Genomic DNA, 487822 nt, shown 5'->3' on the forward strand with positions numbered 1-487822 from the left:
AAAATTTATTCTGTACTTTGTATTTATATTTCTGAAAAGAAAAAAGAACTTCGAATTTTAAAATATACTTCAAGTTACTTTTGATAATGACTACTGGGGATGATCTCATGTCATCATGTGTAATACAGTGAAAGTGTATATTTCAGTATTTTCTTAAACGATTACTTGTACATTAATGCGAGTCCCAGTGCGTGCGCAGCCTCTGGCTCCTGTCAGGTGCTACAGTGAACCCAGTGAACTGTTTCGGGTCGGAGCGGAGTCGGCTATGTTCGGCTTTGCGTGACGTCACACGTGGTGCTAGATGGCGGTGAATCTTAGGTCTCCCCATTTCTATCGGTCCACTTCCCGGCCTTGTATATCTCGTAGGCAACGCCAGCACTCTCTTAATTGCCCATGCATCTGCACCATGTAACACTGCAGGTCTCACTGCTGACAATGGATTAGGATATAGTACCATATCTGAAGTACTTATTTGAGTATTGTTTGCATGAAGGAGCTAAACAAAATGAATGGGGAGTTGCTATAGTAGCCCCTGTGAATAAAGGAAAGGGTTATAGACATAAAGCTGAAAATTACAGGCCAGTCAGTTTGACATGCATTGCATGTAAGCTTTGGGAAAGCATTCTTTTCGATTATATTATACATGTTTGCGAAATCAATAACCTGTTCGATACAAGGCAGTTCGGGTTTAGGAAAAGTTTTCCACTGAAGCTCAACTTGCAGGATTCCAGTAAGATATAGCAGATATCTTGAATTCAGGAGGCCAAATGGATTGTATCGTGGTCGACTTATCTAGGGCATTTGATAGGGTGGATCATGGGAGACTACTGGCAAAAATGAGTCGCAATTAGATTAGACGAAAGAGTGGCTATATTTCTAGAAAATATATCTCAGATAATTAGAGTAGCCGGAGCTTTATCTGACCCTGTAATAATTATTAAGAGGGGAATTCCTCAAGGTAGCACTATTGGATCTTTTTGTTATATACATAAATTATATGAGTAAAGAAGAGGAATCAGAGATAAGGCTTTTTGCGGAAGCTGTTATTCTGTATAGAGTAATAAATAAGTTATAAGATCCTGAGCAACTGCAAGATGACCTCGATAATGTTGTGAGATGGACAGTACGCAATAGTATGATGATAAACGGGGTTAAAAGTCAGGTTTTGAATTTCACAAATAGAAAAAGTCCTGTCGGTTTTAATTCCTGCATTGATGGGGTGAAAGTTCCTTATGGGAATCATTGTAAGTACCGGTACCTGTAGGTGTTCATATAAGAAAAGTTCTTCATTGGGGTAATCACATAAATGGGATTGTAAATAAAGGGTACAGATCTCTGCACAGGGTTATGAGGGTGTTTAGGCGTTGTAGTAAGGATATAGGGGAGAGGGCATATAAGTCTCTGGTGAGACCTCAACTAGAGTATGGATCCATCACCAGGATTACTTGATTCAAGAACTTTTAAAAAAAAAAATCCAAAGAAAAGCATCTCGATTTGTTCCCGGTGATTTCCGACAAAAGAGTACCCGTAGCGTTACAAAAATGTTGCAAAGTTTGGGCTGGGAAGACTTGGGAGAAATGAGACGAGCTGCTCGACTGAGCGGTATGTTCCGAGCTGTCAGTGGAGAGATGGAGTGGAATGACATTAGTAGACGAATAAGTTTGAGTGGTGTCTTTAAAAGTAGGAAAGATCACAATATGAAGATAAAGTTGGAATTCAAGAGGACAAATCGGATCAAATATTTGTTTATAGGAAGGGGAGTTAGGTACTGAAATAACTTACGGTACCGTACCAAGGGAGATGTTCAGTAAATTTCCATGTCTTCGAAATCATTGAAAAGGCTAGGAAAACAACTGATAGGGAATCTGCCACCTGGGCGACTGCCCTAAATGCAGATCAGTAGTGACTGATACTTTTACCTATACCTTCATGCAATGGTCGATAACTTCCAGTTCTGCTTCAAATTGTAGCTTCAGGTGCAAGATCTGTGGCATTTCAATCAACAGATTGGAAAGTTATCTTATTGACGATGGTTTCATAGATGTGCTGCCGGAATTTCATAAAGTAACATATTTTAAATTGGTGATAAGCGGTAAATGAGACACATTTAGTTGGTAATGTGAAATGAATAATGTTGGCTACATTGAGGACATTAGAAACAAACAAGTAACAAACTTCGTTTGGGTTACGGAAACGTGGTGTTTGTTGTGAGATGCTGTAATTTAAGGTTTTCATATTCCAGTTCACACAGGTTCGTTGTTGTGGTTATATTTTGCTGCAAATAACTTATGTAATCGTAAAATCAGGATTTTACGACTGCACCGGGAGGAGCGCATTGTTTACATTTTGTAGACAAGTTTCTGTACAGTTCTCACAATTGTGCAACTGATCGGGAATTGATGGAAATGAAATGTATTGAATCATTTGCATATTGCATGGATTATTTTCGAGTGGAGTGGAGCGTAGTGCAGTATCAATAAGTGGGATTTTTAAGCCGCATTACTTGCGTCTTGAGGTGAAGTGTGGTGATAAATGGCTTCAGTTGACTTGTCAGTTGACAGCACGACTCGATTTAGTGCATTTGTTACAGAAATATCAATGTATGACGAGGGGTCTGCAATACGTTTCATATGTCACGAGTTTATTGAGTCATCGTTAACCATACAAACTAACTCTTGCTACACTTGCAAGTTTCATTACTGTTAAAGCCTAGGCCAGTTTTGTTTTCTAAAATCGACTGCATTTTCAAAGTTTTAAATTGGAGACTGTTTTACTTATTCTAAAGTTTATTATCTAAACGATTAATTAGGCATGGAATGCTAGTGTCGTATATGAAGCTGTCGGTAATATTTTTCCATTTTGCCTTCTTTGTAGAGACTGCTCATTGCTTGTAGCCTACTGTTGTCAGGTACTTTGACAGTTATTGAAAGTGTGATAAAACGGACGATTACAATTTAGTTTCTTCATTTTCATTTGATGTAAAGATCTGAACCATTTTCACAGCAATAAAGTAACTTAATTCTTTTAGCTTCAATGATGTGGGATATTACAAATCATTAGGATACCATGAAAATGTTTATCCTTAATAATTATAATTGAATATCAGTAAGCTCCTGATCATTCATATCTATTTTATAGGCCTACCTACCATTGTGATGTGAGTGGCTTAATTTTTATATTTCATATGTATTTGTTTTAAGTTATGGGCTCTGATGAGAGGTGGCTTATAGTGAATTTAGTTGATACAGTAGCATCATATGCATAGCCTATATAAAGGCACTCTAGAAGCACAGTACTAACCATGTAGCATTCTAAGACTTCCCATGAAGCATGAATTCAGATCCATAATCCTAATGGCATTTCTTCCAGGCAGCACAGTGCTGACCATGTACTGTAGCATTCTAAGACTTCCTATGAAGTTTGAATTCAGATCCATAATCCTAATGGCATTTCTTCCAGGCTGTTTTTGTGTACATCTCAAATAAATACAGGTCTATACCTACCATATTTTTTATTTTTGGTTCAATTTCAACTGCTAGGCCTATATTATTAACAATTTTGCTTCAATTCTTATTGGAATCCTTATTTCTGGAGAAGTCTTGAATAAATGAATGGAAAACACAGTTTATACTAAAATCAGGGAATTACAGAGTTAATCTTTATTTAATTTATAGAATAATAATCTGACATGAGATGAACTGCTATGTTTGCAGTATTCTTGTTTATGTTGTCATACTTAAATTTAGAATGGTGAGCAAGAAGAAAAAAATTTCATAGTAGTCTGATTTTGAATTTCTTCCCCTGAAAATTTAGGAATATAGGAAATATTACTTAAGCTAACTTCCCCTGCAGCTCATGCTGAATATAAGGTTCATGGTTGATTGAACAGGAAGTAGGAAGTTGAAAGGTAATGTAATGGAGATGTCTGAGTCACTTGGGACTGAAATTATGGATCATTCATGTAAAATTGTAGTTGAAGTGGTGATGTATTCTTGACTTTTAAATGAATATAATCACAAATAATCAATGCACCTTGAATTTTAAGTATTGTAATGAATGGACCAAGTTATCAATAAGTTGAGGTTAGGTTTGACTCTGTTTTTGTGCTGAACTTATAAGAAGAGATACATTAGATATACTCTACTTCCTCTAATCACAGGTTATTAAGTTTGATGCATATTTAAATTAAAATTATTATTTCAAGAGTGGTTGAATGATACTAGAAATTATAATTCATTGATTAGACCTATTATAGGATTCCTTTTAGGTACTGAAAGTTTTATCAGCAGCTGGTTGGGGAAGGATCTTAGAAAAAACTATTCTGGGTGTAAATTATAAATGGGATGCCACAGATTAGTATGGGAGAAATTAAACTACTGTACTCTCATGTTAATAATTGTCATTAATTTCACTGTGTTTAGACTAAGGAATTGTGAATTAAATAATTTGTAATATACCTTTACTCTTGGCGAGCTACAAGAAAATTTTGTAGATTGGAGCTGTAATGTTTGATTAAATGTTTGTTGTATTTTCAAGCAATAGGAAGTGGAGATAGTCCTGTGTTGTGTTTACTTGCACATGTAGTAGGCTACTGTAATTTGAAATTATTATTATTTTTTTTTTTGCAAGTTGCTTTACGTCGTACCGACACAGATATGTCTTGTGGCGACGATGGGACAGGGAAGGGCTAGGAGTGGAAAGGAAGCGGCCGTGGCCTTAATTAAGGTACAGCCCCAGCATTTGCCTGGTGTGAAAATAGGAAACCACGGAAAACCATTTTCAGGGCTGCCGACAATGGGGTTCGATCCTACTCTCTCCCGAATACTGGATACTGGCCGCACTTAAGCAACTGCAGCTATTGAGCTCGGTAAATTTGAAAAAAAAAAAAAAAAAGGATTGCTTATAATTCATGTATCATAAATAACCCAAATTAATTTTCAAAATTGGTCTCTATTTCTACATAACTTAGACTTATTTGTATCAAAATAGGAATGAATATGCAAAAGCAGTAGACCTAATTAGATAGGCCTATTGTATGTACTGTGGTTTTGTTTGTAAGAATGATGAAAATAGGGTACACCTTTCTTCCTTATTGTAGGCTAATTGCTTTTCTATAAAATAATTCTGTAACTGAATTTCAGACCACGTTTAGAGGGTTCAGAACAATGTTTGTTATTTAACCAAGTGAATTCCTGTCAACTTCTCTGACAGATCTTCATACAGTAGATTTAATACATGTGAAGGTATTCTTTCAGCATATCTACGAGTGATAGAAATTTATTATGATCAGCCTAAATAGTCACAGTATTATGCTGATTAAGACAAAGTGGCAACCTGGTTTCTGTTGAAGCCAGAATGTTTGCCATGTTAAAATATTGAAAAAGGTTTTCACACATACAGTATTTCGACAAATAGTCCTTTTCTGTATGTGATGCACGCCAACTTGGATCCAGTTCAGATAATAAGAGATAAGTGGATTGTATTCATAATGTTCAGACACAAGCTCCAAAATGTGAAGAAATTTATCAAGAAAAAGCTTGAAACTGTTGTGACAGATGTGTGACTTGTGCAGCTTTGTGTTCTTTTAGTCTTATGTAGTTAACATTTTGATTTAATAATAATAAGGGAGATGCGCCCAATGGGCAGTTCTGTTGGTACATTTCATGTCGTGATATTTTTCACACTTTTTTTTTTCCCACACAAACCGCAAATGCACTCGTCCGTTGCCTCGTGGAAAGACTTCAGACTGCAAATTCGGTGGTGGAAACCACACGTTGCTAAATGTATCACTAAGTGCCTCAGCTCGTATTCTGTTTCCATCCGGTCTTTGGTTTGCATAACCATGGTGGTGTAGAATTCTTTGTCTATATATTCCTTTTCGTTTGCAATCCTTGTAGCATTTGAAAGTTAGAAACTTCATTCTGATCCATATTGAACTGGGATTGCAGTAAAATGAAAATGTTAAGGGTCCACCTTTTCAATACAGTGAATATTTATTGATGTGAGTATAAAACACATGATAGTACCTACAAGACAAATGTTAAATTATGACTAGTTAAAATACAAAACACATGGCAGCAAATACAATGACAAATATTAAAAGTTAAATTGTAACAAGTTAAAATGTTGAAAGCAAATCAGAGAAGGTAACCCAGTTGTTAAAGTATGGTACACGAGAAAATAGTCCAGCTTGAGGTGTATAGAACATGAGGTGTATCTTATAAAACACTTGACTGCACCTACTAAGACAAATTTTAAATGTAACGTTAAATTGATGAGAGTATGGTGCGTATGACCATCTAAAACATATGACAGCACCTATAATGTCACTGTTAGATTATAACAAGTTAAAATGATGAACTGCGTCTGACCGTAAAGTATAAAATGTAAGAAGGTCTTCCAGTTGTTGAGTCTTGATACACAAGAGAATAGCCCAGCTTGAGGTGCATAGATCATAAGGTAACATGTGTAATCAATGGGAAGAATAAACCTTGTTCTCTTAAGTTATGGTAATTAACAGGCTTAATTCAGGTGGTTCCGAAGCCAACAGTGTGGTCATCTGAAGATCATAATTTGAATCAATGTTGTGTTTTGCTCAGTTGATTCATTGGCTGATGATGACGCGCAGTGAGCGTCAAAACTAGTACCAATCTTATTTAAACGACATGTGATGTATACTCACATCAATAAATATTCATTGTATTGAAAAAGTGGACCCTTAACATTTTCATTTTACTGTAACCCTTGTTGTGCAGCTATGACTGGCAAGAGCAAGATGAATTGGGAAACGATTATAATTTCGTTCTTTATACGCATGGTTACTCATTATCATTTTGCCTCTGTTTCTGTACATTGCTTTGAGTTTAAATATTTATCAGTAAAAAGACTGTCGTCAGCAACCTGCCGCTTTGAATATGGATTTTCTTTCAAGGTGGTATTGTGAACAACCCAACCAGGTGTCATCTTCCCAGACTGCTGCAGTACACTCCCTGTTGCCATCAGTACATAATGGCGCATTATATGGCCATGGAAGGCTCTTACCTTGGTTGTTTTGTCCCCTATGATACCATGCTTTAAGGGTTACTGTTTCTACAGCTGTAATAGAATAATTGAAAACTCGTCAGTACTCAGCCTATGCAAGGCATCGTTATAATTTGAATACGGTATAAATCAAGGAATTTTATCAAACTTGTTATGCTGATAGTTATAATAATACTAATATCAACTTGCCTTCAGCCTGAACAATTCGGTTTCCAGCGTGATCTGAATCACTGCTTTCCGAGTTATCACTTGACTGGTAGTTATCTCCATATGCATTTTCTCTTTTTAGGTCCTTTATATCTGGATCACACTCTGCACCGGACATATCTGCAGGAATGTCATGCAATAGACTCAGCAACTGATGGTTTACGAGACATGTTTACTGTACTGTGGCAAGCCGATGAATGATAACACCACCAGAGACACAGCAGAAATAATGCTCGTACAATTCGTATTATATCTGAGTTCCATTGTTGTGTTTTTGAGCATTACTGTTGTTGATAGGATAATTATATGTAGACGATCATATCTCAATGAGACATATGTGTTATGATAATTCAACGGTCAAAATGACCGCTCTGGTGGTAGTAGGTATACCCAGTACTGACGTCCCTTCCATTGATGCACAATTATATTTAATATGGATTTTCTTGACCACTAATCAGGAAAAGTTACTGGAGCTCAATATCCTACAATAAAAACTGTAGACAAAATTGAGTTTGAATGTGTAGCGGTCATTTCGACGGCTCCTGTGGGGTGTTAATGAAGATCTAGTACAGCTCCAAGTAGAAATGGTCTGCAGTTAAATCCAAAAACAATTCGTTTTTGGTGGTATATTTTGAGAGTTCCCTCAAGAAAATTCTCCCACCATGGGAATTTCAAAGAGTTTCAATCCCTTTCAGAGACTGATTTGAAGAAAGGCCTTCTTTATGAGATCATGCCAATCCTGTTTAAATGGAACTGATTCAAAATAGATGGAATTACTTCTAATAGATTAGCTCCCTTCTCCAGACTGTCGTTGAGTGAAAGTCCTCCTTTCAATTTACGTGAAGCATCAAACACTGGCCTCACTGCTGTAGTCGATCCTTCCTTAAAAACTCCTTTGTGCGGTAAGAAGTACCCAGCATCCTGAGAGCTTTCTTGGCCACCTTCTTCAATTATCCCTTCTTTTTGGCAGTCAAGGAGCACCTGCTGGTACTTCACAAATTTTCTTCCTTGATTAAGCGGTGTGTTACAGAAACCAGTCTTTTTAATGCAACTTCCTTGTTGTCTGACAATAGCTGCTGATCTTCTTTCTATGGAAGTGTGACTTCATATCACCCTTCCTCATGTATCTTAACATTTTCTTGGAAATGTTTCAATGTTGCCATTTCATTTTCCTTCTTCAACAGCGTTTCAGTCGGATCACAAATTCCTATGCTTTCCAAGTTCCATAGTTCACCCAAAGAAGCAGTTCTCACAAACAGAGAGTTCACTATACACACTGTGTTAGAGTTCTGTTGTCTTCCAGAGCTGTTTCATCACTGTCCAACCAAATGTGGTCCTAACAGCAACCAAACCAGACCTCAACTTGATTGTTTCTCCGTCAATAAACTTCCCCCAGTGTCTGCACCAATGAGTAACTCAATCTCGGATGACTCTGGACCAAAATCAGAGAGCCATATTTTCTTTTCTCTGATTTCATCCATCCAAGGGCCCCTTTATAACCGGGTGATTGCACCACAAATTACCTTTTGTCCCAGTACCATAATTTTTTGAGAAATTGAATGTAGGTTGACAATAACTCCCTCATACAGATTATGATCGTTTGCACTGATTGAAGCACCCCAAAAAGAGCTTGTTCAATTTTTTCAGTCTGTTGGAATATACCCCATTTCCACGGCAGTTTTCTCCAATAGATAGGATCTGTACAACCCTGTATCCAGCAGTGCCCATACAGTTCTTTCTTTCCTATGATGATTTAATCTAACGACAAGAGTTTGTAACAGTGCTTCCGAAACATCACTGGTTTGGGTGTTAAGGGTTACAGTTGGGCCACCTGACAACTTTGAACCCCTTTCTTGGTTCGTCTCATCACCCTTATAACCCCTTTTATTTACATCTAATTTGGGACACATAATAGCCTCATGTTTATCACTGAACACGAGACATTTTAGTTTCGTAATGCAATTAGCAGCCCTATGTCAGACCTTCAGACATGAAAAACAAGCTATATTCTCTGACAACCTTTTATGTTTATCCCTTAAGTTCAATTCTTGAGCCAGATGACACCCTTTGTTGTTATGCAGTTTATTACAGAAGACACTCTCCAAACTGTTTCCTTTTCTAGCGAAAAGTACACTAGCAATAGCTAGCTCCTCCTGCTCCTCTTCTTTAATCTTAGCACTCCTCGATTTATTAGAGAATCCAAAACCAGCTTGAGCAAATGTAATTCTCTCTTCACTCTCATCTTCACCCTTCAGAAAACCAAGTAACGCGGTCAGTTTGTCAACATGTCCATTATCCTGATCTGTTTCAGTCGTTGATGAACTCCTCATACAGACATGTAATACTTCCTCAGGCAAGCAAGATTCTACTAGTAGAAAGATCATCAAGCCGTACTTATCTCGAGTAACGCCTATTGATTCTAAAGCTCTCAGCTGTGCTTCTAACTTGTCATATAAACTAGCAAGTATAGGCTTCTTCCTTGTCTGAGAAACATTTTTTACTAAAAAGCTTATGAGCTCCCTGGCATAGAATTCTGTTAATAAATCTTTTCTTTCATACCTATCCCTAAGGGATTCTACAGCCTTAGAATAATTTTTAGCAGTGGGGGGAAAACTGGTAACTAAATCTCTAGCTCGGCTATCAACCTTCGTGGACTGGATTAGGTATTGAAATGTATCTTCATCCTCAATTTCAGAGTCCTCATGGATGCGCCGAAATTGTCCCCAAAAATTCCAACCAATTCCTGAACTCACCATCGAATTTCACGAGTTCTATCTTTAGTAATTTCAATTGCCCTTTGTTTTTATTCTCAGCTGATATATTTGGTCTATCTGACACTACTCCCAACATTGGCATTATTAGCTTGTAACCACAGAGCATATTTTTTCTTGCATCATCGAATTTGTCTCATGTTCATACTTTTTCCTTCTCTTTCCATCAACAAATCAAACACTTTTTCGTCCAACAGTGCCAGTTCCTTTCCTAACATTTCCAATTTATTTATCAAGGATTGCAACGTGTCTTCATGAATGCCATCTTGTATTTTTTGACATAAATTTTCCAAGAGCAAATTGTACGTTTTCGTAAAAGTTGCTCTTACCGGCCTCCGCGTTTTTGTTAACTTCTGTATTTCAATACAATCCACAAGTTGTATGAATTAATACATATCCTGGCAGGGTTGCCACAATTTGTTAGGGACCTAGGCTATGTCTACTCGGTATAGGTATAACCAGTTGATCACATAATAAACACAACTTCTGTAAAAAGAAACTATATTACAGAAAATACAATTTCACACATTACAGTCAGTTGTACTTTTTTTTTTCGAAGATCACCATGACAACAGCCAAAACACTCAGAGTAAACGTGACACCTGTACAACTTCTAACTGCATTAGTAATTGCATCTAACCATCATCTCCCAAGTCTACCTAGTTGCTTCCCTTACACATCATGACCAAATCCATTGTCCAATCACCTCGCATGGCCCATGGCCCTCTTCATACACAAATTTCCATATTTCGAGTTCATTCCTAACTCAGCGTTTGCCTTTTCATTGTGAATGTCCTTTCGTCACTCTTTCTTCCTGTTTGTACTATCAATCATTCTCACTACTTTCATGCCTTTACCTTCCGCTTATGGATTTATTGTTACCCCACACAGCTTTCACATCCATAGAGAATTCAGTCAACAAACTAGCTTCTTTCAAAATGTTGTTAATCGCTAATGCGAACTTGCTGTATTATTTGTTACACGTTGATTCGAATTCACTTACGTAGGTGCTTTGAAAAGTTCTCGGAATGTACTAGAATTAAGTATCTTACCTTGGTGGAACTGCTTTTATTTTTCAACATAGTCTCCCTGTAGACTAATGCATTTGGTCCAGCGATGTTCCAATGCCTTGATCCCATCTCGAAAATGAGATTCCTCCAGGCCTGCAAAATACCTCTCCAATTCGGCTGTCATTTCTTCCCTTGTAGAAAATCTTCGTCCACCAAGGAAAATTTTCAGCTTGGGGAATAGATGAAAGTCTGATGGTGCCAAATCAGGTGAATAAGGTGGATGTGGCAACAATTCGTACCCCAGTTCATGAAGTTTTGCCATGGCAATAACACTTGTGTGTGGCGGAGCGTTGTCCTGATGAAAGATGACCTTTTACCTTGCCAAACCAGGCCTTGTTTCGCGTATCTTTTCCTGTAGTTGGTCTAGGAGGTTTGGATAGTATTGCCCCGTAATTGTTTGGCCAGTAGGAAGATAATCTATCAGCAGAATGCCTTTTGCATCCCAGAAAACTGAGGCCATGACCTTTCCGGCCGAACACACTGCCTTTGCTTTCTTTGGTGGTGGTGAATCAGCGTGTTTCCACTGCTTTGACTGCTGTTTTGTCTCTGGGGTATAGTAGTGGACCCAAGTTTTATCTATAGTCACAAACTGGTGCGAAAAAATCTTGTTGGTTGCACTGAAAACGGGCGAGACTTTGTTCGGACATTTCCAATGTGGTGCGTTTATTGTCCAATGTCAAGAGCCTTCTTGCGGATAATTTTTTCATACCCGATTCTTCAGTTAAAATATAATATACCCATTCAGAAGACATCCCTACAGCTTCAGCAATCTCCCGCACTTTCAGTCGACGATCCTCCATGACCATTTTATGCACTTTTGCGATAAATTCTGGGGTCGTAACACTTTTTGGCCGTCCACTACGCGGATCATCATCCAAGCTCTCCCGACCAAATTTAAACTCGCTGGTCCACTTAGCAACAGTTGAAAATGAAGGAGCAGAGTCCCCCAGTGTGTTCTGAAAGTAGGCATGAATTTCCTTTGCTTTCATACCTTTCTTTACAATTTAATCACTGCTCGAATCTCAGTTTTTCCCATTGTCACAAATTGCTACGCGGGAACAACAACAAAGAGTCGTCACTACCACACTCCTGCAGCTAGAGCACTGACGCGCCACGTGTTCACTCACAAAGGATGTGTGATTATTGCGCGGGAACCTCATTGCTCTAGCACTGACATCAAACCGTCCTCGTACTATGCTATCATCCTGGGAAAATACACATCCCTAGGTAATTGAAATGGCCTGTCTATTCCAGTTTCATATACCTGCCATTCGATCCTCTTATGCTTCTTCTCAACCTACACCACCTTAACTCTTGGAAATGCTAATTTTTCTATCATACTCGCTTCCTTTTCAAGTTCCACTATACTAGCACAGTTTTCAGCACAGTCTACCATTATAGCCAAACCGGTTACTATAGTTCCACTCAACTGCAATCCATCCATCTATTTTATCATTTTCAGCTAATGTTCCATGTAAACTCTGTATCTGAGAGCTAAAGCAATGTAAGTCACATTTTAGTAATTTTACAGGAGAGAGGAAAAACAATTGTAGAGCATTTTTGTTGATTGCGACTTAAGCAATGAATGTTCATCATTATTCTTGTTGTATTTTATGTAATGTTGATCAGTGAACACGTTCATTCATATAATTTACACTTAAAATGGTTAATTATTATTTTATTGCCATAAAAATAAAATGACAGTGACCTTACATTTATATGGCTCTGAGTTTATTTCGGTACTAAGGAGTTAACAGTGCTAAGTGTTATGAAAACATTAAATAAATACGATCTAGAATAACCACATCCAAGCATTAACTTAATACTTCATAATGTTTAACATGGTGAACTGGTGCCTCCATGGCTCAGGCGGTAGCGCGCCGGCTTCTCACCGCTGAGTTCCATTGTTCAGACTCTAGTCACTCCATGTGAGATTTGTACTGGATTTGTACTGTGAGTAAGTTGGAGACGGGACTGGTTTTTCTCCAGGTACACCAGTTTTCCCTGTCATCTTTCATTCCAGCAACACTCTCCATATCAGTTCATTTTATTTGTCAGTCGTTAACCATTGCCCCAGATGAGAGCAACAGGCTTCGGCAGCCGGCACAGTTCCTATCCTTGCCACTAGATGGGGTGCTTCCTTGCCACTAGATGGGGTGCTTCAGTCATTCCATTCTTGAAATTGGAAACAGGCTGTGGATTTTCATTTTCATTGTGATGAGCAGGACTCCTCAAACATCAACTTTATCTTCATGAGGTAGATTTCTGTAGTAAGAATGATAATTCTCTGGAATCCACTGCAGAAGTGTCATTCAATCTTTATATTTCAACCAGCTAATTTTTTTGTGCTTTGTCTTAGTTGAATATTCAATGGCAAATATACCGGCTTCTGAATATTTCACCACGTCAACAGGCTGAAATACTTCCGTGACGTTTGTTTTGTAAAATAGAATCCCAAACGCATCCTTTCTTTCTGCAATTATACAACTGAAGATATTTTGAAAGGTATCACCTTCAGTGTTCTTTTCTTGCGATATGAATGGTGGGGAGGCATGGCTGTCCATCAGTGAGCTGAAATTTCTGTAGTCTTCCGAATTCATACACTTCACCCTGAAAGGTGCCTTCTTGTTACATTTTAAAATTAAATTCATCCAGTCATTGCAGGTTAAGATTGTACTATGTGGCAGATGCATCTTGGCTCACTTTGTAATGCTTACTTTGTAATCTTTACTTATTTTTTGCTTTCTTTGTGAGTAAGACGCCCACTCCACTTGAATGCTGATCATTTTCTTCTCTTCCAGAGTAAATGAAGACACCACCCTCTTCTGTCCTCACCTCTCCGTAGCCTGTCCATCTTGATTCACTCAACCCATTTCATTGCAAAAGTAGTCTCCATAAAATCTGGCCGGCATAAATTTCGTCTGGTTTCTGTAATGAATTTAATTCAGGTGTGCGAGTTATTAGGCCACAGCACCCAAAGTCCAGTGGAGGGGCTGCCTCCTGTCTGCGCTAAACTGCAGGATTTTTCCATAGGGGTTATTTCCCTTAGCCTTTAAAGATCCCTCTTTACCACAAGTCAGTGGTTTCTTCTTTGTTCATCCCAAGAAGAAGACTACCTCCTCCGCCAGCTTCGCCGTGCCAAAGGACTCCTCCGCCGTTGCTGCCGTTGAGGTCTTCACCAGAGCCCCGTTATCTGTCACTTTTCAGGGTTCCTGTAGGACCTTCGCAGCTACCGTAGCGGTCATGGGGCACATACAGTCCCCACTAAACATCACCCCTACAGGCAATCCCCTACTTCATACCGTTGCCTACCTCCCACGACGTGGACGAGGGGTTGGCCTTGTGGGAGGCACTGTCTATGGTTTTCACAGTAATCTCCTATAGCACCACATTTCTAGAGCATCAATCCTGTGGTGATCTGCCATCTTCATCGTCCAAGTTTCTGCTGCATAGGTTGCAATAGTGAAGATCAGACTTTGAATGAGGGTGAGCTTTATCTTGGAAGTGATGGAGGTGTCCTTTCAGGTGTGAGTAAGTTTTGCTGTTGAATATCTCGCAATCGCAATGTGCTTACGGATCTCAGGTTCACAGTCTCCGGTATTTGTGACAATATATCCCAGATACTCGAAGTGACTGACCACCTCATAATCAGTAATTCTTTTTATGGCAGGTTTGTTGTAATTAACATGATCTACAATCATCACTTTGGTATTTTTATTGTTGATTTCAACACCATATTCTCTGCTTCGCTTGTCTAACCTCCACATGATTGTTTCTAGTTCATGATCATCTGATGCAATTATCACAGTGTCAACCGCATATCTGAGATTGTTAATTTTCCTGCCACTAACTGTGATGCCGTCACTCCAGTCCTCGAGAATCTCCCTCATAATGTACACTGTGTATACATTAAATAGGAGGGGGAGAGAATGCAACCTTGTTGCACTCCAGCAGTAGTAGAAAAGTCTGAGAAGTTGCTGTTAACTCTCACTGTCACAGTGTTTGAAGCATACAATTGTTGAATCAGGTGCACTAAATGTCTCGGCGTCTCCATCTCAATGAGTATAGCCCAGAGCTTTGATCATTTCACCTTGTCGAAGGCTTTCTTGTAGTCCATGAAGCACAGGAACATCTTGATATTGTACTCCCTTGTCTTCTCTATGAGCTGTTGGAAGTTTAGGATCTGCTCACGAGTTCATTTGCCTGGAACAAACCGGGTTTGTTCCTCTGATATTGTGGAAGTAAGAAGGTCTTCGGCCTCTCGTTTAGCACTGTGAGCATGATTTTACTGGCATGGAAGATGAGGGCTATCGTTCGATAGTTTGCACAATCAAGTGGCAAACCTTTCTTGAACAGTGGTACGAAGATGGAGTGGCACCACTGATCTGGCCAATTTCCAGATGTCCATATCTTCTGACATAACTTATGGGGGATGTCAACAACTAGGTCACCCATGTATTTTAGGATTTCAGCAGCCATCTTGGCCTGGTGCTTTCCGGTTCCGGAGCTGTTTTATTGCACATTCTACTTCTCTAAGGATCGTTGGTTCAATGTCTGTTGGGTTCTGGTAACCTGGCATTGGTTGTTTGGTCATCAGTGAACAGCTTGATGCAGTATTCTCTCCATACTTTGGCGATGCCCGCTGCATTTGTGATGATATTCCCTTGGTCATCAGGAAAAAATAGCTCCCAGTTTTCAGTTTGAGTTTCGGTATTACTGGTTAAAACTTTAGGCCCTGGAAATTTGGTTACAATTTTGTAATCTGATCCACGACCAATCCTTGTCGATTTTGGGTGTACACACCATTCTGTCGTGCCATCATTGCCTGTCAAATTCATTTCAGGAACACCAGCGCCACATCCATCATCATCCGACAGTCATTATCTTTTTCATGGTCACTAACCTGAAGCTCATCAGTTTTGCCTTCATCATCACTTTGTGACTATTTTCAAGAAGTACCATCCCCTGTCTCATCAATTTCTGCTACTATTTCCAATAGGCATCATACTACTTTATCTCTATCTTTCACAAATGCAGCTGTTCTAACACGTTCTTCCATCTCCTGTCGTCTTCAGCAGGGTCTATATTGAGGTGGATATGCACACGAAACTAATAGACTTGACAAACAAATCTAGGAACACACGTTTGGGCTCGTACTGGCCGCAATAACCGAGACACAAGTGACGCTGTCGAGCACACCGGGTATAAAAGGCGGCCGACTGACTTGACCACCTTCCTTCCTATTCACAGGTGGCATTCGAGGAGGGGCCAGTCTATCAAGTGGCTAGATGATCCCTTAGTTGAGATACTCTGGAGGAGTGGGGGCATAGCTGCCCTTCAGATAGATTGCTTGTCCAAAACTTTTAAAGCTCATTCATTTAGATCAGTATGCACCCATTGGAGGGTTAACCTTGACTTCTGAATCTTTACCTCTATGTTGATAGTTTTCAACACCCTGTACATGAGTCATTTTGGAGGTGATCCTTTCTGGTGACACTGCACATCCATCAAAGGATTATCATTTCTGCTACCTCTAATCTATTTATTTCATTCTTCCTTAGAGGTATATTTTCAATGGCGTACAGCATTCTCCACCTTTCCAGCTTGTCTGCTACCTCTTCTCTTGATTTTACACTCAACACGATGTCTTCTGTGTATGATATGGTTCAGGATGCACAGGCTCTCTCAATGACATTAAACAGGAAGGGATTTAGGGCTGACCCATCATGCAATCCAACTTTTACCTCAAGGCTCTCTGACTCTCTCAAACCTCTTCTGGCTTTGGTTTCAGCAGTTTTTTACATTTCTTGAGCCAACCCAACGTACTTTCCTAGCAACTTTTTTTTTTTTTCCTAAGATTCTTCTAAACTTTTTTCCTCTTGGTTTTACATCACACTGACTCTGACAGGTCTTATGGAAACTATGGGATAGAGTAGGGAAGGAAGTAACCATAGCCTTAATTAAGGTGCAGACCCAGCATTTGCATGAAGTAAAAAATAGGAAACCACGGAAAACTATCTTCAGGGCTCCCAACGGTGGGGTTGGAACTTACAATCTTCTGAATGCAAGCCAACAGCTTCACAGTCTGAACCATGCAACCAGCTTGCTTTGTCCAGACTTCTTGTCTGGATACCCTATTGTAGGATTTTTCTAAGTCTATAAATGTCAGACATAACTCTTGTTGTTTCTCACAGAATTCTTTCATCAGTTGCCTCGATCCAAAGATAGCATCCATTACCAACTGACCAGGCATAAAGGTGAACTGCAATACAGACCTCATACAGTCTATTTTTAGTATTCCTCTCCTATATCTTCATGGTGTGGAACATAAGCTTTATTCCTCTGTAATTCTTGCAAGTCTTTGCACCTCTTTTGTCCTTGTATATACGAACAATGGTACGGTTCCCCCATGTAAATTTTCAGGGAGACATACCATAGCAAATCATTTCCCTCTACCCAGGTTTATCCATACCTCCACTAGAATGCCATCCAGGCCCACTGATTTTCAATTCATCCTATTTACAGCCTTCTCCACTTCCAGTTTATGAATATTCTGTGTTACTCTCTCATTTGGCAGACCATCTTATCTGTATGTTGTATCATTTTTCTTATTTAGATGTCTTTCCATTTCATCCTTACATCTTTCTGTTATACTTGCTTTTCCGGGTATTTTATATATCTCGTTTGAGAGATGTCTAGTTGCCTTATTTTTATACTGTGTTGTCATGTAGATGTTCTGCCTTCTTTTGTTCCTAGTTTATCATGGAAGTTCTTGATAAGCAGCCATCTTTGCTTGTGCAGCTATTCTTATAGCTTCTCTTGTTGGTATTGAAATTGCTAAGTGTGTGTACTTATATCTCTCATACCGGTATCTCTGCTGCGAGAACTTGGAAGTTATCAGAGCTATTTCTGATTTCTATTGAAAGTCCACGAAACATACAAGTGACTTATGGTTTGAATCAGACCTTTTAAATTACTTTAAGCATTTTTTAGGAGGGAAAGATACTAAAAAAGTGTGTAAAACTTGGGCTGAAGTTTTACTGTCCTTTGAGGTCTTTTTCTAGCATCCGTGAAAATTCTCATGGTATTTGTTTGTTGGTTTGTGACATATAGTCGAAGTGCACGTTACATTGAAAATATTGAATACTAGAAATTTCAATCAAACTAATTGAGAGTGAAAACTTGCCTGAGTAATTCTTGCAACATAATCCAGTGAGGTGATTGAGGAAAAGAAAACAACAAATGAACCAACCATCCCATTCTATCAGCAAGACTACCAGTTGGGTGATATTGGATTAATGGTGGGCGCTAGAGGAACCATTCTTCTCCTTTTTTGTCAAGTTCTGCTAACCTTTTAACCTCAATCAGGCATTAATAAGAGAAGTTTCAGTGACTGCCTTGAAAAATTCTATCCAAATCCTGAAGAACATATATCCCAAACTTTTTTTTTTAAATGCAACATATGTGCTTACCAACTGTTATATGTACCGGGCAAGTTGGCCATGCAGTTAGGGTCGCGTAGCTGTGAGCTTGCATCCGGGAGATAGTAGGTTCGAATCCCACTGTTGGCAGCCCTGAAGATAGTTTTCCGTGGTTTCCCATTTTCACTCCAGGCAAATGCTGGGGCTATACCTTAATTAAGGCCACGCTGCTTCCTTCCAACTCCTAGGTCTTTCCTATCCCATCGTCGCCATAAGACCTATCTGTGTTGGTGCGACATGAAGCAAATAGCAAAAAAATACCGATTATGTAGCCTAATCAACTCACAATTACTTTTAGATTTTTTGTATACTATATCCTCAGGGGCAGTCTCCAGTTGTGGAAAGTCAAAATAAATAAATTTTAAAAAATATCTAAAAGGTTGAAGCATTAAAATTAATGTTCAGACTTTGCAGGAAGCTGTGTACTGTAATTAGCACACAAACAAAGCAACTCAAAAATATTTCTGGGCATAATTGTTCTAATATCTCGTTTTAATGGCAACCAGTTTCTGCTGGAATGTATATTGGTAGATTACGCTCGTTAGACGCAAAGTACTGAACAAGTTGTCTTCGTGGTATCTATATATATAAAAGCAAGTCGGCTGGAGCGATGTATATATAAATATTTAAAAATGAAAAAAGACGTGAATTAATGAGGCACTTCCAGAAATCTTAGGAATTTGAAACTTGGTACAGGAGAAGCTGATGACCCCAGGATCCCTAGAAAAATTGGAAATTCTCAAAATTTCCTGAAGGGGGCACGCTGGGAGGGCTCAAATTTTGGGCTCGGCATAAGAACGCAGTCGTATAATATATCCGAACCGACAACCTATAGGTTTCATGAGCTTAAAAATTTTCGGGAATTTCCTAATTTTTATCCCCTGTCCCCCCAAATTAAGATGGCGGCACAACCTGCCAGACGAGGTAGACAATTGAAATTTGGTGAAATTATAGCTTTTGGTTCCTAACCAATGGGAAAATTCCAAGATGTTCAAATTTTTCTTTTTTTTACCCCCAAAGATATCGAAATATGGAGGCAATTTTAACGACTGTGCAGACATTCCTTTTGAGCTATTTTTTGTTTAAACGGTAAGTCGTATCACAAACCAGATGCCACACTGTCGCTTCAATTCGGAATGATCTACAACTTTGGTCCTGTGACAGTTTGTCCTATCTTTCTCCCTTATACGTTAAATTTGGCCATATTTCTGGATTGTTCGTATATTTGGTGATTTTTACAAGTATATTTCATTGTTTGACACACTTATACGAATGATAGGATCATCACGTTGGGTGCACACATTGGCACGATTAGGGGCCTTATGTGGACCAAATGTCAGGATTCTAGCTTATACATAAGTAGGCAAAAGGTAATGTAAAATGTTAAAAATGTACCCAAATTTCATCCTATTCAAAATTTGAACTCAATTTACCCCCTTAATATGGGAGGTACGAGGAAATTGTTCAGAAACAAACATGTAGAGCGATAAATGGGGCGTCTGATGGCGCAAACCGTTTCTTAATATCATGCACCGTTTAGGAAATATGAATCTTGAAGTGGAAGTCTGCACTTTCCAACGTGCTCATGCTTATCCATCATCTATATATATAAAAGCAAAGTCGGGCTGGAGCGATGTATATATAAATATTTAAAAATGAAAACAGACGTGAATTAATGAGGCACTACGAGAAATCTCAGAAATTTGATACTTGTACGGGAGTAGCTGATGACCCCAAGATATGGCCAGAAAGTGCGTCTTATCGTACAATCCGTTTTTCAATTTGATGTACCGTTTAGCAGCAGTTATTCTGTAAATGATGGTTAACATCCTTGTACTTCCGTATGACGACTATATTCTTTCATTGACGTCGATTTGTAGCAATCTAGAAAAGGTTTGTCTGCCATTGGTATTAAATACATTGCAAATCGATAGTGACTGTCAGAAGGAGGGCTTCTGTTATTGTTTTCAGTCCTCCCCACATCGACTTTGACAGGCAGTAAGAATGGGGTCGTCCTCCATCTCTTGTGCACTATTTTAATGCATAATTCCCTTCTCGATTCGACTAGCAGAACTCTAGGGAGCGTGCAATTTTTTTTCTAAACTATTATACCCAATCCTGTTTGTCAGTAGGCAAAGGTGTCTTCCATTATAAACAAATTGACCCATCTAAAATGTGACTGACGATAGGCATAGTGGCCTGCTATTATAATGGAATCTCACCAACTCGGTGTGACTGGCAGGAAGCTGACTGGCATTAGAAAATGCGTTGCCATTATAAAGATAAGAACGCAACTCACTTTTGACTGGCAGTAAGGAAGGTCCTTGCAAATATAATAAAAGTTCCTCAACTGTAATCTATCTGAAAGTAGGAATTGGGGTCTGCCATTGTAATGGAACCTCCCCAAATCGATTTTGGCCGCGCACTAGGCAATGGGGTCTGCCGTTAAATGAAAATTACCTTCTTTGTTGTGAATTGCAGTAAACAAGTGGACTTGCCGTTATGATTGCAATTCCGCAAATCATACTTTCATTGGAAACAATGTCTGAGGATTTCACAATACTGATTCTCGGATAAAGCCAAGACAAACCCAATTTAAAAATCTTATTCACTTCATGTGCACTAATTTACTTCAGTATCCGTATACAATGTAGAGCACCGTAGCGAAGCACGAGTACATTTGCTAGTAGGTCATTTAACTGTAAGCATGGGAGAGAGTGAGTAAGTTGAGTGAGTTTAATCCCCATCGTTGATGACACTGAAGACTATTATCTGTTCCCCTCTTTAACCTCAGCTGTTTGATGATGATGATGATGATGCTAACAATAATGTTACAGCAGATACCTTTCCGTTTCTAGCTCTTTCCTCGCTCAGCATTGCTGAAAATCTTCCTCTGTCTATGTAATGTTAAATGGCTAGCTTAAAGAAAAATGAAAGATCTTAAAATGCATATTATATAATAAATGCATGCAGATAATTAAGAATGGTATATTTTAATTATTCTGGCATTCTGTTAAAATAATACATTTTTAATAGATTTATGACATCAACAAATCTAAGATAAAATATCTTACCAGGTTTTACCAATGTTAGCAAATTTGTTTTACATATTTGTTGTTTATATTTTATTAAAGAGAGAAATTACGATGAAGTATCTTCTTTAAGAATGTTACGTAGTTGCTTAGGAGTGATAATACTGGAGAAACGTTTCATATACTCCCTTTGCAGTTCCACACTGATGCTTGTATGTCAAATAACATTAGGGTATGAATGGATTAATTAAAATAGATTGAAATTGTTTTAAATGGTACCGGTATTAGTAAATTTGTGTCCTCTTTCTGAGGTGCAGCTCTTTTCAGGCACACCAATAATGGAGCTGCATATACTTTTTAACCATATTCCAGCCCTCCTGCCAATTTTCAGTTTTTGGCAGTACTGGGAATCGAACCCAGGCCTCTGAGGACGGCAGTTATTAGTGCGAACCATTACGCTACAGTGGTCATCAAAATAGTTTTAAGAAAGACAATATTGATATTAAGTGTGCAATCAACTTTGGTATCCTCAAGTCTTTTGTAACAAACCATTTGAGCTATTTTATGACCTCTTCATTTTCATCATTGTCCTTCACAATTAAGATATTTTTATATATGAAGTAAAATTCACTAGATGCAAGGGGCTGATGATCCTTAACTTCTCTGTTAAGATTTTCCACGTGAGGGGTGGGGGATGTGTGTTTTAAAACTTTTATAGGGGCCGATGACCTTCATTGTTAGGCCCCTTAAAACAACAAGCATCAAAACTTGTGTTGTTGTTTGAGTCATCAGTCCATAGACTGGTTTGATGCAGCTCCTCATGCCACCCTATTCTGTGCTAACCTTTTAATTTCTACGTAGCTACTGCATCCTACATCTGCTCTAATCTGCTTGTCATATACCTTGGTCTACCCCTACCGTTCTTACCACCTACACTTCCTTCAAAAACCAACTGAACAAGTCCTGGGTGTCTTTAGATGTATCCTATCATTCTATCTCTTCTTCTCGTCAAATTTAGCCAAATCGATCTCCTCTCGCCAATTCGATTTAGTATCTCTTCATTTGTGATTCGTTCTATCCATCTCACCTTCAGCATTCTTCTGTAACACCACATTTTGAAAGCTTCTATTCTCTTTCTTTCTGAGCTAGTTATCGTCCATGTTTCACTTCCATACAATGCTACGCTCCACATGAAAGTCTTCAAAAACATCTTTCTAATTCCTATATCAATGTTTGAAGTGAGCAAATTTCTTTTCTTAAGAAAGCTCTTCCTTGCTTATGCTAATCTGCTTTTTATGTCCTCCTTACTTCTGCCATCGTTAGTTATTTTACTACCCAAGTAAAAATATTCATTTACTTCCTTTAAGACTTCATTTCCTAATTTAATATTTCCTGCATCACTTGCCTTCATTCGACTGCACTCCATTACTTTTGTTTTGGACTTATTTATTTTCATCTTGTACTCCTTACCCAAGACTTCGTCCATACCATTCAGCAGCTTCTCGAGATCTTCTGCAGTCTCAGATAAAATAACAATATCATCGGCAAATCTCAAGGTTTTGATTTCCTCTCCATATTCCCTTTCCAAATTCCTCTTTGATTTCCTTTACTGCCTGTTCTGTGTTAACATTGAAAAGGAGGGGGGACAAACTGCAGCCTTGCCTCACTCCTTTCTGGGTTGCTGCTTCTTTTTCAAAGCCCTCGATTCTTATCACTGCAGACTGATTTTTATACAGATTGTAGATAATTCTTCGTTCTCGGTATCTGATCCCAATCACCTACAGAATCTTACATAGCTTGGTCCAATCAACATTATCGAATGCCTTTTCTAGATCTACGAATGCCATGTATGTTGGCTTGTCCTTCTTGATTCAATCCTGTAAGATCAGATGTAAAGTCAGGATTGTTTCACGTCTTCCTACATTTCTTCTGAAGCCAAATTGATCTTCTCCCAACTCAGCTTCAACTTGTTTTTCCATTCTTTTGTAAATAATACGAGTTAGAATTTTGCAGGCATGAGATACTAAACTAATGGTGCGATAGTTTTCACACCTGTCAGCACCGGCTTTCTTGGAAATAGACGTAACAACATTCTGCCGAAAATCGGATGGGACTTCTCCTGTCTCATACATCTTACACGCTAAATGGAATAGCCTTGCCATGCTGGTTTCTCCTAAGGCAGTCAGTAATTCAGAAGGAATGCCATTAATTCCAGGTGCCTTGTTCCTATTTAGGTCTCTCTCAGCTCTGTCAAACTCTGACCTCAAAATTGGGTCTCCCATTTCATCAGCATCAACAGCCTCTTCTTGTTCCAGAACCAAGTTATCTTCACCTTGATAAAACTGTTGGATATGTTCCTGCCATCTTTGTGCTTTGTCTTCTTTCCCTAGAAGTGGCTTTCCATCTGAGCTCTTAATATTCATACACCTAGATTTCCTTTCTCCAAAGGTTTCCTTGATTTTCCTGTATACAGCATGTACCTTTCCCAGGACCATACAGCCTTCGACATCCTTGCACTTCTCCTTCAGCCAGTCCTCCTTAGCTACCTTGCACTTTCTATCCACTTAATTCTTTAATCGCCTGTATTCTTTTCTGCCCTCTTCATTTCCAGCATTCTTGTATTTTCGTTGTTCATCAATCAGGTCTAGTATCTCCTGAGTTATCCACTGATTCTTAGTTGATCTTTTCTTTCTTCCTAACATTTCTTCAGCAGCCCTGCTGACTTCATTTTCCATGACTATCCACTCTTCCTCTATTGTGTTTCCTTCAGCCTTTTCATTTGGTCCTTTTGCAACATGTTCCTTGAAACAATCCCTCACGCTCTTTTCTTTCAACTTGTCTAGATCCCATCTTTTTGCATTCTTTCCTTTATTCAGTTTCTTCAGCTTCAGATGGCATTTCATGACCAACAAGTTGTGGTCATAGTCCACGTCTGCTCCTGGGAAAGTTTTGCAATCCAACACCTGGTTTCTGAATCTCTGCCTAATCAGAATGAAGTCTATTTGATACCTTCCAGTGTCTCCAAGTCTCGTCCACGTATGAAGCCGTCGTTTGTGGTGTTTGAACCAAGTATTGGCTAGGACTAAATTATGATCAGTGCAGAGTTCAACCAGCCGACTTCCTCTTTCGTTCCTTTGTCCCAATCCGAATTCTCCTACTGTATTACCTTCTCTTCCTTAACCTACCACTGCATTCCAGTCTCCCATCACAATTAGATTCTCGTCACCTTTTACATATTGTATTAAATCTTCTATCTCTTTATATGTTCTTTCGATTTTCTCATCATCCGCTGAGCTAGTAGGCATATAGACCTGCACTATTGTAGTGGGCATTGGTTTGGTGTCTATCTTGACGACAATAATTCTTTCACTATACTGGTCATAGTAGCTTACCCGCTGCCCTATTTTCTTATTCATTATTAAACCAACTCCTACATTTCCTCTGTTTGATTTTGTGTTGATAATCGGTAGTCGCCTGATCAAAAATCCTGTTCTTCCTGCCAACGTACTTCACTTATACCAACTACATCTAACTTTAGTCTATCCATCTCCCTTTTCAGATTCTCTAATCTATCGCAATGATTCAAACCTCTAACATTCCATGCTCCGACTCGCAGAATGTCAGTATCCATCTTCCTGATGATCTCCCCCTCTCGTGTAGTCCCCACCCGGAGATCCCAATGGGGGACTAGTTTACCTCCAGAATATTTTACCCGGGAGGAAGCCATCATCAGTACATCATTCATACAGAGAGAGCTGCATGTCGTCGGGAGTTAGTTACGGCTGTAGTTTCCTGTTGCTTTCAGCCGTGTAGCAGTATCAGCACAGCTAAGCCATGTTGAGAATTATTACAAGGCCATATCAGTCAATCATCTAGACTGCCGCCCTTGCAACTTCTGAAAGGCTGCTACCCCACTTTTATATAATAATAATAATAATTCATGTGGTGACTGTTATGACTTCTGTTTTTCATCACCATTCTCTTACAAAATCCAGAAAGGCAGATTCTTTCTCTGAGATGAACGTGGGTAAGATCTTTAATGTCGAGAAGTCTAGTGTGAGTTGGCACTCTAAACTGTTGTGCGTTGTATATTTGGCTTGTTGATGAGATAGGAACAGCAAAGTTGACTGAAAATTCACTGTGCTCATGGCTGCACTGCAAGATGACATGAAGGTCTTCATGAGGCTTGTCAGGAAATGGCTTTACCATACAGACGATATAGATGTTGAATCCCATAGGGAATTTATAATACCAATATAAATGGTCCGTTATTGGACATTATCAATTTTCCAGCTAACTCATTCCTGGTTGCCAGCGTTTCGCTCCCGTGTGCTAGGTTGGGCTCATCAGTTGGTACCTAGCACACCTACCAAGACACTGGCTAGTGCATACAGTGGAGGCCACTGTGTAGGCTACTTAGAGCCACCGGCATTGCCAATGCACTATGAGAAACTTGATGCCTGATTGGCCATCAGACGATCGGTTGGCCATGATGTTAGGGTTGCGTAACTGGGAGTTTGCGTTCGGGAGATGGTGGATTTAAATTCCACCATTGGCAGCCCTGAAGATGGTTTTCTGTGGTTTTCCATTTGCACACCAGGTAAATAGGTACTGGGGCTGTACCTTAAGGCCTTGGCTGCTACCTTCCCAATCATAGCCCTTTCTCCATCTTTGCATCTCCAAAAACTTTCGATGTGTTAGTGCGACATTAATCCACTAGCATGGGTTCAAACCCTGCTGTCAGCAGCCCTGAAGACAGTTTTACATGGTTTCCCATTTTTACACCAAGCAAATGCAGGGCTGTACCTTAAATAAGGCCACTGTCACTTCCTTCCCATTTCTAGCCCTTTCCTATGCCATCATCACCGTGAGACCCTATCTGTGATGTGTCGTAAAGCCAATTGTAAAAAAATCCACTAGAAAAAAGTTTACTTGCTAAACAAAATAAAAATTTACAATTAAAATATAAAACAAGGAAAAAAGTATGAATGTAACAAAAGATTGCAGTTGTAATCGTGCAAGCGAAGAGGAAGGTTGTTGAGTGAGTGAGTGCTGACATGGGGATTTCAGTAGAATTGTACCGGGTGACAATAGCTCGTTGGCACAGTAGAGGCAGGCCCACGAGACGCAACATGGGTTGCAGAGCCGGACAGCAGGTGAGTTTGATTTCAATTTTGATGGCTGCATCAGTGATGGCAGTGTTGTTGGTCATTGGAGGGGTCGAGATGAACCCCTGACCTGATCATGATAATGTGGTTGGATGGGAAGAGATGGAGAAGATAATTGGTAAGGCTCAAGCTCAAGCTGAACAAATGAGAGAGTTACTACGAGAGCAATCAAGTGAACTACATGAAATAGTGAAAGAGAAGATAGGCAAGGTGACAGAAATGGTGGTCCAAAATAATAAAGAAATATCAAGTTTGAGGGATAAGGTGAGAAGAATGGAGGAAGAGATAAAAGAATTGAGATGGCAGGAGAAAAAGCGACAACAGGAAACCCAAAAGAAAAATAATTTTATATATGGGCTACCCGAGGACACTAAAGAAGATCTGGTATCCAAAGTGTTGAACCTAATTAACGAGAGGTTGAAGATTAGCTGCAGGGAGGCCGATATAGACGAAATACAGAGAATGGGGAAAGCAAAAGGCAAGAGACCAGTGAGAGTAAGGTTCGTATCAACCCTACTAGTGAAGAAGATTTTGTATAATACAAGCCGATTGAAAGGTGAAAAATTATGGATAAAACAGGAGCTGGAGAAAGAAGCCTTCAGGAACCAGAAAATGCTACAGTGGAGGATTAATGGCCTACATAAAGCGCAAAAAATTAGTGGTGGGTGACGGGATGTGGACCAGAGCGTGGGGGGTAGAGCAGTTAAAGAATATGTACAGCGAGTACATTGGCCGAGGAGGAAGGTGAACGCACGAGGCAGCTGAGATCAGCAGAAGGCGGAGCAGCGAGTGACGACCAGGTAGTGAAGCGACAAGGACAGAGAGAGGAAGAAGCAGACACAGATACAACTAATAGTGAGGGCAGTCCTGGTGACCTTCAGTGACAGCTGAGTGCTGACTCCATGAGAGAAGTAACACCGAAATGCAGACATGTGAGTCTCAAGGACTTCTGGCACAGAAAAGGTCATTTAAACAAGGGTGGCCTCGATAGGGAATGTGTTAATACTCTAGATGAGAACTCTGATGAACTGGGTGTTATTAGGATTGCAAGGTCTAAGAAGAACAGCCAGAGTGAGGAGCAGGGGGGAAAGAAACAACTAGAGATAATAGTAGGGTGCATCAGTATTGAAGGCCTTAGAAGTAAGTTACAGAATGAATCTTTTAAAGAGTTGTTACGTAGCTTGCACATCCTCACATGTGTGGAAACGTGGATTCCACCGAAAAGTAATGTAGAAATAGAAGAGTTCACGGTCTATTATAAGGCAAAAGAAAGACGATCTGGCAGGGGAAGATATCCAGGTGGAATAATGGTTATGGTTAGGGAGGATTTGCAAGCTAGAATAGTCCAAATTGAATCAGAAATGGAGGAGATGACGTGGGTCAAAATAAAGATGTACGATGAGAATGAGCCAGATTTATGTATTCGTTTTGTCTACAACTCTCCTGAAGCCTCGCCATTTGCAAAAAGGGATTTCTTTGAAGAGTTGGCACTAGAAATTAATAGAATTCAAAACATTTTTGAGGATGCAGGCATTCTAATAATGGGGGACTTAAATGCGAGGGTTGCAGATCAGAAGCCGGTGTACGACAAGGAGGCAGAAGAAGTGAGTGAGCCAGGATAAGGGCTGTAATAAAAATGGAGAAAAGTTGCTAGAGCTGTGTGGTATGGTAGAACTATATATTTTGAATGGATGGTGGCATGGCGACGAATTAGGAAACCTGACATACATAACGGAAACAGGGGGTAGCAACATAGACTTGGCGCTATGCTTTAGGAATGCATTGCCTGTGATTAAATGCATACAGGTTAAGGAATGGGGTGAGTCACATCATCTACCAATTATTGTCAGAGTAAAAGATAGAGAGGGTAGGGCATAACAGAAGAGTTTTACATATTGTTAGACCAATACGCCAATCCTAATTACAATATAAATGAAATTACAGAAAAAACCAATACCATTTTCAATAAAGCCATCCCCGCCTTAAAAAACTATTATCTCAAAATAATCAACAAACAGAACATAACACGCTCCATAGTACCGACGAACGACACGCCCAGCTCCGCCCCTACCCTCACAACAGTTACTCTCCCTACCCCTCCATCCATTCCCCTCGCAGCAGCAGACACAAACGTGAAGAGAACACGATACAGTACACGCCAAGCTCTCAAACCCAATGCAACCCAACCACGACAGCAACAGTAAGTATACATTCATATCAACACACACATACGCACAGGCAATCCTTCAGCTTATAACTCTAATCACACCCTTTATTCGTCTTCCACAGATAATATATATGTCAGCATATAGCTATAGACCAGGAAAGTGCCACCACTCTGCATCAAGAAATATTTACGTACAATCAAGACCACAACTTCCTCCAACACTTACAGATAATATTCCACTCACAGCTGCACATACTTACCTCCGTCTGTATAACTGGATTTTGTTAACAACAGAGGCATTTCACCACACAAGTGGAGACATTTAAATATAGAAGAAGTCTTCCTAGAGAACTACAGCATTGCCTACAAATGCAAGCACTGATTTATTTATAACATTGGACTCAAAACAAGAATAAAAATACCTGCAAGATGCATACATCAATTTCTATGAAATGTTTTACATTCATTATTTTAAAGGATTTTAACATGTACTGTCTATTTTAATGTGTAATTTTAATATGTACTGAACATTTTAATGTGTTTAATGCAGTTGTAATGTAAATTGAAGCTTAAGTTAGGTTCTGTAAACAAATTCTAGTCTTAAGGAGATAGTTCTATACATAGGTACCTGAATTATAGTACAGAACCATTTTACATTCAACATGCCCAATTTGGCCACTTAGACATGATGCTTCCCCATAGCATCTCCCTTTAGGAAAAGGCACACAAACTAATGCTTGACACATATGTTATGGTATGCATGTACAGCTGATGATGACTATTTAAAGTCGAAACCAGTCTTGTAAGCTAACTCCTACGGTAATATACCGAGCTCGATAGCTGCAGTTGCTTAAGTGCGGCCAGTATACAGTATTCGGGAGATAGTAGGTTCGAATCCCACTGTCGGCAGCCCTGAAGATGGTTTTCCGTGGTTTCCCATTTTCACACCAGGCAAATGCTGGGGCTGTACCTTAATCAAGGCCACGGCCGCTTCCCTCCCACTCCTAGCCCTTCCCTGTCCCATTGTCTCCATAAAACCTATCTGTGTCGGTGCGATGTAAAGCAACTAGCTTCCGGTAATAAAATTGTATTGATAAGGTGGAACCTTTTCTTGTCTATACATAAATTAACAAGCAATACGATAAAATTCAAGGAAACATTAGTTACTAAATACAGGTGGAGAGAGGAGCTAAAGAAGGAGTTTATGAACTATTATGAGGGAGAAATAGGCCAGATAGTGAAAGCTGGAATAGACTCAATGATCGAGATTAACCAAATGAGTACAGCAGTTAAAATAATAGAAAAGACTATGAAGATGGCAGGGAAGAAGATGAGGATAAAGGAGGGGCAGAACATAATAGGGAAATGTTGGTACAATGACGAATGCAGGCATAAAAGGTATGAAGTACTGAAAGCATTGAAGGCATATATGAAGCATGGGGGAGAAAACCATAGGATGGAATTTTGTAACTTGAGAAGAGAATATAAGGAATTACTGTATACAACTAAGTCTGAATGGCAGGAGAAGAGAGTTGTTAAATTTAATAGCAATGCAAAACAGAATGATAGTAGGAAAGTATGGAGTACAATTAGGAGGATTTGTGGAATGCGGAAGCTTCTGCGCCAGACTGAAATAAGTCAGGCTATCTGGGTGGAGCACTATAAGAAACTATTAGAGGTTGAAGATAGGTGGAGACCTAGAACAAATGGAATATCGGTACTGTGCCTTCATTAGACAGGGAAATATCGGTAGAAGAAATGAGAGAGGTCTTAGGGAAAGCCAAGAAAGGCAAATCAGGAGCGATTTCGGGCATCACTAACAAATTTTGGAAGCAGGTGGTGCAGAATAAGGATATTCTAGAAAGTATGGTGAAATTATTTAACAGAATATTTGAAGGAGGGGAGTTTCCAAAATCTTTACAAGAGGGAGTGATCTGCCCAATCTATAAGAAGAAGGGAGATAAATCTAACCCAATAATTACAGGGGCATAACATTGCTGGATACATTAAGTAAAATATACACAGGTGTGTTAGTAAAAAGGTTAATGAAGTGGGCAGAGGGGGGATCGATTCTGGAGAGGCTTCACTGAGGCTTTAGAGAAAGGATGAGGACAACAGATAATATTTTTGTAGTGAAAACAATAATGGATAAGTATATAAAAAAGAAAGGCAGAAAATTCTACATTACTGCTATTGACTTGGAGAAAGCATTTGATTCTGTGAGCAGAGGGGCGGTCATAGCCAAGATGAGAAGGATCAGGGTGTCTCAGAAGGTGATAAGAGCAGTTGAAAATGTATATTTAGAAGTGAAGTGCTTGATTAAAACTAAGGAGGGATCAGAGTTTGGGGAAATATTCTCTAAAGTAGGGCTGAAACAGGGTTGTAAGTTGTCACCAGTACTGTTCCTACTGTTTATAAATGATATCTTTCAATCAAAAGGTTTTGAGGCAGGGGTTTACCCAAGTCTTGAGAACCAGGATATTCCGGGTCTCATTTTTGCTGACGACATCCTTCTGCTCACTTTGACACCCAATAGTATGCAGGGTAGTATAAATGTAGTGGTAAATTACTGTAAAGAGTGGAATTTAAAAATTAATGCACAGAAAATCAAGGTAATGGTGTGCAAAAAAGGATATAAATTGTCAAAGAATGAAAAATGGTGGTTGGGCGAGACAAGGTTAGAAGTTGTCAAGAAAATGGAATACTTGGGTTTGATATTAAGTGGAAATGGGAAATGGACAGAGCAAATAAAAAGATTGAAACTAAAAGGTATGAGTGCACTGTCAGCCATTAACATACTGGAGAAGAAGATGCCCAACACAGACTACAGAGTGTGTAAAAATGTTTTTAATGCGGTAGTTAAATCTATAGTGTTGTACGGAGTGGAAATGTGGGGATTTGAAGGGAGGGTTGATTCACTTGATACAATTACGAGTAGATTTGGTAAAATAAGTATTGGCTGAGAAGGGGGCGAAGTATTACAGACAGCATATCAACACCAAATGAAACATCAGAACCAAGGATACTGGGTGGATGGGGTACGGAACCTTTTGGAAACGATAGGAATGGGATTTTACTGGAAAAGTGACTGTATAGAGAAGATGAGAATATGTCAAAAATAGTTCTAAGAATTAACGATATTGAAAAGCAATGTATTGATACGCAATGTAGAAGTAAGAGGTCATTAGAAGAATTTTGTAATGTAAGTGGGAGAATGAGGATAAATGTAGAGATTATAACAAAAAAGGGAATGAGAGGTATAATATGGTGGTTAATGGGGATACATAAAAATAAAGCATACAGACAAAACAGAGATGAAAATAAATGTTTACTATGTTCTGAAGAAATGGGATGGGCACACCTGATAAAAGATTGTTCAATGACAAAGCAAATACGAGAGACATTTGTAGATGAGGAGGATGTAAAGAAAATTGAGAACAAAAATCAGTTGTATACAATTGTAAAGTTATTGAACAGAGAATGGATGCACCCGGGGAGAATCGCAAAATTATTTAACATTATTAGGGGAATGTGGAGTAGTAAACTGAGGGAAGGAAAGGATGTGATACATGTCAGCCAGGAACTGAATTGTACCTAAGGTAACCTAGACAATATAACTCCGTTGAAGTCTAAGAGCCATTGTGCATAGGCTTAAGATATAGTATGGAACCTTCTTGTTGCAGTAGTTCTATTAGTCTGCCGTATTGCCGAATACTCATTTTCATTTTTTCCCTTTTCTTAATAGCCTGTAAAGGCAATATTGAAATCCTTTGAGGTTTTATTTATAATCTGAAAAGATGTCAATATCCATAGATGTTTCGGTTTTCTTTCAAAATGCCTTCTATCAACGTAACTCCAACATTCAGTTTACATTATTCTTTCTTTGTTCAATCTCTAATCATCTGTTTTATATTAATATTCATCGAATGTACCAGTTATTAACACAATTCTCAATAGCTATCTCAAGTTACTCCTTCTAATTTTGTATACTGCATGTATCACAAATTATGAAACAGTTACAATAAACAATACCCTCTCCCTAATCTATGGTTTTCAAGATTATGGGAAACGGGTATCTTTGACTTTGAACAAAAGATTGCCTCATAAACAACAAGCTATAGCAGTTTGTGTTCCGTAGATTTAAACTCACCTAGTTTTGTAAAAAAAATGTGAGAATTTATTTTACTACAAGTATTTGAATATTTGTAGCTTCTCCTATATCTCTTCTCTATTGACTAATACTGTATATTGACACTGGATTCGCATGAATGTTCTTTGTTCAATGAACATTTTCACCAATTCCCGATTTATGAATGAATATTTTGTGTGGAATTTCTCAATTAAATTTTCTGTAACCGGTTTTCCCATTTTCACAAACACAGATATAATACTGCACATTTTCACATTCGTCATCATCGTCACCGTTATCGTTGAGCCCTTCCTGGATGCCGGGTAGGGTGACATTCTTCACATCAAAATCTACATAAACAGAAAACTTCCACTGTGTAAAACATCCCTGAAGCTGGTAACTTCATCTTTTTGGCAAATAATCATGTCCCGTTACACTTCTTACTTGTCAAATGAACGGCAGGTTTTTTTCTTTACTGCTTAGGGATGAGCCAGCAACAGTAAAAATTCCATAGTTCATGTCCATGGAGGATGTCCACAATTTCAGTGTACACAGCCAAGAATACGCATCACAAACAATCATGTACTTTGGGGAAAAAGTTGAATGCCTATTCATTTAATTTTCTTCTTCTCTCTCAGAAGAATATTTATTTGAATTTTGGTGAAAACTTTACTAAGTATTTGCAGAACTCACTTAAACACATTCTTTTCATTGGTTTTTTAAAATATTTTAGTTTAAGAGTTTCTCGTTTTAGTCTGTTGATTTCTCATATTGCAAGTTTTGTTTTTTCTCCAGTTTCAAATTTGTTTCCCTTAAGTCTTCATTTTCCCTCCTGAGAACATCGGTTGCATTTTCTGTTGATGATAATCAGACTCTTCTTGGTTTACAGATGTGTTTCCTAAAAGATTATTGACAGTTCTTATTTTTGCTCTCTTTTCATTGTGTACTGTATACTGCATTCACAACTCTGTTTTTTTTTCAGTATCTCTCTACCTAACTTAAATGGAATAACACTCTGTTTCAGTTTTTTTCTTAGCAACTAATTGTAACAGTTCTGTTTTTAGCTTCTTCTCAAAGTCATTCTCAGTAAAATGTTCTGAATATGTGTTACTACTAGGATTGCACTCCCCGTTATTCTGGTGCATTGCACCCATTTTTGTCTAATTAAAATATCCTTCAGGAAGTGTGGCATCTTGTGTGTCGACTTTTGGGATCTTGCTTAGTTTTAATGAGACTATTTGTGCACAAAGGCACAGTGCATCTCGTTCCAGCCATTGTAGATCAATGGTATTCAAATTTTCTGGTTGGCGTACCCCCCAAAAACCAATTGTTTTACCTTCGTATCCCCAAAGTACGAGTATATTGTGATTTTAACAGAAATATTTATTGTTGCTGGATGTCAAATAATATTAACTGTAATCATCATCATCATCATCTGCAGCCTATCACACTTGTGCAGGGTCCCTGCATGCACTGAGGCATGAAAGAGTTGTGAATGGGGATATGAGGTTGCATGCCCATCCTGACACCACATAATTTTCAACTGAAAATCCCACCCCAGCAACACCAGAAATCAAACCACAGTCACCGGACTGACAAGCAAGCAGTTAAACTGCTACGCTATCCTGTTCCCTAGTAATAACAATACCGTATTGTCATTATATCATCACTGGGCAAAGGAAACTTTGTAAATCCTTAGGAGTAAACTTATCAGAAACAGCCCAAAACCGAGCATTGAGCAATGGCCGAAGAAATGTTCATTGCTTAATGACAGCCCAATTATTTGTCCATTGAAGCCTTCTGTTCCCTTCTCAGGCAACATAGCAAACCTTCATGAAGTAGATGGAGAAACATGGTTTTCTCAAGATTGGAATGACGAGGTATAATGTATATAAAAGTATTATTATAAATTCAACAATTACTATTGTACTATATACACTGCTACTGAAGAAAGAATGAGTGGATTTTGAAACAAAAAATGAAAGAATAGCATTACAGCATAAGTAAGCATTTTTACATACCTAGTCCATACCTGCCAACTTTCCCGATTTAGGCGGGAGACTCCCGATTTTCGACACTTTTCCCCGCCTCCCGATTATTATATTATTTCTCCCGATTTTAGCTTATTTTTTAGTGAACTTCAAACATTTGTTTTCAAAACCCGCCATTTCAGCTTTCTTACGCCAGTGGCCGGAAGTCCTTTGCCCATTGGCCGCTTTCAAACGAAATATCGACGTTTATTAATGCGAAAAATATGCGCGAATGTGCGATGTTTATTGAAACATGTATATCGCGACGCGTATATCGATTGTCAATCTCTCGTTCTCGCGTGTTATGTTTGTTTCGTTCACAGTTCACATCAGTCTAGTCGATTCTACAGACTAGTCGCTAGAAATGGAGTCTCTTTTAGTAATTGAGTGACAGAATTTCAATTATAACGACTAGTGACTTTTATAGAGATTTTAGGAGGCATTTGGAGACAATTCTGACTAATTTTAATTTATCTCAATATAAATAAAATAAGAGTTTGTATGTACAATGCTCAGAATTAAGAAATAATGGTATTTCTGTACCGGTCGTGACCACAGTAACAAGGGGGAATGCACGTTTTAATTTTCCTTAGTTTCTATCTGTATGGATGTACGCTCATCACGAGAAAACGGCAGAAGATAAATTAATGAAAGTCGTATATGAAGTCGGGGAATAAGTCGCTACAATCTAGGCCATAAATCTTTTTATTCATGCTGAGTGAAATGGTAGTTTAGGGGAAGGCCTAAAATTTAATTCTCAAATATTTGTTGTTATTAGCCCTACTGATAAATACTACATAACTAAAGTTATATGTTATTAAATTTCCTATCATTTATGTCTAATACATTTTTATTGTACCGGCTATGATAACAGAGATATTCGTGAATTTGTATTTTTAACCGAGCTCGATAGCTGCAGTCGCTTAAGTGCGACCAGTATTCGGGAGATAGTGGGTTCGAACCCCACTGTCAGCAGCCCTGAAGATGGTTTTCCATGGTTTCCCATTTTCACGCCAGGAAAATGCTGGGGTGGAACCTTAATTAAGGCCACAGCCGCTTTCTTCCCATTCCTAGACTTTTCCTGTCTCGTCGCCATAAGACCTATCTGTATCGGTGCGATGTAAAGATTTTCGATTTTTGTTGCCAAGTCCATATTAGCGCCGAGGTACCAGAAAATGGGTGAACAGAATTTAATGAAAATTGGTATGTAAAGTCGGGGAATAAGGAACTACAATCTACGCTGTAAATAATTTTATTCACCCTGTTCGAAATGGTAGTTTACGGGAAGGTGCCAACAATTTAATTTTTAATTGCGGTACCTATCTTATCGGTCATATCGAAAAGTACTACATATCAAAAGTTATAGAGAATACAATTTACCGAGCTCGATAACTGCAGTCGCGTAAGTGCGGCCAGTATCCAGTAATCTGGAGATAGTGGGTTTGAGCTCCACTGTCGGCAGCCCTGAAGATGGTTTTCTGTGGTTTCCCATTTTCACACCAGGCAAATGCTGGGGCTGTAACTTAATAAAGGCCACGGCCGCTTCCTTCCCATTCCTAGGCATTTCCTATCCCATCGTCGCCATAAGATCTATCTGTGTCGGTGCGACATAAAGCAAATAGCAAAAAAAATAATCCAATTTCCGATTATTTATATCTTATTCACTTTTACTGTACTGACTATAATAATATTGGTAATGGTGATTAAATTGTGAAGAATGAGAAAAATATCATGAAGGAACGATTGCTTAAATAACACAAGAGAGAGTCATGAAAGAAAGGACGGCTCACTTTACATTAGATGCTCTAATATCAAAAAGGTGGAAGGAAACTAAATGTGAAGGCCTGCAATAAAGAAAGCTCATAAAATTGATCAACAATAACATTACATTGACCATTGTTTGTTGTGATGTACTTTGTGTATTCTGCTGCCATTTATCTCTGATAGATGGGATTACTGCTGCATAGGTGCATATCGAGTATAACAGCCTGCCTGAATATTGGCGGGAAATAGTTGGGGAGTTAGAGATCTCTCTTCTTTAGCATGCCATTCCTCTAGTTCATAAATTTTCTGATACTACTGGTACGTAACACACTGGATTATCATAGTATTCCAGCTATTCGATCCCCACTCTGAGGCAGTCATTGAAATGAGCAGTGTGCACACATAAATGGAATAATTATACAGGAGTGTTCATGGTTGTTTGCAGCCTGGTCATTCTAGCTGTGGAAGTTTGAACTGTTAGATCGACACTGTAGTGCTTTACATAAAATCAGCTTCATGGTCCGTATCGCACTTCAATAGATTCACAATTAAGTATTTATTTTCCACCTAGTCGATACAATGATTGCTTAAGGCAATTTTTAATGGTCAAAAGTGGTACATGTTTCGTATATTATTAACATCTTCAGCCACATAACACTGTTTAGATGAAAAATGTATAAAATTGACAAAGTAATGCTTTAGAGGAAGTGTCCTTAAAATTAACATAAGATTGACAAGATTAAAACAAACAAATAACTCAAGAGAAAATATATAAATTATTTCTACAATAGAAAGCAGTCGTCAAGGAAACACTTGTACAATATTCCATAGAGAAATTGTCCTAATAAATATTCTTTTCTTAATAATTCATGAAAAAAGATCAATTTATAAATTAAAAATTATACAATTTATAAGTAATTATCGAAATGAAGAAATCCTGATATCACAGTGCGGCTCTTATTATTAATGTAGATGAAGATATAACTAATTCCTAGTTGTCAAATCTTATTAAGCCTGCTTTCCTTTGGAATAGTAACTCCTGTCATTCTTTCACAGTTTTGCGCCGGGTGTAATATTGATGATGCGTTCTTCCTTGCTCTTGCACCTGAGGAGGTGGAGGAGCGGGGGATATAGGTGTGTCAAGAACTTCCTTGCTGTCACCTATAGCTTCAACTGAGGAGGAATAAGTTGTAGGGCTATCTGTAGGAGGAGAAAGTGAGAAAATATGCTGTTTTTCATTTTATCGAATATTTCATACGAGAGCATTGCTTTTAATCGCGACATTCATACTGTAACGGTTATAGCGCCTGCCATGCCAACTTGTTATGGGCCCGGCTCATCACCGTATTCGGCCCACTTCCTTACTTCAACCGTGCCAATCACGAGCAGCACTCACTTTCACCCGCGGTCCCGTAGCAGAGGAGTATGGAAATGACTCCACGATTATCTGGAGTCTTCCATCTCACGAGGTTCCTAGATACATCTAGCATCCGGACTGTTCTGGAAGGTCCAGCGCAGGTATATAAGGAGAGGAGTGACTTGCCTGAGTTAATGAGTGATTGAGAGCAAGATTGAGTTCGCTGGTGTGAGTTAGCGAAGAGCACAGTCAGTGATAGTCTGGGCTGAGATGTCAGCCTGATGGAGTATCTGCCTGTTGGAGCCGAGGACTCGTTCCTGTTTCCCTGACGTTGTGTGTGTGAGTCTCTTGGGGCCGGCTGCTGGAGAAGAACCTTGGGCGTTCTGGAGCAGCGCGAAGGGAACACTGGGTGCCGACGTGTGCAGACTGCGAACGGAGTTTGACGGATTGAGTGAACAGCGGATACTATCCCGACCTGCGAGACTGACATGTAGGCAGTGGACCGTGACAGCGCTAGCGAGTGTGACTGAGTGGCTGAGAGAGTGTAGTGTAAATAATCAATGACATTGTGTGTGTGTGGGGGGGGGGGGGTGCTTAGTTAATAAATCTTAGAAATAGGACGCTAGCAGGTTCTGTACTTACTTATTTACCCCGCCAACACGTTACAATACTGATGTCATTGTAATGACCTATGTTGATTGTTGACTTCAGTTGGAAAAACTATAAGAACAGTCTTTCTGAAAATTCCGTAGCGAAGCACGGGTACATCAGCTAGTTATTTGATACAAATAGCATTGCGCTTCGCATAATCAAATGGGCGCTTGATGCAATATATTAATCTGTGCATTTGTTAAGTAATGGCACGACTGATTCACACATGTGGAGCATGAATTCATACAATTTTCGGAAGGCTTTTCAGAGACCGATCATCTCATTCATACTTCCTGTGAGGGAATAGAGATGTGTAATTTTTAGCTTTGTAGCCTCGTATAGTAACAGTCGGGCTTTGAGGCAATAAGTGTTATAAATATATCATAGTACTGTATAGCACAAGACATGTAGAACAAGCAATTTTGGCCAATTGTATCTCATGATTTTTCCTGATTTTCAAATCAAAATCTCCTGATTTTTGGTTTTGTAAAGTTTGCAGGTATGCTATTCAATGGGATGCGTGGGCTTGATTCTTTGAAGCTAGAACTTCTGTGCATGGATGAATGCTGGTGATGAGGCCTGGTTCAGAATTCAGGCAATTCCTGTGTTTGGTTTTTATAGTTTTAAGGCCATTATGCCTTTTCCAAAATTGAATTGAGCGAGGAGGAGCTGGGTAATCCCTAAGTACAAACTGAGAAACAAGAGGGTTGACTTCAAGAATGCAGAAATTTCTGTATAGAGATTGCTCATCTGAGTCTGCACATCGTAAAATTCACAAGTTTGTGAAGAACTTAAGAGAGGTTCAAACTGGCACGTATTTTAGAATATTAATAGTTCAGAAAAGGGACTCTGTATAGTGGGAGACAAAAATACTATATCAAAACAAGATTTTATTGAAAATGAGCTGGCTCAACTCCTTTCTGAACTGCTCACTGAAAACAGAAGCTATGATAAATTTGAGTACCGCTAGTGGTACACGTTCCACATGTTGAGAAACACTGTTGTAGATTACTGCAAAATAAATAGACTCTGCATGATATTTCACACTTCCTTTATACGCCATGAGTACTCCACATAAAAGTTAACAAAAACTTACATAATATAACACATATATATATAACAAAACAACTGATAATGATGCTGAAACTTGCAATTACAAACCGAATGCAGTCACAAGACATGACTGTCAGTTTTTGCTTGAGTCATCAGTTGGACTAGAGGCTGTTCGCAGATCTTGCAAATACTGTATATCATCAAAGGCAGGAGCAGGAACTTAAATTTGCTGTTTTGGCATTTGAAAGAATAATATCTAACTTCAGATCTACATGGATTTGGTTGAGAGACAAATTTATCCGATCCTGCAAAGGAGATAGGGAGACTGCAAGGATGCAGAAATGTATCTCCATGCAAACTTTGATCCACTTCAGTCTTTCAGTATGCTGGGTATTGTGAGCAAAAAGTATATACTGTTGGTAATGCTGCGGCCACCTCCTGGCAAATTACTTTAAAATTGTGCCATAGGAGATAAGTTCAAAATATTAGGCATCATCATCTGTTTCTTCTACGCAAAGCGAATAGGCCAGCAACCTTCCACCAGCGAGTCCTTGTTCAAAGTGGCATTCTTGACATCGTCACACCTGGTGTTAGCTGCTGGCAGGTCTTCTCAAATGTTGAACGCCATGTTTTGCGTGGTATGCCCAGCTTCCACCTACCTCCTGGTGGCTCCCATCACATACCGTTCTTTGAGTATTGGCTCAGAAGAAATGAAATGAAATGAATGGTGTATGGCATTTAGTGCTGGGAGTGTCCGAGGACATGTTCTGCTCACCAGGTGCAGGTCTTTCGATTTGATGCCCATAGGAGACCTGCGCATCATGCTGATGAAATGATGATGAAGACGACACATACACCCAGCCCCCCCGTGCCAGAGAAATTAACCAAGGGTGGTTAAAATTCCCGACCCTGCAGGAAATCGAACCCGGAACCCCTGTGACCAAAGGCGATCACGCTAACCACTTAGCCATGAAGCCGGACGAGAAGCGAAGAATATCGCAGGCTAGACGCATTCAAAATTGTGCCACAATATCTTGCAATTTCCTGCAGCCACTCTGATGTAAAATTTCCTCATTGGTGACTCGGTCACGCCAAGTGATACCTAAAGTTGTGCCTAGACAATGTTGATGCTGCCTCTGCCATAATTTTCCATGTTTTACTGGCGTATATCGCTGTTGGCATGATTAATGTTTTATAAAGTAGAGTTTTGTTTCTTTGTTGGCCTTTGAAATGGACCAGATGGCTCTCAAGCACTGAAAAACTGCTACATATCTACATCTACACTGCCATCCCATGATAAGACATTACTGAGGTAAGTGAATTGTTTCACTTGTTCAACTGGCTGCTGCCCAGCGATTATTGGTGTGATAGTCCACATAGTGTCGAAGCTGTTAAGTCATATTTTGTAAAGAGGTAATGGTTTCCACCAGCGATGCAACATCTTCGGCAAAATCAAGGTCAATGTGCTGCATGTGGTCATTCCATGAGATCTTGGTCCATTCAGCACCTTCTGTATGACAAAATCAATGGTGAGGAGATATAGAAAGGGTGATAAAATACATCCCTGTCTGTCATCGGTATCGATGATGAATTTAACTGTCCCACCTTCGGCCCTCACATGATAACTGCTGGTATGATACAGGTTTTTGAAGACATTGATAAATCTATCTGGGATACCATAGCTTCTTACAATGTTCCACGAGAAGTCCCAATGTATGCTGTCAAATGTTTTCTTGAAATTGATTTGAGTGAAACTGGTTTTTGGAACTCAATACACTCCTCAATAATGTTATACAGCATGAAGATTTGTTCAGGACATGAGCAGCCATGATGAAACCAAGGGTGGTTAAAATTCCCGACCCTGCAGGAAATCGAACCTGGAACCCCTGTGACCAAAGGCCATCACGCTAACCACTTAGCCATGAAGCCGGATGATAAGCGAAGAATATCGCAGGCTAGACGCATTCAAAATTGTGCCACAATATTTTGAAATTTCCTGCAGCCACTCTGATGCAAAATTTCCTCATTATTTCAGTCACTGAGATTGCATTTAATGGGGATATTTACAATAATACCTTTCCGCCAATCTTCAGGTATGTATTGTGTGTGCCAGCACTCATTTAACAATTTAGTTGGCTGTATTACAAAATCTTCTCCACCAGCCTTCAAGAATTCTGCTGGGATCAGATCTATGCTGGCAGCCTTAGTGCTCTTCAGAGCATTGATCACATGCCTGGCTTAGTTTTCAATCATTGCCAACTCAGTGTTCAATGGAGCAGTTGTATCGGCAGTGTTAATGTCTTGGGTCACACCTGAGGCTGCTTGGTTCAGAGCCTCCTTGAAATGCTGCACACCGGGCAAGTTGGCCGTGCGATTAGGGGCGCGCAGCTGTGAACTTGTATCTGGGAGATAGTTGGTTTAAACCCCACTCTCGGCAGCCCTGAAGAATGTTTTCCATGGTTTCCCATTTTCACACCAGGCAAATGCTGGGGCTGTACCTTAATTAAGGCCATGACCGCTTCCTTCACATTCCTAGGCCTTTCCTATCCCATCGTCTCCATAAGACCTATCTGTGTCGGTGCGATGTAAAGCAAATAGCAAAAAAAAAAAGAAAAGAAATGCTGCACTCATCTTGCCTCCTGTTCTTTGGCAAGAAGGATTTTGCTATCCTTGTTCTTAATGGGAACATGTGAGCTCCTTCTTTGGTTAGTTAATTCATGAACAATACAATACAGCATCTTGGTGTCATTTCGATATGCTGCCTCTTGTGTGTCAGCCCTTGTGCTCTCTTGTTGGCCCGGCAAATAATCTTAACTTGCTGGTCCAATTCTAAGTGCCATCTTTAATCCATTGCAGCCGGGCTGAGTGGCTCAGGCGGTTGAGGCACTGACCTTCTGGCCCCAACTTGGCAGGTTCGATCCTGGCTCAGTCCGGTGGTATTTGAAGGTGCTGAAATATGACAGCCTTGTGTCGGTAGATTTACTTGCACGTAAAACTCCTGCGGGACTAAATGCCGGCACCTCGGTGTCTCCGAAAACTGTAAAAGTAGTTAGTGGGACGTAAAGCAAATAACATAATAATAATTATTATTATTAATCCATTGCTCCCTATTTGTGCCTTGCCTTCAACTGACTGCTTCCTTTGCGCTGTCAGCAGTGGCCTGTTTGAAGTGCTTCCAGTGACTTTCATTGTACACAGGATCCTGCTGAAGTGGCTGAAAACAGTTCCTTAGTTTGAGTTGGAACTGTGCAAAAACGTCAGGGTCCTTCATTTTTCCAACAGTGAAGGGGCATAGTGAATGGCGTTGTATCTTCTTTAGCCTAAGGTGAAACATAGTCATGACTATGTCTGAATGCATGTCCGCTCCTCGGTAGCAACATACGTCTAGCAGTGCGTAACATCAACGCTTACTCGCACATACATAACCCAATTTCTTTACTCACTGAACTGTTGGGCGAGCACTATGTTGCCTTGTGATTGTGCTTATGCTCAAAATAGGTGTTTCCAACACTCAAATTGTTCATGCCACTGAATAAGATCAGGCGTTCGCCATTATCATTCATTTGCGCTGCTGAAATATACGTTCAGTGGCATGTTCAAAGCCATGTGTGTCCATCATTCTGGGTGTTTAGGTCACTGATAAGTAATTTAATATCATGCATGGGGATTTCGTTGAAGATCTCCTGAAGCTGATCATAGATTAAATCTTCATCAGTTTCTTCAGCCTCCTCCGTCGGTGCATAGAGCTGAAAAATGGTGATTTTTGCATGGCATGATCAGAGGCTGATAGTGATGATACAGTCATTAACAGGCTTCCATCCAATCAATGCATTTGCCGCTTCCTTTTACAGGATCAATCCAACATTGTGTAACAAGCTTTAACAGCTTCATTTTTTATAAAAACCCATATTGACTACAAAATCAAGTAGCAAACGTTTAAGAATAATTCAAATATTGTATTTAAGCAGTCCACTTCTTCAATACATTTTAAATCTAGAACATGTTTCTTCCCCTAAGGAACACCATCAGCTAGAATACATCAGATATAAAAATTACATTAATAGATTAGTAAGACAAATTAAAATGCATTCTGATATGCAAGGATATTTAAAATAAAATATTTGCAATAAATCCAATATCACAAATATATTAGGTATACAAGTTACAAAAAAGGACAGTTCATTGGTTTTCTTTTTCATTTCTCCCAGATCAGACAGGGTCTAAAAAGGAGGACATGTCTGGACAGACGAGGACATCTGGTATCACAGATAGCAAATTACTCATAGACATGATACTGTATAGGCTTTTGGGTTTACGCCATGTCAAAATAAGGTGAAATTCTTAACGTTTTGCAGAGAAACTGTGCTCTGCGTCCTCAGAAGAAATCTCGACTGTCCATGAAGAAGGCTTCTTAAACAATGACACTTTGAATTTGGACGCTATAATAGAAGTGGAAATGGTACGTTCATTCGCCACCAGATGGCCCCCAGAACTTGGCACAACGCTAGCGTTCGAAGCGGAAGCTGTCATGTTACGCAAACACGTTATTTGAACCGCTTAGTCTGTTTGTGATGTTTCGGTCAGCTTCCGCTTTGAACACTAGCATTGTGCCACATCCTGGAGGCCATCTGGTGGTGAATGAACGTACCATTTCCGCTTCTATTATAATGTCCAAATTTAAAGTGTCATTGTTTAAGAAGCCTTTCTCGTGGACAGTCGAGATTTCTTCTGAGGACACAGAGCACAGTTTCTCTGTGAAACGTTAAGAATTTCACCTTATTTTCTTGACACGGCATAAGCCCAAAAGCCTGTACAGTATCATATCTATAAGTACGGGCCATGAAAGCATTAATGGTAACAGCAAATCACTCAGTTGCTAGTTGTGAACATAGAGATTATGCCTTCAGGAGATTGGTGTCATCATTTTGTCACATATTGTTATTTTGTAATGCCATCATTAATTTTTACTTGGCCATGAAATTCTGTAAATTTCTGTGTAGAAGATACATCACAGAATGAACTTCATGCATGGTATGTTAGATTAGCACAGCCATTGTAAATAGCTGTTGCTCACAACTTGTTTGAACAGTAAGCACAAATCAAATAGTCAAAGTCAGAGCCAGTTTGCCTTCCAAAACTATGAAATATGTACCAAAGACCCTGACTTTTTGGACTCGTCTTTACCGCCATTCCTCTGAGAGGAACTGATATTGACTGATAAGAGAACTTACTAAGAGATCTTCTAGCGTTAAACCTGTAGAAGCAAAGGTAACGAGAAAATCTCCTGATCCCAAAAGTGAGCTACCAGATGCTCATGATGAAGTTAATTCTAGTGAAAGTTTTAATGTTTAAAAGTATAGGTTAGATAATTGCCTATTTTCATTCTTACATTTTTTATTTAATCTGAGAAATTATTGGTCTTTATCATTTTTGCTCCAGTGATGTTTGTCAGATGCTGGTCTCTCTGCATATTTGACCTAATAGAAGAACAGACAGTTTTTATCTTTACATTTTCAAGATGTTGAGGTTTATGTACCTGTATTTTGTTCATACTGGATATTTATTCTTGTAAAATTTGGTTTCAGGTTCTTCAGCAGCTATGGAGTCATCTGTTGACAATATAACAAGTAAGGAGAGAAAATCTAGTTTAACAGCATCACCAGCATCCCCCATTGCAGCAAGGACAAGGTCGATGCAGAAACGTTTATCTTCTTCTCAGAATGTACAGACCTCACCTGTAGAGAAGAGTCCTAAAAAGAAGTTGAAGTTTAAACGTAGAACAAAAAGTACTGATGAATTGAGTACTTCAGATATTGAATCCTGTATGAAAACTTTAAATAGTTCAAATGATGCTGAGGATTCGGTTAATCCTCGTAGTTCAAAACAATCCGAAACTAGCGTAATTGCAACACGGATGTCTAAAAGTAGAAACAGTAAGGACTCTAAAATAAAAGTAAATGCTGAAGCCACAAAGGTAACTAGAAAGTCTGCTCAACAAGAAAGTGAGCTGTTGGATATTCGAGAGAAACGTACTAGAAAATCTCTTCGTTCTAAAACTGGGGAAGCAAATGCAGTTGTAACACAGTCTCCTAAAGCTAAAAGTGGTAAAGATCTTGAAGATATTGAAGCCCAAAAGATGACCAGGAAATCATCTCAAAGTGATAATGAACTGTTAGATGAGGAGACAGAACTTACTAAGAGATCTTCTAGTGTTAAACCTGTAGAAGCAAAGGTAACGAGAAAATCTCCTGATCCCAAAAGTGAGCTATCAGATGCTCATGATGAAGTTAATTCTAGTGAAAGTTTATTGAAAAAAGATAGTGGAGGGCAAAAATTAGCCAAAGAACAGTCTCTTATTCAGGAACTATCAGCTGTGACAAATGGACTAAAAGCAAAGAGAAAATCAAAGCAGTTGTCTGATGATCACATGCTTGATATTTTAGAGAAGAAAGCGACAGAAAATCTTTGTGATAAAGAGGAATTGGACCTGAAGATTGATTGTGCTAAATTTGAACTTGTAAATGAGTCGCCCAAGAAAGAAAGTGAAATTAAGGTTGACAAAGCCATGTCGGAGTCATCTTCAAAGAAGACTAAAAAGAAATATGCTGCACAAAACTCTGCAGAGAACTCCCCCATAAAAAGTGTTTCTGCTAATACAAATTCAGAGGAAGAGAGTGAGAAGAATACTACAGATCACATCGTAGAACATTCTAAAGAAAGATCACCTAAGAAACTGTTTTCATCTCTTAAAAATAAATTAATAAATTGCGATAGACGAAAGGTTGATTCTAGTGCTGATATTGTAGTAACATCACCAAAAAAGACAAATAAAAAATTGAATAAAGTAGATTATAATGTTAAAACTGAAAAATCTAAAGTTTGTAGTAGTGATGTAAGTAGTGATAACCAATTTTCTCAAAACGTTCCAGAAGAAAAAAATAAAACTGTGAATCCAAGTGTCAGGTCAGATCTATCTCCTTCAAGTGTTATAACTAAAAAGGTTCAGAAAGATTATTCTAAGCTAATAGAGAATGAATCTATTTCTAGTGAAGAGGATACATCACGGTCTATGGCTATTCAGTCTTTACAAAGTCAAGAAATGCTTGATAATTATTCTAACAAATTAGGTGATGCTAGTGATATTAGTGATTCAGACATTAAAAGTATTACACAGCAGAAGAAAACTTACAAAGATAGTTTTAGTAGCATACAGGAAAAAGTTGACAAATTTGTTCCAAATGATGATAAAGTTGTGATTAAACCAACCAAAGATGAAGATAAGGAATTAAACAGTAAACTTCCCATTAATACTAAGGCACATACCGTTAAAATATCTGCTCCATGTGTAATTTCTAGTAAAAATAAGAGTTTTGTGGTAGAAAGTTTTGGTTCTCCAATAAATAAAACTAGTCCCAAAAGCCAACCAAGTAAACAAGGCACCATTACACACTTCGAATCAGATTCTGATGCTGAGTCAAGAAAAGCAATAATGGAGTCAGCTCAGAGAAGAATTGAGCAAAATTTAAGCACTAGTGAATCAGATTCTAGGTATTTGGTTAAGACAGCCCACAAATCTTCATTTCGTAAACCGACAGTTGAAGCAGGTTCATCAGATTCTGGAAGTGCTCCAGAAAATATTTCATTTGAGTCTGGAAGAAAAACAGCTATGGAATCTCTGAAAAATGCTGTGGAGAGTATTCAGCGGGAGAAACAACGGAGGAAGGCGAAGCGAAAGGAAAGATTGGAGAAACTGAAACAACAGAAAGAAGAGAAGGTGAGTTTTCTTTTTTTTTTTTATTCTAGCTTGTTAGCATATTCTTTCTTATGTAAATTTTGTAAATTTATGGATCATTTCAGTATTTTGGTTGTGCATTCTACCAGAATGGAATTTACAGAAATTTAATCAAATTGTAGCTAAGCTGATGTAGCGAGTTTGGAGTTGCTACTGTCTGTACATTGCAAGTAAAAAGTGGGCTTAATGACCAGATTATCTTTAAATCTCAGTTTTCAAGCCATCTTAGGTGTATACAGTAAAAGTCGAAGGTGAGTGGACTTAAAATGTGTGAATAAATTATTGTAAACAATAGCCATGGAAATGGAGAGAATCACTGGGAACTAAGCCAGAATTGTTTATGAAGAAATAAAAGGCCTTATTAGATACAGGCACATTATAGAAAGCTGTGCACTAAATCTATTTAGATTACTGGTAGTTAAAATATGAAGGGGAGATAGTTGGGTAGAGTAGTCACAAAACGAACTTGCCATTCTACAGCTTGTGCATAAATCACTTTTCGTCCTCTCCCGTTGACTCCTCCTCTGGCTGGCTGGGGTGTCCTAGTCATTCACACAGCATTTTCCAGTGCATGTTGCTTAACAACAGTGCCGAACATAAAACAGATGTGCAGTTGTTTAACACAGTAGGATGTGTATTTGATAAGCAAAGGTAATCATTATTCTGTAGTATAAGTTATATACCTAGCAATGTCCCCATTAAAGTCTAAATTAGGAAGTGCTAAAACATTGCACAGTCAGGCTAGAGAAGTTATTTGTAATGTATACAGTTTCATGAAAAACCAGACTGGGGCCTCTCATTATGTAGAAAATATTCAAGAGAAAGTGCCTAAAGCAAAGCCACTGGTGTACCCGAGAATTCTTTAAGGAATGTGGTAAGACAAGCAAAGAGCGTAGAAGATGGGTAAGTAGAATCATTCTTTACACCTTGAAAAAGGACAAAAATTGGTTAAGAAATGGACCTAGCTGACTTTCACACAACCTAACGCTGTGAGATCAACAGTGGAAAAGACCCACAGGAAATTGGTTGAAGATATAAATTTTAAAGGTGGTATAATTACACTAAGCACCATAGTTTGAAGCCTGGGATTTTGGTGGAAAATAACTGAAACTGTACATAGAATATTGATTGAGATGGATGACATTAGGCTCTTACATATACAATACATAAAGAGCATCAGATGTTTCCAAAATGAGGGTAGGTCTGTTGTTTATTTGGGTGAAACGTATCTGCTTAGCTCACACACAGAAACGAACTCGTGGGGTGATGGCTCTGCACATTGACTGAAATCCCCCTATCTTGAATGGACAAAGATTAATAGTGGTACATACCAGTTGCGAAGAAGGCTTTGTTCTAAATTCTTTGCTGGTTCAAACATAACCAAAAAACTGGAGTTTACCATGATGAGATGAACTATAGGAAGTATGAAAAAGGGCTGAAAGACAAAATAATTCCCAATTTACCACCAAATTTGGTAATTGTAATGCCTCTTATCACAATGTTGAATGTGACCTTACTCCCACATCTAGACTGGCTGACTGGCAGAGGTATTGTATATTGTTCTGAGATGCTAAAACCATAAAACCACAGTCACAAACCCTGCTACAAAACCTATCAGATTGACAAGAATACTCGCTGAACATGAACACACTGTTCTGTGTCTACTGCTGAACCCTATTGAAAAGATTTGGGCTCTTATAAAAAGTTATGTACCTCAAGGAAATATTAGGTTCAAGCGTGATGAAGCAACAGTATTGCTGACGGAGAAAATCGCCTCAACTGAAGCAGAGAAGTGGGCAGCTCGATGTAGACATCTGATTGAAATTGGAAAACAAGTGCATTAAGAGTGATACATATTAGATGTAATATCAGAGTGCATTGTGATAAATCTTGATAGTTATAGTGAAGCTGGCTTCAATAGTGGAAATTGTAGTGAGGGCGAAATGATTGGTATTCACCCACTTTCCGAAGATGCAGATTAGAAACTGGACAGTATGTAAGTTTAGAACTTTGTCTTACATTAACTTTACCTGCTTTCACTTTATTCATTGTTTTCATATATAATCAAATCATACATGTTAATGTTAAAGGCCCAGGCAACTTATTTTGGAGTTTTATGTTCTTAACTCATTGAATGCAACATTAAATTTTAATCAGCGTGCTGAAAACCCTGTTACATTATTTTATCTGGTTCAGGAGATACAAGTGGAAAACGGCCACAGCACTTGAGCGAGTGACGTCCCTGTTGGCAAGCTGTTTCCTGCATGCTACTACTAGATGTAGCAAAATCAGACAGTGCAACTGTTGGTTAGGCATATTTAACTACTGTGAACAATACTTAAGCGAAACCATGGTTTACTGTGTTCTGTATGGTTGCAACCACGCAAGCATTTTGAAAACATCGAAGGTGGAAGGTGCAGATTTTTACAGATTCCCCAGTTGAAAGAAATCTCTGGAGGGATATCGAGCTTGGCTATAAATAAATTATTTGCGTTTAATTTCTCACCAACTCCACACAGTCTCATATGTTCTACATATTTCAGAGAGCAGGACTATAAACGATCGATTAAATATAAAGCCGAACTCCTCGGACAAAATAAAAAACGTGTGTTAAAAAAGGTTCTGTGCCTGCGCTAAATATGAGGGGAATCACACTGCCTGGAGTCCTATGTATGTACCTCCTTATTGCGGATATTATTCTCGGATTGCCTTCACTACACAAGATGGTATAACTTTTATCTTCTCTCTTCCTAAAGTAGTCCGTGAATTGACCCAGTACACAAACTGGTGAAAGGCTACAGACTACCTGTTATCATTCGTTTTCGTAGCCAGACTTTCCCTCACATAGGGGATATTCGTTTTATCCATATGAAGACAACATGCATTATTTAACACACTGTAATTTAAGACAACATTAGAAAAGTCCTCGTGCCAAACAACACATCACACATCCACGCATTTCATTTATTGTTTCACTCTCTTTACTGCAGAAACTTTCAGCAGTAGTGGGTATCGCTTCATAATGTTCTCACTAACACCAGTTGGTGTTTCCCTGTCTCTCTGAAGTAAGAGATGCCGGTGGTTCATTTTCTAATCAAGATGTTGTGTATTTTGGCTCAAATTGATAAGGCTGCACTTTTCTGGACATGATTATTCATTCCAAACAATGTGCTGATACTGAGAAATACTTGTAGACAGGCGGAAGTGGTGTGCGATATCCTGTCGTAAGACAACAGTGACGTCACGCTGTCCCCTACCTAAAATTTAGGATCTTCATATCTCACAATCTAATGGAGATTTTTAAGTTCCAGTTTTGGCATTCCACTCTTCTATACAAAATCTAACTGAAAATCAATTTTCATGAGTTTGCTTGGGCCTTTAGACCCATGTTCTTGGTTACATTTTCATGGATTTCATTACAAAACAAAACATTTTGCTGTTGCTGTGGTGTACAGGAACTTTTGTGAACACCAGTTTGAGGATGAATATCTGAAAAACGGCTGGGTTTGCCTTAATCAATTGAAATGTTACAATTGTGGCACTTTTTCTCATATTGCTCAAGTGGAGATAAACATTTTTAATCAGTTGTGTTTGGGATTGAGAATAAACAGAAAATGGATGTTTTTTGTTTTGTTTTTTTACAATCAGTATTTAAGTTTGCGAGCAAGTTATAAAGGAATAGTTTATTCTATTCTCACCAAATTTTAATAGAATATGCCGACAACTTTTCTGAATGTCTTACTAGGATTTTTCACTAATGCATAAATTTCTAGGGAGCTGTTAATTTTGTGCAATTCTGGTATTTCTGCACCTAGTGGTCTGAGAAAGAAGTGCTTACTATTGTTGGTGACAGATGTTCGATATTATGATTAGACTCTTCTTTAAAACAGGGAGAAAACAACATAGGCCTATTTTATAGCATATTTTATTTGTTGAAACATCAATAGCTTTGGCTTCATCCGGGCAGTTAACCCGAGCACTCCTTCGGTTCTCACAGCATTCGTTGGCAAGCTAGTTTTGTGACTACTCGATCTTGGTGACTTATGAAGTCGATCATGGATGGTGAAAGAAGCAGGACACCTTCATTACAACGAATTGCTAACATAGGACAGTTGAGGTTCTTAGATCATAGACTTGTACATCCTGAAAGAGATAACAGTCTGCAGTGAAAATGTCTTTGTTCATTAAGAAAAGTTTCTCAGAGTGGTCTTTGAGTAACTTTAATTGCATTGTTTGAGTTCTTACACAGATGGATAGGGGTTTTATGCCAGGAAATAAACTTGAATAGCCTATATTTTATGCTTTCCATTAAACTTTCTCATATCTGGCTGAGTGGCTTAGACAGTAGAATACTGGTTTTCTGAGCCCTAGTTGGTGAGTTCTAATCTGGCTCAGTACAATTGTATTTGGTGGTGCTCAGATATGTCAGCCTCATGCAGTAGATTTACTGACTATGGCACAAAATTATGTCCCCTCAGTGTCTTTGAAAACTGTGATAGTAGTAGGTGGCAAGTATAACCAAGAATATTATTAAACCATCTCATTTAATCCATTTGTTTGACTTTTGTGTCCTCCTCAACCATGTATTCACAACATTTTGACTATAATTTATTTCAATCTTTCTCTTTTGTTATAAATACCAGATCAGTGTTGCTAGGTTCACAAATAATATTTTTGAAACTAACCTATGACTATAATTTTTGGATTAACTTTACTCTGGGAACTAAATTTAGGGCTATTTTCTTTATAAATATCTTGTTTTGCACCTCATTTTCCACTAGAGAAGATTGACTTAACAGTCTTGTTCAACTTTTCCCAACAATTTTTCCTCAGTTTATTGATTGCACAAGGTCTCCTACTCCCAAGAAATCTTCCTCTGAATCTTTAAGTACAGAAATCCATGACAAGAGCATGAGGTTTGAATTCACTTAAATATCAGTAAAGGAATTGGCATGTATTTCTGTTTCCCATCCTTTTTCCTTCAATTATAAGTGGATTGAATGTTACTTTCAGTATGATGGGACCAGGATCATTATTTCTTGTGTCACACGAGTAAGAGGTCAACATAAACAATTTCAGATAGATTCATGTTCGAATACTGGTTACATTAAAACATCTGTCTGTTAACCAGTTACTTCCATAAAGATGCTATAGCAAATCATAAGAATTGTTATGTACTGACAGATAGGTAAAAACTTTGAACAATCTCTTCATAATTCTGCTAATAGTATATCTGGAGTTGACCATCTCATATCCAACCTTCCACGTGCTCTGCTTATCATAACATGCAAGTAAATCATTATCGCTAATTGTTTTCCAGTCTTTAAAAAAAAAAAAAAGAGAAAAGGAAGAAAGTAGAACAGTGAACTTGACGGCCAACCAATGCACTTCAGTATATCCAATCTTGTGTATGTGCGTGTTAAACTGTTAGTTACTGTCAGTTGCCACGTTCTGTAGCTGTGCTAGGGCGACCACACCATATCCCACAGGGAGGAGAGGGGCAGTCCACCTGCTTTTGTCAGCAAGTTTGTAACTCTAGTGTATGTAAGTGAGTATGTTATGTGATATATTGTTCTTAATTACTGTAAAACTATTTTGTTACTTCTTGTGTTACAATCAAGGATTTTATTTGTGCTTCGGATTATCTAACCTTTTGTGCGTGTGCGTGTGCGTGCGCGCGCGCCGACCCTGTCCTGGTCCCAGTAGTGTAGGAAATGAGAATGTGTACTGTATTGATATTCAAAGATCGGAGATAATTAGTAAATCTCTTATTCTCTTGTTAACTTACCACTGTAGCTATGGCTTATGAAATTTTAAAAATTTAAAAATTAATGAATCTGTAACTTCTTTTAAAAGAAACGGTGAAAGAATTCTGTAATGGTTACATACTGTATCTTTAAATTTATTAATGAGGCCTGGGTATAGTGTAGAAGTTTTCCAATGACTTGGAAGACATCATATTTTGTAATGGATATACTTTGTCCTTGTGGCAGCCTCCTCATGGGGAAAGTTGTGTTAGTAAATGAGATTTTATCTCTAATTTGTATTATATACATATGCCATTATTATATGCACATATCAGATTGTTGCTATTAAGAGCCATGTTCCATGGTAACTTTTGTAAAAATGAGTGGTATGAAAGGAAATCAATTGAGCTGTCATGTATATTCAAAACTGATATGCAAATAACCATTCTGTACTCTGGTGAAGGTCTTTTTTTGTAATTGCTGTCTGTTTTATTCCAATCAGCCAAATCTTTAAACACTGCTAATTTTGTTATTACGAAGGGGGTTTAAATATAAATGGGATTTTATTTTTTATTTAAATTTATTTATTGAATAACACAAGGCAATTTCAGTTTATTTTTTCACGTAGTTTCCTGCTTTGTAAATGCATTTGTCTCAGCTTATGGGCAGCTTTTTGATGCCCTCATCGTAAAAAGAACAGGGTCATGTCACCAGCCAGTTGTGCACGAAGTCTTCCACATTCTCGTCATCTTCAAATCGTTGCCCTCCTAGAGCTTCTTTAAGCAGTCCAAACAAATAGAAATCGCAGGACAATAAGTCCGGGCTGTAAGGAGGATGATCAAGTGTAGTCCAATGCATTTCCTGTAGCCTTGAGACAGTTACAGCTGCAGTATGGGGCCGTGCATTGTCGTGGAGGAGGATGACCTGTCGAATCAGTTGGTCTCATCTTTTGCGGCGATATGCAACCCTCGCCTTGTTCAACAGCTCGCAGTAGTAAGCAGCATTGATTGTGCATCGCTCATGCAGAAAATCAGTCAGCAAAATGCCCAGCCGATCGAAAAAAACTGTTGCAAGAACCTTGCCAGCTGACAGTCGAATCTTGGCTTTCATTGGTGCTGCCTCCCTTTCCTCCACCACTCCTTACTGGCTTGTTTGGATTTGGGAGTGTAGTGGTGGTCCTATGTTCCATCGCAGGTGACGATCCAACTCAAAAATGCATCACGTTCTTCCACAAACCTTGCTGTAAGCCTCTGACAGACCTCCTAACGTCTCAAATTCAGATTTTTGGTCAAGCGGCAAGGGACACATCTGGAACACACTTTACGGAACTGTAGGTTGCTTGTGATGATTGCTTGATAGCTCCTGTAAATGATTCCAGCTTGTTGTGCAATTTCTGATACTGTTGATTGTCGTCATTAATGTTTTTAACCGCACTAATGTTTTCGTCCGTAATGCTGGTCTGAGGACAGTGATCATGTTGCTGATTTTCCACATGTTCTCGTCCTTGAACTTTTTATGCCAGGCAAACACACGCGTCCTTGACAATGTTTGATAACCGAAGCAAATTTCCTCCACTGTAACTCCTTTACGAGCAAGAAATGTTATAATTATGCGTTGCACATTGGAGCGGTACACCTGTTGCTCCGATATCATGAGCGTTACTGAAAAAATCGTGGGGAATATCTAACAGCACATTCTCCCCACTCCTGACGGTCCCGCCTAAGCATAACAGAAGCGCAGGGTCAGTCCTACCAGCTGTTGATGTTCAAGAACAAAAATTCTGTTTGTATTTGATCGACCCTCATAAAGTAAGACATTCACCAGAACTATACGAAAAAAAAAAAAAAAAAAATAATAATAATAATAATGCATCTCATTATATCAGTCTTTGTTATACAGAAATTTGACTGTATATGGCAATTCAGTTTAATTTCATGTCATGTAATCTAAATCTAATTTCTATCCAAATTGTAACAAATCAAATCCTTGACAGATTATTTTTTGATTTATTGGTTCTAATATCCATTTCTGGTTAATTTCTTTTAATATTCTTACGTTTAGTAGAATGTTAAGAAATTTGGCCTCTTTACATATGATTTAAGAGGGAAAAATCTGGAATTTAAGCGCTGTAGTACTCTGATACTGCAATAAATATCATATTTGGAGTGTTGGTATATTTACAGGGCCAGTTTATTATATAACTCCATATAACTAGACTTGTCTAACAAATCAAGAATGACCGGATGAGTTGGTTTAGGGGCGTGCAGCTGTGAGCTTTCATCCGGGAGGTAGTAGGTTCAAGCCCCACTGTCGGCAACCCTGAAAATGGTTTTCCGTAGTTTCCCATTTTCACACCAGGCAAATGTACCTTCATTAAGGCCAGCGCTGCTTCCTTCCCACTCCTAGGCCTTTCCTATCATATCATCACCATAAGACCTATCTGTGTCAGTGAGACGTAAAGCCAATTCTAAAAATAAATAGAAATCATGAATGAGTTATTTCCCTGTAATATGAATGTTTCATGTTATTGAAATAACATTTACTATCTCATATTTTACACAATGAAAGATAAGGAGTTTGAAAGAATGTTAAGAATATAAATCATATTTTAGTCCTTGCCATTTATGCCTAATATGTTTACCTCTTGCTCTTTCTTTTTTGTTTCCTCCAAAGAAATTATGCACATCTTTCATATCATATTACTCTTATAGTTGATTCGACTGAAAGAAAAATTGGCTAGTCAAGAAGATGCATCATGCAGCAGTTCAGAAGAATCTGGATATGAAGAAGTGACCTCTGAAGCTAAGCGAGGTGAACTTTGAAACTTTTTTTTCCTTTGCCATTGCACGATACTTGTTTCTGAATATTGAATTTTTACGACCACATTGTAATCGAAATAAACTTTTAGCATCTTAGGTCATGTTCCAAACATATAGTATGTGTCTAAGCAACCAACGCGAAATGAGGAGGTTCTAGGTTCGGATCTCACTTATGTCCAGTTGGCCATTTTTGTTTATTACTTAACATCTCTTCAACATGTACTATATGTACGGAACACGGCCTAATTGGTTGAAAGTTTATTTCTAATACTTGTTTCCCTTCTATGCTCTATGTTGCTAAGATTATCCATCTTAAATGTTCTTTCTTGAACAATAATTTTAGTATGATTTTCCAGGTAAGTTAATCAAAACCCAAAGAATTTAGTATATATTATTCTGCCTCTTGACTGATATGATATTAAAGTGTGTTAGAAAGAAATGATGTAAAAGTAGGACTATCAGGCAATACCGCATAGCTGATAAGAGGGGAATGAGGAAATCTTTAAAAGGAAATTACGATCAATGGAAAATGGTAAATAAAAATGTAAACAGTCTGTAGGATGGGTTTAAAGCAGTTGTTGAGGAGTGTAAAAACAGATTTGTACCTTTAAAAGTGGTAAGGAATAGTAAGGACCCATTATATTACAATAGGGAAATACACTGACCTAGCAAATGTCATGGGGTAGTCACCTAATAGCGTGTGGGGCCTCCTCTGGCCCTGCAAACTGCAGTGAGACGCCGTGGAAGTGAGTCGACAAGTCCTTGATAGTCCTCTGGACGCAGCTAACACCAAATCATTTGCAGAGCGGCCACCAACGCTGGTCTGTTCGTGGGTGCAGGATCCATGGCACAGAGTCTACGTTCCAGGACATCCCAGATATGCTTGATAGGGTTCATATCCGGGCTCCTGGGCGGCCATGGCAGTCGTTGGACCTCCGCTGCATGTTCCTGGAACCATTCCCGGGCGACGTGGGAGCGATGTGGCAGCGCGTTACCATGTTGAAACACCGCAGAACCGTCTGGGGGCTGGAAGGCCAAAAATGGGTGGAGTTGGTCTCCGAGCAGCTCAACATACCGCGCACCATTCAAAGTCTCTTCCAGAACAACTAGGGGGCCCATTCCATACCAGGAAAATGCACCCCAGACCATAACAGAGAGACCAGCACCCTGGACCACACCTTCGAGGCAGGCAGGATCCTTCGCTTCATGTGGTCTGCGCCATACACGGTGCCTCCCATCGGTATGGTGCAGTTGAAATCGTGATTCGTCCAACCCTATCACGTTACTCTGTTGTTCGAGTGTCCATCCCTGGTGACTGGCGACAAATGCGCGTTGTTATGCCCGATGACGTTGGGTTAACAGTGGCACCCGTGTGCGGCGCCGGCTCCCATATCCCATAGAACCCATGTTCCTACGGATTGTCCACCGGGAGACATGTCTAGCATGGGCTGTGTTGAATTGAGCCGTGATTTGTTGCACGGTTGCCCGTCTGTCACTATTGACAATCTGTTTCAGATGTTGCCGGTCATGGTCATCGAGGGTGGCTGGACGGCTGGTCGTTCGTCTGTTGTGGACGGTGACACCCGCATTCAACCATTCACGATACACCCTGGACACGGTTGATCGTGTGAAGCCGAATTCCTGCACCACTTCCGAAATCGCATTTCCCATCCGTCGGGCACCGACCACCATACCCCATTCGAACAATGTCAGTTCACGACGACATTCCATGTTACACCTGTCACATGCACATCGACTGCTTGCAAGGTCTCCTATGCAACTGCCGCTGGCACAGGGGGCGTGTGGTGTGAAGACAACACACCTGCGCATCAGTGCTCCGCTATCCCACGACATTTGCTCAGTCATTGTATCACAGCAATAGAACCACTTGGAAATGAACTGGATCTGTTTCACGTGTCGCTGGCTTTGGGATACGTCCTTAACTTGTATCATATCTGCCCTGTGTTTTTCTGTCACTGAATCCTCATTATTTTTAAGAGTATTTCTCTTCTCGTCCTCTTTCTTCATTGTATCCGTACCTACTGTTAGACGCTAATAACCATATATTTTGCACCATTAAGCAACCATCATCTCATTCAATTACCATCAGCAATGTGAGGCATTCCCTCTCTTATCTCAAACTTCTGTTTAACTAATGGATGGTTGTGATTTAGTGTTGTTTTAAGGAGTAAGATAAAAAAGTTTGTTTTGTTCTTTATTTTTTCTGGTATTTTCATTAAAACTTTCTCACCACCATTATGCTTAGGTGTTGATGCTACTTTTTTTTATTAATCAGGGCATTATTCATACATGCTCCTTAAATATTTGACCTACTAGATTTACAACTTCTTAAACACTAAGTAACTTTCTGGCTTTTTTTTTTTTTTTTTTTCATGTCCTTAATAATGGTCATCAGGCAAAAAGAAGAGGGTACCAAAAACTAGAGCTCTGCGTACAGAGAAGGAAAATGTTGAAGGTTCTTCTATGACGGTTTTGAAGAAGACTGCCTTCAGTGATATGGATTCTGATGATAGTTCTACAAAAGTTACTGGACAGGTGAGAATTTTTACAGAATGTGTTTTACTTCGCCTTATGCAGAAATTCTTGTATATTTCATCCCATTTGCTCCATGTTTTAAAAAAAATTGTTCATGAAAGTTCCTCCTCCATACTGGTACTAAAGCTACATTGATTTGATATAACATTTTTGTGTTACAACACAAGGGTTCCAACAAGATTTCAAACTTACAAGAGTTCATCACTATAGCTTGAAAAATTATCAATTTAATTTTTACTGTGTATCTTAAGTTCTGCAAAGTTGGACAAAGCTGCTGTTAATACCGTTATGAGCCCTGTAAGTACTGTTTTCATAATCAGTATTTATAGAAAACCTATGTGTATCCATATATTTTATACCAATTACAGTATTATTTGAGAGGGGAATTGCATGAACGCCAAGCTGGGAGTTCAGCTACACTATAACTGCTTGTAGAGTGCTGTGTTGCCACGCTCGCGGTAAGCCGTGCATTATGAAGTAAATACTTACCAACTCTCTCTTAAAAACAGGAATAATATTTAATTAAATTAAACATCAACTATTTTCCATCACCTTTTTGCATGAGAACTTTGTACCTTCACCAGCAAGTTTAAAATGGTGAGCTACTTCTTGTTTAAAAGCTTTGTCATTGTTTTTTTTCTATGTACATAATATGTACACATCAGATTTGATGATGATGATGATGATGATGATGATGATGATGCTTGTTTAAAGGTACCTAACATTTAGATGTACGGTCCCTACACATAAGATTTAATCATCACCATTTGTATTTACATATGTACAAAATAAGTAAACAATTCATACATGTCTTCATCAGAGATGTCAATTCCTGCTGAATCAGAGTTTGAATCTATGTTAATTATGAGTTCTGTTGGAAATTGGTCGTTATTTCTGTAATGGTACTCGATTTGCTGGGCATGCTCAATACATTATTTTCCCACAATTCAAGAGTTATTGAGAACCAAGCTTCAGTTCATAGTTCTTTCATTATTTTCATGCTTCTCCTTCTTGTGGTGGCATTGGTGATATTTACTTTTGCCAATTTTCCCTTAACATAAACCCAGATGAGCTCAATTGTGTTTAATTCGCAGTGAATAATGGGCAGCGAAACTACCGTATTTTCTCGCATAATTAATGTCCTTGCATAATTTATGCATCCAATATTTTTTGGGTCCGAAGTGGAGAAAAAGAAATGTTCACGTATTTGACGCACCCACTTCTTCGAACATCCATTACACAAAATAAAGATGTCGACTACTCAAGTAGCAGCCTTCCTATTGCAAAACCGAGCATTCCAAATACCGGGCAACCTGATGTTATCAGCTGGTAGGAAATACCACTGCACTAGTTCAGTGAAAGAATCAGCGCAGAAGCGACTAGTGACTCTCTATTCCAGTCTGGTACAAACGTATTTTACAAGTGTTTCAGGTACAGGGCATGCGTTTTCTGTTTATTAGTCCGCAGTGAGCAAGTATTCAGGTAATACTGCATCATATAAACTCGCGGTGATCAGTTATGCCGAAACATGCGGGAATAGGGCAGTGGGCCGCAATTATTCAGTGTCCAAATGCAACGTGCGCTACCACAGTTACAGAGAAGTGCACTTCAAGCGTCAAGTCTCGCAAAGCATTTCGCGGTCCAAAATGCGGCAAATTTCTGAAAGTCGGGGAGGATCGGCTTAAATATATTATTTCGTTACGCAATGTTGGATATGCCGTTTCTCACGAAATGCTGTGTTGTAAAGGACAAGGAATGGGTGCTGCACATGGAATCAGCGTCTCAGATTCAAAGGTTAGCCGAGGCTTGATGATTAACATTGTGAAGAGAAATTGACTTTCTCTTCGACGGAGAACAACATTATGCCACAAAATGCTAATGATTTCAACCAAAAAGTAATTGATTTTCATTGCTTTGTGATTGAGAAGTGTAAAGTGAAGAAATATTTGCTCTCCCAAATAGGAACCACAGGTTAGACGCCAGTCAGTTTCTGCATGCCATAAAGTCGAACAATCGATAAAAACGGGACATTAAGCGTTATCGTACGTGCTACCAGAAGCGTATAAAGAACGATACACTGCAATGCTTGCTGTAACAGGTGATAGCAATAATAATAATAATAATAATAATAATAATAATTGTATCGTCGCCATAAGACCTATCTGTGTCGGTGCGACGTAAAGCCCCTAGAAAAAAAAAATAATAATAATAATAATTGTATGGCCACAGCTACTGTGTGCAGACATTTCAAGTTGACGCCATCTGGCTGTCTGCCTGCCAATTTCGATGTTCCGTTTTATTCTAGGCCCACTAGATAGCAGACCGAGTAAACCGAAACTCTCTTGGGCGTCTGTGGCTGAGATTTAATGAACGTTGTCGGGTAAACACCAAATGTGTCACCAGAGATTTTTTACATGCCGACATCGTACGACATTGAGTGTTGAATGGACTTTTTTCTGCCCTTCAAAAATCCGACTACCTCTGTCAGGTTTGAACCCGCTATCTTAGGATCCGGAGGCCGACTCTCTACCACTGGTCCACAGAGGCACCTAGGTGATGGCAGAAAGCCATCTAAATCGAAAAACAATGTCTAAAGTAATATTTCTGTGAGGGATCCACTTTCGTATCCAAGAAAAAGGGTGGATGGACACGTCACTCGTACAAGATTGAATACAAATGGTTTGGGGAAATAGAGCAGGAGTCCCTCCTTCAATCCCTGGCCCTTCTTGTGCTTGACAGTTTTCTTTTATTTTCTGGTATGTCATGATTATGATTATGAATTGTACTTTTATTAGTATATGTGTGTCCAAGTTACCTGATGTACCCTATTTGACTTTTCAGAAAAAATCTCACCCCAGAATTTTACACCAAATGACTTTTAACTGCAAATGAGATGAACCAATGGCGTGTATATTATATTTAATGTATCTTCTAAATGCAAATTAATTGTAAATAATTTTTAAATATCTGAATTCCTCGATTAATTTGCGTATCCAAAGTTTTCGCCTGTATTTTTTCATCAAAAATGTAACTCCACATGGGAATGGAGTTGTTTTGTTGGAATGTTGAGCTTCCTTTGATGCGTCATAAAGTTCGATCTAGCATGGTCGGTTATTATAGCTCTGATTTTTTAAGCTGGTCATACCTTTCTAGCGGCTGTGAGCTTGCATCCGGGAGATAGTAGGTTCGAATCCCACTATCGGCAGCCCTGAAGATGGTTTTCCGTGGTTTCCCATTTTCACACCAGGCAAATGCTGGGGCTGTACCTTAATTAAGGCCACGGCCGCTTCCTTCCAACTCCTAGGCCTTGCCTCTATCCCATCGTCGCCATAAGACCTATCTGTGTCGGTGCGACGTAAAGCCCCTAGCAAAAAAAAAAAAAAAAAAAAACCCTACCTTTCTACATAGAGCAGTGGTAAAATATTTATCTCCACGAGGCAAGATATACTGTAATCTCCATTTTTCCTCCATCACACACTGGGATTCATTGTAGATGGATCTCTCAGTGTGTGATACGGTGCTTGGTCAATAGCAATGGGTAATTTGGCTGACAAAAGGCCTAAACATTTCCTGAATTACCCCTCAAAATGGGTAGAGCACATTCCCCTTGTGGTAATCGCTACTTCCTTTATTACCAACAAAATATAGTTCAGCACCAGGTAATAAACTACTTTCGCTTCCATTGTGTAAAATGATAATGCATTTTGCTGCTCTGGATGTGTTTTTAAAGCCTCTTTGCCATCCATAAATTTGCTGGATGTGCCTCCTGTATTGGTTGTAGTTATTAAAGTTTGTATTTATGGCATCTTCAATATTTTCCTGCCATCCATAAGTCAAAGTATGATTTCGACCACACCGAGTTTCATCGGTGTAGATGATTTACTATTCTTTGGAACAAAGACCCCTCAGTTTCCTTAGAAGAGGCAGCAACTTCAATAGATTCCAAAAGAACAACCTTCTTTTTGAACCTTTTAAACCTAAATCCTAATTTCTTAACTAAATGGTTCAGAGTATATTCTGAATAGTAGGGAATACCTTGCTCATATAAAAATCATATACACTTCTCCTAATGACTCTAAGAGTGAACTCGTCTAAGCTGATCCTTGGGCGTTCATGTGCAAGGCATTATTTCGTCCTCAAGTTCAGCAATTGGTCCTCTCTGTTTCCTTCACTTGAGGCTACAATCCTCTTGACTGGCTCCAACGACATTCCAAGGCACTCCGATACTTTCTGATAAACTGGGTATCTTTTATCATTTGCATTTTCACCTTCAGTTTAAAAAAAGCAAATCACACTTATGATCATCGCAATCTTTCCTTCTGAAAACCGTTTTCTCGAAGGCATTTTGACCCAAATATCAATGACTATGTCTGTGTCTCACGTGCTTCTGATGATTACCCGCTGAATCAGAGCGGGAATACCAGGTGTAAATGAAGCTAGTGTAGCAATGAGGCACTGCACTCTCAACACAACCATTATACCGCCATTGGTGCCTGCTCAAGTATTAATCGGTGAAAAATGTATCGATACGGTAGATTTTCTACAAATACCTATTACAGAAGCAGTTATTGCAGCGTGGTAATAGCTTTGTCTGACTTAGTAGGACTGAGAAACTCATTACAAATTTAATTAATAACAGCTTCTTAAGCTAGAGTGATAAACTCTTGTAAGTTTAGGACACTTAAGGCTATGACACGTTTTGAAGTTACATGGTTTTAAAGTCAAGGTTTGTGCGTAGAATGCCAAAGAACACTGTCTTTGTTTGTTCTGATTACAACAGCTGCAGAAATACAAGAGACAAAAAAAGCTGTATGTCACTTTTAAATGCAGAAAGAATGGAGCTACGGTGTGGTGCAATTAAGTTCGAGATTGGTGCACCCATTCATTTTTATAGAAGCTTAAACTCGAGTATTCATACTGTTCTGTTTTCTTGTGGTGCAAATTGGAAATACCAACTGAAATAGCGAAAACGCAGACGCGAGGAATCGAGCATGGCAAAATTCCCTCAAACATGGCACTAGACTTAAAAAGGCTCCTTGTTTGGTACAGTTATACATGACGGCATACTATGGAACGGAAAATTTTAACAGTGAGATTTAGACTCTAAGGGCCAGTATTATAATGAGGGTTTAAACTGAAGATTGAGTCAAATTGTAACTTGAGTTTAAACCGATGTTGAGTCTTATAATGGCCGGCCTAAGTTAAACTGAGGTGGAGAAGGAAATATACGATCTTGGTAGCAGTGACTTGCAAGAAAAGATGACTATTGATAATGTTTTGTTTACTTCTTCCACATAAAATGGCAGATAAAAGCAATAAGCATTGTCGTAATTTTACTTGTAAGGAAATAGAATTGCTTGTGCAATTAGTACAGAAATATTTATATAATCCGTGAAACAGTGGCCCTATGAATTCCTCCGAAATCTCCCATTTTAATAAACATACTACGGGGGGCCATAAAACCGCAATGCTATCAGTAGCTGACTTGAGGGGTTCTACAGCATGATTTCTGAAATAGAAGTAAGTTACTTTATTTCTAAAATTTACACTTTTTGATATCCAAACAGTTCAAAAAGTCATTTTTACCTTCTTACCTTTTCGTTGCATGTTTTATTCTAGCACCAATTTGCTGTAATAGGGTTACGACAGTGTTTTGTAAGCCTGAAACTATTTTTAATTCCATATATGAAAGTGGCGTCCCCTTGCTCGGAAAACTCATAGTGATATAGATATTGATTCCCATAGGGAATCTGAAGTATTTGTCCTGAATGAGTAAATTTATAATACCAATATAAATGGTCCATTATTGGACATTATAAATTTTCCAGGTAATTCATTCACTCATAGTGCCCATGGTCATTCAATAATTTGAACCACTTCTTCATCATCGCTTAGTATTTCTTCAAATACCTCAAAAATATCTTCCGAGATCCATTCGTTCTGCCATGTTGTAAGGTTATGTATTCTTAAACTTCAGTTTAAACGGTAGATGAGTGGCAGTAAAATTAATCTCTAGTTAAACTTAAGATTAAGTTTTATAATACACGACTAACAGTTAAACCGAAGTTTAAACTGAACCAACAGTTAAAACCTCTGTTATAATACCGGCCTTAAAGCTATTAGAGCAGTTTAATCGTGTGTATTATAATCGTGTAGTATTAATTTGAATATTCTGTACATTGTAATTAGCATGTTATACCGGTATTACACAAAACCAACAAAAGTAAGTGATGAATTCTATGGAAGAGGAAAGTAGCTGCGACAGTACGCTGGTGGCATCACGTATATCAATTTTATTGAAACTATACTCCCTGAAGATATTAGAGAAGGTGTATTCAGTACAGATTCTTTTATTCCATTTTGAAAAGTAAAGGATCAGTTGGTTGTTGTTGTTAAAAGCTAAAGCTTTCGGTGTTAAAACTCCCAAGTTGGACCTGAATGGAAAGATTGCGATAGGTAGTAGCAGTAAATCATAGTTATATGAAAGTGAAACATACAAAAGAATGTATCAGGTTCATTTCGGATGAGATTGTACGTGTTAGTTCATAACCTGGTCTAAATTGTGATGGTGTGCTGCTAAATGTGATGGTGAACCCCTACTGCCATAGGCTATATCCTGTGACAGTGAAGAGAAAAATTAAGCCATGTGTGACCTGGACCCTGGCAACCAAGTCAGTGACCTATTTTGTAATCATGTAACATAATGCTTTTCTTGTCTTCTTTTTTAGCTTTATTAGATATAGCCTCGATGCATCATTTTTCAAGGGTGAGAGGGGAAAATGATGACGGATGCGGGTAACAAAAAATAATGGCGTGTGGCCCCCGGAGCTGGGTGCAGGTCTTTCGAGTTGTTGCGTGATAGGCAATCTACGCGCCTATGAAAATGCGGCCCTACCTAAGCTTAATTCTAATGTTTAATTCAGCACACATACAGCCCCCTGAACCGTCGGAGTTAAAAAAGGAACGTTAAAATCCTCGACCGATCGCGACCCCTTGAACTAAAGGCCCATGTACACTAACCATTTAGCTCATACTATACATACCAGTATCAAAATATTGTAACCATGATATACGTGATGAAAATAAAAAGTGTGATTTTTATGCTGTTTCGTTTCACTTTTCTTTGCACATTTCATTATAATTAAAAACCTTTCAGTTCAGTTTTCTTATTGCAAATTAAGAATATACGTGGATATTACGGCAGTAACCTTGCGTGGAACTTTCCATTATTCTCGCTGACCCTTCATGAATGATAGGTTAGATATGCAATACGGCGCGGCTCCCGCAACTCGGCTCAGACTATGTCACAGAGGTTAGAAATTCAATGTAGCGCATCTCGGACAATGTCACAGCGGCCTATGCGAGGCCGCCAATTTAGGAACTAGTTACAATACTAGGCTATGAGAAGGTCTGGCTTGGTTAGGTCCGGCTTGTAACAAGACGATTGGGAAAAGGGGAACAAAGCGGTCAACAGGAGAATCCCACACACTCCACAACGTATACGACATGATTAATCATTTCAAGATATTAGAATCGTTCCGTATTGATGGTTTTCACTTTACAAAGGTGAAAAAATTAGTGTATCCTAATTCAATACGTCATATATTCCATCATTGGACAGAGTAATCAAATTCAAACGTTTTGGCTCGTTTGAGCCATCTTCAGTGAAAAGGGGGAGGGTGAAATAATTTATATAATACAAGCTAAAATATGTATTTTAAAAAAAAAAAAAAAAAACAACAAAAGAGAGCCTAGATGGAAACAATATTAGCACAATATACAATATTTACATCATACATACATACATACATACATACATACATATCCCACGTCGTTCCATCTTAAGCGATGGGTCGGCAAACGAGGCTTCTCCACCAGTTGCGGTCCCTGAACTTCTCTCCTTCAATGCTTTCCAAAGTATGTCCTCTCTGTTGTGAATGTCAATCTTCACCACGTCCTTGTACCCGAGTCTTGGTTGCCTTCTTGGTCTTTTGTCTTCAAGTTTTAGATCGTACACTTTTTTTTGTAATCTGTTATCATCCATGCGTCGCATATGTCCATACCATCTCAGTCGCTGCACTGTTATTTTGTCCTGCAGTCTTACAACTTGAGCCTGCTTACGGATTTCCTCATTACAGACTCTGTCCCTCCGTGTTTTGCCAATCATGCTACGGACAGATTTCATTTCTGCTGCCTGGATTCTACTAACATCTTTGTTTCTCATGGTCCGTGTTTCGCAACCATAGGTCAGGATTGGTACGTAATAAGTTACATCATCATGTGGAGCAAAAAACAACTCACTGTGATGATTAATCACCCTGTGACTAATTAAAACATGTCTGGCGCAAGCTGTGACTTTTAAACTGCATGATTTTCTCATTTTCAACGAAGTTGGTAGCCCTAGCCAGCCTATAGCAACACACAAAATAGTGGCAAATTTGAGTTTTACAGTGCCTAAGTTTTAATTCTTGTGAATAAGAATACTTCTAGGGGTTGGTTAGCGGGTCGAGAAGAAACGTTGGTGCCAGGAGGCTCGTAGTGAGGTTGCATGTGAATAACCTGCGCACAGCAATCCAGCCTATAAGATCCTTGCTCAAGACTAGCAACTCTGAATCATTCGTACATTATCGCGTGACAGGTTGCCTTTATTATTTGCTAAGAGTATTGAGCCGTCTCTCTGAATTTAAAAAAAAACTTCTGTGTATATTTTTCTTACGTACGATCAATCAATGTGGGAAAATTTTGGCTGAGGACATATGATTTTTTGACAATCGATGCAATAAAACGATAGTTCAAGAAACGATAGATACAGGGAAATTTAACATTGGTTTATATGAAACATTTTTATGACCAAATTAATTGAACGATAAATAAGGGAAAACGACAGTTCTGGGAATGATGCATCGAAGTTGTACTGTATATAAAGCCTAATTTGCCCTGAAAGGTATTCGAAGCGATGAAGAGAGCAAACACGAATTGTATTAATGCTAGTCACGGTAAGAATTATTTCGGTGTGTATTTGTCTGAGATTGGCTTTCTAAATTTGCTATTTCGAATGGCGTATGTGCGATTATTCTGTGGTGGTATTTCGATCTTGGTAGTTTGAATAATAGATCCTGCCGTGAGTTATTTGTGAACGTGTGGTGATGTTTGTGTGTGGTGTGAATTACTTTACCTATTATTTATGTAGGCCTAATTTGGGATGTAGTAGTAACATGGGAGGAGCTGGTTGGTACATTGATAGTACGTGTTAGTCCTAGTAGATATTATGGATCGGAGCCTAGAACATTTAAGTTTATTACAATTCAGGTTATAATCATGTGCCATTACTGTGTCATGTGTTAGATTTATGATTGGTGTTTGGCACATACATATTTGTTGGTCATCGTTTGAATGATGTATTGGACGCAGTAATGTGCTAATGAGTACCGGTATTAAGACATACCAAAGGTGTAGATTATATTTAAACTTGAACTACTTATATTTAATAAATGAAGTACGATATGCGAGATGTTCTTTAGTTTATGGCATATTTGAGTTTAAGCCTGAGTATCCGATGTTCCTTAGTCGAGTCCCAGTGTTACGTTATATGTATTTTAACACATACATATGCACCTAACAGGATGAGTTACCCCATATGCCGCGTTCATGTCCCACATAAATAGAGGTCTTGAACACCTACATTCCACAGTTCTGGATACGTTGAATAACATTTTGAAGAAACAGAGGTCATGAATTTTCATTTTTCAAGCCGCCACAGGGTCATTTACCTGTAGAATCACATGTTTTTGCCGAATATGGCATATTATTTGATTATTACCGCTCTGTTTGGGCCACGTTATTTAATACTGGGATGAGATTTAAATGACACCGTCACTAATTAATTAAACGGCGCATATAACTATGAGGACATCTACCATTTATTTCATTATAGTTTAATTGTGGTAGTTAATTCTAGGCTAAGTTGTAGTATGCCTCAGAGATGTTTTGTTTTATTTGCCCTATGTGGTATTATTTTCTTGTTTTATGTTATTTTAATTACCATTTCATTTAATTGCTTCATTAAGGAGATATATCCACAAATGTATATGCGTATACCATTATACAGGGTCATTCTTTATGAAAGACCCTGTATGTTTGATCTTTCATGTGTTTAGACATCCTCAGGGCAAATTTTTGTTTATAGTAGGTTAAATTAGACTTCAATTTCATTTATTTTACCGTTATTAGGTAATCATCTTGTTACGGAAACAAATCTGAATAATGTAAAGTTTAGAAATTAGTATTGGTAAAGGGGGTATATAACAGGATAATTTCAAAATCCTATATAGCCTATGTTGATATGATAAAATGACTATACCTATTTCCGAATTTCATCAAATATTATCCGACGTATGGACGTTGATACATTTTAGAAGCTAAAAGAAAGCAAATTAAAGATTGATGTAAACTAGTGTTCATATAACAGGACAATGATACTTTTTTTTAAATGCAATTGATTTTCCACTACATTACGTTGTAAAAGGTGCATATTAATAATCATTACCCCTTATTTTACGGTAATAACTTGAATGATAATTTCAATTACGGGCTTGGACACTGTCAGAGTAATTAATTCTTATCCTTATCATTTTTCTCTTTTAGCCTTCAACCTAATAATATGCTTTGGTTTTGTCGGGGTGATAGCATAGGGGTTTACTGAATTAAAAAAATTACTGACTGAATATCTGTTGTTTTTTATGTAGATTAAATATATCCGACCATCCTTGATCATGTATAATATTATTTCATCCATTAGTATACAATATGTTCTGAATATCAGGAATATGTAAAATTGGGAATGACAGTCATATTTAGATACAACTATCTGGTATACTAAAATGGCACCAGAATAAGTTCACAGTAGGCCATTGGATGTAAAATCATCCATTCTACTAGATTAAATCCTTGATGTTGAACATTGATCGCCCAATATGACTCCAACTGTAACCATGTTTTCATGTTATCTTGGATATTTTTCAACTTGATATCATATGCGACCCCATTTAATCAGCATCATTGCATCTTTGACTAGCTGTGGCGTACATACATTTCAGACTGTTTTCATTGGTAAAAGGACCTGTGAAATTCCCTGAGAGCCGAGACCCATGCCTCCGACTGTACAGGTGCAATACTTTTGAATCTGACGGTAAATACCCTCATAACCGTATGAAGAGATCTGTAATGTTTATTTACAGCCTCGTTTGTGATTATGCCCATGTCTGATATATTCCGACATCATAATCTCCTTTATGCTCATATATTGGAACTCTTCTGATCTGTGTGTGTGGGAGAACTTAACATAGTGAAGGTGTAATAAGATGGTGTTAAAACCGGGCTGAGTGGCTCAGGCAGTTGAGACACTCCTTCTGTCCCTAACTTGCCAGGTTTGATCCTGGTTCAGTCCAGTGGTATTTGAAGGTGCTCAAACTTGTCGGCATCATGTCGGTGGATTTACTGGCAGATAATAAAAGAACTCCTGTGGAACTGAATTTGATTTCTTGACATCTTTGAAAACTGTAAAAATAGTTAGTGGGACATAAAGCAAATAACTTTATTATTAGAGAGTGTTAAGTGTATATCAAATGTGCACTCAGTGGTATTTCATTCTGTGCATGTACAGTGGAACTTTAATTGGAAGAAGGCATCATGATTTGTAAGTAACTTGTAAGTTTTTGGAATTTCAATGGGTAAATCAGGTAAACAAGTGAAGGCTAAAGCCTGCATCGCTCAGCCTGCAAGCAGGAGCGTGACCCCACCCTCTGTAGGCAAGAAATAAACAACAGCCCATGCTCACCTGACACTCCACATGAGCAAGTGAAGGAACATCATTTGCCCTCTAAATTCACGGAGCTACACTGCCAACATCTTGGCCTGCATTGATCAGTGCTCCCCATCAGACACATTGTGAACCAGCGTAAGCAAGGAGGTTAGAGATACCACTATGTTGCTAAAGTTGGATAACCTTTAACCTTGTTAAGAACAGTTCACTCCTTGACGAAATTGTAGACAGAGTAACCAATAAGGTCATACAGAAACTTAAAAAATATATAGATTTTAATACTGATATAATAAGATAATTAAAATATGAACTCGCCAAACGAGATGAGGCAATTACTGATCTTCAACGGCAGTTAGACTATAGGACAGATGAATTGGAAATTTATCGTCAGAACAGTTTATGTACATTGCGCCGTTCCCGCATCCAGGTAAGGACGCACAAGAATCAGGCTAGCTTAAACTACAATAATATTTGTCGCTATTTTGTTATTTACGGGCTATGGGTTCCGGTTGAAAAGAAAGAACACCGAATTATGCTTGAGGAAACCTCTAACTCATGTAGAAGGACGTCTCCTACTCGCTTACTAGCTAGAATTCCCTATGGTTTACCAGATTGCCATGAATATAGGTGCTTATGACTAAGTCACTACTCTACAAAGTTATTAAAAGAAACGTTGATGTTTTAACATACTACATTTTATTACAAGCTCAGTTCATTCCATAGAAAGGATATCATGATTTCATCTTTGGGAATAATAATAAAGACTAGGGGGCTATACCCTTATTCAAAAGTTCATTTTTGATAAAATTAAATTAAAGTTATCAAAAGAAATAAAGTGTCCAGTTAAGATGCTTGAAAAATTACCTAATTACAATCTTAAAAGATCTCAATCACAAACAGCTTGTCTGGAATGTATCCTTTTGGAAAAGAAAGAAACTAAAATGAATGACGGTATCGGACAAAGAAATATTGGGTAATGATAACCTTAAGTAATTAACATGTCCGATATTTGAAGTACTAAATTATAAAAGTGTTGAACAAGTAAAACATCAGATAATTAAAATATTTGCTGATTGAAATATTGATTAAGTAGAATATTACATAATTAAAACATTCGATGATTAAAATATTTACTAGGTAAGATATTAGATGCATCTAATGAAGGAAAATAATATTTACAGTACAACATAATATATACAGTGTCGTAGATTGAGGGTGGTTTTAAAATATACAGGACGCTGGTTTGTATCTGGCATTAAACACTTTTACGCAATTGGAATCACATCTTTTCTACATGAAATCTCACAACATTGAAATTAACTGTGCTGTTTTTCTGATCTTATTTACGTTGATCTTCAGAAATGAAATAATTTTCTTTCCTTCTAATTCTTTGTGTCTAAATACACAATCAGATTAACCTGGAAAATATTCTCGTAGAATTTATAACATTTGATAGGTGTTGTATTGCACATAATGTTCATATTTCTTGACACATTCTGTTGCATAAACATTGATAAGTCCCTTTTAAATTAATGTATACTCTCAAAAAAAAAAAAAAAAAATTATCAAACATCACATTTAGAATATCAGGTAAATTACTCTCTTAACTTGAACTTATCCATAAATTCAGGTGCGTATCCATGCTACTATATTATATTACCAAGTGTATATTATCATAATTCCATCAAAATATACGTTTCTTACATGGTCTACCTTGTGCGAAGACTCTACCTCAAAAATAGTAATTCATATTCCTGTAGTCAATCATCAGTGATACTAGATAACGCCTTAGAAATAACTTCAAAGTTCACCTAACACATGAGAAGAATCTTATAATTAGAAGTATATATGAGGGTGTCAGCTAGTTCAAATTCATCCTCCTTGTTAGAAATTATTTGGTGATTTTACGCATAAATGTCAACATACGGATGTCATTTCGATCGCATTCTAACCTACTCTGTGCTTACTCATGGGTAAATAATCAAATGAAAACAGAATAAGTCCACTAATCACTTCATAATGCTCAACCTGGAATATTATGTCCACAACAACATGACCATGATTATATTCGCGAAGAATAACAACTACTACCAACGTTAATTACCAATCTCACATCATCACTTTCATTAAATAATCATTATTTCACATTTTAAATAAATATCCCGCTTCAAATTACCATATATATCTCATCATATTCTAATTCGACGTATCTCTTACCTTTATCATGGTTCGTGAACTTACTTATTCAGTTATAGCTTTGATTCCTTCATAATTCCAAAAATAATACTACCACATTTATTTATATAGCACTTTATATATACGATCTCTATCTTACAATTCTTCAGTCATATAACTTCTCACACATGCCTAACTTCCATTCTGACGTCGTATAAAACTCACCAATACATTTTAAAAAAATAACCTTCTCTCACACTATATATTGACAGCGTTACGAACGAAGGCTTTCTTATCACTGAACGACTGTTTCCTACATATGGATTTGACGTTTCAGGTCTGAAGATTACCTAACATCCTTTAATCTTAACTTGTAATTCACTGCTCGTATTTCGTCATCGCACTCATATTAGTTAGTTTAACACTTTCATAAAAGGAAAAATGAATAATTTCTTACTTGTACATTGAATTTAAAACAGACTTATCTTTATTCAGCAACTCCTGTAGTCAACTCATGTCCGGGTGACTGGACATGCAGACATATCTCCTTTCGTTTCCCTAGGTATTTGGGAATGCTCGGGAACATCTCATCTGGTTTCTGGTCATCCTGGGGCTGGCAACATCATCCTACGATGCGTTCATCTGGGTAGTCTCGCCTTCCGTCTTCTTAGAACATCTTGATCATGGGTTGAGCAATTGGAACAGAATAATATGTGATTTTAGTCAACATCGTCATCTTAGGGCTATGTTCTGTTACTGCCTGCTTATGTAGAATGAATGTCTTTCTTGGGAGAGTTGATGCTAGAGATAATTAACAGTGTGGGATAGGTGAAATTGATTATTATACTTGTTGAAATTCCAATCCTTTAGTTATCTAAAATTGGAAGTATCGGCTAATACGTCGTCTAAGGAATGTTGTGACGTATCACCGTTGCAACTTCTGTATTTATTTTTGGAGTTCTTTAATTTCGTGGAGCGAAATGATATTTCTTGCTAAAATTGTGGAGTGTAGCCGTCAATGAAGCTTTCCTCTTATCTTTAGTATGAAATACTGATACGCTGATATCTTCCTTTGGCGATCAACTATGTTGCTTCTCTTGTACGCAAGTTAAGTGAATGTAGTTTTTTTTTTTTTTTTTTTATAATTTTTTTAAAATAATAGCTCGTAACAATCTCCTTACTTCGTTCCTTTTTCCACTGCCTTCTATGTTTCGATCCTTTTCCAAGCGCTTGACGAAAATATTACCATCTTGGCTTGTGGTAGTGTCTGACGTTTAAATATTCGTCGTTCTTGACAATTCAGACTCCATTTTTGTTCCGGTCGTATCTTTAGGTAACAGTGAAATGGCACAATATTTGGAGAACCTGAAACTGTAAGGGAAGACACCGACAAATGCATTTAGGAGATTGCCACTCGGATCGATGTTCCACTTGATCCTGCAATGATCGACCGTTCGTACAGAGTTGGTACTAGAATATTGCAACAAAATCAGACCCATCATTGTAAGCTGTAAAGAATTTTCATTTGCCTACCTAAATGCAGGCTTCATATCAAAGAAGCTGTTAAAGGACAGTGGTATACTGTAATTATACGGGAGGACCTAACTAAGACCCATACAACATTCTCAAACGTGCTGCGAGTCATTTAAGACTAAATTCAGTGTGGACTGTGGTTAGTGTAATAACGGTGCACAGTTGGTGACGTGAAACACTTGACTGCCAAAGGTTAGCAGATAGGCCTCAGCTGCTTCTTTTTCCATCATAGTCCCTATTAAATTACAAATACTGTACATTTACTAGCACCAACAACACAACCACACAGGTTATCAAACTGAACCAGATGTTGAACACTTGTCCTTGCAGAGTATTTGAGGTGAAATGGGAGAGAATGTGTGATCAGTAGTGCATGCTAGCTGACGTTAAACAAATAATTTGGCAATGATTAAAATTGTGCTTGTGTTCTGTTGAATGCATTAATGTATCAAGTAAAACATGATAGTTCATTATCTTAAGCACTAATGAATTCAGACATTGTTTCCCTTCTGTTTTGTCATTTTAACTATTATGTGTCATATTATTATGGTTTATATGTTTATGTCCTGCATAAAGTAAAAACCTTTGTAAGACAAATGCTATGGGGCCAGTGAACTGGAAGTTAGGCTCCTTAAACTAACAATAATCATAATCATCATCAGATGCAATCACCATTAAGGACTAAGCAAATCTAATAGCTTATTTCATTGAAAATGTTTATTTACTGTATAAATCTGGCTGTGATTTTATCATCTTGTTTTCTTTGTGTAGCAGGTGCCAGTGTCAGGAGGTTTGAAGAGGCTCCCTTCTGATGTGTTGGATAACTTACCAGACCAAATTCCCATGAAATACCCAAAAATATCCCATGAAGACGGTAATAAGAAGAAACGGAAGAAGGAGAAGAGTGATCTCAGGGATAGTCTAGAGAACGGTAAGTTCATATCAATTTGAATAAAAGATGAGACAGTAAAAATGAGATTCAGAGATAGTTGTGTAATGGAAAGGAAACAATCAGTATATGGATATAGATCAGAATGATAGGAATAAACAGAAAGGAGGAATGCGGACAAACACTACTTCTTCAAACACGTCCATCTTCATAATGGTTTACCTCCTCACTCCCAGTTCTTCCAGATCAATATCTTCTGAACCCCCTCATTTCAACACTCACACATTGATAAAACTGGGCAGTAGGAGCAGGCTCATTGAGCCATATAAATCAAATTAATGTTTTCCAAATATTTTATAAGTAAACAAAGTGAAAGGCACGATAAATGAATGATATTTGAAATATTGAAGAATTTGGTAATAATACAGTACCACTTTTTAGCAGAAGGAAATTCAACTTCTTATAATATTATTATTATTATTATTATTATTATTATTATTATTATTATTATTATTCATAAGAACAACAAACATTCCAGTATATTAATACATTTAAACTGCGGCAAAATTGTCTGCTGTATGTGTAAACTATAGCACCCCCACAGCTGGTTGGATCTCCAACAGATCCTCTACCAGGGTCTTTGAAGAGACATTCTTGGGGAAATTAGGAATGATGTAGTTTCCTGTTGCTTTCCTCACTGAGTCAGAAGATCTGTTACATATCTGTCTACCATGCCACTAAAATGAAATTGCCAGCTGACTTTTCGAGTGACACTTTCATTATGTTAGGAATCTCATGACTGGTCCATATTGAAATGTACATTAAGTCAACAATGATACAAAAGTTTATTGAGATCAACCTATTCAATACACTAAGGGTTCTTAAAAATTAAGATTTACATCTTGTCATCTAATTAACGAGACATGTTTTGCCCATTGTATGGGCATCATCAGCCGTAATCTCTTGCCTAAAAGATAAAGATCAGGTTCCTGATTACTCTAGTCAAAGTGTTACATAAGTAAATATGTGTTATAAAAATGAACAAATGTATACAGACTGGGAAAATACCAGAGGGATGGAACACAGCGACTCTAAAGATACTGTTCAAAGGAAAAGGGAGCAGAACATCACTAGACTCATTTAGAGGAGTAGCACTAGAAAATGCATCCTTTAGAGTTTTCACGAAGATACTAAATAAAAGATTACTAGAAGCCTTCAGTGGGTACATTCCAGAAAATCAATTCGGTTTTATGAAAGGAGCACGGTCCAGGCAGTGAAATACCTAATAAATCAGGTAGAAGCAGCATTAAGACACAAAGGAGGGAAATATCACGCGGTATTTGTTGATTTCAAGAAGGCATTCGACTCAATCGACTTGCGAAAGCTAATCGAGAAAATTAAATTGACAATCGGCGAGAGAGACCCACTAGTGAGAATAGTTGAAGCATGTCTACAGGGAAACATAATCCGAATAAACAACAACGTAGAAATTTCTGAAGACATAATACAGACGACCGGAGTTATGCAAGGGGAGCCCATGAGTCCCACACTTTTCAACATTTATACAGCAGATGTGAACCGCATAGTAGAGGAAGGATCAAAAGCAGAGCTGATCCTATACGCAGATGACAAGCTGATCGGAGCGAAAGAAAAGGAGGAGGTGCAAAGGGTAGTCCACAGGCTAGAGACCTGGGCGGAGGAAAACAGCCTACAGATAAATGAAGAAAAGACAGTACAAATGACCTTCAGAAAAGGTGGGAAATCAACGCCCAAAGACAACATAACATTACACCAAAAGCCACTACAAAAGGTACGAAATTACAAATATTTGGGAATAACACTACAGACAACGGCGGCGTCCTTTGGTATACATATTCAAGAAAGAATGGCAGCAGCAATCAGAGCCTCATACAGCATCCAAAACATTTCAAACCTATCAATCAGCACGGGGATGAGACTTTTCAAGACGACAGTATCGCCAGTGATAATATATGGAATTGAGATCGTGTGGGAAAAGCTGAAGATCGGAGACCTGATGAGAATAGAAAGAATAAAAGCATTGTTCATGAAGAGGATTACCCGAGTTGGAAAGACAGCGCCATCCCGGATAGTATACGAAATGATGCGGGAGACGTATTTCATAGAAGACATACGATCACAATTCTACCTACAATCAACGGAAGCAAGCAGGGCACTAGTAAACATCAGGGAAAGGAAGAAAAGTGAAATTGACCTAGACTTCTACACCTCACCAGCGATGACGGACGATAGATGGACTAGAGAGTGCAACACACAGCGCCACGTGATAACACAGCTCTCCATACATGGGTTTCACCACAAGGTATGCGTAAACCAGAAGTTCCATGAGCCAGACGAAGATTGTAAGTGCACTTTGTGTGGGCAGAAGTGTAGTAGATACCACATCATAACTTGCACGAAAAGAACCAGGACAATTACAGACTATAGCAAAGACTGAAATGTGAAATTTATTTAATGCTCAAACTTGAGTGTACATTTCTCTTTTAAATTAAAAATTAATTAAAATGAGGAAAACTTGTTGTAAGTTCTCAAAATACAAATTTACACAATTAAAACACGTTTAAAAGTATGTACAAAAGAAATTAGTAATGTTGGTGCAATCTTACATTGAAATCCTTAAAACATTTTTAAAATAGCCAAACTATCCTTATTTACGTAAAGGATAAGAAAGTCTATGGCTAAAATTATGGCCTTAAGGTACAAAATCAAAATGAATGGAATCTGATTAAAGGCAACCCAATTTGAAGTCATAGAATAGTTATAATGATCTTTAAGTGTCTTAATCATTCAAAAAGGACATTAAATATTTTTGTAGAACGTTTCTAGTAGGCCTATTATCATAGAGTATACAGCTGTGTGGTTGATGGAGTTATTGTTGTGAGGTGAGTCCACAATCTTATTTTTGTTGAAATAAATCCCTTAAAAAAGCAAAATATCAACATTGCCTTTAGGACAACAAACACTAACCACAACCAGTTTCTCAGTCACACACTCAACTTCAAACAGTAGCATCTTTTCAAGTTCAGGCATATACAGACTCAAATGCACCCGTGTGATGTTTCGTATATCGGGCAAACAGGCCGGAGTTTCTTTACAAGATATCAAGAGCACTATAATGCTAATAAACACAAGAAGTTCTCAACCATGAGTTCTCATGTGAAGGTTGTTGTTATTATTATTATTATTATTATTATTATTATTATTATTATTATTATTATTATTATTATTATTATTATTATTATTATTATTTATTTTCCACCAATTGTAGGTACAATTTATGGATGGCGAATGGAGAAAGGGCATAGCCCCACATACACGAAAGTGCCCCCATCACCACTTAAAAATATACAATTACATTCTGCATAGTGTGCTTATATACAGTTACCGTATTTACAGACATATTTACATACTACTCACAAGACATGGTCAACATTCAAGTAATTCGACACACACACACACACACACACACACACACTCTCTCTCTCTCTCTCTCATCCCCACATATACTTTAACTAGGCCGGCTCACTCATACCCACATACAGTACAGTCTCACTCACTCGGGATCGTATAAACTTTCATCCATCATCTCACTCATACTGAAAATTCATACAGTAGAAAAATTATATTATGTACGGAAGGTTTCATTATATGCACATCCTTTTTACTTCTTTACAAAATTTCTCTGGAGGTAGTTCTTTCATCTGTGGTGGGAGTTCATTCCACAGCCGAGCAGAACGATTAAAGAAGCCACTTTGATATGATACTGTTCTTGCAAATGGAGGGGAAAGGGACACACCTCGACCTCTTTGAGCGGAACGATAGTTCAGCTGTAAGCGGTTGAAAGGGTTTATATGAATGTTACCTGCGAGGGATTTTCTCAGGAAAGCAATATCTATTAGTTTACAGAGGGATGTTATGGAGGGCAGTGACCTGGCTGTATTTAAATGACCGTGTTGAATAATTAGTCGTTCTGCTCGGCGTTGAACTCTCTCTAGTTTCGTCATGTTCTCCACTGTAGTAGGGTGCCAGAAGGAAGCCCGTACAACAGTATTGGCCGTACTAATGACAAATAGGCTGTCTGAACTGCTTTCTTCCTGGCTCCCAGTAGTGATCTGTGAATGAATCCCAGGACTCTGTATGCTTTGCACCGTATTTCTTCTACATGCTTGTTCCATGTTCCATTTTTAATTGCTGCAAATGTGAATGCCGAGCAATTTAATTGAGGTGCAGGGCATCAAGTTTTTACCACATAGTGAAATTTGGTGTTGTAACTGTGATCTTGCTCTCGTTAAGCGTATGTATTTACATTTCTGTACATTTATAGTCATTCTATTTATTTGGCACCACAGAGCCACATTATCCAGATCTCACTGTAGCTTATTTACATAGTTCTCATTGCATATGGCTCTGTAAATGATGGTGTCATCAGCATACTGTGCCATAGAAGACGATACACAACCTGGCAGATCCAGCGTAAATATCGTGTACAGAAGCGGTCCTATCACACTACCTTGAATCACGCCCAAGGTGACTAAGGTTTGTTCTGACCTGGCCCCACTGAACACAACGCTCTGCGTCCGACCTACCAGGAATGATCAAAACCATGCCAACAGTTTGCCTTGAATGCCATACTTGTTAAGTTTTAACAACAGTCGTTGATGAGGTACCTGATCAAAAGCCAGTCGAGAGTTACGCAATCCACTTGGGATATATTAGACTGGTCCAGGGAATGTTGCCACTCATCAGTTACTGTTGTTAAAAGTGTAGTACAGGATTTCCCAGGGAGGAATCCATGTTGGTTGTTATTCAACAGGTTTCTCTCATTCAGAAAATTTACGAATGAATTAGAAAGCATTTATATTTATTTCGATCAGTACTATAACGAAAACCTTAATCTCAGTGACTTAATTGAAGTAAAAAATCCTTTATATTAGATTGTGCCCAGCTTGTTACAATCACTAAATTTAAATCAAAATGAAATTCTTAAAAATCTTAAAATAACATCCACAAAAGTTCCTGCCATTTCATTAAAGGTAACTCTCTCTGTGTTCGCCCCTACTAACCTTCCACAGCCAACAGCGTATAAGCTTAATGCTCCACCCATCCCCTCTCCCGCACCACAACCCCCTCACTGAATTCCACGCAGATACAATACAAGAAATGCAAGTGTCACTTGTTCTGACGCTGCAAAGGCAACTAATTCATACCACAAAAATCGAGAGTGTAAGTAAATGTACACACAATGTTTCCTGCCAAATATAGCTGTATTTTCTTTAAATCTTTAAAAGTCAATTCTTTCTACCCTCCTCTCATTACATATTCTTCACCACACATCCATCAATAGTCGTTCTCAACATTCAAGCTATAGCCAACATCAAGCATGAGCGTTCCCATTTGACTATTAGCACAACGAAGAAACAGTCGTATCAGCTAGTAAAGACACACACGGCACCACTCAGCCATGAACCTTTTATCATTTTTTCAACAAAAATAAGAGGATTGTGGACTCACCTCACAAATACAGGTCTAATAACAGTAATAACTCCATCAATCACACAGCTGTATACTCGATGATAATAGACCTACTAGAAACTTTCTACAAAAATATTTAATGTCTTTTCTAAATGATTAAGCTACTTAAGGATCATTGGAACCATTCTACGACTTCAAATTGGGTTGCCTTTAACCAGATTCCATTCATTTTGATTTTGTACCTCAAGGCCATAATTTTAGCCATAGACTTTCTTATCGTTTACGTAAACAAGGACAGTTGGCTATTTTAAAAATGTTTATAAAGTATTTCAATATAAGGTTGCACCATTACTAATTTTTTTTCGTACATACTTTTAAACATGTTTTAATTGTGTAAATTTAAATTTTGAGAGCTTACAACAATTTTTCCTCATTTTTATAACACATATTTCTTAATGTAACGCTTTGACTAGAGTAATCAGGATCCTGATGTTTATCTTTTAGGCATGAGATTACAGCTGATGATGCCCATACAATGGGTGAAACATGTCTCATTAACTTAGATGACAAGATGTAAATCTTAATTTTTAAGAACGCAATGTGTAGTGAGTAGGTGGATCTCAAACTTTTGTATCATTGTTGAATTAATGACACTTTCATGTTATTCATCACAGGGAGTGGCTACAGAAGAAATGGCATTGTTAGTATCACTCATAGGTCATCTATTTCCATACTCTCAAATCCAAGACTGACACAGACAGATTGGCAAATAAAAGTAACAAACTTGATCTAACGAAAATTGAAATACAGAGTACATTGTAAGTACTATATCTCATCTGAGATTGATCTGGCCAAAATTGTCTATTATATCACTAAAATATTTTGTAAGATTTCATGTTCTTAATTTTTTTTTTCCCTCGTGGTTTAATGTTGCACTAACACATCGGAAGTTTTCAGTGACACAATGATGGGAAAGGGCTAGGATTGAGGAGGAAGCGGCCATGGCTTTAATTAAGGTTCAGCCTCAACATTTGCCTGTTGCGAATGTGCAAAATCACTGAAAACCATTTTCGGGACTGCCAATAGTGTGGGTTGAACCTACCATCCATTTGCCGTGTGCAAGCTTACAGCTATATGACCTGAACTGCGCAACCAACTTTCTTCTTACTTGTTCAGTAGGCCTGCTCTTCAATGAGAAGTGGTTCAGATTTTTTATTTAGTCTTATGGCCTAGTTACTAAGTTATACACCTTCTGAAAAGGTATCATTCAGGCAGCCTGAGTATCATTTTCTGCATTTTGTGGTATGCTGTCATCTTTGTGAGACAACTCTTGGACAGTTTGTGAAGTGTGGTAAGTTAAATTTTGTCAAGTGAATGCTGACTGCACCACCATAGATATAATGTGATGATAATTATTATGATATGAATCTCAAGAATTGTGCCTCCTGCTCAGAAATCGGCTACCTTGGCTCAATAGAGTAAATAAATATATTATTTTGGGTCCACCTTTTCAGTACAAAATGTAAATAGTTTAAATTACATAGGGACTAGTTTCGACCTAGTAATAGGTCATCATCAGCCTGAAGTAAATTAAAGCGTAAATATCGAAGAAAAAATAAACAATGTAAATACAAGTACAGTCTTTTTAAAAGTACATACCATGTGGGATATTGAGCAGCAATATATCAAAAATAATAACTCTTCCAATTGACGAAGCACTGAGCGGAAGTTATGTTGTTTATTTATGAATAAAGTTCAGTGCGCCGTATAGCATTAAAAGTCCAGTGTGCACTAAAAGATGTTATAAAGAAGAATTATCAGTTGAATGCTGGCTTCTTGAGTTTGCTGTTGTATATTCGAAGAAGTTACGTCATTTTTTTAAGGTATTCATAGACGTTCCAGATACATGCCGATTTTAAAAACTTCTTATCATTACAAATAATTTTTTAGACAATATTGTAAAATATACAACAATAATTTTAACATGTGCTTATACTTCCCATGTCAAGTTTCTTAACTACTGTTTCAAAGAAAATTTTTTTTTAATATCACAACATACCTCATCTCAATTTTTCATAAACAATAGTGTAATCATTCTTAATAAAATTGTTTGTTTTAAGATTAGCTAACGTGCTGATGATGCCCAATAAGAAGGGCGAAACATGTCCACAACTTTTCAATCTTTTATGATTATGTAACCACAAAACGTGGTACTGTAGCAGAGATGCTAACTATTACGATTTAGTCGTAATAATTACGAATTACCCATCATAATTACGCCTTTACGAATCACACACCACAAATTACGATTTTTTGTTGATTTTTAAATCTAAGTTTATGAAGTGTTCAAATGGATACACAAGGCGGCTTGAATTCTCAGAATATTATTTTCCGATTTCTCAGTAATAATTTATACCCCTTTCATGTCCCTCGTTTAAGAATATTTAGAGTTTTTACGCGCCGAACGCAGTGTGTGCTTCCAGTTCCAGAAATATAGGCACCTGTGAAGTGGTATATCTTGCGGAGTTGTTGTCTTTGTTCGTCACATAATCAGACTTCCATGCAAGTATGCGAGTTCTTTTGTCTTTGTTTTGGCGGTAAAGTGGTGACAAACTCCGTTTACTTGTGAATACTGTGTGCGTGACTGTTGAAGATGTATTTATTGCGATTTTGGTTGCCAAATTTACATATATTGCTCTTCTAGGATGTATGCTAATCGTGTGTTACGAAATGCGAAAGGTTTGAAATAATGAAGCGATTTCTTGTGCAGGAAACTACGTGTGATTACGTTACCGTGATTAGTGACGCTAGTAGTAAATATAATTGAAAAATTTAGGGAGGTATACTCGGAAGAATGGCCTTCTTTAGTGCATTCCTCAAAATCTCATTCAGACGTGTTTTGTAGTGTGTGTAGCCGCGATGTTTCGGATGCGCATGATGAAGAAGAACAAGACTGAATTTCGTGCTAATATGAACTCCGAACAGTTAAGTGCTCTGTTAGTGCAGAGGATGCACATGATATGAAAAAAAAAAACATGTCACCAGTGTACGTTTACCAAACACAAGCTTTAAATTAAATAATATGTAAGTTAGTAAGATTACGGAAAAAAATCTACGACCGCCCCCCCCCTGCCCTAACGGCTGCATTACGAATTACCTTTCTTGAAAGTTGGCATCTCTGCTGTAGGTATTGAATAGGTGAATAATAAATGTATACTTTGTAAATTGAATGTACCTTGGCTCAAGCCAAATCTGTGGGTTTAAGGTCATGAACTGAACGCTTCACCTCTGATTCTCTGAGGGTGCTGGTGGTTTAAATGAGACTTTGCTGTGCTGTTTCTTGATTCATTCTAACTCTTTATAAGTCTTCTCTTAATGGTAGCCTCATAAGAACTAAAGATTTTATAATATTGTTTTCAAAACTTGTATTCTGGACATTGGTGCTTGTATAATTTTCTTCTTTTGATCTTTTATATTGTAGCTCTATGATCTGAATGACTTCCCAAACCATGCGACCAGTTCTCGATCTGTGTTATCAACATTTAGCTGTTATGTGTACATTTGATGCTGTGTATTTGTGCTGTGTGTACATGTAAAATGTTCTATCCTGAAAAGCACATGAATTACGAATGCAGCCAGTATTCAGTAGATAGTGGGTTCGAAGCCCACTGTCGGCAGTGCTGAAGATGGTTTTCCGCGGTTTCCCATTTTCATACCAGGCAAATGCTAGGGCTGTACCTTAATTAAGGCCATGGCCGCTTCCTTCCCACTCCTAGCTCTTTCCTGTCCCATTGTTGGCATAAGACCTATCTATGTCGGTGCAACGTAAAGCAACTTGTAAGAAAATATTACAAGTGCACATATAACCAAATGCACAAAAACTGAAAATACACTGTACTTTCTAACAGTATCTGATGCTAAAATAAACATAGAGATTGGAATTTTTTGTTGAGTTGGAAATGTTTACTTTTGAAAACTGTGAACACTACCCCAATGCTCTTCTAGTCCCATTACAGTTTTGCATGTACTGTCTCCTAAAGATCGTCTCTTTCTCCTATTTGTGGGTTACTGTAGTCATGTCCTAGTTCGTGAACTGTGGGCAACGGCTGAGTGGCCTAGTAAGTGGTCCTGAGAGTCGGGATACCAGTTGCTATGGAATGGGAGTGGGCGTCTCGGACATATTCTGAGTCATGGCCCTCCTTGTGCTCAGGCGGCTAGGACTATACAATTCACCGGTGGTTCATAATCCGTTAGAGGAGAGATCCTCACTTGGACTATGTGCAAGTAGGGTAGCATCCTGCTTCATGAATTTACCGAGCTCGGAACATTTTAAGCAAGCCTCGGACCTATGGGAGTAATGGAGTCCCACTCCCATTTGACAGGCGAGGGAATCCTTGCAAACAACTTGGCGAATGAAATGGAATTCGATGGGAGCTATCAATATTAATGGGGCTTATGGAAGAAAGAAGGTAGAACTGGCTGAGTCAGCAAAGAGGATGCATCTGGATGTGCTAGGAGTAAGTAATATTCGGGTAAGGGGAGATAGGAGATTATCAAGTGTACTTGACGGGTATTAGAAAGGGAAGGGCAGAGTCTGGGGTAGGGCTCTTTATCAGGAATACCATTGCACGCAACATAGTTTCTGTTAGGCACGTAAATGAGCGAATGATGTGGGTAGATTTGTCAGGACAAGAATTGTGTCCGTGTGTTCACCATGTGAGGGTGCAGTTGAGGATGAAGTTGACAAGTTTTATGAAGCATTGAGTGGCATCGTTGTCAGGGTCAACAGCAAGGATAGAGTGGTGCTAATGGGCGATTTCAATGCGAGAGTTGGGAATAGAACTGAAGGATACGAAAGGGTGATTTGTAAATGTGGGGAAGATATGGAAGCTAATGGGAATGGGAAGCATTTCCTGGACTTCTGTGCTAGTATGGGTTTAGCTGTTACGAATACATTATTCAAGCATAAGGCTATTCACTGCTACACATGGGGGGCTAGGGGCACAAGATCCATAATAGACTCTGTCTTAACAGACTTCGAATTCAGGAAATCTGTTAGGAATGTACGAGTTTTCCGGGGATTTTTCGATGATACAGACCACTATCTGATCTGTAGTGAACTAAGTATCTCTAGGCCTAGGGTAGAGAAAGTGAAATCTGTCTGCAAACGAATAAGGGTAGAAAATCTCCAGGACGAGGGTAGACAGAAATACATGGATATGATTAGTGAGAAGTTTCGAACAGTAGACAGTAAGCAGGTTCAGGATATAGAAAGTGAATGGGTGGCATACAGGGATGCTGTAGTAGAAACAGCAAGGGAATGCCTAGGAACAGCTGTGTGTAAAGATTGGAAAAGGCGAACATCTTGGTGGAATGATGAAGTGTAAACGTAAAAAGAAGGCTTATCAGAAATGGCTCCAAACAAGGGCCGAGGCAGACAGGGATTTGTACGTAGATCAAAGAAACAGAGCAAAACAAATAGTTGTTGAATTCAAAAAGAAGTCGTGGGAAGATTTTGGTAATAACCTGGAGAGGCTAGGTCAAGAAGCAGGGAAACCTTTCTGGACAGTAATAAAGAATCTTAGGAAGGGAGGGAAAAAGGAAATTAAAAGTGTTTTGAGTAATTCAGGTGAACTCATAATAGATCGCAGGGAATCACTGCTGAGGTGGAGGGAATATTTTGAACACCTTCTCATTGTAAAAGGAAATCATCCTGGTGGTGTTGTGAACAGCCAAGCTCATGGGGAGGAGGAAAATGATGTTGGTGAAATTATGCTTGAGGAAGTGGAAAGGATGGTAAATAAACTCCATTGTCATAAGGCAGCAGGAATAGATGAAATTAGACCTGAAATGGTGAAGTATAGTGGGAAGGCAGGGATGAAATGGCTTCATAGAGTAGTGAAATTAGCGTGGAGTGTTGGTAAGGTACCTTCAGATTGGACAAAAGCAGTAATTGCACCTATCTATAAGCAAGGGAACAGGAAGGATTGCAACAACTATCGAGGTATCTCATTGATTAGTATACCAGGCAAAGTATTCACTGGCATCTTGGAAGGGAGGGTGCGATCAGTCGTTGAGAGGAAGTTGGATGAAAACCAGTGTGGTTTCAGACCACAGAGAGGCTGTCAGGATCAGATTTTCAGTATGCGCCAGGTAATTGAAAAATGCTACGAGAGGAATAGGCAGTTGTGTTTGTGTTTCGTAGATCTAGAGAAAGCATATGAAAGGGTACTGAGGGAAAAGATGTCCACTATACTGGGGGACTATGGAATTAAAGGTAGATTATTAAAATCAATCAAAGGCATTTATGTTGACAATTGGGCTTCATTGAGAATTGATGGTAGAATGATTTCTTGGTTCAGGGTACTTACAGGGGTTAGACAAGGCTGTAATCTTTCACCTTTGCTGTTCGTAGTTTACATGGATCATCTGCTGAAAGGTATACAATGGCAGGGAGGGATTCAGTTAGGTGGAAATGTAGTAAGCAGTTTGGCCTATGCTGACGACTTGGTCTTAATGGCAGACTGTGCCGAAAGCCTGCAGTCTAATATCTTGGAACTTGAAAATAGGTGCAATGAGTATGGTATGAATATTAGCCTCTCGAAGACTAAATTGATGTCAGTAGGTAAGAAATTCAACAAAATTGAATGTTGGATTGGTGATACAAAGCTAGAACAGGTCGGTAATTTCAAGTATTTAGGTTGTGTGTTCTCCCAGGATTGTAATATAGTAAGTGAGATTGAATCAAGCTGTATTAAAGCTAATGTAGTGAGCTCGCAGTTGTGATCAGCAGTATTCTGTAAGAAGGAAGTCAGCTCCCAGACGAAACTATCTTTACATCGGTCTGTTTTCAGACCAACTTTGCTTTACGGGAGCGAAAGCTGGGTAGACTCAGGATATCGTATTCATAAGTTAGAAGTAACAGACATGAAAGTAGCAAAAATGATTGCTGGTACAAACAGATGGGAAAAATAGCAGGAGGGTACTCGGAATGAGGAGATAAAGGCTAATTTAGGAATGAACTCAATGGATGAAGCTGTACGCATAAACCGGCTTGGTGGTGGGGTCATGTGAGGCGAATGGAGGAGGATAGGTTACCTAGGAGAATAATGGGCTCTGCTATGGAGGGTAAGAGAAGTAGAGGGATACCAAGATGACGATGGTTAGACTCGGTTTCTAACGATTTAAAGATAAGAGGTGAAGAGGCCACAACACTAGTTGCAAATCGAGGATTGTGGCGACATTTAGTAAATTCTCAGAGGCTTACAGACTGAACACTGAAAGGCATAACAGTCCATAATGATAATTTATTTATTTATTTATTTATTTATTTATTTATTTGTTTGTTTGTTTGTTTGTTTGTTTGTTTGTTTGTTTGTTTGTTTGTTTGTTTGTTTATTTATTTATTTATTTATTTATTTATTTATTTATTTATTTATTTATTTATTTATTTATTTATTTATTTATTTATTTATTTATTTATTTATTTATTTATTTATTTATTTATTTATTTATTTATTTATTTATTTATTTATTTATTTATTTATTTATTTATTTATTTATTTATTCTATGCAATTTTGTTTTGTTACAGATTTTAAAAAGCCAGCAAATTTGGATTACATTCCATTAGAAACTGGAGGACCAACAAAATTTGGTGTAGTGCCCCTAGAAAAGGCTATGAAAGCCCCAAAAGCAGTCAGTCAGCAAGCAGCTGATTTCCGGCAGAACTTATTATATGGCTCGCACATTAAGAGAGAGCCAGGTAAGTAAAACTCTTAACCATAAACATGTTACTAAAGTTCTCCCATTACACAGGCCTGCAAAAAATAACTTATGGGAAATTGTCTTTGGTTTGTTAACTGATTTCTATGGGATATTTTGTGGTGATTTCAAATATGACCAATTTTTCCTATCATATGAAGATTTTTTACAAATAGTATCATATTTTATTGTTTTTTACTCTAAAACTGCCATTAATATAACGGATTGAGTTTAGGATTTTTGATATGGCCTCATGATGCCATAGTATGCTGAACTAAGGTGAAAGTTCAAAATGTAATGTATGATCACTAGGGGGAGGATTTCTATGACAGTCATATTTTTTCCCTTAACATTATATCTTATGGTCTTGTATTTACAACACGTTTCCAAGCATGATAATCAAAATTAAACAGGTTTTATTGGACATGTAAATGCATATTTAGGCTTTCTTAAGTTTTATGGCATATTTTGAACAAAATATCATTATAAAAGCATATGTTGGTAATTTTCATTTGAATTTTGTTTTATAGAAATCAGAATAACTCTAGATATTATTTTTCAGGATAGACTGGAATATACTATTGCAGAATCATTCTAAAGTAGTGCATGGAATGTTTCTAACAGGTAGGAACTATTGTTTGCTAGCTGGGTCAATTCCTGGAAACCGGGCTATTGTTAACACGGAAGCAGAGGTAATTCTGCAGTTATTTGTCATTGTTCTTATCTCTCTCCTTCGCCCTTCCCTCTTCCACCTTGACCTTGGTCATGAGGGAGCTTCAGTCATTCAATTCCTTTCAATATGCCTAAAACGAAAGTCTCAATTTGTGGGAAGTTTCGAAGTTTTGTTCGCGAGTTGGGTGATAACATATTCAATACGGATGGAGTGATATTATTCTGTAAATTGTGTGAGGTAAAATTTACTGCCGAAAAGTGCTTCTCTGTGCAACCACTGTAATACTGTAAAACATAAGAATTGTGTAACTAGATATTCTGCACTCGAAAATAGGCAACGTCTGCTATTCGAAACCCCGACATCAAGTTTACAGTGTTCACAATTTTCACAAGATCTCTGCAAGATGATGGTTTCGTCTAATATTCTTTTGAAGAAACTTAACAGCCGAATCTTCAGACAGTTTCTTGAAAAATATACAAAGCATCCCGTTCCCAACGAATCTGCTCTCAGGAAGGACTATCTGACCTTTCGTTATGAAGAGATGTTGGATATAACAAGGCGTGGCGTGGGAGGCAGTAAGATATGAGTTTCAATTGACGAGACCACAGATGTGGATGGAAGATATGTAGTAAATGTGATCGTTGGCACGCTGAAGGCCTGGAAATACGTTCCTCCTGACATGTGAAGTGCTAGAGAAGACAAACCATTCCACCATTGCAGTTCTCTTCGACAATTCAATGAATCTGTTGTGGCCAAACGGGGCAAAGAGAGAGCACATTTTTCTATTTGTAACTGATGCTGCTCCGTATATGGTGAAGGCAGCCAAGGGACTTAAAATGCTATACCCGAACATGATAGATGTGACAAGTCTTACACAGGCCTTGCATAGGGCAGCTGAAGAAGTTAGAAGTAGTTACCCTGAAGTTGATAAATTAATATCGAACTGTAAGAAAGTGTTTGTCAAAGCTCAACTTCGCGTTCAGAAATTTAAAGGAGAATTACCTTCACTACCCCTACCTCCCAAGCCAGTTATAACGCGAACGGGGACTTGGCTTGATGCCGCAGTGTACTATTGCAACAACTTAGATGTCGTGGAGAAGATCATGAAGTCTTTTGATCCTGTAGAATCGTCCTCCATAAAAACCACTCAAGATTTCTTTTCAAGCACTACATTAAAAGCGGACCTGGCTTACATAAAGTCCAATTTAATTCTCTATCTGGAGCAATCACGCAACTGGTAGTTTCAGGTGCAGAGCTGAGTGATGTTGTGAAGTGCATTGAACAGGAATTAAAGCATGCAAAAGGAACAGTAGCATCTAGGGTGTGTAGAAAATTAGAAAATGTACTGTAAAAAAATAGCAGACTTGTGTACCTGCGTGGAATAAGTGACGTTCTTTGTGGAAACCCTTCATCCGCAGATTTCCAAGAATTTTCTCCAAGTGATTTAACTCTATTCAAGTACGCTCCCGTTACATCATGTGATGTCAAAATAAGTTTTTCTCGCTACAAGACGTTAATCGGCGAAAACAGGAGGGGATCCTCATTCAACAATCTTAAGATGCATGTTTTCAAAGTGCAACAATTCTGATAATGGAGACTAGATCAGGTATGAAAGTTTCATTCAAATAACATATGTTTTATGTATAATTTAAAACTGATTGACTATTAAACAGTGAAAGTAACTGTAGTGTTTATGTCTTCCACAGAGTCCGTCCTTGCCTAGGAGTATGCAGTGTAACCTTAACGAGTTCATGAAATAATCATAATTTTAGTTGATTTTGGGTTAAAGATTTTGAAATATTAAAACTTTTTTGACTCTAAATTATTTTCAGCCTGTAGCAATCATAATAAAAGTGTTTCTATGTAAAGTAGATGCTATTCATTAAGTCATATTTTGAATTTTATAGGTCATATTTTTTGTATTTTTAGGTCATAAATGCATACATATTTCATACATTTTTGGCTCATAGAAATCCGCCCCCTAATGATCGCCATAATAACATTCCACCAAATGTTAAGACACTGACTTGTTCAACTATTCTGCTGAATTATCTTTGTTCCATTTCCTGTGATATTTTTCATACTCTCCTGCTGTAATTCATGTACACTAATATGAAACAGAGAATATTTGTTTTATTTGTATAAACACACATGTCTAAATTACAATTATTGTTAAATATGGTCAAATAATGAGTTTAGTTTGTGAGGAAACTGTACATGATTAAATTTTTCACAATTATCCCTGTAATCAGCAAAAAATTTGCTGTAGAAATCATCTGTTAAGTGTCAGACAATTTTTCTTTGTTATTTGTTTACCATTCCATCTGTATAAAGCTAAAGATAAATACATGTTTAATTTTTATTTTATTTTATTTTTATTTAATTGAGATTAAAATTTGCTTATGTGTACATTTTCATTTTGCAGCAAAAGCCACTACCATCTATCAGCAGAAAATGAAAGCGTCTGGAAACGATATACATGTTAGGTAAAACAGTGTAAAATGGAATTAATTGACTGTTAAGAATAATGTAATGCTGTAATCTTCCTGTGTACAGATTTGAGAATGTTCCTGCTAAGAAACAAAATGGATTCTTCCATTATAATAAAATAGAGGAATATTAGTACTTGTACTAAAATCATATTTCTTTGCATTCATCATTATAGTAAAACTCCCATTGTGTGTTTTTCTGCTTGGTATATAGCAGCGTAAGAAAACTCATTTGGCCCCATGTGGAGTGGTGTCTAGTTTAAGATCTACAAGATTGCTGCAGGTCAGGAATAGTAGTATAGTTCCAGGGAGGTTTTTAAATAGTCTGCAAAATTTTTTGAAGTGATGCAAGGTAGTGCATTTTAAACAAAAACATGAGTCGTCCAACACCTCTTATTCTCATAAATGGTATGGACCATTAGTACTAAGAAAGTGCGAACTAAACTCATTATTATTATTATTATTATTATTATTATTATTATTATTATTATTATTATTATTATTATTATTATTAATAATTTCAGTACAGAACCATTTGGTATGACTGACTTTCTTTCTTTCTTTCTACATATTTTATTGCATTCCTCTAACCTTTCTCTCGTGGAGTTTATTGTACTGAACAGAGAAAATTATTACCTTGGCAACAACAAGAATGTTTTAATTAATGAGAACAAGTTTTTAGATAGGTAAAAATATGCTGCTGATGTATTGTTTATTAAATTGTTAAACTTTTTCACTTTACTAGGTTACAAATACTGTTGTTTCTTACCTTTGAGTTATCTGTTATGAATAATTGTTTCTTACCTTTTCATTACTTCAAATATAGTAGAAGTCTGTTATAGCGAGAATTCATAATGGCAAAAAATTTACTCGCTATAGTGGATTGTCATTAGATCCGATTTTTTGTAAAAGTCTAGTAAAAACCTCACACACATTGAAATCAGTATGTCACAACAATCAGTTTGTTCAACACTTGCGTTTTCACATATTTTCATACTATGGTTTACTCGTTAGTTTTTTTTATTTTTTTATTTATTTCAAGACAGTGTGAAAGCATATGTTCAATTTCATTCTGAAAATATTGGAGTAGTATCACTCGAGTGGTTTCTGTGGCAAATGTTTGTTTTCTTATTCCAATAGCCTCACCTAACTTAACCTCATGTGAATCATGAAAGCCTAATTCAAGCACCAATAGGGTAATGATAACTTTTTTGCTATAAATTTACATAGGAATAGCCTTTCCGGAATTTAACCAGACGTGAGAAAATACAGTGAAACCTCGTTAGTGTGTCCCTTAGTACAGCGATTTCTCGCTTAGCACCTCGTAAATTCGAAGTCCCAATTCACGTTGTATTTATATAAAAATACGTCTCTTATCACATTACAAATTTTCACTATTACCCGTTATTATGATTGCATTTTTCCTAGCCTGAAAATGTTCTTTGTCATCCATTTTGACAGGGCCGTGATTTCCAACACAGATTTGTGCCCTTGTCACAGGAAGCAGATTGGGAAAAGTTGTGTGAAAATAGGAAATGATCTTGAATTCCTTAACTTTACAGGGTAAATTACACCTTCGGGAAGCAAGCCGTTAGCCTCAGGAAAGCTCAATTTTGCTTTCTGGTTTTCATTGCCATTGCTGTATAACGCAGTAAGCCTGTTTGTGCTTGTATTTTGCATTCCATTCAGAAGTTAGAAATGCATTCTGTGTTAAGTGATACAGTGAAGGGTAGCTAATAGTAACAGCCTACCTACACATTAGGAACGTATCGTGTGACGTTGACTAGCGTGGTGCATATTTGTCTTGTGGTAAGGATACTGAGAAAATCGTGTAATCGCTGATTAATGAAGACAAAATTAAAATCCAGTAAGTGGACATGCATCGACATCTTTCAACGGTTGCACGCATGTTGAAACTCGCATCTTCAAGTTTTGAATCGAGTCAAAGTGTTGTCTCATGGAAGTTGACACTCAGTCATTCTTTGCCACATGGCCGAGTTTAATCTCTAAATAATTCATGGCCACAAAAATATGTTTAATAACCCATTGGTCCGAAATATGAGTCTTCAGCTGACATCTGTTTTAATAATGTTATTTGCTTTACGTCCCACTAACTACTTTTTCGGTCTTCGGAGACACCGAGGTGCCGGAATTTAGTCCCGCGGGAGTTCTTTTACGTGCCAGTAAATCTACCGACACGAGGCTGACGTATTTTAGCACCTTCAAATACCACCGGACTGAGCCGGGATCGAACCTGCCACGTTGGGGTCAGAAGGCCAGCGCCTTAACCGTCTGAGCCACTCAGCCCGGCGACATCTGTTTTAGAAAGAGTGTATGATCTGCAATAAGCACTGATACTTTTATGGGCCCCCGTGTAAGTGTTTTTATATTTGTTGTCTGGTGTTTTACACATGTTTTAATACACTGTTGTTATTTAATAACTTCCAGTGACAAAAGTTTGTGCATTTGTTTTCTCGTCTTTTAATACTCTCATCATTACAGAAACGGTAATATCCTATATCTTTCACTATACCTGTACATACACAACGTAAAATGCACGCATATCGAGAAAGAAAGAAAAGCGATCTGCAGTTTACTGTACATATAACTGTTAGAGAGTTTTTATTTGTGTATTCAATAGTGAGTTTTCTCACTTAACACTTTCTCTTTCTTGTCCTCTACAGAAGCATCCCAACGAGGTTTTGCTGAATAATAATAATAATAATAATAATAATAATAATAATAATAATAATAATAATAATTTCATGTGGCTATTTCTAGCCGAGTGCAGCCCTTGTAAGGCAGACCCTCCGATGAGGGTGGGCCGGCATCTGCCATGTGTAGGTAACTGCATGTTAATGTGGTGGAGGATAGTGTTACGTGTGGTATGTGAGTTGCAGGGATGTTGAGGACAGCATAAACACACAGCCCCCGGGCCATTGGAATCAACCGATAATGGTTAAAATCACCGACCCAGCCGGAAATCGAACCTGGGATCCTCTGAACCGAAGGCCAGTACATTGACCATTCAGCCAACAAGTTGGACGTTTTACTGAATGAACTAACCTTTAAAAATAGCTACACACTCAGCACCATATTTTGAGGTGTATCAGTTTCCTACTTAATTTCAATACATAGCATTCAAATCAAGCAATTGTTTATTTCAGCCTTTATTTCTAGCGAGTTAACTGCTGCTCTCGGCCACGTTATCTACGGATTTATTACGGAAACATGTTGTCTTTTATTTTGAATTGTGTTTACAAAACACTAATTGATAAGTACAGTAGAAGTCTGCTATAACAAGTACGGGATATTGAGAGCCTCGTTATAACGACCGTTTTTGTCTGTCCCTTCGAACTTCCTATATTAAACTGTGTAGTATCCTTCGGTTATAGTGAGAGCCCTATCACTGATGCATCTGTTATTACAAGCGATTAAGCGTGCATGAATTTTTTCCATTCACCGATATTGTATGCACCGAGCGATTATGTTGCATGCAATCGATGATCTTCGTTATCGTTTCCTCGCTATGTCCACTAGCGAGCTCTCTTGTCAACCTTCGAATGCGTAAATAATGTGTTCGATAGCAGTTGTTAATTCTTACAAATGAAAGCTGAATTAACGATCGCTTAATTTTAATGCTATATACTGCAAATAAGGCGTTGTCGGAGTCGACTGCTGTTGCAAGTGATAAATATCATTATGGATCTGTATTGAAGAAACTATATGTAGGATGCTAATTAGTTTATAATGTCACCTATTTTTTATGTATTGAATATGGGATATTATATACTAATTAGCATCCTACAGTCGACTGCTGTTCCATAAAGAAAAATGGAAATCAAAGAGGAGAACAGGTTTTCGTAAAAAAAAAATGCATCTCCATGGAATTGGATGTGTACTCCAGGTTCCTCTCGTCACTATGGAACCGGACTCGTATTCCCAAGTACGCTCACCAGCATGGAAACAAACCCATACCTCGTTCCTGAAGGGGTCGAATTTCTCGAGGGTCTGCGGCGATCTTGATGCGGGATAATCACTCGTGACTTAACTTTATACGAGTATCCACAGTTGTACAGTCACCCGACACGTTCGGAATCACTTGACACAAAAAACTTACTTTAATTGATGTAGGTGCACAACACATAGTTTGAAGTATGCCAAAACTTCACTTGACACTTGCAGATAGAAATGATTGAATATTACTTCAAAAGTTGAAAATGCAGATAGCATTGATTTAAGAAATGAAATGATGGAACACAGTTCATGGTTATTTACCACTGTGATTAACTAAATGCCTTTCACTTGTAGTGCACTGTCTGTGATTACTTGCCACAACGAATAATAATATTGTCGCCCTTGACAGAAAAATGGCTATTTTCCGGGCTGAGTGGCTCAGGCGGTTAAGGCGCTAGCCTTCTAACCCCAACTTGGCAGTTTCGATCCTGGCTCAGTCCGGTGGTATTTGAAGGTGCTCAAATACGACAGCCTTGTGTCGGTAGATTTACTGGCACGTAAAAGAACTCCTGCAGGACTAAATTCCGGCACCTCAGCGTCTCCAAAGACTGTAAAAGTAGTTAGTGGGCCGTAAAGCAAATAACATTTTTAAAAAATTTTAAATGGCTATTTAGGAGCTTATCCATAAGACACTGCTGATAGCAATGAAATAAATAATAACTTGTCAGTCACTCTTAGCACAGTGAGTCTCATAAAACAATAAAGTCCCTGAAGAATATTTAGAATTAATTATGTACAAGTATGAGCAGAAATCAGTTTGAATCCAGTTAATATAAACACCATAATGGATTATCAGTTTACGTCGCTTACTTTTAACCCATTGCCATGCAGATATTTTCCTTGAGAAATGTACCTTGGAATGCAATTATTTTTTCTACATTTTATGTTATGGATGCTAGAATGGTTACAAAAGCATACTGCATCAAACTAACAACATTTTTGGTTAGAGTTTAACTTACTACAATTAACTGAAGTCTTTTAAGAAACATCCATCCACGTGGAGGGCAACGTTGCATTTGTTGCACTCGAAGAAAGATTCCTTCCGGATTCCACTCTCAAAACAGACTTTACATCTCCTTTATGGGGCTGATTTACTCACTGTAGGAACATTGTTTTCAGGAAAATGACTCCAGTGCCTTCCCTGTAGTTTCATTGGTGTGCTACGTTGAGATTGACCTCGTATAGTGGCGTAATCAAGAAGGGTGAAATCTTCCAGAATTTTATTTGCATAGACATTGGTTCCTTGCAAATTCCCTCTGTAGCATTATCACACACAGACACCACCTAACTATAGTATTTAGCTCCCCAACAACTGTACAGGCATTGCCTTTCAGAACATTACTGGCCAAACTCCATTTTCAATTGTTCAATGTGGTGAGGTTATGTACGAAGTTATCTTCATCCTCACTCTCACTTTCATAAGCGGAGTCACAGTTCTCAGATGCACTATCACTGCTAAGACTATCAGATAACTCTGAGTTATCTTCATTACCACTATCAAGAAGAAATTGCAGAATTCTTTCCTCTTCCTCCTCGCGATGTTTACACGACATCTTGCTCCGTGGTAGCATTCATTTCATGAACAAGATGACCAACTTTTGAAGCAAAATAAACAATGACAAATGGCCTTCAGATAATATCATTGGCATGTAAACCGGCTAGAACTATCTAGGAACGTAATTCTAAAGTACAACATCACAATCGAAAGAAACTGGTAGTCAGAAAGACGTATTTCCAACTTGAGTACACAGTGATGGTTGTACCAGTCATTGCATGTTAATGTGTGTGGAACTCTTCACGACTGTACCCGTCATTGTAGCGGAATGGGTTAATAGTGCAGTTGGCACAGTTTATCGTACTCAAAATTTATCACCGGACAAGGAGCTCTTAAGTGTTGAATTGCAAAAATAGGCCAACATTTGTGTTATCACGATGAAATATTTTAAACACCTTAAAAATATCACAGTTACTGAAATAATGTTTTGACACTTGCATAGCAATGGAATAAGTTAAAGACTTCACTTGGGTTTGAACCGAAGAAAAATTAAGTTGCTTAGTTTGAGAATTACAGTGAATTCGGTTCTTGGCATGAGAACTTCATGTCATGCTTGATAATTACTACGTTGTCACTAGACTCTACTGCTGATGGACAGAATTACAGAGGGTCTAGCCATGCAGAACCCTTATCGAAGAATGCTTGTCTATTGCTGTGTAACCCCGCGTTTTACATGGTCATGGCCTACACGTCATATGATAAGGTAGGTTTGTAGTTGGTCCATTATTGGACATTATAAATTTTCCAGCTAACTCATTCCTGGTTGCCAGTGTTTCGCCTCATTGTGCTAAGTTGGGCTCATCAGTTGGTAAATAGCACACCTACCAAGATGCATGGCTAGCGCATACCATGGACGCCACTGCGTAGGCTACGTGGAGCCACTGGCAGTGCCAATGCACTCATTTTCAAAGATTGATGCCTGCCAGGCCATCAGATGATAAAGATGTTGATTCCCATACGGAACCTGAAATATTTTCGAAAATCCCTCGATGAATTTTCTTGAGATTTGATAATGGAGACGCTCTTGTAATTGGCTGCAGAATAGCGTATCTCCCAAGATGATAGAACCATTATTAAAGAAGTTTTCTAAATCTTTAAATCGATAGTTCTCAAATGAGTGATTCATTGTTCCAGAAATCCAGTCCTTGTCACGAGGCAAGTTGATGAGTTTGGGCGGGTTAGTCTACCTCGCTCCTGCATCTACATCACTCACAGCTGTTTATACACATGCTTGTTTGTTCTGGCAAATGTTAACACATTGAGCTTGGAGTTCTCAGTGCGGGTGATGATTGACATCGCTCTTAATAAATACGGCATGTACCGTGTGTTCCTGATACCATACGTGGTTATTTTAAAGATAAAAATTTCATTGTTCCGTATTGAAATTATTGATGTTAAAAATTAAATAACTGGAAAGGAGGTTCTCTAAAAGAAAATTTACAATGAAAGAGGATAACACGTTTTCATAATAAGTGCGTAACAACATGGCCGATAGCACTTGTTAACTCATTAGATATAAAACAATATAAACGATTGCTTAATTTTTAATGTTTTATACTGAAATAAAGTAAGAATTGATACACCTCAAGAGATGGTAGGGTACGTCACTGATTCAGAGGTAGTTCATATTTTCTCGCATCTAGTTAAATTTCGGAAGGGCTGTTCCCATGTAAATTTGTAGTGAGGATACATGCGCTTCAAATATGTTTTCATGATACATATGCGGTTAATTTAGGTCATGCTGTTAGAAGAAGAAAACTGGAACGTTTGCCACAGAGGCCTCTGGAGTGATACTATAATTTTTTTTTCAGAATGAAATTAAACATACACTTTCACAAATCGGATTTTGAAAAATAACAAACGAACAAGCCATAGTGTGGGTATCATCCGCGAAAATGCAAGTTTTGAACAAACTTATTACCGTTATGATTTTATTGCGTATGGAGTTTTTCCCGACTTTTACGAAAAATCGGATGTTATGACAAGTAAATTTTTTGCCGTTATGTATTCTTGCTATAACAGACTTATACTGTATTACTAATCGACTCAGACATCACCTTTGAGTTTGATCGTCGACGTAAGAGGTCACTAGTGCACATAGAGAAAAAACTACACCGAAGATGATCATTCGCATTCAATATAATCGCTGGAATGCATAAATATCTATAACGGAAATGTAATGCTCACTTAATCGTTTATAATAACAGATGCATTGGTGATTGGATTCTTGCAATAACCGAAGGATAGTACATAGTTTAATATAGGGATTTTCAAGTTACACAAAGAGCTGTCATTAGAACGGAGTTCTCACTATGTGCTGTACTTGCTATAGCACACTTCTACTGTACTTCGAGAAATGCTGTATAATTAGCCCTGAAACAGATGAGGAAATCCATAATGTGACTCAGGTTTACTGGTCTGATGAGTAATTTGTTCAGGTAAACTTGTAAAAAACATTGCTGAGATAAAAAAAATTAAAAAGGCAGAGAATTCCTGAATTCTTTTTCATCCCTGGTTCTAGATAGTCGTACCCCAGGCAAACACCAGATGGGAATTTTATTGCAAATTGTGTCTTTAATTCCTTGAAAATCTGCAGTTGAAATGTGCATAATATTATATCAAAATTTTCTCTATTCAGATTTTTCCTTGGTGAAATACCAGGAATATTTCCTGTGTTCATAATTGCTTCATACTTTGTGTACAATTAACTAATTTTGATTTTGCAGATCTGAATATACACTTATTGAGAGTGAATTCTTATGTAGGTTTGATCAATCAATTGTACCTCACTACAAGTAATGATACAAACAACTGTGTTCTTGGCAGGAGTAGGCCTATGGTGCAAAATATTTCTGCATATAATGTAGCTTTATATTTTTTAAGTGTGTATGACTCTTGCTCTGATTAAGTTGTTAATTTAATAGTTCAGTATTCAATTCTTTATTTTTGTAAAGCATATGATAAAAAATTGCAGATACTGGTACCTTTTCCTATATTTTCTATGTTGTTCTAGCTGTAGTCCTCCAAAAATCATACTCCTGACAGTATCAATTCATTATGTTAATGACTTTTCCTTTTGTCCTGTTATTCTGTTGATCTGTCTCATTATTTTTAATTGATCTTTTTGCTGACATTGGTATCTGACCCTTGTTACTTTCCTATTATCTTAACTTTACATGAATAATAGCTTCACACAGATTCAGATAGTATTTTTCAGATCATTACTGTATTTTCTTGTGGATAACAGAGTTTCTACTGTAATTTCCTCCTTCTCAGTACATCATGTCCCAAAGCCAAGATCACACTTTACAAAAGAGTATAACGGAATGACTTTCCAGGCTGCTGGGATAGTATAGTAATGTCACCGTATCATCTTCATCCAACCATTATTGCTGTTCCTTAACTGAGTTTTTGTCCATATTCCTTGTTATTACAGTGTTCTGGGTCTATCTCTTATTCTCCTTCCTTCAGTCTTAACCTACTTCTTCCACTTCAGTATCCTTCCCTCCTCCAGCCTCATAACATGTCCACCGGGTGAGTTGGCCGTGCGCGTAGAGGCGCGCGGCTGTTAGCTTGCATCCGGGAGATAGTAGGTTCGAATTCCACTATCGGCAGCCCTGAAGATGGTTTTCCGTGGTTTCCCATTTTCACACCAGGCAAATGCTGGGGCTGTACCTTAATTAAGGCCACGGCCGCTTCCTTCCAACTCCTAGGCCTTTCCTATCCCATCGTCGCCATAAGACCTATCTGTGTCAGTGCGACGTAATGCCCCTAGCATAACATGTCCAGACCATTTCAGTTTTTCTCTCCATTCTGTCAGTAAGCTTTCTTGCTCCAATTTGCTTCCTGTTGGCCACTTTTCATACACTGTTATTTCGTATCTTTCCTTTCATACTACTTTAAAATTCATCTCACTGGCCTGGATTTTTCTTCACTCTTGTAAATTTCTTGTTGTATATACTGATATCCACGTCCAGCCCTCCATCCAGCATCAGTTCACTTCCAATGTAACAAAATGAGTACCTTTGATAAATAATCACCGGACAATGTGTTTGTACACTTAATACTTCAATGCGTGCAATGGTAAACATTATTTAAGATGTTTGTATGAGGAATGTACAACTTAAAAATATTATAATTCAACATCATCATCATTTCCCGTTTCCAGTTTCCCGGGCCGGGTTGTGAATCAAGGACCTCCATTGCTACCTGTCTCTCCACCACTCTTCTCCTTTTTGAAGTACAGCATCCAGTAACAAATTTAAATTCACACATTCTTGCACATTATTAACTATTAACAGTTTTGTCTGTATAAGAGTTGTGTTCTGTTACGGAAGCATGCATAAGTCAGCAAGTTAGTTAATAGTCTTCTTCAGCATTTATCCTGTTCTGAGGCAGAGTCCGCTATTTGGGCTCTGTTGCCATTTGGCACGTTCATTGGCCTGGCGGCTAGAGAGTAGGCCTACAATCCTGAGGTCATTGTGAAGGGTATGATGCTAATGCCCCTCCGCCTCTGTCTTCCTACTGATCCTTTACCATTGGCATTTAGTGCAAAAGCCCTCTTTGCTACAGTTGATTCCTCTGATCAAAGTATGTGATCATGCCAGTTCAGGTGGCTTTCCGTTATCTCCTGTATGATTGGAGCCACTGCGTTTTCATTGTCACGTGATCAGGTAGTGTCAGGCCAGATGTCGTTATTTAAATCGCAGTGAATCATTGCTGCACTTTATTGGTAACTGGCCAACATTTAACACTGTAGAAATCAACTGGCCAGTTGACAGAGCAGTGTATTTTTTATTTAAGCTTGTCTGGAAATTTCCTGTTGCAGAGGACAGGCATTAGTCTATGTGGTGTGTTATTTCTGGTTTAGAGGCCCCATCCTCCACGGTTGTCGAGCCACAGTTTTCGGCAAGTCAGTATTGTCGATGTTAATTATATGTCTTACGTTCCAATCTGTGATAAATTATATTCAGTTTTCTGTAAATTCAGCCAAAGGCCAAATTCTTCAAGGTAGTTTTTCCACATTTGTGCTTGTAGCTGAAGCTTCTCCTTGCTCTCAGTGGCCGCCAGTATGTCATCAGTATATAGTACAGTCCAGGGTACCAAATCAGCTTGTGATGCACCCAGATTGGTTGTTTATAATGTCGACAGTTTCCCTTAACATGCTATGACTTTACTGTCTACCATGTTCCAAATGTCGTCCTTCATAGTCTGAAAGCAGCCAGTTTGTGGTGCTGAGCAGGAGAAGACGTGAATCTTCCTTGCTTTGGTAGTCAACGTTACCTTCATTTGGTGGTTGTCAGATCACTCTCCCGTAGCAAAAGAGTCTTGAAAACTCTCCCTAACCTCTCCAATGCTACTAGTTGTTGTTCTTGGGCTGTGATTTTGTTTGATCTTAAGCCTCCCCTATATCATGCACTTTTGCACCACTCCAGATGGTCTCTTGAGCTGTGCAGAAGTTGATCTTTCAACTCTCTAATGCCTCATCTACTTCACGTGCATTTTCTGTCGTGGTGCCTTCATTGAGGGAAGCAAAATGTGCGTCCTCAACTCTTGTGTTTAACCGGCAGTGCTCAGGTAGTAATCCTTGGCCCACTTCTCGAGTCGACTGGGCCCTGTTGACACACATCGCCTGCAGGGGACGTCTAGCCTTCATCCTATTCATTTTACCTCTCAACGTTGAATCATAACCTGATAGTAATTATAACTTTTAAGTTTCTCCAATCTGTCAGAACACTAAATATAACACTTAGAATACTGTAACATACTTGTAAAAATACAAAATATTAACAAATGACATGTTTTAACCATGCATATTCAGTAATTTTTTAGGTTGGATAATCTCGTCAGTGATTGTGACTGACTGATATTATCAACAAGTATGACAAATTATGAAAATGTTAGTCCATTATATTGATACTTAAGTATATTTAACAAAAATTTCTGTACTTAAAATCTGTTCTGGTTTCATGTCCGTTGTCTCCAAAGTCTGGACTGATTTCAGGTCGCTGGCCTTGATTGTGGCTTTCTAACATACAGTAAATATGTCTGTAGAGAAAGTAGAGGAATGCAGAGATGCAGAGGGGGTCAGCTCTGTTGAGCAGAGAGAAAGAGATTACTTTGTATGACTACAAAACAGTCCCAAGTGATGAGCCGTTGTCTAAATTTGTAGAATTTAGTACAGATAGGTATTTCCAGACGTTCTGTATGTCAGAGTAGCCTCCAGTAGGATTAATTAAAAGCTAAATAAAAATAGTGCGAAATGTTGTTTTACAAAATTTTGTGTTAATTTAGTTGTACAGGGGGGGGGGGAGGGGGGGGATTTTCCAGTTGGTGTTATCGCTGAAGTTGGTTGGTTGATTGTCTTTTTTATTTTTACAATGTGCATTTCTATTGTCTCCTTTATGTTTAATGACTTGCTTTAATTTTCGAAATGTAGCGCACCCCCCTCCCCTCCTCACACATCAGAGTTATCCACCTTCCCCTACCTCCCCTACAGACGGGTTTGTATTAGAAAGCCACAGTGACCTGAAATCAGTCCAGGCTCTGGCAAACGTGAAGCCAGGGCTGATTTTAAGTTAAGAATAAAAACCTTGCTCAAATCTACTAGTGTGAATAACTGACTTCAACAGTTACTCTCTCTCTTTTTTTTTTTTTTTTTTTTTTTTTTTTTTTTTTTTTTTTTTTTTTTTTTTTACACTGACACAAATAGGTCTTATGGCGACGATGGGATAGGAGTGGATAGGAAGCGGCCATGGCCATAAATAATGTACAGCTCCAGCATTTGCCTGGTGTAAAAATGGGAAACCATTGAGAACCATCGTGAGGGCTGCCGACAGTGGGGTTCAAACCCACTATCACTCGAATGCAACCTCACAGCCGCGCGCCCCTACCCACATGGCCAACTCGCTCGGTTTTACATAACTTGTCACATTTGTTGATATCATCACACAATCATTGACAGGTTTATGCAGTGGAAACATCATTGTACATGGCTGGAAGTGATTTGATAGAATCTGAGGATGTTCTTGTAGAATAAAACATATCATTCTGTTACTAATATTCTTTTTTTTTTTTTTACGGGTATATTATAGTGTTTTAAGTGTTATATTTCATGTTTTGACAGACTGGAAAAATTTTAAAGTTATATTAACTGAGTCGACGCTGAAAAAAAATGGCTTCCTTCTTAAGCACAGTGCTTGCAATCGACCGGCTTTTTGTACGAGTCTCTCACTGATCCACAGTATTATGTGATAGGCCTAGCCCGTGGTCACCCAACACTGAACTAGGGATCATAGTATTCTTGGTAAAATACAGGAATGGTTTACCATTGCATTCTTCCTCGCATTGCTTCTTGCCATTGTCACTTACGTGATCATTCATCTTGGTCTCCTATACTGCTGCTGCCTAGTATAAGAGTTGTAACCAACCGTAGCATCGTGAACAGATACTGCATTATGGATTCAGGTGGCTTTTCCTCCACCCAGTGGACCATCACCTCACCTAAAAGAACTAATCCATCCAAAGCCTTTGGTTCCTTTACAGAGCCGAGTTATTAACCGATACTCAGCTTTGAGTTGCTGGCAGTATGGTCTACTCCATTACTGCAGGAGGACAGTCAACATTAGGTGGGACGATATGAAGAATGTCAATTTGAACACTACTCGGTGGACGCATGCTGCCCAATGTACTTCGCGTAAAAGGAACCAATAATGAAGATGGCTCCTGTCCCTGACCTGTACTAGTGATAATGAAACGAAAAATAAAAGGTCATTGTGCACATTAAATTAGAACTTCAATGCTGTTTTTTTTATCCAAAACACCTTGTTATTTTGATATGAGAAATTGGTAGCTTGGTATTTTCTGCAGCAGAGATGTGACAAGTGATTATCATTCTCTCCATATAGAAAACTGGATACTTTTACCTATAAAGTGAATAATCACTTCATCCTAAAGTGGGAGCTCACTTTGCGGGATTTCTCTAGCTGAGGACCTCATTAATTCAAATATTGCACAACAGTAAATACCAGTTATACAGAATTATCTTGACCACTTCATTCCTTCTCTGTAATGTTTAATTAGACACAAAGTGTGATTAATATTTAGGTCGAAACGTCCCCTGCTGTAGATAATCACAGTGTTGGTACCGGTGTACGTTATTGATACCTTCCCATCATTCTTCATCTTCATTATTGGTTCCTTTCACTCTAAGCGCATTGGACAGCATGCGTCCACCGAGTTGTGTTCAAATTGGCATTCTCGATATCGTCCCACCTAATGTTGACTGTCTTCTTCGAACGTTTGACGCCATATTTTACATGATCTGCCTGGCTTCTGACTGCTCCTTGATGGCTCCTGTCCCATAGCATTCTTCCACTATTGGCTGTGTCGTAAGCAAAAAATGTGACTGGCTAGATGCATTTGACATTCTGCCACAATCAATTTCCTGGAGCCAATCTGCAGCTGTCTTTATTGTAATTTTCCACATTTCACTGGTGTAGGTTGTTGTTGACATGACAAGTTTTTGTAAAGCTTTAGGTTTGTCTCCTTATGAAGCATTGAAGCAGACCATATGGGTCTCAATCACTGGAAGTCTCCTTATGGTTTGTATTTTCTGTAGCTGACATCTGCATCTATACTGCCATCCTGTGATAAGACGCTACTGATGTAAGTGAATTGTTTCAGTTGTTTGATTGGCTGCTGCCCAGCGGTGATTGGTGTGATAGTTGTATGATGACCAGTTTACATGGATTTGTCTTGCCTGCACTAAAGTGTAGTCCAGCGTTTCCATCCTTGGTGTCTAAGCTGTTAATCATGTCTTGTAGAAGCGCACCTGGTTTCCACCACCTGTGCATCAGCTGCGGCAAAATCATGCAATCTCCAAGTAGCCCTGTTGGGGAGAAACAGGGTGCTTAATATTTCTTTCTTCATCTCCTCTAAATCTTTTGACATCCATCTCAAGACCTGACTTTCAGTCAAGGAAGGAACTCTGCTCTATTGTTGTGGATTCCAGTGCTGAAATGCTTTGCAAAATTTATCATCTAACTGTTCTTTCACTAACTGACACTGCAGATATTTTTGAGGTAATGTATTGCCTGAATCACAGGGAATTTTAAAAGCTCTTGAATATAATTGACAATATTTTAAAAATATTTTTTTTTTTCTGTCCGTGTGTTTATTCTACTGAACTCGCTCAGCCAGCTCTCTAGATTTACGTACAGCACGTTTCTTATAATATGGACTTCCTCTGCTCCGAATCTTTAAAGAAACCTGCTACTTTAACTGAAATTATAACTCTGTTTTCCTACTACGAAAGAGTAGTTGGTTTGGAGCTTTTGGTACCTCTTGGAATACCTTATATTATGTTGATAAGAGAACACCACTTAAAATGAAATATATAAGAGTTCTAACAAATTTATCCTTTTTTGAGGTGTAATCTCGTGTAACAAAGACATTGAGGGATCATTATTAGACAAGAAGGTGTAAGTCATGACTCCTGAGACATAAGTGAAAACATATTGAAATACTTGAACATTGTGTTGTAGGAGGAAAAGGATCTCTTTTTTACTCTAGTAAAAAGTACCTTAACAGGAGCAATGGGAACTTTTCTTTGTCCTCTCCTTATAAACTGGTAAAAATAATTTACCAAGCAATCTTTAATAACAAAAATAAAATAATATTATTGACTTTATGTCCCACTAACTACTTTTTACGGTTTTTGGAGACACCAAGGTGCCGGAATTTAGTCCCGCAGGAGTTCTTTTACGTGCCATTAAATCTACTGACACGCGACTGATGTATTTGAGCTCCTTCAAATACCACCGGACTGGGCCAGGATCAAACCTGCCAAGTTGGGTTCAGAAGGCCAGCACCTCAACTGTCTGAGCCTCTCAGCCCAGCACCAAGCAATCTTGTGAGAAGTTAGCTTATAAGAGTCATGTCTTTCCTCTTCCAGGCATATATTTCTAGAATAAAATGTACACTGTCAGAAATCTGTGAATTTTGCAGCTATTATTCATGTGAACACTAACCCTTTTGACCTTATGAAATTCCCTCTTAATTTATTGGATGTTAATAACTTTGTTAGGTATACCAATCTTTATACTGCATAACTGCTACGAAGAACTGCAAAGAAGTGAAACAATTTGCATTCCTGTCAACAAATCACAGTTGTGTTAAAAATGCCAAAATGTTTAAATATAGCAGCACTGATAAAGTATATCTGTTCCTCACAAGACAGCTAATTTAAATACTCTGCATAAAAATGTCACTTATGGAAACAAATTGCAGTTACTAAGGTAAGTTACCAGGATGGTGAATTTTATTGGTTACAACTAAAAACATATTGAATCAGGCATGTCTTACTGAACAGATAGCATTTCACTTTACATTTTTGTCTTGTGGTATGTATGTGTATTGGTATAGTAAAGAAGAAAATATTTTGAAGACGAATCTAAATGAAAACAGAGATAATCAGGAGAAACAACATACAATATTTTGAAATATTATGGACTTAACTATCATTATTGCTTGCTGTCTTGTTTCTGGTGTACCACTTTCTTGTCAAGTGTTTCCTTAATCTCTTCTTAATTTCTCTCCACCCTGCAACTACTAATTGGCTTCAGAGGGATAACATATATTTTACTGTCCCACATTCAGTATCCTCATTCTTTGTGAAATCTATCTTTATTATCAAAGATCCGAAGTTAGGAAGATAAGATGAGAAGAAATGTAAAAACACAACAGGATAGTGACCCCATAACAGATCTTCTTACATTCCTGTCTTCATAAGTAAGCACTCTCCTCACATATATTTCAGTTCTTTTTGAATCTGATAACTTGAAGTTTACCCTGAAAATTTAACATCGGTCATCCTCTTTTTCCAGACCCAGATTTAATGTGTGCCTGATGCCCCTCATCCTTCCTCCTGTTGCACTATAAGTGAAGCTTTTATAATACCTTTTATTGTGGGCTGTCAAAAACTCTGGTCAGTACATAACATTATGTTTATCAAAATGGATAAGAACTTTGTTTTACAGGTTCAGATAGATGAAGTGCCATTAGCCCACCCTGTGTGGCCGTGGTCGTTACGGTGTGAAGGTCTATATGGTCTGAGACCATGTTGCCGGCAGGGTAGGAGAGGTGATGGTATACAATTTCTGGTCACTAGATTACATGCCAAAACCTGGATTCAATTTCAAACCTCTCTGCTCTGTTCATATGGATTGAGGGCACATGTTGCGGTTGATGGTGATTTTTGTCTGTCGGATGGAGGCATTACGCCTTCAGCAGACCCTTTGATCCTATTCAACAGGAGTAGGCTATGTGCCAGCACCTCTCCCTTCCTACTATCCTATATCACGTCATTCATTTCATCTCATCAGCTCCTCTGATAAGGTTGACATCAAGAAGGGCATCCAGTCGTAAAATCCTGCTATGAAGATTTGTCTCACTTCAAACCTCATCCTATGGAGAAACAGGACAAGGGTTGCCCATACATGTTGATGAAATGCCATTCTGACAGTCAGTTAAAACTCAATGTTTAAAGGGTTGATTATTATTGATCAACAAAATCAGCATTTGTAAGATTAGATTATGAAGTGAATTGTTACGAATATTTTTATAGTAGTAAATAATTTGCCATTTGTTATAACTATGGATATTTAGTTCATCATGGACTTTCTGGGACAATTTCAGAACCAAGTTAGTACTAACCTAAAAAGATGTGCAATTTTCCAGCACAGACAAATTTTTGAATTAGTATTAAACATTTTAAATTGTTTTCATTGAATGTGTCTTACATAAGTAATTGAAATAATTACAGTTTTCATTATTAAACTCCATACTGATTCTTCACCGTTTTGTTTAATTGGCCACAAATTTTGTATTGTATGGAAATACAAAACAGACATTAACTGCACAAATATAAAGTTTATTTAAGTATAATATCATGATTAGGATAATACTGAAACAGCATACATTTGGAAAAGTGAAGAAATTGGTATAAAGTGAAAATTATAAGTATTGTATTATATATTATAATAATTATTTTTATTATTTATTTATCATATGTAACTAATTTCAGTTAAAAGGTAACTAAATTAACATTCAAATTTTATTCCTCTGTAGAACAGCAATAATAAATTATTTACATGTCTCCAAAACCATAAAAGTAGTCAGTGGGACATAAAATTAATAACACTATTATAATTATAAATGATTATGTTTTAGCAAATTTTTTGCACCTCCAAAATTTGCTTCCATGGGCCCATTTAAATTCTGACATGTTCTCTTTCTATTGAGCAACTAGCTATGATCGTGCAACATGCTACATTCTATAATAATCATACTGTATTCAAACATTTTGGTATTAGTAAATGGCATTATTAACACAACCTGGTGTTGCTGGTTGGAATGTAAAGCATTGTTCTTTGCAGAATATCAAGGATTTATTATTACTGTTAGAAGTTTGTATGTTTTTATGTCATTAAGACTGTATCATGCCTTATATTCTGAACCTTCAGCAGCCTTGACTGGAACAGAATATTATGTTTATCAAAATGGATAGGAACATTGTTTTACAGGAACAGATTGATGAAGTGCCATTCTGACATTCAGTTAGTTAAATGTTTTCTGTATTGTTAGCTCCTGTATACATGGTGCTTTTTATTTATGGGAGCTGTAGTGCTTCCATTGATGTTTGCTGCGAGACTGGTTCTTGACTAGTATGTAAGATGAAGTATTCCTTAAATGTATAGAATTTTGCTTCTGTATATATTTGAATGATGTAATCATTCTGTATATATTCATTTGAGATATATAGACTCATTAAATACCATTAATCATATTCATGTACCCTTTTATTTTTCTTATTGTTTGCACCTTACCTTGAACTAAATCTTGAACTTATATTTTGTTGGTTTAATCCTGTACGATGGTATATTTCAGAATACATGAAGAAACGTATCTATAAAATTTTATTTTAATTCAAGTTTGTGGCAACAATCTCGTACAGTAGCATGTAATGTTTGTAAAAGTGTCAATGGTAAGAGAGGATACGCATCACTTTCCGTTGAAACACCATCAATTTTTGCGTTGAGCTTTCACCTTCATCAGTTGTCAATTGTTCGATTCAGCAAATTGAGTTAGTTTCGAGAGAAGCTTCTTGTAACACATTATTGTTCCAAGTTTTAGTGCCTGTTTATGACTCCCATAGTCAAGATATTTCTGTGATCTGGATGATCACAAATTTTTTTCCACCATAATTGATGCTCTGTCAAACCATTGTTTTCACATGATCATACTAAATATACCTCTCTCTTTCATACAGACCTTTTCCCATTCCAAACAGTGGCTAAATTTTCATTTAAAAAACTGTGTCTGTCTTAGATTCAGAGGAATATCATTTCACCAACTTGTAGGTAATTTCTGTAGCTCGGTCAGATTTCACCTTTTCAGATCCATAAGCCAAGACTGGAACAAAATGTTTTATGCATGGCAACAATTAACATGACTTGTTAAGGAAGAAAATTCGTCTTGAGTAATACTTAGCCCTAAAGCAACACTAATTCCATTACACAACTCAGAATTTCTTTGGGAAGTCACACCTGGTCGAAATTTACTGTGCCTGCAACGTACTGGGTGATGTTCAGCACTACACTTCAACTACACTTGGGTTTCTCTCGTTTTAAAAATTGATACGTGCTGTTACTACAAATCTCTGTGTTAATGGTGTGTCACTTATCTAACACCCGCTTATAGCTATGGTACTGAATTGCCTCCAGCTGAAAATTGATTCCTTGTTTGTAAAACTCGGAATGAAATATTATGTCTTCTTGGACAATATTAGTGTTAGGAACTCTGTGTGATTAGGATAAAAAGGGCAACAGTTTTATGAAGATACAGAAATTCAACATTATTTAATGTTGCTTTTTATGGTTTGTCAGTAACAACAACAATAATAATAATAAAAACCAGCAAACATAATTCCTTAAATTAGATTATATACAGGCTGTTGATACCAGTGTTAGCAGTATTCATACTATGCCACTTCTTTGAAAGGTTTAAGGCATGCAGTATTAGGTTTACTTTGCATTAAGATCTTTCGGGGGAGTATTTTGTATTTCATATATTTTATAAAATATCTGCCCTATCTGTCTCGTTATTAATATCAAAGACAACAAAGTTCTGCCTACCATGAGAGGTCAGTTGGTAAATATGTGGGGAACATCAAGGAAATAGTCACAAGGAAGCTAAAGCTGCTCAATACCTTTCATATGAATTTATTGTTACGTTAATAATCACTAGGGGTGTGATGTTCTGGTATTAACAATAAATGCAAAATGTCTTAAAAACTTTATTTTATGCATTAGTAAATACAAATCCCTTCATTAAAAAATCCTAAATTGTGCAAAAAAACTCCAAATTTTGAGGAACGGTTGAACTGTGAGGAACCCAGAGATAAATGTCCAAAAAATCTTCCAGAACAAAGAAAAAGATTCAGTTCCACCAAACGAAGATGCAATTCAGAAGATAGTTGTGGAACTGAAGAACAACAAAGCTGCAAGGGATGATTCAATCACAACAGGGATACTGCAAAGCAGTGGAGAAATAACTATCCAGGCATTAGTCCATGAATTAGTAAAGATCTGGGGAACTGAAATGATCCCTGATGAGTGGAAACTGGCACAGATTCACCCATTACACACACACACAAAAGGGTGAAAAAACAATGTCAGCAATTATTGTGGCATCTCTATTTTACCGATAGCATATAGGTAGTGTAAGGTACTCTCAAAAGCCCTTCAGAGCAGACTAGTGAAGTGAATTTCGATTTTACTCACTAGAGTGCCGCATGTAACAAGCACAATGCAAACAACACCCAGCGTGACTGTTTTGATGATTTTGCCACTGTATTTGCCGACTATGAAATACTGTATTTTTTAAAGATAAGGTACTCTTAGTTCTTTTGTGTTAAAACACAGAGATTTTTTAAAACTTGTATTAGTACAGAAGTAAATCTTTCTCTATCTGTAATGTAACAGTGTAGGATTTTTGCAATGTTGCTATGTTTCGTTAATGGAAGCTGTTACCTTTACCTACCGGAATGCAAGCGCAAAATATCATTTTGATAACTTATCTGCTTTTTATTTCATATGTTTTTGAATAGCGCTGTTAAATTATTTTCGGGTATAATTAATTATATCTGATACAAAATATATCCCAAATTAATATACTGTATGTATGTAAAGTAGCCTTGAAGGTTTAAGTTGAAGGCAAGGCATTTTGTTAATTTCATTTTTACAGCAACTAAAATTGTGACCAAGTGCTTGTGGAGGGGGAGGAGGGGGGGGGGGTTAGCCAGGCTTATTTATTTCCATGTGAGGCAGGCAAGCATGTGTTACTTTCAGTGCTGTTCTTATTAGTTCGTTTGAAATTTCATTCAATATCTTCAGTGAATAGCCCCTACATACGGATTCTTCAGAATTTTTCTGAAGGTTGTAAATTTGATCAATAATTTTCTTAAATGAGGAATTTTAAGAAAAATACATGTGGAATAAAGTCTCGTAGTTTCCCAATTTCTAAATTCACTTCAATTGATACTTTGTTAAAAGAATGGTGTTGTAAAATAGCACAGTTAAATAATAAATCATTTCATGTAACTTATAGCATTGGTAAATATGCACTGTCTGTACTTGCAACTTTGAAAGATTTGCTTGCAGATTTTCTGGCACCACCAATAGAATAATCACCGGCTGCCACTGGTGTACACTACTGGAAATTTGTTCTCATTTGGAAATGAATAAATGAGTATTTAGTTTATCCACTCTTTACTGTATTTAGTCAGGGTTTATTTGACTCTTTGTACATTTCAGGATGTGGTTACAATTGCATGCATCATTACACAGTGTACAAACACAGTTATTCATTGGTTTGTGGTATTTTGTCTTTGTACTTATTTTGTAGTGGAAGCCATGTGTCGCATATTTAGTTATAACGTGTCTGTTCTTGTAAATCTTTGGTCCAGTTACGTTCAATCATAGCATCACTGCTGTAGAATTCAATGTCTACATTACCGCGTTTCCTTGGAATAGTTTGGAACATGGCAATGGTAGTTTGATTCATAGATCTTCAATGAAATACATTTCCCGGGCCAGATGGTAAACAAGTCTGGAGAGTGCCAATTTACCCACTCTTAGGGCCGTCTTGAGGAATCTTGCTTTGACTTTTTCTATCTTCTCCAGGTCACTAATTGTCATGTTGTCCTAGATTATCTGGATTCTGTATGTGCCAATTGGAGCTGTTGTAGTCTTGAATAATGTCATTGTTGTGTTCAGTGACGGCATAGATAGGTTCTTGATATAATTTAATACAGAGAAAATGAATGTTGAAAGTTAGTGACTAGTAAAACTGTATTATTTAAAATTCTCATATACTGATGTACTGTATATTTTTATGCCAGGCATCTTGTCTCGGACATTAATGAATCATAAATTTTTTCTTCTCTCTTCCAGAGTAGACACAAGTGTACTTCAAAATTTCTTACAGTTGTAACTTCTGCAGTCTGTTATTGAATTATACAGAATGTGTAGCATTTGCATACCAGTGGAAAAATAAGAATATCTGATACATAGGCAGAATTCTTTCTGAAATTAGATCTCTGTTGAAACAACTAGATGTCTGTACAGATATGTTTCTTCCTGTTTGATGTAGCATTAACATAGGTAGGTTTTAGTAACTCTGGTATAGGGAAGGATTAGAACCAGAAACAACTAAGGCCTCAGTTAAGTTACAGTGCCAACATTTGCCTAATGTAGAAATGAGAAACCATGGAATACCACCTTTTAGGCAGCTGATGATAAGCTATGTAGGATGCTTATCAAAAAGCATGTTTCTGTTGGCATTCTGACATGTTTGATTATAAAATACAAAAATTAAATGAAATAGGGCATACGGTTCTTTAAAATAATTTTAGAAGAAGATAATTACAACTTTACTTTTTACTTCAGATGATAGCTTCTTTTACAGCATTTCAAATCATGCTTATCAAGTATAGTTAGTGTGAAATTATTTGTTACATATGAACAGAATTCTGCATTCAGTCTAGATATCTTCATACGACAAACAAGGAATGCTTCAAAGATGGCATTGCATATTAGAAGTTTATTGTTGGTATTTCTAGTATTGTCATTCTTTGGTATGTTCCTCACATGCATAATAATCTCTGAAGATACCATTCATCAGAAATGTCATTTGAAACTAAATATCCCATGTATTTTTGGTGTGGTGCTTAAATACCACGGATAGGTTTTACCTGATTACCTGATTTTATGTCAACTTTAATTCAGAAGTATTTTAGACATTTTAAATCTTCAGTGGGTTGGTGTTGTTTTCCCCCTAATATATGCTTTTGAATTTCCTATCATTATTGCCCTGATAGTTTAGAGATTGACATCAAACTGTAAAGGAATGCAGAATGAGCTCAATGAAACTAACATAAGATATAAATTGTTTATGTCTATGTCACCAAATCCAAGACCAGTTGAATCCACTCTGAGATTCTAAATGCAGGCATGAGTTATTGTTCTCCCTTCCTCAAATGTAGGAATAAAGGGAATGTCCAAATATTCTCTGGCAGCTTGGCTTAGTTGGGAATCAAAAATATACAATATAAAATGTGCTATCATTTAACACAGTGTGGGTAACATTCATACAAAAACCTACAATTCCCCAATTCCTTGGATACAGTTTTTCTTTCATCTGTTCTTGATTCTGAGAAGTGTAACTGGTATACAAATATGTAATGCATTATAAGTGCACATATATAAACTGCAATCTGACTTTCAAGTTGTGAACTGACATTGCACCCAAATACATGCATATCCCACGTCATTCCATCTTAAGCAATGGGTCGGCGAACAAGGCTTCTCCACCAGTTGCAGTCTCTGAACTTCTCTCCTTCGATGCTTTCCAAAGTATGACCTCGCTGTTGAATGTCAATCTTCACCATGTCCTTGTACCTGAGTCTTGGTCGCCCTCTTGGTCTTTTGTCTTCAAGTTTTAGATCATACAGTTTTGGGGGGGAATCTGTTATCTCCCATGCATCACATATGTCCATACCATCTCAGTCACTGCGCTGTTATTGCACTCAAATAATAAGTCAGAATTAAGTAATGTTGTTATATTTTGAACAATTGTGTACAGAAATACATCAATTGGAAAAATACCAGCAAGTAGTTATTGCTAAAAGGATTGCACAGTAACAATTATAGTGATGAACCTATTTGGAAATGTTGAACATTTTATTATCTTTGGTTTATTATGTTATGTTATGTTAAACGTTAACTTTGATCACATCTTGTTAAATGCCAACTGAGTTAATTTTTCGTCCAAATATTGTCAATGGAGAACACATATTTGTCCTCATCTGGCTGTAGAGTTACATTCAAATAAACGTAAGGAAAAAAAAGAAATGAGTTACTGAAGCAAGGACTGCTAGAAATATGCACAAGAGAGTAGGATGTTGGGAATAAATTGCATGTATTTATGTGAAGTGTTCATTTAAAGTAGAAGTATGGTTGTAAATGAATCTGTGTTTCCTCCTACATATACTTCACAGTCTAAGCTTTTATTCCTTACTCTCAGGGATATCTGAATAGAAGACTAGTTCAACCTTTGGTCTCCAGTTACCTGTTTCTCCTACAAAGCTCCATTTTTTGCTGCCAAGAATACACATTGTATCTCAGATTGACTTCATGCCAATCTCTTCTTCTGATGTAACTAATGGAGATTTTAGAGATATATTGTATTTCAGCCATGCACATATCTCTGTAAATTGCTCATCCTTTACTTCCCAAACTTGTTAATATTGCCTCCCTATGAAGAGATAATATTACTGGGAACTTGAACATCATTATCTTGAGTTTTAAGTCTTAAGTATGTGAGAGAGTGGCAGTGAGCTTTTTCTTTTCTAATTGGGGGAAAACAAGCAGTAAAATGGAGTAAACTTTCTGTTAATTCTCCCTATACATATTGTCACATTCAACAGTCATATAAAATTCATGCAGTCGCTTACTGTTGTGGATACACTTCATGAAGAACTCATTGAAGGGTATAAAGAAATAAGATAACCTCCTCCATTAAATGGTATGTATCCCTGAATACTTCACAGCGCTGATAAAATTGTGGCTATAAAAGTTTCTTGTTCTTTCTAATAATATTGTGATATGCCACTAACATTTTTGTGCTATTGCTTATGACTTGTTTCATGTAACCTGTACAATACTGTATGAATTACTGTAATTCATTGAGATTTCTGTAATAAATATATCAATTACTCATAAAATAAATGTGGTAGAGAATTAGTGCTCCAAACACTACACTTAAAATTGAAAGAAATTACCGTAATGATGACATTTAAGATGGGCCTCTATTATGTATAAGCCACTTTCTTTTAATATTTTATTTTTCTGATCGTTGACTACAGACAGTTCTGTAGTGTGTGGGTAGTGTGCCTGCCTCTTACCTGTTGGCCCCAGGTTGAGTTCCCAGTCGATCCAGCGATTTTAATTCTGTACTGAAGACTGTAACAGATTTTATTCAGCCTTGTGCGAACAACTGAAGAGCTGTCTGATGTGAGAGGCAATGGACCCAGTTGTGGAAACCAGGTAATATGGCTGAGGATGTCTGCAGGACATAATGGCTTGGCAGCTGTTGTCTCTACAGGCCAAAGACCTTAATGGCTAATATGCATGACAGGTTTGTTTTGCAGAGCTTTTGAGCATAGAATATATTTGAGATCTACTATTCTTTGTATAAATAATGAGTTAATGATAAATTGTCCTGAATTCCACTGCTTGAAGGAAGATCGTCAAATTAATTTCCAAGTCGTCTTTTAGAAACTTGTTTCCAGTAGGATCAGAAATTGTGGCACATATTGGCTTTCTTTCTCATCATTAACTTGGAACAGTTATGTTATACAGTTGTACCTGGCCCAACAGACACCTTTATTCAGGGGACACCTGCTTATATGGACATTTTTCCATGGAACCAATTTTATTTAACATATAAGACATATTTTATATAAGCCTCATTTAAGTAGACATCATTAATCTCATCCATTTGTCTTAAGCAGACATATTTTTTTATAGTGGACGACGTCATCCTTTCTTTTAAAACCGTTTTCATACACAGGAATTCCTTTTCAATGTTTGTACTATTTTGAATCCAAGGAAAAGGGAGAAAGAAATGTGCATAGGAATGCTGTAGTAGCTGTTAAGTTAATTCTTTTGTACAGGTCTCTTTCCAAACATTTCGTAATGGTCGTCTTACGTTCTAATTTAGTGTACATTCTGAAAATTCTAGTTGCCCAGCAACGTTGCCAGTAACTTTAGTCAAAAATTACCTGGAGATTTTCCAACTCGGCTTTCATTATACTATTCCTAACTCATGTTGTCACTGATAAGGTTTAGGTCAGTTAAACTTGACAAAGAAGAGACAGAAAAACTGTAGCATTTTGAGAATATCGCAGTAAGGAAAAAGTGTACTAAATTTTCACAGACAAAGTTGAATGGTTACTTTCCAAAACTGTTAAGTTTGTAGAGGCTGTAAATTCACTTCTAATATCTCCACACTAATATTTAATTAGAAATTATTTAGAATAATCAAAATAAATATGTACCGGTATGTGGATGTTCTTTGCCATTAAAATGTTTGATTAATTTTTACAACCTTGTTTCAGCAGATACCTGTCATGACAAAGATTTTTCCATGGAACCGACGGTGTCCACAGAAGAGAGTTTCGACTGTATATGGATTGTTTTTTATTCTTCGTACACTGAAGAATACGTTGTTACTTATGATTTGTGTACTCTGTTTAGAATTTACATTTCCAAAAGCTTATAATCCTCATTTCTAAGAGCATTGTCTTGAAATTCATTAATTCCAAATTTTATAAATTTTAGTATGAAAAAGCATTTGTCAGACAATAGATACATATCCTATTGGAGGATATCTGAACGATATGTGGATACCAGATGTTCATGCATTCATTATGAATGCTGTAACGGACTTTAAAGCCATTTCTCCCCATTTATCAACTCATACGTCTATCAGGTGCACTAACAAGGCACTAATTAATGCTCATGCTCTTATAATGAAGATAACATCAGCAATTCTGATAAAGTTGAGACCTTCTGGACTCAACTGGATAATGTTCTGTCTGGAATTAAGACTCCAATAATTCTTCTGAGCCCAGTCAGGTAAGGAGTGAAATTTTAGATACACCCTAGGTGAATATTCAGTTCATGCCCGAATCGACCACAGTGGAAAATGCCTCATACATATCTGCAAGCAGATGAACCTGACCATCTACTTCAAAAAGAATCCTAATGAACTGACTGAACATGTTGCCATCTTCCACTCCAATTTCTGTGTGATATGGAATGTAAAAGTGCTTAGAGGAACTAATATTGATAAAGACCCTTATCTTACTAAGGTTAGAGTATGGTTTGTACTGAAGTCCTATCACAGATCCCAAGAGCATAAGATCCTTAGATTTAGGATCAAAGAATTCAAGGTAAATAAAAATGTCAATCATGATTACCAGGAAGAGTTTGAGTCTCTAGAATCTCACAAGTGAGAAGGATGCTGCTACTGTAACGATCAATTTTGTGGGGAAAAAGAAACACCCATGGTGGACTGAACAATGTGATGAAGCTTTCGAAAAAAAAAGAAAAAAAAGGGTGTCAAGCCTGGAATTGCTGGAATGAGACAGTAAAAATTCCTCATCCCATGTAAACTGACTGCCAAAGCGATCTGTAAAGCAAAACGTATTAATGACAAAGCGCCTTCGCTTCCAGGATGAGAACACCAATCTTATTCTAAATAAACATGACAATTATGAACAATTTGCTCAATATTTTGATCCTTACTCAGCATCAAAGTTTACAATTTCTCATTCATCCTTCATTTCACCTGAATCTCATCCTCCTAATTGAGAAGAAATCACCCAAATCATTGTATCCCTCCCCAACAACAAGGAATCGGGTACGGATTCTATAGTAGCAGAACTTCTGAAAATGACAATTCCCAATTTTGTTACCAAAATGAAAGAACTCTCATGATATATGGGAATCAGAAACTATTTATGAGGAGTGGAAATCCTCCCCATAAAAGAGACACTAAGGCAGATGTAAATTACTACAGAAGCATATCTTGTCATTCAGTTTCCTATAAAATCCTATCAAAAGCACTTCAAAGTTGCATTGAACCGCTAGGCTGAGTGGCTCAGATGGTTGAAGCGCTGGCCTTCTACACCAACTTGGCAGGTTCGATCCTGGCTCAGTTCGGTGGTATTTGAAAGTGCTCAAATACGTCAGCCAACCCTGTTATGAAACCAGATCCATTTCCATTTTGAAACTGCATTCATTGTGTTGTCATTCTGAAGTTGTGTATTCTTGTTTCAAAACTGACTTGTTCTTCTGTTGAGACAATAGCAGTTAGAAAGGGTATTAAAATAGAACATTAAAGATTATTTTATTTTGCTGCACTGAAGTCATATTGCAGATGACCTAGCAGTAATGTGATAGTTGCACGACAGTGTTGTAGCTTGCATATTATGTAACATTCACTAAAATGATCTGGCAGAAACTAACTACATGTCTTCCTGTGAAGATGAAGATACTTAGGCATTAGTAAATTCAAGTAACCATGGTAGAAGGCAGTGTTGGGCACACTGTTATTGACAAGCTAACATAGGTGAATGTGGTGTCTACAACATGTTAAAAATTGCAATACCCATGTATCCTGAAAGATTTCAGTCATTTTACAGAATGACCAAGGAGACAGTAAATATGCAGGTATTTCTCTACAAGACAGACAAAATTAATACTGAAGTCCAGAATGTCTTTCATCTTTAAGTACACCATGATTTACAGAAACAAATAAGTTCTCACAACTACGTACCAACACAGATGTAACATGTAGCATAAAGTAGAGCTAGTTGATAGTGCCATAGGTCACTGCTAGATGTCCTGACTGACTGACTGACTGACTGATTGATAATCAATGCACAGCAAAACCTACTGGAGATAATTGCATGAAAATTTGAGGACATGTTCCCACCGTAGTGTAGATGCGCTCTAAGAAAGGGTTTTCAAAAATTCCTATTTCAAGGGGGAGAAAAGGGGTGAAATGTGATTTTATATTTCTGTTGAATATCTCAGTTTTTGTGAAAAATATTGTACTTATAATAACTCAAATATTTCTCTTCTTATAGCATAAATACTATTTTAAAATTCTGATTTTAAAGGGGTGAAAAGGGATGCATCCGCCTCTGTGGTGTAGTGGTTAGTGCCACCACCAGAGGCCCGGGTTCGATTCCCGGCTCTGCCACGAAATTCGAAAAGTGGTACGAGGGCTGGAACAGGGTCCACTCAGCCTCGGGAGGTCAACTGAGTAGAGGTGGGTTCAGTTCCCACCTCAGCCATCCTGGAAGTGGTTTTCCATGGTTTTCCACTTTTCCTCCAGGCAAATGCCGGGATGGTACCTAACATAAGGCCACGGCCGCTTCCTTCCCTCTTCCTTGTCTATCCAATCCAATCTTCCCATCCCCCGGCAAGGCCCCTGTTCAGCATAGCAGGCGAGGCCGCCTAGGCGAGGTTCTGACCATCCTCCCCAGTTGTATCCCCGACCCAGAGTCTGAAGCTCCAGGACACTGCCGTTGAGGTGGTAGAGGTGGGATCCCTCGCTGAGTCCGATGGAAAAACCAACCCTGAAGGGTGGCAGCTAATCACACTAACCACTACACCACAGAGGCGGACTATTGTTTTGTCAAGGAGAATTATTACTGTTTTGTTAGTAAGTTATGCAGCTGCTTACAGTTTAGAGGAATGATTTCATCTGCACAACAGGTAAAACAGGCTAGGTGAAAGCAACGGCATCGAGATACCAGAAAAATAATCCCGAGTTTCATAGAGCAGCGGCAGCAACATACCAGCAAAATAATCGCGAAAATCATGGGACAATTCAAACGCGATATAAGCAACATCACCCTGGGGTCCGAAAAGAAAGACAATTGCGTCCATGGAAAATTAAGTTTCGTTCCGGGATGTCTTACGATCTTGAAATGAATTACGAAGATAACAGCTTGATAACCATTGGTACAATGATCCATAAATTCCTATTCTGCAATGCTCTCAAGTGGAAAGAACAAACATCAGGCATGTGTTGCGGTTCTGGCAAGGTCCAGCTGCCACCACTCCAATCTCCACCTAAACCATTGTAAAGTTTACTAATGGGTGCCCATACATATCATGGTAAATTTTTGGATCGAATTAGAAAATATAACAGCTGTTTTCAACTGACATCTTTTTGTGCTAAACAAGTCATCCAACACGGTTTTATACCAACTTTCAAAGTACAAGGTCAAATTTATTATTCCATAGGCAGTCTATTGCCAAATGCTCATCATGATCTTGATTTTTTTTCAGATTTACTTTGTTGGTGAAGATGAAGGAGAAGCACTAATGCGATGTTCTAAGGTACAGTACAAGATGTTAAGCCGGCTTTGGTTAAGCAATTGCAAAAAATGAGCCATGATGTTAACTGTTATGTGAAGAACTTGAAAACAGCTCTTGAGAAGGTGCCTTCAGGATATAAATTTGAGGTAGTTATTCATGCGAACAGAAAGCCGGCTGACGCTCACATCTAATGAGGTTGCTTTAGTAGTCGTTGGCGAACAATTTGGAAAACGTGATATAGTATTCAGAGCCACAATGATAAACTTATCAGTGAAATTCGTCCGTCTTATGATGCACTTCAATATCCTATGATGTTTTGTTATGGTGAAGATGGTTATTCAATAAATATTCCTCAACGTGATTCTCATAAGAATACTTTATGAACAAAAAGGTATCAGCGGCGAGCTATTATGCCTTTTGAATAATGGTGCGAGAGGGCGAAGATAATTTACTCTTACGTTTTGGTGCTTTGTTAAATTAATATTTAGTTGATATGTATGGAAGAATAGAAACTGAGAGGCTAAATTTCATTCGCAACAATCAAAAGCAGCTAAGAACAGAAAATTATATTCATTTAAGAGATGCAGTAAACAGGCAAGATAAGTGTCGATCAACTTGGACAAAGAGTAATTCTGCCTTCATCATTTAGTGGAGGACCTCGATACATGCACGAACGCACGCAAGATGCAATTGCATATATACGTCATTAAGGAACTCGTGATCTTTTTATTACATTTACGTGCAATCCAAAATGGATTGAAATTTCGGAAGCAATCTGGAAATGGCAAATGCACTACAATCCTCACGATATAATTTCTAGTGTATTCCGATTGAAGGTGAAGAAACTAATGGACCTTTTTGATAAAATGACAGGCATTGGGAGTTAACTCTTGAAGAAGCGGCATATGCAGTATATACAAAGTACGTGAACTTTTCGTTGTTAAGCTAGCGTTTTGTCAAATTTCTGATCCCACCAATCTTTGGGAAAAGTTCAAAGATTTTTTGTCAGAGTCCCAGAGGACATCTTATGGCAAACAGAAAAGCAGGTTGAAGATTGCACTTTAAATCACAGTGAAGTATACAACCAATGTCTATTATTAATCGAAGACATAGTGTTATCTGGAGGAGGACAGAATTTAAACCAGTATGGCTTGTATTAACCCGTAAAGTCATGAAATGAAAAGAATAGAGAATACTTAAAGGAAACCAATTATGATGTTCAATCTTTGGAATGATTGATAACTACCAGTGACAAATCTTTAACTACAGAACAACTTGCAGTATATCGTGAAATCCTGAGTAGTACAGAACGACTTGCAGTATATCGTAAAATCCTGAGTAGTATACAGTCTAAATGTTGAAAAATATTCTTCTTAGATGCTCCAGGTGGTACGGGAAAAACATTCCTGATAAATTTGCTATTGACAAAAGTCAGAAGTACTAGAAACATTGCTGTAGCTGCTGCATCGTCTGGGATCGCCGCAGTATTACTGGAGGGAGGTCAAACAGCGCACACAGCCTTCAAGCTGCGTCTTAATCTTACTCACTCTGGGACTCCCATCTGTTATATTTCTACACAATCTAACACAGCCCAGGTTGTGCGAGAGTGTAAACTCATTGTTTGAAACGAAAGTACACTGGAACATAAATGCAGGTTTGAGGCTCTCGATAATACTCTCCAAGACTTACGGAGTAACAAATACTCGTACCTATATAATGGGTGGAGTTACTGTGCTATTCGCTGTAGATTTTTGTCAACCTTTACCAGTGATACTAAAAGGGACACGTGCTGGCGAGGCAAAGGCATGTGTAAAAACGTCAGCTTATGGTCTAAAGTACACAAACTTACTTTGAAAAAAAATATGACAGTCCATTTAAGTGGTGATCTTCTGGATGGTGAAATTTCGGAACTACTTCTGAAAATCGGAAATGGAGAATTATCAGAAGTCGCTGGGAAAATTTTGATTCCTGAAGTTTTCGGTTCAGTAGTAAACTCTTTAGAAAGTCTTATTTAAAGATATGTCCCGATGTCGCTAATCTGAAAGACAAATCTATGGACTGGCTATGCGAGCAGGCAGTTCTCACACCAAAAAATAAGATGGCTAATGAAATAAATGAAGCATTGCTTATAGTACGCGAACCTTTTCTTGAGCCCTGAGCTCCATAGTAATGAATGGGAACTAGGGCTCAAGAAATCGTTCGCGTACTTATACATATTTTGATGCAGAAGAAATAGAGTATAAATCAGTCGACACGGTATTACAAACAGACGATGCTGTGAATTATCCGGTAGAATTCCTAAATACTCTTAATCCTCCAGGATTCCTATCTCACAAACTTCGTTTGAAAGTAGGAGCACCTGTAATGTTATTATGTAACCTCAAACCACCTAAGTTTCGTAATGGCACTACATAACGTGTGACGGGTTTTAAAAAGATTAAGGGACACTGGGACTGAAATTTCTAATTCCTGTAAAAATTAAGATATCACCTTAATATTTGGTTGGCTCAAGGTATGTACTATTATAAATATCTGTACTAAATTTGATCAGTGAGCTTTACTAGTTTCATAGATATTAATTATTTTCCAATATCTATATGCAAATTATTCAAATATTCTAAATATTAAGCGTATCAAAACGATCCAGATAGCATTTTTTTTTTTTAGTTTTAATTTAATTTCGTGTGGCTATTTCTAGCCGGGTGCAGCCCTTGTAAGGCAGACCCTCCGATGAGGGTGGGCGGCATCTGCCATATGTAGGTAACTGCGTGTTATTGTGGTGGAGGATAGTGTTATGTGTGGTGTGTGAGTTGCAGGGATGTTGGGGACAACACAAACACCCAGCCCCCGGGCCATTGGAATTAATCAATGAAAGTTAAAATCTCCGACCCGGCCGGGAATCGAACCCGGGGCCCTCTGAACCGAAGGCCAGTACGCTGACTATTCAGCCAACGAGTTGGACTTTTTTTAAGTAATGATCTAGTACCTTATTCTTGTATAAATGAAACCGGGCGAGTTCGCCGAGCGCGTAGAGGCACGTAGCTGTGAGCTTGCATCCGGGAAATAGTAGGTTCGAATCCCACTATCGGCAGCCCTGAAGATGGTTTTCCGTGGTTTCCCATTTTCACACCAGGCAAATGCTAGGGCTGTACCTTAATTAAGGCCACGGCCGCTTCCTTCCAACTCCTAGGCCTTTCCTATCCCATCGTCGCCATAAGACCTATCTGTGTCGGTGCGACGTAAAGCCCCTAGCAAAAAAAAGGTATAAATGAAACTGTGCATCATTTTTGAGATTGTATTATTTACTATGGAGATAGGACTTTTTTCCCTGTTGAAGTTTATCTTTTGTAAAATTATTGAAATTTTAAGCTTTGAAATTTTTTTACAGGCAAACCAGAATTTCAATCACAAAAGTAATGCACACGTTTATGGATAATGTACTAAGGAACATTCATGTGAATTTTCAAGGTAGTACCATCACATCTGTAATGCGTATGACATTTTATACATCTGAAAATCTAAAACTGAAAAAATAGCATTTTTCTAAAGTCATGCATATTTTTTAATATTGTCAGCTGACTTACGCATTAGAACTGTCCTGCAGCATAAGTCACACTCTCCGTCTTTCGTTTTTGAGCCTCTTTCTTCATTTTTGTGACCTGCACCTTCCGTCGAGTTGATTTTTTCTTCTCAGAGGACGATCGCTGTATTTCATACTTTCTGCGAGCGTCAGCCTAAGGACTGATTTTTCTGTCACATGATAGACTGAAGTTCTTTTCATAACCAACTTCAAGTATATTGTTGCACTGCACCCCTTATTGAACTCTGCCACAGCACTGCATACATCAATTTCAAGTCTCTTTCTTGATACAAAGTTTCCTTTGGACACTTTCTCCAGATGCTAGAATGTAGACTTTCGTTCTGATTCTGCGTGGCACCACGGACACATCGGGATAGTACTTCATCAGAGGCGATACACAGGCATAATCTTACACACTAATGGCTCAGAAAGTTCGACAGACATTTTGTCATGACTCTGAGGTACCATACCTTCTGCTATGTTTTTTTTATAGAAGCACCAATCATCTAAGGTGTGCAAGATAATGTTCGGTTAGAATCGAAGAGGTAGGGGCATTTAAATGGCTGTGCAGCAGGCATTTAAATGTCCCGCTGTGCCTTTAAAAATGGCGGAACGTGGAAAATTATATCGCTAATTTATGCGCAATGGTCAGGGATAGAGCATTATGTGAAAATCGAAAAATCGAAATATTTGATAAAATATGCCTAAAACTCAGTCCCAGTGTCCCTTAATAGAAGCTATTGTTATTCCAGGGTGTGTTCGAGGAGAATCGGTGTTCATTCCACGAATACCACTTATACCATTAGATTCTCCGTTTGAGTTTAAAAGACTGCAATTTCCAATTAGAGTATGCTTTGCTATGACAATTAATAAATCCCAAGGCCAAAGTTTAATGTTCGCAGGAATCGACCTACGCAAAGACTGTTTTTCTCACGCACAGTTTTATGTTGACTGTTCCAGAGTAAGTTCTCCAAGTAGCTTAAACCTTTTGGCATCAGAAAGAGGAACTGCCAATGTTGTACGGCATATAAAGAAGTTCTAAACTGAATTATTAGGTATATTTAAAATTCTTCTTTTTTTCTTTGTATGTGATACGTACGATTTTACGTTACTTATTCATTGATTAAGTGTATTAAAGTTTATGTTTTCTAAAGATATTTAAGTTATTTGATGCTTAGATTTTAGATATAGTTAATTATAATGTGTTTCTTTAAATCTGTAAAATTATAATTTAGTTCGATAGCTCACTCATATCATTAATATTTCATTATTATTTCATTCCATTCATAAAGCTGGCAAAGAAATTGTTAAAAAGAAAGTAATGTAAAATATTAATGTATTTACATTTCGAGATCACAGGGAATTTTAAATTTAATTTCATTTAATAGCGAACTCGGAATACACGTGAAATTTTTCAATTCCGGCTGAAGCCGGGATGGGAAAACACATCATTTACGTCTTACATTTCTTACGGAAGTTGATGAACGCATGAGATTGGTTCGGTGGCCTTCAAAAGAAAATGGGAAATAAAAATTATAATGGAACATAACTCAAGTATGACGCGAGCGAAGCCGCGTTTATAATGGTTTTATCAGAAGTTGCATGCTAGATACACGCCACTTGCCAGGTTACATGCTACAACACATGCCTTACACCTCAGTGGGCACTCAGCCTTAAAGCTCAATAAAAACTGAGGTTGTACCTTCCACTTACTGAAAACAAGTACGAGGTTCCCCAATAAGGTGTTGGTGTGGTGTTGTTTGTGAATAACAGTAACATATTGATTCCACAATGCTGTTAGGTTGTATGGAAGTATTTTGTTTGTTTCCAAAGTGGAGTGTAATAGCTAAGTAACCATCGCTGGCTTCTATTAAAGCAACCACAGTTCAAATTCTGGTTCAAGCACATGAAATTTTTGAAATGAAAAGTTATGTCCCATGTTGTTCAGATTCTGTAATATGCTAGTGGTAGGTACTGAGGATGTTATCACTTAACTCTCATGTAAAACTGCAAACTTATTTCTTCTTTTGCTGTCAGAAATATTATATTCAGCTCAGTGAAATTATTCTTTGAAAGTACTGTATGTGAGAAATAAATTCATAAAAATAGCCAGTAATGCTAATATGAATGTATTCCAACTTCACAAAATTAATTAATTGATAGTTTCACTAACTGTATGGGCTATGTAGATACTCCATACAATATTGAATATGGCATTTTAACAGGTCATGATCCTGAGCCGTGGCCACTGTATTGTGTGAGAAATTTGCCTTTATTTGAACCTTCTTTGCCTCAATTTTCTTCTTTTTCTTTTGTTTAAGCATCATTTCAATTGCTCTAGATTTTGAGAGACTCAGGGCATCGAAATTTTCTCCTGCAGGATTTCTTCAATGTCCCAAAAGCCTGTGGCATAGAGTTGTTGGATTTGAACACAAATGCCACTTATGTCAGGTAGTATTGAACCTACAGTCTTGAGAACAGAAGGATGATGACTACCATTACAATTTTTTAAATCATTCTTTAGTTGTATGAAGACTGAAAATCAGTTACCGAGAGAGTTGGCCATGCGGTTAAGGGTGCATAGCTGTGAGGTTGTATTTGGGAGATAGTGGATTTGAACCCCTCTGTTTGCGGTACCTTAATTAAGGCCACATCTACTTCCTTCCCACTCCTAGCCCTTTCCTATCCCATTGTCACCATAAGATCTATCTGTGTCGGTGCAACGTTAAGCAACTTGTAAAAAGAAAAACGAATATCAATATACTCATTATAATAATGTGTTGTTGCAGTAGGTATTAGATACTGTAATACTTCTAGTATCAAATTCTACTTATTTACATTCAAGAACCTCATGTAGTAGATTCGATATTGAGAAGGGTGCTGGCTAATAATATTATTGACCGGTTTCTTAAACGAATGTTAAGTGTTGACACTGCTGTTAAGTAGACGTAACTGATGATTTAACAAAATGCTATCTCGTCAAGAATTGTTAACACTAACAAATTGTTAATATTTATGTTAAATTAACATGGCACCAGCCACATATTAAACCTCTTAACAGCTGTTAAAATTTCAAAATGGCAGCATCTAGAAGACGTATATTTGAAGCTTTACCACTCTATGAAGAGTGAAGGCCATCTATAAACCGAAGATGGCAAAGGACTACCCATATCAAAAATACAACTTTTTAGTTGTCAGTGGAAAGTTTTCTACTAAGATTTTGAATTCCCAAAGCCATAATGAACAAGTTACTAAAATAAATTGAAATTAGGTTAGTGTTTTCCACCAGTGTCTCCAGTGCAACGGTTGCTTATAGCTCTTAGATATTATGCTTCAGACTCTTTCCAAGTAATTGTAGATGACTGTGTTCATGTGTGCTGGGCAAGAGAGTACAATTGTGCGAAAAGTTTCTGCTGCTATAGCAGCACTGGCAAGGCATAGTAATGTTTTGTCCGCAGTGAAAGAATGCCTGAAAATCATTCACAACTTATATCAATTACACTTTTTCCCAGCATTGTAGGAGCCCTAGATTGCACTCGCATCACAACATTCAATATATTCTTATATAAGTCTGTTATTTTTCAAGCACACTTGCATACTTTCATAATAAATCTATAACAATGTCTCTCATTCATTATAATAACACCTTGTTGCCTCTTACTGTTCATGTTTACATCTTTGAAGTCTCTGCTAACCATAGTCCCTCTGTGTATAGGAGCGGTAGAATAACATCCACGGTATCATCTGCCTTAGTCTGGCATTGCTTCCACTTGTAAAATTTAGCACAGAGTTGAAGAAACCACCAGACATATGTGTTTAACTATCTGACACCTATCCAGCATTTGCTCCAATTTACTGAGAATTGTGCTTCCTATAAATTCATTGCATGTTCATTCTCTGCAAACTATCAGCTGTTAAAAAATCTCAAGGGCCATTTGCTACATGTGTTTAACATCCTTTCAACTAATATTCAACTAGAGCGTTTGCTATCATAACCAAAATTTGGGTACAATCATGATGTCAGCCATACTAACCATTACGAACATTTATCAGTAGTTCCTCCTCCTCATTCCTTACTCCTTGTCTGATATCCCTTGGCCAACTCTTACTTTTTTCTGATCTCAACAGTATTCGGTTTTCGAGGCTTAGGGATACTTTCATTCTTGTGCCATTCATGGCCCTTACCTTTAACAAAAAATGTTAGGTAACGATTGTTATTAATTTAACAGTTCAGTTAAAAGTCTCCTCTTTCACAAATACATTTCCAACATTTGCTATGAAACAATATGTTAGAGAAATTAATGAATTTCCATGAGATTTCTGAATGTGAATGGCAATGAGAGCTGTTTGTTTCTTTACATAAAGCACTCAGAGCAGTTGGATTTGTATATTGGTTGAGATTATTATATGTTACGGTTAACTGAGGTGGTGGTGGTGATTATTATTTTAAGAGGAAGTATGACTGGGTAGCCATCCTCCGAAGAGTGGCGACTGCCTGCAACACAATCCTTCTCCAGTTCTTAAAATCTTTACCTGCCTGGACTGCAGTTTGAATACTGTTGCCAGTTGTACAGCCAGTTTGTGTTGACCAGCATGTGGGAATTCAGCCTCTGGGTCTTTTACAATTTACAGTAATTTTCCCTCGGTCAAAGTGTTCACAGTTGTTTCTTCTTACTATGTAGCATCTCACTGATAATGTTGTGCATTCACTTCTGAATTCCCAGTTCCTTGATGGTGGATGCATTTGTACGTTTTTCAGTCTATGGGATACGTAATAGTCTGCAATAGCACCACATTTCAGCTGTATCGACTTTCTTGCAATTGATTACCTTTAGTATCTATTTGGTGATGTCGTGATCTCTCCAAAGTTTTGTTAATCTTATAACAGCCGCCCTTGCTATCTCAATTCTTTGACATATCTCAGGTGATTATCAAAGGGTAGAGAAGGGTCCACCTGTTCAATACCATAAGTTTGTATATTGTCATTATAAAACTGGGACTAGTTTCAACCCCATATATATTGGGTCATCTTCAGCTACGCTACAATTGGAACACATATGCACACATATAACCAATAATAAATTAAACACTTTGGTATGCCACAATTTACAATCTTAATTTAAAACACTTGTGAAGTCCGAACAACACATCCAAACTTGAAACTAAATGACACATCAAAACTGCTGTGGTTGATGCCGAACTATGTTGTCGCTCCTACAGGAGCTACATCTTCCTGAGTTGATCTGGGAGTTGGCATCCCTCTCTGCATATACAAGCAACTTGATCTATAATTTATATTTGTTCAATGTAATGTGGGTAATGACTTTTATGTAGCTTGAAGGGGAACATTCATCATTTGAATAGGTATTAGTTTTCGTCAGATGTAGTGATCTTTTGTTTAATTTGGTTTGAAATGAATGTCTGAAAATAAAATAATTTGAAGTAAATTATTGAGAAAAGGGAAGCTAGAAGATTGAGATAAATATAGGTGTAGCTATATGAGACTCGCACCTATGTTCTTCGTAAGTTGCGTGCATTTGATACGGACAACAACACCAGATTGACTGTTGAGAGAGAGCAGGAGTATAGCTTATGAAGGCAGGGGTTTGAGGAGGGGCGGTTAGGTAGGTTTGAATTGATTGGTGAACATAACGTGTCTTTTTTCCATTTATACTTTGTGTATATAGGAATTATTATATCAAATAGAAATTAAGATTTTTCATTTACTTATTGTACTGTTCTAAATGAATGTAACAGTTCTATAATATGTTGAGTATGGTGCCCTTCTTATCCACTTTTAATATGCTTAAATCTTGATCGATTTAAATCTTGATCGATTGATGTAAAATTATGTTTTAAGTCTGTCATGTGTTGTGCCATGGCAGAGAAACAATTATATCTTGAAGCAATGACATGTTCCATGTATCTTATTTTAAAATTACACCCTGACTAGCCTATATATGTTCTTTCACAGCTATTGTATTGCAGTTTGTGGACACCTGATTGAGAAAACTTATTGGTTTGATTGATAGTTTGTGTATTAATGAAATTGGAAAAAATGTTATTTGTTTTAAAAGCTATTAGTGGACGAGTTAGCTTGCATCCAGGAGATAGTGGTTTCGAATCCCACTATCGGCAGCCCTGAAGATGGTTTTCCGTGGTTTCCTGTCTTCACACCAGGCAAATGCTGGGACTGTACCTTAATTAAGGCCACGGCTGCTTCCTTCCAACTCCTAGCCCTTTCCTATCCCATCATTGCCATAAGACCTATCTGTGTCGGTGCGACGTAAAGCCACTAGCAAAAAAAAAAAAAAAAAGAAGAAGAAGAAGAAAAACGCTATTTGTTGGTTATGTTTCTTGAAAATATTAGTAATTTGGTGTATGTTTATATTATTGAACGTAAAGTAGGAATATGTTCTTCTGTCTATTGATTCTCTGTTTAAAGTAGAAATTAGACGTCTTTTAGTTCTTTTGATGATTTTATTGATAAATTGTGCGTTATACCCGTTTGATTTGGCTATTGTTTGCATAACATTTAGTTCATTTTGAAGGTCTATTTTGGATAAGGGAATGGTGAATGCTCTATGTACCATACTCTAGTATGCTGCTTTTATGTGGGACTAGCAGAAGTACCCGTTCTTCGTACGGGTTATCAGAAACTGGCTTTAGTTACTCATACTATCAGTGTGACTGACTTCGTTAGATATTTATATCACTGTTGTATTTACTTAAGTATGTAGAAATTATTTGTCATGTTTGGAATTATTGTGTATCTTCTCCTTTTCTTCATGGAGACCTCTAAATATTAGTTCCTCATTAGCGTTGACTTCTAAGATCTTTTGCTACCATGTTTTTCCTTCATTCCCACCTAGATATACCTGCTACCTTCAAAAAGCTGCAGGTTTAGTGAAAGTACACTTCCGCTAGATAGTACCACAAATATAAATATTATTGAATGTATTTGTTTGATCCGACATTTCGTAACTATTACAAATGATCAAGGAAATTTGCGATGCATAAAATAAACTACTATAATTATCGAGAATTATAATTCTCAGGGCTTGTCACTCATGTCGCACATCATATAATGAATCTGAGTACAAATGTTGAGAAGTTTTTTCAAGTCATGGGCACACTATCTTGACAATTGTGTACAGTATATAGGTTGTTTTCATGGTTACAATGATCGTAAAAGTGGACCAAAATATTGGCACTAATAACATCAGTGATCCTACTACTCCATGATTTCATAGAAAATAGTTTAAACTATAGGTAACAGACTCAGCAAAATGCTGAAACCTAAGCCAGTACGTAAAAACGGAGGCCCATCGGCAACCGCTAGTCACTGTACTGCGGAGATCTCCAGGGCTATTATTTTTATACTTCACTCCCTTTCTATCCCCGCCCAAAGGAGTGCTATGAGCATTTTACACAACAGTTTATTTTTTCCAGATAGTAAGTCATATGTGAATCAATTTTGGTTGGCAGCTATGCCCAAACGTACATGCATAATATAGCTGCTGTAGAATCCTGGAGCTCACATTGCCATAGTTACAGCAGTTCATTACTTTATCTGATTCCTAGAGCAGGGGTAGTGTGGTGCCAATATCTCCGTAACGGTTGGTTTTATGGCCTTAAAACATGGTTTACGGGCCCTTAGGGCATACCAAGTTTTGTTCTTTGCATCAAGAGCATTAAATTGAGCTTTGTCTCATCCTTATACGACAAATTCGATATTTTGCCTATATTAGCCTATTATTTTTATATCAACCCCCCCCCCCTTGCCCCCCACCTTGAATTGTTTTGAAAATAAAATACAGCCCATGTTACTCACTGGCAATGTAGCTATCTATAGGTGAAGTAATTTTTAAAATCGGTTCAGTAGTTTTGGCGTCTATTCGTTACAAACAAACAAATTTTTCCTCTTTATAATATTAGTATAGATTGAGGATGGAGAGAATCATTTTGGATTGTACTAACCATTTGAGTTGGTTTTCTAAAGATACGATAAGATAGTAGGTTGGAATGTCTAGTAATAATTAAATCTAAATAATTTAGATTCTGTTGGAATTCAGATTCCAGTGTAAAATTGATATGTGGATCTAGGGCGTTTAAACTGGATAAGGTATTGGCCACATTCCAAGGTCTTGGTTTAATATAGCCAAAACGTCATCTACATAGCGAGCCCAGTAGCAGATATTATTGAATATGGGTTTGTTTAAGATCTTTGTGTATTCTAAATTATGTGTGTAAATTTCTGCCAATATCCCTGAGGCTGGCGATCCCATGGCCAAACCATTCTGTTGGTAAATAACATTATTAAAACTGAAGTAATTGTTATTTAGAACCAATTTCATAATGGATATAAATTCTTGAATTTCTTGTATGGATAATTTACTATACTTTCTTAAATTATTGTATATTATATCTATGGCTGCCGGCCCCGTGGTGTGGGGGTAGCATGCCTGCCTGTCGCGTGGAGGCCCCGGGTTCGATTCCCGGCCAGGTCAGGGACTTTTCTCTCGACCTGAGGGCTGGTTCAAGGTCTACTCAGCCTACACGATTAGAATTGAGAAGCTATCTGACAGCGAGATGGTGGGCCCGGTCTCGAAAAACCAGAATAACGGCCGAGAGGATGCATCGTACTGACAACACGGCCCCTCGTAATCTGCAGGCCTTCGGGCTGAGCAGCAGTCGCTGGGCAGGCCAGAGCCCTTTCAAAGGCGTTAAGTGCTAAGTGCTGGGGGAGGGGGATATCTATGGTTTCTTTTATAGGGATATTTGGATACATGTTTTTAATATCAAAAGAGTGGATTGTGTGCTTAGGTTGAACTTCAAAATTCTCAAGATTTTCAACTAATTCTATTGGGTTTTTAATGGATTTGTTGGCTAGAAACTTGTAATTTTTCTTTAAAAACTGTTGTATATACTGTGAGGTTTTATATAAAGGACTCGGTCTATAATTAATGATAGATCTCCTGGGGATGTCAGCTTTGTGGATCTTGGGTTGTGCTCTAGCTTTGGGGAGTCCTGGGTTCATATGGATTAGTTCAGTAGTTTCTTTGTCACTTAAGAGAAAAGTTAGAAATTTTGTGAAAATTTCTTAAACATTGCACACCAATAATCTAACTCCCAATTTTCTGAACTTTACTCTAAAAAACACAGATCTACAGACCTGATGAATAAAATTCAACTTAAAACCAATAAAATATGGATCAATAATGAAATAAAATTTGTACACAAATAGAAAACACCCTTAACAAAAAGCTAGCCTATATCAGACTCACTTACAGGGTAGAAGTAGCTAAAAACCTTTCTAAACCCAATGGGATATTTTTTCAATCAATGATCAACCAAAAGCTAGAAATTATTCTGAAACATAAGCAACAAATTTTAGATAATAAATTACATAGACTGAAAAAACACAACCCACAGTCGAAAACTTAGTGTCAAAGTACAACACTTGAACACCGACACCATACATAATTTCCACCCACCTATCGTTAACTTAACTGACGTAACACTGAATGAAGAAGAATCCAAAATGTTGAGTCAGAATCCAAACCACAACTGGCCAAATGCTTCCCATCTTAACGACATCATTACAACAGTAACAGAATCAGAAATAGGAATTACCAAACTTCCTAGTGATCAACAAGATGGGGTTAGGTTTGAAGTTAGGAAGAAATTAAATAATATTATTAAACTACATAATACAAATTCTCAAACAAAACAGGCCAACACCATTAATTCAGTTTCGAAGCTGAAAAAGAAAATTAAAGAAAACAACTTAATTGTAACAAAGCCGACAAAGGTAACATAACCGTCATCATGAATAAAGAGGAATACATTAATAAAACAAACAAATTTCTTTTCCTAAAAACTTTTACCATTATCAAAAAATATCCTACAACTAAAGTTCAAAAGAACTTAAAACGATTGCTTAAGTGACAAAGAAACCACTGAACTAATCCATATGAACCCAGGACTGCCCAAAGCTAGAGCACTATCCACAAAGCTGACATCCCCACGAGACCTATCATTAATTATACACCAAGCCCTTTATATAAAACCTCACAGTACATACAACAGTTTTTAAAGAAAACTTACAAGTTCCATCCCCAATCCCATAAAAAAGCAGCATACTAGAGTATGGTAAATAGAGCATTCACTATCCCCTTATCCAAAAGAGACTTTCAAAATGAATTAAATGTTATATGAGCAATAGCTAAATCAAACGGGCATAACACACAATTTATCAATAAAATCATCAACACAACTAAAAGACGTCAAATTTCTACCTTAAGCAGAGATTCAATAGACAGAAAAACATATTCCTCCTTCACGTTCATTAATATAAACATATAACAAATAACTAATATTTTCAAGAAACATAACCAACAAATCACTTTTAAAACAAATATTAACAATTTTTCCAATTTCTTTAATATGCATACTACCAATCAAACTAATAAGTTTTCTCAATCAGGTGTCTACAAACTGCAGTGCAATAGCTGTGAAAATACATATATAGGTCAAACAGGACATAATTTTTCAGAAAGAAACATGGAACATGTCATTGCTTCAAGATACAACACATGGCACAACACATGACAGACGTAAAACCTAATTTTACATCAATTGACCAAGATCTAAGCATATTAAAAGTGGATAAGAAGGGCACCATGCTCAACATATTGGAGAACTGTTACATTCGTTTAGAACAGCACTTTAACCCTAATCATAATATTAATGAAATAAATGAAAAATCTAATATTCTATTTGATATAATCATTCCTATATATACATAGTATAAACAGGAAAAAGACACGTTATGCCCACCAATCAATTCAAACCTACCTAACCGCCCCTCCTCACACATCCCTCCTCTAACCCATGCCATCATAAGCTATACTCCTGCTTGCTTGCTGATGTTGATGTCCGTATCAGATGCACACAACTTATGAAGAACATAAAAAAGCAGCATACTAGAGTATGGTAAATAGAGCATTCAAAACCCCTTATCCAAAAGAGACCTTCAAAATGAATTAAATGTTATACGAGTGAGTCCCATATGGCTACATCTATATTTATCTCGATCTTCTAGCTTCCCTTCTTTTCTCAATAATTTACTTCAAATTATTTTATTTTCAGACATTTCAAACCAAATTAAACAATAGACCACTACATCTAATGAAAACTAATACCTATTCAAATTATGAATGTTCCCCTTCAAGCTAGATAAAAGTCATTACCCATATTATATTGAACAAACATAAATTATAAATCAAGTTGCTCGTCTATCCAGATAGGGATGCCAACTTCCAGATCAACTCAGGAACATGGAGCGACAACATAGTTCGGCATCAACCACAGCAGTTTTGATGTGTCATTTAGTTTCAAGTTTGGATGTGTTGTTCAGACTTCATAAGTGTTTTAAATTAAGATTGTAAAATGTGGCATACCAAAGTGTTTAATTTATTATTGGTTATATGTGTGCATATGTCTTCCAATTGTAGCGTAGCTGAAGATGACCCAATATATATGGGGTCGAAACTAGTTCCAGTTTTAGAAGACAATATACAAGCTTATGTTATTGAACAGGTGGACCCTTCTCTACCCTTTGATAGTGAGCAGTTGTCAATATGGACCATAATGAAACTCATAACTTATGATATCTCACGTGTAAAGTCTCCATAATTGGTACTGAACTTACCCCCTGGCATTATAGCCCCCAGAAATCCCTGGCCTCCCACTAATTCACCAGTTCCATCTTATTTTAAGGCCATATTATACTTTCTTTAGGTCATATTTGAATTTGATATTGTTGAAGGTCATAGGTGCATGCTTATTATCCTAGTTTTTAGGTCATAAAAATCCTGGCCCTACTAATGATCCTTTCAATGCAATCTTCTCTTGTGTCTGGAAAGGTATACCGGTATATCACAGCTAGAAGTAGTGTGTATAAATAATTAATAATAATTTATCCTGCCTCTGGTCCCAGCAGTGGATTTAATTTTATTTATTGAAACTATTACATTTCATTTCTGAAGAAGGTGAATATAATAGTATAATTATATTATTAACAGTTAAAGTTGATAGATTCAATTTGGGACTGAACATTGAATAAATGGTTCCAAAATATGGTACTGTACATTAAATTAGGCTATTATAACATTATTTTGACTAGTTTAGTCCTTGTAGTTTTGCAAGGGGTGAAAGATGTTTTATGACAAATGTATTACAGTAAATAGTTTTCATCGCTTATTCTGAAATAATGCAGTGTGTTCGCCTAATTACAGCAGCTAGAAATTATTTTTGGAATTTCGCACCTTGAGCATATATCTTCCATCTTTATGTCCATATCCTCCTGTAGTCTGAATTTCTAAACTTTTTCCACTCTTATTAATATAACTGGTGCAGTTGCAGAGGTTTTCAGCTCTCATTATTTCATTTTGTAGGCACACCAATTCTCTCTTTGACTATTCTTTCCCACTTACTACAGAAAAAAAATGAGGATCAACATTTTCTTCCATGATGCAAAAATATCCCCCAATCAGAAACTGAGGATCCTAATGGAAACCTGGCTAGGAAAGACGAGGACATCAGAGAGATTCTGAGGAATCATTTTGAACCTATTGAACAGGACAGAAGTAGATCAGAGAACAAAAGAACCGGCTGTTGAAACCTGCACAGAGGAACCTCCCATTACATGGGCAGAAACAGAAGCAGCCCTGAAGAAGATGCCACAAGGGAAATCCCCAGGAATCGATGAAGTCAGCATGGACATGATTAAAGCAGTAGGAGTCCAGGGTTTACTGTGGCTACATAGAGTGCTCAGTGCAGTTTGGAAAGATGGCAAGGTACCTACTGATTGGAGCAATGGTGTCATTATCCCCCTGTTTAAGAAAGGAAATAGCTGAAAATGCTCCAACTACTGGGGAATAACACTGTTTTCCCATGGGCTTAAGATTCTTGAGAAAATCTTAGAGAGCAGATTGTGAGTAATCTTAGAGCCACAGTTTGAAGAAGAACAGTATGGCTTCAGGCCTAACAGGTCTACAACATACCTAATCTTCAGTGCCCATATGTTAATGGAAAAATATTGGCAAAAATGCAAAAATCTGTTTATGGTTTTTCTTGACACTGAGAAGGCATATGACAGCATTGCAAGAGAAAAGATATGGGAATGCCTGAGAAAGAGGAATGTGCCAGAGGGACTGGTGGGGAAAGTTCAGATGCTGTATGAGAACTGTACCAACTGTATGCGATTGGGTGATGGACATTCATCTTGGTTCAAGACTGAAAGTGAAGTCCAGCAAGGCAGTGCATTATCCCCATTATTGTTTATCACCATCATGGATGTCATAATGAAGAACATCAAGAAAACCTCTGGTGAACTAAATGCAATGGCCTTCGCTGATGATGTTATGATCTGGGGAGAACCTGAGGAACAAGTACAGTCGAGACTCAATGAATGGAAGGTTAAGTTCCAGGAGTTCAATCTCAAGATAAGTGAACTCAAAACGGTAGTGATGGCAATGAACGGAGAGGGATGACCAGCGAACATCATGCTAGGGAAACCATCCACTAGAAAGTGTGGAAAGCTTTATATCTCAGCAGTGTAATATTCGAGATACAATAATCACACACCAAGGAGGTGGAAAATAGAGTGCAGAAGAGCTCTCACTTTTACCAGCAAGTACGAACACACTCCTGGGATCCCAAAGTACCAACAAAATCAAAGCTGGTTATGTTCAATCAGTACTTCATACAAATCTTAACCTACGCTATTGAAACCTGCACCCTCACCAAGAAAGATTCGTCAAGGATGCAGGCATCCGAGATGATGTTCCTTAGGCCCACAATTCAAAAAACCAAACTGGACAAGTTAAGGAATGACGTGGTTAGGAAGGAAGCTGGGATTGTTACATCATTGTTAGATCGGGTCAGCATATCCAGAGTGGGGTGGTTTGGGCATTTAATGAGGATGGAGCCAACAAGGACAGCATATGTTAACTTGGAGAGACATGCGGCAGGGAACCGGATGGTGGGAAGACCAAGAACCCACTGGATGGATATCGTAAAGATGGACATTGCAGATCGGGGAAGGACACTGGAGGACGTCATTAACAACAGAACGTACCTCAGTAAGACAGAATGGAAGAGGCTCGCCAACAGTACCCGGGAAACTGGAACTGTAAAATGATGATGATTATAGAAATTTATGTGAGACCACTTTCTATGTCAGGAAAATGTATTTCCATCTTAGAACCTCAAAAGCATCATGAATGAAGTGATAGGCATAATTCTGCTACAATCTTGATGTCAGCTTTAGTTTCATAATTGTAGTGATCAGTAACAATGACAAAATGAATAGTCAGTTCCTATTTTTATTTTATTTTAAAAACATAATCATCTATTCAACAAAACACTGAAGTGTACTGTTTAGTATATTGGGTCCTCAGCTCTAAGGAAATGAGGAGCAAGTTACTTTCTGTACCAAACCAGAAGTTGCCACAGCACATTAGTCTTGCCAAGTTCACGGAAATGTATACAGCAATTAAACATGTGATACCTTCACAGCATTCAACACAGGAACTGACAGCATTCATAGGTACCAGCAGAGTTACTTGCTTGGGGGTGCAGTTCTGGGCAGTCTGAAAAGGAGCAGAAAGTGAAGGGTCTGGGAAATATTGTAGACTCAGTCAGAATAAGGTAATTTTATCACCTAAAATGTGCTTTTTACTTCAGTTAATTGCAGGTAATTTCTGCAATATTTATTTATTGATAATCTGAATTGAAAACAGGCCCATGGATTGATTTTATGAAGTAACAAGGGCTATGCATTTATGCACTGAATTTATTGCATTGATAACGATGGGCCGGAAGTTCTGATGTATAGATCCATTAGTATTAACTGATACATTGAATTTGTGTTATATTGAATAAATTGCATTCTATATTATACAACGTATTTTACTTACAGATTTTTCCAGTTCAACCCATATTTTTCATAGAGTCAGGTGAGTGGAAGTGCACCCACTTGCATCTGCTTTGTGGTATCCATAGTTGTATTATTAGTGTCACCCATATCTCTGACATTCCATATTTTCAAAGATAAGTCTGAGACAGATCACAGATATTGACAAACTTTCTAGTACTAACAGAAGACATAGTACACTTTAAATTATACATCTCATCAGAGATGGATCTGGGTAACGTATCTTCCCTATGGCTGGACATTCGCTGATCAGCTGAGAACTTTATAATAGAAATTATGCATCGAAGCTCTATTTATTCTTAATATATCCCAGGTATTTTATTTAGTAGGTAATCTAGAGAACCTAGAACTAGTTTTTAGGTTGAATAAAAGGATGCCATATATTCTGAATACTGTACCATCATTGGAAGACAGAGTAATTTTTTTAAGAATGTGTACTCTGTACATATTGACAAGGTGAAAAAGCTGAAATTATTGAGAATAAAAAAACAAATTAAAATTTTAGAACATTCTATAATGCATGTATGTATAACTGATCATTGAAGACAAGGTAGAGGGGAAATGTGGATGTGTGTGGAGAAAATTATCTTGGACGCAAAACCTCCGACAATGGTTCAACATCCACAATGCAGCAAATTTGATACAGGAAACATAAAATGGGTGAAATTACTCCATGATGGTTACCGACCTTCTGCAAGGACACAGCACCAGAAGAAGAAGGAGAAGAAGAAGAATACATGTTATGACATCCACCACTCAATAATGTTGGGTTAAAACTAAGATGTGGTGTTCCTTTTAACTTAATGACCAATGAGGGTTGCAGAGTGTAGGACTGCATATCTTTGCTGGTGAAAGATTGAGAAAATACCTGTCTTACTCATTTAGACAGCGAAGAGCTCCCTGAGAAGTGGGGAATAGTTTTCAATCCCCATTATTAGCTGGAGTTAAAACCTCATTTTTGTTGGAAAACTAATGCCTTACTTATTAAGCAACCTTGCTCACAAAACAACTTTATTTCTGTAAATTCTACATATTTATTTCAGTATATGAACTGGAGTTTTATAATACAATAGAACTTGATGTATTCAAACCTGAAGGGTCAAGAAAAAGAATTTTAATTAAACAATGCCACACAGTATACTTGTCCAAATCTTGAATTCAAAATGAACTAAACAAAAACTGTATATTAACAAACACCAATGATGCACTTTGACTGCACTTGCAGCTTAACAATGGACAAAAGAGACATTTGTGAAAGTAATAAATTACGCTAGCAGTGCATGCAGTATAAAAGTGTCCCCTTTAGCAAAACACCGGAACAATTCTGCGTCCCAAAGCAGCACTTTTTGGGGCACCGGGAAGAAGGCTGAAGAACTGGGACAATCCCAGTTTTCCGGTATTATGGGCACCTACCCTATCCCAGGACTACTTGCTCAGAACCTGAAAGACAACTTAGAGATCCAACTCCTGAGTCACTCATACCTTTTTGCCCAACACTTAATATTTTCTAATGTTGTTTGGTTCTATTAAGTTTCTGTTCTCTGTACTTTTCTTTAAATATGCCTCGCAGTCTATCAGATTTCGACTTTTATACATTAATTATGTGCCTTTGGTGGCGAGACCTAGTGTTTACAGTGCACTATGTTTTCTGGTATGGGTTAGAGCAATTTTTGTTACTTTCATTGAACTGTCTCAGTCTTGTCCTTGGCCTTGACAATGTGAAAGTGATTGAGGTATGAGCTATGCTAGTAATGCCATTCCTTATGCAGCCAGTCCCTGCTAAGAATGGTGTGAAAATGTTGTTCATAGGGTCTGTTGATGCATGTATATCTGTGGTCTTAGCAGACTGATATGTAATAGCAACTTCTGGCTCAGTGAGGAAAGGAACAGGAAATGATCTCACTTCTCATTTCCCTAGTATGCCTTTTCAGTGATGCCTAGGCCATCTATGACAGCTAATGGTGGAGTTGTTGGGGATCCAACCAGCCTTAGGGCTGAGGACTGAACATACATACACATTAATTATATAATATAAATATTCCATGCTCATAGGCATCACCTCGTAATTTGAAGGCCTTCGGGCCAGCAGTGGTTGCTTGGTAGGCCAAGGGCTGTAGCATCATGGGATTTTTGTTTGTTATTATGACATATTTGACAATCTATTGATTTCATTTGTTCTGCTAAATATCTTATTTTCAGTTCTAACCTAAATTTTCTATGTGGAGTGGTCCGTTAGTCATTTTACTAAAAATCATGAATCCTTGTTAATGTAGGTAAATCATGATTTAGTTGGGTTTATATCATCTATAATAGAAAATTCACTTAAATCAAGAAGGATATTATCTGCAGAGTTTGAAATTTGAAAAAGAAATAATTATGATCATGTATTTTTTAAACCCTCAAAATATGAGTACCTATACCCCCAAAATGACCTGCTCCTCATGAGGATAACTGTGACTAGATGGATAGATTTTTGAGAGATGTACACATTGCAAAGTGAAATGCATTGAGATGTCTTTGAAAAAGTTTTATGGATGGTTAATCTGTGCTTGAATATTAAGTTGGAGGTAAAGCTGAATATACTAGGGCTTACTGTACATGAAACTATCAGCACTTGAAACGTATTTCTTTGTAGGAACTGTTGTATCAGGAAAATATTTAGAATACTGGTAATTTTGGAATATTGCCAGAACTGCAGTACAGTTCTGCTTTTAACAATTAATATTCTGACTATAAGATGTTGCTTAAAATTTCCTTTAAACTTCAGGGTTGAGAGACGGAAACTTTCTGAATGAGATAGTTATGCAAGAGGGTATTATTCAAAGGTGGACAACAGATTGTTTTGCTCATAGATGTGATCTAATTCCAAATGACTTTTTTTGTCTTTAGCAATAATCAAATATGTAATATTTTCAATAAAACCTATGATTAAATCCATCTGGAAGTTTGTAATTAAAATTACATGAGAAAATGAGAATGAAGAATTTTGCTAAAATCAAAACAGACTGTCACTAAGTAATATCAGATGAACACTAAAAGTAGTGATTGACAACTTGAACAAAACTTGCAGTTTTATTTTAATTCCTGATAATCAAAATGTTAGTGCAATACTGAGTAAACTTAATTATAATTCATCCTGTATTACTCATTAACACAACATTTATTTCAAATTGAATGTTTACAAATCCAAACTAATATCCTGCTAACAATGTCTTTTGAGCTGTTTCTCAGTTAGTTACATTCAGTTCAGGATACTGCACTTCCCCTGCTTGGGCAAGGAACTCACAAACATACTGTATACGGTATGTGTAAAGAAGTCAAGAGTGAAATGGTGAATAATAACTTATAAACTCCTCCTTAGAATACATAATGACATAATATTGGAAGTGTGACTACTTTCATTGAAAGTTCAGGTGTCTCCACTAAATGAACTGCCTCTTGTGAAACTTATTAGCAGTTCCTATCAAAGAACTGCCTCTTGAAAATTTGAAATAATTCCACATTGTAAGTAATGTGAGTAATTTATCTAGGTTTTCTTAGATTCACTTGCGGTCTTGGAAGACCTTTTTTCTAACTGTCAGGCATATGTCTCTCTGAAACGCATCTGTAGATGTTGGTACGCAGTGTAGATGGTGCCGTGTTTTGATGCAGGTTTGCTTGTAGTCAGAGGTGCAGGTTGTTTTGTTGCCACTGGCTGCTCAGCCAGAACAGGACTCTTGATTGGCTCTATTGGTGTATCATTGTCAGGATGCACAAAGAAGGCAACGCAGTGTCGACCACGGCAGCGGGTCATGGGTTGTTCAGGAACAACCACTCTGTGACGCTGCAAAACAACAGGAATTAATCCACAAATAGCAATACAATAATGATTACTGGGAATTCGATTTCTAAAACCTAAAATCTCTGAAAATGTGTATGTACTTTATGCCCTAAAAACTTTAAAACATGACATAAAAACTTGGAAATATGATGTAAAAATAAATACTACCCAAAATTTGCCTGCCAGCAGCAAATTGGCCAAACACTCCTAACATTATTTTTGTCCTTTCTATTTTGACAGCTTACTACTCATGAAACCCATGAAATTCAAACTTCATTTAATTACAAAATATTTCTAGGAAAAGGAAATCCAAGCTAACCAAACACAAACAAAATTGCTTGGTATTATCTGCACAAACTATGTTAATAATAGGTACTTGGAGAATGGCTAAAACTATTATAATGTAACCAAAAATATGTTTTAATGTCTTTTTTTTTTTTAGTTCAATATGACTTTATGAAAAAGTATATAGAAAAATATGTATTTTTATGACCAATAAAAACCATGTCATCATATTCACAAAAGCTAGAAATGTGTTTAATGGGAGTAGGAAAACATTATTTTAAATGACTTTTTCCAAATGTAGTCTCAAAAATTATTTGGACTCTGCTGAATGAAATGGTGTATTATTATGATATGCTACCTGTAAACATTTTTCAAAAATATTTTAGAATATTTATGCACAAGTGAGAAATTTTACAACTTTGGACATGATTCTCTTTGAAGCTACCTATTTCTGTAATTGTTTGATTTAGAAGGAAGGCTGTGGTTTTCACTAATCTGTTCCAGAACTATGTGTGAAAAAGTTACAAGCGCTGTTATAACAAACGCTCAGATAATGTTGACTATGGACCAGGCTGTTTTTAGGTGCTGACATGGGTAAATGTGTAAGTGAACATTGTGTCTTATTTTGAACTCATTTTCTGAAAATATACCCATTATCTCATGAAGTATACAAGCTAAGGTGATCATTTTTTTTTTATCAGGGAATTATTTTATGCCTAAATACAGCTACTGAACTAGAAACATGTATTTCCCTTGATTGGTTTCTTACTTAGAGTATTTTTATGACTTTTTTGCTAAATTTTGGAACATTAAAGGAAAATGAATGAATCTACAGCTGTTCACTCAATCCACTTTATTCTAGTTCAGTACCTACCTAGGGAAGGTTGTAATTATCAGCCCTAAAAATTTCAAAACTTAAACCTTCATAGTTCCTGCGATACTGGAATATCTTTTCTGCCAAATTAACATTGTTAAGATAGGGCTTTCCCATTCCCCTTAACATAAGTTTGTAAAGAGAGACCAAGATAAACATACATTATCACAGAAATACAAGCCTTAGTGATTAATAAGTAGGAGCAAACTGTATTTTTTTCAGTAAGTCTGTAAAAATTACTCTAAGTAAAGAAAAAGAACACACAAGTTTCAAATCAAGTCAGAGAGAGGAAGATGAACATGAAAAGCAACACTTAATAGGATAAACACAATGACAGGTCAGCATCAGAGAGGAGAGCAATACAAAAGGTGACAAGGACAAAGATAACGACAAGAAAGGATAAAGACAATCTTCACAGCTTAATAAAATTGCCAACTTAGGATAGATAGGCTCAGGTACCAGTTCCTCTACATTTATTTGTTCTCATCCCCTGACGAGCTTGTTTCTCCTTCCCACTTTCATCTGGAGGACAGACTTCAATGCTCACTGAGAGGCCATTTTAATAGATCTTCAGTCATGATGTGGAATGTGTAGGATAAGAAGAAAGCCAGATAAACACAGGAAAAAGGAAGAGGAAAAAGTAATACTGAAATGAATACAGGAGGTAAAAGACTAGGAATACTGGACAAACACAAAAGGAGAAGAGGAACCCAGTAGGACAATATCAGTAATGGAAAGGAACACTGAAGGCTCAGATCAAGTGTTGACCAGGACAGATCCATACATAGGTAATTGTGAAAAAGTCAGGAAGAAGAAAGAAAAGATTGTATTATTGTACTATTGTACTATGAGGCAGGACAGAGTTGAAAGTGGGAAATGTTTGTTCATTATTAACTGCAGATTTTATCTGATGTGCAGACATTTTTTTTAATTATCTGTTTAATAGAAGTTACTCTTTGAGGTTTCTCAAATGACCGATTCAGATGATGTAATTAGTTTTGTGTTTGACTTCTGCCTAGCAATTTTTTAACTTAACTATCTGTCAAATTAATTTTAAAACAATCACATGTTCACTGACAAAAGAGCCAAAATTATTTTATTAACTATAGGCTGATATGTTAACACCTTATTTACTTTGCAGAATGCAAAACCTTGAATTTTTTTTTTTTTTTTTTTTTTTTTTTTTAAATCTTTCAAGGAGAGGACTGTTGGAAATGGTTGTATTTACCAGTGCAGGGTATTTGCCACCAGTCCAGGAAGCCAGAAGCTCTCCGGTGTTAATCAAGATGGCACCTGGTAGATGACCCACACGTCCCCACCTGTGATTAGGCGTCAACATCTGGAAATAAAAGTCATTAGATCAATCTCCATATTCAAAATCAAAATCTCTTTATTTGCAAATGAGGTGTCTACCTCGGTGGCAAATGGTACACTAAAATACATTATCGTCAAGCACTAAATTTTAAATTAACAAGAGAAGAAGAAAATTTTCCTAGAATACAAATTTTATACAATTTATGCTAACAATTTTTTCTATTAAACACACAGCTCATCCTTAATAAATTTATATTGTTTACAAAATTCTACTTATAATATCTCCTGTACTTGCAAACATAGTCAACTCATGTACAGTATGTGGAATTACTTCAAATAATACTATACAACTGGTATAAGATTAAAATTTACATTGCATTTATTTACTTTTTTTTTTTACCCATTTTGGAACCTAAGTAGCATATTACAATGGTTGATGCTGTTTACTGTAGCAAGATTGCTCATATTCTTGAACTGAATTTTAAATCGCAAGTACCTGTATATTCATTTTTAACAGTAGTAACAACAACTACACACCTTAATCCAGAATCTAATTACAAATACTGCACTGTAATTAACGGTTTTTTATTTCTACAATAGCTGAAAATGTATCTTCAAAATCACTTCAGGAAGTGCTTCCCAATTAGATACAAGATATTTCTTCACCTTTCAGTCGTGATTCAGGGTAACAACATTTACGGTAAATGTTGACAGTAGTACCATCTAGCAAAGATGAGTGACAGCAAATCCCAAATGATATTAATGACAGTCAGTGTGATGTTATTGTTATGACGTCATGCGACTACCTCAGTTGCAGGCAGACTGCAGCGTCAACCAGAAAACTCTGCACCAGTGGCGTATGCTGGGATCAAGACGTGGGCTACCACTAGACTTAGGTTACCCCCTTTTCATTGCTTGGTTTAATGAACGTCAAGCCTTCAGCGTTTTGAGCTACAGCCAATAGCCAATGGAGAAGCCTGCTGTGTTGTCAAGGCTGCTTCACAAGCTACTGCCCTGGCCTCTGCTTCTGCCAATGCTCAACCCCTGATTAGTGGAGATGGTAGCCAAGGTTTAGCAAATTTAAGTCCGACTTTGTGGCTAAATGGATAGAACGCTTGCCTTTGCTTCGATGGCCCAGGTTCAATTTTCAGAATCAACCCCCTCAAACTGTTATTTTCCCTCGCTTGGGGACTGGATGTTTATGACGTCTTCGCCACTAGGTGGCCACCAAGCCTATACACCATTATTATTATTATTATTATTATTATTATTATTATTATTATTATTATTATTATTATTATTAATAATATTAAATAAAAGTGTTGAATTTTACAGCAGTCGTACCCATCGTTCACTGGTTAAATAGCTTCCTCGGGATCACGGGTTCGATTCCAACCAAGAAAAGAGAACACTAAACCTGAAAGATTGTATTTCATTTTAACAGATCTATATATATATAAATTATAAGAGTTTTGTCTGTACATTGCTCAGAATTTGAAAAGAATGGTATTTCTGTATCGGTCATGTCCATAGTAACAAGGAAATGCACTTTTTACTTTTCTGTAATGTCTGTCTGTCTGTCTGTCTGTCTGTCTGTCTGTCTGTCTGTCTGTCTGTACACGCATCACTAGAAAATGGCTGAAGAGAATTTAATGAAAATTGGTATGTAAAGTCGGGGGATGAGCCACTACAATCTAGCCTATAAATCATTTTACTCACGCTGAGTGAAATGGTAGTTTAGGGGAAGGCCTAAAATTTAATTCTCAAATATTTATTTTATTAGTGGTCCTATCGATAAATACTGCATAAAGAAAGTTAAATATAATTAAATTTCCGAGCATTTATGTCATACATTGTTACCGTACCGGCTTCGATACCGGTAACACAGATATTCATGAATTCGTATTTTTGTTGCCAAGTCCTCATCAACGCTGAACCACGAGAAAATGGGTTAACAGTATTCAATGAAAATCGGTATATGGAATCGGGGAATAAGAAACTACAATCCAAGTTATAAACAATTTTATTCACCCTGGATGAAATTGTAGTTTAGGGGAAGGCGCTTAAAATTGAATTTTTAAATATCCATGTTATTGGTCCTACCGAAAAGTACTACATAACAAAAGTTATAGAGAATACAATTTCCGATCATTTATGTTTTATTCAGTTTTACCGTACTGACTATGATAAGAGTGATATTTCAGAGTCGGAGGAAAACTAAATGTGGAGGCCTACAATATTGAAAGTGCATAACAATAATCAACAATAACATAACACTGGTCATTCTTTGTGGTGATGTTCTTTGTCTCTTATCCTGCTGCTCAACTCAAATAGATGGGATTACTGCTGCGTAACGAGTATAACAGCCTGGCTGAATATTGGCGGAAAATAGCTAGGGAGTTAGCAAACTTTCTTCTCTAGCATGCCATTCCTCTGGTTCATATATTTTCTGATACTGCCGGTACGTTACAGACTGGTTCATCATAGCATTCCAGCTATTCGATCCCTACTCTGACGCACTGTTTCTATTCTGTTCAAATAGTTATTTCATTCCTGCCCGGTAAGGGGCAGGCGGGCCACCAGCTAAACATGTAGCTCTGGCCGGTGAGTGAGTACAGAAAAGTAGAATTTTGGAACACATACATAGAAGTATGTCTCGTACATACTGAAAACAAAACACAGTCAAATACAGATTGAAACAGAGAAAATGTAAAACATACACAAGTATATAACAAGGAAATAGTATGAGATTTCTTCCATGTCAGTCTATTTTTCATGATTTCGGTTGGCACACAAAATATAAACACACAACACATCGTACTGAGAGAGAAATGTCTTCAGTTCAGCTTGACGTACGATACGAAAAACACTATGGTGGAAGCAGAAGAAAATGAACGAACACTAGTGGAACAATGAGGACGCGAAAAACACAGAATGATGGAAAATGAACACGGATAGAGATGACACTGGTAGTGTCGTAAAGCACTCAGACACAGATATTGGAGGCCGGTACCACTGCCGCGAGGAGCATCATAATATCCTGTAAAAGAAAAGTGAGAATAAAGAGGCAGTGGGACAGAGGGGGAAGTTACGTGATAGGGGTGGGGAAAAGGTAAGAGATAGCAGGAAGAGCGGTCATTATTAAGGATAGCGGTGGCAAGAGGAGAAAGGTTGAGGGCTTCTTTAATCGCAGAATGATTGATGGCTAGGGCAGATTGTAAGTATTTGAGACGAAGATCATGGACATGAGTAAGGATGTTGGGGAAAGAATAAAGAGGTTGGAAGTCAGCAGAAGGGGTGTCAAAGGGGAGATGGTATGCAATACGCATAGCATGTCTGTCAAGTTTAAGCAGGGTCACGTATTGCTGTCTGTCAGCTGTGAGCCAGGTCAATGAACTGCATGTTACGACAGGTCGGATAAAGGATTTATAAACTGTGATGATTTGGGAAGGACGGAGGCCCCACGTTTTACCAGTAAGAATACGTAGGGCTCGGAAGCGTTGAAGGGCACGTTTGTAGACTTGTGTTAAATGATGTTTCCAATGAAGGTTGTCCTGGAATTGAATACCAAGGTAGATTAGGGTATTAGTTTCTGTTAGTGGAGTATTATACAACGTTAAAAGAACTCGGTGACGGGGTCTAGTGAGGCGGGATTTTTTCCGAAACACAATAAATTGGGTCTTGGTGGGATTAACAGCAATATGCCAGGCGTCGAACCAGGATTCAAGAAGGGAGAGGTAGGTCTGTAAATAACGGGTAAGAGTAACAGTAGGTGTAAGTGCAAGGATAGCCAAATCATCGGCATATTGATAGTCTTAAAGGGGGGTCGGAATGTGGGATATCATAAGTATATAAAATATATGAAAGGGGGAACCTTGGGCTACGTCCGCAGTCATACGAAAGGAATAAGAACGGGTACCACGGATGAGAATCTGTGCTGATCGATGTTGAAGATAGTTGAAAATAAATCGAATGATGGTGATAAGAATGGGAAGATGGCATAACTTAAAAAGCAACCCAGCATGCCAGACTGAATCAAAAGCCTTATTCACATCGAGACAAACTAAAGCGGAAGTTTTACGGGGGCGAAGATAGGCATTGAGAGAAGAGGAGATGTGAAAGAGGTGATCTTGAGTAGAATGATGGGATCGAAAACCGGCTTGAGAGGATGGAATAAGACCTAGAGTGTCGAGGTAGGAGGAAAGTCTCCTACACAGAATCCCTTCTTGCTGAGGACAGGGAGTAAGGAGATTGGGCGATAAGACCGAATGTCAGGTGGGAGTTTATGGGGTTTTAGGAATAAAAGAAGATTGGCGTTACCCCATTGATCGGGGTACGCGCTAGTATAGAGAATGTAGGTGTAAATAATGCTAAGAAGATTAAAAAGAATAGGAGGGGCTTCTTGAATACGACGATATGAGATGGTATCTGAGCCAGGGGAGGTGTTTTTCCGATGTTTCAGGAAAAGCCGGATATCGTTGGGTGTAATGGGAGCATTTAATGGATTAGTATAATCAACTTGAGAAAAATGAAGGAATGAAGGTTGAAGTTCAGGGAGGTTAGGATCAGAGTAAGCAATGATGGGTTTGTGAGGATGATGGAAATTAGGGGCGTGGGAGGGGGAAAACCCAGTTTGATAATAGTCAGCGAAAAGATTAGCCTTGTCTTGGTCAGTTTGTGGATGATTGGGGGGATGTGTAATAGGGTAGCGAGGAAGAGGGTTGGTAGTTTTAGTTAGTTGTCGAAAAGTCGCCCAAAAACGTCGAGGGTCGTGATAATCAGCTAGCTCAGTACACTTGTCCATCTACATTTTACGTTTAATAGCTTTAATATATGAGCGCGCATGGCGTAAAGTTCGGTGGTGTTGTTGAAGCGTAGTAGGGTCCTGGTTCGAGTATATGCAGTAAAGTAGTCATGAGCTAGCTGCAATAAACGGAGAGCTTTGGGGGGTATAGGAGGTTTGGAGGGGTGGTAGGAGTGACGAGGAATATGAAGAGAATCTGCGGTAAGGATAGATCACTCTATTTTAGAAATTAGGGCGAATAGAGTGGGAATATTAGTAGGCGGTACAGCATCACTGAGTAAGTTAGTGAGAGTAGTGCGATAAGCATTCCAATTAGTTATATTGAAACGACGAGTAGGAGGAGGGCGAGGAGGGGGTAAGGTCTGACGGGGAAGAATACCAGGAAAGGTGAGAAGGGCTGGGGCGTGATCGCTACCTATAGAAACGAGCTGCTGGATAGTGATGGATGTGGCAAGGGAGGGAGAAAGAAGGAGGGCATCAGGGGTAGAATTATTGGCTGGGAGGGTGTGGAAAGGAAAGTGGAAGGGCATGCCCCGGACAGACGTACATAAATTAGAGAACTCGGATTTGAGTAGGGGTATAAGAAGTAACATTAAGATCTGCAACTATAATATATTCATAAAATTTAGCGTCTATGTATTTAATAAAATCAGAGGGAATGAAAGGTTTAGACGGTATGTAGATAGTAGCTACCGTAATGGTTTTCTGAGGAGTAATTACTTCTAGTATTAGATATTCAGAGAAATTAGTAGGGAAGTGAAAGTAATGCTGAATAACAGTAAAATCCCGTCTGACGCCGATAGCCACGCCACCACGGCCGGCCTTGAGTCGGATGATCATCACTGTTCTGAATGAGTAGTGTACACACTCAAAATTCAACCCTGAAAAGGGTCGTTTCTAAAGAAAAGCTTCTTCCTCTTCACTTTTATTAAATTCTACATTCGTTTTATTCCAAAATAGCAGTGAGGTGGGGGTTTCTCTTCTGGCTTGGAGGAAAAAATTGTCTCCAAGTCAGATAGATTTTTCCGCCGCCTGCGTAGTGAACTGAGATTTTCCGACCCATCAGATTAATAAGAGGGCATAGTTTTTGCCTGGGAGTCTCCACTATTCGACACCCCAACCCGGCCTAAGATAAAACGAAGTGTGTTCACGGATCACGGCTCTCTGCGGCTGGTGATTCCAGCTCTGGAACTTTGGGCTGTTAGATCGGCAGTGTAGTACTGTTCGTTAAAAGTGAGAAAATGTGTGGTTTTTCATTTGATCCAGTATTTCATATAAGTTAAAAGCATTGCTTTTAATCGCGCCATTCATACTGACGTCATTGTAATGACCTATGTTCATTTCAGTTGGGAGACAGTCTTTCTGAGGATGTAAAAAGGCAGGTGGAGAGTGAGTGTCTGTCATTAAAATGAAAACTCCCCAACCTCATTGTGACTGATGGTAGGCAAGGGTGACCCTTACAATGAAAATTCCCTAACCCAGTCTTCATATGAGAAAAGACGTTTGGCGACTTCCCCGTCGCGTTTCTAGGGTAACGTTAAGTGATACGCAATTTAATACAATCTTGCTCACAGCTTGTACACTACCTAACCTAGAATACTGTATACAATGTAGAATTCCGTAGCGAATCACGGGTACATCAGCTAGTCTACCAATAAAAAGAAAACTACATTGCTCCTATAACAGTCCTGCAGTGTCTTCCTACAAGGATGCAGAAGTAAACGGGAGTGAAATACCAGCACTCTGTTATCTATATAATTAAGTCAAAAGTATGAGTGAGGAAGTAAGGATGAGTAACGCATGGTTGGTAGTTCGCATACCTATCACCCTGGTGCTCGCTCCTATTAGCCGTGTGGGATGAGTCGAGGGGAGAGGGACTAGAGTCGGCTGCAATATTAGTCTCCGATGCCTTGCTCTCAGAAATACGTGCGACGTTTCTTCTCATTGCTTTCAAGTTTCGTAAATGGAACAATGTGTCAGATGCTTACATTATAATGTGCTTTAGACTTCCATCATTCTCAAATGAAGTTTGGGCTTCACTGATAGCCTTGGTAGCCGTCAGTATATGCTACTGCTCTGCACCGAACTCCGAGGGAACCACTCAGGGAAGAATGTAAGCCACAGAAAACAGTAGTCTACTTTTTGTGTTATTTCAAGAGTAATTAAAAACGAATCCTGGACAAAAGGGTTTAAAATAACTAGGCATTTTACAGTCCATATATTTTAAGAAAATCAGTAGTAGTGTGGGCCTGTACGATAAAACATCAATTAACTGTTTTAATATTCCAGTTATTGATGCTCTTGGAATCGCGTGCATATAAATCTAGCTCCTGTATGGGTAGACTGTACCTACATGAAGTTCGGTCGATATTTAATAACCCGTTTCTCCATAATATCGAGAAAAAGAACTGAGAAGAAAAAACACTGGTTCAATATTGAAATGGCCTTAATTTATTCTTCGTAATCTGCAGGCCTTCGGGCTGAGCAGCGGTCGTTTGGTAGGCCATGGCCCTTCGGGACTGTTGCGCCATGGGGTTTGGTTTTAATTTATTCTGTAAAATCTATAGACTCTTTAGAAGGAGGTTTTACAAGACTCCATAGATTTTACAGTACGAAATAAAACATTTTCGTCCAGTACACCCTTTGCTTACTCTTTAAATAACCGAGCAAATTAATGTTCGGTGACGTCTATGAACGCTGGAGTTGCTAGGGATTCAACCAGTCTTCGGGCCGAGAACTCAACATACAAATATTGAAAATAGAATCCAGTGTCTACTCTATAGTTAAAGTCTTCAGAAATGAGCTCTGTAAGAGGAGGTAACTTCTCTTTAATCATTTGTACTTTTCAGTTAATTATCCTAATGAAACATTGTGTTAATCAACGAAATAAAACACATTTCTAGAGTTTTGCGGAAACGAACTCATTCCAACACTTACCCAGTTCGATTATTATTCAGTGCACAGAATATTCCTCATAAAGTATTCACAAAGTTGGGATGGAGATATAAAACTGTTATACGGAATAGCCAAAATTCACCGAGCTTTTAATGGATTGCATAATATATTACTGTTGCTATATCCCTGCCTGACAAACAGGTGTCTAATATAGCAGTCCATCATCGCTACAGGGAGAAGGTTGTCCACAGTTATATAACCTTTTCGTAAGATATAGCTCCTACTGAGATTGTACTGTAGTTTTTCATTTTACATTTAAGGGGCCTATGGAAAGTATGATTAAACAAAGGAAAGGTAAAAAGAAACAAACAAGCAAGCTTGTAATTTTACATGACTGTTTATATCGTGATCATAGCCCCTAGATCTCCAGTTTTTACGTGGAATCTGAACCATTGGGACTTGACTTTTCATTTCAAAAATTCCACATTCATTGGCCGGGATCTGAACCGCAGCCACCTTGGTGAGAAGTTAGTGGCAATGCCACTCTGCTATTATGCACTAGAAAACGTCATCATTATTCAATGGTTACGTGGTATCAACCGTGTAGCTGTAAGCTATTACATTTGGAAAATGGTGGATTCGAATCCTTGAAGCCCTAAATATGTTTTTTTCCGTGACATGCAAATGGTAGGGCAGCTAGGCTGTACTCAAATTTAAGGTAACGGTCACTTTCTTAACAGTACCGTACTAGTCGTTTTCTCTCCCAATGTTGCTTAAAAACCCATATGATTCCCCCAGCCGCACAGTGGGTAATTTCTAGCATCCAGCCGGCCAAAAATAATATTTTCCACCCTTGTCTTTGGTGCGCATTTTCTGTGAGTCGTGTTTATAAGACTCTTGGGTACAGCAATAAAGTATTGAAAAGTCGCGCTGTCTGATTATCTAATCTCAACCGAAGGCCTAAAGTGGCTCTCTTCCTTAGGGCATCATATTCTGGCGAGGCGAGCGCGCAGTTATTACGTGAGGGCTCAGTAAAGACGTCAGAACTAAATATTTATTTCGCTTGCAATGTGATTATATTAGATGAAGGTATGTATTTTATATAATATGGAGCATTGTCTGAAAATTACTATATTGTTGTCCGGGAATATGCGCTTAAAATTCAGGTACACGGTGTCCAAGCGCTATCTAATTATACAAATTTGAGCTGACTTTCAAAATGGATTGCCTTTGATTTCCGCAATGAAAGTATTTTGGATGAGTTATCTATACTTTAATGAATAGAAAACTATGACTTTTTGCTGCAACCAGGCGCGACCATGAGAGTAATTAATTTTTATCAGAAGCCATGTACTCTGTAACCCGGAGGTCGGTTTTCGAGCTGTTGAGGAACAGCCGGGAATATAAGCGGAACGATGATATTGTGAATGTTGTAATTGAACATTTAGACTTCAAGGATTGTTCCGAGGATATATCCAAGTCAATAATGAAATCTGTCAGTATTTTGTGTGCTAAAATTCGATCACGCTGGACAAAATATAACAAAAAAAGGGACAAATTGCTGAAGTACAATAAAAGTTGGTTCGAGCAGAGAATGAGCCTTGCAGAAGGACGTGCATCACAACATGTCAGGATGAGTCTGCCAGTACTAGGCTATAGCTCATTCCATGTTAAGAAAACAGTATTGCTTCCTTCCCTCTTCCTTGTCTATCCCTTCCTATCTTCCCATCCCCCGCAAGGCCCCTGTTCAGCATAGCAGGTGAGGCCGCCTGGGCGACGTACTGGTCATTCTCCCCTGTTGTATCCCCCGACCAAGAGTCTGAAGCTCCAGGACACTGCCCTTGAGGCGGTAGAGGTGGGATCCCTCGCTGAGTCCTAGGGAAAAGCCGAACCTTGAGGGTAAACAGATGATGATGATGAGTAATTTGGCAGTGATACATCCAGGTGGCTTCTGTCTGTCAGGTCATCAGCCCAGAGGCTGGTTGGATCCTCAAACAGCATCACCAAAGGCTATGCAGTTATAAGGAAACCACAAGAACCAATGGCAGTACCAAAATGAGGCATACTAGGCAAGATGAGTAGTGAGGTAGTTTGCCATTGCTTTCCTCACCGGGCCAGACAGTGCTATTGTAGCATAACTAACCCTAGGAGCAACACCTTTCATGACACTCAGACACACTGGTTGTGCTCTGAATGTCATTAATCAACACCACCCATACCACAGCAGCTTCCATATTGTCACAGCCATGGATGAGACTGGAACTTTAGTGGAAGCTACACTTTGCTCTGGCCTGTGCCAAGAGATGGATGCAAAAGTACTGTATCCATCAAGAAATGACAGCAGGCAGCCAGGTGGCTTACTCAGTGATTAATATGTCCAGATATTTGATAAACTTCCTGTTCAATCGTAACCAGAAGAAAATACCAGCATAAAAAGTTACAACACAAAAATACAACTCCGAGGAGATGGAAAACTATAGTCGACAGTTCACTATTGAACTTGTACATAACATTTCATTTTTCAGAATGAAGCTTCCGTGGCTCAGACGGCAGCGCGTCAGCCTCTCACCGCTGGGTTCCGTGGTTCAAATCCCGGTCACTCCATGTGAGATTTGCGCTTGACAAAGCGGAGGCGGGACAGGTTTTTTCCGGGTACTCCGGTTACTCCGGTTTTCCCTGTCATATTTCATTCCAGCAACACATTCCACTCCAATGTCATTTAATTTCATCTATCAGTGATCTTTGCCCCAGAGGAGTGCGACAGGTTTCGGCAGCCGGCACGATTCCTATCCTCGCCGCAAGATGGGAGCTTCATTCATTCCATCCCTGACCCGGTCACTGACTGGAAAACAAGTTGTAGGTTTCCATTCTCAGAGTCTTTGAAACATTCTTAGCCTAGTCTGATATTTTTAATATTCTTTTAACATTTCACCACTTACTCATAATGGCGAACTCATTAGTCATTAGCTCTCTCATCGCGCAATAATAATATGCGGGTTTTCAGGATACGTACTAGTAAAATGATTAGGGTTAAAAGCAGACAGATCGAATTATGTCGAGTCGACGGCTACTTGGTCAAATCGAACACATTGCACGCGGGGCGGCGGTCGACTCGACACTTAAGCTTCTCGCAACAAATGAGGCTGACTCGTTGAGTTGAAACTCCATTCCATTTCCATGGCTATATGGTTAGCGTGCTGGCCTTTGGTCACAGGGGTGCCGGATTCGATTCCCGGCAGGGTCGGGAATTTTAACCATAATTGGTTAATTTCGCTGGCACGGGGGCTGGGTGTATGTGTCGTTTTCATTACGCGCAGGTCGCCTACGGGAGTCAAATCAAAAGACGTGCATCTGGGTAGCCGAACTTCTCCTCGGACTCTCCCTGCACTAAAAGCCATACGCCATGTCATTAGTGTGACCGATCAGACGCGATAAGGAATTTGTTCAGAACGCAGCGGTTCTTAGCGCGGCAGGAGAAAGATACGTCGAACATGGGGTTGAGTATGCATCTTTGTTTCTGAATTCATGCCTTTTATTTCCTAAAGAAAAGACATACATTTTCTGCTATTATTCGAGAAAAGTAGTGGAACCTATAGACTCCGAGAAACTCATTCAGACAAGAAGAAAGACCGCCAGTCTGAGACACGAAGACGAATGATTATGCGGACAGGCTGAAGGGAAGGCAGGTCTGGGAAGAAATTGTAAATCTGCAGGGAAACCCAAACGTCCGTTAACATTTGACAAGACAATACTTCACGGAATATTGAAGGTAGAGAGGTAATAACTGATACACATGATTGATATGACACGGGGTTTGATTAACACAAAAATAAAGTACATAAAATGACCAAGAGAGTCGTCACTGCTACGAGTAGGTAGCTCTGTGTATTCCTAGATGTTCAAGGAACTGGAGTTAAACACACAGTGGGACCCGACATTATAAAATATTTTGAACGAGTGGCGAACACGTTCCATATACTGCCGGAATGAGGGATGAAGAAACTGTTCTTCTGCAGGACGTAAGCAGAGTTTAATCTAGTACTTACTTAATCTGTTTACCCTCCAGGGTCGGTTTCTCCCTCGGACTCAGCGAGGGATCCCACCTCTACCGCCTCAAGGGCAGTGTCCTGGAGCTTCAGACTTTGGGTCGGGGGATACAACTGGGAAGCATGACCAGTACCTCGCCCAGGCGGCCTCACCTGCTATGCTGCACAGGGGCCTCGCGAGGGGATGGGAAGATAGGAAGGGATAGACAAGGAAGAGGGAAGGAAGCGGCCGTGGCCTTAAGATGGGTACCATCCCGGCATTTGCCTGGCGGAGAAGTGGGAAAACACGGAAAACCACTTCCAGGATGGCTGAGGTGGGAATCGAACCCACCTCTACTCAGTTGACCTCCCGAGGCTGAGTGGACCCAGTTCCAGCCCTCATACCACTTTTCAAATTTCGTGGCAGAGCCGGGAATCGAACCCGGACCTCCAGGGATGGCAGCTAATCACGCTAACCACTACACCACAGAGGCGGCCTAGTACTTTATTTTGCGACGTAAAGCAACTTGCAAAAAAAAGTACTTTCTTTTTGCTATTTCATTTTTTTTACATTGCACCGACGCAGACTGATCTTCTGGTGACGATGGGATAGGACAGGTCAGGACTAAGAATGAAGCGACCTTGGCCTCAACTGAGAAGCAGTCCCAGCATATGCTTGATGTGAAAAATGGGAACCACCTAAAACTATCTTCCGGGATGCCGACAGTGGGGTTGGAACGCACCATCTCCCGAATACAAGGTAACTGCTACGTAGCCCAAACCACGTAGCCAAGCTGCTCGGTAAATCCAGTATAAAAGGCTCAGAAATCTTTATCTTCGGTTATAGAATAAGATTGGAAATATGCGATAAACATCTGTGTTAGTGGCTTGTCCAGCGTCTTTTTTTTTTTTGTATATCACCCCATTTCTTTTGTAATAATTGTAAAAATAGCAACTGTTGCTCCACTGGCCCACAGGATGCATTTGCAAGAGGGACAGATACAAGTGATGCCACTTGCGATGGCTTTTCAGGACCTGCTAATTCAGTACTATGCACACTATCTTACCAGCATGATTCGGTAGAAATGTTTGATTTTTACAATTATCTCCTATTATTATTATTATTATTATTATTATTATTATTATTATTATTATTATTGGGCACCCTCTTTCGACGCGTTTCTTCAAATTAGAAACCTACCGAGCTCGATAGCTGCAGTCGCTTAAGTGCGGCTGGTATCCAGGATTCGGGAGATAGTGGGTTCGAACCCGACTGTCGGCAGCCCTGAAGATGGTTTTCCGTGGTTTCCCATTTTCACACCAGGCAAATGCTGAGGCTGTACCTTAATTAAGGCCACGGCCGTGAATTTTAACCATAATTGGTTAATTCCGCTTGCACGGGGGCTGGGTGTATGTTTCGGCTTCATCATAATTTCATCCTCATCACGACGCGCAGGTCGCCTACGGGAGTCAAATCAAAAGACCTACATCTGGCGAGCCAAACTTGTCCTCGGACACTCCCGGCACTAAAAGCCATACGCCATTTTTTTTAAATAATAGGTTTGAGACTATCATAGAACGATTATACATCCCCTCAAAACAATAATCATGATCACTAATAGCACAATAAAACGATGTCAAACGTCTCATTTTCATATTCCCTTATTTGTTCAACTATTGTTTTCCACCGAACGCGGCGGTTTTTAAGTTTACAAGGACTAGGGAATCTTCCATTTTCAGGTCTATATCGGCCCTTCCCTTTCTGTTGTCAATAACTTCATTCTTCAAAGGGTCAGACCTGTTCCTCTATCTCCTGTGAGCTGAATTACGGGGATTTTGTTCACTTTGGTGGCAAAATAATAATAATAATAATAATAATAATAATAATAATAATAATAATAATAATAATAATAATAATAATTGTACCGGGCGGTACACCTCCACGCCGCTAATTTAAAATGTGCGCCAATTGAAACTCCTCTGCTGGAGGAAGTCTGAACTTTATCGACGGTATTAATTTTCAAGTTTCTCGGAAGATGTCACAACGGGGAAAGTTTGGAGTTTTTGAACTGTGCCACTTTTGATGTATTTTTGTTTTACCGGTAGTAAGAAGTGTGAACTTTCTCTTCTAGAGGACACTACTGAAAAACTACAATGGTGCACCCTAGTGCGACGTGAAATAACTATATTTTTTGGAGAAATGTTTATTTCAAAAGTTTGTTTCTTGTTAAATTTCTTTCTGTTATTGTTTAAGTTGGCTGTATACCCCTCTCTTTCCCCTTGTTTTGTATTTAGCCATTCCCGAATTTCTTTATTAATTTCTGACCAATCGGATGTATCTTCCCCCACCTTGAATATGTTGCTGTATCCTACCCAATAAAGAGTTTGTGGGAGGGTGTTCTCATTCCCCTAACGCCTCGAACTTTCCGCGAGAGTATATAAACTGCTGATTTTAGGGTCTCCGGGCCACTTCTGTTCCATCTTTTCGTGTGTAAAGTACATAGCAGGGGGCGGGAAGCGCTTCTTTCTTCGGCGGCAGTCAACAACCAGGTAATGGCCGATTAATTACTTCTTTTCTTGCTTGCTCAGCAGTTTAACTCTCGGGGCGGGTCCGAAGTTTTTCCATTATGTAACCTTCCTTAAAAGTAAAGGAACTTGTATCTATTCTATCTTTTAAACTACATATTGCGATAGAGAGTGCTTAACCCTCTCGAGCTCCCACTCATATTGTTTTGAGGTGAACTTGTTTTCTCAACCTATTCTTCCTTAACATTATGTAAATTTGTCAATTTCTAAAGTCACCTCTTTAGTATGGGATTAGCCCTTGCATCAGTGGCCTAGAGCCAAATTAGGTTTTGAAACAAATACATTAGGAGTGCAAATCGCCTCCTCTCAAATTGTTGATTTAGAGGTCATGTAATTAACCTTCTTGTCATTTAACAGACCTCAGTAGGTTGGGTATTTTACCCCTGTGTATATGTCCTGAGAGGACAGCTTGAAAGTAGAATTAGATGTGGCCTTTGACAGGCCTGAATTTTGAGAGCAAGTTGCTCTTTTCCCGAAAATTTTGTTTTCTGCGCGCCTCAAGGAGGCCTTACTGTGTATTTTGGAGCAAGTGCTCCTAGGTATGAATGGGGTTCTCCCCTCTCTGTTGACACTTGTGTTTGGGGTAAAACTGAGCTGATTGCTCAAGGATTGTGATCGCGGGGCTCGAAGCCCAAATCCTGTAAATACTGTAATTGTACTTTTGTTGCCTTGCTACTCTGTACCTGCCATATTTGTTATTTCTTGATTTTGAAAAGAAAATATAACCTTGTTAAACTTTAAATTCACTTTAATTTCGTAGCCTGAGACCTATTCACCACCCCGCACCTTCTTTCACCTCTAACTACCACGGAAAACTCCGTAACAAGTGGTAGCAGAGCGTGGTTGAATGGGTCTCATTTTAGCCCCTTTTGACGGCTAAACATTGCTTTGATTACAACTTTAACTATTTTCTCAGTTGCTGGAATTTTTTTTGATTTTTTCTTTTTCAAAATTGTTCTGTCATCATGCCCGGCCCTCGCGATGTTCTCCATCTTAACTATTTGCGCAAGGAGGAGTTGATCTATGAGTTAACTATCAGAAATGTGCAATCTGGAGGCACGGTTGCGATAGACTCCAACAAGCTTAGAGAGTCCCTTGACTTGCCCATTTCCATCCCCGCTTTGGGAGAGAAAGAAATTGACGACTCTCTTTCCACGATCGTCGAGAATATTACTGGGCTAGCATCTGTAGTTAGTTTTTTTGATGAAAATGATCATTCTCCTAATCAAATCAAGCGTGTGCAAGCCAGGCTGTTTCATTTTTCAAACAGAGTTAACGATCTGTTGTCTCTAAAGTTGAATGACGTTCAGAAGAAGGAAGCTAGTACGCTACTTGAAAATATTTCTGAGTTATCTAGCAAGGTCACTCAATTTTTAACTGGGGAAATTCCTCCCAAAACTGATCAACCCGTCACGATGAATGTAGGTAGCGAGGAAGAGCCTCCTAAGGGAGAAGTCAATAGGATAACCGTTGCTGCTCAAACTATCTCTGCCCCATTGGACAACGAGTCTGAACGCCGTAACTCATTGAATAATATACGTTCTGAATTAACTTCCTTGCCACTGAAACCTTTACCTACTATGTCACCCGGGTTCAGCAGCTTGCCTCATCTATTGGCAATGTTGCTCAGAGGTATATCGAAGTTTTCCGTTAATACCACCAGTGAAGTAATTTCATTTTTAAGATTTCTAGTTGAATTTCAGGATCATGCCCTTGTGTTTTCTCTTTCCCCATATCAAATTTTGCAAATCATCTATCCTTATGCAATTGGTATTCTCTCCGACAAAATAGTAAGAGTCATAGCTGAACAGTCATCTATTGAAGATTTTCACGCACACTTGCTTGCAAATTTTATTCCTGCTCGCGCGAGGTCATCTCTGATTCAGAAGTACTATTATCGTGTACAGCGCTTGGATGAAAACTTGGCTGATTTCATACAGGACATTAAGTTTTATACTAGGGTGTTTGCTCTTCACTTCCCTGAGGATCAGATTGTACAAGCCATTGTGGAAGGTATCTCACCATCCTATAGGTCATATTTGTGTTTCGCGGCGTGCCCGCAAACTTTCTCTGAACTTGAAGCATTGGCCGTCTCAGCGGAAGGAGTTAGATACGCCGATTCTTTGCGTGTCGCGAAAGAACCCCCTCCTTCTTTTAGTAATCCTCGGCCTCCACCTCGCCGACCAGTCAATCCCCGTAAATGTTATGCTTGCGGGTCGCCTGACCATCTTCGCAATAAGTGTCCACTGATCAAGTCGAGTGGGACAAGGAATGGGGCTGGTTCATCACAAGGCTGTTTTAAATGTGGGGCTTTCTCACATATCGCCAAAAATTGCCCAAATTCAAATAGCACCCCCTCCTGCTCAACTTCTGGTGCAACTTCCAACAAGAATCAAAAGTGACTAGTGGCTTCGGCTGAGTCAACTAATCCATCTTCCCGAGACTCAGCCCCGGGTAAACAGGTTGTAAATTCAGGGAACGATCAGTCTTCAAATTCGTCTTTTGAATGCCCTAAAGAGTGTCTTAGGATTGCGGCGGGTTCCCCCGCGCCTGTTCCTTTTCTTAAGATTGAGTTAAATAATGAACCTGTAACAGCTCTCTTAGATTCAGGCAGTGTTTGTTCGATTATTTCGGCTGAATGGTATTCTAAATTGAAATCTGTTTGTAAACTACCTGACTATGTCTCATCTCCTGTTCAATATGTTTCGGCTAATTCATCTCCATTAGAAATTCTAGGTTCTTTACATGTCAAAATTCGTATTTTTAAATTTACATGGAAAATTAAATTGTTTGTGGCCAAGCACTTGTCTTGCCCCATTATATTGGGAGATGACTTCATTTCCTACACTGGTCTTGTGCTCGATCTCCAGAGCAGGTCGTGCACATTCAAATTTGCGTCTAATTGTAAAATTCCCTTGTTAAATTGTAATTCTGTATCATGTTCATCTATTTCGCCTACCCAGGATGAGATGTTGTTAGACCTTAGACATCTACCTGAGGAGCAGGCTGATAGTATTCGTAAGTTGTGTCAGTCGTTTCCAGAGGTGTTCTCTGATACTCTTGGTGTTACTGACCTTATTGAATACAAAATTGAGGTCACGGATTCGATTCCTGTCCGTTTTCCACCTTATAGGCTATCTCCACCTAAAATGAAGGCTCTGAAAGAAATCATCGATCAGATGTTGAAAGATGGTATTATTAGGCCCTCTAAGTCGGCGTATTCGTCGCCTATTTTTCTAGTACCGAAACCCCAAGGAGGCTTCAGGCCTGTCATTGATTATAGGGCTCTCAATCGGAAGGTGGTGTTGCAATCCGTGCCCCTTCCTGACCTTCATTCTTGTTTTTCATGGTTTCGTAAGGCCAAGTTCTTTACTATCTTGGACTTGAATCAGGCCTATAATCAAATTCCCCTTGCCGAAGAGTCTAAACATCTTACTGCGTTTGCCACGGACTGGAATTTATACGAATACAACCGCGTGCCTTTCGGGCTCCCCACGGGAGCAGCTGTACTCACTAGGCTACTAGATAGGGTCTTCTCCGACATCAAATTTGAGTACTTATATCACTACTTGGATGATGTCGTATTTTCAGAGACTTTTGAAGAACATCTAGATCATCTGCGAGAAGTTCTCGATCGCCTTCGTAAGGTTGGGTTAACTGTCAAGTTGTCCAAGGTTGCCTTTGCTAAGCCCTCTATGTCATTCCTAGGGCATATTGTGTCACCTGATGGTGTAGCAGTCGATCATTCTAGAACACAGGCCATCCGTGATTTTAAACCTCCCAAGGACATTAAAGGTATCGCCAGGTTCATTGGTATGGTGAATTTCTTCAGGACGTTTATTCCTAACTTCGCTAATAGAGCGGCGCCCTTAAACCTTCTTCGTAGGAAAGGCATCAAATTCGAGTGGGGACCTTCTCAACAAGCCGCTTTTGAAGATCTTAAATTAGCTCTCTGTAATGCCCCTGTACTTGCTATGCCTGATTTCTCAAAGAAATTCATTGTCCAAACCGACGCGTCGTCGTCAGCAGTAGCTGCAGTCCTTCTTCAAGAGACTGAACTAGGGAGGCGACCCATCGCCTATGCATCTAGGACCTTGTCGGCTCAAGAAGCCAAGTATTCTATCTATGAGCTCGAAGGTTTGGCAGTCTTATTTGCCTTAGAAAAGTTCCGTCTCTATCTTGAACATGTCAAATTCGACCTGGAGACAGATAATCAAGCCTTAAGCTGGGTCTTAGGTAGGCCGCGTCGTACTGGCCGTATAGCCCGTTGGGCCATCCGTATTTCTGCCTTCCAATTCGATGTCAGGTATATCAGAGGTACCGAAAATGTTGTTGCTGATGGACTCAGCCGTATGTTTTCCAACGACGTCGAGACCCATGAACCGGTCGACAGTTCATCACCTTCCGAGTCCATACTATCTGATGTTAATGCCATCTTAACAGATGCTCCCATGCTCTTTAGGGATATCGAGAAATACCAACGTGAAGATCCGACGCTGGCTCCGATAATGGAAACCCTTTCTTCTGGGGAACATGTTGTCCCTTATGTTCTGAGGAATGGTGTTTTATGTTGCCCATCGAGGCATGATAAGATGATGAAGGTTGTCGTTCCAGCTGTTCTTGTGCCTATGATCTTCAAATACTATCATGAGACCCCATTAGGGGGGCATCTTGGAATCTTTAAAACTCGTGAAAAGATTCGTGAAAGGTTCATCTGGAAAGGTATGGACGGTGAAATCCGTGAACTAGTAAAAGCTTGTAAATCTTGTTTGCTTAGTAAACCAACCATGTCCACCAAGGTAGGCCTTTTGTCTTCGCATCAAGCGTCGCGCCCCATGGAACGCCTGTATATTGATTATGTAGGACCCTTCCCCCAGTCAAAGGGAAATGCCAACAAGTTCATCTTTGTATGAGTAGATGGTTTTATAAGATTTTCCTGGTTATTTCCGACTAAGCTGGCTACCGCTCAGTCCACCATTACTTGCCTAAATTCTATTTTTGCTTCTTTTGGTCCGTGCCAATATATTGTGTCTGATAATGCTAAGGCGTTTACATCAAATCTTTTTCGTAAATTCTGTTTTGACTTGTCCATCTCTCATGTAACTACTTCTGCTTATTACCCTCAACCATCTCTGGCTGAACGGGTTAATCGTAATCTCAGGTCCGCGCTTATTGCCTATCATCATGAAGATCATTTCAGGTGGGACACGTCCCTGCATTGGTTAGCTTTTGCTTTGAATTCGGCGGTTCATGAATCACTTAAATTTACTCCAGCCTCTTTGATGTTCAAGTTTGTTCCCAACACGCCGCTCTCTAACCTCTGGTCTCTGAGTGACATTCTACCCTAGACAATAGATCCGGACAACATTAAAGATCTTTGGAAGAAGGCTAAATCCAATCTTAAAGTGTCTCATGAAAAGGTTAGGGAAAGGTATGATCGTGGACGGAGACCCACCCCTTTGAAGGTAGGTGACCAGGTGATGGTCAAGAATTTTGTTCCCGCGGGCAAGCTTGCCCCCAGATTTCATGGGCCGTGTATCATTCTAGATTTCCTTACGCCGGTCACATTATTATTAAGCAATCCAGCCACCGAGAGGATATTTAGGGTTCACCTGTCACAGGTGAAACCGGTGTAATTTCTGTGTTAACTTGCTTCATATAATCGTGAAAGGAATATGAAGGTTATATTTTTTTTGAGTTTTCACTTTTAAGGCTTTCTGCCCCTTCTATAGTATTTTGTTTTATATGTAAGCATTTTTGTGAAACCTGCCCCGAACCATTAAACTGCCATCCTGTCCTTGCCACGGCCATTACCACGCTCCCGTCTCCTGCTCCACTCTACACAGTGGCTTAATTAATGCAATGAATTTCTGCACGCCGCTGGCCCCTCAACCTCTCCACAAAGCCTGTGCCCTCAAAAAAAGATGATGGTCCAACAATTTTGCCGCCTAGCTTTAATGTTTCAGTGCCCCCGCAGCCGCGCGGCGCCGTGCTGTGACTGGGCTAGAGGATGGGCCCCCTCTTCCCCAGCGAGGACCACATGTGCACGGCGAGCCGGAGCTCTCCTCCCGGCCAAGGCTGATGTGCGGCGCACGACCTGCTACTTGCCCACAGCCGGTATATGTTCACCGCGGGCGCGGCGTGTTTCAACACCTCTGCTCCCCTCATTGTGCGGGCGAGCGGTATCTCAGGGTACTTGTGGGGTCCGAGCGGCCGCCTTTGGACGCAAGCTGCAACGGCCGGTCTGGCCATCCAACTTAATCAACATCAACTATATGGACATTCCAGATCAACCTTACTACCTTTTCTTGGGTATTCTACTGCAATATTTGGTGGACTTAGAAAATTTTCCTCAACTTTAAAACTAAAGTTTTCCTTCTCAATTCAACCTTCTACAAACATTAAGACAGTACTTCCGCTGTTACTAAAAGAAATTTTGAAACTGAATCCAACTAAATTTCAGCCATTTCGATAAATACTTCGGCAATTAATCTCCATATCAACATCAAAACTTGGACCTTGTTTTCAAACAAATTTCATGTGTCACCCCTGGAGGAACTTTTGGGGGAGGAGGTCTGTACCGGGCGGTACACCTCCACGCCGCTAATTTAAAATGTGCGCCAATTGAAACTCCTCTGCTGGAGGAAGTCTGAACTTTATCGACGGTATTAATTTTCAAGTTTCTCGGAAGATGTCACAACGGGGAAAGTTTGGAGTTTTTGAACTGTGCCACTTTTGATGTATTTTTGTTTTACCGGTAGTAAGAAGTGTGAACTTTCTCTTCTAGAGGACACTACTGAAAACTACAATGGTGCACCCTAGTGCGACGTGAAAGAACTATATTTTTTGGAGAAATGTTTATTTCAAAAGTTTGTTTCTTGTTAAATTTCTTTCTGTTATTGTTTAAGTTGGCTGTATACCCCTCTCTTTCCCCTTGTTTTGTATTTAGCCAATCCCGAATTTCTTTTATTAATTTCTGACCAATCGGATGTATCTTCCCCCACCTTGAATATGTTGCTGTATCCTACCCAATAAAGAGTTTGTGGGAGGGTGTTCTCATTCCCCTAACGCCTCGAACTTTCCGCGAGAGTATATAAACTGCTGATTTTAGGGTCTCCGGGCCACTTCTGTTCCATCTTTTCGTGTGTAAAGTACATAGCAGGGGGCGGGAAGCGCCTCTTTCTTCGGCGGCAGTCAACAACCAGGTAATGGCCGATTAATTACTTCTTTTCTTGCTTGCTCAGCAGTTTAACTCTCGGGGCGGGTCCGAAGTTTTTCCATTATGTAACCTTCCTTAAATGTAAAGGAACTTGTATCTATTCTATCTTTTAAACTACATATTGGGATAGAGAGTGCTTAACCCTCTCGAGCTCCCACTCATATTGTTTTGAGGTGAACTTGCTTTCTCAACCTATTCTTCCTTAACATTATGTACATTTGTCAATTTCTAAAGTCACCTCTTTAGTATGGGATTAGCCCTTGCATCAGTGGCCTAGAGCCAAATTAGGGTTTGAAACAAATACATTAGGAGTGCAAATCCCCTCCTCTCAAATTGTTGATTTAGAGGTCATGTAATTAACCTTCTTGTCATTTAACAGACCTCAGTAGGTTGGGTATTTTACCCCTGTGTATATGTCCTGAGAGGACAGCTTGAAAGTAGAATTAGGTGTGGCCTTTGACAGGCCTGAATTTTGAGAGCAAGTTGCTCTTTTCCCGAAAATTTTGTTTTCTGCGCGCCTCAAGGAGGCCTTACTGTGTATTTTGGAGCAAGTGCTCCTAGGTATGAATGGGGTTCTCCCCTCTCTGTTGACACTTGTGTTTGGGGTAAAACTGAGCTGATTGCTCAAGGATTGTGATCGCGGGGCTCGAAGCCCAAATCCTGTAAATACTGTAATTGTACTTTTGTTGCCTTGCTACTCTGTACCTGCCATATTTGTTATTTCTTGATTTTGAAAAGAAAATATAACCTTGTTAAACTTTAAATTCACTTTAATTTCGTAGCCTGAGACCTATTCACCACCCCGCACCTTCTTTCACCTCTAACTACCACGGAAAACTCCGTAACAATAATAATAATAATAATAATAATAATAATAATAATAATAATAATAATAATAATAATAATAATAATAATAATAATAATAATAATCTTAAACTTAATGTATTTTCTTCTTTCTTGTCACGAAGTTATTCTGTTCATTTCAAACTATTCATCACTTTAAAAATGCTCTTTTTGTCGGTCTGCGCACGGCAGAAAAGGCCGTGCCATCTGTCGAATTAATTGGTTAGGTTACGTGCCATTCGCTCTCTGCCGATGTCACGGTCAAGTTTCTATTCGTTCAAGTAGGCCTATGCATATTCCTTGCAATGTTGTGGCAATTGTGTAATTGACACACTAGGCCTACTACCAAGCAGCAATAAAGGACAATGCCCCACACGGAAACAAATTATAATGCCTGAGGCTTGTTGTTTGCTTCTTGATACATCTAGGTCATCGGCCCATAAACAAATGAAATCTGCCATGTTTGCTATACTTTACTATTGCACCAGCACTAATCAAAACCTACAACATAGAAAGTCTCCACCTGGGGTTCTGTCCAGATGGGATTACCGTAGGAGGGCTACCTGAAGCGCACAAGTAACCAATTCACACTCCACTGAATATGAACATGTTATTGAAAAGTGTGCCTGTGTACAGGAGACTCAGAATCACATTTAGCAAGATGCAGTGCTGCGAAAACACAAAATTCTAAAAAGGCTCAACAGTGTTATCTGGTCTAAATGCCCAGAAGTTGCCAGAACTCCATATGAAAGCTTGATGTGTGAAATGAGAAGACAAACGGATCATTGTCGAGTGCAACAAAGTATACACCGGTCTTTGGAGAAGAAGAAGAAGAAGAACAAGAAGAAGAAAACATATTTTGGTGAAATTTCATACATTAAGGGAAAAGATCGGTTTATTTCCAGACTACCGGACGAGTTGGCCGTGCGGTTAGGGGCGCTCAGCTGTGAGCTTGCATCCGGGGGATAGTGGGTTCGAACCCCACTGTCGGCAGCCCTGATGGTAATTTTACGTGGTTTTTCGTTCTCACACCAGGCAAATACTGGGTTGGTACCTTCATTAAGGTCACGGTCGCTACCTTTCCACTCCTATGCCTTTCTTATCCCATCGTCGCCATAAGACCTATCTATACCGGTGCGACGTAAAGCAACTTGTTGTAATAAAAATCTCCAGACTGTCCCCTTAAGAGGAGATGATTATTTCTCCTTATAATAACAACAACAACAAGACATAATGTCAGCCTCGTGTCGTCAATTTACTGGCACGAAAAGAACTCCTCCGGGACTACATTCCGGCACCTCGGCGTCTCCGAAAACCGTAGAAATAGTTAGTGGAACGTAAAAAAAATAGTATTATCATTAGACAAAATGCCAGAGAGTTCCTTCGAACGTAAGTACATGATAATTATGACAAAAGATCTCCTAAGTTTCTAAACTAAATCAACAACATAAAAGCAAAGCTACAAGTGTGTATGACTTGTTCTGTTCTGATAGAACAAGATATCTCTGAGTATTATTAAGATCATTCCTCGTCGAAGTAATTGTATTAAGAGTTATCTCTCGTCTAACCTTAAGTTACGGCCACGAAGTCCACGTTATCGTTGCAATGACCACCGCTAAGATAGAACTTGAGGGGCGAGGGAACTGTCAAAACCGTACAAGTCAGCCATAGTCGATAACGTGTCTTTTGGGAAATAGCGTCTCTTTCAAAAGGATTTCGCGTTGTCAAACACGTGTGCAAAAATTCACCTGCCTTCTGTAAGCGTGGGTGCGTAGAATACGTCCACGGTTTACCCTGCCAGTCGTAAAAATTAAATAACAAGGGAGACCTCCTAACGGCCCTGAATTTGGTCCCCCTTTGAATGGGGGCCGGTAGAATTCGTCCACGGTACATCCTGCCTGTTGTAAGAAGCGACTAAAAGGGAAATCCTCAGGCACTCTCAACTTGGGAGAGTGGGTTGGCAACCACTGGTTCCCTAGCTGAGTCTGGCACTGCTTCCATTTATTGGTGCAAGGCTCCACTCTTAAATCTTTCCTATACGACTTTTCAAAGTTTGTTCTCTTCCACCCCGACGGTATTAGGTATCCGAGGTCTAGGGAATCATTCATTTCACACCTTTCATAACCGTTCCCTTTCACTTGCTGATACTTTCGTTCTTCGAAGGGTCGGATCTCCTTCATTTTCCTTTCTGATTAGAGTGAAATTGTAATGGTTACCTACTTGTAGCCGACTTCCCCATGAAAACAATCATCACTAACAAATATCACCTCTCTCCTTTCATTAAGTTAATACAAAACTCGACCTGAATTTGGTTCTTTCAAATACAGTCCCTGTATCTCATATGCAACACGAAAAATACTTTGCAACACAGTCAAACGTGGACTCATGTATTCGTCCATATACTACAGCCCGGCTTTCTAATTCATCTTGGCATCGATCGCTGATGGCCGGACGTAGTCCGCGCTTTAAAGCATTTACTGAGTCGTACATTTCAGCGACAAGCGCAGAAAAACTGAATCCCTGTCTCCTGGTGGCTTGTCTGTTTTTTTCGGTGCGATGCACTTTATTAGATACATTAGGTTATTGAGGATATATTATGGTAAGTGGTAGCGACTTTTTACAATCTTCATCCAGTGAAAATGAAATGGGGTAGCTAGTTTCAAAAAAAAAAAAAAAAAAAAAGGAAGAGAAATTATTCAGGTAATGAATTCATTCATCCATTAATTAATTTATTGTATTACTCCAGTTTCGTAGAGAAAACAGGAATTTATCCATGCCAATTCATTAAATACAAAAGATCTTTCCGACACAGTCCATTCATGTAACAATCCTAGAAGGGATACCATGTCAGCGCATGCCGATAGAGCGATACGTGAAAGCGTTCATGAACGAACAATGAACTGTGTGTTGGAAAGAACATATAAGTTCAGTCTCACACACTGTTTTTTCCAACCCCACCGGTATTAGAGCACTCGAGGCCTAGCGAGTCTAGCAATTTCAGGCCATTCATGGGCTTTGTCTTTGACCGATACCTTCATTTTTCGAAGTGTCGGATCCGTTCCATTTTTTCTCTCTGATTAGCGTTATGTAGAGGATGGTTGCCTAGTTATACTTCCTCTTAAAACAATAATCACCACCACCACCTCATGCAGTGCTAGAGACGACACTAGTCATTCAAAATGGTTACCCAAGGTCCGTTTCAAAACTCTAGGTACAGTCTCCGATGTTCTCCAATATTTAAAAAATGCAATTTGATAAGTCGTAAGGGTGGCGTGCCAGATGCGACCGTGCCGCATGCGACTCGTGCCACTAGCGACCGCATAATCGGTAACCGTGCCGGATGCGACCGGCGTTAACAAGCAAGTTGTCATTTGATAAGTTGTGTCATCACCCAAGATAAGTTAAGCTAAACGAAGTGCAATGCCATTTCAATAAGTCCTATAAGCAGCTATGCCCCTACTTTACATAACACTTCTGGGGAAAACTCGTTTTACAATACGAAACATGGTGATGCGTTTACGTCTTTTCCCACTGGACGAGTTGGCCATGCAGTTAGAGGCGCGCGGCCCTGAGCTTGCATCCGGGAGTTCGTGGGTTCGAATCCCACTGTCGGCAGCACTGAAGATGGCTTTCCGTGGTTTCCCATTTTCACACCAGGCAAATGCTGGGGCTGTACTTTAATTAAGACCAGGGCCGCTTCCTTCCCATTCCTAGCCCTTTCCTATCCCATCGTCACCTTAAGACCTGTCTGTGTCGGTGCGATGCAATGCACTAGCAATAAAAAATATCCTAATTCTCTGAAATTATTTACGACTTAGGCCTACTTACTTATCGTGTCCTATTAGTACCAGGAGTGTCCGAGGACGTGTTCGGCTTGCCTGGTGCAGGTCTTTCTACCTCACTCCCTTGGGCGGCCTGCGCGTCTGGATGTGGGATTATGATAATGAAGTAGGGAGAGATGAAACCCGGTTTCGGCACGTAGCCTACTCCTCTCGAATAATACCAAGGGGTCTGCTCAATGCTTTACGTCGCCATCCGACGGCCGAATCACCATCAACAGCATCATAAATCTCCTCACTCCATTTGAACACTGCAAAAAGGTTTGGATTTGAATCCTGGTTTTTGGCATGCAATCTAGTGATCAGAAACTGTCTACCACCAACTTTCTTACCCTGCCGGCCAACATTCTGATGGTGAAATTTTTTTCATCCAGGCTAAGTGGCTCAGACGGCTCAGACGGTTGAGATGCTGGTCTTCCGACTCAAACTTGGCAGGTTCGATCCTGGCTCAGCCCGGTGGTATTTGATCGTGCTCAAATACGTCAGCTTTTTGTCGGTAGATTTACTGGCACGTAAAATAAGACCTGCGGGACTAAATTCCGGCACCTCGGCGTCTCCTTAAACCATAAAAGTAGTTACTAGGACGTAAAGCCAGCAACATTATTATATTTTTCTTTCGACCAACGGCACTCGAACCCGCTAACAACGGTGTCAGACCTTTATTTTAGAAAATACCAAGTTAGCTAGTTATAAGCAATCTGCCACTTGGTGACAGCCCTTAATGCAGATCAATTGTAAGTGATTGATGGGTCGCATGCGGCACGATGCTTTTCCGCTCGGTCGCTATTGGCACGATAATGGCCGGGTCGCATTCGGCACGGTCGCATCTGGCACGTAACCGTGGTAAGAGGGCTGGAACGGGATCCAATCAGCCTCGGGAGGTCAACTGAGTAGAGGAGGGTTCGATTCCCACCTCAGCCATCCTCGAAGTGGTTTTCCGTGGTTCTCCCTTCTCCTCCAGGCAAATGCCGTGATGCTACCTAACTTAAGGCCACGGCCGCTTCCTTCCCTCTTCCTTGTCTATCCCTTCCAATCTTTCCAAGGACACTGTCCTTGAGGCGGTATAGGTGGGATCCCTCGCTGAGTCCGTGGGAAAAACCAACCCTGGAGGGTAAAGAGATTAAGAAAGAAAGAGGAAACATGCAGTGATTGTCTGAATGGACCAAATTGATTAAATCATTAAAAGACAAAGACAAAGTCACCTCCGTACAGGCCATGAAGGCCCTTGGAGGAGTGGAAGGTAAAGGCTTCCACCATTGTTAACCGCGGCACGTGATGGGGTGGAGTGGTTAGCTCTACGCCCGGCCGGCTTTGCCCCCAGGAATTAACCCGGTACTCATTTTTGGTGTAGGCTGAGTGAACCTCAGGGCCATATGCACCACCGGAAAATTTAAATTAAATTTTACGACTTCCTGACGGGGATTCGAACCCACGTCCTTCCAGGCGAACCGAGCACGCCTTTACCGCCTCGGCCAGGCAGCCGCTGATAAAATCATTAGAACTGATAAATATTATAATACCAGGTCGTTCATTAAAATAATAATAGTCAGTTTAAAAGGTGCACTTTCGCTTCCTACTCCATGATGCTAAAATACCGCTATAAGCTATATAAGACCTAGGAGGATCGGTGCTCTAACGTCCGACCTACTCAGCCCTGCAAACAAACCACTCACTCTTGATTTCTAGTCCTATCGTGGACCGTGTCTCAGCCCTGGACAATGCTTGTAGATGTTTTTAACCGACCACGGTGGTGCAGTTGATTAGTTGTCCTTCTGTTCCCAAAACAGTATGTTTCAAATGCGCTCAGGTCAGTGACATTCGAGGGGTTTTGAAATGTGATATGTAACAGTACTCCTATGGGACATTACGACACTCTGGCGTTTCTTAAAATATTTAGTAACTGAAGGGGCGTTAAACGAATAATACGAATATTATCATTAAGGTTCGGATGACCGAGCTTGATAGCTGTAGTCGCATAAGTGCGGCCAGTATCCAGTAATCGGGAGATAGTGGGTTCGAGCCCCACTGTCGGCAGCCCTGAAGATGGTTTTCCGTGGTTCCCCATTTTCACACCAGGCAAATGCCGGGGCTGTACCTTAATTAAGGCCACGGCCGCTTCCTTCCACTTCCTAGGTCTTTCCTATCCCATCGTCGCCATAAGACATATCTGTGTCGGTGCGACGTAAAACAAATAGCAAAAAAAAAAAGTTCGGATGTTTCGGGAAAGCCATATTTCACTCGTGAGGTCATTTTACCCGACATCTGAGAAATGATGGGTCCCTAACCTCATTTAAAGTAATTTTAAATTGCATATAAATGCATATTTTGCGTATTTTATTGCTTTGGTCATATTTTGTTCATTTTTGTGATATAAGGTCATATTTGATTATATTTTGTGAATTTTTGTTCAAATTGAGGCGTCGTTTTTAACAAGTCGTTTTACATGTTATCTGCGTCAATTTTCAAACACAGGATGGAGTACTGTAGTAGATGTATTTTTCTTTCTTGTCCTTTCTTTTCCCGAAACAGATAGGTAGCAGGTGTAAAGACATGATTCCGAGAAAGAGATGCTGTATGAACGTACGCCGACAGATACCAAAAAGCATTCTAATATTTTGTACTTCATTTGTTTGGTCCTACTTTAGGAGAACAAAGCGAGAACTGAAAGCTATGATACTGAATGAATGTATAGAGTTTGAATGTACCTACGGTAGCTCTGTCATGATTAAATGTGACCGCTGTATTATCGCTTATCACTTTTTGACACGTTTAATGTTAGTAAAACCAGGGCGAATGGAAATGTGTGCCGACTCTCTCTCTGAATCACATGTTAACAAACACGGCGTACATGTTCTCCGCCGCATTTAGCGCTGCTGTCGATGTAAAGGCAAGTAGGCGCATGTTTTGTTGGCCTAAAGCGGAAGTGTGTAAACAATTTCTGGTCATTTTCGGTAGTTGTATATGCGCCAAATATCTGGTGTTGACTTTAAGTGACTTGAAAAGTGAAAAATATTAAGTATTTGAGAAGTAGGACATATGCTTCGGCATATGTTTCAAATTTCTACCGCGTGTGAATGTGCCTATAACTTGTTTTGTCCCTGGTTGCAAGTCGGGTCATGATAAACAGTCGAATGAAAAAAAATCACCCCAGAGGATCCCAATCTGTTCTCCAAGTGGTCGAAGGTTATTCCACGACAAGATCTGCCTTTGAGTGATGAAAGTCTCTGTGATCTGCATTTTACGGCCGAACTTAGCCAAAAATGTGACAGTTTCATTGTTAATTGTAAAAAAGTGGAAATTCCAAAACAGAAACGCAAAGTTCCACACATTTTTTTCCAAACCTTCCGATATATTTATCCTGATACATCATAATAAGAAGATCTCTGTATCAACGCCAACCTACCAAATAAGATGTCCCTTTCACTCGTGATTGTTCCATACTGGACTCCCCTAGTATTAGCTATTTATGCTCTAGTGCTGGTCATAAATAAAAGATTAGTGCTGATAATCACAAGGAATTCATATTTTTAAAAAATAATTAAGCATAACTTATCCAGAGGAAGTTACTAATAAGATTCATCATTAAGCCGAGCATGTTTACATATCAATTAATTTAAGTATTTATGTAAGAATTATACGTGTATGACATACGTATTTATAACAATAATGTGGCAGCCTGCAGAGGTTTCATATGTTTTTACGATATATATCTAAGCATATGCACTAAACAGTTGACATCTTGTATTTTAATTGCGCAACAAAGCACATAAAGCACATAAAGTTTGAGAAATTGATTACGTTACTGACGAATCAATTTCAGAACTTATGTCTCTATGTCATTACTGAGTGTAAAATATTTTCTACGTACTTTTCGCAGATTAGTTTCAAAACAATGAACACTATATCTTAATTTGCATCAAACATATTGAACCCATGACCTTTGTGTCAAAAGGAACCAGAGTCCTAAAGTCATTATATGAGGTCCCATATCAGTTACAAGTCAGGAGTTCTAGCTACATTTTAATCTCTGACCAGAGAAGGCACGTGGAGGAACAGGTGTTTGTTCTCATACTCATGCTGAAGAAATTACGTCACCCGCATGTGTAAAAGAAGCATGGATATGTTGGACTATTTGTTCTAATAAAAAGTAGTAAATGTTAGGAAATTGTAAGTGAAACGATTTTGTCATTAATGATACAGATTTTAGACCGCTAAATAGCTCCAGAAGGAAATTTGTCAAAAGACGCGCCTGTTCCTTCAAACTCTGTTACATCGATCAAATATAGTGCCTATCTTCTGAGGTAATTTAACAATTTAGTTGGTTAAGAGAAATTCTTAAATGCTTATCAATAACACTGCTACTAAACTATACAACTGTGTGTTACATTGAGACCTGCCTTCAATACATTTTTATGGGGTAGAAAAAGTGTCTGTAAAATTTTAGCGGTAAGTGTAAATGGTATGAGAGTGGGAGTAAATGGTATAAAAGAGTGATGCGCCATTTGCAAACTCGCATTGTGTCCACTGAATTCGAGGCGAGTTCACATATTTCAGAGTAACTGTATAAACCAGCGTTTGAAAGACTAAGTTCCAAGGGAAGATAGGTTTTGGCCGAAGGTGGCTGTAACATCATCTACAAGTGGAGGCAGATTTAAAAAAGTACGGAATCGTAAACATTCTACGAACTACGATTTAAACAGTTGTGTTATAGGGTTGAATTCGGCAATTGCCGAAAGTTGCATAACAAAATCAGTCAGTCAAAGTATTCCTCCGATGAAAGTAATCGACAGTATTCCAAGCGAGGAATCGTCACGTCATTTTTCAGGGGCAGGCAACTGACTGTCAATCTAATCCCGCGATCCTGCAATTCCTGCAAATGAATTTGTAAAATCATTGTATTATTCTAAGGCATTGCGTGTGCGGGTCGGTATTCGGCAGACGTGTTTGGTCCGTGCAAGGAAAAGAACGTGTGAAGGGTATTTTCTTGTCTATGTCATTATTTTCAGGTGAATGGAAATAAAATTAAAATAAAAGAAAACTATGTTTTGTAAAGCCACTATCTGTCGAGATGGCTAAATAAAAGATTGAGAAGCTGGTGAATCTATAAAGATGGTAGACGACGTACGAATACAGGTTTGTGAATTACCACATTTCTAAACTACTTTCATTTATTTCATGATGTCACTGCTTTTCTTGTGTGTGTATCTGTGACGCATTTTGGTCAACCGTTTATTTTGTGAAAATGTCAGAGAAATATGACAAAAGGTCATTTGGTTGTGTTTCTTGGATAATCGGAAAAGTCGCGAAACTAGCCTGTGAAGTGTTGTGGAGTAGTAGATTTTGATGGTTGAGGAACGTATAATGTATAAAGCAAAGTATCATTTCCGTACGTTTATTTACTGTATTTGTGGTTTGTCAAAGTTAAGATATGAATTACTCGTAAAATTCTGTTCGATGTAAAGATAAAATTCATGTAAGCGTAATCCGTGGTTATTCAGTTAAAGCTGGCGTGAAGGCACACCGTTGTGTTAAGCGATGTAAATTTTTGTCAAGGGAAGTTACGAGGCGAGGTCGATAAAATTTGTTACAGGGAATGCTACTCCAAAGTCTGTTGAAATCTTTTTAGAGTTGATGGGAGAAGATAACGGTAAAATGTTGTAAGTCAAGTTGCGAGTTTCGATTTGGATATATTAGACCAGATATGCGGGGAGAGATGGTTAGTTGTAACGAAGTATTTGTTTAACAGCGTTGTGGGTCACCCAAGAGAGATATTCCATATTATTGTCGTGTCGAGAATTTGTGTTAAGCGAGTGTTTCAAGTCTTGCGAAAATGGAGGAGGAATAAAGGATTGTGGATCAGGTTGTTGAAACCCTGTAGTGTTGATCCCGGGATGTTCAGTGTAGCAAACCCAAGGAGTTATTTTGTGTAATTTATTGAGATGGGAATAGGGCCAGTCCATAATTAAGAATCCACGTGAAACCGTAGGACCATGGTTGATTCTTAAATTAAATCTCTTCGCATAATCTATGTTGGTCAAGAATTATATTTCATGTGAATTGCCAGCGAGGCAAGTTTTTTCCCTTTCATTTGACGCAGGTTACAATACGAATACCATGTGTTTCGTCTCAAGATAACGTGGAGAGACTCGTGTCCCGTTACTCTAGCCAGCTGTTAGGTAGTCGATTTAGCTAGCTACTAGAATCAACTAACTGTAACTGAGATTTGTCGTTTGTAGTAAAATGTTTGGAATTAGAAGGGACTCGTTTTAATAGAGATTTGAATTCATTTTTGAAGCGACGGAAAGGTTAGCGATAACCATTTTCAGGGATGTCAACATTTGAGTATCGGTAGTGAAATCGTCTGATATTGTTCGAGGGTTGTTCTAAGTCTTATTTTGAATGTCACGAAGCGATGTGACATGGATGGTTATTTTGCGTTGTGTGTTAATTTATGCAGATTGTAGGATTTAATGTTAGGATTATCCAAGCTAGTTTCTTAATAATTGTTAGTGTTAGTGTTAGTAAACTTGCTGAGTGTCGTCATGAAATAAGTAAATAATACTGGTGACTATAAAATGTATTCGATTTTCAGCAGTAACGAAGAAAGTATGAGCAATAGGACAATTTGTGTACTTAAATAATTAGGGACTTTAAAGAAACCATTCGCCCGGGGTAGATAACATTTGTTTTTAATTAGAATTATGAGATGACTTCAATTTATTAAATTATTAAATTCAGTGAAATCGTATTTTGAGAATTAGCTTAAAACCTAGTGACGAACTTGAAAATGTATTCTGGAAATCTTATCTTTATTTGCTGGGAAATCTCAACTTATTAACGTAATGATTAAGGGGACATGTCCGATGTGTTGTGAGCGTCTGTTGTTGTTGTTATCATTTTTACTTTAATTTGTTGAACATCAGATGTGCTGGGGATTTATTAATGCGGAAACCTTGGTCATCAACTACTGCAACTTAATTGTGTTCAGCCTTCAGCTTAGAAATTTGGATGGTCATGGGGTCATCAACCTCAGTGCCTTAGATTAGGGCCATTTGCCATTGTAGCATCATTTTCCGTGCGGTCATCATCCACAATGACTTTAACGTAAATTACAAAGTTAGATGTCCGTCCATGACATAGTCGCAGGTCACATCGAATCAATTAAGGGTCCATGCCATACAACCACTGCGTGGCACATACCGATTGGACTGCCTTAATTATACCAAGAGTCCAGAGCTCATGCTACGGGGGCTGGATCATCACGAATCATTATGATGGTACATGCAGTCTCACACGGAAGCCAGTCTTAAGGATCTCCAGACTTTCTTTATTCCACTCTTAACTTAAGAAAGTGGTTTCTAGTAAGGATGTCCCTCAAGCAGTTGAGTTAAGGTCTTCAAAGCCAGTATCTCTCATCAACATTATTATTATTTTTTTATTACGGACAAGACTAAGCTCGTTTGTTTAAGTGATTTTAAAATGTCATATGTTCTTCGACTTCATCGTCAATGGTCAATAAACAACCATTTCTTTGACTCGATTCCTCTCAATTAGTAGATAGTTTAAATTACTGAAACCCGCCTCTTACCTAAGCAAGTGACGAAGAACCCGTAGACGACCCGAGAGAAAGATCTCATGCCGATTTGCAGGTAGGTATCCTGCGAAGGACCTTAAAGGGTTCAATATATCGCACATAAACACAGTTATCGGTCAGTAAGCAGAATGCACAGTCCTGAAACACCACAATAATGAATACACGGTTTCAATTCATTTAAACGATAAATTCCGAATCAAGTCGTATCAAATTCCATTTAGAAACACATGTTCAGAGTCAGCTGATGCCTATACGTCTACACCAGAGCCGCGTAGGGGAGGAACATATCAACCAGCACAGGTCGTCACACTATATGTATTTCTGTTCGTCCTTGTAATACTCTAATACTTGTTACATAACCCTAAAATGCTTCAGTCATATTTACCTTTTTACGTCATATGTATCTAATTTTTAGGACATATTAATCAAAATCAAGAGCCTCCGTGGCTCAGACAGCAGGGTGCCGGCCTCTCACCGCTGGATACCGTGGTTCAAATCCCGGTCACTCCATGTGAGATTTGTGCTGGACAAAGCAGAGGCGAGACAGGTTTTCCCTGTGAATTTTCACTCCAGCAACACTCTCCAACATCATTTCATTTCATCTGTCATTCATTAATAATTAGCCCAGACGAGTGCGACAGGCTTCGGCAGCCGGCACAATTCCTATAATCGCCGCTAGATGGGGCTTCATTCATTCCATTCCTGACCCGGTCGCATGACTGGAAACAGGCTGTGGATTTTCATGTTCATCAATAAAAAATCAATCAATCACTACTGATCTGCATTTAGGCAGTCGCCCAGGTGGCAGATTCCCTGTCCGTTGTTTTTCTAGCCTCCTCTTAAATGATTACAAAGAAATTGGAAATTTATCGAACGTCTCCCTTGGTACGTTATTCCAATCGCTACTCCCCTTCCTAGAAATGAATATTTGCCCCAATTTGTCCTCTTGAATTCCAACTTTATCTTCATATTGTGATCTTTCCTACTTTTATAAACGCCACTCAAACTTATTCGTCTACTAATGTCATTCCACGCCATCCCTCCGCTGACTGCTCGGAACATGTCATTCAGTCGAGCAGCTCATCTCCTTTTTTCCCCAAGTCTTTCCAGTCCAAACTTGTTGTAACGCTACTCCTTTGTCGGAAATTCCCCAGAACAAATCGAGCTGCTTTTCTTTGGATTTTTCCAGTTCTTGAATCAAGTAATCCTTGTGAGGGTCCCATACACTGGAACCAAACTCTAGTTGGGGTCCTACCAGAGACTTACATGCCCTCTCCTTTACATCCTTACTACAACCCTTAAATACCCTCATAACCATGTGCAGAGATCTGTCCCCTTTATTTACAAACCTATTTATGTGATTACCCCAATGAAGATCTTCCCTTATATTAACACCTAGGTACTTACAAGGAATGTTCACCCCATCAACACAGTAAATAAAACTGAGAGTACTTTTCCTATTTGTGAAACTCATAACCTGACTTTTAACCCCGTTTAACGTCATACCATTGCCTGCTGTCCAGCTCATAACATTATCGAGGTCATTTTGCAGTTGCTCACAATCTTGTAACTTATTTATTACTCTATACAGAATCATCCGCGAAAAGCCTATTCGCTCGCATATTTTGTATTTCTTTAGGTCATAAAATTCCGAACCCTAGTTATCATTCGTGTGTTGAGCGGAGGGTCAGTCTTAAATGAACACCCGCATGATCAACTACCTTATGTCAGTCAGGAACTGTCTCAGAAACCGAATGACGTTTAATAGGCTCAACTGCTTGTGATGGTATCATGCATTAACAGTATTACAGAATTAATTGCTTAAGTACTCATCTGGAATAATCAACATTTATGACGTATTATTCGCAGATAAAGGAAAGCAATAATTGCGCACACGTGGGCAGATGGCCAGCAGCACATCATTGTGTAAGCCACACGGGGCCATTAAGAAGTCCCAAAGAACAAGGTCAGATCATGATGAAAGAACTTGTCCGGACAGCATTACCACGACATAATATTCATACCATAACAGGTTTATGAGACAAGGCATTTATTGAACCAGTTGGACATAGATAACTTCCAGCTGAGTACACGTCATTTTTACGTCACACGTATCGAGATTAGAAAAGCTTTCCGTACATAAACATAATTCTGTTTGCAAGCAATGATGACATTTGGTAAGCCAGAAGAATATATCGAAAAAATTATAAGAAAGCAAGTCTGTTATATAAATCAGGCAGGTATTTAAAAAAATACGTAGGGTTCATTTATTATTATTATTATTATTATTATTATTATTATTATTATTATTATTATTATTATTATTATTGCCGGACTGAGTGGCTCAGACGGTTGAGGCGCTGGCCTTCTGACCCCAACTTGGCAGGATCGATCCTGGCTCAGTCCGGTGGTAGTTGAAGGTGCTCAAATACGTCAGCCTCGTGTCGATAGATTTACTGGCACATTAAAGAACTCCTGCGGGCATGGGTGCCCGCAAGGGGGAGGCGGGGGGCGCTTGCTACCCCCTGGAATTCAATTGTTTAATATCATACCAGATTATTTCATAAACTGAACTTACTGACAGTCATCTAGCATCTGTTATAACCGGAAATTTCTGTAAACAATTTAATGTTGCTGACGTTATATTGGTTTTTATATTCAAGAACACTATAAATGTAAACCCCTGGAGAAGATCCTGCGGGCGCTCATGCCTGCGGGACAAAATTCCGGCAACTCGGCTTCTCCGAAAACCCTCAAAAGTAGTTACTGGTAGTGGGACGTATAAACAATATTATTATTATTATTATTATTATTATTATTATTATTATTATTATTATTATTAGTAGTAGTAGTAGTAGTAGTAGTAGTAGTAGTAGTAGTAATCGCAGTCGGTTAGTCGTCGTCCTATTCCAAAGATGCGAGTTCGATCCTCGCTGAGGTCGGTGGCATTTGAAGTTATTTAAATGTGATGACTCCCGTGTCCTTGACTTCCACCATATAAAAGATATACCGCAGGAAAAACACTGACACTTCGGTGTCTCATAACAAAGGAGAAGGTTCGGTTGCCGGACATTTGCGGTCACTGAGATAAACTTTTGCCCACTCACAGAAATATCTCTATATCTCGAAATGTCGATAACTCGAAATAAAATGTAGCTCCTGAGGTGATTCGAGATATCGAGGTACCACTGTATTACCACCACCTTTTTTGAGTAGCCTACAAAGTCTGAGCGACAATCAGTAATACAGATAAGACAGTCACAGGACATCTTTAAATGAGCTAGTAAGAACGGTGGTGAAAGTAACAAGTGCTTCACTCACATAGCAATAAATAACCACAGCTATTGTCAACAAACACGCGCGCACAAGCACTTGATCACAACGTCAGTAGCCGTTAAACTGAAATTTACAAAATGGCTCACCTCAACTTCAAGGCTGCTTTACATACACATATATATAATTTGGAAGGGATATCCGCTGTACGCATAAATATAATTTAACGACGCAATTCATAAACACGTAAAATAAACACCCGAAAAGCTAGCAAATTCAGTATTGTGTGCTTACGTTCTGGTGGGTGAACTTAACAAACTTATATCAATGAAACAGAGCAAAATTCACTGCAAAATCCCAGATTCTTACATTAAAAATTGATGAAGATTTATTTCTGTCACTAATACGAGTTTGTTTAATCAATCAATACTGATCTGTATTTAGGGCAGTCACCCAGGTGGCAGATTCCCTACCTGTTGTTTTCCTAGCCTTTTCTTAAATGATTTCAAAGAAATTGGAAATTTATTAAACATCTCCCTTGGTAAGTTATTCCAATCCCTAACTCCCCAGTATTTGCCCCGATTTGTCCTCTTGAATTTCAACTTTATCTTCATATTGTGATCTTTCCTACTTTTAAAGACACTACGCAAATTTATTCGTCAACTAATGTCATTCCACGCCATCTCTCCGCTGACTGCTCGGAACATACCACTAAGTCGAGCAGCTCGTCTTCTTTCTCCCAAGTCTTCCCAGCCCAAACTTTGCAACATTTTTGTAACGCTACTTTTCTGTCTGAAATCACCCAGAACAAATCGAACTGCTTTTCTTTGGATTTTTTCCAGTTCTTGAATCAAGTAATCCTGGTGAGGGTGCCATACACTGGAACCAAACTCTAGTTGGGGTCCTACCAGAGACTTATATGCCCTCTCCTTTACATTCTTACTACAACCCCTAAACACCCTCGTAACCATGTGCAAAGATATGTCTCCTTTATTTACAATACCATTTATGTAATTACCCCAATGAAGATCTTTCCTTATAATAACACCTAGGTACTTACAGTGATCCCCATAAGGAACTTTCACCCCATCGATGCAGTAATTCGCTAGGTGCCTATTTTAACTCTCTACTCCATGAATTATTTTTCGTTACCGTTTGGTGATATGTTAAAGATATAACAGTCGTCAGATACATTGAGAAAATCGCTATATTGATAACGCTGGGTGTTGTGCTTGGCATATGCTGTACTGTGGCGTTCCCTGTGGTTGAAATACAAAGCAAGTGTGACATGTTTTTGTACATGCTGCACTCTAGCGGATGAAATTGAAGCGTTGCGCCACGCCGCCACTGGCGCACTCTCTGCACATACAAACCCCAAGCCAAACTGAGCCAAAATTGTTTTTGTGCAGTGTTTTATGTTCGGAGGTGGTGCCCGTGAGATCTGGCGCACCTATTCCGACAAGCGATGAACCTTGGGAACTTGTAATAAGGTACAATCTCCACATTTTCTGAATTACTGTACGAGGGGTAGCCATTCTTAGAGGTGGTATTCGAACCCTGGATCTACGGACAGTGAAGTTTTTCATACAGAACACAACACGTTACGTCGTGCTTGGCTATGAGAGTGAGTCCCAAGCATTAAACTGAATCCAAGTGACCTCATATCCAAATTCCATTCGTGTATAGGAAATTAACACTTCGACCCATCACTAACAACAATAACTATCAGGCTAATCTTGACAGTACAACTGTATCAAGCACAAACAGATCACGCAAATACTTAACTTCCAGTTTTTCTACGTACCCACAGTGTTATTTACTTCTATAGTCACTTTCCTCTACCATGCGTCAATTACTTCCTCCACCCTGAAGGTGTAAACGAACGTATTAAGAGGGCTTCAAGGAAGCAGAATACAGACGGGGGATTTACTGTCGTACGTTTCCTCTTCATCTCCAAGAACCCTAAGCCCTCCTTTGGCAACATTCGTAGAAGCTGGCCAGTGGCCATGAGTCTGAACAGATCAATGACCTAAAGCTGACTACTACCTTGGTGTGAACTCTTCATTAATGGATCAGAGGTAGAGAACCGACTTGAAATTCGTGCGTTCGAACATGGCCGGCATTTTCTGTACTTTGAAGAATTTCAGAATCAACGCAAAAAACTGAAATGGCGTATGGTTTTTAGTGCCGGGAGTGTCCAAGGACATGTTCGCTCGCCAGGTGCAGGTCTTGTGATTTGACTCCCGTAGGCGACCTGCGCGTCGTGATGAAGATGAGTTTGGCTCTCATTTACTGAGATCCATTCTCCTAAGTATTTGGCTGCAGAAACTTTACTTATGGTGTTGTTTCCCAATGGGATTGTAGAATGATCTTTCTTTATATTAGTGATAAACTCCGTCTTCTGTAGCTCCATGCTGTTGGCCAGTAGAGTGAGATCATCAGTAAAGGCTAGATAATCCGTGTATTAAAATGTCCATTTATTATTATTATTATTATTATTATTATTATTATTATTATTATTATTATTATTATTATTATTATTATTCTAAAGGAATAGCTATCTAGCCGCTGGAATGTATGCCACAGTGGAAGGCCGTATCCAAAGGAGGGGGGTGAGATTTGGAGGTTCAAACCCCCTCCGAAATAAAAGTGAACTCGTCAAATGTAAACGGAACATACGGGTTTTGAAATACACTAGTGTCCAAAAGTTAAGCATAATCACTAAACGAGGCCATACCGCCTGATAGGAATGTCGGACGGATTGCTGAACAAACGGAAGCTGACTCACATACCATATGTCACACAACTTGTCCCCCCCCCCCCCAAAAAAAAAAAAGTGTCAGAAAGGTTCTGATAGCTAAGGTACACCTTTGACAACAATTAACAAAACTTGGCAATGTCTTCCACAACAAAATATGCTGTGAATAGGGTGTATGGTTACCCTAACGGCCACACATGCTTCGCAGCGACGTGGCAAGCTATCTATCAGATGGTCCATGAGCTCTTGTGGTAGTCGATCCCATTCCTCCGAAAGGACAATGCGAAGGTCTTGGAGGGTCCTTGGTGGAGGATGACGGGATGCAAATCACCTCCCCAATGAATCCCAGGCATGTCTATAGGATTCAGATCCGCAGACCTCGCTGGCCAGTCCATGCGATGAATGTCTTCCCCAGCCAGAAATTCATCCACCAGAGCAGCGCGGTGCAGTCGGGCATTATCGTCCATTAAGAGGTAGTCTGGACCAACCGCATCGCTGAAGAGTCAAACATGAGGTCTCAGTACCTCATCTCTGTATCTCCGAGCGTTAACAGTGTTCCTCGGACCACCCATGAAGATGTGCAGGTCCGTACGGCCTTTCAACATGATGCCGCCCCACGCCATGACATCACCACCACCATACTGGCCCCGTTCCACGATGTTCCTATGGTTGTGTCTACCCGATTCTCTCCAGATTAATGTGCGACGGGAATCGTTCTGGAAACTGAAGCGGGATTCATCTGTGAAGAGCACATGCCCCCATTCATTTATGGTCCAGTTTCGATGTTGACGCTCCACAGTAAACGGGCTCGTCTCTGTGCTGGAGTGAGCGGGACGCACACCGCTGGACGTCGGGCAAACAGCCTTGCTGTTCTGAACCTCCGGTACACAGTTTGCCGGTTAACGGCATTCCCTGAGACGGCTGCAAGCTCCGCCGACATTTGTCATGCAGGTGCACTCCGATTTCGTCGGGCGGTTAAGGCCAGATATCAGTCCTGCTGTGGGGTGGTTACCCTTGGTCGATCTGGTACGGGCCAACGACAAACATCTCCAGTGTCTCGAAATCGTCTCGAAAGCCTGGAAATGACACTTTGTGGCACATTCAAGGATACGGCGACTTCGGTCTGTGTCTGGCCTGCTTCCAGGCAGCCGAATATTCTACCCTGCAAAACGGAGTCCAAATGGCGTCGTTGTGCCATTATGTTGTCATGTTCACCACGAGGCTACACTCCGCACATTATAACAAGGTAAGCACGACTGAGGGAATATGAGGCGCAGGCACTAGCTGTGTTTACCTTGCGGATACGCCGCTAGTCAAAGCAGGGAACACTCCTTTCCTATACAGAGCGAACACGTAAGGTTGGTAGGTGCATGTCGTGCGAATTGCTGTCTATTTCCTGTTGCCCTGCTTACTCGCAACTTATGCTTAACTTTTGGATACTAGTGTAGCTTACAATAAATTAGAAATATTATAAAAACAAGAGTTTCCAAAATAAACTAATGAACTTAACCTATAAAATCTGTGCCATATAGTGTTTCTCTATGAATATAGTTAAAAAATTTACTGAAAACATAAATGGAAATTTGAGTTTCGGTGAGCTATACGGATTGTTTGTTTTTGATGTTCTTAATAAATGTTGCACCATAAAAGTCGATTTATGAAATATTTTCATGTTATGGAGCCGGTAGAATGTTTTTTTAATGGCTTAAACCTTTAAATGCTTTTAATACTTGCAGTGAAGCCAGTGGCGGCTGGTGGTATGTAAAGCTGGGTGTTGCACCAACATTTTCAATGCTGCATTTTTAAATGAGAAGCTTACAGAAATAACAAGAAACCCTTTTATCGTTAAGTTATGAACTTCATTCCTATTAAAACTGAAATATATCCAGAAATTAAAACACAAATAGGCTAATTATACAGTATAACTACAGTTATTCTTATCTCACTTGAACTGAAAATTTGCCCTCCTATGTTTCACTGATGCAAACTTGTCAGTCACCCGTTGATGGAAGTCTGCGATCACCAGATCTCTTTCAATAAAAACACTGCCATGGCAACAATCTTTTCTGGGTCATAGAGTTCCTTAAGGAAATTGTTATTCTCTTCAAAGTAGAATTCTCATTGAAAAAAAAAAAAATTGTGCAAGACTAAGTGGAAAAGATAAACTAAATTATCACATGGCACACTTCCATCATTGCCGCTTGTGAGGTCAATTTATTCTCGGATCTTGGTGATATTTACTTCAAATGCCGAAACGGCCTTATGTGCAGAACCCCAATCAGTGTCTCCTTGTTGTAGCTAAGAACCTAGACTAGTGACATAACTTTACGGAAGAACTCCAGCCAATATTTCAAACTACAGATGGAAATCACTTTTTTATGACCAAGAGCCTGACAAATTGTAATTTCATTCATTAAAGAGCCACTTTCCAATATCTCGTTCATACACTCATTAATGTCTTCCTTGCAGTCATAAACTGTGTTTACGCATCGTGATTGAAAATTCCACCTAGTAGGACAAGCACATGACAAACGTTTCCCCACCACCTCGTCAAGTATCGCGGTCCGCTATGACACTGCCTTCGTGATGTCCAGGCCGTACTGTAACGAGCGCGAGAAAGCAATCAGCTGATCGTTAGGGGGGAAGTTTAGCACATGAGTTAGTAGAGTTAAACATAGATTTTCGCAGTTTTATTGAAATTTTTAACGATGGCCGCGTGTTCACTCAGATATATGTGAGAATGAGTCGTCATCGACTGCATTATTAAGTGGAAAGTCGTTAATTAGTGAAGAAAACTCAGTGTGAGCGTGTATTTATGTGAAGCTATATGTTAAGAAGATCGTTCTTCAGTGTTTTAATTTTGTAGTTTATTTGTGTACAGTTATATTTATAACGTAAAATTAATTGAGTTAGTGCATTCTGTGTTTTATTATTAACAGCGAATTGTATATACTTGAATTAAGATGATCAGTGAGGGAAATCACCATGCCTAAGAGTTGCTGTGTGCCTGGCTGCAAAGCCAATTATAAACAAGGAGAGTACACTCCGGCATTAGTGTTTCCTTCTGATGAAGAACGAGTTATGAAGAAGGCTATTCCCAGGGAGAATTCAATAGTTAATCACAACATAGTTCTGTGTATCAAGCACTTTCCTGAAAATCACATCCTGAGAGAAATAAGAGTGTCCCGTCCAGATGGTGAGTTAATTTTTTTATTATGTCATAAACATGGGTAACATTAGGTAGGCCCTATATTTTTATGTAATCAGACCTACGGCTTATCTAATTCGGTGTATTTGAAAATGCAAGTCTTATTTATGAGTATCACCGAGCTCGATAGCTGCAGTCGCTTAACTGCGGCCAGTATCCAGTATTCGGGACAGTGGGTTCGAACCCCACTGTCGGCAGCCCTGAAGATGGTTTTCCGTGGTTTCCCATTTTCACGCCAGGCAAATGCTGGGGCTCTACCTTAATTAAAGCCACGGCCGCTTCCTTCCCATTCCTAGACCTTTCCTGTCCCATCGTCACCGTAAGACCTATCCGTGTTGGTGCGACGAAAAGCAAATAGCAAAAAAGAAAAAAAAATTAAAATAATAATAATTTAAAAATAAATCAATTATGAGTATCAAACAGCAGTGTGATTTATATAAATCTTATCTTCTGACAGATTCAGATCTTATTTATGAATTACCGCCAGGAGTAAGATATCTGAATTTCCTAAATCGAGGGGCTTAAAATATCCATTAGACATGTCAATAGAACTTAGAATTGAGGTGTACAAAGTATTTTGTGTGTTAGTGTCATATACACATACTATGGTATTTCTGAATTCAGACGATCCTTGACTTTGGATTCAATGCAGTTGGCAGATTCCCTAGTCATTTGTGACTGCGGGAAGAAATTGGAAGACCTGGCCGGACAGTGTATATATATTTGGGTGAATATACTTGTGTATTCAACAAAGTGCTTCAAAGAGAGCAGACCGACTCCATACTGGTGTAACTTCCTGTAAGAGGTCCAGGAAAGCTGCAGTGTTCATGGAGTGGAAACAGTGAGGTACAGAAATAATTTATATTTGTAATAAATAGTAATGGTAATTGGCTGCATGTTTTCTGTCAGTGTGTATGATGTGAATGTTCCAGTTGACCAGAAAATGGATAAAATCGCAAGAATATGTCTCAAAGTGTTAGGCTGTACTCACGCAAACTAACATATATACGCGAGAAATAGAACGTTACGGAGAAGGATATGCATTGTATGTCAGAATTAACAAATATTTGAGGATAGGTTTCGGTTTTATAAGGTGTTAACAGTTCTTTGAGTAATTTAAACAAGTGTGTTATTCAAGCGGAGCATATGCGTATCGCCTTCAAGTCCCCCCCCCCCCAAAGCGTGACGTCATCAGAGGTACAGTACGGCCTGGACATTACGAAGGCAGTGGGTATGGGCTGTTGGAAAGACTACGAATGTTGGTAACATTGTGGGTGGTGCGGTACGGCGTAACCTAGTGGCGTGGAAATTACCGTTGCGAGAGGAAAGACAGCATGGATGAAGTCCTCTCCGCAGAATGGTGCAATCTAACGGGGACATTTGGAATTGTTTCTCGACAGGGCACTTGCTTGGCTCGTGCAACTCCCTAGGACCGACATGGCGGGCGTGCTACCTGTGTACAGTCTTAGGCTCGTCCCTTCTGAAACCACATTGCGGCGCGCTGTGCGCTAGGGAGTTGCCGTAGGAAAGGAATTCCCCCTGAGATTGATTCGAAGACGGCAGAGTTTATTTGTTCTTTAGGAAGCATTAGTACATCGAACGACCAAAGATGGTTGGTTTTAACACATTTTAGAGTACATTAAACTACAAAATGGGAAGGAAAGACGACAAACGAAGTGTAAAATTATTGGGAGTTGTGCAACAATGCAACAATACCACGCACCGCCCTAGAGTGAAACGTACTGTTACCTCCATTTTTAAACAAATCTTTGTGTCGCACTGCACGTACGTGTCCAGCAGACCGCTATGAATTTATATTTCTACTTCGCCCGTTGAATTGTAAAAGGTACTGTTCTAAAACGATTTCAGACTTTTCTTTCTGTAAAATGTATTTGAAAGTAAAAACAGTGGCGGCCAGTCAGTACATGTTACCGGGCTTCAGCACGTGCTTTGGAATTGTAAAGAATTATTTGTATTAAGTACAATTGTCTTGGTGCCTTTTCTTTGTTTTGAGTACGGTATAAATTTGACTTTTGTGAAAATAAGGACGAGATCTGTCAAACACCTATCTCTGTTCTCTCGCGGAACTTGCTTGGTGCCCATGTGAAATGAGCTCTGGCCCGTAGCCTGAAGGAAGCAATACGCAGGCGCAGCCAAGCTTGCAACACACCCCGCAGCCGGTGGAGTATACCATAAACCGTGATCAAATGTCACTGATTCCGTCTATAGTTACTTTCCCTGCCACAAGAGGGTAGCATAGCCCGATACCTCCTGCTACCCTGATATCGATTTTGCCAGTTAATAATAGCATCGTCTGGGCTCAAAGATAAGCGAAAGCAGGGACAATCTGTCGCAAACACAATGTTGTTATTGAGGTAACCAAACAATGCTTATTAAAATATCCATCTTCCTTTTGTGTCAAAAATAAGGAATTCGTAGTTGAACACCTGGACTGACCCTAAATGTTATCCCGCCTTAGAATGTAACTTATGATGGTAATAGGGGAGGTCTCAAAGATTTACTTGGGAACGCTTTCATTTGCATTGTGCGGATTTTGATCTCGTGGTTACGTTGCTGGCGCGTGTTTTTCTTTCACTGTGTTAGTGCTAAAGTTCATATGGAGCGTTTTTTGCTGCACGTAGGACGATTATCTCATGAGCCGCTACTGAGTAAAGAAATATTTGTTACTGTAGTTTTTGTTTCAGGAAGTCCCCGCCCCAAATCCTAACCCCCTCCGAAAAACTCCCTGGGTAAGACCTTGCCTCAGTGATAATATTGTTGCAAGAAACTATTCACTCCAGCAATGACTTAGCATATTACTCTATGTGAAAAAATCTAGCTTTAGGAGATCTTTCAACTGCTTATTATAGAAAAACAGCCTGACTTAGTATTTCACGCAACAGCTGTTTTGACGTACAGGGGCACGGAAACCAGTCTCAGCAAACATACAAGAGCATGAGAACAGTCAGCATTTCATAGAACATGCCAGTCAGCAGAGCACGTGCTGGTATCTTTACTAAGGCAAAAGACGGTATCGCCACTGAGGGCAATGTAAATCATTTCATACTTGTACGAACGGAGCTGAAACTAGGTCTTAAGGGAACATGGACGTGACTTCAGAGGTGTAAACCTTGACTTGAGTGCCCATTGTTTAAACACAATTCCCCCTGCCATGTTTAAATGACGTCTGCTTTCTTAATGTAGTAAAACTAACATCGTGCATAAATCACAGCGGGTCGAGGTGCCAGATAATATTACCTCACTTAGCTGCTACATTATCACCTGGTGAGTGTAATTAACATCACAGTTTTTTCGAATAAGTTATCTTTCAGATTTTGATTTCACTATCTATCCCTTATAGCCTATATTGTTTTAGCTAAAAATCTACCAAGTAGGATCCAAAATTTCGGGAACTACGTGCATCCATTAAACTTTTTTTTTTTTTTTGCTATTTGCTTTACGTCGCACCGACACAGAAATGTCTTATGGCGACGATGGGATGGGAAAGGCCTAGGAAGTGGAAGGAAGCGGCCGTGGCCTTAATTAAGGTACAGCCCCGGCATTTGCCTGGTGTGAAAATGGGAAACCACGGAAAACCATCTTCAGGGCTGCCGACAGTGGGGCTCGAACCCACGATCTCCCGATTACTAGATACTGGCCGCACTTAAGCGACTGCAGCTATCGAGCTCGGTCATCCATTAAACCACGAGCATAACATTAAGCGTTGAGGTACATTCATTTAGGTTAGGAAAAATCATTTTTCAGTTTTTCTTCTTCGTCTTTTTCCTCCTGGCCCTTTTACCTATTTATTGGGATCGGCACTTAACGTGGATCTGGCCCAGTTTTACGGCCTGCTGGAGGAAAGTATTTCTTTTTTTTTTTTTTTTTGCTAGTTGCTTTACGTCGCACTGACACAGATAGGTCTCATGGCGACGATGGGATAGGGAAGGACTAGGAATGGGAAGGAAGCGGCCGTGGCCTTAATTAAGGTACAGCCCCAGCATTTGCCTGGTGTGAAAATGGGAAACCACGGAAAAACATTTTCAGGGCTGCCGACAGTAGGGTTCGAACCTACTATCTCCCGATTACTGGATACTGGCCGCACTTAAGCGACTGCAGCTATCGAGCTCGGTGAAAGTATTTCTATTATGGTTTCTGGTATGGTGTGTTGTATGTAGATGAAGATATGTGAATTGAAGACGAACATGAACACTCAGCTCCTAAGCCAAATCAATTAACCATACCCAGTTAAAATCCTCAGTTCGCCCAGAAATCGAACTGGGCCCTCTGAATCAAAGGTCAGCCAAGAAGCCAGGTTAAACAGTAAGTAACCGGGCGAGTTGGCCGTGCGGTTAGGGGCGCGTAACTGTGAGCTTGCATTCGAGAGATAGTGGATTCGAACCCCACTGTCAACGGCCCAGAAGGTGATTTTCCGTGGTTTCCCATTTTCACACCAGGCAAATGCTGGGGATGTACCTTAATTAGGGCCATAGTCGCTTCCTTCCCTATCCCACTGTAGCCATAAGACGTATCTGTGCCGGTGCATCGTAAAGCAAAATCTATATAAATAAAGTTGTAGGGGGTCTGCTGTCTGTAATTTCGTTTGTTTTGCGAATTTTTCAGATATTTATCCGGTTTAGGTCAAGTTAAGACCGTATCAGTGGTTTTATTTTTCATGTCTGTCTGTTTGTTCCACCATCACGGCGAAACGGCTGGATAGATCTCAGCCAAACTTCATATTTACAGTATACTCATCCCGAGGAAGGTTTCGATATGCATATGACTTTAAAATGTCAGAATAGACGGGGGGCTTATAGGAAAACCAGAACAGTTTTCTCCCATTTTCTCTTACACTATTGATTTTCTGTAAAATCTGTGGACTATATGTGAAACGTCCCTTCATCATAAACAACTTTTGTTATGTACATAATTTCGCTTACTCTTCAAATGACGGAGAAACATACTATTTTCTGCGGGTCTCATGCTCTGCACTGAGTGCCCGATAGACCGACAACGAACCTACAGGTTACCATGGCAACGTCTCTGACTGCTTGCCAGGAGGGAAGTAACATATTACCATTTTCGTCATAATTCCTGTAAACTCGTGGTTGTTCCTTGGGTAGAAAGCAAGAGAGACGTTAATCGGCCATTTTGCGGGATACTGGCGGAATACCGTTGGAGGTTACAGTTGTCCCCGGATAGCAATCGTTGTTAATATTTGAACAGAATTTCGGAGTGTAGCCCATTATTTCATACCGTAAGGTGTTTTCTGGTATTTGCTATCAATGTTACTGTATTTCTATTCTACTTCTATATTTCGCTTTAATTTCTTGCATCTGCCTTGCCTCTTTAGGCTTAAGTCATCCTCTTATCCGTTTATCTAAGAATCCATGCGCCTAAATTTCTCCTCTGTTGCCGCCTTCTTATATCCGTAACTCACACCACCACGATTTATTGAGGGGTATTTTATTTTCCGATACATCCACTTGGTATTTACGTATTTGTCCTATCCGACTGTCCTCAGTTGTAATCACATTTCCCTTTAATTTTAACTTTCTTAACTGTATTACTTTCTTCCTTAATTTATCCATATGTATGCAATTGCTACTCCCAGAACCTGGACACTCTGTTCTTTGAGGAAAAATTCCAAGCTGTTCAAGTGTATAACTTTTGGCCCTGGAAAATATCGAAATATGGATGCATTTTAATGACGGTGCAGACCTTCGTTTCAGGGTGGTTTTTTTTAACGGTAAGTCGTATTACAAAACTGATAGCACAATTGCAGTTCAATTTGGAGAGATCTACAGCTATGGCCCTATGATTTATTGTCGTGTTTCGATTGTTGATACGTTAGATAGCGCTGCATTTCTCGATTGTAATCAAATATCTCCAACTCAATTGTGACTGGCATTAGGAAAAGGGGCCTGTCTTTATAATGAAAACTCCATTTCTACTGTGAATGCCGGTTGCGAAGTGACCCTGCCGTTATAGTAGAAACTCCTGAACTCGATTGTGATTGCAGTAGGGAATGCGGCCTGCCATTATTGTCAAAACTTTCCCAATGCCTACCTTACATTGGAAACAATGTATGGCGTCCTTCCTGTTTTGTTTATCGGGTAGCGCTAAGAGACATGCAATTTATTATAATCTTACACTGTCTTTACAGTAATTTACGGAGAAAACCGTATACAACATAGAATACCGAAGCGAAGCACGAGTACATTTGCTACTTGTAAATAAAACTAAAATGCCTCCTCATACGCTGTCTATGGGCATATCGCATCAAAATCATCACTCAGATGCAACAGAACATGAGTCTAATTGGCGCTGTCAACATTGTCCGCGTGAATATAAGTGTTGTCTCCAGGTTGTGGAATAACTACCAAGACACCGATTCAGAAGCACACAAGCTGCACGTCATGTTTCCCTTAGTGCTCGGAGACCGAACATGATACCTGCCCAGAATAGTGTTGAACCTCCAAGCTGTTGGTGACGTCGTTCGGTGTTTAAGCTAATTGGTATAGGTTTCTATTTACTTCTTTCATCAAGGTCGTGGTGCTCTTGCATTTAAAAAAAAAAGACTAATTCAGAATCCTTTTCGCCAACGGATATGCCCAGCAAACTTTAGACGTCTTTTACTCATTTCGTCAGTCAGTTTACTAATCTGTGTGAATAATTCTTCTTGGTTCCTTTTCTTCCAGATGACACATGTCTTGCTAGGGCCTAATATCTTTCTTAGAATTTTCCTCTCTTTCTCATCTTTTTTAGCTATATATTACACTAGCTGATGTACCCGTGCTTTGCTACGGGATTCTCAGAAAGACTGACTTGGTGATTTTCCTAACTGAATTCAATATAGGTCATTACAAAAACGTCAGTAGGAATTAACGATTGAAAGCAATGTTATCATATAAAATACTCGATCAAATGAAAAACCGCACACTTTCTCACTTTCAACGAACAGTACTACAGTGCCGATCTAACAGTCCAAAGTTCCAGAGCTGGAATAACCAGGTCGCAGACTGCCGTGAACACTTCTCTGTCATTATTCCGTTAAATATGCACACTACTCATTCCAATCAGTGCTTCAGAGTAGGGATTGAATAGCTCGAACGCTATGATGAACCAGTGTGTTACGTGCCAGTAATATCAGAAAATGTATGAACCAGAGGAATGGCATGCTAAAGAAGAAAGTTATCTAACACCCCCGCTACTTCCCGCCAATATACAGGCAGGCTGTTACACTCGGTACGACCAGGCGAGTTGGCCGTGTGGTTAGGGCGCGCAGCTGTGAGCTTACATCCGGGAGATAGTATATTCGAACCCCACTGCCAGCATCCCCGAAGATGGTATTCCGTGGTTTCCCATTTTCACACCAGTCACACCAGGCTGTACCATAATTAAAGCCAAGGCCGCTTCCTTCACACCCCTATTCCTTTCCTAACCCATCGTCGCCGTAAGACCTACCTGTGTCAGTGCGACGTAAAGCAAATTAAAAAAACCTCGGTACGCTGCAGTAATCATATCTATCGGGGATGAGTGGAAACAGAAGACAAAAAGCACATCACAACAAACAATGGTCAATGTAATGTTATTGTCTATAAAGTTTATGAGCTTTCTATATTGCAGGCCTTCACATTAGTTTTCTTTCGACTCTGTGATATTAGGGCGTCTTACAAAATTATTTATATCGTAGACTGTAGTTCCTTATTCTCAGACTTTACATACCGATTTTCACTAAATTCTGTTTACCCATTTTCTCGTGACTCGGCGCTGATATGGACTTACTAACAAAAATCCAAATTCATGAATATCTCTGTGATTATATGCGGTACGGTAACACTGTATAAGACATAAGTGATCGGAAATTTAATGACTTCTTACATAACTACTACTAATTTACCAGATAACTAAAGTTATGTTAGTTATGTAGTATTTATCGATATGACCACCAATAACATAAAAAACTTATTTGAGAATTACATTTCAGGCCTTCCCCTAAACTACCATTTTACTCAGCGTGAATAAAATAATGTATAGTCTAGATTGTAGTGGTTCATCACCCGACTTTACATATCGATTTTCATTAAATTCTCTTCAGCCGTTTTCTCGTGATGCGTGTACATACATACATACATACATACATACATACATACATACATACATACATACATACATACATACAGGCAGACAGGCAGACAGAAATTACGGAAAAGTAAAAAATGCATTTCCTTATTATTGTAGATATGACCGATACAGAAATACCATTCTTTTCTAATTCTGAGCAATGTACAGACAAAACTCTTATTTTATATATATAGATGGTATTTTCTCTTCTAGGTGTTTATCTTGTATTTTGTTATTCACTTTATCCCTGACATTCTTTTGTATATTTCATTTTAGTTGCTGTCAGTTACTTACGTAATCGCACTTATTTGTTGTTTCGTTTCTATCCAAGAAGTGTGTGGGATATTTTGGCTTTGTTTTGTTTCTTCCACCCAAGGTAATCTGGAACTTTAACACGTGTTGATCAAGTGAAAAGCTCGTGCTATTATTTTAAGCCAACCTCTACCTATCACCGAACACTTTTAAAACAAGACAGGCTCTAACTCAACTATCGATCACAGAGCAAGTGACTGAACGGTAGCTGTCAGCGTGCATTCGGGAGATAGTGGATTCGAACCCCACTGTCAACAGGCCTGAAAATTGTTTTCCGTGGTTTCCCATTTTCACACCAGGCGAATGCTGAGGCTGTACCTTAATTAAGGCCACGGTCGCTTCCTTCCCTCTCCCAGCCCTTTCCTACACCATCGTCGCCCACCATAAGACCTATCTGTGTCGGCGCGACGTAAGGCAAATTGTAGAAATAAATAAATAAAACTATATCGCTCAACTATCATCGAAACTGAGTCATGAACTGAGCCCTGTATCTGGTAGCTACCATGTTTATTAACAGAAACAGCTAGACTTTGAAAATGTTTCCCGGGCCACCGTAAGGGGAAGGAAAGGCTACCACCTATTATTATTATTATTATTATTATTATTATTATTATTATTATTATTATTATTATTATTATTATTATCATCATCATCGGTTTAATATCACATCAAATACGTCAGCGTCGTGGTCCGCTGTTTTGGGGTGAATGGCTGGACTAGTGACCTTCGATTTAGTGGGATCCGGGTTGTTTTTTTTAACTGTGTAGTGTTAATTGAACTAGTTCGGGACTGTGATTTGGTGCTCGTCTTAATCCACATCCTTTCATCTACTCTTAATACATCACACCACCAACCACCATAGAAATACTCAATAGCGAATACATCCGTCCGCCTAAGGTTGGCATCAGGAAGGGTAAGCGGCCGTAAAAATAGTTCAAATCTACAAAAAAATGCCGACCCAAAGAAACTGAGAAAAGGCGTACAAGAAGAAGAACTACGTCAGCTCTGGGAGAAAAATTCCGGCACCACGGCGTCTCGGAAAACCATTCAGCCAAGGAGTCGGATAAAAACCAATAACACTATTACTATCATTATTGTCATTACTATTATGGTTAATTTACCATCTCCTGAATTCAAGCTTATAGCTACAAAGTCCGTACTACGCAGTTAACATACTTAGTGTTATATTGTTTTATTTTCTCGAGTTAATATGTTATAAATGGGATTAGAATAGATCATGACATGCCGGTATATTGCGTCACAGTCCATGTATTTATGAAAGATCTATTGACGAAGGTGGGAGTTTTGTTCTCGCCCAAGAACTTAACACTCCAGTGGTCGCGCGGATTACAATAGTGACCCAGCCGTTTAGTTTTTTCGCTCCTATTTTTTTGTATGATTGTTGACCTTGAGCATCTGTGTACCTTCCTCGTGCCCCAACCCCTCTCTGATAATGCAGTAGTCTGCTAACCTTGACTGATGGTTATTGCGTTATAGAACAATTCATTCTTGTGGATCACAACTGTGATCCGTGCGACCACTAGCGTGACTTATTTTGACTTTGTTTTCTTATTACGGTGTCTAATCTCAGTTCATGTGCGTATATCTACTCCGTTTTATGAGTTGATATTAATTATTGGTATATAAGTACAAAATGTATGACTATGAGAATATAAATCGATGGCTGAATGAACCAGACAGTGAGGTACCTCACAAACATTATGGAGGGAGTAAGTGAGACAAATCACAATGTCCGGTAATTTTTCATGTTTTTTAAATAAATGGATGCATAATTATATTATATTGTACAGAAAATAAAGTTCTTTTCACAATGCATAATCATATTCATTGAATAAATAGTATACAATAGCCGTATATCACAAAGAAAAATGGATCACAATTGTGATCCGCGCGACCACTGACGTGACTTTTCTTCGCGCGACCACTGGAGTGTGCACGCCGCAAGACTTGGGAGGCTGATTATGTGATTAAGTTGGAGTGACGTTCGACTGCCTGTACCTAGCAACATAATCTGTTTCCAGTTAAGTCTCAAGTCAAGGGGATAATTCACTACTTAGCAGGGAGATAATAGTAACGAACAAGGCTCCATTGCCGGAATGAAAGTGTCAGAGAAAGTCAGGCCCTGTCTCACACTCGCAGAATCTAATCTTTTTTAAGCTACTGCAGTACCCGAAAGAGAAAGGGCAACGTCTAGCCACATGAGTAGGAAAGGCTTTTTTATCCATAAGTTCTTTGATTTTCTCCCAGATGGCACTAACTAACGACTTGAGCCTTCAGATTTCAACGTCCAGAAGTGTAAAGGCGGCAGATCTCTTCAACATCGGTAAAATATTATTGATATTTGTTTTACGTCGCACCGTCACAGTTAGGTCTTATGGCGACGATGGGACAGGATAGGCCTAGGAATGGGAAGGAAGTAGCTGTGGCCTTAATTAAGGTACAGCCCCAGCATTTTCCTGGTGTGAAAGTGGGAAACCACGGAAAACTATCTTCAGGGCTGCCGAAAGTGGCGTTCGAACCCACAGTCTCCCGGATGCGAGCTCACAGCTGCGCGCTCTTACCTGCACGGCCAACTCGCCCGGTTCGGTAAAATAAGCAAGGGATCCAATCGTACTTCTGTTAGCACTGGCGGTGATTGGAATGGGGGAGGGGTCAGTCTCTCCCGCACTTTGTGAAGAAAAAATTAAACTGTTATTCCATTTTAGCCGCCTAAAATTAAGAATGATAGCAATTGTAAAAAAAAAAAAAAAAAAAAAAAAATACAAAGCCTGTTGTCTTATCACCTAATTATTTCCTTTAATTTCTTTAATTATTAAAAAATACTTGGCAGAAACACACACAAAATGTCATTCGTCGCGGTTAAGCGATTCGTACAACGAAGCAGCAAGTAGTGGAGACTCGCACAGCAGCGTGTAGCAAATGCCGTGAGGAAGAGTAGCAGCGGTATACTTTTGTCCAAGGTCATGGACACTGAGGTATGATTCACCCGCATTGGTCAGTCTGGCAGTTTCAGTCAATGTGTATTCATTTACCTTAAAGTTTGTAAAAATGGGTCGGGATAAAAATATCTCAAAATGACATGCGATGCAGCCTCCGTGGCTCAGGCGGCAGCGCGCCGGCCTCTCAACGCTGGGTTCCGTGGTTCAAATCCCGGTCACTCCATGTGAGATTTGTGTTGGACAAAGCGGAGGCGGGGCAGGTTTTTCTCCGGGTACTCCGGTTTTCCCTGTCATATTTCATTCCAGCATCACTCTTCAATATCATTTCATTTCATCTGTCGTTCAAACATTGCCCCAGAGGAGTGCGACAAGCTTCGGCAGCCGGCACAATTCCTATCCTCGCCACTAGATGGGAGCTTCATTCATTTCATTCCTGACCCGGTCGAATGACTGGGAACAGGCTATGGATTTTCATTTCAACATGTGATACAAATCTGAGCCCTACTTATTAATCACAAACTACCTCCTGTTACTAGTGTGTTAAGCTGATTTACATGCGTCTGGCGTTGCAGTTACAAACTTCTGTTGATACCTGCACACTACAGGGTATCTCATAAATCCAAACCGAACGCACGGTGTTTATACTCTGCGCTACGGCAGTTGCAGTATGGGAGGCGCACGCGTAGTTCTTGACCTTCCAAGCAGCCTGCACGTGTTCGGCCTGGCAAGCATGAGCCGCCAGTCTAAATCTCAGCTGCCAACATGGTGAACAGTTATCATTGTAACACCATATTTTCGTGTGTAAAAGTTCTGGTTTCATCTTAATGGTCATGTGAACAGTCATAACTCTCGCTACTAGAGTAGAACACAGCCCGGAAGGCGGTTTGAAGAGGGTTGCGCAGTAACATTCGCGCGCTTTGTAGTATGACGTGCTTTCCGCTGTGCCAATAAAATCATTTCAGTAAGAGGTGCCTGTTTGTGCGGGTCACGAGTGAATGTTTCGAGTATTATTTGTAAATATTATAATCAACGAATTTAGGGAACTATTTGCGTGTGTACGATAGATCCAGAAGAGCAAAAAGACAAGTATTCCGTTGACAGGCGAGGGAAATAATATTTAAAGTGTATTTGTATTTTGTAAGCATGCAGCAGCAGGCGTTCATAGGCGGAGAAGGTGAGGAACGCCATGTTGCCACGCTTCAAAAGAAGACAGCACTCGCGTGTGGTATCGGCCTGCGAACAATACAGTGGATAAAACAAGCTTCGGAAATAAAAATAAAGCGGTGTTCAGGTCGCCAGAGAAGAACCCTTAGAGGAAGAAGCCAGTGACGGTCCTCGATGATTTCAATAAAAATATTCTGTGTACAACAATATTTGATATGTATAAAAACGGCGAATATCCTAAGGCATTGAAACTGGACCGTCCATTTACCTTCCTTAATATCTCGAAAACTTTCCTGAACACTTTCGCGGGTTTTGATGTTAAAAATTAATTTGGACTTTTAGGAAACGTTTAAGCCCACGAAAAATATAGGTCATCGCTTTGGAATTCAAGATATAACTGAAAGAAAAAATGTTTACACATTCATGCTGTTATGCTCTCTGCCCTTCGCCTTTCACTTCTCTCACCTTACATACCTTCCTTAATATCTCGAAAATTTTCCTCAACACTTTCTCGGGGTTTGATGTTAAAAATTGATTTGGACTTTCAGGAAACTTTTAAGCCCACAAAAATATAGGTCATCGTTTTGGAATTAAAGATATAACTGGATGAAAAAATGTTTACACATACATGCTGTTATGAGTAGGCAAATTGGCATCGCCGCACCTCATACTTCTGTCTCTCTCTCTGCGCAACGAAACCGCCTTCCGGGCTGCGTTCTACTCTAGCGTGCAGAAAACCCCAATGTTGTCCCTCATTATGATAGGAAGATTAGTGTGCTGTTAGTGCAACACGAATAACTGGGCCTATTTTTTTCGAGACGACAGTAAATGCAGAGAGGTACCAAGACGACATTGTTACGCCGTTCTTCCATCAGATAACGGAAGAAGAAAAATCACGTAAGTGATTTCAACAAGATTCAGCCCCTGCTCATACAGCAGAAGATTCCCTTCTTACAATCTCGGAAGTGTTTGCAGACAGTGATCAGTGCTGGTCTATTTCTCCCTCGTTCTCCAGATCTAACAGTGTGTGATTTTTACTTGTGGGTAAACTGAAATAAAAAGTGTGTCGAACAAATTCTCACACATTGGAGGAACTGAAAGAAAACATTACGAATGAAAAAAAAAAAAAAACATTCCAGTGGCAGAACTCACGCGCGTCAGCCAGAATGTGGTTACCAGATACAATGCCTGTATAACCCAGGAAGGAGGACACTTCCGTATAAGATTGTATGCACGCTTAAAGCAGGACGACCGCGAGCGGCATAAGTTGGCTGAGGTAGCTGCCGTAGCGCAAACACCGAGCGTTCGGTCTGAGTTTGTATGAGAGACTCTATAGACCAAAACTCTCTTAATTTGATGGATGTTCTTACCTCAAGGCCGCCCTCGCTGTCCTGAGCCAGCAGGGTGAAAGTGCCGTAGTCAGAATGTTCCCCGCAACGTGTGATACCAGGGGTAGGAGGAGCGCCAACTGGTGGGTAATAAAGCAGCCGCATACAGGTCTCATTGCCTTCCTGCAGCATGTTAGTATGTGTTGTCATGAAGAAGTCCGGCTGCAATTCTGGAACAAGGAACATAGTTTATTTTCTTAACTTGTTCTATACGGAACAATCATTGTAAGAAGAAGAAGAAAAAGCTAAAGGCAGGGATTTGACTGCTAAACAGTAGCGCATAGGTCAGAAGGCGAGACATGAATCAAATAGACGCAGGATGGGGTGGCACCTCTTTCTCCACCACCGCATTAGGCCATATCCTGCCTGTTGTCCTATTACCTGTTTAGCTTCCCATTCTCCTGAGAGAGAGCTTCGAATTCAGTAATTCACATTTCTAGACTCAACAACTACAAACGCCGTTTAAACTAAATTTTGCATTCTTAACGAATACATGTTTTAAAAGGTAATTACCTGTGGTATTTTATCAAATTTCCATATTACTCTTTGCAACTAAATAACTTCCATTTCATTGAATATCTGCACAGTAATGTTACTGAAATTATTTGACTTATATCAACCAGGAACCTGAGGAAGAAAAGGGCGAAGTGCTTTATATGGAGCGTGGCATTATACGGACACTGAGGAAAGAGGAAGAAAGAAGACTGGAAGTATTTGAGATGTGGATTTGGAGGAGGATGGAAGGGATAAAATGGGTAGAGAAAGTGAGAAATGACGAGGTGACGAGAAGTGTGGGCGAAGAGAGAAGGTAATCAGAAGGAGGAAACGCAGTTGTTTTGGACGTTGGATGAGAAATTGTTTACTGATGGATGCTATGGACGACGATGAGGTAGAAGGAGAATGAATGTTTCGCTTAAACGTTTGCGACTGTGACTTATGTACCTAAGTATATAGACTCTCCTATTTTGACTGGACGAGTTGGTCGTGCGGTTACGGGCACGCAGCAGTGAGCCTGCAACCGGGATATAGTGGGCTCGAGCCACACTGTTAGCAGCCCTGAAGATGGTTTTCCGTTGTTTCCCATTTTCACACCAAGAAAATGCTGAGCCTGTACCTTAATTAAGGCCACGGCCGCTTCCTTTCCACTCCTAAGCCTATCCTATCCCATCGTCGCCACAAGACCTATCTGTGTCCGTGCGACGTAAAACAAATTGTAAAAAAGTCTCCTATTTTCTTAATGGCCGGCCCGTGGTGTAGGGGTAGCGTGCCTGCCTCTCATCCGGAGGCCCCGGGTTCGATTCCCGGCCAGGTCAGGGATTTTTATCTGGACCTGAGGGCTGGTTCGAGGTCCACTCAACCTACGTGATTAGAATTGAGGAGCTATCTGACGGTGAGATAGCGGCCCCGGTCTAGAAAGCCAAGAATAACGGCCGAGAGGATTCGTCGTGCTGACTACACGACACCTCGTAATCTGCAGGCCATCGGGCTGAGCAGCGGTCGCTTGGTAGGCCAAGGCCCTTCAAGGGCTGTAATGCCATGGGGTTTGGTTTGGTTTGGTTTATTTTCTTAATGATAACCTTTCAAATCAAGTAATAGGCTATATTTTGTGCACTACTAAAAAAGTGAAATTACTTGTGTCAAAAGAAATGAAATGGAAATGGCGTATGCCTTTTAGTGCCGGGAGTGTCCGAGGACATGTTCGGCTCGCCAGATGCAGGTTTTTTTATTTGACTCCCGTAGGCGACCTGCGCGTCGCGATGAGGATGACATGATGACGGAGACGACACATACACCCAGCCCCCGTGCCAGCAAAATTAACCAACGATGGTTATAATTGTCCGCCTCTGTGGTGTAGTGGTTAGTGTGATTAGCTGCCACCCCCGGAGGCCCGGGTTCGATTCCCGGCTCTGCCACGAAATTTGAAAAGTGGTATGAGGGCTGGAACGGGGTCCACTCAGCCTCGGGAGGTCAACTGAGTAGAGGTGGGTTCGATTCCCACCTCAGCCATCCTGGAAGTCGTTTTCCGTGGTTTCCCACTTCTCCTCCAGGCGAATACCGGGATGGTACCTAACATAAGGCCACGGCCGCTTCCTTCCCTCTTCCTTGTCTACCCCTTCCAATCTCCCCATCCCTCCACAAGGCCCCTGTTCAGCATAGCAGGTGAGGCCGCCTGGGCGAGGTACTGGTCCTTCTCCCCAGTTGTATCCCCGACCAAGAGTCTGAAGCTCCAGGACACTGCCCTTGAGGCGGTAGAGGTGGGATCCCTCGCTGAGTCCGAGGGAAAAGCCGACCCTGGAGGGTAAACAGATGATGATGATGATGATGGTTAAAATTCCCGACCCTGCCGAGAATCGAACCCGGGGCCCCTGTGACAAAAGGCCAGCACGCTAACCATTTAGCCATGGAGCTGCACTATTGTGTCGAAGAAACGAGCCTAGAACACAAGGTTACATAAATGAAATACTGTGCCATGCAAAATTTCATTTACATATCTTCAATAGTTTGAGCGACTGGTATCCGTCGTCTCCAGCATCGTTAGTGACTTGTCGTGGGCAGTCTAGCAGACTACTCTGAGGATTTACCCTAAAGGTTACTGTACTCTCTGTACATTATCTAGAACAAGGATTACATGGCTGACAGTTTCCTCGCTTGTTATTCTACACCTGGTGGTGGTGATTATTGTTTTAAGAGGAAGTACAACTGGGCAACCATCCTCTATATAACACTAATCAGAGAGAATGAATGGAAGGGGTCCAACACTTACAAAAATGAAGATATCGGCCAGAGGAAGACAAGGGCCACGAAGGGCGTGAAAATGAAAGACTCCCTAGCCCTCGCAAACCTAATAGCGTCGGGGTCGGAAAAGTACAAGAGTTGACCAAGAGAGGTCGGATAGGATAGATGAAAGTGAGGAGCCTGGCACAAGTAAGTGGAAGCAATGCCAGGACTCAGCTAAGGGCCCCGTGGTCGCCAACCCACGCTCCAAAGTTCAGAGCCCCTGGGGTCCCTTTTAGTCGCCTCTTACGACAAGCAGGGGATACCGTGGGTGTTATTCTACCGCCCCCACCCACAGGGGGAAGGGATTCGACACTTCGAAAAATGAAGGTAATGGCCAAAGGAAGACAAGGGCCACGAAGGGCGTGAAAATGAAAGACTCCCTAGGCCTCGGGAACCTAATACAGTCGGGATCGGAAAAGAACAAGAGTTGACCAAGGGAGGTCGGATAGGATAGATGAAAGTGAAGAGCTTGACACAAGTAAGTGGAAGCAATGCCAGAACTCAGCTGAGGGCCCCGTGGTCGCCAACCCACGCTCCAAAGTTCAGAGCCCCTGAGGCCCCTTTTAGTCACCTCTTACCACAGGCAGGGGATATAGTGGGTGTTATTCTACCGCCCCCACCCACAGGGGGATTCTACACCTGGTAAACCTACTCGGCATCATTCATACAGTCCACTGCACCTTACACTCCCCACCCCATCAGTACATATTTCCATTTGTCTGATAGACCCCGCATTCGTGCCACAAAAAGTAGTTGCCATGACTTACGTTACAATCCTCGTATATGAGATAGAATGTAGCAAGTGACATACAAGTGCATTTACAAACATATCATTTGAAGTAGGGGAAGTAGTTGGCCGTGCGGTTAGGAGCGCGCGGCTGTGAGCTTGCATCCGGTAGATAATGGGTTCGAATCCCACTGTCGGCAGCCCTGAAGATGGTTTTCCGTGGTTTCCCATTTTCACACCAGGCTGTACCTTAATTAAGGCCACGGCCGCTTCCTTCCCAATTCTAGGCCTTTCCTATGCCTTCATCGCCATCAGACCTATCTGTGTCAGTGCGACGTAAAGCCAATTGCTAAGTAGCGGAAGTAATTATCCTTTTTGCCAGGTTAAAGACGACCATTTATTCTTTTTTAATATTAAAAATGTAATACAGTATGCGACAAAAATTAAATTACAAACATGTTCTGGACATCAAGATACGTCATTATAACATGCAAGGTGACGACGGCAATACGTATCTAACTGTGCCGATACAGCACGTGTTCAAATTGTGCACCCTAACGTCTCGTAACAGTCCTGTAGATTGTCGAACATGCTGACGAACTTAGGTTACTGTAATGACATTAAAATGACTGTATCTTCTCTCATAATCCGGGAGCATTCCTAGGTGGGTCATCTGACCGAAAAACGGATACTTTCAGCATGCCCCATAGGCAGGCATCCGGAGGCGTGAGGAGGGTACCCCCTGTGGGTGGGGCCGGTAGAATAACACCCACGGTATCCCCCGCCTGTCGTAAGAGGCGACTAAAAGGCCCCATGGGCTCTCAACTTGGAAGCATGGGTGGGCGACCACGGGGCCTTTAGCTGAGTCCTGGCACTGCTCCCTCTTACTCGTGCCAGGCTCCTCACTTTCAGCTATCCTATACGACCTTCCTTGGTCAACTCTTGTTCTTTTTCGACCCTGATGGTATTAGAGCATTCGAGGCTTATGTAGTCTTTCATTTTCACGCCCTTCGTGGCCCTTGTATTTCTTTGGTCGATACCTTCCTTTTTCGAAGTGTCAGATCACTTCCTCTTTTTTCTCTCTGATTAGTGGTCTGTATATAAGACAGTTCGGTAGTTGTACTTTCTCTTAATAATCACCACCACCACCGTTGGGAAAGGTACCGTACGGGATATTAAGCGATCTCAAGAGTGTTGTAGCAGAATGGCAAGCGTCTCTCTCGAGGTGTGGGCTGCAGGTGCATCCACTGTCGTTTCAGTAGTAAGTTTCTGGCGACAAACAATACTGTTTAATGTTCCGAGCATGTGTGAGGCACTGAAACACTACGATTAAGACCTCATTCTGAAAGTGAAAGAACCGTTGCTTGGGAGACAGTTTGGCACACGAGAGGACATTGCTAACGCCTTTTAAACTTTTATAGTATTTTTGAGGAACACTAACGAAGACATTCTTCTGGCAGGAACTTCGCGAACGTTCCTAGTAAAAAAAAAAAAAAAATGTCAGATCTCATAATGTAGCGCGACCCATACATAACAGTAATTTATCATGTCCTGCCAGCGTTTTAAATTGAGAACATCATTGCATAACAGTGACTTTATTGTCTTCAACGTGGTTCCATCTATTTCCTACACACGGGTCTTAAAATCAAGATCAGGGTCGATATCATTCGTACTCCAACAGGGAGAAGTACAGTATTTAACCTTGCTTATTTGCTGTATAAGCTAGCCTTTGAACTATAAAGTGGTTTAATTATTTGTCCTGCTAAAGGAGATCACCCGGCAGAATTCATATGCTGGGAGGAGAAGTGGAAGGTCATTCCTCCATTCAATAAGCTGACAGCAATAAAGGGGGCAAGTAAGCTAAGGTATGGAACTTTAAAAGACTTCTTGAAAAGAATCCGTGCTATTATGTCGTTTACTTATCGGTCACAGTACGCACTCTCCACCCGCCTCACTTACGTGTATGTACTTGCGGATATCATTTAACAGCGAATCCTGTCCTGCTACAGTGCGTGGATCACAGACCGATCTACGCATAACTTTAAATTATAATGTCCATCATATTCCCGGATGACGAGCAGTCAGCAGACCTCATCATCCGTTTTATGAGGGATAGTGGTCGGTTTTATCGTTTTTAACTGTTAAGATTTAGACTTTCATTTAACGATTTTTCTTTTACAGTAAAATAATATTAATTTTTAATTAGGTACTCTTTAAAGCTAACGAGCCTTCGTGGCTCAGGCAGCAGTGCACCGGCCTCTCATCACTGGGTTCCGCGGTTCAAATCCCGCTCACTCCATGTGAGATTAGTGCTGGATAAAGCGGGAGCGGGACAGGATTATCTCCGGGTACTCCGGTTTTCCCTGTCATCTTTCATTTCAGCAACACTCTCCATTATCATTTCATAGCATTTATCACTCATTAATAAATCACCTTGGGAGTGGCGACCCCATTGTAATAAAAGCCTATGTATGTTTCATTCATTACATCCCTGACCCAGTCAATGACTGGAAAACAGGTTGTAGGTTATCATTTTTCAAAGCTAAGTTACCGAGCGGAGTGTCTGACTCCAGGGTTAAGTGGTTATCTTGCTGGCCTTTCGTCCAAGAGATCCTGGGTTCGATTCCCGGTCGGATCGTGGATATTTCACCATTATATTTTAATTCTAATTCTTCACCATTAGAATTAATAGGCCGTGGCCGATCCTCACAGGCGGGCAGGTCACTTATACGACGTTAACTCGAAAGACCTACATCAGGCACTTCGGAGACCACACGCCATTAAAAAGAAAAAAATCTGAGCGGAGTGGCCGCGCGTGTTAACGCGCTACGGTTATGGAGCCAAGATCTGCAGAAACGCGCGAATTGGAACCTCATCGTCAGCTGTCCGTAGAATAGCTTTCTGCAGTTCCCCATTTTCACTTCCAGGCGAATGTAGAAACAATTCTAATTCATAGGCCATAGCCGATTCCTTCCAACTAACTAATCTAATTCCATCCACCATCATTCATTTCCTCTTCATTAGCACCTCAACTGAGGCTGGTTGGTCTGCCACTTTTTCCACACTTGTGGGTCCGAATGTGTCGCATATGTGGATGTGGCCATTTTACGGCCAGATGCCCCTCCTGACGCCAACCCTAAATGGAGGGATGTAATCACTATTGCATGTTTCTCTGGTGGTTTGTCTGAGTATGAAAAGTAAAGTGTTGGGACAAACACAAATACCCAGTCCTCGAGCCAGAAGAATTGATTAACACGATTAAAATCACCGACCTGCCGGGAATCGCACCGAAGTGGACTCAACGCTGACCATTCATCCAAGGAGTCGGACTAATATGGCCGTAAAAAGATGCCACATGAAGTCACCACCTCATCCTCGATCCCGTGTCAAGAAAACAACTCTTTAAAGCTAAGTTACACTTTTAATACTGTATTTTAACTTTAAACTGTGATTTTTATCAACTAGATATATGTGTTACATTGCATTTACCTTCTATGGTATTTTTAAGGAAATACATTGAATCTAATCACATTTTATATTTTTTAATACTGTTCAATTATTTTATGAAGCTCACCTTCACCATGCCACTGTGTACATTTTAAATAATCATCCTTGCAGCATCTATCAGAAGCCGACAACCTAGAGGTTAGGCTTCTTAAACAAACCCGTCACCATTAGAATTCACATACACAAGTGCACTTCGATGCTGGCTACGATTTCTGACCCCACAAAAACAAAACATCGGCAGAACGTACAGTATTGGAATAGCTCCGTACATAGTTCCACTGTTGAGCTTATGGAATCATGGGAGATGCGTAAGCACTGCCCCCAAAGTTGCTCTATAAACCAAACACAAGGAGCGTAAAAACCTGTCTGACTACTTTCATCACAAAATAAAAATTATGAAGGAACTGGAATATTACTTCAAGGCCGCTGTGGAATGCACACAACACGGCATTCCTTTACAAAGTTGAATGGTTGCGTAATAGTTAGACTTCATTCACAAAGAAACGTATTTTTGGCTTGAAGTGATATTCCCAAATTAAGGAACATTTTCCGGGTTCATCGCAGTTAACCCGTAAATATTAAATCTTGACGTTATCACTCTTTAGGCCTATATGGGCATTATTTGAAAGAATAGATTTTGTTTTACATAAGGACACATCTTAACTCTTTGGATTCCAATTATTTTTCCACTTCAATCCCCTGCAGGTCAATTTAAAATCAGGCGAATATTTTGTGCAATTTACACTTTGAAAGTAAATCTGTACAAAATTTCATATTGTTTATCTGCCAACACCACTCGTAGCGATATTTATTCAGTGTGTGGTAATTTCGGAAGCACTTGTTGAAGTCCCTGGTTCCTCTGACAGATTCACAGCATCTACCCTTCACTCGTAGCGGTATGTCTTCATCGTGTGGTACTTCCGGAAGCACTTAGGCCTACTGAAGTCCTGGGTTCCTTGGACAGATCCCAAAGAAAAATGATATCTACCACCCTTCACTTTCCTGTGTGAAAGCATGCGGCCTATTTTCTTGCCCTCTCGGGCATCAATGGCGTGTACCTTCCCACTGAGACTAAAAAGGAAAACAAACAAATCGCTACTATTCGATGGATGGACCAAAGGAAGTGTCTGATTGCACAGAACATGCATGGACAAACCATTATTCCCAAGCAAGGGACTTTTGGAAAGAAATCATTTAACGACTTGCCGCATGCCACCATACCCCTTCGGAGGGTTGAACTGAGAGAGAGAGAGAGAGAGAGAGAGAGAGAGAGAGAGAGAAATTGATCGTCGCTATGTATCTCGCCATGTTGTAGCAGAACGAAAACGTTATACCATAGAAATGTATCTACAGAGACATCACTTCTAAATGAACCGTAGATATCAGCACTGTACTGAAGACTAGTTACGCTGTATACAACGTAAAGCATGTCCACGATTTCCCCACAGATCTACGAGAAATATAACTTTCTAGCTAGGGGGGGCTTTACGTCGCACCGACACAGATAGGTCTTATGGCGACGATGGGATAGGAAAGGCCTAGGAGTTGGAAGGAAGCGGCCGTGGCCTTAATTAAGGTACAGCCCCAGCATTTGCCTGGTGTGAAAATGGGAAACCACGGAAAACCATCTTCAGGGCTGCCGATAGTGGGATTCGAACCTACTATCTCCCGGATGCAAGCTCACAGCCGCGCGCCTCTACGCGTACGGCCAACTCGCCCGGTAAATATAACTTTAAAGTACCTGAACTGCGTATTCGCCGCTACGTGACCCGTATTCGCAATGTCGGACAGAGTACTCGAAAGAACATGTATGAGTCCATTCATTGCTAGATCTAGGGAGTCTATCACCCTCATTCCCTACAAGGCCCTTCCCTCTCTCCGATTAATTTCATAAAAATATGGGCCCTGATGCTAATTATGATGATGATGATGATGATCAACATCATTATTAAACTACCTACATTTTCCAAAGCGATCGGTGAAGGAACGCTGCTGTTGGTTGATACGAATTCATCATGGCATCACTCTGAGAATTCAACACATATATTTCATTACCAACTGTGAAACAATACAAAGCTGTAGACGATATTTATGAATGACTGTATTTTAAGGGCTATTATTATTGTTTATTAGATCAAGGCCTGTCACGTAACAGTGACCCCGCGCCACCACATTTCCTTCGAGAGGCTCTCTGATAAGCCCCTGATGTGTCTGATCAATGGCTTTTTGTCAGTAAGACAGGAGGTGCGCAGACCAATCTCTTCCTCAACAGGTGATTCGAGCAAGTAACATACCCGCTAACAAGGCAGCATCGTCTGGGCGGACATGAACTCCGCAACTCAGAAATGGTCAAGGAAGTGTCCACTAATCCCCCTGCCCGAATTCCGCAACTTGCCCTTCAGGTAGAAAAAACAGGTGCGTCCCTCTAGCTTGTACCTGGTGGCAGAGAAGAGCATAGTAATGGTGAACATAGCACCGAGAAAGTAAGGTACTGAAAAGTGCTGTTAGGCGTTTAGGACAGTGATACTGAAAATGGAGAATAGTGTAAAGGTAATGTGAAATCTGCTGGTGATCAGGGTTGCAGATGGTCGAAGAAGGAGAACTGTAATGCCAGACTTTTAACACTGGGGAGTGACCGTATTTTGTCTACGCGCATGGGAAATCACACTCATGATCCATCTTGAGAAGAGTACTGTACGAACTGATTCATACATTCGGCTAAATAGTGTCGGCTCTGGTTCCGTGCCAAAAACTGACAAGAAAACCAAAAAAAGACAAGTATTCATGTAGAAGAAAATTGTGCAATAGAAAAATGGTGAAATGGACAGATAGCACTTTATAAAAAGTGTTCGTACAAAGTTTAAATGTTATCGTTAGCTTAAACATATCGTCTGAATGAAAGTACTTGCAACTGAAGTTTGTTATTATATCATTTATGTTCTTTAAACACTTCTTCTTGATCCTAATGTTATAGTTAGCTTTAAAATATATTCTGAATAAAAATACTTGCAACTGAAGCTCGTTATTTTTGTTTTTTTGCTAGTTGCTTTACGTCGCACCGACACAGATAGGTCTTATGGCGACGATTGGATAGGAAAGGGCTAGGAGTGGGAAGGAAGCGGCCGTGGCCTTAATTAAGGTACAGCCCCAGCATTTGCCTGGTGTGAAAATGGGAAACCACGGAAAACCATTTTCAGGGCTGCCGAGAGTGGGGTTCGAACCCACTATCTCCCGAATACTGGATACCGGCCGCACTTAAGCGACTGCAGCTATCGAGCTCGGTCGTTATTTTGTGGCTTACTGGTTTGTTGCAGGGAAGGTCAAGAGAAAATCAGAGGTCTGCTGCTAGTTGCGGAGTTCGTGTACTGGCGGTAAGGGAAGTTTTGGGCAAGTTGCGGAGTTCGTGTGAGCCGCATCGTCTTTGATGCCCAGGGTTGCAATCCAGCAATTTCTACCTTAGTACTTTTCTTTCTTTCTTTCTTTCTTTCTTTCTTAAATCGTTTACCGTCCAAGGTTGGTTTTACCCTTGGACTCAACGAGGGATCCATGTGTAAGTGAATGAGTGGTCACCCATCCAAGTAATGACCACAGCCAACGTTGCTTAACTGAAAGTCCTGAATGTTGAGTATTTGGTACCCTCTCACTGCACCGCCAACGGCCGTAGCCGTGTTGAAACACCGGATCCCGTGAGATCTGCGAAGTTAAGCAACATTGGGCGTGGTCAGGAGTTGAATGGGTTGCCACGCTCTGTTGGTTGGGGGTAAGGGAATGGAGGAGCGGAAAGGAACTGACCACCCTACCGCACGTAAACTCCGGCTCAGGAACACCTCTGCGGAGGTTCGGACCTGCCTTCGAGCAGAATAACCCTTACCACCACTGCACCAGTGTTGTCGCGATTTGCGATCGCTCATGCCATCTCCTACTGTTTGTGTTGGTGGGAGTTGGAGAAATGGTGGTGGATGCTCTCCATAATACATAACCTCGTGTTTGTGTACCGACAAACAAGTATATCTATGGAGTTTTAGAGAACATGTGGCTGTTACACGACTGCCTGACTGGAAATAAATCATTTGGGTTTCCATGTCAACAGACAGGTACCTAATGAGCTTTTCGTAACACTACGGTTGTGAGATGTAACCGTCAGAGATGAGTTATAGTTAGTTAAGGAATATTTTTCGAATGAATTAAAAACTAATGATGTGATTTGTTCGATTAGATTCATGATAATTGCCACCTATCTTGTTAGGGTCTAAAAGTCGTCTGACAGCGTCTCAACACGCATATTCTAGCTTATAAAATAAAACCTCGCTTATCCGATAGGCACTTATCTGAAAAAAAAAAAATGGATTATCCAAAGTTCTTCTTCTTCTTAATCTGTTTACCCTCCAGGGTCGGTTTTTCCCTCGGACTCCGCGAGGGAGCCCACCTCTACCGCCTCAAAGGCAGTGTTCTGGAGCTTCAGACTCTGAGCCGGGATACAACTGGGGAGGATGACCAGTACCTCGCCCAGGCGGCCTCACCTGCTATGCTGAACAGGGGCGTTGCAGGGGGATGGGAAGATTGGAAGGGATAGACAAGGAAAAGGGAAGGAAGCGGCCGTGGCCTTAAGTTAGATACCATCCCGGCATTTGCCTGGAGGAGAAGTGGGAAACCATGGAAAACCACTTCCAGGATGGCTGAGGTGGGAATTGAAACCATCTCTACTCAGTTAACCTCCCGAGGCTGAGTGTACCCCGTTCCAGCCCTCGTAGCACTTTTCAAATTTCGTGGCAGAGCCGGGAATCGAACCCGGGCCTCCGGGGGTGGCAGCTAATCACACTACACCACAGAGGCGGCTTATCCAAAATTCATTTTTATTAATTAATTTATGGCGGTCCATGCTGTAGCAAAGAGTGTCTGCCTATTACCTGGAGGGCACCGGTTCGATTCCCAGCTCATCCAAGGATTTTCATTCCGGAATGAGGTCTACAACGGCGTTTAATCGGCCTCATAAGATCAACTGAGGAACTGCCTGATATGAAAGGCAGAGGATCCGGCCAAGTAAACCAAGCAAGACAAGTGAGGATATCATTACACCGTCCGCGCGGCGCATATTAGCAATCAAGCTATGCAGCAGTCTTCTACAGGATAAGGCCTTAATGAGCTGTAAGGCCACAGGGCTTGCTTTATATATTAATTTATTTTTAATAGCTATAATATTCAAATGAAGAGCTAGGATTCACCGCCTTGAGACAGGAAGTTCTATTTCAGTGATAGCAATTAATTAGAAATTCCTGGTCCATGGAGGGCTGGATGGCACAATTTAGTTTCCTAAGTATATTTATAACACACAAAACATATCCGTACAAAATTTCCACCAGTAAAAACAGGAAGTAAACAAGGGTTTTGATTAGCTCAGAGGCATAGCTGAGAGCTTTTCTACCCTGACGGCCCAGATTCAAAACCCAGTGGAATTTGCACCTGAAAACTTATGTGGCGTCAGGAAGGATATTCACACTTAAACTCATAGCCAAAAAGAAAATGAGCCATGATGACTCCAGCGACTCCAGAAATAATCGGAGTGAGCTGACAAAGGTTTGATTTTTAATTAGAAACTCAGACGGTAACTCTGATTACGATGACGTGAACATCAAAACTGATATTTAGAATGCCAAGGTGGCTTCGAGAGATGGAAGCCGATAACCACGATGGTTGGCCCCACAGAACAGCCACCGAGCTCGATAGCTGCAGTCGCTTAAGTGCGGCCAATATCCAGTATTCGGGAGATAGTAGGTTCGAACCCCACTGTCGGCAGCCCTGAAAATGGTTTTCCGTGGTTTCCCATTTTCACACCAGGCAATGCTGGGGCTGTACCTTAATTAAGGCCACGGCCGCTTCCCTCCCATTCCTAGCCCTTTCCTGTCCCATCGTCGCCATAAGACCTATCTGTGTCGGTGCGACGTAAAGCAATTAGAAAAAAAAACAGAACAGCCGTTTCAAAAGACTTAGAAATGGTAAATGAGGCCGTACGATATATAAAAATAGCATTTTGTAAAATTTTGCATGCTCCAGACAAACCAGTTTTCAAATTTTGCAAACACGTGCAACTATATACCCATTTTTTTTTTTTTGACTGAAAACTTTCAGTAACCTTCAGTGAACGTATGGAATATTAAACAGGTTTTTTAAGATGCGATGTAACTTATTATTCTAACAGAAATGTAATTCATAAGAAATATTGCAAATTCTACCTCTTATGTTTTCTCTTAAAACAAAAATCATAACCAATTTTTTATGGCCCAGGATTTAATATCCATTTTAAAAAAGAATCGGTGCTCCTCAAGCATTTTAAAAAGTACCACTTTTTTCTAAAAAAAAAAAGCCACAATTTCGAAACCAAAATTCCTCAATTTAAACTTTCTTTTTACTTTTTCTTATTTCTTCCATACTAACTATCTCACTAAATCTGGTGTAAATAAGGCTGAAATTAACCAGTATAGAACACTGAGTAGGGTCCTGCCTTTCATCGTTACCTTAAACCAGCCCTGCTTAACTGCCACAGCGTTCTTCTGCATTTAAACACATCCATTTACCGGCGGTCTTCTGAAATGCATTCACGCCTCCTCCAGTTCATGAGACGAACACCCAACAAGCTACACTACCTGACAGTCATAACTCATAATATTCCATGTTATGTGTGAGATCAGCTTACCGAGACCAGTTGCAAGGGCACGCAGTAGCAGTGTCGCGAGACGGCGGAAGTCCTGAGCTAAGCTGCTCACTACTGCTTGGAACCCTGGAACCTGGGCTTCAGGTAAGTTACGCTCCAGCCAGACTACATTGAAAGTGTGACGCACTTCCTCTACACGGTCCTGCATGAATCTAAAACAGATAACAAGAGAAAGAACACATCAGAATCCACAAACACAGGTTCACATATTGAATTCGTCATTATTACACTACATTATATCCAAATAACTGATAATTCTGAAGGTATGAACTCTAACTATTCATGGTTTTCTTACAGCTAGGGTTGTCATACATCCCTATGTGGTACGATATTTTAATATTTGTTTCTGTTTCGTACTTTAAAAACAGCGACAAAATGTCCGTATTTTTGTTTTGGACTCAGTAAATAGATTAATTGAAGCAATTATTGGAAGAAGAGCCGATCCCCCATTTTCATCAAAATTACATTATTTGCAGGAAGAGATAGTTAACACCATCTAATGTGTTATTTCGCAAGTTCTTTATTGAAGGATAGGCGCAACCTTGATACTTCTATTATTCAAGAAAAACATAATATAGGCTAATACTGTTTCACTTCTTAGTAGAAGCAGGTGATGCCAATATCTTATAAGACGCTACAGAGGACTAGGAATTGATTAAAATAATGTTTGACACTTCGTAAACACAGAATGAACTTTGAAATTTTACCCTCTTAATTAAATAATAGTAAAATTTATGGCAAAATATTAAATGTTTCTAATGAAAAACATTCTTCTTTTGATTCAGTATTTAAAAATTACAGAATTTCAAGAAATTCCATCTCCACATTTACTCTAATTATTTTATTCCTTCTTTTATTTTAATAATTTAGAATGGAATTTAGAGTAAATAATGTGTTTTGTGAAAAGGTTACAGAACTACCGTACTTATGTACATGAGTAGCAAGCATAAGTTTGATTGGCTAAATAGGAGCCATCTTTTCGGTTAGCTCCAATAATAGGAAATAAAAGCTACTACTTTTAGGTTTACTGGTGGACATAAATTATATATCAAAATACCAAATATACCTAATAAGATACTGAATACAGGCAAACTGTACGTTACCAGGAAGAATGAAATAAATGCCATTCACTTGCTGGCTTTGCAATCAAATACTAAAATGGGGTTGAAAAAAAAAAAAAGGACTCCAGGACATTCTCTCCCTTCTGAAGTTCATCCCACCAATTCAGCATGAGGTTTTTTAACTTTTTTTTTTTTTTGCTAATTGCTTTACGTCGCACCGACACAGATAGGTCTTATGGCGACGATGGGACAGGAGAGGGCTAGGAGTTGGAAGGAAGCGGCCGTGGCCTTAATTAAGGTACAGCCCCAGCATTTGCCTGGTGTGAAAATGGGAAACCACGGAAAACCATTTTCAGGGCTGCCGACAGTGGGGTTCGAACCTACTATCTCCCGAATACTGGATACTGCCCGCACTTAAGCGACTGCAGCTATCGAGCTCGGTATGAGTTTTATCAATATCTCCGATGGGAGAATGATGCTGAAGAGAAGAACAGTGATGTGAGTATCTTATAAGACGCTACAAGGGACTAAGGATTGATTAAAGTCATGTGTTTTTAATACTTGACACTTCGTAAACACAAAGCGAACTCTGATACTTTGCCCTGTTAATTAAATAATTAAAGTTAAATGCAAAATAGGGCAAAATCTTCGACATTTTGAGATCATTTGGAATTTATTTAAATACCGTAAAATCGTGCCAACATTTACACGTTGTATTTCATTAGACTGACATTTCGGACGTTAATATTTGTGGATTAAATAATAGTTTAACTTACTTATTGCATGCAACTTACGCGTTTTGTCACAACTGACTGCCATTGGTTATTTCGTGATATCATTCGTAATTTCGTGATAGTACCTTGGTAAGTTCGTGATGCTCAAATAAGTCGATTAAAATACTATTAACACCGTTATTTATTCTATAAAATTAAAAAATACTATATTTACAAAGACGTGAACAGAAAATACATTTTTGTGGGGTGACGGGGGGGGGGGAATTAACGACTATAAAACAAACATACGGTACGTCACAAAGATCACGATGTCACAGAATCCCTCAGTTCATCACAATACACAATAGAAAACTTCCATATTTGCAAAACTGTCAAACCGAATCCCAGTTCCTGCATATGGAGAACAAGTTTATGTATTCGTTGTTCCATCTTCACCGACAAAGCAAACGGTTTGCCTAGTTCAGGCACGGAGCTTTCCCCCACGCAGTGCCTGAACTAGGTCTTCACCTTCAAATCGTTTAAAAGAACTATTTTAGACTGGACCACTGAACCTCACACTCTTTCGGAGCTTTATAAGAAGGAGTAGTTTTGCTCCTTTACCAGCTTTACTGAAACAAGTTTTCGTTTTTGTATTGGCGGTACTTCGGATCCATCTAACATAGAAGAGAAAAATAAGGGCATGGTAAGTTCGTGATACCTTGGTTAGTTCGTAATATGCTAATTTAAGTAGATATTATATTTAAAACATAGTATATTATCTCCATTGTTTATGTAACAGTCAAACATGGCAAAATTATGGTTTAAATACAAAAAAACAAAATACATTTCATCAACGCCGTATCGGTTAAAAATTTTCCGCAAAATGCTAAAATTTATATCTGAAAATCTAAATAAAAACCGATGTTTACAATAATATTAAAATGCGTTCAAAAATACGGTAATGCTGAATGTACCCGTATGCTAAATTATAACTTCTTACCTTTCTTATTTTTGCAGATATCTGTTACCAAAATAACGCAAGAATTCCATAGCTTAAAAGACAAGAAAAAAAAACTTCCCCCACACGCTATTAATTCTCTGTGACCCACGCTGGGTGAAAGTAGCAATCATAAGGGGATATTTCCAGAAACAAGTCATACAGCACTACCTATGGGCGAAATTTTGTATTTCTAGGACAAAGGATTACTTCGAGGGGGAATTTCAAAAACTTATCACGAAATTACCAAGGTTTACCCTATTATTTATTTATGCCGGGCTGAGTGGCTCAGACGGTTAAGGCGCTGGCCTTCTAACCCCAACTTGGCGGGTTCGATCCTGGCTCAGTCCGGTGGTATTTGAAGGTGCTCAAAAACGGCAGCCCCGTGTCGGTAGATTTACTGGCACGTAAAAGAACTCCTGCGGGACTAAATTCCGGCACCTCGGCGTCTCCGAAGACCTTAAAAAGTAGTTAGTGGGACGTAAAGCAAATACTATTATTATTATTATTATTATTATTATTATTATTATTATTATTATTATTATTTATTTATTTATTTATTTATTTATTTATTTAATCCACATACACTCCAGGGTTGGTTTTGCCCCGGACTCAGCGAGGGACCCCACCTCTTCCGCCTCAAGGGCAGTGTCCTGGAGCTTGAGATATTTGGTCAGGTATAGAACTGGGCAGGAGAGTCAGTACCTCACCGAGACGGCCTCACGTGCTATGTTAAACATTGGCCTTGTGAGGGATGGGAACAATGGAAGCGGGTGAGCAAGGAAGAGGTAAGGAAGCGGCCTTGGCCTTAAGTTAGGTACCATTCGGGCATTTTCTTGGTGAAGAAGTGGAAAACCACGGAAAAGCACTTTGAGGGATGGCTGAGGTGGGAACTGAACCTCCCTCTACTCAGCTGACCTCCCAGGGCTGAGTGGACCGCGTTCCAGTCCTCGTATCACGTAATGGTGACAGAGTCGGGAATCGAACCCGAGCCTCCGGGAGTAACAGCTGATTACGCTAACCACTACACCACAGAGGCGAGCGGCAAAATATTAACTGTTCATAATGAAAACCATTCATTTCTTTTTTTTTAATACAGTATTTGAAAATATAGCATTTATGAAATTCCATCCCCATATTTAATGTTTTATTCCTTCCTTTATTTTGAGCCGGGCTGAGTGGCTCAGACGGTTAAGGCGCTGGCCTTCTAACCACAACTTGGCAGGTTTGATCCTGGCTCAGTCCGGTGGTATTTGAAGGTGCTCAAATACGATAGCCTCGTGTCGGTAGATTTACTGGTACGTAAAAGAACTCCTGCGGGACTAAATTCCGGCACCTCGGCGTCTCCGAAAACCGTAAAAGTAGTTAGTGGGACGTAAAGCAAATAACATTATTATTACCTTTATTTTGACAATTTAGGATGACATTTAGAGTAAATAATTTGTTTTGTGAAAGTATACAGAACTATCGTACTTGATTGTGGCAAGTATAATTTTCATTTTCACTAATTTTTCAATAATACATTTTGCCCGAATAAACAGTCTTAAATTTTAGGAACATAATCTGGAAATTAGAAGATCATGGAAGGTATGGAAATTTTCCTCCATTGAAATAACTTTGATATCTCTTTTCTGGAAAATTGTAAAATGATGGATAGACCATTCCTCTACTAAGCCCTTTAATGTATTCGTTACAATTTCCTTGCTATTGCACCGCCTACATATTCACTAAGGAAAATAGCAACATATTGTTTACTCTTTGGTTTTTAAAGATACACCAAAGATCACGAAATAAACTCTGACCTTAGATTTGGAATTCAAATCAGGAATTTGGCACACAATCTGCTGATTAGAAATTGTATACCACCACCTCTCCCACCCTGCCAGCCAACATTCTGATGGTGAAAATTATTTAGACCAACGGATTCGAACCGACTAACCATGGTGTCGGACCATACAGATCGAATGCAATCGGGCCGCCAGGTAGACTCCCCGAATTATTATTATTATTATTTATTATTATTATTATTATTATTATTATTATTATTATTATTATTATTATTATTATTATTATTATTATTATTATTATTATTGGCAATCATAATACGGATCCTCCACAATTTGTATCAAGTCGTTTGTTCATTTTAACCCTATAGAGGAGAATCGGGTAATATGGAATAGTCGGTCAATATGAAATACCACAATATCTTGCCTGTAAGGTACTCCTCTCACGTGGAAACTCGTCGAATTACGGTAAATGTTCTCATGATGCTTGGTATTCAGATTCGACATGCTCGTGAGTGAGGTTAGTGCGTGGAGCAAGAATATTTGTTTTTCATATTTGAAAAGCTTTTGCAGGTAACTCTTTTAAAACTTGTATTAATTACCAAAACTGAGTTTAGTCCTGGGAAATCCAATGTTACATATTGTACAAGAGTTACTTATATTGCTACACCAGTGTAACTTCCTTGTTGTGCAAAGTTTAGGGCATGACGAATTCTTTAATTCAAACATGGTGTGTCGGGATATATGGAATACTGTTTTAGTTTCAAAGTAAAATGACGTTTAAAATGAATTAAAATTAATTTCATTAATCCTGGTATAGTATAACATTTAATTACCTATAGATCTCAGTTTCTGCATCTGTGACTTTTGTCACTGAATGAACAAGTGGCTATAAAAAGAAAACTCTGAATAATTAGTGTATACAGATTATCATTTAATTACCAATTTTATTCTTTCGATTTTTTAAAATTTCTGTACGTCCACCTGTAAGAACGTTCCTTAAATATAACTGAAAGAATTTATTGAAGCTGTATTTTAATTTACATATTATTTACCCTACTATTCCATATTAGCCGACTATTCCATATTACCCACCAAGTGCAACTTTTTGAAAGAAATAATTTTGACATGAAGACAATAACAATTTACAATTTAAAAATATAGAGAATCTTGGCTAATTATTTGAATTTTCAAACCATATTAATTTATATTTCATAACTGATATCGGAAAGAAGTTATACTGCCAGAAGTAAATGGTATTCCATATTATACGACTCTCCTCTACGGTAAAGCCCAACGAGACGTTCGTGACAAAAGTTCCTACAAATTACAGGAATCCAGCATCTCTTACTACATAAGCAGCCTCTCATGGAAAATGTTTAATTTCCCTTGGAAATACCTGCCAATTTCTTGACGTCAGCCGATATTACTGGCCAATTGTTTACATTATTCTTTTCAATTTGCTTCACGTCTCACCGACACAGATAGGTCTTATGGCGACGATGGCATAGGGAAGGGCTGGGAGTGCGAAGTAAGTGGCCGTGGCCTTATTTGTAGTACATCCCCCAGCATGTGCATGGTGTGCAAATGGGGAAACCACGGAAAACCTTATTTAGCCTGTCGACAGTGGAGTTCTAACCCATTATCTCTCGAATGGAAGCTGACAGCTACGTGACCCGAACCCGGTGAAAATTATTTAGTCTGTGTTCGAACCAAAACGGAAATAATGGTAACTTTTTACGCATGGCCCTACGATGATAACTGTGAAAGTTTACCACAGATAGTTCTACTCTAAATTCTCAGTCCTAACGCGGCATGCAGGAACATAACCAAGACTTCCAAGGTGAATTAGTGAACTTGTAGTTTTACATGTCTGTTGATATTGTAACCATAGCCACGGAATCTTAAGTTTAATATGGAATCCTAACGTCAAGGACTCTTTTCATTTCAAAAATCTAACATGCATTAGCTGGGGATCAGACCACCGTCCCCTTTATAAGAAGCCAGTGACTATCTCATTCCGTGAATTCATAATACATAAGAAAATTGGGCACACGAAGAGCGAAGTTGGAGTCGTTAGAATATTACATGAGTTTCCTACGAGAAGCTCATAGCAATTGTTCCAAGTGTCCACCCTGGACTGTGTGCAATATCTCCGAGTCAAATTGCGACGAATCCGTGCCAAGTACTATTTTGCCTGCTGTTAGAAAAATACATTCTTGGTTGGTCGTCGTCTATTTCATTTCACGCTACCACTAACCTTGACTGAAAAAGCTGTGTCCTCTATTGAATGTTATTACCGGTAAGGGATATCAATTTGAAGGAGAGGAAAGATAAGGAAGTAGGACAATACTCGCCACCGCAATACGAACGGAGGAAGTAGATCACGATCTGAATCTGAGCAAAATTTACCGAGTATCAAATGATTCGGATGACATATAATGCCCCGAATTCGATTTGTTGTCCATGATTTAATTTTGGCTGTATACCAAATAATGGATGTTTTAATCAAGAAACGAGACTATGGGGTAGACAAAGAAAAGAACTAAATAATGTGTGTTAGTACTGTAGATTTAACAAGTATTATCAACGGGGTGGGGGTGGGGGGATGTACTGGCAATACTTATCACGTTCTGCGAATGTTATTCATTTTACTTATTCAGCGGTTGATACTGCTGCTAAATTAACAGTGTATTGTCGAGCGCAGAACGTTAAATGAATAGCTTATGGAGTGTTCATGATCTTTTATTCGTATTAAATGTAACTTTAATTGCAAATATGATAGAAGAATAGTTTTTAAAATAAGGAAAAAGGGCCAATGGGCAGAGTGATGAAGACTGTGAGTGATTAAACGACTCTGAAGTTCCGTGAAGCTTGTGAAATGTAGTACGGATGTATCAAGTGTAATAAAAGCTTGTGATAGTACATATATCACACCCCCGAATTATATGTAGAAGTTAGAGATATTATTGTCAGTATTCGATTTATTATTATTATTATTATTATTATTATTATTATCATTATTATTATCGGTATTTCATTTGTATATTTTGCTATTTATATTTATAAGCTGGAAGATATCCACATATGTAGGTATGAGTAATTTGTTTTGCATGAGTGGGAAAACATTGCTTTAATAACTCTGGTAATTTGAATGAGTCATGTGGCTACCCCAGTATTTGTTGTGGTCGTCGGAAAGTTCGTATGAGTCATGTATATATCCCAGCCTGATGAGATGAGCTTGTTGTTGTACCAGGGAAATTTGATGATTCATGTAAAACTCCCGAGAGTTTGTTATTGTCTTGGGAGGAAGAAGTAGTTCAGGGCTTGGTCTTGACAAGAGGTTCACTCATGATTGGTGGGCAAGCACCAATCAAGACGTCTCATCTGAGAGGAGGGGGATGTTGATGTCTATAAAGGTTGATGATACGGCGGCAACCTGATATATTGTAAGGACATTGTAAGGAACATTGTAAGGGTGATTGTAGAGGTGATTGTAAAGGAACGAGAAGGAAGATAACTACAACTACAACTACAACTGAGGCACTGTACGGGAAGGAAGTGGTGCTGATACACGGTACTGGAGTGACACGGCTGCAATGGACTGGACTTCAAACGTTCGTGGAGCGTAGTCTTGTTATGTTTGTGGAAAGTGGCCGATTGTGGAGAGTGCTTGCGCATTAAGTAGTGTAGCACTTGTGGCGGCCTAGCATTATATGTTGGTGAAAGCTATCTCAGACTTTCTATAAATTTATGTTGAGGATCGACAGACGTGTGTATATATCTCTACAACAAGTGTTAAAATATGTGAACACAGAAGTACAAGGTACAGTATCTGTGTGATGTGATAACTGCCGATTATGAGAATCAGTAAGTCGAATTGATATAGAGACAGTGAAGGGTATTTATCTTCATACATGTACATTGTTCATCGGACTATCTACAAATGGTAGCTTAGTTCTCGCTTTCGTTTTCCCACGATTTTCATCATTATTGTTGTTGTTGTAAATATGGAGTCTTCCAGCAATATTTTATGTGTGTATTATATGTATAATGTTGTATGTTGATGAGGTGCTCATGCACGGAATTTGTTCAGAATATAGTTAGCTATTTTAGAATCTGTGTTATTGATGAACCTAGGTGCAGTTCCTACCTAATTAGTCGTTTTCAGGAGGTTAGGTAAGGCCTGCAGCAGATGTACCAGTACGCAGCATTATGTACACGCCCTGGGATATAAAGTTTATCATGCTCTTATCTAAATTCGAGGGATCCATTCTGGTGAACTCTGGCGCCCATACTACGGACATTTCGGTTAATTATGCTTATTAATTTTATTAAGTTTTTGAGTAATTTTATTCATATATTTTTATTTATTTATTATTATTATCATCAATAAAAAAGTAACAAGCTTGTCTGTGGCACACAGGGTTGGAATTAGTTCACTGTAGGACCCGCAAAGTTAATACTGTACCTATACCCATAATATTAAAAGAAGCGTTTTGACAGACAGGGCTGGAGGGAGCAGCATTGCACGTGCCACTGTACGGTGTTGACACATTCATGCATTCCTGTCTCCTTCCCTTCTCTTGCGTCTCACTTGTTCGTTCATACTGCTATGTTCTCTTGTACGTAACTCAGAGGTGAGAGGTTTGGGAACTCCAAGCAACACGAGCCGGCTAACAGGCTTATCTCCATAGCAACCGCAGTGGGTCCACCCACGTTTCTATGACAACCGAACCCCACTACTCCCTTCTCCCCACCCAACAGTAAACGTACCTCCTTCTAAGAACTGTCAGAGCACATCTATAGATGCTTCAACTGGAGCGCACGCATCTTAACGCGACATGACTGTCTTTTGCTTATTTCTTGGCTCACAAATGTTTTTTTTTTAAATGCAGCCTGTCTACGCAAATGTGTTATACTTTCTTTCCGGATACCGGGGTTATCCTGACCCATGCAAACTTAAGTTCCAGGCTGCAAACGCACACGGTGCACCAATATTAATAACTAATAACATTTGTAAGTACAATTTAAAAAAGAATCAAAACCGATAATAGAACACTTATAAGTTTGTCGATACTAATAACAGTATATCAGTGATTATGGCAGGGTATCAACACTGTAACAGTGTGCCAAAGCCTATGATACATCAATGTTCCAGTAAAGTACTTATAACATTGTGTCAATACGATATGCATGAAGAAAAATGGGAAAAACTGGGAAAAACCTACTTCACTACCTTCACAGTATATAGTTCAAGGTGATCGAACGGGAAATATATAGATTCTGTAAAACATGGACAAATCAGTGACGTGAAGTGAAAAATTATTAGCACATATGCACCTTTCCAGCCAGTTTTCAACACAGAAGTGTTTGACTGCGTGATCAGAAATGAGCTTACTCATGACAACTTCTTATGAATCAATATAAACCATCAATTCTGAGAAGACACCACTCAAATTTCATACATACAATTCCACGAAATCCTGATATACAGTCTCTCATATAAATCCAGACCGAACGCACAGTGTTCGTTCTCTGGGCTCCGGCAGCTGCAGTATGGGAGGCACGCGTAAAGTTCTTGACCTTGCAAGCAGCCTGTACGTGTTCGACCTGGCAAGCATCAGTCGCCAGTCTGAATCTCAGCTTTTTCTTCTTCTTTTTTCATGGGGCCTCTAAATATTAGTTACTAATTAGCGTCGACCTCTAAGATCATTTACTACCATGTTTTTTCCTTCATTCCCACGTAGATATAACTGCACCCTTCACAAAGCTGCAGGTTGTTCTTATTGGGTCTTAGATTTTTTCACTCTATTCACCTGGTAATCCTAGAGTGGAGAGTCGGATTCTACCCAGCGCTTCACATTCGAAAAGTATTCCTCTGCTTCATTGCATTTCCTACATATGTTGTCTCTTATTACTCCAGTTCTATGTAGGTGTTTTTTCAGATGGCAGTGTCCTGTCAACAGTCCTACTACCCATCTAATATTTTCTCTGCTGAGTTTCAACAGTTCTTTAGTATGCTTCTTGTTTGGTCCTTTTATCAGTTCCTTTGTAAGCCTGCATCCATCTCAGCTGTTTACATGGTGAGACAATTATAATTGCAACACCGTATTTTCGTATGTAAAAGTTCTGGTTTCATCTTAGTGGTTGTATGAACAGTCATAACTCTCGCTATTGGTGTGCGGAAAATCCTAATTGTGTTTATGAAGTTCCTCATTATGATAGGAAGATTGGTGTCTAGTGTGCTGTTAGTGCAAGACAAATAACTGGGCCTATTTTTTTTCGAGACGACAGTAATTGTAGAGAGGTACCAAGATGACATTTTGACGCCGTTCTTCCATCAGATAACGGAAGAAGAAAAATCGCGTGGGTGGTTTCAACAAGATTCAGCCCCTGCTCATACAGCAGAAGATTCCCTTCTTACAATCTCGGAAGTGTTTGCAGACAGAGTGATCAGTGCTGGTCTATTTCCCCCTAGTTCTCCAGATCTAACAGTGTGTGAATTTTACTTGTGGGTAAACTGAAATAAAAAGTGTGTCGAACAAATTCTCACACATTGGAGGAACTGAAAGAAAACATTACGAATGAAAAAAAAAATATTCCAGTGGCAGAACTCACTCGCGTCAGCCAGAATGTGGTTACCAGATACAGTGCCTGTATAACCCAGGGAGGACGACACTTCCAGCATCTTTTATAAGGTAAGATTTCATATAAGATTGTATACATGCTTAAAGCGGGGCTGAGGCAACTCCCATAGCACAGAGTACAAACGACGTACGTTCGGTCTGAGTTTATTTGAGAGAACCTGTATTCCACTTCGTCCAAAGACAGGTTATTTACACATTACAATCACCTTTCGCTCGTTATTTCCAGCACTAGCAAGCTATTAACTAAAGGAATTTTCTCTTACTCAACACTTCCTGCTCTAGTCCTTTGCTACATACCTGGCTACAAAATACCACTGACCTTATAAACACAATATTACAATGAATGAATGAATGAATGAATGAATGAATGAATGAATGAATAGAATACTCTTCTCTCCCAATCACGGATGACCAGTAAATAGAGAGAGAGTATTCATTTATTGTAATCATAAACAATAGGCCCTACATGGAAGCTAATTATTTTACTATATAATACAAAATACTGAATACATGTAACAAAATGCTACAAAAAGTAATCAATATATAATTTACTAATATATATATCCTATAAATATTTCATGGATGTATCATCAATAGTTTGAGGTAATTCCTAGACGTTAACTAAGTCGCGGAATTTAGGATACCTCCTCATATATATCCTTACTACTAAATGTATCTTAACCGTATTCGCCTCCTTTAGATTTCTTTTGCCACATTCCTCTGACAGTAGTGCACAGTTTTGCTGTTATTCCTGTTTTCTTCCACTCTTTGCTTGATAAACGGGAGTGTGAAGTTAAAATTAATTTTCAATTTTACTTCTTTTCCATTCATATTTTTCTCCGATTTCCCTTGTTTCTTTTCAGTCTCTTAGTAGGGGCGCCACTCCCATATCTTTATTGCATAAAATGCCTTGGTTTTCATTATTTTCATGTCTTGTGGATTTACTCTTATACAGCCTACTCCCACCAACAACCAAATTGTCTCTCTCATTTCCCCTTTAGTTAAGATTTCAGCACTTGTCATATTTTCACTTTTTTCACAGGATATTAGTGTTCTCTTGCTGTTATATGCTGTTCTTATTGTTTGTCTCTGTGTCTTTCTCTCTTAGAACTAATTTCCTACATAATCTCCTTTCTTCCCTTGATAAATTTGCTTCCTGGTAGTATACCCATTCCTATGCCATCTGGCAGTTCCTTCACCCCATCCAGCCAATAACCCTCGCTTAATATGCAGATTATATATATTCACGAGATATGGAAATTCGGATCATTATGCAACAATTACGAGAATGCTGAGATGGACTAAGCTGGGAAGCAACGCGTAATGCTCTCGTAAGTGTACGTAATTATTTTTATCAATACATTTGAAATTTTGAGCACAAACAATATACTGTTTTAAAGATTCTTTTTTGCCGAATTCACACACATGTTGTGAATAATTCTACTCTACTTTCGTTCTTTTATAAAGCTAACTACTATTGAAACCATAAAACACTCTCATTTTCATCTTATGTGAGAAAGAGTAGACATGGAAGATGATGTTAACTTAGCATAATAACTTTTCGTAAACAACTTAAGACGGATTAGGAGAACAAATATCTAATAAACGTAAAAGCACCTGTATATGACTTAAAAGATGGAATGTGTATGACTTACAAGGTGGGATCACAATATTTTGCTTGTGCAGTTATGTTGTGACACAGGAAATGATTTCGCAAAAGCAGGTAGCTTTAAGAGACCTTATCACCAGTTTACAACCAGTGGGATTGTCGATTCTTAGTAGAAGAGATTAAATTTCCCTACAAACGGGCAATTTTGTTCTTACGAACTTAACAGTGTTATTGAGTAGCTGAAATACTCAATGACAAAGAGTTATAAACAATTCCCTCAAAATGAGAATCTATAAATTAAGGAATCGTGTCCTATTCAGTCTCATATTGTGCAGCCGTATTGTCCCCATATGAATGAGGGGAGAGGAATTGATAGCGATGTAAATTCCAAATTATAGTATATCTGGTTCGCATATAGTTCTGTCCGCATTATTCAGTGTTAACTGCACCACGACACCAAGATCAGAACCAGCGATGAAACCGACAAGGACAGACACTAAATAACATATAACGGTCACTAAACTACAACATGTAACTGACAACCGCGTCACTGTTAGCCCCTTTAAAGAAAACTGTTTCTATCGGACAAGACAGAGCTCAATGGAACTTGATGAATTAACCAATTTAGGTTAAAATCCCCGATCCAGTCGAGAATCGTACGCGGGACCCTTTGGACCAAAGGCCAGCACGCTAACCATAGCCATGGAGCTGGATAAAATAAACTCGTGTCTCAATCCTGAGGTAGTACAGCTCTTTTCAGGCACTTCTATTTTCAATTTCGGAACACTGCGATCTATTTAAAATTGTAACAAAAATGACCATTTTTATATAAGTAATTTTTATGTTTACGCCATAATGACTATTTCCGTTGTTAAGTTTATGTCATCTTCATCGATCATTCTACCAAGTTGGGCGGACGCAGAGTGGGTCTCGGCCCATAAGTAGCCGTGGTCCGTGGTCCGATAGCTCTGCACTCCGACCGGCCAACCGAGCAGAGGACGGGCGGCTCTACGTCTCTGTATTCGGGAGACAAAAAGGGGCTGGTTCTCACCGTCGGCTGTCCCAAGAAGTGTTTGCAGGGATTTCCCATTCTCCTGCATTAAGGCGAATTTTGGGACTGTTCCTAGTATAGGCCACAGCCGTCAACACTCTCACTTTTTCCACACATCTCCTGCTCTGATACAAGTCTCATGGTCAGAGAGACGACGTCGCCGTCTAGGAGACCCGCCTCCCACTTCAAGGGAGGACTGAAAACATTTAGTAGTGGTAGTAGGATCTACCCTCGTATTGGATTTCACCACCTCATATCCGAAGAAAGGCAGCTGCGGCATCTCAGAAGAAACAAGTAGAAACTAACTCAAGACTCTCACTTTTTGACCATCAATCGGCCGACAGAGACGTAATCCCAAAGAAGCTCTTTGAGGGGAGTACCGTAACAGCCCTCAAAGTTTCACGAGAAGCTGCCCAATATGGGATTAAAACCGCAGGTGAGAAGCCTGTCACGATGTCACTCGGCTGTCACATCTCCACATCAAAATTAAAGCAAAATGGGAACTATTTTCTCAAGAAATATAGAAAGGTTTCGTATTCACGATTCAGAACGACAACGCGGCATTTAAGAAAGAAGGTACATTACGCTGTTTAAGTACCATAATGGGGTGGTCCGGCTCCATGGCTAAATGGTTAGCGTGCTGGCCTTTGGCCACAGGGGTCCCGGGTTCGATTCCCGGCAGGGTCGGGAATTTTAACTTTAATTGTTTAATTTCGCTGGCACGGGGGCTGGGTGTATGTGTCGTCTTCATCATTTCATCCTCATCACGACGCGCGGGTCGCCTACGGGCGTCGAATCAAAAGACCTGCATCTGGCGAGCCGAATTTGTCCTCGGACACTCCCGGCACTAAAAGCCATACGCCATTTCATTTCAATGGGGTGAATGTCCTCCATACTGCAAAATTATTCAGTCAAATGGTCACTTAGTAGGTTGTTAATTCATCGCCTCAATTAAAATGATGTGTGTTTAAGTGACTTCAAAGATGGACTTCATTCAATAACTCTACTACTGCTACTACGCATGCAACTCCGAGAATTAACAGTGAACTCATTCTTAAGTTCTCCCTGCACGATAAGCAGTGTATACATTTGAAGAATCTTCATAAGTGCAACTTAGAATCTATGAATGATTAGCGGCATCATGTTATTTCTTTTCATAGCAGAGAGCCTTTCCACGACAGAACAGGAACGCTTTAGATGTTGGAAATCTCACATTAAAATTCCTTTGCATACAACTTGCGTTCCAACTGTGGACTTCCCAGAGGAATTGTTACCATAGCATCTCATATTAAGTCTTGGTGGATTTTAAGACATCTTCTTGGAGTGAAATTTCAACATTCGTCACAAGATTTTTTGATTGCATGTGCATTGTTAGCCACAATACTTATTCATGATGGTGCAGCTTGGAAGAATTTTCAAATTGAGTTTAACTCTTAACATTAATAATTATAATTAAGTTACTGTGGTTTTTATTTGAGGGAGTGTCCGAGGACATGTATGGCTAGACTGGTCCTGCTCTTTGAGTACCCACGCGTCTGAGTGTAAGATGATGTTATTGATATAGGGAAAGGGAAAAACTCGGTGACGACACATAGCCTATTCCTGTCGAATAACATCAAGATCTCCTCACAGCTTAACGGCTCCATCTGACGGACGAATCACCATCAACAGTATCATATGCCCTTACTCCCTATGATCACTGCGGAGACATCTGGAACTGAATCCAGGCTTTCGGGACATGATAGAACGATTAGAAATAGTATACCACCACCTCTCCTGCCCTGCCGGTCAACATTCTGGTAGTAAAATTTCTTTCCTCCAACAGGACTCGAACCCGGCAACCACAGTATCATACCATTAAAGAATTGCCTTAACGATCACGGCCACCAGGCGGGAAGAAATGAGTTATTAGAATATAAATTATCGTAAATAAAATGTTATTCTTGAACCAAAGTTTACTGTTGTGTCCCAAGGGAAAATATAGGACTCTGGCAGCTACCTTATGCTTAATAGCATTTAAGTAAGTCATTGTGCTCTTTATAATATTTGAAGCCACAACTTTGATGCATTAATAGGTTAGAATACAAACATATCTCACCAACAACAACAGTCTTCTAACCCGCGCTACGTTTCTGTAACGAGACTTGCATAGATATTAAAGTTACGGCCTATCAAACCCCCTACTTGTATGCAACTCTTTCTACATACCCGTCGAGCAGGCGAGACAACATTTGCGATTTGCCAAATAAGTTCGCACCTAACCTTTCACTGTATACAAAATGACGGCTCCAAGTACTAACATCGTACCGATAGTTACAATTTCATTTGCGCTATCATTCTCCTAGGAGACAACGTTAATAATTCTACTATTGCTGCTAAGTTTGCGGCACAGGAGATAAGATTTCCATACAGGTGAAATATACTGAAGTTATGGCTTTGATGATGATTGCAACTCATTTTGACTTTCCTTGGATTTGTGATGTTAATACTAGGAGCCATTGAAATTGTGGCTCCAAATTCATAGCACGTACTCTCTTCCTGGTACAGAGCGGACTCATGCACGGAAGAATCATCGTCAAATGTTGTATGCCTCGCCCTATACTATGGTAAAAAATTACATTTAAAAAAAGCCATCTCGCTACAGACCGTGCCATGATCACCCTTCGATGCGTGGAAAGTAAAGGCTTCCACTATTCGTAACCTTGGCTTCCTTTTCCACCAGGAATAAGCCCACTAATCATTTTTCATGTAGAGTGAATGAACTTCAGGGCCAAGTGCCTTCCCAGAAGTGGATATCCCGGTTTTTTCTTTTTTCGAATTCGATTTCCTGACGAGGAGTCAAACCCACGTCGATCCCGGAAACCGAGCACGCTCTTCCCTGCTCGGTAAGACAGCCCCTCCCGTAATAAGTTATTTCGTAAAAAGTATTTCTTTTGTTCTTCAATTAAAGTTAACTATTGTGTTCTGAAGGAAAATACGGCGGGAAAATTTCGGCACCTCGACGTCTCCGAAAAACATATTACGTAGTTAGCCTTTGATAAACATTTGTCCAATCAACATTTAGCCAATAAACTTGCACAGTTATGTTAAGGAAAGTGACTAGTAGGATCCATGGTAATTTGTATAGAATCTCCATGATAATGGCTCTTTCAATCAATCAATACTGATCTGCTTTTAGGGCAGTCGTCCAGGTGGCAGATTCCCTATCTGTTGTTTTCCTAGCCATTTCCTAAATGATTTCAAAGAAATTGGAAATTTATTGAACACCTCCCTTAGTAAGTTATTCCAAACCCTAACTCCCCTTCCTATAAATTAATATTTGCCCCAATTTGTCCTCTTGAATTCCAAATTTATCTCCATATTGTGATCTTTCCTACTTTTATAAACGCCACTCGAACTTTTCGTCTATTAATGTCATTCCACTCCATCTCTCCTCTGACAGCTCGGAACATACCACTTAGTCGAGCAGCTCGTCTTCTTTCTCCCAGTTCTTCCCAGCCCAAACTTTGCAACATTTTCGTAACGCTACTCTTTTGTCGGAAATCACCCAGAACAAATCGGGCTGCTTTTCTTTGGACTTTTTTCCAGTTCTTGAATCAGGTAATCCTGGTGAGGGTCCCATACACTGGAACCATACTCTAGTTGGGGTATTACCAGAGACTTATATGCCCTCTCCTTTACATCCTTACTACAACCCCCTAAACACCCTCATAACCATGTGCAGAGATCTGTACCCTTTATTTACAATCCCATTTATGTGATTACCCCAATGAAGATCTTTCCTTATATTAACACCTAGATACTTACAATGATCCCCAAAAGGAACTTTCACCCCATCAACGCAGTAATTAAAACTCAGAGGACTTTTCCTATTTGTGACACTCACAACCTGACTTTTAACCCCGTTTTTCAGCACACCATTGCCTGCTGTCCATCTCACAACATTATCGAGGTCACGTTGCAGTTGCTCACAATCTTGTAACTTATTGATTACTCTATACATAATAACATCATCCACAAAAAGCCTTACCTCTGATTCCACTCCTTTACTCATATCATTTATATATATAAGGAAACATAAAGGTCCAATAATACTGCCTTGAGGAATTCCCCTCTTAATTATTACAGGGTCAGATAAAGCTTTGCCTACTCCAATTCTCTGAGATCTATTTTCTAGAACTATACTAACCCATTCGGTCACTCTTTTGTCTAGTCCAATTGCACTCAATTTTGCCAGTAGTCTCCCATGATCCACCCTATCTAATGCTTTAGACAGGTCAATCGCGATACAGTCCATTTGACCTCCTGAATCCAAGATATCTCCTACTGTATATCTTGCTGAAATCCTACAAGTTGAGCTTCAGTGGAAAAACCTTTCCTAAAACCGAACTGCCTTCTGTCGAACCAGTTATTAATTTCGCAAACATGTCTAATATAATCAGAAAGAATGCTTTCCCAAAGCTTGCATACAATGCACGTCAACCTTACTGGCCTGTAATTAATTATTCCTGGAACGTCCTTCTTGGAACCTGTTTCTGCCTTAAAATACCTATAGGCCCTACATACCCGTCCATTTTTCACTAAAATTTGTATGACTGCGAATTATGCTTGCCATCATGTTATCCTTAGCTGCCTTCTTTGCCAGATTCAATTTTCTAGTAAGTTCCTTCAATTTCTCCTTACTTCCACAGCCATTTCTAACTCTATTTCTTTCCAGTCTGCACCTCCTTCTTAGTCTCTTTATTTCTCTATTATAATAAGGCGGGTCTTTACCATTCCTTACCACCCTTAAAGGTACAAACCTGTTTTCACATTCCTCAACAATTGCTTTAAACCCATCCCAGAGTCTGTTTACATTTTTATTTACCGTTTTCCACCTATCATAGTTACATTTTTTAAACTCCATCATGCCTGTTTTATTAGCCATATGGTAGTGCCTAGTAGTCCTACTTTTAAGACCTTCGTTTCTATCAGATTTATTTTTAACTACGACAAAAACAGCTTCGTGATCACTAATACCATCTATTACTTCGGTTTCTCTATAGAGCTCATCTGCTTTTACCAGCACCACATCCAGGATATTTTTCCCTCTCGTTGGTTCCATCACTTTCTGAATCAGCTGTCCTTCCCATATTAACTTATTTGCCATTTGTTGGTCATGCTTCCTGTCGTTCGCATTTCCTTCCCAATTGACATCTGGTTAATTCAGATCTCCCGCTACAATCACATTCCTTTCCATGTCGTTTCCCACACAGATGATTATCTTATCAAATAATTCTGAATCCGTGTCAGCGCTACCCTTTCCCGATCTGTACACTCCAAATAAATCAAGTTGCCTATTATCTTTAGAAATGAGCCTTACACCTAGAATTTCATGTTTCTGATCTTTTTTCGTAGCTTACAAATTCGTCTTTCACCAGAATGAATACTCCCCCTCCCACCATTCCTATCCTATCTCTACGATACACACTCCAGTTCCATGAGAAAATTTCTGCATCCATTTTATCATTTCTCTTCCTTCGGCAATGTATGTACTCTAAATTTTCAGCCGATCACTTTTTTTGTCAGGAAGGGTCACAATTCTAAGATCATTTCTATATCTCTTTAACAGTTATATCACAGCTGTTCGCGCGGACTGTATTCAACAATATGTAAGTTATGACTGCGCTGAGTAACTCTGGCGGTTTTCTCAGCCCAAACTGCGTGGTTGGATGCTGGTTCAGTTCGGTGGTATTTGAAAGTGCTTAAATACACGAGCCTAGTGTCAGTACCTCTCTAAAGAACCAGAGAAACAAGGAAATGCCATTTGGTCCTTGTTTCAATGACGGTGAAATCCTGACATTCACCTCCCCACGGTAGAGAGGGGGCAACGACTGCATATATGCAGGCGGCTAACGAATGAAGGGACCGATTATCTCCCAGTATAAGGAGATCCCCTATACCAAGTGCCAACAGTCTCTTTGAGAGTGGATGAGCGGGTATGGGTAAGGGCACTCTATTGTCCTGGGGACAAGAAATTGTTCCCAAAGGCGGAGGAACCAGTTTGGTCAACGGCATTAGGATGCAGAAGGCAACGGGAAACCACTGCATTAAAGATCCTGAGAGATATTCCAATAAATCCACATGGCATGGCTGCAACGTCAAGATCGGAGCTGGCCGTGTGGATCGTCTACCTCCGTTTGGAGACGACGGCTTAAGAAGAAAGAAGTGTCAGTAGGTTTACAACCAAGCGAAAGAACTATCCGGCACAAAATTTCTACACCTCGGCGTCTCCAAAAACCGTAAGAAGTAGTTAGAATTTGCGAAAAACAATTATTATTATTATTATTATTATTATTATTATTATTATTATTATTATTATTATTATTATTATTATTATGTCAATAAACGCTGTCCTGTACTTTCTGATAAGAGAATGCATTCCATAAAAAGGTTTACACCTTTACTCTTTCCTCATCTTAAAGCTGTAAATGATTGTTGTAGACTTTCTGAGTTAATCCAATTTTCTAACGTCACGCAAGCTGCGACGTAGATAACTGCATGCGAGTGGTTATTATTCTAATATTAAAACGCGTTGATCTAGTTAGCATTATCGTTGAGCTCCTGGTCTTTTTCGTAACTCCATTATTAGTATTCTGCAGTCAAGGTCTCGATAAGCCAAGATATCTGAACTGATAATCCCTATACGTACCATAGCTGGTGGTTAATATTTTGACTGATAGAACACTGTTATCAGTCAAAGCCACCAACGTCATTTAAGATGCCATCACAGAGAAATCCTTGCTTAATATCCTCTTTATCGTATCATATTTGCACGTAATGTACACAATTTTAATCCTTATCACAATCTTTTTTACTTAAATGAAAAGTCTTCAATCCACTATATGAAAAAATTTCCTAATATAAGCAAATCTTAAGCAGGAAAACGACTCTCTTCAGCTTATCTCAGGTATATCTGTGATAGCTGGAGACACCCGGAGTCATTTTTTGTTTTAATTTTTTTTTTTTTTTGCTAGTGGCTTTACGTCGCAACGACACAGATAGGTTTTATGGCAACGATGAGATAGGGAAGGCCTAAAAATGGCCTTAATTAAGGTACAGTCCCAGCATTTTCCTGGTGTGAAAATTGGAAACAACGGAAAACCATCTTCAGGGCTGCCGACAATGGGATTCAAACCCACTATCTCCCGGTTGCAAGTTCACAGCCGCGCGCCTCTAACCGCACGGCGAACTCACCTGGTATTTTAATTTTTGACTGTAAGTTTAAGATCGGACGTCTTTCCTGCTACGACATGATTTTCAGGTGAAATTTCCAACCCAGGATTCGAAGCTCAGACGTCCAATTAGAAAGCCAATAGTTAAGCCAATACATGATCGTGAACCTTCGCCCTTCCGTCATCTTGGAGCTGTAAAAAAATGTAGACTGCATGAATTAAGCTCGCCTGGTGGTCATGATCGTTAAAGCGTTGAAGTCTAAACGGTCTGACGTCTGATACCATGGTTAGGTCTGAGTCCCATTGGTCGAAAAAAAATCACCATCAGAATGTTGGCCGGCAGGGTAGGGAAGGTGGTGGTAGACAATTTCTAATAACTACATTGCGTGCCAAAAGCCTGGATTAAATTCCAAACCTCTCTGCAGCGCTCATATGGAGTGAGGACATATGACGCTGCTGATGCCGATTCGTCTTTCGGATGGGGACGTTAAGCCTTGAGCAGACACCTTGCTGCTATTCAACAGAAGTAAGCTATGTGCCGGTACCGGGTTTCGCCTTCTCGCTTCCTACTGACATATATCACGTCATTCATTTCATTAATTCTTTTGGCTCGGGGACTGGGTGTTTGTGTATGTCCCAATACTTTCCTCTTCATATTCAGACAACGTATTACACTACCAACCACCACAGAAACACGCAGTAGTGATTACATCCCTCATGTGGTGGTTGGTAGTGTAATACGTTGTCTGAATATGAAGGGGAAAGTATTGTGACATACACAAACACCCAGTCCCCGAGCCAAAATAATGAATCAGAGACGTGATTATAATTATCGACCCAGCCGGGAATCAAATCCTTGGCCCTGTGAATCGAAAGCCTCAACGCTGACCATTCAGACAATGAGTCGGACAGTCATTCGATATCTGTGAGGGCTTAAGTGCGAAATCTGAATTTACAGGCGAGTTATAAAACAATCAGGGCGTTGCTATTAGTCTAAAGATTGTCAGTAGATACACAGACGTCAAGCGAATAATAATAATAATAATCACAGAAAATTTAATTTATAAACGAACTCGGTGATTTTTTAATACTTCTTGGGTGTATCTGATACATATGAAGGTATCGCAGTAGCGCAGCAAATCCCTTCAGTTATTTTTTAATCTGTTATTTTATGTTAATCACGTATTCACTTCTTAAGTTGCCACTTAAAATAAATCATATCTATCTATGTTCGGTACTAAACACTAGATCACCGAGCGAGCTGGCCGAGCGGTTAGGGGCGCACAGCTATGAGCTCGCATCCGGGAGATAGTGGGCACGAACTCCACTGTCGGCAGCCCTGAAGATGGTTTTCCGTGGTTTCCCATTTTCACACCAGGAAAATGTTGGGGCTGTACCTTAATTAAAGCCACGGCCGTTTCCTTCCCATTCCTAGTCTTTTCCTGTCCCATCGTCGCCATAAGACCTATCTGCGTCGATGTGACGTAAATAAAAATAGAAAAAAAACACTAGAGTAACACTTCACTACTGCTCAACACTACCCATCGACAACAAATACTCAAATACTTCACCACGACGTCACTCTCTCAACGCTCCAAAACACTGCTACTAAATACGCGGCGAGCCAGCTTTACTGTACACTTTCTATCATTCGTAACCTCGTAAAACTATGTTATAGTACAGTGATTTAAAAACGTACCTTAAGTTAAGCGCCTAATTTGATTGATTGATTGATTGATTGATTGATTGATTGATTGATTGATTGATTGATTCATTCATTCATTCATTCATTCACATTGAAATGGTCGAGAAGTGTTCATCAAAAGTTCTAGCACTGCATCTTCAATTCGATCTTCTTTTTTTTTGTGGAAGAGTAAATCCTTCACCGAGGGAGTTAGCCATGCGTTTAAGGTCGCGTAGTATGAGCTTGCATTCGGGAGATGGTGTGTTCGAATCCCATTTTCACACCACGCAAATGCTGGGGATGTACCTTAATTAATGCCATGCTTATTTTCCAGTCCTAACCCTGTCCTATCCCATCACCGCCATAAGACCCATCTGTGTCGGTACGACATCAAGCAAATTGCAACAAAAATAAAACAAAATAAAATTCATTACCTCTATGAGCATTATTATATTGGTAATAGCCGAGTATGACTATTCGATAAAGTAGGTAACTTATCTGAGCCCAACAACGTTTCGAGCCCTCGAAACATGGAGATACGAGGAAAATTTTTTGCTACTTGCTTTACGTCGCACCGACACAGACAGGTCTTATGGCGACGATGGGACGGGGAAGGGCTAGGAGTGGGAAGGAAGCGGCCGTGGCCTTAATTAAGGTACAGCCCCAGCATTTGCCTGGTGTGAAAATGGGAAACCACGGAAAACCATCTTCAGGGCTGCCGACTGTGGGGTTCGAACCTACTATCTCCCGAATACTGGATACTGGCCGCACTTAAGCGACTGCAGCTATCGAGCTCGGTATTACGAGGAAAAGAAACCGTCCACTGAGAGAATTACTACTGCGATATTTTTATAATATTAGTAAGCCTGTTTGACAGCACTAGATATAATACATATATCAATAGATATAATTCTCTTCTCTCGAAGAAATGTCTTCCTTTCCTTAAACCACAAACCTACTACGCTGGCGTGGCAGGGGGAGGGGTGATACTCCCACGTGGCGTGTCCCAGGTGGCGTATAGGGGTGTCTTAACCGGCTTGCCGGCGGACTTGAAGGAAATAAAATACCTCTCGCTGGCCAAACACACCAACCCCTGTGGGTGGGGGACGCAGACGAAGAATACACCCACGGTATCCCCTGCCTGTCGTAAGAGGCGCCTACGAGGGGCGATCAAGTGATTATTGTATTAGAACCATGAAACTACTTGTGATTAGTACCACCACGCGGGGGACACCATGGGTGGTTTTTACTTGCGCGTAGTACCACTATGTTAGGTACAAAATAGGTTTGTTATTAGTACCAATAGTGTGCGTTGCCGGCTTTTACGGTACCTGTGATTAGTACCACTTTAGGAGCGACACCATGGGTGAGCGACTCCATGGTTCTGGCTTGCCTATGATTAGTACCCACTGTATGACGAACACCATGGGATAGCGCGAGTCCCTGTGGTTAGTACACGTATGTGATGAACACCATACGTTTGCGTTGCCTGTAAATGGTGCCGCAATGTGCGAATCACCATAGGTCTGTATTACATGTGCGAATTTCATTACCTGTGAGTAGTCCCATCATGTGTGGAATACCGCGAGTCTACGCTACTTTTGATTAGTACCGCAACATGACAAATACCATGGTTCTACTTTCCTAGCGATAAGTACCATTATGAGGGGCCGGTGACTTGGATTTTTGAACCCGTTTAGACTACAAGTATCATCGAATCAGTACTGCGCTATAGAAGGAGTCTCTTCGTCAGTAATACTATTGTTTTACGTCAGATTCTGTGAATGTGAGACATTGCGGGTCGGACCCACTGATTATTTTAAATTCATATCCACCCATTCATTCGTCCTCACGTTTTGAATTCTGTTCAGTAGAGGATTTTTTGGACTTTTAATTTGTCATTACATTTCGTCTCGTTTCGTACCATTAGGAGTCGATGACCTAGATGTTAGGCCCCTTTAAACAATAAGCATCATCATCTTTCCTTAAACTGTGATCTTTGACTTCTACATGTATTTCTTCCACTTAAACCCAGACGCCATGTCGTTGTCCTTTAACGGTCGATGTGGCGCCGTCTTCAAGGTCCGCACGGAATGAACTGGTTTCGCACAGGAAGACTTGCGAACCTTGAAAGATAATATACGTTTAACCCAGTCGCATTTTTGTTACATAATAATTGTACCGGACTCAGGGAAGCCCATGAAGGAAGCCTACTACTGATTGCTTCTTGCTCTACATTACGGAAACATGTTGATCATCATCGAAGGAAACTAGTTTTATAGACCGATTGTGTAGCTCTATTTATTAGGCACTCTTCTTTTATGTTTAAGGTTACGGGATCCTGCACAATCAGTTGGCTTTTAAGGGTAATTGCAGAGATTCCTGTCAAGATGTTTACACATTTTTAAGAACCCATTTTAAGATTGAGTTCCATCATTCCAGCGACTCTTAATACCAACAGCATTGATGGAAACAATCTACAGTATATAAATAAAATGGCAACAATTGTATGTTTGTTTCGTTGCAAATGGCTGGCCCTAAAACAACTGGATGGACTGAACTGAAATTTGGAAAGGGTACAGCTGAAAAATTGGATTCAGGCTGCCGGTTATTTTAATTTTCAGACATTTAATAGTTTTCCAGGAAACTCCAGCAAACTCTACGAAGCGGAACAGAGCATTACTGAACCACGAGAATATTGAGCCATAATTTCCATTGATATAAGTTAGAATTCCATTTAAGAGAAACTCAATATGTAACTAATACAAATAAAAGGAATTTTAACCAAAAATACACTATTTTCCAAATTCGAGTAAATACTGCATAAGCGACATGAAGCAAACAGAAGCCAGTTAAACGCCATAATCCCATCGTTTTAAATAACTACCCTCCCCCTGAAAGGAGGGGCATTTGATGACTCACCCCTCTCCGCGTACGCCATTTACCCAGTCTTAAATGTTCGGCATTTATTTATAGTTTCGGAAAACTGAATTGAATTTTGTGTATTTGGAGACTGAAAGAAATAAATAACAATAATAATATTTTTGAAGACAGCGCACAAATTGTGCATAGAGTTGAGAATAAACTAGAATTATCATGTATACTGTTATCGCTCACTTTTACAAAAGACAACAATAGAAGAGTGAGTGCATGGTATCGGCTGCATTGTACGCAGCACAATTTACATATGCAGGATGCGCCTGGGTCATGGAAGAAGTCGGTGTTACACAGCTTATGGTGATATCTATAAACAAAGTGCCGCAGATCTTGGTTAGTGTTTGTCCATGTTCTATTCATCATGACCTCCGTTGTATAAAAGTCAATCCAGATTTAGTCTCTTTTCTTCAATCTGTCCTGTATTAGTTTTTCCCAGGCCTCTGTTCATCCGGAGGTCCTCGATGAAGGTCTCCTTGGCAACTTCATATGTTAGTCGAGATTTTGCGTATTTCGATATCCCCGGGGTAGCTTTCAGGAAGCACGACTAGATTCCTTCGAGTGTCCTGAAGACCGCCATGGTCAGCTTCTCCCAGATGATTTCCAGCCCGTATGTGGCGAGGGGAGCTATTTTCGCGTCAAATACTCTCATAGCGGATCGCAGTGAAAGCTCCGTGATTGTTTTAATTTCATATATGGCTTTGGTTGCCGCCGTTGTTCGAGACTTTATGTGGATTCTATAGACTCTAGCTGTTGTTTGTTATGTTAATCCTGGATATGTGAATGTATTTAGTGACTTGATTGGGGGGGGGGGCGTTGATCCTAGGTAAATCATCTCACTAGCTACTTCTTCGCGCCTCCTTTCCGAAACGTCATTTTTACAGTTTACTCAGTGTTGACTTCCATCCTGTTATCCTGTCTAGATTGTCAATGGCTTTTTTCCAATTCAGCCAGGGAACTCGAACCAATCTGCGTACGAGAATATGTTAACATTTACTGTTCCGAGCTTAGCTGCCATCACCACGTCATATGTTGCTATGCTAAAGAACATTTTTTGGATGAATCGCTCTTCTGTTAACAGTTGTGGGACTAACATGACTGACACAGTTTGGTTGAAGCCGCTGGTATGTGGTGTATCGGTTACCCTTCCGTTCAACCCTTCCCATGCCTGAGTAATGTGATCCCATCAACCTCTCTCTCCATAAAACCACGATTTTTAAAAATCTGGTTTACATCGCACCGATACGGATAGGTCTTGTGGCGACGATGGGATAGAAAAAGGCTAGGAGTGGGAAGGAAGCGGCCGTGGCCTTAATTAACGTACAGCCCCACCATTTGCCTAGTGTGAAAATGGGAAACCGCGGAAAACCATCTTCAGGGCTGCCGACAGTGGGGTTAGAACCTAATCTCTCCCGAATGCATGCTGAAAAATGACTGGATGGTGGACGCCGCCCTTCTGTAAGTAGACAGCAACAGGAGGAGAAGAAGAGAAAGTATAAAGTTGGTATTAGAGTAGAATGTATACAGTATTCCTAAGTTGAAGAGGGGTGTTTAGAGGGGGTTCCTGAAGATTTCTGTGCATATATACACCGCGGTTAAATTTTCGAAGAAAGTGCATTAAAATTATAGAAAACTGAAACATTTTTTGTTCAATAATTGAAGGACGAACATTTACCCCCAAGTGAGTAAAATAATCTGCACTATTTCTGATACAGTTCACATAGTAAAGTTATAATATTTCAAGGTGGCTACGCTGAGGTATTCGGTGCCCTCCAGCAAAATGCGGGGCTACTACCTTATAATAAGTTCCACATTATCAACCAAAATCCTAACCCTAGTAAGTTATACTACACACAGTACTACAGCTACGACAATAACACCGGTTGTCGGACAGGTCTCGACACACTCAGGTACTAATAATAATAATTTCGTGTGGCTATTTCTAGCCGAGTGCAGCCCTTGTAAGGCAGACCCTCCGATGAGGGTGGGCGGCATCTGCCATTTGTAGGTAACTGCGTGTTATTGTGGTAGAGGATAGTGTTGTGTGTGGTGTGTAAGTTGCAGGGACGTTGGGGACAGCACAAACACCCAGCCCCCGGGCCACTGGAATTAACCAATTAAGGTTAAAATCCCCGACCCGGCAGGGAATCGAACCCGGGACCCTCTGAACCGAAGGCCAGTACGCTGGCCATTCAGCCAACGAGTCGGACAGTAATCAAGTACACGACAGCGATAGGGGGATGCCGGAGTTGCACGAAAACTGGATGAAAATGTGATCATGAATTGCGCGAAGTAGTTACAAACACTGAAGCAATTTCTTCATTACACTCACTTCAATAGTGATTTGCGCAGAAAGGTGCAGTACTTCGAGCTTCTAGGCTTAGGACTAAAAGTATTCATTTTCAAAGAATTGACGGATTAAAATATAGCTACCCTATCACTCTTACATTTGTGAATTTACAATCGAACCTGCCAATAGAAGTATGGATGGCGAATGCAGAGAAATATGAGTGACGAATGCGTGTTACCAAAGATAGTGGTACCACCCTCAATATTCACAGTGTTCGCACCTTATGTAATTGAAAGAAGAATGTCATATTGTGACGGCACCAATAACTAAATGAATCATGCTGGTAGTACCTCCAAAAGTCAGCAGTGTGTCGCTTTTGAGGCCCATCGATACATGGAAAGAAAAGGTCTATTAAATGTCTTCATGTACGCGCAATTCGTATACACAAGTTACTTGCGCGGAACTCACGCATAGAAAATTGGTCAGAATTAATTATTCGCGCAACTGATTATGGATGAGCACATGAAGATTAATAATAAGGTTACGAGTTTGTGGAGGTCGTCATCATGCTGTCGAGCTAAACTTGCTCACAAAGCAGCTCGACAACAATTTCCTCAGACGAAAGTAGTATAGCCTATATCTAAACGCTGAATCAGTGAAATTGGACAAGATGGAATGCTTGATATCGCTAAGAGTTTGCTTGGAATTACAAACACATTCTGACTGAATGAAAGTGAATCAAGAACCAGACAGCATTTCGTTTCAACGCTTGGAGAGAGGAAAAGTAAACTGGGAACACACACAGTACGCAGGAGGCTGGATACAACACATACCCCCTGCATATTCATAATCTATTCGACATAATCACTCACTGGATACACATCATGACCTCCCACACTTTGAATCCGTTTCGATAATACGACGGCTGTAAATAAAGTAGTTTAGACACTTGCAGGTGATTGGGCATGCGCATATAGGATAGGGGAGCGGACAGGTGGCGCTGTTGTCGATGTGTAGTCTGAATTTGGTGGACATCCAGTCGGGAGTGTTGTTGCTGTGTGGCGTTGAGGTGAAGAGTATCGATTTCAGCGCTCTAAAACATGTTTTCAAAAGGTGATCAGCGTGCGTGGATTAAATTCGAGGTTGCTCGTGGCAACAGTGCATCAGAATGTAATCGAGGATTACGTGAAGCCTATGGCGAGAATGCATTACCGTATAGGATGCACTATGGGTCAAGGCGTTTCGTGCGGGTCGGAGTGAGGTCTTGTGAACACCCTCCGTACTCACCGGACATGGGTCCTTGTGACTTAGGCCTGTCTCCAAAGTTGAAGGAACCTCTTCGAAGCCACCGATTTCCTAACGTGGCATCTGCACACCGCGCAGTAGGGCGCGCCGTCGCAGTCATCAACAGAGAACGCCTTGCCAACGGTCCCCAACGGCTTCTCGACATTTGAGCGAGCGAGTACACTGAATGAATGTAATGCAATTGTACTTGTTAGTTCATTAAATACTAGCAGTTTCCCGCTGGCTCCACCTGCGATGTACAAAGTATGATGTTGTTCGTTAACTATCCTAACGGATGTATTTGCAAAATTTCGAGTTAATGAAATAAAGCACATGATCTGCTGTGGTAATAGAATGTAATATTATGTCAACAAAACACTTAAAAATACATCACACAAAGAAATTGAATTAAACGTTCCTTGGAACAACACTACGCGCCGAACTGTTAAAAAGTCCTTCAAAGATCTTCGTCATGGAGACAAATGTACTCATAACTTTTCTCAGAATCTACCAATTTAAGTAGTTATTATCTCAAAAGAAAGCGCTTGATCCACTGAGTGTTTTCAGACCAAAACGACTGCATACTTCAATTAGAACGAAAGATATGATTGCTTCCATGAAAAAAATTGCTTCAAAGTGACAAAAAATTGAAAAATCGGATTTGAGGAAGGCGGAAGTTAAGTGATTTATAGTACCTGATGACAAATCTGTGCATGAATACATTTCAGTTAAAAAATGAAGGAAATCGACCGGATAGAATGGCCGGACTGACTGACTTTAGTTTTCATAATTTTTTTAAATATAGACTATATATTGCGTACTGTCAATATTCTTGTTCTTCTTCTTTTGCTACCGCTTTTTCCCACACCTGTGGGATCGCGGGTGCCAACTGCGTCACACATATGTGGATATGACCCTCTTTTACGGCCGGATGCCCTTCCCGACGCAACCCAGTATGGGGGGATGTAATCACTATTATGTGTTTTTGTGGTGGTTGGTAGTGTGGTATGTTGTCTGAATATGATCAGGAGAGTCTTGGGACGGACACATACACCCAGTCCCCGAGCCAGAAGAATTAATCAAAAGCGATTAAAATCCCCGACCCGGCCGGGAATCGAACCCGGGCCCCGCGGAACCGCTAGCCATTCAGCCAACGAGTCGGACTGCGTACTATCAATTTTGCCACTCCTTTATTTACAGCCTTAGTATTAATGTTTTCATTACATTTCTTGCTTGAACCTGATTCTCATCTTAAGGAATCTAAAGACAAAATAATGCAGTTTAGTTACGCGCTCACTTCTCGACGCCCGGAGCGACGTAGCCATGGTTGTGTGGTGGAGTTCTCAGGTACTTATTCTTCTCTTCATTCGGCAGATCGCAGAATTTATCCAGCACATTGTACACAGCTCGTAACTGCAAGGAAAAATAAGACAAATCCGATAACATCATCCATGTACTCATTTGACACAGTATAAACATACCTGATATACAACAAAGATCTATTATGAACAAATCGACTTCGTTCTTAAAACTCCTGTGTTCATGCGTGTTTTGCAATAACAGATGAGGTACAAAAAAGGTAGGAGATTTTTCTCGACACAATATCATGGGAATTACACGACTGTTGACAGATTTCATGGCTTCAAGAGAAAATATAACGAGGTAAATATACCCTCTTAACTCTAATCATAAGGTATGTGCGGCAAAACAAACGACACTGACATTATTGCTTATTTGTTGACCATCTTGTCCGCCTCTGTGGTGTAGTGGTTAGCGTGATTAGCTGCCACCCCCTGAGGCCCGGGTTCGATTCCCGGCTCTGCCACGAAATTTGAACAGTGGTACGAGGGCTGGAACGGGGTCCACTCAGCCTCGGGAGGTCAAGTGAGTAGAGGTGGGTTCGATTCCCACCTCAGCCATCCTGGAAGTGGTTTTCCGTGGTTTCCCACTTCTACTCCAGGCGAATGCCGGGATGGTACCTAACTTAAGGCCACGGCCGCTTCCTTCCCTCTTCCTTGCCTATCCCTTCCAATCTTCCCATCCCTCCACAAGGCCCCTGTTCAGCATAGCAGGTGAGGCCGCCTGGGCGAGGTACTGGTCATACTCCCCAGTTGTATCCCCCGACCAAGAGTCTGAAGCTCCAGGACACTGCCCTTGAGGCGGTAGAGGTGGGATCCCTCGCTAAGTCCGAGGGAAAACCGAACCTGGAGGGTAAACAGATGATGATGATGATGATGATGATGTTGACCATCTTTCTCTACCAACGAAGTACAGGGTGACCCAAACGTCCGTTAACATTTGACGAGGCAATATTTCACGGAATATTGGAGATAGAGAGGTAATATGGATGACTGGCATGACATGGGGTTTTATTGATACCAAAATAAAGTACACAAAATGACCAACAGATGGCGCTGGACAGCAACACGTGAGGTACAAATGGCCACACATGCTTGACATGAGATTGGGTTTTACTGACACTAACAACGAGTGCACAAACAGACCAACAGATAGCGCTGGACAACAACACGTCAGGTACAAATGGCCACACATGCTTGACATGAGATTGGGTTTTACTGACACTAACAACGAGTGCACAAACAGACCAACAGATAGCGCTGGACAACAACATGTCAGTGATGCCGCATGATCCCGTGTACGGAATAAGAGGAGATGTCGTCAGAGGCGCCTGCAATCGCGGCATGTTGACGTTACCAGAAAAGGCACTCTTAGTGAAGCTTTATTTACTTCATTTTGGTTATTTTTCATGTCGCTCCCTTTCAACCGACAACCGTAGGGGAGCTAGGGGCGTCTTACCCCCCAACAGTATTTCTGCTGATGATGATGATGCTTGTTGTTTTAAGGGGCCTAACATCGAAGGTCATCGGCCTACAGTATTTCTCTCCACATAGTAATCCATATCTGTAACAGATTTAGTTGAAATTGCAGGTTTCCCTGTAGACGCTGTCATTTTAATCGTTTAGCTTAGCCGATAATATTACGTAAAGATATTGCTCCTTAACTGTCTGCAACCCGCTAAGTGCAGTCATTCAGTTATTTGATTTTTAGGATTACCCAAAGTGGACCGCACTTAAAGGGAGCCTGAACAGTTCCCTACACTGACACTTCCACACACTGCAAAAAATGCTGATATTTCCCCACAGCCCTTGGACGCGGCTACCTGATTAATGGCTTAGAAATAATCTCGAGTGACAATTCCACACACATCTTCCCCCTCGACCTTCACTCTTTGCATTTATTTCATTTTGATGGAAACTACACTACATCAATGATATTTTCGAAACCGTATTAGTAATGAAGTACCTAGACCGAGCGCCTTTATTCACTCCAAAAAGGCACATGTTAACTTTAAAGGTCAGTGAGGCGAGTCTTGATGTTACAGACGAGCGAATCCCTTCGCCAATTCGCCAGGGCGAACTCGCTGCGTTCATTCACAACAATTAAATAAAATATACATTTGGTTTAGTCCGCCTCGGTGGTGTAGTGGTTAGCGTGATTAGCTGCCACCCCCGGAGGTCCGGGTTCGATTCCCGGCTCTGAAACGAAATTTGAAAAGTGGTACGAGGGCTGGAACAGCGTCCACTCAGCCTCGGGAGGTCAACTGAGTAGAGCCATTCTGGAAGTGGTTTTCCGTGGTTTCCCACTTCTCTTCCAGGCAAATGCCGGGATGGTACCTAAATTTGTCCACGGCCGCTTCCTTCCCTCTTCCTTGTCTGTCCCATCCAATCTTCCCATCCCTCCACAAGGCCCCTGTTCAGCACAGCAGGCGAGGCCGCCTGGGCGAGGTACTGCTCATTCTCCCCAGTTGTATCCCTGACCCAAAGTTTGATGATGATGATAATGATGATGATTGTTGTTTAAAGGGGCCTAACATCGAGGTCATCGGCCCCTACCCAAAGTTTGAATCTCCAGGACACTGTCCTTGAGGCGGTAGAGGTGGGATCCCTCGCTGAGTCCGAGGGAAAAACCGACCCTGGAGGGTAAACAGATTGCGAACGAACGAACGAACGAACGAACGAACGAACGAACATTTGGTTTAAATATTTTATATATACATGGCAGATTTTAAAGTATAGTTTGGGCGCAGTTATAAGTAGCCGTTTTCGAGATAAGCCGGACACACGCACACATATATGCACGCACGCACAACTGCTTTATTAGTATCGATATATTATAATTACTACAGTATAGACTAATAATAATCTATTATTAATTTTATTTGGGGCGACGGGAGGTAGTTTGGGGGGGAAGTCGCGCCATGTCCTTGGGGGGGGGGGGATTTGTGAAGAATTGTCAGTCGAGATTATTTCTGAGTAATTAATCAGGTAGCCGCGACCAAGGGCTGTGGGGAAGTGTCAGTACTTTTGGCAGTGTGCGGAAGTGTCAGTGTGGGGAACTGTCATATAATCAACTTAGAGACCTATGAATGGCTAATGATTCACCGGTAGGTAATTCCGGAGATAATAAAAAACAAATGAAGGAAATCGGCCGAACAGAGTGGACAAGTCTGCTTTTAGTAAACTTTTTAAATATATATATAATAATTTGACATATTGTGAATTCAGTGTTATGTTGATTCTGCAATTATGGTTTTCACAACAGAGGAGGTGTTTATCGTGGAACATTATTTCTAGTCATACGGAGTGGGGCGTCAGAATAGGCCGAGTTTACTTCACATCAAAGAACAGTAGCGGCGAATGAGAGTTAGAAATGGCGGAGGACACAAAAATGTATAGACAACAAAAAGTATTCGGGCCTGAGAGCTATAGCGGGGGGCATCAAAACTGAAGAAGGAAAAAAAAGCTTCAAAACGGTGTTTTGATGCTCTCTGAGAGCGAATTTCGATAGAAACGTAAAGGATGACAGTCTACCAACTTTAGTGCGGTAGCAATAGTACTAGTCCACCTCTGTGGTGTAGAGATTAGTGTGATTAGCTGACACCCCCGGAAGCCCGGGATCGATTTCCGGCTCTGCCACGAAATTTGAAAAGTGTTACGAGGGCTGGAATGGGATCCACTCAGCCTCGGAGGATCAATTGAGTAGAGTGGGAGGGGTTCAATTCACACCTTGGCCATACTCGAAGTGGTTTTGCGTGGTTTCCCACTTCTCCTCTAGGAAAATGTCGATATGATACCTAACTTAAGCCACGGCCGCTTCCTTCCCTCTTCCTTGTGTATCCCTTCCGATCTTCCTATCCCCACACAAGGCCCCTGTTCAGCATAGCAGGTGACCCGCCTGGGCGAGGCACCGGTTCTCCTCCCTAGCTGTATCCCCGACCCAATTACGCTCCAGTACACTGCCCTTGAGAAGATAGAGTGGGATCCACACTGCGTCCGAGGGAAAAAACCAACCGTGGACTGTTAACGGATTAAGAAAGAAGAAAGATAGTACTATGCAATAAAACGTTCACCAGAGGAACAATAATGACTAGGGCCCGGATGTTTATGACGTCATTTTTTCTTTATATTATTTCCATGTAAAATACAAGTTGAGCATGATTTTATTTACAGTGACTAAAATTATACAATTTTCACAGGTCACACAAAGTCATATTTTGGCTCTTATAACGTTTTTGTCATTTTTTCGTAATTTTTCATATTATGGTCATATTTTCCAGTGAAGTCTCCTATTTTTGTCATATATTTATCTTTTTAATTCCATTTTCGCATATCTGCTTGCAGTCGTCTCATAGACGGATTTTTCACATTTCCTAATTGTCTGTAATTATTTATAATTACCCTTCTTAGAAATATATATATATTTATGTGAATTAAAAGAGAAAGGGACAGAACAGTGAGAATCAATTGAATTCTCATGATTTGACGTATTTCAAATATGCTTCAATAACATCCTACGATGTTGAGCGGTCTTTTCCCTCTTACAAGTCAATGTGGCGTGAAAATAGAAAATCGTTCCTATTTAAAAACATTAAAATATATGTAATTTGCTATTGTAATTCTCGCTGATCAAAAAATGACATTTATTTCACTCTGTGAAGAGTCGAGAGTTACCTCTGGATTGAGTAATTAAAGAAATTCAAAATATGATAATAAAATGATTGCTTATTTATTATTATTAAATGTGTTAGATTTTAAAAGTATATTTTCAATATAAAGTTAATTTAAACAGCGGCACGATTTTTAAGATTTCGAAAATGTGACTAAAAAACTTTTATTTATTGTCATATTTTAATACTTTTTAGGTCATAAACATCCGGGCCCTAATAATGACACATGTATTACAATTAATCAGAAACTCGGCATGACTGTACAATTAAAATGTCATTTAGTATTTGGCTATTCACTAACAAAGTAACAGACACTAGACAGAACAGAACAGACACATTTACTGAGTGAGACTGCCATACTGACGAATGCGTGCGACAAGTGGGTGTATCATACCCCAGCGTCCATGGCCTTGGCAAAACATATACCCCTGCTACCCTTCCTCACAGCACATGCTACACGCTGCTGCGCGAGTCTCCACTGCTTGCTTTGACGCTGTATGCTGAACGCAACGAACGACATTTTGTGCGCATTTCCGCTATGTATTTTTTTCAATAATTAAAGAAAATAAGAGGAATTAGTTGAAACACATTAGGGATTGTACACAATGTTTTTTATAATTCCTACTTTCAGGCGTTTTTTATAACAGTTAGGTTCTTCAGTCTGCTGAAACTAAATAAAAGTCAAAGTGGCTAAAAAGGAATAAAAATGTAAATTCTTCTCTACAAAGTGGGAGGAAGGGGGGACTGGTGACAATGTTAATGAACAGTATGAGGAGCGATTTAATAAGGAGGCGCCAAATTATTTGTCGTTGACACGTTCAGTCATATGGGATCAGTCTTATGTCAACACAAGGGGACAACAGGGCGCTTAAGAACCGTCACCATAAAAAAGAATCGTGGATTACTTCTCCAACAGATGCTGGGGAGTAACTTACGTTTCTGCAAAGACGCCTGAGATCACCTAATTTCTCATGGAACTCCATTCCCGTACCCTCCCTGCTCCCTGGTCTCACGATCCCGGATGCCAACATATGGGGCACGTTGAAAGAATCATTTTTAAAGACAGATGAGCAACCTGCAAATATCCCCGAATTATGGGATGAGACAACATATTTTTTGTGTCCTTACAGCAACGTTTGTTCATCAACAGGTTCGGTGATCTTCAGAAACTGTGATGGTACATATTTTCAACACATACTCTACCAACGCAATTAAATTATACTTCAGTGTCATTTGTTTTGCCGCATGCGGTAGAAGAAAGCGGAAAACTTCTTATTCATCGAAGAATTTCATTGAAGAATAATGGAATGCTCACCCCACTACTCTCACAATTACTCAGTGCTTCTCAGCTGCTGAAAATGCAGCATCAGTTAGGCTTTCTTTCTCATTTTCAAAAGAGGTAGATATAGCTCTGAATGAGACCTCCAGGGCTGTGTCAGGATGTCTTAGACCAACAACACTTCAAAGGATCTACCAGTCGGCGAATGCAGAGTGAGTTTCGGCCCACAAGCGGCTGGTCCGTGGCTCTACGCCTCTGTATTCGGGAGAGGGAAAGAGGCTGGTTCCCACAGTCGGCTGTCCTGAGAATGGTTTCCCGTGGTTTTCCATTCTCCTGCACTAAGGCGAATGCGAGGGCAGTTCCAATACAGGCCATGGCCGTCAAACCTCTCACCTTCTCCACACATCTCCTTCTCTGATACAAATCTCCTGGCCTGAGAGACGGCGTCACCATTTAGAAGGCCAGCCTCCACCTTCACGGAAGGACTGAAAACATTTAGTAGTAGTAGTATCCACCCTCTTACTGAATTTCTTCACCTCATATCCGAATAAAGGCAGCCGCGGCATCTGAGAAGATACGACTAGAATGTGACTCAAGACTCCCACTGTTTGGTCATCAATCGGCCGACAGAGACGTAAATCCCAAAGCAGCTCTTTGTGGGGAGTAGCAGCCCTCAAAATTTCACGAGAAGCTGTCCGTGTGAATATATGGAAGAAAACAAGGATTCCATCACCCCTCTTTCAGAGAAAATGGCACCAGGTCAGCTTTCCGTATGGAATTCGGAAATCCTGGAACAAACTGAAGACTGGAGTTTCAGGCTGTAAGATCAACCTGAAGAAGTGGAATATACTCAAAACAACAACAATAACAACGATTAGCTCTGCGACTACGGTTCAAAAGAAGACATTATGGCTGTAAATACCAAAGTCATAACTGTTGCTACTGACTGGCAAAATGACACGGAAATGAAAGAATTAATCGAAGAAGAAAGATATCGGGAAAATTAATGGAAAGGCCTTGAAAGGAGTAAACAAGGAAGACTTCTGAGTCTCGCAAACCTATACTGTGTTTGGCGAGAAGAGGGACTCTTCCCACTAGGTTTGGCACAGCATCGTTCGGTTTGGAACAGAAGAAGAGATGGCCAAGGTATGGCATATAGAAAAGTGAAAATGCATCGCAGAAGTGAGAAAAGTGCTTTCAAAGCATAATGAAATACATAAACTTCTTAAACAACTTAAACTGATGTTTTCTGTGCTGAGTGTTCTTAGTTAATGTATTTGTTGAATATGTCTTCTCTTTCATGGCAAACAAGGGACTGATACGATAAATAGATACCCAGTGTCTCTAAAAGAATGAACTAATTTTCAAAAAAAAACATGAAAATGACATTCAAGAATTCCATACCAAGATAAACTTTGAAGCTGATGTTTTAAAGTCAGCAAAGTGAAATAGCAAATACATTGGAATAAACAATATAATTGAACCCTGTTCCCAAATCGGCAGTCTCCACTACTTCCATGGAATATCCCACATTTCCAGTGACATGTCTCTTATTTTTTTAGGCAAGAGGTGGCAATCCTACTTTCCACTCAAAGTTTAAGTGAATTTAGGAGATGAATTGAGGATGAATGACGTTCAAGATATTTTTCAGCTACAAGAAGTATAACAAATGCTTGTTCTACCTGCCTTGGTTCCTAGGTTTCCTGATCCCTTCTTGCAAAATTAAGCTGCAATCGAGCTGTATCAACGTTTACAATTTTGGAACTGCAGGTTTCTATTCCCTTCCTTTCGCCGGTCCCGTGAGAATCGTTTGAAAATAAAAGCGGAAAGAGTCTCTTTTCTCATCAAACACAATACAACATCGTTAGGTTTGGAACAGAACAAGAGATGGCCAAGGTATGTCAGATAGCAAAGCGAGTAGAAAAGATTAAACACAAACGGAAGCAATGGCTGACTCAGCTAGGGGACCCTTAGTCACCAATCCACGTTCCTTAGTTTGTTAACCTCTACAGAGGGTAGAGGAAGGGTGTATAAAAAGGTTGAATATGGAAGATTCAAACGTGCTGGTAGCAGTGAAGCCTCAATTAATAAAGGAAACTGCATACCTTCATGACAGTTATATTGAATGGAAACAGAATGGAAGACAGTCTGAGTGATAAGCAGGCAAATATGAGGACTTAAGCAAGTGTTATCTGGAGCAACACCATTCAAAGCATTAATAATGCGAAAAGCATTGAGGTCAAACTGAGAGAAAATTTGTGGAATCACTGAAGACTCGTAGGAATTTCGTGATATTTCAGTGCACGCTATCTGTAGTTGATAGCACTTACAAACAACTGTGGTGGTGGTGGTGGTGGTGGTGGCGGTGGCGGTGGTGGTGGTGGTAATATGTATTTTACTGGAAAAATAAAAATATATTCGCGTTGACTCGAGAGGAATCTGCCACAACAAAACTCTGGCGCAGAGTCCCTGACCAGCGACCTATTAGCTTAAATGAGGACATTGATCAACACACCCATGTCCACACTGAATAAGGTCCTAAGTCTTACTTTTAATGTTCTCAGTAAAATGAAATGAAATGACATATGGCTTTTAGTGCCGGGAGTGTCCGAGAACAAGTTCGGCTCGTCAGATGTAGGTCTTTTGATTTGACTCCCACAGGCTACCTGCGCCGTGATAAGGATGAAATGATGATGAAGACGACACATACACCCAGCCCCCGTGCCAGCGAAAATAACCCATTATGGTTAAAATTCCCGACCCTGTCGGGAATCGAACCCGAGAACTCTGTGACCAGCACGCTAACCATTTAGCCAAGGAGCCGGACAATGTTCTCAGTAAAAGTATCTTCAAGTCCTAACTTTCATTTCATTTCATCTCACTTCATTTTTCAATGCCAAGTACTTCCAGCTTATCCCAGATATTTTTGGGGTAGCTGATGACATCCTGGCCGGAGGTTTGAGGGCAGATGCCATCCATGACGCCACATGATTTGTATGAATTCCTACATGAGACCCGCTGGAATTCGAACCTCGGCCATGCAGGCATTGCACTAATCAGCCTTCATTTATGGGATACATAGTAGGAATACTTAGATATAGCACTGTAGATTCTCCACACAAGTGTTTTCAGTTTCAACGAGACCACGTTGCTGAAGCTGTTCCAACCATATGACTCTTTGAAAGCTGTTAAGAACGCACGCATTAGGGTTACAACATAAGGCTAGCGACCGCATCGCGGGACCTTGCGTGTGTGAAATATAGAACCTCTTAGTACAGAAAAAATCGTAATCGTAAACATCTTTTCAACGGCCTCGTTTCTGTGAGAAAGGATCGTTTTATTATAGGTCTAGGACTGTACCCGTTGCAGAGGAGCAGGTGCGATATTTATGTTTTATAATGTTTTTCTGAAAATGACGAAGTCATGTTGAAACGTTAGCCACGCTTTAGTAAGAGACTACATCACTGTGAAGATTTTACATGTGGCAATAATGGAAATCACATACTTGATTCCATTAATCATTAAACTAAGTACGAGGATTGATTCAGAAGTCAGGACAACTATTTGTTTTCTCTCGAAAAAGCCCCAACATAGGAAACGTATTACATCTGAAAGTGTACGACAATGACTTTTTAAAGGTGACATCACATGGGGTAATCTCCTAGGTTCTATATGGTTCGTTACGATCGAAACGGAAGATACATCGACTGCATGAGATTCGTCAATAAGTGCTACCTCATGTCAAAATGCTCGTACGATGTCTTGTTTGGTGGAAAAGCGTTTGACAAACAATGGCTTCTTCAATTTGGGAATAAGATTGAAGTCACAGGGACTAAGATGTACGAAGGCTGTTTGACTTCAGTTACTTCCATTACGCACCGCTGTCATGAGACTTCGGAAATAGGGAGCGGGATCACGGCCAGACTGATGCATCCGGAAGCATTACGCAGTACATGTAACATACCTTCAAATGTATGCATTACTCTCGTTTGGTGTTAGTACATTTTCGGGAAATAAAAAATAGCTGCCATGACGTCTGAAAAAGACCTGGTATGTAATTCTATACCAACGGAGTTATTTCTGTCAATACAGCACTGTGTAACTCATACCACTCTTCTATCTACCTGATATCATCCTAACAGCATAATCCTGAAGAAAATAAATCACTGCACCAGCAGTGTACGGTTACCAGAGGTCCCGAAAATCCCGGACTTTCCCTACAATTTAACCTTCTATCATCCGGCATCCTGGAGGAATTTCTAAAAAATCCTATTCATCCTTTCTTATAAATTCAAAACATTCAGTGATCTAATAAATGGTTTTTGGAGGCGAAATTAAGTGTTCCAGGCGGCTATTGTGGTTGCAGATGGTAACATTAAGTCGATGTGATGTTCACGATGAGAAAAAAAGAACGTTAGAAACAGTTCAGCCCATTGCAACTCACGACAAATGCTACCAATATGCGAGTTAAAAGATAACCGCAAGATGTACCGGCCAGCAAGGTCTCTTCGCTGTGTAAGTGGCAACGCAGAATGTAACCACAGTTAGGAAATGGATAGTTTCTTCCTTCCGGACCAACGATTGTTGACGCCGAACGTACATGAGGTGTTCGGGACATTCTACTAGCTCGTGTTTTAAGGTTAAGCGATCTATTTGATTAACTGCATAATGTTTGGGGTCTTTACTGTTGTCTGTATTTGCAATTCGTTGTGCATGGGATTGAGAAATAAGAGAATGTCTCTACTATTTAGATATGTTTCCGATATCAGCTGATATAAACTACGGTAAACAACATCGAGGATGGCCAAAAGAGGAAATGGTCTTAAACAACTTCTCCATTGTTGACGTCGGAACTGGTACACAGGTCGCCTAAATGACATCACTTCAAAATCTGGTAGCTTAGACCATTCAATACTACCAAGCCAAATGTCCATGCGGTACGGTTCATATACGTGGAAGCTTCCATTCGGTTGAAAGTGGCTTTGAAACCGACCTTCGCAGCCTTGTCGAGAGCTTTTTGTGCTTTCTCATTTCCACACCAGGCAAAAGCCAGGACAGTTCCTTAAATAAGACCACGGACACTAACGCCTGTTACTCCAAGCACTTTTCCATCCCAGAGTCCTCGAAAACATGACATTAAATTGGTAGCAAAAGACCATTGTTAACTGAGGCTAACAATAAGTGCATCTCATCGTATCCCTTAATTCGAGCTTAAATTTCAGACATATCTAGGGATCGAACTCAGTCAATTCTCTTTATATTCCGCCGCAAGTAACCGCGCAACTTGGGACTCGAAGCTATCAGCATGCATTTGGGAGATAGTGAGTTCGAACCCCAAAATCGGCAGCCCTGAATATGGTTTTCCATGGTTTCCCATTTTCACATTAGGCTGTACCTCAATTAAGGCCACGGTCGCTTCCTTCCAACGCCTAGGCCTTTCCTATCCCATCGTTGCCATATGACCTATCTGCAAATATTAAAATATATATCCGTTTGAATAAACAATGCAGGAAATTCATCTTCTCAGTTTCACACTGTACTGTTTGCAGTTAAAATTGTTGAACAAAACAGCGACCTCTTTTCTCAAAACATACGAAAGCCTTTGTGCATTAACGTTGTAATCGAGAAGGAAAAAGCCAAGTACTGAAAACCAGTAGCGGCGATTGGGGATAAGTGGGGGGGGGGCAAAAAATATAGACAACAGAAAATAGCCGGGTTGAGGGATATAGCGGGCGGGTGGGGGTGGGGGTTATACACATCAAAACTGAACAAAAAAGGTACAAAATCGTAAGATTTGATGCTCTTTGAGCGAGTTTCGACAGAAAGGTAAAGGTTGACAGTTTACTAACTTAAGTGAGACAAAAATAGTTTTTTGAGATTTTGATTCAATACTTGGCACAGGCCAGAGCAAAGTGTAGCTTCCACTGAAGTCCCAGTCTCATCCATGGCTGTGACAATATGGAAGCTGCTGGGGTATGGGTGGTGCTGATTAATGACATTCAGAGCACAACCAGTGTGTCTGAGTGTCATGAAAGGTATTGCTCATAGGGTTAGTTGTGCTACAATAGCACTGTCTGGCTCAGTGAGGAAAGCAATGGCAAACTACCTCACTCCTCATCTTGCCTAGTACGCCTCATTTTGGTACTGCCATTGGTGCTTGTGGTTTCCCTATAACTGCATAGCCTTTGGTGATGCTATTTGAGGATCCAACCAGCCTCTGGGCTGATGACCTAACAGACAGACACTGTACTTTCACCAAAGAAACAATATTACACACGTATTACAATTAAATAGAAGTATGGCGTGATTATAAAATTAAAAAATCATTTAGTATTTGACTACACACTAAGAAACTAACAATGTTAAAGAGACAGCCAGACTGACGAATGCACGCGGCAAGCAGGTGAATCTATACCTGTGTCCACGACCTTGACAAAAAAATACCCCTGTTACCCTTCCTCATAGCACTTGCGAAGTCTCCACACTTGCTGTGGTGCTATAGAAATCGGTTAGCCACTACAAATGACATTTTGTGCGTATTTTCGACAATAATTTTGTTAATAATTAGACATTATTTAAAAAAATCCTGTAATTCCTAGTTTCAGCCGGCTAAAATGGAATAAAAATGTAATGTTTTCTCTACAAAGTGCCCCCCCCCCCCCACTACTGCTGAAAACGTAGCATGATCTATTACTCACAGTTGACAACTAAACAGCAGTGACTCGCCCGGATTTGGACTGTTGACCTCAAAGTATAAGGAATGTATATTCTGCTCTTGACCGTGCGCAATTAACGAGGTCACGTCCAGCTGGTGAACTACCTCAACACACGCGATCGAAGGGTGATCTATCTCCACAGGCGTTTAAGAAATTTGCTCTCTCGTACTCAACGCAGATACGATACGATCGATGGTGTCGATGAGGATAATGCATTATTATTATTATTATTATTATTATTATTATTATTATTATTATTATTATTATTATTATTATTATTATACATAGGACACTGTCCTTGAGGTGGTAGAGGTGGGATCCCTTGCTGAGTCCAGGGGAAAAACCAACCCTGGAAGTTAAACGGATAATGAAAATTAAATCTGTGCGATTCCCATAATATTTGTACATTGGAACTGAGAAGGCGGAGGTATGAACCAGTGGAGCGGCAAATAGACCTTTATTATCCATGCTGAACATTTGGCGAGAGCAATGAAAGGAAAGCACACCCAGCTGCACGGAAATTAACTGACACATTGTAGGAAATTCCATGCAGCCTGAGATCACGTGACACAGAGGTGAACGTGACGTCATTGACGAAGAGCCGATAGAGAATTTAAAGTGACCTAATTGTCGGCGTACACAAGAAATGGTTATGAGTTATTACATTAATTACCATGGACTACTTCGAGTGATACACTAAATCACGGGGTAAGGTACACAATAGTTGGGCATACAATTTGCCCATTTTACCCACAAATATTCATTCGTATAAGTAACAAATTATTCCTTCTGTTGCTATTTCTGATGGTTGCAGTCTCTGTCTCTTGGCACAGGCCAGTACAAAGTGTAGCTTCCACGGAAGTCTCAGTCTCATCCATGGCTGTGACAATATGGAAACTGCTGTGGTGTGAGTGGTGCTGAGTAATGACTTTAGAGCGCGACTAGTGTGTCCCGATGATTTTTGAAGATCCAACCAACATCAGGGATAAAGACTTAAACAGACAGACTAAGGTGTGAAACCGGGAAGAAATTGTGGGTGGAGAAGGATCATAGCGCTTAACTACTTGTGTTTATTCCAGGCAGTAACCGGCGGAGAGGGGTTGTATATTTCCCTGGTATATAAATTACCCCCTCGCCCAGAAAAATGTAAATTTTAATTTTTGGATAGAATTCTGTTGTTACAACGAGAATGATAAAAAAATGGAAAGTTATTCCTTGTAGGTAGTTCGATATTTTTCGTTAGTCACTACAAAGTTCAATAAAAATATTAGTTACCAGTAGGCACTTCGAGTCGGCCCCGTGGTGTAGGGGTAGCGTGCGTGCCTGTTACCCGGAGGCCCCGGGTTCGATTCCCGGCCAGGCAGGGATTTTTACCTGGGCCTGAAGGCTGGTTCGAGGTCCACTCAGCCTACGTGATTAGAATTGAGGAGCTATCTGATAGTGAGATGGCGGCCCCGGTCTAGAAAGCCAAGAATAACGGCCGAGAGGATTCGTCGTGCTGACCACACGACACCTCGTAATCTGCAGGTCTTCGGGCTGAGCAGCTGTCGCTTGGTAGGCCAAGGCCCTTCAAGGGCTGTAGTGCTACGGGGTTTGGTTTGGTTTTTAGTAGGCACTTCGAACTAGCCGCAATTTCACTGAATCCCTAGGTGTATTCGATGGAAAATGTCAATACGAATATTGCCCTATTAACTGCCTATCGGAAACACACCATCTACAAGAAATACAGGAATGGTGTAAGTTCGGTTTCAGATTGATTTGCTAGAGTGGAACATGTAAAATAGCCTGCAGGTACGGAGTTTCCATCGCTATGTTGCTTTATTGCTCACGGTCTGGCAGTCATTCTATTATTTCTATATTATGTTTATTAGTGTTGATGTTTTTGTGAAAATATGCACAGTAAAAACATTAATTTCGTTTTCGTCATTATTTTATAATGCAAGAATCCCCCCTCCCCCGAAAATTTTAGTGGAGAGAAACCCTCCCTTCCCCTGACAGACAGATTTAACAAATGATAATCCGTAGAAGCACTGGCAGTACCGATTTTAGGAAGTTATGATGAGTTGGCAAAAAAGAAAAAGGAAGCTTTTTCGGAAGACCATCATCCATTTAAGTAATTTTTAGATCCCGCTAGCTCTCCTTGATAGCAAGGGTAGGAGCATACCTTAACAGGACCACGGCATATTTTTATTTTATTTTTTGCTAGTGGTTTAACGTCGCACTAACACATCGAGGGTTTTCGGCGACGCAATGATGAAGAAGGGCTAGGTTGGGAAGAAAGTGGCGATTAGGGTCGTTTAGCGGTGAACATGCATTCGGAATATGGTGGGTTTGAACCCCGCTGTCAGCAACACTGAAAATGGTTTTCCATAGTTTCCCATTTCCATGCCAGACAAATACTGGGGCTGTGCCTTAATTTATTAAGGACACAGTCTCTTTCTTCCTATTCTAAGCTCTATCCCATCTTCGCTCTAAGATCTGTCTGTGTGGGCGCGACGTAAAATAAATAGTAGGTAAGTCGCGTGATGTCTTACATACTCTGTACGATTATCAATCGCAGGCAATCGGCGTAAAATAAACACCCAACCTAAACTAAGGATTAATAATCTCTATAATATTCACCTTAAATCAATGATCACCACCAGCGGATATTACAACTGACGAACGACAACGCGTATTCAGAATCGCCCCCGCTACTTTTTAACATGTCTTCGTAGTTACAAGCGGCTCTGAGAAGCATACAGCGTCACTAGTTCAGTGAAAGCAAGACATTCTCACCTTCTCATCTGCTATGCCATGATTCACCAGCAATGCTAAGCCTTTCTGTGAGAGAGATCGGTGTAGCTGCGCAGCTATTCGACGCACAGTGCATTTCACCGGAGTCTCGGCGGTGCCTGGAACAAATAATAGAATCCAACTGTTAGAAATACATACAATATGTTGCACTATTACAGAAGAATTTTGTGGTGAATAGCACAGTTTATGCACAATATTTGCAATCAAAGGAACCTAGAAATATTCGATATAATCGATCGTATCTCAAATCGTTGTCATAATAATAATAATAATAATAATAATAATAATAATAATAATAATAATAATAATAATAATAATAATAATAAATGAATGTTGTTGTTTAAAATACTTTCAACAGGATAAGAGGTTCCAGTGTCGATATGAATATGAGGCACTCCATAATATTTCAACAGAAGTTCATTCTTACAAGAATCGACTTCGAACAAAATAAATCAATATTCTCCACATTGCTGTAAACGGAGTTCTGGACGGTCATGTTTATATCTCCAACATCCTCGGTTTTTTGAGCCCGGTTTCGGCTGAATGGTCAGCGTTGAGGCGTTCGTTACAGAGTGTCTCGGGTTCAATACCCGGCCGGTTCGATGATGTTAATCACATCTGATTAATTGTTTTGGCTCAGGGATGGGGTGTTTGTGTTTGTCCCTTTTCATATTGAGACAACAGTACTATACTACCAACCACCACAGCTAAATCCATATGTGCGACACAGTTCGCACCCGCGACCCCACGAGTGTGGGAAAAGCGATAGAAGAAGAAGAAGATTCGTGTTTCTTTGAATTACAGCGTCCTCAATGGCCGTTTGTGTTGGCTCAAATCAGGGTGCGAAATCAGAAAGAAATGGTGGGGAGGAGAAGGATCACAGGGCTTAAATAGTAATATTTATTTAATGTAGTACTCAGCGGGGGGAGGGGATATATAATTCCCCAGTAAGTAAAGATGTAAATTATAAAACTTTTTGTTTAATTCTGTTGTTGTTGCTGTTGTTGTTTACCGGCCGAGTGTCCGGCTCCATGGATAAATGGTTAGCGTGTTGGCCTTTGGTCCAGAGGGTCCCGGGTTCGATTCCCTGCAGGGTCGGGGATTTTAACCTTCATTGGTTAATTCCAGTGGGTCGAGGGCTGGGAGTCTGTGCTGTCTCCAACATCCCTGCAACTCACACACCACACATAACGCTCTCCTCCACCACAATAACACGCAGTTACCTACATATGGCAGACGACACCCCCCCCCCCCCCTCATCGGAGAGTTTGCCTTACAAGGGCTGCACTCGGCTAGAAATAGCTACACGAAATTTAATTTTTACTGGGCGAGTTGGCCGTGCGATTAGGGGCGCGCAGCTGTGAGCTCGCATCCGGGAGATAGTGGGTTCGAACCCCACTGTCGGCAGGCCAGAAGATGGTTTTCCATGGTTTCTCATTTTCGCACCAGGCAAATGCTGGGGCTGTACCTTAAGTAAAGCCACGGCCGCTTCCTTCCCATTCCCAGGCCTTTCCTGTCTCTTCGTCACCATAAGACCTATCTGTGTCGGTGCGACTTAAGCAAATAGCAAAAAGAAAAAAGAAATAAAATAACAAAATGAATTGTTGCTATAACAAGAATGATACACATTGGAAAGTTATTCCATTTGTACACTCCTTAAGTGAATATTGTCCTATTGGCTACCTATCGGAAACATACCCTCTCCAAGAAGTACAGGAGTGGTGTAGGCTCAAGCTACTTAGAGCGATGACAAAGTAGAAGGGTCTCAAGTAAGTTACAGTATGTTTTTGCTCGGGTTTCAGATGAACTTGCCAGAGTGAAACATGAGCAATAGACTGCAGATGCGGATTTGCCACCGCTACGTTGGTTGATTGCTCAAGGTCTGGCAATCATTCTATTAGTTATATATGATGCGTATTATTGCTGATGATTTTATAGAAATATGAACAGTGAAAAACATTAATTTCAGCAATATATGTGTTCTACATTTTCCTAATTATTTTATGGTGAAAGAATGGCCCGCGGCCAATTTTAATGGGGAGGAACCTTTGAGATAAAATCGTCGGTGGGGGCACCCCCACCCCTCCACCGATTACGCACCCTGGCTCAAGTACTATGAGATCAAATTGCGAACCTTTCAAATCCAGAATTTAGCAAACTTTAGCGGTTACCCTAAGGGTAGATGCCTTTGTATTATTCAATTAGGGAGTCTACAAACGGAATAATAGAAAAAATAAGAATCTTCCACTGCAATGAATACGGCCACCTTGGAGATTGATAATACCACTGAGCCACCACGCTCATTGCTACGAATTGTACCTGCTGTTAAAGCAAGACGGGTGTCTTCTCACTGAAATATAAATTAATTTTGACGGTAAAAGTGTTAACGATAGCACAGGTAGCGTTGTCAATTCACCGCCTTTGTCCCAACATTTGAGAGATTCTTGAAAATTCAAATTTTATTTTTGTACCGGGCGGTACACCTCCACGGCGCGAATTCAAATATTGGGCCAGTTAAAATCCCTCTACAGGAGGAAGCCTGAACTTTAACAAACTGTATTAACTCAATGGTTTCTCGGAAGATGTCACTACTGTAAATTTGGTAATCTTGAAGTGTTCTCAACTGTGTCTATTTTGATTTGTGTTTGTTTGCTCCGTATCAAGAAGTTTGAACATTCTCTAACAGATGCCGGTACTCAAAACTATGGCAACACACTCTGGTGCAATGGAATGAACTTTCTTGAAGAAATATTGTATTCCTAAGTTTTATTTTTACTAAATTTTGTTCTGTGGTTTATGGGTTGGCAATATAATCCTTTCCTTCCACCAGTTTTGAAATTAGCCAATCATAAATTTATGTAATTAATTTTCCACCAATAAGGTGTTTCTTCATCGTCTTGTGTATTAGTTTTTGCTGTCGGCCAATAAAAGTTTGTGGGCGGGTTGTTATCATTCATGAAAGGTCTCGAATGTTCCGCGAGGGTATATAAACTGCTGATTTTCTTGTCTCGGTGCCACTTCAGTAACATCTCTCTTAGTGTGTGATTATGTAGCAGGGGGCGGGAAGCGCCTTTCTCCAAGCAGCAGTTCATCTACAAGGTAATGGCCTGTTAACATCTTCATTTCTTGCTAGCTCAGCAGTTTAACTCTCGGGGAAGGTTCGAAACCTTTAGTATGTAACCTACCCTTTTAAAATGTAAATTATTTTCTGTCTATCTACCAATTACAAATCTGTAAAGCGGGGATAGAGAGTGCTTCACCCTCTCGAATTTGAGGTGACTATGTTTTCGTAACCGTTTTTTTCTCTTCCTTCTTAAAGTCTTAAACTTATTTGCCAACTAGTCACCTCCATAGATTGGGATTAGCCCCTGTATCACTGGCCGAGTGCCATCTAGGTTTTAAGAAGTTTCATGTAGGAGTGCAAGCTACGCCTCCAGTCAATTTGGTTTTTTGGGCCATTTAACCCAGAGTTTGTTTTCTTCATGTGAAGGCCCTGTAGGTTGGGTACAAGATACCCCTGTTTCACTGTATGTGTGCCTTAAGGGCTGTTAGGAATGAAGTTTGTTGTAGCCTTTGATAGGCTTGTAAAATTGAGAGCGGGTCTGCTCTTTTCCTCTTAAAATTGTAATCAGGATCAAGTGCTCCTCGTACTTAGGGGTTTTCTGCCCTTCAGCTATTGTGGTGGTGAGCTGAGAGCTCAGAAATTAATCTTGGGGCTCGAAGCCCAAATCTTGTAACAATTGTAATTTCTTAACTTGTTTTCCTGCTACTTGGTACCTGTTACTCTGTTGTTGTTATATGTTGTTTTTGAAAAGAAAATATAACCTTTGTTAAAGTTTTAAATTAACTTTACTTTCGTAGTTGAGACCTATTCCAGCCCGCACCTTCTTTCACCTCTAACTACCACGGATAACTCCGTAACAATTTTGTTTCAATTTTTCCGGCTCCTTGGCTGAATGAATAGCTTAGTGGGCTTCGGTTCAGAGGGTCCTGGGTTCGATTTCCGACAGGCAGGGTATTTTAGGCTTGCCTGATTAATTATTCCAGCTCGGGGACTGAGATCTTTGGTATTCACACACAACACACTAAACTAGCAGTTTCCACAGAAACGCGGTAATAGATATCATCCTTCCACATAGTGCTGTAATCAAAAAGAGCATCCAGCCATAAAATTAGGCCAGTTTCACAAGTTAGACTGCATATCCACGACTCGACCAGAACGTGGGAAAAGACTTCGTAAAAGGAAGAAGATTGTTTCAATTGGTTTAGACAATTTTATAGGCTTGATTAAGACATTAATAACAGGAATTCACCTTCCTTTTGTTCCACCGCTACGGAATGATTATTCTAATCTTGAGTTGGTCACACAGGCTGGCAATAAAGGAACTATAGATATGTTTTTCGTTCTCTCCATTTATGACAGCGTTATATTGTTGAGATTGCAGATGAAAATAATAGTTTCTACTCTGCCTGAAACTCTGTCACATTTGACATGCGATCTTACGCGCATCATAATAATGGACGTAAGTGAACGAAGAAGCCTTCGAGATTTTAATATGTCTCAGGTTATGAAAGACCACGCGAAACGAGATGCTGGAAAGATAGCTGGACAATGCAAGGTCGCAGGAAGAACACGTGGTCGTCCGTTTCCTGGTGCAGGTGTAATTGCCGAAGATAATTACCTGGAAAAGTTTCTAGAGAGATATAAACAATAGACTGGCTCCAATGTTCTAGTCTCGTCTTCTGACACCAGTCGTGTGAGGCACCTAGTCCGGCTCTTATCTTTTTATCCAAGGTTGTGGAATTATTATTAATATTATTGTTGTTACTAGTAGTAGTATCGTATGGCATACAGAATCATAATTTTCACAAGAATATACATCATATACACAAGGGTAAAATACACACCAGGCGGGCAGCCAGCGCCGTACTTTCTTTATGTACGTGTCCCGCATGAACTAGTGATGAATGGGATATCTAACAACTGATTTCCGCAGGGGTATTACTGCTTGCAGGTTGTTTGCGCCAGAATATGAAAAGATAACCCGACGGCCGCTCACTCCATGTTTCTCAGCGCTACCCTTGCGTTAGCAAGCCTCGTTTTCGAACACCTAGTAGCAGTACACTTGCTGTCAACATATCGACAATGGTTAGTGTGTTCAGCAACGAACAACACACAGAAATATTTTTTATCTATGGAGAATCTGGTCGGAATGCAGTCGAAGCTCGCAGACGGTATGCGCAGGAGTTTCCAAATAGCCGTCTGCCTTCTATACACGTATTTCGCCGAACAGAGTTGCAGTCAAGAGCTAATGAGAAATTAAACTTTACTTTCTGCAACTTTGGCGTGTTTACAAATGCACCCTGTTACATAACGTGTGTAGAAAAATGACTGCTATTTGTTTCACATCGAAATATAGAACGTTGTAGCGCTCGTTAGTAGCCCACTGACTAGACATTCCGTTTATCACTAGTGCATACGGGACACTTATAAGTAGAAAGTACGGGCCAGGCGGGTTTGCCCAACTGTGACTAGTCCCCTATACTTGGTGTCACTTCATATAGAGCCTGTAATCCATCCTTAAAGGCTGTCATTGGACAGTTCTTAACAAAATGAAGCATTGCTTGCTCCTCGGCGCCACACTCAAACGTAGAATCTTCACGACATCTCATATGTTTCATCATATAGCGGCACCTGCCGTGGTCTGCTCTGATCCTTTCTTTTTTTTTCTTTTTTTTTTTTTACAAGTTGCTGAACGTCGCACCGACACAGATTGGTCTTATGCCGACGATGGGACAGGAAGATCCTAGGAGAGGGAATGAAGCAGCCGTGGCCTTAATTAAAGTTCAGCAAGTTCAGAAAATGGGAAACCACGGAAAACCATCTTCAGGTCTGCCGACAGTGGAGTTAAAACCCACTATCTCCCGAATACTGGATACTGGCCGCACTTAAGCGACTGCAGCTGTTGAGCTCGGTCGATTAAGTTTTGACCAGTCGTATAGAAGAAGAACGTAAACCCGCAATTCCCTGTTGGGTCCTTGATTAGAAAGGCGTTTGTAGATAGATGTTGTTCCCATAGCTGTTTTCATTCTGCTCTTACAGTGAATGTTTCAGGTGCATGAAAATCAATCCAGGGTGGTTTTCGGGATTTTAACGGCGTCGCTGGCAGGGCCTCTACGGTGTCATACAAGAGTGTGTTACTCTGTGGTATGGTCTTCCTGAGCAATATTTTGCTTTCACTACTTTTCTCCTCATATCTGGAGGAGCAATATTTGATATAATAGGCAGCTAGTGGACAAGAGTCGACCTCACTGCGCCAGTAGCAACTCTCAAGACTTCATTGAGCTGCATGTACAATGTTGGCTGAACGCACGCTTTCCCCCCCCCCCCCCCACACACACACACAAGAGCACACTACTCACTGGTTGAGTATGCAAGAGCAAGTGAAGAACTGCGAAAAACGTTAGGTTGTAGAATAGACCACTGGCACACTCCACTGAGACTAAAGAGCACTTAGGTCTCCCAAGTATAGTTCGGTTACTCATTGGAACGGCAGTCGGCATCGTTTGCTGGGGGGGGGGGGGGTGGGGAGCTTCGCTGGCAACTCCAACCCTGCAAATAACAGAAAGGGGCCGGAAATTTCGGGCCCCTATGTAGTCAAATCTAAAATTATCTTAACTTTCGACTTTTAGCTTCTTGCAAGTGTTAAAGAAACTGATTGTTGTTTAAGACCAATTTCAGAATTATTAACTAACAATAAGTAGGCCTAATCGTTCTTCTTGCTCTTCTTTCGTTACGGCCTCTGTAGCACCACGGGTAGCTTTGTCATGGTTTGGGTTTTCTTCTTATTTTCCAAGAACATTCGCTCTCACCTTCTGTTCCGTTCTTCAGTTGAGATTTTCAGCATCGTTTGCTCTTGTCTACCCCACTGATACTTCTGTATCCTGTTCATGTGCCTTTCTCTGTCGTTGAGCTCCGGCATATTGGTTGGTGTATATTTCTCCAGTTCTCCGTTCGATTTATTAGTTTACTTTGCCACCACCTACCCATACAGCACACATATCGGTTTCCATGGCAAGCAGAGTCCACTACTTTTCGGCACTGAAACACTGTTACTTGGTTGAGGACTATTGGTGGAAACTTGTGGATTAAATTCACGATTTTCAGGAGCAATAACTTCATGGCTTATTTCCAAAGGCCTCCACATGATAAAAATGCTTCACAGAATTACCCAAAGGAATTTCAAACAGCGAAAAAAACCACTCGTAAATCATTTTGAACTCTAAAAAAGACTGGTCATCGTAACAAATGTGCTGTATACATAAAGAGCACCGGCCAAGTAAGGGAGGAAATTCCACCCCCATCCCTCAACTTAGAGATAAGACTGTACAGGAAACACACGTTTTCTGAAAGAGAATGCCAATTCCTTTGAAGCAAACTGGTGATCAAGCGAGTCACTGAATTATACGTCACCTTGCCTTGCCCTTAGCCTCGCAATAAACTGTAAAACGAAACGTATTATCAAATGCCATAACAGAGGAGCGCACTTCGCACTGAGCTTGGCACTGTCGAAGACAATGAATGTTTTGCTTTTCCCGCATCGCACTAATGTGACTTGCAGACCACAACCTGCAGAGATGAGACCTGCAGATGAACGAGTCAGCGTTCACACCCGACGACTTCGTCAGGCAGTGGGAACACTAGCAAGTTGACAGACCTGCAGTACGGTATACTTTGGACGTCTGATGCCTAAGCCCGTTCTGACGTCATGTATACGAGTCCTGTAGCTGCATATTCAACTGCTGCATATTGTAGGGTTACAAACAAAACACTTTAGGTCACTTGTTTAGTTTTGTTAAGTTTTCATACCGCCCTACAGCGCTATTCTAGATACTCTAGCAAATCCATTGCATTATTTTTAAAGTAATTATTCTAATCGTAAGACCTGATAACCATTTTCTCTATTTTTCCATCAAAGACATAAACTGTACAAATGTTTGTCATAGAATACTTCTATAGTTTCAGAACACTATTTGGGTCGGTGGCGTTACAACATGTGAAAGTTTTAAATTCGAAATAATTTCTAGAAAACTTGTACTCAGCAATAAGAGTCTGACCTCGGTATGACGTCAGTGGGGACACAATACCGCCGCCATCTTAAGGTACTAAAATCTCCGTGTCACGCGACTATCAATTAATGTAGCTCTGGACTCTGGCGTTTTAGCGCGTCGTGTGAGGCGTCGCTGGACTCGTCTCACTGAGCTGTATAAGCACAAAGCAAAAACATATCAAATAGTGAACACTTGAGAAAATTGTCGTGCGAAGAAGTGCGAAAATCTTCCTTCTTTCACAAAATATCGACAGATATGGACAATAAATGGCTTCAGAATACTTGATAACGCATAAGACAGGACAGAGCGGCGTTTCAGAATTCGAGAAAAATCATCAACACCGAACGTCAAAAGGCTATCGGAAGCGTCTCAAAGTTGGCAGCAGAGTGTTGTGAGGCGAGTTCCGCACTACTCCATCTGAGCACATTTACTACTGCAGAAATTTATGTGGAGCTCATGGATATGGGAAACCACGGAAAGCCATCGTCACGGCTGCCGACGGCGGGGTTCGAACTAATTATCTCCCGAATGCAAGCTTACGCCTTTAGGGGGCATTATGGAGAAAAAAATAGGTATTCTTATCATTTTTTGCAAAAACACTTTTATTTCTGAAATTAAAAGGATCGAGTTTCTTCTTTCTTATCACGGAGTTATTGCGCTGAATTCAAACAATTTATCACTTTAATAATGCTTTGTTTGCCAGTCTGCACACAGAAAAAAAAGGGGTGTCACTTGAATGTTGCTTTCACTTTCCCACTAATTATAATCTTACATATCATTTTCGTTCTTCTCCCATACCTCTCTGCCAAATGTAACAAAATTTGTATTGTATATTTATCACAGCTAGTATATTAGGAAACCTCTGTATGGAATTTTTCATTGCAGAATTTTTCAAGCAGTAGGGATCTTTAAATTCAAAATTTTAGAACATAAAAATTACACAAAATTCAGCTCAATATACCTCCTTACATAAATCATGCACAGAAAAATCAATACACATTGCTTTTTAAAGAAGTATTATCTACCTAATTCCAAATTTTTATTCATGAAAAATTGGAATTAGAAATTTCAAAAAATAGTATATTTAAAAATTGGAAAACTATTAATTGCATATGCCCAATAAATATATTTTAGTGATATCCCTACTTTCATTTAGATATCATTCCCACAAAGCTTCGTAAAAATCCATGCATTAAATAAAAATCTCAGACCATCCCCATAACCGCATGGCCAACACTCTCGGTATTGTAATGTTTACGTATTTCCATCGCTTCCTGTATAATATTAAATGTTTATATGGATAAAAATTGGAACATCTTGAAACACGACGTCGCGATCTGGAAATGGACACGTTCAGCTAATATCGATTTGTTCAGCTGGTTAAGAGGTACATTTTTTGTGTGTGTTTCTTAAGGGTAGTCCCGATTGACCAGTATGTTTGACGAATATGTATCTTGCCGCACCACAGGAAGTTTAGTACCATCAAGTAGTGATAAGGATGAATAAGTAATTTTGGAATGTCACGTTGCTATAAAATCCATTTGAGGATGCTTAAATACGTCAGTAAAAGAACTCCTACGGGCAAAATTCTGGCGCCTCAGCGTTTCTGAAAACAGTATAAGTACTTAGTGGGACGTATAACCAATAACATTAATTATTGTCGTTCAAATGTCTCCTCTTAGGATGCGATCGAATGATCTACAAACTGTTAAAGAATACATTTTGATATTTATTCTAGTTGATAAGGTATGAAAGATGTGGGAATATGAGCAAAGTAAAATAACATCGTTTCGAGCTTTGCATTTATATCATAGCCAGTAACGGACGGAGAAATCGTGGGAACTACCACCTACTAGTTTCCACTGGATCCGCGAACCGTCTAATGCTGTAATGATGCTAAGCGAAAACTTTCACATCTGGCCGACATTAGGGTCACAGTGTCATCTTGTGGGGGTCAAAACTTGCGCTAGAACGCAGCAGTTAACAACGGGAGGTATTAGGCCGGCTCGCCGCCGACAATCGCCAGCTGTCCCAGGTTTTGCACAATGTTCAAGAGGCTTACAACGATTTTCTCTCTGTCACTGTCTTTACAGTACTTATCCCGTTCTGTCGATTTAAAATTTCATGCACACCCTTACTGATATAAAATAAAAGTGTGCTTTCTAGAATGCCAAATAAACAAGTAAGCAAGCATGTAGTTTTGCGTGACTGTTCATATTGTGGTCACAGCCAAGGGACCTCCAGTTTTACCTGGAATACGAACCATAGGAACGTGACTTTTCATTTTTTAAATCCCGTGTACTATGACCGGGATTCGAACCGCACTCACCTTGGTGAGAAGCCAGGGACGATGTCACTTGGCTATCATGTCCTACGAATGCTTAGAACAGGGTGAAATTATAGGTAGTTATGATGGTTTTCTCTCTAACATACGGAGTACAACGGCTTCCATGTGGAACAGTTAGATTTTGAGTTTGCGTTTCCTCTCACACATCTTTCGAGGCGTGGAGTGATTTTTACGGAATTTCAAGATTCAATTAATGAAGATGACACACACATCTAGCCCCCGTAACAGAGGAATTAACCAAAGAAAGTTCAAATCGAACCCCAGACCTCTTCACCGGAAGGTCAGCATGCTAACTATTTAGTTTGTAGCCGAACTATCTGACGGTGAGATTGCTCCACATTTTCGTGGCACATTCCTCACTTTCATCCTCTTCTTTTGAACTCTCTTCGGCAACTCTTGAACACTGATGGTACTGAGTGTGTGAGGCACTGATGAATCTTTAATTTGCCAGTCTGAGAGCTCGGACGGTAGAGCGCTGATTCCTGAGCCAAAATTGGCAGATTCGATCCTGGCTCAGTCCGCTGGTATTTGAAGGTGCTCAAATACATCAGCCTCGTGTCGGTAGATTTATTGGCGCGTTAAAGAACTCCTGCGGGACAAAATTCCGGCACCTCGGCGTCTCCGAAAATCATAAAAGTAGTTAGTGGGACGTAAAATCAATATTACTAATATCTACATATACGGGTATATATAAATGCCATCTCCTCCTAAACCACCGGAGCGATTTCAACCAAACTTTGTACACTTAATACTTACTATCAGGAGACAAGCCGCGTGTGGGGTAAGACACCCCTAGTACTTTTAGGGGTGGGGGTGAGGGTGAGGGGGTGAGATATAAAAATAATCGAAAATAGTGTCGAGTCCATAGCTTTCGGAATCGTTGAGATGAACAGTTACACTCTGGGTTTTATTAAGTCCAAATTCATCCCCCTTTCGCACAGGGGATGAGAAAGGGTGAAAAATGCCCAAACTGACCGAGATATCGGACGTATGTGTGTATGTTCCTGCATAGCTCTCAACCAAAATTTCAGCATTAGAACGCAATTGTAAGCATTTCTTTCGCCCAGTCGGATATATTTTTCCAAAGCGATGACCTATAGTTCCCATGGGAAAGTCCTAATTTTTATCCCTCAAATCAGATGGCGGCATAATCTGCCGGACGAGCTAGAAAATTGAAATTTGGCAAAATTATAGCTTTTAGTCCATATCCGACGGAAAAATTCGAAGATGTTCAAATGTTTAACTTTTACCCCCGAAAAATATCGAAATGTCGGGGCAAATTTAATGACGGTGCCGACCTTAATTTCGAGGTATTTGGAGGCTAAACGATAAGTCACATCACAAAACCGATAACATAATAGCACCAAGCATCAATAGATCTACAACTTTGGTCCTGTGACTTTTTGTCGTATCTCGGTCCCTTATACATCAGATAGAGCTGCATTTCTCGATGTCAGGTAGATTTCGTGCATTTTACACGTATTTTTTATACTTTGACACACTTATAGTAAATATAGAATCATCGAATTCGGTAGGCATATTGGGACGACCAGTGGCCATACGCTGGCCAAATTTTATGATTCCAGTTGCCACATAAGTATGCGAAAAATAAAGCAAATGTGTGAAAACGGTACCCAAATTCCACCTCATTCCAAGTTTATAACTCAATCTAACCCATAAATATAAGAGATACGACAAAATGTTATAGGACCAACCTTGTAGAACACTAAAAGAGGCGCCTGATGGTGCAGTCTGTTTATCGATATGACGTCTGTTTAGGAGCAGTAAATCTGGAAATGAAGGTCTGCACTTATAAACGTGCCCATGCTTACCTGTCTCTGTATGTATCACATCTCCTCTTAAACCGCTGGAGCGATTTCAACCAAACATGGTATACTTATGAATCTCGGTATTTACCGAGATATCACCAAAAAAATAAAAAATCAACTCTTCGGTCATAGCACCAACACTATCCTGCAGGTCAATAAATAAAACCACAGGTTTCTTCCTTGTTTTTTAAAAGAATGTATTAAGTACTTATGCGTCGTGTAATTTACTGTAGAATGTTTAAAACGAAACTGTCCCAAATAAAACTAAAAAAATCGTCCTGAATGGCAAAATAAATAAAACAGGTAAACAAAGTATACTAAACTCATTATTTCTTATTAACATTTTATAGTGACAGTTTTCATTTTTTATCCCTGAAACAACTGCTGGGTGTCTGCCAAATTATGTCAATTTTATTTGATAATCAGTGAACTTCAGGGGTCATTAAAATGCTTCCCGCATTTTGTCCTTATTCCAGTGGGTGGCGAAAATCCTTTCTCGCAAAGATATTTTCCTAATACCAGTTATTACACCATGTTTTCAAATTTACAAATAAATGACGGTTCTTGGGGGTGAGCGGAAGTTTAGATCACGTTAGAAAGACTTATGTAGTCTATATTGTAACCTATTATTCGCCTGAAATTCTCTCATAAAGATTCTATCGTGGTTCCTTTGTCCGACCGTGGTTGTAATTATCGATATGGAATACTTAGGAAGTATGTCTTTCCATAGGCCACGAAGATTGTTTTAAACAACAATGTGTAACGTTTTGTAACTTGTGAATAAGAACTAATAATAATAATAATAATAATAATAATAATAATAATAATAATAATAATAATAATAATGTTATTTGTTTTACGTCCCACTAACTACTCTTTTACGGTTTTCGGAGACGCAGAAGTACCAGAATTTAGTCCCGCAGGAGTTCTTTTACGTGCCAGTAAATATACCGACACGAGGCTCACGTATTTGAGCACCTCCAAATACCACCGGACTGAGCCAGGATCGAACCTGCCATGTTGGGGTCAGAAGGCCAGCGCCTTAACCGTCTGCCACTCAGCCCGGCTGAATAAGAACTAACCGCTGCATTGCTGTAATTCTGAAGAATTCAAAGAAAAATATAGCATAAGACTTCTGCCTTTAAATTTAGGTGCAGTCACCAAGATTTGATCCTAAGATGCAAAGACCAATATCTGATTGAGTTGTAGAGAGGGGAAAAACTGCTAAATACACGTTTATAAAGAAGACTTTGCTAACGTTTAGTCCCTTCTTCGAGTATAAGTTTGCTCATCGAGACGCAAGATATCTATGACTGATCTCATGGGCGTTAACAAATTTGCATTTGCAAACAATGCCCTGGTATATAGCGAGGTCTCTCTGACTCAGAACGACTGGATTCTAAGATATCTAGATAGCTCCAACTTGCAATGAGTTAGCATCTTGCTAGAGAAATCCGTCGAAAGTGAGCCATTTGTTTTTTGATTTATTAACCGATATAATATAATAAACATTATTCCGTGGAACCCAGAGAAAATCGTCAGTTAAACTAAATGTTCTATTTTATGGTTTCTTTTTCAATTTGCTTTACGTCGCACCGACATAGATACGTCTTATGGGGGCGATAGGATAAGAAAGGCCTAGGAATGGCAAGAAAGCAGCCGTGGCCTTATTTAAGGTACAGCCCCAGCATTTTGTCTGGTGTGAAAATGGGAAACAACAGAAAATCATCTTCAGGGCTGTCGACAGTGGGGATCGAACCCACTATCTCCCGGATGCAAGCTCACAGCTGCGCGCCCCTAACCACACGGCCAATTCGCCCGGTCTATTAATGTTAATTATTAGATATCATTATATACATATCCAATGAAGGTTGAGTCCAAAACTCGCTATTTCATGCGTCGCGGTAAACTTTCAATGGGGTGTTCAGTCCCTTTTTTCTTCTCTTCCAGCCGAAGACCAACGTTATCATCCAGATTTTTCTGCCCGAGGGCAGGTCTTATCATGGGATAAACCTCCTTTTCCTTTTCAGTCTAGCCATCGTAATCCTTTTTCATTTCACAGTAGTTCAGGGGTGCAAATAAGGACAGAATATTTAGAGGCCCATCAAAAAAGTCTAAAGGCCTAATTCCCTTGCCTGATTCACTGCTTATATCAAGACCGGCGCGATTTCTTGAGGAATCAGTTTTGAATTATCTTTACAATCCAGTCAATTTTCTCAAACCAGGTCTCTTGCATCTGTCTAAGACTAAATTGTCCACCCTTTGTTAGGCCAACCTACGTTACTATAGCATTTTCGACTGGAGTCACCTGTATGCTTTTTATCTGTTGACTGGCGATTTGTCTACACGGTTTATCTAAAACGCTGACACGAAGAATGTCACATGGCATATTTAATTTTGATGCACTACTACAGTCAATGCTATTTCGTCGGATGGATAAAATGTCTGTTTGACGTGACATGCCACCAGTTACTGAAACGAACTCGTTATATGTAATTAAAGAAAACTCGCAAATGAGATACAGCAGACAACTGTAAATAAACGACGCAGTGTCGCCTCCTCACTTTTTCCAGTACGCGCTCGCTGATGAACCAAGACTTCTGGCTGGGAAAATAATGTAATATATCTGATTGCACAGGTATAAGTTTTAGAATTGCAACCACGTAATATACATTAAAAGATAAAAAGAAGCTTAAACATTCGAAACATTCATTGCAGAATGTAAATTTGCCAGCGATTTTCTATGAATTTCTATCACCGTGTTAATGGAACCTTCGGAGCCCGCGGAAATGATTTAGACGCCCGGAACGTATGGACGTCCGCTTATTTTCACCTCTACTGTAGTTCTTTTCGTTGATGTTATCCAGCAATTGATGTCCTTTTCTTTCCCTTCTTCTGCCTCCTTCACTATTTTTCATTCCTTCTACCTTATTTCATCCTTCTTTCTCAAACAGTGTAAAATACATTTAATTTCCTCGTTCTAATAATTTGTATCATGGACTTTTTTCTTCGTATAACCTCTTAATTTCTTGCCCTGTCTTTCTGTTTAACTCATTCCACTCTCAACCGTATTCTCATCTCTAATGCTTCCAGCTTTCTCTCGTCTTCTCTCGCTATCTGAACTGTCCAAAGTTAGGGGTTCTATCACGGCCAAGGGTCATGAATCTTTGAAAATGGGGAACTACACACCTCATAAGAACACTGCTGCTCACGACATGTCCACTAGATATACCGCATTTCCTTACTCCACTGGTTCCCAAAGCGAGCGCCGTGGCCCCCAAGAGCGCCAATGAACTTTGGCAAGGCCGTCGCGCCGAGGATATTGTCGCGTATCTACTCAGTGGTTAGAAATCATGAAATGACCAATGAACACTACACTGCTCCCTATTCCTGAACATGCCTACAACAATTCTGTTCACTGTTGTCGCCAGCCGTGAATGGAACGTGTTTCCGCAGCCTGTGTTATAGTGGTGTCTGTTCCAGCGTGGGAACCTATCTGCGAATAATGCTCAAAATGTACTAAACCGTGAGTGTTGAAAAAATCCTAAGAGAAACTAGCATTCACATAACAGACAAAATACCTGGCTGGGATTCTTAGCACCATACTATCTATCCTTAATTCTATCATGCCAGTAGCTCAGATGGTTGAGGCGAAGGCCTTCTGACCCAACTTGGCAGGTTCGATCTTGGCTCAGTCCGGTGGTATTTAAGGGTGCTCAAATACGTCAGGCTCTTGTCGGTAGATTTAATGACATGTAAAAGAACTGTGAGGCAAACTTCCGGCACATTGGCGTCTCCGAAAATCACCAAAAGTAGTTAGTGGGGCGTAAAAACAATAACATGATTTAATTTTGTCATGGTACGTTGTATAAAACGCACGGCCATAGACGTCAGTAGTTAAGTAGGAGGTCCCTCCGTCGTCAGGCCCATAATCCGTACGACACGGCATTCTTTAGACAGAGTGAAATAGCGGCGGTGCAGTGAAATGAAATGGCGTATGGCTTTTAGTGCCGGGAGCGTCCGAGGACATGTTCGGCTCGCCAGATGCAGGTCTTTTTTTATTTGACACCCGTAGGTGACCTGCGCGTCGTGATGAGGATGAAATGATGATGAAGACGTCACATACACCCAGCCCCCGTGCCAGCGAAATTAACCAATTAAGGTTAAAATTCCCGACCCTGCCGGGAATCGAACCCGGGACCCCTGTGACCAAAGGCCAGCACGCTAACCATTTAGCCATGGAGCCGGACGGCGGTGCAGTGATTTCCACACACAGCCATGCTACGGGTATTTTAATGGAATGCACGTGTTGTGACGTAACCAGATGTCAGCTCAGCCACGTGGACTTTGTTACTAGGAGGTTTAGGATTGACGGACCTTGAAGGACCTCCACCCTCTGTTGTGGATGGCATGCGAGAGACAATGAGAAGTAACATCGATGTCATGATGACAGCTGAGGTGCCACGGAAGCAGTCTATTTGTTTACGTTTATAGTTATACCTGCCACCTGATCCTATTTCGTAATGGATGCAGTAATTAGTATTATTGTATCTGCCTGTTGGCACAGGCTAGACCAGGGGGTTTCTAACCGGCGGTCCGCGGGCCGCAAGGCCAATTTGCGGTCCGCGAGAGCTATTTCAAAAGTGTTTGAAGCAAATTTACTAAAAATCTTTTAGAGCTCATTCAATAATATTATTCATTTTCATACCCATTACAGACCCGAGTGATAAATAATTATTAATTCTTTAATATTATTTCCTGTTTATTATGTATTCACTTGATCTAAATACAGTACATATGATTGATTTTTGAAAAATAAATTAAAAATTGGATGAAAGTGAGCCCACACAAATGTCAGTATTAGGTCTTATGACTATGGGATCCATTCCAAATCATGAACTCCATGCCATCCTCGCTCATCGACATTTTATGCAACCAACCATACAGTGATTACCAAAAAACGACTTTCATTTTCATTATTGCAAGAGGCGGTTTTCGTTCTTCTCTTGCTGATAGTACTGGCTGATACAAAGTGCTGCACTTTCGAAGAAACTGGAAATACATCGCTGGGATTTTAGACTCTTGCAACTAAATATCAATGATGTCTCCACGATTAAGATCTTTGGATATGGTCCAGACAAGAAAAGGGGTCACATTTTCTTAATTAAACTGCTATCTAACAAAATCACCCAAACTGTAAACAATTTACCTCTGTTCTATTTGCAGAATTTTAAGAAAATTGGCCTATTATTGAAGTGCAACCTCCGGTCATGCCCAGGGTTTCCAACATGGCTCTCGAGCCTTTACAATCCGTGGACTAGATCAATCCACCCAAGTCACAGTCTCATAACCGTGATTGTATGGAAACTGCTGAGTAATGTCATTCAGAGCATGACAGTGCGTCTACAAGCTGTAAAAGGCGTTACGCATTGGGTCAGACCCCCTGTGGGTGGGGGACGCAGACGAAGAATACACCAACGGTATGCCCTGCTTGTTTTATGAGGCGACTAAAAGGGGCGACCAAGGGATCATCGAATTAGAACTATGAGACTACTTGTAATTAGTGACATCACGCGGGTAACGCCATGGGTCGCCTTTACTTGCGAGAAGGACCACCATCCTAGATACACGATGGGTTTGTGATTGGTAGCAACAGAGTGCGAATTAGGGTGGGATTTACAGTACCCGTGATTAGTACCACCATATGCGGAACATCACGGGCTTACATTGCCTGTAATTAGAACTATTAGGTGAGAAACACCACGGGTCTGGGCGTTGCCTGTGATTAGTACTACTACATCAGCGACACCGTGGGTCTGCGTTGCCTATGATTAGTACCCACTATGTGAGAAATACCACGGGATAGGAGACTCTGTGATTAGTACACCTATGTGAGGAACAAAATAGGTTTGGGTTGCCTGTAAGTGGCGTCGCAATGTGTGAAACACCTTAGGTCTGCGTTACATGCGCGTATTACATTACCTGTGAATAGTATACTGCGAGTCTACGCTACTTTTGATTAGTAGCCCAACATGACAAATACCATGGTCCTACTCTACTGGCGATAAGTACAATTATGAGGGGCCGATGAGCTGGATTTTGGAGCCCTTTAGACAACAAGCATCATCGATTCAGGATTGTGCTTTAAAAGCAGTCCCTTGGTCAGTAATGCTATTGTTTTACAATAGTTTCTGGGAAGGTGGGGCATTGCGGGTCGGATCTACTGACTGTTTTGAATTCATATTCACCCATTCATTCTTCGTCATCACGTTTTGAATTCTGATCAATGGATGAGTTTGGACTTTTAAATTATCATTCTGTTTCGTACCTAGATGTTAGGCCCCTTTAAACAACAAGCATCATCATCATCATCATCATCATCATCATCATCATCATTGGGTCAGAGGTGCTGTAATAGGACGAAAGCAATGCCAAACTACTTCGTTTTTCATCTTTCCTAGCATGTCTCATTATAACACCACCACCGGTTTTTATGGTGCTTCCATTCCCGTACAAGCCTCGATGATGCTATATGAGAATCCATCCAGCCTAAGTGCGGATATCTTAACAGTAGCCCCCGGTCGTATGTACTGTAGTTACATATTTCATTCCTTTACTTGTAGACGGCTGAAAATGAAAAATGTTGGCAAATTGAGGTTCTGATATGGTTATACCTGTGTTTCATTTTACATATTTTTAGTAATATCACATATTTGTACACATTATGTGAAGAATGTAACATAGTTGTACATATCTAGATAATTATTCAAAACATACACAGTTCTAGCCGCTCAGGAAAGCAACTCAATGTTGAAAACGCCCTAGGGATATCAGCTACGAATTTGAGTTAAACAAAATATAATAAAGTATGAGAATACATTCATTATTTATTCCCAAAAGAGGCTGCCTGGCCGATGCAGTAAAGGCGTGCTCGGTTCACCCGGAAGGACGTGGGTTCGATTCCTCGTCAGGAAGTCTAAAAATTGAATAAACGGGATTTCTACTTCCGGAAGTGCACATGGTCCTGAAGTTCACTCAGCCTATACCAAAAGTGAGTACCAGGTTAATTCCTGGGGGCAAAGGCGGCCGGGCGTAGAGCTAACCACTCTACCCCATCAAGTGCCGAGGTTACGTATAGTGGAAGCCTTTACCTTCCACTCCTCCAAGGGCCTTCATGGCCTGTACGGAGATGACATTGCTCTTTGCTTTTATTTATTCCTAAAAATTACAATCCTTTTCCTAATCATCGTTGTCCGGTCGATTAGATTAGCAGGTTGCCTTTTTATCTACCACTACCAGCGCTAATGTAAGTCAATGCATTGTTTCGCTTAAGAACCACTACGAGCGCTGATGTGAGTCAATACAGAGTTCCACTTAAGCCCTTATAATTACGCTCGGCGTGGAGTTTCAAAAATCAAAAAACGCTTGAGGGTATTGAACCAAGGAACATATTACAGAAAGAAGTATGTAAATAAGTTAATTTGGCTAGGATTTTAATCAAAAAGAAAATGAGTAAAGAAGCAAGCGATTTTAGGATATTTTTCGGGAACTGCATTTAGGCCGGAAGTGATTTTCGAATGTTTTTGCTTTGAATTTGATTGAGCTATCCAAGACACACATTATGAAAATTTTCCCGGCCCTATACCCCTTCAACTTTCGGCACAATTAAGGAAAATGCTTAATTTTACGTTTTCGTGGTATGGGGACTCCTACTTTGTCTGATAAGAAATTAAAATTAACAGCCGCGTCAGCTCGTTTAGTTTTCGGACTATAGTAAAATAACTGGAGAATTTCATCTCATAGAGAATATATTCCAATTGCTAAATTTGACTTTAAAGTTGGGATTTTTAACCCTCTGTCTGTGAAATACAGTAGGCCCGAATGCATCAACTGCATACAACAGCACTAATCCTTTCTCAGAATCTTGGGATGGCTAGCTGCCTTTAATCGGTCAGAGTTTATAACAAACTCCATGCAGTCTTGAAACGAAATACAGGTTATTCAAGCTATCTCTTTGCAAGATCATTAAAGACGAACAAGAAGAGTTACCGGAAGATATTTCACCCAACTAGTTTTATCTTTTAAGATATGCACCGGTGACTTCCTGCGATGTCGAACGGTTCTTCTCACCTACAAGAGAATTTGATCGGATCAGCGCCAAAACATGAAAATCCACAGCCTGTTTCCAGTCATCCGACCGGGTCAGGAATGGAATGAATGAAGCCCCCATCTAGCGGCGAGGATAGGAATTGTGCCGGCTGCCGAAGCCTGTTGCACTCCTCTCGGGGAATGATTAATGAATGATAGATAAAATGAAATGATATTGGAGAGTGTTGATGGAATAAAATATGACAAGGAAAACCGGAGTACCCGGAGAAGAACCTGTACCGCCTCCGCTTTGTACAGCACAAATTTCACATGGAGTGACCGGGATTTGAACCACGGTATCCAGCGGGGAGAGGCCGAGGCGCTGCCGTCTGAGCCACGGAGGCTCTTAGCGCCAAAACATCACAATGGAAAACATGGAGAAGTGCTTGGCAATACACTGCGTATCAAGATAAAAAAAAAAAAGAGGCACCGTGCTACTTATGTTACTTAGGCCCGGTTTCACAGTATACGCTTAAGCCTTGGATCGGGCTTAAGCGGGAGCTTAAACTCTGGACGAGTTTCACAGTGGGGAGTGCAAGTGGTAAGCCGAGCTTATCTGTGACTGGCTTAAGCTGTATGAAACTGAGGTTTAAGCTAAGGATTCAGTTCAGATGGTAGAGCGCTGGCCTTCTTATAGCCCAACTTGGCAGGTTCGATCCTGTCTCAGTCCAGTGGTGAAGGTGCTTAAATTCATAGTTAGTGGGACGTAAAACCAATAACATTAACATTAAATAACTTATATTTCTGAATATATTTCGAGGCTCGTGAAATAATACAGTTTCCGTGTTCCGATATACAGTAAAAAGACAAAAATGTCGGTCGGTCACTTGCTTTCTTGGCTTACGCTGCGTGAACCATCAACGATAGACCCCAAGTGTAAGTGTATGAATTGTAGAGCATAGAAACCTCTACAAAAAAGTCCGCGATGGTATATACCTATTTCCAACCGTTTGCCCTCTAGAAGCGATTTTATGCTATACTCAGCGGAAAAAAATATAACTCCTTAATATTAAATAAATATTTCGATATTATCCTCGAATTCCTCATCGAAATAAATTGTTTGACCTCCTCCAATATTTTATAAGGATTACAATAACCTTGTCAGGACATCAAAATCAAATCAAATCAAAATCTCTTTATTTGCAAATGAGGCGTCTACCTCGGTGGCGAATGGTACACTAAAATACATTATTGTCAAGCACTAAATTTTAAATTAACAAGAGACAAAGATTTTCCTAGAATACAATATTATATAATTTACGCTAATAATTTGTTCTATTAAACACACACATCATCCTTAATAAATTTATATTGTTTACAAAATTCTACTTATAATATCTGACAAACATAGTCAACTCATATACAGTATGTGAAATTACCTCTAATAATAATATACAACTGGTATAAGATTAAAATTGACATTGAATTTATTTACATATTTATATTTTACCCATTTTGGAACCTAAGTAGCATAACGACCTGCTGCGTCTTAACCAGAGCCCCTTTTGTTACCACTTTTCAGAGTTCCTGGAGGGCCTTCACAGCTACCGTAGCGGTCCCAGGGCCCTCGAAGTCCCCACTGTACTTCTCCCCTACAGGCAGTCCCCTACTTGGGCTGTCCAAACTCCATAGACCAGGGGATGGAATTAATTTAATCACACACATTTTTTATTTACAATATCCTGCACTGGTCGAATGCCCTCTAACATTTTATTTATTTTCTCTGTTGTTGTTTATTCTCTTCTTGAATATCTGTACAGATTTTGGAAAAGGATCAAACACTACCCCTGGTAAACTGTTCCACTCCTTCACGCCCTTCCCAATGAATGAAAATTTACCCCAATCGCTTCTGCTAAAATTCCTTCTAATTTTGTACTTGTGGTCAGTTCTACCAATATAATTATTTTCCAACTGAAGCCTCTCACGGATATCTCTCCATGCTTCTTCTCCTGTATAGGCTCTATATAATCCTATAAGTCTAGTTTTCTCCCTTCTCTTACTTAAAGGTTCCCAACCAAGTTCCTTTAACATTTCTGATACACTACTCTTTCTCCCGAAATCCCCTGTTACAAACCTTGCTGCTTTCCTCTGCACACCATCTAGTTCTTTTATTACGTATTCTTGGTGAGGATCCCAAACACTGTTTGCATATTCCAATAATGGACGAACCATACTTAAGTAACTTTTCTCTTTTAATTCTTTATTGCATCCTTTAAGTAGCCTCATTATGACATGTAACGATCTGTATGCTTTCCCAACAATGTCATCAACATGACCCTTCCAGTGCAAATTACTTTCAAATCTCACACCTAAGTATTTGCACTTGCCATCTTTAGGGATAACTACCTCATCCAAAGTATATTCAAATTCAGTTTTAAAGCTCCTGTTTGTAAATGTTGTAACAGTTGATTTGCCTCCATTAACCTTCATATTATTTTCTTCAACCCATTCTTGGATACTCTCAATGTCCCTTTGTAATTCTGAGCAATCCTCAATGTTATTTATTTCTCTATAAACAATTATGTCATCTGCATACAATCTTATTTTCGATGTTATATTGTTCCCTAAATCATTTGCGTATATTTGCGTATATTTGCATGAATGGTTCAGAAGTTATGGCTATTTTAGACTGTAGTGGTAATACGTGTCAGCAGGACGGGCGAGTGACCTTTTTTAAACTTTATTTTTGTTACTATTATTGGAATCACATTTTCCGTTCATTTTTCTAAATTATCTTGGCTGATAAACGATGTATAACCTACAAGTCCATCAATCATAGGCTACGGATGTAAACAAAGATGAGAATTGAATCATTGCGCATGCGCAAGCATTACCAACTTCGGAGATGTTCAGCTTAGTAAAGCTGCACATGGCCCCCCCTACTGTGAAACTCGTAGTGTTTAAGCCAAAGAGTAAGCCTTGCTTAAGCGGCGTGCGTGGCTTACTAAAGCTTCGGCTTAAACGCAAACTGTGAAACCGGGCCTTAATAGGGCTTTAAAAACAGATTCTACATTAACTTTATTTAGTAACATTTATTTGTTTCATTTTCAGGGCATTGAAGGCAAAATAAATTAGCTACAACAATATTCTGTAATCTGTAATAATAATAATTTCGTGTGGATATTTCTAGCCGAGTCCAGCCCTTGTAAGGCAGACCCTCCGATGAGGGTGGCCATGTGTAGATAACTACGTGTTATTGTGGTGGAGGATAGTGTTATGTGTGGTGTGTCAGTTTCAGGGATGTTGGGGACAGCACATACACCCAGTCCCCGGGCCACTGGAATTAACCAATGAAGGTTAAATTCCCCCACCCGGCCGGCAATCGAACCCGGGACCCTCTGAACCGAAGGCCAGCACGCTGACCATTCAGCCAACGAGTCGGACATATTCTGTAATATACGCATAACATTATTTTTAAATATTTCAAGTATTTTGAGTATGTCTTTAATTTCATTGTTTAATACTGTCAGAATATATAAAATATCTAAAGCAACTTTCAGCACAATACGGGGACAATATTTTGCTACAGCGAAGTGTTTACCAGTGGACTGAACAGTTCAAAAGGGGTCGCACGGGCGTGAAGGATAAGGAACGATCTGATGTCAGTATTGAAGAAGTCCGTGATATGATCCTGAATAACAGACGAGTGAGTATCGTATGAATTTCCGCTCCTAGTACACCCTTAGACCGCAAAAGACCGATTACGGAACGCTGTTCTTCCTTAGCGCAAACAGAGAGTGGCGCGGCCAACTTTACGTCGCAACAACGCAAGCTGTACTGATTAGAAATGGGGAGATTCTGAACGAGTGATTCATAATGAACGAATCATTGAACTGAACGATTGAATCATGATTCAGTGAACGAAATGAATCGACTCGTTTGTGAATCGAAAGCTGAATCAAGAGATGGCAGCCGCAACTCGTTCCTTGGTTCCTCGTTCGTTCTGATGCATATCGCCAAATCGCGTATCTACCATTTTTGAGTCATGACAACTTGTGAAGAACGACTCTGTTATTTTGTATTCAACCTGAACTAAAAGTCCGGTTCACAAGTCAAATACTCCTAACCTAACATTACAGGAAAAAAAATTTAAAAAAATAAAAAATGATCACGTCGTTTCAAGTCACATACTTCATGGAACTGTAATATACACTCAACTTCCAGCTCGTTGCGAAATGTTAGGTTAAGTTTACATCAAGGTTCCCGTTCTCGTTCTCGTTCTCTTGAACTACTGTGAACTAACGTGTGGATTATGGCCGCAAAAATGTTCATATCTACTGTACTATAAATCTCAAATTCGATTGTCGTATAGTTTCGAATGGTAGCTACTTAAGTTTGGAAAGGATTTGTCAGACAGTTGTGCAGCATTTTTCGACTGTAACCTCTAAAAAAGGTATTACTCTTGTTAAAATGCTAGCAATTACCTGGAACATTTCACTTCTTGTAACTTGTAAACTTGTAAAGCAGTAGTAGTTATAAAGAACAGAACGGAATGGTTCATCTGAGTCCATGGTTTCGCTTTCGACTCTCCGTCACGTGATATTCGAATGAACGGATCATTTTTGGTGAATGGTTTCAAATGAATCGGTTCTTCTAAATGAATCAGATTCCTCATCTCCAGTAATGATCTGACAACGCTGAAACCTATTACAGACGTAGACAACGGTGCCATCTAGCGGCTGGTGAGTACACAACGCCATAGAGCCAACTGAAAGACAATTAGAACGAAAATGCAGATACTTATTGACTTGTCCTCGTACTATTGCATACCGGTAGTTTATTAATATTACTTATTTAATAACAAATTTCACTGATGTTAACTGCCTTTTTATGTACACATTTCGCATTTTGATATTTACAAAAAATTTGGGCCCTAGTTATCAGTTCAAACGCATTACGCGTAAAGCACAGGCTACCTCTCCTAATTCTTACTGTATGTTGAGTTCGCAGCCCGAACGTCGTTTGGATCCTCAATCGATCCACCATCAGCTATCATAGATGGCCTAGGCGTCACTGAAGAGGTACTTGGGAAATGAGTGAGTTAGTTTGGCGTTGCTTTCCTCGCCGAGTCATAACGTGCTGTTACATATCAATCCTCTGAAATGCATACACAAACCGATTCTATGAGTGACACTGTCACACCATTACAAGGACTAGCTGTGTGAAGAATGACATTACTAGCATCACTCATACCTCAGCCACTTTCACATCGTCAAAGTCAAGGATGAGACCGAGACAGGAAAAACGAAAGTAACTAACTTAATGTAGCCCATACCAGGAGACACTGTACAGTCTGCACACTGTATCTCTCCAGAGATGGATCTGGGCAGGCGAATTCTTACTATGGCCACAAAACCAAGCAGACGTTAAGGTAAATAATATACAAATACGAGGGAAAATACCAGGTTTGGTTGCTTCTCAGACATTTAATATAATTCCAAATTTATCTTCACAGCTCTGCAGATTTTTAGTTATTGTACGGATCTATACGGAGCGTGTGTCAGTGTGTGTTATGTAATAAAGCAAATCATACACTATTATGGAACTTCCTCGTCAACTGATCGACAATAATGTAACTAAGTGTCAACTTTGAGAAAAAAATCTTCAAAAGACAGCTACGAAGAAACTAGGGAACATGTGTATTCGATTATTGGAAATGAAATATCTGCATGGGTCTTGATGAAACTTCGGAATCTGCCGGAAGGAAAACAGACAGTCTTTGTCAGGATATTAAAAGCGACGCAGTATTTCAAGGAAATGTTATTAATATGTCAAGAAATGACTTCTGCCTGTCATGTGACAGCTGTGAGGTTATTCAACGAAACTATGTTGTGGTCTGTGGTATGAAGTACAACAATGTTTTGATGTCGCTAACGGTGACGCACCGCTTTTTGTGGATTAAATAAAAAATATGAGGAAACTATAACACACAGTATAACTTAATGGGAACAAGGTCGTAGCTAATGGATAGAAGAGCTGAATGAAACTAAACCAAACCCCATGGTGCAGCAGCCCTGAAGGGCCGTGGTCTACCAAGCGACAGCTGCTCAGCTCGAATGCCTGCAGATTACGAGGTGTCGTGTAGTCAGCACGACGAAACCTCTCGGTCGTTATTCTTGGCTTTCTAGACCGCGGCCGCTATCTCACTGTCTGTTCCTCAGTTGTAATCACGGAGTGCTGGGCTGAGTAGATCGGACGGTAGACCGCCTGCCTTCTGAGCCCAACTTGGCAAGTTCGATCGTAGCTTGGTCCGGTGGTATCTGAAGGTGCTCAAATACGACAGCCTCGTGCGGGTAGATTTACTGGTACGTAAAAGAACTCCTGCGGGACTAAATTCCGGTACCTCGGCGTCTCAGACAACCGTAAAATTAGTTAGTGGGACGTTAAACCTATAACATTATAATTATTATTAATCACGAAGACTGAGTGAACCTCGAACTAGCCCTCAGATCGAGGGTAAAAATCCCTGTCCTGGCCGGCAATTGAACCCGGGGCTTCTGGGTAAGAGGCAGGCACACTACCCCGGCATCATGGGGGCAGCTGAGAACTGGGACATTCAAAAATATAAATATATTTATATTCTATATATATTGTATATTCTAACGGACGGTTACCTCCTACGATTGTAGTGACATGCTGGGCAGCTTGGCTTGACGTAGTACACAATGATAAGAATATTTTTGTATTTGAACAAAGAATTCTTCAATTTGAATTTTCAGAAAATATTCAGGGAAACTGTACTGGCATATTTTTCAGCCTTTTTCGATTTTGTTTCTAGTACCGTTAACAATTTGAAACAGAATGCTTTCATTATTCAAGAAGTGATGTTGACAGAAAAATTAAGTAAGCTTATACATAGTTATACGTGACTATTAATATCGTTCCTGTAGCTACAGAATTCGAATCTCAGGGATGTGTTATTGTTTTGCATACCTGCCAACTTTTAGAAACCAAAAATAGGAAGATATTTTAATTCTTGGATTTCATCACATATATTTCACCACGGTCTACGTGAAAAAAGGTCAGGATAAAAGGCATACTTATCTACAGTTACAATGCAAATTGACCATTAAATTTAAAATCTTTAACTAAGAAAACATTAAAATAGTTACAAGAAAATGTACCTAATCACTCTCATTTATGACATTTACTTACGAATAATATTTGTCACACCGACACACGCAACAAAATGCATATACTGTATTTTCTCGCGTAATTAACGCACTTTTTTGACGAAAAATACAGGCGAAAACTTCGGATGCGATTCAAGGAATTCGGATATTTACAAATTATTTACAATTAATTTACAAGAAACATCAAATATAATCCAAACACAATTGGTTCAGCCCATTTGCAGTTATCGTCATTTGGCGTAAAATTCCGGCGTGAGATTTTTTCTGAAAAGTCAAATAGGGTACATTAGATAAGTTAGACACGTGGGTTTGAAGCACGGTACCGACACTGGAAAATATTCTTCCCATTACGAGCTGACAATACGACCTGAATGACATACCGGAAAAAAAACCTGTCCAACACGAGAAGGGCCGGGCATCGAAGGAGGGACCCTGCTACATTACTCCAAACCGTTCGTATCCAATCTTGTACGAGTGACGTGTCCATCCACCCTTTTTCTTGAATACGAACGTGGATCACTCGCGGAAATTTTGCTTTAGGCATTGTTTTTCGTTTTAGAACAAAGTAAGGTGCAAGCTTTCTGCCATCAGCTATTACAGCAAGCATTGCAGTACATCGTCGTTTTTTTTCTTTTTTTTTGCTTCCGGTAGCGCGTGCGATAACACTGTATGTTCCTTTCTTATCGACTGTTCGACTTTATGGTATATGGAAACTGATTGGCGTCTGACCTGCGATTCCTATAAGGGAGATAAAATATTCCTTCACTTTACGCTTTTCAATCACAAAGCGCTGAAAATGGTTGAAATCATTCGTCACTTTTTGGCATAATGTTGTTCTTCGTCGAAGAGAAAGTCCATTTCTCTTCATAAAATTAATTCAGCCTCGGCTAACCTTTAAATACGAGACAATGATTCCACGTGCCGCGGCTATTTCTCATTCTTTAAAATGCAGCATTTTGTGAGAAACGGCTTATCCAACATTGCGTAACAAAATCATATAGTTAAGCAGATAATCCTCTACTTGCGGAAACATGCCGCTTTTTGGTCCGCGAAATGCTTTGTGAGACTTGTTGACCACTTGAAGTGCACTTCTGTTACCGCGGTAGCGCATGTTTCATTTGGACACTGAAAACTTGCTGCCCGCTGCTCTATTCCGTTATGTTTCGGCGTAACTGATCACCGCAAATTCGTATGATGCAGTACTGTACCAGTTTCTTAGAGTACTGTGGACTGACAAACAATTTTGAGATCACAGAATGTCCCGTACGCGAAACACTCGTAAAACTAGTGCAGTGGGATTTCCTGCCGGCTAATACAGCACGTTGCCCTGTATTTGGAATGCCCGCTTTCGCAATAGGAAGCCTGCTACCTGAGTAGTTGGCGGCATCTTTATTTCGAAACGCATCCGGAGCTGAGTGATGGATCTTCGAAGTTGTGGGTGCGTCAAATTCCACTTTGGACCCAAAAATATTGGAATGTGTAAATTATGCAAGGGCGTCGATTACGGTACGCGAGAAAATACGGTAGTTTCCTTTAATAGCCGGTAAAATGTACAGAAATTTATAGGCATCTCTTAACACTTGGAGATAACGTTTGTCATATTTTTTGGCCATAACGAGAAAAGAAAATACCAGAAACTGTCATAGAAATGCAAGGAAAAACACGTGGCCTACAACTCCGACGAAACTACGCACAGAAACGATGTTAACAGCGCGCGAACAACACAATAACAAACTCATTGTTTCGTCCCGATTAACTGAGTCGTTAGCGCGCGCTAGCCTCTTGCTTGCAGGACGATTGCCGCCCCGAATCCCCAGCTTAAAGCTCACACGCTGCTGTGGTGAGCGGGAAACACGATACACGAAGGCGAAATAAAGCATCAAATGCGCTTGAAAATTAGGTTTCGTAAATTACACAAGCACATAAGAATAAATCCTTTTTTTCTGGGGGAAGAGTATTGGCCGTACTAGAGGTTATATTAGTCAAAAATCGGAAGAAGTAAAAATAAATCGGAAAATCGGAAGACGAGTTAAAAACCGGAAAGTTTCCGGGTAAATCGGAAGGGTTGGCAGGTATGTTTTGTTTTTCAAAAAGACTACATCCACTGACCAGGATTCGAAGAACGACTGTCAAAGGGAAGTCAATGAGGATGTTACTCAGCTTTATGCTCCCTCTTTTACCCTAGAGAAAAGGTAACAGTTTCAGTGAATCTGTACCACAAAATTGTACAAAGAAGTTTTTTTTTTTTTTTTTTTTTTGCTAGTTGCTTTACGTCGCACCGACACAGATAGGTCTTACGGCGACGATGGGACAGGGAAGGGCTAGGAGTGGGAAGGAAGCGGCCGTGGCCTTAATTAAGGTACAGCCCCAGCATTTGCCTGGTGTGAAAATGGGAAACCACGGAAAACCATTTTCAGGGCTGCCGACAGTGGGATTCGAACCTACTATCTCCCGAATACTGGATACCGGCCGCAATTAAGCGACTGCAGCTATTGAGCTCGGTAAGAAGTGTTTTATAAAAATTGTGGATATTAATTCATTTGAAAAATACCATATCGGGCAAGACAAACAGTACTGAAAAAATAAGCATACCCTGAACATCAAGATACGTTATAACATGCCAGGTGACAACGGCAAGTCATATCTGTGTTGGTACAGCATGTGTTCAAATTGTGGACCCTCACGTCTCACGCGATGTTCATAATGATCTTGCGTTTGTCAAACATGTTGATGAAAACAGGTTGAGTGGCTCAGACGGTTGAGGCGCTGGCCTTCTGACATCAACTTGACAGGTTCGATCCTGGCTCAGTCCAGTGGTACTTGAAGTTGCTCAAATACGTCAGCCTCATGTCGGTAGATTTACTGGCACGTAAAAGAAATTCTGCGGGACTACATTTCGGCACCTCGGCGTCTCCGAAAACCGTAAAAGAGTAGTTAGTGGGAAGTAAAGCCTATAACATTGTTATCGAAAATAGGTTGCCGCGATGACACAAAATGACTGTACCTTCCCTCGTAATTCGTAAACAGTTCTAGGTGAGTCCATCTGATCGGAAGACGGATATTTTCAGCATGCCGCATAGGCAGACATCTGGGGGCGTGATCCGAGGAGTGGGAAGGGCATGGGAATTTCGTTCCGCGGGAAACTAAGCGATCTCCAAAATAATGTTACGACAAAACGAATACAAAGTGGCATGATTCATTTCTTGAACAAAAAAGTGCTTTGACAAGGAAAACTGCTCCTCTGTAACGCAGGTCAATGCGGCGCCAACACTAGGGTACTGAGATCTCCCGCCTTGCAGTTCTGCAACAATCACTTCTGTGGTCTGCTGAAGAAAGCTCTGAAGAGGAAGCGTTTCACCGCCGATCCTGAAGCTGCGGACGAGGGTTCAATCATCAACCGGCGCCCTTCAATGTGGGGAATATAAAGAAAATTGTTCAGCGTTGGGACAGGTGCCTGAGCGATGGGGGTTATTGTCTTTCGACTCTCTCAAACTACCATCAGTATGCAGTCGTTGTGTCATAGTGTATGTTGTCCAATACATATAGTGTAAGTTTCTAGACACCATTCTAATGTTTGATTTGAGCTGAAATACATGGTCAAATGCTTATTTTAATAGGATCGTACGATTTTTAACAAACGAATAAATGACGCGAAATATAAAGACGAGTTCGTAGTTGCCTGTAGCCCACTTCTTATACGTTAAGCCATTTAATGAGGAGAAAGCAAATGCGCACGTCATAGAAACGTGTCTGCAGTCCACACGTGCTGTTGTTTATTTTATACATCGTTCGTTGGTAAATACTGGGTCAAACTATGTGTAAATCCTTTCATAGGCACATCACACGTTTATGTACATGAATTCTGAAGTAGCTAAGGAATTATTAAGCCATTGTAGTAGTCCTGAAACATCTGTTCTTCACACACCACTTGGGAATATTCATCTGAACTGGCCCCGTCCCCTTCAGCTCTTTAGATAAAGCATTCATCTTTGTTACAGACTGTGGAAGATATGTCTAAAACTGGATAAATTGCATTAAGTCATCAGAAGGAAGCATCTCAGTATGTTGTCTACTAGTGTCATTCATCACGACAACCTGCATCCATATATGCTGCAAGGACCACACAAAGGGCGTTAGAGAAGAAGCCTTGGCTTATCACATTAAGACTTCCATTTGTTCGGGACTCTCAAGAAATGTCTGAAGGCCAAACTGTCACAATGATGATGAACTCAAGACCGTGGTGCTGGAATGGCACTACAGCAACCACGAACCTTCTTTTGGACGGAAACTTTCTTATTTTTTTATTTATCGTACTGCTTTCATACAGAAACATGGGCGCATGATTAGCTCAGTGGCTTAGCTGCTGACTTCCCACCCGGAAGGCGAGGCTCGAATCTCAGTCAATCCTGGGTCGAGAGTTCATTTTAAGAATCACGTGGCGTCAGGAAGGGCATCCGGCTTTAAACTCCCAGCCAAAACCAAAATGAGCCTGGGAGGCTCCACCGACCCCAGAAATAAGTGGGATAAGCTGAAGAAAGTTGTATTCATACGGAAACAAAGTAAAAAATACTGTATTATATATATGTGTGTGTCTTTGTGTGTGTGTGTGTGTGTGTGTGTGTGTGTGTGTGTATTACATTTCCTCCTAAACCACTGGAGTGATTTTAACCAAACTTGGTACACTTACGACTTACTATGAGGAGACTAACCGCGTGGTGGCAAGACGAACCTAGCATCTGTAGGGTTAGGGGTGGAGGTGAGAGGGTTGGAATATAAAAATAATCGAAAATAGTGGCGAATCAATAGTTTTCGGGGTCACTGAGATGAGCAGTAACACTCCGGATTTTTAAAGTCCAAGTTCAGCCCCCTTTAAGGTGGGGGCGAGGGGAGGGAAATATATAAAAATAATCGAAAATAGTCTCGAAACGGTAGTTTTCGGGGTCGGTGAGATAATTAGTTTCACTCCGGATTTTTTATAAGTCCAAGTTCATCCCCCTTTGGGGTGGGAAACGAGGGGGATTGATATTCAAAAATAATCGAAAATGGTGTCTAATCCATACTTTTCACGGTCGCTGAGGTGAATAGTGGCACTCTGGAATTTTTTAAAGTCCAAGTTTAGCCCCCTATGTGGTGGGGGGTAAGGGGGGAATAATATATAAAAATAATCGAAAATGGTGTTAAATCCATAATTTTCGGAATCACTGAGATGAATAATGACGCTCCGGATTTTTTTGTCTGTAGCAATCAACCAAATTTGATACAAGTATGACTTGATATCTGGTGGAAGTATTGTTTAGGATAAGGCACCCATATAACCACTAGGGTAGGGGGTAAATTATATGTAAAAACGCACAATAATAGTGTCGAACCAATGGTTAACGGGACTACTGGAGCGATTCCAACCAAACCTGGTACACGTTTACTATCAGGGGATAAACCGCGTGGGGTTTTGACAACCTCAGCGGCTCTAGGTGTTGGAGAGGGTGAGATTTAAAAAATCGAAAACAAAGTCACATCCATAGTTTTTGGGGTCGCTGAAAAGAATAGTGCCACTCCGGATGTCGTTTAAATCCAAGTTGAGCCCCAGTTGGCAGGCGGGTGAGGAGTGAAGAAAAGAAAATATCCAAATGACCGAGATTATGGATGTTTGTGTAGGCTATACGTTCCAATATAGCTGTCAACTCAACTTGGTACAAATATTACCTACTATCAGGAAAAAATACTGTGGGGGAAAGACACCCCTAGAAGCCCTACGGAAGGGGGCCAAATATAAACTATTATAACTGAAAACGATCGATATTGGTGCTGAATCCATACTTTTCGGGACTACGGGAGTGATTTCAATCAAACTTGGTACAGTTACGAATTATGGCCTGCTATTATAATCGAAACTCACCGACTGGAGTGTGACTGGTAGTAAGCTGACTGGCATTAGGACAAGAGGCCTGTCATTGTAATGATAACAACACAACTCAATTTTGACTGGCAGCGCGGAAGGTACCTGCCACTATAATAAAAACTCCTCAACTGTAATGTGTCTGGCAGTAGGGAAGGCGGCCTGCCATGGTAACGAATACTCCCCAAATCGATTCTGACCACGCAGTAGGCAAGGGGGCCTACCATTATAATGAAAACTTCCCAACTCCATTGTGAATTACAGTAGGCAAGTAAGCCTGACGTTATCATCACTATCCGCAACTCGCACTTTACATTGGAAACAACGTATGGGAACCCCCTCCATGCTGTTTCTCGGATAACGCTAAGAGACATGCAATTTTAAAAATCTTATTCACTGCGTGTACAGTAATTTACTTCCATATCCGTATACAATGTAGAATTCCGTAGCGGAAAGCACGGGTACATTTGCTAGTATTTGCAATAAATATATACATGGCAAAGAAATAGTGAAATATATTCTTAGGTCCAGTGCCCGTCCGCTGAATACACTGGGTTGCTACCCACTGAACTGTACATTGGGTTTCTACAAGAAAATCAGAATCTTTTCTTTTGTATACTCGAACTCAACACTCCAAACGTGATGTGTTGAATAGATTCAGAAGGAACTGCACATTCTCTGGGGGAGGCAATTTTACCCCACTTGACAAGAGATTCAGCATAGATCTTTCCACTGAGTATTCGCATCAAAATGGCTCTTTATTTGATTACTCGTTATGATTGATTGGCGGACACCTTGATTTCCATCTGTTTCTCGGGACGTAAGGAATGTCGTCATTAAAGCCCGAATTTTCATGCCGTAACAGGTTAGACTGCAAACTAAATTTGGTTAATAGGAACTATCGGCGGTCCCGCTCTTCCATAATGTAGCAAGAGTAACATAAGTTATAGGGGTTCTGATGGGCCGTACCCCTAATGTTTATGCAAACTCCATAGCATAATCATTGTGAAGGTAGACTATACTTGCTGCTCGCTTCAGAAACTTTGCATTCTAACCTATTAATGCATAAAAGTCCGGGCTCTAGTCATCATGGATACAGGTACGGGTTTGACAGCATTTTCTTATATTATCTTCGAATACGCGGTGGCATGATGGTACTAAGGACTGGAAGCCAATGAATGGGACTAGGTCTGACTCAGCCAGTGATCAGTCTCGTTGTGTAATAATTAAACTTCACCTTTACATGGAGACTGCTTAACCAAACTGGAGCGCAGCATTCAGTTACAAAGAACAGCATCTCAAAATAGGAGTAGTCTCCTACAGCTTCCATGTTATTGTGACTACTGATTTCGGCTGCTTGCATGCCGAAGTTACATTCAAATATTTATTTCAGAGACTAATTGTTTTCCAGAACTGATTCTTCAAACGATACGTGGATTGCACTACCAGCCGCTCAGTAGTTTAAATGAAAACGGCACATCTCAGTTTTGATTGGACTGGATCACAGCATTCAGTTACAGAAATAAGACTCCAAGAATCCCCAGATCGTACGCAAGCGCATTCTCCGTTCCTTTACAACTCACGCGTCAGCGCAGCGAAACTGTATCCGACGCATGGTAAAACAGTAGGATGCGTGACTAATTGTACACAGTAACTATTTCTCCTAAGACGGAGCTGTATTTTTATTCCTTAAACATTGCTGTTTTTGTCTGTGTTCACTCTGTAATGTTATCGTATTGATTTGATTTAATAAACAGATCTGGGCAGGTTTCAGTTAATTAGACCTCATATTTTGTCACAGAAATTGACGTTAATTGCCGTAAAAAAATAAAGACCCGTAAAATCATGTACATGTCCGCCTCTGTGGTGTAGTGGTTAGTGTGATTAGCTGCCACCCCTGGAGGCCCGGGTTAGATTCCCGGCTCTGCCACGAAATTTGGAAAGTGGTACGAGGGCTGGAACAGGGTCCACTCAGCCTCGTGAGGTCAACTGAGTAGAGGTGGGTTCGATTCCCACCTCAGCCATCCTGGAAGTGGTTTTCCGTGGTTTCCCACTTCTCCTCCAGGCAAATGCCGGGTTGGTAGGCCTACCTAACTTAAGGCCATGGCCGCTTCCTTCTCTCTTCCTTGTCTATCCCTCCCAATCTTCCCATCCCCCACCAAGGCCCCTGTTCAGCATAGCAGGTGAGGCCGCCTGGGCGAGGTGCTGGTCATCCTCCCCAGTTGTATCCCACGACATAAAGTATCACTCTCCAGGTCACTGCCCTTGAGGCGGTAAAGGTGGGATCCCTCGCTGAGTCCGAGGGAAAAACCGATCCTGGAGGGTAAACAGATAAAGAAGGAGAAGGAGAAGGAGAAGAAGAAGGAAACATAGGCCTATTCCAACATTCCGGTAAACTGGTCACGAATCCATTAATTGCATCCAGCGACAGTAGGAAAATACCTCTCGGCAAGGACGATTCTTTACCGTTTAATGACATTGAATCTTACGATAGTGTGTACATTTTCTTTCAGTTTATTTGTAATGGTGTACAATGACATCACAGAACACAACTTGGATATCTGTTCATCCGAAGACGAAGTGCTGAGGAAGAACGCGAGTGGCCTCGAATTTGCTACTTCAGTACTAGGATTGGGCGAGACAGAATGAGTATGACAAGACTGACAGAGGTAGCTACAGTGATAAAAATCTACCTCAGAGGCTCTCACCTAGCTGAGTATGGCATTGATACCTTTTACTTGTGAAAGGCTCCCTGATTTTATCTTTCATATATCTGACCGTCCGCCTTTGATCTGTAGGGCTTAGTGTGATTAGCTGCCACCCCCGGAGGCTCTGATTAGATTCCCGACTCTGCCACGAAATTTGAAAAGTGGTACGAAGGCTGGAACGAGGTCCACTCAGCCTTGGGAGATCAACTGAGTAGATGGGGTTGGATTCCATGGTTTCCCACTTCTCCAGGCAAATGTCGGGATGGTACCTAACTTAAGGCCACGACCTCTTCCTTCCCTCCTCCATGTCTATCCCTTCCAATTTTCCCATCTCCCTACAAGGCAGCATAGCAGGTGAGGCCTCCGGGCGAGGTACTGGTCTTCCTGCCCAGTTTCATCCCCGACCAAATGTCTCATGCTCCAGGCCACTGCCCTTGAGGCGGTAGGTGGGATATCTCGCTGAGACCGAAGGATAAATCAACCCTGAACGGTAAACGGACTAAGAAAGAAAAAATGTATCTGACCTCTCTTGGTCTTCGACTATTCTCTTCGGACCCCGACGCAATTACGTTCGTGGAGGCTCCGAGGGTCTTTCAATATTTCACGCACTTTGCAGCTTTTCCCTCTCTTTCGCTGATATATGAATTCTTTGAAAACTCGGCCCTCTTTATTATCCTTAAAGCAATAAACACCACCAGCATCATGGTGGAACACTTGTTGCAGGGACGCGGGACCAAAACCCAGCTGCATGTAAACCATTACCAATTGTTTGTCGCGTAGCTTGAGGTGGCACAGTAGGTCGAATTTCCGTTGCTGTGCTCGAGATATTCCAATGATGCGGAGTCCCTCCCGCACTCTGTTATCCATCGGATTGGTCCTGTTGCAGGGCTCCGAGCACGCATAAATTGTCCATAATCGCTGTACTCCGTAAATGCCCTTCGGCCCACACATACAACTACTCAGCTACAGTCCGCACAAATAATCCACTTTCGTTCACACCCATTATTATAAAGGCCCTATCAACCGGCAGTTGCGGCGAATGGGAATTAAAGTGAGAGGGCAAAAATATGTACAGACAAGTACCCGGGTTTGTTAGATACAGCGGCCCTGGGGAGGATATAGTCGTACATCAAATCTAAAATCCTATAAAATGGTGAGTCTGTTGATGCTCTCTGAGCGACTACTACTAAAACGTTTTCATTCCTCCCCTGAAGGGGGAGGCGGGCCTCTTAAACGGTGACGCCGTCTCTCAGACCAGAAGATTTGTTGCGATGAAGGAGATGTGCGGAGAAGGCGAGGGGGGGCGTGGCTTATACTACGAAACTGTCCCGGCATTCGCCTTAGTGCAGGAGAATGGAAAACCACGGAAAACCATTCTCAGGACAGCCGACGGTTGAGGCCAGCCGTGAGGTCCAGCCCTGTCCCGTCTCCCATATGCAGGGGCGTAGAGCCACGGTGGGGCCGTGGCCACCCCTCCTCTGCTCGGTTGGCCGGTCAGAGTGCAGAGCTGTTGGACCACGGGACCAACCATGGCCACTTATGGCCCGAGACCCACTCTGCATCCACCGACCTCTCTGAGTGAATTTCGACAGGGATGAAAAGGCTGACTGACAGTTTGCCAACTTAAGTGCGGTAATAATAGTTTTGAGATTTTGATTCAATACTAACTTATACAATAAAACTTTCACCAAAAGAACGATATTACACATTTCTTACAATTAAACAGAAATACGGCGTGATAACATAATTATAATCATTTGGTATTTCATTACTCACTAAGAAATTAACAGACAATAAAGAGACAGCCAGACTGACGAATGCGCTTTGCAAGCGGATGAATCATACCTCAATGTCCATGACCTTGGCAAAAAAATATACCCCTGCTACCCTTCGTCACACTATACGCAAAGTCTCTACTACTTGTCATGGCGCTATACAAATCGGTTAGCCGGAACGAACGACATTTCGTGCGTATTTCCACAAGCAATTTTGTTAATAATTAAAGAAATCCTATTCGTACGCGTCGACGAGACATGTTACATAAGCGAACACTTCACGTCAGTGTATTTCACAGTATGCATATCAACTAAATAAGCTCTACTGGGCTTCGCATACAGGTGATTCGTCCTTGGCCATTCATGTGAGGGATGCTGTATTAGCCTGAAAGCGGTACCGTTTGCATATATCAAATCAAATTAAAGCATCAACGGTCTACATTTCGGGCTGTCCCTCAGGTCTAATTGGGGCATTGCCAGAGACTTCTACACCCTCTCCTTTACATCTTATTACAACCTACTTCATAATCTTATGAAGAGATCTGTATCCTTTCTTTACAACCTCTTTAATGTGATTACCCTAATGAAGATCATTCCTCATACTAACACCCACCGAGCTCGATAGCTGCAGTCGCTTAAGTGCGGCCAGTATACAGTAATCGGGAGATAGTGGGTTCGAGCCCCACTGTCGGCGGCCCTGAAGATGGTTTTCCGTGGTTTCCCATTTTCACACCAGGCAAATGCTGGGGCTGTACCTTAATTAAGGCCACGGCCTCTTCCTTCCACTTCCTGGGCCTTTCCTATCCTATCGTCGCCGTAAGACCTGTCTGTGTCGGTGCGACGTAAAACAAATAGCAAGAAAAAAATATTAAGACCTAGGTACTTATTGTGATTCCCATGAGGTACTATCACTCAATCAACACAGTAATTGAAATTGAGAAATTCGTGCGTATTTCCACAAACAATTTTGTTAATAATATTACACATTTTCCTGTCCCATCGTCGCCATAAGACCTATCTGTCTCGGTGCGACGTAAAGCAACTTGCAAGGGTATTCCCTGCTACACGGAAACACATGACCGGAGCTAGTTTTAAATTCTACATCCAACTGATTGCAGAGATGTTACTAATTATAGGCTAGTAATTAACAACAGAAAGCGGCCAAATAATAATTTGGTGGAACTTACAACCTGAATTTTCACCCCGTTTACCATCGCACCTAGCTGACACCAATCTCCAATATCAACACGAAAGATCCATTCCTTCATGGTGCAGCAATTTCCATTTTACATAGGCCTAGATCAGCTAGTTCATTCATTGTGCTTAAGTTGCCGCTAATCAGCTAACCAACTTCATAGTAAGCAGTTGTATTACACCATTACACTAAATAGCATGGCATACTTCATGGTTCATTTTCAGAACATCTTCAGAATAACTCTTAAAGATTCAAAAACTCCGAATCCCTTAATGATAATTAGAGTCAGATTTCTTTGCTCCATCAAATAGCAAAATATGTCACATTAATATGTAAAAACAAATTAACAAACGTCATATATTCTGTTCGTTTTATGTAAAACCTTACCTTACAGTATTCGTGGTTGCAATAATAATGTTATTTGTTTTACATCCCACTAATTACTTTTTCACGACTTTCGGAGACGTCGAGGTGCTGGAATTTTGTCCCGCAGGATTTATTTTGCGTGGCTATTACAGTATATAGTATATGATATGCCTAGGATCGACTGGATAAACTCTGACAGTACGACAACTGAATACTATTAATTCACAACAATCAAGGGTAGGCTGTTCACCGAGCTCGATAGCTGCAGTCGCTAAGTGCGGCCAATATCCAGTATTCGGGAGATAGTAGGTTCGAACCCTACTGTCGGCAGCCCTGAAGATGGTTTTCCGTGGTTTTCCATTTTCAGACCAGGCAAAGGCTGGGGCTGTACCTTAATTAAGGCTACGGCCTCTTCTTTCCCACTCCTGGCCCTTTCCTGTCCCATCGTCGCCATAAGACCTATCTGTCTCGGTGCGACGTAAAGCAACTTGCAAGGGTATTCCCTGCTACACGGAAACACATGACCGGAGCTACTTTTAAATTCTACATCCAACTGATTGCAGAGATGTTACTAATTATAGGCTAGTAATTAACAACAGAACAACAGTTCCAAATCCATTATGCATTTTTGCAATACAAGTTTAAAGTTGCATTTTTTTTCAATATGCTTTTATATGCACTATCAAACACCGGTCAAATGATTTGTGGAGGTACTACTAACGAAGTATATCATTACTGCATACAGGTACCTTTAAATAAATGAAAAAGAACATGCATTTCGCATACAAATCCGGCTCTAATCATAATCCTCACGGTCTGAACTACTTTGAAGCGAAATGAATACCGTTCATTAAAGCGGGGCAAACAGCAGTATGTTTCTCTTCACATGCCGCCCACGTCATTGTTATACATTGAGCGCTATCGGCAATGCGTGATTGTGGGAAGTAGCCAATCACGTTGCACCTGCTACTGGATGTATAAAATGGAGATTACAAGTCAAGTTGAAACAGCTTCCGATATAATGGGCGGAAATTTTCATTTCTGGACTTCGTTGCACAAGATAAAATTAATCCAGTATAGGTAAACAATTCTTACGAGGAACGCATCTCACTTCGAGGTAGGGAAAGTACAAAACTGTCGACATCACAGAAAATCAAACAGCATGTAGTTCATATGGTGATATTAGATGTTAATAGATGTCTAGAACTGGGAAGTAATTGAGTAGAAGTAATAGAATTATTAAATAATAATGGTGTTACGTTCCACTAACTACTTTTACCGTTTTCGGAGACGCCGAGGTGCCAAAAGTTTGTCCCACGGGATTTCTTTTACGTGCTGGTAAATCTACCGAGACGGGACTGACATATTTCTGTACCTTCAAATATCACCGGACTGAGCTACAATTAATGATGATGATGCTTGCTGTTTAAAGGCCTAACATCTAGGTCATCGGCCCCTAATGGTACGAAATGAGACGAAATGCAATGACAATTTGAAAGTCCAAAATTCATCCAGTGACTAGAATTTAAAACGTGATGATGAAGAATGAAACAAAAGATAAATATGAATTTAAAATAATCAGCGGAGCCAACTCACAATACCGAAAGTTAAAAATAATTCCAAAAGCGATCCACTGGCTAGAATTTAAAAAAGATGACGACGAACAATGATTATAAACTTAAAACAATCAGTGGATCTGACCCGCAATGCCTCACCTTCCCAGAAACAATATTGAAAAATTAGTATTACAGACCAAGGGACTGCTTACAAAGCACAATTCTAAATGGATGACTCTTGCTGTCCAAGGGGGTCCAAAAACCCCTGTCAACGACCCCTCATAATGGTACTTATCGCTAGTAAGGTAGAACCATGGTATTTCTCAAGTTGCGATGCTAATCAAGAGTAGCGTAGACTCACGGTGTTTCAAACGTTATGGTACTACTCACAAGTATTGCACGTCGCGCAGGCAACACAAACCTATGGTGTTTCTCACATAATGGCTCCACACGTAAGCAATGCAAACCCATGGTGTTCCTCACATAGGTGTACTAATCATAGGGACTCGTTCTATCCCGTGGTGTTCCTCACATAGTGGGTACTAACCACAGGCAACATAAGCCCGTGGTGTTCCGCATATACTAGTAAGCTTACTAAACACGGGTACTGTAAACCCATAGTGACCCACCCACTATTGCTACTAATCACAAACCTATTGAAAAGACGTATGGCTTTTAGTGCAGGGAGTGTCCGAGGACATGTTCGGCTCGCCAGATGCAGGTCTTTTATTTGACTCCCGTAGGCGACCTGCGCGTCGTGATGAGGATGAAATGATGATGAAGACGACACATACACCCAGCCCCCGTGCCGGCGAAATTAACCAATTAAGGTTAAAATTCCCGACCCTGCCGGGAATCGAACCCGTGACCCCTGTGGCCAAAGGCCAGCACGCTAACCATTTAGCCATGGAGCCGGACACAAACCTATTGTGTACCTAACATAGTGGTACTACTCGCAAGTAAAGGCGACCCATGGTTCTTCCGCGTGATGGTACTAATAACAAGTAGTTTCACGGTTCTAATTCAATCATCCTTTGGTCGCCCCTTTTAGTCGCCTTTTGCGACAGGCAGAGGATACCGTTGTGAGTCAGGACTGAACCTGCCAACTTGGGCTTAGAAATCCGGCGCCTTAATTGTTTTTTTTTTGTTAGCGGCTTTACGTCGCACCGACACAGATAGGTCTTATGGCGACGATGGGATAGGAAAGGCCTAGGAGTTGGAACGAAGCGGCCGTGGCCTTAATTAAGGTACAGCCCCAGCATTTGCCTGGTGTGTAAATGGGGAAACCACGGAAAACCATCTTCAGGGCTGCCGATAGTGGGATTCGAACCTACTATCTCCCGGATGCAAGCTCACAGCCACGCGCCTCTACGCGCACGGCCAACTCGCCCGGTCCTTAATTGTTTGAGCCACTCAGCCTGGCATTCGAATATTTTGTAATGAATACATTTTTAGTAAGTTTGACTTGCAATCGTTACTTTTCACAAAATGTAATTTTTACTCGTAATTTACTCCTTGAAATAAAATTGTAATCGTTACATTCTAGTAACTGTTACACTTTCGTAATCGTTACATTCTAGTAACCGTTACACTTTCGTAATCGTTACGTTCCACTAACCGTTACACTTTCGCAATCGTTACATTCCAATAATCGTTACATTTTAATAAGCTGGTAATCGACATATATAGCATCGAGAATATGGCAACTTTGGAGTCCCAACACTAGCAAGGATTCACGCCAAGGGCATGAAACCGAAAGTACCACGCGCACTCACTACGTAAAACTGGGCAGAAAGATTTTAAAAATGCAAAATAATACAAAATAAAGTATAAAAAGAAAAAAATAGTGCTGGTATATAGTAAAAAACTAACCTTTTTTCTGAAAATAATTTTATATACAGAAACATTAACTGACCAATATTTACCAAATTAATTGCTGACCTTCGAAATGAAAACAAGAGAGAACAAGAAGTGAGTGGAGGAGTGCCTAACTCCAGGAGTTTGGGAAACCGTCAGAGATATGACAGATTAGCGAGGCTGGAGATATGAATGAAGTCACAATAGTGTTCTAAGTCCAGTTCCTTCCTGTTGTCTTATCTTGACCACGGCGGAATTGATTGCGGTATTGTGAAGTGCCCCCACCCCATCCCTCCCTGCGATCTTTGAAATGCCACTTCCGTTCACAACACGGTCATCGACACATTTGTTTGTCATATGCAGGCGCGCCGACTTCGGGTAATTAATAGGGGGCATGATTAACATGAACACAGGCATGTGAAATGTGGAACATCTAAAAACGCAAACATTCCTATATAATAACAATATTCACAAACAAACAGAAAAACAGAAGAATAACAAAGCTTGTTTCTCAAATACATTTTTGAACGAGTCTTATGTACGAATCTATAAAAAATAATCACAAGTAAAAAATTAGAACTTGCTTCATGTATACATTTTCTTACCGTACTGTATATTATGCATTTCATGATACGAAATGTGAAAAGCTCTACCACCTGATGTACTGCCTGAACAGTCTCCATTGGGAAATGTACACTGACTAAGCAAATGTCATGGGATAGCGGAGCACTGATGCGCAGGTGTGTTGTCTGCGCACAACATGCTCCTGTGCCAGCGGCAGTTGTATAGGAGACCTTGTGAGCAGTGGTTGTGCATGTGACAGGTGTAACATGGAACGTCATCGTGAGCTGACACCGTTCGAAAGAGGTATGGTGGTCGGTGCCCGACGGATGGGAAGTGCGATTTCGGAAGTGGTGCGGGAATTCGGCTTCACACGATCAACCATGTCCAGGGTGTATCGTGAATGGTTGAATGCGGATGTCACCGTCCACAATAGACGAACGACCGACCGTCCAGCCACCCTCGATGACCGTGACCGGCGACGTCTGAGACGGATTGTCAATTGTAACAGACGGGCAACAGTGCAACAAATCACGGCTCAATTCAACACAGGCCGTGCTAGACGCGTCTCCCAGCGGACAATCCGTAGGAACATGGGTTATATGGGGTATGGGAGCCGGCGCCGCACACGGGTGCCACTGTTAACCCAACGCCATCGGGCACAACGACGCGCATTTGTCGCCAGTCACCAGGGATGGACACTGGAACAATGGCGTAACGTGATATGGTCGGACGAATCACGATTTCAACTGCACCATGCCGATGGGAGGCACCGTGTATGACGCAGACCACATGAAGCGATGGATCCCGCCTGCCTCGAAGGTGTGGTCCAGGGCGCTGGTGTCTCTGTTATGGTCTGGGGTGCATTTTCCTGGTATGGAATGAGCCCCCTAGTTGTTCTGGAAGAGACTATGAATGTTACGCGGTATGTTGAGCTGCTCTGAGACCATCTCCACCCATTTTTAGCCTTCCAGCGCCCAGACAGTCCTGCGGTGTTTCAAGATAATAACGCGCCGCCACATCGCTCCCACGTCGCCCGGGAATGTTTCCAGGAACATGCAGTGGAGGTCCAACGACTGCCATGGCCACCCAGGAGCCCCTGTATGAACCCTATCGAGTATATCTGGGATGTCCTGGAACGCAGGCTCCGTGCCATGGATGCTGCACCCACGAACAGACCAGCATTGGCGGCCGCTCTGCAAAAGATTTGGTGTCAGCTGCGTCCAGAGGACTACCAGGGACTTGTCGACTCACTTCCACGGCGTCTCACTGCAGTTCGCAGGGCCAGAGGAGGCCCCACACGCTATTAGGTGACTATCCCATGACATTTGCTAAGTCAGTGTAGCTCCCTGAAGGAATGCCCGCTTTCTAATCTCATTTCTTGATATAAAACCACCAGATTGAACGTCCGAAGACTACCAAACTCCCCACGTTTTATGGGGACTTAACACCTAGGAGGAGAATTTGTTTGTATGCGTGTGGGTGAGGGGAAAATGGCACTCTGTCCCCTAAGATCATTTGCGGGGGGGGGGGGGGGGGAGAAAACGCCTTACCCACCGAAATCGGCGCCACTGCTCATATGTCACACCGGGAAGGAAACTGTATCAATTACAAGTGTGCATTATGAAGCTACTGTAATTACACGAGGATAAGAAAATACAGAACAACAAGTGGTAAACGATACGCAATATACTTCAAAAAGATGCCACACAGTATCACGGCTGGCACTAATATTAGTGCCTGAAATAAACTAGGTGACTGAAGATGGAATGGGTTGAAACTCAAGCTATCTATTGCAAAAATGAGGTAACTAAGAGGGGAAAGGTCGCAAATGGCTTTTGCTTAACGTCCGGTATTAATACTAACGGGTCCGCCTCTGTGGTGTAGTGGTTAGCGTGATTAGCTGCCACCCCGGAGGCCCGGGTTCGATTCCCGGCTCTGCCTCGAAATTTGAAAAGTGGTATGAGGGCTGGAACGGGCTCCACTCAGCCTCGGGAGGTCAACTGAGTAGAGGTGGGTTCGATTCCTACCTCAGCCATCCTGGAAGTGGTTTTCCGTGGTTTCCCACTTCTCCCCTAGGCGAATGCCGGGATGGTACCTAACATAAGGCCACGGCCGTTTCCTTCCCTCTTCCTTGCCTATCCCTTCCAATCTTCCCATCCCTCCACAAGGCCCCTGTTCAGCATAGCAGGTGAGGCCCCCCTGGGCGAGGTACTGGTCATTCTCCCCAGTTGTATCCCCGACCAAGAGTCTGAAGCTCTAGGACAGTGTCCTTGAGGCGGTAGAGGTGGGATCCCTCGCTGTGTCCGAGGGAAAAGCCGACCCTGGAGGGTAAACAGATGATGATGATGATGATTAATGCTAACGGTCTTAAATGTTGCTGGGGCTCCACAATTTTGTTCGAAAAGTATTACCTGACGTGGCTGGAAGCCGGCGGCATGGTGTCATCGTATTTTATCATTATCAGAGTCTGATAATACCTGTTTTTTGAATCAAACGCCTTCCAGGTTCGTCTCTCCTGGGCAGTTCTCATTCACAATGGCTACACAGTTTTCCACAGTATATCACACCACAAGGAATATGGACGCCCTCAACTCCGCTTTCCATCTCATGTACACCCTTAAATGCCTCTAACCTTAGCCGGGATATAACTCACCATCATGGAAACAAAAGGCCAACTACTAACCAATTACACCACTAAGGTCGACGTACACTGCTGAGATAAGATAATTACTTTTGCTAAATGATTCCATGAATGAATGATAAGAGATACGCTCAATGTAGCCTACTGTACATTTTTCATCACCTTTTCTGCATCCCATATTCGACAAAAAAGGGGCTGCCTGGCCGAGGCAGTAAAGGCGTGCTCAGTTCGCCCGGAAGGACGTGGGTTCGAATCCCCGTCAGGAAATCGTAAAATTTAAGAAATTACATTTCCGCTTCCAGAGGTGCATGTGGCCCTGAGCTTCACTCAGCCTACACCAAAAATGAGTACGAGGTTAACTCCTTGGAGCAAAGGCGGCCGGGCGTAGAGCTAAGCACTCTACCCCATCAAGTGCCGAGGTTACGGATAGTGAAAGCCTTTACCTTCCACCCCTCCAAGGGCCTTCATGGCCTGTACGGAGAAAACTTTGCTCTTTGCTTTTATATTCGTGGTTAACGTCCGGTATTAATGCCAACGGTCTTAAATGTTGAAGGGGCTCCATAATTTTGTTATCAAATCATCGCTACTCTTTAAGGATTAATTTATCTGCATCAATAAAAAGTATAATTGCGAACGTTTCTGCAGATAGCACAACGTGCCCATAGCTCAATCGATCCATAAAGGTTCTATTCCAAAGTTTCTCTTTCAGATGGAGAAATGGAACGATATTCCTTTATAATAGGCTGTAAAATGTAGGTTTATTTTCGCATATCATGAGTGGCTAACGGCCCACTGCAGCCGAAACATTTCATCTCACTTGGCATCTTTATCACCAGTGAAACATAAGAGTCCGTCTCTGTGGTGCAGTGGTCGGTGCAATTAGCTGCCACCCTTGGAGGCCTGGGCTCGATTCCCGGCTCTGCCACGAAATTTGAAAAGTGATACGAAAACTGGAACGGCCTTCACGCAGCCTCGGGAGGTCAACTGTGTAGAAGGGGCGGGGGTCGGTTCCCACCTCAGCCATCCTCGAAGTGGTTTTCCGTGATTTTCAACTTCTCCTCCAGGCAAATGACGGGATAGTACCTAACTTAAGGGCACGCCCGCTTCCTTCCCTCTTCGTTGCCTATCCCTTCCGATCTTCGTATCCCTCCACAAGGCCCCATTACAGCATAGCAGGTGAGACCACCTGGGCATGGAACTGGTCCTCCTTCCCAGTTGTATCCCCGACTAAAATGTCTCACGCTCCAGGACACAGCCCTTGAGGTGGCTGAGGTGGGATTCCTCGCTGAGTCCTTGGAAAAAACAAACCCTGGAGGGTAAATGGATTAAGTAAATAAACTAAAATAAATAAATAAATAGGAGGCGCATGATCCTGAGGTTTACTCAGCCTACAACAAAAGCGAATACAGTACCAGGTTAAATCCTAGGGTCAAAGACGTCTGGACATAGAGATAACAACTTTATCCTACTTACAAGGAGACCTTCAGATGTTCCGGTCATCGATGTTATTGATACTTTGTCTGTGGTTTTATTTTTTTAATTTTATTTTATTTTACATTTTGCTTTACGTCGCACCGACACAGATAGGTATTATAGCGAGGATGGGATGGGAAAGTGCTAGGAGTGGGAAGGAAGCGACCGTGGCCTTAATTAAGGTACAGTCTCACCGTTTGCCTGGTATGAAAATGGGAAAATACAGAAAACCATCTTCAGGGCTGCCGAAAGTGGGGTTCGAACCTACTATCTCCCGAATGCAAGCTGATGGCTAAGTCACTCACACTGCACAGCCACTTCCTTCCCACTGGTAGCCTTTTCCTGTCCCATCGTCGCCGTAAGACTTATTTGTGTCGGTGGGATGTATAGCAGACTGTAAAGAATAGTCATGAACATACACCACACTGTGTAGTCCTTGAATGCGCTGAACTACGTAGGTCCTCACGGAAACCGATAAGTGTGGTGAGGAAAATAAGGTATTACGTAACGGAGTCAGAATTCTATTGCATGCACAAGGAAATAACCAGATTACTCAATACGGTTTGTCACAATTACTATGTTTTGTATGACAACTAGCAAGGAAACAAGGGTTACGTGATTGGTGATGGTGGCACGACTTGCCCGTGGTCAAACAGCTCTGTAATCTGACCGGCCAACCGAGCAGAGGAAAGTTGGCCACGGCTCTACCGTGGCTCTACGCCTCTGCATTCGGGAGACGGGCCTGGGGCACAGTGCCGGACTTCACGCCTGACCCCACCCGTCGGCTGTCCTGAGAATGATATTCCGTGGTTTTCCACTCTCCTGCACTAAGGCGAATGCCGGGACAGTTCGTAGTATAGGCCACGCCCGCCCACCCCCTCACCCTCTGCGCACATCTCCTTCACCGTAACAAATCTCCCGGCCTGAGAGACGGCGTAACCGTCGAAGAGGCCCGCCTCCCCCTTCAGGGGAGGAATGAAAACGTTTAGTAGTAGTAGTGATGGTGGCAAAGCCACAACATCAACATCTCCATCATAGAAGAAAGAGAAAGATGTCTAACCTTTCAAGGAAAGAAGATATCAGCAAAAAAAAAAGTTAGAGGGGCTAGGAAAGGGTGAAAATAGCCGTCTCCCACGGACTTCCAGCTAATACAGGATGGTCAGAAAGAACGTGAACCGGATATATGTGCGCCAGAGGAATGGCCATGCTAGTAAATAATATGAAGAAAATACTTTAATTCGATATCTCGCGCCATTTGTATTTTATTAGCTTCTGAAGTTAGCCAATCAGGTCGCTTCGCGGGTGAGTTCAAATGGGTTGTACTAGGTGGTGTTGCTAAATCTGTACGTGAGTTAAGAACGGCTTGAGAGTCATGCCGAGAAATCAGGATCAAACACAAACACACCGTGGGCTTCAGCCAGTGTCACCGTAGCGTACTTGCTATGGTGCGATCCTGTCGTCTTAGAGGTCCGTGTTTTAATCCCTCCCCGGGCGTTTTTCTTTCCTCGATTGGTGCTCTTAAGCCAGTCTTAAGCCACGTGCAGATTAAGCAACACCACCTCACAAAGCCCATATGAATTCGCCCGCGGAAGCGACCTGATTGGCTAACTTCAGCAGCTGATAATATGACAACGGCACGAGATATCAAATTTATTTTTCCAATTATTTATCAGTATGACCAACCTCCTAACGTTCATATAATCGGTCCACATTGTTTCCGACCACCCTCTATACGATAGCCTCGTGTCACCAGATTTACCCGTATGTAAATGAACCCATGTGGGACAAAATTCTGGCGCTTTTGCGCCTCCGAAAACTGTAAATGTATGCGTTAGTAGTAAGTAAACCAATAGTAGTCGGAGTAGTAGTTATTTTTGCTAGTGGCTTTACGTCGCACCGACACAGATAGGTCTTATGGCGACGATGGGATAGAAAAGGCCTAGGAGTTGGAAGGAAGCGGCCGTAGCCTCAATTAAGGTTCAACCTCAGCATTAGCCTGGTGTGAAAATGGGAAACCACAGAAAACCATCTTCAGGGCTGCCGACAGTGGAGTTCTAACCCACTATCTCCCGAATACTGGATACTGACCGCAGTTAAGTGACTGCAGCTATCGAGATCGGTGAGTAGTAGTTTAACCTGGCAGTAATTTAGATAGGTTTTCGTCGACGATGAGATAGGAAAAGGCTGGAACTGGCTAGGCAGCATTCGTGGCATTAGATAAGGCGCATCTCCAGAAACTGCCCGGAGTGAATATGAAAAACTACGAAAAACCATCTTCAGGGCTGTCGGTGGTGGAGTTCGAACTCACCATCTACCGAATGGAACCAAATAGGTACGCGGTACGTTCCACGCAGCAAATTCGCTCGGTATTATAATCATAATTTATCATCCAGGTTCTCTCGGATTTCTCCTGTGTTCGATTTGTTCAGGCGAGACTACTGTCCAAATTTAGTGAAACACTCCTGATCTTATGTGGTTCATTTGTGGATCCTTTAAATCCGCATTCAGCACTTTTCTCATATAGGTCTCTCAGTTTCCTCGTTCACGTTGAGCAGTACCACCCTCCGACAGTAACCAGATATGTCTGTCTACAGTCACCTCTGTTGTGACGAATAGCACATGGCTCTTGACCAATAGCATGCTTGCTTTGTCAGTGACAGTCCACGTGGAGTACTTCAAAAGCGTGTCGGTCCTGGTGCTGGCTCGCTTGTTATGTCTCCAGTGTTACACAGCTACACGCAGTTCTGTACAGTCTCGCTGTTCGCTTTCAGTGGCTAAATAGTTAAAACGGAGAGTTGACAACGCCGTGTCTCGAGATGGAGACATCCTGGCACTCCGCGGTCAAGGAATGTAAACACGGCCAGCCAGCTCGGCTTCAAAAGCGTGCCGGTCGTTAACGATGAAATTGCAAGAACTCTACCGCTGCAAGTTTCTAAAAAAAACCTATCTTCTGCAGTTCAATGGCGATATTTCTCTAGCAATGTAGTTGGTGCAATGCATCATACAGCTCGTGGAGAATTTGTCCTAGCGCATCAAAAACGGCAGCTCTATCCTCGATGTCAAATCTCTTGTACTTCACTGGCCAGAGGCAGATACTTGAGAAGATGTTTCTCTGATTTTCTTCCGGACGTTCTCAGGAGTTGGGGTTTCACTGCCGAACAGAAACGTGCCCTTTGACGCCTTGTCTATCAGTAAAATATCAGCTTGGTTCTGACTCGTTTTTCTATTTTTTTCTATTTCAGTACACATTCCACTCCTGTTGTCGTAAACCGATTGTGAATGGTACCAGTATCTATGGTATAGTGTACGATCGATAATAATTTGTGTGCTAGAGTGGAGACAAAGCAGGACTTAATTAAGATAAGTTCAAAATTTCAAATTCCTAGGTGTTTGGACATAAATAAGCACAAATGACTTGATAGAATCTGATGATGTCCTTTTAAGAACGAAACATGTCATCCTTTGTTCAATAGTGAGTATTTTTATTCCTTGTTTAACAGTGTGTGTTTTTACAGGTATGTTATAGAGTACTATGTATACTGAACTTGTGTATTCGACAGACTGAAAAGCTTTCAAGTTACATTTAATCGATATAAGACTTTTGCTCAAACATATCCACTAATGAATTACTCTGGCAACGGTGTCATTCATTATTATCTTCAATATTATTATTACAACTTGTAAATTTATTATTAAAACTTGGTTGGAAGAGAGATGACCAAGCAAGGTTGTATAGAAAAGAAGAAAGAGAAGAGCTTGGCGCAAGTAAGTAGAAACGATAATAATAATAATAATAATAATAATAATAATAATAATAATAATAATAATAATAATAATAATAATAATAATAATCGTATGGCCTCAGCTACCGTGTGTAGAAACGATGACGCACTTAGATACAGCCCTGTGGTCGCCACTCCACATTCCTAAATTGATAGCCTCTACGAGGGAGAGGTAATACTTTGATCCTAATAAGCCATGTAACATAATACTTACAATACATGGATTCCGAACCACAAGTAAGTGATTCTTTGTTACGAAAATTACGCGATTCGAAACAGCAACAAAGTCAATGGCTTGTCGCTATTAGAGAAGTACTCAACACTACATTTCAGGTCCTTAGCTTATCAACAGATGTTATTGTAAGTTTATTGTACAGCAGACTAATGGACGACTAATGTCAAAAAAACTCTTATCTTGAAATAGGTTCACATGTGAAACATGTATTGCTTCACAAAATTCTCTCCAATTTTGCAACTACGAATCCAAAACATTTTTCAGCTTCGACCTATGTCATTTTTCAGGAGAAAATTTCACACCAGGATTAAGCAGGATATAAACCTCGGCCGTCTATGTGGAAAGCCAGAAGCCTAGTTTCTGCACAAACCTCACCTTCCATTGGAGAAATTTTGCATGCAGTTTCTTGTTTGTGATAAATATTTTTGTAATTTTCAATTATTTTTGCGTTCTCTGAGGATGTTAGTTTGATTGTATGTTATATGTCTACTAAAGACTAGAAAGTATTTAGGTAAAGTTTCTTGTTTGAGAACGAAAGAGTTTTGGCGTGTTCAATTATTTAGGTCACGTTTATTGTCTAAGAATTTTTGTCATTTGCAATATTTTTTCCCTATCTAAGGATATGTTACTTTGATCGCGTGTTAGACGAGCGCTTAGAACCGGAGCTTGTAACGCAAAGTTTCTTGTTTGAGACAGAAAGATCTTTGTAATTCATTATAATTTCTCTCTCTCTCTCTCTCTCTCTCTCTCTCTCTCTCTCTCTGGAGATGGGTTACTTTTACTGTGTAATGTATGTGTACTGAAAGCCAGAGAGTATTTACGTAATGTTTCATGTTTGCGGCAGAAATAATTTCGTAATTCACAATTATCCTTCCTCCTCTGAGGAAGTTATTTTGATTGTACGGTTGCATATGTGCTGAAAGCCAGATAATTTTTACGGCAAGTTTCTAATTTGAATCAATGTACTCCGCAAATCGTACAGTAGGTTCTTTACGTGCTTTTGTGAACAACTAGCTGTAGTACCCGTCATTGACTGGGTAATCGCATACCATGTACAAACTTATCTAACTCCCCAGCTACTTTCCGCCAATATTCAGGCATGCTGCTGTAGTCGGGACGCAGCAATAATCTCATCTGTCGGAGATGAGTAACAGCAGAAGAGACAATCACACCACAACAATGGTCAATGTAATGTTATTGTTGATCATTTTTATGAACGTTTTTCCTCATTTTTATAATCATCTTCATAATTTTCCTTGTCAATACGGACCGATCACCACGTGGTTTTACACATTAATACAATGATGACAAAAACACCGCCAGTTAACACGATTAAACAATACTTCCATGTTAGTAGTGCTCGGAACTGATATGGACTAAGCAACAAAACACTAAGTCCACCTCTGTGGTGTAGTGGTTTTAGCTGCCACCCCCGGAGGCTCGGGTTCGATTCCCGGCTCCGCCACGAAATTTGAAAAGTGGTACGAAAACTGAAACGGCCTTCACTCAGCCTCGGGAAGTCAAATGGGCAGAGATAGGTTCGATTCCCACCTCAGCCATCCTGGAAGTGGTTTTCCGTGGTTTCCCACTTCTCCTCCAGGCAAATGCCGGGATGGTACCTAACTTAAGGCCATGGCCGCTTCCTTTCCTCTTCCTTGTCTATCCCTTCTAATCTTCCCATCCCCCACCAAGTACCCTGTTCAGTCTAGCAGGTGAGCCCACCTGGGCGAGGTACTGGTCATCCTCCACAGTTGTATACCCTGACCCAATGTCTCACGCTCCAGAACACTGCCCTTGAGGCGGTAGAGGTGAGATCCCTCGCTGAGTCCGAGGGAAAAACCAACTCTGGGGTGTAAGCAGATTAAGAAAGAAAGAACAAAAGACTAAATTCATCAAATTTCATTATGTTAGTCCGTATTGTAAAACTGTACAATACCGAGCTCGATAGCTGCCGTCGCTTAAGTGTGGCCAGTATCCAGTATTCGGGACATAGTGGGCTCGAACCCCACTGTCGGCAGCCCTGAAGATGGTTTTCCGCGGTTTCCCATTTTCACATCAGGCAATTGCCGGGGTTGTACCTAGACCACTGTCGCTTCCTTCCCACTCCCAGCCCTTTCCTATCCCATCGTCGCCATAAGATCTAACTGTGTCGGTACGACGTAAAGCAACTTATAAAAAACAAAAACACTGTATAAAACATTAGAATATTTATTCTCTAAAACTTTTGTTATGTAATACTTTTTGGTAGGACCAACAACATAGGTATTTTTAAAAAAATATTTTAGGCACCTTCCCCTAAACTACCATTTCATCCAGTGTGAATAAAAATCAATGATAGCGTAGACTGTAGTACCTTATTCCCAGAATTTACATACCGGTTTTATTCAATATTCTGTTCACCCATTTACTCGCGGTTCGTCGTTGATCTGGACTTATTAACTAAAATCGAAATTCATGAATAGCTCCGTTATCATAGCTGGTACGGTAAAAATTTATAAGATATAAATGACCGGAAAATTCTTCTTCTTCTTCTTCTTTCTCTTCTTCATCTGTTTACCCTCCAGGATCGATTTTTCCCTCGGACTCTGCGAGGAATCCTACCTCTACCGCCTCAAGGGCAGTGTCCTGGAGCTTCAGACTCTGGGTCGGGGATACAACTGGGGAGGATGACCAGTACCTCGCCCGGGCAGCCTTATCTGCTATGACCGGAAATTTAATTGTATATAACTTTAGTTATCGATTTATTTATTTATTTAAATTATTTTATTTTATTATTTATAGCGTAGACTGTAGGGCCTATTCCCCGACTGTAATTTATATGACGATTTTCATTAAATTTTTCTCAGCCATTTTCTCGTGATGTCCGTACATACATACATACAAACAGACAGACGGACAGAGATGACGGAACATTTAAACAAATGTGTTTCCTTGTTACTGTGGACACGTCCGATACAGAAATACCATTCTTTTAAAATTCTGAACAATGTACGGACAAAACTCGCAATTTGTATACTGGGTGGCCCACAAGCGCCTTGCGATCCAGTTTTATGCATCCCTTGACATTAACTACAATTCTGAAAATCATCGGCCGCTATCCCTATACCGGGGTAATATAACGAGATGTGTGTTTACGGGCTAGAAGACAGCAGGAATCTTGAGCGCCACTATTAATTCATTATGACTACCTCGAATGAACCCGTAAAACGAGTACAGATACGCAGAACACATATTATCCGCACACTTTATCTTGGTGCATTTACACCCTAGTGCTGAATCGGTCGACCTCGGCGATCTTCGAGATTCGTATTGGCAACCTTTGAAACACAAACTATGAATCGCTTAAGCATCGTTGTGCGACATCTGGCGTACACTTTACGTACTAGTACTGTTGTTGTTTACACAACAAAGCCAAAGTATAGAATTCATGCTAGGAACAAGATTCGCATCGAGAAATGTTTTATAATGTTATATAATGTGTATGTGACATAGTTGTTGGCTTAAGATGATAACGGTTTAGAAATTTCTTATCGATCGATTATATTCTCGATTCAATTCAGATTTCATTTTCATTCCGTTGGCAGCACCAGGCAGCACTATCGATACCGGGACAGCTCCCTCCTTACTCCTCATCACCGTACACAAATGCACCAAGATAAAGTGTGCGGATAATACTTTAAAACAGGAGATGGACGCACAGACCGGGAGCACGGTACTGTATAGGCTGGGAAGTGGGCGACGTTGGTCAAGTGTCGTAGTAGCTCACATGGCTAGCGCGAGGTAGGATGTGTGATAGTTGACAGTGTTCGAGGTAGGAGGTTCAAATCCCCCATACGATTTTTCTTCACAGCCAGCTGCCTGGGATGTGGTAAGGTTGCATACTTGATGGCTTCCACGGACTACTTTGTTTATCTGACCTTGTAAAAGACCGTATGTATCGTTGCACTGGGTATGGTGCTAGGTTGGACGAGGATGAGAAAATGATGATCTGTGGCCAGTTACATGTTCCAACGTTCGTAGACCACAGGTAGGGCAACATATGCCCCATTAGAACGATAACAACATGCGATGGCAGGTAAGTATACAGAGTGAAGCGAAGTTCGCGCACTCGGGCGTCGCAGCCTGACTCCTCACATGCCACCAATAAAAAAATATCTCTCACAAAAGTTCGTTCTGCGAGTATATCCGGCAGAAAAACGTCGTTGAAGAGTGGCAATCTGGCAACACTGTAACCACATGTGGGGTAACTACTTCTGTCAGCACGTATTAGTCGTGCTGTACAGTCGGTGCAGTGGATGGAGTTTTGGGTTAGCATGCAGGAGGTCGAGGGGTCGATCCTGGGTTGAGACGTATGTTTTTTATTTCGTAGATGTGGTCCAAGTGGTATAGTATGTGGCATCTTAATCGTCAACAGCGATTGCAGCGGGTCCTCTAGAAACCATTTGCACTTACATACTACGATCCTAGAAATGGAGGAATATTCGTTTTCATTGGTCAGCTTTGAAAGACGCCCTTTCCACATCGTGGACGTGAATTTATTCGCACCACTTCATCTACTGGATGCGTTACAACGTGTTCAGAGTTACTAAATTTTGTAAATGTAGGATACATGTGACCTAAGAAACGGCGTCTTACTGTATTACAGTATGTAATGTCCGATGGAAATTAGCAAATAAAAAAGCGCCTCAACAGAGGATCGAACCCTCGACCTCCTGCATGCTAACCCAAAACTCTATCCACTGCACCAACTGTACAGTAGGCCTACAACTAATACCTGCTGACAAAGGTAGTTACCATACATGTGGTTACAGTGTTGCCAGATTGCCACTCTTCAGCGTTCTTTTTCTGTCGGATATACTCGCAAGACGATCTTTTGTGAGAGACATTTTTTTATTGCTGGCATGTGAGGAGTCGCGCTGCGACGCCCAAGTGCGCGAATTTCGCTTCACCCTGTATATCCGCGTGAACTCCCCTCCTTCGAAGAAATTCACAACACAAAGTTTATTCACTGCCTCGAGATGTATTCCAGCGACGAGTATGTGGATATGTTACTTATCTATGGAGAAGTTAGACAGAATGCATACCAGGCACAACGTCTGTACCAAGAACGCTATCCGGATAGACGACAACCGACGGGCGTAACATTTCGGAGTGTGGAAAGACGCCAGCGGGATACTGCACCCCTGGGAAGGACACTGCCTGCTCGAGGTCATCCCGTGACGTCTGCTGACAATGAAGAGGTCGTGTTTGATGCTATCCGGCGTAACCCTCATACTAGCATACGGGCCATTGCACAGGAGACAAACATCAGCCGAGCGCCTCTTATGCGGATATTGCATACTCACTGGTTTCACTCGTACCATCTGCTTACACCAGGAGCTCCATGGTCATGATTTCGATGCCCGGGTGGCGTTCTGTCAATGGAACCTACAGCAAGTGGACACTGATCCTGTTTTCCTAGCGACTATCTTATTTACGGACGAAGCACGATTCCACAACAATGGAACCATTAATCGCTATCTTATGCATTACTGGAGTGTGGATAGTCCCCATTGGGGGCGATAGACAGCTTTTCAGGTACGGTGGGACGTGAATGTATAGTGTGGAATCATGGGTGATCACCTCATCGGTCCCCATTTCTTTGAGGCCCATCTGACCACGCAACGCTATCTGCTGTTTCTCTAAGATGAATTACCACCGTTTTTGGAACATGTGCCGCTCCTTGACCGCTGCAGGATGTGGTTTCAACATGACGGAGCTCCAACGGACGCGTCGGTGGTCGTCCGGAATCATCTCCATGCGACATATTCTGATAAAGGGATAGGAAGGGGAGGACTTGTACCCTGGCCCGCCAGATCGCCCGATCTTACGCCCCTGGAATTTTTCTGTGGGGGCATGTAAAACAACTGGTGTATGCACAGGAGCCGGCCAGTCCGATCCGTTTCACCAGAGATGTCGCAACGGGCCAGACGGTCCTTACAACATCGCGCGCAGCTCAGTATCGACCACGGAGGTCGTCAGTTCGAGCAGGTGCTGCGTTAAACGACGTGGACAACTGAAATCCTGTCACGTGTCTCCTAGCTTCTATCAATGCAGCTGCATACCAACGGCCCTTTTCAGGGCCAAATAAACAAATCAGTCTGTGAAAAATACCGGTATTAAGTATACAACCTTTCCACATCCCAGGCAACTGGCTGTTAAAAAAATACTTGCATGGGACCTAAACCTTCTAACCCTCGAGCACTGTCAACTATCACACATCCTACCGCGCGCTAGCCATGTGAGCTACTGCGACACTTGTCTTACGGCGCCCACTTCCCAGCCTATACAGTACCGTGCTCTCGGTCTGTGGGTTCACCTCCTGTTTTGAAGTACGTGTTCTGCGTATCTGTACTAGTTTTGCGGGTCCATTCGAGGAACCCATAATGAATTAATAATGGCGCTCACGATTTATATCTTCTAGCCGTAAACACACATCTCGTTTTATTACTCCGGTTTAGGGAGAAGGACCGATATCTTTCAGAATTGTAGTTAATGTGAAGGGATGCATAAAACTGGTTTGCAAGGGGCTGGTAGAACACCCGGTGTAGGGCCTGTAGATAAATGCGAAAGAGAATATTGTTGGTGCGCAAGAACCCGTCCTAATCACCAATTCGTCCAAATCAATTCATCGTATAAAAGAGTTCATGCCAATTGTAGTCGAGTTAAATGTATTTCAATATAGCCCCGACAGTTTGACGTGTTTATGACGACACTCTTACACCAGCTGCTGTCCTGATCTTAACCTAGACCTTTTGAGCCCAATGATGGTCAAGACCTAGAGATAACCTAATATTTCATACTTTAATAGTTCTATTATTAAATCATAATTCACACTATCAGCTTAAATATCCGGTTGCTAACTACTTGTGTGCCTTTGTCGTTAACATCTCGATTGGTATGCCACGTGTTGCAATTGATTCTGCTCATATCAGAGGAACGTTATGAGGCATACATCACAGTCTGATTTAATGTGCTTGCTGAAGTTATATAAGCGACGTACGTAACAAAGGGATAGAACCTCTACCAATTGAATATCTTAAATGGGTCTCTCGGCAAAGAACTGCTAGTGAAACGCTGATCGCTCAAATGCAAAAGCGATCAACGATGATAAAATAAAGAACGAAATAAATAAATTAAATAAATAAATAAATAAATTTATAGTCCGCCTCTGTCGTGTAGTGGTTAGTGTGATTAGCTGCCACCCCCGGAGGTCCGGGTTCGATCCCCGGCTCTGCCACGAAAATTTGAAAAGTGGTACGAGGGCTGAAACGGGGTCCACTCAGCCTCGGGAGGTCAACTGAGTAGAGATGGGTTCGATTCCCACCTCAGCCATCCTGGAAGTGGTTTTCCGTGGTTTCCCACTCCTCCTCCAGGCAAATGCCGGGATGGTACCTAACATACGGCCACGGCCGTATCCTTCCCTCTTCCTTGCCTATCCTTTCCAATCTTCCCATCCCCCACCAAGGTCCCTGTTCAGCATAGCATGTGAGGCCGCCTGGGCGAGGTACTGGTCATTCTCCCCAGTTGTATCCCCCGACCCAATGTCTCAGGCTCCAGGACACTGCCCTTGAGGCGGTAGAGGTGGGATCCCTCGCTGAGTCCGGGGGAAAAACCAACTCTGGAGGGTAAGCAGATTAAGAAATAAATAAATAAATAAATAAATTAAATAAATAAATAAATAAATAAATAAATAAATAAATAAATAAATAAATAAATAAATAAATAAATAAATAAATAAATACTCGTCTACTGTGAGAAAAATCAGGAGGGACAGGAGACGAAAACAATGTGACTGCAGCTTCGCTTAAGTGGGGAGGTACACCTTTATGAGTTAAAACAAACTGTAAGGTAGGGGGCCCATATTTCGTCCCTTTAGCAGATTTGGACTTGTAGAAATTCATCCGCCTCAGTGGTGTAGTGGTTAGTGTGATTAGCTACCACCCCTGGAGGCCCGGGTGAGTAGAAGTGGGTTTGATTAACAACTCAGCCATCCTGGAAGTGGTTTTCCGTGGTTTCCCATTTCTCTTCCAGGCAATGCCGTGATGGTACCTAACTTAAGGCCACGGCCGCATCCTTCCCTCTTCCTTGCCTATCCTTTCTAATCTTCCCATCTCCCACCAAGGCCCCTGTTCAGGATAGCAGGTGAAGCCGCCTGGGTGAGGTACTGGTCATTCTCCCCAGTTGTATCCCCAGACCCAATGTCTCACGCTCCAGGACAGTGCCCTTGTGGCGGAAGAGGTGGGATCCTTCGCTGAGTCCGAGGGTAAAACCAACCCTGGAGGTTAAGCAGATTAAAAAGGAAATAAATAAATTCAGGAATATTATGGACAAGGCTAAACATTGGTATACATATTACTGAATATATTCACTAGTTACGGACAAGTTACAATGACACTTTTATAACGTAAGCCATCAGTTTTTGGTAGTCAGACAAAGTCTCTCATAGTGCACTGCCAGTGGCTTCAAGTAGCCTACGCAGTGGCCTCCACGTTATGCACTAGCCATGCCTCTTGGTAGGTGTGCTGGGTACCAACTGATGAGCCCAACCTAGCACACGGGGGTGAACGCTGGCAACCAAGAATGAGTTAGCTGGAAAATTTATAATGTCCAATAATGGACCATTTATATTGGTATTAACGTAAGGTAGTCAATATTTGACATAAACATAAACACTACAAAAACACTACCACAAATATGTTCGTAATTTCGTCTCCCATGAAATTTATGAAAAGGAATATTAATTTTAATATATTTTTCCATTCTAACCTTACCAAACACTTTCTCTATAATGAATTACTTGAAGGCCACTTGTGAAAAATGTTTTATTGGTATTCTTTTTAACATAGTCCTTTAGCTTTGCTCGTGGGATGTTAAACGCTTTACTTGCAAGTTTGCAACCCATTATCTTGTCCCACACTGCCTTAATAGTATTTTTCACCGAGCTCGATAGCTGCAGTCGCTTAAGTGCGGCCAGTATCCAGTAATCGGGAGATAGTGGGTTCGAGCCCCACTGTCGGCAGCCCTGAAGATGGTTTTCCGTGGGGGAGAAATTTCGAACATTCCCTGATTTACAGTATTATAATGGCTGCTACAGTAACTCACGCCAGCCACCTCACTGTCGCGATTACACGCCAGGAACTACACCAAACGACTGAAATGCAGTCCAATATTTCATACACATATCATTGCTCATTCCAGGAATAACAGACTCTTAATTTGAATGCTTGTTAGGCCCCTTTAAACAACTAGCATCTTTAAACAACAAGCAATTTGAATGCTGCACAAAATCAGCTAAGCATGAAAAATGAATCCTCCTTCTACACGGAAACTAAACGTGATGCCCACAACCAACTCTCACAACAACACAACGAGATGAAGCTACGCGTGTGCGCGCGGCTAAACATTACGTACCAAGCGTGCAAACTGAAAATTCCTAGGGGACGAAATTAGGTACGGGGCCGGAATTTGCCCACCCTACCTTACTTTTCAATTAATTTTGTTTTTCGAATATACTTTCCTCTTTTCCTTGTATGTATGTTTAGTCCTCAGCCCGAAGGCTGGTTGGATCCTCAACAGCTCCGCCATCAGCTGTCATAGATGGCCTAGGCATCACTGAAGAGGCGTACAAGGGAAATCAGGAGTGAGGTAGTTTCCAGTTGCTTTCCTCACCGAGCCAGAAGTTGCTATTACATATCAGACTGCCAAGCCCACTGAAATGCATGCACCAACTGACCCTATGAGCAACATTTTCACACCATTCATAGCAGGGACTGGCTGCATAAGGAATGGCATTACTAGCATCAATCACACCTCAGTCACTTTCATCTTGTCAAAGCCAAGGATAAAGCTGAGACAGATCAATGAAAGTAACAATATTGCTCTAGCCCATACCAGAAGACATAGTGCACTGTAAACACTACGTCCTGCCAGAAAACTTTTATTTGTATCACCTTTTCCATATAAGAAAATGCCTGTCAAGATGTCATGAAAGATTGGAAATGGCAGTAACTTCGTCGCCACGCACTGCACATGCTTTCTCATTTGAGACCACTAGGGCGCGATCGATAAACACGTCAAAATGGCTACTCGCCGCGTGCGGTAAATTAGTACAGCTTCGGTTCTCGTTGCGACAGGACGCTGTTCTCGGTGTCCAACAATTCGGCTGGATAAGCTGCGTCAATTAAGTCCTAAACAAAAAGCATGGAATACTGGATCCGCGAAATATCACTACAATCAGTTCAGAGTATGCGGGAGAAAAATTCAAGATGAGCCGTAAAATGGAAAACAAGTACTACTGGCACTTTCGAAAAGCGACAATGGGAGAATAGAACAGCTCGTGGCAATTCCAACAAGCCACCCTAACGAGGTGTACGGGAGCGAATCAAAGCCTGGCGCGTGGAGACAGAATCAAATATTTCTTGAACTCACGAACTGCCTGCAGCGCAGTGAAGCGGGGGAAACTGTGTGTTGTAAGGTTATCATAATAGATGAAAAGTGATGTTCGCCTACATCATAGTTCCATAAGAGCTTTCAACGTCATTGAAATGGAAGCGGAATTTGATTGTTCACAGCATCTGAGTTGAAGGTCTTTGAAGTGCTTCTGCCATTAAATTCTTTATGTTAAAACAATTAAACTAAAGCAAGAATGTTGCAAATAAACTGCAGTAATTATACATTCAAGATAACCGGGTGAATTGGCCGTGCGGAAAGGGAGCGCAACTGTGAGCTTACATCCGGGAGATAGTGTGTTCGAACCCCACTGTCGGCAGCCCTGAAGATGGTTTTCCATTGTTCCCCATTTTCACACCAGGCGAATGCTGGGGCTGTACCTTAATTAAGGCCATTGTCACTTCCTTCCCACTCCTAGGTCTTTCCTGTCCCATCGTCGGTGCGACGTATACAGATTGTAAAAAACAACATTCAAGATAAGCAGCACTAGGGAAATTGTAAATATCTGGATATAGTGACAAGGCCAATATGGTCACGATGCTCAATTTTTCAACTATACGATTGCGTAGCTTCTTGACTTGGACAGTATGCAGACTAAGTAGTCCAGGACGCAATTTGCGTGACTAAGAAGAGGATCTCATGCAATCCTCGAATATCTTAATATCGATAACAATTTGGTTTCGTAACATACCTTGTTTGTAAGAATTTCTAAGAGCGATTTGTCTGGGAAGTTTATAATACTTCCAACAGTGAAATTTAATGAAAATCCTCAGCCTGTTTTCAGTCATTCGACGGGGTCAGGAATGGTATAAATGAAGCCTTCCCATCTAGCGGCGAGGATGGGAATTGTGCCGGTTGCCGAAGCCTGTCGCACTCCTCTGGAGCAATGATTAGTGACTGACAGATGGAATGAAGCGATACCGGAGAGTGCTGCTGGAATGAAATATGACAGGGAAAACCGGAGTACCCGGAGAAAAACCTGTCCCGCCCCGCCTTGTCCAGCACAAATCTCACATGGAGTGACCAGGATTTGAACCACGGAACCCAGCGGTGAGAGGCCAACGTGCTGCCGCCTGAGCCACGGAGGCTCTAACAGTGAAATTTAATAATAAATAATGTTATTTGGTTTACGATCCGCTAATAGCTTGTCACTCAGCCAAGCCACAGTCAACTTTAATAGCATGAGAAATTAAATTCACGTCTCACTCAATAAATTCGTTCATTTCACATTCGAGTGCTACAACAGATATGCAGACATATTCTCCGCTCAATACTCTTGAGGCCTGACCCCGCGTCGTATTTCTTTTCTTTCGTAAGGACGTCAATTCGATTCCACTTAAGAAGGTTGAGAAATTAGAAATGAGACTTTCACGTCTGAATTAGCAAATGGTCTTATGGTTCACTCAGTCCATAACAAAAATGAGCACTGAATTCATTTCCAGGAGCAAAGGGGAATCGGCATAAAGCTAATCACCGTACCCCATTTGTTAGTGCCGAGGTTACAGATAGCAGACGTCATTCAGACGATTATACAACTATACTATACCGATTTCTCCGAACAGAACAACTAAGAATCGAGCGACAAATTCAGTTATGTGCTTATTTTTCAAATCCAACGAGTACATTTTGAGATATTACAGGGTTTCATATGTGTAGGCATTAGACAGAAAGTGATGCGCCCCTCGCTGTCAAATTAGTATCGTCTCATTTAGAAAAAAAAAAAAAACGATGTTACTATCGGTTCTTGGTAATTACGTACGTGATGGAGACGAATTGGACAGGATTTTATGAGCCCCTTAATACAATTTAAGAAGTTGAAAACCGAATGTCTATATCTTTAACGGATAAGGAGATATTTGAGGTGGACAACTTACCTGAATAACCTTGTGTATAGAGCTATAATTAATCTCGGCCTAAGAAATGCCATAATAGATCAAATAAAATGGCAAAATGCTCCCGAAAATTATCGAAAGTTAGCACAATAAAACCGAAAATGTATAAAGGAAAGTATCTCTTTACTCAAAATAGTAAATATGTACGATGTCCACGTCCACTACACGTGGGTCCAATGGAGTGAATACAATGTATAAATATGACCAAGTAATAATAATAACAACCGCCTCTGTGGTGTAGTGGTTAGGATGATTAGCTGCCACCCCCGGAGGTCCGGGTTCGATTCCCGGCTCTGCAAAGAAATTTGAAAAGTGGTACGAGGGCTGGAACGGGGTCCACTCAGCCTCGGAAGGTCAACTGAGTAGAGGTGGGCTTGATTCCCACCTCAACCATCCTGGAAGTGGTTTTCCGTGGTTTCCCACTTCTTCTCCAGGCAAATGCCGGGATGGTACCTAAATTAAGGCCACAGCCGCTTCCTTCCCTCTTCCTTGCCTGCCCCATCCAATCTTCCCATCTCTCCACAAGGCCCCTGTTCAGCATAGCATGTGATGCCGCCTGGGCGAGGTACTGGCCATTCTTCCCAGTTGTATCCCCGACCCAAAGTCTGAATCTCCAGGACACTGCACTTGAGGCGGTAGACGTGGGATCCCTCGCTGAGTCCGAGGGAAAAACCGACCCTGGAGGGTTAACAGATTACGAACGAATAATAATAATAATAATAATAATAATAATAATAATACAAGATATTAAAAGAGTTGAGGGGCTGCCTGGCCGAGACGATAAAGGCGTGCTCGGTTCGCCCGGAAAGACGTGGGTTCGAATCCCCGTCTGGAAAATCGTAAAATTTAAGAAATTAGGTTTCCACTTCCGGAGGTGCATATGATCCTGAGGTTCACTCAGCCTACACCAAAAATGAGTACCAGGTTAATTCCTGGGGGCAAAGGCGACCGGGCGTAGAGCTAACCACTCTAACCCATCAAGTGCCGAGGTTCCGGATAGTGGAAGCCTTTACCTTCCAACCCTCTAAGGGCCTTCATGGCCTGTACGGAGAAGACTTTGCTTTTTTATTAAAAGAGTTCACTAAAACAGCTTTGAAAAATCCGTCCGTCCGTTCTACTGGACCGATTTGCTGCATTTTTTGTTTTATTCTCTCCGTAATTACCTGCTGGTGAATCATGAGACATTGATAGGTCTCAAAGTTCAGCCAGCTTTGAGTAATCATTAAATCAAATCATTAAATGATCACTCCAATAATTGCAGGCGAAGCCTTACACTAACCCGCGTTACATTCTGTACTTAGCAGGTTGCTAAGCGACTAAGACTTTTATTTAATATCCTGATATATGTGATTTCCATGTTTAGTGATGTCATTGCAAGCAGCCATGGTAGATTACTACCTGGCAAGTCAGAGAGTATACACTTCCTATGATTACGGAAGAGAACTATTCCCTGCTAGACACTCTTTGTTTCCGTAACCTTTCTCAGCTTCCAAATAACTTACATGCTGCTGAAATAAAAACGTCTACGTGCAAACATCCCACAAAGTATATGACGTCCCAGAGAAGCATTTCTCAGAAGTAAGCAAGATTATTGATGGAATGTTGGCAAATGGAATAATCACGAAAACAACCCCTCCATATTTAAACCCACTGGTAATAGTGAATAAAAGTAATGGGAAACTGAGACCGTGCCTTGATGCTCGTAGGCTCAACGAGAAGCTTATTCCTGAATATAATCAAGTACCAAGAATTAAGGATATTGTGAAGAAATTTAGAGGCTTGAAATACTTTACAAGCATGGACTGTACGTCTTAGACATTAATTTGGTAACACCTATCGAATGATAACCTAGCTACACTAGACAGAGTGACGGCTGTGTGTCTTAAAAAAGTTCTCTGCTTGGCAAAAAACGCTCCTTCGAGACTAACCTATGAGCTCACAAAGACATTCGTTCTATATAGAAGAATTGCGATTAAAATACCATTGCCTTCTGCGACACAATACAAAGCTTTACATCAAGAACTGCAGAATATAAAAGCCGATATGTGGATAGACTTTTTTACCAAACAGAAGCATAATGACGTCAGAATTCTGACTACGAACTGCGGTAAATCATAACGCGCTTCTTATATGACTACGAAAGGCATATCAAGACAAGTTTTCTTCTTCTTGTTATTATTCTTCTTCATATGTTTACCCTCCAGGGTAGGTTTTTCCCTCGGATTCAACGAGGGATCGCACCTCTACCGCCTCAAGGGCAGTGTTCTGGAGCTTCAGACTCTGGGTCGGGGTACACCTGGGGAGGATGACCAGTACCTCGCCCAGGCGGCCTCACCTACTATGCTGAACAGGGGCCTTGGTGGAGGGTGGGAAGATTAGAAGGGATAGACAAGGAAGAGGGAAGGAAGCGGCCGTGGCCTAAGTTAGGTACCATCCCGGCATTTGCCTGGAGGAGAAGTGGGAAACCAAGGAAAACCACTTCCAGGATGGCTGAGGTGGGAATCGAACCCAGCTCTACTCAGTTGACCTCCTGAGGCTGAATGGACCCCGTTCCAGCCCTCGTACCACTTTTCAAATTTCGTTGCAGAGCTGGGAATCGAACCCGGGCCTCCGGTGGTGGCAGCTAATCACACTAACCACTACACCACAGAGGCGGACGACAAGTTACCTGACGTATTTTTAACGAATGCTGCGGAGCAGTGGGTCCTCTAGTAAATAACATTTCGGATAGTAGTATAGGCCTACGTCCTTTTTATACATAGACTAATTCTTTTTAAAGCGAAATACCTAACTGAGCATCTTTTTGCCGTCATTATCAAAAGACTGTGCAATCTCTAAGAGGAACATTTTAAAAGAGTTACCGTACGGGAATACTGTATATCTACGATATTGTGCATTTCTATATGAGAGTTAAAAATTAACTCATTCCACTTGAAGTAGATGGTCGGGATCAAGCAGAAGTTCTCGAATTACCAAAAAAAAAAAAAAGTCGATTGTCTACCAACACGTTCTTGCACAATGAGAAGCTCAAAGCACGATGATATTACGATTATTTATTTATTTATTTATTTATTTATTTATTTATTTATTTATTTATTTATTTATATTTATTTATTTATTTATTTATTTATTTATTTATTTATTTATTTATTTATTTATTTATTTATTTATTTATCGCGTGGCTTTTAGTGCCGCGAGTGTTCGACGGCATGTTCGGCTCGCTTGGTTCAGGTGTTTCTATATGACGCCCTTGGGCAAACTGCACGTCTGGATGTTGTATGATGATATGAGAATAGGGTAGGGAAAGGATGAAACTGATGTCGGCATACAGCCTACTCCTGCCGAATAGCACCAAGGAGTCTGCTCGAGTTTTTACCGTCCCCACAACGTAAAAGCATGGAAATGACTACTACATAATAACGCACTACAAAGAAAAGTTAATAAACTGAATTAGCCTACTGAAAACAACAACCTTATGACGCAAAAATTGAAAACAATGATTTAATATAAAAATGACAAAGAATTACGAAACAAGGCTTAAAAAATACACATTTCTGTTATTTAAGGGCCATAATCACTATTTAGTAGAGCCTCCGTGGCTCAGGCGACAGTGTATAGGCCTCTCACCTCTGGGTTCCGTGTTTCAAATCCCGGTCACACCATCTGAGATTTGTACTGGACAAAGCGAGACAGGTTTTTCTCCGGTACTCCTTCCCTGTCATCGTTCATTCCAGCAACACTCTCCAATATAATTTCACTTCGTCTGTCAGGTAGTAATCATTGCCCCAGAGGAGTGCGACAGGCCTCGGCAGCCGGCACTATTCCTATCCTCGTCGCAATATCGGGGCTTCTTTCATTCCATCTCTGACCCGGTCAATGACTGGAAAACAGGTTGTAGGTTTTCATCTCCAATCACTATTTATATAAATGATCAATGTGTCACGTATCCGTTAAAAGATGACAAGTGTTCAAAACCCAGCCCCTGTTTTCAACTGAAGTTACCCGATATTGAGGAGAATAATTGGCACTTCGGCACAATCTGTACGGATACGAGACTGTTACGAACAAGTGATCGTAATTACATGTACGCTGACTGGTCCTAAATCACATACAAGCACATAAACTTCCTCTCGGTTAATAGCACTTTTAACAATGGGTACATAAAAAAATCCGAACGGCGGTAGGTGCCACGCCGTAACCTTACCCACTTCCCGGAAGCAGGTGGAGTACACGCTATTAAAAGAACCGATGAACTGTGGGAATGCAATGACTACTGGATCCGTCAGCTACGTACTAGAGATGAAATCAGAATGTCACCTTTTTCCACCTTATCAGAGCTTTTCGAAGTTGAAAATGTCTATTGTTTCGTTCCAAGGCTAAACTGTTAGTGTGCTGGCCTTTCGGTTCAAGGGATCGCGGGTTCGATTCCCGGATGGGTCGGGGATTTTAATCTACATTAGTTAATATATCGTCTGCCTCTGTGGTGTAGTGGTTAGTGCGATCAGCCCCCCCCCCCCCCGTCGGAGATCCGGGTTTGATTCCCGACTCTGCCTCGAAATTTGAAATGTGGTACGAGGACTGGAAGGGGGTCACTCAGCCTCAGGAGGTCAACTGAGTAGAGAGGGGGTTCGATTCTTCCTCAGCCATCCTCGAAGTGGTTTTCCACTTATTCTCCAGGCAAATGCCGGGATGGTACCGAGCTTAAGGCCACGGCCGCTTTCTTCCCTCTTCCTTGTCTATCCCCTTTCAATATTCTCATCCCCGACAAGGCCCCTGTTCAGCATAGCAGGTGAGGCCGCCTGAACGAGGCAGTGATCCTTCTCCCCAGTTGTATCCCCAACCCAATGTCTCACGCTCCAGGACATTGCCGTTGAGGCAGTAGAGGTGCAATCCCTCGCTGAGTTCGAGGGTAAACGAATTAATTAATTAATTAATTAAATAGTAATAATAATGTTAATGTCAATGGCTCAAGGGATGGATGTGTGTGCCGTCTTCAGTATTAAGTATTGGAATAAAATTCATCAAAGGTCCATACCCTCGCAGACGCTCAGGATCCTCACAGACGTGCAGGTCGCCTGTAAGGTGTCAACTTGTTAGACGCTCACCAGGGCTCTCCGGAGGCCACACGCCATTATTATTGTTCTAGACGGGGTTTCTCGTTAAAACCCACATGTCCCAAGAAGTGTACACCAGTTTCCTTCAATAAATTTAAAACTACAAAAAACTAGCAAAAATATAACCGACTTGGAAAGGGAAAGGACGATATAAAGTGTCTACCCAAATAGCATTCAAAGTCAGACCCCCTGTGGTGGCGGTAGAATAAAAACCACGGTATCCCCTGCCTGTCGTAACAGACGACTTAAAGGAGCTCTACGGACTTTTAACTTGGGAGCATGGATTGGCGACCACGTGCCCATTAGTGGAGTCCTGGCAATGCTTCCACCTACTTGTAATAGGCATCTCACGTTCATCCTTTCATCTATTCCATCCGACCTACCTTGGTTAACTCTTGCTAGTTTTTTCCGAACCCGACGGTATTAGAGCATTCATGCCTTTCATTGCCCTTTCTTTAATTGGCCGATACCTTCATTTTTCGGAGGGACTCACACCCCTTTAATTTCTTCCCTGCGATTAATGTTAATACATGAGGGTTGCCTACTTGTACTTCCTTTTTAACAACAGAGCGAGTTGGCCGTGCGCCCATCTGTGAGCTTGCATTCGGGAGATAGTGGGCTCGAACTCCACTGTCGGCAGCCCTGAAGTTGTTCTTCCGTGGCTTCCCATTTTCACACAAGTCAAATGCTGGGGCTGTACCTCAATTACGGCCACGGCCGCTACCTACCCAATCTTAGCCCTTTCCTATCCTTCCGTCGTCGAAAACCTTCGATGTGTTACTGCGACATTAAACAAGTAGCAAAACAAAACAAAAACTTTAATAATAATAATGTTATTTGTTTTACGTCCCACTAACTACTCTTTTACGGTTTTCGGAGACGCCGAGGTGCCGGAATTCAGTCCCGCAGAAGTTCTTTTACGTGCCAGTAAATCTACCGACATGAGGCTGACGTATTTGAGCACCTTCACATACCACCGGACTGAGCCAGAATCGAACCTGCCAAGTTGGGGTCAGAAGGCCAGCGCCTTAACCGTCTGAGCCACTCAGCCCGGCAAACAAAAATTTTAAAAACAGGTTTTTTTTGTGCCACAGGATTCCTCAAAACGCAGATAATGACGACAGTAATAATATCGTGAACAAAGCAACGGGATTTCTATATTAAGCGGAATCCGAACAGCAATTATGTGGCTTTTAATTCAAAAATACCTATATACCACATAAACTAGCCGGAATACTGCGACCGCCCACCGTAGCGAGGAGTCAATAACGATGTCATACGGCTATCATGCCCCAAATTATTATTATTATTATTATTATTATTATTATTATTATTATTATTATTATTATTATTATTATTATTATTATTATTATTATTATTCCCGCCCGGTGGCCATGCCAGTTAAGGCGTTGACGTGTAAACGGTCTGGCACCGTGGTTAGCCGGTTCGAGTCCCGTTGTTCGAAAAAATTTCACCATCAGAATGTTGGCCGGCAGGGTACGCGAGGTGGTGGTATACAATTTCTAATCACTAAAATGCGCGACAAAAGCCTGGATTAAATTGCAAACCTCTCCGCAGTGCTCCTATGGAGTTAGGGTATATGATGCAGTTGATGATGGCGATTCGTCCGTCGGATGGCGACGTTAAGCCTTGGACAGACCCCTTGGTGCCATTCGATTGGAGTAGGCTATGTGCCGGTACCGGGTTTCATCTTCTCCCTCTATCATATATCACGTCATTCATCTCATTAACTCGTCTGATGAGGTTGACGTCAGGAAGGGCATCCGGTCATGAAAACCCGCCACGACAGATTCATTTCACCTCATATCCGACCCTGTAGAGAAACGGGACAAGGGTTAGACAAACACACAATATTATTATTGCCGGGATGAATGGCTCAGACGGTTGAGGCGCTGGCCTTCTGACCACAACTTGGCAAGTTCGTACCTGGCTCAGTCAGGTGGTATTTGAAGGTGCTCAAATACGTCAGCCTCGTGTCTGTAGATGTACTGGCACGTAAAAGAACTCCGGCGGAACTAAATTCCGGCACCTTGGCGTCTCCGAAAACTGCAAAGGTAGGTAGGGGACGTAACATTATTATTATTATTATTATTATTATTATTATTATTATTATTATTATTATTATTATTATTATTTCTTTCCTTCTTAATCTGTTCACCCTCCAGTATTGGTTTTTCCCTCGGGCTCAGTGAGGGATACCAGCTCTACCGCCTCAAGGGCAGTGAGACATTTGGTCGGGGGATACAACGGGGAAGGATGACCAGCACCTCGACGAAGTGGCCTCATCTGCTATGCTGAACAGGGGCCTTGTGGGGGATGGGAAGATTGGAAGGGATAGACAAGGAAGAGGGAAGGAATTTGCCGTCGCCTTAAGTTAGGTACCATCCCGGCATTTACCTGGAGGAGAATTGGGAAACCACGGAAAACCACTTCCAGGATGGCTGAGGTGGGAATCTAACCCTCCTCTACTCAGTTAACCTCACGAGGCTGAGTGGACCCCGTCCAGCCCTCGTACCACTTTTCAAATTTCGTGGCAGAGCAGGGAATCGAACCCGGGCCTCCAAGGGCGGCAGCTTATCACACTAACCACTATACCACATAGGCGGACATTATTATTATTATTATTATTATTATTATTATTATTATTATTATTATTATTATTATTATTATTATTATTATTATTATTATTATTATTTACAAGTCTGCTGAAACTCAATCGAGACAAAATTTTAATGAGCAGCGAGCTCATGAACGTAAATAAACTCCCAGTGGGCGCATGACGGTGACGAAAGGAGTGTAATGCGTAGCACCATAAATGCGTTTCTTCTCAAGACTAGCTGAAGGACATATCCTTGTTATCATTCAAACTGACATACTGAATCAAATAAACAGAGTTGTAAAAATAAGTATGATTTTGTTTACGTTAGTTGAATGAATAGCGTCGCAGCCTCTGGTTTAGAGAATCCCGGGGTTCGATTTCCGGCAGTGTCAGTGATTTTGTTGCGTCTGGTTAATTCCTTTGAATCGGAGACTGGATGTTTGTGTTTTGTAAAGAACAACACATCACACTATCAACCGCCACATAAAAACGCAATAGTGAGTACATCTCAATACATGTACAATACAGGCTGGTTAGAACCTCAACAGCTCCGCCGTATGCTGGTCACAGATGGCCTAGACAACACTGAAGAAGTGTACTATGGAAATGAGGAATGAAGTTGTTTCCAGTTGCTTTCCTCCCCACCGAGCAAGAAGTTGTTATTACATATCAGTCTGCCAAGCCCACTGAAATGCATGCAACAACCGACCCTATGAGCAACATTTTAACACCATTCATAGCAGGGGTTGGCTGCATAAGGAATCAGATTACTAACATCGCTCATACCCGAGTCTCATTCATATTGATATGGATGAAAGGGACATATCAATTTGTAAACTAATCTCGTGTGGCTATTTCAAGACAGACCCTCCGACGAGGGTGGGTGACATCGGCCGTATATTGGATACCTCCGACCCGATCGGGAATGGAACCCATTGCCCTCTGGGCCGATGAGCACTATGCTGACCATTCAACCAAATAACAATGACAAATTTGTTACACCCCACACTAGACGACATAGTGCACTGTAAACACTAACTTTCGCTAGCAAAGACATATTCCTACACATAGGGGCGTGTTCATAAAAGCGAGTCGCGTCTTAAAACTTACTATTTTTGAGCCACGTCTCACTTTGGTACTTATAAAATCGATCGTGTGAAGGTTACCGCGATCTTGAGCAGGATCAAAATCTCATTCACGCTCTTGATGAGTGCCTTCTGATTTGGAATTAATAGAAAATTGATACAGTACATTCCTGTTTATAAATTGCAACACCTAGCAAGTGACCGCGGTTTGAGCCACATAGCTATCAATTTGTATTCAGGAGATAATGGGTTCGAATCCCACTGTCGCTAACCCTGAAGATGGTTGTCCGGTTATCCCATTTCCACACGAGGAAAATGTTGAGACTATACCTTAAACAAGGCGACAGTCGCTTCCTTGCTACTCCTAGACCTTTTCTATGCTATCGTCTCATAAGACCTATCTGTGTTGGTGACGGAAAGCAAACTGTAAAAATAAAATATTCCAGATTGAAGAGAGACACAAACAATTGTCGATGACATCGCCCACTATCGGCCCATCAATGACGTTCTTGATTGTGTAAGCAGGTATACTTGGGGCCAAAAAACATGATGGCTTCAGTTCCTGGACCGAGCTCGATAGCTGCAGTCGCTTAAGTGCGGCCAGTATCCAGTAATCGGGAGACAGTGGGTTCTAGCCCCACTGTCGGCAGCCCTGAAGATGGTTTTCCGTGGTTTTCCATTTTCACACCAGGCCTTTCCTATCCCATCGTCGCCATAAGACATATCTGTGTCGGTGCGACGTAAAGCAAGTAGCTCAGTTCCTGGAAACCAGCAGTCAACCAATGTAGATACTTTTTTTTTTTTTACTATTTCCTTTACGTCGCACCGACACAGATAGGTCTTATGGCGACGATGGGATAGGAAAGGCCTAGGAAGTGGAAGGAAGCGGCCGTGGCCTTAATTATGGTACAGCCCCGGCATTTGCCTGGTGTGAAAATGGGAAACCACGGAAAACCATCTTCAGGGCTGCCGACAGTGGGGCTCGAACCCACTATCTCCCGATTACTGGATACTGGCCGCACTTAAGCGACTGCAGCTATCGAGCTCGGTCCCAATGTAGATAAAGAGAACTAATATTCCTCCTGCACCGTGTTGAGTTAACGAGTTCTGAGTGATCCTTCTTTGATGTGGAGAGTTTGTCAAACCACTTTCTTCCACACTCTCTTCAGTCTTTACCCTTTCTTCGTGTCGAGTACAGCAGACGAGTTGGCATCTCGGCTACAGCAGACGTAGTAAATCATAAGTAAACTCGTGTCCTCGCCTCGAGGTGTTGCAGCTCTTTTTAAGCACACCCCCATTGGAGGTGAGTTGCATGTACCATTTCAACCAAATACCAGCCCTCCTGCCATTCTTAAATTTTTGGCAGTACGGGAATCGAACCCAGGCCTCCGAGGACGGCAGTTAATAATGCTATTAGTAACCAGATTTATGTCTGTCTATAATCGCCTCTGCTGTAATCAATAATAGATGGTTCTTGACCAATAGCATACTTGCTTTGTCAGTGACAGTTCGCATGGAGTACTTCAAAATCGTGCCGGTCCTGAAGCCGGCTCGCTTTTCAGGTCTTCAGTGTTCCACAGCTGCACGCAGTTCTGTCCAGTCTCCCTGCTCGCTCTCACTGGCTATACAGTTAAAACGGAGAGTTGATATCGCTGTGTCTTGAGTTGGGGAAATCCTGGCGCTACGCGCACAAGAAATGTAAACAGAGCCAGCCAGCTAGGCTTCAAAAGCGTGCCGATCGTTAACGAGGACATTGCAAGAAGTACATATGTTCTTGCTATGTTTACCCCCTGTTCTACACGTGTTGCCTATACACCACCGACCTTACCAGCGATGTTGTTAAACTGGCCGACACGACAGATGCTTCGAATCGGACAAATATCGAACCTGAACTGGGCTTAACGCCGCTATATGCCTCAGACATTGGCCTACAGTGCATACCATAAACACGTGTGAGGTACCGTATGAAATGGTAATGTAAAACACGTTTTTAACCTCTGTATATCGGATGGAAGTCTCCGCGGTTGTTCTGCTTGGTCCTAGTTCAATTTTTATTTTCGAACGGCTACAGAAGTGAAGGAAGTATTGCGTTCATTAAAAAGTTCCAGCTCAGGATGTTGACGAATTTCGACGATTCATAGTTCCTAGACACCAAAGTATTTCTTTTTCAACATACTGTGATTTCAGACATAGTAAGAGTTCCTTTCGAGGCATTTCAAGGGATATTTGGGACGCAGACAGAAGTCATCTGAAAATGGCATTACGCTATTCACCCCAGTAAAACCTGGACTAAAAATTTCGAGTTGTAGATTTTGTTTCTATCCTCAGATTTAATTATTTAGTTCCAGTGATTATTAAATGTCATTTTTCATGCACCCTATATAATGAGCTAGGACTGTAAATCAAAGACAGTATTCGGGAGATAGTAGGTTCGAACCCCACTGTCGGCAGCCCTGAAAATGGTGTTCCGTGGTTTCCTATTTTCACACCAGGTAAATGTTGGGGCTGTACCTTAATTAAGGCCACGGCCGCTTCCTTCACACTCCTAGCCCTTCCCTGTCCCATCGTCGCCATAAGACCTATCTGTGTCGGTGCGACGTAAAGCAACTAGCAAAACAAATAGTAAATCAAAGTTGTCGTGGCCATAAAGAAAGTATCACGCTAGTATTTATCCATCGACAAAGTTTAGAATCTATGAGAGATGGATGTTGTTCTTTTTAAATTTGCTAGTTGTTTGGTATTAATATTATTTGTATTGCACCCCACTAACTATTCTCTATTTTCGGAGATGCTGAGGTGCAGGAATTTTGTGTCCAGAAGTGTAGCATTTTTAATGATATTGTTTTTTACATCCCACTAATTACTTTCTGAGGGTTTTCGGAGACGCTGAGGTGCCTCTTGCCTACCCAGTCCGAGAGACTCAACGGCACAGTGAGCTGTAGCTTGTGCTGCGACAGAGAAGTTACACTGGGACTTCAATGTAAGTTATTATCTCAAAATATATTCCTGGAATGATCACGGTAAAGGTCAAGGAGAAGGCACGGTTCAAAGGCTGTGAAAGTCTACTGAGATCCGGAATTGATTTTTATTGCTATTTGTATTTTTTTAAGTCGCACCCATTCACATAGGTCCTATGGCGACAATGGAATACGACAGGGCTAGGACTGTAAAGGAACTGACTGTGGTCTTAGACCCGGCATTGATTACTCTTGCCTGTCTTAGTAGATCCCCACTTAATATTCATAACAGAAATTCACGAGAGAAGAAAACAGGGCCAGGAGAGATGGTCAGGCAAACACCATATTAAAGTGTTTTCCTCAAGGGCACTAGTAAGAAATATGAAGCTGCTTCTGTTCAAGAATACAGGAAATTACTCACCAGACTGAGCCTCACTCGGCTCTACGCTGTATTTAAATGAGCTGCAAGCATTCTGGTGTGACTCAACAGGTAAAGTGTCAGTTTCCTAACAGAAGACAAAACAAACATCTATAACGAGTAAGGACAGAAATTCACCACAAGATTCCCGGTGGACTCAGCTAGCTACTCAAATGAGTAAGGAAGGATTTCCTTCATATGGAAGTAGAAGTTAAGGTCGAAGCGCCGGCCATGCAGTCTACGGGTAGCGAGAATGCTTCTTACCCGGAGGCCTCGGGTGTGATTCCTGGCCAGGTTAGGGTATTTACTAGGATTTTAGGACTGGATCAGCCTGCGTGAGAACAACTGATGAGTTATCTGACGGTGTGATAGCGACCACGGTCAAGGAAGCCAAGAATAACGGCCTGCAGGAATCATTGCGCTGACCACGCGCCACCTCGTAACCTCCAACCTTTGGCTTAGCAGCGGTCGCTTGGTAGGCCAAGGCCAATCAGAGTTGTAGCGCCATGAGATTTATTTGTTTGTTTGTTTGTCGAAACATGCCGTGTCTGCTAGTGATGACAGGCCTACCAAAGGACACAGCGTCTTTTATTGTGCATTCATTACACAGCACTGAAGAAATATATTGTTTACGGATCATAACACCACATCAAATTGCACTTCTGTTGGGAGCCAGGGTTCTTAGAGATTGAAGACGCATGCGTTCGCAAACCAACGTGAAGCTCTTTCTTTTTTTAAATTTGGTATTTTACATTCAAATATGAGGCGAATGTCGAGGGGGAAAAAAGAGGTTAACACCTCATTCCTCCCAACTACCTACCTAAACCATCCTCATTCTTGCCTCACATAATGACGCATTTTGAGGGTTTTGTCGGTTATTGGTTGACCCTTGCACCCAGCTGGATCCCGAGTCAATATTATAATAATAATAATAATAATAATAATAATAATAATAATAATAATAATAATAATAATAATAATAATAATGTTATTTGCTTTACGTCCCACTAACTACTTTTTAAGGTCTTCGGAGACGCCGAGGTGCCGGAATTTTGTCCCGCAGGAGTTCTTTAACGTGCCAGTAAATCTACCGACACGGGGCTATCGTATTTGAGCACCTTCAAATACCACCGGACTGAGCCAGGATCGAACCTGCCAAGTTGGGGTTAGAAGGCCAGCGCCTTAACCGTCTGAGCCACTCAGCCCGGCCGAGTCAATATCGTCACAAGCTCCAAGGCACTAACTCAGTACGAGAGTGAAGTTGTATGGCAGAAAAAATCAAAACAACAAAATAAAATATGTATCAAAAAGTTGCTGTTGTTTCCATGTTTAGGACTGGATCTTATTTGAGGAGAAATCGCCGTTCCTGTAGAGCCTACTATTTTCAAACTAGCATGAACATGTTTAAATTAGGACTGGAAATAACGTTCTATCGCAGCATCTGTGAGAATAAACCATGGTAAGAAAACACAGCAATGATAGGCACTTCCAGCTCTGGATTTGAATTTCGATTAATAAAACGGCGCACCTTCTCAGTTCTACCGTGGAGTCAGGCATAACAGGCTCAGACACAGAGATGAATTGCTCATATAGTATTCGCCCACGTCATGAGGTAGGACTAGTAAACATGGAATGACGGCACATTACAGTTATCTTGACTGCTGTCTACGTTCTGTCTTATTTGCGTCAGCTATCCGACCTTGCTACCGTGTATTAATCGATGTTGTTCTTTTTTTAAATTTGCTAGTTGTTTGGTATTAATATTATTGGTATTGCACCCAACGCCGGCCCCGTGGTGTAGGGGTAGCGTGCCTGCATCTTACCCGGAGGCCCCGGGTTCGATTCCCGGCCAGGTCAGGGATTTTTACCTGGACCTGAGGGCTGGTTCGAGGTCCACTCAGCCTACGTGATTAGAATTGAGAAGCTATCTGACGGTGATATAGCGGCCCCGGTCTAGAAAGCCAAGAATAACGGCCGAGAGGATTCGTCGTGCTGACCACACGACACCTCGTAACCTGCAGGCCTTCGGGCTGAGCAGCGGTCGCTTGGTAGGCCAAGGCCCTTCAAGGGCTGTAGTGCCATGGGGTTTGGTTTTTATTGCACCCAACTATTTACTATTTTCTGAGACGCTGAGGTGCCGAAATTTTGTCCCGAGAAGTGTAGCATTTAAATGTTATTGTTTTTTACATCCCACTAACTACTCTTTGACGATTTTCGGGGACGCCGAGGTGCTGGAATTTTGTCCCACATGAGTCCTTTTACGTGCCAGTAAATCTACTGACACGAGGCTGACGTATTTGAGCACCTACGAATACCACTGGGTCCGCCTCTGTGGTGTAGTGGTTAGCGTGATTAGCTGCCACCCCCGGAGGCCCGGGTTCGATTCCCGGCTCTGCCACGAAATTTGAAAAGTGGTCCGAGGGCTGGAACGGGGTCCACTCAGCCTCGTGAGGTCAACTGAGTAGAGGTGGGTTCGATTCCCACCTCAGCCATCCTGGAAGTGGTTTTCCGTGGTTTCCCACTTCTCCTCCAGGCGAATGCCGGGATGGTACCTAACTTAAGGCCACGGCCGCTTCCTTCCCTCTTCCTTGCCTATCTCTTCCAATCTTCCCCATCCCTCCACAAGGCCCCTGTTCAGCATAGCAGGTGAGGCCGCCCGGGCGAGGTACTGGTCATTCTCCCCAGTTGTATCCCCCGACCAAGAGTTTGAAGCTCCAGGACACTGCCCTTAAGGCGGTAGAGGTGGGATCCCTCGCTGAGTCCGAGGGAAAAACCGAACCTGGAGGGTAAATAGATGATGATGATGATGATGATGATCAAAAAGTTGCTGTTGTTTCCATGTTTAAGACTGGATCTTATTTGAGGAGAAATCGCCGTTCGCCTACTATTTTCAAACTAGCATGAACATGTTTAAATTAGGACTGGAAAGAACGTTCTATCGCAGCATCTGTGAGAATAAACCATGGTAAGAAAACACAGCAATGAGAGGCACTTCCAGCTCTGGATTTGAATTTCGATTAATAAAACGGCGCAACTTCTCAGTTCTACCGTGGAGTCAGGCATAACACACTCAGACACAGAGATGAATTGCTCATATTGTATTCGCCCACGTCATGAGGTAGGACTAGTAAACACGGAATGACGGCACATTACAGTTATCTTGACTGCTGTCTACGTTCTGTCTTATTTGCGTCAGCTACCCGACCTTGCTACCGTGTATTAACCGATGTTGTTCTTTTTTTAAATGGTTTTCCGTGGTTTCCCATTTTCACACCAGGCAAATGCTGGGGCTGTACCTTAATTAAGGCCACGGACGATTCCTTCCCACTCCTAGCCCTATCCTGTCCCATCGTCGCCATAAGACCTATCTGAGTCGGTGCGACGTAAAGCAACTAGCAAAAAAAAAGTTGTTTGGTATTAATATTATTGGTATTGCACCCCACTAACTATTTACTATTTTCGGAGACGCTGAGGTGCCGAAATTTTGTCCCGAGAAGTGTAGCATTTAAATGTTATTGTTTTTTACATCCCACTAACTACTCTTTGACGATTTTCGGGGACGCCGAGGTGCTGGAATTTTGTCCCACATGAGTCCTTTTACGTGCCAGTAAATCTACTGACACGAGGCTGACGTATTTGAGCACCTACGAATACCACTGGACTGAGTCAGGATCGAACTTGCCAAGTTGTGGTCAGTAGGCCAGTGCCTCAACCGTCTGAGGCACTCTGCCCGGCTATGAGAAGCCACTCAGCCCGGCAGTAGCATTTTTTATGTGCCGGTAAATCTTGCGACACGAGGCTGGCTGAGCTAGGATCGAACTCGCCAATTCGGGTTCGAAGACCAGCACTCAACTGACTGAACCACTTAGCACGACTGTTACGTGTTTAACCCTTTATAGGGCAAAAGGATGGGGGACTTTGCAAAATTTGAAACTTGGCTATTATTCATGTTTTGCCGTTCAAATGTAAGATATGAACAAGAACAATTCGAAAGTTCTCAGATGGTGGATTTTTGGGGTGGTAAATTATTATACCGTTGCCCCTTCTTGTCAACCATGTGGCTCAAATGGGCAGTGGTATATTAATTTACCACCTCAAACTAAAATAAATATTACAAGCATTTAGGGATATAAGTGACGTAAACTTTAGCAATATTTACAAACGACAATACTACATAAATGACAGTATAAGGTTTACTGAACCGTACAAAACTTAGGAAATTGAAGAATACAGAACTGCACTTCTTCTCATGAAAAGGCTTCAAACATCTTTTATTTAGGGCAACGTTACATGTTTGGCAAATAATATTTTTATTATTATTATTCTGCTTTTCGTCGCACCGACACAGATAGGTCTTATGGCGACGTTGGGACGGGAAAGGCCTAGGAATGGGAAGGAAGCGGCCGTGACCTTAATTAAGGTACAGCCCCAGCATTTACCTGGTGTGAAAATGGGAAACCACGGAAAACCATCTTCAGGGTTGCCGACAGTGGGATTCGAACCCACTATCTCCCGGATGCGAGCTCACAGCTACGCGCTCCTAACCGCACGGCCAACTCGCCCGATACAAATAATATTACTCCGTTTTTATTATGTAGCTGCTATCACAATACCGTCTACCTGGTAATACGGCGGCAAACTAATGAAATGCACCCTGGTGGAAAAATAGTCTACAATTGGGAACATGCATCATTTTCAAAAATATTTTTTTTGAAAAGTACACCAATGAAATAGTACGTAAACGTATTGCATTGTGGTATGTTGCCTTGTTTTCTACCATTAAAAAAATATTTAATAGTGCCTTTCCGCAAGGCGAGTGAAACGGCCTCTGACGTAAGCGGCGCGCTGTGACGTCACGATCCAGTACCGCATGGAGCTCTACCAGCCGTTGTGCATCAGCCGTTTCTAAAAACCGATTGTTTATTATTCATGATTGCGAATAACTTCGAAATGACAGAAGAAAGGTTCAAAACAGCACAGTCAGGCAATCTACTATGTGTGGATGTCATCATTCTTGAAAAATGTGACTTTTGTGGCCGCAGAAATTCGCGGATAACAAGCAAGTTTGTAAGTGGCGTCTTTTATATACGTGCAATGTACTGTAACCCATAGTATTAGGATAACATCGAACCTGGATAGATATCACATCACTTTCAACATTTCCTTCTAGACTGATTCCCATATTAAAGAATAACATTACATTTTCGGGCTTACAGCATTAGTAAAGTAAGAAATCGGATTTCAGCACTAACATAAACATATAGGTAGCATTATAGTACTAGTCCGCTTCTGTGGTGTAGTGGTTAATGTGTGCCACTCCCGGAGGCCCGGTTTCGATTCCCGGCTCTGCCATGAAAGTTGAAAACAAATACTACGAGGGCTGGAACGGGGTCTACTCAGCCTCGGGAGGTCAACTGAGTAGAGGGGTTTCGAATCCCACCTCAGCCATCCTCGAAGTGGTTTTTCGTATTTTGGTACTTCTCCTCCAGGCACCTAAGGCCACGGCCGTTTCCTTCCCTCTTCCTTGTCTATCCCTTCCGATCCTCTCATCCTCCAACAAGGCCCCTGTTGAGAATAACACGTGAGGCCGCCTGGGCGAGGAATCGGCCCTCCTCACCAGTTGCATCACCATACTCAAAGTCTCACGTTCCAGGACACTGCCCTTGAAGTGGTAGAGGTGAAATCCCTCGCTGAGTCCGAGAGAAAACCAACCCTGAAGGATAAACTGATTAAGAAAGAAAGAAAGAAGGAAAGAAAGAAAGATCATAGTACTATAGGGCTATAATCTATCATTCCCCAAAAAATATATATTTATGGTTGGGACAACTGGCCTACCCACTTCGGGGCCCATGAAAGAGAATTAAATATCTTTGTGGAGGGAAAAAGTTAAACATGATAAAGATAAATATGACTTCATCTAGTTTTCACAAGTCGGGCTGAGTGGTTCAGACTGTTGAGGTGCTGGCCTTCTGACCCCAACTTGGCAGGTTCGATCCTGGTTCAGTCCGGTGGTAGTTGAATGTGCTCAAATACGTCAGCCTCGTGCCGGTAGATTTACTGGCACGTAAAAGAACTCCTGCAGGACTAAATTCCTGCACACCGGCGTCTCCGAAAATCGTAGAAGTAGTTAGCGGGGCGTGAAGCCAATAACATTAATTACATTTGGCTTTTAACAAGCTGAGCATATCAGGAAAGAAAAGTGTCCTGGTGACATTTTAGTCGCTCAATACAGGAATGTCTTTGGGTGCTGTGACTTTTACTTTTTTTTTTTTTTTTTTTTTTGCTGTTTGCTTTACGTCACACCGTCACATATAGGTCTTATGGCGACGATGGGACAGGAAAGGCCTAGGAATGGGAACAAAGCGGCCGTGGCCTTAGGTACAGCCTCATTATTTGCCTGGTGTGAAATGGGAAACCACGGAAAACCATCTTCAGGGCTGCCGGCAGTGGGGTTCAAAACCCACTATCTCCCGGATGCGAGCTCACAGCTGCGCGCTCCTAACCGCACGGCCAACTCGCGCGGTATTTTTACCCTTCGGTTTATTGACTTGGCTTGTATAACCTAAAACTAAGTTGGATAATATTTTAAACACCTACATCACTATTTTCACCTGTGTGCAATTATGTTATTTATTTCATTAATGTTATGATAATTATTATAATTGAGCATTGTTAACTTATAAGACCCCAACAGACAAGCATTGGTTTTGTGTAGAGTTATACATTTGTTGAATTCACGTTGTTTCCTTTCATGATGTACACGCCTATTCTTTGTTACATTGTAGAGTATTTAGATATAGCCTAAATTTCTTTACCAATTAAGCTCTTCAATAAAGACACTGTCCCATGCCAAGATAGAATTAGAGCTGTCAAAATGGTTCATAACCCCTTTGATTTATTATCTTGACATGGATCACCCAAAACATAGGTTAGGTTTGGAGAATACTTTAATAATCAGCATTATTCAATGCACTGTTTATTACTTTCATATTCCAAGATGTAATCGATGCACTTAAATAAAGCATCATACATTAAAATTTAAAGTTTTACCACTAGAACAGCTGACATGGAAAAGTGATTTGAAAATTCAAACAAATTCATCTTACGTTAAAATCTTCAAAAAAATAAACTGTAGTCTTTTCCGATATATCACCAGCATTTCTCCGGCTCGCCAAAATCCATTTCTCCCTAGTTTTAGCGTCTTTGGAACATTTATAAACAATTTGTTTGGTACGGTATGCGATGTGCTATTGCACATCGGAACTCTACACCATTTATAAGTTTTCTGCCTCACTGTCTGCGCAGGATTCATTTTAAGTCATACCACTCAGATTATTATCCAATGTATAGACCTCGAATTTAACCATACTAGACACTAACGTAAAGTAGAAATACGCGAAGTGTATCTTGCTTCTCACAGCACACTATGCGTTATTTCGTCTGCTAATTCAGTCAACCTGTACGATGACGTCAGACCAATGAGATCGCGTACTTGCGTGACGTGACATTTTCGTAGACTTTTATCATGTTTGGAGTTATTATGTGTACATTCTGATCACATTTTTGAATTTTGCATGAAATTTTGAGTCAGATTAGCATATTTTTAATTAAAACCCCGGATCATGCATGTTCCCTATTGCTCATTCCGGACGCGCGCTTTGTTGTGGCTAGTGCATGCGTATAGTTAATTCATGTAGACAGTCACTGAAGAGTCCTTTGAATAAGATTAGTACAATTCTATATGTTTTTACTCATCTCCCAAATGCAATATATTGCATATTCTGTGATTGATCACAAGTAATATACCGTACCAGCAGCTTCTGTTAGATTTTACAGAATAGAGCTTACCGGTTAATATACACAAACTTTGTTATATTTGGTAAGCGGTAATGAATATGGACTTCTGGGCAATTGCAATGTTATTTCTAATGCTCTTAGATAAATCATTCAAAATCACGTTATGATATCACGGATAATATTCTTACTACGAACGATAATAACAAGCCATACATGTCGCGGGGGGGGGGGGGGGGGTGGAGGGAAACAGTCTGTTAAGATAGAATTTTCGTACTGTTATTTCGTGAAAATCAATTATTTTTGAGGGGTGGCAAATTAATATACCAGTAACCTAAAAAGGGTTAACCGCGTTTTAACATAGGTGGGTTCTTCACTGTTAACAATCATCATCTGTTTACCCTCCAGGTTCGGTTTTTCCCTCGGACTTAGCGAGGGATCCCACCTCTACCGCCCCAAGGGCAGTGTCCTGGAGCTTCAGACCCTTGGTCGGGGATACAACTGGGGAGTATGACCAGTACCTCTCCCAGGCGGCCTCACCTGCTATGCTGAACAGGGGCCTTGTGGAGGGATGGGAATATTGGAAGGGATAGGCAAGGAAGAGGGAAGGAAGCGGCCGTGGCCTTCAGTTAGGTACCATCCCGGCATTCGCCTGGAGAAGTGGGAAACCACGGAAAACCACTTCCAGGATGGCTGAGGTGGGAATCGAACCCACCTCTACTCAGTTGACCTCCCGAGGCTGAGTGGACCCCGTTCCAGCCCTCGTACCACGTTTCAAATTTCGTGGCAGAGCCGGGAATCGAACCCGGGCCTCCAGGGGTGGCAGCTAATCACGCTAACCACTACACCACAGAGGCGGACACTGTTAACAATGAGGTAGGAAAGGATTAGGAATGGAAGGTACTGTCCTTTAACCAGTGGCGGTCGGTCCAAATAGGACAGGGAGGGCTGTAGAGCAGATGTTTACAATGCAGCATTTCTAAGGACGAATGTAGGCTTTCGCTTTGCGTTAAGAAACTCTAACGTATGCTTTTAGCTCCAACACTATTCTCTGTTACTCAGACTTACAGCCACCGTAGTCTGCTGGCGAGCAACCGTCACTGTCGGTAAACAAATTATTCTGCGATATTGGTTTGTGTTGTGGTTCATGAACAGGTTTTTATATTTATATTTTGACTTTAGAATAAATTGAATGTTAACATGTTTAAATAATCGACGCAAAATATGACAACCTTGCTTTTGACAGCGCTCACTTGCCTTTTAAACGACACGTGCCCCTTGTGTCCAGAGGAAAGGAGCCGACTGTCAACCCTCATTATCACTAGAGCGTGCAGACTGACAACCCTCATTATTACCAGGGTGGGCCAAGTTTTGAGATCAGAAGACACCGCGTGGGTATGGGTTGAGCGTCAGGACTATAGCTCTGTTTAAGGTATATTCCCCTCACTGTCGTGAAAAGAATATAAGAAGTCAACGACAAACCATTTTCAAGTCTACCGTCGGTTAAGTTCGAACTAGAGGACTGCATAAACTGGTTTAGACTCGGTTCAACTTCGATCAGTTCGGGAATACAATACTCGGTCGAATGACTGGAAACAGGCTGTCGATTTTCACTGCCTGTCGATGAAAGACAGGCCTCTTAGGAAGCATTCAGTACAGTCAGCGTGTCTGTGTTGTGTGTCACTTTTAATCAATCGTGTTCTGAACTGGCGCGATATTTATATGAAGCGACAATGACTGGTCATCCGAGGTAAGTATTGACTGAACAAGAAAGTGTACATGAAGTTTTCAACGCATGAAATGTGTTCGTAATAGATGACAGGAATGTCATAAATACCAATGAATATTATAACTTCCCATTAGCTTGATTTGAGATGTGCTGATACCGTACGGTACCACACATCCTTTACAGTAGTATTTCATGTTGTTCTGTTACTTCTTTGTTTTACATCTAGACACTAAGAAGTGAACTATTACAAAAGTTAGGTTTCTCAAATGTTTGAGTACGACCTGAATAAATTTTCATTACGAATTTCCAGAGGTACAAGCTTAGTCAGTTGGTAGTTAGTTCTCCTCTCCAGTTGCCTCGCCTTCAAGGAAGTGTTATATATACTGGAAGGGGATGACAAAAACGCAAGGGACTTAAACGCTGAGCCACTGGACGCGGTTGAACATTCTGACGAGGACTCTGTAGGGGAGGGGGTTTCGTAGACATTCTTACAGGGCGATAGTTGCCCACACTAACCGAAATAGTTTTTAGCCGCGAACGTGAAAAACAATGCGATATTCCCCTTGAAGAGGATTTCTTGCCAAGTAGAAAGCCTAAAAATATGCCTTGAGTCTTCTCAACGTGGACCCAGGGTGATCTCCAGATTGAATCCTTACCATTTTCTGATGCATACTACTCTTCACTCAGTCACTGAGATATCTGAGTGCTTCTTTGACAAGGAGTAACATTCCATGAACGGAACAATAGCTCAGGTGTTGAAGTGAGCTCCGCAGACCAGACCTGTGTAATGTGTGGAAGCATTCTTCCGCTTGTTTCCTCGGAACAGTAAACTGAATGCAGCCCAATTTTAAGAGTAGTTGTAAATAATAGTCAATAAATATACTTTCTTCGTACATTTTATGTGACTATGGTTTTATGTAAATGCATTTTCAGCTTATTTTTAATCCAGATAAATTACCACACGGGGTCACATTCAATAATTATGTAATTTAGGTGTATGGTCAAACTTCGCAAAATTTGCTCTCATAAAAGATGTGCGGTACCGTATACTACCAGGCTATTGACAATTAATTAAGACAATTTACATGAAATAGCTTTCCTTTGCTTCCCTTTAATTAATGTCTTCAGATTTGATAAAATGAACCAAAAATAAAAACTCCGTCTTTCCCAGGCTAACATGGACAGCTACGAAGAGAAATTATATTTCTCCCTTACTTAATAAATTAGTTGAGCTATTTCATTATCATCATCATCATCATCTGTTTACCCTCCAGGTTCGGCTTTTCCCTCGCACTCAGCAAGGGATCCCACCTCTACCGCCTCAAGGGCAGTGTCCCGGAGCTTCAGACTCTTGGTCGGGGATACAACTGGGGAGAATGACCAGTACCTCGCCCAGGCGGCCTCACCTGCTATGCTGAACAGGGGCCTTGTGGAGGGATGGGAAGATTGGAAGGGATAGGCAAGGAAGAGGGAAGGAAACGGCCGTGGCCTTAAGTTAGGTACCATCCCGGCATTCGCCTGGAGGAGAAGTGGGAAACCACGGAAAACCACTTCTAGGATGGCTGAGGTGGGAATCGAACCCACCTCTACTCAGTTGACCTCCCGAGGCTAAGTGGACCCCGTTCCAGCCCTCGTACCACTTTCCAAATTTCGTGGCAGAGCCGGGAATCGAACCCGGACCTCCGGGGGTGGCAGCTAATCACGCTAACCACTACACCACAGAGGCGGCGCTATTTCATTATAAGAGACTAAATTCTTGTATCTTCTAGACCATTTTTATAGTTATAAGTTATGCGTTTCTTTCCTTGTTGTGAAATAAATAGAATTTTGTTCTTGCGTGGTACTGCTTTTTAAACCACGATACAAAGCATATTGTATGCACAGGGATTTGTCAGTCTTATTTTATTTGATTTTTTGCTCCATTTTTATCGTCACATTAACACATCGAAGGTTTTCGGCGATTGAAGGATGAGAAAGGGCTAGGATTGGAAAGGTATCGGTTCAGGCCTTAAATAAGTTACAGCCCGTTTGCCTGGTGGGAAACCACGGAAACCATTTTCAACACTGCCGACGGTGGGACTCGAACCCACTATCTCCCAATGCAAGCTCACAGCTGCCAGACCCTAACCGCACGGCCAGCTCGCACGGTCATTCCTATTATGACAAAATACCTTTATTATTATTATTATTATTATTATTATTATTATTATTATTATTATTATTATTATTATTATTATTATTATTATTTTATTATTATTATTATTATTATTATTATTATTATTATTATTATTATTACACACACACACACACTTTTTTAAACATAACCGGTTTTCGGACACTAAGGTCCATTATTGAACATTATTATACACTAATCATTAATCAATATGTGCTTACGTAAAGATGGGTATTAACATCATTACAAGCTATTAGAAACAACCAGCTAGGATAATCAGCCAGATGCAGTTATAATCACCGACTTGGCCGGTAATCCAACCCGGAACCCTTCTGAACCGAAGGCTAGTACTCTGACTATTCACCCAAGAAGCCTGACGAAGATAATAATAAACAAATAAATATCCACAGCCTGTTTCCAGTCTTTCGACCGGGTCAGGAATGGAATTAATGAAGCACTATCTAGTGGTGAGGACAGGAAATATGTCGGCTGACGAAGCTTGTCACACTCCTCAGTGGAAATGATTAATGACTGACAGATGAAATGAAATTATATTGGAGAGTGTTGCTGGAATGAAAGATGACAGGGAAAACCGGAGTACCCGGAGAAAAACATGTCCCGCCTCTGCTTTGTCCAGCATTATTCTCACATGGAGTGACCGGGATTTGAACCACGGAACCCAGCGGTGAGACACCGGCACGCTGCCGCCTGAGCTACGGAGTCTCTACGAAGACAATAATAACGGTTGTACTATAATAATAATAATTGTACCGGGAGGTACCCCCCAACGCCGCGCATTTAAACGTTGCGCCTAATAGAACTCCTCTACGGAAGGAACAGTGAACTTGAAACAAGACCTTCTTAAACTTTTACTCAGAAGATGTCACTACAGTAATTTGACGTAAATTTATTATTGTGAAGTTTCCAGTACTGTGTGAATTTCTAATTGTTTTGTTAGTCCTTTATCAAGAAGTTTGAACTTTCTTCAACAGATGTTACTGCTCATAAACTATGATCATGCACCCTGGTGCGAAGTGGAAGAACCTTGATTTGAAGAAGTTTTGTATTCATAAATTTTTTCTTTACTAAATTTCGTTCATTCATTTTTGGGTTGGCAATATTGATCTTTTCTTTCCGCCAGTGTTGCATCCAGCCAATCCCTAATTTTTGTAATTAATTTCCAACCAATCCCGTATTTCTTCTTCGATTCTGAGTGTCACTTTTAAATTTGACCAATAAAACCCTGTGGGTGTGTCTTGATTATTCATGAAAGGTCTCGAACTTTCCCCGAGGGTTTATAAACTGCGGATTTTCACGTCTCTTGGCCAATTGATCGTCATCTAACTTAGTGTGTGTGTCAAGTAGGAGGCGGGAGGCGCCTCTTTCATCAGGCAGAAGTTCTTCAACAAGGTAATGGCCATCTAACATCTTACTTTTTTGCTAGCTCCGCAGTTTAACCTGAGGGAAAGGTCCGAAAACTTAAGTATGTAACCAACTTCTCTAAAATGTAAGTACTGCCGGCTAATGTAAAAATGTCATAAAATCTCCAACTGTAATTCGGGGATAGAGAGTGACGTACCCTCTCGAGCTCCCCTTCATATTGGTTTGAGGTGACTACGTTTTGTAACTGGTTTTCTTCCTTTCCGTAATGTCTTAAATTATTCTTATACGAGTCACCTCCATAGTTTGGGAATAGCCCCTGTTTCATCGGCCTAGTGCCCCTTAGGTTTTCAGACTACATATCTCGGAGTGCAGATACACGCCTCTATTCTATTTGTGTTTTAGGCCATTAACGTAACCTGTTCTTTTCTGCTAGGGGCTGCCTGGCCGAGGCGGTAAAGGCATGCTCGGTTCGTCCGGAAGGACGTGGGTTCGAAACCCCGTCAGGAAGTCGCAAAATTTAAGAAACGAGATTTCCACTTCCAGAGGTGCATATGGCCCTGAGGTTCACTCAGCCTGCACCAAAAATGAGTACCAGGTTAATTCCTGGGGGCAAAGGCGGCTGGGCGTAGAGCTAACCACTCTACCCCATCGCGTGCCGCGGTTAACAATGGTGGAAGCCTTTACCTTCCTCTCCTTCAAGAGCCTTCATGGCCTGTACGGAGGTGTCTTTGTCTTTTGTTCTTTTCTACTACGGCCCAATAGGTTGGATACTAGATACCCCTGTTTCAAATTTTGTTAAGTTGTGCCTTGATGGCAATTAATTGTAATTTTCTGATATTGCCTTGAGTAGGCTTGAGAACTGAGAGCACGTTAGCTCTTTTTCTATTGTAAAAGTGCCTCTGGGAGGCCGGATATTGTAATTGCTGGAGCAAGGGCTCCACGTATTAGGGCTCCACGTATTAGGGGATTTCTGCCCTTAAGTAAAGTTGTGATCTTTGTAAAGCTGAGCGTGTAACTCAGAAGTTGTGAAGTGAGGGCTTGAAGCCCAGGATCGGTTTATACCACCAATATTGTCTTTCCTAAGACTTGTTTATTGCTACTGGTACCCGTTACATTGTTATTTGTTGGGTTTTTTAAGAACAAAATATAACCTTTGTTACAGTTTTAGAACTTTGATTTTGTAGTTAGACCCATTCACCTCGGCACCTTCTTCCCCATCTGCTGGTCCACGGGTATCCCCGTAACAACAACAACAATAATAATAATAATAATAATAATAATAATAATAATAATAATAATAACAGGAATAAGATGTAGTCCGGCGTTTTGTCTGACTGGTCAGCGTACTGGACTTCGGTTCAGATGGCCCCACGTTCGACTCCTGTTCAGACCGGAGATTTTAATTTCGTCTGGTTAATTCCTCTATCTCGGTAACTGAGTGCTTGTGTTCGGCATTATACACACATCTCCAAATACATACAACACATTACATAATAAACGGCGACAGAAAAATGCAATAGTGAGGACATACCGTCTGTCTCTGTGGTGTAGCGGTTAGTGTGATTAACTGCCACCCCCGGAGGCCCGGGTTCGATTCCCGGCTCTGCTACGAAATTTTAAAAGTGGTACGAGGGCTGGAACGGAGTCCACTCAGCCTTGGGAGGTCAACTGAGTAGAGGTGGGTTCGATTCCCACCTCAGCCATCCTGGAAGTGATTTTCCGCGGTTTCCCACTTCTCCTCCAGGCAAATACCGATATGGTACCTAACTTATGGCCACGGCCGCTTCATTCCCTCTTCCTTGTCTATCCCTTCCAATCTTCCCATCCCCCCGCAAGGCGCCTGTGCAGCATAGCAGGCGAGGCGGCCTGGGCGAGGTACTGGTCCTCCTCCCCAGTTGTATCCCCGACTCACAGTCTGAAACTCCAGGACACTGCCCTTGATGTGGTAGAAGTGGTATCCCTCGCTGAGTCCGAGGGAAAAACGGACCCTTGAGGGTATACAGATAAAGAAGAAGAAGAAGAAGAAGAAGAAGAAGAGCATCTAGCCGTAAAACTAGAACAAAATGTGCTTAAGGGGAGTTTTGACTGAAATGTTTGCCCAAAAACTGAATTTTCAATTTTAACCTTAAAAATCTCCCATCCCGTTATCAGTTCTTTACTCTATTTTAATGCTCTAAATACCGAATTTAAAGGGTAGCGGTTCGACGTAAACAGAGCCCACTGCAGTTTCTCTCACGCTGTCAGACAAAACCAGCTTCAATAATACCTCCGACCTATGCTGTGCGTAAGAGGAGAAAGACATCTCAGAGAGTAATATACAGTCCGGGACAGTTTCAAAGAAAGTATGGTTCTTAAAACTTTGAAATGCTTTTATCTACCTTAACACTTTTTCAGCTCTTTGCCGTGCATAATATGCTCCTTACAACAGAGTTCTCGTCGTATTCACCTGAAATTTTCAGAGAATGTTTGAATATGTACAGAAATTAAAAGTAGTTATGCATTTTATTATCAACTGAATATTATTACCTTTATATTCTTACTCCTGAAATAGCACGAAATTTAGATTTTTGCCTATTTCATTAATTTCTTTTTTTGCAAGTAGCTTTACGTCGCACCGACACAGATAGGTCTTATGGCGACGATGGGACAGGAAAGGGCTAGGAATGGGAAGGAAGCGGCCGTGGCCTTAATTAAGGTACATCCCCAGCATTTGCCTGGTGTGAAAATGGGAAACCACGGAAAACCATCTTCAGGGCTGCCGACAGTGGGGTTCGAACCCACTATCTCCCGAATACTGCATATTGGCCGTACTTAAGCGACTGCAGCTATCCAGCTCGATATATTTAATTTAATAATGAAAACTGAAAGATATATATCTCCAACAGTTTATTCCCGACTGCAAAACGCGGAGTTATTCTTACATTAGTATTTTTGACAAGTCTGCCAAATTATAGACCAAAAAAAAAAATGAACACTGTAATGCAAGGAGCATTTTCCATGCAACGCATAAAAATAAACATTATTTTTCGATAACTTTGCAATTAACTAATCAACTCCAAATTTTACATGGGGCGGTATCTTATAAATATGTGCTTGTGTTATAAATTTGATTTGGATAAGTTGGTAAATTGTATTCGCGACTCCCGTTAATGTCCTTCCGGTTATTATCGATGTTAATACAAAAGGAGTTATTTTATCGTCTCGGGTAAACAGGACTTCGTCAAGACTATGCCGGGATTCGATCTCATAACCTTAAGAACTTGAACACGTAACACCGAAAATCCTTAATCTGAGCAATTGGCTGCGCGGTTCGGATTATAGTGTGTTCGAACCCCACTGTCGGCAGCCCTGAATGGTTTTTGTGGTTTCTTGTTCCTACACCAGCCAAATGCTTGGCCTAGCCAAGGCCACGGTCGCTTTTCTCATTCCTTTTTTTTTAAATTCAAGGATAGGTCTTATGGCGACGATGGGACAGGAAAGGGCTAGGAGTGGGAAGGAAGCGGCCGTGGCCTTAATTAAGTCACAGCCCCAGCATTTGCCTGGTGTGAAAATGGGAACCCACGGAAAATCATCATCGGGGTTCGAACGCACTATCTCCCGAATACTGGAGACTGGCCGCACTTAAGCGACTGCAGCTATCGAGCTCGGTTTTCTCATTCCTAGTCACTATTGCAGTGGCCGTATGGTTTTGTAGATTTAATCATTAGAAATAAAAGACAAACATTATGTGGATAATACATTTTATTCAATCGAACGTGGTACACTTGGAGTGTGGTTAATAACTCGGTGTAGTATGGATTTGCGATATGAGAAATAAGAGATAATAATTTAAGACTTGGGGAGTAATATTTCGAATAAAAGTAAGATTTCATTATTAAATTTGTTATTGACCAAGCTGTACTCACACCGACAGCTAACCTCCAACTGAGCGCGCGAGTCAATTTTATAACAGAATATGAGTGTAATTTCACATACTGAGTATGAATTTTGCCTTAGTTTGAAGCGCCATTTCGTGAAAAATGCGTTTCAGATTTTCATTTTTTTTCTTTTCTTTTATCTGTCAAATTGAGACATTAAACATAATCGTAAGATGAAATGAAATGGTATATGGCTTTTAGTGCCGGGAGTGTCCGAGGACAAGTTCGGCTCGCCAGATGCAGGTCTTTTGATTTGACGGCCGTAGGTGACCTGTGTGTCGTGATGAGGATGAAATGATGATGAAGACGACACATATACCCAGCCCCCGTGGCAGCGAAATTAACCAATTAAGGTTAAAATTCCCAATCAATCAATCAATCAATCAATCAATCAATCAATCAATCAATCAATCAATTCATCAATACTGATCTGCATTTAGGGCAGTCGCCCAGGCGGCAGATTCCTAGCCTTTTCCTAAACGATTTCAAAGAAATTGGAAATTTATTGAACATCTCCCTTGGTAAGTTATTCCAATCCCTAACTCCTCTTGCTATAAATGAATATTTGCTCCAGTTTGTCCTCTTGAATTCCATGTTCTCTTGAATTCCTGTCGGGAATCGAACCCGGGACCCCTGTGACCAAAGGCCAGCACGCTAACCATTTAGCCATGGAGCCGGACATAATCGTAAGTTATTTGCTCCCCACAAGCTGCCTCTGTGGATCAGCGGTAGAGTCTCGGCCTCCGGATCCCAAGATAGCGGGTTCAAACCCGGCAGAGGTAGTCGGATTTTTGAAGGGCGGAAAAAAGTCCATTCGACACTCCATGTCGTACGATGTCGGCATGTAAAAGATCTCTGGTGACACATTTGGTGTTTATCCGACAAAAAATTAATTAAATCTCAGCCATAGACGCCCAAGAGAGTTTCGGTTTACTCGGTCTGCCATCTAGTGGGGGCCTAGAGTAAAACGGAACGTCGAAATCGACGAGCAGACAGCCAGATGGCGTCAAATTGAAATGTCTGCACAGAGTAGCTGAGGCCATACGGTTATTATTATTATTATTATTATTATTATTATTATTATTATTATTATTGCTCTCCACAATATACGCGTTCTACCCAAACACTAAAAGTGTCCTAAATTTTTTTCTTTCCGTGTACCCGTTGTCAAGGAACGTAAGTCTACGTTTAAAAACAACAACTTACGTACTCAGCATTTCACCACTGTGTTAATAATGGATTCAATTAGATCAAGTTTCTGAATTAGTGTACCATACTAAGAAGTTTATTTTGACTGGCTCATGACGGGTGACCTCGTGCCTGGCGGGCGCGTGCCTAGCCGTGGAGCTACGTCAGCAGTCGTGTTCGTGTTCTTATCAACAGACGTGACGTGAAGGACTAACAGTCCAAGTCGTCGTCGTCGTGCTTTTTGTGAGTCGTGGCTCAATCCACCCACAACACTTAACAATATTTCAACTAGTCTCTAAGAGGTGAAAGTTAGCGTCACTTTACTCCCTTATACTGCATATGTTAGTAAAAGGGACAGCCTAGTACGACTCCTTGCCTGAATGGTCAGCGTAGGTTCGATTCCCGCCCCGTCCAGGTATGTTAACAGCGTTTGGTTAATTCCCAATTAAAACCTATTGCTCGGGGACTGGGATTTGGCATCCGGTCATAAAACTGGGCTTAATTTACAAACAGTGCCGACCCTAAGTATAATACTTGTCACGTACGGCTATACACTAAAAGGCAGATATCGCCGCCCTATTCTCTTTTGTTTTAATGGCTCATCATTACTGCCAACTTGACTAGTTACATACTGATATCACGAGACATAGGTTACATCGCGCATTCCTATCTACGAAATATCACTGTAAAATTTGTCACAAAAGGAACATAATAATTGCTTTTACTTAAATGAAGTGAAAAATCTGCGGCAAATTAAGAAATGCCCAAGTTAGTAGAGAAATAAGAAAACATACTTAAGGCCTGTAGACAGGCCTCCTTTATGTCGTATTCCGCTGCTGGTGCCGTCTTTTCTTAATTTCTTGAGGTCCAGGGCTAGCACCGAGGAATGTGAGTGCTATGTCTGTGGATTCTTATTATCTTTGTCCATATGAGTAGAGCGGCCAGTTGAAACAGCAAAATTGAGGTTAACAGAATTCACGATGTTATTTCGTTCTTCAATGCGGCAAAAGACCATGTTACAGTGATGTGGCTGGAACTCTACGAAAAAGCAACTAAGGACGCATTCAACAGCTTGGTGCTGCACATTACAGAGAAATATCGTAAGTACCACAAAAATGATATAGCATGATCCCTGGACCAATAAATATGTTTTATTTATGTTCGAACGAAAATAGCATGATCTCTGGACCAATAAATCACTAGTCCACAGAATTATTCTTATGTACATTGGCCATAGCTTTTTGTCGTCTATTAAATCTTGCATATCGCGATACAGTTCAGAAAATGATGTCATTGACAGCTGAAGCAATGAAGCAAAAGCAAAGAACTTCAGTGAACACAGACATCACACACGAAATTGTTGAAAGTGTAAGACAAACAGAAGACATACGTGTGTTACTCTGAGCGTAGCACCAAAAGTACTTGTAAAGTAGTAAAGTAGGTTTACATAATATTCTCCAAAAAATAAAATATTTCTTAATTTACCGCAGATTTTACACTTCAACTGTGTAAACGCAATTATTATGTTCCATTTGTGATAAATTTTACAGTGACATTTCGTAGATAGGAATGCGCGACGTAACCCGAGACATAACCATCAACAAACTAACCTCAATGTAAGTATCTATAATGGAGGTTCCCTTACCCATGATAATAAATGATCAATCAAGATATTCATAATTCAGTCGGTTTTCAAGCTTAATGAGGAATTACGGAAATACTCTCTCTCTCGCCCTCACTCAATTTAATGTTATATATTTCTGCATTTGTCCGCCTTTGTGGTGTAGTGGTTAGCGTGATTAGCTGCCACCCCCGGCTCTGCCACGAAATTTGAAAAGTGGTATGAGGGCTGGAACGGGGCCCACTCAGCCTCGGGAGGTCAACTGAGTAGAGGTGGGTTCGATTCCCACATCAGCCATCCTGGAAGTGGTTTTCCGTGGTTTCCCCACTTCTCCTCCAGGCGAACGCCGCGATGGTACCTAACATAAGGCCACGGCCGCTTCCTTCCCTCTTCCTTGCCTATCCCTTCCAATCTTCCCATCCCTCCACAAGGCCCCTGTTCAGCATAGAAGGTGAGGCCGCCTGGGCGAGGTACTGGTCATTCTCCCCACTTGTATCCCCGACCAAGAGTCTGAAGCCCCAGGACACTGCCCTTAAGAGGCGGTAGAGGTGGGATCCCTCGCTGTGTCCGAGGGAAAAGCCGACCCCGGAGGGTAAACAGATAATGATGATGATGATGATATGTCTGCATTTATTTTGATACTAGCAAATGTACCCGTGCTTCGCTACGGTATTCTGCATTGTATACGAATATTGAAGTAAATACTGTACATGCAGTAAATAAGATTGTTTTAAAATAGCATGTCTCTTAGCGTTATCCGAGAAACAATATGCAGAGGTCCCCATACGTTGTTTCCAGTGTAAAGTGCTTGTTACGGATTTGTGATGATAACGACAGGCTCACTTCCCTACTGCGATTCACAATCGAGTTGGGAAGTTTACATTATAATTGCAGGCCCCATTGCCTACTGCGCGGTCACAATCTATTTGGGGAGTTTCCGTTACAATTGCAGGCCCCCTTTCCTACTTCCAGACATATTACAAATTGAAGAGTTTTTATTATAATGGCAGGAAACTTCCCTACAACCAGTCAAAATTGAGTTGTGCAGTTATCATTATAATGATAGGCCCCTTTTCCAACTGCCAGCCAGCTTCCTGCCAGTCACACCAAGTTGATGAGTTTCCATCAAAATAGCAGGCCAGTATGCCTAATGCCAGTCACATTTTAGATGGGTACATCTGTTTATAACTGCGGGAACGCTTGCCTACAGCCAAAGACTGTATGCTGCATGCTCCCTTGCCTTCTGAAAGTCAAATCGAGAAGTGAATTATTCATTACAATGGTAGGCCTGCCTCATTAATGCCAGTTACACAGGAATTGGAGAAGGACTCCATTCCTACTGCCAGTCATAGTCGGTGTGCGGAGTACTGATTTCAATAGCAGACACACCCTTTCTCGATCGCTACAAAATCGACATCAGTGAATATATATAGTTCGACATACGAAAGTATGTGCTTGTTTACAATATTGCAGACCTTCATTTACAGATTAACTGCTTCTAAACGGTACATCATATCGAGAAAAGATTGTACCATAAGACGCCGGATTTAGCGGCCTAAATTGCTGGTCATATGATATCTCATCTATTCATGGGTCAGATTGAGTTAGGAACTTGGGTAAAATTTGTGTAAGATTATCTCACATTGCATTGCTTTTCGGATAATTAAGTGACAGCTACATACATAGCATTTGGCTCACATATGGCTACTGGGTGGACCAATTTTCGTGTAGAGTATGATGATTCTATCTTTCCTCTAAGTGATGGAAGGTATGAATTATGTATGTGAAAAGTACTACTTTACTTAAGATCGAGAAATAGAGAAAAGTCAAACGTAAAATGGATATAAATACGACAAAAAGTCGTACGACCAAGGTTGTAGATCACTCCAAATTGAACGGGGATTGTGCCATCCGTTATGTGATGATACTTCCCGAAGGTCTGCACCATCATTAAAATTGCCTCCATATTTCGATATTCTTCGGGATAGAAAGGGAAAAATTTAAAGCTCTTGGAAGTTTTCCGCCCGTTACAGGCTAAGTCGTAAAATTTTGCCAAATTTCAGTTTTCTTTCTCGACTGGCAGATTATGCCGCAATCTGGGTTTTCAGTGAGAAGTGTAAAAAGTAGAACTTTCAAGATACTAAACCAAAAAATATGCAGATGATCATTATTACCCCTTAAGCGTGTAGCTGTACGAAAATTTCGACAAAATAGTCTATGTACAGGCACACAGTAGTTACGATTTTATTTACATAGATAAATAAGGAACCTGCTCCACGTACAACACCTTTTGGGCTATATCCGCTGGACTTAACCGGAAAAACGGACCGTTTATGATATCTCCCTTATTAATCCTCCTGTCGAAAAAATGCACATGAAAAAAAGTTTTAGAGATGGAATTTCATCATGTTTGGTCGATTTCCAGTCAGGTTGGTCTTGTACTGTATATATTCTGGAAGAGTAAAATCACCATTTCGGTTCCCTATAAACCGCCAGTCCATTCCGGGAACATGAAATGTTATTGACGATTAACACCTACCGTTGGACAGGTGGATGTTAATATAAAGTTTGACTCAAATATCTTCAGTAGTTTTCAAGTTGTAAAACATACGCTTTACACGCACCCGCTCTTGAGTTAAGTCCGGTGGGACTTGTACCGGAAAACGGTCCGTTAATGATATCTCCCTTATTAATCCTCGTATTGAAATGATGCACATGAGGAAAAAGGCCTAGAAATGAATTTCCATTACGGCAGCTAAATTTACATTAAGTTTGGTTGCAAAATGACGGTTTCGGTTTCGTATAATCCCCCAGTCAATTCAGGGATTCAGAAACAATACTTGCCCTAAAACCTACCAAAGGACAGATGGATTCTAAATATCAAGTTTGGTGGAAATATATCCAGTAGTTTCCAAGTTTTAGACAAACAGACAAACAAACAAACAGACAGACACCAAAACAGAATATATGCAGATGGTCATTATTACACCTGAAACGGATAACTGTACGGAAATTTCGCCAAAATTGTCAATGTACAGACATACTCTAGAAGTGTAGACCTTTATTTCGATAGTTACTGCTTTGCAACTGTACGACGTATCTACAAACGGACTTCACCATCAGACGCCCCTTTCAGTGCTCTACATGGTTGGTCCTATGACATCTTCTCGTATCTCCTTTATTTATGGGTTAGATTGAGTTAGAGTCATTGAATGGGGTGAAATCTTGTACAGTTTTTGAATGCTACTTTATATTTTTGATTCTCATGTGACAGCTAGAATCATAAAATTTGGCTATAACATTGCCAATGGTCATGTCAATGTGCGTGCCGAATGTCATGATTCTACCTTTCCTATAAGTGTGCCAAATGATAACATATACGTGTAAAAGTACAAAATCAACTTGTGTTTAATGTATTAGGGATAGAAATACGACGAAAAGTCACAGGACAAAAGTTGTAGATCTCTCCAAAATGAAACGCAATTTGCTTTGTGACTTTTGATACGACTTACTGATTAGCCACCAATTACCCCGAAACGAAGGTCTGCACCGCCGTTAAAATTGCATCCATATTTCGGAATTTTCCTGGGCCAGAAGTTATACATTTGCATAGCTTAGAATATTTCCTCAAAGGAAAGAGTGTACAGCATTCGGGATTAGCACTCGCATACATACGTGGTAATTAAGGAAGAAAGTAATACAGTTTAGTAAGTTGAAATTAATAGAAAATAGATTATAACAGAGGACATCCGGATGACGACAAATATATAAATACCAAGTGAATGTATTGGAAAATCAAATGCTCCTCAATAAATTATGCCGGAGTGAGTTATGGATATAAGAAAGCGGTAATCGGAGAGAAATTTAGGCGCAGGGATTCTTAGGTAATCAGATAAGAAGATGAATATTTGTGTTATTACTTATGCTATTCGAGGACGGTTATAACCTCCAATGATATTCCGCCAATATCCCGCAGAATGGCCGATTGACGACTCTCTTGCTTTCTACCCAAGGAACAACCACGAATTTAAAGGAATGATGAGGAAAATGACAATACGTTACTTCCCTGCTGGCAAGCAGTCAGAGACGTTGCCATGGTAACCCATATATTCGTTATCGCTCTGTCGGTCCCTCAATGCCGAGCATGGTATCGGCAGAAAATAGTAAATTTCTCCGTCATTTGAAGAGTAAGGTAAATTATGAACACAACGAAAGTTGTTTGTGATGAAGAGACCTTTCACATACGGTCCACAGAGTTTGCAGAAAATCAATAGTATAAGAGAAAATGGAGGAAGACCGTTGTGGTTTTCCTATAGACCCCCGTCTTTTCAAAGATTTTAAAATGATATGCATATCGAAACCTTCCCCGGGGTGAGTATACTCTAAATATGAAGTTTGGTTGAGATCTATCCAGCCCTTTCGACGTGATGGTGGAACAAACAAACATTTTTATTCTTTTTATTTTGCTAGTTGCTTTACGTCGCACCGACACAGATAGGTCTTATGGCGACGATGGGACAGGGAAGGGATAGGAGTTGGAAGGAATCGGCCGTGGCCTTAATTAAGGTACAGCCCCAGCATTTGCCTGGTGTGAAAATGGGAAACCACGGAAAACCATTTTCAGAGCTGCCGACAGTGGGGTTCGAACCTACTATCTCCCGAATACTGGATATTGGCCGCACTTAAGCCAAACAAACAAACAAACAAACAAACAAACAAACAAACAGACAAACAGAAACGAACAACTTTATTTATAAGATTATTTTTATACCACTCCCCTCGCCCCCTGCCAAAAGGGTGCTAGGGGTGTCTTACCCTCACGCGGTTTGTCTCCTGATACTAATTGATAAGTGTACCACGTTTGGTGAAATTGCTCCAGTGGTTTAGGAGGAGATGTGTCATATACACACCCACACCCACACACCCACGCACACACATACATCAATTTTTATATATAGTAAGAAGAAGAAGATAATATTTTTATATGTAGTTTTTCGATTAATTTTATATCTCACCCCCTTCGCTCCCCACTTGGATTTGCAAAAAATCCGGAGTAATACTATTCATCTCAGAGACCCTGAAATCTATGGATTCGAAACTGTTTTTAATTATTTCTATATCTCACCCCACCCCCCCACCCTTTGCTCCCAACCTAAAAGGGGGCTGGATTTTAAAAAAATTCTAGAGTATCACTTTTCAACTCAGCGACCCCGAAAACTATGAATTCGACACTATTCTCGATTATTATTGTAACTACCACCCCCCTGACCCTCTCCCTTAAGGGCGCTAGGGATGGCTTACCCCCCACAGTGCTCGTCTCCCGATAGTAAGTGATTCGTGTACCAAGTTTGGTTGAAATTGCTCCAGTGGTTTAGTTGGAGATGTGTCATTTACACACACACTTCCATTTCTATATATAGTAAGATTTTTACACTCGTTCTTCACCCCCTTTCCATCCCCGCCCAAAGGAGTCCTATGAGTGCCTTACACAACAGTATATTTTTTTCCCAGATATTAAGTCTTACTTGTACCTATTTTGGTTGACAGCTATGCCCAAACGTACATGCATAATCTCACTGCTCTAGAATCCTGGAGCTGACGTTGCCATGGTTACGGCAGTTCATTTCTTTATCCGATTCCTAGAGCAGGGGTAGTGTGGTGCCAATATCTCCGTAACGGTTGGTTTTAGGGCCTTAAAACATGGTTTTCGGGCCCGTAGGGCTTACCGAGTTTTGTTCTTTGCGTCAAGAGGATTAAATTGAGCTTTGTCTCGTCCTTATACGACAAATTCGATATTTTGCCTATAATAGTATAAGAGAAAATGGAGGAAAACCGTTTTTCCTATAAAACCCCCGTCTTTTCAAAGATTTTAAAATGATATGCATATCGAAACCTTCCCCGGGGTCAGTATACTCTAAATATGAAGTTTGGTTGAGATCTATCCAGCCGTTTCGACGTGATGGTGGAACAGACAAACAGACAGACAAACAGACAAACAGAAACAATTTTATTTATATAGATACGCATTACTATAAACGTACTCTTTCCTTCTTGAAATATGTTATTATTCGTCGAATAGAAGAGTTTTTACTTTTTTTTTTTTTTGGCATTTGTAAGTTGCTTTACGTCGCACCGACACAGACAGGAAAGGGCTATGAGTGGGAAGGAAGCGGCCGTAGCCTTAATTAAGGTACAGCCCCAGCATTTGCCTGGTGTGAAAATGGGAAACCACGGAAAACCATCTTCAGGGCTGCCGACAGTGGGGTTCGAACCCACTATCTCCGGAATACTGGATACTGGCCACACTTGAGCGACTGCAGCTATCGAGCTCGGTCGAACAGAAGAGAAGCCACGCTGTAAGCAAATATATTACATGTACAAATGCAGTAGGTCAATAAGAATACACAAAGGCTAAGTCTGAAAACCGTACGAAAGTCGTGACAAAGTCAGGTTAAGTTGATAACAAAATTTCCTTCCATTTGAACTGAACTGATCTTTAAAGAGAAGGTAATGTTGCTTTCCCTTTCAGAGACGTTCTTGCAGATTTTTCTTGCTTCTTAGATATCCCAATTGAATTCTATACGTAAGTATTGGACGAAATAAGACCGTAATTAATAAAATGCTGCGTTCGTCATTTCAGCCAACTACATTATTCGAGCATGCCGCAATTCTACTTACCTGGTATTACCCAAACAGATTTACAATCCCACAGAAAAAGAAAATGTTCTTTAATTATACCCGCAAATACAACACTAGTGATTTCTTTTTTACAATTTGCTTTACGTCGCACCGACACAGATAGGTCTTATGCCGACGATGGGACAGGAAAGGCCTAGGAGTGGGAAGGAAGAGGCTGTGGCCTTAATTAAGCTACAGCCCCAGAATTTGACCCGTAGGGCTGCTGCAAAGGATACGTGTTGCAGCAATGAAGATGCTCAGATATTTGTGTGGAGTGACAAGGAGTGATCGAGTTAAGCCCGTTGTACAAGATAAAATGTCTGTCAAATTCAAGACTTCACAAGAATTTTCAATACACAGTTTACTTGTCAAATTGTTTGCAATACTTGACAAATCTTGATAAATTTTCAAAAGTCTTGAGGTGTGAAAATGGGAAACCACGGGAAAACATCTTCAGGGCTGCCGACAGAAGGATTCGAATTCACTATTTCCAGGATGGAAGCTCACAGCTGCGCGCCCCTAATAGTGATTTTAACAACACGGCAGTGGCAATACGTAATTCTCGTAAATCACGAAATAAACCATGACTGTGTATAGTGCCAACGTGCCAGATTAACAGTAACTGTAAGACATCGTATCGGCAAGTACGGTCCCTAAACTATATGGTTAGCGACATTGAATCAAACCCAACAAATAACTAAAAAACATTACCTTCAGTATTAACAGGGTGGGGGGGAAGAGTAAGGTTGTACCCTTAGTGTACAGACTTACGGCCAAGGAGTATAGTCTGCAGAAAGCCAGTTAGAAGGAGAAGAAAATATTTGCAAGTAAGATATAGTAAATTATGTAGTTTATATGTTATCAAGTGGATGGGAAATAATTATTGGGATGGCTCGTTTACATAACAAAATGACGGGGTGGTTCGAAATAGAAAGGGAGGTGGGGGACCCCTCGCCAATCCGCAGCTTAAACTCGCACAATAAATGCAATTCAAAAGTGAGTCAACATCCAACATCGTCTCTTAGATTTCCCTCTGCTTCTCATATCCACCATGAAGCCAAACACAATTATCAGTTGATGTTCCACGATAGGAATTAGGAATATCAGCTCTTAAGATAAACGAAACTGACACACAGACTCTCTCTAAATGGTAGCTGAGACCATTCTTTTTTTAAATAATATTATTATTTTATAAACGGCTTAAGATCGCTGTAACACATAAGCTACCGGCGACGGCAGGATAGTAAAGGGCTAGGACTGGGACGGTAGCGGTCGTGGCCTTAATTAATGTATATCCATAGCCAGCATTTGCCTGGCGTTAATATGCACAAACCACGGAAGCTGTCAAGGTAAGGTTCGAACCCAGCATATCCCAAATACAAAGTTACAACTTTATGACTCATATGACTCGTAGGGCTGCTGCAAAGGATACGTGTTACAGCAATGAAGATGCTGAGATATTCGTGTGGAGTGAGAAGGAGAGATGAAGTTAAGTCCGTTGTGCACGATCAAATGTTTGTCAAATTCAAGACTTCACAAGAATTTTCAATACACAATTTACTTGTCAAATCACTTGCAATACTTGAAAAGTCTTGAGAAGTTTTCAAAAGTCTTGAAAGTGAATTAGAATATGTTCTAATCGATCAACGATCTTTGACAGAATTGACCAATGGAATTCGAATATTAACGGTGCGCACTATGCCGCTAGGCATGCTGGGAATACCAGGATGGGAATCAAAACAACAAAAATGGCTTCGTCTTTATGACCGAGGGATGTTGTGAGTATATTCATTGGTAAATATGAGGCACATCCCTGCCTATATTCAGTGGACTCCGTAGAGTACCACAATACTACGAATAAAACGGCAGCGTACAAGGAGATTGCAAGAGAAATATTTCAAGGAAGTGGACAGTTTTTATGTTTTATGTAACCTATAACTAAACACTGCCAGCAGTGACCGATTTATGATCTTATCATATTAGTATTTAGGGAATTCCTAATATGCTTTCATGTAACAAGTTCCTTTTGGGGATCATTGTAAGTACCTAGATGTTAATATAAGGAAAGATCTTCATTGGAGTAATCACATATTTATGATTGTAAACAAAAGGTACAGATCTCTGCACATGGTTATGAAGGTGTTCAAGGATGTAAAGGAGAGGGCATGTAAGTCTCTGGTAAGACCCCAACTAGAGTATTGTTCCAGTGTATGAGACCCTCACCAGGATTACTTGATTCATGACCTGGAAAAAAATCCAAAGAAAAGCAACTCGATTTGTACTGGGTGATTTCCGACAAAAGAGTAGCGTTACAAAATGTTGCAAAGTTTGGGCTGGGAAGACTTGGGAGAAAGGAGACGAGCTGTTCGACTAAGTGGTATGTTCCGAGCTGTTAGCGGAGAGATGGCGTGGAATAACATTAGTAGACGATTAAGTTTGAGTGGTGTCTTTAAAAGTAGGAAAGCTCACAATACGAAGATAAAGTTGGAATTCAAGAGAACAAATTGGGGCAAATATTCGTTTTTAGGAAGTGGAGTTAGGAATTGGAATAATCTACCAAGGGAGATGTTCAATAAATTTCCAATTTCTTTGCAATCATTTAAGAAAAGGCTAGGAAAACAACAGATAGGGAATCTGCCACCTGGGTGACTGCCCTATATACAGATCAGTATTGATTGATTGATTGATTGATTGATTGATTGATTGATTGATTGATTTGAAATGAATTTCCGGTGAATGCTATCAGTTTTATTCTATTAATGTGAGTAAACACAATATAAAATAACCTCTGCAAAATTATGTTATGGCAGTAAATACACTGACTGACAGAGCAAATGCAACACCAAGAAGGAGTGGTTCGAAAGGGATGAAAGTTGGGGAAAAAACAGAGACGGCACGGACGAATAATTGATGTTTATTTCAAACCGATATGCAGGTTACACAATGCGCACGGCATCGACTCAGTAGGATGTAGGACCACCGCGAGCGGCGATGCACGCAGAAACACGTCGAGGTACAGAGTCAATAAGAGTGCGGATGGTGTCCTGAGGGATGGTTCTCCATTCTCTGTCAACCATTTGCCACAGTTGGTCGTCCGTACGAGGCTGGGGCAGAGTTTGCAAACGGCGTCCAATGAGATCCCACACGTGTTCGATTGGTGAGAGATCCGGAGAGTACGCTCGCCACGGAAGCATCTGTACACCTCGTAGAGCCTGTTGGGAGATGCGAGCAGTGTGTGGGCGGGCATTATTCTGCTGAAACAGAGCATTGGGCAGCCCCTGAAGGTACGGGAGTGCCACCGGCCGCAGCACATGCTGCACGTAGCGGTGGGCATTTAACGTGCCTTGAATACGCACTAGAGGTGACGTGGAATCATACGCAATAGCGCCCCAAACCATGATGCCGCGTTGTCTAGCGGTAGGGCGCTCCACAGTTACTGCCGGATTTGACCTTTCTCCACGCCGATGCCACACTCGTCTGCGGTGACTATCACTGACAGAACAGAAGCGTGACTCATCGGAGAACACGACGTTCCGCCATTCCCTCATCCAAGTCGCTCTAGCCCGGCACCATGCCAGGCGTGCACGTCTATGCTGTGGAGTCAATGGTAGTCTTCTGAGCGGACGCCGGGAGTGCAGGCCTCCTTCAACCAATCGACAGGAAATTGTTCTGGTCGATATTGGAACAGCCAGGGTGTCTTGCACATGCTGAAGAATGGCGGTTGACGTGGCGTGCGGGGCTGCCACCGCTTGGCGGCGGATGCGCCGATCCTCGCGTGCTGACGTCACTCGGGCTGCGCCTGGACCCCTCGCACGTGCCACATGTCCCTACGCCAACCATCTTCGCCACAGGCGCTGCACCGTGGACACATCCCTATGGGTATCGGCTGCGATTTGACGAAGCGACCAACCTGCCCTTCTCAGCCCGATCACCATACCCCTCGTAAAGTCGTCTGTCTGCTGGAAATGCCTCCGTTGACGGCGGCCTGGCATTCTTAGCTATACACGTGTCCTGTGGCACACGACAACACGTTCTACAATGACTGTCGGCTGAGAAATCACGGTACGAAGTGGGCCATTCGCTAACGCCGTGTCCCATTTATCGTTCGCTACGTGCGCAGCACAGCGGCGCATTTCACATCATGAGCATACCTCAGTGACGTCAGTCCACCCTGCAATTGGCATAAAGTTCTGACCACTCCTTCTTGGTGTTGCATTTGCTCTATCAGTCAGTGTACATTGCCAAAATTATGTTGAAGATAACGGCAATATTTTCCCCATGAAAATTATGGTTTATTGGGCGTTTCCCTTCTTTTTTAAGAATTTATCCCACTGTTAGTCCAGGAACCACAACTGCTGTTTGCCTATCCTCCATGTAAAAACAAAATGTTATCAAACTTTGCCAAATCTTTACAAATCTTGTCAAACCTTCAGCAATGTTGAACAATCTCTGACAAGTGTTGACAACTTTTCTTGTGACATGTTGAATAGCAAGAATAATTTGATGGTGTACAATAGGCATAAGAAATGAGACAGTGAGAGGAACATACGGTGTGGAGGAATTAGACACATAATTTAGGGAAGTAAGAGTGGGGTGGTTTGTCCATGTTACGAGGACAGAAGATTATGTAGGGAGGAGGGTGATGGAGATAGTTATGCCTGGTAAGAGTAGAAAGAGAAGACCGAAAAGAAGATTGTTGGACTGTAGAAAGGAGGATATGACAGAGCTGAACCTACAGAAAAACCTGGTCGTAGGCAGCAACAATTGGAGGAAGTTTATCCGCACCAGCGACCTCACTTAGTGTGGGCAATAATAAAGCTAAAGATAATTTATCATCACTACTATTATTACCATCTTCCGGTTCCTTACCTGAATTATCAGTGTAGTGGCCTTCGGTTTATAGTGGTTCGAGTTCGATTCCCAGTCGGTTCAGGGATTTTAACTGCCTATGATACATTACTCGGGCTCGGGCACTGGATGTTCGTGTTTGTTCCAGTACCCTCCTCTTCACCTGCATACACCCGATATTAACAACCACCACAGAAAGACGCAATAGTGAACATATCCCCCCAGGCTAGGTAGGCATAAGGAAGGGCATCCACTCGAAAAACTCCGCCAAATCCATATGAAGTGTTGAACCCAATAAATAATTTCAGGATGATTACCATTATTATTATTATTATTATTATTATTATTATTATTATTATTATTATTATTATTATTATTATTATTATTATTTTCGTTGAGGCCATCTATGGACCACGTTTACACAATCTGCCATCTCTTCTATCTCTCAAACTTATTCCCTTTTTGCACTCCTTCCACATGTTCTTAAGTCTTTGACTTCTCCTTTGTCGTTCTTCAGCCGAGAAGTTGCATGACTTCACGAGTTTCTCCGGTGCATCCCTCATTACCGCAATTTTCTTCCTAAAGGTTGTCCCTTCCTCCAAGTCCTCGCGAACCTCCTTAAGCTATAAAGATTGTGCCTTCCACTTTTCTTGTAGACTAAATATCCTATGTGCCATTCTTTTCGGATTCATCCTCTTAATGTGCCCAGAAAATGAGTCTTCTTTTCCTCATAGTAGATGTTATCTTCTCAACTTTTTCATAAAGTTCTCGATTCGTTCTCAATCGGAGCATGGGCTGTGAATCTGGTGACTGTTATTATTATTATTATTATTATTATTATTATTATTATTATTATTATTATTATTATTATTATTATTATGCTTAATCAGTTTACCCTCCAGGATTGGTTTTTCCCTCGGACTCAGCGAGAGATCCCACCTCTCCCGCCTCAAGGGCAGTGTCCTGGAGCTTCAGACTGTGGGTGAGGGGATACAACTGGGGAGATTGACCAGTAACTCGCACAGACGGCCTCACCTGCTATGCTGAACAGGGGCCTTGTGCAGGATGGGATGATTGGAAGGGATAGACAAGGAAGAGGGAAGGAAGCGGCCGTAGCCTTAAATTCATTCCGGTATTTGCCTGGAGGAGAAGTGGGAAACCACGGAAAACCACTTCTAGGATGGCTGAGGTGGGAATAGAATCCACTTTTACTCATTTGACCTCCAGAGGCTGAGTGGGCGCCGTTCCAACCCTCATACCACTTTTCAAATTTCGTGGCAGAACCGAGAATCGAACCCGGGCCTCCGGGGGTGGCAGCTAATCACACTAACCTACACCATACAGGCGGAAATTATTATTATTATTATTATTATTATTATTATTATTATTATTATTATTATTATTATTATTATTATTATTATTATTATTATTATTCGTTTTGTCCTATCAAAGAGCGCGTTGGAACTTGTTAGTTGGTTTGATGGCTTTCGCTTCATCCTCCCAGTCTCTCTTCACAAATTTACTATGTTGTTTCTTGCATTCTTCCGACCAATTTTCGTTTAAGGTTTCTCCATAAATTGACCTTATTTACCAATGCTCTAAAGAGTCCGCGACTTCTTATGATATCTTATGTGATGTTCATTTCTTGTAGGTGTTCCTTTCTTCTTCTAGCCAGTATATCTTGGAATTCTGTGACTTGACTACATTATATTATAATCCTTTAGTAAGTCCATTATTGTCCACGCTGTAGGTATGTTCATAGAATTTCAAGCGTCTCTTGTGAACGATATTACTGAACCTGTCTGTTAGATTGTCGAGGTCTATACTGTAGTTCACTTGATCCACATTACATTTTCTTGCGTCGGGCTGCATGTTTTCCTTAGAATTTTCAATTTCTGCGATTGTAGAGCGATCTCCTAAGTTTATGGTATCCAATGCTTATAAGGCTTTTGGCAGGACAACTGTTTTGAAATGTTGCAATTTCGCGCTACACAATATCATAGTTTTGTTGTGATAATTCCACGGTAGTCCGTATGGCTTCTAGAGTTTGGTGGCTTTTTCTACGTTGGCCCAACTGTCCAGTCTTGATGGTTGAATGATTTTTCCGAAGTATTTAAAGGAGGGTGCCTTTGAAATCGTAGGGGCTGCATGGCCGAAGCGGTAAAGGCGTGCTCGGTTCACCCGGGAGGACGTGGGTTCGATTCCCCGTCAGGATGTCGTAAAATTTAAGAAACGAGATTTCCACTTCCGTTGCTGCCCATGGCCCTGAGGTTCACTCAGCCCACACCAAAAATTCCTGGGGGCAAAGGCGGTCGGGCGTAGAGCTAACCACTTTACCCCACCAAGTGCCGAGGTTTCGGTTACGGATAGTGGAAGACATTAACTTCCACCACTCCAGGGGCCTTCATGGCCTGTACGGAGATGACTTCGCTTCTTCTTTTTTACCTGTGAGATCGTACCGTATTCCATTTCCAGTCTGGTTATTATTATTATTATTATTATTATTATTATTATTATTATTACAGCGCGTCTCTTCCCATGGTAGTGCCGGGCTGAGTAGCTTAGACGGTGGAGCCCTGGCCTTCTGAGCCTAACCTGACAGGTTCGATTATGGCTCAGTCCGGTGGTATTTTAAGGTGCTCAAATACGTCAGCCTCGTGCGGGTAGATTTACAGGCACGTAAAAGAACTCCTGCGGTGAAAAATTCCGGCACCCCGGCGACACCGAAAACGCTATTTCTCCTCATAATTACAGTCTATACAAAATCATGGATCACAAATACGAAAGAATAAGGCATTAGGCTTTTATAATATTAGTGCAGTACATATCGACCTTGAGTACATACCAGCTTTTACAATACACATAACTCTGGATGAAGACTAGAGGAAAAAAGTAAAAATAATTGTATATGAGAGTCGTACGAGGAAGGCAAACGCTACAACGTCATTCATAATGATAAGAGCAGCTCGTGTCATCCTAGCCTTGAACTGCGAAACCTTCACATTGCCACCTATCAGAAAATTCAAGTCTGTAAGCCAATGACTTTCTTTCAAATCATCTTTCTCAGACAAGAGACAGCAGTCGACAGATTTTCTTCGTTCTGAAAGGTCATCCGAGACGCTGTTTATTCATCACTGCTCATTGTTTTCTACACAAGGAAAGACTTAAAGACTCGAGCAAATAATGATAATGTCTTCTCATTAGGTCACAGGTTGTTAAACTGTAGCTCACAAAATCTACGCGAGTTGAACTACAAGAAGCTGTCGTCGAAGGTACGGTGTTTAAGGTACAAACTTCTTATCGCATTTCGATCCTTGCAAAGGTCTTCTTCTTCTTCCTCTTCTTCTGCTTCACCCCCATTACCCCTTATTTGGGATTGGGAGCCATGACCATTCTCTTCCATCTTATTCTTTTTTGGGGGGTTATTATTTTAGCCAAAATGTCATTTTAGGACATCTTGTTATCTGATCATGTGTATGACTCTAGATCTGATACTCGGATTTTTCAGACTATGCCCTCTTGATCGTTACATTCACTTCAGACCGCATTACATGTCCGCACGACTTCAGAATCTGTTATTTTCTTAAAATTATTTACAGTACTATTATGAATTTTGAGCCGGTCCTGTGGTGCAGGGGTAGCGTGCCTGCCTCTTACCTACAGGCCCCGAGTTCGATTTCCGGCCAGATCAGGGATTTTTACCTGGATCTGAGGGCTGGTTCGAGGTTCACTCGGCCTACGTGATTACAATCGAGGAGCTGTCTGACGGTGAGATGGCGGCCTCGATCTAGGAAGCCAAGATTAACGGCCGAGAGCATTCGTCGTGCGTGCTGACCACACGACACCTCATATCTGCTGGCCCTCTGGCTGAGGAGCGGTCGCTTGTTAGGCCATGGCCCTTCGGGGCTGTTGCGCCATGGGGTTTGTTTATTTGTTTTTTGTTTTGTATTATGAATTTTGAAAGTATCTAGATTATTCTGCATTATTTTCAAATATAAGAGTTTCTAAGAAAAAAATGACCAGGCCGCAAGTTTCGACGTAAAATACGTACCGCGTGGGATGTATTGTCGAAATGAAAAAATGAAATGGCGTATGGCTTTTAGTGCCGCGAGTGTCCGAGGACGGAAAGGGCAGCAAATTAACCATCTGGAGGTACTTTATTTTATTATTAATCCCTTTCTGTACATGGCCGGGCTCAGGATATGAAGTCTGTTATTATGTCAAACCATATACAGTATTTAAAACTATATGAGGGAAAAGGAAGAACTGATAGTGATTCATCCGACGGATGGGGACGTTACCCATTGAGTAAGCTATGTGTCGGCCCTCCTCCTTCAGTTCCTACTATCACATATATCATTCATTTTATCTCATTAACTCATCTGATGAGGTTGAAGTCAGGAAGAGCACCCGGTCATAAAAACTCGCTACGAAGATTCATCTAACTTCATGCGCGGCCCCGTAGAGAAATGGGACAAGGGTTGAACACATACATACTGTACTTACTACAGTACGATTAAAAAACTAAATCTGCCGGGCTGAGTGGCTAAGACGGTTGAGGCGCTGGCCTTCTGACCCCAACGTGGCAGGTTCGATCCTGGCTCAGTCCGGTGGTATTTGAAGGTGCTCAAATACGCCAGCCTCGTGTCGGTAGATTTACTGGCACGTAAAAGAACTCCTGCGGGACTAAATTCCGACACCTCGGCGTCTCCGAAAACCGTAAAAGAGTAGTTAGTGGGACGCAAAGCAAATAGCATTATTAAAAACTAAATCTAGACTATTTGTAACTATAATATTACTCAACCTTACACTTACATAATATTTATCTAATAATTTAATTTTTTGATGATGTGTTGTAGCCTTTTTAATGTTAGATGTAAATGAGATGCAACTTCCAGCAATATCTTTTGAATGTGATTGTGAGGTGAACATTCCTACAGGCTAGCCCTGTATAAATACCAGAACAGAGAGGAAGAAAACATCAGCATCACTGAATGAGATGAAAGTAAATGTATGATGTAAAAGGTATGCTTTCATTCGAACAACAACCAGAGCGTGGCGAGGGAAATACAACAGCGCCGTATGTACCGTACTGGGTGACCCACATTCAGATTGGAGAAGCGTAACGGTAATTTATTGTTGGCAAGCGATCATCCATCGTCCTAGTGCACCACTGTCCTCCTATGTTATGTATGCAGCGGTACTTTCTATGAGACAACTAGAAACAATTTACCTTAGTATGAAATTAGTCACATGTCCGGCTCTTTGGGTGAATAGTCAGCTCAAGGCATTCGGTTCAGAGGATCCCGTGTTCGATTCGCGGATGGGTCAGAAATTTAAACTGCGTCTGCTAAAATCCTCTGAATCCGGTCCTAGGTGTATGTGTTTATCCCAATACATTCCTCTTCATATACACATACAACACAACCACCACCACACAAACAAGCAAAAGTGAATACATCCATCCACATGGGGTTGGCGTCAGAAACGGTACCTGACAGTAAAACGAGGCTTAATCCGCACACAGAGTTCTGGTCCCAAGTAACTGGTGACAAGGTAACGAAGATTATTATTATTTTTTTTGCTATTGGCTTTACGTCGCACCGACACAGATAGGTCTTATGGCGACGATGGGTCAGGAAAGGGCTAGGACTGGGAAGGAAGCGGCCGTGGCCTTAATTAAGGTACAGCCCCAGCATTTGCCTGGTGTGAAAATGGGAAACCACGGAAAACCATCTTCAGAGCTGCCGACAGTGGGGATCGAACCCACGATCTCCCGAATACTGGATACTGGCCGCACTTAAGCGACTGCAGCTATCGAGCTCGGTGGGTAAGGAAGAAGAAGACGAAATAAATAAATAAATAAATAAATAAATAAATAAATAAAATACAGTTATTGGTGTTACGCCCCACTTAATATTTATTTTTACGGTTTTCGAAGACGTCGAGGTGCCGAAGTTTTGTTCTGCGGGAGCATTTGAGCACCTTCAAATACCGGACTGAGCCAGGAACGAACCTGCCAAGATGGATTCAGAAGGCCAGCGCTCTACCGTCCAGAAGAAAATAAGTTTTGTACATGTCTTGCTGAATTCAAATCTATTAGCCCTTTAACCAGAGCGACCAGAATTTAAGACACAGAAAACAGGACTTAATTTCTGAAAATAGTCAAGTGAAATACAGACTTCGGTTTTTCCCATTCGTGTTATCGTTTTGTATCATAATACCTAAAGTACATTCATAAAGCAATAAGCAGCACTAAATAAAAGCAAATTTACAAATGCAGTTCTTAACAAAATATATAATGTAATTCTAACTACGTATTAATAATAAGAAGTAATGTAATCTCGTTATGAGGAAATGTTAGTTCAAAGGCCACATACTTATTCTTCCTGTTCATAACTTTCATTTAACAACCCTAAAAATAAACATAAACATAAAAATACAGCATGATTATTCCTCGATTTTTTTTTTTTTTTTTTTTTTTTTTTTTTTGCTAGTTGCTTTACATCGCACCGACACAGATAGGTCTTATGGCGACGATGGGACAGGGATGGGCTAGGTGTGGGAAGGAAGCGGCTGTGGCCTTCCTCGATAATTCATACCGTATTTCGGACTTGAATGTATTGAACCGTATCATATCACGGTTCAATTAAACTGGTTTAACACTGTGGAACATTTTGAATTTAGCACTAAGGAACGAGCTTAGGAACGCTAGGTGACCGTTTGATATACATGTCGAACCCGTAGCAAGCAGGGTGCGGCGCTTTTCCCTCAGACGAACCAAGGCAGGGTGGTTTTAACCCTGTCGATGGCTTGGGTACGAGAGGAGAAGAGAGAGTCGGCAAACAGCATGCAAGAGACAGAGTGAGAGATTTAAAGGCGGGGAACTACCGAACAACGCCAAGGTGTTCTCTAACTCGAAATATCCGGGTCTGGAATCATTTGAACTCGATCTCGGATGTCACAGAGCCGTATCCCACGGATCCAAGAAGAGGACAATTCCTGTTGATATTTTCGAAGTAGATTGAGCCATTAAAATTATGTAACCGTGCCTGATTTGTTCATTTCAACTTGTTTGAAATATCCGTTGCAAGGTTGCTGGCCGAACACAAAGTGAGCCTGTTGTATCACGGGGATGTACTACTACAAAAGAAGCAAGCGTCAGTGCACTTGCCTCCATTACTTCAGTGCCCGCAGTAGCTAAGTGACATTTCGAGAAGTGCGTACTTTCCGCACGTGATCAGCAAAGCCTATTGTATCAGTGATCGAAGAGACTTAGTAACGATTTGTTTAAGCTCAACCGAGCAACATTTGCTCAGTTAATAATTTTTAAATACGAGTTCGCGCTATGTAATAATTCCGCTTGCTGCTAATGACGGCTAAGCGCTGTGAAGGACTTGATCGGAACCGGGAAATATCCCTTAATTTGGTAACTATCGTTTGACCGGACTAATATCTCGATAGGGGATATTGTCAACTGTGTCCTTACCAGGGTTACGACAGTGCATTCGTGCGCGGGGAAAAGAATTGGGATAGACAACAGTTACCAGGTTACAGGGACATATCTGCAGTATTTGACCGAAGGCAGCACGTCATGGGACCAAAAGGACCGAACCAGCAGACGCCTGGATCCGTAGACAGCAACGCAGTCATGAGCTAAATGATAGCAATGGAGCGGTTTCGAAGGTACCTCTAACGGCAGAGATGGAGATAAAGATAAGTTGAACTGTTTATAAGCATGAAATGTAGTGGTCAGATTCACATGTGGCCCTTTCGTTAAATGTAAATAGTAACTGTAAGTCAGAGTGGCATTGGTTTGTTTTCATTTATGTTGTAAATAATGTCTTATTTCAGTGTTATTTAGAATTCGGATATGATTGCTATGTCAGGATGTAGAGCAGTGTTTTGGTTGTGTTGAGACTTTTCACTCGTGTCATGCAGATTAGAGGGAACTAAACCTCCTGAGGATCAAACGGGAATTTAGAGATGTGTACAACTAGTCTATAGACAGGCTATGCATCATGTAATATTATTGGATATTTTGCATCTGATGACGTTTGCAGAGGGCTATCCCTATGGTTGCAGGCAAACCCTATCCGTGTTCCAGAATTGGACCGAGGACTATTGAATAAGAGGCTGTGATGAGCCTTGATTATTGTGTTGAAGCCTAGAATTAGGAATAGCATTGTGGCTGACAAAATGAGTTGTACCTGGCTTGTGCGAGTGTGTACCCCAGACCAGATGTTATAATGAATTATATACACAGATCAAAAAATATATAGGGGAACATGTTTTGTAACGCCTGGAATGTAAACACTAATTTGCTAGATGCGGTTCCAATGGTCGTACAGCACACCTTGAGACCTTAGCTACTCAGGGTACGTAGCAAGTAATTATAACACTGTCGTTGATTTTACAGCAAAATGGTTGTTGCCATTAAATTTAGGATATATCAATTCATCATTCACCCAAATTTCATTGAAATACATCTAGTCCTCCAAACATAGTTCCGTATATGGATTTTTTCTGTCCGAGGAACAATGCAACTCTGACATTCCTCTACGCCGAGTAATATAATATACAGTAATATTAAACCCAGTTTTTTCACTCCCTGCTTCTCGCCTTGCAGGTAGAGTTGCCGGAGAGTTTTACTGAAGAAGCCATCGGATTGCTTCGTGGAGATGTTAGCACGAGCAGCACCATAGTAAAGCCTACCTGGTTGCCTGGTTCCAGAACAGGAGACATAATCCATGTGCTAAAGTGGAGGACTCTTATTACTGGGTTGTTCAATTCGACGGATTTACGTGATACAGCCATTGTGTCCGTTATTTTGTCATTTTTGCTCTAATTCTGCATCGAGCTACATACTCATGCACCTCTTCGTTAATGCTCTTAACTGCATATTTGAGTATATTGTTATTGTTGTCTACATTACCTTTCAGGGCTCAGTTTGCAACGTCCCCTCCAGAATCTTAAATTCTCACTACACATGCCACTTGCACTTCTTCATCCATCGCGTCCATTATCAAGTAAGCCTTTGCTCCATTAATTTAGAATGCCTTTCTTTCTATGTTGCTACCTTTTTGTATTAGTATTCACAATTTTTTTGAAGGTTTAAGAGTCTAAACAAGTAGATCATCGCTCCAATTTAAAGGTTCATTGTATGCAGCCTATGCGCAATATATCCTGAGTACACACAACTTTTTCTCACGAGGAATACGTCTTCCCAGTGAACTGAGCACACCGTTGCCGATCCGGCCAGTTAGCCCTCGAGGAAAATAAAAGACCTACACCATCCTCCTCAATATGGATTCCTTTGTTTCTTCCATCATCAGCAAACGAAACTCCTATTCGTTTTAAGAAACTGAATCGGCTAAGTAACAAATATACACATTCGGTAGCTAATAACGCATTAAAATTACTATTACCGAGCGGAATGGCCACGCGTGAAAACACCCTAGTGCTATAGAGCCAAGCGCTGAATTCGGGAGACGAGTGGGTTCGAACCCGATCGTCGGCTGTCCTGATAATGTTTTTCGGTGGTTTCCCATTTTCATTTCTAGGCAAATGCCGGGACAGTTCCTATTTATAGGCCACAGCCGATTCCTTCCACCCCCTTACCTAATTTCATTCACCCTCATGAATTGCATCTTCATTTAGTAGTAGTAGTAGTAGTAGTAGTAGTAGCGAATTCTCCCAATATTGGAAGACGTTAAGCAAATAACTCAATCATTTCTTCTGCGCGTTCTTCCTGTTGTTCCAATAGGCTTTTATTCTTTCCGACCCCACTATCGGCAGCCCTGAAGATGGTTTTCCGTGGTTTCCCATTTTCACCGGCCGCTTCCTTCCCAGTCCTAGCCCTTTCCTGTCCCATCGTCGTCATAAGACATATCTGTGTCGGTGCGACGTAAAGCAAATAGCAAATATATATATTCTTTCCGAGAAGGCTTCTTTACGTTCTGCCGACCACTTTGGTCTGTACTGTTTTTGTTGTGGTTGCTCTAATGTAACTTCCCAGTTGTTTACTTTGTGTCGAAATGTGTCTCTTTCTAGGATGTCTGTTGAACTTATGTTTACGTTTTTGAGGAAGTTCATTAAGCCAGGGTGCTGAATTCTTAAGTGACGTTACATAATCTATTATCCTTTTAGTCAATCGATTTTCTGGTAATCTATTCAGATGGCCGAATAATTTCATTCGTATTTTCCTAATGTCAGTTTCGATGTTTGAGAACTTTTCTGTTGTTTAGATTGATTGTAACCTGTAACATTCTTGGTTGTATCTTGCTCCTAAGATTTTCCTAATGATCTTCCTCTCTTCTTGTTTGATTTGTTCAAGTTCTTGCTTTCTGTTGAGTGCCAATGTTTCATTTGCGTAAAGGACTGTTTGTTTTATGAATGTGTTGTAATACCGAATTTTTGTATGTCTTGACATGGATATTTTGTTGTAGATTTTTGGACTAACCCTAATGCTCCTTTAATTTTGTGGAAACGAGTTTGTTGTAAGATATTTTTTACGGCCTGTCGGTTCGATAAATTCTTTGAGGTATTTAAAGTAAGGGACTGTCAATTGTACCATATTTTTTCTCAGGGTCTTGATATCTGTCTTTGAAAAAAATAATTTAGTTTTCTCGAATTATATCTGTAGCCCCACAAGTCTCTAGAGCTGTTAGTATCGCCAGATCATCTGAAAAAGCGAGGTATGGTATGTAGAGGTTATCTTTGGGAAAGCCCAGTCGCACTGGCTTCCAAAACTCACATTTCTTGAGTTCCTTCTCCCATTCTTCCATAACCTTGTCCAGGACGACGTTGAACAAAATAGGAGAGAGTTCATCACCTTGTCTCACGCCTGTTTGAATGTCGAAGGGTTCTGATATTTCCCCCATAAATTTCACTTTAGATGTCGTGACAGTCAGTGTTTGTTCTCGAGTTTTGGAATCTAGTCCCCTCTCTTCTAGAATTTGGGACAGTTAGAGTCTGTCGATGGAATCGTCAGCCGTTTTGAAATCTACAAATGTGCATACGAGGGGCTTTTGTCTGAGAGCGCGCATTTTGAGTATGGTTTTGAGGTTAAAAATTTGTTCTGGGCATGACCTGTTTGGTCTAAATCCTGCTTGGTATTCAGCTAATTTGGGTTTTAATTGCTTTTGTGTTATTTGCAATACACATGCTGATAAAATTTTGTAGGTGACAGATGCAAGAGAGATCCCACTAAAATTATTTGCATCTGATTTGTCACCTTTTTTATGTAGTGGATGTATTAGAGCAATCTTCCAATCATCCGGGAGCTCTTCACTTTGCCAAATGTTTTGAATTTCTTGTGTAATTTCTTTGAGTAAATTTGGGCCTACATTTTTCAGAAGTTCAGCTACAATTCCGTCCCCGCTGATGCGTTGTCCTTTTTAAGTTTCTTGTTGTGTGAATAAATTTCTTCTTGTGTTGGTGGTGACGAATTTTCGAGTGTGATTTCTGGCTGTATTTTCGGGAATATGACTGTAGGTTCTGGACAATTTAAAAGCTTTGAAAAGTACGTGGCTAATTCCTGGCAATTTCCTTTATTTGTTAAGGACATTTTACCATCTTGTTTCCGAAAGCAAAGGTTGTGTGGAGAAAACCCTTTAATTTGGCTCTCGAAGGGCTTGTAAAAATCATGTGTGTTGTCATTTTTGAAATCGTCTTCAACTGACTTCAGTTGATCGTTGACGTATTTCCGTTTATGTTGTCTTCGAATCTTACTGTAGATGCTTGTTTTCGTACTTCGAAATATTTCCTCTGTGTTTCTTCTGATTGCTTGCAATTGTAGTTACGATGTCTTTTTCCTTTCTTCCAGTGCGCTCTCACATTCTTGATTTTACCAAGAGTGTTTTGGTTTCCTGTGAAGAGGGATGAGATCTTTCGCCGTTATGGTGATCTTAGTTTGAAATTTCTTCCAATTCTCTGCAGGTTGTTCTTCCCATTCTTCTGTTGTTCTGGAGTCTTTGATTTTGTGTAGATCAAATTTTGGGATTACCGGCGTTTTCCATTTAAATTTTCTTTTGGGTGTGAATTTAATTTTGATCCTGGTTAAATAATGATACAAATGGATGTTAGTACCTCTGCACATTTGCACATCGTGAATTTCCTTTTGTTAATCGTACGATATTGCCACATGATCAATCTGAAATTCTTCTAAATGGTGGATGGGTGATCGCCATGTCTTTTTTTTTTTTTTGAGATTTTTCTGGAGTGAAGGTGACAATTTTCAAGTTGTTTTGTTGGCACAACCCAATGAGACGTGTGTCATTCTTATTGGTGAACATGGATGCCGGATAATCTCCTACTGTCTTCTTGTATTTGCGTTCCCTGCCAATTTGTGCATTGAAATCATCGAGTAGAATTTTCACTTCATCTTTTGGGATTTTGGTCATCTCTGTTTCAAGTTCTTCCCAGAATCTTTCCATTTTTCGGGCTCTTTTTTTATTGTCACCATACGTTGGTGCATGGACATTAATAAAGGTGTAGCTTTCGTTGGTGTGTTTAATTCTTATAGTCATAAGCCTATTGTTGATGGGTTTCACCTCTTTTACGGATTCTAAAATTTTCTTGTCTGCAATGATTGCTATGCCACACAGTGCTGCTTTTTGTTGTTGTTGTTGCCAATTTTCTTATTTGTTCCACTTTTGAAGATTCTGTAAATACTGTAGTGTATCGTTTCTGAATCTGTTAAACGTGTTTCTTGCAGATCCAGAATTTGGATTTTCTGCTTCGTAAGTTCTATTGTGAGATTGTATAGTTTTCTTGTTTGAATTAGTGTCTGAATGTTGAAAGTGACAACGCAAGCGTGTGTTTTCCGTGGAAGTTTACCAGAGCAGTCCGACTTTCTCTCTCGTAGAAGTCCAAGCTCCCCAGAATCCGAATGCTTGGTTGCCACTTTAGCGTGGGTGGATTGTCCACCTAGGGTAATGTTGTCTTTACTTATACGAGTTATGATTGCTTGTAATCAATATTCTAGCTTATCTAGTGGTGTAGAACCAGGGATTGTTAGTTGCTGGAGCATGTTTACTCTGCCGCTTGCTACAAGTCAGACGCGAAGTGATTTTGAATCGGTTCTTCCACCCTCTCTGTCATTGGGAGTTACCCTCTTCTGTCGTCGAGGCCGTTGACCATTTTTCTCTTTACCTCAAGTGATCAGCGAGTGCTTATTTGGCTAAACCTTATTCACACCTGTCCTGCTTATCTACAGGAACTTCCCCTATCAGCCATTGGGACGCACCGTGTCGGGGTTGAAGTGCCCCTACCTCAGTGCCTCTGCTCCAGACAATTTTGTATGTTTTTTGTAATTTTGTAATTATTTCTTTGTTTGCTTGCTGATTTATCCCATTTGATTGTATAGTTTCGCCTAGGTATTTGAATTTATCTACTTGAGAGATTTTCCAGTATCTAGAGATTAGAGGATGGTTGTTAAATCCTGATTTTGTACCTTCCATATACTTTGTCTTTGCATATGAAATTTGGAGACCTGTTCTTGCCGCTATTTCATGAAGATTTTCTACAGACTGGAGTGCTTCTTGTTTGTTATTGGAGAGGATTGCCATGTCATCTGCAAAGGCGAGGTAATCAAGGTGAATTTGGTTTTTGAGAAGTCTAACAATACTGATCCCTTTAGTTTCATTTTCCATTCTCGAATCACTTTTTCCAGAATTAGATTGAATAGTAGTGGTGTTAATCCATCGCCTTATCTGACCCTGTTGTAATTTCGAATGACTCTGAAATGTATCCTAAAAATTTAACTTTCGCTGTTGTTCCTGTTAAGAGTTTGCTTGATCAATTCCCTTGTTTTTCTGTCGACTTGAAATTTCTCAAGTCTGTTGAATAGCGTCTGTCGGTCTAATGAATCATAAGCTTTTTTGAAGTCAAAGAAGGTAATTTATTATTGCTTGTTTTGTTTTACGAATTTGCAAAATAGTTTTTAGGCTTAAGATTTGTTCTGGGCATGATCTTCCTTTTCAAAACCCAGCCTGATGTTCTCTAATTAGGTGGTCGGTTTGTTTTTATAATCTATTCAATAGGGCTTTAGAGAAAATTTTGTAGACGACTGATAATAAGGAAATCCCTCTGTAATTGTTTATATCTGATGTATCCCCTTTCTTGTGGAGTGGGTGAATTAGTACACATTTCCATTCTTCTGGAATTTTCTCAGTATTCCAAATGTTCAGTATGATTTCTTGAATTGCTTATTATTATTTATTCGCTGGGGCCATTAAGGACCAAGTTAGATTTTGTTACATTTGGCAGTGAATTTTGCTTCCTTTTGAGCCCTGAATTCCCTCATTCTTTCTGAGTGGGCCTGCTTGCGTTCCTCTGTCCAAGGGACACCGTGTCTTCTTTTCGGTTGTTCATCTCGGTTTAGCTCGTTCATCACTACCTTTTTTCGGAAAAGACCTCTGTCAAAGGCGTTTTCCGGTTTGATCTGTAGCACTTGAATGTTTTCTTTGGTGTTTCTAAACCAAGGCATCGTGGTTTTAGATTTTGAGTCAAATAAATGAAAAATCAGTTTGGTCCACCTGTTTCCGTCCATTCGTTTGAGGTAACCGTTAAATCGTTTCCATCTTTTGCGGATCGTGTCTGTAATTTTCTCTATTTTGTTCTAAACTTCATTGTTGGGTCTTTTTGGGTGGATGTCATTCTTGTAGTTGGATCCTATGATTCCCTAAATTATTCTGCGTGTTTTTTCTCCAGTTATTCAAGGAATCCTTTTTGGCATTATTATTATTATTATTATTATTATTATTATTATTATTATTATTATTATTATTATTATTATTATTATTATTGGTATAAACAGGTAGGAGCAATGGCAGGAAGGTACTCGCAATGAGCAGATGAGGTTAGGAATGAACCAAATGGACGAGCTGTGCACATGAAACAGCTTCAACAATGAAGTATGTAAAGCAAACGGAGGATAGAGTACCTTAAAGGAATGTTGGAATCAACCGTGGAGGGCAAGAGAAGCAGAGAGAGACCAAAGTGGCGGTCAGTTTTTAATTATTTAAAGATAACGGGACAAGAGGCATAGCCATGTTGAAACACTGGATCCCAGGCTTTCTACAGCTTGAGCCAAGCTGGCGGGTTGAATCTTGACTCAGTCCGCTGGTATATGAAGGTACTCAAATATGCTAGCCTCGTGTTGGTATATTTACCGGCAAGTGAAAGAACTCTTCCGGGACAACATTCCGGCACAATTTTGTCTCGGAAAACGGTAAAAGTAGTTAATAGGACGCAAAACCAATAGCCTCTATTATTATTTATAATGATGATAATTGGAGTTTAATGAGCCAAGCATCGAAGCCGTCAGCTTTTTAAAAAAACTTGGTCAGGGGCCAATGACCTTCGATGTTAGGCTTCTTAAAACAACAACCATCATCATCATCATCAAAAAACATGGTTTTACATCCCACTAATTACCTTTCCGAAAACGCAGAGATACCAGAATTTTGTCCCTCAGCAATTCCTTTGTGTATCAGTAAATCTGTCTTTGCGAGAGTAGCGTATAAGAGCGCTCAGACTCAGAAAGCCAGCGTTCAACCATCTGAACAACTCAGCCCGGCCCTATTAAATTACTTCGTAGTCTGAGGGGACTGTAAAGGGTCACCAATTAAACCAATCAATTCATTTCCCCTTCTTCTCACTCCCGTTATTAAGAGATTCTTGTCATTCCATTGATATCAATGCTCACCAAGAGGAAATCAGGCTGCAATGAAGTAAACATCCGTGGACGATCTGGGAAGGAAATACATTGGGTGACCTCATTGTGAATAGATTCGCTAGCACATAAAATTCGATGTGAGTATGAATGACAATATTCTGGTGTCAGGAAGGAATTCATTGGCGAAACGCATGGTGTCATGAGGTAGAAAATAGAGAAGACGGCCACGTAAAATATGGGGGAGGATCTGAAGGAGCTTCACGCGCCCGGCTGGCGGAGAAATGCCGAAGATAGGATAGAATGAGCGAGAGTTTTGAAGGAGGACAAGGTACACCAGGAACTGTACAGTCGAGTTAGAGTAGACTTTGGTTTTAATACCCGTCAAATTCTATCAACAATACAGTAACAGGGCTTGAGACAAGATCGAGGAAAAAAAAATACGTTAAAAAATATACAGGAACATTAGTGAATAACTTTGAACTTTGATATTTAAACATTAGATTTTCTTTACAAAGAAAATGTCGACTCCTTCTCTGAATGGTCGATTTCCGGTCGGGTCGGAGATATTAGCCATGTCTGATTAATTCCTCTGGCTCGAGGATTGGGCGTTTGTATTCATCCTAAAGCACACCACATCTTATAAAAACAACAAGCTACCAGGCACGACAGATACACGCAACAGTGAACACATCCCTCCAAACAAGGTTGGCGTCAGGAAGGGCATCCAGTCATAAAACTGGGTAAAATCCACATGCAGTACCGATCCCAAATAATTAAGAAATGGGAAGGAAAAATAGGGGCAGATGAGGGCGCGATCCGGACCATTCGGGAGATGGTGTATGCGAATTACACTGTCAGCAGCCCTGAAGAAGGTTTTCCGTGGTTTCCCATTTTCACAGCAAACTTTAATTAAGGCCGCGGTCACTTCCTTCTCAATCCTAGCCTTGGTATATCCCATCGTCGCCATAAGACCTGTCTGAGTCGGTGCGACGTAAAACCAACCGAAACAATACTTACAGAAAAAAGTTACATGCTACTTCTTTCATTTATTAATTTAGTCTATTTTTATTCACTGTAAGCCTAATACTGAAATATATTAATCTTCGGTAACAGGATGCTAAGTATATGAACTAAATCACATATTAAACAATAAAAATTGATATGACTTATTACTAGCGGTCTTTAAAGTCGCACTAATACGTCAAAGGTTTTCGACGACGTAAGGATGGGAGCAGCGGTGGCCTTAAGGTACAGCGTCAAGTATTTGCCTGATATGAACATGTGAAACCAAGGAAAACCATCTTCAGGGCTGCCGACAGTGGGATTCGAACCCCACCATATCTCGAATGCAAGCTCACAGCTACACGACCCTAACCAAGCGGCCAACTCGCTCGGTATTGTGACTTCTATTTTGACAGTGAAATCAGGCTGGGTAGAGGGTCCTGGCAGTGTTTTCTCTTGTCAGGAGTGGGGAAGGAGCAGAGATAAAGTGTTCCGAGAATCAAATTTTAATTTTTTACGAAATATTTCAACCGCACCAGGATAATTTTATGATAAAACTTCAAATAATTGGTTTAAAAAGACATTAGGCTAGTAGTATACTGTTACACTGCACACAGCTGAAGTCCATTAATTGACGGAACTCATTTCACGCCGCGTAGGTATGTTAATGGATTCCTAAGTAGCAACAGAGACCAACATTTCCTTGTCCAAAACAACGTAGCGGTTCCTTATTGGTACTGTATGTAGGGTATTTGATTTAGTCCCATCTCTGATCTTAGTTATTTGGACATTTTTTATTATTTTATTTTTTGAATGTTGTGATATAAATGTAAATCTCCCCGAGTTCTTTTGCATTTTGTAGTGTTTGAAGGAAAACGTAGATTTTATTTGAACACGTGAAGAAAGATTACTTACTGAGAACAAGAAAATCATATTTGCATGGGACATGACAGAAAATGAATTATGACAACAGAACTATGATAAAATTGGATGTTAGGTGAATAGTATAGACCTATATATTTCAAAACTATGTTTATTATTCGGCTTAGTTATTTCTAAACAAGATAAAGTCGAATGGCACACACTATCCACAGGCATTTCAGCAGTCTAGCTGCTAGCTGCCTGGCCGAGGCAGTAAAGGCATGCTCGGCTCACCCGGAAGGACGTGGGTTCGATTCCCCGTCAGGAAGTCGAAAAACGAAACGAAATTTCCACTTCTGGAAGCGCACATGGCCCTCAGCCTACACTAAAAATGAGTACCAGGTTAATTCCTGGCGACAAAGGCGGCCGGGCGTAGAGCTAACAACTCTACCTCAGCAAGTGCCAAAGTTATGGATAATGGAAGCTCCACTCCTCCCAGAGCGTTCATGGCCTGTGCGGAGATGCTTTGCTTTGCTAGCAACTTAGGTGAATGGTTAGCGTTGTGGCCTCGATTCAGAAGATCCCAGGTTTGATTCTCATCCGGGCCCGGGATTTGACTGCGTCTGGATAATTCCTCTTGCTCGAAGGCTGGGTATTTGTGTTCGTATTAGTGAAACTCTTAAATTTCGTACAATGCATTCCATTACCAATCATCACAGAAACACGCAATAGTAAATACATTTCTCCTCGCAGGGTTAGCGTCAGGTAGGGCGCCCGGTCGTAAAATTGCTGGGGCTCCAAATTTGTCAGACTGTCGATGCGATGTATATCGATTACTAGAGGGTAATGGTTACTAAAATGTACAGATTACAATTTTATTTAAAGCTGTAAATTACGAGGAAACATTAAATTTTGTGAAGAAAAGTAATTATTACGAATAAAAAAATCTAAAAAATGTCATCGTTACAAGTAAATCAATTGCTTCCCCACTCTTATTTCAATACATTGGAATTGACATGTAAACTACCTCACGTCGCTTCGAGATAGTATCGAGGTAGCTTCGTGTGCGGAAGGCCTTAATCGGAAGTTATGATGTAGGCGTGGTTTAAAAATATAGTTGTTTAATAGTATAGTTGTAAAGGGCGTATCGCACGTAATAGATTGCAACACTGCCAGATTCCAACTAGGGGGTACCTATTAAACGCACTCGCACTGTTAACTGGCGAATTATCAACTTGCAGTCCATTAGCGGCAGAGGGAGAGATTTTATCGTCCATACGTATTTTTACTGCTTCACTTCAAGCCAAGATGTCTCGTCAAGGATAAAGTAATTCTTCTCTCCAAAGTAAAAGTTTGCTCCCTTTAAAGTAAAAGATTTTTGATTATGGCTATTTGGCTGCAATAAATATATTATTATTATTATTATTATTTTAAATTGAAGAAACAGTGGATTTTTTTAAATTTTAAGACTCTAATTTTATGACTCAGATTTTTTTCTAAGCTTCTTTTAAAATGTACTCAGTGCATAGGCCTACTCATTAGTTTTATTCTAGGACTTAAAAAGTTGTAACTATACTAGATTGTTGTCAATTGTTTATTTTAATTTAAACTGTATGACCGAGCTCGATAGCTGCAGTCGTTTAAGTGCGGCCAGTATCCAGTATTCGGGAGATAGTGAGTTCGAACCCCACTGTATGAAGCAGCTGAAGATGTCTCCCAGGAGACGAAACATGCACTGCATCGATAAGACTGATTAAAAATTTTATTGGTTGGGTGGAACTCCTCTAATCTCTATATATTCTGAATTGCCACACCGTACCACAACAAAACCGTCGCCAGGGCACTGTCCCATTGTGTCATCACCAGCTTATAAGCTCATATTTCCATAACAAGTCAAGCATGTATTGATATTCTCAATGTTATTATTAACTCGCTTGAGCAAGAAGTGAAAGTAACAACTAGCCTTTTAATCTTGGGGGAGGTGAAAGTCTATTACAGTAATAGCAAAATTATAAGGAACTTTACCTATTGTGATATAATCATAGCGTAAGATGATGATAGAATACCTATCACCTTTCTATTAAATGAACTTAGATTTGTATCACTGGACACTCTCTTAACTGGCTTAGGATTAACCGGCTGTCGGATTAAACGGCTTCCGGTTTCCCAAGATCGCGAGCACCCGCGCTGCCTCCTATCCCACCGTACTCGTGGACAAGATGCAACATTTTTCATATTGCTTAACACTTAGAATAGAGGATGCCGTTTATGGTCAGTTTATATTTCGAAATACTGCTTAAAACGTCTTACATGAAACTGTTGTTAGATAGGTTATTTAGTTTAATATTGTAGGATTAACCGCCCATTTCGTTATCCGCCCATGGGTCCGATTCCGAACAGGCCAATTAAGACAACCTAAATAAGGCCTAGTCGTCTGTTTACTATTTGCATGCTGTAAATAATACAACTTGTCAGTTATGTTGTCATTTTACTATTTACATCTATTTATATTTACAAAATTACAGTATCTTAACATTATTACCAACTGCAGGATTACCATCAAACCTGCAGATCGATGATGATATTATGATCAAAGTGATGGATAGTTTCTGTCTTTTGGGATCGGCCATCAATAACAGTGGTTCTGACAGTCCAAAAATCTGTCGCAGAGTGACTCTTGAAAATGCAGCATTCAGAAGTCTCGGTAAGATCTTCTGATGTGTCCATGCACACTAAGACCAGAATGGTCAAAGTTCTAGTCTTTCCCCGGCTGCATATGGTTGTAAAACTTGGACCATAAAAAAAAATAGGGAGAGCAAGAGGTATGGTGCTGGAGGTGAATTTACGTATACCTTGGACTACGAATAAAATAAGTAGGTTATTCAGAAGATTAGACCCAATCTATCCCTTGAGGCCTTTCATGTGAAGCTAAAGCTGAGTTACTTTGGGCACATAATGAGGAAACCTGATACTATCGAGAAAGCGATTGTACTTGTAAAGGTGTCGCGGGGTGGGGGGGGGGGGGGGAGGGGGCATGAGACGAGGCGGGCTGGCATTGAGGTGAGGTGGATGGGCTCCATCAAATGAACAACCAAGTCAACACTGAAGGATCCGAAATGTCCTGTTGAAAACAGTAACACCGGCAGACATTCCTTTCATGCAGTCGCCCGGAGTCGACGTCAACTTAATGACACATAGAGAGCGAGAGAGCGAGAGAGAGAGAGAGAAGCAGACAGACAGGTGCGTTTGTAGTTTTTAGCAAGGTTTTACAGACATTTCCTTAACTTTTTACCTCTTTTATATTCATCCAACTTACTCTTTCATCTAGTTTCCTGTAAGTGAACTTATGTTTCTTTAAGATGTTTCCTCCTTGCTAAATTAAGTATAGCTCGGTCATATTCAAACATTTTTCAATCAATCATCAACGAAGTAATCGAAGAATTGTTGAACTTATCGTTCTTCGGGGCGCTTTCCAGAATACCAACCAGCCTTCATCAATGTATTCCATATGATGATATACCAAAGTCGCACACATTCTGAATTGTTGACGTGCTTCCTCGCTGTCCAATAATATTCTCTTGATAGTCCTATTTTGAGTATTTTTCTCCAAGTAATTCAATGAAATGAAAGTTGCAGCCTGATAGTTGAGATTCTTCAAATAGTTCTCTGAAGGCACACACGGCAGCACTTTCGAAGTCGATTGTCACCTCGGTATGCTTCCAACTCGGCAAGTTAAGTTTTAGTTTTGAAAAAAAGGCGCTTGTTGGTCTGTCTCGTTTTGCTTGGTAATACTGCTACCACTATTGTTTCCACTGATCCACTTCCTATATCCACATGTATGGAGTACGGTTGGGAAAACTGTGAGGTTAACCCTGATGCAATGTAAACTACCCCAAATACACTGCCTAGAAAAGAAAGTTAAGCACCCAGGAGTGGTTGAAAGTGAATCAAACTACATATGCTGAAAGAACTGATTACAACATGGGATGAAAGAGACAAGGCTATTGGCATTTACAGGTGGAATGATTGCGCCAAGTTAGTAGGGTGTCACGCACCCCCACCCGCTGGCCGCAATGCATGCCCCTATGCGGTTAGGAATTGTGTCAAACACCCTTCGAATCCTCTCCTGAGGTAAGTTTGTCCAAAGCTGTTGCAGATGTCCCTCCAGATCCCGCAGATTGGTACTGGGACGGAGTCCCCTTCCAATATCATCCCACACGTGTTCAATGATGGAGAGCTCCGGGGGTCTTGCTGGCCACAGGAGGACCTCTACTTGTTCTAGGCAGTCCATAGACAAACGAGTTGTGTGTGGACGTGCACCATCTTGTTGGAACACTGTCCCAAGGTGCTGTGCCATAAGGGGTAGAACGTGAGGACGCAGAATGTCTTGGACGTATCGCTGTGCCTTCAAAGTCTGCCGAAGCACTATCAGAGGTGACCTGAACGCATATCCTATGGTTCCCCACGCCATGATGCCAGGGATTACGCCTGTGTGTCTTTCCACAATTTGGACAGGAACTGCCCTCTGTCCTCGACGCCACCAAACCCGTATACGTTGGGCATCAGAGGTTATGGAGAAGCGGAACTAATCACTGAACATGATGTGACGCCAGTCATCCTCTGTTCATGCCTCCTGGGAAGGTCAACACTCCAAACGCAGGCGTTGGTGTACTGGTGTCAATGGCAACCAACGCATGGGGCGGTAGGACCCCAATCCGGCGGATGCGAGTCGTCGAGACACTGTGCGGGACCTCACAGGATGTTGTAGCCTCCAGTACATGTTCGCGGATAGCGGGTGCCGAAGTTATGGGATCCCGCAATGCTTGGCGCTCTATACGACGTTCCTCCCTCGGGGTGGTGTTTCTGGGTCGACCCGAACCTGCACGACATGATTGGGTGCCCTCAAGTACCCACTGAGTCCAACATCGGGCTACTGTGACATCTGCATGGCCCACATACCTGGCAATTGCACGATACGACCAACCAGCCTGATGCAGTCCCACAATGTGACCTGCTTAACTGTCTGACTCACAGCAGTTGACTGGTAACAAGAGAACAGTGCCATCACGAATGCACTCTGGTGGGCGTTCTACACATTACAGATCCTTGTAAATCTAATCATTTACTCACACATCAAAGGTGCATATACACCGAAATTGGATAATACTGGACCACTCCTTCTGGGTGCTTAACTTTTTTTTTGTCTGGCAGTGTATAATAAAACGGGGAGAAAGGTAAATTTTAACTGGGTAGTGTAACAGTTCAAATCCCGTTACAAGCATTCATCTATTATAATTATTATTTTATTTGTATTAATATTATCGTTATTTGTATTATGAGTATCATTTGCGTTGTTGTTATTATTATTATTTTATCATTATTATTATTATTATTGTATCTGTCTTATTGTTATTACCAATATTGCTTGATTCAGTTCTATAATCTGATTTCGCTATGTATTAATTAATTATCGCTTGCTTCATTGTAGTTAATTTATTGTGTATAGGCCTATATATATATATATATATATATGTGTGTGTGTGTGTGTGTGTGTGTGTGTGTGTGTGTGTGTGTGTGTGTGTGTGTGTGTGTGTGTGTTTATTAGCATCAAAATTATGTAGAGTGAGTGTTGCTGCCTAATATCAGATATGTTTTGTGAAACCTTTTGACATTGCAACATATGGTGTAATACTGTTACAGTAACTGTCGAGTCATCGCTCTGTCATTGTATGCATTTAGCGATGAGATCATATTTAGGGAGTTCCAAATTTGCCTGAGGATATTTCAACATAATATGTAACATTTGTATCTGGGTGGGAGTGACATCATAACTGTTTTTAGCTCTGATGTGGGTGTTATACCATGTGACAACTTGTGTCTATATGTAGGGCTGTATCCCATAGCAGCTAATTAGTTGGAAGGAGAGTTAGGCCCCAGTTGGTCAGTGAGTCACGGAGATGAAGAAGAAGCCGTCGCATGGATACGTAATCGTCAGTGACCAAATGGATTATATGTTCGGAATGTGTTTCGTGTATCTGTTCGGTCGAGTTCTTGTGTCAGTTCGGTGACAGCCGAATAATGAGTCGTCGTAATGCAGACTAACAGTTATCAATGAATTACTTGTTAAGCCGATTGTGAAGTGTGAATATAATTTCAAGCCATCCTACATCTCGTTTGTGAAACTAAAAGCATACATCACCAAATAAGGCTTGAGATACCTACACTGATACCAACTCAAAGGAATATTTCGTAATAACACTCAAAGTGTTGAAGGCACTGTTACGTGAACCAGTGAGGGATAAATTTCTTGTACAACTTTTAAATGTCCGGTCAAGAGGATTTCAAATTTTATGCCTAGAGTTTCCTTCAGTTTTAATGTCAGAATTTTATATTATCTTTTGAATTATCGCAGTAAATCTCACTCGTTAACATCAGCATTTAAAGAATATATTTTGTTTAGAATCAAATACAAATCTGTGTCGGTGCGACGTAAAGCCATTAGAAAAAAGAAAAGAAAAACATTCTTAGCGTGGTATCATGCCGTTCTGAAACGCAGATTCCTCACTGATGTCCTTATGATAAGATGATCACAATTTTAAATTGTACAGGAGAAACCTTTTATGTCTTCGGAGCCGTACCATCAAAGAATAAGGAGCTAAAATCGAGCTGTTTGATCTCAGCCCGTACCAGTGTTGAATATGAGTCTGCCACCTTGTTACACATTTTTCTGCCGGCTGAGTGGCTCAGACGGTTGGCCTTCTGACCCCGACTTGGTTCGATCTTGGCTCAGTACGGTGGTATTGAAGATACTCAAATACGTCAGCCTCGTATCGGTAGGTTTATCGGCACGTAAAAGAACTCCTGCGGGACAAAAATTTCAGCACCTCGGCGTCTCAGAAAACCGAAGAACTAGTCAGTGGGACTTAAAACTATATTATTATTTATTATTATTATAATACATTTTTTCTAAAGAGAAGCCGAGGTAATGCGAACAATTTAACGATTACCCCCATCCACTCAGCCTGGTGAGCATGTTCGAGGTGTCTCAAGGGGTGCTACATTCGTGTTACGAATAAAACACTGTGTTTTATCGATCCAATTTAATTCTAGGATGACCCAATTACTACACGCACACACACACATACAATTGTATTCAACCATGAATGATCACACTCTACTAATTGCTGTCTCTGTCCTCATCACAGTAAGTAGTTTTGTTGGCCGGTATTAGCGGTAATCCTGATTGACAACCCACCTTACTTTCACTTCGTCCCGCAAGCCCAGCACCGCGCACAGCGGCTGCGTGCAGACAGACAAGAAACAGGACTTCTGGCCATCACAACTCATGACGATTGTTCCTTGGCCCTACTCCAGATAAAGAACGTTCCTCACACAGTCAACACAGACAATTCACGTGGCCGCTCCACACAATGAACTACTTAACACTGACAACTCAACAGTGCTAACCAGCACTACACTATGCCTCACAAAAACGTAACTACACCACTCTACTCACACCAACTGTTTCACACTCAGACTCCAAGTCGGTCTACAACCCACAGTAGCACCATAGTACTCCAAGGCAATACACAGACAGTACACCGCTCAGTACATAACGATACTCTGACTACGGTGGGACACTGACGACAGCCAGCATTACTGCCGTCCAGCTCCAATCACTCACTCCACGTCGGTACACATACAGTATTCCAGTCAGTACTCCAAGGCAGTACACAGAAAGTACACCGCTCAGTACATAACGATATTCTGACTATGGTGGGACACTGACGACAGCCAGCATTACTGCCGTCCCCATCCAACTCCTCAACTGCCTGCTCGCGGCTAGCCTCCTTTTTATATCCTGATGATGGAGTAGAATCTTCACGATGCGACTAGAGAGGGGAGGTTCTCGTTTCCCGTTCCAGAAGGCCAACGGGGAAACCAGACGAAAGCACATTGCAACAAGAGGCCGCCCATGCCCTCCAAGTCGGCTGGGAGTACACCCGTCTGACTCACTTATCCCTTCTATGCAGTACCGGAGGGAGCTTCGAGAGGACTGGAGCGTAACATTACAGTATTATATCTCTTCTCCTGGATAACTTTGGTCAAATTTACGTCCTTCAATCACCCGCTTATTACATTACATTTTTACCAGTGGTCCATTTTGTGCATTCCACTTTGAGTGTTGTTTTGTAACCCCTTATTTCAAAGACATTTGTTTTCTTTGTTTCTTTGTTTGTTTGTTTGTTTCTTTCTTTTTCCTCCTTTCTTTCTTTACTTTAACATAACACTAATCTCTAAACCCCAGAAACGATTTCCTAGAGGCTATCATAACAATTAGTGTAGTTCTGGAAGCATGTCATTTAAAGTTTCGTTTGATTCGTCTCGGTGATTTCTACAAGTATATTGCCACATGTTCAGCGTACGAACATCTTCAGCCGTATTGCTTGGCTTTCATGACTGGGCCGCTCTGTCTCTCACATTCGAGAGCACTTCAGTTGTCCTCACAAGCTTGAGTGAACCAACGTCCTGGACAAGCCGAGAATCGAACCCAGGACCTCCAGCTAAGAGACAGGCACGCTACCCCTGCTCCACTGGGCTGGCCTATATGAAAAGAGGCAACCATATAGGAGCTAGGCCATTCACCTCGGATATATAATGCCCATTGTGAATGCAAGCAACAACGTATAGTATGCGGGAACTCGCGAAGCACAGCACCTGACCAATTCTAGGAAGCTGTTGTCTCTGCCTGTCCGTTACTCCCAAAACAAAACAATGGGAAAGACCTTCAATATTGCCAAATATGAACATACTTATGATGTAATATCTGCAATATTAGGAGCCCAGTACAGTTTCAGAACTCTTTCAAGCTACTACAACCAAGATACAAAGGCCAAATAATAATAATAATAATAATAATAATAATAATAATAATAATAATAACACGCACTTATGTTCAACTGCTGTATAGGATTGTCGGAAACTTGCCGGATCGATTTTCCCAAGACTCGATGCAAATCCTTCAAAATAGGAGATGACAAAAAAAACTATGTTGCGCAGTCAACTCACTCAAATACCGACTAACTCAGATTTTACTGCCGTATTTTTGTTTGCATTGTTTCGGCGTGTGTGTTAATCTTTTCTCTATCCGCTTTGTGTGGTTTAAAAAGATTGTCAAACCACACTACAGGAGCAATCATTTCCGCTTTCTATCCTTCGATTTATGACAATTATACGAGATCGGAGATAACTTCCATTTTCAGCGTTGCAACAGAGTTCATCATAACATTTCCGGTTTTTACGCCGATCTCTTCACTAACTAAAATCTAATAGCATTATTTATTTATTTGTTTATTTATTTAGTAAGCAGTTTGACCGACGCTGACGAATTGGTCTTAATGGCAGACTAATAATAATAATGTTATTTGCTTTACGTCCCACTAACTACTTTTACGGTTTTCGGAGACGCCGAGGTGCCAGAATTTAGTCCCGCAGGAGATCTTTTACGTGCCAGTAAATCTACCGACACGAGGCTGAGGTATTTGAGCACCTTCAAATACCACTGGATTGGGCCAGATCGAACCTGACACGTTGGAATCAGAAGGCCAGCGCCTCAACCGTCTGAGCCACTTAGCCCGGCTATACTGAAAGCCTACGGTCTCACATCTTGGAACTTGAAAATAGGTGCAATGAGTATGATATGAAAATTATCCTTTTCGAGGCTAAAATGATGTCAGTAGGGAAGAAACCTAAGAGAACTGAATACCAGGTTGGAAATTCAAAACTGGAACAGGTATATCATTTCAAATATTTAGGACGAGTATTCTCCAGGACGGTAGTATAGTAAGAGAGATTGAATCTAGGTGCAGCAAAGCTAAAGCAGTGAGCTCACAGTTGCTATCAATAGTATTCTGTAAGAAAGAAGTCACCTCCCGGACGAAAATATCTATACACCGGTTTATATTCAGATCAACTTTGTTGCACGGGAGTGAAAGCTGGGTGGACTCGGATACTTTATTCATAAGTTAGAAGTAGTAGACATGAAAATAGCGAGGATGATCGCTGGTACAAACGGTGGGAACAATGGCAAGAAGATACTAGGAATGAGGAGATAAAGGCTAAGTTAGGAATGAATTTGATGGATGAAGCTGTACGCATAAACCGGCTTCACTGGTGGAGTCATGTGAGGCGAACGGACAAGGATAGGTTATCTAGGAGAATAATGGACTGGGTCATGAAGGGTAAGACAAGTAGAGGGAGACTAAGAAGATGTTGGTTAGACTCACGATCAGTATTTAATGATTTAAAGATAAGAGGTATAGAATTAAACGAGGCCACAGAGCTAGTTACAGACAGAGGACTGAGGAGGCGTTTAGTAAATAACAGGGGCTTGCAGATGAATGTGAAAATGAAAACACACACCCTGTTTCCAGTCATTCGACCGGATCAGGGATGGAATTTATGAAGACCCCACCTGGCGGTGAGGAAAGGAATTGTGCCGGCTGCCGAAGCCTGTCGCACTCCTCTGGGGCAATGATTAATGACTAACAGATGAAATGACCTGATATTGGAGAGTGTTGCTGGAATGAAAGATGACAGGGAAACCGAAGTACCCGGAGACAAACTTATGCCGCCCTCACTTTCTCCAGCACAAATCTCACATGGAGTGACCGAGATTTGAACCACGGAACGCAGAGGTGAGAGGCCGGCGCTGCCGCCTAAACCACGGAGGGCTGAGACGAATGTACGTTTATTTATTTATTTATTTATTTATTTATTTATTTATTTATTTATTTATTTATTTATTTATTCATTTATTCATTTCTTTATTTGACCCTATAACACATTATCAAATATAACATCCTCTAAACGAAATAAGGAAAACCATAATATTTAGTATTCTCATTTTGCCGTGCGGCCTTCAAGCTAAATTTATCAGTCGTATTGGCCCTGTACGTATGAAGAGTTTGATATACCTTCACTAGAAGATTTGTGGCTATGATCCCGAAATCAACCAAGCGACCGCTGCTCAGCCCGAAGGCCTGCAGATTATGAGGTGTCGTGTGGAACATGACGAATCCTCTCGGTCGATTTTCCTGGCTTTCTAGACCGGGGCCACCATCTCACCGTCAGATAGCTCATCAATGAATTGTTATCACGTAAGCTGTGTGAACCTCGAACCAGCCGTCAGATCCAGATGAAAATCCCTGAACTGTCCGAGAATCAAATCCAGGGTCTCCGGGTAAGAGGCAGGCACACTACCCGTATACCGCGGGGCCGACGTGCAAAAATCAAATCACGTAAAATATCAGCTTGCTTACTTCTGACAGGGAAGTCTAGTTGACAAATAGTCATTGCTATACAGAACAACCAAGGTCAATATTTATGACGAATAATTTTCTTCCACGCTCGACTAACCTTACAGCCTTAAAACAAGTAACCAAGGGCGTGTATTCATTGGTCATTATATATAAAATTGTAAAAGAAGGTTCTTTTTGCTTTATGTTTTATGCCCTTCCATCTACTTTTCTGAAAATTTCATAGCCCTGTAAGTAGAATAACAGATTGAAAGAATACTCTCTTCCCTTGTCTCTCATCTCTTCCCACGAATGAGGGTCACCAAGCTTTGCTGTCACAGTTAATTGCTTCTGATACCGAACTTGCAGAGGTAGAAAGGCAAATGAGAAGCGGTGAAAGGGAAACTTTTGTAAACGGTTGAATTTTCCATTCTCCATTCTTCACTGACTTCAGATATTACTTTTCCTTGTGAAACTACGCCTCAATATGCCTAAAGGAAAGATGTCAAACAGTTAAAAGTTTCAAGACTACGTGCTGGGCTTCGAAGAATAGTTTAGTATGTACAGTAACACAGCGGGGCGTATTCTCCCACACAGAGCGCGCAGTTAAAGTGGAAGTAAAAGTGCTTTATTGTGTTGGAACACTAAATTATGGGGCGAAGCCAGAAAATTTTTGTGAAACCAGACTGGCACAATAGAGATCTGATAGCAATGTCAAGTTTAGATAAAGGTTCTACAGGTACTTCCAGTGTTTCCTAGCTATGTCTTAAAAAATTGTTTTCATGAGAACATGCGTAGCATACTTTTTTAGCCGGGCTTAGTAGCTCAGGCGGTAGAGCCTTCCTTTCTGAGCCCAACTTAGCGGGTTCTATCCTGGCTCAGACCGGGTGTATTTGACGCTGCCCAAATACGTCAGCCTTGTGTCGGTAGATCCCTGCGGAACAAAATTCCGGTACCTTTGCGTCTCCGTAAACCGTAAAAGTAGTTACAGTACTGGGACGTAAAAACATTATTATTATTATTACAATGAAACGTCACAAACCATGTAAATGAAAAATATTTTGTAACTCAACTTAAATCGCGCCTTGTTTATAGGAATATTCATGGCTGTTAAGGGCTCTTTGTATTCTTGGAATTCTCTCCAATCGATTTCTGGTTCACCCTTCCTCCTCTTTCCATGATGATGAATTGTGTTAGACTTAGTATTTTTCACAATATGGTAACTAAAGCCCAATTAAATGGAACTCGATTCAAATGGATAAATATTCGAATTTTCAAATTACTTCAAGACTTGTTTGAAAACTCATCGATGCTATAACATGGATATACCTGCAACTGTTCAGTTCAGAAAAAAAAGGGAGATCGAGACTTTATGATGAAACCAATTTAAGCTGTACCAGTCTCCCTCCGAAGTACGACAGCGCTCTTAGACTCGCTGGAAGAGCGAAGAGATGTACGAGATCTTCTTGAAGACGTCCCTTTGCCTCGCAAGTCTTATTTGCAAGAAGTTATTGACAGTGGGGTGAAAGCAGCAGACGATGGCAATCAAACTGATTTCAGTTAAGAATTAGAACTTTTTATTCTATCTCAGCCGTCTTGAGTGGGACCTGTTATTCTCTGAGTCTTTTAAAACAAATTCACGCCCTGAAATGCATTAAAAACCCTGTTCATAAGCACCCAATACGACACTAATATTTCCGTGCTGTAAATACTGCAATTAATACAATGCAATTACATTAAATTGATTTTATTTCATCCACACACACTTTCGCTCTAACTACCCTGGTTCTCGATGCATTTTCCCGAAACGCCATTTTTCAGGTTCATCCCTCCTCCAAATGCATATTTTATCAATGAGACATATTTGATCAAAATAATGGTAGTTGTTGCCTTTACACAAGTGTCATTCACATGTTTTGTGTCGATAATGACAAGAGATTTTGTTTGTGTTTGGTTATTTTGGATCTCCTTAGAAATATTTTGCTGAACATGAGGCAAATAATTGAAAAATAACGTGAGTTTTGTGTTTCTGTTTTTATCTGCTTTGTAGATTACAAAAACGGCTTTTGACCATGTTGAGTGGAACAAACTATGGAAAGTATTAGATTAATTCGGTGTTCCATCACATCTCATATCACTGCTGAAAGGCCTTTATGACAGTAACTTGGCGACCGTAAGAATGGATGGTGATACCTCAGACTTTTTCAATGTACCCAAAGGCGTAAGACAAAGCTGTGTATTGTCTCCCTATCTATACAATATCTATGCCGAGCACATCATGAGGGAGAGCGCTTGATGTTGGTCTGGTGGGATCTCAATTGCTGGACGAAACATCAACAATTTGCGTTTTGCTGACGACATCACACTCATTGCCAGTAGTGAAGATGTGCTTGCAGATTTACTTGCAAGAGTAAAGGATGCAAGTCTCATTTACGGATTAGAAATCAATTTGAAGAAGACCAAACTCATGATCATTGATTGTGGAAATCAAGTGCATCCCACAGGTCGATTAATAATAATAATAATAATAATAATAATAATAATAATAATAATAATAATAATAATAATAATAATAATAATAATAATAATAATAATAATAATGTTATTTGCTTTACGTCCCACTAACTACTTTTACGGTCTTCACAGGTCGATTAAAGGGACTGGAATTGGTTAATGACCTTGTATACCTTGGGCCATGTATAAGTGACACAGAAAATTGCGAGAAAGAGACGTATTGTCCTGGGACGTGCAGCCATGTGTAAACTAAGATCTGGCAGAATAGAGCAATATCCAAAATCACGAAGATTCTATTGGTTGAAGCACTAGTACTTTCCATGTTCTTTTACGGTTGTGAGATATGGAGCGTCAAGGCTAAGGACAAAGACCACATCGATGCCTTTGAGATGTGGTGTTGGCGTAGAATGCTACATGTAGCTTGGACCGAAAGGAGAAGAAATGAGTCCATCATTAAAAAGCTAAAAATAGTCAAATGCCTCTCTACACGTGTCAGTGAAAGAATGCTTCAGTTCCGTGGACATATATTAAGGAGGGGTGGAGACAACCTGGAGAAGTCTATCACAGAAGGCAAAATAGAAGGAAGGACATGTGGAAGGACAGCAAGCAGGTGGCTAGATCAGGCTAGGAAGATAACTGGCAATCCTCTTGGAAGTTCTAAGAAAATCTGAAGATCGAGTTAGATGGTAACGCTACAAAGACAGAACACTGGGGTCACGACAGTCAGTAATCAGAATAAGTAATACGACTTATGATGATGAGAAATATTTTTGTTAAATGAAGTGTGAAGGTAACCAGGTTCGCGACCTGTAATTTTTCAATATAGAAGAGACAAGAAATGTTAGGCATGTGGTCAATTTGTTGCTGGTCTTCTAAAATTTGATACTATATTCATTTTCTTTTGCGCCATATTTCCAAGTTTTTATCGCATATTTTTGTATCTTCTCGATCATAAGTGCATGGAAATTTCCAGAGTTTTTGGTCACAGAAATCCCATTACTAGTGTTGATATGATAATATCAGTGTTTTTAGGGATAAAGCAACGTATTAATGATACCCTGCTCATATTAATCAGAGGAGGAAGAGGCTCGATACCTCTGAGAATGAAGTACGTATCGTGAAGGATCATGCAAGCCCGTGCTTGGAAAACCTAATACCTTGAATTGAAGAATAACAAGAGATCACCAAGGAAAGTCAGACGGGGAAGATCAAATGATAATGGTGATAATGTTTGATGTTCACCTCAGCTCACCTCAGCATCGGTGAGTCCTCATTTTCGCGTCGGGCCCAACAACAAAGGAAAGTCTACCGAATCAGATTCCACGACCCGCTTTACCATCTTCATAATCCGTTTGGACTTCGAATCTGGAAGCGCCTCGCCGATTGAATTGAAATATCACGGAATGGTTTCTAAAAAAGATGTATATATAGCCAGTTATATGATGTTTTTCTCACATGTCGAATTTAAGGCAATTTTTAACAACAGTGTAACTTTCCAACTACAGTCATCAAAATCTTCAAAATTAGTACCTAAAGGACTTTTTAGACTTTCCACGAACTTTTTTTTTTTTTGCAAGTTGCTTTACGTCGCACCGACACAGATAGGTCTTATGGCGACGATGGGGCAGGAAAGGGCTAGAAGTGGGAAGGAAGCGACCGTGGCCTTACTTAAGGTACAGCCCCAGCATTTGCCAGGTGTGAAAATGGGAAACCACGGAAAACCATCTTCAGGGCTGCCGACGGAGGGATTCGAACCCACTATATCCCGGATGCAAGCTCATAGCCGCGTGCCCCAGACCGCACGGCCAACTCACCTGGTCTCTTAAGAAATGTACGGGTATTCCAGAAATTTTTGGCGATAACAAATGTAATTTAAGGAATAACGTACTGGTAAGGAATAAAAACAATTATGGGAATATTTTTTCGAACTGATGCTGATGATGATTGTTGTTTAAAAGGGCCTAACATCTAAGCCTTTCCTTCAAAATTATGATGTCATAATTGTCTATTTCCTGTCATGTCAGGGTGGAAGCATTAGGACTTTATTGCGACACGTTCTGAGCTGCGCTGCTTAGGACAGCTGGATAGGCCCCTCTCTTCCACTTACTGATAGTGACGACAGCTGCAAAGCCATGAAACTTTATCAAAAATTTCACTCAAATGAAACATTACATAGGCATTTCCAGGTGGCAGTTACAAATCCATGATGAATAATTACTTCCTACTTAAAGAATGTACTGAATCATTCGTAAATAAGTAATTCAGTCCCACTAACTGAAGTTTTGAACTGCTGCTTTTTATTAATGTTACCGAGCTCGATAGATGCAATTCCGGAAAATCAGCTTCAAATCGCTTGTTTCTGTACTCGTTTTCTTTTTTATTCAAATCCTAGCCAAATTAACTTATTTAATTCTTTCTGTAATGTGTTCCTTGGTTCAATATCCTCAGGCATTTTTTTTTTTTTTTTTTGAGTTTTTGAATAATGTCCACACCGAATGTAGTTATTTCTTAAGTGAAACTTTGCATTGACTCACATTAGCGCTCGTAGTGGTGCTTAAGTGAAACAATGCATTAACTCACATTAGCGCTCGTAGTGGTACTTAAGTGAAACAATGCATTAACTCACATTAGCGCTCGTAGTTGTGCTTAAGTGAAACAATGCATTAACTCACATTAGCGCTCGTAGTGGTGCTTAAGTGAAACTCAGCATTAACTCACATTAGCGCTCGTAGTGGTGCTTAAGTGAAACAATGCACTGACTCACATTAGCGCTGGTAGTGGTGCTTAAGTGAAACAATGCATTGACTCACATTAGCGCTCGTAGTGGTGCTTAAGTGAAACAATGCATTGACTCACATTAGCGCTCGTAGTGGTGCTTAAGTGAAACAATGCATTAACTCACATTAGCGCTCGTAGTGTCCGGCTTCATGGCTAAATGGTTAGCGTGCTGGCCTTTGGTCACAGGGGTCCCGGGTTCGATTCACGGTAGGGTCGGGAATTTTAACCATAATTGGTTAATTCTTCTGGCACGGGGACTGGGTGTATGTGTCGTCTTCATTATTATTTAATCCTCACCACGACGCGCAGGTCGCATACGGGCATCAAATCACAAGACCTGCACCGGGCAAGCCGAAGTCCTCGGACACATCCCGGCACAAAATGCCATACGCCACTTCATTTCATTTCATTAGCGCTCGTAATGGTAGAAAAAAGCAAACTGCTAAACTAATCGACCGGATAGCGATGGTTAAGAAAAGGATTGTAATTTTCAGGAATAAAAGAGTATATGGACTTTTTGCTATTTGTTTACGTCGCACCAACACGGATAGGTCTTATGGCGACGATGGGATAGGAAAGGCCTAGGAAGTGGAAGGTAGCGACCGTGGCCTTACATAAGGTACAGCCCCGGCATTTGCCTGGTGTGAAAATGGGAAACCACGGAAAACCATATTCAGGGCTGCCGACAGTGGGGCTCGAACCCACTATCTCCCGATTACTGGATACTGGCCGCACTTAAGCGACTACAGCTATCGATCTCGGTGTATGGACTTTTTAAAGGATAGGAAATCGTGACCAGCAGTTTTGTATATTAACTGTATAAGAGTTCAATAATAGTTTAATCAGAGTGTCCGAATCGAGCAACAGCTCTGACATCTAGCGAAGAAATGTTGTCAGTGCTGTCAATCGTAGGGACATGTCCCTACATGACTCATTTCGTTATAAAGTTGGGTTGCAGGGACGGATTTTAAAATGTAGCGATGTTTTATGCTATACACATTCAAAAACTAATTAACTAAAAATGTAATTTCCCCATAGAAGACGAACGCTTTACAGTGTTTGTTTGGATATGTTGGTAGGCATGGTCTCATCATGTGCAGAGTTGTGTGCTAGATGAATCTCTTGGTCTTTTCCCGCCTGAATGAAGTATTCTATGCCATGAATTCAGTTGGATGTATTGTTTCATAGCGAGATAAACAGTTCATTATTATAGTTCTCAGTCGGTATTTATTACTGTGTGTTTTAAAGAAAATACTCGCACGGTAGCGGCAATTCGTTTCTTTTGATGGGGAAAGCGGGGCAAGAAGAATAACACAATCAATCAATCAATCATCGATGAACTGCTGTTGCCCAGGTGGCAGATTCCCTATCAGTTGTTTTTCGGAAATGTTTTCAAGGAACTTGGAAATTTCTCGAATATTATTCTAATCCCTTATTTTTCGTTCTACAAAAGAATATTTGACCCAATTTCTCCTCTTTAATTCGAACTTAATCTTCATCTTTGTAAATCTCCACTCAAGCTTGTTCGTCTACTAATGTCATTCAACACCATCTCTGCACTGACAGCTCAAAACATACGGTTTAATCGAGGAGCTCGTCTCCTTACTCCCGAGTCTTCCCAGCCCAAACATTTTTTGCAACATTTTCGAAACGCTACTCTTTTGTCGGAAATCGCACATAACAAATCGCGCTGCTTTGCTTTGGCTATTTTCCATTTCTCGTATTAAGTAATCCAGGTGTGTGCTTCATACGCTGAGAGCACATTCTAATTGAGGTCTTACCAGAGACTTGTACGTCCTCTCATTTACATCCTTACTACAACTCTCAAATACTCGAATAACCATGTGAAAACTATAACCTTTCTTTACAACCTCTTTAATGTGATTACCCCAATGTAGATCATTCCTCATTCCTCATATTAACACATCCCCATGAGGTACTATCACCCCATCAGTTTTTTTTTTTTTTTTTTTTTTTTTGCTAGTTGCTTTACGTCGCACCGACATAGATAGGTCTTATGGCGACGATGGGACAGGGAAGGCCTAGGAGTTGGAAGGAAACGGTCGTGGCCTTAATTAAGGTACAGCCCCAGCATTTGCCTGGTGTGAAAATGGGAAACCACGGAAAACCATCTTCAGGGCTGCCGACAGTGGGGTTCGAACCTACTATCTCCCGAATACTGGATACTGGCCGCACTTAAGCGACTGCAGCTATCGAGCTCGGTCACCCCATCAGCACAGTAATTAAAACTGAGAAGACTTCTTCTCTCGGTGAAACGTACAAACCTGACTTTTCACCCTGTTCGCCATCTCACAACATTGTCGAGGTCTTTTTGTAGTTGTAACTTATTTGCTACTCTATTCAGGATAACATCATCCGCAAATAGCTTGTTTTTCTTTAAATTTGCTTTACGTATATGTACCACAGACCGACGTATATACATCGCCTCAAGCCGCCGTCCTGGGATACATCAGCGCATGCGAGATTCAATGCGATGGCGGGTTAATGCGTGTGCCAATGCTAACGGAGGGCATTTCGAACATTTTATGTAAGAAAAAGTTTCATGTGTTATGCTTGTACGTTCTGTTCCTGTGTGTTTCCCATGATTAATGTACTACGTCATGTTATAGAAATAAATAAAGCGTGTCCGGACCCATGTCCATAAAACATGTTTTCTTTTACGTGTGAAGAATATGTCCTGGACGTTCGGCTGTATTTTATTGTTACATCCTGTATATTTTCGGTGGGTTTTTTAACGTAGACTTTCGTCGCCATAAGACCTATCTGTGTCGGTGCGACGTAAAGCAACTTAAAAAAAAAAAAAAAAAAACCGTAGACTTAAGTTCCTCGACAACGGGTTCATGGAAAGAAAAATGTTAAGACGCTTTTAATGTTTGGATAGAACGCGTATATCGCCGAGATTATTTAACTTAGGATTATGTTTAATGTCTCAACTGTCCGGCCCCGCAGTGTAGGGGGCAACACGTCCGCCTGTCAATGGCGGCCCCGGATTCGATTCCCGGGCGAGTCAGGGGTTTATAATTGTAATGATTAATATCCCCGGCCTGGGGACTGGGTGTTTGTGACGTACTTAATCTTCCTTTCCTAACACACAACATTCCACACTACCGCCATTCCAATTACACGCAGTTTCATACAATACGGTGCCAGTAGGGGCAAAAGATCCACATGGGTCGACGCCCCGAACAAATAGCATTAAAAAAAACTCTCGATTGACAGATAAATGAGAATGCTACCCGCTGAAAACTTGTGCTAAATATGTGACATCCCACTCATATTCTGCTATAAGATGGCGCTCTGATGACTCGTACGCTCAGTTGGAGTACCTGGAACAGCGAAAACAATTCAATAAGTAAGTCTACGAAACCCTCAAAACCCAGCGGCCGTTACAATTGTGACAGCCTACCGCCATTTTTATGGGGTTTTATGGGGTAGGGGGTTACAGAGTATTGGTAGCATACACGATGCGGAGAATATCCGTCATTTTAGAAAGTTTTCTCTATCTGTTTGCCATTCGGTTTGAAATGAATGTACAAAAATACGACTAATCTATTTTTTCATGAAACCTTACAAAATCCAAAGTGGAGACACCTGGAATTTCCCAGATCAATGTATTAAGTACGAGCTGGGAAATAACAATGAGTTCAGGGACTTACTTACATCCACTGTTTACCAACAATCGTCCTTGGTACTCAAAGCTCTGACTGGGAGATAGATTTCATGACTGATAATGCCTCCAATGACAGGCGAAACATGTACCATACTCAATCTTAATATAATGACAGTATTATAGTCCTAAAGACTTAACTAGTTTTGAACAGGTGGTTCTAATAAATTAATTGTTTAACATTTAATAAAGATCTTTCTCAGGTAGACCTTTCCACGAAAAATGTAGCCTTATAAAGTGGTAATGTTGACTTTAGAGAGTGTAGTGGGGCTACGATTGTTAATATTTTTAAAACTTTTTTTTTTACCGGGCGAGTTGGCCGTGCGCGTAGAGACGCGCGGCTGTGAGCTTGCATCCGGGAGATAGTAGGTTCGAATCCCACTATCGGCAGCCCTGAAGATGGTTTTCCGTGGTTTCCCATTTTCACAGCAGGCGAATGCTGGGGCTGTACCTTAAGTAAGGCCACGGCCGCTTCCTTCCAACTCCTAGGCCTTTCCTAACCCATCGTCGCTATAAGACCTATCTGTGTCGGTGCGACGTAAAGCCCCTAGCAAAAAATAAAACTTGTTTGCAGCTGGGGTAACGAATATGTTCACCGCACGCCACTGCTTTCAACTACACCTCGCTGTGTGGAATCCAGTGCCATCCGTATTGCTAAATTCTAGCTCGGCAGCGTACTTGATCACAGTTGGAACAATGCCGTTGAAATTAGGTCCCGGATTGAACAGGCAAGCCAGAGGAGTGCGACAGGCTTCGGCAGCCGGTACAATTCCTATACTCGCCACTAGATGGTGGGGGGGGGGCTTCATTCATTCCATTCCTGACCCGGTCGAATGACTGGAAACAGGCTGTGGAATTTAATTTCATTGAACAGGCAAGAACTGTATTCAAGAGAATGAGCAAACTTCTCTAACAGGGGCTTGAAGAACAATCCCCGTCTCCGTTTACTTCGGTGTTATGTATTTTCTGTCTTACTTTATGGTGCCGAGACTTGGACCCTAGCAGAGAACACCACCAAAAAACTTAGATCCTTTGAGATGTGGTGCTACCGACGTCTGCTCAAAATACCATGGGTTGACAAAATACGTAACACTGAAGCACTCCAATCCAACATCAAAAAGAAGAAACTTGAGTATTTTGACCATATAATTCGAAATGGTAAGTATAGACTCCTTCAGCTTATCTTACAAGGTAAAACTGAAGGAAGGAGAAGTAAGGGAAGACTACGGAATCTTCGAAAATTGTATGGCCCTTTTCCGAGTTGCTGAGAACAAGAACCAGATTGCCCTGAGGACAGCCGACATTCAATGAGGATATGGAACAAGAAGAAGAAGACTCTCCACTCTGAACGGAGGTTATCAAAGAGTTCAGACTACTACAAAGAGCTGATGATCGAAGGTCTCTTAAGGTCCTTATACAAAACAACACCAATCAGGATAACAATCATCTTTCAATATTATACAAGAGTTACAGGATGGCAATAAGCCACTCCGTGGGTGGATAGCAAAGGTTACGTACAACTTATAAAGACGGTAGCGAACCGGAACTTCCAGAGAAAGCTCCCATGCTTATCTTGTACATTCACTGCTCGTATCTTAAGTTCAGAAATCGTGCTTCAAGCCGGTAGTAGTGAAGGGACACGAACTGCTTATCATACTGTATGGGATTTAGCGCTTTCAGGTATAGAGATTACGAGCAGGGTTCGATACGAATAAAGAGATATATGATACTGCAATAAATTCTGGGCTTATTGTGCAGAGTGCGGCTATTTAAAAAGACAACGTTCAATCCTCTAATGAAGATGTACTCTAAAGCTCTAAACAATAGATTCATCTTACTGGCGGTACTCATACGCTTCGCTGCAGCTTACAAACGCTCAAAACATGAATGACTACCTAGTAACGTATAAGTTCTCCGCATGTACATTTTTTCCAGAAACAACTGAACAACAATTGTCGTTAGTGCAATTCGAACATAAAAATCGTTGCCCAATGATATCAAGGACACTTTTCTCACACACAATTACACAGTTAAGTAATTAAAATCCACAGGTTGTTTCCAGTAATTTGACCGGGTCAGAAATGGAGTACATGAAGCCTCATCTAGCGGCGAGGATAGGAAACGTGCCGGCTGCTGAAGCCTGTCGCACTCCTCTGGGGCAATCATAAATGATTGACAGATGAAATGAAATGTTAATGGAGAAAGTTGCTAGAATGAAAGATGACAGGGAAAACCGGAGTACCCGGAGAAAAACCTGTCCCAACTCCGCTTTGTCCAACACAAATCTCATATGGAGGGACCGGGATTTGAACCGCGGTATCCAGCGGTCAGAGGAAGGCGCTCTGTCACCTGAGCCACGGAAGCTTATAGTTAAACAATTGTTGTTAGTAAAATTCGAACATAGAAATCGTTGCTCAGTGATCTCAGGAACACCATATCTTAAGTGTTCTCTTTTTAATGTTGGCAGCGGTACTTGGACAGACTAAGTTCAGTATAAATACAATAATAATAATAATATGTATTCTTCCTCAAATGACTGAGGTTGCCAAACCGACAAAGAATATCATACAATATCAATTTTGTACAGCTCCAGCCCTTCTTGATGTGTGGCCACTGTGTCAATGACCATGAGTTTTTCTAGGACATAAACATTCGTCCAGTGCTGGGTCCAGGATACTCATAGGACTCGGTGGTACACCCACATCTCCAATCAGTTCAATCCGGCGAGTTGGCCGTGCGTTTAGCAGCGCACAGCTGTGAGCTTACATCCGGCAGATAGTGGGTTCGAATCCCACTGTTGGCAGTCCTGAAGATGGTTTTCCGTGGTTCCCCATTTTCACACCAGGCAAATGCTGGGGCTGTACCTCAATTAAGGCCAAGGCCGCATCCTTCCCATTCCTAGGCCTTCCCGTCCCATCGTCGCCATAAGACCTATCTGTGTCGGTGCGACGTAAAACAAAATAGCGGTTCAATCCTCTTGTCAGCTTTATTAATTGCCAATGTTTGGCGATGGGGAAAAGCGCAACGTATGCCAGCCTGATGCCTGGGTGCATCATCCTCTGTAAATATCAGGCGTTACGAAACCGTGGTAAAACTCTTACCGTGGTATTGTCATTAACCTATTCTACAATTGCTAATCCTTGGTTTCCAAAAACGCTGTTTCTTGACGCTCGTTTTTCTCGCTATTATTCACCTCGGGAGTCCGGATCCATGGTTAAATGATTACCGTGTTGGCCTTTAGTCAGAGGGGTCCCGGGTTCGATTACCGGTGGGGTCGGGAATTTGAACCATAATTGGTTAATTTCACTGGCACGGGGGCTGGGTGTATGTGTCGTCTGCATCATCATCATCATCATCATCATCATCATCATCATCATCATCATCATCATCATCACGACGCGCAGGTCGCCCACGGGAGTCAAATCAAAAGACCTGCATCTGGTGAGCCAAACTTCTCGAACACTCCCGGTACTAAAAGCCACACGCCATTTCAACTGTTTTACCTCGTAAATAATTCAAAGTAGTATTCAGAAGACAGTGATGAGTTCGGCAGTCACTTGTCTTAATTTGTCCAGAAGGCAGTGATACTTTTCGACAGTCATATGTTTCAAATTTATCCAGTTCCCAGTTACGTTCTGCCTGAAATTGTCAGTTGTCTTTTTATTTCTAGGGCGAATATTATTTTACACTTATATTTTAAAAGTTTTATAATAATTTTCCTCCTTGTCAGCATCATTGTAGTCATTTTTACCATATATTCTATTACAACACTTTATTTCTAAGAAGAATTAATTTTGTTTAGTTAGGTTAGTTTAGGTTATCGGTATCAGCCGATATGGAAAAGGAAGGGCGAACTAGAACGCCAAATTTTAGTGCATTTGAAACTGAGATGCTCACAGACTTAGATTACTTCTTGACGAAACAGGACTATTTCTATGAGTTGGGAACTCGAGTAGGTCACCTATTAATTGTAACAAGGACGCCACAGTCTTTCTCTCTGTTCATCATCCTCAAGATATTGTAGATACACGATATGTGGTGCCAAATCCATTTGAACGATAACATCACGACACTTCGGATTCAGGTAGGCTAATATACAACTTACTCGTGAGGTTATGTATCGTAAGTAGGCCTTTAAGCCTCGGTTAGCCCGTTTAACCGCTCGCTCACGACTATTTAACTTTTAACCGCAGTAAAAAGTCACAAATTTCAAAACCGGGCTTGATGCATCAGAAATTCATCTTAAGCATGGTAAGCTATCCATTTTATCACGGTTAAGACGTGACCGAAATTGATGCATCCGGGCATGACTTTGGTTTTGCTAGTGACGGCTCTGTCCTATCAAATCTTCCTTAGCCTCGCCGTCACATTGCGTGCCATTGTAAGATGTCTCCTATCTCAGCCAAGCAGCCCCCATTGTTCCTTATTAGGACACCGAGATAAACGAATCATCTAGTCACAGAACCGGGCAAAATACACACTAAGTACCAACCCCAATCATTGAGGAATAGGGCAAGAAGAAGAACTAGACCAAGAGAAAGGACTCTCTTGAACCTTTAATAATAATATAAAAGTGGGACATTTTGTAATAATAATAATAATAATAATAATTACCGAGCTCGATAGCTGCAGTCGCTTAAGTGCGGCCAGTATCCAGTATTCGGGTGATAGTGGGTTCGAATCCCACTGTCAGCAGCCCTCAAGATAGTTTTTCGTGGTTTCCTATTTTTACACCGGCCAAATGCTGGGGCTGTACCTTAATTAAGGTCACGGCCGCTCCTTTCCCACTCCTAGCCCTTTCCTGTCCCATCGCCGCCATAAGACCTTTGTGTGTCGGTGCCACGTAAAAGCAACTTGTAATAATAATAATAATAATAATAATAATAATAATAATAATAATCTATATAAATAAAATTGTTTCTGTTTGTCTGTTTGTCTGTCTGTTTGTCTGTTCCACCATCACGTCGAAACGGCTGGATAGATCTCAACCAAACTTCATATTTAGAGTATACTGACCCCGGGGAAGGTTTCGATATGCATATCATTTTAAAATCTTTGAAAAGACGGGGGTTTTATAGGAAAAACGGTTTTCCTCCATTTTCTCTTATACTATTATAGGCAAAATATCGAATTTGTCGTATAAGGACGAGACAAAGCTCAATTTAATCCTCTTGACGCAAAGAACAAAACTCGGTAAGCCCTACGGGCCCGAAAACCATGTTTTAAGGCCCTAAAACCAACCGTTACGGAGATATTGGCACCACACTACCCCTGCTCTAGGAATCGGATAAAGAAATGAACTGCCGTAACCATGGCAACGTCAGCTCCAGGATTCTAGAGCAGTGAGATTATGCATGTACGTTTGGGCATAGCTGTCAACCAAAATAGGTACAAATAAGACTTAATATCTGGGAAAAGAATATACTGTTGTGTAAGGCACTCATAGGACTCCTTTGGGCGGGGATGGAAAGGGGGTGAAGAACGAGTGTAAAAATCTTACTATATATAGAAATGGAAGTGTGTGTGTAAATGACACATCTCCAACTAAACCACCGGAGCAATTTCAACCAAACTTGGTACACGTATCACTTACTATCGGGAGACGAGCACTGTGGGGGTTAAGCCATCCCTAGCGCCCTTAAGGGAGAGGGTCAGGGGGGGTAGTTACAATAATAATCGAGAATAGTGTCGAATTCATAGTTTTCGGGGTCGCTGAGTTGAAAAGTAATACTCTAGAATTTTTAAAGTCCAGCCCCCCTTTTTTTTGCTAGGGGCTTTACGTCGCACCGACACAGATAGGTCTTATGGCGACGATGGGATAGGAAAGGCCTAGGAGTTGGAAGGAAGCGGCCGTGGCCTAATTAATGTACAGCCCCAGCATTTGCCTGGTGTGAAAATGGGAAACCACGGAAAACCATCTTCAGTGCTGCCGATAGTGGGATTCGAACCTACTATCTCCAGGATGCAAGCTCACAGCCGCGCCTCTACGCCTCTACGCGCACGGCCAACTCGCCCGGTAGAGCCCCCTTTTAGGTGGGGAGCAAAGGGTGGGGGTGAGATATAGAAATAATAAAAAATAAAAAATAAACAGTTTCGAATCCATAGATAGTAGGTTCGAACCCCACTGTCGGCAGCTCTGAAAATGGTTTTCCGTGGTTTCCCATTTTCACACCAGGCAAATGCTGGGGCTGTACCTTAATTAAGGCCACGGCCGATTCCTTCCAACTCCTATCCCTTCCCTGTCCCATCGTCGCCATAAGACCTATCTGTGTCGGTGCGACGTAAAGCAACTAGCAAAATAAAAAGAATAAAAATGTTTGTTTGTTCCACCATCACGTCGAAAGGGCTGGATAGATCTCAACCAAACTTCATATTTAGAGTATACTCACCCCGGGGAAGGTTTCGATATGCATATCATTTTAAAATCTTTGAAAAGACGGGGGTCTATAGGAAAACCACAACGGTCTTCCTCCATTTTCTCTTATACTATTGATTTTCTGCAAACTCTGTGGACCGTATGTGAAAGGTCTCTTCATCACAAACAACTTTCGTTGTGTTCATAATTTACCTTACTCTTCAAATGACGGAGAAATGTACTATTTTCTGCCGATACCATGCTCGGCATTGAGGGACCGACAGAGCGATAACGAATATATGGGTTACCATGGCAACGTCTCTGACTGCTTGCCAGCAGGGAAGTAACGTATTGTCATTTTCCTCATCATTCCTTTAAATTCGTGGTTGTTCCTTGGGTAGAAAGCAAGAGAGTCGTCAATCGGCCATTCTGCGGGATATTGGCGGAATATCATTGGAGGTTATAACCGTCCTCGAATAGCATAAGTAATAACACAAATATTCATCTTCTTATCTGATTACCTAAGAATCCCTGCGCCTAAATTTCTCTCCGATTACCGCTTTCTTATATCCATAACTCACTCCGGCATAATTTATTGAGGAGCATTTGATTTTCCAATACATTCACTTGGTATTTATATATTTGTCGTCATCCGGATGTCCTCTGTTATAATCTATTTTCTATTAATTTCAACTTACTAAACTGTATTACTTTCTTCCTTAATTACCACGTATGTATGCGAGTGCTAATCCCGAATGCTGTACACTCTTTCCTTTGAGGAAATATTCTAAGCTATGCAAATGTATAACTTCTGGCCCAGGAAAATTCCGAAATATGGATGCAATTTTAACGGCGGTGCAGACCTTCGTTTCGGGGTAATTGGTGGCTAATCAGTAAGTCGTATCAAAAGTCACAAAGCAAATTGCGTTTCATTTTGGAGAGATCTACAACTTTTGTCCTGTGACTTTTCGTCGTATTTCTATCCCTAATACATTAAACACAAGTTGATTTTGTACTTTTACACGTATATGTTATCATTTGGCACACTTATAGGAAAGGTAGAATCATGACATTCGGCACGCACATTGACATGACCATTGGCAATGTTATAGCCAAATTTTATGATTCTAGCTGTCACATGAGAATCAAAAATATAAAGTAGCATTCAAAAACTGTACAAGATTTCACCCCATTCAATGACTCTAACTCAATCTAACCCATAAATAAAGGAGATACGAGAAGATGTCATAGGACCAACCATGTAGAGCACTGAAAGGGGCGTCTGATGGTGAAGTCCGTTTGTAGATACGTCGTACAGTTGCAAAGCAGTAACTATCGAAATAAAGGTCTACACTTCTAGAGTATGTCTGTACATTGACAATTTTGGCGAAATTTCCGTACAGTTATCCGTTTCAGGTGTAATAATGACCATCTGCATATATTCTCTTTTTGTGTCTGTATGTTTGTTTGTTTGTCTGTTTGTCTAAAACTTGGAAACTACTGGATATATTTCCACCAAACTTGATATTTAGAATCCATCTGTCCTTTGGTAGGTTTTAGGGCAAGTATTGTTTCTGAATCCCTGAATTGACTGGGGGATTATACGAAACCGAAACCGTCATTTTGCAACCAAACTTAATGTAAATTTAGCTGCCGTAATGGAAATTCATTTCTAGGCCTTTTTCCTCATGTGCATCATTTCAATACGAGGATTAATAAGGGAGATATCATTAACGGACCGTTTTCCGGTACAAGTCCCACCGGACTTAACTCAAGAGCGGGTGCGTGTAAAGCGTATGTTTTACAACTTGAAAACTACTGAAGATATTTGAGTCAAACTTTATATTAACATCCACCTGTCCAACGGTAGGTGTTAATCGTCAATAACATTTCATGTTCCCGGAATGGACTGGCGGTTTATAGGGAACCGAAATGGTGATTTTACTCTTCCAGAATATATACAGTACAAGACCAACCTGACTGGAAATCGACCAAACATGATGGAATTCCATCTCTAAAACTTTTTTTCATGTGCATTTTTTCGACAGGAGGATTAATAAGGGAGATATCATAAACGGTCCGTTTTTCCGGTTAAGTCCAGCGGATATAGCCCAAAAGGTGTTGTACGTGGAGCAGGTTCCTTATTTATCTATGTAAATAAAATCGTAACTACTGTGTGCCTGTACATAGACTATTTTGTCGAAATTTTCGTACAGCTACACGCTTAAGGGGTAATAATGATCATCTGCATATTTTTTGGTTTAGTATCTTGAAAGTTCTACTTTTTACACTTCTCACTGAAAACCCAGATTGCGGCATAATCTGCCAGTCGAGAAAGAAAACTGAAATTTGGCAAAATTTTACGACTTAGCCTGTAACGGGCGGAAAACTTCCAAGAGCTTTAAATTTTTCCCTTTCTATCCCGAAGAATATCGAAATATGGAGGCAATTTTAATGATGGTGCAGACCTTGGGGAAGTATCATCACATAACGGATGGCACAATCCCCGTTCAATTTGGAGTGATCTACAACCTTGGTCGTACGACTTTTTGTCGTATTTATATCCATTTTACGTTTGACTTTTCTCTATTTCTCGATCTTAAGTAAAGTAGTACTTTTCACATACATAATTCATACCTTCCATCACTTAGAGGAAAGATAGAATCATCATACTCTACACGAAAATTGGTCCACCCAGTAGCCATATGTGAGCCAAATGCTATGTATGTAGCTGTTACTTAATTATCCGAAAAGCAATGCAATGTGAGATAATCTTACACAAATTTTACCCAAGTTTCTAACTCAATCTGACCCATGAATAGATGAGATATCATATGACCAGCAATTTAGGCCGCTAAATCCGGCGTCTTATGGTACAATCTTTTCTCGATATGATGTACCGTTTAGAAGCAGTTAATCTGTAAATGAAGGTCTGCAATATTGTAAACAAGCACATACTTTCGTATGTCGAACTATATATATTCACTGATGTCGATTTTGTAGCGATCGAGAAAGGGTGTGTCTGCTATTGTAATCAGTACTCCGCACACCGACTATGACTGGCAGTAGGAATGGAGTCCTTCTCCAATTCCTGTGTAACTGGCATTAATGAGGCAGGCCTACCATTGTAATGAATAATTCACTTCTCGATTTGACTTTCAGAAGGCAAGGGAGCATGCAGCATACAGTCTTTGGCTGTAGGCAAGCGTTCCCGCAGTTATAAACAGATGTACCCATCTAAAATGTGACTGGCATTAGGCATACTGGCCTGCTATTTTGATGGAAACTCATCAACTTGGTGTGACTGGCAGGAAGCTGGCTGGCAGTTGGAAAAGGGGCCTATCATTATAATGATAACTGCACAACTCAATTTTGACTGGTTGTAGGGAAGTTTCCTGCCATTATAATAAAAACTCTTCAATTTGTAATATGTCTGGAGGTAGGAAAGGGGGCCTGCAATTGTAACGGAAACTCCCCAAATAGATTGTGACCGCGCAGTAGGCAATGGGGCCTGCAATTATAATGTAAACTTCCCAACTCGATTGTGAATCGCAGTAGGGAAGTGAGCCTGTCGTTATCATCACAAATCCGTAACAAGCACTTTACACTGGAAACAACGTATGGGGACCTCTGCATATTGTTTCTCGGATAACGCTAAGAGACGTGCTATTTTAAAACAATCTTATTTACTGCATGTACAGTATTTACTTCAATATTCGTATACAATGCAGAATACCGTAGCGAAGCACGGGTACATTTGCTAGTAATAATAATAATAATAATAATAATAATAACAACAAAATAGTAACAGTTATTTGTTTTACGTCCCACTAACTACTTTCACTGTTTTCGGAGACGCCGAGGTGCTGGAATTAAGTCCCACAGGAGTTTTTTTTACGTGCCAGTAAATATACCGACACGAGGCTGATGTATTTGAGCACCTTCAAACACCACCGGGCTGAGCCAGAATCGAACCTGCCAAGTTGCGGTCAGAAGGCCAGCACCTCAACCTTCTGAGCCACTCAGCCTGGCAGGGACATTTTGAGAGTATGTTTGCACATGAAGTCAAATGACGGGAACCAGCCAACCCGTTACTTAAGTCTTTCACCATTAGAAAATGTATATATTTCCGGTTACTATAGGCTATATAAAATTGTGCTAACTTGTTCAGTTTTAAAAAAACAAAGTTGAGCAAGCCAGATAACATTTTGCAGATAATTGCACTTTTGCGTGTTAAAGAAGCCTTTAGGGCAAATGGCCCAGAGTTCCAAACGTCGACCATGGTGTAGTCACAATGACCATTTGATTCCCAGCTGACATCAAAGCGAGCGGAAGGTTCCAATCTTGCAGGTCCATCCTCCAAGACACACAAGCGGACTTCCCTCAAATAATCACTACTGCTAAATATGCTTTACTTATCTTCATAACTTCAGAGTATTTTAGTACCTAAAGCAGTATGCACGTCCTTTACTTCCCTTCAGTGTTTGTACGATTTTACGTGTCTTGTGTCTGAGTTTATTGCGGATGCCCGATTTCGTGTTTAGTAATCTATAAACAGCAGTTGATTGGGAAAGAACGTACTAACAACAATCCCCCGCAAGCATAGATATCTAAGGATTTGTGATTTGTAACCTTTTCAGGAATTAAATTAGTTGAAAGTGTTGTATAAATGCCACGTTGTGCAATTCCGCAGAAGGTCGATATTTTGAACATCTGTTCTAGACATACTGTAGATGTGGTCGGACCGATAAGTAAATGGGCTCCGCGATACAGGTCATAAATATCTAAGCTTGTACTCGAGAAAGGATGGGCTCTAACACCGCAGTCGGCTGCCCTGAAGACATAATTTCATCGTTTTCCATGTTAACTTCTCGCAATCACCGGAGCTGACGGATTTACATAGAGAAATATTTTGAGCACAAAGAAGAATTCAGAGAGACCATACATACAATTCTTTGGCCTTGCCCACATTGGCAGCAAATTCTGTATCTACAGGATGGAGGATATTGTCTCTGTCTATCAGACCAGTCGTGTTAACCTGGATAGGAATTAGAGGCGTACGTCGACCAAATATGATCCTACCCCCAAACATGACGGAATCCCCTTGTTCCTGATGCGAGGAGCTCTTTCTATTTCTCACCGGATCGGATCGTTTTCAGATTCTAATGCTCTTGTTGTATGAGTGCAAGCTTAAGGTTACCTCATCAGAAAGGAGCGTAAGCTTCCACTGTTCTTATTTCCACCGGCTATGAAGTGCAGAGGAGCTTTTGGCACAATCCTTCTTGATGTCAGTCCTCTGTCGTGCAGCGGATTTTGCACTGTCTGATCAAATTCAAAGATCTCAGTGAAGCAGCAATCAAAAGACAATATTTCGGATTCAATGCCCACGTGAAGGATGTTAATGAGTTTAGGCCGAATATCTTCGCATTCCACACACCGAACGGTGTGGCAGCGCAGGTTATAGAGGCAAGCTCTGTATTCGGGAGACGAGTTGGTCCGAACCTCACAGTCGGCTGACCTTAGATTGGTTTTCTGTGGTTTTCTATTTTCACTTCCAGGCAAATGACGGGGCATTTGCTATTCATAGGCCAAACCCGATTACTTCCACCTCCTTACCCAATTCCATTCACCATCATTCATTAGCTCCTCAAATGAGACTGGCGACAGGCGTGGCATCCGGGTGAAAAAACTTGCGAGATCATTTCATCTCACCTCATCCCCGATTACCCCCTGTGGGTGGGGGCGGTAGAATAACACCCACGGTATCCCCTGCCTGTCGTAAGAGGCGACTAAAAGGGACCCCAGGGGCTCTGAACTTCGGAGCGTGGATTGGCGACCACGGGGCCCTTAGCTGAGTCCTGGCATTGCTTCCACTTACTTGTGCCAGGCTCCTCACGTTCATCTATCCTGTCTGACCTCTCTTGGTCAATTCTTGTTCTTTTCCGACCCCGACGCTATTAGGTTTGCGAGGGCTAGGGAGTCTTTCAATTTCACGCCCTTCGTGGCCCTTGTCTTTCTTTGACCGATATCTTCATTTTTCGAAGTGTCGGATCCCTTCGCTTTTTCCCTCTGATTAGTGTTATATAGAGGATGATTGCCTAGTTGTACTTCCTCTTAAAACAGTAATCACCACCACCACCACCATCATCCCCGATTCCGTATCAGGAAACGGGACTAAAGAGTAGATATCCACACATATTTGCATTCTCCACAGTGACCAGAAAGCGAAGTACCAAACACAGTCGCTATTGTTAACAAGAAACAGTGAACCTGGGCGTGGTAGCCGTAGCCGGCTAAAGAAGTTGCTGAAATCACTGTTCGGATTTCCCTCGCTGAGAGAATATAATATTTCTCAGCTCCTACTAAATGGATTGAGACAAAACCAAGTGCAGGAAAATTCTCAATGTCTCCACTTTAATATCGACAAGCTTTATTAAGAATATAGATTTGGAGTGTTTACGTTCATTCAAATTAAACTGACAAACAGGCAACACTTTCAAAAATGACCGTCCCCTTATACTTCTAGGGGCGGATTGGTGCGTTTCTGGCAAGCATAAAGTAAGGATCGTTCCCCTACACTACTTCTGTGAGGCCTGGGGCTACACTGCCAAGACTCACATACGCAAGCTACAAACTTTCCAAAATAAAACTCTACGAAGAATGATTAAGCCCCCTTGGTATGTTTCGAATATTAAAATTAGACACGACTTGCGTATCCCAACTATTCGGTTCCAAATTAATAAAATTGCTAGGATGGCCAAGTCTAGAATACTTTCGGCCCAGTCAAATGACCCAGGAGTCTCTCTGCTAAAACGGATTATAAGAACCAAGAAGCCTAACACCCGGTATAAATTTAGAGGCCCTTGGCTCACTTATAATCCATAATTTCGTCCTTTTCCAAATTAAATTAAACCATCACTAAATTCTAAAAATCAGCCCTGAAAACGCCCGTTTCTTAGGAATGCAATGGTATCCCCTTCCTGCCCCTAGTTGACAACAAATTTATAGCGATGTTCGGGGATTTCACCACTGATTTAGGGACTCACACCCCTAAAACAGATAGTTCCCCCCCCCCCCCAGTGCAAGTAACAGTGATTTTCCGTCTCATCGGTATCCCACGGAAACAGATGAGTAGAGGGGCAAAATTCCGCCCCGGGGCTCCCAGCTACTTGCTCACAGCAAAAAAAAAAAAAAAAAAAAAAAAGTCTTACGTCATTTTTCCATGCTTTTGCATCCACGATTGCTCAGCGGTAGTGCCACACCTACTGTATGTGTTACGTAAGGAAGTAAATAAGTAAGGCTGCGTTGTAGCTGTGTACGATAATCTTGCTAATGTAATACATGCATTATTAATTTGTTGTTGTTGTTGCAATGTTGAGAGGATTCATAGTATAAAGCCAATGGCCGTAGCTGTGTTGAAGCACCGGATTCCGTGAGATCTCCGAAGTTAAACAACATTGGGTATGGTCAAGACTTGGATGGGTTGCCACGCGCTGTTGGTAGAGGATAAGGGAATGGAGGAGCGGAAAGGAACTGGCCACCCTACCGTACGTAAACTCCGGCTCAGGCACACCTCTGTGGAGGTTCGAACCTGCCTTCGGACAGAACACACCCTTACTTACATAGTATAAATGATATGGAGATGCACCATGTTGGATCTTTAACCTATCTTCCGCGAATGCTCAGCGGTAGTTTTACTAACACATACTGTAAGCTTCCTTGCTTTTTACTTGCTATTCTCAATTATCGCTAAATGTTCGTGTGCGGTTATTCCTCACTAGTGTGCGGTTTTGCTTTGCTTTTACTTGTGAAACTGTCTCACATTAAGTTCAAACCACACACAGGTTTCAATGACGTCACTTAAAATCTGAAAACGTGCAGTGAAACGGTAATACCCCCGTGTTGTTCTGAAGAAGTAACCGTAACTTTCTTCTGATTCTTGACAAAACTCGCAGTAATATGAAATTTGGAGATGGAATTTCATTTATCGTACCATCTTTCGAAACGTTCACGCAAAAATGTTCAGCGCGTTTTAAGTAAGTGGTTCGCAAAATCGGGGTTCCACAGAGCTCGTTCTGAGGTTCAGTGAATTTTTTCTGCAATGGTGGGCAGCTTGGCCTATCTATGCACAACTAGCATAAATTCTGTGTTAGCAAAATGGAAATTAATGTAGTACAGCTCCTTAAATACTACTGTCCTGTCGAAATAGATAATAGCAAATAATTGCTTCTTTTATGAACGTGCGAACGTAACAATTGACCAAAAGAAAATTATTCTTAACTTTGGTCTAGTTTAAATTTCAAATGCTAGTCATTATATATTAGGCTCACCACCCTAGCTTAAAGGTTAGAATTATTAGCTACGACGTTGGAGGCCCAGGTTCGATTCCCGGCACTGCTAGAGATTTAAGAATGGCAGGAGGGCTGGTAAGTGGTTAAAATGGTACGCGCAGCTCACTCCATTGGGGTGTGCCTGAGAAGAGCTGCACCATCTCGGGATAAGAACACGAGTTTACTTAATATACAGGGAGATTCTAAAATACGTTTACGAATTTTGGGGATGGATTCCTTACACCAAAAGAAGAAAAACGTTCCTAGAAACATATGTCCCAAAATCCTTCGTTTTCGATTTATTAACGTTCTAAATGTTATTAATGAAAGAACATGTTAAAGTGGCACAATGATCTATTTTTGGCATTGACACTGTCAGCTAGTTAGGAAGTTTTCAATACATAAACTCATATCAAATGCTAGAAATGTCATCCTGTTGCACCTGGACACGCATATAGTCGTCGAATCACGGACTGCAGCACCATTTTAAATACTGCAACACATCACCATCTACGTACGATACAAAGAGTCAAAGCCTTCTATGAATGAGTTCATAGATAAACGAAGTTGTTGGGCTGGACCTGGAAAGCCGCTGAACGTAAAATTTATAAATAAATAAATAAATAAATAAATAAATAAATAAATAAATAAATAAATAAATAAATAAATAAATAAATAAATAAATAAATAAATAAATAAATAAATAAAGAATTTAATTACCTATAACGCGAAAACGAAACGAAGGATTTTGCAACATATGATTATATTACCTTTAATTCTTGTTTTGGTGTAAGGAACCTGTCCTAAAGTTTTAAAAGTATTTTTGAATCACCCTGTATTATGCTATAGAACATTTTATTACAATCCCACAAAGTTTAAGAATAACACAATAAAATCGGAGTAAAACAGGCCTGCCTGCATTTGTCTGTTATAGCTGCTGTCTGTTTCTCGGGAAGCCGATTCCAACTCAAGTAGACTACTAATGTAAGCCATACAATTGAAATCCAAACCGAACTTCACGAAAACGGGGCAGTTACTGTACCTACAGAGAAGTGATATTTCGTGAGCCCCTATAGAATAGCACCACGTATTGTATAACTTAATACCCGTGCTTTGTTTTCAAAAAGGATGTAATCTTGTGAAGATAGCCGAGGCTTTCGATTACTTCGATTCAGAAAGTGACTTCTAAGATTTGAATGATAGTGACAGGTATCGAATTCTGCATTCTATAGATGTTCCTATCAATATAAAATCGAATTGGAACAGAAATGAAAAACAACTTTAAAAATAATCTTGTCAAACTGTGAGTCTTTCCTGTTGATCGATCCTTGACCGCGACTAAGAATATAAAATGGAGGCAGTCCTAGTTTTGACATGAAATGAAAATCCACAGCCTGTTTCCAGTCATTCGACCGGGTCAGGAATGGATTGAATGAAGCCTCACCTAGCGGCGAGGATAGGAATTGTGCCGGTTGCCGAAGCTTGTCGCACTCATCTGGGGCAATGATAGATGAAATGATATTGGAGAGTGTTACTGGAATTAAATATGACAGGGAAAACCGGAGTACCCGGAGAAAAACCTGTCCCGCCTCCGCTTTGTCCAGCACAAACATCACATGGAGTGACCGGGATTTGAACCACAGAACCCAGCGGTGAGAGACCGGCGCGCTACCGCCTGAGCCACGGAGACTCCTAGTTTTGAAATACTATGCTTAAAATTATGTGTTTAAGGACCATTAAATTTCGGCTGAAAGAGCCCTGATTATTATTATTATTATTATTATTATTATTATTATTATTATTATTATTATTATTATTATTATGTGTTGGTGAAATCATAAGAACAGATGACTCTTCAAAATCTCGATTCCTATATGAAACGTAGTGCGGTCATATCCCCGTTCAACTGGTCGCCATTTAAATGTCAATAAATATCCAATTACGTAAATCGATCCCTTTTGGAAAAAAATAATGATAATTCTATAACCTTCATGTCGTTTAAAACATTTGTAGTCAATATGTCGTTAAATTCGTATGGCTTATTATTATTATTATTATTATTATTATTATTATTATTATCTTCTTCTTAATCTGCTTACACTCCGGGATTAGTTTTTCCCTCGGACTCAGCGAGGGATCCCACCTCTACCGCCTCAAGGGCAGTGCCCTGCAGCGTGAGACATTGGGTTGGGAGATACAACTGGGGAGGATGACCAGTACTTCGCCCAGGCGGCCTCATTTGCTATGCTGAACAGGGGCCTTGGTGGGGGATGGGATGATTGGAAGGGATAGACAAGGAAGAGAGAAGGAAGCGGCCGTGGCCTTAAGTTAGGTACCATCCCGGCATTTGCCTGGAGTGGAAGTGGGGAAACCACGGAAAACCACTTCGAGGATGGCTGAGGTGGGAATCGAACCCACCTCTACTCAGTTGACCTCCTGAGGCTGAGTGGACCCCGTTCCAGCCCTAGTACCACTTTTCAAATTTCGTGGCAGAGGCGGGAATCGAACCAGGGCTCCGGGGGTGGCAGCTAATCACACTAACCACTACACCACAGAGGCAGACTATTATTATTATGCCTGGCTTTTTTTCTCAATTACTTGGAGTCGACACTCTGTATTGATTCAACCCAGTTTTACGACCGGATGCCTTTTCTGACGCAAATCCTATATGGAGGGATGTATTCGCTATTGCGTCTTCTTGTGGTGGTTTGGGGTTGTAATGTGATGTATGTGAACGAAACAAACACCCAGAAGGGTTAAAACCGTTACAATACGATCAATATGATGAATTTTTTCTACATTTCTGATCAAATATTATTTAATGATTATGGTAAAATGTACATGTATATGACCAATAATTACCACGTTATCATAAAAGCTGGAAATGTGTTTAACTTTAGTTTGTAAAAATAGACCAGTATAAAAATACGGCACGTCATAGAAAGCCGAGGCCTATTAATTATGAATGGCTGCCATACATCGACCATCTTGATATCACGTGTGTCGGAACCAAACTTGTAACGAGTGCGTGGTACCAGATCCACTTTACATTCCAGCTGAAACCACACGCGTGGTTTGGTGTTCTCGGAACTGATCCGTTACATAAGACAGGTTTCTTCACATGATTCGCTATACCTCATCTGTGTCTTAAGAGATGTTATGTTGGTACGGATACTCGAGGCAGTGGACGAAAGAAAAAAAAAAGAGAGAGAACAGTTGTGTAAGCAGTACAACAGCAAACTTACCTAAAATCTAATTTAAGTTACAAACAAAGAACACTAATTTGCTGTCTTCTCCCTACTACTTTCTCCGATTTTACTGTTAGGGTTACCGTATTGGACTGATAAGTGGTCGCTTTGTTAAGGTTAGCCATGACTGAAATGAAAGAGAAACTATTTATTTTATCATGACGAAATTTTTAGTAATAGTTGCTATTTATTTCCTGAACATACCCTCAAAATGTCAAGGAAATTCCTCTTGTATTTTCTGAGTTATTAAACGTTCCTTCTTTTCCTTCGTCTTTCCCCGCTCGTGCGGGGTCGTCGTTTGTGTAGTGTCGTTCTACTTCACGCGGTCCCATACATCTTACTTTAGTCCTTTCGCTCTAAAACCCTTCTTGGAGAATCCCAGCCATTTCTTTCTGGTCTTCCTCATTCTCTGGTGCTCTTGACATGCATACTGCCAACCCTATTACCTACATCTATGTCTTCTCATCAAATGAGCATGCCATGGTAATCTTTTTTCGATCTTTTTGTAAATGTCTACGATTTTAGTATTTAGTACTCTCGCCTCTGCCTTATCCATCCTGGTGACAGCCCACATATATCTCAGCGTTTTCAACTCTTACACTTCAGCCTCTTTTCCTACACCCAATTGCCCATGCCTCTGCACCATATAACATTGAAGGTCTCATAACTGCCTTTCTAAGGAACATGAACACAAACGTAGTTTCGAGAAAGATGCAGATAAACATTTTCACGCAATGTGCCTCATTTGAAACTGCCCAGACCCATAGCTGGGTCCTTCACTCGATTAGTTGCGATAAACATCCACGCCCACCTAACACTGCATGGGCTAGTAAGAGGTTGAAATAAATATTTTGAAATACAGCAAATCCACCTTACAGAAGTCGATATGGCCTCGCGGAACCGTTAATCATAGACGCGCGTCCCTTTAAAAACTATGTCCCCAGACATTTAAAAATGGGCCCGAAGTGATAAGAGTAGCATGTTCTTGCAGAGTGCGGCATAAAACCAAAACAGGATCTTTTGGTCAATTTCACTCATGGCCATTCTTAATTAATTGTCGTTTTTACATCATGAAAGGGGCTTGATAATCATCCTCCTCGTATACTTTGATGCGTGCAAAGTTATAACCTGTGTCGAAGGAGTTCTGTATTGAAATCCCACATGACTGGCCGGTGGCTATGTCACACAGCTATCACATACCCAATAATTAACTGAGGCTACGAATCGGAGAGAGGCTGCCGTTATTCACATTGTCGGTACCGCCAATACCGATAAGATGGAGAGAGTTAGGCGAACACTATGCGACCGAAAGATACCTGTGCGGGTGAAATCTACCGAAATGTCATCCGTCCAGTGGCATTGCATGGAACAGAGTGTTGACCTACAACGAAAATTCGCACGGTTCATTGGACAGTGCCACAATGGGCATATCCCTGCTACATCAAATCCGAAATGACACTGAGAAGGCAGTTTGGTATAGCCCCCTAACCAAGAAAAAATGCGAGAAAGACGACTTCAAGGCAAATGTCAACGAAGAGCGCCTGGAACTGTCCTCAGCATATCTTACAACCAAAAGACTAATTTACACAGAGAAAGTTTATAGGAGACAGGTACTTGTAGTCAGTATCTGCGATTACACAAGGAATGTGTGCGCGGGAAGTTCTGTGGCATTCTACTGTTCTTATAAGCCTATTAGACTCAAACTGGACACCAAATTACTGTTATAGCAAAGTGAAGGGTAAGCAGCGGTATTACACAAGGGCAGCAGTGGAGTCCAATTAGTCACGTGACAGGTAAGAGGGCACAAAAGTATATGACATGTCAACATTCTAATCCCATGGAGGCAAGTTAACAACTTTACTGCCCTTCCCTGTTTACTTGAGGAACTTGCGTCCTCTAAACTTTCCCTGTGGCCTTCACACCCCAACTTGGCAGGTTCGATCCTGGCTCAGTCCGGTGGTATTTTAAGGTGCTCAAATACGTCAGACTCGTGTCGGTAGATTTACTGGCACGAAAAAGAATTCCTGCAAGACTAAATTCCGTTATCTCCGCGTCTCCGAAAACCGTAAAAAGTAGTTAGTAGGACGCAAAGAAAAGTAACATTATTAAAAATTCACCTAAATTCTAACATAATACTTGGTCCGGCTGCTTGCCTGAATGACCAGCGCATTGGTCTTCAGTTCCGAAGGCCCCGTATTTGATTTCCGACTGGGCCAGGGATGTTAACATCTTCTTAATCTGCTTACCCTCCAGGGTTGGCTTTTCCCTCGGACTCTGCGAGGGATCCCACCTCTACCGCCTCAAGGGGAGTGTCCTGGAGCTTCAGACTCTAGGTCGGGGGATGAAACTGGGGAGTATGACCAGTACCTCGCCCAGGTGGCCTCACCTGCTATGCTGAACAAGGGCCTTGCGGTGGGATGGGAATATTGGAAGGGATACACAAGGAAGAGGGAAGGAAGCGGCCGTGGCCTTAAGTTAGGTACCACCCCGGCATTTACCTGGAGGAGAAATGGGAAACTACGGAAAACCACTTCCAGGATGGCTGAGGTGGGAATCGAACCCACCTCTACTCAGTTGACCTCCCGAGGCTGAGTGGACCCCGTTCCAGCCCTCGTACCACTTTTCAAATTTTCGTGGCCTCCGGGGGTGACAGCTAATCACACTAACCACTACACCACAGAGGCGGACAGGGATTTTAACTGCGTAGGGCAATTCCTCTGGTTCGGAGCCCGAGAGTTGTTTGTCGTAGTACACACCACATCATTTACACACAATATTCAACCAACCAATCTTCATAGAAACACGTAGTGTAATAGTTGGAAACATAGAGCTGGCGTAAGGATGGGCCCAGTCCACAAATGCGACACATACAGCACCCACAACCGTACCAGGATGTGGGGAAAGTGGCTGGGAAAGAGAGAAGTGTTTGTTAGAGTCGGATGTAATAAGATCCTCGCCAGCGCAAGTTGAGGTCGACCTATACGTACTCATCATTATGTAAGGAGGAATCGTGCTATGTCGTACCAACGCCTTAAGACTTTCTACAAATCCACTTGTAAAACACATCTCTAGCTATTACAAGGTATAATATTTCAATATTGTAAGCATAAGCAGCTTGATATGGGTGAATTCATAGTCATTTTCCTTTCCTTGTGTACGGATTATATACCAAAATAATATGCATAAACGTAATAAGTTATGCAAAATTCGAGGACTAGGACAAAGAAGCAAACTAACCAGAAAGAAATGAGACAGAGATACAGTTCTCTCCCACCTCTCTTCTATGTCTATGTAGAACAGTATGTGAGGGAAATCACAAAGGAATCTGGGAAAGAATCACAATTCAAGGGAAGGAAATTTCCGACCAAGTGACCGTGCGGTTAGGGACGCACAGCTGTGAGCTTTCATTCGGGAGGTAGTAGGTTCGAACGCCACTGCCGGCAACCCTGAAGATGATTTTCCGTGGTTTCCCATTTTCACACCAGGAAAATGCTGGGTTTGTACCTTAATTAAAGCCACAACTACTTCCTTTCCACTCCTAGCCCTTTCCGAAGAAAAAAAGAGGGGGATTAAACATATTTATAGCGAGATTTGCTGATACTATTATTTTATGTGAATCTGCTGAAGATCTGGATAATTTGCTGTTTCGGAACTGTATTTGGGCCGGTGAGCGGTTTTTTTCTTCTTCTTGTTCTTCTTCTTCTCAATCCGAAGATTGGTTGGCAGCAATTCTTCTCCTCCATTCCTCTCTGTAATCTGTTAAGCTCTCTTCATTTCCTCATATAACCTTGCTCCTACATCTTCTCTTATCTGTCTAGAGTATTGCAGTCTAGGTCTTCCTCTTCCTCTGTTGCCTTGAATCATTCCTTCCATAACATTTACTACACAACTATTGTGCCAGTAAAAATGGCCTCTTAATTGGTCTCTTCTCTTTCTTATTGATAATAAACTTCTTTCACCTATTCTAAGAATTTCTTCATTTGCGAGTTTCGCTATCTATGAGATATTATCCATCCTCCTCTAGCCCCACACCTCAATCGCCTCCAGGCGTTTCATGTCGCATGTACAAATAGTCCACGTTTCTGAGCCATACTAGGCCACACTCCAGACATAGCACTTATTTAAAAAAAGATAATACATCTCTTTTTGGTCTTTATATTTAGATTCCTTGATGTAAGCAGCGCCTTTTTTTTTTTTTTTTTTTTTTTTTTGGTTTCCTTTTTTCTGTAAAGGGCGACCTTTGCATTTGCAAATCTGCTCTTTATGCCGCATGAACTTTTTCCATTTGAAGTAATTTTACTTCCTAAGTACTATCTGCGTCTCACGAGAAGTCGCGGCAGCTTCTAGGTACGGCACGAGTACTACACTAAGCTACAAACATTAGTCGTGCTAAAGAGTGCGAGCTCTCAGAAAGAGATGCGTGATCGTAAGGAAACTTTTCACTTACAGTAAATGTGTAACTAAATCACAATTGCACTACCAATGTGAAACTTCACAGCAGCACCTTAGTTCACAAGAATGACCGCGGACGGAACCGACGTTTCTTGTCAGGCCTTAAGACTTGAGATTGACGCATGCGCAGCAGCAATGCTTACCCTCCGCGCCCCTTTCCCCGCATGCACGGGGCTTCTCGTCAGACGACCATAGTAGGTAAAAGCATTTACTGGTCTGAGTAGTAACGGTGAGCGTTACTGTGTGGTACAATAATAGTCTAGTAATTTCTACACAATATCTCATTGTAAAGCGGAAGGACCAATGTACCCAGAAACAAGTAGATATGACGTCATTGAGTGATAAAACAGCGCCGCCATCTTGAAGTACTAAAGTCGCCGTGCCGCACGGCTAACGATATTGGTGTAGCTCTGTATTTCGGCGTGCTGGTATGTCGTATAAGGAGTCGTTTGAGTCATCTCAGTAAGTTTTACAAGCACAGGGTGAGTCACAAATACGGCTATATGTTTAATCGATTGCTGATGTTTGATTACAGCTCTTACAGATGGAAGAATGGCTCGGTCGGAGAGTAAGGGCTCCTTACTGTCGACACTCAACAATGCAACGACAAAATGTGTTATATTATTAATCAAAATGGCGCTGAATGTGCAGCAGCAAGTTATCGTTGCTGCATGGGTGATTGCCTTTCAGAATGATCGTGAGGCTGTGAGCCGCGCGAGACGTGATTCTAACATAGCACTGCTACCGTCGACTGTGGGAAAGTGGAGACGACTGCTGACAACGGGAAACATTCAGATGGGAAAACCTCCTCGAAGACCTCGCAGCAGCACTGATGCAGCAACAACAGAATGGACTATGTTGTGATGTTAACGGTGAACTGTTTGAGGCAAGTATATGACTCGGTATTGGTGATGTATTTCGTTGCATTGTTGTGTGTTGATGGTGTCAGGCCTTGACTTTCTAACGAGGTAATTCTTTCATATGTAAATATTACAGTATTAAAGATAAGCAATCGATCAAACATATAGCCGTATTTCTGACTCACCCTGTATGCAGCGAAAGCAAATCAATAGGAAACATTTAACACTTTTGCGACCATGCCCGTAGATTCTAAGGTCTTCCGTCTGTTTGAAATTCCCCAAGCCCGTAGTTTCTACGAGAATAAGAGTAATTTAATCAGCATACAGCTCTAGACAGAAAAATACAGTACTGTGTTAGAGCCTATTGCCAGTGTGGAAACACTATCAGCGTACAGCTCTAGACAGAAAAATACAGTACTGTGTTAGAGCCTATTGCCAGTGTGGAAACACTATCAGCGTACAGCTCTAGACAGAAAAATACAGTACTGTGTAAGAGCTTATTGCCAGTGTGGAAACACTATCAGCGTACAGCTCTAGACAGAAAAATACAGTACTGTGTTAGAGCTTATTGCCAGTGTGGAAACACTATCAGCGTACAGCTCTAGACAGAAAAATACAGTACTGTGTTAGAGCTTATTGCCAGTGTGGAAACACTATCAGCGTACAGCTCTAGACAGAAAAATACAGTACTGTGTTAGAGCTTATTGCCAGTGTGGAAACACTATCAGCGTACAGCTCTAGACAGAAAAATACAGTACTGTGTTAGAGCCTATTGCCAGTGTGGAAACACTATCAGCGTACAGCTCTAGACAGAAAAATACAGTACTGTGTTAGAGCTTATTGCCAGTGTGGAAACACTATCAGCGTACAGCTCTAGACAGAAAAATACAGTACTGTGTTAGAGCCTATTGCCAGTGTGGAAACACTATCAGCGTACAGCTCTAGACAGAAAAATACAGTACTGTGTTAGAGCTTATTGCCAGTGTGGAAACACTATCAGCGTACAGCTCTAGACAGAAAAATACAGTACTGTGTTAGAGCTTATTGCCAGTGTGGAAACACTATCAGCGTACAGCTCTAGACAGAAAAATACAGTACTGTGTTAGAGCTTATTGCCAGTGTGGAAACACTATCAGCGTACAGCTCTAGACAGAAAAATACAGTACTGTGTTAGAGCTTATTGCCAGTGTGGAAACACTATCAGCGTACAGCTCTAGACAGAAAATACAGTACTGTGTTAGAGCTTATTGCCAGTGTGGAAACACTATCAGCGTACAGCTCTAGACAGAAAAATACAGTACTGTGTTAGAGCTTATTGCCAGTGTGGAAACACTATCAGCGTACAGCTCTAGACAGAAAAATACAGTACTGTGTTAGAGCCTATTGCCAGTGTGGAAACACTATCAGCGTACAGCTCTAGACAGAAAAATACAGTACTGTGTTAGAGCCTATTGCCAGTGTGGAAACACTATCAGCGTACAGCTCTAGACAGAAAAATACAGTACTGTGTTAGAGCTTATTGCCAGTGTGGAAACACTATCAGCGTACAGCTCTAGACAGAAAAATACAGTACTGTGTTAGAGCCTATTGCCAGTGTGGAAACACTATCAGCGTACAGCTCTAGACAGAAAAATACAGTACTGTGTTAGAGCTTATTGCCAGTGTGGAAACACTATCAGCGTACAGCTCTAGACAAAAAAATACAGTACTGTGTTAGAGCCTATTGCCAGTGTGGAAACACTATCAGCGTACAGCTCTAGACAGAAAAATACAGTACTGTGTTAGAGCTTATTGCCAGTGTGGAAATACTATCAGCGTACAGCTCTAGACAGAAAAATACAGTACTGTGTTAGAGCTTATTGCCAGTGTGGAAACACTATCAGCGTACAGCTCTAGACAGAAAAATACAGTACTGTGTTAGAGCTTATTGCCAGTGTGGAAACACTATCAGCGTACAGCTTTAGACATAAAAATACAGTACTGTGTTAGAGCCTATTGCCAGTGTGGAAACACTATCAGCGTACAGCTCTAGACAGAAAAATACAGTACTGTGTTAGAGCTTATTGCCAGTGTGGAAACACTATCAGCGTACAGCTCTAGACAGAAAAATACAGTACTGTGTTAGAGCCTATTGCCAGTGTGGAAACACTATCAGCGTACAGCTCTAGACAGAAAAATACAGTACTGTGTTAGAGCTTATTGCCAGTGTGGAAACACTATCAGCGTACAGCTCTAGACAGAAAAATACAGTACTGTGTTAGAGCCTATTGCCAGTGTGGAAACACTATCAGCGTACAGCTCTAGACAGAAAAATACAGTACTGTGTTAGAGCTTATTGCCAGTGTGGAAACACTATCAGCGTACAGCTCTAGACAGAAAAATACAGTACTGTGTTAGAGCCTATTGCCAGTGTGGAAACACTATCAGCGTACAGCTCTAGACAGAAAAATACAGTACTGTGTTAGAGCTTATTGCCAGTGTGGAAACACTATCAGCGTACAGCTCTAGACAGAAAAATACAGTACTGTGTTAGAGCTTATTGCCAGTGTGGAAACACTATCAGCGTACAGCTCTAGACAGAAAAATACAGTACTGTGTTAGAGCTTATTGCCAGTGTGGAAACACTATCAGCGTACAGCTCTAGACAGAAAAATACAGTACTGTGTTAGAGCCTATTGCCAGTGTGGAAACACTATCAGCGTACAGCTCTAGACAGAAAAATACAGTACTGTGTTAGAGCTTATTGCCAGTGTGGAAACACTATCAGCGTACAGCTCTAGACAGAATAATACAGTACTGTGTTAGAGCTTATTGCCAGTGTGGAAACACTATCAGCGTACAGCTCTATACAGAAAAATACAGTACTGTGTTAGAGCTTATTGCCAGTGTGGAAACACTATCAGCGTACAGCTCTAGACAGAAAAATACAGTACTGTGTTAGAGCCTATTGCCAGTGTGGAAACACTATCAGCGTACAGCTCTAGACAGAAAAATACAGTACTGTGTTAGAGCTTATTGCCAGTGTGGAAACACTATCAGCGTACAGCTCTAGACAGAAAAATACAGTACTGTGTTAGAGCCTATTGCCAGTGTGGAAACACTATCAGCGTACAGCTCTAGACAGAAAAATACAGTACTGTGTTAGAGCTTATTGCCAGTGTGGAAACACTATCAGCGTACAGCTCTAGACAGAAAAATACAGTACTGTGTTAGAGCTTATTGCCAGTGTGGAAACACTATCAGCGTACAGCTCTAGACAGAATAATACAGTACTGTGTTAGAGCTTATTGCCAGTGTGGAAACACTATCAGCGTACAGCTCTATACAGAAAAATACAGTACTGTGTTAGAGCTTATTGCCAGTGTGGAAACACTATCAGCGTACAGCTCTAGACAGAAAAATACAGTACTGTGTTAGAGCTTATTGCCAGTGTGGAAACACTATCAGCGTACAGCTCTAGACAGAAAAATACAGTACTGTGTTAGAGCTTATTGCCAGTGTGGAAACACTATCAGCGTACAGCTCTAGACAGAAAAATACAGTTTTGTGTTAGAGCTTATTGCCAGTGTGGAAACACTGTTTCCATGACGATCGATACAAAAATAACCAACTATAAAATTTTCATTTCCCTTGAAGTGGCACGGCGGGCCTCTTAGAGGGTAACGCCCTCTCTCAAACCACGGAGATCTGGAGCGTTGAAGGTGAAGGTGAAATATGGAAGAGGTGAGTGGGTTGGCGGCCGTGGCCGTACCTGTTATCTTTAAATCATTACAAATTGAGGCTACCCAATAACATCTTGGTCTCCCTCACTTCTCTTACCCACCATGGTCGAGTCCATTATTCTCCTAGAAACTGTCCTGGCATTCGCCTTAGTGAAGGAAAACGAAAAACCACGGAAAACCATTCACAGGACAGTCGACGGTGGGGACCAGCCCCTCTCCGTCTCCCGAAACAGAGACGTACAGCCGCGATAGAGCCGTGGCCATCCCTCCTATGCACGGTTGGTCGTTCGGAGTGCAGAGCTGTCGGCCCACGGACCAGCCGCGGCCAGTTGAGGGCTGAAACCTATTCTGCATCCGCCGACCACAAGCATCATCATTATCATCATCATCATCAAAAGCTTTCGAAGGAGCGTTGCGCCCTCTCTCTCTGGCAAGAGATGAGAGGGAAGAAGGAGGTGGATAAAGGATGTGAAGAAGTAGGAGAAGGGAGGGGACCGAACACAAAAAGAATATACAGCAAATAGATTAAGCACAATTGCACCGCTAGTACAAGTCAAGCCGAATACGTGCAACCAAAATAAATGTTGTTATAATTATCCTGTTATCAAACATGTGTTAAACTGTTCGGTGAAAAAATGTACAATGAACATGAAGACAATCAGCAACCCATCCACACACAGAAGCAGAGGAGGCTGACGACTCTGATGATTCTCTGTAATGTAGGTATATCCTTAAATGTAATCTTAAACAATAAGTATAGATATTTCACTACTGATAGGAGTAATGTCCATGATCATGACTAAACTAACGTATTATTATTATTATTATTATTATTATTATTATTATTATTATTATTATTATTTAAACGAAGTAACTGTACAAGGAATATTTTGACTGCGAGGGATATTAGAGGGATTTTCCTTACCTGGGACCTGACAACATTGCTACCACCATAGCCTACCTCTATGTGTTGTGATTACTGATTACTGTGATTAGTATTCTATAAGGGCACTTCCCAGAAATAGACGTGTGCTATTTTTACGGTGTATTTTGATTTGACAGTGTACTCTGGGACCAGCTTGGAGGAGCCCAGGAAAATACTGCTGTCTGCTAAGGGGCTTCTGACTTCCAAGCAGGGTGTAGCCTGTTGACGTTAGAGGCCAGCCCATGTTTCAGGCACGTGGGTTATGAAGCCCGGAATGCTTAGCCCATAACAAACCAGGGAACGTTGTATGACTGGCTATGAGTATATTAGTAGAATACTTTAATATGAGAAAGGCCCAGCTCCTTACCCGAATGCTCAGCGTAGTGACCATCTGTTCGGAGAACCTCGGATTCGATTTCCGGTCGCGTCGGGGATTTTAAAACCTCTGACTCGAGGGCAGGGTATTTGTGATAATCTTAACACACACCTCCTTATATATACAATGGATTGGACTACTATCTACCACAGAGACACGTAATAGTGAATGCATTCCTCCACATAGGATCGCCCTCGTGAAGGTCATCCGACCGTAACACTGGGCTCAATCCATATTGGTGCCTACCCCAAATATTTAGGATAAGGTCTGTAAGGAATAATTTTAACGTAAATGATATCCGGCTTCACGGCAGAGTCGTCAGTGTCTCAGCCTTCGGGTCTACGGGCCCCGAGTTCCGTTTCCACCTGGGCCATGGGATTCGTTTATTTCAAATGAATGATTCATTTAGCTCAGGGACTGGGGGTTCACACGACACTACCCTCCCCCCACAATAACATACAAGGAGGGGAGGGGTTCTGTCTTACAAAGGCCGTATCAGACTACATGAAATTATTAGTAACCGGACCGAGTAGTTCAGGAGGTAGTGCTGGCCTTCTGAGCTCAAATTGGCGGGTTCGACCCCAGGACAGTCTGGTGGTATTTGAAAGGGTTCAAATACGTCAACCTAGTGTCGGTAGATTTACTAAGAACTTTTGCCGGACACATTCCGGCACCTCGGCGTCTCCGAAAACCATAAGAGTAGTTAGTCGAACTTAAAACCAGTAACATTATTATTATTATTATTATTATTATTATTATTATTATTATTATTATTATTATTATTATTATTATTATTATTACCCAGCGGAGTGGCCGAGCCAAGTTATGACTTCGGCAGATGAGTGGGTTCGAACACCTCTGTCGGCTGTCCTGGGAATGGTTTCCTGTAGTTTCCTATTTTCATTCCCAGGCAAATGCCAAGGAGGTTCCTATTACATGCCACAGCCGATTCCTTTCACTTCCTTACCCAGTTTCATTCACTATCATTCATTTAATCTTCATTAGCTCCTCAACTGAGGTTGGCGTAAGGAATGGCATCCGGCCGTAAAAATATGTCATAGAATTTCATCTCAGCTCATCCCCGACCCTACCGAGCTCGATAGCTGCAGTCGCTTAAATGCGGCCAGTATCCAGTATTCGGGAGATCGTGGATTCGAACCCCACTGTCGGCAGCCCTGAAGATGGTTTTCCGTGGTTTCCCATTTTCACACCAGGCAAATGCTGGGGCTGTACCTTAATTAAGGCCACGGCCGCTTCCTTCCCACTCCTAGCCCCTTCCTGCCCCATCGTCGCCATAAGACCTATCTGTGTCGGTGCGGCGTAAAGCAAAAAAAAAAAAACATCCCCGACCCCGCATCAGGAAACGGGACTAAAGGGGTAGACATATATTTTATTAATGTGAAAAATAATAATAACATGCAGTAATGTGATGGTAGCAAAATCCGCTCCGCCATCTTTCCAAAAATACCCATACAAAATTCAATGATTAACCTTCTACTGCATGAATTATTTTTCGATGTCGTTTGGTGAAGAACATTTCAAGCTTTAATGTTCAACATACGTTCAGTGTTTTAGATGTACCAGCAATTCTTAACTGGGGCTAATAGCTTTACACTCGTATGTGATGTGGATTGCCATAGTGGAATATATATACGATTTTTCACGATTTTACGCTAAGGTTTTAACATTCAAAGACCGAACCTTACTACCTACTGGCCATGGGTTCGTACTGCGGTACAACTTGCACGACCGTAGGTAGGTAATGTCTTTGAGGTTGAGCCAGAGGTACTCCTGAAGCCCGTGGTAATGTGATGGGGAGGGCCCACGTAAAATAAACGGTGGTTGGTACGCGTGGATGTTCACGGGGTGGAAGGAGTACCTTTGGTTGTAGGGCTGTTTTGTCTTATGTTATGTATCGTATATAAAAAAATAATAAATAAATTAAAAAACAAGGCATCACTGGGATATGTGTTTAATTGACTGTACAGTTGAAGGTGTGCCGTAAAACTACCTCTGTCTACTATATTTATCCATTTATACAGGTGAAATGTTATTTGTTGCCTAACGGCAACAGTATGCAGTAGAGGCTTAACCCTTTCCAGCCCAGTGATGCCATATGGCATAATTACATACATACATACATACATTATCATTATAGACTGTTATGCCTTTCAGCGTTCAGTCTGCAAGCCTCTGAGAATTTACTAAACGTCGCCACAATCCTCGATTTGCAACTAGTGTTGTGGCCTCATTTAGTTCTATACCTCTTATCTTTAAATCGTTAGAAAAAGAGTCTAACCATCGTCGTCTTGGTCTCCCTCTACTTCTCTTACCCTCCATAACAGAGTCCATTATTCTCCTAGATAACCTATCCTCCTCCATTCGCCTCACATGACCCCACCACCGGAGCCGGTTTATGCGTACAGCTTCATCCATCGAGTTCATTCCTAAATTAGCCTTTATCTCCTCATTCCGAGTACCCTCCTGCCATTGTTCCCACCTGTTTGTACTAGCAATCATTCTTGCTACTTTCATGTCTGTTACTTCTAACTTATGAATAAGATATCCTGAGTCCACCCAGCTTTCGCTCCCGTAAAGCAAAGTTGGTCTGAAAACAGACCGATGTAAAGATAGTTTCGTCTGGGAGCTGACTTCCTTCTTACAGAATACTGCTGATCGCAACTGCGAGCTCACTGCATTAGCTTTACTACACCTTGATTCAATCTCACTTACTATATTACCATCCTGGGAGAACACACAACCTAAATACTTGAAATTATCGACCTGTTCTAGCTTTGTATCACCAATCTGACATTCAATTCTCTTGGATTTCTTACCTACTGACATCAATTTAGTCTTCGAGAGGCTAATTTTCATACCATACTCATTGCACCTATTTTCAAGTTCCAAGATGTTAGACTGCAGGCTTTCGGCACAGCCTGCCATTAAGACCAAGTCGTCAGCATAGGCCAGGCTGCTTACTACATTTCCACCTAACTGAATCCCTCCCTGCCATTTTATACCTTTCAGCATATGATCCATGTAAACTACAAACAGCAAAGGTGAAAGATTACAGCCTTGTCTAACTCCTGTAAGTACCCTGAACCAAGAACTCATTCTACCATCAATTCTCACTGAAGCCCAATTGTCAACATAAATGCCTTTGATTGATTTTAATAATCTACCTTTAATTCCATAGTCCCCCAGTACAGCGAACATACTTTCCCTCGGTACCCTGTCATATGCTTTCTCTAGATCTACGAAACATAAACACAACTGCCTATTCTTCTCGTAGCATTTTTCAATTACCTGGCGCATACTGAAAATCTGATCCTGACATCCTCTCTGTGGTCTGAATCCACACTGGTTTTCATCCAACTTCCTCTCAACGACTGATCGCACCCTCCCTTCCAAGATGCCTGTGAATACTTTGCCTGGTATACTAATCAATGAGATACCTCGATAGTTGTTGCAATCCTTCCTGTTCCCTTGCTTATAGATAGGTGCAATTACTGCTTTTGTCCAATCTGAAGGTACCTTACCAACACTCCACGCTAATTTTACTACTCTATGAAGCCATTTCATCCCTGCCTTCCCACTATACTTCACCATTTCAGGTTTAATTTCATCTATTCCCGCTGCCTTATGACAATGGAGTTTATTTACTATCCTTTCCACTTCCTCAAGCATAATTTCACCAACATCATTTTCCTCCTCCCCATGAGCTTGACTGCTTGCAACACCACCATGATGATTTCCTTTTACATTGAGAAGATGTTCAAAATATTCCCTCCACCTCTCCAGTGATTCCCTGGGATCTGTTATGAGTTCACCTGAATTACTCAAAACACTGTTCATTTCCTTTTTCCCTCCCTTCCTAAGATTCTTTATTACTGTCCAGAAAGGTTTCCCTGCTGCTTGACCTAGCCTTTCCAGGTTATTACCAAAATCTTCCCATGACTTCTTTTTGGATTCAACAACTATTTGTTTCGCTCTGTTTCTTTCATCTACGTACAAATCCCTGTCTGCCTCGGCCCTTGTTTGGAGCCATTTCTGATAAGCCTTCTTTTTACGTTTACAGGCTGCTCTCACTTCATCATTCCACCAAGATGTTCGCCTTTTCCCATCTTTACACACAGTTGTTCCTAGGCATTCCCTTGCTGTTTCTACTACAGCATCCCTGTATGCCACCCATTCACTTTCTATATCCTGAACCTGCTTACTGTCTACTGTTCGAAACTTCTCACTAATCATATCCATGTACTTCTGTCTAATTTCTTCATCCTGGAGATTTTCTACCCTTATTCGTTTGCAGACAGATTTCACTTTCTCTACCCTAGGCCTAGAGATACTTAGTTCACTACAGATCAGATAATGGTCTGTATCATCGAAAAATCTCCGAAAAACTCGTACATTCCTAAAAGATTTCCTGAATTCAAAGTCTGTTAAGATATAGTCTATTATGGATCTGGTACCCCTAGCCTCCCATGTGTAGCGGTGAATAGCCTTATGCTTGAAGAATGTATTTGTAACAGCTAAACCCATACTAGCACAGAAGTCCAGCAAACGCTTCCCATTCCCATTAGCTTCCATATCTTCCCCACATTTACCAATCACCCTTTCGTATCCTTCAGTTCTATTCCCAACTCTCGCATTGAAATCGCCCATTAGCACTATTCTATCCTTGCTGTTGACCCTGACCACGATGTCACTCAATGCTTCATAAAACTTGTCAACTTCATCCTCATCTGCACCCTCACATGGTGAATACACGGACACGATTCTTGTCCTAATTCCTCCCACTGACAAATCTACCCACATCATTCGCTCACTTACGTGCCTAACAGAAACTATATTGCGTGCAATGGTATTCCTGATAAAGAGCCCTACCCCAGACTCTGCCCTTCCCTTTCTAACACCCGTCAAGTACACTTTATAATCCCCTATCTCTTCCTCCTTATCTCCCCTTACCCGAATATCACTTAGTCCTAGCACATCCAGATGCATCTTCTTTGCTGACTCAGCAAGTTCTACCTTCTTTCTTCCATAAGCCCCATTAATATTGATAGCTCCCCATCGAATTCCATTTCGTTCGCCAAGTTGTTTCCAAGGAGTCCCTCGCCTGTCAAATGGGAGTGGGACTCCATTACTTCCATAGGTCCGAGGCTTGCTTAAAGTGTTCTGAGCTCGGTAAATTCATGAAGCAGGATGCTGCCCTACTTGCACATAGTCCAAGTGAGGATCTCTCCTCTAACGGGTTATGGACCACCGGTGAATTGTGTAGTCCTGGCCGCCTGAGCACAAGGAGGGCCACAACTCAGAATATTTCCGAGATGCCCACTCCCATTCCATAGCAACTGGTATCCCGACTCTCAGGACCACTTACTAGGCCACTCAGCCGTTGCCCATGGTTCACGAACTAGGACGTGACTACAGTAACCCACAAACATGAACCATGGCATAATTACATTTAACATTTTTTTTCTGTGCTTTGAAAATTATCTTGAATGCCATATGGCATTATTGTAGGATACGTTGTGGTGTTAGGAGTTGGTTGGTAGCACTGGAGCAGTTTAATAGTTGAACATCGCCGAAAATTTATGCATGTTCCATGATCAAGTCAACTTGGAATTGGAGACGGCTTCACACCGTACTGCATTATAACATGTTTTATTGTAAGTACTATTCATTTTCAATTCAAATTATTTTATTCTGAAGAGAAAGAACGTAATATAAATATTCTGTATGTAAGTTCTTGTTATGTTAAGCTTTACAGGTTTTCTGTGTGTGTATGTATGATGCCATACGGCATCAGTGGGCACCAGCCATGTCTGGTTTATGTATTTAATTGACTGTACAGTTGAAGGTGTGTCGTCTACTATATTTATCCATGTATACAGGTGAAATGTTATTTATTGCCTAACGGCAACAGTATGCAGTAGAGGGTTAAGGAAAGAGTTGCCAAAGAAGCCTGTCGTGTTATGTATCAAAGACAGAAAACTCTGGAAATTTCATTTATTCACAATAGTCGAGCCTAAGCTGGTAATTCACAAGCATAATTTTCTCCGAGTGAAGATACAAACATCTACTGTATAGCGCTATTAAAAATCAGATAAAAAATTAGATGTATGGCTTTTCAGGCGTTTTGCTCTATTAACCAGCATTTCGTCTTAGGTCTGACACTAGACTCTTCAGAGTGGGATGTGTCAGACCCTACCCACTGATGCTGGGGTGTATGCAGGTGAACGGCCACTCCGCTGGGTAATAATAATAATAATAATAATAATAATAATAATAATAATAATAATAATAATAATAATAATAATGTTACTGGTTTTAAGTTCGACTAACTACTCTTATGGTTTTCGGAGACGCCGAGGTGCCGGAATGTGTCCGGCAAAAGTTCTTAGTAAATCTACCGACACTAGGTTGACTTATTTGAACCCTTTCAAATACCACCAGACTGTCCTGGAATCGAACCCGCCATTTGAGCTCAGAAGGCCAGCACTACCTCCTGAACTACTCGGTCCGGTTACTAATAATTGCCAATCCCACCTAGATAAGCCCTCTCCGTTTTCATACCATCTCTGTCTTAAAGCTCCGCGAGGAGGCCGGTCCAAATTCAACGTTGCCAATTGGCATACCGTAGTCGTTGTGGCCGGGTTATATACCAGTGTCTGCTTTACGTGTGTTTTTGAAATCGGCTAAATATTTATGGTGCTATTGTATTCGTGTTAAGAAGTGTTACTAATAGACTAAGTGCATCGTTATCAAGACTGGCATTTTAGTGCAGTGCAAATTTTACATAGTATAATATTCATAAAATGTAATTCCAGATTTCTCTCGAAAATTGGTAATGCAATTTTTCCCGTTCTAACATTAAGTCAGCAAAATTGGAAAATCACCGAGCTCGATAGATGCAGTCGCTTAAGTGCGGCCAGTATCCAGTAATCGGGAGATAGTGGGTTCGAACCCCACTGTCGGCAGCCCTGAAGATGGTTTTCCGTGGTTTCCCATTTTCACACCAGGCAAATGCTGGGGCTATACCTTAATTAAGGCCACGGCCGATTCCTTCCTATTCCTAGCCCATTCCTATCCCATCGTCGTCATAAGACATATCTCTGTCGGTGCGACGTAAAGCAAAATAGCAAAAAAAAAAAAAAAAAAAATGGAAAATGACTTGAAAAGTTAACATTTGAATTGAAGTACAACAGGTGTTACCAGCAGCCTTCGAAATTATTATATTGTTTATTATGTTTGGTTTCTTAAAATAATTATTATGCATCCTTCTTCTCCTTTGCTTCCTTCTCATTAAGATGGACGGGCTTTGATTTTTGGAATTCTGGACAAAGCATGTGAGATCACGACCTGTGGTTAGAATACCTAAGATTTAGTTTTTGCTTTGGATTTCATTAAAAAGTGGTCCCATAACTAATGATCGCAAGTTTAAAGGCACTCCAAACAACAAGGAGAAAGATGTACTTTTACCTATCACAAGTCACATTTCAATTATAGCTAGTATCCTAAATTGTGCCGACGCTTATGACAGGGTCCGAACGATTTCATCTTTATGTATACAAAAAATTCTTAGGTAATTCTCCCATCCTCACCCGGATTTGAAAACAGAATATTGAACGGGCAAGTCAAAGTGCTATACTGCTGCTGAAATGTACATAAAACGAAATCACTCGTCCGGAGATAGACTGATAAAAGCCTGTGAGGGAAGGGAATTATGAGTATGTCTTACGATATTTATTCTTTCTTTGCCATTTGCTTTACGTTGCACCGACACTTATGGCGACGATGGGACAGGATAGGCCTAGGAATGGGAAGGAAGCGGCCGTGGCCTTAATTAAGGTACAGCCCCAGCATTTGCCTGGTGTGAAAATAGGAAACCACGGAAAACCATCTTCAGGGCTGCCGACAGTGGGATTCAAACCCACTATCTCCCGGATGCGAGCTCACAGCACCGTGCCCTTAACAGCACGGCCACCTCGCCCGGTTTACAATATTTGAGTTGATCAAATTATTGCTGAGCCATCTTGGAATAACAGCATCGATATTTAATGTTATTCTAACGCTTTCATGATCCCCGTACATGGATATTATTTTCCGCAGCGCCTAGCACGGAGCGAGAGGCTTTCATTGTAGATGTAGTAACACCAGGCGGATCATGTGGCAACACAGCGCTTCCCCTCCTCTGCTCGGCGCCACGTGCTGCGAGCTGTCAGAACACGCACATTATTTTAATACGACTAGCGCAGAATAGCCAAGAAGTGAGTCAGTTGTTCAGCAATTTTGCTACGTAATTCTGTATTACAAGCACTGGCTGCACTATTTATATAAAAATATTTTACCTATATACAGTAAAGCTTGTCTTAAACGGACCCTCTATTTTTTTATTTGCTAATGGCTTTACGTCGCACCGACACAGATAGGTCTTATGGCGATGATGGGATAGGAACGGCCTAGGAGTTGGAAGGAAGCGGCCGTGGCCTTAATTAATGTACAGCCCCAGCATTTGCCTGGTGTGAAAATGGGAAACCACGGAAAACCATCTTCAGGGCTGCCGACAGTGGGATTCGAACCCACTATCTCCCGGATGCAAGCTCACAGCCGCACGCCTCTAACCGCACGGCCAACTCGCCCGATGGACCCTCTATTAAGCGGAAATTTGCCTCTGAGGGAAAATTACATCAGTCCCTTGATTTGGGTGTAAAATGTGATTGATCTGCATTTATGGCAGTCGCCCAGGTGGCAGATTCCCTATCTGTTGTTTTCCTAGCCTTTTCCTAAATGATTTCAAAGAAATTGGAAATTTATTGAACGTCTCCCTTGGTAAGTTATTCCAATCCCTAACTCCCCTTCCTATAAATGAATATTAGCCCCAGTTTGTCCTCTTGAATTCCAACTTTATCTTCATATTGTGATCTTTCCTACTTTTATAAACACCACTCAAACATTCGTCTACTAATGTCATTCCACGCCATCTCTCCGCTGACAGCTCGGAACATACCACTTAGTCGAGCAGCTCTTCTTCTTTCTCTCAATTCTTCCCAGCCCAAACTTTTCAACATTTTTGTAACGCTACTCTTTTGTCGAAAATCACTCAGAACAAATCGAACAGCTTTTCTATCTGTGTTGGTGCGACGTAAACCAACTAGCAAAAAAAAAAAAAAAACCAACATTCTTGACGGTCTGATATGCAAAGTCGTGCATTGAATATGACACCACAGTATACTTGGGGACAAAACATGACGGCCTCAGTTCCTGGAAACGAGCTGGAAGCCAGCAGTCAATCACGCCCTGCACCCTGCTGAGTTCTGTGTGATCCTTATTTGGTGTGAGGAGGTTGTGAAACCACTTTCTTTCACACTGTCTTCAGCACCATATCTTCGTGTCGAATGCAGTAGACGATTCGGCAACTCCGGCTCCAGTAGACGTGGTAAATCCTACAAACCGCTAATAGACACCGGCCTGCCGCTGGAGAATAGTTGTGTGAGGCGACGTCGTCACGTACGGTTCCCATGTATACATTCCTTCTTGCCCAGTCTGTTTGTTTTGGGGATTAACTGCTGGGCATTTCCTTCGACCGAATGGACCATCCGGACAGGCCACTTTCCGTACGGTACTCTACAAATAGCTATCACCTCTGGAATTCACAACATGTTGTCCAGTAGTTCTCACTGCGGGAAAGAGGAATAAGAGGAGAAACGACTGAGTGCAGATCGAAGACACAAATACTGTATCAAGATGTCCAAAGTTTAATGGAGCTACAGGAATTCGTGCTACGAAGGAATTATTGGTATATGCTCGTAATTTCTGAGGCTGAAGTTTTAGCGGAAAGTCAGGCAGTCAAGAATATATAATAGGCCTGCTATACGGGTAAAAAGAAATATCAATTTTATATAATCTGATAATATTTCGCGTGTATTCAAGTACCTAGTGTGAATAAAAGGAGAATGTACACTCCCTTCACTCACTTAAAAGAATGAAAGATTTACTTCCTTTGAAGGTCAGAAAGCTGTTGTTCTGACCGTTGTGACGTCGCGTACGGCAGACTAAGTGGCGACCTCTCTAATAGACTTCGGCGAGCTCAGAATTCTTGTGCCCGCTTTATAATAAACATTCCAAAATTTCATTATATAACTCCTACACTCCTTGAGCTAAAATAGCTTAAACTAAACCAGCGTCGTAGCTACTACACTTTGCTTCTACCCCACAAAATTAATACATATGCAGATTCCCTCTTATCTAACAGATTCTTTCCAGTTGCTCTCAACCACGCATAACACTCCGACCAGAGCTGCAGCAGCTAAACTAATCTTCAAAATACAAAATCATAAACCAAACCTCTTTAATAATTATATTGTTAGTACAATTCGAACATGGAAATGACCAGGACCTCAGGGACATCATACCTGAATTATTGTTGACAGCGGTACTTGGACAGATTGTTGAGTGGAAATACATGAAATTGTATTTTCCTGGTATTTCATTCCACGTTTTACTAAGTTCCGTGTTACATTTGTTTTTATTGACACACTAGGACAACTTTATTTATTCTGGATTATTTTATATAAGATTTATTTCATTTAATGTGCTTTATAACTATGTACAGTTTAGTATTATATTGTATGTAATACAGCATGAGTATTATACTGTTAACCTGTACCGTAGGCCTATCTACAATTCATGGCTTGTGTTACGGCTTGAAAATAAAGGATTAATAATAATGATGTCTAACCCTTTGGAACCGATATAATAATAAATCCATATCCCGAAATGCAAAATTAAGGCATTACAACACTGTAATCAAGCCTGAAACACTAATCATTGGTGGAAGATCACTGATTAAAGATGTAGAAAAGCAAGAAAACAAATCCTAAAGAAAAATTTTGGACCAGTCTTTACAGGGGGGATCTGGATGATAAGGAAAATCTCTCATGACCTGCACCAACACTCAGAGAAGATCTCCGACACATTTCGGAAAAGACGTTGACATTTTACGGACATATTCTCAGAATATGTAATCAGAGAATGACCAAAAGAATTCTGAACCCTGCGCTATCAATTCAAGTAAAGAACAACGGGCTGCTCGAAGTTGGAAAAGACCTAAGTTCAGAACATTGCCGACAAACACCGCTTTACACACCATCCAAGCGCTACCACCAACAAAACCTGATTAGAAGATCGCAAGAGAAGCTACAGCGAGAAGATGATGAGATTTTAGGAGAAGAAAAAAGGCAACACAGCAAAGCAAAGTCACCTCCGTACAGGCCATGAAGGCCCTTGGAGGAGTGGAAGGTAAAGGCTTCCACCATTGTTAACCTCGGCACGTGATGGGGTAGAGTGGTTAGCTCTACGCCCGGCCGCCTTTGCCCCCAGGAATTAACCTGGCACTCATTTTTGGTGTAGGCTGAGTGAACCTCAGGGCCATATGCACCTCCGGAAGTGGAAATCTCGTTTCTTAAATGTTTACGACTTCCTGACGGGGATTCGAACCCACGTCCTTCCGGCCGAACCGAGCACGCCTTTACCGCCTCGGCCAGGCAGCCCCTGAAACAAGGCAACATCAACTAAATAAGTTCAATCGCGCTCCTTATTCGGACATAACAAGGAAAGAAATAATAATAATATTAATAATAATAATAATAATAATAATAATAATAATAATAATAATAATAATAATAATGTATCCGCCTGCAGTTGCCACTGGATGGATTGAGTAGCTCAGTGGTTGCTTTCGACGGTCCCAAGCCCAGATAAAGGAGGAGGGTTGGCCGTAAAATAACAGCCAAGAAACATCCTGAGGCAACCTTAGTTGTATCCCTAAGACCGACTTCGATCGATCTCCCCACTATCTTGAACTTGTTAGCATGATGGAAATATCAGTTGACAAAACAATTATCCCAGGCCCTAGTACAAATACTAGTTTATCTCGGTCATCGGATTCTGGGGGACCAAGAACATCATGCGGGAATGAATCGGAGCTTCCCAAATCTCTTCCACCGAAGGGAAAACACTTCATAGCTACTTTAAACATCAATACATTACTTAAAACTATAAACATTATAAAATATCAAAGCCATCTTATTAACAGTGCTGATAATAAGTTACTTAAAACTGGCAAATTAAAACAACTAACAAATATATTGGGCAAATTTGACATTCAAATTCTTGCAATACAAGAAACTCGACATGCAAACGAAAATCACATGGAATCGGGAAACTATAGAATTTATAAAGGGAAGCTAGCAATATCCTTCCCCAAAACTCCATTGCATTCGGCACAGTCTTTGCAGTCAAGAAAAGCCTTACCAATTGCGTATTCAATTTCACGTCTACTTTTGAAAGAATCCCACTCCTTTCGATCAAATCGGGAAACAAAGCGTACACATTAATCAGTGCCCATGCTCCCACAAATAATCACAACTGGAAAGATCCACGTAATGTAGATGACTTCTGGGAACTGCTGGAGAAAGTTTCAAATAAAATACCAAAACATCATGTTAAAATACTGTTGGCAGATTTCAACGAACAAATTGGTAAAGAAAAGAAATTTAGGAGCAAAGCAGGATTATATCCAGCACATGACAGAACAAACAGAAATGAAGAAGGATTAACAGGCTTCTGCAAAATCTTCAATTTAAAACTAATGCCAACACACTTCTTGGCCCTACCCAGAAACAAAATGACCTGCAGATCCGCCAATCAATATCTAGGCGAATTTCAAATTGATCATGTACTGTAGACATCACCAGGCAAAACCAAAAAGTAGTCATGAATGTTAAAATCAAAAAAGGAACCATAGATTCAGATCACTACTTGTCCTTAGTAAAAGTGAAGTTTCGCCTAACATGTCCAAAATGAGAAAAATGACAACGCCAAAAATTGACCCAGAATTTTTCAAATTAAATTCCGATATTTTTCTTGCAAATTTACTATCAAATGTCCCCTCAGACTGGAACAGTCTAAAAAATATAGTATGCAAGGCATCCCAGAAAACTGACACACCCCCTAGAAAACGAAAACATAGATGGTGGAATGGCAAATGTGACCAAGCAGTAGAACTAAGAATTTGAACATGGCAAATATGGAACTCTCATAAATCTGAAATCGAATGGCAATAATTCCTTAAAGTACAGAAGGAAACATCAAAAATTATTAGAGCAGAAAAACGAAAACAAGACAAAACCCGTCTGAAGGAAACAGACAAAGACTTCCAGAAAAACAACTCTACAACAAGAATTTTGAAGAACTCCAAAATTACCAAGCGCCCAGTCTTTGCTTCAAACGTCCAGTCGTATCATTAGAAACAAGTAACAAAGAAAACTGCAAACTTCTTGCAGACTGCTTTAAAAGTCTATTAAATTGCGAAAGAGCTCGATAGCTGCAGTAGCTTAAGTGCGGCCAGTATCCAGTATTCGGCAGATAGTAGGTTCGAACCCCACTGTCGGCAGCCCTGAAAATGGTTTTCCATGGTTTCCCATTTTCACACCAGGCAAATGCTGGAGCTGTACCTTGATCAACGCCACGGCCGCTTCTTTCCCACTCCTAGCCCTTTCCTGTCCCATCGTTGCCATAAGACCTACCTGTGTCGGTGCGACGTAAAGCAACTAGCGAAAAATTGTGACAGTCCACAAAACCAATTACCCTTTGAGAAACCTACACCAAATCCAGACTCAAAACCTCCCACTCTATAAAAATTCAAGCAAATAATTCAAGAATTGAAAGATAATACAGCACCAGAAGATGGCATAAAAGCTGAAATGCTGAAAACAGGTGGTGAGAAAATGGCTTACGCAATTCAAGAAATCATACAGAGCATTTGGATACTGGGAAGATATCAGAAGACTGGAAATGTGCACTACTAATTCACCCGCTGCACAAGATATTCCGATATTTTCCTTGCAAATTTACCATCAAATGTCCCCTCAGACTGGAATAATCTAAAAAATGTAGTATGCAAGGTATCCAGAAAACTGATATAAACCGTTTACATATCAGAGTTTCTGATTCATAAAGGAAAACTGATATAAACAATTACAGAGGGATTTCCTTACTATCAGTCGTCTACAGAATTTTTCTCTAAAGCGTTATTGAATAGATTAGAAAAACAAATCGACCACTTTATTGGATAATATCAGGCAGGGTTTCGAAAAGGAAGACCATGCCCAGAACAAATCTCAAACCTAAAAACTATTTTGCAAATACGTAAAACAAAACAAAAAATAATTACCTTTATTGACTTCAAAAAAGCTTATGATTCAATAGACCGACAGACTCTATTCAACATGCTTGACGAATTTCAAGTCAACAGAAAAACAAGGGAATTAATCAAGCAAACTCTAACAGGCACAACAGCGAGAGTTAAATTTTTAGGAGAAACTTCAGAGCCATTCGAAATTACAAACGGGGTCAGACAAGGCGATGGATTATCACCACTACTATTCAATCTAGTTCTGGAAAAAGTGGTTCAAGAGTGGAAAAAATGAAAGTAAAGGGATCAATAATAGTAGACTTCTCAAAAGCAAAGTTCACCTAGATTGCCTCGCCTTTGCAACGACAAACAAGAAGCACTCCAGTCCATAGAACAACTTCATGAAATAGCGGCAAAAACAGGTTTGCAAATTTCATACGGAACGTACAAAATACGGATCTCTAATCACTAGATATGAGAAAATCTCACAAGTAGATAAATTCAAATACCTAGGCTGAAAATATACAATCAAACGGGATAAATCAGCAAGCGAACAAAGAAATAATTACAAAATTACAAAAAGCATACAAAATTGTCTCTAGCAGATTCAACAAAGTGTCTATATCCCAAAACGCAAAATTACGACACTATAACATAGTTGTCAAACCAGACGTCCTTTATGCATCAGAAACTCTGATCATTCGTAGCAGATCACAAATAAAAACATCGTACAACAAGAGAGGAAAATTATCAGGAAAATTTTAGGACCTAAATGCGAAAATGGTATTTGGATGAAAAGGCAATCACAGGAAATATATCAAGTAACAAAAACAATACAGATACCATTATAGTAAGAAGATTAAAGTTCTATGGTCACCTGATCAGGATGGATAACAATAGGCTAACAAAGAAAATACTAAATCTCGCAGTATCTCTAAAAATTCACAACTGGCTTGCAGGAAATTGGTATAGATGAAGAGAGCTTGCAAGACAGAAAAAAAATCAGAGATCTCATAAACAAACACAAGTTTGCTGATCAACCTAAAAGACAAGTTACAGGATGGACGGAAGAACGTTAAAAGAAGCACAGCGAAAGGATGAAGAGATTTTGGGAAGACAAGAAGAAACGTTGTGCTAAATAAGTTCACACGTGCTCCTTAGTTGGGCATAACGAATCAAATAATAATAATAATAATAATAATAATAATAATAATAATAATAATAATAATAATAATAATAATAATAATGTATGTCTACCCCTTAGTCCCGTTTTTTGGATATAATAATGATCATTTCTAGTAGGCCTACACCTTCATTAAACGGAAACCTGGCTTTAGGAATAAAAATTGACCTGGTCACTAGCGATTCCGTTTAAGACAGTAGCAATACTGTGAAGGTCAAAATAAGAATTGTATCGCAAAAAAAAGCTGTGCAAAATATGATTTTCAGTCTTTTATCAAGAATTTACAAGTGTCTCCGGAAATATTGCTTGTATCTAAAACGTGTATATAACAAACACCCTAAAAATCTAAATTCCAATTTTAATATTTAATACACTTTTTACCATGCGAGCTACAATAGAGATATTCACGAATATACATAGTATTTCGAAGTCCATCAACAGCAAAAGCCGCAGACTTGGAAATTTTGCTCGGTCTTCATGGTAACAAACTGACGACGGTAATGGTGATGGTTGTCGTGGTTGATTTTATGGATACGCTGCAGAACCGTGTAGCCGAAACCAAAATGAGAAGAAAAATGTCAAGAAGAGACCACTCCAAGGAAGAGGAACCTTCGCCGAGCATAAAGCAATCAGAATTAGATGGACTACAATGTCCCGAGTTAAGCCCCTAAGAACCTATCAACTTCGACGAGCAGAAAGAAATCAAAATTTTTAAACCCGTCAGTGTCGGACTGAGTAGCTCAGACGGTAGTGCACTGGCCCTTCTGAGCTCAACTTGGCAGGTTCGATCCTGGCTCAGTCGGTGGTATCTGAAGGTGCTTAAGTGCCTCGTGTCGGTAGATTTACTGGCACGTAAAGGAACTCCTGCGAGACAAATTTCCGGGAAGAAATCAGACTGTAATGCCCCATGTCAAGCCCCTAAAACTTATCCTAACATTTCACTAACTATTGTTGTTAGACCGAGCAAGTGGCTGCGCGGTCTGCTCTCGCTTCAACTTGCATTCGAGAGTTAAGGGTTGGAACCCTACCGTCGGCAGCACTGAAGATGATTTTCCGTACTTTCCCATTTTCACATCAGGCAAATGGTGGGGCTTTACCTTACTTAAGGCCACGGAGGTTTCCTTCCTAGTCCTAGCCCTTTCCTATCTCACTGTCGCCATAAGACTTTCCGCAACATGGCATTACGCATTACTGTTTCAATTACAAACCCGGCAATGACGGATAATTCTGAGCATATACACTACATCACAGAAATACTACATACCAATCAGAAGATGACAAAGTTTTATCTTTGCTAGTGGCTTTACGTCGCACCGACACCGATACCGTAGGTCTTATGGCGACGATGGGATAGGAAAGGGCTAGGAGTTGGAAGGAAGCGGCCGTGGCCTCAAAGGTACAGCCCCAGCCAGCATTTGCCTGGTGTGAAAATGGGAAACCACGGAAAACCCTCTTCAGGTCTGCCGACAGTGGGATTCGAACCCACTATCTCCCGGATGCAAGCTCACAGCTGCGCGCCCCTATCCGCACGACCAACTCGCCCAGTAGATGACAAAGTTGCCCGCCAGAAGATTAGGAAGTAAGCGTGGAAATGTGAGTATCCTACTTTACTAAATATTATTATTGATGAACATTGTTTCACTGTTCCTCAACTTTATGGGTCCCCGCTTGTTTGAAAGTTCACTAGCAGCCACTGGTGACCTGCCAATAACTGGAAAATGCGAACGGTATCACGCATTGGCGGACACACAATTTCGTCACGGAAGGAGGGAGGACGTCATTTTTTAAAGTGAGGGTATTCAAATATAGTTAACCGGTATTTTAATTATATTTCCTACTCCTGCAATTAATTTTATTCTGCTCGCAGATGTTACTTTGAGTGTAAAGTAAACTCATGTCCTCGATCCGAGGTAGTGCAGCTCTTTTTAATGCACACCCCCAATGGAAGTGAGCTGCATGTACCATTTTTAACCACATATCTGCCATTCTTAAATTTCTGACAATAGCGAGAATCGATCCCGGGCTCCCGAGGGCGGCAGCTAATATTGCTAATCGTTACGCTGCAGGGGCGGAAAACTTTGTACATAAGAAACTCAATACTCTTTATTATATACGGTTTCATGTATCAATTTGAAAAATAAAATTGGTGGTGGTGCGAGGTGTTAAACCCGGTAAAATTCTCCCTTGCGTATGCCATGGTGCCGTGGCTTCATCTCATGTATGGAAGAAGGGTGAACCGCTCCCAGTGGGAAAGAAAAGTGCACGTTGACTGTCAGCCACCACCGCTACGAGAATGTAAGCCAGGGCTGAAACGCTGATGCTTCTGCTCGCTGGCTGGAGCAGGTTGTAGCTGGACGCTCTGCAGGCTTTCTCATTCGAGTAGAAATTCATAACGAATATTGAAACGAGAAATGATAATCAGTTGGGAGCACAAAATTTATTATTTGGAAAACGACTCATCTCAATTTTTAATAAAATAAGGGACAAGTGAAGTAGTCTTTTACTTCATTTAAATCGCTTGAGACTCGCTTGGTTAATAACACAATCAGATATCAATCATACATACCAGACTGACCAGGATGTCTTCAAACGTGCGATGCTGTTGTCTTTAATTTTACAGGCATTGTTGCATTTCTTTTTACACGCACATACGCATATGCACACTCACTTACGGCAGACAGAAAGTCCATTGCAAATCTCATCTTAAAAACAAGTGGAGAAATCTGGCATTTAAAACGTCAAATTTTCGCACATCAAAACAACAGATCTGTCACTAAAACCAACCGTTTTTTTTAATATTTAGAATTGTTTATTGCAGAGGAAATAATGAATGAGCCACTCCATACGAAGTTAATTCAAAGGGGTACTCTCTTATATGTTAGCGTTCACCCTTAAGATGTCCTTGACCCCTGTCACAATGGTCCCAGTGAAGAAAATATACGTTGGCAAAGAAGTTCTTTGTTCGAAAAATTTTTAACGCACAACAATAAGAAATGTCTACATGTAATGATATGAGACGGTTTTCAATTCTCAAACACGACTTCGTTTTAGCACAAATGAAACTGTTGAGAAGTACAGTAACTTACCTGTGTGCGCCAAGTCGATGATAGGAATTTCTGCGCGCGAGAGTAACGTCTCCATGGCGTTCAAGCACTAGACTGGACTGACTCTGGAGTGGAGTGAGTGAACAGCTGTTGGCGTGCAGAGCAGAGCGCGGGACTCCAGGCGACCACTGCTGCCAACATTGACGACTACCACGAGGCGGAAGTATGATCCTTGCTGCCAAACTCAAGAAGAGGGTTCTATGACCTGCGCCACATAGTCTAAATTGTATCCATATCCTACCTTTCAGCCAGTCATGTTCTTTTCGTTATTACTAACCTACTCCACCAACTAAACAAGTTTAACATTCAACGCGTTATCAGCATGGCGTAAAAACCGCCAGATATGATAACAATTCAGTGGGAGACAATGCACATGGTCGTTTTCAGTTTTCACGGCCATTCCTTGATATGCTTGTATATGTTATCCTTTTATAGCCTTTTGTGTACGTACACGTGGCTATTGATTACGTGGGAACAGAAACATCAGTAACAATATTCACTGCATCTGCCAAGTTTGATCCACTCCTGGTGAAGAAAATCTATTAAAAATTATATCCACCTCCTCAACAGTAATTTACCACTACATTCCCACATTCATTTTTTTTGCTATTTCCTTTACGTCGCACCGACACAGACAGGTCTTATGGCGACGATGGGATAGGAAAGGCCTAGGAAGTGGAAGGAAGCGGAAGTGGCCTTAATTAAGGTACAGTCCCGGCATTTGCCTGGTGTGAAAATGGGAAACCACGGAAAACCATCTTCAGGGCTGCCGACAGTGGGGCTCGAACCCACTATCTCCCGATTACTGGATACTGGCCGCACTTAAGCGACTGCAGCTATCGAGCTCGGTTTCAATTAATTACCACTATAGTATATAATTCAGAAATAAACGATATCAATTATAATAGAGCTATCGACATCGAGCATGATATAAACATAACAGCTGAGTGGCATGGTGGTGGTGGTGGTGGTGATTGATGTTTTAAGAAGTACAACTAGTAATATTTCTTGCAATATTTTCTCTCCATGGAATTGTCAGTTGTACTCTTGTTGTTGTTGTAAGTCATAGTGTAAAATTGTGAAATACTTAAGATAGGCCTACGTGTGAATTTGTATAAGACGGTGCTGTAATGTTAAGCTGGTAGTGAACTCAACTTAAAGTATTGTAAGCCGCAGTGTTAAACACTGAAAATACTTAAGTTGTGTGTGATGTTGTTTTTTGTGTTATTGTTGTTGTTGGATAATTATGTTTAAAATTGACTTTATTATCACATTGCCACCGGATATTTCGCAATTGCGATGTCTTCGTTAATAATACCGTAGTAATAATAATAACTGGGCAACTACCTTCCATTAACAATTAATCAGAGGGAAGAAACGAAAGAGATTCGACATTTCGAAAAATGAAGATATCGGCAAAAGAAAGACAAAGGCCGTGTAGGGCATAAACGAGGATCCTGACTCAAGTAAGTTGAAGCAATGCCAGACTCAGATAGGTGAACCATGGTCTCACCGACCTACGCTCCCAAGTTGAGAGCCATGGTCCCCATTCAGTTGCCTCTTACGACAGGCCGGAGATACCGTGGATGTCATTTTAGTACCCCTTCCCTCGGGGGAATCCAGTGACATCGTCAATCATTTCTCACCAAGGCGGTCAGTCTTGACATGCATTGTATCCCTGAAGTTCGGATTCTACGTAAAACTGTAGATCGTGGCTCGTGGTTATGATCATGATATCAACAATCCTTGATCGGCTTTGCTTGACATCCTCCTTCCAGGTCCCTATTCACTTAGGCATGACGAGCCAGTTCCTTGACATTGTACTTGTTGACAACATTCCTTGTTGCAGCGTTAATATAGGGTATAACAAAGTTAGGGGAATTTCTTTTTACAGTCTGAGAGAATATGCAGAGAAGATAAATACCTTACACCGCCATGGCTCTGAAAATGCTTAGATTTTGAGTTATCCGACATTCAAGTTGATCATAATGTATTACTTTACAGTTGATTTCTGACATTATAAGTTCGAACCCAACTGTTGGCAGCCCTGAAGGTGGTTTTCCGTGGTTTCCCATTTTCACACCAGGCAAATGCTGGGACTGTACCTTAATTACGGCCACGGCCACTTTCTTTCACTCATAGCCCTTTTCTATACCATCGTCGCCATATGACCTATCTGTGTCGGTGCGACGTAAAACCACTAGCAAATGATTGTACATACCTACATTCGGCCCCTCCTCATGCATTTGAGCACGACAGTATTGGAGACGTGGTCAGTCCACTAGATCCGTAACATCCTTCGGAACACCCACATCTCGAAGGCATTTATACTTATAATTGTGTTATGTTATTCAGAGTCCATGTTTCAGCGCCATACAGAAGCACTGAATATACATAACATCTGACGACTTTGTGACGTGTCTCCAAGCTGTGGCTTCTGTCACACAGTGGATTCCTCAGTTTCAGAAAGCTAGTACTGTTCTACAAGGATCTCTAAATCCGAGTCTAAGTCCTCAGTAATCCAGCCACACTTACAAATCGAATGTTTTCGGCGTTGCAAGGATGGTACAAGGGCTAAGATTGGAAAGTTAGCAGCCGAGGCCTTATCTATTGGTGGGGATCCGTCCATCGGATGGAGATGCGGACTCCTTGATGTTATTCGAGAGCAGGAGGCAGAGTCGGGAAGTAATTGAATAAAAGTAATCGAATTACTTGTAACGATTACTTTTTCAGTAATTTTTACTTGTAGTCGTTACTTTTCACAAAATCTAATTTTTATTCGTAATTTACTTCTTGAAATAACATTGTAATCGTTACATTTTAGTAATCGATATATTCTAGTAATCGATATAAATCGCATTGAGTGTTTGGCAACTTGGCATTCGCAAGGCGTCACGCCACGGGTATAATTCCATGGATGCAACGCGCACTAATTCATTTACTCGCAGCTTGTTGTGATTTATGGTTGCGATGTAGATAATCACGTACTATGTGGTCAACAATAGAACCAGAATAAACATGTGATGGCGAAGGGATTAAGGAATTTCCATTCCCCTATTTGAATATATATTTTCAATTACTTGGTCCTGACAATAATGAAAACACGGATGTGAAATTCAAACTTTGCTTGGGAGTGATTATTTTGAAAATTTGTTAATGTTTTAGTGACGATAGCCGCTTAAAGTCTCTACTCCAAAAGAAGAAAAAATGAAATAATGTATATTTTTCAAAATCATAATTTCAGCCATCTGAAAAAAGTCATTGATTTCCTAAAGAGTCGTGTTCTGTGAAGTAATTGCAATCATAATTTTACTGTATTTAGTATTTATTCATTGAACATAACAGGCGATTAGCCCCGATACATGTTTACAAAGCCCCTTCCATACACGAACAACTAACAACAAACATAATTTTACTGATTACTTGTCGAAAAATTAATTAGTTATTGTAACCGAGTAAAATATTTCTCTCCGCCTCAGTGGTGTAGTGGTTAGTGCGATTAGCTGCCACCCCCGGATACCCGGGTTCAATTCCAGGCTCTGCCACGAAATTTGAAAAGTGGTACGTGGGTTGGAACGGGGTCCACTCAGCCTCAGCTGGTCAACTGAGTGGAGGGCGGTTCAGCTTTCACAGATAGCCTAGGCGTTACTGAAGAGGCATAACGGCGATATGACTCTTCTATCACACATTCTGTTACGTGACACTACTTCCACAAATTTTCGGATGGTCCCCAGTCATTAATATATTTATGTAAATAAATAAATAAATAAATAAATAAATAAATAAATAAATAAATAAGTCCGCCTCTGTGGTGTAGTGGTTGATGTGATCATCTGCCACCATTGGAGGGCCGGTTCGATTCTCGGCTCTGCCACGAAATTTCAAAAGTGGTGCGAGTACTAGAACGGAGCCCACTCAGCCTCGAGAGGTCAGCTGAGTTGAGAGGGTTCGATTCCCACCTTAGCCATACTCGAAGTGGTTTTCCGTGGTTTCCCACTTCTCCTCCAGGCAAATGCCGGAATGGTACCTAATTTAAGGCCGCGGCCACTTCCCTTCTCTTCCTTGTCTATCCCTTCCAATCTTTCCATCCCCCTAAAATTCCCCTGTTCAGCATATCAGGTGAGGCCGCCTGGGCGAGGTAGTGGTTCTCCTTCCCAGCTGTATCCCCCGACCTAAAGTCTCACTCTCCAGGACACTGCCCTTGAGGCGGTAGTGGAAGGATCCCTCGCTGAGTCCGACGGAAAAACCAACCCTGATGGGTAAACGGATTAAGAAAGAAGAAAGAAAGAAATATGGATAAATAAATTAATTACTTTATTCATTCATTAATATTGACACACTGGCAACTCGCGGATCACATTCAGACAGAAAATCAATTCACATAAGTTCACATCCAAGAACCCAACAGCCAGGAACTTGAAACTTTTCTTGGACACAAGAGGGAAGACAAGCTCATAGTGAAAGGATGAAGTAGTTTTGGGAAGATAAGAACAAGAAATCTAGTGCTAAATAATGATTCTACGTGCTCCTTACAGGGCAAAACGCATTATATAACTTGCTAACTAACTAAATAAGTACATTTTCTAAATGAAACTTGAAGACTCATGATAGCAATTTCTCATCTTCTTAGAGCCATATTATAGAAACCTGAATAGAACGTGGAGTTTCCAAATGAACAGGCAAGGACAAAGTCGTCAGCCGCTCATTTCCTGTTGTCAGACGTGGGAGTGATTTTACAGTTTTCATCGTCGAGAAACAGCTCTCTGTATTTGATGTGATTGTGACTAAGGCTCACAGAAGACAATGGATGTGTGTAAGGAGATGAAATTTCAAGCAACCATGAGACTTTTAATTTTGAGGCATGATAGCTGAGTGAATCCGATGCTAAATTCTCACCATGGCGACCGTGATTCAAATCCCGGTAAGTGGATATGTTTTTTTGGATATAATTATCCACGTCCACATAAAAGTGGAGGTACAGTGGCTATAATGACGAGTTCAACAGTCTATTTAAAACACTGAAGTTTCTTGCTTTAGACCTTTAATAACCATTTCGTATCGCCAGTGGCTCAGATGACAAAACTCTGCTTTGTGAGCCTGAAGTAGGGCTCGATCTGGGCTCAGTCTATGGGGTTCGATTGTGTTCCAATACCCCAGTTTCATGTTGACAGACTTATCGGCATGTAAAATAACTCCTGAGGGACAACATTACCAGCATCTCGAAAATTTTATAGTGGTTAATGAAATGTGCAGGTGCACTCTTTCACAAAGATGGAATCTCAACCCTCCCTGGAGAAAAACTGAACAAGTGTCAAGAATGTGGTAATACGTTTTCGCGAAGTTGATCTCGTAATAATAATAATAATAATAATAATAATAATAATAATAATAATAATAATAATAATGTTATTTGCTTTACGTCCCACTAACTACTCTTTTACGGTTTTTGGAGACTCCGAGGTGCCGGAATTTGGTCCCACACGAGTTCTTTTACGTGCCAGTAAATCTACCGACACGAGGCTGACGTATTTGAGCACCTTCAAATACCACCGGACTGAGCCAGGATCGAACCTGCCAAGTTGGGGTCAGAAGGCCAGCGCCTTAACCGTCTGAGCCACTCAGCCCGGCAAGTAGATCTCGAAAGACACCATTGCATCCACTCGGAGATGAGACTATACAACATGCAGTAAAACGTTTTCACGAAACAAGCTAGGAAATATCCAATATAATAATGCTCTCTCACGACCTGCTCACCTGATGAGTTAACTGAGCACTGGCACTGCATTGCAAAAGGCCGTAGCCCTTAGGGAATTTACAAGGCTTATTTATTATTATTATTAGTAGTAGTAGTAGTATTTAATAATTTCCTGTGGCTATTTGTAGACTGCTGCAGGCCTTGCAAGGCAGATCCTCCAACAAGTGTGAGTAGTTTCTGCCATGTATAGGAAACTGCTTGTTATTGTGGTGGAGGATTGTGTTATATATGGTATATGGGTTGCAAAGTTGTTGGGAACAGCACAAACAGCCATTCCCCGAGCCAAGGGAATTAATCATTTAAGATTAAAATCCCCGACCCGGACGGAAATTGAAGCCAGGGCCGTGTCAGACCACTACGCTGAGCATTCAGCCAAAGAGCCTATTATTATATTATTATTATTATTATTATTATTATCATCATCATGATCAATACCCTCTGTTGGTGGGGGTGGCAGAATACATCCATCCTCTACCAGCCATAAGAGGTGACTGAAGTGACCCCAGTGGGGGCTGTCAGTTTGGGAGCGTGGTTTGGCGACCACAGGGTGCTAGTGAGTCTGGTATTTCTTTCCACTTACTTATGTCAGGCTCGTCTCTTTATTCTTTCCCATTCGACCTTCCTTGGCCAGCCTGTTAACTCCCGTTCTTTTCCAAACCCCGACGGTGAGGCGTAGTGAGTCTTTCATTTTCACACCCTTCATGGCTCTTTTCTTTCTTTTGCCGATACCTCCATTCTTCGAAGTCTCGGATCTCTTCCTCTTTCCCTTCTGATTAGTGTTAACAGAGGATGGATGTTCTATTGTACTTCCTCTTAAAATAATAATCACTACCACCACCTCCCTCCTACCATTGTTATCTTTTATTCTTAAAAGCAAGCATACTAGCTCAGTGGCATCACCACTGGCTTCTGTCTATGACGGTCGTAAATCCCCCACGACGTAGATGATATTTTTTAAATAAAACAATCCTCTGATTCGAATCACTCTTAAAACTAGAGGTCTCGTATCTTTGGTCACGATATCAATAACCATGTAAAAATTAAACTGAACATTTTTAGGATATAAGTAAACTTGTAGTATTAAATACGTTATAATAATGGGACCACTATTCATTTCAAAAAACACACATGCATTGGGCGTGATTTGAATAATAAATAATGATAGTGGCTTTACGTCCCACTAACTAATTTTACGGTTTTCAGAGACTCCGAGACTCTCAGTCCCGTGAGAGTTTTGTTACGTGCCAGTAAATCTACCGACATGAGTCTGACGTACTTGAACACCTTCAAATACCGCCGGACTGAGCCAGGATCGAACTTGCCAAGTTGGGATCAGAAAGCCAGCGTCTCAACCGTCTGAGCCATTCAGCCTGGCAGGCGGGATTTGAACCGCGGCGACAATGGCACTTTGCCGTCACGCTGCCCCTATACAAACTCACACACCAGGAAATGAAGTTCAACCTCATAATGTTGAAGAACTAAATGGGGTTGTGCTATGAATCGACCTAGCGGATTCTGTTAACGCACCTATAAGGAAGGTAAATTCTGCGAAATTAGCAAGAAAAAATGACTATATACTTCCTGTAACTCTGTCGCGTGTAACTCAGTAACAGCACATTGTAAGACATAAATACTGATGAGCGATTGAATTAGAGATACATGGCTAGTTGCATGTAGCACACCCTGTCATCCTGATGACTATGGTAATGTGGCATGGCAGGAACTCCACAAGATACTGGACGCGTGGGAAGTCACACTGTTCCATTAACACTGCACAGCCTCCCGTAATGCACAGAGATTGTTTGTAGAAGGGTCAACGGGCGCGCACAACTTTCTCGACAGTATTCACGATGTGCTCAATAGGATTGAGGTCAGGTGACCTTAGGGACCAGGCAGGCATCCTCTTGATCTTCGAACCAATTAAACCACATTTCTGAAGCGAGTGGACGGTGCGTTGTCGTACTGTACGTACAGTTTTCCTGCTGTGTGCTGGAGGTGAACAAATGGGGAGACATGATCGGACAGCAGGTTCTTGTATCGTTTGTCAGTGAGGAACGTTGTCAGATGTACCGGGGCTCGAATGATATCCCACGTGAACAGTGCGTATACAATTATACTACCACCTCCGGCCTGAACTGTACCTGCTGACAAGACGAAACCATTGCCTCAAGTGTTTGGTGACACATTCATACCCTGCCATGGCCATGTACAAACTGGTACCACGACTTATTTGTCCAGGCGATCTTTCTCTATGCTTTGAGAGTTCAATTGTGGGGTTACTGTGCCAACGTTATTTTTTGTGCCTTGTGAAGTGCGGTGAGCAGAGGAACCCAAGTGGGACGGTGGCTTCTGTAGCTTATTGTGAGAAGGTGATCATCGTCTTCGGAGATGCCACAGTCCATACGAAAATCACCGACAATCTGATCAGGAACAAACGCACCGAGATCTCGCGTCTTGGTCGGCGGACGCAGAATGGGTCTCGGCGCACAAGTGGCCACGGGTGGCTGGTCTGTGGTACGACAGCTCTGCACTACGACCGACCAACATAGCAGAGGAGAACTGGCCACGGCCCCACCGTGACTCTATCCCTCCGTATTCGCGAGACGGAGAGGAGTTGGCCCCCATCGTCAGCTGTCCTGAGAATGGTTTTCCGTGGTTTTCCATTCTCCGCACACTAGTAGTTGGATTTATCTTCGCCTCTTCAGATTGTGAACACATTTCGCAACGAAAATAAATACATAAAGTCAATCTAGCTCTCTACTGGCGGCCAGTACCTTTCAAGACACGTCAGTAATGGTTGCCACTAGGTCACGTGACCCTGTTACTGGCCCTCTAGCGTCCACTAAATTCAAACATGCTTGAGTTCGGTGATCACCAATAGCTAGAGATGTAGAAAATCATTTAAATACCGATATATTGATATTGCAATATATTCAAAACCTATTTTTATAATCGATATACATATATTCTACATAATATATCAATATATTGAAACGATATCGATATATCGCAAACGATAGCCAATTTTTCAATGCCGTTATACTTAGAAGGAACATCCTATTTAAATCAGATTATGATGTGGGTAAGGTGAACTTAAAAATATACGATAGAAAATGGTTAATTGAACTCTACATGGATCTGTATCAGGCTTTTGATACAGGAACAGGATTCGGAGATTTGAATGTTATATAGGATTCAATCTAGCACACAAATGTAATATTCTCTTCTAGCTAACATGTTTAAACGTAAGGAAACAGAATTTAGAATGTCGCAAGTTTTTTTACAAATTTCACACTTGATTTAATACATGTACGTATATAAGAACAACTTGCCCTACAAAGCCTATCACTTTCAAAAATCTCTGCAGCATATGGAATGTAGAGTATCATCTTGCTTTTACATTTAGAATGGGTTACAACAACGTCCCCTCAGAGATTTCGTTCAAATTTCCTGAGATCATCACATGCAATTAATATGACGTTTAAACCAAGACGCTGAATCCCTACAATTTTTAATTATCTCTTTAACGCCTTCTGAATTTTGAAGGAATTACATATAATGAGGGACAATAACTGTCATAAGTTCCTTAAATCTACCCTCCTCCACAGTGCTGGTCATCCTCAACAATCATTCTCATGATGGTTTCGATAATTTTTACATTCTTGCTTCCAGCATCAGTAATTAATATTATATAATTACTAAATACTGCATTAGTATTATTAATGAAATTACCAAATGAATGATGTTGCCAGTACATCCTAAACACCTTGCGTAAGTATCTGTATTTAAAAAAATTACTTATAGAATTATTTTTATAAATAACATTGCTATTTTTTAACCGTGATATCATAGAAATGTACATAATTACTATCATTAATATTTATGGTTTAGTATATTCACCAGAATAGTTCCGGGACTACCATTTGATGAATGTACAATATTCTTTCGTTTTTGTTTTGTTTGTTAGGGTCTACTATGGACTACGTTAAGCACAATTCATTTCTGTTTCCTCTTTATCTTTCGATCAACCCAGTAATTCTTCATCCTTTCGGAATAGGGTTCTTTACGCTCTTGCGACCATGTGTTGCCGGTCCGTTAGTGACCTTGGTTGATTATTATTATTATTATTATTATTATTATTATTATTATTATTATTATTATTATTATTATTATTATTATTATTATGGAAAAGCAAATATATTGTGCGATAAATTGAATCAAAATTTCGGTATCGATATATCAATATATCGAAGCGAAAATACCGGTATTTCGTAAAAACCGATATATCGTTCCCATGCCTACCGGTAGCCAACTTGGTGCTGATGCCCCAGCACACGGGGACAGTAGAGGGACAATAATTAATAACGGCCATTACTGGCTAGTGCTACCGGCTGCCACTACTGTCCCCGGGCGCAGGGGGCTTTTGTTGCCCGATGTAGTTCAGTCTAGACCTGCCTCTATAATTTCTTCCCTCCGCAGAACTCTCCAAAATCGTGGCCAGTAGAATTCCATGCCCGATTATGTGTCCAATCCAAATGTTCCTTCTTTTTCTCGTGTACTGTGCCAAGCACGGCGTCTCTCCTATTCTTCTTAGTACTTCTTGGTTGTTAACTCGGTCCGTCCAGGATATCTTGAATATTATTACGTAACATCACAACTCGAATGATTTGACTCTTCTGCTGTCTGTCACGCCTAGCGTCTATATCTCACTTCCATAGAGAAATACGCTCCACACATTCATACTCTCAAGTCGGTGTTGTCAGACGTGAAGAATAATAAAGTTTTATTCAAGACTCTATTTGCTCTGTTAATTCTGCTAGCCAAATCTCTTTTACTCCTACTATCAGCTGTTATTTTGCATCCTAAGTAAGTACACTCTTCAATGTTATTGGCATGTTTCCCATATGGATTTATTTCAGATTCGGTATTGTGCCTGCTTACCAATTACTATCCTTGTCTTATCCGTATTCATATCCATGTTGTACCCAGTTAGAAAGATACTATATTATGTCCAACATTGTATTCAACTCCTCCTCTATTGCTATTTTCTCTTCATGCATCTTAATCCTTCCTCTTTTTCTAGATTGTCTCTTATCTCATCTAGAGAGTACTGATGAGAGGGCACATTCCTATCTTACAACTTGCCTGATAATTTTTTTTATGGTCATGTGCGCCACATCATATCACAACCCCTCTATTCTTGTGCTTGACTTAAAGCTTCGTAAAAATATTTTTCTTCTTTTGCTGTCGCTTTTCCTCCATACTCTAGTGGGGTCACGGGTGTGAACAATGTACATCACACATGTAAAATTGGCCCTAATTTATGGCCGGATGCCCTTCTTGACACCAATCCTATGTGGAGGTTTGTAGCTTCGTAAATGTATAATTACATTTTGATTTGGATTATCAGAATATGGTTAGGAACATCGTCAATCGATATGGTTGAAATTAATTAAGATTAGTCCCCAAAAGCCAAATATGGCATACCTAAGTGAAACTCATTATTGTTGTTACTTATTTGAAAATCACCAAACACTATTCAATGAAAGTAGCTTGAATGGAGATTCATTTACTTGAGTATGTATATACTGTTATTCGTGAAGTTATACCACCTGTTGCTCTTTCTTGATAGATACAGTCTTTCTTCGTCTGTCACTTGGAACAGTCGAGAGCAAGATGTAGCTTCCACTGAAATCTTAGTCTCATGTATGGCTGAGTCGGAATGGAAGTTGCTGAGGTATGCATGGTGCTGAGTATTGACATTCGGACCACGAATAATGCAGTGCTGAACCCAGCTACTTTCCGCCGGGTGAATATCAAGCTTAAAGGAAGAGGGGGAGGGGGAAAATGTAAATGTAACAGGCAAAAAATTGTAATGCTAGTGAAGGAGTACTAATATTTTGACATTTTGTAACTAAATCTTGTGTAAAATATTAAAATCTAGCTGGATTAGAGATATTACTGATTTTGGCAGGAATACAATAACATACGGCGAGGGGAAATGTCAATCAATCAATCAATCAATCAATCAATCAATCAATCAATCAATCAATCAATCAATCAATCAATCAATCAATCAATCAATCAATCAATCAATCAATCAATCAATCAATCAATCAATCAATCAATCAATCAATCATCATTGATCTGCATTTAGGGCTGTCGTCCACCTGGCAGACTCCCTATCAGCTGTATCCCTAGTCTTCTCTTAAATGATTTCAAAGAACTTTGAAATTTATCGAACATCTCCGTTGCTAAATTACTCCAACCCCTAATTCCTCTTCCTACAAAATATTTGCCCCATTTTGTCGTCTTGAATTCAAATTTTATCTTCATATGATGATCTTTCCTACTTTTAAAAGCTTCGCTCAAGTGTATTCGTCTGCTAATGTCATTCCACTCCACTGACAGCTCGGAACATACCGCTTAATACAGCAGCTCGTCTCCTTATTTCCAAGTCTTCCCACCCGAAAGTTTGCAACAGTTTCGTAACAGTACTCTTTTGGCGGAGATCACCCAGAACAAATCGTGCTGTTTTCCTTTAGATCTTTTCCAGTTCTCGTATCAAGTAGCACTGCTGTACTTCCCATACACTGGAACAATACTCTAATTGGGGTTTTGCCAGGGGCGTATACGCCTTCTCCTTTACATCCTTACTACAAACCCTCACGACCATATGAAGATATTTGTAACTTTTAGTTACAACCTCGTTAATATAGTCATTTCCTTATATTAACACGTCGGCATTTACCGTAATCCCTCGAGGTCCATTCATCCCATCAACACACTAATAAAAACCGGGCGGACTTTACCTTTTGGTGAAACTTACAACCCACTTTTCATCCCATTTGCCATCATACCATTATCAGCTATCCATCTCTCAACATTGTCGAGGTCTTTGTGCAATCGCTCAACTGTAACTTACTTCATTCATTCATTATGTATTTATTTATTTACCAGAAATCTTTACAGTATCTATTAAAGGCCAGGGCGAAAAGGACAGGCGCCCTACACGTAGTGTCCCCTGATCTTTTGAAATAATCACCTACATCCTAAACTAAAACAAACATATGCACTATTTACAGGTAAAGTAACAAAGTATAATGTATGTATATGTTTCATTTACACATCCTTTTACTCCCTGGTTCATTCTTTCACATATACATTTTCTCCTCGCATGTGCTTCCTAACATAATATTTAACTATATTTACATTTTTAATGTTGGCGGGGATGCCATTCCAAAACCACGCTAAACGAGCAAAGAAACCTAGCTTGTAAGACTCAGAGAAACCTAGTTTGTATGACTCATCTCTGATTCCAGTTCTTTACTTATATCGTACTAGTTGATGTACCCATGCTTCGCTACGGGATTCTCAGAAAGACTGTCTTTGTGGTTTTCCTAACTGCAGTTAACTTAGGCCATTACTAAAACGTTAGCAGGAATGTAGGGATTAAAAGCAATGTTATCACATAAAATTCTCGTCCAAATGGAAAACCGCACAGTTTCTCACTTTTAACGAACAGTACTACGATGCCGATCTAACAGTCCAAAGTTCCAGTGCTGGAATGACCAGGCCGGAGACAGCCGTAAACAATCCTCAGTCAATATTCCGTTAAATATACACACTGCTCATTCCAATGAGTGCCTCAGAGTAAGGGATTGAATAGCTCGAAAGCTGTGATAAACCAGTGTGTTACGTACCAATAGTATCAGGAAATTTATGAGCCAGAGAAATGGCATGCTAAAGAAGAAAGTTATCTAACTCCTCCAGCTACTTCCCGCCAATATTCAGGCAGGCTGTTACACTCGGTACGACCGGGCGTGTTGGCCATGCGGTTAGGGGCGTGCAGCTGTGACCTTGCATCCGGGAGGTAGTGGGTTCGAAACCCACTGTCGACAGCCCTGAAGATGGTTTTCCGTGGTATCCCATTTTCACACCAGGAAAATGCTGGGGCTGTATCATAATGAACGCCAGGGCCGCTTCCTTTCCACTCCTAGCCCTTTCCTATCCCGTAGTCGCCAAAATACCTATCTGTGTCGGTGCGAAGTAAAGCAAGTTTAAGAAATAACTCGCTAAACAGCAGTTATCCCATCTATCGGACATGACTGGCAACAGAAGACACAAAACACATAACAACAAACAATGGTCAATGTAGGCTAATGTTATTGCTGTTGAATGTTATGAGCTTTCCGTATTGTAGGCCTTCACATATAATCTTCTTTCGACTCTGTGATATTAGGGCGTCTTACGAAATTATTTATAGCGTAGATTGTAGTTCCTTATTCCCCGACTTTACATACTGATTTTCAGTAAATTCTGTTTACCCATTTTCTCGTGACTTGGCGCTGATATGGACTTAGCAACAACAATCAAAATTCATGAATATCTCTGTTATCATAACCGGTACGGTAAAAATGTATAAGACATAAATGATCGGAAATTCAATACTATATAACTTTAGTAATGTAGTATATGTCGATAGGACCACTAATAACACAAATATTTGAGAATTAAATTTTAGGCCTTCCCTTAAACTAGCATTCCACTCCACATGAATAAAATTATTTATGGCCTAATTATAGTGACTTATTTCCCAACTTTGTATACCGATTTTCATTAAGATAGGACCACTAATAACATAAACAATAGAGAATTAAAATTTAGGCTTCCCAAAACTACAATTTCTTTCAACATGAATTAGATTATTTAGGCCTAGATTGCAGCGACTTATTTCCTGACTTTGCATATCGATTTTCATTAAGATAGGACCACTAAAAACATAAATATTTAAGAATTACATTTTAGGCCTTCCCCTAACTACCATGGTCTAGATTGTAGCGACTTATTCCCGGACTTTACATACCGATTTGCATTAAATTCTCTTCAGCCGTTTTCTCGTGATGCGTGTACAGACAGACAGACAGACAGACAGACAGACAGACAGACAGACAGACAGACAGACAGACAGACAGACAGACAGACAGACAGACAGACAGACAGACAGACAGACAGACAGACAGGCAGACAGGCAGACAGACAGACAGACAGACAGACAGACAGACAGACAGACAGACAGACATTACGGAAAATTAAAAAGTGCAATTCCTTGCGGCTATGGACACGACCGATGCAGAAATACCATCCTTTTCAAATTATGAGCAATGTACAGACAAAACTTTTATTTTATAAAAATAGATATAACAAAATATTATATAGGTCCAATAATACTGCCTTGTGGGATCCCCGTCTTAATCATTACAGAATCAGATAATTCTTCACCTACTCTAATTCTTTTTCTAGACATTTAGCTACACATTCAACGACTTTTTTTTGTCTAGTCCAATAGTCTTCATTTTTGTCGGTAGTCTCCAGTGATGTTCCCTATCAAAAGCCTTGGATAGGTAAATAGTGATAGAGTCCATTTGAGATGCGGAATATAAATATTTCTTTCTCCTGTACCTCCGTTGGATTTTATACTGGATTGATGGGTCTGGGTGATGTGAAAAGTGTAACTCATAGGACCAGTCGTGCTGATACAGCACTTGCTGACCCAGTGAGGAAAACAATTTATTGTATACTTCCTCACTTCTCATCTTGCTTAGATATCTTCTTTATTTAAATCGCCGTCGCTTTTTTCGTTTCCCTATAGCCTCATAACTTTTGTGGGTACTATTTGAGCTTCCAGACAATCTTCAGTGCGATGACATAACAGATAACAAATATACATGAAGTGATACCTTTTCTGCTTTTACTTAGACTCAAAAATCTACCCGTAGCGTCTTTCACGATACGACCATTTGAACATTGACGACAATACATTAGTTCACATCCTTACAAAAAGAAAAGAAAATACTGCCAACGAACGAGCTCAAAGATAACTGCAAACTCACTATCTTCACTTTCGCAACGCAGAATGCAAACCATTACTGTATTTAGGAAATTACATAAATCATTTCATTTGTAACGGGGAAGAAGTAGAAAGTTTTGTTTTCCTCAGCGACTTATCTTACGTGTCACCGACTAGTCTTCTTCTTCTTCATAGTACCGTATCAGGCCCCCCTGACGTTGGCGATCGCTGTGGCGAATGCAGAACGATCTGGTGGAAAAGTCTTTCAACACTGTGAATTCCAGTCCATTCTTTGATGTTTCCAAGCCATGATGTTCGCCTCCTCCCGATACCTCTTCGACCCTGTATTTTGCCTTGTACAATCCGCTGTAAGATGAGGTAACGGTCATTTCTAAGGATGTGGCCAAGGTAAGAGATCTTCCAGAATTTTATTGTTTGAACGAGTTCCCGACTTGCTCTTGCCCTTCTGAGTACTTCTTGGTTCGTTAATCGTGCAACCCACGAAATCCTGAGCATCCTACGGTGGATCCACATTTCAAAGGCTTCCAAGCGTTTCACTGATATGTTCTTGAGAGTCCATGTTTCCACACCATATAGCAAGGCTGACCATATATAGCATTTGACCATCCTCTGTCTAAGTTTTAAATTTAAGTAGTCATTGCAAAAGAAAGATGTCATTTTTGTAAATATTTTTCGTGCTATTGCTATCCTCTGTTTCACTTCTTTCTCGGGATCAAGTTGTTCAGTGACAATGGCACCCAGATATTTAAAAGTGGTTACTCTCTCAATCTGTCGGTTGTTTAGTTGTAAGATTGCCTCAGCATTGGCACGTCTGCTGAAGATCATGAACTTGGTCTTGTTTACATTTATTTTTAGTCCCATGTCCTCACTTACTGCACTGATATTATTGAGCAGGAGTTGAAGACCTTCAAAATTGTCACACAGGATGACTGTATCATCCGCATATCTTATGTTGTTAATTATGCCGCCATTTACTTTTATTCCATATTGTTGATTTTCTAAAGCTGTTTTGAAAATTTTATCCGAGTAAAGGTTGAATAACAATGGAGACAAAACACAACCTTGTCTAACTCCTCTTTGGATGGCTATCTCGTTTGTAGTTTGATTTCCGATTCGGACAACGGCCTTTTGTCTCCAGTAAAGGTTTTCAATAATGCGGATATCTTTGCTGTCAACTCCTATATCTTTTAGGAGTTCTACAAGTTTTGAATGTTGAACTCTGTCAAATGTAGTATATACCAGTATTTTGATCCTTGCACAGTGGAACACTCCTGAAACAGCTGAACTATATTATAACAGGTGTGTAATTTCCTCTTGAGTTTACGATATGTGGGATGATCACAGCTGGCCATGTGTTAGCAGTGCAGCAGTCACAGCTGTGTTTACTACTACGGTTACACGAGAAATCACATTCAATGTTTGCTGACAAGGGCCAGCTGCAAACCAACACTTCTTGAAGTCATTCAATACAGTTATGTCTATGAGATGCATTCAGTGCCGTTGAACAAGTACAGTAGTGATTCTTCAAAGTAAAGTGAAAGTGGAACTTTACAGTACTGTTAGTAGTTGCTTGCACCGGGCGAGTTGGCCGTGCGGTTAGGAGCGCGCGGCTGTGAGCTTGAATCCGGGAGGTAGTGGGTCGAACCCACTGTCTGCAACCCTAAAGATGGTTTCCCGTGGTTTCCCATTTTCACACTAGGCAAAAGCTGGGGCTGTACCAAGGCCACGGCCGATTCCTTCCAACTCCTAGGCCTTTCCTACCCCATCGTCGCCATGAGACCCATCTGTGTAGGTGCGACATAAAACCACTAGCAAAAATAGTAGCTGCTTGCCGCACTATGTTCAAAGTTGGGAAGTAATTGAATAAGAGTAATCGAATTACACATAACGAATACTTTTTTAGTAATTTTTACTTGTAATCGTTAATTTTTACACTATGTAATTTTCACTCGTTGTCCGGCTCCATGGCTAAATGGTTAGCGTGCTGGCCTTTGGTCACAGGGGTCCCGGGTTCGATTCCCGGCAGGGTCGGGAATTTTAACCTTAATTGGTTGATTTCGCTGGCACGGGGGCTGGGTGTATGTGTCGTATTCATCATCATTTCATCCTCATCACGACGCGCAGGTCGTCTACGGAAGTCAAATCAAAAGACTTGCATCTGGCGAGCCGAACTTGTCCTTGGACACTCCCGACACTAAAAGCCAAACGCCATTTCATTTTTCACTCGTTATTTATTTAATCCATTTACCCTCCAAGGTTGGTTTTCCCCTGGACGCAGCGAAGGATTCCACCTCTACCACCTCAAGGGTAGTGTCCTGGAGCGTGAGACATTTGGTCGGGGTTACAACAGGTTGGAGGACCAGTACCTCGCCTAGACGGTTTCACCTGCTATGCTAAACAGGAGCTTTGTGGGCGATGGGAAGATTGAAAGGGATAGGCAGGAAAAGGGGAGGAATCGGCCTTGGCCTTAAGCTAGGTACCATCCCAGCATTTGCCTGGAGGAGAAGTGGGGAAACCACGGAGTATGGCAGAGAATCGAACCTCTTCTGCTCAGTTGACCTCCCGAGGCTGACTGGACCCCATTTCAGTCCTCGTACCACTTTTCAAATTTCGTGGCAGAGCCGAGAATCGACATCGGTCCTCCGGGAGTGGCAGGTAATCAACCAATAGGAGGTGCGTCAGGAGTGCGCAGTATTCATTCCACTCATCGCGAACGAAGGACGCCACCTCTAAGGCCCTTTTCACACAATCCACCGCTGTCCACACCACTCCACTTCACCAGAGGCAGTGGGGGCCCATGGCTTGTGAAGGGCCCATGACTGTTTCTTAATTCAGTAGCTGAAGAGTGATTTTACATATTAGTAAAAGTACAGCACACAACACAGTATTATTTGTATTACGCAGGGTTGCTCCAAAATTCGGCCGTCCTAGTGTCAGAAATTATTTCGTTAATAGGATTACGGTAATAATTTCTATAAGAATGTGGGTTTTCCAACCTGTTGCAATAATAACCATCCCTTGCTGCCACTCACAACAATCAACAAGGCTTTTGAAGTAATTAGCCTGTTCCGAGAACCCATTAGTCAGCGAAGATGCGATAACAAAGACATCCTCCTTACCTAAGCATATACGTATACTATTTTAATTCCTTCGGATTTGAAAACTAAGTTATTTCTTATTATTACTATTATTATCGTTGCTATCTCTTGTAATACTATACAACTTTTAACTACGAAATAAACTTGCAACTTTCCTTGTCAGGAAACGAGGCGCTCATTTTCAATTATTGTGGGGGGGGGGGGGAGGGGGAGCTTCTTAGCGCCGCTACTGATCGGAGATGTAGAAGAAAGGGGCCCTGAGCATTCACACGAGACACTTCGCCTCCACCACCCTCCACTCTCCTTAACAGCAGGCTGCTGTCAACCGGCCTGAAGTCTTTTCCTCTCTTGGCGACTGGTAGCTCACTAAATCAGATTAGTTCTTCAGACGATCAACATTGTATGCGCTACACGTTTGAAGTTTTTGACTGAAAATGCCGGTTCCATTCATAGATGCTGAAAAATGAATAATTGAAATACAAAATCTTCCTTGTCTGTGGGATTTACGAACGACAGACTATTCGAATTAAATAAAACTTCAAATGTGAACTGAAGTGATTTGGACAGTGATTCCAAATTTCGCCGAACTGGACGACTCCGAAAAGAGAGAAGTTTATAAGTACAATAATATTGTATGTGTTAACTTATATGTTCAGTACTTATTCACTATTACAATAATATAGGTCATTGAAAAAATTAATCAAGGTCTTTATTTCAAGAGAATTGTTTCAAATTCAATTGCGTAATAACATTTTCTTATTCGTGAGAACTACCGGTGTTTTATTTATAGAAAGTAGGTATAGATAGCAAGGCCGTACTCAGAAAACTAATTCGGGGTGGGGATTTCAAAAGTTTCCGGAGGGTTTTCAATATTAAAATATTATTATGGTGCTCCAATTGAAGTAGTAGAACTGCTTTAAATTTAATTTTCTTCAACCATTTGTAGTTCTGTTTCAGACAAAATAATATATTTTAATCAGCTAAAAAATGTAACGAATCCTCGAATTCTGCCAAGGTACAGCCCCTTGCCCTTCAAAGTAATCTGCATAGAAATCTCTTACAATGTTTACAGACCTAAGATGCTGATTGTCTGTATTAATTTCCTCGCATAATTCAATGATGTTCAAAGAATGTTGAAGTTGGAATCCATCCCTCACTCGGACAAAGTTATGTAAAACTACACGGGCTTTAACGATATTATAGCGAAGTCCATAGCAACATTTAGAGGCAGGTGCAAAATACGCCATTTATTAGAAAGAATACCGAAAGAACAATCCACAAATCTTCTTTCTCTTGACAGTCTGTAATTAAATGTTTGCTTTTTGGGAGTATGATGGCTTGCTGCGAATGGACGCATAATATGAGGCGACAAAGGAAAGGCTTCATTTCCAACAAACGTTAGTAGAAAATTAGGTTCCGTCAAATCTGGATGAGGCCGAGATTGAGGAATGTTTAATGTGTTTCTGGCAAGCGATTTTGATAGATTAGATTGCTTGAAAATAGAAGAGTCTGGATTCTTTCCATAATTTCCGATGTCGACCAGGGTGAAACTAATTAGCGTCACAAGTAACCAATTGTATGACCGAAAATAATGTTTGTAATTGTGGTATAGTTATCCACTATGCGTCGGTTTTGTAACTCTAATGTGTTTGCCATCTATTGCGCCTATACAGTTAGGAAAATTCGCACGCACAAAAGACAGTTGAGCGATTTTCTCCCACTTTTCTGTTGTCGGTATAGGAAGCACTATAGGCTGAAGTAGTTCCCAAATTTATCACATGTTTCATGTATGATTTCACTCAACGTACACACTCCAATTCTGTATATGTAATGTAGATCTGTCAAGGAGCATCTACTTCCAAGCTACATGTAACAAATATACTATGTTTTGTTAATAGAAAAAGAAGTACAGAAGAGGTGGAAGGAAATCAGAGGCAGTTTTTCCAGAGAACAACAAAGAGTAAAAATCCATCATCAGGATTAGGAAAACCGGTGTGTACTGCAATTTACTGCAATTTCTTGTCCCAGTCATGGCAAACAAAGTGGAAGTGTAATTTGATGGCCTACTTCTTTATGTTCATAGTGCGTCTGTGTGTGCGGTCTCACATTTTCACTGGTAATGCCGTTCTCATCATCTGCGTTAACAAATTATTATTATTATTATTATTATTATTATTATTATTATTATTATTATTATTACGATAGGAAAACGTACTTATATTATTCCCATCACTGATTTGTGTGTGTTTTCAGCACGGCTTCGAATGTTAAAGAGTTAGATGAGCCTGCAGAAACTCCTGGTGATGACGCGGATAATGCCTTTCAGAAAACCGTGAGGACCAACCCCCACCTCACAAGAAGCAGAAGAAAACTTCGCAAGAGGAGCAACTCCTCATTAATATAAATAAATCGCTTTGCCAAGTAAAGGGGAAGGAGGAAATATTTGATGCTGACAAACACTTCCTCCTTTCTCTCTTGCCAGATTTGAAAACAATTAGTGAAGTTAAACTGGAGTGCAAGATGGCCATAATGTCTACTATAAATTATTTTAAGACAAGTTCACTTCATGCATGCTAGAGTCAGAACCAATTCTCCCTCCTCTTCATATCAACCCAGCACTTCATTTGAACCGACCCATTTCACCACCTCACACATTTCCCCACCACATCCTCAAAATCCATATTATTAGTCCCAAACAAACCTATTCCCAACAAAGCCTGATCAACAAACCCCTTCTGTTAGCGAGAATTTTCAGTTTTAAATATTTTGTGTGCTACTTGTAGGCCTAATTATTAATTAAGATTTTATCAGTTGTTTCATTATAAAATGAAGTTAGGTTTAAATTCCTCATGTACACTGGTGTGCACAACTTAAGGATGAGATAGATAGCAACACAACATATCTAATACTCGGTGGAAATGAATGAAAGTGTAGTAAGATGTTGCCCGAGGTCTCCCACACGTGCATAGAAACCTGGTGTGTGGTCAGCGCGAATATAGCCCCAAATGGATCTGGCCCCACAAAACGAGGCTGTTAATAATTTCGTGTGGCCATTTCTAGCCGAGTGCAGCCCTTGTAAGGCAGACCCTCCGATGAGGGTGGGCGGCATCTGCCATGTGTAGGTAACTGCATGTTATTGTGGTGGAGGATATTGTTATATGTGGTGTGTGAGTTGCAGGGTTGTTGGGGACAGCACAAACACCCAGCCCCTGGGCCAATGGAATTAACCAATGAAGGTTAAAATCCCCGACCCGGTCGGGAATCGAACCCGGGGCCCCTCTGAACCGAAGGCCAGTACGCTGACCATTGAGCTAACGAGTCGGACACGAGGTAGTTGAAAGAACGGGACAAGACAGTGTGAGTCAATCAGCTAGCTATTACTGTGCACTGTGGTGATGTTATTAATTACAACATGGTACGGAGACAATATCTGGATGACTTCTCACAGGGAAGAATCATCGGGAAACTGAAAGAAGGACGAAGTGTGACGAGTGTAGCTCAGGTGTTTGGTACTGCTCACAGCATTGTTTCACGTGCATGGAGAGCATACCGAACCACAGGCACTGCGGCCCGAAGGAGAGGAGGGAATCGACCACTGTCAACTATACAGCAGGAAATGACCGCTGCATTGTGCAGTAGTCAAGAAGAGACTCACGTCTAAAAGCGGGTGCAACCACATTTAACAGGACTGCAAGGCACCCAATCTTACGCTCCACAGTGCCACGGCGACTGCATGGGGATGGTCTGCCCGACGACCATTGCGTTGACACCCGCACATCGGCGGCACTGTTTGCGATGGTGCCAAGAGCATCTGGTCTGGACCGACGAGGAGTGGGATCGCGTGTTCTTCTCAGATGAGAGCAGATTCAGTCTGAGTAGTGATCCTAGACGCAATCTCATCTGACGAGAGGTGAGAACACGTATTGCACCCAGGGACATTGTCGAACATGATCATTTTGGTGGTCCAAGTAATATGGTATGGGGAGGCATAATGTTGCATGGGCGTACCGACCTCCAAATCTTTGAACGGGGTACACTCACCGGTCAACGTTCTCCACGTGCGTCTTTTCAAGGGTGCATTCGGCCCTGACTTCATTTTTATGAATGGCCGCTTCGAACAGCACAGGTGGAGGAGCTCTTGGAACGAGAGGATATTCAGTAAATGGACTGGCCTGCCTATTCCCCTGACTTAAATCCCATTGAGTACGTATGGGACATGTTGGGCAGAGGTTTTACAATACGCCAACATCCACCAAGGATCATCCAGCAGTTGTCAACCGCGCTGGTGGAGGAATGGAAAGACGTACCACAAGAACTCCTTACCAACCTTGTGGTCAGCGTGGGAACATGTTGCAGAGCATGCATCGCTGTCCGTGGCGATCACACATCCTTTTAAGAATCATGTCCTTTCTTTTGTGATGTCCAGAGGACCATTATGAATCGCAGTGATTTACGCGTAATTTACTGTCTCTGTATAAAAGTGTCATTTCTGTTTGTCTCATTGCATATTCCTTTCATTTGCCTACCGTACCATACTGTAGTAGTTCTTCATATGTATGGTTCAAGTTTCATCGAACTGTGTTACTTGGCACTGACACAACATGCGAAAGTTACTTTCGTCTTTAGTTTTCCACGTGTGTATTATTTTAAGTTAATTTCATAATTTACGAGAATTCTAATTCTTTTACATATTTTTGTGCTGTTTGTAGGCCTAATTACTACATCAAGTTTTTATCAGTTGTTTCATTAATAAATTTAAGTTACGTTTAAGTTCCTCATTTATAATATTTTCATTTATTTAATTTCATATCTCAATTTTAAATATTTTTTCTGCTATTTGTAGGCCTAATTATTATATCAAGTTTATGTCAGTTGTGTCGTTAATAAATTTAAGTAAGGTATATGATTCTCATTTATGTTATTTTCAGTCATTTAATTTCATAATTTACGAGAATTCTCAATTATAAATATTTTATGTGCTATTTGAGGGCCTAATTATTATATCAATTTTTTATCAGTTGTTTCATTAATAAATTTAAGTTACGTTAAGTTTCTCATTTATATTTTTTTCAATTATATAGTTACATAATTCCTGCTTTTTCCATTGAATGTTTTTTCTATATGTCCTACTCCTACTGACTACCTTTCCTAACAAGAATGCGAACCGCTGATAATTTTTCTATCAATTTTTATTATTAGCTGAGTCGTGGAGATGCAGAAGATTTTTCAGGAGACCCAAAAATATGCATAATTCAGGTGAACGTTTTTTGAAACTATTATTATTGGATCAGATGTTTTAAACTACACCCAAATATTTTGTAAAATATTGTTTAGTCTTCCAAATTTCAAATAAAAATAAATCAATAGATTAGGCCTATGAATGAAATTAAGATAATGAATTATATCACTTACCTTAAAGTAACAGCAAGCCTTTCTTTCGGTGGGATACTTTTTCTCACGTTGGTGTCCTGACGCTGCAGACATGTTTTATTGATTGACAAGAATTCATCAAACGAATTCCCACTGATAGGAAAGTAATTAAAGAACTTTTTTGGATCACTGGTTAGAAAACGATGAGCTCCTCGTTCTAGGCGATAGAGGGGGTTCGATTCCCACCTCAGCTATCCTCGAAATGGTTTTCCGTGGTTTCCCCACTTCTCCTCCAGTACCCTTCTTTCTCCTCAATATTTTTTCATAAGCATATAAATCCCAAGGGTAACGTTCGTGTCCGTAGTCCAAGGCAAACTTTGTCGCGAAACATAATATGGTGGGGACTAGAAGTTGCCGGCAAGTTGCCGGAAGTGGATAGCAAGGAAAAACAGTGTCTGAGATGTGGACTGAAGTGGGGTGGCGGGGCGTGGAAATCAGTGGATTGTGTGAAAGGGGCCTAACAGTTATAAAGAAACATTCAAAATATCTTCGCCCCATTTTAAAGAAGAGGATTTAGAAAGAAAGCTCACCGGGCCCGATAGCTGCAGTCGCTTAAGTGCGGTCAGTATTCAGTATTCGGGAGATACTGGGTTCGAACCCCACTGTCGGTATCCCTGAAGATGGTTTTTCATGGTTTCTCATTTTCACACGTCAAATGCCGGGGCTGTGCCATAATTAATACCACGGCCGCTTCCTTCCCACTCCTAGCCCTTTCTTGTCCCATCGACGCCATAGGACCTACCTGTGTCGGTGCGACTTAAAGCAACTTGTTAAAAAAAATACCCTCTGCGACGGCCAATTTTTGTGTACTCGAGTATAAAATACAGTACATGCACATCTCTAAACTAACATTTGCAGATAATTTATAGGCGATCTTCCAGTTCAACAGGAAGAAGTTGAATAAAATTCTATCTCTGATGTCTAAACTGCATTATCGTGACTTTTCTCGTTTTCTGTAGAGAGAAATGAGTAAGAAGTAGTTTATTATTTAAATAATGCTAATTAGAACATCCCTCGTCCGTCTCTGTGAAGTAGTGGTTGGTGTAATTAGCTGCCATCCCCGGAGGGTCGGGTTCGATTCCGGCTCTGCCACAAAATTTGAAAAGTGGTACCAGGGCTGGAACGGGGTCCACTCAGCCTCGAGAGGTCGACTGAGGAGAGGGGGTTCGATTCCCACCTCAGCTATCCTCGAAGTGGTTTTCCGTGGTTTCCCCCACTTCTCCTCCAGGCAAATGCTGGGATGGTACCTAACTTACGGCCACGGCAGATGTCTTTCCTCTCTCTTGCTTATCCCTTCCAATCTCTCCTTTCCCCACAAGGCCTCTGTTCAGCATAGCAGGTGAGGCCGCCTGGACGAGGCACTAGTCCTTCTTCCCAGTTGTATCACCTATCAAATGTCTCACGCTCCAGGACAGTGCCCTTGAGGCGGTACCAGTGGGATCCCTCGCCGAGTTCAAGGTAAAAACCAACCCTGGACGGTAAACGGACTAAGAAAGAAAGAAAGATAGATAGATAGATAGATAGATAGATAGATAGATAGAAAGAAAGAACTGCTTCCCTTTAAGTATTACAATATAATAGATAGATACTTATGTGTCAGAACTTTGGCCTGAAATTGATTTCTTCTCCCTTTAATTGGACTGGTACTCACACCTTTAAAAAGTCTTAAACATAAACCAACGGCGCCGGTATTCGATCCTGTAATCTTGATTACGAGTTACAATTGTTAACCAACTGAGTTACACAGCCAAACTGGAAAATATTTAGCAAATTAAATTTTGAAAACATGCATTCTGGTTTGAAAGCATTATAGCGTTAAATTACGAAGTCGGTTTCCTCCCTTTTAACACAATTTTTGCTTCTCTCTTTGGAGAATACCACTTCTAAACCTTTTCTAAACTGATATCTTGAAAAATTAAGACTAACTTATTTTCTTTCAACTCATACATTTAATTCTAAATCAAACCATTCATGAGGCAGTACATGTACATCATCATGGAATAAATACATACAATATAATACAGACAACTCTTACAAAGTACCAGTCAATTACCATTTTTGTGACAGATCCAACACGGTTATCAAAATTGTGTTATACAGTAATACCAGACACTGGATAACAAATGTATATTCCTCACCATGGTTGAGTCTTATCTGAGATCTAAATGCAGTTCATACATAAATGATATGTTTCATCTCAGTGTTGATTACTTAGCTCAATTCAGTAACTCAACCTGGACAAAGAGTACACATTAGTATCAGACTGTAGAAATTTTAACATGAATAAAATGAACATCATTTTGTACAAAGAATACAATATTTCACTTAAAGGAAGTCATCAAATAGTGGACGTTTAAATGTCTTAGTTTTGACCAGGACGTAATCAAGTAAGCTCAGTTCGTTTCACGACATTTTCTTCCAATATTTACAGGTTGTGGAAGATCCCTTGTCTTTTGTAAATATTCACTTTTAAATAGACTATACAAATCACCACAATCATATGTCAGTCTGTGAGTAACTCTCGGTAATACACTGTACTATGTTAACCAGTAACTTTATTAACAAATACAAAAAGTTGAACTCTTGCAACACAATCATTTCAAGATTTGGAAATACAAATACATCTTGTGTAAGAATATGCCGGGAGTTGTCAAATTTGTGATACAATTACAATAAAGAATGATACTGCCGTCTTTCATTAGAAAATGGCGTATGTTGTACTTACACACACGTCTTTGAAAAATTGTTCCTTGGTATTTTTGAGAGAGTGTCAACGGCTATTTGACATTAAACTTAATAATCATCGTTGCGCCCGCGAGGAATGCTATGTGAAATTCAGCTTAGAACTTAGGCCGGTAAGGTTCTGTCATCTGAGGTTCAATACTGTGCCAGTAATTTTGTAGAATTCTCGCTCTTGAATATATACCATATGTGCTGCGGGCCAGTATTCCTCCCCAAACATTATCACATAGAGGTTTTCGATGGCGAAGTGACAATATTCACTCTCTGTTCTACTCCCACGTTCATTATGAACCAAAATGAGGCGTTGCGATTACAAAGAGCGAAGTCAACAAATGTCAATTTTGCAGGGAAAAACATTTGAAGTTATTCCATTCAGGCGAATTCAAACAAAAAAATGACTTATTGATGTGATGTTCAGAAAACGTCAAGTAAATCATTTTCCATTTCCTGTTTTCTGTATTTTTAAATACCTTGAAGGACTGAATATCCCTAGTAAGCTACAACACAGACTTTCTTCAATAAAATCTTCCTCTAATACAAAAAAAAAAAAAAAAAAAAAAAAAAAAAATTATGTTGTTTATTGGTACGGCTCCGTGGCTAACTTGGTAGAATCCTGGCCTCTAGTCCAACAGCTCCCAGGTTCGATTCTCTGCCTGGTCCGAGATTTTAACGTCCATTGGTTATTTTTTCTGGTTAGGGGACTGGGTGTTTGTGCCGTCTTAAACATTAGATTTAATCCTACGTAGGATCCTATCCACACAGACGCGCAGGTCGTCCATGGGCTTCAATTTAAAAAGCCTGCACCAAGCCTCTCCGGAGGCCAATAAAAACATATTCGTAGTCTATCATGTCGCTGCTGCTACAATGTTACAGTCCTGTTACTGTATTGCCCGATTTTGGGCGTCGATAACGTCGACAAAGCCACGACAAAGATATACAGTATACGACAATAACTAACGTATATCATTTAGTTTTGCGCCCGGTCACAGAGAGGGCGTTACCCTTTAGGTGGCCTGCTCCACCACTTCAGGGTGAGAAATGAAAACTTTCCTAGTTAAATAGTTTTGCAGTAGGTACATGGCAACTGCGGGCGTAGAGCTAACCACTCTACCCCATCAAGTGTCGAGGTTACGGATAGTGGAAGCCTTTACCTTCCACCACTCCAAGGGCCTTCATGGCCTGTACGGAGAAGACTTTACTTTCTTTTTTTTACATGGCAACTGGACAGTATTGCAAATTTTGCGGAATGTTGGTAAGTTGTAAATGTTGGTTTGAGCAGCCGAAGAGGAAGGCATATCTCCACTCGGAAACGCGCAGAAGCTTACCTAAAGATACTGCTGAGCCATTGAGTTCGCCTTTCATACTCGCAGCCATATCGGTCGAAACTTTTGCGCTGTTTTCCTGAATGCTTATTTTCAAAAAAGGAAAAGGCTTGAATTCAATAAAGTTAATTCACATTACTGTTATCCATAGCTTATACATTTCTTAAAAATTAAATAAGAAATTTCTTTCAATATTGACTTCGCCCTCTATCTTTGTGACGCCTCATATTAAGCCGCCACTTGAACAAACGATATGTTATTAGAGCACTCTCCTGTCACCTTGCAGAATACCGTGAAGCTTAATTTCAAGGACATGGGTAGTAAATAATAAATTTGAACCTAATGGAATAAATCTGTTACGATGTAACAATACCAAGTGTGTCAACAAATTCTCACAATTCTTCTAACTTAAATATGTTGCATTGTGCATTAAATATAAGGTAACTTAAATTATTAAGCTCGAGAACAGCTCAGAATCTAAATCTAGGAGAATTTGATTCAAGGTACAGGTATGGAAAACCCAAGCAAAACTGCACCGTGAAATGTTAAACAGTAGTATAGGAGACTTCTTCTCCAACGTAGTAACTTGTATAACCTATACAGTGAAAAATGAAGTATACCTTATCCTAGTAGCAACCCTATAATTTTGCAAGTAAAATAATAAAGAATATTAATAATTACCTTTGGAAAATACAGTCAATGTAGTTTGTAAATGAGAAGTAATTCTTTAGGAAAAACTGGTGAATATATTTCAAGAAGGTTTACGATACCACACATTTGATTCAAAGAGCATTTTGAGTCATTCAAATTATGTCATATAGATGTTGATTCCCATAGGGAACCTGTAATATTTTTCCCGAATGAGTAAATTTATAATACCAATTAATTAGCTCCCAGTGTGGACGGTGAGTACAATGTAGAAGAAACTTATGACCGAACACATTAGCAAGCAGCTGTTGCTGTTTCTTGATGGATGTCTTATTTTTAATGTTAAAAACATTTCTTGGCAGAAAAACGTACAATTAAGCAATTTCCTCAATTGTGCCGAAATTTGAAGGAATGTAGGAAATGCTTCAAATTGTGAGTCTTGGATATATCTATCAAAATAAAAAAAAATTCGTAAATCACTTCCGGCCTAAATGCAGTTCCGAAAAAACAGCCTAAATCGTTTGTTTCTTTACTCGTTTTCTTTTTTATTCAAATCCTAGCCAAATTAACTTATTTACATAATCCTTTCTGTAACGTGTTCCTTGGTTCAATACCCTCAGGCTTTTTTATTTTTTGAAAAATCTCCACACCGAATGTAGTTGTAAGAGCTCAAGTGAAACTCGGCATTGACTCACATTAGTGCTCGTAGTAGTAGTAGTAAAAGGCAAACTGCTAATCTAATCGACCGGATAACGATGATTAAGAAAAGGATTGTAATTTTTGGGAATAAAGAATACCTCTTCATAATTTATTATATTTCATTTACCTAAAATTCGTACCTCATATCCCTAGGATGTTTTCAACATTGAGTTGCTTGCCTGAAGGGTTAGAACTGTGGATTTTATAATCTGTCCCTTACCACGGGCCAGAGTAAAATGTGGTTTTCACGGCGGAAGTCTCAGTATAATTTATAGTTGCGACAGTACTGCTGAGTAATAGACCTAATACCATTTGGAGCACTTATAGTGCGTCTGAATGTTATGTAATGTTTTATTACTAGGGCTGGTCATACTGAAATAGCACTTTCTGGCCCAGTCAGGAAAGCAATAGTAAAATATCTCTCTCTCCTCATCATGATTTTTACGTCACATTATGGCACTGCCATCGGTTTTTGCGGTTTTCTCCATAACTGCATAACCTTCGGTAGTGCTTTTTGAGGAGCCAAGACTGAAGACTTAGCAGACAAAATTTAGCAGGAGATGCACTGGAGTCATATTTCTTGTGTATAGCTCATCGAGGCAAAAATTTGGATGTCGTAGCAAGGAAGAAAAAATACAGTCGAAACGGTTATAAGGACTCCGAAGGGACCGCCAATTAATGGTTGTTATAGGCAATAGTCGCACGAACAGGTTGTTGTTTTTGTTGCTAAAAATGTCATATCTGTAAGTTTAGGCTGCACACTTACATGGTTATTTAAAAGAAATTTAAAACTTAAAAAGAAAGTGGGCCTGAGAGGAATTTTTCTTCTAATCTTTACACAGTACGTAGCCTACAGCATAATCTTCTTCTTTTGCTACCGCTTTTTCCCACACCTGTGGGGTCGTGGGTGCGAACTGCGCCGCACATGTGGATTTGGCCCTGTTTTACGTCCGGATGCCCTTCCTGACGCCAACCCTATCTGGAGGAATGTAAATCAATAATGCGTGTTTCTGTGGTGGTTGGTAGTGTGGTATGTTGTCTGAATATGATGAGGAGAGTGTTGGGACGGGCACATACACTCAGTACCCGAGCCAGAAGAATTAATCAGATCCGATTAAAATCCCCGACTCGGCCAGGAATCGAACCCGGGACCCTCTGAACCGAAGGCCAGTACGCTGACCATTCAGCCAACGAGTCGGACAGTAGGTACAGCATAATATGTCAGCAAAATATAAAAAAAATAAGTAAGGAAAGGAGTAGCAACAATGTAAATTGATCAGGCGGTCTTGGCTAATAAATGAGATCTCTCTCTGTCCTTGCGAATTGTAGAACTTGTTGAGTATGATACACCCAATTCCTTCGCGATACTGGCGTTTGTTTCCCCATTTTGTAATCGACATATTATGTGTGATTTTCTTTAGTATTAAACACTTTCCCTTTCTTTTGCGACATCTTCTCTTCACAACGACGCTCGCCTTGACTATTTAACAGACAGTTTGATCTGAAATCTACAATCTAATGAAAACAATAATTTGAAAATAAGCTTTACATTCTTCTCAGCAATTCCCAAATACGTAACAAACATCAAGAATGGACGTTATAGTCGATAAATTTCTCAGAGAATGTGATAAAAATACGCCGTTTTATACTATATATCGTACTAAGTAATTTTTAAAATACACTGTTTATATAGGATTAAGATTAAAATTTCGTCGTTATGTCCAATTGCGATGTCGCAATAAACGGTTTCGAATGTCATTTTAAACGGAAATAGATGACTTAAATGGTGCTGCCATGATACTTACATTCATGGTAATTTTAAATAACCGCTCTTGTTTATAGAAATATTCTTACCTTGGAACCATAATAAATGAAGACTGGGATTGTCACAAGAAGTCAAAGTACGCATTGGAAAAGCAAAAAGTGTGTTCCAGAAAATGAGTAATGTGTTTAAAAGCCACAATCTACCTTTAGGGACTAAAATCGGACTTCTGCACTGTTATGTATTTTCTGTTCTTTTATATGGTGTAGAGACATGGACCTTAAATAAAAACACAGAGAAGAAGGTGGAGGCCTTTGAAACATGGCTTTATAGGCGGATCCTGAGAATATCTTGGACCCAAAGAATGACAAACATGGAAGTAATGAGAAGGATGAACACAACACCTCAATTGATCAAGATAGTGAAATGGCGAAAGCTGCAGTATCTTGTACATATAATGCGCAAAACAGATAGATACAACCTACTGCAAAAATACTCCAGGGGAAAATCAACAGCAAAAGAGGTCCTGGAAGAAGACGAATATCTTGGCTTGACAATCTTAGAGGCTGGTGCAATATGTCATCAGTTGAACTGTTCCGCGCTGCCACAAAAAAGACGAAAATAGCCATCATGATCGCCAACATCCGAAACGGACAGGCACCGAGAGAAGAAGAAGAAGAAGAAGAAGAAGAATAAGAAGAATAAGAGGAAGAAGATTATAGATTATGTTTTTACTAAAAAATCGCATTTATTCATCTTCATTCATAGCGTAATTATAAATGAAATTGGGTTTAATCTATTCTATAGAACATGGGAATCTTTGTTAATATTTACCTTTCATTAAAAATTTTAACTTCCTACGTTTTCATCAAATATCAGTAGAATTTTCGTATTAAGAACCTTGCTTCTGTCAGGTTATCCTGGAA

The 487822-nt window shown here is 40.5% G+C and overlaps 2 protein-coding genes across 6 annotated transcripts; one reads left to right on the forward strand and one right to left on the reverse strand.

The window, feature by feature from the left end:
* The first annotated feature begins 2186 nt into the window (after nt 1-2186).
* LOC136870931 (serine-rich adhesin for platelets) lies at nt 2187-91841 on the forward strand. 5 transcript variants are annotated; one of them, XM_067144945.2, is made up of 7 exons: nt 2187-2251; nt 45507-47695; nt 56172-56271; nt 58696-58835; nt 75136-75295; nt 88357-88527; nt 91625-91841. In XM_067144945.2, the coding sequence occupies exons 2-7, from the start codon at nt 45521-45523 to the stop codon at nt 91687-91689; spliced, it is 2811 nt and encodes a 936-aa protein (XP_067001046.2). In that variant the 5' UTR covers nt 2187-2251; nt 45507-45520; the 3' UTR covers nt 91690-91841. The 5 variants fall into 5 exon arrangements, with proteins under 5 accessions (XP_067001046.2, XP_067001050.2, XP_067001047.2 ...); XM_067144949.2 differs by having other exon boundaries at nt 75139-75295; XM_067144946.2 differs by having other exon boundaries at nt 2194-2908.
* Nucleotides 91842-143504: 51663 nt separating this feature from the next.
* On the reverse strand, nt 143505-455812 carry LOC136857206 (uncharacterized). The gene is made up of 7 exons (XM_067135668.2): nt 455552-455812; nt 263447-263562; nt 247943-248058; nt 217357-217526; nt 203636-203823; nt 146573-146683; nt 143505-144188 (listed from the first exon to the last, which is right to left on the reverse strand). The coding sequence occupies exons 1-7, from the start codon at nt 455604-455606 to the stop codon at nt 143943-143945; spliced, it is 1002 nt and encodes a 333-aa protein (XP_066991769.2). The 5' UTR covers nt 455607-455812; the 3' UTR covers nt 143505-143942.
* Nucleotides 455813-487822: the final 32010 nt, after the last annotated feature.

The sequence above is a fragment of the Anabrus simplex genome, chromosome 1, assembly GCF_040414725.1.
Source record: "Anabrus simplex isolate iqAnaSimp1 chromosome 1, ASM4041472v1, whole genome shotgun sequence".
In the NCBI taxonomy this organism is placed as follows: domain Eukaryota; kingdom Metazoa; phylum Arthropoda; class Insecta; order Orthoptera; family Tettigoniidae; genus Anabrus; species Anabrus simplex.

Excerpts from the sequence above, each read along its gene's own strand:
- LOC136857206 (XM_067135668.2), bottom strand. The coding sequence starts at position 455,606 with ATGGAGACGTTACTCTCGCGCGCAGAAATTCCTATCATCGACTTGGCG. Across the intron at positions 217,527-247,942 it reads GTCGCTCCGGGCGTCGAGAA|ATTCATGCAGGACCGTGTAG; the intron begins GTGAGCGCGTAA and ends TATCTGTTTTAG. Across the intron at positions 144,189-146,572 it reads GTGGCAAATACCCTGCACTG|CGTCACAGAGTGGTTGTTCC; the intron begins GTAAATACAACC and ends GTTGTTTTGCAG.
- LOC136870931 (XM_067144945.2), top strand. The coding sequence starts at position 45,521 with ATGGAGTCATCTGTTGACAATATAACAAGTAAGGAGAGAAAATCTAGT. Across the intron at positions 47,696-56,171 it reads AACAACAGAAAGAAGAGAAG|TTGATTCGACTGAAAGAAAA; the intron begins GTGAGTTTTCTT and ends TTACTCTTATAG. Across the intron at positions 88,528-91,624 it reads GCACATTAAGAGAGAGCCAG|CAAAAGCCACTACCATCTAT; the intron begins GTAAGTAAAACT and ends TTCATTTTGCAG.